Here is a 513,275-nt window from a genome sequence, read left to right on the forward strand (position 1 = left end):
CCAAAGACTAAGCCAATTTTCAGTGGTCACATCAGTGAAATGAGATAGATGGAGGGCTAGAAAGTAACCAATGGCAGCATTCAAAGTCGAGGAAAGGAAAATTGTATGTTGGGGGCACAGTGTCCAGTAGACAGGGATCTCCTTTTCTAAACATGCCCTCTATTACCCAGAAGCTGACAACCCTCACCTAGATCGCAGTATGTATGATCTTGACCTTCACTGGGCCTGTAGGCACAGGCCTGCAATACCAGCTTCTCAGGAGGCAGAGGCAAGTTCAAGGTGTGTTTGGATTACAGAGTATGCACAAGGCCATTCTGGACAACTTCGTGAGACCCTGCCTTTGAACAAAAAGTGATAGAAGAGATAAGGGTACAGCTTGGTGGTAAAGTGTTGTTGCAGTATGCAAGAGGGCCTGGATTCAATCCTCAATGGAGGAGGAAAAGAATCCCCCTAAAGATTTGTGTCATCTGATCTATATAATTAATTAAGATGCAATTTTATTCTGAGGAAGAGATCTATGGTTTGGATACCTCTAAATCTCCCAGAGCTGTTCATTTATAGAAATAAAATAACATACGCGGTTCTTTCAGGAATCTTCCAGAATGGAATACTCTGTGAAAATCTGAGTCAACACCCGTTTCCCTAAGAGCTCCTGGGAGGTTATGCTTGCTGCTGGCCCTCACCTTCTGCTACACTTTGGATGTGTTGGGTCAGCTCAGTGACTTTCTCAAAGATGACTTTAGCTCTGTTTTTTGTATCACCCCACACAGTCACCCTGGGGTCCTCTCCTTTATCATACATGCTCAGAGATAAGGCAGTATGGTGTCCAGTGTCTCTTACTTTCTCTCTCTTTCTCATTCTCCTCTTCCCCATCCTCCCCTTCTCTGCTGTGTATGCCATCCTCTTCCAGTACAGTGAGGCCTGCCATCAGGCTACAGAAAGGATTCCACCATGTAGAGGAGAGGTGTGGCTATTGGAGTGCTTTTGACTGAGGGCTAGATACAGGTCTTCTGAGATGGAGTCAGTTATACGTTCCTAGATTTGTATAGATTAACAAGATCCAAGACTGGTTGCAAGGCTTTAAATGGAGGAGGAAGAGAAAAAGGGGGGAAACCGAGGAAGTAGTTCCCTGTAGTATTTCCAATTAGACCCTGAACATACAGGAGAGCAATGTACAAGGAATGTCAACAATGTTCTTTGTGGCGTCCCTTGCATTCCCTGAAAGCCTGTCCTGGTTGTGTTAACTTGACACAAGCCAGAGTCCTTTGGGAAGTGGGACACATGCTTGACATAATGCCTCCATAAGATCTGCTTGCACGAAAAGCTGCAGCACGTTTTCTTAATTAGTGATTGATGTGAAGGCCCAGCCCATCGCAGGTGGTGCTGCCACCGGGCAGGGGCTCCTAGGCTGTAGAGGAAAGCAGACCAAGCAAGCCAGTGAACGGTGCTCCTCGGTGCTCCCTGTATCAGCTCCCACCCCTGGTTCCTGCCCTGACTTCCTGGAGGAGGGACCGCAGCAGCAGGATTGAAATAACCTCTTTCCTCTTCAAGTTGCTTTTGGCCATGGTATCTTATCACAGCCATAGAAACCCTACTAACCAAGATGAAGCCTGTGGTCAGGCTTCCTTCTTTATAATGAGATCCAGCTGCTCCATCAAAGCACCACAGTCCAAGTGAAGAGGTCTCTAAAGCAGCAGCCTTCCCTCCTTATTTTGTAAGTGCAGGGACATACGATGCCAAGACAGGCACAGGTAGGATGACAAACAGGCACCACTGCAGGCTGGTCCCAGATCCCTCACTCTTTCTCCAGATGCTCTCGCTTCCCTCCTCGCTGGCAGCAATGCTAAAGTTTGATATATGGGCCTTGGGAATTGGGAGCAGAGAACAGAGGCACTGTGTCAGATGCAGCGACTAAAATAGGAATCACACTTACTGCTGTGCACTTTATCCCCAGGTGTGTGAATGATCTCAAAGGATTCTGGCTTCTATCTCATACCCCAAATGTTCTTCAGTTCCTATAAACTTTCTTTCCTTTATTTTTATTTTTTTATATTAATTACAGTTTATTCCCTTTGTATTCCAGCTGTAGCCCCCTCCCTCATTCCCTCCCAATGCTACTCTCCCTCCCTCATCTTCTCCATGCACCTCTCCAAGTCACTGATAGGGGAGGTCCTCCTCCTCTTCCATCTGACCCTAGCCTGTCAGGTCTCATCAGGACTGGCTGCATTGTCTTCCTCTGTGGCCTGGCAAGGGGAGGTGATCAAAGAGCCAGCCGCTAAGTTCATGTCAGAGACCGCCCCTTTTTTCCTTACTAGATAACCCACTTGGACACTGAGCTGCCATGGGTTACATCTATTCAGGGTTTCAATAAATATTTTTATAATGCTCTGCCAGCTAGGAGTTATAGCTCTGAGCTTCTGGTGTCAAGACACAGTTACTGATGGGTCATTGGCTCTTATACATATATCTCTTTGTAGGTGGGTTTGCAAAATGTGCGTATAGGAACCTCGATAGTTTCTGATGATGATTCTCAGGCTGGGTGGTGATGAGAAGCTCTCTGGTGTGTGTAATGTTGAGAACTAAGGTCTATATTACACCTTCTCTAGTAGGCCGACAAGGCTGTCTTTCCCTATCCTGCATCATTTTCCTCCTCTATAACCCTAATATCATGAAAATGAAAACAAGCATGCAGATTAATCACAGAAATCCAAAGACTAATGACACAAAACACACTGAATAATTATCTCTGCCAAGCAAATCTTTAGCTTTGTTATGGTTTCTATTTTATTTTTCTTACTGTGGTTCTCCTTCTGCCTTGGGGGGGGGGCTGTTTCCTACCAGCCCATGAAGTCAGGAGGGGCAGAAGATGAGGCACAGAGCTTGACAGGCCAGCAAGCATGACAGAGATCAGACACTCTAGGAACTACTGCAGGGAGGTAGTTCAACTTTAATTCCAGAGAACAAAGGCTGTATACCCCTTGGGGAGTGGGTGGCAGCTCCAAGGATAGGTGAACATAATTGGTTAAAACTAGATCAAGGATGCTTGATCTGCATTAAACAGTTCCTATCATATGAACGAGGACACAGTACCTAATTATCCTACAAGTGCAGGGAGGGGAGAGCTAGCAGGGAGCTATATCAAAGGTAATATATCTAATGTGGTTAGCAGCATCTTTGTCTAAAGATACTCTCCAGATGAAGTCAAGCACGGAGCAGGAGGCCCTGCTGGGGAGGGGAAGTCTGCACCTTAATGCAGAACTCAGAATGGCTCTCCGGACTGGGAGGACTGCAACCTCAAACATCAGGGTCCTTCTGACACTTACATTAGTTTGGGTAATTCGGACACAGGATGTCAAGTAACCCAGGCTGGCCTCAAACTCCTTATGCAGCGGAGGATGGTTTTGAATTCCTGATCCTCCTGCATCTAGTTATTGGAGGCATATATCATTATGTCCCCAAATGGTCTCCATAAATTAAATGCCAGACCTGAGGGCTCACAAACAACTCACTCCACCACTGTTCTTCAGTTACCTTTCCTATTCCTTTCTTTTTCTTTTCAATCTGAGATGGAGGGCATAACTAAAAACTGTATATGTTTGCAGACACTCCGGTTGCCTTTGAAGACCTGTTATCCCAAAATGAGAAAAGAGGAGATCGAGGGAACCAGTAAGATGACTCATTGGGTAAAGGTGCTTGCCACAGGACATGAGAACTCAAATTTAATGCTTAAGGGTCCACATGATGGAAAGAGTCAGCTTCTTCAAGTCATCTTCTAATACCCATACAATGTATTCATGTGTGCATATGTGCACATGCATGCAAACATGCACACACACAAAAAAAAAAACCACGAAGTCATATGTAAAATAAATAAATAAATGTAAAATAAAATGTCTTTAGGACTTGCAAGCTGCCTCTTGCTTCTGTCTCCTAATTAGCTAGGATCATAGGCCTGTGCCTCTAGACAGCTCTTGTTTTTGCATCCAGGAAGGAAAAAATTAGCAAATGTAGGATCAAATATAAGATCAGAAAAAATAGTTGCCTAAAGGAAATGACACTGGGAAATATTAAAAATCCTGCCTTGGGGGAGGAGAATATCTTGATTTCTTTTTCTCTTTCTTTCTATTTTTGTTTTGCTAGAATACACTGTTCCTAGGGCTTTACTCAAAGAGCTGCAGCCAGCAACACGGTTTGCTATGGTGAATGAGAACGTCCCCCTCCCCCGCCCCTGCTCTTAGAACTGTTTAGGAAGGAGGAAGAGGTGTGTCATGGGGCGGGGGGGGGGGGGGGAGGCTTGGCCAGAGTCCTCCCCTTCACCTTACTCCACCCCCACCCCATCTGCTGCCATGTGGATCAGACATAAGCTCTCAGCTACTACTCCAGGGCCATGCCTGCCTGCCTGCCTGCCTGCAGTCATGTTCCCCCCACAGCACGTCATGGACTCACCCTCGGAAACTGTAAACAAGTCCCCAGTTAAGTGCTTGACTTCATTTTATGAGTCCCTTCGGTCATGGAGTCTCCTCACAGCAATAGAAAAGCAACTAAGACACCCCTGAACCATCTCTCCAGACCCCACAGTTTCCTTTTTAATAATTAGAATTTTTAAAAACATTTTTTTTGAGGCATGGTCTCCCTATGTGGTCCTGTCCTTGAACTCTCAATCCTACTGCTTCATCCTCCTGAGTGCAGGGGTTACAGGCATGCACCTTGCCCAGTGGTCCTGCATTTCCTATTCTTATTTATTTATTTTTTAAAATAGCTTTAAAAATATTTATTTATTTTATGCATATGAGTGCTCTGTATGCCAGAAGAGGGCACCAGATCCCAGCACAGATGGTTGTGAGCCGCCATTCGGTTGCTGGGACTCGAATCCAGGACCTCTGGAAAAGCAGCCAGTGCCCTCTCTCCTGCCCTCTGTTTTTATTTATATAATGATGTCAAATCGATAAAATAAGACTCACCAGAGAATAAGCTTTTGTTACTGACTTCCTCCCCAGTCTTTATTTTCGTTCTATTTCCTTTATAGGAATTCTTTTAAGATATTAAATATTTGTTAAAGTTATAAAATTTCCACTCTGGCTTTAATGTGATTTTTTCTATGTATACATGGAATGATGCTGTAGCTATTATTTGTGTAAGTATCCTATGGTTTATTATTTTTCTGCACCTTAAGTAACATGATGGTACCACGTGTCTGCAGCTATCTGTGTTTCTTTTCCCCTATTATAAGAACGAGGACATAAGATTAGATCTTTGTAGCATTGTTTTTCACTTTGCACATACTGTGGATAACCCTTTTGCATTCTGACACTGCAAAACACTCCGAAGTTGCACCCCAATTAACGAGGCCATTTGGGTGGTTTCCAGTGTTTTGCTGTGGCACACAGCCCTGCTAGGTCAAGGGTAAGCACACCTGTAATCTTGCCAGATGTTGGTGCATATCCTCCACTGCAGTTGTAGCTCTCTGCATTCCTGCTGGAATAAAAAGGGGTGTCTTTTTCCTCACAGCCTTGTTAAGAGTGTGTGAAGCCAAAGGGGTGTGTGTGTGTGTGTGTGTGTGTGTGCGCCAATATAACAGGTAAGAAAAGGTGTTTTTTTTTTTCCATGCACTTTTTTCTTTTGTATGTTCTCTGAGGGGTGCATATTTCTGGAAGTACTGAAATATCAGAACAATGCGTGGAGTGAGTGAATCAAACTCTTATTTTATCTCCCAGCTAGAAAAACCCATCAAATACACTGTTCTGATAGAGGAACATGAAATATCAAACTGATACAAATGGATACTATACTTAATCATAGCCAGAAGGCTGATAAACAATTCAGCCTATGTATGTTTGTATGTTTGTATGTATGTATATATGTATGTATGATTATTATGATTATGATTATATTATTACTTTAAACAACATCTCACTGTGTAGCCCAATCAGGCTTTGAACTCGGCATCTTCTTACCTCTGTCTCCTGTGTACTGGAATTATAAGTTATGTCATCCTGCTTGTTTCAATGTATTTTTAATTCACATTGTTACTATAAAGAAAAAGGTTGATAGCTTCTTTAAAATACACACTATACTTTCCAGAGACACTTAAAAAAAGTATCAAGCAGGGGGCTGGAGAGAGGGCTCAGCAGTTAAGAGCATTGGCTGTTCTTTCAGAGGACCAGGTTCAATTCTCAGCACTCACATGGGCAGTTCACAACTGTCTGTAACTCCAGTTCCAAGGGATCTGGCATCCTCACACATATGTGTATACAGGCAAAATACCAATAGATGTAATATATATATAAATAAAATATAAATATATATATAAATATATATAATAAATATATATAAATAAAATATATATATATATATCAAAATAAATGCAGTTTGCACAAATGTACCCACACTAAGTATAAACAAGTTTTTGTTGTTGTGAGTGTAGTATCTGTTGTGGTAATAAAGCACTAAGACCGAGAGCAAAACATGGGAGAGAGAGTTTATTTGGGGTAATGGTTCTAGAGGTTCTAGAGCCCACTGTGGGGAAGCATGGCAGCAAGTGGCAGGTGTGGCGCAGAAGCTAGAAATTGTGAGGTCACATCTTTACCCTTGCACGAGCAGGAAACAGAAAGAGTGAGCAGGAAGTGGGGCTAAGCCCCCACTTCAAAGCCCATGCCTGTGATGATGAACTTCTTCCAGAAAGACCACACCATCTCTCCACACAGTGCTACAAACTGGACCAGTGTTCAAATACATGAGCCTGCAGGGGCAGGCACTCTATTCAGAGTACCACGGCACCTCAAGTATTCTCCAAGGAAGAGATAAGAAAGTAATAGAGGGAAGGTGTGTAACATTAGATGTTTGTCTTAGGAGATCCAGAATATATAATGGAGTCTGAAAATTAGCAAGAAAAAGAAGGCAAAAATGTCAGGAAATGACTTGAACAAATATTTTTATATAAGAAAAAAAATCAAACCACCCAAGTAAAAATGTTCAATATCTTTAGGAATTGGGAAAACATAACTTTGATATTTGATACATAATGATATGTAAGTATACAACCAGTAGCCTAGCAAAAGTTTAAAAGTCTGTCAATCCTAAAGTGTAATAGGAATTAAATGAGTAAGTTGCCATTCTCAACAAATCTGCAAGGCTGTATGTAATCAGGAAAATGATTTGATGTTATCAAGTAAAAGTAGCTATGTATATATGACCTAAGGATATTCACTCTGGACAGAGAGACAGATAAACACACACCCCCTTAGGAATAGGAGCCCATTCTACCAGCACACATGGAAGAGAATGAAAGAGTGTTCATAGACACGAACTGGAAGTAAACCAAACTCCTATGTACCTTACAATAGACAATATGTTATCATACAGTTACTGGCAAGCTGACAGACGTTTAACACCAGGGAGAGAAGCTCTAATTGACAGCACCTGCCAATTTCCATGGTGTAAATACTCCCATTGGGGCCAATTTCAAGCTCCCAGTATTCCATCAATTGGCTTTCAGAAGCCGTGAACATTTAACAACCAGTTCTCAATCCGGGCAAGCTGGCTCTAGCACATTACTGGGAACCCTCCCAGGTTGTAGTACTATCCAGGAATAAAGTGAATGAATGACAGATACAGGCAACGACGTGGACAAAGCCGTTACGTTGAGTAAAATAAGCAAATGGCAGAGGAAGTCACAGGGCACGATTTCCTCGGTACAGAGTTCGAAATGGGCCAAGTTAACCCAAAACATTTCAGGGGCATACTTGTGTGGTACAACGGTAAGCAGTAGAAAGAGTGAGTTTATTCTAACTATGAGGACGGTGGCTAACTCTGATGAGAAGCAGAGGGATCCAGAATGGCAAAGGGTGAGTGGCAGGCTCACTGCAGGTAATGTTCTGTTTCCTCACCTGGGTGGTGCTATGTGGCGTTCTTGTATGTATTCCTGTATTTGTTCTTCTTGCATGTATTAAATCAGTGGTGTGAAGCATTCTGTCAAAATGGGCTCATACCCAATCACAAGCGCCACCTGTGCTCACCTAGTCCCAGCTCTGCATTGGTGATATTCTGTTGAATGCTTGACATCAGCCAGATGTGGAACATTTACAGCACAGACACAAACACACGACAGAGGATTTTTTTTTTCCTCCTAGCAAATGAGTTTATCAACCCACCACTGACAACACATTTGAAATATCCATATGATTCACAGCATTGGCATATTGAAGAAGGTTTGTTTTTTTTTTTTTTCAAAGACAAATGCCCTCAAAGGTTTCCAGGTGAAACCAAATAAACAAAACAAGCAAAATGCCAACAATTAAACACACAAGATCCCTTTAAAAATAAAGAAAAATGGTATGTCAGCTGTGAAAGACAGCTTGTAAGAAATGTGAAGTGTTTGACATTCGCCATTGATATATAGTGAAAATCATCGAATTGATGCTAAAATGAAGAGCCTTGTCTAGTCATTCATATTTATAGTTCTTGATGAACACTTTGCAAGTGGCAAAGATGTAGCGGATCAGAAGCCTTTCTCATCAATTTCTACCCAAAGAGGTCCTAAACAGTATGTCATGCCCCCTCCTTGGACGTATGCTAAGCAGCTAGCCTGTAGTAATTACTTGCCTGTACACATAACCTGTGTCCCTATGAAAAGAACACTGATATTGCAATCTGCATATTTACATGGATTTATGTTTTCAAAACGTGTGGCTGTAAGATATGGTGTCACTTTTGTTCGTTTCTGCTTTCCTGGTGGTAAGCAATTTTAAATATCATGATATATTAATCACAAACTTATTATAAAAATTTAACAAATTTCAGTTTCCACAGGGAAATTTGGACCCGTGATTGACCTCTTCAGATAACTCCTATCAGGCACACAGAAGCTGTTTTGCTAAAAAAGCACTGGCCCCTCACTTGGGCGCACAAAGGTAATTAAAGGCAGGATGGAAGCCTGGCACCTCTGCTTTCATGCCCGTGTCTTCTTTGCTATGGCTTGGACTGTAGATTGAGTGCCTGTAGGCATGTTAATCACCCATATCGATATAGAAATTAGTACCTTCAAGGCTGAACGTAGAAAGTAGCTGAGGCTTTTTATGCCAGTTTTAGCAGACCCCAAGAAAGCTTCCTGAGTATCTCCCGTCATTGTCTTAACCCCCCCTTGGAATCCAGGAACAGCAGAACCTCAAACTGTTGTGACTGCCCTTCAGCTAGAAGCTATCACCTCATGGGAACCTTCCTGCACACACATACCCCCAAACAATAAGGCCTTCTCCAGGGCCACTTTTCGTAAACATAATTGAGATAACGATAAATCGGACCACATTTTGAAGAAGACTGCTTAACGATGCACGCTTCTCACCCTGCACCAACCACAATTTCCTCTATGGAAACCTAAAACTTATGTCAGGACCCTGAAGATGGACTAAAATACCTCCCCAAATGGCCATTTTGATTAGAGCCTGTGGTGTTTTGAGTAAGAATGACCCCTCCCCCAGGCTCATATATTTGAATGCTTAGTCACCAGGGAGTGGAACTGTTTGATAGGATTAGAAGGGTTAAGAGATGTGGCCTTTTTGGAAGAAGTGTATTACTAGAGGTGGACTTTGAGGTTTCAAAAGCCCATGCCAGGGCCAAGGGTTCTCTCTCTCTCTCTCAACTATCTCTCCAGCACCATGGCTGACATGCCTGCCACCATGCTTCCCACCATGACGACAATAGACTAAGCCTCTGAAACTGTAAGCAAGCCTCCAATTAAATGCTTTCTCTTATAAGAGTGCCATGGTTATGGTGTCTCTTCATAGCAATAGAATACCAGCCTCTAACCTCTAGGACTCCAGTAACAATATGTCTAGACTTTTAAGCCCCTGAGATGGGCACACTTCCTTATTCTTTGGGGCTCTTTTAAGTCAGAAATCACCACACAGAGACCACCACTCACATATGCAATTGGCTAGAGTGTTTTGTTTCGAGAAAACCCGCATGCAGGAGTCAAACCATTTTACAAGATGGTGCGAGCCAGGGAGGTTACCACAGTTGATTCCTGATTGGCTTGGGTCCAGGGGTCAGTGGGCTGCATTTCTGTGCCATTAATGTTTAACTACAGGATGAGATGAGGCTGCCCAGCACAGATGCCCCATCCTGAACTAAGATATTTTCCCATTCTTGTGGTTATCTCCAGGCTGGTTTTTGGGGTAAGGGATTGTATGGTCTTGTTCCTGGAATTGGTGACCTATGGCCTAGTTCCGGGGACTGATGACTTTTCTTTTAAAGTCAGGCCTGGTTCTAAAATGAAGACAAAATGGAGTTTAGGTCCTCCTCTCACTTTGACAAAAAGGGAACTTGATCATTAAAAAAAATTACTTGTGAATTAGTATCACTTAAAATATAAATCTGAAAAAAAAACTGGGTTTAGTATGAGGTTAATATCATTACATAGACATGCCACATGGAAACTAGACTGGGAAAAAATATTGATTTCATATGGGAGTGGGCAAGCAGCAGGCTCAGAGGAGGTCTCTTCTTGAATGGTTTGACTTATTTGTTTTAAGAACTTAAAACTGGGGCATCCAAGCATCTAAATAAGGCAAACATGGGGCTCTGTTCTTTGTCCCCTGGTTGTTTAGAGTTCTGGCTTATTTAGAGTTGCAGTGAGACAGGAAGAATGAAGTATGGAAAAGCTGTTTTATGGTAGATGATTATCAGAACACTGAAACAGATTCTGAGTTGATGAGTGAGAAAATTCCCATTCCAGGGGTGACAGCCATGTGCTGTGGAATCTGTCCTCCTAAGTTATGATGCTTATTCTGTTTCTTGAGTCCAGCAGTCACATGTCATTTTACCCCTCTGGGTTTTCTTGGCCTTGAGCTTCTGACTCCCGGTTCTTTTTTACATTGTTGAGTGCAACTTGATTCCCATTGGCTTATTATGAGGTAAACAGCCATGTCTATGCCTCCAAAGGCAGCTCCACCCAGGACATCATGGAGACAATCATCACCAAGTTCCCAGATACCAGAAGATATAGAGAAGTTCATCCCCAAATGTTGGGACCAAATCGAAGTCATCTTAATGATGGGCACTGTATCTTTTACTTTTAGCAACTCTTTTCCTGGAAGTTTCTCTTTTGTTCTTGCCTGAGTGTTTTGTGGCTGTTTGGTGTTTCTATTACATTATTTCTAACAAAATTTTGCTGAACTATGGTGTAAGGATGTGCTAAAACCAAACCACAGGTATTGGTGCAGAATTAGATTTGATATCTCAAACAATAGGAGGTCATTTCCGAACCACTGTCAGTTGGAGGGAGGTCAGTGGAAAGTAGAGAACAATTTTACCAGAATTACAGAGCTCCTTAAAATCTCATATATATACCCTAATCCAGGATTTCACTTCAAGTCTCCCTCATCATCCTTCCATTAACAAAGCTTCCAACAAAGTTCTGTGGTGGGCTCCATGGAGTAAAAGACAGAATCCCCACTTACCCCTTTATAGAAATAAAGTCAAACGGTCGAGAATGCAAGGGAGAAACATTGGAACAGAAACTTTTCAGTGTATGGGGCATATCCTATAGAGAGATCTCTGTGGTCCTTGGGACAGAACTGGCCACTCTTTCACAGGGCAGAATTCTCAGGTGTCACCTCCTTGAGGTGAGCATGACATGGCTGGATTGAGACTATGGTAGGCTAGCCACTCGGGTGTGAGAAAAGGGTATGTGCTACCCATTGCTGACAGGGACTTCTCTCACCATCACAGAGGGCTAGAAGAAGGATGTCTCCTTTAAGGACAGGCCCCATATCCACACTAAAAGATCTTCATCTCTTCTACATGCAGGAAGGTAGAACCTATGCCAGGAGTCCATGATTCCCTGCTGGATCTACTGACCATCTCTGCATTTGCAGATCCTCTAAAAGATCCTACACACACACACACACACCCCACAGTAACTGGAAGACAATATTCAATTTATATTTTTCCTTCCTTAGGCAGTACATGGGCATGTGTTTGAGATGTGCAGGAAGCATATCTCCCTCCTGTAGGATGTAGTAGGCTTATGTTTGCTCAAAATCCTCTCCCTTAACCACCTAACACTCCACCTCAGATCAATGAAAGAGGACCTAATCAGATTTCAATGTGCAACTATTCCCTCAAAACACTTTAGTTAAGCCAAAGAAGTTAGAGGAAGAGGAGGACGAGGAAGAAGGAGGAGGAGGTTGTTCTCCAACTCCCAGGAGCAAGCAAATCAACCACAAGGAGGATTAGCCAAGAAACAGCTGACTGCTGGCCACCATGCTGGCTCCCTATGGACTTCAATTTCAGGTATGCTTCCACATGGCCATGCGATGAGCAGGTATCTGGGCCACAGGGAAGCAGCCACAGAGGCCACGCAGGCTCTTAGTGATAGGGGCCAGAATAAGCACAGCACAACAACTGGGAGTGAGACCGTGCTCCCAGAGCAGCGCTGAATGCCCATGAAGACACTTAGCAGGAGGCAGGGAACAAGCATGCATCAGGTGGAGTTCCAGAGTAACAGTGAGTATCCTGTCTTTTCTGCTCACACCCTACAGAGACAGCCGGTTCCTCACCTCTGTAGATTCTGCCAGAACACAGCCTTGTGGGACCCATGTCCTAATTCTCTGATTCCCACTCTGTCTTTCATTCCCCTTCGTGTAGATTCTCCCCAGAACCACAAAACCCCCTCTAGGGTTCTGGCGCCTTGGGAAAGTAGTGGTTTCTCTTCTACCCCACGCCAGCCAGCCTTCCAGGCCCCACAACCTCTTCTAGTGCTCATCCTCCCCTTTGAAGGGAGCCCACCTCTTCTTGAATAAGTCTGTAACACTTCTTTCCCTAGGAGTCCAGGGTGTAGGAGATGCAAACAACTGACTGGATGAAAGGAAACACCTGGAACTGCTCCTCTCTCTGTCTCTGTCTCTCTGTCTCTCTCTCACACACACACCCTGTACACCAGCATACATATGTGCTTGAAAAACAGAACGTTTGCATTTCTTTCAGCTTCTTCACAGTTTTGGCGGGTGGCAAGGATCACCAAGCAATCACAGAAGAATGACTCTCTGAGCCGAGTTGACTAGGACAAGCTCCAGTCAACCAGCGAGAAAGCAATGGCTGCCCCACCCCTTCCCTCGGGCGCTTGGGCCTTACCTTCTCCTAGCTGGGGGACGTTGGAACAAATCCTTCCCAGCACTCTTGCTCTGCTTGTTAGCTGTGAAAGGTCAGGCCACAAGAGGAATTTTCCTTCTAGGAAGAGATGCAGGACAGCCCACAGAAGAAGACCCCACATTCAGCTCTCACTTGGACCAGACTGCCAGGGGTCTTTGTTTTGAGAGCCTGGTCGCCGCTGGAGTTTCCTCCTGCCTACAGGGGGCGCTGTGATAGCCACAGAGTCACTGCTTCTCTAACTGCCTCTCTGTAGTGGAGGGAATTGATAAATGCTGTTATTTGGCTGGGTCACTGAAATGTGGGCTCAATAGCTGAGCGCTTAATAATTAGTTACAACTCATAGTTCCTGTGCTTTGTAGCTCACTGTTGCCTGCCTCTCCCTAGATGCTACATCTGTTGGCTGTGTCCGCAAACTGCCACGGGCTCAAGAAGAGTCCGGTTCCTGTGGGAGATGCATACATGCTACCCTGGAACTACGGTCTTAGACTCCTGGGTGCTTTCTATAAAGGCAGAGTCTTAGGCCTAACCTCAGACTGACCGAATGAACCGACATTGGAACCTTTTGACTCAGGGGAAGCAAGTTAGGAAGGGCAGTCCTTGTGCCTGTTCCCTGAGATGCAGATGGTTCTCTAGCCAGTAAGTGTTTTATGCACATCTCTGTGCATTTACTCCCTTACCCTAGAAGGTCACAAGCATCAGTCAAGACACAAACTGGAATTATTAAAAAGACTTTCATTTTAGTCGTTGTTCTATTGCCAGGAAGCGACACCGTGGCCACAGCAACTCTTCCAAAAGAAAGCACTTAGCTGGGGGCTTGCTTACAGTCTCAGGGGCATACTTACATTATCATCATTGCAGAAAGCATGGCGGTAGGCAGGCTTCTTGCTGGAGCAGCAGCTGAGAGCCACATCTTCATTCCCAGAATGAGAGAGAACACTGGGCCTGGCGTGGACTTTTGAAACCTCAAAGCCCATCCCCAGTGACACACTTCCTCCCACAAGGCTACAGCTCCTAGTTTAGAACCCTTTCAAATAGTGCTACTCCGTGACTCCCAAGCACTCAATAGATAATCCTGTGGGGGACATTGTTACTCAAACAACCACAACTTCCAATTACACAGTGTCCACTTCACCGTAAAGCCCTTTGGTCAACATGACGTTTGCCGCCAACCACACCATCACACTGTACAGATTCTACAGTGTACAGATTCTACTGTACAGATTCAACTTCTAAATATGAAGTTATTCGAAAAGACTTTTTCTTGGTCAATTCTATTCATTAGAAGGCTGGCTGAGATTACAGGTGTGCACCACCATGACGGGCTCCATTGAGAATATTTTAAAATCTTAGTTTTTATTTGGAGTTGAGAATGGAAACATTCGGCTTAGCATTCACCTACTTAGAAAATAGGGCTTGTTTTTTCTTGGAGGGACTGTTTGGATTTTGAGTGCATTGTTTATGTTTATTGTCTTAGTTAGGGTTTCTATTTCGGTGACAAAACACCATGACCAAAAGCCAATTGGGGAGCAAAGGATTTATTCAGCTTGACACTTCCACAGCACTGAAGGACATCAAGACAAGAAATCAAACAGGGCAGGATCTTGGAGTCAAGAGCTGATGCTGAGGCCATAGAGGGGTGCTGATTACTGGCTTGAAACCCTGGCTTGATCTGCCTGCTTTCTTAGAGAACCCAGGACCACCAGCTCGAAGATGGCCCCACCCATAATGGGGTGGGCCTTCCCCCATCAATAATTAAGAAAAATACCCAACAGCCAGATCTTGAAGATATTTTCTCAATTAAGGTTCCCTCCTTTCAGATAACTCTAGTTGATGTGTCAAGTTGACACAAGATGAGCCAGGACATTTATATAACATAACTTAGAGACATCCTTGGTAGGACAGACAGAAAAGGATAATGACAGTTATCTTAGTTGCTTTTCCATTGCTGTGATAAAACACCAAGACCAAGGCATCTCATAAAAGAAAGCATTTAAGTGGGCTTACAAGTCCTGAGGGTTAGAGGTCATGATGGAGGAAGGAAGGCGTGGTAGCAGAAACAGTGGAGACATCGCATCTCAAGCCATAGTAGGAGGCGAAGAGCACACTGGGAATGGCACAGATATTTTAAATTCTCAAAGCCTACCCTGATGATACACCTCTTGCAGCTAAAACACACCTTTGAATTCTTCCCAAACAGCTCTACTGACTAAGGACCAAGTATTCAAACATATGAGCCTATGTTTGAATATACGGGGGCCAGTCTCATTCAAACCTCCACAGGTTTGAAGGAAGCACATGTGATATTTCTACTTTCAGTCTTTTAAATATTCAGATTGCATTGGGTTGCATTCCTACTCTCAACAATACACTCCTTCCATTTAGATCTGTATATTTTCATGCCTTTTCAGATAAAACATAGACTTTAGATAAATTAAGCTTGGAATCATACTTTCAAGTTCTTATAACAAACTTTTCAAACAAGATTAAAAGAATAAAAAATAGGATCCTCAAGTTTGTACAAAGATAAAAACTTAATCAATTTATATCTCTGGGTAACTTTTTCCTTGATCGTGTCATTTTAATTTTCTTTGCATAGAGCAGTAGAGTAGTATGCCTCTATAATATTCAAATATATGAATATCCATATATTTGGAGCATGCTCAAAATATTTTTATCATCCAGATGCATTATCAAAACTGTTTAGACACGTGCTGCTCTTTCAGAGGACCTGGGTCTCATTCCCAGCACCCACGTGGTGGCTTACAGCCATTAGTAACTCCAGTTCTAGGGAATCCAGTGCCCTCTTCTAACCTTTGTGGGTACTTAGGCAAAACACACATACATGTTTTAAAGAATACTATTTAGAGACTAGTGAACTAGATTAATGATCTCAAGCTGTCTTTTGTCAACAAATGGACAAGAAAAGTCCTGTTTTTGCTTTTATTTTAAACCAATCTCATGCTACCAACATTCCCTGAGCCTGAGTCATCTTTGTTAATGTTCACATCTGAGCTTGTTAATTTAACACAGACTTGGAAAGAAACAGCAGGAAATGTGCACTTCACAACGACTCAAACAATTTTACCTCCTGTACTTCCCTGCTCTGGGCTGAAATCCAAACTCAGATGGGGGGAAAAACAAAACCCCTGAAATTTGCAGGTTTGACTGTGAAATATTTCCATTTTACTTGGATTTGAACAGCTTACAACTGACTTGGCAACACCCCTCTCCCCTTTTTTTGTCCAGGCAAAAGCAACATCCACGAGGGGTACTGGGACTCAGTGGCATTTTGCTGAAGTACTTGAGCTATGTGTAAGAGCTGGAGAGTTTTAGTGAACTAAAAGACGCCCCAGTGGTCTCCTTGTCGAGCATATCGCTGTTTAAATGGGAAACAGAAAGACAAAGATTGGAATGAATCATCCAAGATCTATGTGGCTTGCTAGTGGCACATCAGAGACCTGGACTATGGAATCCCTTGGGCTCCCAGACTCTCTCTTAGTGGCTGACGTCAAGGGAGGCATCATGAGAACTATGGAGGTTTTGGCTACTGATAAGACAGGACTAGAGAATGTCTGGTCACTCAGTGATCCCAGACAGCATTTAAACAGAACTCTCCAGTGCACAGAGATTTATGCTTCTGTGATGCAATGTGAAAGATTTATGGACTCACCGATGCTGAAAAAGTTGCTTTGGATAGCCATGTCTCTGGAGACTGAGAAGCTCAGTTTGAAGTGGAAGTTTCTGGTTTCTTTGAAGACTCTGTTTTGTCATGTGATGTTTTGTGGCAGGCTGGGTACATGATGCTTTGCTGGGGGTTGGCTTGTGAGAGGGCACGTGGTGTTTTGCCGTGAGCTCTCTCATGCAAGGGGCATGACTTTGACCAGCTACGAATATCCGTGGGTGGACTCTGAGGAGAGGAAATATGTATACAGAGGCCCATGCACAGCGAGACATCGCTTTTTGGATGGACATTGCTGTGCTGATCTTCATGCTTCAGCACTTGACTTCCCAGGGAAGCGTTCCAGAGAACTTCTTGAGGTAATCCAACTGAGTCTTGTGGCTTTCACTGACTTCATGTTGCTTCTTGGTGTTGGCCTTTGGACTGGACTGTTGGTATCCTTACGACTGAGTTTAGTAATCCCCTAAAGACCCATCGACCCTAATCAGCAGGAAGTGGACAAAAGAGGTCTACAACCCCTTTCCTTACTAATCTCCTATCTAAGGTCAGGGGGGTTGGAATGGAAGTAAAGATCTTTAAGGACCCTAAGTAAAGTAGGCTTGGTGAAAAATCTAAGCCTGCATCAGTTGATGCTTCCTCAATATGAACTCAATGTATTGGGTGGTGGGCTTGAAAATCTAGCTCTTCTAATGGCTCCAAGCCTTCTGAGAAACAATGAAGGGCTGAAACACCCGAAATGAAAGGGGGTAGAGCATCCTGGAAACACATTTGTGACAGGTGAGTGCACTTATGTGAGACAGCATGAGTGTGTGTTTGTGAGCATGTATGCATATGAGCATGAGTGTGTCTTTTTCTCTGTGTGTGTTTGTCCCTATGTGTGTATGTGTGTGTCTGTGTGTGCATGCACTTGCTCTTTGCCGCATCTTCAGTACTTGGAGCAGCACCAGCTGTATAGGACATGCTCAGGAAACACTGTGAATGAGAGCAGCCTCACCTGAGAAGATGGGAGAGATGCATCAAGGACAGCAAGCTTCCAAACTGCTAACACTGGGCTTGTGGGTGACCAGGAAGTGAGAGAGAAAACCATCCACAGTAGGAGATAAGGAAATAGTGGAGAAACATCCCAGTCTCCTCTTGGTGCTTTAAGCTGCTCATGGGCTATATTGCATCTACTCAGGAGGCCTCAGGGAAACTTGCTTTTCTCTTAGCTTTTCCTTCTTGGCGTCTAGGGTTTCTATTGCCACCTCTGACTCTGTTAGGTAGGGTTGGGGACACTGCACTGGCCTCTGTGTTAACTAGCTTGATAGGGCTAACTCTCGAGTCCTTTCATGTCACTTCCTCCAAGACCCAGCCTCCTCAAGCCTGAAGCAGAATTAGTGGTTTGTCTTGCATCTCAAGGTGGAGTGATGACTAGTTAGCCATAGTCCCACCCTGGCTGCTTTGAAAATTACCAGAGACCCTGATTCTCATGGTTTGAGTCTAAGAATTTTCCACAGCTCCCTAGTGATTGGCTCCATGGTCAGGCATGAGAACCATCAGGAAGAGACTCCCTGGAAACTGCTGCTACTCAGCCTGGTCCAGGGAGCAGTAGTGACATCATCATCTGAGAGTGTGTTAACTATCCCAGGCTCACTCAGCTGGTAACCTACCATCTCTTTAGCTGGACCCCAAAAGATGGAAAGTGAGATGATCATAGCTGCTCTTAGAAGATCAGCCAAGGGAGCAGGCTCTCCTGTGGGAAGTCCTTGACAAAGTCTGGCTCCTTCGTGCTCTTGTTTCCCTGGAGAGAACAGGCGATAAGCACCTGGTTGATCCAGGTAACCACAAACATCAACTCTTTTCTCACAACTGTGTAAGAAACAGCTGTTTCTCATTAGAGGGACAGCTGCTAGGCTCTTCTGCACAATTAGAGCCACTTTGGGAGGCTCAGAATCTTAACTGTTCGTGACTCAATTCTCTATGTGCTGATACAACTGCCCAGTAAGGGACAGAGGTTTAGATTCTCTATGCACAAGAAAACAAATACAGTGCTGTAATTGGGGGTGGGTGCTTGTTACCCCAACTACTTGGGAGGACGAGGCAGGAGGATGGCATTTTCAAGTTCAGCCAGGGCTACAGATTATTTCAAAGACAGCCTGTGTAATTTAATGAGATCCCAATTTAAAATAAAATGAGCCTAGGGCCCAGGATATAGCTTTTTGTAGACTGCTTGCTTAGCATGTGTAAGACCCTAGAACCAATCCCCAGTATTTCAAAGAGAGAAAAGAAGAAGAAGGAGGAGGAGAAGGAAAATGAGGACAAGAGGAGGAGGAGGAGAAAGAGGAAGAGGAGGAGACGACAACGAAAACTATAAAGATGATAAAGGTGAAAAATTCTGAAGCAAAAGAAAGATTATGGGGAGGCTAGTGAGATGGCTCAGAGGTTCTCTTGCTGAGAAGTGAATTTGTTTCTCAACACCCACATCCAGTGGCTCTCACTGTATGTAACTCCAGCTCAAAAGAACTCTCTCTTCTCTCTCTCTCTCCTTCTGTGTGTGTCTGTCCGTCTGTCTTAAGTAAAAGAAGGAAGAAAGAGGGGCTGGAGAGATACTTCATTGGTTACGTGCAATTGCTGCTTCAGAGGGCCTGAATCATGGCAGCTCCCAACCACCTATCGCTGCACTTCTTGGGGGTTTGCTACCATCTGTTGGCCTCCACAGGTGCTTCGTGCTCATGGTGCAAATGAACATACAGCATACAAATAAAAAGTGAATAAAAAAGGAAGTAAAGAAAGAAGGAAAAAAGAGAGAGGGAAAGAGGAAAAAAGGAAAGAAGGAAGGAAGGAAGAAGGAAGGCAGCCTTCGAGGCAGGAGGAAGAACAAAAAGGTAGGAGAGAAACAGGCAGCCACATTGAGATGAGCTCATACTCAGTGCAGCTCCTCTCAGCAGACCCTCCCTGAGACCCACAAGCCACACACAGTTAGGGCAGAAGTGCATACAGTTGGCCATGAGGACTAGCTGGGTAATCAGGTGAGGGCCCAAGGACTATCCCCATGCCCTTGTTACATTAGGGAAGGCTGATAGACAACCTGCCCAGATGAGCTGGCCTGTCAGCACACACAGCTGATTTTTATAAAGACGGGGATTCTTCTGAATTGAATGGAGGATAGTGTGGACAACAGAACCAGACCCTTGAATACAGTAGGTGCTCAAAAATTTTGAATGCATACATGTAAAAATGAATGCAAAATGGGATAGGATTTACCCACAAAGCATTGAGGGGATCCTGGAGAGGAAATAGGTCATGAAGGATTGTGGGTTCGGGGGGGCTCCTACGTTTAATTTCACAGCTGCCAAGAGACCCAAGGGAAAGGCTAGTTTCCTCAGGTTTTTTGTCAATAAAGTGAGACAAGGCCTGGCTACTTTTGAACAGTGCAACACTGAACGAGAGCCGTAAAGTGTTTTTCTGTGTGCCAACTCCTTGGTGATAGTCTTGTGAGGGCTAGCTCCCTCTTCAACTCTCACATCTTGAACAAAGGGGACTAGGTTCTCCCATCCCTTCCCTGCCCTGGAACTGGACTGGATTCTGAGCTTTCTCCAATCCTACAAATATGATAAGTGTTCTTATTGGCCTACAGTTCACCCACAGCCTTGTGCGTCAAGGTCTGCTGGGCCCACTCCACCAAGTACCTTGTCTGCAGTCAAGGTGTGTTCACTGCAGAGACTGGAAATCAATCCCCACTTCTTTTGGTTGGAAGCCACTGCATGTCTCTCTCCTCTCTCTCCCTTTTCGCTCCTCTCTCTGTTTCTCTCTCTCTCTCTGTGTTTGTCTCATGCTAGGCACTGAATATTCTTGGTTCTCCCACAAGTTTTACAAGTTTGTGTGAGAACTGAACTTCTCAGGAGCAAAAACAAAAACCAAATACAAACTTATGTTAGACTCTACAAGGCTCATTGACTGATAATCTGTAATTGTGAGGAGTCGGGATGTTTCAGAGGCCAAATCATCCTGGGAAATCTTTAACCCTTTTATGGTCATTTACTGCCAATTCTGTGTTTGGCCTGCCATCTATTGTTACGTCTGCTGGAATGCACAAACAAGCCCTTAGCCTCCACCAACCTGAAAACCAAGAATGGCAGTAGAGTAACATATGAGGTGGATTGCCGGCTTCTTGCTTTGCTGTAACTCACCGACTTGATGTTTACATCAATGCATTTTTTAAGTGCCTGGATTTATAACTTTGTTCTGTTAGGAGCTTCATGAAACTGTTACCACATTGGAACATGGCATTTGGAGTAATGTAAATCTGTGTTCCCAGCTCTGGTCACTGATTTTGGCTTCTATCTATCTGTCTATCTATCTATCTATCTATCTATCTATCTATCTATCTATCTATCTATCTATCTATCTATATTTGGCTCTCAGGCAAACTATTTCTTATTCACCTTGAGGTGTGAGCTTTATTTTTATGTGAAAATATTTAAGAAAATGGGGCTTGGCAAATTCTTGCTAGATCCCATTGGAGATCTCTGGGCAGACCTAATAGAGTCTCTCTCTTTCTCTCCGAGTATGTGTGTGAAACTCAGGAATAGGTCAGATTAGGCCAGATTAAGAGCCATAAAGGCAGGTTTATCAGGTACTGCTTCCAAGTAGGTTCATCTGTCCCCAAGAACGAGACTGAGGAAGTAGTATGCGTGGGCTAGGACAGGAAAGCTTTATGAACTGTAGGCAAAGGGTAACGATGTGTCAGCTAGGGTCTGTGTTTATGCCGAAGTACGGTCCAGACCTGAGCACTTAGGTGGGGATTTGGGTGGCTGGCAGCAGCAGGGGAGGAGGTTGCCATAGCTCCCAAGAGTGTTGAACTGGGCTCTCAGCGCCTTTCCTTCATTTGGAGGCTTCCCAGTGCAAGCCAGGCTGTAGGAAGGAGGACTGATGGGGTTTCCCAGCTTGTGCAGAGGTGAACAGGGGTTCTGGCCAAACAAGACCAAGTATATTCATACATGAAGACCATCACAGTCCAGTAAAAATGGCTAAAAATTGCTCTCGCTTTAGGCTGGTTAGGTAGTTCGGTGGGGAAAGTGCTTACCAGCAAGCTTGATGACCTGAGCTTGACCCTTATTCCTCACGTGGTGAAGGAGTGACGGGACTACTGCCAGGATGTCCTGTGACCTCCACACATGGCACAGAATTGCGCATGTGAGTTAAGGCATTGATTTAGCAATCATTGCCCATGAAGCAGAGTGTTCGCTACAGCCAGGCTCCCCATGGGGAGCAGAGAAAGCCAGAAGGCTTTGGGAACACAGCATCTGTACCCACTTCGTGCCATTATAGCACGGTTCCTCCTGTGTGGACAATCCTGTAACTCTAGTTACAGGATGTTTTGGTTAATTTCTTGTTTTTTTTTTTTTTTTAAATCAGCCCTTAAGTATGTTGTTATTCATATAAAAATGCGCAGGCCTGACAATCACCTGAAAACAAACTAACAAGGAAATTTGGTGTGTTTGGGTATGAGCTGAACCTCTCTGGAGTCACAGGGAGTTGGCTCTGAACAACAGAGGCATTGGCTTGCTGATCAACAATACTATCCTTAAAAGGCACAGTGGCCTCTTGCCTGTAATCCCAGCTCTCAGGGAGGCAGAGGCAGGAGGATCTCTGTGAGTTCAAGGCTAGCCTGGTCTACAAAGTGAGTATAGGACAGCCAGGGCACTGTGTCTCAACAAAACAAAACAAAACAAAACAAAACAAAACAAAACAAAACAAAGCAAAGCAAAGGTCTTGGGCTGGTGAGATGGTTCAGTGAGTAAAAGTGCTTACCACCACACTTAAAGATTTGAGTTTAATCCCCATGCCCTTATGTGGTAGAAGGAGTGAAGGGGCTGATGCAAAGATGTCCTGTGACCTCCATACATGAGAATTGCAGTGTGTGTGTGTGTGTGTGTGTGTGTGCTCCACAAACAAATGAAAAACAAATAAGTGTAACATTTTCAAAGTCTTTCAAAAAAGGACTTTAAATCCCAACAGTCAGGAGGCAGAGGCAGCTGTATATCTGAGTTTGAGGCCAGCCTAGTCTACAGAGCGAATTCCAGGCCTACCAAGGCTACATAATGAGACCCTGTTCCAAACAACAACAAGCAAACAAAAACAACAGCAGCAACAAAATGAATGAAAAAATAGCACACCAAATTTCATTTCTCCCACAAGGTTTTACTTAACCATACGGCCACTATTCACTCACTAAGGTCCCTTTGCATTTATAAACTTTTCATCGGGGCTAAAGAAAACAAGAACAAGCACAAAGGGCCGGACACTTGTGTGCTGTCTGTCTTGTTGGCTCAGAGCCTTATTCTCATTAAGGCTCATGGCGTCTTCGTGTGGCACTGGCTGTATAGGGCCATTTCATTCTGCATTTCTTTTTATTAATGATTTATTTCATGTATATGGTGTCTTGCCAATATGTATGTTTGTGTACTATGTGCATGCCTAGTGCTTTAAGAGGCCAGACAAGGGCCTCTTATTCCCTGGAACTAGAATAAGAGATGGCCTTGTACTACTGTGTGGGTGCTGAGAAGAAAATGGGGTCCTCTGTGAGAGTAGCCAGAGCTCTTAACCTCTGAGCCATCTCTCCAGCCCCACAATTCTATATTGTTGTAACATACACTCAATTCATTTTGTTTTCCTTTTCTCCAAAACTGCTTACTATTTGGGTTACAGCAGTGGTTTTCAACCTTCCTAATGCTGTGACTCGTTAATATAGTTCCCCATGCTCTATGACCCCAACCATAGAATCATTTTCATTGCTACTTCATAACTATAATTTAGCTACTGTTATGAAATGCAATATATCTGAAATTCAGAACATTTGATATGTGACTCCTATGAAAGGGTTATTTGACCCCCCAAAGGGGTTGTAACCCACAGGTTGAGAACTGCTGACTTTGATTTGAATTGCCTAATGTCAGATCTGATTGCCACATTATATACAATGGACATGAAATGATTTTACTCCCCAAACCTTTCCTTTCATAAAAAACAAAGACACTCCCACCCCGACTCAAACAACAACTGGCTGGCCTTTTGTTGGGACAAGAATCTTCCTTTGAGCATTGGTAACTTCAAGCTGGGCTGAGGATGTAGAAGAATGTGGGCAGATTGCTCAAGCCCGGGGCTGCCACGCCACTCTCTCAGAAAGACTTTCTGGAAATCAATGTTGACTTTTCTGCCAGACATTTTATGATTACCTAATTGATTTGACCTGAGTTCTTGGGCACTTCTCCAGCCAGCTTCTACAGTGGCAAGAAAAAGAGGGAAGCTTTCGTGTCTAGCTAACGTTGGACCTGCCAATCTGCCCCTCCTCATCATGACCACTTCAGACCAACTGCTTGTTGGGCAGGTGATGAGAACCATCTGGGCGATCTCACAAGCGTTCAGGCTTTCAACCCAGACTCCTTTCCCTTAAATCTAAACGCCAAGGGCTTAGAGGCACACGGTTTGCTTAATGTGTGCAAGAACCTAAATTCCAACCACACCACTGCCAATCAATCAACGGATAAATAAAAAAATAAGCTTGAGAGAAAGAGATAGAGGGAGAGGGAGGGGGAGGGGAGAGGAAGAGGAAGACAGAGAGGTAGAGAGATGTTGAAATGCAATACCTTATTCACGATAGAGGCAACAGCACCAACGTCTAAAGGTGATTAATTCTCTTTATTGGAGGAAAACAAGAAGTCATCAATCTCATCATCATTATGATAGAAATCGATATGTATACATGATTGTCAAGGCAGAGAATCATTTGCTACATAGACCCATGAACAATTTTGCAGTGCCGCAAACCTATGGGGGGGGTTGGTTAAACTTCTTGCAGAGTTTATTACATGCATGGGATAAATGCAAAGTTTCCCTTCTTTTACTTTTTTTTTTTTTGGCAAGCATGTTTTAATGAAAGAAAAAAAAATTAAACCAATTGCAAGCCTGGTAATCGAGAGTGGGGCCAATCCTGGGTTCAAGGATAGAAACCATTGTGAAAACATGCCCACTGCCGGGAGAGAGCTGAATGGAGGCCAATTACATCATGTATAGATAGCTACAGAAGCCAATTTAGACATTGTTCTAAAGGATGTTCTGGGCAGAATGTACCTTTGTTATCTTCTCACCTGAATATGGGATTAACATAAATGTTCTCTGAAGCATGCAGCCCCGATTTTCAAACGGAAGATGCTGCTATGACACTAGAAAGTCTTATGTTGCCCTGAAATGGCCAAGTGCCTTGCAAGGAGAACAGCAGCTTCTGTAGTGTGGGATAAACATCTGAGATGATGTTCTGGTCCCTTCTTCTTCTCTTGTGTAGCCTGACTACCAGCTCTGCCCCAGGGCTTTGACCTCCAAAGTGGAGGGCTATCCAGGAGGACCTCAGAATCCTTGTCTGTCCAAACTAAGATTTTTCCTATTGAGAAGCAAGTTAACTAGAGTTTGAGACCTTTGAGCAGTGTCTTTGACTAAAGCCTCAAACATACATCTCATTTTCTATTTTTCCCATCCATAAGGAAAATAAAATCACCTGTAAGCAACATAGTTTGGTAAATCATCAGAGGACATAATAATTATATGATAAATTCCCCAGAGACAAAACAAATAAAAAGGTTAAAAATGGATATGGAGAATGCAGAAACAGCGTTAGTACAAGGGGGTCGATGCAATAATTTGTCCCTTTGGCTTAGAAAAATACAGACACAGAGAAGCCATTCCACAGTTTGCTTTGTTCACAAAACCAGACTCAGCAGCCACATGCTGAACGGAATATTTGGCTTCCAAATGCACAGCCTTTGGGTCTGCGAAAGTGAAACCCCTAAAGCCACAAGCTGAGCTGTTCCCACTGGAGATGACAGAGAAGTCTGCGCAGGGCTAAGTCCTCCCGGCGGTTATGAAGACTTCGGTAGCTGGCAGGAGGCAGGCCAGGCTGTGGTCGGCATGCAGAGACAACTTTACAGTGGGGCTGGGCTCCTGCGTACACACGAGCTGTAGACAGACCTTCATGCACTGAGACCGCCAAGGGGGGACCTGGTAGATGGGGTGTGGCCTTTTATCTTCCTTTTATGTTTCTTCTTTACACCTGCCTGCCTCCTAGAGTTGAAGTTTTCAAACTACTCACCTCCATACACAGTTCTATGCAGGCACCAGGAAGTTTGCCTTTCAAAGTTTTGCTTCCCCAACTTAACAAAAACAAACAAACAAAACCCTCAACCAACCAACCAACCCAAAAAATCCACCTCAAAACTTTCAATTCGGAAAATCGAAGGATTGAAATATCTTTTCTGCTTGCCAACCCACCCTAGGACCAGGAAACCCCTAAAGAGCAGTGGAATACATACAGATATATACATTGGTGTTTAATTTTGGAAACCAACTGAACAGTGTTTGGTCTGGAATGTGTTTCAGGAAAAGGCAAATTGTCGGAGTATGAGAAGGGATGGGGACCTAGCACTGATTTGGTAGGACATGCAAGGGGAGCCCATATCTCACTTTGCTGGAAGTGATCGTACTTGATTTCTGATTATGAAAAATGGAAGGAGCTGTCCTTCACCAGCCCTCACCTTCATTCCTCATGGCCCAGGAAAACCCAGCACAGCACTCGGGGCAAATCTTGCAAGGGAGAGGTGCTGGCCCCCCGGCCTCCTGCCTGCCTGGCATGGTGGCACTGGGACGGCTTGCCCAGTATAAAAAGTCAGCTCTGGCTACAATTCTGTATAGGCCAAAGGGTAGTGATACCCAGAGCCCTACAATCCCCAGTCATTTCACTGTTTGGGCTTTCCCTGCTGTTTAATGCTCATAAAACATTAAACCCAAATGCTCTGACCCTATCAAGTTTTGCCTCCTATAGGAGGGGTCAAACTTCTCAAGAGGGGACCAGCTGGTTCTTTCTCCTGTGTTCACATGTGATTGGCCTATGCTGTAAAGGCCAGTTCTCTTTGTCATCTACCAGCTATCCAGTGCATTATGGGCATTGAGGTGTAGAAACGAAAATCATAAGTAGGTAAACAGAGTCTGGAATTCACTGAGCCAATTATTGTGTTCCCAAATACCACAGTCAGATTTTCTGAAGAGTGGAAGTGTCTCAAAACTATGAGTTGGTGTGTAATGGAGGCAGCTATATTCTTAAGGAAGCATCTTAGACTTCGGGCACAGTCAAAGTGGTATGGCTGGAAACTTCAGTGTTATTTTTAGAAGCGGCCCAGAATCAAGATAAAGGGCAGGAATCCATATCTTTGGGGTTGTTTGAATGCCTTCTCCACAGCATTTTTTTTTTCCACACAGAGAACTGAATGCCAGCTGATCTTTTTGGAGTGAGAGTCCCTTTGGGGTTAGAGAGATAAGGGAGGGCTAAAACCAGCCAGGCTTTGTTACAAAGGGTACCTGCAACACTGTCTCAGTAATTGTGGCCCCCATGTGTGTCTTCAGCCTATCTCTCCAGCCTCCAAACTCTAGAGACCCCTTGGTTAAGAATGACAAGCAATTGGTCTTATTGGTGCTAAGCAAGAACTCTCACTCACTATTGGTTTTAGAAGAGTATTAGCTGCCCTTTTCGCCTCAAGTATAGGTAAAGGCCAGGGAAAGGGAGGGACAGGCAGGAAGCAGAGGGTAAACTATTCTGAAATAGTTCAAATTTTCCTAACTCAATGAAGAGAAATATCCACTTGCTTAGCAAATGTGAAGAGGTTATGTAATGGAGGAGGTGTTGCGAGCTTGCTATCAGAGAAGCAGTCTGAGAGGGGACCTCTGTGGCCACAGGATGCTGCCATGCATCCTGGTACATGCATGAAGTCCTCAGCCTATGTCAGTGGAATCTGACGAGCGTGAGGGAGCCAAGGCTTTGCCACCCCGTTTTCCAGGTCTGAAGACGAAGTCCATTCTACATTCTCACATATTACTGTATCATAGTATCAACTGGAAGTAAAACTTCATCTTTCTTCCATGCTGACTTTCTCAAAATGGAAGACTCTTTCCTGTGGTACTTATTTTCACCTTTCTTAAAAGAGTAGGAAATAACCTAAGTTAGTGACATCATGTGTGGGCTTCCTGGTGGCATGTTCAACCTTGTCTACTACTGGGCTGGCACTAGCCATCAGCTCCTTACACTAGTTCATGGAGACCTGATGTGTCACATTTGAACCAAGCATGTTTGGTTGCAAGATAGACACCTGTACCAGGGCTTATTTTCACCTGTTCTGTATTTATCCGTCGTTCATATACATATATGTGTGTATACATATATGCAGTCCACGCACCCATATATCATCTCTATGAAATACTCTCATCATTAATAAGAATGTTGCTTTGTAAATGCAGATACTTAGGTGCACCGTACAGCATACAGGCCTAACACACGAAAGGTGTCAAATTCAGGTAACAGCGGCAACCAGTCAGCCTCCATCCTTCTTCCGCCTCCTGTCTTGAGAAAAGGACTTGCTAATGAGATCAGGACGCATAGAAATTGAGATCCCTCTGCCTCAGCCTCTCCAGTGTTGCAATTACAGCCCACTCAGCACACCTGTAGTTTTTTCTTAGATTATACGAACTTGAACATTTCCATGATACTTGTTGGTAGGAAACATCCTATAAACATTTTAGAGACACTTCTGGGTCTTCTTAAATACTCTTTGTAATATTTATATCATTGCCTTTCTGAAGGGTGGGGCAGGTGCGTGAGTCTCCATATTCAGTGGCATTTGCTTTCTAATTGGGTCTGCTGACATTTTAGAAACCTTTCCTGGAAGGATATAGATTTTTGAAATGACAGCCTCAACTGCTACCCTTTGGCCTGGTGTGGCAGGATTCTCAGTAAGCATTTGGAGGCCCATGACACAAGTAGGAACAGGTAGACCAGATGTCTGACTGTGAAACTGCTCTTCTATATCTTGCACTGTGTCCTTTGAGGAACTGGAGCTGCCTGCCTAGTGACATCGTGTGTGTGTGTGTGTGTGTGTGTGTGTGTGTGTGTGTGCATTGTAGAGAGCTGGGGGCAAAGGTGTAGGGCTGACACAGATGACTCACTTGTCCGGTAGGACTTTCTATGGTGGTGACTACATAGGAGGGGCATGAGGACAGTTCCTGAGCCATAGGGAGACCTAATGCAGCCCATCTTGGCAGACTGCAGCTAACTGCAGATGAGGCTAAGGTGTTAAATAGACATGAGAGCTAAAGGGAACGTTGGCAGGCAAAACTGGCGTTTGAGCCACTTGCCTTGGTCTCTGAGAGCCTCCTTGGGGAATGTCTGTCCTGAACCATGCTCTGTGCCTGCTCTTCCTGTGTGTGTGCAGCTCAGCGACATGGACTGGTTTTCACAGAACAGTCCTGATTTCAGCCTTCAAGTTCCACATACTGGGAAATCCTTCAGTCCCTGTTAAGCGAGGGCACACAATGGCCTGACCATCACATGTACTTTCTATTTTAGATTCTTCTGATGTAAGGGAAGGCTTGTGCACCAGCTGGACCTTGCTGAGTCAGCCATCTCTGAGGTGGGCAGTATTCTACTCATGTAGTGTGTTTCCTTTTCACCTAAAATAAGAGTCTTCTTCAAGGCCATTTCTGTCCCCTCTCTTGGGTGGGTAATGTTCATGAGAGAACAGGGTAAAACCGTGGAGGGTGAAAAGTGTGTGTTATAGGCCATTTGAAGGGTAGGGTTAGAAATGAATTTTAAAAATTAAAACAGATAAAGAAAGATTCGTTTTAAAAGTGCATAGCTGAGAACAGAGTTTCATCCATTACCCCCCATGAGAAATGAGGGTTGTGTGTGGTTCATTTTAAAAACAAGATGGTGGCTTGTTCCTTCTGCAAGGGAGACTCCTAAATCTTGGCACTGTGGGGACTGTGTTCCCAGAGCACAGTTCATCTGGAATTCGGAGCATGGAGTCTAGGGAGGAGGCAAGAAGCTTATTTCTTCTGTGATTGGTGAGCAGTTCTCAGGGGGAAGCTGCTGGTAAGGTTTTTTGCAGGTTCCCTGCCAAAGCCACCTTCAAAGAAGCCTGCCTAGCCCAGCTACTAGGGTGACCTCTGGAGGAAAGGACAGAGGACCAAGGAACACAGGTAAAGTGCACTCTTAACCATGGAGACAGATTCTTGATCCTCTTAGAATTTAAAAAAAAAAAAAACCTTTTAACTCCTCTTGGAGGGAAAAAATATCTCTTAAAGATTTAAACCACTATTAAAGAGTGAATGATAGAAGTCATGTAACTAACTGATAGAGATCAAAAAGACGAGACATCTCGGAAAGAAAAAAAAAACCTAATGCACAACATTTACCAATGTTTAAATAATCCAGTTGAAACCTTTTTTTGTTTTTTTTTTCATGAAAAAATACACCCTAGATGGCTGCCTACACTGAGAGAGCGTTAGTGGTGGAGTTGGGAAAGGGGAGCGAGAAGGTCCATTCAGTTAGAGCTTTGCAAGATTCGTATATACAGCACCAGATCCTGTGACGTCAGCTCCCCTTGAGTCCGTACAGTTTATGAGAAATGAACACATCAGAATTGCAGTATAAAATATGGCCATAAAAAACTTCTGTCTTCCAGTCCTATGCAGGCGCACCATGCAGGGTGGGTGGGGTCTCCGCTGATGGAGCTCCTCCGGCCAAGGGCTTCTCCTTCCGGCCCTGCCCCCTGGGTCCCACCTCCAGAGCCGGGTCACTTGCTTCCGGTGTGCCCTGTTGTCACAGTGGTGGGCCTGGGTCTCCTCTCAGCTCCGACTCCTGCGACCCCCGACGAAGAAGAAAGGAAACTACAGTGCGTGGAAGGTGCCAGACCTGCCAGGGAGAGTAGACAAGGGGAGGGAGTCAGGATTAAAGTTACCCCTCCATTCTCAGAGAGAGGGTCAAACGTGCTGCGCTATCGGGATGAAACCTGTATCTAATTGCTAGGAAGATACACTCTATGAGATATACTGCCAGACCCTGAACTTTTATCACCTTGGACACCTCTGTCTTTGAAAATGACGTAGTATGTCCATCATGACACAGGATATATGAGGCCCCATTTATTGAGCACTTTCTATATACTCTTCATTACACGCTAGGGTAGTAGGCTACTCAGTATATATTAGGCACTGGCATGGGTGTGGATTATATAGCATCATTACTAGAATAGTCTTTATTCTTTTCATTATTTTAATTTGTGTATATATGTGTCGTGTTTGCATGTGTACAGGAAACACGTGGACATGTATGTGAAGGCCAGAGGTTAACATCAGATAGGTATGTTTAGCTGTGCTACACCTTGTTTTTACTGTTTGCGTTTTAATTCTTCATAATTTATTCACTTTACATGCTGATTGTAGCCTCCTCCCTTCTCTCTTCTTGGCCCCATCCTCATTCCCGCTTCCTCCTATCCCTCTCCCCTAGTCCACAGAAAGGGGGAGCCCTCCTTCCCTATCATCTGACCCCATACCAGGGAGAAGTGATCAAAAAGCAGGCAACAGAGTCCATGTCAGAGACAGGCCCTGCTCCCCTTACTAGGGAACCCACATGGAGGCTAAGCTGACTATGGGCTACATCTGAGTAGAGGGCCTAGGCCCTTGCCATGCATTGTCCTTGGTTGGTGCATCAGTCTCTGAAGGCTACCCTGGTCCCAGATTTGTTATCTTTGTTGCTCTCCTTGTGGCGCTCCTATCCTCTCCACATCCTTCTCCCCTCCCCGCTTCTATAAGTCTCCCAGGGATCTGCTCAAAGTGTGAGTGTTCTGCTCACAGCCAAGTTTGGCTGATCCCCTGTTGGGTGGAGTCTTTCAGAGGGCATCTATGGTAGGCTCCCATCTTGTTCCCTCTCCTCAACTGTTTCTCGTGTCTGATCTGTTTACCTTTCTGAATGGGAATTATCCTCCCTAGGGTCCTCCTTGTTATTTAGCTTCTTTAGATCTATGGATTGTACTATGGTTTTCCTGTATTATATGGATAATACCTGCTCATAAGAGAGTGTATATTATGCTTCTCAATAGAGAAATATCAAATGGTAGAGAAATACTTGAAATGCTCAACATCCTTAGTCATCAGGGAAATGCAAATCAAATGATCGTGAGATTTCACCTCATACCCATCAGAATTGCTAAGATCAAAAACTCAAGAGACAACACATGCTGGAGAGGATGTGGAGAAAGAGGAACCCTGCTCCATTGCTGGTGGGAGTGCAAACTTGTACAACTGTTTTGGAAATAAATCTGATACTTTCTTATAAAATTGGGAATAGCCCTACCTCAAGACCCAGCTGTACCACTCTTGGGCATATACCCAAAAGATGTTCCACCATACAAGGACATTTGCTCAACTATGTTCATAGCAGCTTTATGCCTAATAGCCAAAATCTGGAAACAACCTAGATTTCCCTCAACTGAAGAATGGATAAAGAAATTGTGATACATTTACCCAATGGAATACTGTTTGTGTGTTTTATAAGACAGTTTTCTGAGTTGGTTAGGCTGGCTGGCCAGCAAGCCCTAGGGATCTGCCTGTCTCTACCTGCTTGTGCTGGGATTAGGAGCACACAGGCCACACCTGTCTGTTTTACATGGTTCTGAGGGTCAGTGAATGACAAAGCTCTTTACCAGCTCAGATGAACAGATCATTTCTTATAACAGCTCCATGAAGTAGGCATTTTTAGAAAATAATAATAATAATAACAACAATAAAGTCTGTAACTTTTTCAGGTCCAAATTTATATTCCAGGAAGCATTTTGTATCATGAGTCCCTAAATGAGGATGTTCATGATGCCCAAAAATCTCCCCAAAGGCTCATGTGAGACATTTTGGCCCTGTGGGAGTGCTATGTGGTGAGTAGATCATGAACTCTCTCCATTCATCAGAGGATGAATCCACTGATAAAGTCAAAGTTGAATTGACTATTAGGATGTGGGGCCTAGCTGGTGGAAAAAGGTCACTGCAGGACATACCATTGTCCTTACCCTCTGCCCTCCTCTTTCCTGGCTGCCACAGATAACCATGGAGAGTAAGAATGAAACTGGGAGCCAAAATGACACCTTTCTCCTGTAGATGTTTTTCCTCGGGCATTTTGTCACAATAACAGAAAACTGACTCACAAAGGCACTGTAGTGTACATCAGCTATTATACAACTTTAGAGTGTACATTCCTAGCCACTTTGTATACTTGGACGTAGGAAGAACCATAAATTATTGAAATAAAAGCCACTGTGGATGCCATTGTGTGAATCTTCAAAGAAATGGTATTTCTTTCAGTCAAGGGTGGTTAGAAGGGGCTTTGCTTATAAATGTAAGTGATCTAGAGGTGTACAACTGTGTCAGAGAAGCTCACGGAGTTGTCTTGAGAAAATCTGAGAACTGTATATGAGTTAAGAATGGATAACACGATTATGATGACTCCTTTTGGGGAGAAGAAGGCCGTAGCCTTAACTTTGTTTCATACGAGGCAAATGCTCTACTACCAAGCTACCCTAAGCTTGCATTTCCCGATGGTTTTACTGGATAGCCCTGGCTGTTCTTGAACTTGGATTCCTTCACCATCTAAGTGCTGGGATTACAGGTGTGTCCTACTTATACTCAACCATGGGGTAGCTCTCTTGCCAAGAAAGAAATCCTTTCACTAAGCCAAATAGGAAGAAGCATGTTGCCCAATGGTTGGGTTGGGGGTGGGGCTGGTGGGAACCTTCAAGGTGATGGTTTGGAAGTAGAGAAGAATCATCAGCATGGTTTAGTAGGAGATTAATATTCATATAAAGATGGGGAGTGGGAGAGAATGACAAGAGTAAGCATGACTTTAAGAATTTCACCTTGTAAGGATGAAGGCCAATGAAATACCATCACTGTCGCTTTTATTGCAAAGCCAGTTTGGTGCATATAAGTAAGTTCAAGTACTTGTCACCCTCAAAAAAACAACAAAACCCAGACTTCAGAAATCAGTGCAACCAGGGCATGAGAACTCTCCCATACCTTCTGGTCCATACCATACAGTCCAGAGGCAAGTGAGAGGAAGGAGACAGACCAAGCAGTGCCCTGGCCTTATCTTTGGTTGTGTGACACTTGTGCCATGGATTTCTTATCTATAAATGGAAATGATTATACCTAGCATGGGTGTTAAATGTTGAATGATGTTCTAAGGTAGTCATGGGTTAGATTTGTTAGAACATGGCAAGGCAAACCGTTGGTGCTCAGCTCTCTCCTGCCCAACCCGGACTCATCTCAAATGCCCGCTGAAGAATTGTGGTTTTGCTACATACGCACAATCTTTTTGGCTGGCCAAACTGAGGTTGCTTGAGACACTTGCATTTGAACTGTCCAGGCTGCTGCCAAGCTGTAGCCTCCGCATATGCCTCACGACGGCCGTGGCATTAAACGCTTGCTGAAACAGAGGGAGAAGGACAAAGAGGTGGAGAGGAGCAAGAGAGCCAGTTAGTTCAGCTAGTTGGAAAGCACTGCAAGATTTTTCTCCTTCCGCTTATCCAGAAACTGTGAGCACTGCAAGTTTTCTCAGATACTCCCAGGACACTTTAGAAAGAAAATTTCTGTCATTCTTTTCAAAAGCGCACAGATTTATTTAAATCTCTTCCCCATCAAAATATATTTTGGAGGTTAAAAATTCACTTGCGTTCGTACATATGCTAAGCAAATACTCTACCAACTCTCTCTTTACTTTTTAATTATGGGAGGCTTTCATTAAGCTGCCCAGGCTAGGCTTGAATTTGTAATTCTCCTGCCTCAGTCCAGCCTCTTGTGTACCTGGAATTACAGGCCTACACCACCAGGGCTGGCTCTCTCTATAATATATATATATATATATGCTATTGCCCTAAGTAATGGCCTTACCTTTGAAAATAAAGTAGGTTAATGGAATTTTAATTTTTTTTTCTTTTTGAACCAGAGTCTCACTGTGCCTTCATAGCCAACCTAGAACTTACTATGTAGGCCAGGCTGGTCAAACTCACAGAGATGAGCTTTTCCCTCCTGAGTGAGTGCTGGTTTTAAAGGCATGTACTGCTGTGCTTGGCTTAACACAACTAATTTTGTTTCTGTTGGCCCTCACAGCAAGACAGCAAGCTTTTAATTACTGATGCTGATTAGAATATAGAGTTTAGGCAATAATAAATGATCATGAAATTGCAATGGTTTAACTGAAGAGCTCAATTCAGGTCTGGGATATTTCTTTCTTCCCTTTCATCACTTTAATAAAAGGTGATTATTCAAGGTGAAATTCAATAATTTGCTGATTATTCTCAGCAAAGTAAGGGAGACAGGAAGGCTGTGCTGTTTAAGGAATAACAAACAAGTGAGATCCGGCACAGTTGCTCTCTTTGAAACACAGATGGGAAACGCTTTAGCCCTCTTATATGTGACATTCCATTTGTGTCTTAATCAAGAATCACTGAAATGGTGCTGGAGAACTGGCTCAGTGGTTAGAAACGCCGGCTGCTCTGCCAGAGGACCCGGGTTCTATTCCCAGGACCTGCATGGTAGCTCACAACTGTGTGTATATAGACACACATGCAGGCAACACCCCCACATGTAAAAAGTAATTTCAAAAAAATGTTTAGAAAAATAGATTAAAATTAGCAAGACCCCTGGTATTTCCATCCAAACCCCCATGGGTCACTTAGAATCACTTTCCTCAGAGTGGTTTAAATTCCCTGGGAATTTGGTACACATGAAATAGGCACACTCAGGACTTACTCTCCATTTGCTCTTTGCAAAATTCTTCCGGATCTGGGCACTGACGGACTCGTGAATGTTTTTGTTGAGGGCTGTGTCACCAGCAATCCTGAAACACAGGCCAAGAGACTTTTTCAAAAAAGCTTCTTGTGGCTTTCACACAGAGTCCCATGCTACTTTCTGGGGAAGCTTCACCCCCAGGGAAGTTGAGGCTGATGGGGGGTGGCTGGCTGCTGCCCTTCTAGATGTTTAATTCCCCACATGAATTGTCCTTAATCTAACACAAGCTAAGAGCCCCAAGTTCTACAGTACCTTCTGCCTTCTATTCCCTTCTCAAGACCTGCCAAGGCTCTACTGGTTCCCTCTCTGCCTGTCTCTCATGTTTTCCCTTTTTAAAGTCCAATCCCTGCAGAATCCATGGCAGCTTTAGATCAGCTTGGCCCATGTTCTAGAAAGTTCCTGACTTCCAGGAGCATGTCCACACTGTATTTGTGGCCCACAGGTGGTCTTTATTAGCACTCTTGCTTATTTCCAAGCCGTCTCTCCCACTCCTCCCACCCTTTCTTTTCCCATCTTGCATCTCACTCTGCTTACAGTCTCCTTTAGGACTGCTAGGAATTCCCTAGGGTCACACACAGCACAGACCATCCTTTGCCACATAACCCTCTCTCACACCAATACTGTCTTCTATATCCAGTGAACTGATTTTTCCTCCAGGTCAGGGAAAACTTCTTTGGCTCTAAGCCTTTCCTGGAATTTGATCCTTCCATTTTTCTTCCTAAGCCATTCAATCTAGGTTAGTCTTTGCTCTCTATGAAAGCAGTTATTGAATCCTGAAAAAGTTGCAAGGCAGGCTTCAGAGTCCTGGACCACCTTACTGGCCACACAATATCTGCTATAGGAGAATACTTTTCCTCTGGCCAGGACTGCCCTGGACTTAAAGCAGGCCCACTACTGCCGAGTGCCATCTTCAGTGCCATCTCCAAAGGAACAAGCTCTGTGCTTGCTGAGACCCAGGCTCATCCTGCCCAGGCTTGCTTTCCTTATAGAACTGCCCGTGGTCCAGGAACTAGACCAAGTCTGTGCCAGACTGAAATCCCAGCTCAAAGCAACCTCCTCCCGCAGCCCCAATTACATCCTCTCTCCACAGAAGGGCTCAAAGGATGCTCAGAGATGAACTGAAGTGAACCAAGTTTCCACTTTGAGCACTCCCAGTTGCCTCTCTTCCCCAGGCACACATCCGCGAAACAGAAACAGCATATGTGAATGCACAAACAGAAACAAGAGCGAGCAGGTTCTGGGAACTGGAGACATCTTAATGAAGCTTTCTTTCTTTTAGAGCTCATAGCAGTGCTACCTAGGATGCATGTGTGGACATACCTACCACATGTATGTGTGTGTGTTTACGTGTGCATTTGAACATGCATGTAGGGGCTAGAGGTTAACCTTGAGTGTCATTCCTTAGGAACCCCCCCTTTTTGATAAGACAAGGTCTTTTACTGGGATCTGGGGCTCATCAATTAGGCTCTCCTAGCCAGCCACCAAGCCCCAGAGATCTTCCTGTCTCTGTCTTTGCAGCAGTGACATTTCAGGCATATATGACCATGCCTGACTTGGGCAACAAGCCCTTTATGAGCTGAGCTATTTCCCTCAGCAACATCCTGTATCATTTTCAACAGCTCTGTCCTCAGAAAATGATGTTAATGCCAACGAACAGTGGCCATCTCTCTCTTGGAAATAACCAGGTCAAAATGATAGGAAGTGTGCCGAGTACTGCTGCAGGCCAGAGTGGGGTCCAAACCGGAACAGCGTGGGGTGGTAGGGGTTGGGGGTGACCCAGGGACTTACAAATGCTCGTCAATAGCCAGGGCTCCAACGCCCTGAGGCTCTGGGTCTGCTGCCTGAGGACCACTTCCCGTGCCTCCTGGGTGGGTTATCACAGGCCAAGACATAAGGACAATGCTAACTGTGAGTTATTTTAGGGATGGTTCCTGCTCACTTCCCACGCTCTTCAGCTGTGGGGCATGTGGGTCAGAGTCTAGCTGGCAGCAGGTGGCTCAGTGGTCCTGTCAGGCAGTCTTTGAAGTGCCTCAAGTCCAAGTGTGCTAGTCAATCTACTAACTAAACAGCTGTGACTATACAAGGGAACATTCTCTCAGCACTGCAGGATTCTTCAGGCTAGTCATTAGGAGTTTATTGGGGCTTCTCTTTTCTAGGTTGGGCAAGAGGAAAGTGCCTCTTCATAACTGCGAGTCCTAATACAAACCATAGGATTTAATGACTACGAATGTATTTCTCGTTTTATGTTAGAATGTGCCTTTGTTTCTTACCTGTTCCTGATAGTTCACTCTTGACTCTCCTCTACTTATAATCTAGTGCTTTTTCATGATTGCTTTTATTTTATAATCTCTCAAGGCCAGCATTTCTCAAATTCAGCATCAAATCAGGGCCTGACATTTATATGCAGTTAAACCCCGTTTATTCACAGCACTCATCGGTATTAGACAAGCTAAGTCCACAGAGAGAACAATCACTTCGCGCGCATTCACATGTGTGCATGTATGTGGAAGCCAAAAGCCAACAAGGCTGTCTTCTTTTGTCACTCTTCACCTTCTTCCTTGAGACAAAGTCTGTCATTAGGCCTGCATCTTACCAACTCAACTAGACTGGCTGTCAGTGAGCTCTGGGGCTGCTCCTGTCTTCACCTCAGCAGCACTGGGATCACAGGCAGATGAAGCCATGCCAGTGACTGAACTCCATGGCGGTGGCAGTGGGGGTGGGGGCGTCGGCGGTGGGGGCGGCAATGGCGGTGGCGGCGGTGGCAGTGGGGGGGGTGACGGTGGTGGCGGTGTGAGTATTTCAGATATGTTTATTCTCCCTGGTTCTGACACTTGGCCAAAATGAGTTTCGTGATATGTGGTGTACCTCCCGACCTCCCGACCACAGTCTCTCGGACTGCTTTCTGATTCCCATGGCCAAGCAAAGCTGGTGTGCCTGAGCTCTTGCAGAGGGGTGGAGCCTCAGTCAACATTCAGAGGTAAGATGGTTAATTTTATATGTCAGCTTGACTAGGACATGGCACCCGATATTTGAACATGTGTTAGTTTCTATGTTCTGGTCAAAGTCTTTCTTGAATAATATTAGACTTTGAGCTAAGCACAGCACACGGGCAGGCTTATTCTATCAGTTGAAGACTTTTGGGAAATGGAAGGGACTCTGTTAAGATTTTGGCTGCTACATTCATTGTTCCTTGGGTCTTTTCACACATTTTGGAGTTCCTAGACTCCACAATTATACAAGCAATTGTCTCAGTTCCTTAAAATAAATTTCTCTTGTGCCAATTGCCTTAATTTGCCTGTCATTTAAGCCAGAGATAAATATTCAGGGCAATCTGACCTGGAAATGAGCCCACGAGTGCTGCTGGAAAACAAGGATGGGCTCCTATCCTGCTGTTTGCCAATTCCTGAACTTTGGCCTCAGTGAACAGCTTGCATGTCCCTTATAAGGTACCATCAAGAAAAAGGCAAAACCCCAAATGAGGGTGGGCTTAGAAAAATCTGGTAAATGGTACCGACTAGTGCTTTGACAAGAGCCCTAGTCCATCTGGAGTGGAGTTGTGAGGTTCAGGAAAGCCTCTGTGCTTCCCGGGGGCTCTCCTCACCCTGGGTGGCTTGGATAAGAGGAAGCTCCAGGATAATGAGTGTGTTCAGAGCACAGCTTCCAGAACACAAAGCAGGTTAGGCTCCACTGCAGGCGTCCCTCTCCCTCCTGCTGGCTCCCAGCTGGACCCACATTTCCTTTGCCTGCCTGGACAATTTCACCTTGTGGAGACAAGCACCTCACAAAGGCAGGCAAATGTGGGACTTGAGATTGCCTGCGTCAACTTCCTGTGTTATTACTTCCTGGTGTCTGGCTCCCTGGAAATTTTCAGCAAATGGTAAAAATGGAAGAGCCTGTAACGAGCCTTCTGATTAGGAGAGCCTGGATGGCAGAGCTCCCAAGATTCCAAGGGTGACTTTAAATCTTTGTCCCCAGCTTGACTTCTCTTCTGGGTGCCACACTTCTTCAATGTGTACCTTCCCTTGCTCCCCAAATCCCAGCATGGCCAACTGACCTTGACCACAGCCTACTCACACCCCAAGCATCTCTCATGGGCCCCCTCCTCTCTGCGCTGCACCTTCCTGCCCTACATCTAAGACCGACTCTAAACTCCCTTCCCAGATCTTCTGTCTTATAACCAGATGAGGCTTTCTGAATATAAATCTACTCTACCAGGTAAAGCAGGCTTGGAGTAATGCAAGTTGGTTACAAGTTCAAGGTCAGCCTGGGAAACTCAGAAATACCATGTCTCAATTAAAAAAAAAATGAAAAAAGGGCTAGGGATATATTTTGAATGTAGATCACTCTCTTAACACATTTGAGACCCTAGGTTCAATTCTCAGTTTCAGAAAATAAAAATAGCAGCAGCAGCAGCAGCAGCAACAACTAATACATAAATAAAAATCACATTACCATGCTTTAAACCCTATCAAGACCCCATTGCCAAAAGGGTAAAGTTAAATTTCTTAGGACACCAATAGGATAATGAGTTCATATATGTCAGATTCGTCAGGTGGTCTTGCTTGTTACATGTATTATCTTAATTAATGCCTTGAAAATCCAGCCAAGATGTGCATTATCACGTGTGATCTGGATTCTATGGAGGATGCCCAAAGGGTCCAGGCACTGACCTGCCCAGGCAGTAAGAGATGATGCCAGGTCAGATCCCCACTGATCCTCACCCTCACCTTTAGCTTAATTTCCTGCTTGTCTCCTTTTACTTTTCCATACCAAGGAATACCAAGTGCTGTGGTTTGATCCTGGACATTCACTATGACTCATCTTGCTTGAAGTTCCTCCCCTTCCCATGGGCTGGGTTGCAACCTTCTTCTAGTCAAACATGTGGCCTGGCACCAGATCCAGTTGGGACTACTCTACTCTTCTGAAGTCCCCAGAAGGTGACTTTGGCTTGGTTTTCCTAAAAATGGGAGACTAACTGTCCCTGTCATGGAGAGGGAAGGAACTCAGGAGGTGTCACTGCTCCTTGAGGATCTGTAAGCAGTAAATGGTCACTGGAGAAGGAGAAGACATTTTCTTCAGTGGTGTACCCACTGGTAAGGTGCCCATGTAAATAAATCATCACCCACACTTATGTAAGCAAACCTAAGTAAATGTGTCATCTCTCTCTCTCTTACACACACACCCCACATACACATGGCACATGTACTCACACACCTGTGCATGTGACAAGAAAGTACAAGGGGAACTAGTGGGGAGGAAGGAGGTTAGTGGGAGTGGCAGAGGACAAATGAGAGCAGAAGTGAATGTGATCACAGTATATTACACACATTATGAAATGCCATAATTAAATCTAGTTTACATATAATTAACATATGTTACTGAAAGGCTTTTAAAGGGCTGGAGAGGTGCAGTAGCTAAGAGCACACGTGCTTTTGCAGAGGGGTCCGCTCTTCAGTTCCCAGCACCCAAATCAGTTGGTTCACAACTGCCCATAAACCCAGCTCCATAGGGATCCGACACCCTCTTCCGGTTGCCATGGGTACCTACACTCGTGTGTATACCCGTGTGCGGATCCATACACATACGTATAATTAAAAACAATAAACCCTTAACATTTTTAAAGACTTTTTTTTTAATGGAAAGAGCAGGCTTTAACCCAACTTCTCACTTTCTACAGAGTGGGGCTGGATTATTGGACAAGCATGAGGAAGCCAGGCACTTCCCTCCCTCTCTATAAGATGGTCTCAAAAGCCTGCCACTTCTGAAGGCCTATCGTGTGTGATGTAAAAAAATTACTGCGTGGCCATCATATACATGTACCTGCTATCCCAGCAATATCCCAATGGCGTACAGACTGTCCACCTTTCTAGATCTTCCCCGCCCTCTGCTGTTGTCTTCCTCATACAAGGAAGAACATTCGCTGTGGAGCCAGGCCTTTCTGACGAGAGCCCTGGCTTTGCCTTTGCTGGCTGTGGTGTCTTTACTCAGTTACTCTTTCTGTATTTCTGAACTGAACAGAAAACCCACCTCCCGGGGTTATTGTAGAGGAAAATAAAAATGAGTGAATGCTTTAAAGCAACGGGCAGAGTTCCTGGAACACAAAAAAGACTCAACAAAGGGCAGGGCAGGAGTGGTCAATTAAAATGCTATGAAACTGGGTTATGCCACGGCTTCTAAGTCCCCTGTGGAGGGCCAACAGCCTGGAGGAAGCACTGTAGAAGATGACAGGCCAAACACAAAACAGTGTTCTATGTGCTCCGTATGAGAATTTTCTCCTGAATTAAAGTCATTTCCCCCACTGTGTGTGTATGTGTGTGTGTGTGCACGCGCGCACTCATGTATGCTGTGGGAGTAATCCCAAAGCCTTTTATATACTAGGCAAGAGAGCTACCAGTGAGATACACCCCATTTCCTCTGTGTTCATTATCCTGGGTGCTGTAGTTTACATGCCAAATATGTTCAAAGGTCTCGGTGTTAAAAGTTTGGTCCTTAGCTTGGCGTTATTGGGAGGTGAAGAAAATCTTCATCAAGTAGGGCCTAATGGGAGATCTTTAGGTCAAGAAAGTAACCTTGAAGAGAACCATGGCCTACGGATCTCTTTCTCTTGTTTCCCAGCTACTATGAGGTGGCTTCTTGCTCCACCATGGGTCTCTACCGCTTGCCAGAGGCCCCACCACAACACCAGCTGAAACTGCCAAAACTGTGAGCCACAAAACAACCACTAAAACCTAAAAAACAACCAAAACCCCTGTTGTCCTTTTAAGTTCATCGCTTCAGGTATTTTGTTACAGTATCAGATATCTGACTCACCCACTGAAGAGCTTTCTTTACTCAAGTACTTGTTTCAAGGTGGCTGCTCATGGGTCTATAGTGAACCAGACACTTGCTCTGCCTGGGTGTATAAATCTCTGTATGTGCGTTAGCAACACTAGTTCTTATACCGAGTCAGCAAATCAGGGCTGTTACTCTCAAAAGTGAGAAAGCTGGGACTTAGCAAACCAAGCATAAACCCAAAGTCATACTAGCTGTCAGTGAATTTGGGTTCCAACCTCGTGACATAGACACAACACTGGTAATGTGCAGCATGCCATAAAGCATTGGTGAGTCCCCTCAGAGTTAAAGAGAACAAGAAATCACGTGAAAGAGAATATATTAAAACACACACACACATACAAATATACTGTCAAGGAATAGATTCCACTCTTAATGCCTCACTGGGTGTTTCCCCTTAGCAAAACGGATCTTCAGAACCATCTACAAGATGAAAAGCTACCTGCTATCTTCCATACATTTAACTTCCGAGCGTGTTCTGAAGACTGCACCCTGAGAGCAACAAAAGGTGCAAACACTGTTTGGGGAGATGAGGAAAAGCCCTGCCAGGGTGACATGAACGGAGCGCTTCAGTGTTTTCGTGAGTAAGAGGAGTCAATGAACAGTCCACTCTGGCAGGTGGGGAGGTGGCGCGACCCTCACAGAGGTGGCGTGACCCCCACAGAGGTAGCGCGACCCCCACAGAGGTGGCCTTCCTTACCATGGGTGCCGAGCTGCCTGTTCGCAGGTGTATCTTTTATTTGGGTCTTTCTCCATCAGATTCCGAATGAAGTCTTTTGCTGTTCAAAAAGAAAGCACAGGGAACAGATCACTCTGAGGTCTGAAATGTGATGATGAGGACATGTTTTAAGCATGTGTACCACTGAATATGAGACCAGCATTTTACCTTCCCCATTGTGCCTTGAGCACAAAAGACACTAGGACTCAGATAAAAGCAGAGGCATGGCTGGCACTCCAAGAGGGATCCCAGGAATGAAGAGGTAGCATGGCCAGGCTGGGGCCCTGACTTCTGGCTCTAAGTTCTTTTCTGCTAGCTGCTAATGTTGCCCTTTGGTTGAGAGAATAAAAGAAATAATCTTCATAATCACATGCCTCTTCAGGTCACCAATGCCTTAGAGAGATGCTTCGTGGTGTGCCCTGGATGTGTGACATCACTGGTTCCACGAAACCCACCAGGGATGTGCAAAGCCACTGGGTCATGGTGCCAGGAGTGGGGGACTCCCAGAGGAGCATCTGAAACACACTTCTGCTGTTACTACCCAGTGGGAAGCTACAAAGAGCAGTGAGATATACCTTGGGGTGGTAGAGAGGGCTTTATCCCCAAAAGCAGTTCAGAACAGGACACTGAGAATGTGAGGCATAGGGTCACAGAACCCAAAGCTAATGCTCTGTGCTGGTTTGGACCCTTTTGCCCTGAAGGACATGGCATCAGGTCTCAGTTTCTGGAGGAAACCTCTGGCTTCTAAGTTTGGGAATCCAGTATTCCCTGTGAGTTCTGTTTCAGCAACCTGTAGAATGGCCTCTTGGGTACAGGATATGGAAGGTTGAGGAAGAAGGCAAGGGGGTTCCGATTAAGAACAAATTACATACATAATAATGATCTCTGTGAACAGCTGAGCAGAGAGTTCACCTCCCTTCTTCCTTCTGTGGTTCTCCCAATTCATCTAAGCTTGGTTTTATTCTTGATCCTTTGGAAAGGTTGATGAGCTTCTCTGGAAATGTTTCAGTGTGGTGCACTGTGGCTCAAATATGGGCTCAGACAAGAAACCCCTGTCATGACTATTCTCTGCAAGAGTATTTTGCCAAAGGTACATGACTTCACAAATTTTTGTCTTGTCCTAAGAAGTGGGCTCCAGAAAAAACTGGGGTTTACAATACTAGCTCTGCTATTTACTGATTCCATAAACTAGGGCAGGTTGTTTTATTTACCCTTCAGGCCTTAGTTTCCATTGTCAGTCACAGATGGAGAATATAAATTCTCACCTAGTGGGTCATTCTGAGGACTGGGTGAGTTAGAGCATGTCCAGGCCTTCTAACTCTCGGCACCTAGTGGGTACTTATCAAGTGCCAGCGAACAGTATTTTACCCCTGAAGAACCCATATCAGGGAGAGGTATATGAATGAGCCCACATCCCTTGGCTTTTCCTCAAGCCTGTGCTCCAAGTCAAGCCAAGAGATGTAGCTCATAAAGCTTCCTCAGGAGCGGCTGTAGACTGACCGCTGGTGACACCACAGTTCCTTTGCTGACATCCTAACTTCCATCATGAGAGCATCTGAAGTGGACCGTTGGGAGGTGCTTAGGGACATGCAGGCTCTCAAGAAAGAGAGGAGTGTTCTTATTTAAGAGACCCAGAAGGCCTTGTCTTGCCCTTTATGTGCAAACACACCAAGACAGCTCCCTGAGAATTACAAAGCAGGCTCTTATCAGACATCCGATGGACTTGATCCTGGACTTCCAGCTTTCAGAACTGAGCACAGATCAATGTTTGGTGTTTCAGCCCCCCAGACTGTGGTATTTTGTTAGAGTAACCCCAGTAGTAGAAGACAGAAGCCTGAGGACCATCCTGAGCTCCAGGGCCCTCGGGTCTCTACATTGTGTTATCTGAATGTAAATGCCAGGGGACACCCACCAGAGTCAGAGATGTCATCCCAGTAAGGGGAATCGAACTCATATTCTGCCTTAAGGATCTGTTCAAACAGCTTCGAATCATTTTCATCATAGAAGGGAGGGTAGCCACAGAGCCTGCAAGACAAGAGGGAGTAAGACTGAGTGTGTGCACAGCCACTGTGCTGGGTCTATATTTTGTCTGGAAGAAAGACACATGGTCCATCAATCAAACTGAGAAAATCCACAGAGTGTGAAGTTAAATCTCAGCAAAGGCACCATACCCACTATCCATAAACAGAAGTGAAAATGTGACTCTCTAAGCAGCCAAAAGGTTAACTCCCATCATGCCCAGAGGCACACCCACCTATCCATACGGCCGTCATAACTCTTTTATCTATTAGCATACATATCTGATGTGTTTGTAAGGGCACACATGTGCCACAGTGAGTGTGTGTTAGAGGACAACATTTATGTTTTGCTTCTTACCTTCCACCTTTCTGGGGATGGGCCTAAGGTCCCAGGCTTACATGGCAAACACCTTTATCCACTGAACCACTACCACCCTCTGTAACATTTCACACAGCATTAACTAGAATCCCATAAACCCTAGAGAAATCACCAGGCAGCATTCCATGCGTGGATATTGCTAATCATGTCTGTGATACAGTCCTCAACTGACAGACAGGCTGGGGAAAGGAACAAGCGAAATACATACTTGACAGGCTTCATTCTCTTAGGAAATTGCTAAAGGAAGAAGAGGACATTTTACGACCTGGATATCAAGTCGCTAGGACTCATCCTGACCTGTGCATTGTCATTCTACCAAGCGGGAATCAGAAATGCTACAATTTTGTCTGTTACGAGCAACAATCATCCACAGGTGGCAGCTCAAGTTACCATATTGTAGAATCACAATGCCCTAGCCAAGGCGCCACTGGGCTATTTCCCAGACATCTTAAGGTTCCAACTAGAAATAAGTTAGAGCTCCGGAGAAACCAAGGGCCATCTAACAGCCACGGCAAGAGCTGACATAACCATTAAATTTAACCACCACAAGTCAGTCATTCAGGGACACTGTGGGCTCAGGGATGGGGCATGTAGCTCAGTGGTAGAGCACACCCTTAACAACTGAGGAAGTAAAAAAATATAATAAGCCTAAATTAAAATTTAGAAAGTCATGGCTTCTCTTTCCAGTTCTGCCTTCAGTTCCAATGCTACCTCTACTACCATACACAGATGTCCAGAGCAGAAAGTTCCATGTATATCTTGGCTTCGAGCTGCATGGATCTGTGACACCTGTCTTCTGGTTTGTTCAGTCAGTTAAAAGACTTCAGAAAGCATGTTTGGAACCCACATGGGGCTGGGGTGGAGGGACCACACAACCCGAAAGGGTGGGGTCAAGGCAGTAAGCAACCCCAGAGCAGAAGACAGTGGTGCTCGGCTCCAGAAGGCCAAGAGCAAAATTCTGTGTTGCAGATCTGGCTCCTGGGGCCAGAATGTGGCAGCCATGGTGGGAGGCCTGACCCCAAACTGAAGCCTGACCCCAAGCCAAGCCCCGTTCTTCCCACATAGTTCAATATTGTTCCAAACATAGCAACAGGCTAGAGACCAGCTTAATGAGAACAAATGAACAGCTGTCCATAGACTGTTGGGTTTAGGCTGTTGGTACCTAGCAAACAAAATAAAGGTGCAGCCATTTCTCATTTGTCCCGCCACAGGGGCACAGCTGTGGCTGGCTGCAGAAGGAAATGGGTGATGACAGTTGTCAAGGCCAGGAGACATTCCGCGGGCTGAGAGGATATTACACCATCTAACTCACAGCGTGTTTTAAAGGCTGAATGCCTGGAAAATTTCATTTGTAAAGATCTGCTGTGGTGTGCAAAATGAAACAGCCAGCGCCTCGGAAACCACTAAGTACATACTTCACTACCCGGGGAAACCCCGGGGCCACAGAGATGCATATGTAAATTTTTCCCATAATGAGAATTTGGGCAAAATAAAATGTGTGCATTAGGAAAAGCCGACAGAGCAAAATGTTAGCTTGTCTAGGAAAAAAGCTTACATGTCAGATATGTGAGCTTTTTGTTTGTTTGTGTTTTGCTTTATGGCTTGGCTATTTTTTTCTCAAGGAAAAAATGCTAAAAATTTTCAAGAAGGATTTCTTTTTGTGCCAATTTTCTAAATGTATATTCCAATTTCTTTTCATCTCAGCTTTATTTCTTTTCCCTTTTTGCACAGAGGACTGTTCGTGCAGGTGTTCTGAGGACTGAAGAGGAAGCAATGAATCTATCTTGGGGCCCTGAGTGAAAATTAAGGAAGAGATGGTTGAGGACATGGCCCGGTGAGTCAAGCACTTGTCAGGTAAGCATGACCACCTGAGCTTGAATGCCCAGAACGCATGTAAAAGCTGGACACAGCAGCCTGCCTGCCTGTAATCCTGGCACTGCTGCAGAGAAGGCCAGAGGCTGTGCTGCTCACTCCCACGCCTCCCACATCTTCCAGCAGCCCGTGGGGAGCCACTCTGCCTTGTCCCTGCAGGCTGACCTGTGTAGACATGCAAATGAAGATGGACAGTGTTGTCTACCTTAGTGGGTACCAGCAGATGAGGACCACAGTAGGATTGCTGAAGGAGGAAGGGAATCGGAGACAGGGGACTACTGCCTCTCTAGTTTAGCTATTGGGTTTATTATGCTCCTGGAAAAAAAAAAAAGCTGTTTTTCTTCTCCTGGGGGCAAATTCTATTGGTCTTGCCCCAGTCCTGGTAACTCATGCCTGCCTCCCCTCATCTCTCTATAACGAGGGGTGTATATAGCCCCATTTCAATGAAGTCCAAGGTCAGAGAGATCGAACCACCCCTGAATACAGTCCTTATACCATCTACATTTTAAAGCAAACCGATTAGCAGTACACAGGACAGGACTGAAGCCTAAGCCCTGGCTCCAGGGCCACGTTCTGTACTCTTGCGTTTAGCCAGCAAAAGGGAAGACTTGAGAGCTGAACCTCTCACTTCCGATTCTGAATGGTCTCTGTAGGTCAGCTGGCCGGGACCCACCCAACACCTTCACCTGGAAGAAGAACTCTAGATTATGGCTCAACCTTTCCACTCTCATCTCCTCCCTTCTGAGGTGCATTCTCCAAGATGACTTGGGCTAGTTTCCTGCATATGGCTCACTTATTGTACCCTGGCAAATGTAAAGTTGTGTCCTTTATCTGGGCTGCCCTTTGCTTGGTTCTGCCACACCCTTGAAAACTAGCTTGACAGTACAGTTAAGACCTGACTTCTCTCTGGCAAGGTACTCTATACCCTGTACCTGCTGTAGCGGTCAGGGCTCCGTAATGTCACCTCCTCTCTCTGAATATCCTCTGACTTGTCCACATGTACCTAGAACAGGACTTTAGCTTTGCCTTTGGGTTGTCAGGGTGCAGGCCAAGACCTCCTAGGAGGGTGTGCCAGGTAGATGCTTGGGCATGTGGACATGCTCTGGAAGAAGGGGTTACCTTGTTGGCTGCACAGCCTTCATGACGGGCTCAAAAGCAGAGGCAAAGGCTCAGGACACAGGAGAGCTCTATCCCAGAAAAGCCTGGGAGATCTCCAAACACCCACCCAACCTGAACACTTCCTGTACACCCCACGTGCAGGAGGTGGTCAAGCAGCAGTACTTCAAGCCCACCGCCGAGGGCAAATGGCCTGTCTTTGTAGAGAAGACGGTGTGGTTTGGGTTTTCCAAACGGCACCACAGATAAGCACTGTTAAGAAAGATTTCCACGGAGAAGGCTGTTAATATAAACGATGCGAAAATCAGCAATGAATGGCCAGCTGTGGCTGATCTGGTGGCGTGAAATTTTTCTTGGAAACTGAAATGCTGTAATAGCATAAAAGCTCCCGTCAAGATGCCAATAAGCTCAACGTGATCATTACCCGGCATTAAGCTAAGTTCTTTGGACTGTTTACTCTTGGTCATGGATTGACATACCTGGAAGAGAGAAGGTCTGCCAAAGGGATGTCCAAGTCATGGCCAATGGCTACTTCTTTGTCCCTTTGTTTCTGTAATCCACTTGTATTTTGGTCTACCTCTGTGCCCCTTAAATTATATACTTTAGCGTCTCTGTCTCTGTTGTTTCATATACCTTTAGATATCAGAGATGGCTAATGAGAAGACAGGAAGCAGTGGGGATCAGAAGTGGTTGTGGGGATAAGTACCAGACATGAGTGAGTTAAAAATTTTTAAGTGTACTTTATATTCTTATGCTAAGATCACTTTACATGAGAGCCTCCCTCTTAATATTTAAGGGAATAGTACAGTTTTATAGACTGCTGCTTTGTGGGTGTAACCGTGTCTCCGTATTGCGATTTGAGTGTGAAACATCCTCCAGAGGTTCGTGGGTTTGAACAGTTGGCCCTCAGCTGGTGGTGCCATTTTTGAAAGTTCTAGCACCTTTAGTTGGCGGAGCTTCACTGAGGGGCGTGGTCTACTGGGCTTGGGCCTTGAAGTTCTAGTCTGGCCCTATTTCCTCGATGATTTTTGCTTCCTGACATAAATATAATCTGACTAGTTACTCAGTTCCCTGCCACCAAAACCATCTTCAAATCACAAACCCAAATAGAGCCTTCCTCCTTTCATAGCTTCTCGTCAGCTATTTGGCCATAGCAACAAAGGAAGTGATTAATATATTTCCCCGAGGGCTCAATATGTTGAAGTCTTGTTCCTAAAATGATGTCTCAATTGACAGATGGGTGGATCACTGAGGTGTTAACGTCATTGTTGGGTTCATTGATTGAGGAGTTCATAGCTGAATGCGCAATGAGGAGGGAGTTGTAGAAAGCAGGTCACTGAGGAGCAGGGGGACATGGCATTTCTGTCCCAGACTTGTCATTTCCACTACTGATCCCCACTTCCTGTGAATGTCTCCAAAAAATTGCATGCCATCCACAGCATGCATATGTGTGGATGGGGTACTAGAATTCAAATTACCTGAATAATGAGTAGAAAGGCTAAGGGGTTAGGCAAGAAGAATTAATAAAATGGGTTTGTCTCTTTGAAAGTGCTAGCAAGTTCTCACACGAGCAAAAAAAAAAAGCCTTTTTAATCAACACACTCTCCATTTGCTGTATTAGCTGTCCTTTTCTTGCCTTCTGACAGAGTGAACACAGGCTGCGGCCACTGCCGTCTCCAGGCTCCCTTTCCTGTACCACACACACCTTCCTTCAGCACAGGCTCCTTGGAGTCAGAAGATGCAGGACCATTGTTCAGGCAGTCCTCTGGCCATCACCAAATGCTCACTGACTATCAACTATTCCCAGGCATGGAACACAGTGCCCACTGATGTGTTATGACATTACAGTTGGGGACAGGGGAACAGAGAGTCAACATTAAACTCATCATGAAGAGGAAGCATAAAAGCTAGACAGGAAAGGTTTAGAGCTGGTCCAGAGAAGCTGCATTTCTACCCTGATCTAGAATATTCTTTTCCCTACCCAATTCTCTGCACTGGGAATATTATTCTCCCTGGTCCTCCGGACTGACTTGCGAGATCACAAAGCTCTAGGAGTCAGACCTTTGTTTGGTGATGTCTTTCCTGTTCCTACCCCCCATACCGTGCAAGGCGCCACAGGGCTCTTTTGTGCTCTTCCAGCTTCCCAGGCCCCTCTGTTGTAGCACATGTTGGTTTCTGCCTACAGTTCATCAGCAATTGTATCACGTTCATTTTTACAGCAATCCTGTACAGCCTGGTACGAAGCTCAGCAAAAGCTCGTTGGATGAATGGGTTCTTGAATGCCTTCACCTTTCACAGACTACTATCCTTACCCCGGTCAATCCTCCCTAAACATTCTCCATTCCTTAAGAGCCAGCTCAAATCTCAACTCTTCTTTGGGTCTTCTCAAGAAATTTTGAAAGATTATGTTTTATGATTGCAGTTCTGATGTTTAAACTTTCATTTTGCTGATAAGTTCCTGGAAGGTAGGTACTATGTCATAAACAGTATTTCTTTAGGGTCTGGAGAAAGTACCTTGCTGTAGCCTTTAACTCATAATCCTCCTGCCTTAGGCTCCCTAGTGCTGGGGTTATAGTTGTGGGCCATTACGACTGCCTCTTTGCTGTCTGTGTTAGTACTCAACATGATTTAACATGCACATTGACTGTTCTCTGATGAACAGAAAATGCTCCATTTGAAACATTTATGCTTGTATGTACTGTGCAGGTATACATACACCTGTGCATATTGCCATAGCACACGCTTTAATAGACAGAAGCAATCAGTCGCACTAAGGGTAGGCCCATGGTAGAATACTGCATCTAGCACGAATGAGTCCTTAGGATTGATCCTAGCATCCCAATCCTAAATAGGGTTGAACATTTTAAATGAGTAAAATTGTCTAGAAAAGACTATTTCAACCCTGTTTTCCCAAGCACAGTACTTTTTCGTTTCATTTTTGCAGTGAAGCATCCATCCTAATGGCCAATAGAATTTGCTATAAATAATATTCTACAAGGCAACTGGAATGGGCGACAGATATAACCCAAACTCCCTTTTGCCTAGTGCCTGCCAATGTGTTCCATGCATTAGTTTCCCTCTCTGTAGGTCCATCAGATGCCAAATGTTCCAGTGATGACAGAACTCACAGGTAGATGGTAGGGAGGTGGTAAGTAGATGATAGGGGAGGTGGTGGGGAGATGATAGGCAGGTGGTAGGCTCCCAGCCTGAGACCCTAAGTCAAAGTTTAAAGTTTGCTATCATAGTCATAGAATTTTATCCTGGAGTCCAGAACTCATTACTCCTTTCTAAGACACTCGGAAACTGAGTCCTAAAGAGAAAATAGTCTCATATCCATAGCTAGTGGCAAAGCTGACCACGTGTGTGAGAATTTGGCCTGGAAGAACAAAGGCCATTTTGATCCAGAGAGATATGGAAAATGATATTGTGCGAAATGCTCATCATACTGCAACAAACAAGACAGGGCTGAGACATGCTTTTGAGAGTCCTCTAATCCAGTTTCACTTAAATGGGACAAGTGGAACATTTAGTTTTCTACAGTAAGGAAACCAATCATGCAGAGTATGTCTTGTAGAAGTTAGTAACAGTAGCCATCATCCACCGAGCCAGACACTGGCTCACACATTAGAAACTCTTTCATTGCTGGAGACAAAAGGCCTGATTAAAGGGACTTAAGGAAAGGAAGGACTCATTTTGGCTCCTGGTTCATCGTGATGGGGAAGATGTGGCAATATGAACGGAAGGTGCATGGAACCATTGTATCTACAGGCCCAGAGTAGAAATGAATGCTTGTACTCAGTCGCTTTGGAGCCCCAACCCACAGAAAGGTGCTGACCCCATTTAGGGTGAGTCTTTCCTTCTCAACTAGACCTTCCTAAAAGTGCCCTCACAGATACTCCAAGAGATGAGAGTCCAAGGCGCTCCTCATCTCCCCGAGTGCACAGTGAAGAATAACGCTCGTATCTTACACATGTTGCCTTATTGGATGGATACTTATAAGGAGAGGAGTCCTTCACTTCTCAATTCCCACCTGAGGGAGATAAATGCATGAACTTAAAGGGCAGAAAGGGGATTTTTAACTCTCTATGTAGGTCCTTCTGAGTCAAATTGTATTAGCCTTTAGGAATCTGGCTAAGGATGTCACTGTAACAATGAGGGCATAACAAACCTATCCATTTTCTTGATCTGCCTCTGAGGTCAGTATGCCATGACTTTTGTACATGGTATATTTGGAAACAGAGTCAGGGATGAAGCCATGTGACTGACCAAAGAAATAAAGAACTCATAGGGACCTGTCGTTATAAAGTCAACGGCTCATGTTCCTCTTCTGCCCCTCTTCAGGCCAGACTGAGGGAAATGGCTAGGTGCATTAGCAGCCTGTCTTTGGGAGAGCAGGATTGTAGAAAAATGAATCTCTGTCCATATGGATCCAAATTCCAGCATAATCAGATCAGATCATCCCGTGAAGAACTGAGTTGTTCCCATGAAGAGCTGCAAGGCAACCCGAAGAAGAAAACGTCCTCCCTGACAAGACCTTGTGGAATCTGATGGGATGAGGCATGCCTTCTGGGAAGAGCATTTGGGAACAGTGTGATACACACAGTGAATTTTCTAAGTATATCTGAATGTGTTTCTGAGGGGCTAAAACTTACTTTGAAATACCACACCAATGACTGAATGACAATGCAGACTTCCCTGCTTTGGTCTATCCAGAGTGGAAAGGCTCTGAGGAGAAGAGAATTCTTTTCCAAGCCAAGGTTCCTGCTTCTCTGTGAGGGCAGAGTCTAATTTTTCCTCAGAGCGATTGTACTTTATGATGCTGTAGTTCAGGTGCACATGACCATGGCTTGCTTCCAGAGAGGTGCTACTGGACAAGGGTGGGACCTTTCAGTGGTGGAACCTGGTGGCAGATCTCTAGATCCTGCCCTTGAGAGGGCTTGTAAAGGAATCCACTGCCATCTTCTTCCCTTTGCAGTCTGGCTATGAGATGGGTGGCTTCTTTTACCCTCTGACCAGAGGCCTAAATTAGTGGGTCCATTTCACACTGGGAGCCTGTAAGTCTAAGCCGACAGGGAACCTCACACAAGAGAGGACAGAGGGAATGCAGGAGCTAGAGGACCGGGAAGAACACCGAAACACTGACTTTGGCTATTATATGGCCGTTACACTTTTGAACTCATAACAGCCGAGGTTACCTGCACAAAACCAAGGTGGTCAAAATGCCAGCATGCAGGTGGGAGGGGCTTCCAAGGCCTCACTGCCAGCTGAAGAGCTGTTCAGCCAGAAGCTAATGGCTGCTGGGAGAGGGAGAGTCATCTCTTTTTGGTCGTGTGGCCACAGGCAGGTTGCCATGCTCCGCTGGATGGCCCCACACTAATGCACATATGGGTAGCAGTAATTGGGCTCTGTGGTTTGTTTTCTTTTAGAAACAGAAAAGGACATGAAGTTGGGAGGGAGATGGGCTGAGGAGGGCATCCAAATATTTTTTAAAGAATTAAAAAATATTATAGAAAGAAAAAATGACCGAACCCTCTCCCCTGCCATGTGTCTGCAAACTAGCTAAGCCACATACAGGCAGCTCAGGTTCTGTGTGTCTCTGCAAGGCAGCAGTTTCAGCCGAGGCTTAGCATCCTTTGCACTCTGAGGTCCTGCTGGTACACAGGGACCACTTCATCTCTTTCTGTCTTGATGGACCCTTGGCAGAAATTCAATAAGCTTTATTGAGTGAATGTGGGTGTGTGGGTGTAAGTTCTACTTGTCTTACTATGGATACAGTTGACTTCCAAAATAATGAAATAAAACAAAGCTTTTGAGAAAGCAAGTAAAGCATTTGTACATATTCCTAATGCTCACTAGTGAGCAGAACAGGGTTGAACATATTATCTGAACATATGAGACTGGAGGGTCAGTGAGGCTTGAACCACGACAATTTGCAGGTCGCTTTTGTAAGCCTCGGTTTGAGCGTATGCGCTCCCCACAGCTTCCTTCTCGTATACTGAGAAACGAACAGGTGGGAGAAAGTAGGGAAGGCTCACATAATAAAACCAGGCACAGGGACGCTGGCAATGTGTTCCTGAGGAGAACACATTGCTAAAGGTCCTCTCTGAATAATGATTTGAGAGTTGAGAAGAGTTAAGCAGATCAGGGAATGATCTGGGGTGGAAAGGAAAAGGGAAATAGAAGCACACTCTCTAAGGTTCTGCACAGCTGGAACTGAAGATCAGGACTTGCAGAGGAGAGGAAGAAGGGGAAGGACAAATACTTCAAGCATCTTAGTCCATCTGGGCTCAACTTTTTGAATCTTACATTAGTCTCATGGACATCATCTTGAGGAAGTCGAGAGAATTTTCAAAGAGCCTGGCGACTCCTCTAGACCAGCCAAACTCAACTCACATTAGCTACGGAATAGGCACAGCACAGACACAGGAGCAAGGAGAGCTTCCCACAGCCAGGAACACTGAGTTAGGGAAAGCGGTGCAACATCTGTCAAGGAAAATTAGTTCTCACAAGAAACATTTTTCAGATCCAAGCACCAAGGGGTGCAGACATTCAATATGGAGGTGATTAACTTTCAGCGCCAACCAAGGATGCTGCAGCCTGGGAGGAATTCCAAACTAGAGTTGTGCATCTAGACAGGCTGTGTTCTTTCTGTTACTCTGGCTTCCTTCCTCCTCTGCTCTCTCCTCCCCTCCTCTCCCTTTCCCTTCCCTTTCTTATTCTCCTCTCTTTCCCTCTCCTCCCCTCTCCTTTCTTCCCTGCTTGTCTCCTAGTCTCGCCTAGCCCCCTCCCTCCTTTCCTTCTCATTCTGATGACAGGCAGACAGGCATCTATGCAAATAAGCCATCCTATCTGGGCTGTGTGGGACCATGGCCCATGGGCTCTAAATGCACACCCCACTATGTCCTGCTATCCACCCCAGACTCTCACACTTTGTGGCTGACTAGAACACAGTCACATGGGGGGGGGATTTCAAGGTCTCATCTCTCCCCCAGCCCAAGGAGAGTATGTTCTGCCTACCATAATCAAGTTTTGGATTTCTATAGTTGGAAGCTAGATCAATTCAAACTGTTTCTAAAATTATGTTCCTAATTGAATGATACATCTTTTCTCAAGCACAGGAAGCCCTCTCCCTTTTAGTAAGATAGAGTTGGGTGAGGTTGAGAAAGGACCTCAGGATGTAGCTGAGGCTGGGCTCAAGCTTGCAATCCTTCTGCCTCAGCCTCCCAGGTACTATAGTAACTGGCATATACCATCACACAATTCCATCAGATCCTTAGGAGACCGGGCTTCCAGGGATAAACCACCAATTTAAATGGCGTTGTTAGAGGCCCTATTTAAAGACAGGGCCTAGAATGGCTCTTTTCTGGCATATCTCTACCTTGTTTCCAATACCTGGTGGCTGGCACCTATCCGGCGAAACAGCCTCAGGCCTTTCTTGGCTCAGCCCCAGAATACATTGCAGCACTGGCCTCCCACCTCACAGCAGCCAGAAAGACTAGATAGCAATTTATGTGTTTGATGTCTGCTGCTTCCAGCAGGCAGCAAGTGCCTCCAAGGCCAGGGCAGGAATAGAGCCATCTCTGTACCCCATCATATCACCTGACATATTTTAGGCTCAACAAATGTTAGTAAAGTGAATGCCTGTCAATGCTCTACCCCCCATTCTCCAGGCTAAATATCCCAAAGCATTTAGTTAAGACATACATGGCAGTTTCTCGATGATAAAAGAGAGTAAAGAAAGTCTAATGCTCTTCTATCTGGCCCAAAGCTGTGTTCGGGTTTAGAAGTGACAGATGCTGTCCTTTCCACCCTCTCCAACCATGGTGTGCTTCTCTAGTGCGGGGCCACAGGTAACGGTGGAGACTACTCTGCTTGAAGTCACTGACAAGACGTTGTGTTCGTTGCCATCCAAAATACACACCTTCTGAATCTCAGATGCATGGCCACGGCCTGCTCTTCTTGCTAATTTGCATATTCTGCACCCCCTTTCTAAAGTCAGAACGCTTTGATGAGATGGGGCTAAACCAAGCGGTACAGAAGACTAGTCTGGTCCCTGCCCTCAGCGAGGGCTTCCAATGCTCACAAAGCTCAAGTCTGACTGGGCAGGATTGCCCGCAGAGACTAAAGCTAATGGGACTCTCAAGCCACAGATGGCATTTAGCATCCATAGGTTCCCTTCTTACGAACGACATAGTGTAGCCAGGGAGCCTTTCTACAAGTCCTTGGAACACAGGCACACCAAGACACCACCAATAATCCAAGCCAGAGCAAACTAGGATTATCCTAAACAAGGGCTGCCTGATGAACCAAAAGGGCTGATGCCAAAATGACAGGAGGAGAGAGCAGGTGACTGGTTTTGGCCTTTAAATCAAGAGAAAGGAGGGCAGGAGTGAACTGGTTAGCTCAGGCTACTCTGACCTGATAACAGTGAGAGCTATATACTGGTCATGTTTCTCTTGACTGAGAAGGGTGATCTGGAGACTCGTGGGTTCTATAAACACATCTGAGGCCACCCATCATCACAGCCCTGAACTCATGTCAGCACAGTAAACTCTTGGCTTTAGATGGTTTCTCATGGATCATTTCCTAGGTGAGCAAACATGCATGTTTGTTGCTATGCGTGTCCTATGACCTTGGAGGGGGTCAGGGGTCTCATTGTGATTCAGAAAATGGACACTTACTTTTTAAAAGTCTATAACTGAGTCTATTAACTGTGATTCCATGCACATGGGTTGTGAATCTCTGGTGCTTTTCCTTGGAGATATGATTTCCTTTCTTCTCTTCCCTTTCCTTCCTATCTTTCCTTTCCCCCTCCTCCCTCATTCCCTTCCTTCCTTCTTTTGTATCCAGGACTGAACCTCGGTCCTCACATAAACTAGACAAGTGCCCTAACAGTGAGTTATCCTCAGCTGTTTGCACTCTACTTTTCATGGAGGTTCTAAGTTACTCAGCCTGACCTTGAACTTGCCATCCTCCTGCCGAAGTCTCCCCGGTAGTTGGGATTACAGGCATGTGCCACTAATTTACAGCCTAATTTGGTTTCTACATTTCCATAGGCACAGTCTAAATGGGGGTGAGGTGGGGTTGAAGGTGACCTGAAAGATGTGACAGGCCCAAGCGCGCAAAGTTCAGGGTATTGCAAGATCATCACTCCCTACTGGTGACAGCAGCAAGTATTCTATATTAACTTGCTTGGTACCAAAAGAGGGAGTCACCTTTTCAGTACTGCAGCCTGATCGAGGGCCCTGTGAATATGATGCCATTTGGGCTTTGGATGCTTGGTCTCTTGTTCCTTCCCTGCAACCTATGCATGCCACAAAGAGCCAGCTGTCAACTGCTGAGACTACCTTGGCAAGAATCAGCCTTTGTGTGAGGACATGGACCCACCTGTATACAGATGAAGCATTTTTTTGCTCCTTTCTTAGAAGATAATTAAGTTGCGCACATACATTGGCACATCAATATTTATGATGTTTGAAGAAGTGGAAAGTGTGGGAGGCCAGGGAAAAAGCAAGTGGACCGCTGTACTTTTGCCTATAGTTTCTTCAAAGCAGACAGACAGGTCAGAGATCAGAGTAAGACTAGCTGAGTCTGTCCAATTTGCTTTCATTGTCTCTGATCTCTATTGGTTTCTTCAGTTTGGGAGTGCGAACATCCCTTGGCTAAATCTCAGTTTTCATCTTAGCAGAAAGCCAGCAGGTTCCTCAGCAGCCTGCTGCATCTCTGACAATCATTAATCTCCTTGAAGTGAGAGTTTGGCCCAGGAGATGTTCACTCACATCTTGAGAAGGGAAATTTACTTCCTTGGCATTGGTACTATCTTGACCAGTGAAGCCCACCACACTGGACACCAGCACACACTATCTTATCTTTCTCAGCAGCTTAAGCTCTATGGGCAAAGGTGCTTCCTGTAAATCCTCAGCATCAGAGCACAGCCCCTGGCAGGATCAGGACCTATCAAGTGTGCTTAGAAGCAACAAACAGCTTTGACAGATAAACGATTTCTCCTTCCACATGATGGATAACAGAGAAATGAACAAGGAGTCCTAGAGAGAGGCAATTTAACAAGCATCTGCACTGGCAAAATGAGCGATGTTTACATGGCATGCAGAGAGAAGAAAATGTGGTGATGTGGTCTGTCTCAGCCATTTTTTTTCCTGCAGTCTAATATCTCAGTGTAACAGATTGATTGAAAATAATAAGGCAGTGTTCCAAACATCGGAAGAGGCTAGCTTCTTCCCCACTCTCATGGAAAAGAAGAAAGGGGTCTTGGTGTGACCCCGAGAAAGCTGGTTTCCCTGTGGTGTGCTCTGTGGGCCTCATCCTGCTCTGTAGCTGTATACACTCTTCAGACCATGGAGGGCTACACACGGCAGATCAACAAAAAAGCTGAAGTTGCCAGGGTCTCAGGTTGCGACCCATAAGTTTTATTTGAGTGTTTTTGTGTGTTGTATACATGTATTTATGTTGGTATGTGCACACCATGTAGAGAACAGAGGTGGGCCTTGGGTATCTTCCTCAATTGCTTTCCACCTTCCTTTTGAGCCAGGTCTGTTGCTGAACCCAGAGACCACCGATTGGTCAGTCTGGCTAGGCAGGGAGCTTCAGGAGTCCACCTATCTCCATTTCCCCAGGTCTGGGATAATGGGACATGCCCCATCATGCCAAGTTTTTATGTGGGTGCTGACTCCCCAATGCTCCTGCCTTGGCTCCCCAGATGCTAAAGTTACAGGAGTATGCTACTGACATCCAGCTGCCTTCTGAACACCTTACAAGATATAAATCAATTTCCCAGAGTCCATTCAGTCTCTTCCTGGGCTTGTCAGAACACTGGACATCATCGAGAAAAGGGGAGTCCTTGCTTACCCTCTTAGAATCTGGCACAGTCACGAAATCAACCTGAGGGTATTTTTTGGAGAAAGAGAAGAAGAGAAAAACCTCCAAGCATGAGCTCATCCAGTTCTTATTAGGGTAAAAGTCAAGAAGTATGGCACGTCTTCCTTTAGGACAACTTGAAATACTTCATTGTATGCCATTTCTGCCAGTGCCTAGATATGCCACTGTTCAGACATACACAGATGCACGGCACATCCACACTCGGAACTTTCCAAAGCTCCCGATGGCATTGCTAACCATATAAAGATATTATAATACGCTCCCACCCGTGGAACAGGGCACATGCAGCTAGGTGCCCATTGCCAGTCTGTTCCTTACGGCCTTCTTCTCTGGCAGCACTGTGATTTTACTCTGGAATTTTCCCTCTTCCAAAACACCACCTGGTTGACTTGCCAAGCAAGATGATCCCATTTATTTTGCTAGTGGCTGGCTTAGAAAGGGTACCAGAGAGCTTGCTTCCTTGTGCTGTTTTTGTTGTATGAGGACACAGCAAGACAGGGAGCCATCTACAAGCAAGAAGCATGGGCTCACCTGCAAATTTATTGGCCTTTGCAGTCTACAGAGTTTGTTATAGCAGCTGGATCACTAAGGCATTCCTACCTAGTTACAGTTGCTTACTCAGTAACCCCAAAGATTTATTGTATTTTTATGTTGTGTGTGTTGGGGTGCCACAGAGGCCAGAGAGGGCATCAGTTCCTCTAGAGCTGGAGATAGAAGCTGTAAGCTGCCTACCACAAGTGCTAAATGCCAAACTCTAGTCCTCTGCAAGAGCAGAAAGTGTGTGTGATGGCTGAGCCATCTCTCTAGCTCCTTACCTAACAATTCTAAGAAACACTAATCAATACTTATCCTCAGCACCCTCTCTATGTCAAGATGTCAAGGAAAAAGATAATACCTGCAAACCCAAGGTGAGTATAGTCCCAGGGAAGACCCTTCCGGACCACGAAGCTCAGCTTCAACCATTGGCAGGAAAGGGCTGGTCTTTCATTTACTTTTTTGAGCTTTCCAGTCAATCTGGGAGATTCAGGACCTATGAGGAGGACTATTGCTGGGGGGGGGGGGCAGTGTTATTTCTGAATAACACTGGGTCCTTGTAACTGCTTACCCAGGACCAGGTTGAATTGTATGCATGTGGTTTTAATAGGGGAATGGTTTCACAACTGTTATTAGAGTCTCAAAAGGGTCAATAACCCATTCCTCCTCTAAAGCAGGAAAGCAGTGCAGAAGATGCACTACTAGTTACCTTTACATATGTGTGACCAATATGCCTGATGAGAGAATGTGTGATTTCATCACCATGGTTCATCACAGCTGGGTATGGAGAGAGGGAGCTGGAAATGGTGCTAGGGGAAGAGAGTTACCAAGGACATAACTCCAGGAAACTACACCCCTCAGCCGAGCCCCACCTCCTAGAGCTTCTAGAATTTCCTAAAAGAGAACCACCAATTGGGACCCTAGGAGTCTGCAGGGAACATTTTCCAGTTAAACCATAGCAATGTTTGACACACTTAGAAAATGAAGACATATATAAGCGGAATATCTTAGTCCCAGCGCTGAGGTATTTCCGTAGATGAGAGCCATATGGGGTGTATTACAGTGGGACACGCTCCCCTGTGGCATTGACGTGGACCCACAGGGCCTGTCACCCGCATCCACACTAGACTGCACAAGCAGCCCGGATGAGTGTCACTGTTGAAGGATTGTTGGCTTCCTAGGTAACGAGGCAAAGTGAACATGAGAGGAGAGGGGTTTGCAGGATTCTAGGAAAAAGGATGCTCTGTACTGCCAGACGCTTCTCCAATCAGGGTCTCTTCTAGTCTTCGGCAGGGGATGTCTGTTTGGTAGACAACACTCCCTTCTTTGTGGATAATCAGGAGAGGAACTTCATCTCCTAGCAATTACAGAAGCCAGTTGGGTTAACCCTGCTATTAAAGCCTACCATATAACAAATATTTGCAAATATAGCTGCAATTAAAAACGGCTTTAGAGCAGACTCAGGCAAAACACAACCTAATGATAAAGGAAGAATGGATGATCCTGAAATAGCTTCATGGGCTAGAAGACATTTCCTGGATCAAGAGATAAGGCCTCTGCCAGGAAATGAGGAATTCAGACCATGTGTTTTGATTTCCTTTTTTTTTTTTTCCCCTAATTGTGATTTCTTTTGGAGATGAGTTAGTATTTTCAGAGTGGTTTTCAACTCACCCCCTCCGAAGCCATGATGGCGCATGAGAAGAGTGTTTGTTATTAGCTAATAGGAAAATGAAAATCAAAATAGGATCCCACCCATTAGGACTGCTATTTTGCCCCCACCTTTTTTTGAGAGGGTTTCTCTGTGTAGTCCTGGCTGTTCTGGACTCACTTTATAGACCAGGCTGGCCTCGAATTCACAGAGATCCACCTGCCTCTGCCTTCCAAGTGCTGGGATTACAAGTGTGTGCCACTGGGCCTGGCTGATATTTTATTTTTTAATTAATTTTTGTTGATGTTGTTTTTGTTTTTGAGACAGGGTATGTCTATATAGGCCTGGCATTATGGAGACCACACTGACATCAGACTCACAGAGGTCTGCTTGCCTCTTCCACCACCATGACTGGCTATATTTTCTCTTTTAAGGTGTGAATATTGAGTACTGCTGCTAGGAATATATCCCTAAAGTATCCTACACTGCTAATGGCTTCCTAAGTTAGACAAAGGACTGTCATATGATATCAATATCGAATCCATTTTTAGACTCACACAGTCTCCAAAATCGAAAGCAAGGTTTCGAACAATATACATATTTTTACGTTCATGGCCACAGCATCATTATGCACAAAAGTCTACAGGAGGCAGCAACTCAGCTTTCCACTAATGGGTATGAAGATGAACTCAGGGTGGTAATGGAAAGTTGGGTCTCATCCATGAAAGGAAGAAAATTCAAACACATGGGTAAACTTGGATGAAATGAAATAAGCTTATCTCCAAAGAAACACTGCTGGATGGTCCTCCTCCTCTGAGGCCCCCAGAGCTGTCAGGTTCACAGAGACAGAGAGCAGAGCGGAGGTTACCATGGGCTGAGGAGCAACACTGGGAACTGCTGTGTGCCATTTGCAAAGAGAGTCAGAGTTGGTGTTGAAGAAAACGTCCTGGGAATAGGCAGTGCTGGTACTGCTGAAGGTAAACCTAATACTCCTGGAATAATAAAAATCTGTATTATACATATCTTGACACAGTCAGGTAAGAGGTCGTGGGGAGGCATGGAGATAAGCAATACTTACAGGATATAGGCGATCACTCCAATGGACCAGCAGTCCACAGCTTTGCTGTATGGTTTCTGGGCAAGAACTTCGGGAGCTGGGGACAGATAGAGAGAATTCATAATCCCAGTAATTCAAATGCCCAAGACCAAAGACATTGACTTGGACTTTTTTATTTTCTGAATTTTGTTTTTCCTTGTTTTGGCTATTCAGATTTTGAGCCACCCCTGAGTCTAAAAACTGAGCAGCGGACTGAGGAACCTGAGTTATCAGGGTTAAAACGCATGCTCAGTCTGCACAGCCCCAGGTTCAAGTTCAACCTCAACTTCAAAAGATATTTAAATAGATAATAACAAATGACCCATTTGTTAGCTTCTCTAAGTAAAAAAAAAAATGTGATGAAGTATGTGTCTGGAAATAATCTTCTATCAATTGGTCAACAGATGTTCTGTGCTAAGTATCATGGCTTAGTTAACACTGCTGTGAGAATGTAATTTTTATAATTAATTAGTTTATTCACTTTGTATCCCAGCTGTATCCCCCTTCCTCACCCCCTCCCAATCCTACCTACCCTCCCTCTTCTTCTCCTATGGCCCCTTCCCCAGTCCAAGATAGGGGAGGTCCTCCTCCCCTTCTATCTAACCCTAATCTATCAGGTCTCATCATGACTGGCTTCTTTGTCTTCCTCTGTAGACTGGTAGGGCTGCTCCCCGCTCAGGTGGAGGTGATCAAAGAGCAGCCCATAAGTTCATGTCAGAGACAGTCCTTGTTCCTATCATTGGGGAACCCTCTTGGACACTGAGCTGCCATGGGCTACGTCTGTGCAGGGGTTCTAAGCTATCTCTATGCTTGGTCCTTGCTTGGAGTATCAGTCTCAGAAAAGAGCCCTGGACCCAGATTTTTTTAGTTCTGTTGCTCTCCTTGTAGAGCTCCTGTCCTCTCCAGGTCTTTCTATCTCACCCTTCTTTCATAATATTCCCTGCACTCTGCAAAAACTTTGGCTATGAATCTCAGCATATGTTTTGATATCCTGCTGGGTAGAGTCTTTAGAGGCCCTCTGTGGTAGGCTCCTGTCCTGTTCCCTGTTTTCTCCCTCTTCTGATGTCCATCCCGTTTGCCTTTCTGAATGAACATTGAGCATCTTACTCAGGATCCTCCTTCTTGATTAGCTTCCTTAGGTGTACAGATTTTAGTATGATTATCCTGTATTATATGTCTAATATCCACTTATAAGTGAGTATATACCATGTCTTTCTGCTTCTGAGATACTTCACTCAGGATGATCATTTCTAGATCCCACCATTTGCCTGCAAATTTCATGATTTCCTTGTTTTTAATTGCTGAGTAGTATTCCACTGTATAAATGTACCACAATTTCTGTATGCATTCCTCAAGTGAGGGACATCTGGGTTGTTTCCAGGTTTTGGCTATTACGAATAAAGCTGCTACAAACATGGTTGAGCAAATGTTCTTGTTGTGTACTTGAGCATCTTTTGGATATATGCTTAGGAGTGGTATAGTGGGTCTTGAGGTAGCACTATTCCTAATTGTCTAAGAAAGCACCAGATTGATTTCCAAAGTGGTTGTACAAGTTTACATTCCCACCAGCAATGGAGGAGGGTTCCTCTTTCTCCACATCCTCTCCAGCATGTGTTGTCACTTGAGATTTTGATCTTAGCCATTCTGATGGGTATACGGTAAAATCTCTGGGTTGTTTTGATTTGCATTTCCCTGATGACTAAGGATGATGAGCGTTTCTTTTAGTGTTTCTCTGCCATTCGATGTTCCTCTTTTGAGAATTCTGTTTAGCTCTGTGTCCCATTTTTAATTGGGTTACTTGATTTGTTGCTGTTTAACTTCTTAAGTTCTTTATATATTCTGGATAGATAGTAGCCCTCGAGAAGATAATTCTTAATTGGGATGTGGAGTATGAGCTGTATCCCCAATGTGACTCAGGACAGCACCACTGGCTCCTGTGGGGGTTTGTGAGGTGTCATGGGGACAAGGGTGATGAGCACTCCCTGTGCCTTCATGGAGCCCATAGCACAGCAGAGAGAACAGGGGTCAGTTGGAGCTGCTCTAGTCTTCCCTGACATTTATGGGTGATTTGTCTGTTGGCATTCTTGCCTGTTCCTCTATAGAGCAGGGGGACCACTACTTAATCTCACTTCATCTCAGAACCATTGTTCTATCAAGAGCCATCACTCCCAGGGGTTTGGGCTCATTTTTGTACCAGCCCTGACACCCATGTTCCTAGCTCTGTGGCCTCAGCTCAGGGCATCTGTGGCATCTATGACCCACAGCATCTGTTGCAGTTGGCACCCAATGTGGGCAAATACATACAAAGCATGACTCTCACTGACAAGTGACATCTTTCCACATTAAACATATCCTCGAGACATCTTTACTCATGAGTTCCAGAACAATTACGAAAGTAGAAAATGCAAAAACAGAATCATTGATAAAGTCCTCGCCAGGCCTAGAACTAATTGTGTGTTCTATGGGACTTGGATGGCTCAGTTACTCCAACATCCTTGGGGAGAAACTATTATCATGACACTCATTATACCCAAACTGTAGGGGAGGACACAAAGGCACGGAGAGGGTGAACCAATTGGTCAAAGTAATCCAGTCCGAAAGTAGACTCTTCGTTCTCTTCTGCTCTGAGGGGACCCAATCTCACTAAATGCTGCTATCGGCTGGGACTCGTGCCAGCTGTTTCTAAGTGTTCCTGGCTCTAATCTTCCCAGATGTCACTGTGTGTGAGCTGCACCTGAGCTCAGAGAGCAAGGGGAGGAACCTGAGCTTCACAGAAGTGATTTGTGCCAAGCCACAGTCAGACACAGAGACATGGGTCAATCTGACCCTTGTTCCGGATCTTTCTGCCAGGCCATACTGTTTATCAGAGTGAGAACTTCTTCAGTCTGTAAGAAACGTCCAGAAACCCCACTATGGAAAACTTCCCTTTCATTCTCTTGGAGATAAATATCTCCCTGAGCAAGAACAGAAAAGTGAAGGCTGGAAAGACAGCTCTGTTGGTAAAGCGCTTGCCTTGTAAGTGGGAGGGCCTGAGTATGACCTCTAGAACCCACACAAACAGTCATAGGTATGGAAGCACACTTGCAATCACAGTGCTGGCGGGGTGAGGGGCAGCCTAGCTTACCTGCTGAGTTCTAGGCCAGTGAGAGGCACTGTCTCAAATAACCCAGGGTGGAGAGTGGTTGAGTAATGACAGACAAGGCTGTTTTCTGGCCTCCAGACAAAGGTACACGAATGTGCACACACATACACACATATATGCATACATTAAAAAGAAAAGGAATGTGTGCAAACTCCTGTTGAATGTTTGCTCATGAGAGAGAGTACAGCCCATAGATCACCCCAAGTCTCATTTTACATTTCAGTCCTAGATCCTATCAAATCTTTTTTATCAGAATTTTTCTTAAATAAAACAGAAGAAATGCCTTTGAATGTCTGCCTTTGCTTCAGTTGCCGTCCATGCAGGATCAAAAGGGTTTACAGCCCTGTGAGGTGGGCGGTCACTACCTGGAGAAACAGCCCTTAGAGAGCTAGGCGCATCGATGGGTCCTTCCCCACTCACGCTGAGAGGATGGTTCCTCAGGCTCCCCTGCTGTAGGAAGTGACAGCGGGGAGCCACCTACCACAGCAACTGACCCTCTGGTCACAGAGGGTGCTCGGTGACTGTGTCTGCAGGGACATTCCAGGGCCTGACGAAAAGTGTATCACAGGCAGAGGAGGCACCTGATGACCATTCTCTTTCTACAGAGCGATCCAGGTGTCAGGAGCAGAGTCAAGCTGGTAAGGAGAGGCCATGCGCCACAGCAAGGATCCCCAGGGCTCATTAGCAAGATGGCTACCCAAATAGCCTGGTCCCACCACTCTGCTGAGGCAGGGGCTATATGGCACAGGGAATTAGGGCTAGGCTGACACAAAAACTCACTGTCACTGAAGCAGGTGCCCAATGGTGACAGACCCAGATGGAGGAGTCGCAGAGAAGGAAGCTGTCAGAATCTATCATGGCCACTTACATAGTATACAAGCAAAGACTGGGCCCGTGTCCAACCTCCCCCCACCCAGTCAATGTGTAAAGAGTAGAGAAAAGGGACTATAGCCCTGCAAAGCTGTAGCTCTCCAAGGATGAACTGTCTCCATCCCTTTTCCTCCCTCTCACTGACTGTGGGAGGGAGGAATCTAAAAGAACAAAACCCATTTCCAAGTCCTGAGCTCGTGGAAACAAGAACGTGCTGGTACTAGCCACACATTTCAGCTTGGGTGGAAATGCCAGCAAGTTTCTGGGAGGCTGGGCCAGGCGCTGCAGAGAATACAAAACAAGCGTTTGATTCATATTACCTGAAACTTTCAGATTTGTGTGTATGCATGTGCACACATGTGGAGGACAGAGCTTCCAGAAAGCCTTGGCTGTCCTCCCTCAGGAGATCTCTCTCTATTATCTATCTATCTATCTATCTATCTATCTATCTATCTATCTATCTATCTATCTATCTATCTAGAGGTCTCTCCCTGGCTTAGAACTCACCAAGCAGTCTAGGCTAGATGGTCAGTGAGCTCTAGAGCTCTAGCTGACTCAGGTAGCTCCTCTAGTGCTGGTATTACTAGCACATTCAGCCTTAAAAACAAAACCATAGGTTCTGAGGACTGAACTCAGGTCTGCGTGGTCACAATGCAAGTACTCTGCACTCTGAGCCATCCCTCCAGGCCTGAGGTATTTAGGTTCATGATGCTATGTACTTGCTACAATCATTTTTATATTTGAGATTCTATCTACACAATAAAGTTTGTAATATCATTTCCAGTTTGGACTTGGAGCGGGGAAATTAGGGGAAAGTTCTAAATTATCACTAATCAAATATAATGCTAACAAGTTTGTGGCTAGAAGTGTATGCATTCATGCTGAATTTCCATTGCTCTCTTTTGATGTTCTTGTTTAAGCTCTATTAATAACAGAATGCAGGCACGTTTTAATAAACGTGTAGGGCATAAACCTATTGCCTTCTGGTGATATTCTTAACTGCATTTAGAAGCAAAGACGGGATGTGAAATATGACATAAAATGCCAGGCAAGGTGGCTCCTGGATGAGGAAAGATGAGGACTATTGTGAGTCTGAGGCCAGCCTGAGCTACACAGAGAGTTCCTGGCCAGATTGGGCTACAGAGTGAAACTTGGTTTCCAAAGCACAAACCCTAAAACTAAAAACAAAACAAAATAAAAATAAAAGTAATAAAATTTTAAAACATGAGGCAAAGGGCTTTGCAGACAGCATTCCAAGTAATTCCAAGTACTTAAGTTCTGATTTCACTTGTAAAGTGACTGCTGTAACCACATACTTTGGAACACTGGAAAAGCTCACCCCAATGGCTAACAAAGCTTTCCTTTGATAGCCAACAGACATTCTTAGGAAACAACATCTCAGGGACAGCGATGTAGCTTGTAGGTAGAGCGCTGTCTTAGAATGTGTGAGGCCCTTCTTTAATCCCTAGTAAAACACACCCTTTCTTTCCTTCCCTTTTTATCCTCTTCCCTCTCTCTTCTCAGGTTGATATGGAGATCAAACCCTAGAAATTCCCAAAGCCAGCAGAGAGATTTTCCCACGCTCCATTCTTTCATTCTACTGAATCCACCTGCTGCTTTGGGGCCTGCTTCTTGCCATTTTCTATATTTCTTTCTAGTGTGTGGGAGCAGGTAGCACTGGGGGAGCTAAATGGTTATTATGGTCTTTTCTGAGGCCGGCTTTCACGGCAATAACCAGTCAAACGCCTTAGTATTGTGCTATCAGTCTCATGCTCCTTTGGCAAACAAAACTCTGCTGTAATTCTTTTTAAAAAGAAAATAAATTCACCACATCCAGTTGACAGCCTTGGGGATGACAAATGAGTCTCTAGGCCAATGAGGTGCAGTGTAGAGTCTGGGGACTTGGAAACAGCATCCTGTGAGCCATGCTGCCAGGGTCCCGAACATTTTTCCTATTCTCTTCTAATAACATGAAGCAAAATTCATCTGTGGTGGGAAATTCAGGCGATGATAATCCCAACATTTTTAAAAGAGGAAAGCTTTTAATCCAATTCAAATAAGTGGAGTAGATGACAGGGAGAACAGAGATAAAGGGCTCCTGGCTCATGCGGCAGGCCACCAGGCACCAGGCAGAGCAGAATAGGGTCTATTCTCCTGGCACAGCCTTGACAGAGGTATCTCCAGTGGAGAAGGCTGTAGAGAGACCCATTCACTTGAGGGTATGGAGGAAAACTTATACATGGTAGGTCCAATCCTCTGACTGTCCACCCATTAGGCTCAGTCAAAGTCAGACTTTTATACAGAAAGCGAGCAGTCCGGGGCTGTGGGAGGGAGAACTCTATCTGAGTGATGAACAGTGCGGTCCTTCAAGCCTCTCATCAAAATCCTCCAACACACCATCTTCACTGTGCCTTCTATTTTCCCTCCCTGCTTTGACAATCACACTGTCACGCTGTCATGTCCAGACGCTCCCAGAAACATAGATGCAGAGAAGCCAGCCCTTGTATGTTCCAGGCTGAGCACAGCCCAGTTCCACTGAAACCCAACCTAGTCACCATGCACATTACCATTCTTCTGAGATGACACTTTCAAATTCTGCGAGTGGGTTATATGGAGATTTACCACTTCAAGAATGTCTAAAGAGTATACAAATGTGGGTGGAGGGAGAGGAAAAGGGAAGGAGAAAGAAATTGAAGGAGAAGGATGAAGAGAGAGAGACAAGAAAGGGAAGAAGGAAAAATTTTAAAAAATGGACTTTAGAATGCCAGTTACTGTTCATTAGGAAATACGTATATTGACTAGAAGCACAATCCATCATTCTAAGATCAAAGGATTTCTGCCAGGAATTTGTGAAATAAAAAAGAATTGGTTTGAATTCTCTACATATGAGTATGTCTGTCACCTAGGCCATTCTTATATTAAGAATTCTTCCTCAAGGACATCTTAGAACTACTAGGTTTAAATCTAACAGGAGAAAGACATTATTTTATTAGATAACTGTTGTGGTTTTGTTTTGATCCTAGGTGTAGGATGTGGGGCTGATTCTGATTGTCCACAGCAGAAAACTACTTGCCTGTTACAGGCTCTGAGAGGGCCTTTTGCGAGCTGCAGAGAGTTTAAATCTGAGGACTGTGGAGAGGAAATAAATGCCAGGGCCCAGAGGGAGAAAAGAGGAGCTCTGAGAAAGAAGGCAGCTTCTGGTGCTCCCCACTGCTGCTCCTGATTGCAGTTGGATGAGAAGTTGGAGATATCCTGAAACTAGGATTGGACTTGCTCTAAGGAACTCAACTATCCTAGCCAGCAGGAAGGAGCTAAAGAAAACTCCGCTCATCTTTCTCTCCTACCTGGTGTTGGGAGTACTGGAAGGGATTGGGGTGGAGAAGGAAGAAAGTGGCATTAAGAAACCAAAATTCAAATAGTATAAAAAGTACTGCTAACAGATAACTGTTCAGAACTTCCTCCCTCGTTGGATTTAGGTGCTGTTAGTTGAGCCTTCCTCACTCCTCCTTGTGGAGACTTACTTGTTGTGTAACAGTAAGTTAGAACTAATATTTATGCAAACCATGTAGCCTCCAGAAAAGCATCCCGGCACCCCAGCTGTGAGCTGTCAGCTATCCACAGACAGAGTCCTCTGGATGTCCACATTCCTTTCAGGTTTTGTCGAAAACAGTAGGTCTAGAATTTAACACGAAGGGATTTATTGCTGTAAGGCACAATCAACCCACATATGGAAAATTCCACTCCGTGGGCAACAATGTCCATAAACCATGCTATTTTATACTGACTTAGGGAAGGTGTTCCTGGTAAGGGTGGAGGCTCAGAGATTCGGGGAAGGAAAAAAAAAAGATCATGAGCCTTCTACTTTGTTTGTTTGTTTTCTTAATAACTGCTGATTTTTCTTCATGAAAGGGATGCGGAAAAAGACTTATCTAAGTGGAAAAGTGAGAGAGCCACTGTCCTGTGCAGGAGGGGACATAAGTCCCACTCTTATGAAGACCAGGACTTTCCCCCTTTCTGAGCATGCTGGGATATAGCCAGAAGCAGTACTTGCTAGGAGAATAATCAAAGAAGCCATCACTCTGACACCAAGTTCAAGTTCACATTGGAGGTGATTTGTTCCCTCCCCTCCTTAGATGTTTGTCCTGCCCTTCCTGTCAGCATGTCATAGATGATCAGCTCAGTGGGTGAAGGACAGTGACACAATTAGGCAGGTGCAGCCCTGGATGGCAGAATAAAAGTCAATGGTCTAGAACCAATAGGAACAGCATTGCCTGCTTTGTGCAATCATTTCATCACTGGTGACTAGAGTGCCTCCCTTTACTGGGTCCTGGCTTTATGGGGCAAGGATATGACTCTGGCTACTGCTCCATCGGAACACAGTGCTCCTCTCCTCCTGGGCACTGAGCTCAGACAGAGGCCCTGGAACTAACTGGACACCAGCTGTGGGAGCTGCCTTCTCAAGCAAGAGTGTGAGAAGACAGAAGTGCTTTTGGTTAGCTCATATGTAGTCTGACTGAAAGTCTAGAATTAGTGCATTTGTCCTAAATAAAGTCCATGGTGTCTTTGCCTATAATCATAAAACTTGGTAAGTAGAACTACACGAAACCCTGACTCAAACAAACAAAAGGCAACTCTATGTTGTCAGTATCTGAATTAAAGGAAAGGGTAGATTTATAGGTAGGCTTCTCCGCCATTATATGTTAGAGATAATATTATCTGCCCATGCTTTGGTGTCCTGTTTTTCAGGGTACATACCACTCTGGCCTGGAGTGATGCTTGAGTGAAAAGAACATGTGGTCTGTGTAAGAGCTGAATGTGGCCTCTCTGGATAAGGGATGCCAGGAAGCACGTGAGCCCAAAGTTAAACTGTTGGATCACAAGTGTAATCTGGTCCTTCAGAAAGACGCCAGGAAGACACCTCTCTAGCACATGAGTGAGACCAGTCAGAACTGCAGCAGAGTTTCAAGGAGTGAGGGACACTGCACATGACAGAGGTGTCAAGAAAATGTCTTTGATTATTTAAATTCGTATGAGACAGGGTTGTATATAGCCCAGCCTCGCCTCAGACTCACTATATAGACAAGGATGGCCTTGAACTTCTGATCCTCCGTCCTTTTCCTCCCAAGTGCTAGAATGACTGGTACGTAACACCATCAGTATGGTTTATGCTGTGCTGGGAATCAAACCCAGGGCTTTGTCCATGCTGGGCAAGTACTCTACCAACTGAACTACTTCCCCAGTGAAGGCTTCTTTTAAACAGTGGGGAAGATGAAGGTTCAGAGATGAAAAAATAAAAGTTCTAGAGATCAAGGGCAATAAAACTCAGTTTTTAATGATATTAGAACTTCAGATGTACACTTTAGGAGAGTATTTGGCCTTGGGGGAGAATTTCATTACAACAAGGAGATGCTGTGTTCTTAAGTCTGTTTCAGGAGAATTCTTAGCATCAATATTTAAACAAACAAACCAACAAACAAACCAACCAATACATGATGAGGAATGTCCCGTGAAGACCTGATGGTGGACTGCTTCCTCTCTTCAGAGTATTAGAATCGGGATAGAGCTGAGCCTGGGGCGATAGGACATGCCTGTATTACCAGCACTTAAGAGACTGAGATGGGAGGATGATGAAATTTGAAGGCAACTTTGTCTCCACAACAAGATCTTGTCTCTAAAGAAACACACACACACACACACACACACACACACACACACACACACGCCATCTAAATCCAAATGTCGAACCAGACCAAACAACTACCTGAAACACAGTCTCATCCTTCGCCATAGTTGGTCTTCCATCATCTTCTATCACAGAGAGTGCGAGTTTCTTGGGACAGCTCTGAATGCCTTCTGTTACTATAGATGCTTTTGTTGATTCTCGCCCATGACTTAAAGCTGTAATTTCCTAAGAAGTCTATTGCTAAAGAGCATCAGCTCATTCTGATGTTCCAATGACCCCTTGAATTTGATTACAGGAGTGGAAAGTGCCTATGAATGCATCACCCTGGCTAATGACTACCTTTTGGACCTAGACTGGGATTACTATTCCAACTCTACTAAGCCAGTGTGTGGATGACAAGTGGAGGAATAAGGACAGGAAGGGAGTGGAAAATCAGGAAGCAGCTGTGGTGTTGGAAGCAACTTGGAATTCAGCGGACTGGAAGAGTTCGGATGTCTGAGGAAGGAACTGTAGTGCAAGGTGGTAATAGATGACTGGTGCATGACCCTCATAGGTTGGTGCAAGGATTTAGCCTTCCATTTTGTCTAGTTTGTGACTGACCAAAGCACTTCATTGCTGAGATAATCTGTCCTTCTGAAGTCTGACAAGAAGCTACATTTTTTGCTTTTTTGTTTGGGCTCTGGGGACTGAAATCATGTCCTCATGTTTTAAAAAATTGTGGTAAGAGGAAAACGCAGGACATAGAGCGTCACCGTAGAGTGCTGGCCCAGGATGGGCAAGACCCTGGCTTCGATCCCCAACTACATTCTACCAGCAAAGAGCGATTTAGTGTGGGCGCACATGCAAGGCTGGATTCATTTTGTCCACATTCCAATAATGAGCTTCTGCTCTGAATCTATGTTTACTCCTAGAAAGACTGATGAAAAACACAACACATTACCTGGAAGTCTCCCCATTAGGGGCCCCATCTTTTCTAACAAGTAGGGTCTAGTTATAGCACATGGCAGGAAATGCTTGCTGAAGGTTATCATTGCCAGGCTGGTGTGAATGAAGGAACCAGAAAAGTCTCACCTGGATCACCTGCCTACCATCAGCTCTGCATGACAAGTTATCAGATACAGAAAATCTCATTTTAGCCCTGACCTGGGAGAGGATGAGAACAATGACATAATGCATCCAGTCAGCTGCCAAAGTATGACACTAAGTGACAAAACAAAAAGCAAAGCTCTGCTAAGGAGAATCTAGCACAGTAAAGAGAGGAGCTCCAAGGAAAGATCAATGGAGATCACCTGGGCTGCTGAGGAAAACAAAAATGAGAGATGCCCATCAAATTAATACAATTTTCTCCTGCCTCTGTGAGGACAGAGGTAATGGCAGGACTTCACTGGCATAGGCTTATTGTATATTTACAGAAGTGCACATATCTTGGAAAAACCAAGTCTTGGAGACAGCTCAGCGATAGAACACTTGCCCAGCACGGAGAGAGCATAGGTTTATCCCTATAACTGTCCCCCACCCCACAGAAGTTAAAGAGGATATATGGATATCTATCTATATGATAAAACAAGTGTGAAGGAAAGGAGTGGCCTCCCCATCTCCCCAGCCAGTGAGAGGGGTCTGTAAGCACATGCTTTCAGGAGTTGAGGGGATGGATCGATTGGTAACATGTTTATTGTACAAGCCCAAGGACTTGAGTTCGTACCCCTAGCACCCAAGTGAAAACCAGGAGCTACTCTACAATCCCAGTGGCAGGAAGGAAGAGACAGATGACTCCCTATAGCTTGCTGGATCCAGAGATTCCAGATCCTGTGAGAGATCATGTCTCTAATGATAAGGGAGGGGGCAAGTGAAGAAGACACCTGACATTGGCCTTGATTTTCACACAGACACCTATGTATATCTACACACACCTAGATGAACATGAACAAATGCTCTCCCCCATTATGTCCCAGTGAGACACTGAACCCCAAACGCAGACATTTACATTCAGACCTGCTATGACTGGTATCTGTTACAGGCTAGGTTATCAGGGGGTGCTGCTTCCAGTACTAACATTATGTGGATCCACATTTCTGGTTGTCAAGCCCTTCCCAATCTTAAATATCAACTCAAGGTCTAAAAATTCAGTGATCCCTGAATCAAGGGCATTCCTCTAACTAGACAGAAAAAAGGAAGCTTTCGAAGAATGCTGACCAAATGTTCACTAGCTTCATTTAAGGAAGAGCAAGAACAAATGTGTTTAAACTACTTTAGGCAAGTTAAGGCAGAAATAGTGTAATGATGCCTGCCATTGCTGGGCTAGCAATGTTGAAGGTAAGTTCTGGAAGGATACTGGAAGTCTAGGGACTCACCAATCAGCCATGAATTAAGATTTTTGCTCATGTGGTTTTGATTATAAAGTAATGCTCCCAAGTGTCAATGATCTCCCCCAGTTTCTTGTCAAGAGCAACCAGGAAATAGTAGTAATGCAATGCTCTGGGAGCAAAAATTTGCAGAGTGATAACTCACTGCTCAATGTGAGCCAACAATGAACTTTCACTTCAGCACCATGGTGGCTCAGGCAGCGTCCCCGCCAGCAGCTTCCTTCCTGTCTCTACAGCAGCACCATGGTGGCTCAGGCAGCGTCCCTGCCAGCAGCCGCCTTCCTGTCTCTACAGCAGCACCATGGTGGCTCAGGCAGCGTCCCTGCCAGCAGCTTCCTTCCTGTCTCTACAGCAGCACCATGGTGGCTCAGGCAGCGTCCCTGCCAGCAGCTGCCTTCCTGTCTCTACAGCAGTACCCTGGCAGGAGAGCAACAGGGTGGCCTATTCTTGAGTGACACATAGCCACTTGATCTGTATATCTGAAGTTCTCTTAAGTTTTAATTTTGTTTCTGAAACCAGAAGACCTGATTATGGTCCTTGAATCTCAACAACCAAGTTAGTGTACAGAAAAAGTGAAATGAGCAAACAAACCAAAACCCCAAAATAAACAAGCAAGCAAGCACACACACACATACACACACACACACACACACACACACAACCCCAGGCTCTGCTGTACTGAATAAAAGTATATTTGTCACTTCTGCTCTTTATCAATTACATGACTGAGACAAATGCCTTCTGTCACATACTCAATGACCTCAGGGGACCCATTTGGGCATTTTAATTAATTCCACAGATCAGACACTCTAACTGACTAAATTTCTTAGTTGCGACTTTGCCTCTTGATGGTGGCATCAGGGAGAATGGAACACTTGACTTAATTAAATGGATTCCACATCCAGGTCTATACCACACTGACAGATAACACGTTCCCCTGAGCAGCCCGCTGCCACCAGATGGGCCAATCATTTCTCCTCTTTATCACTAACAGAAAGCACTCACTTGCAGCAGCCTGTTCTCCAAGCTAAAGGAGCTTGGTCCTTCCTCATACATCCTACAGTTAGCAGCAGAGAGGAGTCCAGGACTTGTGTGTCACCGGTAACTCTTCTTGCCTTTCCCTGAGCTCTGCCTTCCTTTGGTGTTTCCAGAAGTTTTCTCTTGGTTGTTCTAGCTACTGATGATCCCTCCTTACCAGAACTTTACAGTTTGCTTGTGAACTACACTTGTTATGCTATATTTGGAATACATAACCATCTATATGTCTTGCATTGTATACCTTGCCACACCACACTGGAGCTGGATGGAACAAGCCACTGAAGCTACATGCAGCAGGAACTCAATGGCAGAGATGGAGACACGCTCAGTAAGTGCCAGTTTCCAGGGGCCACACTTGCCTTTTATAAAAAATATATGTAGGCACAGGGAAAACAGCTCATCTGATAAAATGCTCGCTATGCGAGCATGAGGCTAAGAACCCTGCCCCTAGAGTGTTCACAGAAAGCTGCGTGGATGAGGAAAAGCTTGTAATCCCAACATTGGGTAGGCAGTAGGAAGATCCTGGGCTCACTGCCCACTCAAGCCAGCCTAGTCGGCATGCCGTATGTCCCAGTGACAAATGCTGTCTCAAGAAAACAGGGTGGATGGTGCCTGAGGAACCACACCCAAGATTGCCTCTGAGTGTCCACCTGTATGCACACTCCTCCATTACACACCCTCATGTGTGTTACCGAGACAACGCAGGGAAGAATTTTCCTATAACCTGTCTCTGTCCCACTGAAATGTAAAGACAATAGGGTAGGGATTTCTGCCTGTCCCACCTCCCCCCTTTCTTCATACACACACACACACACACACACACACACACACACATATATATGTAAGATAGTAAGACAGAGACCTTGCTGGAGCCCAAACCACAGGGCAGCGAAGAGACGAAGTAGACGTGGACTCGTGCTCAATATGATCAGAAGGGATGCACTGGAAGAGGGGAGGAAAGGGAATGTTGAAGGAGAGCTTGAGGCAGCATGGCAACCAGAAGAGGGTAGCGTCTCAGCGGGGTTTGGATGGGTGCATAGAAGACTGGCATGGAGACTTGGGGGTGAAAAAAGACACACTTTGGCTGACGACACCCAAAGACCAAAGACCCTTTTCACTTGGGGTGCTCAGTAAATATGAACAGATCCGGTAGCTCTATTGCTATTGCTCTAAAAGAACTTGATATTTTCACACAAATACTTGCTTACCTGCCCTTTAAGAAGGAGCCACTGTCCCTGAAACCATCTATCATCTCTGGTCACAGCAACAAACCAAAGCAAAAGCTGCAGGTGGTGGCCACCTAGAAACAGAGAAACTGCATCCACACAGGGGAGCCAAGCATCTATCTAGAGAGTTAGAGCTTTCAGGTAGCAGAATTAAAGGGAGATCAGCAAGGTGCATAGGTAAGAATATGATTGTCGGAGCAGGTAGGCCTCAGCTCAAAAGCCAGAAGGCAAAAACAGGGCCAGAACCACGGCACCCAAGCAGCCTGGAGAAGATGGCGTGAGGTCTGGGGGCTTAGAGCCTTCTTGACCATGAGACTGAATCTCACAACACAAGCCTTCTCAGTTCTGATGGCCATGATTTACAGATGATGGGTCAGAGAAAATCCTTCTCTGCAGACTCCCTCATCTCTCAGAGATGCCAAGGGTTCGCTTTTTCATTCATTCCCTTTCTGTGTGCCCGAAGGCGTAGACAGCAAGCTCGAGGGAGACACTTTCCACACTCCCTCGCATCTTTGCTCCAGCTGCGTATGTGCTGGTATCTCACAGAACTCACTTTCCACAATCTCCATACTCCACAGTCCTGCCTACCTATCCCTCACCATATTATCCTAAATCCAGTGATGGCTGGCAGGCCCGTCTGTCCCTCTCTGGCATCTCTATGGCTGTAGGGTCACTCAGTGCACATCCACAGTCCAGGACCACGAGTCCCACCGTGACAGCCCCCACAGCTTCCGCCTGCCACGTCCCCTTGGATCCAATCCTGAATCTCTCACTCCTTTCCCTTCCTTCATTTTACTCACCATTCCCCTCTGCTTCCCTCCTCTGATTAACTTGGAAAATGAAACAGTGGTGACATATCAATTTTGATATGACAATGTAATTATGCAAGGACTTGAAACACAATGGGGTATCTCCAAAGTCACGGGGAACTCCCCACAGTGCTCTGCCGCCTCCAGACCCATTTGGTTTCAGATTGGATCTCCTCAGCCTGTTGGGAAGGTTGCCTAGTTGAACCTGAAGACTCACGGAAATAATACAAGCTGTGTAATACTGATTCTCCCTTCTTTAGGGGAGCTTACGCCGTGTTTGCCCTTTCCCCTCTGTCATTCCCTTTCTTCTTCTCTCCCTTCTTGTTCTCTCCCTTCTCTTCTATTACCTCTCCCCCCACCCCCTTTTTTGGACAACATTTACTATACAGCCCAGGCTGGCTTCAAACTTGCTTTCTTCCTGCCTCTCCCCTGACCTGCCAGTGCTGGGAACACAGGAATGTGCTGCCAGGCCCAGTGCGCATACTGCCTTCACGAAGAAAGTCCTTCAAAGTTTGCACGAGGATTCAGCCTCGTTTCTCAACCCTCCACCACCTTCAGACCCACCGGTTTGCCCTCTCTCTGCCTTTGGCTTTTTACCAAGCTTGTTCCTCTGCTTAGAATGAGCCTCTTCTCTACCTTCCAGTGACCGGCTCCTTGAATGCTCAAACAACAGTCCCCACCCCAAGTCCTCTCAACATAGTTCTGAGTCCTCCTTAATCTGTGTTAGTATTTGCTGCATGCTGCTGGCTCTGTTTCCCTCAGCAAGCACAATCTGAAATGGACTTGTCCATTTGTTTCTTCTTTGTGGTCCCTTGTTTCAATGACCAGGCAAGCTCCATGAAGTGCTAGTGACACAGTAGGCACCGGACACACATGTGATAAGTGAATGAATTCCACTGATGGGAACAGTTGTCCAGGTAAGTGTTCCCTAAAGGCCCATGTGATAGAGCCCTGGTTCTCAGCAAATGATACTTTTGGGAGTTGGCAGAACACTGAAGTAGGGCCTATTCTAAGGTTTCCTGGTCATCAGGGCTACACCTTTGAAAGGGTTATTATTCCACTCTTTCCTCGCCTTTCTCCTTCACATCCCAGCCACAAGGTAAATGGTTTTGCCAAGTGCTGTTGTCATAATGTGCTGCTTTGCTGCGAGCCCAAAAGCTACAGGGCCCATCAGTCACAGTCTGAAATCTCTAAAACCACAAGGCAAAAATTAACCTTTTCTCTTTATAAGCTGATATATCTCCGGTGTTTGTTATAGTAATAGAACGCTATCACAGTTCCCATGGGCTTTCTCCAAAACACAAAAGATAAATCTAGAGACCAACTGTTCAAAGCTATCAGCAGCCTTCTCTGCATTTTATGAGTAACATGCATTTATGATTTTAGGAAAAACTGTCAGGACACCTGGCTTTGCTGCATAGGTCAGGGTGAGTTGACCTGAGAGAATGACTAATTCATGGCTTCTTCCATATTCCTCATATCAGCATTTCCTCTCTGGCTGCATTGATCTCAACATTTTGCATGTTTTATTGAGCCTGCCCATACCTTATCGTAAGCTTGGTGCTTCACTGTAAATCATCCAAAAATAGACACACACGCTAATTTGCTCTTAGACTCCAGTCGGGCCCACAACCAAATCAAACAGGATTTCCACCCAACTGCTAAAAGGTTTCGGGAAAATCACTTCACTACTAATTTGCTGGGCTGTCTCTCAAGATATCTATCCCTCCTTCAAGAGAAAGGCAGGCAGTTGTGGTATGTGCTGGGCTCCAGTGCTTCAGAAGGAAGATGAGGTTGACATGAAGACACTCCAGCTTCACGGGCACAAACAAGCATCCACAGGCACATTCACTGTCCTTACCAACATAGCCTGGGGTCCCGCAGGCCGTGGACATCACATCTCCTTTGCCCTCCATTTTTGACAAGCCAAAGTCACTGATCATTATCTTGGACTCCTCGTCTTGACTGTAGTACAAGAGATTTTCAGGCTAGAAAAAACAAAACAAAATGAAAACAACTTATAGGTTGTCAATCAAGCCTGGGTGTAGGCCTATCACTCCGCTACTCGGGAGAACATGTCTCTCCAAATAAAATATAAAATGAGGCCTGGGCACATAGCCCAGTGGTAGAGGGCTTGTTTAACATGCAAGAAGTCCTGGACTCAACCCCCAAGACTGAAAGCAAGCAAACAACCCAACAAGTGAACAGCAGGTACACTTAAAGCTGCCTTACTTATGGGAGAGTCAACAAACTCGAAATTAAGAACAACCTTGACTTTTAGACATAGAAAATGTCTGCACAAATAGATTAAAATAGCAGTGCAATTAAAATAGCAGTGCTTTCTGAAGAGGTTGCGGAGGGCCACGAGAGCACTTGGTGCAAGCAAGTCTTCAACGCTACTCTTTCCCATTACAACTATTTCGTCTCCTTTAAAAGAACAACCATGTTTTGAGGGAACATAAGAAGCCGGTAGCTCTCACACTGTCATTAGTTCTTGGATAGGGGAACAGGATTCCCAGGAGATGAAAGCACATTTGCAGGTTCTCACGAGTTCTTTTTTTCTTTTTTCTTCTTTTTTTAAAATAAATCAGAGACCCTTGCGGGTTGCTTTGCTGTGATGCAAGGCTCTGTCCTGGCTCTCGGCAGCATCCTCCCATGCCCTGCAGCCCTGGCAGATGGGCTGCACGTTGCACATTGCTGAGATCATCACCTGCTCACACCCCTTCCAGGGAAGAAAGGAGAGCTCTGAGAATGAAAGAAGTAGCCCTTTCCAGTCATGCGCCCTGAAAGGCTCTGTCTTCTGGCTGCCTTTGCGCCAAGCACGGACTCTGGCATCTTCTGGTTACCCCTCTGAACAGACAGCGGAGAGCTCGGACAGTAGTACCACACTGTCTGACAGATCGGCTGTCCTTGACTTGTTTGCTTCCTTGTGGCATTTTGTTTTAATCCAGGATCTTCCAGTCTAAGCTGGCCTGGAACTTTTTATGGTTTCAAACTCATGATCCTCCTGCCTCCGCCTCCTGGAATCACAGGGGTGTGCCTCTGTGTCCAGCTAGTCTTCACTTCGGTTTTGTGATGTCAGTGGGAGGGACTTCCTTGGGGCAGGCAATATGACATTATTTGCATAGAGTTTTAGGCAAAACTAGGGATTGTCATTGGTCCAGGCAAGGTCCCAGACAGGGCTTGTGGATACCATGATTCACCTGTCTCAGGCTAGTTCTGCAGGACTGAGAAACTCAACACGGAAGAGGAACCTGCATTTTTCAGTTATCCTTTTCTTTTTGTGTGGTTTCTGTTGATGCTATCCCTCAGGGTGATGGTGTCAGGTCTGTCTGGTCACAGTCAACCGCCAGGACAGTTCTGGAGATTTATTGAGTAAAAAAGTACTTGCTGCTCTTGCCTATAATAAACCTTTAGGAAATGAGAGCAGAATGAAGGATCTGGAATGGAAGCTCATTTTCCCACACCATTTCCAGACTTGTTACCCTCCCAGCCCGAGGATAAAGCCATATCCTCTCTTGAAAGGCTTCTGGGGTGAATCTTTGGTCGCTAAGCATGCAGTTTAGGAATTATTGTAGGTCGTGTGATAGGACACGGTTAGGAAGTGTCTCTTGGCCTTGTTGTATATCATTGCTACCTGTTTACCTGTGAGGGTATTAAATGGAGGAGATGCATCCTTGGATAGATCTGAGATGGGGTGGGCTTGGATCTCTGGGTGGTGGTGGTGTGTGAGATTCTAGCATGCAGTCTCTGCTATGAAGAAATTGTAAGAACAGGCCAAGACTCCGTCCTCAACCAAAACTTGGCCAGGCTCCTTTGAGCCCTCTTGAGAACAAAGCCTTGACCTTGGCCTCTCAAGTCCCTCTTGCTCTAGCCAGGCCGCCAAGCACAGTCTTAGCATGGATCAAGAGAACTCTCTTTAGGGTAGCGGTTCTCAACCTGTGGGTCTCAACCTCTTTGGGGGTCAGTGCCCCTTTTACAGGAGTTGCATATTAGCTATTCTTCATATCAGATATTTATCTTATAATTCATAACAGTAGCAAAATTACAGTTATGATATAGCAACAAAAATAATTTTATGATGGGGGGTCACACAACTGATTAGAAAGATTGAGAAGCACAGCTTTAAAGGGAATTCCCACCTGGTGCATCTGACGCTATTACAGAAACAATTATTCAGATATTTTTACGGGACAGTGAGTGCTCTTTACTACCACCATACCACCATGGGGCTTTACAGGAAGGGGGATCTGCTTCAACTCCAGTGCTACAAAAGTTAAGTGGAAATTTACAGCAAAGGGCAGGCTGGAGGAGAGTGGCTGAAATGTTGCTGTGAGGTAGTAAGTAAGGAGCTGGCAAAGCCAACTTGACGGGACATTCGTCTAAGGCACAAGATAGGGCGATGTGATATTGAGGTGGGAGATAAGATGTTTGGTCAGGCTGGGAGTGTTGGTGCATGTCTGTAATCCTAGCAACTTGGGGAGGCAGAGACAGAGGAAGGTGGATCTCTGTGAGTTTGAGGCCAGCCTGGTCTACAAAGTGAGTCCAGAACAGCCAAGGCTACATACACAGACAAACCCTGTATCAAACAAAACAAAACAAACAAAACCAAGAAAAGAAATTGGGTCAGATATTAAAATACATCTGAATTCAGAATGTTTCTTTCTAAAACTAGACTAAATAAGTACAATCTATAGACAGAGGACAGACTCAAAGGCCCACACCTGGTCAGAAAAGAGAGGACTCAGAAAAGTTGCAATCAGGGCTGAAGAGATGGCTCAGAGGTTAAGAGCACTGGCTGCTCTTCCAAAGGTCCTGAGTTTGATTCCCAGCAACCACATGATGGCTCATAACCATCTATAATGAGATCTGGTGCCCTCTTCTGGTGTGCAGGCAGAACACTATACATAATAAATAAATCTTAAAAAGAAAGGAAGGAAAGAAAGAAAGAAAAGAAAAGTTGCAATTAATCTATTTGAGTCAAAGTGGATCTTTGTCCATATGAGAGCCTCTGGCCTGCCTTTACAGAGAGATTTGTTAGGTCATTTTATTTATTTAAAAAATATTATTTTGCATTTGTTTTTGTTTCTTTGTGTATTTTGTGGCACTGTGGCTCAAACCCAGGGTCTTGAATGTGCTAAGTAAGGGCTCCATTGCTGAGCTACAGCCAGTACTGCCCTAATCCTCAGCCACTCTTTGGCTGATTAAGCAAGACTCCTGATAGCTCTTAATGATTTTCTTCTAAAAAAAATCATTTTGTTTTGTGCATATGTCTGTGTGTGTGTGTGTGTGTGTTGAGAGGTGTTGAAACATGTGGAGGCCAGAGGTCAACACTGAGTATCTTCCTCAAATACTTTCCACCTTTTTTTGTTATTGTTGTTTGTTTCTGTTTTCCATATGAGGCAGGGTCTTTCCACTGAATATAGGGTCTGCCTGTTGGGCTCGGGAGTCCACAGACTCTCTTATGTCTGCCTCCCCGGTGCTGGGACTGCAGGTGTAGACTGTCATGCCTGGACTTTTCGTGTGAGTGCTGGTGAGCACCTCAGCTCTTCACTCACATAGCAGGCATTTGTGGGCTGAGTCATCTACCCAGTCCTCAGTAACCCGGCAGGGGCTGTGCTCTCCACATCCCACCCCTGTTCCTCTAAGAGCCCACTTGTTCCTGTGTTCAGAGTGAGAGTTAGGCCCAGTCTCTCTCCTCTATGCAGTGGTCTGAAACAAAGGCTTCTCTCTTGCTGTAATAAATGTCAAAACATTTTTTTTCCTTTAACAGAACCCAAAGGAAAAAATATTTTCAATCACTTGAAATAGGTATACAAAGAGTAGCTGTTGTCAGTAGTCATCATGACAGTTTTGTGGATGAAGAATGAGATTTGAAGAAAATCAAGTGATGCTGAAGGATGTTTTGAAATGAAAATGAAGTGGGCCAGTCTGTCATTGAAACAGGAATAATGCTTGGAAAATGGGAGAAGGGGTTCCTCTTATTATAAAATCATGGGGTTTAGGATTTATTCATTGATGAACAGTGAGATGCATTCACAGGTGTAGAGACAGCTCTAGTTTGTCACCACTGGCTCTTAATCCTCTGCAGCTAGAGAAATGAGCACGTGACTCATCTCACTAACTGAAGCTCAGCTCAGGCAAAGGACTGCCAAGCACCATCCCCAACACACATACACATACAAGCACACACACACACACACACACACACACACCCCTTCCTCCATACTTTTCTGAACAGTTATCTCAGGAGAGGGTTAAAGCAACTAAACATTCACCACGTCTATCAATACTCTGAGTTGATTCAAGATTTGGCAATGGCAGCAAGGCTTTTCCTGGCAGGTGGGAGTAGAGAGGCAGAGCTGGGGCAGCAAGGGGTCACCTAAGGGATGCCTCAGAAGCTGTACGAAGGCTGGGGGAGTGAAAGCCACAAAGAGCATCTCACCACACTGCATCACTGTCCCTACTGTCAGGAGGGAGCCCTGAGAAGGGCCTGGTCTCGCCTGAGAAACTCTTTTGCTGCATATTATGGCATTTCTGTAGGACAGGCAACACCCAGGATAGACTATCCAGCTCCCTCCTTGATGATAATTTATACAGTAATTGTTTAAAAAAGATATCATTAACACATTCCTGGGAACGTTACTACTGCCATGTAACAACACAGAATTCCATTTTCTCAACAGGGGGCAGTTTTGCACCTCAGTGAACAAAATTCAGCAAAACCTAAAGACATTTTTGGTTGTCATGACTCCAGGAAGGATGCTGGAAATCTAGAGGGTAGAAGTCAGGGATTCGGCTAAACATCCTGCAGAGCACAGGACTGTTGCCCACGCAGAGTCCACAGGGCAGAGCTAAGGAACCCACTCAAGTCAGAGGCAGGCGTGGGAGTCACTTCCTTTCTCACTCCCTGCATGTTAACGAAACAGAACACTCACTCATCTCCAGCAGTTTCCCAGGGCCCACCGGACAGAAGAACACCTATCGGAAGGAAGAGCAGGCATGTTTGCTCATGGGTTGGGGTGGCAGTGCAGACCATGCGCCTGTCTTTCATTGACACTCTCAGGCTGTCTGCTGCTGTAGCTTAGACTGGGTGGCTTCCATACTCTTAGGAGTTGATGAAAATTTAATACCACATGGATGAAACTCCTCGGAGCCTCTGAAAAGGGATCATACAAAATCCTAACACAGCCATTGTTTTCTGCCACAGGGATAAACCCAGTTGTCAGAACCGTCTTCCCCATTCCTTTGACTGCCACCAGAAGTCACATGTTCTTGTGACTCCCTAGGCTGAGAACTGTAAGAACTTGTCAAAAGCTTTGAGTAGAAATGGAAAATGGTCTCCTGTCTTGCTGACCCACCTTTTAAGGGAAACATGAACACTGCTCTTCCTGAATAGGTTTTAATTGATTGTAACTTATTTTTTTTTTAAAGAAGCACTGTCTTGCACACCACATCTCTGAAGTTGTGACACTAATTTGCTTAGCAACCACTATATAGCAGCCACTATGGGTTCAAAGCACAGACTTGGCATGGGAGCGGGGGGGGGGTGCTGCCTGGCATGGAGGTACTTGGCTGTCTTAAGCTAGAGCATCTCTAACTCTATAGAGCCTCAGGGGCCCAAAGATTAGCTCATCACACTCACAGCCATTTGCTAGCAAGAAGACAGCAAAGGCTAGAAGGGTTTATTGACATTTCTAAGTCTCTTTCCAATAGTTCTTCAAGAGGGGTCCCCAGACTGGCATCACTAATACCTGGGGTTCACTAGAAAGGTAAATTCTTGGGTCCGTTATAGACCTGATTGATCAGAGCCCCTGATTAGTCAGATTGGCAGAGCTAGAACTTAGAGACTTTACTGACCTCCCCACACCTCCCCAACACTGATTGAGGTTGATTAAGTTTTGTATCTATGAAGGGAGATCTCTAGACAGTCCTAAGATAGACTATGGAAAGGAGGAAAAATGGAACCAGAAAAATGATTAGAGAAAATGATACATGGAGGCTAGAGAGATAGGACAGCCATGAAAGACTAGGCTTACAACCAAAAATATAAGAGCAAATGATACATGGAAAGTGGTGGTTTTAATAAAAAAGGCCCCCATTGGTCCATAAAGACTGGCACTATTAGGAGGAGTGGCCTTGTTGGAGTAGGTGTGGCTCTGTTAGAGGAAGTATGTCATTAGGAGGTGGGATTTGGGGTCTCAGAAGTTCAACAAGCCTAGTGGCGTATAGTGTCTCTTCCTGTTGCCTGCTGATCAGGATGTAGAACTCTCTGCTCCCTCTTCAGACCTACGCCTGCCTGTACACTGCCATGCTTCCCCCATGATAACAATGGACTGAACCTCTGAAACTGCAAGCCAGTTGCAATTAAATGTTTTCCTGTGTAATGGTTGGAATGCTCATGGTTTCTTCACAATAATAAACCTCTAAATAAGACAGAAAGGAAAAGAGAAAACTCCAGAGTATATATTTTCTTTTTAAATTAATTTTTTATAAAAATGTGTGGTGCCAGGCATGGAGCCTAGGGTTTACACATGCTAGGCAAGTGCTCAGCCACTGAGCCACACCCCAGCCCAATGGGGAGTCTTCATGAAGGGAAATCTACACCAGCGTACTCCTTAATAGCCACGAGCAGATGATTGGCAGATGTTCAAATTCTGACAAACACTCATAATCGACCCTTTAGCTGACTTCCTGGTGCTGAGGATGGCTTGGTCACCAGGCAGTCGTTTTGATGGTGCATTTATGCTAGTGGGTGAGTGCCTACCTCATTCATGCAGTAGGCTATGGAGCTGGATCTGTAACATACCATGAAGTCACACCACAGCCTGGGTCTTGTTCTTACTTCATTTCCAGTCCTTGTATGCGATAGCTACTGAGACCTGCTTTAGAGGAAGCGAACAGGCCACTAAGGTAGCCACCATAAGGTCCAATTCTCCAGTGCTAATAGATGCAGGATCACTATGCCCATATCTCATAAAGAAAAGTCAGTTTTTTATAGTCTCATCACCCAGGATGCTGAAGCCAGGGAATCTGAAGGTTGTTTGGAAGTCTGTTTAGGCTATAGAATGAAATTCTGCCCAAAAAAGCAAACCAGCAGGACAAAACCAATAGGAAGGAAGGGAAGAAAATAGAGAGACAGTCGGTAAAGCGGAAGAGAGGAGGAGAGCAAGGAAGATAAGAGGAGGGGAGAAAAAAGGAGAGAGGGGTGGGGAAGGGAGGGAAGAAAAGGAGAAAAGAACCTTCAAGACACCAGGAGACAGCTGTACCTGTAAGCTCATTAGCCTGCTGCACTGCTAGCCTACTTTCTCTGCTCCGTGTCGTCCCTGCTGCCCCCTTTCTTTCACATGGCTGTTGTGTTTAAAAGGGGCTGGAGGCAGAGCATGATGCTGAAGAACTCCACTGGCAGTGTCCGAGATAGAAAAGGGGTTATTTCATCTTACAATTTCCAGGTCACAATCAGTCAGGCAAGGAACTCAAAGCAGGAACCTGGAGGCAGGAGTTGATTCAGAAGCCAGGGAGGAATGTCGCTTACTGGCTTGATCCCCAACGCTCACTCAGCTGGCTTTTCTCATACAACCAGCACCACCTGCCCCGTGGTGGCACTGCCCACTGTGGACTGGGCCCTCACACACCAGCATTGATCACAAAGGCTCTCATAGTCTTGCCTTCAGGCCAATCACACAGAGGCATTCCCTCAGTTGAGGTTTCGTCTTTCCTGATGACTTTAATTTGTATCAAATTGACAAAAACAAAACAAAAAAATTAAAAAAAAAAAAAAAAAAAAACAAGAACAAAAAAACCTAACCAGCTCAGGGGTGAAGGATCTCTATGATTTTTCTCTGCTATACAGAATGGTCTTTTGGAAGGTCTTGAATTAATACACACCCACCTCTCTGTGGTCCTGGGGGCTGCTTCATGGTTACAGAATCTTGCAAACAGTGGCCAGCTGCATTAGTTCTGGGCCTCAATGAACTGACACCCCTAAAACTACACAACTGACCATTACACCTCTCTCTTCACAAAGCTGTGGCCCTTCACCATAGCCAATCTTTTCCAGCAGGTGTACTGTGGGTTGCAGAGGGGCTGGATGGTGTTGCTGAGCAATGGCCTCACCTTGAGGTCCCTGTGGACGATGCCCATTCTGTGGAGATAGTACACAGCATCCAGCACCTGACGAATGAGGGTGCTGGCATCTTTCTCTGTATAAAATCCCTTCTCCACTATCCGATCAAAGAGTTCTCCACCAGACACGCTGTGAAACAAAGAAATAAGATGTTAGAAACATGGAGGGCTGCTGAATGATGCAGACACAATCATCTCGTCCCTAAGAGTTCTCAGCAGGACAAAAGAGCCAACTTTATTTTTAAAAGTAACTTTAAAACATGAACCCAATTCTAAGTTTAGAATTTGCCAAACTCTTCTTCAGAAGCAATCCCTAGAAATTGTCCCCATGTCACAGCAGTAAAAAAATTTCTAAAATAAAAGAAAAAGCACAAAAGCAAAAAACAAAATCCCCAAGATTTGGCATAGCTATCCCTAAGAAGTATTTCCTGAGCTTGGTTTCTATTCTCTATTCTCCTGTGACAATGTAGTCAAAATGGCCTCCATGATGAAGCATCATCCAAAATAAGCAGATGACACTGGACTGATGTGTGAGGGTCTTACAGGACAAGACAGCATTGAGAGCAATGTACTAGTCTCTCAGTGGCAGGTTGGGTTCTTGGCCTTTCCACCTACTGAAATGACTGGATGAATCTAGTCAACCCTTTTTAATAATGAATAGATACACACCCTGGAAGGTTATCAGACTCGCAAAGACACTAAAAATTTACAGAAAAGAAAGAGGGTAGGGAAAGGACATTATGGTGTGTGGTGATACCTCCAAACCCAAGAGTTGAGATGCAGAAGCAGAAAGACTGCAAGTTTGGGGCTAGCCTGGGCTACATGGTGAGACCCTGACACAAAACAGAATAATGAAAAGGAGGGCATTACATCACACAGCTCTCTTGTGGTGCTAGTGACAACAGTTCATTCTAATTTACTTTTGAGTTTTATGTTTCATTTGGTGGGCTTGGGGTTTTTAATGTGCATTAAAATGTGACTGTGTGTTGGCCATAGTTCAGGGCAGGGAAAGATGCTGGCTTTGACCCTGCTGTTTCATCCCACCATTCTATGCTGATGCAACCCTGATGAAAAAACAAAACAGAGCAACCTAGAACAGAAACAACTCAACCTATTACCTTCAAAGTTTGGGAACATATGTATCACTAAAAGAACAACTCATTAAGGCATTGTGGAGATAAACTCAGGGGATGCACTATTAAAAATCCCCCAAAATTTCAAAAACACATAAAACATATGTATTAGAAATATTAAAATCATAAACCAGATTTTAAAACAACTCTTTTTCTTTTACAGTTTTTAATACAATAAAAGATAGATGTTAGTGTACACACAAAGATATGATTCACTTTCTGCAAGTCATGGCAATTAATGTGCAATAATGGATCCACTGAAACTGTCTCTGTAAAAAGCTAATAATGAAAACAGAAACGACTGCAGCTATAAAAGACCTGTGTTTTTGAGTTTCATTCCGATACCTGTAGTTGTTCCGAACAATAATGTTGTTGGATAACTTTTCCCTTGCAAAACAAACTGACAGTCTAGATGGGGAAAGCACTCGGGAGAAATAAAAAGCAACCCAGAGTGAAAAGAAACGGGGAACAACAAAGATGACAGTATTTTCAAATGACCATGTTGTCTAAACAATCCATCCTTCAGTGAGCCAAGCTCCCAAGACGTCCTATCTTGGCAAGCGTTGCTGAAATCTCTACATTCTTTGTTTTTCTAGAACTACAAAGGGCTTCCCAAACCCCAGTGTGTGTCAATGTTTGACACGCTGCAGAACCGGGGAGGGTACTACCACAGGAGGACCATACTGTGCGGCAAGGGGAGCTGTGGATGCCCTGCAGGTATCCACCTCATTATTTACTCAGCGCTCACTCAGCTTCTCCCAGCTGCCCACTACTCAGCGGTGGCTGAGTAGCCTCGGATGCAGAGAAGTAGGAGACCTCCCTCGCCCCTTAGCATTGCCACACCTTCAATGCCAGCCTCCCGTCACAGGCCAGCCTGTCACCACCGGGTCTCCTCTGCAGCTGCTGGAGGAGAGGCGACAGTCCCCCCATGCCACCTCTCAACTGAGCATTCCCCAACCCAGCCTTGCCTGCTCCCTTGACCCTCATGCACCCTGCTTCCTCCTCTTGGAAGGTCTGTTTCTACAGTGCGATATGTAAAGTCTTGATGGATTCTGTAAAACGAAAATATGTGCACTGCCAGGGGGCAGCAGTGCGGCGAAAGATGAAGCAGCAGCATCAAGGAATGGCATGTGCTGTCACGGGCCTCGCTATCTGCTCATTTAACATTCTACTTCTTAAACTTCAGATTGCATCCAAGTTTTACTTCCGAACATTGCTCAGGAAGAATTTGGTTTCCTTAGAAACCAGGGCCCTGGGGAAATGTTTATAAACTTGACAGGAGAAAGTAACAATATTAATTTAAAAAGAAATCTTCAATTTGTAAATCACTTCATACTCTCAAAAAGAATCTCATGAGGCACCCATTTTCCAAGCCCACTCTTAAGAAATGAACGCATCTCCCAATTCCTGCTTTGAAGCTGTAAGTCTCAAAGTGACAGTATTTGGGGGTACACCTTCGGGACATCCTTAGGTTGAGATAATGTCATGAAAGGTGGCACCTCCATGATGAATTAGATCCTTATAAGGGGGTCTCTGTCCCATCTGCCAGAGAGGACACCACAGCCAAAATGAGAGTTCTTTACAGAATTAACCTATGCTTCTAGTTCTCCCCACCCCCCGCCACCGCCACTTGGGCTGCGAGAAAATACATTTCCTACATTAAGACACCTGCAATCTCTAGCCACGCCTATCCCATTCTGCCCTGCTCAGGTATAGGCAGTACAATCAACCAATAAGGTATGTCTTAGGCAGGTTTACAAAACAAGGACAGGTGTAACCAGATCTTGAGGGCCAGAAACATGCATTGGACCGACTTCCGACAGCCATAGGCGGTGGACGCTTTGTGATGGGCACTGTGTAATGCACAGGTGTAAGTTCTTTTCTTACTCACTTTACATCCTTGCTGTAGCCCCATTTCTCTTCCCTCCTAGTCCCATCCTCTCTCCTTCCCTAATCCCCTTTTCCTCAGAAAAGGGAGAGGACAGAAGATTCATGGGAGACAGACGGACAGGAAGACAGAAGGAAGGAGGAGACCGCAATGGGTTAGTGTGGAGAAAAATCACACGGGCTGAGAGGAAGGATTCCAATAATGGCGTGAAAAGGCCCGGATGAAAAATACTAGCAAGTATCTTGAGATTATCAATGGAAGGTAGACCAGATGAGGAGGATTATGGTGGATGGCATTGGATGGGGCCTGGGAGGTGAGGGTGAGGATATTGAGACAGTGTGGGTGAAATACCTGTCCAGCCCAAGGTAAATAAGACAATCATAGAATCTAAAGAAGAAGAAAAGAGACACCTGCTTCTTCTGGAAACCACGTGTGAAGCAGATATGAGAAGCTGTACTGCTCCAGAACCAACAGAGGAAGGTGCTTACTCATGGCAAGACACAGGTCTCGTTCTGAGGCGGGCTGACCTGTGTGGGCTGTGTGGAGAGGCTGCCTCATTAGGAAACCTCTGCTGTAAGGTTTCAAGCTCTGTTTTAAAAATGGAACTCTCCAATTAAAGCGGACAACAAATCAGAAGGAAATTAGGATGGGGGTGAGGTATGGGAGATTTGGGAAAGGGAGGAGAAGCCTAAGAATGGATTATACAACACAACGAATTAATGGAGCTTGTCTTTGTCTCCTATCGCTATTAACATAATGTAGATTAGGTGAGTTATAAAGATGAATTTTATCTTGGCTGTGCTTCTGATCCAAGGTCAAAAGGCAAAGGGCTTCTTGCTGGTAGAGTCAGAAAGCATGTAGGGTATTGCATGGAGAGTAAAATGGGTACACAAGAGACCCAGCCAAAGCAGCCTTTACAGCAAATTCACTTGAAAGACTCCATTAGCTATTAATCCATTCGTTATACAAACAGATGCATTCATATACGAGATGAGAGCCCTAATCACCTCTGTGTGTATATATGCATGTATGTGTGTGTGCATGATGGCATGTGTGTGCACATGTGTGCCTAGGCATGTGGAGGCCAGAGGTCCATGTCAATAAACCCCAGGGACTCTTTGTGGACCTTTCCGGCTTTATCATCAAAGATACATACTGTTTCACTAGAGAGCTTTTCCTGTGTGAGTGTTCGGGATAGAACCCAGGTCTTCAAGCTTCTATGGCAAGTACTTTTCTATGGAGCATTAGCCCCAGTCTCCCCCTAATCACCTCCTAAGGATGCCCCATGATCAGAATCTTAATATCATCATGAGTATTAATTTTCAGTGAGCTTCAGAAGGCTGACTTACAGAGTGGCCCTGGATGGAGAGGTTCAGCTTAGGGAATGCAGACATAGGAAGGCAAACTGGCTGTCAAACACCAAGGAACCAAGACAGAAAAGATGGCTCAGCTCTCTTTACTCTCCTGGATGCCAGCTCTGATGTCTTCTAGAGCAGCAAGCCTTTACACTAAAGTTTTGCTTGCACAGTCTCTCATCCTCTTTGCCTCTTACAGTGATGCTGTCGTAACGTGTGCCAACTTATTATGCAAATGTGAAATACTTTGATGTCACAATCTTAATAAAATTTCAGCGTATTTGTAAAACCTTTAAACCATATAAATCCCTATGAATGGAAAAATAATTGTCAAGAAACATATCATTTCAAAGTTACCAGACTGAGAAAACTTTAAGCTTGGACTGCGCTACTGTAGACTACTATTGAGTGTAACTCTGTCAGGATACACACACACACACACACACACACACACACACACACACACACTTGTATTGGTATGTGGCAGCCCATGTGTGTATGTGTGGAGGTCAGAGGTCAATGTTGAGTATCTTCCTCAATCACTTTCCCCCTTCTTTTTGAGGTAGGGTCTTTCACTGAACCTGGTACTCACTAACTGATTTGCTTAGAATGGCTGGCCAGTGAGACCCTGGGATTCACCTATCTCATTTACCCAATTCTGGGTGCTGAGGGTCCAACACAGATCCCGAAGCTTTTGTAACAAGTACATTGCCTGTTGGACTGTCCCAAATAGCCCCCACCACCTAATTTTAAAAGACAGTGTTCTGTTACATTTAAATTTAATGCTCATTACTATGTAAAGTAATTGTACTATGTACAATTGTTACAGTGTGAATGTGAAATGTTAGCCATAGGCTAGCACATTTGAACATTGGTGCCCCTCCCCGCAGCTGGTGGTGCCACTTTGGAGCCTCACTGGAGAAAGCCTCACTGGGGGTGAGGGATGCGGGCTTTGGTATTACACTTCCTGTGCTATCTTTCTTCCCTGACACTGGACTCCATGTAGACAACCACTTCATGTTCCTGCTGCTGTGTCGTCCCTGCTATGATGGGCTGTATCCCCTTAAACCAGTGGTTTTCAACCTGTGGGTTGTGACCTCCTTGGGGTTGCTTATCAGATATCCAGCATATCATGTATTTATGATTTGTAACAGCAGCAAAATCACAGTGATGAGGTAGCAAGAAAATGACTTTATGGTTGGGGGTCACCACAACGTGTGGTGAGGGTCACATCATTAGGAAGGTTGAGAACCACTGCCTTAAACTATAAGTGAAATTATCTCTTTCCTTAAGTTGTTTGTTGTCAGGCATTTGATAACAGTCATGAGAAAAGCAACTAATACACTGTCTAGCAACACCACACACACATTCACCAAAAGAAGTGTCCATCATGATGGCTGGAAAATGGGTTCCACTAGTCTACCCGAGAACATTACTTAGATGTGATCGACTAACAGGAAGAAGACCAAAGAGGGCCACCCATGCTCCATGGACAATAAATTGTCATAAGAAGTTGCATATAACTGTAACGAAGTATCCTAAAACATGGCAGGAGGAAGGCATACTGAGGAAGAGCAATGTGGTCTTCATGCACCCCTCCATCCTAGTCAAGCTGGCTAGAAACATGTGTTTTCTGAGAACAGAGTGTTCTCTTTATAACTAGTGCTGGGGGAAGGTCTTCTTGAATGATACAAGTCGTGACTAGGAGGCTCTACCAACAAAGCATATTTCAGTGGAGAAAGCCTGAGACCCGGAGGGCAGATGGGGCAAGGCCAGTTTCCCTTTTCCACCTTTTCATCAATCAAGTGTCAACTTGATAGAGCCTGGGATTTCCCTCCGCCAGTCAGGGCAGCCCCTCACTCTCCCATTCCTGAACTGAAGTCTGCGCCCCCACTCTGCTCCTGGGGGACTTCCTCACTCAGTACAGTGAGGTCAAGGCTTTATTGTACCCCACCTTTGCCACAATGCTCTCCCCCTTCATCAAATCCTACTTTAATAATTTTCAAAAACAATTTATTCTTAGAATTCCATTTCACAATATCTGCCAGGCTTCAATCTGTTCAGAGAATTCTAAAACACAAACAAAATGATTTTCCAGCTAATGGACCAGAAAAGTTTAACCCCCTGTGTATCATTATATTTTGATTCTGGCTATATTGTCTCCTTTATATCTGGTGCCATGGGGCTGAACTGTGTCTCCCACCCTAAAATCCATACATTGAAATCTTAACTCCCCAGTATACCCCAGTATCTCCAACCAGAGGCAGAGCCTTTGAAAAAGTTAATTAAGGAAAAATAGTTCATCCTAGTATTTATAAAAAGCTACCTTATAAAAAGAGGAAGATGGTATCAGCAGTGGAAGGGGGGCTTATCTTATGTAAGGCCTTAGATTTGCTCTCCAGTACCCAAGAGAAGAACAAGAGACATTGTGCACACAGGAAAAAACAATTAATAAATGGGACCTCATGAAACTGAAAAAAACTTCTTTAAGGTGAAGGACACTATTATTTGGACAAAACATCAGGCTACAGAACAGTAAAATATTTTCACTAACTACATATCCAATAGAGAGCTAACATCTAAAACATATCAAGAACTCAAACAATTGAACATCAAGAAAACAAATAATCCAATTAAAAAGCGGGTACAGATCTAAACAGTATTCTCAAAAGAGTAAACACTTTTGATTAGTTCTTTGGGAATTTCATATAATGTATTTCGATCTCATACACACCCACATTCACTCTGGTTACTGCTGGAGATGGGTTGTACGAGCGAGGGCGGAAACAGGCAGATGAGGGGAGAGTAAGTGGAGGGGCTGGTATCTGACTGAGTCACTGGATAGGGGTGGTACCTGTTTTGGAGACACAGTGGGTTCACAGATGAAGTCACGTCGATAGGCAAGGAGGAGAAGATTGCAGAATGTCTTTGATTTTTGACTTGAGGAATAGGTAGATGGTGACACCACTCTTTCAAATGCGAATTGCAATGGGTGGTTTTTCTCAGTAACTTTTTGGCTGAGTTACTAGGTGCCCAGGTTTCTGGGTGACCATGATCTCAAAGAATGTTTTTGAGGGCATTTCTGAAAGAGATTGCTTTTTAAATTGACAAACTCAGTGAATTAGTCAGCCTTCTCCAACATGGGTGGGTACCATAAAATCTGTTATGCCTCTTGACTGATGGGTGGAGCTGAAATACTAGTCTTTCCCCATCTTTAGACATGCATTTGTATCCTACTGCCCCCTGGCTTGCATACCTATGCATGTAGACTGAATTATGCCACTGACTTTCCTGTGCCTCTCACCTGCAGATGACAGATTGTGGGATATCTCAGTCTCCTTATTCACATGAACCTATGCTAGTCAATCAACCAACCAATCACTACCTAGTGCTTTTGTTCCCATAGAAACCCCTAGCTAATACAAGGATCCTGATGAAAGTATAGTTTTGGAAGAGTAAAATTATGTAAGGTGTTGGAAAACAGAATTTTCTAATATGGAAATACTCATTTTCTCTATTGTCCAATATGGTAGTCGCTAGGAATGCGTGGCTAGTTAACTGAAGAAATAGCTTTTAATTTTATCTAACTTTAGTTAGTGTTAGGAGTCACATGTTGGATGGCACAGATTTAGAGCCCTGGGTAGGATACGTAGACCTGAAATGCCTACTAGGTAGAGAAATCAAGAGCATAGCTCTTATTATAATCTAAATTTCATAGACTCAAGCCAAAGAAAGCATTGCCAACTAGTAAGACATCAGCATATGAAAGATCTTTACAGTCAAGGGACAGGAGTAATTTTCTACCAAGACAGAGTAGCTAAGTTAGAGAAAAAGGGGGTATAATGTAAGCACTGGGTAGGACAAGGGGGAACTAAGGACTAGTCAGAAAGGTAGGAAACAAAGGAAGAAGGTAATTTCATGGAAATCAAGATGGCACCTGGTCCAGCCTGACCAACACTACTGAAAGACAAGTATGAAGAAGGCAGAGAACAAGACAAAGGCAGGGCTCAGGGAACCATGCCCAGTCCCTGGCATATACAACGCTTCCTACACCTTGGCATTGAACAAGTCCTGAGAATGCAAAGAAGGGCACATGGGACCGAATTATCCAAGACTCGTTTTCTCTTCTATAAAAGGAGTGATTCTACATGTTTTAAAAATAAGTTAAACAATGAGGAAAGGTTTTTCCCTTGTCTTGGTGAAATTCTGGCAAGGCATCCTCGTGGAGGGAGTTTAAATGAACAAAGAGTTGCTGCCACCAGTCCAGGATGACACTGGGGTTGCCTGTTCTTTACAGTGGAGGAGGCCCAGCTTTTTTTACTCCCACAGATGGGCTGGGTTTTTTTAGCATGTGCAAGCATTAGGTTAGAAATTTGGGCAAGTCTGCCTTTCTAAGCGATCTTACAATTGAGTTTTTTGATTCCACAATGACAGGTCTTTTTCTACGTGTCTCAGGACTTGCAGATGTGGGCGGGAAGGCTACCAATCCAGTGTGGCACATTGCCTCGGATGCTGTAGGTTAATGAAGTTCTTATTAGCCTCAGATGACAAGTAACCTGGATGAACTCATTCAGCCTGAGCTTTGTGACAACAGATGGTCTTGAATGTATTAAATACGAGTCTGGAAATTTTCCATAATTAGCACTTTGACAATTACATATCAGCCTTTGTGCAATTAGTTCCAATTAGGAAGATTTTATTTGGCAGAAGTATTAACTACTTTCCTCATCGGGGTGACCAAATGCCTGACACAAAGTTATTTAAGGGAGGGAGGCTTTATCTTGTCTTTCAGTCTACCCTGCAAGGAAGGTATGGTAGCGGGTGGCTCCATGGTGGCAGAGTAGGTGTGTGGTGGCGTGAATCTCATCAGCTTTTTCCTTCTCTTTTTATTTCGTGTAGCCTCCACCCCTAGCCTAATGGGTCCACCTGTATCCAGAGAGACTTTCCCCCTCAGTTAATGCCTGAACACCCAGAGGTGTGCCTTATCATCTCTCCAGTGACTCTCAGTTAGATCAGGTTGACAACAAAGACTGGCCATTACAGAAGCACGATTTTTGTTCTATCCTACTTTCTGTAGTGCAATAGAAAATTTGCATTCCTTCAGCAGCTAACAACTGAACAAGAATAGGCTGTGGAATGAGTCTCAGGACAGGACCTGGTTATAGACTCTGAACAAGCGACAGCTCCCATGTGGAGGACTGCCAGCTGCCTGGGAGCACATCATGGCCTATCTTGAGTAAATGTGTTCCAAACTGATGGAGAACAATTATGCAATCCACATATGCTTAAAGATTCAGAATCTGAAGAAAACTGATACACTCGGTTTTATGTTGCACCTAAGGGATGCACTTCAGTCCTGTCACTCATCATCTTTATCAGGCTGAACTGTAGGTGTTGATGTTTGTTCTGATGTTTCTTAGCTAATGTGACTCTCCATGGAACGTCTTTAATGCATACAAGGGAGGACATATACATTTACATAAGCAAAGAAAGCCTTAACGTGGCTTTGAAAAGAACAAAGACGACCTAAAGGTTGCCTTTCTCAGGCAACTGCTGGGGCAGAGATTCTCTGTATCTACTGAATCTCTGCATATTAAAAGAATCATCTATCTATCTATTTATCTATCTATCTATCTATCTATCTATCTATCTATCTATCTATCTATCTATCTATCTATCTATCATGTGTGCACATGCACATTTATGCCACATCACATATGCAGAAGTCAGAGGACAGCTCGTGGGAGCTGGTCCTCTTCTGCCATGTGAGTCCTAGGGACCAAACTCAGGTCACCAGTCTTGGTTGGTGGCAAGTTCTTTCCCTGCTGAACAATATCAATCCTTGGCATATCTTTAGCTTCTTGCCTTTATTTATCACTTAAGATGCCAGCTTAGATGTCCTACTTTCCTGTTGCCCAGACATTAGGTCCTCTGCTTCATTTTCTCTTAGCAGTCTGTAGTTTTGCATAGCACTTGTTGGTTGTAGTCAATTACCCGCATGTGCATCTGTGTAAAGTTTCTCCTCCTATCCTGGACCTACCCTATCCCTTAGGGGGAAATTCCACAAAGGTGAGGCCACATTTGCCTCACTTGCTACTGTTTCATCCCTGGGCCCTGCTTGGTCAATGGCGCAAGGAGAGAGCAAACTTGATATTTGCTACCCAGGGGCCAATAAATTCAGTGGTTGGGAATTCAGTCAGCAAATTCCAGGTTTAGTGAGAGCTGTTTCACAAATGAGATAAGGGTTAGTAAAGGAAGATTCTTGATGTTGACATCATACATCTGATCTCTTTCTATCCCCAACCAACAAACACACACACACACTACAAGCTATACAAAATTTTGTAGTTGAGTAAGAGTTGGGCCTAGCTGGGCATGACATTCTCACATAGCCATGTAAACCTCAATGCACATGCCCGGGCGCTCATAACAGAAACATCCTGTAGCCTTCATCCTCTAGCACACTGATTGCTGAATCATTCCTCTTGGAATTTCTACTCCAGTCACTTATTCATCCATCTGTCCATTCATTCATTCATTCATTCATTCACTTTCAATTCTCTCAGCCACCTGAGTTTGAGTATCATACCTTCCTATCCTTCCTCTCTTTTTTTAAGAGCAAGTAGTCCACATCCTGAAAGAATGCTCACGTCCTAAGTCTACCTCCAGGAAATGGCTATTGTATCTGGCTTTGCAAAGGGAGCCTGGGCACAGCTTAGTGTTTTACTGTACAATAGGAGGTCACAGCTGAAATCATCTGAATGACAAAAGCCTTTAGCATCCTTTCACAGCCATTACTTTAAAACAGTATGCCAAAAATACATTTAGATGATGTGCTAGTGGGCAGATTAGTGATCTTGAGCAGTGTGTGGGGAGAAGGTGGCCACCCCCACACTCAGGGGGTAGATGACTGACTGGCAATGTCATGATTCAATCCATCCACATAGACAGGGTGGGGCAAACCAGACAGACAAAAATTATAGAATGAAAGCAGTTAAGGGATGTCACTTTACTGTTGAGGTTTTTTTGTTGTTGTTGGTTTTTTTTTTGACAGATTTCCTTGAGCCATTCCTTATAACTGTGCAGTTATGCCTTATGCACAAAAGCGTCTCTGCAAGCACACGTGCTCTTTTAGAATTAAGACAATGCAATGCAGCAGGTGCAGACGAGCAGCCATGGCACCAGGTTTTTTCTCCCTCCACCCAAATAGTTTCAATCTCACAGGAGAGCATGGCTCACGGCTGTGGGGCAGGCAGCTCGTGAAACACATTGCCCATGTGTTCTGCAACCTGCTGCTGTGGACAAGAAGCGTTTTCCCAGATGTATTTTTGCATCCTTTGCTTCCTAGCACCCACAGGTTCACCCTTCCCACTCACTGCAGAAGGAAAAAGCCGTAGCGTGACATTGAACGAGACCGCTACCCATTACATTACCAGTGATAGCAAAGCAAGTTTGAGTCACTCGTCGGCCTCAATGTTGCAAAATCAACAAATATCTTCTCTTGCGTTTTTCAAGTGATGGTGGTCACCTAAGCTATGACCCTAAATGAACTAGCTGATTCGCTCAGGGACTTTATCACCATGACAAACATCTGGCTGGGACAGGAAGCTGTGCTGCAAAGCAGCTCGCAGTTCCTCACAAAGCTAAAACACAGTTTGACCATGGCCCGGCAGCTTCATTCCCAAGTATACACACGGGAGAACTGAGAAGGCCTTCATGTAAAAGCTCTTGTATCCACATTCACAGCAGTCTTGCTTTTCATACCCCCAAAAGGAGAAATGGATCCAAAGGTCTATCAGTGGATTGTGGATAAACAACACACAGCACACACACAGTAAATACAGACTGTTCACTCACGAAAGGAAATAGTGCTCTGATGTGTGTGACTACATCACAAGCACACTGAGAACGCAACACGGAGAGAACAAGCTGGACACAGCAAGCCCCCACACTGCAGGATTCCGTTTACGTGAAATGACCAGAACAGGTGAGGCTCCAGCTGAGAGAGCAGATTAGCGTTTGGCCTGGGCAACAAAGAGAGACTGAAAGCGAATAGAGAGCCTACTTTAGAGGGAGGAGGATACAGATGCTCTGGAATTATGGATAGTGGCTGCAGAGCCTTGAGAACATCTTGAAAACACCAAATTGTATGTCCTAAAAGAGTAAGTTTGGGGGCTGGAGAGATGGCTCAGTGGTTAAGATCACTGACTGCTCTTCCAGAGACCTGGGTTCAACTCCCAGTTGGAGTTGAACTCCCACATGGAGTTCACAATTATCTGTAACTCCAGTTCCAGGGGATCTGGCACCCTTACATATACATACACACAGTCAAAACACTAATGCATATAAAATAAAATGAAACGAAATAAAAACACATTTGAAATAAAGAAATAAAAAGTAGGTTTTATGCTATGAATTTTATGAATATACCATAAAACTCTCTGAAAAGGTGCCCTGTTCTGTTTTTCTAAACCTACTTTCTCATTTATGGAATGATAAATATATCATTTAAGAGATATTCCTATTTCACCTTAGAAATAAATAGCCTAGTTTGAGGTCTTGATATTTTACACACGAAGAGGCTTCTTGTGTCTGTTTCTCAATCCATCTTCCCTATGCAGCTTCTTTCTCGCCTTTCTGTTGACACAGACATGGGCTGTGTCTTGCTGGACTCGTTCTCTCCTGCTGCCTGCCACCGATACTCACTGAGCACAGCCGCCCTCTCTCTAACAGAATTGCTTTCATTGGGAAATAAAGTAGATTTTTTAGCACAGAGCCCTTTGTCAGACACGGTACTCCTGGACAGCCTCTGGGAATGGGCCACCTAGCAAAGGAAGTTAAAGCTACTTTTCTTAAGCTTTCAGTTAGTTACATCTTCCAGGGTCTTCTGAGACCTCAAATAACTGTCAAAGGGAACTGTGCTCACTCAAATTATGTCTATCAATAGATCCTTTCAGTTAAGAACTTAAGTCCCCTGCACTGAAATCTCATTAAAATGGTTCGCTTCAAATTCTATTTCTTTTAAAGTGCACGCTACTTATGGGATGGAAATGTTCTAAAACTAGATTACTGTGATGGTTTTGGCAACGGTCAATTTACCAAAGATCACCAAATGCCACGCTCAAAATGAATGAACTTTACAATGTATAAATTTTATACCTTGATTATGATGGGCTGGGGCAATGGGTCAGTGGGTAAACACTTGCCTCCCAAGTATAAAGGCCTGAGTTGTTATCCCAGAACCCCCTAAAAAGACTGGCGTGGCGTATGCTCGTGATGCTAGCAACGGTGAGATGGGGATGAATACAGGAAGGTCCCCTCTTTACAGCTTACTGGTCAGCTGGGTTAGCAAGATTCCAGGCCGAAGAGAAACTCTGTCTCAAAAGGAAGAAGGGATGTAAACAATACCAAGATTTTCCTCTCAGATCCATGCATTCATGCACACATACGTACAAAAGCACACACACACACACACAAAGGAAAAAGTGAAGCAGGAGGTTGGAAGAGGGAAGAAATGGGTGGTGGATGCAAGTTGTGTTGTGAGTTAAGGATGGAGGAAGGTGGTCAGGGCAGGGATGCTGGTGAGTGTTGATTGTTCACCCCAAGGTGACACTCTAGGTATTGGGAGTGTTGGTGGACGACTCCTCTTAGCTGTGTCTTTCTGAAGGCAGTTCTTACAGCATAAAAGCTCCCTTGCCCAAGGTCACACTTCCCTCCCTGGAAACGACCCACACCTGCAGAATGAGAGGCTGTGCTCATTAGTACACTTCCTTGCTCCATGCAGGAGAAACCTGTTAAGGGTCACCACAGCTCTGGAGATTCCAGAGACGATGGATGCTTTGCTGGGACAGCTTTATAACCTATTCCTGCTCCCCGCCTCCTTCCTGCTCTGCTTCCTTCCCTACTTGCTGAGTCTCAAGGTTCTGGAAACTCACCTGTACCCAAGGCTCTGATTTGGAGGCTGTTTCTGTGGAAACTGACCTAAGGCAGAAAGTCATTATACACTCATCCTCAGCTTGTAAATGCTAAACATCCTTAATTATCAAGAACTAAGAAAACCAGAAAGTTCCCTGGGTAGAAATGTCACAAACTCTGGAGAAAAGAAAAATGGATCTGGTGTTTTATGGATTACATTTAGACTGAAATGTGTTGTTCAAAAGTAGAAAGAGAAGGAGGTGGGCTGAGAGGAAGGCCTTCCCTACCCCTGAACTCAGAAGTCAGCCTCCTGTCTCAGCATTTGAAGCAATTGCCAAGTTCTATTATAGGAAGAGCAAGTTTGGTGCCTACAGTGAGGTGATGGCTTCCTTGGTAAAGAACTTGCCATCTAAGCATGAGGACCTGACTTTAATCACTAGCCTCCATGCCAAAAGCCAGGTGCTGCCATGCATACATGTGATCCTGCAACTGGGAGAGGGGGAGCAAGGGGCATCCCTAGGGCTTGCTGGTCAGCTGGTGTTTCCTAATCAGTGAGCCCTGGGTCCCAGGAAAGACACTGTCTCAAAACATAATGTGAATGGTTCCTGACGAGCAAAACTCAAGCTTAACTTCTAGTCTCCACAGGTACACATGTGAACACACACACACACAGTTATTTACATGTATGTTTGAATGGTATTTTTTAAAACTGAAATATACACTCAACCTGCTGTCTGTCATATTTCTAAGAACACATGTTTTCTGCTAAGCATGGAAAAGGAAAACAAGGATGTGTGAGAGGGAGCTCTGGGAATCCAAAAGGCCAAGAGATGCCAGCAGTCTGTACCCGCACTTGAATTTAGAGTGCATTCATTTCCTACACTTAATACAATTGCACCCTCTACCAGACAGCCTGCAGGCTGAAGGATAATAAGATTTCAGCGAGCACAGTACTTAAAGTCATTGATACAAGAGCATTTGAAAACACAGGCGGCCTGTCCACTCTGTCACTTCCCAAGGAGGATCTGGAAGATCTGCTACCTCTAACAAGTCCAGGGGCTACTGATTGTCTCAAACTGCCTTGCTCTGAAAAAAAAAAAAATCAAATTTTATTAGAAACCCTGGTATCTCATCATTGCTAACTCCCAGCGGCCCAGTAAATGAATGCTGGCATCTCAACAAGAGAGCTGTAAATTATTGATTTTTGCTTCACTAGGTCCAACTCAGTACCCAGTGCTACAGAGTACACTGTCTTATGTAGAAATAAATCCGGGTCTTGGAAGAGGCCCTACCTTGGAATCAGCCCTACCTGGATTCCTGGCATTTGTTCAGGAACCATGTTGGCTTGCCTTCTTGTTCCTTGCTGAGTCTCTCAGCCTCTCCTTTTCTGAACTAACCTGGCTTCAACACGTCAGCCTATTTGCCCTTGTCCTAGCTTTTGATCTCGTCTTCCACGCTTCACGCAAGATCTTCACAAAGCAAATATTAGTATTAGTCAGCCATCTGTGAAGGGTTTCCTATCCTTGGGTTCTACCAAACTTCAATCAAAACTATTGAGAGAATACACAGGTCACACTGCTCAAGGGGCAGAGACTTGCCTCCTTGTTCGTCTAGGAATAGCGAGCATCATGCAACAACGATTTATTTACTACTCACTGCGCTGAGTTTTAGAACTCATCCAGAAGCTTTACAATCCACAGGGGATGTGTCTGCAAATAACCACTTATTTTTATTTATTTTGTATTCTTTGTGTGCTTATGTGTATATGTATGTATATGTGTGAGCAAGCTTGAGGAGGCCAGAGACAACGTTGGCTGTCATTCCAAAGTTCAAGGTGTCATCCATCTTCTGTTTTGAGACAGGATCCCTCACTGGCTTGGAAAGCATCAATTAGGCTAAGCTGGCAGGCCAGCAAACACTATGGATCCTTCTGTCTCTCCCTCTCTCCAGTGCTGGGATTACAATTGTGAAGGACCATGCATGTTTTTTTGTTTTAACATGGGTTCTGGGGATTAACTCAGGTCCTTGTGTTTGCAAGACAAGAACTTTACCACGTACGTCATCTTCTCAGCCCACAAGTTACCGCTGTAGATAGCTGACTTGAGCAGCCAGAGGTTTACGGAGTGGTCGTCTTGGAACCCATTTTCCACTGAAGGTCAGGGACAACCGTTCTTACAAGGCTCCTCCCCATGATGTAGCATTGTAGCTCAGCCTCTTTGCTTGTCTTATAACCACTCAGAACCCGGAGTTATAGGGAAGGCTTCCCACAGAGGGTGACAGAGAGGCCTTGGGAGGGGCTGGTTACAGGCGGACAGAAGGGAAGAACAGAAATTATGCCCCAAATGGCACAGTAAACTAGCTCTTACCACCTTGGTTATTAGACTGTTCATATAAGTTAGGAAACTTATTAGTCATAAATAGTGCCACCTTTCAATGGATACTTTCACAAATAATTCATTTTTAAAAAATACTTATATAACCATGAATTTTACTTGGTTCTCGTGGGTGACTATTATTGGCCTGTGACAGGGATAAACTAAGTAAGATCACTGGAAAGATAAATAGGTTGGTTAGTAAGAAGATGCGATTAAATGAATAGTGTGTGACAGAGGCCTTTAAGAGGTCGGGTTAGAGGCCTTTAAAATTGCCTGCTCACAAAAGACAAATGCTCGCTACATACAGCTTATACATCAACACAAAACAGCTTCTAGCTATGACCAGAAACCCTGCCCCAGGGGGTCCCCAGTTAGCACTGTGCCTTTCTCCTCTCCATCTTATTTATGCATTTACTACATGTGTCTTGTGGGTAGTATGCATGTGTGTGTGTATGTGTAAGGTGCATATGTGTGAGCCAGTGGACCCCCAGCATGGGGGGTATGTGCACATGGATTCCTGTGCACCCGAGGATGACATGAGGAGTTTAATAAACTTCAGGCGGTAACATTTCCTGTTTGTATTTTATGTATTACAGACATTGTGGGAGTCGTCTTCGTTTCTTTGTGCTTACACTGTAGTTTGTGTCCCTCTGAGTATAAAAGCTGAAGAATCTAGGACCCGGTAACAAGTCACTTTTGATAGTTGTCTCCCACTAGATAAGCACTGAGAAATATCAACTGTTACAACAGAAGTATGGAGAGTTGGGGCAATTGTGGGGGAGTTATGTGATGGGCAGAGGAGGCAATGCTAGGAAAGGCATCAGGAGTGATGCTAGAAATGGAAGCCAGGCCTTAGCAGCTGAGATTAGCAGGCTCCAGGTTCAGGGGGAGGAGGGGAATGATTGGGGTGAGGAGTACCAGTCTGGAGGTTTAGGGAAGCAGTGACACCCTTGTAGTCAGGGAGGGCGCTATGTCTGAGGACCTCACCAACCACAATGGCTTCTGCTTCTGTTTTGATGATTATTCTGATGCAAACAAACAAACAAAGAAAAGCATATCTTAGGGAAGATAACGGAATCGTGGAAGACACCGGGAGCTTGCCATCCCAGGCCAACAGAAAGATGAGTCAAGACTAGCAGAAAGCAGGAACAACTGGGGGAGAGAGAGGGCTGTAGGAAGTCAAGTTCTCAGAACCCTGTAGAGGGCGGAATGCAAGGTGTGTTTGGGGGGACAATGGCATGAGAACACTTGACAGCTGGAAATGTGTGCATGCCCAGGCCCCGACCCCGATGGCACAGGCTCTGCAAACAGAAACCTGCAGATGCACCTGTTAGAATTGGTCACAAAAGCTGTTGCCTTCTTTGATCATAAACTAAAATGAGCTGAAGTCAGAGCAACATGAGACTTTAAAGGAGCTTTTTCTCTGGGGCAGAAAATGAACCAATGTACATAGAGACCACACAGCAGCAGGCAGAGAACATAGCAGGGAGAAAGGAGAGATGGGCTAAGGATATAGTTCTGTGATCAAGGAATAAACAGAAACGCCAGACTGTTCCTGCCTGGTCAACAGAAGAATAAATGTATTGTTTCCCAGGAGAAGCAGGGCAGGGAAGGAGATGTTTGGGGAGGAGGCCTGGTAACTAATAACGTAGAAAAAGTGAATTCAATTGGCACTGGTACACAAGCAGATGAAGTTGGTTTTCTTATTAATCCTCATGTGTTCTTTGCTAGGTTTTATTCTCAAATATTTTTAAATTTTTAAATCCTTCCTTAGGAAGTACCAGAAAAACTTAAAATGACAGGAGTGGGCTTGTGCTTCCAAATGCACATTGCTTAAAAATCAACAAACTGTCAGAGTCACTTTGCCTAGAAGCTGGCAGTTACACAAATAGATAAGATTACCTAGCTTAACACGATTACAACATTTCTTTAGAAACTTGGAGTCTCCTGGGTCAAGGCTGCTTGTAGCACGGACTCTTCTGGTTCTCCTCTCTGGGGACACGGAAGGGGTGGGGGAGCAGTGATGGCAGCAGAGCAGTAAAGAACAAGACTGGGCTATAGCAGAGGGTGAGGGGAGGAAAGGGGCATGAAAAAGACATGTAGTTGTCCCCATAGGAACAAACTCCTGGGCTATTTGGCATGGCAGAAGCTCCATGGAAGGCCTGGCATCTGGCAGGGATGGCATTGCCGGAAGGACTGGCTGCAGAGTTGGTTATCCTCCACACAAGCTCCTCGCCAAGGCACCACATCTCCGTGAGGGCCTCCAATCCTGACTGCACCGCACAGAGTCACTGGGCTATGAAATCCCTCCAGGTGCCCACGGCGGAATTTCAATCAAAATCGGCTTATCCTACTCTTCCCATCGCAGTCTGAGCATGCTGCCAGCTGTCTCTCAACTCCAGCAGCAGGCTGCTTGGGAGTGAGGGGGGACATCGAAGGGTGCAGCTTTTTAATTTAGTTCTTAAAGGAAGAGATGACAATTGTGCCGATACGCAATAACGGGGATTAGAACCAGCCAGGCGAAAAGGCTCACATCCTAGCCTGTTACCTACCTGTGTCACAGAAAAACAGAGTTTAGTAGCCACGACTAGGCAGTTCAGAAGGAGATGGTGCCACCGGATGGTACCCACAGCCAGTGCCTGCTAAGGAGACAGGTCCCTGCCAGCACTGTCACTGAGCTGGTAGGCTGCCAGGAGGGGGAAATATGTTCCTTGGCCTCTTGTTGCTGAGATCTGGGTAAAATGCTTTTCTCTTTAAGGACTCAGGTGTGAGGAGTGAGTACCTACACATTCGTCACAGGATCTTCAGGGGACCAAGTAATAAGACACGAAAAACAACCACAGAGAAAGCACTGCTCCTTACTTACCGTTGTTAATATAATATGTTGTCATTGCATGTCTGTGTGTTTGGTGGTGTGTGAGTGTGTATATGTGTGTGTACTCACATATGTTCAGGTGGCTGTGTGGACATAGGTCACCAGTGGGGCTCTAAAATGTTTCCGGTGGCCAGGGAAAAACAATTGCTCAAGGGAAGCCTGGAGATGGGCTTAGCTAGTTGTTAAGATTGCTTTAGACCTCTGTCTTTTCCAAATTCTTTAAATAATTTAACAAATGAGCATGCATAAATGATTGTACAGTAGATATGTGCAGTTTGAGAGTGATGAGAAGTGAGCATCTGTTTTTCAAGTCTTTCGCCAAGGAAGCAAGTTTGATTCAATCTTCAAACCAGGTGAGCCAGATCTAGCATAAAAATGCCAGTGCACACGATCATTAGAGACAAATAGTTTGGCTGAGGATAAATAGCGTAAGACAAATGAAAACTTCAGAGCAAAGAGTCATGGGCTAGAATTTTAATATTGATGTTTCTGGAACATTCCCGAGTGTTTATAATTCCTGTAGGGCTGTAGACATGGTGGTTAACTGGGACGTCGCAGAGGATCGATGATGAATGCCTATGCTCTGATCATTGCCAGGTCTGGTAGAAATCTAGCCAGGGAAGCCTTTCTTTGCCACAGCAGCTTCTTCCTGCACTGTTTAGCTCTTCTGCTTGGTCATGAAAATGTGAAACTGAGGCATTATCGGTGAATCCACCCACCATTGACTTGAGTTTTGAATTCTGCCTACTTTTGTAGGCAGATGTCTTTCCTCTTCTTCTATCTTCATCTTCACTGCTACTTAAAAAAAAAAAAAAGATGGCTTCATCTTGCAATGGCTCTCAAATTGTGCTCCTTGGCTCCTTGCAAACTCCACTTGCTCAGATCCACCTTCCACACTGCCATGGAGCAAAAGCACAAGTGAACCTTCCTTAGGAAGCAAGTGCACCACAAGGAGAGAAAGATAAGCTGCCACTTGGCTCTAAACTGGAGAGGCATGGGGTCCTACACGAAGATCCAGAGTGTACCATCATAACGACACTTTAATTACTGTACACCAGGAGCTACTCTTGGCATTTTTATGTACATTATCTCCCGGACCCTCATTCCTCCCCAGCATTGAAGTGTTTACTATCATCACCACCATCCAACAGGGGAGAAAGCAGAGGGCACAGGAGGCAGTGACTTGTCAGAAGTGGCATGGCAAAGGTCTGACATGAGGTCCACAGAAATAAGCTCTACTACCTGTCAATCATACGATCAAAAGGACTTGCTTGTTGCTGGCACTACTACTGTCACCCCACCCCACCCCACCAGTCCCCCTTTGCTGGTTCACAATTATAATTTCAAACTCCCTCCAGGACATTCTGTATACATGGCAACGATCCTGCCCATGCTTAGGCTCAGGTCCTTGACTGGATGTCCTTCAGTGGTTTGAGCCCCACCTTCTCTCATCACTAAGACTTCACATCATGCCTCAGATCTTATCATCACCAGTGACTGTGACCCATCCAGGCATGCTCCTGTCACCTTTCCCTTCAGTATTTCTAGCTGCTTTTAGTCCTTAGACATCAACAACCCTCCATCCCCACTGAGATCTGCAATCTATCTTTCTTATCTCCCATTTTTACACTGTCTCTTTTACACCCAATCCTTGCTCTAATCCCTTGCAAGCAAACCTAGCTTGAACCCCCCCCCCAGCCAACCATTACAGTTGATCTTTGCCATATACCCCAAGTTCCCAGTCTTACTTACATGAAAAAACTTGGTTTTTTTCATGTAAGTAAAAAAAGTCTTGGTTAATTCTGACTTTACTGGCTCTATTTCTATACTGTGTAGTTTAACACAGGGAAGAAAGACACCTGAATTTGCTGAGTGTCTTTGGCTTGTATATCTGAGGTGGGATCTCACTGTGTTACTCGGTCTCATCTCATCTTTGTGGGCATCAGTGATCCTCTTGCCTTAGCCTCATTAGTAGCCAGATGGCAGGTACATGGTGCCATGCCTGGCTTGAAATTTCTGAACATGATGACCCCTGATGCTGCCTGTATCACATTCTCTCTCTGTAGTCCATTTACTTTCCAACTCCTGCTGACAACCATTTCACAACTCCTCTCCTGCAGACAGTAGTTTTCAAGATTCTCAACAGAAATCCAGAAATTCACCTTCATGCGAACAATTGAAACCATCAAAGGAGAACTTCCCCCCGGGTCCCTCCAGCTGAAGCATCTGCAGTCTGTCACTCTTTCTTTCTTTCCATAACGACACTCAATCTGTCCAAGCTAATCTTCATGTGCACTAGACCTGACTTCCCTCCCACCATTCAAGGACTCTACCAAGCAAGTCACCTGGTTCTCTCCACCGTAGCGCTCTGCAGGATCACACCCACTGAAGCACCCACAGGAAAGAAACAAAACAGAACCAAGTCCTTATCTCAATCTCGTTTCCCTTGCCAGCTTGTGGGCTACTTTTCTGTTTCTTCTTTTTTAAGAAAAGTAATAATATTTGCATTCATTCTTTATTCAATCCCTCCCCCAGTTTCTCCCAGATCCACTGCCCTCCCTACCTACCTACCCAATTTCATTTTCCGCCAATCACACTGGCTTCCATACTGGTCCACAGCCACACCCTCTGTCACGTGTCCTCTAAATTCTCAGTTACTGTCATCTTTGCCTACAGAATGTCCCTCTCACCACACCAAACGCCAAACACTCACTTAACCTTACTGTTTGCCCTTTGTCTCCTTGCTGTCCCTTGCTCACTGAGGCTTGCCTGGCCACCACGCCCACTGCACACACGACGCCCCTCTCCACAGCTGTTGGGTTGTTTTGGTACTTTATTTTTATGCTAATTACTGGCCCTCAAGATCTGGTTACACCTATCCTTGTTTTGTAAACCTGCCTAAGACATTATACCTGATTGGTTGATTAAAAGCCTATACCTGGGCAGGGCAGAATAGGGTAGGCATGGCTACGGTTCCCAGGCTTTAGAGGATGAGAGATGGAGGGGAAGAAGGGAGGAAGGAGGATGCCATGATGGGTTAGCATGGAGAAGAAGCCATGTGGGTCAAGAGGAAGAACTCCTATAATGGCATGATAAGGCCCAGATGAAGAATACAAGCAAGTATCTTAGGATTATGGATGGAAGGTAGCCCAGATAGTAGTGATTAAGGCATATAGCATTGGATGGGGGCTGGGAGATGGATGGTAAGGTTGTTGAGATGGTGTAGGTGGAAGTATTTGTCCAGCCCAAGGTAATAAGGCAATTATAAAATCTAACAGGTGTCTGTGTCTTATTTGATTGTGACAGCAGGTTAAATAATACTGCTGTAATAATCATAGTGCAAATAATAAATAATATATATCCCAACACTCATTTTTATTTTCTACAACACCACTTCATTTTTTATGCTATGCATCATTTTCTTAATATAGCATGGTTTATTTACTATATTTGATTATTGAGGCTGTCTGCCTCCCCTTGCATCTCTCCCAGAAAAATAGATTTTGTGCTATGTCATTTATAATAGGCCCTGACACCTGGCTTACATTCGATTATATTTGCTGAACATGGGGTGGAAACATGGCTTAGTGGGTAGGACTGCTTGTGGAATAAGCACAAGGACTGAATTGAAGTCCCCAGTAACCATGTACAAAGCCAGAAGTGAGCACATGTCACATGCAATGTGGGGCAGAGACAGGAGCATCAGCAGGGTTTGCTCCAAGTTCAGTAAGAAGTCACCCGGGCTCAAGGGAATGAGGTGGGAAGTGATAGAACTGGAGACCCGATACCCTCTTGTGGCCTCCAGTTACCCACACATACACATATGCATGCATACACACACACACACACACACACACACACGCACACACATACTGGGACTCCCTCATTCCCAACGACAATGACAGGAGGCACAAGGAATGGCGTCAGTCGAAATATAAACATCTTTACAAGGCAAACAGGACACTGTCAATTACTTTTCGGTGCTTCCCCTTCTTAAAAAATCTACGGAGGCTTTAATCGTCGATGTAAGTACTGTAAACAGTCATCTCTGGTGTGGGGACCTTTCAGATCTTTCTGTGGACAACCAGCTGAGAAAGAGCAAAGCCACACATACAAGCCAAATGCAAGCAGCAACTACACACACATACACACACACACACACACACATGCACGCACAAAATATAAGAAGCGATTTTCAGGTTTCATGCAGTTTTGCTTTGTGAAAATAGCTGGGCAGAGTGAGAGTGATCCTAAAGCCAGACGGAGAATGCGATCATCCTCATCTGATGCACCAGATCATCAAAAAGGAACCCTGTCCTTATCACAGTTTCAGTAGTGAGATCTCTGGCTCGTTCTCCTTACTACATGGATAATTCGATCTTGAACCACTTCCAACAAGCTGCAGTTTCCAACCTCTGCTTCCTACCGTGGATGATACCAGGCTACTTGGAACACTCCTCCGAGGCCAGCACGAAATTACAGTCCTTCAGTGGCTTATTACCCTCGGACAAGGGTTGTGCTAATAGACGGAAACTGTAATCAACACAAACACTTGTACATTCGTCAGTCATTCTGGCTATGATATCTCTGTACGTGTGCCTACCTAGGCCTCCCAAAGCAGCTGGGGCTGTCTCTGCAAGAGACTAATACCAAGCAGGTAGCTAGAAGAGCCTGTGGAATTGCCTGAAATCTACATGAAAGAGAATGAATGCTACCATGTTTTGGAGGCAAAGCAATCAGGTGACTTCTCAGCAAGTGGCAAGCCAAGAGTCACAGCACTGTGGTAAGGAGGCCGCATCTCTCTCCCACCCAAGGAGCCACTTGACACACTTTCTAGGTTGAGTAGCTGTGAGCCACCTGACACAGCATCTGAAAAAGCCTCTGGTTCACAGCTGAGTCCTTACACTGACGCCCCACAGTCTGATCTTGTCACACAGTCAGATTCAAAGACAGCTAAGGCTCACTTCACTGCCTTGGTGTGCTGTGGTGGACATGCTTACAGCTAAGACAAAACTCAGCCGACTGAGCTGAAGACACTCATTATGGCCTCTAAGACATAAGGAGGCAGCAGCTGGGGTTGTGGCTCAGCTGGTAGAATGCTTGCCCTGCATGATGACACTATGGAACCCATAGCGCCCTGGCCCTGACGCCGCTCAGACACAAAGCGCCTAGGTAGCTGTATGTTGTCAGTAAAAATGGTAACTGAAGCACGAGGTTAAGTAAGATGCTGTTGGGAAAGGAGGCCACTGGAGAGACGGTTCAGCGGTTAAGAGCACTGGTTGCTTTGGTAGAACAGCTCAATTCAATTGGCAGCACTCACATGTTGGCTTACAGCCATTAGTAATTTCCGTACCAGGAGATCTGGTGCTCTCTTCTGAACTTTTCAGACCCCAGACATACATGTGGTACATATAAATACATGCATGCAAAACATTTATACCCATAAAAATAAACAAATCTAAAATTTTTTTTTTTTTTAAATTTAAAAAGGTACTATTGGGCCAGCAAGACGGCTTAACAGGTGAAGCACTTTCAGTGCAAGTCTGGCAGCCTAAACCTCCCAACCCCACAGAGGAAGGAGACAGACAACTCAAACCTGTCCCCTAATTTCCAAACACATGTACACACACACACACACACACAAATATACGTTTTGTTTGATTTGGTTTTTGAGACAGGGTCTCTCTGTGTGTAGCCAGGCTGTCCTGGAATCACTCTGTAGACTGGGCTGGCCTTGAACTCACAGAGATCCACCTGTCTCTGCCTCCTGAGTGCTGGGATTAAAGGTGTGTGCTAAAACATAGTTTCAAAGGTTATTGTTATATAAGCACAGACTGGGCTTGTCTCCTTTGTCCTCACAGATCTAAATAACTTGCTAACATTCCCAGACTGAAAGGAATTATTTAAGTCTTCCAAAAGCTTTAAGCTGTTGGCTAACTACATTAAAACTAGTCTTAGTTTTCATTACTTGTTCAAATAATGTGTGTCAGTCACCTCTGGTTGACAAAAAGCCTGAGATAGTCAATTTTAAAGGTGGAAAGGTTGGTTTGGGCTCATGGTTTCAGAGGTTTCAATCCATGGTTACTTGGCCCCCTTATTTTGGGCCTGTGGCAGTTCAGTGAGTCATGGTGACAACATTATAAAGGAAATCTGTTCATCTTATGAAGGTCAGAAGGCAAAAAGGGGGCCAGGGGCTAAACTAACATATACACAGCCTTGCCAGTATTTGTTGTTGTTTGATTTCTTAATGGTAGCCCTTCTGTCTGAGTTGAGAATCTTAAAGTAGCTCTAATTTGGGTTTTCCTCATTGCTAAGGATACTAGACATTTTTCAAAATATGTAGATGGGAACTGGAAAGATGGCTCAGGGGTTAAGAGCACTGGCAGCTCTTGCAGGGGATATGGGCTCAGTTCCCAGCACCTACATGGTAGCTCACAACCAACTGTAATTGCAGTTTGAGATGTGATGCCCTCTTCATTCCTCTGTAGCCACACCCATGTGCTACACAAACATATGTTCAGGCAAACATACACATAAACATCAATAGAGCTTTAAAAACATAAAATAAAATAGAAATATTTATTGGTCCTTTTGCATTCCAAATTGGCAGGTTTCCTTTGCTGGGGGTAGTGTTTGACTCTTACAGTTTTTATATACCCTAGATATTAACTATCTGTCTGAAGTACAGCTGCCAAATATTTCCTCTTATTTCACAGGCTGTCTGTCTGTATGGCCAATGCTTTTGCTACACAGAAACTTTTTAAGTTGCATAATCTCACTTTTTGATTCTCAGGGCAATTTCCTATGCTATTAGCATGTCTTTACCTATACTTACATCTTGAAGTGTTTTCTTCCAGCAGTTAAGTTGCTCCTCCACCATCCCCCAGGAACCTAGCAGTGCTGTGGTCTGCACTGTACCCTCTGTGAGCCAGTTTCCTGTTCCAGCTCTACCTGTAATCCCAGAGGCAGCAGCCATTAGGCACTATCAGAAGCAGGCAACCATCAGTATTCTCCAAGCCTGCCAACACCAGACACAACCAGATGGCTAAAGGCCAGCCTAAGAACACATGTAACAAAAACTAGAACAATATGACAACATCAGAACACAGCTATCTTACTACACCAAGCCCTGGATATCTTAACATACCTGATCTGCAAGAAAACAACCTTAAATCCAATCTTATGAAGATGATAGAGGTCTTTAAGGAGGAAATGAATATATCCCTCAAAGAAATTCAGGAAAATACAATCAAACTGCTGAAGAAAATGAATAGATCCCTTAAAGAAATACCGAAAAATACAAGCAAACAGAAGAAGAAAATGAATAAAACTGTTCAAGACCTGAAAATGGAAATAGAAGGAATAAGAAAACACAAACCAAGGGAATCCTGGAGATAAAAAACCCAGGAAGGAGAATAGGACCTACAGATGCAAGCATCACCAGCAGAATACAAAAGATGGAAGAGAGTCTTAGGCATAGAAAATAAAATAGAAGAAATTGATACATTAATCAAAGAAAATGATAAATCTAAAAGTTTCTAACATAAAACATCTAGGAAATTTGGGACACTATGAAAAGATCAAGCCTAAGAATAAGAGGAATAGAAGAAGACTCCCAGTTCAAAGGCCCAGAAAATATCTTCAACAAAATCATAGAAGAAAATTTCCTAGACCTGATGAAAAAGATGCCCATAAATGTACAAGAAGCCTACAGAAAACTAAATAGATTGGACCAAAAAAAATTTCCCACCACATAATAATCAAAAGAATAATCATATAGAACAAGAAAAGAATATTAAAAGCCACAAGGGATAAGGGCCAAATAACAAATAAAGGCAGACCTATTAGAATTATACTAGACTTCTCAACAGAGACTTTAAAAGTCAGAAGGGCCTGGAAAGATATCTTGCAGACCCCAAGAAACCACATATGCCAGCACACACTAGTATGCTCAGAAAAATGTTCAGTCACCATAGATGGAGAAAAGAATATATTCCATGACAAAATCAAATTTAAACAATATCTTTTTACAAACCCAGCCCTACAGAGGATACTAGAAGGAAAACTCCAACACAATGAGGGAAAGCACCCCTCCCCCCCAAAAAAAACATAGGAAATAAGTAATTTCACACAAGCAAAACCAAAAGAAGGGAATCACACACATTGACACTAACACCACCAACATCAACATTGCAGGAATTAATAGTCATTGGTCATGAATATCTCTCAACATCAATGGATTCAATTCCCCAGTAAAAAGATATAGGCTAACAGAGTGGATGTGAAAACAGGATCCATCTTTCTGCTTCATACAAGAAACACACCTCAGCAACAAAGATAGACCTTACCTCAGAGTAAAAGGCTGAAAAAGGTTTTCTAAGCAAACTGGCCCAAGAAGCAAGCTGGAGTAGCCATTGTAATATTGAATAAAATAGACTTTCAACCAAAATTAATGGAAAAAAAATTTAGGAAGAACATTCCATTCTCATCAAAGGAGAAATCCACCAAGATGATGTCTCAATTCTGAATATCTATGCCCAAATAAAAGGGTACCCCACATTCATGAAAGAAACATTACTAAAGCTTAAATCAAGGGAGACTTAGCACCCCACTCTCACCAGTAGAAAGGTGAATGAGATAGAAATTAAACAGAAGAATAATAAAACTAACAGATGTTATAAATCAAATGGACTGAGCTGGGTATAGGGACACATACTGTTAATACCATCACTCAGGAGACAGAGGCAGGCAAAACTGTGAGTTTGAGGCCTCTGGTTTATAGAGTGATTCCAGGATAGCCAGGGCTACACACAAAGGAAACAAAACAAGACAAAACAACAACAACAAAAAGAATCAAATGGACCTAACATATCTATAGAACATTTCACCCAAATACAAAAGAATATACCTTCTTCTCACCACCATGTGGAGCCTTCTCCAAAATTGACCATATAGTCAGGCACAAAGCAAGCTTCAACAGATATAAGAAGATTGAAATAATCCCTTGTATCTTATCAGACCACCAGTGGTTAAAGCTGGAAATCAGAAACAACAGAAAGCCTACAAACTCGTGGAAACTGCACAACTCCATAGTCAATGACCACTAGGTCAGGGAAGAAAGAAAGAAATTAAAAACTTCCTAGAATTTAGTGAAAATGAAGGCACAACAAACTTAGGAGAGACAAAGCAGTTCTAAGAGGAAAGCACTAAGCACTAAGCACGTTCATAAAGAAATTGGAGAGATCTCATGCTAGCAACTTAACAGAACATCTGAAAACTCTAGAACAACAACAAAAAAAGCAAACATAACAAAGAGGAATAGATGTCTGAAAATAAGCAAACACAGGGATGAAATCAATAACTTAGAAACAGAGAGAACAATACAAAGAATAACACTAAAAGCTGGTTCCTTGAGAAAAACAAGATTGACAAACCCTTAGCCAAACTAACTGAAAGACAGAAAGATAATACCCAAAACAATAAAATCAGAAATGAAAAGGAGGACATAACAGCAGACATTGAGGAAATCCAAAGAATCATTAGGTCTTACTTCAAAAGCCTATACTCTACAAAACTGAAAAATCTAGACGAAGTAGACAGTTTTCTTGATAGATTCCCCTTACCAAAGTTAAATCAACACCAGGTTAACAATCTAAACAGTCCTATAACCCATAAGGAAATAGAAGCAAGTCACCCGACCAAAATAAATAAATAAATAAATAAATAATAAAAATAGACAAGCACAGGACCAGATGGTTTCAGCACAGAATTATACCAGACTTTCAAAGAGCTAATAGCAATACTCCTCAAACTATTCCACAATGTAAAAACTGAAGAAGCATTGCCAAACTAATTCTATGAAACTACAGTCACATCATCCACCGTGATCAAGTAGGTTTCATCCCAGGGATGCAGGGATAGTTCAATATATGAAAATCCATCAATTTAATCCACCATTTTAAAAAACTGAAAAAACAATCCACACAATCTTCTCATTAGATGATTAAAAGTCTTTGACAAAATCCAACACCCCTTTTGATAAAAGTCTTGGAGAGATCAGGGATACAAGGGACAAACCTAAATATAATAAAGGCAATATACAGCAAGCTGATAGTCAACATCAAATTAAATGGAGAGAAATTTAAAGCAATTCCACGAAAATCAGGGACAAGACAAGGCTGTTTACTCTCTCCATATCCATTCAACATAGTGCTTGAAGTTCTAACCACGTAATAAGACAACAAAAGGAGATCAAGGGGATACAAATTCAAGAAGAAGACTCAAAGTATCTCTATTTGCAGATGGTATATATTATACATAAGTAACCCCAAAAATCTAACAGAATTCCTACATCTGATAAACACCTTCATCAAAGCGGCTGGATACAAAATTAATTCCAAAAAATCAATAGCCCTCTTTATACAAACAATAAATGGGCTGAGGAAGAAATCCGGGAAACAACACCCTTCACAATAGCCACAAATAATATAAAATACATTAGTGTAACTCTAACCAAGCAAGTGAAAGACCTGTACGGCAAGAACCTGAAGTCTCTGAAGGAAGAAGTTGAAGGAGATACCAGAGGATGGAAAGATGTTCATGGTTCGGTAGGATCAATGTAGTAAAAATGCCCATCCTACCAAAAGCAGTCTACAGATTCAATGCAATTCCCATCAAAATACCAAAAGACCTTGAAAGAGCAATTTTCAACTTCATGTGGAAAAATTAAAAACCCCAGAACAGTTAAAATAGTCCTCTACAATAAAAGAACTTCTGGAGGTATCACCACCCCTAATTTCATGCTGTAATACAAAGTAATAGTAATTAAAACTGCATGGTATTGCCATGAAAACAGACAGTGGAATTGAATTAAAGACCCAGAAATAAACCCACATACCTAAGGACACTTGATTTTTGACAAGGAAGCCAAAACCACACAATGGGAAAAAAAAAAGTATCTTTAATAAATGGTGCTGGTCTAACTATATATCTGCATGTAGAATGCAAATGTATCCATATTAATCACTCTGTATAAAACTCAAGTCTAAGTGGATCAAAGACCTCAACATTAAACCAGATGCACTAAATCTAATAGAAGAAAAAGTGGGGAATAATCTTGAACACATTAACACAGGAGACAATTTCCTGAAAAGAACACCAACAGCTCAGAGTCTAAGATCAACAATCAATAAATGGGACCTCATGAAACTGAAAAGCTTCTGTAAGGCAAAGGACACTGTCAATAGAACAAAATGACAGCCTACAGACTGGGAAAAGATCTTCACCAACCATACATCTGACAGAGGGCTAATGTCCAAAATACATAAAGAATTCAAGAAATTAAACACCAACAAACCAAATAATCCAATTAAAAATGGCGGTTGACTACCCAGAGGCTATTTAAGCTGTGGGCTGGCTTTCCCCAGGGTCAGATGATTGTTCAAGGTTCCTGAATAAACTGCATTGAAAAAAAAAATGGGGTTCTGAGCTAAAGTGAGAATTCTCAACAGAGGAATCTCTAATGGCCAAGAAGCTCTTAAAGAAATGCTTAACATCTTTAGTCATCAGGGAAATGCAAATCAAAATGACTCTGAGAATCCATCTTATACCCATCAGAATGGCTAAGATCAAAAACTCAAGTGATGCTGGAGAGGATGTGGAGCAAAAGAAGTACTCCTCCATTGCTGGGGGGAGTGCAAACTTGGACAACCACTTTGGAAATCAATTTGGCGCTTTCTCAGATAATTGGAAATAGCTCTATCTCAAGACCCAGCTATACTACTCTGGGCATGTCCCCAAAAGATGCTCCATCATACAAGAAGGCCGTTTACTCAACTATGTAACCCAGACCCAGAAAGACACACATGATATGTACTCACTTAAAAGTGGATTATTAGCTGTATACATAGTACAGGATGACCATGCTACAATCCACAGAAGTTATGTAACAAGGAGGGCCCACGAGAGAATGCTGAATCCAACTCAGAAGACGAAATAAAATAGACATGGGAAATGGATGAAGAGAGGGACCTGGGTGGGAGAGGGTGTGGGAAAGGAAATGAGAGTGAGGGGCAGATGTGGGGAGAAGGGTGGTGAGAGGCAAGAGGGCTGGGAGACAAAGGGGAAACTGTGAGGGGCATCTCTGGGATAAGCCAGAGACCTGCAACAGGGTAGGCTCCTAGGAGGATATGGGGGTGACTCTAACTGAGAGCCTTAGTAGCGGGAGACATAGAGATTGAGGAGGCCACCTCCTAGCTAAGCAGGACTTCCAGTGAAGGGAGGGAGACACCAGCCCACTCATAAAAACCTTCTAACCAAAATTTACCCTGCCTATATGATGTGCAGGGATAAAGATGAAGCAGAGACTGAGAAAATAGCCCAACAATGACCGTCCCAACCTGAGACCCACCCCATTGGAGAGAGCCGACCCCTGACAGTATTAATGATGATCTGCTGTACCTGTAGACAGGAGCCTAGCAACTGTCCTCCAAGAGGTTCCACTCAGCAGCAGACTGAAACAGATGCGGAGACTCACAGCCAAACATTAGGCAGAGCTCTGGGAGTCTTGTGGAAGAGTTGGGGGAAGGATAGAAGGACTCAGAGTGGACACAAACTGCACAAGAAGACCAACAGTGTCAAATAAACTAGGCCTACGGGGGCTCACAGAGACTGAAGCACCAGCCAATGAGCATGCATGGCCTGGTCCCAGGTCCCCTAAAACATTGTAACTGATGGGCAGCTTGGTCTTCATGGGGGTCCCGTAGCAAATGGAGTGGGGCCTGTCTCTGATTTGGACTCTATCGCCTGCTTTTGAATCACTTCTTCCTAACCTTGTCTGGCCTCAGTGGAAGAGGATGTACTTAGTCCTGATGCAACTTGATGTGCAGGGGTGGGTTGGTATGGGGGGGGCCTTTTCTGTGGAGAAAAGGAGGGAGGAAGAGGGAAAAGGGTGGGAGGGCAGGACTGGGGAAGAGAGGAGGGAGGGGGCTGAGATCCATATGCAAAATGAAAAAATAAAAACATCAAAAATATGGGTGTGTGAGGAGGTTTGGAGAAAGGGAAATTATGTAATAATATCATAATCTCAAAAAATTTAATTAAAAAAATTGTGGATCTATGTCCTTGTTAAGGGAATTTTTCTGGTAGTCCAATTACCTTCCACTAGGCCCAGCCTCCTAAAGCTAGCATCATCTTCCAAATATCACTTTGTCTTAAAAAGTGAGACAGAAAGGGATATTGAGGAAGATACCATAGTTGACCACTGACATCGGCATAACTTTTACACACACACACACACACACACACACACATGTTCACACACAGTCACAGTTGGGTAAGGGCTATGACCTACCAACCAAGGTGAATGAAAATCTAAGCACTCTCTCTCCTTCCTCTCCCTCTTTCTCTTTCTCTCTCCCTCCTTCTTTCTTCCCCCCCTCAGAAATAATTTTTGTCTTTATATTTCTGTTTGCAACAATATACAAATGATGAAAAAAGATACAACATGCTCTGCTCTGGCTATGGTTTCTGTAGGGTGTGGAAAGGGGGCTAGGTCTCTCTTAATTTTGTAACAGAAATGGACTTAATTAAACTTGATACTGTGGGGTTGGAAAGATGGCTCACTGGCTGTTCTTCCAAAGAATCTGGGTTCCATTCCCAGCAGCCACATGGTGGATCACAGCTGTCTGTAACTCTAACCCCAAAGGATCATATACCCTCTTCAGACCTCTGAGGATACCAGGAATGCTCATGGTGCACAGACATACATGCAGACAACACAGCAACACACATAAAATAAAAGGAGTTAATTTTTAAAAACATTAAAAAAGAAAACACTTGACACTGTGTCATGAGTTCTCTATTTGACTCTTCTCTTCCCTTCATATCATTAAAATGCCATTGGTTCTAGTTTGTGCACCAATTTAAAAATCTCCACGAACCATTTATTAGCTAGGAAAAAAGCAGATGATGTGTGCCTACACATGAAATATTGAAAAGCTCTGTCCTAAGAATCACTTTTCAATGTGTTTATGATGTGTGGGCAGAGGAGAAAAATTAGTATTTATTTTTACTTTGAAAATTTCAAGCACTTCCTGTATCCATTAGACAAATGGTGAGATTTAATGAAAACACAGATGAAAAGCACTCATTATGGAAGTGCCTCAATTTTAAATATCTGAGCACCTGGCCCCGAATTTTCTTCTGTTATGGCCAGTGTCTCTGGGAAAGAGTTGGAAAGCCTGAGCAGCAGACACCATTCTGAGTACATTTCTGATACTGAACGTATCTAAGACATATTTTTAAAAATGACCTTGAACTTGTGTGACTTAGGAGGAGATTTGAAAAGAGAAATAGTCAAGTTTCCGTAGAGCTGGGGCCCCAAACCCAGGCCTTCATGCACACCAGGCAAGTGCTCCTTTGACTCAGGTGAATCCCCAGCCCTTGTTCACAGATCTTTTCTTGCCCTGAGGGAGCAAGCCCATTGGCTTGTGTCCAGTCCTCAACATCTCACATCAGCTTCAAAGGCCTCCATAGAATGAACTAATCAGCACCAGCAGCCAGGTGGCCTGCTGCCTGCTTTTCAGAAGGCCCCACTTGGCTCTTTGCATGTCTTCGGCTCCTGATTAATTCTCAGACTGGAAGGCCTGAAGGGTGATAGTGAGCACCATGCAGGTCTCAGCAGACCTGCCAAGAGCAAACTCTTGTATGGGGAATTAAACGGCCGTGGGTACGAATCCTTGTTCGTGCTTTTAGGGCCATTCACATAAAAAAAGAACATCTCACTGCAGCAGTTTCCTTCTCAAAAAACAAAAACAACAACAAAACTAGAAAACCCAAATGGCTGGAGAGGTTCCTATTTCCATGTTAAGTCTCTACAAACACAAACGGGGCTTTGTGCCAGTCAATGGCTTGTGCCAGCAAAACCCTATTTGTTGGAGTTGAGATAAGAGATTGTGTCAAGAGTCACCGTATCTGGGATATCACCTCTAGGTGTTGTGACCCTGGAGCATTGGTTGGGTTGATAGGTGGGTAGGGATGCCTTGAAGGGACTTGTGAGCAAAGACTAGTCACAGATGTGACAGTTTTCTCATCATTCAGCTTGTCTCTTTGTACCAAACATCTGTTCTTCTGGCTGTTAATGGTCCATGTCTTAATACACATGCTATTCACCTCTAGATGTACATGGAGAAATAAAACCTGGACAAGTGTGTTCTGCATGATGTCCTAACACCTGCTTCTTCTCTTGATGCTGCGAATTCCACAGCTGGGTCAAATTGCATTCCCTTTTGCAATAAAAAAAAAAAAAACCTGTCAGTTTTATATACATATACAATTCATTTTGATACCACTTATCCCCCCACTAGCCTGTTACACTCCTACTCTTGCTAACTTCTTTCTTCCTAAAATGTCTCTGCACTCCTAATCCTGTCACCCCCACCTCCCACCCCGTGTGTTTTCAGAGCCTGTCCATTGTGACATCTTCGTGATTGCAGCGGCCCCGCATATACAGAAGTTGGCATTTGCAGCACTCCTTCCAGCTCTTACAATCTTTCTAGCCCTCTTCCATGATGCTCTCTGGGTCTCGAAGGAGATATTACAGATGTTCCACATAGGACTGAGGACTTACCAGCCACTTATTCTCAGCACTCTAACCAGATGTGAGTCTCTGCATTAGCCATCACCCTCTGCAAAAAGATACTTCTCTGATCAAGGATGAAGGTAGCACTCAAAGCTATAAGTTCTGACCACGTTTACAGTCTGAGTCCTGCTCCACCGGCTTCCTGTATCCACAGGACTCAGACCCAATCAGAAAGCACTGGGGTGGCACAAGCAAGCCTGCCACATCAATGGGTGCATCCTGCATTGCCAGTCAGTCCACTACAGCTGGTCAGGGCTGTTGCTGAATTTTATTCCTAGCAACATGCACAGTACCTTCTTGCAAATGAATGCATTAGCCAACAGAGAGGAAGCTTCCAGCTTGCTTCTAGCCAGATTTCTCTGTGTCCTGGACAGGCTCTTACCATAGGGTTGGGTTACTTTATTAAAATAGTTTCAGGGTTAGAGATGGAGTTCAGTCAGTAGAGTGCTTGCCTAACATTCATAAAGCCCCGAGTTTGAATTCCAGTACTAGACAAGACACAGATGGTGGTGCATGCTTAATCCCAGAGGCCAGAGGGTCTGAAGTTCAAGGTTATACTCAGCTATATAGAGTGTTCACGCTCAGAGTGGGATACAAGGGAGTGTCTAAATAAATCACATTTGGGTCAGAGAGTAATTGGTTGATGGGAGGACCACTCTGATAGTCATTTACAAAGGAATACCTCCTGAGAGCTGACAAAAGCTGAACATTACAAGCATTTTCTCCAAGGCCTCACTGCTCAGGAGGTGAGCCTTGGACCTGCAGAATCAGGATCGACTAAGAGCTAGTTAGAACTGCAACTTAACAGCTCTTCTCCTGTCATACCTAGTGATCAAAATCTCTTAACATCGGAAGCCATGACCAAGGTGACTCTGCATGATAAACTTCATATTCGCTCTGCCTTACAGGATATATGCCTCGTGCCAACCTCTCAGATGTACTTCCTACAGTCCTGGAACCCAAGAGCTGGATTAAGCAATTAATGTCCTCTTAGAACTGGCAGAGGCGTTCCCATAGGCTTTTTCCTGGGGTTAACTGCAGAAGAGACTAGCTAAATAAAAACAGTTCACCGGTTACAGACATGTCTGTCTGTAATCCCCACTACTCAAGAGCTGGAGGCAGACAATCCTAAATTCAAGACCAGCCTGAAAAACTTAGCAAGACACCATCCTAAAATAAGATAAGGGTCAGGGATTTAGCTCAGAGGTTCCGGTTTGTTCCCTAACAAGAAAAAAGAAAGCCTGTTCCCTGAAGAGGGAGAGAGAGAAGACGATCCAGTGCTTGGTGCTTGGGAAGGGCCAGTGCAGAGTGGACATAACCCTAAAACAAACAAACAAACAAAACAAAACAAAACAAAACAAAAAAACCCAAAACACCAAAAAACTGAGGACTACCATTGAAGGCCAACTCCATCCAGCCTGCTTCCTTCCTATTGGCCCGTTGCTGGTCAGAGCACAATCAGGTGAATGTCTCCATTTTTCAAGAGTATGATGGGATGCATAATGAGACCTTGTAGGATGCATTCATGAAACAAAGGGTGCTGGACACAGTCTGGTCAGAGAGTCTAGGTCAAAACCCCATAGCGGTCTCAGTACATCTCTATTTGGTTTTGATGAAACCAAGTCTATCTGATGTACTTTGCAAATGTGAGCATGCCCAAGAGAATTATGGGGAAAGGAAGAGGCAATTTTAAGAGATAATGTGAAGTCAGTCAGGACTTCCTCCTTCTGTTCTCAGCGTTCTTGGGGAGGGTGAGCGCCAACAATGACTCTCCTAAGGTCCTGTGTATTCAGAACAGAAGCAGAAGAAACAGAAGCAGAGTCACTCCAGCTTTAAAATAATAAATAAGAAAGCCAGTGAAATCAAGTCATGACTCATGTGTTGAAACCATCCTGAGGATCTTATACCATTAATCAAAGAAGCGACACTCCAAGTAGCAACGCTACACTTACCAGCTCAGCCTGAACCCATGAAGACCCATTCAGTCGTGACCTCAGTACATCCGCCAAATGCACTCAAGCTGGCTTTTTAGGGAAGGCAATTTATCTCTCCTAAGTGCAGATTTAAAGACCAGAGGGAGCCATCTGGTGGCTTGAGTGTCTGCTATTTAAAATCCTTCTCTTAGGTGCAAGATTTGCGCACTGTGAGCACCGTTGCTTCAGCAAAAGGCATTCAAACAAAGTAGTGGCGGGAGGGCCTGAGTCTGAGCCCCAGCACCCAGGCAAAGACAAAGCAAAGCAAAACAAAACAACAACAGCAAAAACCCAGACATGGTGTGTAACTGTAACCCTGGTCAGTGCTGGGAGGTCCCAAGGGCTTGTTGGCCAGCCAGTCTAGCCAAAATGGTAAGCTTCAGTGAGAGACTTATCTCAAGAAGGAAAAAAAAAGAAAGGTGGAGAATCAACCTAATTGAGAAAATCATCCCAATGCCAGTCTCCGGCCTCTATACCAGCATACATGTGAATATCCACACACACACACACACACACACACACACACACACACAGCACTCCTGTGTTGTATACAAATCCAAACACCATTCACTGGAAATTAAAAAAAAAAAAAGCTTCCCTGTGTTGTGGAAATGTCAAATCTCGATGTTTAGGCAGAATCTAATCAGGATTATGAGTGAGTACCCTTAGAACAAATGTTTTCTCTACCTCTGAAAAGGAAACCAAATGATGAGTCTGTGAGTGATAAAAGGTTATGCTTTGAAGGAGCTTAAGATCAAGTATCGCATGCAGGAGGAGAAAATTTAATAAATATAAAATTGGAAATTAAGTAAAATCTGTGAACCAATGGCCCCCTGAGAGGTTACAGATGTTTCATCAGCTTGGCCATGCTTCTGTTTTAATAGTAGAGTCTTCTACTAAAAACCATTACAATAATTTGGTTTAATGCCCTCTCCACTCACCGCTACAGCACTGTCTGGGGATTGCTACCGATTGCGTTGTAAGTCTAGCTTTGCAAATGGTGACTTTTCTTTCTCACCAGTAGAACTTAGAGGCACACGCCTTTCATCCCAGCATTTGGGAGGCAGTGGCAGGTGGATCTCTGTGAGTTCAAGCCAGTCTGGTTCAGGCATGCTAAAGCTATGTAGTGAGATCCCCAGTAAAAAAAAAAAAAAAACAAAAAAACAAAAAAAACAAAACAAAACAAAACAAAACAAAAAAACAAAAAACCTGCCTTGAGTCTGAGGGACTTCTTTGTGATGACCTTCGTCAACTTTTCTCCTAACTCTCCATTCCTTCAACTTGCTCAGCCCTCAGCTGTGCCACTGAGCATAATTTCTTTTTTAATGAGGAAAAACCCAGTTCCTTCCTGAAAGCCTAATTACAGCGTTTTCACCGGGAACTGTGAAGATGAGCAGTTAAAGGCTCCCCATTATTTCCTTTGTAGTTAGCAGTTAAAGTGGAGCTCGGCTGTAAAAAATGCACCAGAAAAGTTGGCGTAAATGTTAAGAGATCAAACTGTAATTTTTCAAATTACTTAGGAACTCAACACAAAGAGTACTCTTAGGAAAAGGACATTTTTGTCTCCCCTGGTTTAAACCACAGTATTACAAGGTGATGAAATGCACGCTATCACCGCAGTGTTTCTAAACTAATTGCCTTCTGGGTTTAATACTGATAAGTATGTTTATAATGAGAAAACATCACAATGTGTTCCCAGTGAACACATGCCATGACTGTCACAGGCAGCTTCAGCTCTCAGCATGACACAAAACTAGAGTCACCTGGCAACAGGGAGCCACCAATGAAGAACTGCCTCCTTCAGACTGGTCTCAAGCCGCGCCTTCAGGATGTTCCCCTCAGTGCCAGATGATGCAGGAGAGCTCAGCCCTGTGGACAGTGCCGTCCTTAAGCATGTGAAGCTGGGCTATATATGTTTAAAAAATGTTATCGAGCATGGTGCCACACATCTTTAGTCACAGAACTTGGGAGGCAGAGGCAGGCAGATCTACATGAATTCAAGGCTAGTCTGGTCTACAAAGTGAGTTCCAGGACAGCCAGGGCTACACAGAGAAACCCTGTCTCCAAACACCAAAAAACAAACAAGCAAACAAAAAAAGAGGCTAAATACTCATAGATCCTTGCCTTATATTGCCATCATTATAAAGACCCACAGCCAGACATTATGCAGAGAGAGAGAGAGAGAGAGAGAGAGAGAGAGAGAGAATTTGAAACACACAGCTCAAAATGGGATGTCTCCATCAACTTTCACCTCACAGAGCTCAGGGAAACCCTCAGAAGAGGAGGTGGAATGAATGTGAGAGCCAGAGGCAAGGGGGACACAAGTAGAATAGGACTGAATCAACTGAACAAAGCTCATATGAACTCGCAGAGGCTGAGGTAGCACGCACAGGGCCTGCACGGGTCTGCACCTCTGTCCTCTGTGTATAGATTATGCTTTAGTTCAATACTTTTACGGGGTTCCTGAATATGTGAACTCTGATTCTTGTGCCTTCTCTTAGGGATCTTTTCCTTCTACTGGTTTACCTTGTCCAACTTCGATGTGATGGTTTTTTTTTATCTTAATATATTTTATTTTGTTGTGTTTTGTTGTTATCCCTTAGAATCCTACTCTTCTCTCATGAGAGACAGAGAGGGAGTGGCTCTGAATAGGGAGGGGAGTGAAAAGGAACTGGGAGAAGTAGAGCGAAGGGAAATTGTAATCAGGATAGATTGGATGAGACAAGAATCTTTTGTTTGAGACAGGGTTTGTCTGTGTAGCCTTGGCTCTCCTAGACTCACTTTGTAGATTAGCTGTCTCACAGAGATCGGCCTGCCCCTGCCTCCCCAAGTGCTAGGATTACAGGCGTGTGCCACACTGCCAAGCTAAGAATCTATTGTTAATAAATAGGGGGAATTGAAAACAAAATAATATTTCTAAAACAAAACAGAAAAGCTAGCTAAGCACGAGCTAGGGAACGAACAGTAGGCAGCATTCCTCCACAGTTCCTCCCTCAGCTCCTGCTGTGGCTGCTTTGGATGATTTACTGAAACCTATAAGCCAAATAAACCCTTTCCTCCCCAAGCTAATTTTGGTTAGAATGTCTTATCACAGCTCCATAAGGTAGCGTAGAACCAGGGCTGGCATGTCCAGACACAGGGGTCGTGGCATCCAGAAGGAAATGAGTCTTGTCAAGCCACCCTTTTCATTGCTCTCCCTTTTGCTGGGGTGACATCCCCAAGAGCAGGGTTGTGGTTGGTGGTGGAAGCCCAGTCTCAAACATAGTACACACTATCCTAAGTGTACAATGGGTTGAGATACCAGTTCAACTGCAGGTAGCCATTCAGGCAATTCCCAGGAATATTGTCTGCCCGCCTCTGCCACCCCCGCTTGAGTTTAGTTAAACTGTTGACAATTGTGATGGTTTGGATGTGAGATGTCCTTCTCCTGTTCATCTGTGTGAATGCTTGGTTCCAATCCTTGGGAAGCTATGAAACCTTTTGGACATAGGACTTAGCAGGCAGACAGGACTGTGGGGAGAGGACTAGATGTTTACATCTGGTTCAGGGTTCCTATTATTTGTGATGCCCCAGCCATTTTCTTCTTGTTGCCTTAAGTTCCCCAACATCTCCCCCATCATGTTAGACTGTACCTCTCAAACCGTGTGGTAAAATAAGTCATCCCTCCCTTCCTACTTCTTTCAGGTATTTTGCCACAGCAAGGAGGACAGTGACTAACATAATATCACCCAGCTATAAACTTCATAACAAGAGGTGATCCACAGGCAAAGGCAGTAGGATATTGATAGGCAAAACACCGAATTACAACAAGCAATGATCCCTGTGAGCATTTTCCACAGGTTCACAGATACTGAGTTATAAGCCTTGGAATCTGGAGTCCTTGCAGTCAAAGACACGTATTTCCTATACCTGTCTTGTTCCTTGCACAAATGACATACTTGATGCCATGAACAAACTGCATATTCCTCCCACAGCCCTTTATCTGCAAGTACAGTTCCAAGGCTTTGGTAACAGACTGGCTCAATGAATGTAAAATCTTCAGAAGTAAGTAGGTAGGCCCACTGCCAAATTTTCTAGCAAAGTCAAGAAACTTGGCAGCTGTAATGCACAACAGTTCTCAACTGCAGGTTTGCTCCCTTATCTAAGCACGTATGGCATTGCCCGGGGACAGGTCTTTACTTGGAGCCTCAAGGATGTTACTGGCATCTGCAGGTAGAAAAAGCCAAGGATATTTTTCAGTATCCTACAATGCACAGGACATCCCTGTACAGAAAGAAAAAAACGCCCAACCAAAATTGGACTCGTGCCAGGTTTAGAACCCCTCCTCTAAAGGGATGATACAGTGACCGCACGAGCATGATCCGTGTGCCCAAGAACAAGACGCCCACTCTAAATGTGCTGGAACCTGGGAAGAGATGCCCACTTAACAGAGCCTGACACATCCCAGACATTCGATAACTACTGCCTTATTTAAATAAGCAAGATGCCACTCTCCAGGCCCAACAATAATCCAATCCAAGGAATAGACATTACTAGCTTTTATAAAAAACAAAGCCTCCTATGGTTGATTATGTAATAGAATTGCCCTTTGTAAGAAAAAAAAATTTTTTTTTCACACAAACTATTAGAGCTTTGTATTGTGGCCAGCAGCACCAAATCAGCAAGGTGGAACTTGTTTAACTATTTGAATATTTGGGGAAGATGCATTTTGTTGTTGTTGTTATTATTATTATTATTGAAATAAGTGGAAAGTGATTAATGCCACAGAAGTAATTCAGTAAAAACTACTAGCATTGTACCTGAGGTGAGAAAAGAAGGGAACTCATTACACAGAGCCAAAAGTAGCCCAGTGGCTGCTAATGAGTCTACCTACTGTTCGAGGTTAACTGCCAAAGAATCAAAAGCAGAAGCGTGTGGTGGTGTGGGTAAGTAATCGCAGCAGCAGCAGGAGGATGCAGAAGCAATGCAGCAGGAAATCAAGGTCATCTGCTACATGGAGCCAGCCTCGGCTGCATGAGAATGTGCGTCATAAGTAAATAGATGACAGACAGACGGATGGATGGATGGATGGATGGATGGATCACTGCTACACAGTGAATTTGGAGCCAGCTTGGGCTGCATGAGACTATGTCTCATAAGTAAATAGATGACGGATTGATAGTCAAACAGATAGATAGATAGATAGATAGATAGATAGATAGATAGATAGATAGATAGATAGATAGATGGATGGATGGATGGATGGATGGATGGACGGATGGGAGGATGAATGAATGAGTGAACAAACAAAATATATGTAATATGAGAAGTATTTCATCAGAAACTTATGACTTTAAGGCCTGGAATAATTACAAATTTTACATCTATTTTTCTATCTGTTAATGAAAATATAAATAGTTTTGAAGCCATCTGAAACAGACATTGCTAAGTGTGGTCCCTTCTTGAGCCATATAGGAACAGGGAGTGGTGAGAGTGGGGTTAGACAGCAAGGGGTTAGTAGTTCTCCTACCAATGTCAGGGGAACCAGAGTCCCTGCCCATGACCTTGAACACTGGCAGGAACAGACCCGAAGGAGAGGTGGGAATTTCTGATCCTATCAGAGCATAATAATCCAGAAATAATATACGCTCACTTCTGCTCTTGCTTTGTACTCATCCATCCAAGACTTCTGATTACTGTTTGCCTTTTCAAATCATTTTGCCTAAAGGGAAACACTATGTTACTTAGCAGGCACGAACCCACTTGGCAATTTTATTTTGTTATGAATTAATAAAATTAAATTGGCATTCTGCCTGTTGGTAAATGGGGTTCTTTTCCTTTAAAATGATTCAGGCTTAGTGTACTGGGAAGATGGCAAAGGTTTAGCTTGTTGGGTGCTGTTGGAGAACCCATCTAGGTAAATGCCGCTCCATGGGGGTAGGGCTTTCTATGTGACCATGTGCTCTTCCCACATCTTAATCCTTATGAATGTCTGCAGCCCGGGTGAGTGTGGGAATGGGGGGGGGGGCGTTATGACCGCCCTTTCTTTCCTCCTTTCTCACTGTATAGATTTCAGCAAACACTGACCTGAGTCAGCATTTACTCTGAGTGGCTTTTCATTGGAACCACAAGCAGCAAGTTTACAGGCATCTGTTGTGGTCAGATCACAGCACCTAGCCCTGCATTCATTGTCCTTGTTGTGAAAGCCAGTGAATAACAGACACCTTCAGAATTTGTGGAAACAAAGGTGATTCAGCATCACAACTTCCACCGACCTCTGGGCACAAGGCAATTCATAGAAACCCCAATGCCAAATAAGACCTAAGTGGAATATAAGTGTCCTCTAAGAGCCTTCTGCCATTTGACTTCTCTTGGTGGGTGGGGAGGTTGTTGACAAAGGTTTCTCTGTGTAGCCCTGGCTGTCCTGGAGCTCACTCTGTAGACCAGGCTGGCCTTGAACTCTGAGATCTACTTGCTTCTGCCTCCACAGTGCTTGGATTACAGGTGCATGCAACCACTGCCTGGCGACATTTGGCTTCCTGACACAGACGCTTGAAGATCGTAGAATGAAATGACACAAAGTGAGCAGCCACCAATGACCTAAGGGTTGCTTCTGTGTGTCTTGTATATGTCTGTGCAGCCTTTCCCCCGTTATTCTTATTGGGAAACTCCACCCTCTGAAGTGATGATATTAGGAGATAATCTCTTGATGGTGAGGGGCATGATGGGGTTAGCATCCATTATAAGGAGAGACACTGGGTCTCTCTCTGTGCCCAGCATGTGAGAACACAGAAAAAAGATATCTGATATGTAGCCCCCAAAGGGTCACAGGTTTGAGAATGGCTGTTCTAGAGGCTGGTTGTGTATGATATTGCTGTGTGAATCTGTGCTGCTGGTGCTGGCCCTCTGCCTGGCTTCAGGACTATCAGTTCTGCAGCTGACTGCCTGTGAACCTGTCACAATAACCCCTGCAGAGCAATGCCTCCAGAAAACTCTGGATCCTGTTGGCTCTAGGGACTTCAGGAAGACCTTGATGCTGCCCTTGGGCTGGGCTGGGCTTCTTCATAATATCCTAAAAAGCATCTTCTGCTGTTTACTGCCCCTCCTTGCACCTCAGGGTCATAAAGTACAGAGTCAACTAACAGACTTGGGGCAACAAACCAAGCTAAGAGAAATGTTTTTTCTATACAGAAATTGTGAATGGAACTCGATCTAGTTGCAAGGGAGACAAAATACATGAAATTGCATCTTCCTAGGAAAGCAAGTTACTGTTATGGGAAGTGTACAAATAGACTTTTATAGAGCGTTATTTTGGGCCAAGTTATTTTTTTCATCACACATCAAATAAACCTTGTGCTAGCCCTCAGTGCCAACGGTCCCTTCGTTCCGCACTAGCACTGATGTCACGGGAATGGATGAGCAAGGGGGAACAGATCTACTAGGAAGGACATGGATCTGAGTCAGTGCAGGGACAATGGCTCAATGGGGCATCCTACCTGCTTTCTGTGAACAGGCAGGACCGTGACCTACACCAGCAGAGCATGCTTTTCATGCCATTGCTTGCAGAGATAACCTTATTTGGAAGTTGGCAGAAAGCAGCCAGTACCTGGGGGACAACTAAGGGTCTCCAAACAAAGGAAAAAATGTAAAAAGGGTCTCCAAACGAAAAAATGTAAATGAAATTACAACATAAATTATTATTAAAAAAAAAAACCAACAGGAAGGGAGCTGTCTGAGATTTTGCAGCGATGCCGTTTTCTGTTGTCTGCAGAGGATCCTTTGCTTTCTATCACATTGGGATCTGGGTTTTCTTTTCGCTTTGAATTTCTGTCCTGCAAAGCTGGCTCTGAGATCAGTCTTCCGGGTTTTTCAGCCTCCTCCCTGTAGGTGGCGCCTCTATTCCAGTCACCAAGAGTACACTTTATAACACTGGGTCTCAGAAACCGCATCTCCCTTCTCTGAGAAAGCTTCTTCCCGGGTGCTTGGAGTCAGAAACTGCTCCTGGAATTGCAAGGCCACAGACTTTATGAATCTGAGATTTATGGGGGGAAAGTGGGGCTTTGGCAGAGAGGATGAACTTTTATGATAGAAACTTTATCTGAAAGATTAGGTGGAAAACATTTTGATTTTTGTCACAAAATACACATGCAATATCCACAAAAAAAAAAAAAAAAATCTGTACTTTACAGTATGAATGGCTGATGGAAACTTCCATTATGACCGGTCACATGTCAAACACCACAGAAATCTACACAACAGACAAGCCTTCTTATGGATACCTCAGCAGACACTTGAGGGTGGCGGTGGTATGTGTTTCTGACAGGCTTTTGTTTAGCTCTGAACACTTGGAATCAGTGTGAGGTAGGTTTGGGGTGGAATACAGTACTATTTCCAAGCTCTCCCTCTGATTCTCTTCATGGTAAGCTTTAAGCTACGTAACAGTCACGGGACTCTGGGGGGAGTTGGGGGATCAGAATATTTTTGTAAATCTATTTTACTTAGTCTTGTCAGGAAAAGGGTTGGTTGTAAATCTATTTTACTTAGTCTTGTCAGGAAAAGGTTGGTGTTGATCCATCATCAAACACCAAAGGAAGTTTTGAGCACTCAACCTTTTTTTTTTTTTTTCATCTCAGCCCTTCTGGATGGTCTTGGATTGATCAATCTATTTGTCAGTCAATTAGAAAACGAGCCTCACTGTGTAGCCCTGGTTCATCTGGATCTAGCTATGTAGATTAGGCTGGCCTTGAACTCACAGATAATCCACTTTCTTCTGCCTCCCAAGTGATGGCATTAAAGGCACATTCTTCTGTACCCTTGGCATTTTTAAGCACTTTGTGGTATCTGTGTATGTGTGTGTGTGTCTCAGAGATAACTTCAGTTTTCCTTCCTCAAGAGCCCATCCAGTTTGTATGTGGAGACAGCCTCTCACATTTGCCCAGAACTTACTGATTAGGTTAGGCTAGCTGGACAGACAGCCCAGGAACCTAAGTGCCTGTCTCTGCCTGCCTCATGCTGAGATTACAACTACATCACACCGATCCTGGCTTTTTCACATGTGTCCTGGAAATCAAGCCCAGATCCTCGGGTTCTCTTGCTTCCATAACAAGCACTTTACTGACAGTCAGCTTACCAGCCCCCATGTCCCTTTTAAAAGTTCTGCTCTCTAATTATGACAACTTCTGTTAGCTATGTAGTGCTACTTTGAGGGGGGAAAAAACACCTCAAAAAAATACTAAAGCCTCAAGTTCAATAAAGATGTATTTTCCATTTACACCAAGCTAGGAGTTTGCCGTTGGTGCCCTCCTTCTAGAAGTGATTCAAGGTGCTCCGCATTGTGCCAGGAAGGTGTGTGTGTGTGTGTGTGTGCGCGCGCGCGCGCATGTCTGTGTATCACATAAAGCATTGTTATGCATCTCAACCAGGCTATGATGCCCTTCTGCACAAATATACCTTAGAAGGGGAAGGCTTTCAACCACCTGTAACTCCAGTTCCAGGGGTCCAATGCACTCTTCTGACATTAGTGAGTAGCAGGCTCTCACATGGCATGCATACTGACAGACAGATAAAACACTTGTACACATTAATAAAGGCCATCTCCCTTTGCCAGGCAAGATTTCTAGTGGAGGGATAAGGTCTCCAACCCACCTACGAAACCTTTGACCCAAAACTGGTCCTGCTGACAAGATACGCAGGGACAAAGATGGAGCAAAGGTTGTGGGAATGACCCACCAAAGATTGGCCCTACTGACACTATTGGTGTTATTCTGCTATGCTTATAGACAGGAGCCTAGTGTAACTCCTCTGAGAGGCTTCAACTAGCAGCTGATGGAAACAGATGCAGAGATCCACAGCCAAACATTAGACAAAATTAGAGAAGTCCTATGGAAGAGTTGAGGGATCAATTGAGTGAGCCAGAATGGTCAAAGACTCCACAAGAAGAGCTACAGAGTCAACTACCCTGGGTCCATGAGGCTCATGGAGACTGAATCATGAAGCAGGAAGCACGCATGGGCTGGTCCTGAGCACCCTGCACATATGTAGCAGGCATGGAGCTTGGTCTTCATGTGGATCCCCCAACAACTGGACCTCACCCTCTCTGACTGTGATGTCTCCCTTTGCATCCCATTCCCCTAACTATGCTATCTCATCTGGCCTCAGTGGGAGAGGATGAGCCTAGTTCTTCAGTTAATGTGCCAGGGTGGGCTGGTACCATGGGGAGACCTCCCCCTTCTCTGAGAAGAAGGAGAGGGAAAAATGAGGGGAAAATGTACAAAGGGGTGGGAACTGGGAGGAGAGAAAGGGGCCCACAATCAGGATGTAAAATGAATAAATAACTTGTAAAAAATTAACCCGCCCCCCACAGGACTACTCATCTCTTGGGTCATAATCATGTAAACTAAAGCATATCCTGAGTGATCCAGAAAAAGAGCACAGGAGATTTTGATGAGCTGGGCCTGGAACACACTGCTCCCATTCATGCTACTGTCCTAAAGGCTGTCACAGGGTAGAATCTAGCTACAGAACTAAGCAGGAAGCATAACTGAGCTCTGTGCTCAGGATGAGGAGGAGACGGGTTTTTTGCACCTTCTCTATAATGCTAATCTCAGGATTATGAGAAGTCAGTAAAAAAAATGTCTACTTCATTCAGCCCACAGAGTTCCTTTCTGTTGTTGTGGGAGAGAACTGTGGTGCTGTGACTTACAGGTAGATCAATGTTGATTTTCAGGGGCCTTTTCCAGACAGGAGCCACATACATCCAGGAAGGGTCCATGCAAAATAAAAAACAAGTGACCAATACTGCTCTGTTTTTTTCCATGCAAGGAGTCTATGAGTGGTCTCTTTCCACCTTTCTCGTTCTCATCATTGATGTGCTGGCAGGGGAGGCCCCATCCTGCAGCTGGGACTCCTATTTCCCTGTTGTCCTTAGAGTGACCATCACCATCCCTTCCTATTCCCTGATGGGACAAGACCCCTGAGGTACTAACAGCCCAGAGCTAAAGGCTTCATAAAACACAAAACAATAAAACAGCCCTCACAAGAGGGATGAAGCCAACCAGTGTGGGGTCAATTTCCAAGTCCCAGGCTCAACATACCCGAACATTGCAACAGGTGTGGGGAGGGGGGTTTGAAAGAATAGTTTTATGTTAGAGTATAAATTTAGCAGGATGAAATCCTACATTCATCCCCAGCAGCTAGCTAGCTAGATCAAAATGAGAACAGAATGATGAATGACTGTTGCTGTTACCAGTGGGTATTTTTCCAGGATTACCTCTATAGATGCCCCTCCCTCACAAAAACAAGAGCAAACTACAATATCTGAGGATATTGGATGTATGAAAAACGATATCCTCAGCTGTCCATTCACTTGTCAGCAAACTCCCCTTGCTAGGCGTCACCAGGCACATGCCCAGAAAACCTCACAAGCTTTTGACCAGCTACAGTATGCCACTGTCCACTGAAAGCAGCATACGTCATGGCACCTCCTCTACCAGAAATCCTGAGATGAGGATAATGGCTTTACCATGGGTGTCCACTCAATTTGAACGGAATCAACCAAATGACAGAGCAGAATTGCAAATGAGTCAGGGTCTTAAATGGAAAAAAGAGCAATTGGCAACCCAAACCAGCCAAGGAGCTGACTGGCCATCCCAATAATTTGTGAGTCTTTATATTTAGCACATAGCCTAAAAAATTTGTCCTTAGAAGACACATGCACATGAAATTTTTTTTTTTAAGGCATACGCCACCACACCTGGCTCTTGTTTTTCTTTTTTTAATATAATTTATTGATTTTTATTTTATGTTCATTGGGGCTTAGCCTGCATGCATGTCTGTGTGAGGCTGTCAGATCTTGGAGGTACAGACAGCTATGAGCTGCTACGTGGGTGTTGGGATTTGAACCGGTCTTCTGGAAGAGCCACCAGTGCTCACAGGAATTCTTATTCTGAATTTATCACACTGCTTGGTTTCAGCTTGCCCCCTTTCAGATTCTAAGAAGGGCAACAGTGCTATCAGATTCTCCCCATGACCTAATTGTCAACAGTTTCCATGATGGTTGGCAGAGAAAGTGCTGAATGAAGGAACAAAGAGACCAGAATAAAAAGAAGGCTGGAGGGAGAAAGGAGAACACTTTGTGAGATTGTCTGAAATGTTTTCAGTGCCGAGTTGGATTTTCAACAGAAGAGATTGAAGTCATATGAGGAGCTGCCTTGCCTAAGGCCATGGAGAGAAGAAGGGGAACCTATGCCCTACAGACAGGAAGTTGCCTAGCTCTTGCCTATGGACCTGAGACATCAGTTACAACTCCAGAGATCTGGGGACTGGAAACTCGCCTTCTTTGCTAAAGAACTACTGACCTTAAATGTTTGTTACTTCCTACTGTAAAATGTGATGTGTGCTTCGCTTCACAGTTTATCTTCCAAGGGAGTGGGTCTAGGACCAGGGAGGGGAGAAGCCTCTAACTGCTATTTGTGTGTAACTGAAGTGTAAGCAGCTTGGAGCCATGAAAAGACTCTGCAAACACAAAATGCTCAGGCAAACATGAGATATTGAAGACACTGCCTGTCACACATTCATTTTGAAGACCAGTCTCTGTGTGTCCCAAGCTCTATTAAACAAACTAGTACCAGTGTCTGTTCCTGAGTCTGGGGGACCTCAGGGATAACGCATAGATAATGGAGCAATAGCTCAGTCATAAAGTGCTTACCACACAAACGTGGGGGCCTGGATTGGCTCCCAGGGATCACATTTTTATAAGGCCAGCTGTGGCTTGTCATCTCCCTACTGGCAAGATGGAGACAGGTGGATCCTGTTGGCTAGTCAGCCTACAACTTCTGGCCCAGTGAGAGAGTGTGTATCAAAAAGCAAGGCAGACAGGTCCTGAGAAATACCACCCCAGGCTAACCTCTGGCCCCTATATACAAGTGCACACACACGCACATCAGTAGCATTGCGTTGTGGAAGGGGTTTACAGAGCAGGAGCAAAGCAAGAGGTCACCTCCACGCTTGGGCTATTTCTCCCTGTCAGCTATTGGCACTCTAACTTCATTTTCTGTTATGAGGAACCCCTGTACACGTGTATTTAACCTTCTCATCTTTTTGACCAAACACTTGACAGAGACAACTTAGGGGAGGAAGGGATTGGGGGAGAGCGGGCTCCAGGTTCCAGAGAATTCCGCCGCTGGCTGCTCAGCTCTCCGCACTTGGGCAGAGGACCATGGTGGTAGTAATTCATGGGTAGACACAAAAAGGCATGTGAGTGGTTGCCCCGTCATGTACCCCCAGTGGCCTTTCTCCTCACCGCTGCCCGGGACCAAGTGTTCAATATGTGATGAGCCTGTGGGCGACATTTCATGATAAGATCACAACAGGAGTAAGCAAACTCGCAAACAGTGGCAGAACACCAAATAAAATAAAAACAGAGCCAGGAGAACACATCGCCACATGGATTGGGAAGTATGGTAACCAGAACCTCAAAGAAGGAACAAAGACATGAGCTTTTGAACAAAGACAGTGAACTTTTGTCAGCATTCTTCCTTCCTATAAGTTCTTCCCTGTGTAATCCTTCTTGCTCAATACGCCCACCACTGCCTACTAAAAAACAAAAAATTAAATGGCGTGACGAAGCCTGACAGAAATACCTTGAAATTGGTTAAATTATATGCTCTACTGTCTTTCCAAGCTAACTAGAGATTTTCATGGCTGGTGCCATAGGGAGGAGACAGAATAGTGTTGGCTTTCCTGAGGAAGGCACAACATCGCCTTCCTTGGCCTCTCTGTCCCTAAAGCATGGGGTTTCCTTTCCTGTAATACACACACACACACACACACACACACACACACACACACACACACACACAGCCATTTTTAAGTTGGCAGAAGCTTTAGACTAAGAGTCTCAATTCTGAACACTTTTTATTCCCCCCAAACCCCCAAGATTTAGGAAGCCATTCAATACATTCAAACTCCTGTTTTCATTTCCTTCTCTGGACTCCACTTCACTGCAATCTTTTCTATTTGCGTTTTTTTCAAAGCAAGGGGTGTGTGTGTGTGGTGGTGGAGGTGGTGGGATGTTGCTGGTCCCTTCTGGCTCCCTCTACCATGGAAAAGACAACATCTTCCAACATCCCCTCCACACTCCCCACATCTTCTCAGCCACGAATCTTCTCAGCTACAATGCCTTCCATCTTTACAAACCCTCTGCAGGTTCTTTTTTTTTCTTCTTCTTCTTCTTTCTTTTCAACTTTCCATTTATATAATTGCGGAGGCTCCAGGCTCAGTGTAGGCTTTCCCAGAGCCTCCCCAATCAGGTTCTCACCCGCCTCCAGAGGTGACTCATGCCAGCAGTGGGGGGAGATCTCAGAGTAAAAGAGATGCCTGTGGCCTGGACCAAGGCTGCCACCTTCTCCCAACAGATGCACGCCCTCCCTTTTCCTCCCCTGCCACAGCTCAAGCCTGGAGCAGCTGAGCTCCAGCCTGCACCAAGATGCTGCTAAAAGCTCCCACCTCCTCCCCACACTTCTCCAGGCTCCACCTCCCAGGTCAGCAAGCCTCCAGCAGCATCCAGCAGCACGGCATTCTCTCTAACCCCTCTGTGCTTGGCCCTCTGCTGTTCCCTCCGGCTGTCATCGCTTCTGATCAAGATTTAAATCCCACTTCAGTGAAAATTTCCAGAAAGGCTATAGGCCTCTTCCCTACACAGCACACCGGTTCAGGTACTCGTAGCAAAGTAACAACAAAATTCAAATCAGTCACAAGAGCGCTTCTGGTGAGTGTGTGTGTGTATGTGTGTGTGTGTGTGTGTGTACACACTCATGTGGAGGCCAGGAGAACAACCTCAACTGTCATTCCTTGGTTGTGTTGTCAGTTCAGATTCTCTCTCATTATGCTAGCCCCAAGGATCCCCCTATCCCTGCACAGGTGAGCTATATTCCTACAGCATGTTTCCTGAGCTAGCATTGCATCTGTGCACCATCACAGCTTCTGTTTTTAATTTGATTTTCTGGGGAAACGAGGAGGGTGGGTTCTTGGGTTATCTTATCCCTCTCCTATTCCTCTCTCTCTCTTTGCTTGCTGTCTGTCACAAAGTGAGTGTGAATTTTATAGCCCAAGCCTCATGTTGTTTGCTGTTGCCTTGTTCACAGTAGACCATCAGTGTTTGCTCTCAGGATGCACTTCCGTTTCTACTTTGGATTTATGAGACAGAGGAATAAGGCAAGGCTGGTCCTGATCGATCCATAGAGGACCACATCAACACCTCAGCTCAAAAGATAAACGTACTGTAGGTGGTAAAATTCTTCATACTGCCTAGGCTTTCAGACAATTGTGACAAAATTAATCACAGGCACTGGGCTTTTAATCAACATACTGTGTTCATAAATGGTTCTAAGGAAAATGCCCCAGGCTTGTTTTGAAAATTACTCACTGGTCATGCACGTCTGTTTGTGACTCTGCAGGAGTGGATAGGGCAGCCAGTAAGAAAGGCCCTGTCTAGAGGAGGCCTTGCGTCAGAAAAACAATACTCTGAATAGATAATGTGATCCATGGTGTTCACTGTCATCTTGCAGTGGACACTCAGTTTGCTCCAAGACTTGAGGCTGAGGAAGAAATTACTAGAAAGAGTTCATATGACCAGTAGTCATTGATCAACACCTCCACACTGAATATATCTCTCCTTCAGTTGACATTAGACACTGAATATCCCATCTGGACATTAAGCTCAAATCAATTTTACATGGAGCATGGAAAAAAAGATTGTCTTTGTATATAAAATATAGATATAACATAGCATAAAACAGCATAGGATAGCATAACATAACATAACATACCGTGTTTCCTTTAAACAAACATTTGGGGAGCAGTATGGTTTGAATAAATAGCATCCCCCAAAAGCTTGTGTATTTAAGCCTTAGTCCCCAGGTGGCAGTACTATTTTGAGAAGTATTAGAAACTGTAGGAAGTGGGACCTAGCTGGAATGATGGGTGGGTTTTAAGGGTGGGTTCTTGGGCTATCTCGCAACAGATAGAGATATCTGTCTGTCACAAAGTGAGGAGAGTTGTTTCTGCCAACATGAGGTTCTGCCTCATTCAGAATCAATGACAACAAGGACTACAGACTGAAAACCCTGAATATGTGAGCCAAAATAAGTTGTTTTTCATTTTAGGATGTTTTGTCAAGTATTTTGTCACACCAACAAGAACAAGAAGACATTACTTCTGCTTAAGAAACTTCCAGAGAATGAGAAAATACAGGAGAAAATAAATGTTGAGGAGCAGAGATTCTAACTTGGCTTCTTAGTATGAGACCTAACAACTTCAATGTAGCATACAATCATGGACATAAAAAAGCAAAAATGCCAATCCATCAATGTGATCCACCATATAAACAAACTGAAAGGAAAAAAAAAAACACATGATAATCTCCTTAGATGCTGAAAAAGCATTTGACAAAATCCAACATCCATTTATGTTTAAAGTATTGGAGAGATCAGGGATACAAGGCACATACTTAAACATAGTAAAGGCAATATACAGCAAGCCTATAGCCAACATCAAACTAAACAGAGAGAAACTTAAAGCAATCCCACTGAAATCAGGGACAAGGCAAGGCTAGGCTGCCCACTCTCTCCATATCTCTTCAACATAGTTCTTGAAGTCCTTGTTAGAGCAATAAGACAATTAAAGGGGATCAAGGGGATACAAATTGGAAAGGAAGAAGTCAAAGTATCACTATTTGCAGCTGATATGATAGTATAACTGAGTGACCCCAAAAATTCTACTAGAGAGCTCCTACAGCTGATAAACACCTTTAGCAAAGTGGCTGGACCTCCTTTATACAAAATAAAGAAAGGCTGAGAAAGAAATTAGGAAAACAACACAACACCCTTCACAATAGCCACAAAGGACATAAAGTAGCTTGGTGTGACCAAGCAAGTCAAAGACTTATACGAAAAAAATTTCCAGTCTCTGAAGAAAGAATTAGAAGAAGATATCAGAAGATGGAAAGATCTCCCATGCTCATGGCTTGGCAGGATTAACATAGTAAAAATGGCCATCTTACCAAAAGCAATCTACAGATTCAATGCAATTCCCATCAAATTACCAACACAATTCTTTATAGACCTTGAAAGAAAAATTCTCAACTTCATATGGAATAACAAGAAGCCCAGAATTGCTAAAACAATCCTCTGCAATAAAAGGTCTTCTGGAGGTATCTCCATCCCTGATCTCAAGCTGTACTATAGAGCAACAATACTAAAATCTGTATGGTACTGGCATAGAAACCAACTGTTGGATCAATGGAATCAAATAGGAGACCCTGAAATAAATCCACACACTTATGGACACTTGATTTTTGGCAAAGATGCCAAAACCATTCAATGGAAAAAAAGATAGCATCTTCAATAAATGGTGCTGGTCTAACTGGATGTCTACATGTAGAAAATTGCAAGTAGATACATACTTACCACCCTGCACCAAACTAAAGTCCAAGTGGATCAAAGACTTCAATATAAAACCAGACACACTAAACCTGTTAGAAGAAAAAGTGGGGAAGAGCCTTGAATTCATTGGTATAGGAGACAACTTCCTGAACAGAACACCAACAGCACAAGCTCTACGGTCAATAATCAATAATTGGGACCTCATGAAACTGAAAATCTTCTGTAAAGCAAAGGACACTGTCATCAGAACAAAAAGACTGCCTACAGATTGGGAAAGGATCTTCTCCATCCCTATATCTGACAGAGGACTAATATCCAATATACATAAATAACTCAATAAGTTAAACAGCAACAAATCAAATAATCCAATTAAAAAATGGGGTACAGGGCTAAACAGAATTCTCAATAGAAGAATATCGAATGACCAAAAAACATTTAAAGAAATCCTCAACTTCCTTATTCATCAGGGAAATGCAAATCAAAACCCTGAAATTTTACCTTACACCCATCAAAATGGCTAAGATCAAAAACTCAAGTGACAACACATGCTGGAGAGGATGTGGAGAAAGGGGAACCCTACTCTACTGCTGGTTGAATTCCAACCCTTTGGAAATCAATCTGGCTCTTTCTCAGACAATTAAGAATAGTGCTACCTCAAGATCCAGCTATACCACTCCTAGGCATATATCCAAAAGATGCTCAAGTACACAATAAGGACATTTGCTCAACCATGTTTGTAGCAGCTTTATTTGTAATAGCCAGAAGCTGGAAACAGCTCAGATGCCCCTCAACTGAGGAATGGATGCAGAAATTGTGGTACATCTACACCATGGAATATTACTCAGCAATAAAAAATAAGGAAATCATGAAATTTACAGGTAAATAGTAGGAACTGGAAAAGATCATCCTGAGTGAGGTATTCCAGAAGCAGAAAGACACACACGATATATACTCACTCATAAGTGGATATTAGACTTATAGTATAGGATAAACCTACTAAAATCTGTATACCTAAAGAAACTAATCAAGAAGGAGGACTGGCTAAAATGCTCATTCAGAAAGACAAAGAAGATAGACATCAGAAGAAGGAGAAAGAGGGAACAGGACAGGAGCCTGCCACAAAGGGCCTCTGAAAGGCTCTACCCTGCAGGGTATTAAAGCAGATGCTGAGACTTATGGCCAACATTTGGGCAGAGTGCAGGGAATCTTATGAAAGGGGGAAATAGTAAGACCTGGAGAGGACAGGAGCTCCACAAGGGGAGCAACAGAACCAAAAAATCTGGGCACAGTGGTCTTTTCTGAGACTGATACTTCAACCAAGGACCATTCATGGAGATAACCTAGAACCCCTGTACAGATATAGCCCACGGCAGTTCAATGTCCAAGTGGGTTCCATAGTAATGGGAACAGGGACTGTCTCTGACATGAACTGATTGGCCTGCTCTTTGATCACTTCCCCCTGAGCAGGGAGCACCCTTACCAGGCCACAGAGGAAGACAATACAGCCAGTCCTGATGAGACCTGATAGACTAGGGTCAGAGGGAAGGAAAGGAAGACCTCCCCTATCAGTGGACTTGGGAAAAGGCATTCATGGAGGAGAAGGAGGGAGGGTGGGGTTGGGAGGGGATAAGGAAGGGAGTTACAGGGGGGATACAAAGTGAATAAAGTGTAAATAATAAAAATTAAAATTAAAAAATATTTCAAAAAAGCAAAAGTGCCAATGTATCAAGCAAGGCATCCATATTTAATACCCAATCATATCCTAGGTAAGAGAGATCCTATTCCCTGTAAGGCTGCTATCTAAGCAATCATTTCTAATTGGAAAGAACTAAACAGCCCATATACTCACAAAGCTAGGGGAGTTTATGCCATCTTGGGAAAAAAATCTCTAAAACAATTCTATTAATGAGGAGCAGGATAGGCCAATTATTTTAAAGTATAGGCAAAGATAGATCAACTCCTTTGTTGAAGTCATCAAAAGATTAAAGAAATTAGTAGCAAAATGTATAATTACAGAGTTGAACAACAACCCAAAGCAAGCTGTATTCATGAGAACACTCAACTAGGATGAGAAGCTGGGTAAAGGAAGAAAGTATTCACATGAATGTATCTGTTTTCTTCCCTAGAGTTTCCTGATGATCAGAGTGCATTAAGTTGTTTTTTTTTTTTTAAACCTTTCTGCCCAACACCATCATCCAAAGGCTTTATCTCACAAGCAGGGCAAATAAACACATTCAGATTTTGTCAGGACTCTCAGACCCTCCAAGCACAGAAGAATGCACTCTTGGCATGGGCCACTGTAACACAGGTGGGCAGTATCCAAGCTGAATAGATGTGACACTGCTCATGGGCCATAAAAGCTGACAAAATGATGCTGCCCATGAAACTATAATTTACTGTGTTACAGAAATGTGCATTCTGATTTTTGTAAGGAGTAATGTGGGATTATACATAGAGCTGAGGTAAGGGGAAAGAAACTCCGTTTACTGAGTCTGTGATAAGCATATGTAAATCCTTAGTCCTCCACCCCAAAACAAAGGAGGGGAGACAGATCAGCCTATAAAGGGTTTATTGCACAAGCGTGAGGCCTTGGTTTTAATCCCAGCATTCCAATGGGGAAAAGAAGCCAAGCAGAGTAGTATACATTTGGAATGCCGGAGTTAGAGAGACAGAGACAGCAGATCTCTGGGGCTTGCTGGCCAGCCAGCTAAGTTCAATCAGCAAGCCCAAAGGCCAATGAGAAGCCCTGTCTCAAAGGAGAAAGTATGGATGGTACCTGAGGAACCTCACTGTGGTTGTCTTCTGGCTTCCACACACATGGATGGGTACCTGTGCCAGCATGCATGCATGCATCAGTGCATACACATACACAAATACACACACACACACACACACACACACACACACACACACACACACATGCAGATTGATTAGAAGGGAATCTGTCCTGGGATAACTTTACAGCTATGGAGGAAGGAAGGCTTAGAGACTCTTGTCTGAGATCAGGGCAGGCCTGAACCTAGGGCATGTCTGAAGGCCCTCTGCCAACCTCATTCAAGACATCCATCTGTCACCTACAACCAAATGTGTCAAACCATGAGAGGTTAGAGACAGGAAACTATTGCTGAATTATTGTCAGTGACCTCTGACCTTCACATTCTAGAATTTCTGCTAAAGCATCTCTTCCTTTGAATTCTACATCTGTAACACAAAAACCTCCAGTGGGTGTTTGCATCCCTTCCTCCACAGGTTTTGGCCATTTTGACCCAATACCACCTTTATTTTACCCTCCATTTTTCTTATTCTTCTTACTTTACACCTTAAATTCATGTTGAAAAGATACTATAAGATGCCAACTTGGATTTGTAAGCTGCAACTCAAAATAAAAATCACACAGCCCAAGTGTGCCACCCCAGCCATGACAAATAAAAACACAAAAGCCTCTTTTAATAGTAAAACAAAACACATTATTATAATGCTGCTTTCTGATATACTAAAGTTACAGCAAAACCTTAATAGCCCAGCTTCCACTAATTGGTACGTTGGATAGTGGCGATTATATTTTTTTTTTCTGAATTCTATTTTTAAGAGAAAGAAACAATTGACACTTGAAGTACATGAACCACTGACTGAACAAAGCAAATACCAGCCTAGATACTGAAGTCGGGGTATGTCCCACCCACCATAACTCCTCTCCTCCAGCTGGAAAACTCACTTGCCTGTCAAGTTTGATTTCAAGTGTCTTTGGAATGAGTAATGTCTTCATGTGTTACATAGTTACTTCACTTTCCATTAAAATCCCGGGTAATGTATACAGCTCTCTGTGTTGCAGCCTTTCTTACTTGTCTAGTGTTGAATGGTGCCTATTTCCCAAAGGCAGGCCTAGGTCTTTAATGGTGGTGCCATTGTAAGACGCTGGTCCCTTTAGGGGTATTATTGGGGTATGTCTCTGATGGGGATTGTGTGACCCTATCTTTTCTTCTCTTGCTTCCTGGTTAAGGGATAAGCAGTTTGCTCTGCCATAAACTGACCAGGTACAGACTGGAGTCTCTAGGACTGTCAGCCAGAATACAACTCTTTTCTTTATGATTATCTCGGGTGCTTTGTTATATGGTGGAAACCTAACTAACACACACCCTAAGCAGCTATCATGAGCCTTCGGGACCGAGGTCAAGACATCAGTCATCTTGAATTCTGACACACCAATGCAGTGAAGATTACTCTTGCATTAAACAATAAATAAGTGAATTGATGGAAACATGGTCTTTTCTGTATTCTATAAATTTATCTACAACATTGTAGCACAATTTGTAATTTTGGGACAATACTATGATGCCCTAAATTGATAAGGAAGAAACTACTTTCATTATGACTAAGGGCTAAGTCAGTAAGAATGCTACAAGACTATGGTGCATCTTAAAAGGATGTTTGGCTGCTGCTGAAATCACGAAGCCAGGAGTTCCCAGCTAGCATGAGTTTTGGTTAATAGATATGTGATTGCTGAAGCACCCCTGCTCCCTAGGCATTCTAGCTCAGTAACACATCGCCTGTTGCTCGAGTTAGAAATCATATGTTCCAGTTTGGGAAGACTGAGCATGTCTGGGACTGGGGATCTGGCCCAGTGACAGAGTGCGTGCTTAAGTGGAAGGCACATGTGAGTTCAATCCCAGCACTGAAAAGAAATCCATCCCCTTTGTAAGAATGCTGAAGAACTAACTGTAGCTTAAGTCCTTGTTGAACATACTTTGTTTCATTAACCTTAGATAGAAGTAACTGTCTTTGTGGTTAAGGTTAGTCATACTAACAACCAAAAGCCAGGCCAGTTTTCTTGGTTTTATATCAACTTGACATGAGCTAGAGTCATTTGAGAAGAGTAAACCACAATTGAGAATATGTTCCTACAAGATGGAACTACAAGTCTGTGGTGCACATTCTTGATTGACCATTGATGTGGGAGGGCCCAGCTCACTGTGGGAGGGGCCACGTGGCCCCTGGGCTGGTAGTCTTGGGTTCTATAAGATGGCAGGCTAAGCAAGCCACAAGGAGCAAGCCAGTAAGCAGCACCCCTCCATGACCTCTGCATCAGCTCCTGCCTCCAGGTTCCTGCCTTGACCTCTCTCGGTGATGGAGTGTGATCTGAGTTTTAGGCAGAAATAAACCCTCTCCTCCCCAAGCTGCTTTTGATCATGTTTCATCACAGCAGTGGAAACCCTAAGACACCCAACTTTGCTACTTATTTTCCTCAACCCTCTTAAGTCTTAGCCCAGCTCTTCCCTAGCGCTAACACTGTGAGCAAAGTGTGTGTATCTTGTGTGTTCCTCTGTGAGCCTGGTGTCACCATAAAATACGCTTCCTTGAAAGGGGTTTTAAGGATAAAGTGAGATGCTATATAAAGTTTATCCAGGATCCACCTCCACTACACGTGTGAGCTGTCATCACAGGCGGAATGCTGGCATGTCTGCAGTGCATGTTAAAGCTGTACTCAATGAGCGTCTTTACTGTCTAAGTCATGGATAGAACCCATCTTCAAGCACCTCCTGGAAATGGTTGAAACAGATAACTCATGGACATCCAATGGTAGGGAACTTGCTAAGCATACAAGAAGTCCAGAACCACTGACAGTAATATATGCCCAGGAGTGGTATAGCTGGGTCTTGAGGTAACACTATTCCCAAGTTTTTGAGAATGCACCAGATCGATTTCCAAAGTGGTTGTACAAGTTCACAATCCCACCAGCAATGGAGGAAGGTTCCCCTTTCTCCACATCCTCTCCAGCATGTGTTAACACTTTTAGAGTTTTTGATCTTAGCCATTCTGATGAGTATAAGGTGGAATCTCAGAGTTGTTTTGATTTGCATTTCCCTGATGACTAAGATGTTAAGCATTTCTTTAAGTGTTTTTCCAGCATTTGATATTCCTCTGCTGAGAATTCTCTGCTTAGCTCTGTACCCCATTTTTAAATTGGATTATTTGGTTGTTGGTGTCTGATTTCTTGAGTTCTTTATATGTTCTGGATATTAGCCCTCTATTGGGGGCAGGGTTGGTGAAGATCTTTTCCCAATCTGTAGGCTGTCGTTTTGTTCTGATGACAGTGATTTAAAAGGATAGAAAGGAAGAGACATTCGTGCTCTGCTGTTCTGTGTACAAGCAACTTTCAAGTTTTCAAGCAGAAACTCATTTCACACGGGTTCAGCTTCAACATGAGGATGATCGAACAGAAACATCTCCTGTCCTCAATGCTGCCTGCAGCTGTTAGTCAATCTTTCCCGGCATCCTCTGCGATGTCCCAGGGACCGTGTGCCAGCATAGACTGCCATTGCTGAAGAACATGTCACCCTCACGTGGAGTAGAATGTTGCTTCTGGAAAATGGCTGCCCGGTCAGGGAACTCGTTTCCAGGCTCTCCTCGCCTCGGTGTGCCTTGGAAGGGGAACTGCACCACTGACTTCCCACCACCGGTTATAAGAGGAATGAAGTGCCCTCATGCAAGGGCCTCCACACATGCTTCCCCTGACCCCTTGCTTGCTTCCTTCTGCCTTCCGCTGGGCAGACAGCTGTACCCATGTGCAGAGCATGGAAGTCTGCCTGCAGGAGTCTAGGCATGGAGCCAGGCCCCAGATGGACAGCCATGGCAGGAAATACATTTCATGTTCATCCCCTTATATTTGAGTTTAATCCACCCTAGGGGAAAAGAATTAGATTTCCTTTCCAGTGGGGTATGTTTGAAGAAAGATAAAGCTACCTCAGTTTATAGCACACTCATCAAGCAAGTTTCAGGAACTAGTAGAAAGGTCAGAGCCAGAGGAATCTGGAGGAAAGATTTGGAAATGGACAGCACTGGGTTGTTACCACAGAGAGCTACTCAAGAAACCATGCTTCCTTAAACAGGACTGAACTGAAATGAAGCAGCGATTCGGCCGGCCAGGGGAAGCTGGTATAGGACGGACGGACCTCTGCACTTCCTGGCCTCCTCATCTGAGCCTGTGTAAGGGTTCTGAAAGCAATCTGTAACAGTTAATCACACTAAACTTACTAGAGTAAAATTGTTGGAAGGTTTTGTTCTGGTCGGCTGTATATCCGTCACTTTATCATCTTAGTGACTAGGCCAGCCAAAGTAGAAATACTTGGCCACAAAATAACCTATGGCCAATTTAAAAAAAGAGAAGCACCTACATTTAATAGCATTAAAAGTTCAAACTAATTCAATGGGTAAGAAGCTTTTTACGATAATTTGTGGAGAAAAATATTGGGGAAGAAAATGAAACACAAGTATCAGCACCCTCACACTTGTGGATTTCCTGTAAATAAGCTCACCTTCTGGCTGAAATGCCTGTGCAACTCCTAGATCAGGACACAGGGCACTTTTGTGGCCATTCTTCCACATGGGTGGGACAGAGAAAATCTGAGACATGATAGACACCTTCCCAGCTGATGGAATGCTGTGACTTACAGGTCTAGCCCTGGGTACCATAAGCAAACATCCTTTTGGAAGTTGATTTAGTATGAAGCTTTTCACACACCTGGGAGTTTTGCCTCCCAAGTGCCCAAGCCCAGCCCTGAGAATCTGCCTTCTGTTTCTAAGCTCAGGAAGGCTAGGGTGTGCTTTCTACAGAAAACTATGCGTGCTCCACAGCCTGTTCAGGTCTGGGTTAAACTGATGAATTCAATATTGATGAATCAGCAACATATACTGAGAGAGGTGTCGTTAAACTGAGTTATACATAAAAATATTATGTAGCAACAGGCAAGCTTATAAAACTATGTGACCATAGGCTTGTAGGATGTAACCCTGAATTTACCCTGGGAGCAATGGTTTGGCATTCACTAATTCACTGAACGTGGTGGCTTTATACACCTAAGAATTTCAGCGGGTAAATCACCTCCAAATTAAAACTAAACTGCCTAAGTGACTATCATGTATCAAGTATAGCATTAAAACTGTACAAACATTGCATTTCTGGGATTTAAGCAAAGATCCTATCAAGTTTGGTAATAGAGTGACACTCATAAAATCCCTATTGTTTAGACAACTCAGCCCAAGAAGTATTTTTACTTCAAAAAACAGTAGCCATTACAAGGCCTTACAAGATTTCCAGTCAAAGAAGTGTACTTTGCCCTGTAAACTAAATGGACTTCGTGGGAATTCACAGCTTACTTACTGCAAGCTACTATAGGAGCCATTCTGTGCACCAGGCTGCTTTCCTATCCAGACAGCCCACTGACCTTTCCTACCCGCACTGTGACATGGATACAGCCCATGTCACAGTGCCTGCTCCATAGTCTGAGCTGTGCTGACCAAATTCCAGACCAGAGGAACATGCAGCATCTGTTCCCGGGGTATTGTTCCCATCCTTAATTCTGTAGACCTTTGCATTCACAAAACAATGAGAGTCAAACCAGTTTCCCATTTTTATTCTTGGTTGTTTTTCATTTAGCAATGGTATAGTAAGCCAGGAGGAAAAAAAAAAAAGACCTAGAGAAATATCTTTTGCTATATAGGGAATCCCTAGACAGATTCTAGACTGGTTCCGCATCTGGTGCTTGAACATATGAAAGGCAGAATTGTTTTAATGTTCCCAAAGTTGAAGTTGATGGAGGACTAGCATCTGTCACAGTAGAAAAATCTACACCTGACCCAGCACTGCAAGTTGCCATAAAAGCAGAAATGTATGAAACTGACTGTATGCTCTATGAGTTTGGTGTGGTGACACACAACCGAAATCTCATCACTCTGGAGAAGGGGCAGAGGATCAAAGTTCAAGATCATCCTTGACTGTAAAGTGAACGTGAGGTCAGTCGGGGTTATGTGAGACTCTGGCTCAAAACACCTCACCAACGAACTAAAATTACCTTCAGGCTAAAACGTATAAGTAATTGGAACATAAATGAATTCTGTCTCAGATTTTAGACCCCCATCCCTAAGGTATTTTATATGCATATGCAAGTGTTTCAAAATCAAGAATTCTAAATCTGAAACACTCCCAGGCTCAAGTATTATGAATAAGGTGTACTCAGCTTCTTTTTAACTCAAATTTGATTGTAAAATTTCTTCTAAATTCTAGGTGGTTTTTTACCTTGTTTGTTTTGTATAATGGATATGCCTTTCTTTGACGTACATATTACATTATCTCTAGTCAAGATTTTAAAAATCTTGATTAAAAAAAAGTGTATTTATGTGGGAGTGAGTGTGGATAAAGGCCAGGAAGCTAGCAAAGGGCCCATGGGGGGGGGGGACGAAAAGGATTTAAAAGATAAAGTAATAGGACTCATGTGACATGAAGGTGGAAGGGGAATACTAGGGGTGGAAAGGTACGAGCAGGGCCAGGAGCCAGGAGATGGCAGAGAGGAGCGATTGTGAGGGGTCAATCAAACTAAGTATACATGAAAATGCTATAAGGAAGCTTGCATGCTAATCAATGAGCCATAGGATAAGTGAATGAATGTTATACCGAATTTAGAACCATGTTTTCCCTTCTAAGCTCAGTAAAAATTAAATATAATAGCAAATGAGCTGCTTAGTTATAAACACTCTGAAAAGCTCCAGGCAGATTAAGACTGAGTTGGCCAAGTTTGTAGCCTGGAACAGTGAACAATTTATATAAAATGGACATGTATTCATAAGCTGTGTTCTTCAAAAGCACGTTCTAGGAAAGCAAAAAATGTATTAGAACCATCCAGGTGAGGTGGGGGTGGGGATACACAGCCCTGAACTCTTAGTGCTCTGGAAGCAGAGGCAGGAGAATTGGAAGATTGAGGCTAGCTAGTTCAGGCTACCCTGGGAGATCTTGTCTCTTGAAAAAAGATAAAAAAGAAATACTCTAACTACTTCTGGTTTCAAATATAATGAAGAAGCATATCAAAAATTACAAGCAGCACTCAGTCAGTAATCGAGAGCTCCCAGGAAACGCCATTTTCTTCCATTAAGACAATTACTGCTGAACACGGATAGGAATGCATAACCCAAGAACATGAATATTTCTCCAGGCATTCCAGAATACTGACACAATTTTCAGGCAGCAGTTTCCAGGCTTTATCACTCCAGGATGGATATCAAATAATCTCAGAAACACGAGCACCGCATGATTCTTTAATAAGGCATTTCCCCACAGACAGAGTAGTCCTTCATTCTTTAATCGACTACATGGCCTCAGCATTCTATCACAGAACGGGTGAATTCTGGAGCCAGGCATGACTCCAATTAGCAGTAATCTAAATGTGGTCATAAGTGACAGAGGGAAAATAGTCTTAAAGCCCCTCTGTGGTTGGCAAGTATCTTTAGACATTAGAAAGCTTTAACTAACCACTGTGTTCCCTAATCTTATGTAAGATATTAATTATATTAGTTAAATTTTATCACTGTGACCAAATAAGCTGGTAGAACAACTTACTTAGAGGAGGAATCTTAGCTCGCTTTCTACTGTCGTAACAAACACCATGACCAAAAGCAACTTAGGGAAGAATGGGATTTATTTCATCTTACAACTCCCATGTCACAGTTCACCACTGAGGGAAGGCAGGGCAGGAATTCAAGCAGGGCAGGAACCTGGAGGCAAGAGCAGAGGCCATAGAGGTGCTGATTGGCTTGCTCTTTGTGGCTAGCTCATGCTCTCTCATTTAGATTATTTTATTATATGTGTATAAGTGTTTTGTCTGAGTGTATGTATGTGTACCACATACACTGCTAGTGCCTGGGGAGGTTAGAAAGAGACATCAAATACCCTGGAATTCAAGTGACAGACGTGTGAACCTCATGCAGGTACTGGGAATTGAACCTGGGCCCTCTGCAAGGGCAAGTGCCCCTAATCACGGTGCCATCTCTCCAGACCCTAGCCTACTTTCTTGCACCACCACCTGCCCATGGTTGGCACCACCCCCCAGTGATCTGTGCCATCTCACATCAACTTTAATCAAGGAAATTCCTCCATCAGATTGCCTGCTGGGTAGACTATGCGGCGGGTGGGGGGAGCATGTTCTCAATTGATATTTCCCCCTTCCCAGATCACTCTAGTTTATATCAAATTGACAAAAAACAAACAAACCTGATGAGCACAAAAGGAAAGACATATGTTGGCTCATGGTTTCAATAGGCTTAGTTTATGGTTGTGTAGCCCCATATATTGAGCAGAACAGTGCGGCAGCGGAAGAGCAAGACAGCGAGAGCCAGCCATCCATGACCCATCAGGAAGTAGAGAGTTAAGTGGTAAGTGGCCAGGGGTGACAGCCAGGCCCCACCTCCTAACATTTTCAGGAACTCCTAAAATAGCACCACCAGCGGGGGAGCAAGTGTTCAAAACAGAAGCATTCACATCCAATTCATAACATTACCGAAATAATTAAAACATTGTTGGATGCTATTTCCTGGTTCTTAGGGCCAGTAAGAACAAGGGGAGAGGCCAAGACTGGGAGGGTTGAGGCTAAAGGAGGCATCCTGAGCTGGGGACTATCTAAAGACAGAAGCTGAGGGAGACAAACAGTGGCTCCCATAGATGTGCAAAGGACAATCCCCCACAGCTGTGAGGACATATGAATATGTGTGCGTGCACATGCACTCCTTTTGCAAGTGTGATTTAAATTAAGGCTTTTGACTCGAGGCAATCCACTGGGTTATCCAGTGGCCTACTCTAACCACTGAAGATCCAGTATGGTCATTTAGGGAGCCTGTCCAATTGGAAGCAGAACCTTGGTTAGGGACTGGTGCAAGTACCGTGCCTGAGCCTTTAGGAAGAAGGGATTGGCAAAGCTAGGCAAATTGAAGTCAGGAACGGCACCATGATACCAATGTTTGTGACAGTAGCTGCTATGTCCTAACAGCTGCACAGAGCTGACCCAAAGATGGACAAAGAGACCTCAGGCATACAAGTGCCCAAGAGCTCATTCAGAGCACTTGCCTAAGGCAAGAGGGTCCTTGCCTGTGAGTTCTGGAAGGAGATGCTGTATCTTCACGGTGAAGGGGTGAGCCCAGGGTACCAGAAGAACTTTTCAAAAAGATTAACATCTCAAAGAGAGAGAACCAAGTGGTAGAAACGGGTTCGGAGCTAGAGTCTGGTGACATCAGACTCAACCCCATTTGGCTCTTAGATAAGGAGCATTATTTTCTACACACAAGCCAGCTTAGAGTTGGTTGCTATGGAGTCTTGAATAATAAAGCAATTATAAAACTTTCTCTTTTTCAAATAAAACCCCAGCTCTCTGGCATCTTATAGAAGGCAAAATTGAAGGGGATGAACGCAAGACAAAGAGGGTGAAACACAGAACACACCAGCAGCATCATTAATTCACCATCCTAACTCTTGAGAAACTCTAATTTAAAAAACAAACAAACAAACAAACAAACAAACAACCACCAGATGGTTAAGACATAGTAATTGTATAGAGATAAACACAGAGAAAAGAAAGTAAAGGTCGTGACTACTGAGCTTGACCAAGACACTTGCCCCTGTCGACCCTTGCACAAACCCCCCAATTGGAGGACATCTATTTTACAATAAACTTCATTTAAAATAATCTTTGTTGTCACAGAAAAATGACAAATACAGCGTGCAGATTCCCATCCATTCTTCACCCACTCCCATTCCCACCCTACCCCAGCGTGCTTTCCATTTAGCATGGCACACTACATTCCATCATCACATCTCCCTGGGCTCCTCCTGACTGGGGCACTTCCTCAGATTGGCCTTGTTTGGACTGACCTCAGTAGTTTTGAGAAGTACTGATCAGGAATCAGTTGGGCTTGCGTTGTACTTTTTGCCCTCTTGGTTAGGCTGAGGTCTTAAGTTTGTTGAGAGAAAAGCAACAAAAGCCAAGCGCCATTTTTATCACATAACACCTAAGTGCATCCTACGCACATGGTGATGTTGAAATGGTCAACTGGCTGAGGCAGGAGTGTCAGGGTCCTTCCATCCCACCCACTGCAGAGCTACAGTTTCTTCCCATCCTGGAGGCAAAGGCAGTCATAGTGTACAGCCTGGATGAGAGGAGGGAAATATAAGATTTCTTCAGAAGCCTCTCCTGTCCAACAGACCCAAGGAAACGCCATCATTCCCTGTCTGCCATGTGACCTCACAGGTTTCCTCAACATAGTTTAACACTTCATTTCTGCAGTGCTATAGCTAGAACCCAAGGCTCACATGATGGCTAGTTCACTGATAGAATACGCTAAGTGCTACAGTAAATCTTTATTGTCAACTTGATTGGAGTTAACATTACTCAGGAGACCAGGGCACACCTGTGTGTCCAGTTTCTTGAAAGGACTCACTGAAAGAGAAGACCTGGTGTGCCTGTTTATTCCTACACTTAGGCAACTGGATGGGGTATTTCCAACTCCCTCCTAGGCTATTTATGTAGCTTTAATATCACACATTACATAAATCACTAATAGTGACAGGCCTGGCCCTAAGAAACAAACAGGTGACATTCTGTAATCAGATTGCCAACCCGCTGTTTTTGCAGGTGAACTGAACAGCTACATCAAGATTCAGACCGAGCTGTGGAGGTAAAATATAACAACTGATGTGTGCAATCAGAAAGGACTTGTTTAAAAAGTCTTGGGTGACAGGGAAAACACCTTAGCTATTTGGTTTAAATGCCTTCCCCTTAAAAAAAAATCATGAATAAAATAGAATCCTGTCAGGACTGTATCACCCCTCTTTGGACTAGAAGGTGACACTACTACAGCATGTCAGTTGTGAGGTCAAAAATAACCTCGACAGGAAGGCCAGAGGTGCTTCCCACAGCTGCAAGGCAATCGGTGTCACTTGCTGTCACTGTTCTTGGCACATTTCTATCGGAAGACATAAGCCCTGAAGAGCCCTTTTCCCGTTCCTCTTCATTTTGCTCACAGAATGGACATACTACGCCTATTGTCTATTAAGATAGAAAGAAGCCAAGTCCTAGACATACATCGTCACATTAGTTTGTTCCATAGGTGGGCCCACACTCACCACAGTGACCTTGCGGAGGTCAGAGGACGATTTTGTGGTGATTGGTTCTCTTTTCTGTGGCCCTGAATGTTGAATTCAGGTTGCTCGGTTAGTGCCAAGCCTCTTTACCTGCTGTGCTTTCTGGATAACCCTTGACCTGTTTTATCAACCCCATATACAACGGTCTGGGTGGTGGGTCCTCACAGACCACCTTCCTCCCTGCTTCTCAGACACTCTGTGTCCTGTGTCAGGCCAGTTTCTGGAAGACCACTTCCTTTGGATCTTTCACACATTCCTTTAAAGTCAGATTTTAATACCCAGTAGAAGAAAAGGGAAGATGTCCAAATGGCCTCTTTGTCATCTCTGGGATAGGAACTGGGTCTTAAGGGGGCTACAGTTTTAGGATACAATGGTGCTTACTAGTTGCCAGTACAGTAGCTTACTTGAGTCTATGTTAGTTACAGATGTAGATCGCAAATGAGTTGATACATGAAGAACACATGCAATAGTAGGTACTGAATACATGAGAGCTCTGTTTCCTCCTTGCCAATTGTCATGCCAGCAGGGTCCTAGCAGGGCACAGCAGCAAACACTTCTACTCCTAGCACTTAGAAAGTCAATGAAGGAGGATCACAAGTTCAAAGTCAGTCTGGCTTACACGGAATTTAGCCCAGCCTGCAAGAGAGAGACCCTATTTCTAAGAAAAAGGGAGAGAAGAAGGGAGGGAAAGAAGGAGGGGAGGGGAGGGGAGGGAGAAAAGAATGGAAAGAGAGTGTGTGTGTCTGTGCTCATATTCATGTAAGATGTGCATGAGGTCAAATTTTTTGAGAAGCTAACAGGTCTCTATGCAGATCACAGAGAACTGAACATCCTCAGAGCACAGAACTCTGATTATGATGGTGAAACAGTCATAACCAAATCATGAAACAATATAAATATCGTGTATTACAGAGGCCTCCACAGGCCAATATCTGGCTCACTTTGTATAAACTTTCCTCATCAGATGGTGAACTGAGCCAGAAAAGACCATGGAATTTAACTTGAGAGACCAAAAGATTAAAAATTAGCAGCTATTATTTAAGGCCTGAACTAGCTGGGTGGAGAAGTCCAGTAATACCCTGAGGGGAAGAACCGCCTCACTGCATTCTTTCCCCACCCACTAGAGATACAGTTGCTAGGAAACTTGCCCATCCCCCTAGGGAGGGACACCAGGTCATTAATGGTTTGGGGACCTTCCTATAGCCAATCAATTCAAAATGTAGCATTTTGACCAATAGATGCTTGCCAGGCAGGAATTGTCCCTGCCTCGGGCATACTGGGAGGGACCAGAATCTTTAAATCACCCAACTAACCTGGGCACGGGCGTTCGGCTCTCACCGCTTCGGTGGTGCGGAGTGTGGGCCCAAGCTGCAGCTTGTAATTTACAATAAAAAGAACCTCATGTATTTACAGGGGAGTCTGTTTATTCCTGGGGTTCCCGAACTGGACAGAACAAACTCATCATCTAAAAACCTCTTAATAATAAGCTGAGCACACAAGCATTTTCGGTTGTAAATTATATCTGTATTCAAAGTTGTTCTAATATCTAATCTAAACTTATGAAGCAGGTTGGACAGCCGAAAGGAAAAATAAGTTACTCAGGAGCAGACCTTGTTTAGTGAATGAATTCACTTGACGTATTAATAGAGAATAAGTAGTACTTGAGAGGGGAGGGATGGAACAGAGGAGAGAAGGAAAGCTAGTTGCTAGGGAAACAAACTAATGGCCCAATGTCACTGAGCAGGTGACAGTAATGGCCGTAAACTCTCAGCCTCATCCAAACCACGGGAAGCAGGAACGCAGGGAATATATAGCCTCTTTCTAAGCTGCTGAGAGAGAATTTAAGTGGTTCCGTTCCCTTCCCTTTTTGAAGAAGAAAGACTGTAAACTATAGGACTCATTCCGGAGACACTGGTAGAGAAAAGCTGTACAGGATTAGGAAAATAAAGGGATTCAAAGTTCTGGCCAGATCTGCCCCACCCCTGCCCTTTGTGAAGCTAATTGCTCCAAGGCAGTCAGCCTCCCACGGCCATACAGCAGGAACAATCTGATCAAATTAAGAAGGTTCCCAAATGCTACTGAGCTGTTATTCTTTAAGTCCTTCTCCTTCTATGCATCCTCTTTCAGTAGCTAGCCAGGGACTAATAATTAGTAATTAGTCTGCACTGACTCTCTTTTCAACGTTTAATTTTTTGGATGAAGGTAGGTTGGCTTTTCAGGTAATCTTTACAGTCAGATCTTCACACCTAATGAGAGTTTGGTCCTTGGATTCACAGGTAATACCACAAGCCAAGGAATTCATCAAGTGACCTGGAGAGGTTTCAGCTGGAAAAGGGGCTAAAGAGTGAATTTGTGAAATGCCCTGGTACATGCTGCCGATGGCATTACCCAATCTTGTGAAACAAAACGAGAATCCTAACTTGTCGTACAAACAGAACTCTCATTAGGCTGGTATCTCAGTCTCCGCCATTTGCTACTCTTCCATGCATTTCTCATGAACAGTGACTGTTTATTCTCAACTAATTTAAAATTAGAGATGCGCATTGACAGGTCTTTCACACACTGTATGTATGGCCCTTCTCATAGAGAAGACCTGCTAATCACAGAGATGTTCTTGGGCTCGTAAACTGCAATCCTGAGAGACTGTGAGAGAAGAAATGGGCCCCTTAGCAAAAAAGTATGACTTGTTGGGATCATAGGATTCATGCATGACAAGAAATCTCCTGACGTTGCAAATTTAAGGGCTGTTAAGTTCAAATTCCTTGGCACATACTTGTCTCCAGAACTGAGAAAAATATCCTTACATTTTGGCCACTAAATCTAAGGCTTGCGTCTAACACATGGTGCTTCTTATCATGGAATAAGTTCTACATCTGCCTACCTCAATGCTGCTGAGCTAGGCACACATACCATGCCACTAGTTTTATTCAGTGATCGTGTTTTCATGAGATGCTATAACACGATTGGATTTAGGAGACTCACACCATCTATCAACTATTCCTTGGTGACAAGAAATTAAGTGCTCCTAAGGACACAGATTCTGCGGTCACATGTTAAAGCAAAGATGTGAAAGAATCAGGCTAACTTTGTAACCTATGTTTCTTTTAATTGCCTTATAACTTATATTTGCAAGTTTTAGGCCCATGTTAATTAAAGCCTCTTAGTGCTTCTCCAGAGAACCGAGGAATGTAAAAGTTCCTGACATTAGCCATCTGTGAGGGCAGAGATAAAGAAGAGAACAAGCAGAGATCTCTACTAAATGGAGAAAAAAATCACCGGCTCGTGCCGGTGAGATGGGCCTTGTTTGGAAACTGGGCCAAATGGCCCCAATCCTTCTCCTGACCTTTGATCCAAAGCCTGTAACCCCCACTCCTTAGAACAGACATGGGATGAGTTAATCACCCTCCCACATTTAACTGTGGATGGCAGGAAATTCCAAACTGACTTGACAATCAGATATTTACAACAGGGCTGACTGGACCTAAGGGTGACCAGAACTGACCAATTATTTTAAAAGTTAAACACTTCCTCCAACCCTAAATCACCAAGAAGGCAACCCCAGGAGATTCCCCCCTTGTGTCTTTTAAAAACCCAAGGTCTTTGTCTCTCGGGGCCACTCCTAGCTGACCAGCAGGGGTGACCCCATTGTACAATGGTCAAGAAGAGTCTCTTGCGTTTTTGCATCGATGGATGTTTAGTTTCCTGAGTTATCTTCATACCTTCTTATATTTAGGCTCTTGCTGGGCCTAACAGATGCAATCAACAGCATCTTTATCCTACCACAGGTACAAAGACCAGTAGAGAGAAGGCAGAGACACATATTTCTGACACACTGTTTTTGGGGCATGGCACAATAAGCATGTGTTAAAAGGTACCTCGTCAAAACACACAGCGAAATGTTTTTCTGAGCACAGAATCAATAAATCCAAGAGAATGGCTCATATTCAATCAACATAAATTGTTCAGTGAGATAATTAAAGACCCAAGTCATTAAGGGCTCAGCATGAAGGCCGATATTAAAAATGAATCCATTCTGAAAATGGATTCCTATTTACAGTAGGGTATGGCACATCAAGGGAACCACCTCTCTCTCTCCATCACACCTTTGTGGAGGAAAATTTAGGTTTTGATTGTGCCAGCAAGATGAATTATTTTGGGTCAGAGTGATAATTGATTCTGGCTGCTGCAAGAATTACTGATGGTAGCAAACAGCTACTACAGGGGGTTAGCAGTGACAGATGCCATCTTCCAGAGAGGACTGAGGGCTCTTCCAGACCCAGGAAAGGATTTGTACATTGAAACCGTGACTCTCTGGGGGAAAAAAAAGCCCAAAGGGAGCTTTCTTAGATTTCTGATTTTTCTGTCTTCTTTGTAAGTGTGTGTATGGTGTATGCACATGTGTGTATAGGTGTGAGCGTCCATGTGCACACATGTAGAGGCCCAAAGAGGATGTCAGGTGTCTCTTTCTATCATTCTTCACTCCATTTTGTATCACGCTGAGCCTGAAGCTCCCCATTTTGGCCAGATTCAGTGGCCAGAGAGACCTGCAGGATCCTCCTGCCTCCACTCCCCCCTGGAGCTATAGGCACACACGGCCACACTCAACTTTTACAAGGGTACGTAGCAAGCACTTCCATCCGCTAGGCTGTCTCTTCAGTCCCATTTCTCATTTAATAAGGTTTGGAGGAAAGATCAAGGGCTAGGGAGATAAGTCCACCTGTAAAACCCACTGGGCAACTGTAAGGACCCAACTTTAATCCCTAGAGCTTGTGTACAAAGCTGGGCAAGGGGGGTGGGGTAAAGTGGGGATGTAGTTTGTGATCTCCATGATGCAAGACGGGATGTGGAAACAGGAAGAGCACTGGAAGCTTATAAGACAGCTGGTTTAGATTACTTAGCGAAGTTCCAGACCAATGAGAGAGCCCGCCTCATTAAGGGGTAGAAGGCGGCTGAGGTCATCTTCTGAAGTCTACATGTATGTGCAAGCCTGAGCGCTCACTTTGTTGTGCACATTTGTGCGTGCACTCAGACATGCATAAGCACCTGTGCGTGTGCACATACAGCTATATATACACACGTGTACAGAAGCTACCATGTAAAGATAAAGTAAATTCATGCCCCATTCTAAATACACAATTATTATTCTGAGAATCAGTCCCTCCCAGTTTTCTATAAATTCCTCCAGTTTTTCCTGACCATAGAGGCCTATGTATGTAACAAAACTTTCCTTTAAAGCACTAATTTAGAGCACACCACAAGCAAGGCAAGCTGGACACTTACTCATTAGAACCGTATCTTTGCAATCATCCCAGATCAACACACAGAAAGATACGGATCTTGGCATAACATTATCAACTGTACATTTGACATAAAAGTCATAACATCCAATGTGTAAAAGACACTCCCTTCCAGATAGACTAACAAAGAAGCTTAAAAAGAAACTGAATTTGTCTGCCTGTTGTACTTTTCAGTGCTGTGCTTGGGCTCGGGCTAGTGGGACTTAGAAAAATGCAGTTCTTCATTGGCGTGGTGAATGGAATGGCTCTCCAGTCACTCATAGAGGAACAGCTGCGATGGGAGAGGACGGGACAAAATCAGATATACTTGAAGGACATATGCAAGCCAGGCAGGGTCCCGCCTAATCCTCTCATCTCCTCAGAACTTCCTGCAGAGTCTCAACTCCCATTACTGATCATTCATCCTTTCTGAAAGCCAGGGTCAATCTGTCTCGGAGCACCCACCTGCCCTTCATCTTTTATAACGTGGTTCCCACTCCACAGTGCCAGCCGCTTTCTGCCAAGCTCAGTGACTGAGAGCAGGGAGGACAGTGAATCACCAGTACGGCAGCCTGGAGTGACTTTTCTGAATAAAAATATGCATAATTCAGTGACTGAAGAGCTATTCCTGGGAACCGGTTTTGAAGAACTCGGGCTCTCTATAAGGAGCCTGGTTCTTTACTATTAGTTAAGCAAGCTGATCATCTCAGGAAAGCAGATGTTAGCCCAAACTTAACAGGGGTGGCATATACAAGCCCCAAAGCAATCCCAAAGGTGACAGACGGTCACTTAGCACCAGTACCTACACAAGGCACTTGGCCTCAGTCATGCCTTGTGTTCTCAAGCTCTTGCAAAAATGCAAAAGCCATAGTGCCCTATGGTAGAAGCTATTGTTTTAGTCTCTTGGAGAGAAAACATTATACAGACAGTGTCTCAGAAGCTATTTGGCTCTCATTTCCATCTGGAAATACAATCTACAGGGCTCGTTCTTTCTCTAGCACATAAACACACGCATGTACACATACCAGATAAATACTTAAAAGTTAAACAAAAGAACAACAATAAAAACCGAACAAGGAAAAGAGAAGTATCAGAAGGTTGTGTATGTAGCTTGGCATTTCCTAGCATGTGATTTCATTTTCCTAGGCCCATTTTCAATCCCCAGCACCTCAAAACTTAAAAAAATCATTAGCTATTTCAAATAAGTTAAATAATTTATAACAAAGTATATTAAAGCAAAAACATTCTAACTTCTTTCTACAAATTACCTATCAGGAAATCACAAAAGCAGAATAACGCATCTTGTCACGATTCACATGTTTTGGATACTTTAAATTAGTATCTGCTTCTATGTCCCTGTGTGAGGAATCTACTTTATCCAATATAAATTTATTATTTTTATGTGTTTGTAACATTTTCCATGACATTCATCAAAATCACATTTTATGACTTCTGAGTTTCAAACTGTCCATACTTTCAATTCATTCTTTCCCACTGACCACAGTATGTTTAATTTGGAAAATAATTTTTCTATACTTGCTACAATACCTGGTAAGTTCATAGCAAATTCTGATAAATAGATAAATTCTAAATTGTAACCTTTACTTTTGATACAATATAGGACAAGTTGGCATTTCAAACTGTCATTTCTCTTGCCTTGAGTTTGGGAGTGTTGGGATTATGGGCATATGCCAGCATGCCCAAATTCTAATTTATAAAATTTCAATCAAAATGTATAAATAATCTGGCCTGAATGTCTTTGTAGGTACTGCTGAGGTGTGTGTGTGTGTGTGTGTGTGTATACCCAGGTGGGCAACTGTGAATGTGAGTGGAGGTCAGAAGACAGCCCCTGGTGTCATTCCTCAGGCACCTTACACACACACACACACACACACACACACACACACACACACACACACACGCTCTCTTACTGGCCTGGAGCTCACTGAGTAGGTAAGGCTGGCTGTCCAGCAAGTCTCCAAGATCTACCTTTCCAGCGCCATGTGGCCATGTCTGCCTTCCTGGGCAAATAACAGTCAAGGCAAAGGCTTTACCAATGTAGCCATCTCCTCGGTATGATGTTTTAGCTGATACTCTTCTTTGCCCCTTCAAAAGAGATACCTTAAAAAATAAACTGTTCCTATTAGTGATGTTCTTACGCTTTCTCAAAGTTGGATGTTGTAATAAAATCATACTTCTCAATCTTTTCTCATTGCTACATGGATATAAAAGTATCCAATAAAAAAAAAATAGAACTCTACCAAGATATTTTCCACCGAGCAAGCTATTCCAGAGTACAATTATAGATTTTTTTTTTGAAAACTCTTACATGGTTTTTGTGCTCTTATCATTTAACGTGCTCTGTTTCGTTTATAGGAATATGCTTCAAGATTTAGTTTCAATCAGTGACTGCAGACGGTTGCTAACTTCAAATACTGCTATTTAGGTCACTTAATAGAACATAGTAAGAATTTCCAACTCTGCGGCTGGAGAGACAGCCCCACAAAGAAGAGTGTTGGCTGTTCTCTCAGAGGACACAGATGTGATTCCCAGCACTCACATGGGTGCTTACAATCATCTGTAACTCCACTCCCAGAGGATCTGATGCCCTCTTCTGGCGCACATGCACATACACAAGCACACACAATGCACAGGCATACATGTAGGCAAAATACTTATACACACACGTGTTTCACAGACATACATGTAAGCAAAGCATTTATACACATAAAAAATTCTAAAAAAAAATTCCAATTACTTTATTAAGCAATGCAACCAAAACGAGGGAGGGGGTTATAAGGAGGTTTGACACCAGTTTATCATGAAATGTCAGCTTTTCTATCTGAGAGTAGGAAGCAATAAATGTTTAGGAAAAAACGGAACATAGAGTCTAACCAGGAGCACAGGAAATGAGGTCAGAACCATGGGGAGGTCAAGTCTAATTCTCATTGTGCAAATCTCTCCACAGGATCCTAGCAGCCCAGCTGCAGAGAATACAGACAGGGCACTGATGTGGGATTCTGCATTTGCAAGGTAGATGTATCAGGCTAAAAGAGTAACCACAGGGGTACATGCTCTAAAAAGTGTTATGTCCCGAATAAGAAGACTATGGGTGAGTGGAGAGCACAGTTCTCAATAGCCTCAAAGAATAAGCATCAGAAAAGGCAGCTGGGAAGCCATGGCTACACTGAGGACAGATAAGGAGCGGTGGGGAATCACAGAGTGAGGGCTGCCCTGGGGCGCCATTTTAGAAAGGGGTCATGAGGCTGTGTTACTTCATGCAGAGTCTTAAAGCAAGAGCTGATCAGAGGGTCACAGTGTGGCTGTCTCTACAGACACTGAAGGCAGCAACATGGCCGAGCATGAAGGACAATTTAAGCAAAATGAATCAGGCACAGAAAGATAAAAACTGTATGTTCTCATTTACATGTTGAAGCTTAAGAAGTTAAAATCATGCAAGTAGGGTGTACAGTAGTGCTTACCAGAGGGAGGGAAGGGTAGCATGGGAAGGAGAGAATGATTGAAGGACATGGCGGTACAATTGCAAAGAAGAAAAGACTTCTAGCTAAGGCTGACAAGAAGTAACTATACATTTCAAAATAGCTAGCAGGCTGGATTTTAAATGTTCTCAAAAGAAGAAAGTAATCCATGTTTGAGGTTATGGATCTTCGAGCAACCTTAATGTGACCATTACATTTTATGTATGCACTGAAAAAACTCCATAAACCACACCCCATAAATACGCACAACTGCTGTCGGCTAGGGTTTTTGATGACTAAATCCAGCTATTGAAAGAAGGGAAATAGACTCCTTGTTCATGAGCAAGTGGGAAAGACGCCCTTGCTTTCTGCGTGGTTTCCTTGTTAGTTTGGTGGCATGTCCCTCCACGTCTGCAATTCTCTGTGCAACTGGGGTGCCAGTCTACATGTGCTTGTGTGAGGGAGACTTGTCCCCCGTGGGCTCACATATTTGCATACTTGGTCCCTGGTAGATGGCACTGAGAAGGAAAGGAACCTTTAGGAGGAGGAGACTTACTGGAGGCTGGCTTTGGGGTTCAGAGCCTGGCCCTACGTCCTCCCCCCCTCCACTTTTTGTGTGTGGATGAGTGCGATTTCTTTGCTTCCTGACTGCCAGGTGAGCCTCCCATTCCCCATGCCACCAGCAGGACTGGATCTCCTCTGTGAGCTAAAACAGGCCCTTTTCTCTCCTAAGTTGCCCTTGGTCATGTATCTAATCACAGTAACAGAAAAGTAACTGAAACAGAGGCCGGCTGACCCAAGCCCTCCCTGCACTTGGACCTGGCCTCTCGTGACATGAGCCCCATTGTCAACTCTGACTTCACTCAGGAAACACAAATGCAAAGGTTAAGATGACTAGGAGTTTTCAGATGACAAATGAGAAGTGGTAAAAGCCAGGTTGGGGTTGGGTCCCAGTGGCTCCACTTTACCCCTTACTCGGATGTCTCATGCCATTTTGCACCAGCTACCCACCCCCCTTCCAGCATGCTTTGCCCTCCCTCCTAATTTTTCTCAATGGACTTTAGTAGGTCCTTGTGTATACTCAGTGACTTATTAAGCTGTTTGAATGCTGCCACGTTCTCCTCCTGTTATATAAACTTTATATGCATGGAACATTGATGCGTCATTATACCCCACCCTCTGGCTAATAATACTAGACATGTGCTGGGGCTCCATAAACACCTGAGTGAGTGAGTGAGTGAATGAATGAATGAATGAGATGATGCATAACAACAAGCACAGATGAATGTTACAGAATTTCAGGAAAGAGATGATCTCTCTGAGAACAGCTCTCTGGGATCACACAGCCTGCAGGGGAGATTACATCACGCCGTCATTACTTTCCCTGACAATGATACAGTATAATTGTAGGGAATGCCTGTCAGGGTAGACAACTTCCATGAAGGGTGACGAGGTAGCCTGATGAAGGTGCTGGGATATAAGGGGGGGGGGGTGATAGGAGAAGATCATTAAGAAGCCTGCGTGGTGCTGTGGCAGAGCCAGGGTGCTGTGAGGCTCAGCAGGAAGAAGAGGGTCTACAAGCCACAGACAAGCAGAAGCGTCTTAGACATTGGACCGCTATGAGGAAACGCCCTCAGGAGAAATCCATACATTGAATCTGCAGGGCATGCGGAAACTGGTCAGGTCGGAGCAGGGCTCTGCTTCCTTTGATTAAGCTGTCACACAGCATGGAAGCCCTGGCACAACTCAAACTAGAATGTCGAATCTGATGCTCTCTGAAATTTATCATCATGCAGGTGCTCGTTACGTGAGCTCCAAGTTTTCAAGCTGCTAGGGAATTGGAAACAACAAAGTCAGCTGCGATCCTCCTATACTTTTGTATTTTACAAGTCTGAGCCTGCCGGCTTTCAGTTTTCATATGAATATTTAAATGAAGTAAATTACCTGTGCGATTTGTACGTGAATAAACGTAGTGAAGTTGATGCTTTACATTCTAAGCCCATTTCTTCTCCTTATGCACTTCTATGGCTTCTCAAAATCAAGAGCCGGTGGCTAGATGTTACTTTTAGAAATGTATAGTGGTTTTTATAATGGTGCGATTTTTATCTGCAGGGGGTGAGGCTTGCAGCTTGGTGGTACAGCATTTGCCTAACACAAGACTGTGCATGTGATCCTCAGAACACCATCCCCCGGAATAGTTATGCCATTTTAAACCTGTGCATAATTTAAGGTCTCAATAATTTATAGTCGAAATTATTTGTCATATAGATTGGATTAAATGGAGGAATATGGTATCTAAAACAGTATTATAAAACATATTAAAAGTAAAAAATATGTTTAAGGCATGATTACAAAAAGCTAAAATGTGCTACAAGAGATAAATTATCTCCCAAAGTCATTAATTCAGCACAAAAATAAAAATAAACACACTATGAGTGAGCATAGGAATCGTAAAATACGTGAGGCAAACTTCAGTGGAGCCAAACAAGAGGAACAACAGTAGGAGTCTTTGACAACATTCTTTATATAGGAGATAGTACAATACAACAGAATATCACAAAAGAAATGCAGGACTTTCTGACTGTAGAGCAACACGACCTGACAGATAAATGCATTCCATTCCAGCCAGCAACGATAGAAGCACTTCTCTCTCAAGATGAAATGGGATATTCTCCAGAATAAGCCATAGATTGGGCCACAAAACAAATGTTAGTAAATTTTAAAAGGACTGAACTCCTGCAAAGTGTCTGTTTGCCTCACAGGGGACAGGAACCGGAAATCAAGAGCAGAAGGAAAACTAGAAAATTCAAAAACACAGAAACAAAAGAGAACATTCCCAAATAACCAGTGGGCCACAAAAGAAATAACAGGGAATACTGAGAGACAAATTTAAATGAAAACACAGCTAGCAAAATGAATAGCCTGGAGTGAAAACCATGTAAGATGTTGGGGCTGGAGAGATGGTTCAATGGCTAAAAGTACTTGCTGCTATTTCAAGGGACCTAGGTTTGGTTCCCAGCACCCACTTGTGGTGGCTCAAGCCGCCTATTATTCCAGGTCCAAGGAGCCAATGTTCTCTTCTGGCCTCCATAGGGCACTACATGCACACAGTACACAGAGACAAACAGGCATGCACACATACACATAAGAATCAGTATAACAAAACCTTTTAAAGTAGATGTTCAGAGGCCGAGGGATATAGCTCGCTGGTAGAGTTCCTATCAAGCAAGAGTGAGGTCTTAGGTTCAACCCCAAGCCCTGGAAATAAAGACACCATAGCTATAGATTCTTAAATATAAAAAGATAAAAGAAAGCATGACTATGTACTGGCAATTTCATATGGTTGAATCTAATAAAACTTGTCCAAGATTACATTAGACCATTTTGTCTTTGCAACTCTCTAAGCCTTTATATCCCAGTAATATTTTTCTCTTTGTTTGTAGTTAAAAGTATTTTTAGTATAAATTTCGGTATCTAAGAAGTAATGTTACATGACTAGGATAAATCTGAGGATGACTAGGTGTGCCTTGCAGGATGGCACTAGGACTCTCAGGTCCCAGCCCTCCTTGTGGGATGGGGTCAGCCAGGTGATAGAGGAGTCTGCAAAGTCCCACTAGCTCTGGTGAGCACATGTGGCCTCTTGCCCTGACACTGGGCTGAGTTCAGGCCAAGAGTCTCTTAGACTCTGAAAACCAAACCAGAACCTCAGCAGCAGTCTTGGTCTTAAATTCAAGTTTTTATTCCACTTTTCACTTAAGTGATAAAGTTTTATCGTTTATTTCAATTATTTACATTGAATAAGGGTTATGATCCAATTGGTTCTCTAAGCCAAAGGATGATGGTACTGCTTCCTACATGGCAGGAGACCCACAGAGAAGCTGATGTCCAATAACTGAGGATAGGGATTGGGAAACACTAACCCAGGGTTCTAAATGATGTGCATGTCATCAGACATGTCACTGCTAAATCATAGGCACGTGGCTGGCTGGCTGGTTATACTTGTAGGAGGTCAAACAGAACTTGACAGGTCGTGTAGACCACTTTCCTGCCTGAAGACCGATGACTGCAGCCTGTTACCTGCAATGGTGATCTGATTAGGAAGCCCTAAAGTCTCCTCCACAGCTTCCATGTATCTATCCCTTTTCTTGGGACAAGGTTTCACCATGAAGTCCTGGCTGGTCTCAGCATGTATACCAGGCTACCTTTGAACTCATGATAATCTCCTTGCTGTCACTGCCTAAATGCTGAGATTCCAGGCAGCTGCCACCACACCTGTCCGGGTATTTATCAATTAAAAAGGTCCCTAAAGGCAGCATCTTTGAAAGATAGAACCATGGGGAGCTTCAGGGCCTTGTTGGGTGTGAAAGAGGTACAGGATCAGACATGCTGCCTGGCAGTACCTGAGCAGCGGTCTGATGTGGGAAAGTACTCCATACTACAGAATAGGGAACCAGAGGGGAGGAAAACAGCTGTGGAGTTCACCTGTTTTGAGAAACTGCAACAGGATGAAGCGCTGGCAGCAACAGCTTCCTACCCCAGATTCTTCTAATTGAGCCCTATCCCTTAAAGCAGTGGCCCTCAACAGGGAGATGACTTTGTCCACAGGGGACACTGGGCAATGTGGGAGACATACTTGGCTGCCCTCACTGGGAGTGGGGTGATCCAGTGGGTAGAAGCCAGGGATGTTGCCGATGGTTACATAATACACAGGGCAACCTCTTACGGAGAAGTACTGGAAGGTCAGTGGTGCCCAAGTTGACAAACCTGTTGTAGGTGGGAACTTCACTCTTGCCCTCCTGAATCTAGCATGAGACAATGCCCTTAGAATGACAGCCAGGCCAGTGTGAACACTCTCTCAAGCCACTGCCACACTGAGCAGAAAGCCCAGTTCCTCCAGTGTTCTGTAAATGGCCAGTCAGCTGCTGGCAGTCTGAGTTTCAGTGAAGACAAATAAAGCCACAGGTCCTTTTGTCTCCTCTCTTGCCTGAAAAGCTGTTACTTCCTTCTTAGAACCAGTGCAACTCCACGCCACTGCCAGGATGGCCAGCCATCGCAGCAGCCCCTCCAAGGAGCAGGACAGTCTTGCCCTGTGTGGCCAGGGCACCGCTTGCCGTCCCCCCCCCCCCCCAGTGGAAGCGGTGGATCTTTTTCCTGCTGCCCTCATTCAGCTGGGCGGCCCCCTCTGCCTGCGCCACAGCAACAAGTGTCACTGCTGCTGCCTCCAGCTCTTCCTCACCAAACTCCACAAACACAGAGGAAGAGAGGCTGGCTTTCTCAACTCTTCATTTCTGTGGCTTCCTTGTAGGCGATCTGTGGGAGTGGGAGCAGCAGCCTCTGGGGATGCCTCCTCTGGCACCTCCTCCTTCTCCACATGCACAATGTCCGAGTTAGAAACGTTCTTACTCTTACTCTCCAGCTCCACTGTTGTCTAAGCTTTTCACTTCTTCAAGATCCATTGCAATCTCCTGCATGATTGGGATACTGGGAGGCTTTCTCTGTGCCAACCCTGCTAGCAGACAGTGAGACAGGTAGGCTCTCAGACTGCCAAGAAGTGGTTGGAGACTCGGGGATACTAACTTGTCCGGAGTTGTCACTGGGCAGTATATAAATGTCATTGCTGTCTTCCGCAATGATTCCAGGGTATTCTCCCTCCTCATTCTCAAGACAGTGCTCCAGCCACCTTACTGAATGCTGAACTCCGCTTTGAGGTCCTCCAGATACGTCACCCCAAACTGTAGCAGCACACTCAAAGGCTCTTGACCATATTTTGTCAATTCCAGAAGCATTTGTTGTAGCAAAACTAAAGGCACCAAAATCTTATTCCATCCGCTGGCATGAACTGTAGTCTCTGATGTACATTCACCATATGGCTGATATGCTTGCTACTGGCTGACTGAGGGTCATTTGCAATGCTTTATGCAAAGGCTCTTTCAGATCCTGTGACACTCTTTCTTCAAGATGGGCCAAGCAGTCTTCTGTTGAGCTTTCCGGGTTAGCAGAGCTACACACTAGTGAGGTGCGACAGTCAAAGCCTGTGCTGGTGAGGGCTTTGGAGACTTCTTTGTCCAAGGATTTCAGTTCTTCTTCAATCTCAGATTTAACTTTTGATAAAACTTCTGGATCCACAGGTTGTGGAGAGACAGCTAGTTGGACTCCTTGGGGTAAGGGACCTTGTTATTTCTCCTGAGAGAGAAGTCCCAAGCAGCTGAGAACAACAGCTACTAGGATTTCATAGTGAAATCCTTGAGGCATAGTAGGAGGACACCACTGAACGGGCTGAATGAGCTCCAAAGAGGCCTATTTAAGGATGTTGAAAATGTGGCTCCGGCCCTGTTCCAGAAGGGATGAAGGATGTGGCAGCCATAGCAGGTGCTTCCCACAGTGTCCATGAGTGGCGGTGGCTGCTCCTACCTGCGGACCTATCTCCGAGTAATATTTCTCCAACAGTTACCTGGGGATGAGCAGCAGTAGCCAGAAATACCAAGTTGGCATGTGCCAGTGTCCAGATCTTATTGCCTACCAAGATGGCACACAATTCCCCCAACCCAGCCAAGTTGAAATCCCAATGGACAAAATTCCTCACAGATCAACCCCTGTAGCCTGAGTCCCTCATAGGCTCAGCCCCACACAGACTCAGCCCTTCGCAGGTTCAGCACTGTACAGGCTTAGCCACTCAGACTGGACTCTGCCCCCCACTTTGATAAGCTTCTTATCAATGCTTCTGTTTGAACTAGACCTTCTGCCAAGCAGAGCCACCTCACTCAGCCCAGTATATCCATCTAGCTAACTCTTAATCATCCTCCACTGAGGGAGGCCTCCTCTCAGAGCACACGGTACAATTCTGAAAGAAAGCAGTTATGGTAGGTTATCAGCCCTCTACAAAGAGAGCTGCTAAAGAGAATCATCTTTGTCTCATGCCATAAAACATCCTAACTACTCATCTAATGCTGAGCAGAAACTACAGTCCTACCGAGTTCTTAATTAACTGTCTGTGGTGAATGAAGATAAGATTTCAGTAATTTATATGTAAATATATTAAGGTATTATATTCAGAAACACATTTTTCCTTCATTACTATGCTTGGCTACTTACTGAAGGCTTTCTATTGAAAGTGATAATTTGTGTTCTAATTAAAATTGTTTCTGGGAACACAGTGTATAAATTATGAATACAATATCCCCATGAAAGCTAACATTGGTGACCTCACCCCCAAAACAGGGAATGGTTCAAACAGCTTCATACGCATGCTAGCACAGGAGATTAAACACATCTCTTGGAAACTGAATATATTCTTATGTCCTGGGCTACTTGGGAACCAAATGAATATTCCTTCATTTGGTTCTTAGGTTTTCAACCTCAGCAGGTATCTGGTTATATCATACATATTTGAGTGTTATCAGGGGATGACTAAATATTAAAATATTTGCATCTCACCTAGAAAAACCATAACAAATCAAATTAACATATTGACAAAAATCATTCATAGTAATTATTTTTTTTAAATCACATAAGGAAAAAATTGGAATAATTGTGAATTGAATGAGATTATTCAGCTAAATTCCAAGCTAGTATTAAATAATCTTTCTTCTACAGTTTTAAAATATTTACTGAATCATAATTAATAAGGTTTTCTAGGTAAACTGAATTATTCACGTTAGTAGTATTACAAGTTTTTTTTTTTTCCTTAGAAAACATTATCAGAACATTATACTACACTGGCCAAAGGTATTTATTGGGTTACTTGCTGCCTTAATTAAATGATTAAATCTCTCTGGTCATCTTCTCCATGTAAAATTATATTATACAAGCTCTCAAGTCTACTGTAGGGTTTAAGTAAGAAAAACAAATATTTCCTTTAATCACCATTCCTTTTCTAAGTGATATAAATTGAACAGAGATTTCTTTTTAATGACTTAGTTCTTGTTAATTATGTGTCTGTATGTATGGAGGGGTATATGCATGTGGATGTAGGTGCTTGTGGAGGCCAGAAGATGCCATTAGACCCCCTAAAGCTGGACTCACAGGCATTTGAGAGCTTCCCAACATGGGTGCTGAGAACAAAACTCAGATCCTCTGGAAGAGCAAAAAAAAAAAAAAAAAATACTCTTAGCCAGTGGGACATCTGTCCAGCCTCTGATCAAATATTTAAAAAGTGAAAGACTTGTATGAACAAGAACCAGTCTCATAGGCAATAAGGTGAGATGAACTTTTCTGGGGGTGAAAAGTACTATAGAGAGAACTAATGTTGGGGGAATGGACAGGGACTAAGCATGGCTACAGGAGGAGTTGAGGGAGGGAATTGAGATTTTATACAAATGAGCTGAGGTAAAAAAAAAAAAAAAACCTTAAAAATGGCCTTCCAAGGGAAGGCCAGTGAGATGGCTCAGATTACCATCAAGCTTGACGACCCAGTTGAAACCACTGGTCCCACGTGGTGGAAAAAGGCAGCTGACTCCTGAAAGCTGTCCTTTGACCTCCACATGTAATGTGTGTGCACACAAAATAAGTAAATAAGATAGATAGATAGATAGATAGATAGATAGATAGATAGATAGATAGATAGATAGATAATCTCCACTAGTGGCAAAGTCTTGGCAAAGTCCTTGTCGGGGCACAAGCTCAGACATTAGAAGAATACCAAAGAATGTGGTCTGGGTGCAGGTGAATGAGAGAGAGAGGTGGGATATGAGATCAGAGACTTTACACAGGAGGTTAGAGCTGGGCAGTCCTAGAGGATGCTGTGAAGTCTTTGGAAAGACAAAGCCAATGGGCATTGAGGTGGGTAGTCAGTGGAAGTCTTCAACAAGAGTCTGGCTAGTATCCTAAGACAGCAGACCAGCGGTAAGCTTGAGCCCGGATAATAGCTGTGAGACTATATAGTTGGTTACATTGGGTAGCTGAGTTTATTGGGTGAGAAAGAAGATTGTAGGAAGACTGTAGGTGTTGAGTTCAAGATATTGGGAAAAGGGCTCTGCCAATTTGCTAAAATGAGACAGATACCAGTAAGAGATTTTGAGGGAATTTTGAATGGATCTTACTACACAACCCAGTGACACTGCCGAGTGGTTCCAGGCTGGAGACAGATTCAAGAGGTACCCATTTGTGTGAATCCTAAAGCCTCATTGGAAAGGTGGGGAAAACACAGTAGCAATATAATCCATTTCTTTTCTACAAAAGTACGTCTGATATAATCTTTTGTTTGTTTAGGTGTACACATAGGAATGTATGTATGTACATGTGCGCATGAGTGTGGGTGTGTGCGTGCTATGATACATGTGTTAAGATCCTTCCACTTTGGTGTATGCCAGGCTAGTTGGGCCACAAGCTTCCTGGAACTCTACCTCCATCTCTCATCTCACAGTAGGAATAATGGGATTACAGATGTGTGCTGTTGTATCGAGCCTTATGTGGGTTCAGGGAATATGAACATAGGTCCTCATGCTTGCATGCCAAGTACTTTACCCACAGCCCTTTAAATATCTACTTTCTTGTATCAGCCTTCATTTTATTCAGCCCACTATAGATGTGATAAGGGGGGTAGTAGCCCTTTATCATTTCCAAATAGAGGACTAATGGTCCACAAGCAAAGAAATTACTTTATTTCTCATCTATAGGTTATAGCAGTTATATAAATGAGCTGATCTCAGTCTCTTACTATTTATAGAAGAGTGTCCCCCAAGTAGCATTCTGAAAAAAAAATATGTATTTGTCTAAAACCCAAATAAAATGTAAATAAATACTCCTTAAACAATTAATCTTCCCTCTGGCGGCATAGGACAAATACACCCCACCCTCAGAATGGAGTCAGCGATTAGAAGTGCGCTAGAGTTAGGGTGCTGAAGTACCTCAGTGCTGAAGACAGTGTTCCCTAGGACTCTGCAACCCTCCCACGCACAAACACTGGGAAATCCAGTACTCCCTAATATTGAATTCTAAATCCTACGTATTTAGAAATCAAGGACTTTCAAGTGACTCAGAAGTGAAAGCAAACAGAAACAAGCAAACAAAAACCAAAAGAACCAAACTACTTTCTACTAACCCAGACCCAAAAACCATACAACCAACCTCAGAAGCAAAGGCTATCAAAGCCTTGGCAAATAAAATCCAATACAATGACGGAAATAACCACACAGTGCAAAAAATCCCCAAAGCAAGGCTACATCTTTCCAATAATACTGTATTCCGATACATGGAGGGGATTTCACCATTGCTTTTTCTTCTTTCTTTTTGTCATTACATTTAAAACATCTGATTTAGATGCTGGAAGAGAGGAAAGATCTGGGTTGTTTATTTGAATTCCCAAAATAGACAAAAGCTATTTCAAAGACATACAATATTACCTTAAAATATACTTGATATTTGAAACTAAACTTTCAAAGTTTTACTGTATAGAATTCTTTTGAGAGTTAACAAGAATTAGTGCAGAAAATGCTAAAAACTTTACATAAAACAACTACTTAAACTACCATGGGAATCCTTATGAAAGTTCATTGTATTTTTACCCACTAGCAAGCAACTGGAAAAATGAAATAACATCCAGTTACAACAGGATCAACAAGAAGAAACATTTCAGATTAAACTGAGAAAAGATATGAGAGGCCCAAATGCTAAAAATTATAAAATGCAGACCTAGATTAATAAGTGACCTAACAGAGAAATAGGTCATGTTTCTGAATTAATGCTCAAATTTAAGTTGTCAATTGCTCTCAAAATTTTACTTAGATTCTATGCAATCCCAAACAAGATTTCCACAAATATCAAAATGACATTTCCACAAATGTCAAAATTTGATTTAAAAATTGTATGAAAAAATCTATTTTAATAAAGTCAAAGTTGTTTTATAAAATAATAAATGATAAAGGGCATTATACTAGCTAAGTCTTAAGATGTGTTTTAGAGCTGTGATATTGCATAATATTGACACAAAGACACATACATAGAATAGAATGAGTACAGAAATAGGATCAAGTAATATTTTAACTAAAACATTAATCATGCGTGTGTGTTTGTGTGTGTGTGTGTGTGCGCGCGCGCGCGCGCGTGCGCATGTGCCATTAGCACATTTGTGGAATTCAGAAGACAACTCATCAGGCTGGTTCTCTCTCCACCACGTGGGACCCAAGGATTGACTCAAGGTGTCAGGCTCTGCAGCACGAACATTGCAGGCCCATTTTGCTGGTCCAGGCAATTGCTTTTAGACAAAGCTACCAAAGCAATTGAGAATACTAAAGTTTTCTTCAACAAAGCCCCTGAATATAGAATATTCTGGTGAGTGAATTAAACCACACACAAATGAGCACACACTATATGGCTCCATTTCTATATTTCAGAATGCAAAAACAAAAATCTCTAGTGAAAGTTAAATCATCGATTGCTTCGTTGGTTAGTGAAGGAGGCATTGAAGGTACACAAGAAAAGAAATCTTTCTTTGGGGGTGGGGGCTGGGAAGATCAGACATGGTGGTGTTATGTTTACCACTGAGATGTCCAGTTCAATGAAATGCAATATTCTGTGATTTACAGTTCAATAAAATAGATTCTGAAAGAGTAATGAAAACCAAAGAAACGTGATTGTTCTCCTGCTGTACCAGCACTTCTAAGCTTAACAATGCAGATACATAGCTCTGCTCTTCAGGTAATTCAAACACCCATCACCTTTAGGTCAGGATTTTGTGGTTGATTTAGCTAACAAATCTACCCAGAGCTCCCACCAGAGTGTAGTTGGTTTCTCCCTAAAACCCTCTCTGAGACACTAGGAAATCTCTGTGAGTATGGTCCTTGTTACTGAAGCTTTCTAAAGCAGCAAGAAAAGATGTTCTCATCTGAGAAGCACAGTGTCTGTGCCAAACCCAGACTCGCCAAGCTCTGGTTTAAGATCAGGTCTGTTCTAGACTCTTGGCTGTCCTCATGCTCACTCCTCCCTACACATGCTTATGTTGGTGAGCACAGAGCCAGGCTGTTCAGAGAATCAAGGCTGAGGTCTATACGAACTCCATCTTGTTAAAGCTGAAGAGCCTCTGCAGAGATATCTTGATTAAGTGACACAGATGTCCACAAGGAAGCTGCATGCACTTAGGACCCATTCATTTCCCACATATTCCCCACCACACCTCTAAAGCAAACATTGCCATCTTTCCCTCTGTCCATTACAGAAACTGTTCCTCAGTAAACTCTGCTCATTTTGCCCAAATTCGTCCAGCTAGCCAGTGGCACCACCGCGATTTCCATCTCTGGGGTACTTCAAGTGATATGTGATGTATTTCTAGACACGAAAGCCTGAAGTAAGTAAGTGCACAGACCTTTGGGTTCTGGCTCTAGTACTAGTCATTTTGTCTTATCAATTAAAAAAAAAAGTCACGCAGTTCAATACACAGCTGGCATTTTATAGGGCTTTTGCTCATCACCAAAATGTTATATTCTTCCTGCTGGGAAGTCAATATTTGAAAATAACTCATTTCTATCTTTAGAGAGTAAAGACTGTCTCTAAATCTGGGGAGAGTTATTACTTGATAAGAAAGAAAAACAGAAATGTGATGTACATATATGACAGAAAAATAAAAGTTTATATATATATATATATATATATATATATATATATATATATATATATGACAGAGAAAGATTCCTGGGAAACTGGACAGTCCACCCCAAATCATGCAATAACCTGACTTATTGTCAATGTTAGAGTCAGACTAACGTTTTCAAATGGGACACTTCTACATTATTTACCCAAAATACCATGATATTCTTACCTATGAGGATATCTTAAAAGCAATCAAATGATTAAAAAAAAAAAAAGTGAACTGATGGAAACTTCTTTGTAGCAACATGGTCTCCAGGAGATAAAGTCCTTTGAGCATCCGCAAGGAGGAAAACATCTGAAACGCATTCGTCAGCCTCCCCCTGGCCACCACTTCCTGGAAGCACAGCTTTGGCAATTCAGACTCTGACTCTCTTAATAAACAATCAAATTCACAGTCCTCAAAACCACAGGACTCAACAATGTGATAGCCCTGTAGTCACCTATGCAGGAGGTGGCCTAACATTCTGAGCGATTTCTAATACTTAAGTCTAGTAAATACAGAACGAAGTGCTCCTGACAATCACACGCTTAAAGTGAAGCAGTGATGTAGTGAGAATGACAATTTCACCTTAAATTAAAAAAAAAAAAACAAAAACAAAACCAATTCTTACAAGTCATCTCTATCTGATAGTCTGACTTCCTCCCTGTCTTGGAAATCCTAGGTGTTTGCAGAGAAGATCTAATGGAGGCGGTAAGGTCACCATCTGACTCCGGTAATACTTTCCTTTACCGTGTCTGCCACAGATCCCCAGCTCACTCACAAGTGACTGTATCTATCCACCACAGGGAGAGAAGGGAAGGGTCGGAGCACACGGCTGCCATCTGCTTTCCTCCCCGGCACCCCTGGAAATGAAGACAGGGGTGGGAGTGCCTCCTAGAGATGAGAGCAAAGTGTTCCCCACTGAAGTGTCTTTAGGCAGCACTTGGCCCTGGCACACGACGCAGCCATAGAGACAAAAAGCAACACTAGCATGGAGCCCAGCTATGAGGACCCCACAGTCACAGAATGGGCCCACTCAGGTCTGAGGATGCCAGTGTGCCCCATCTGGGGGCCACCTTTGCTCTCTGGTGACCTCACACAGCCCAGGGCACTTGTTTGTTGAGGCGCTGGGGCTCACAGGCCTCCGCCCTCATCAAAGAGGTACTTACAGTTGCATAACCAGGTACAGGTGATTCGGGCTTTCATAAATATCTTCCAGGGCAACGATGTTCTCATGCTTAATTCTAAAAGTGGAAAAGAAAGCAACACACACTGTAAGGCCAATTGTACTTGAAAGCAAGGTCCTGACAGGGAAAAAAAAAAGTTACGTGGTAGAATCCCAAATCCTTGATACCACAATGGAGACTACCACTCACCACCTTGTTTAAACATATTTCTCAAGATATTAACCTCTCAACCTTTTCCTTTGTCATTTCTAAGACCTTAGAAACTCACTGTAACACTGGATTGAACACTGCTGCTGTACACGGATGCCATGGACCAAATTTCTCAACACTGTATTTTCCTCACATAGCCCCATGTCAAACAGCTGACATCCTGGGTAGAGCACAACTTCTTTCTTCCGTCTCAATGCGGGGACATCAGACTAGTCCAATCAGCTACTTGTGCTGCTATACAGAAAATATACGGCAGGGAACAGTTTCATGGTGATGTTCAGTGTAGGCAGGGGAAAACCAGCCTGAATGCCCTCGTTGCAGTTTACATTTGTCCTGCCAGCAAATTCAGTTCCCAAGTGAACTAACTAGTGGCTAGGAAATCTAACTTTTAAATTTCTCAAAATTGAAAAAGAATATATACATGTTTAAGTCATCTCTGTCCGGATAGTTGGATTTCTTATTTCCTCTTTCTCCTGATAATCCCTGGGATTCGTGGATTACAAGGACAATCTGAATCCTGGGAGTTGGGCACAAATGCAAATGCTCAGGCTCTGACCAGGCAATACAAAACCAGGGCGAAGCCCAACACTATGTATTTTAAAACCATCAGACAATGTGAGACCCGAGAGACAAGGAGATAAGATCAGCAATTTTCAAATCTCAGCACACTCAGCGCTCAAATGAGCCCCCTGAGGATCTGGTGACAAGGCAGGTTTTGATCTAGTAGGCCCAGGCTAGGGACCTAATATCTATATTTCCCACCAGCATGCAGATCCTAAGGACCACACTGAGCATCCAGCTGGGAGGACAAAGGCAGCCCAGAAGAAGGGAACAGCTCCATTCTAGCTGCTAAGCTGAGCTACCCATGAAGAGCAGTCTCTGTTCTGAACAGCAGGCTCGATATTATTGAATGCATATGAGGGGAGAGTCATTTCATTCCTCCATGAGCTAATTACATGCCTGTTGCTTACACCCCCGATGAACCATTTAAAGACAAGATGGAGCACGCAGATTCTTGTGAGCCCCTTGATAGCAGCTTCACACAACTCATCTGTTTCCCCCTCGTACCTACAACAGACCTGTTTAGTAAATATTTGCTGAATGAATAGATGGGTGATATTTAAAGATGATTACCACTAAGCAGCAAGAAGCAACCTTCCATAGGTAGCTTGTGAAAATGGAGAGATCCCCCCCTGCCCAGTATCAGATGGCTCCCTCTGCAAAAGCAAAACTAAAAGGTGGAATAAACAGAGGGTTCTCTTGATTTGAGTTGGAAGAAGAGAAGACAATTAGCAAAGAGCGGCAATGCTTTGCTTTGAGGTCTACAGCTCTTAGTTAGTTAACATGGTTGTTTATGGGAACTAAAATGACGACATTAAATTCACATTTCGCCTGCCTACCTATCTGTCAGTAATAGCCTCTGCATAAGTGAAGCAGAATGGTATCAGCAATGAGTTATCCCAATATATCAAATAACCTTGCCACCAAAGAAGCAACTTCGGTGCCTAAATGGAGACTGTTACGGTCTTATGTATTTGTGGGATTGTCATTATTGCCTCTGCTTGAGAGAATACGATCAAAGAAAGTATATATTAAGTGCATTTTTTCCTTTATAAGAGCATAAATATTTTTACTTAGTCTCATTACTCTGGGCTGTCAGGGCCTAGATTTATAGGTAATTGAGCTGAATGGGACCACATAGAGAGCTGCTAAACAGAATACTGGAGTGACAGTTGCCTCCAAACTCTAGAAAATAACACACACTTTTAAAAGTATAAATGTGTCCCCAATATTGCATTGTTAGTCATATGGCTTGTAAGCGCCACTGGAAATCTCATGTTTTCATGGGCTTAAAGACCAGCATCTATGGTTCTGACACTCTTTGGAAGTTGAACCAACAAGGCTTTTTGAGCCCAAGAGTTCAGTCACTCAACAGTTAATAACCATTTCTCTGCATACAAAGACTCAGCTGTATACAAAGCATTCGGCTAGTCAAAATGGCAGGCTGTAAAAAGGGCCACAGTGCCTGACTTGGGTGTGTGGACTAGAGAGCCCATGTGTCTTCACTGAGTGCTGACAGAAGATTAATTGTTTGTATATACTGGACCATCCTAGAGAGGAACCACAGACGGCAGGGGCAAACCAAAATGAAAGCAGTGAGAATATACTATCATACTAGCTCCCTCCCTCTCAACTCATGTTTCAATGAGCCCAGTAATGGAGCAATTTGTCCCTGACTGGGTTTTTGTTGAGTATCTGGAAGAATATAAGAAAAAAAGGGGAAAATCTTGTGTCAGTGGAGCAAACCATGAACAATTAGGCATTAAATGGCAAACTCTGGGATTGCCTTTAAGATTACAAGAAGCTGGTCCCATGTGGGTGAGAATTACAGCAAAGATCTTAAAAAAATGATGGGGCTGAGTTGTGATGGTTAATGCTTGAATAAGCGTAGTTGAGTGATTTCAAATAAATCCTAAAATGGCCTCTTCAATGTCTCTTAAGAAAAGTGGCTTAATTAACTTGGAGCTGTTAGAACATAGTAAAAGAAAACACTCTGGCCTCCTACATCTCCTTTTAATCACTTATTTCTACTCCAGACTCCTTATGATAGAGACAGATTAAATTTAACATTTTAAAATTTATAGATTATCATTACAAAATACCAGACAAATATCCATCCATTTCTGAGGCTAGGGCAGTGTGTGTGCTATAAATGCTTAACCACAAACAGAGCTTCTTCTTTCCCTGATTTATCCAACAAATATCTGCTGGGAGGCCACCATATAGCAGCCAAAGTCACTGGAATTAGGAAGTCAGTGGTGGACAAAACAAGAGGAAGATTCAGCTCCCGTGAGCACACAGACTACAACCAAGAAACCTTCCCAGGGAGTCCAATACTCACTAGAAATTAGTGTCATGTCATTAATTATTACTTCTGGGAGCAACAGAGATTAAACCTACAATGTCTTCCATGCAGAACACTGAGCTTCATAATGCCTCCTTCTAGGCATTTTTTTCTTTCTTTTTTTTTTTTTTTTTTTTTTTGTCACTGATCCATCTTCTATCAGCCATCTTATAAAGTAGCTGCTATGCCTCTTATCTAGTGGCTTTCATTTGGCCAGACTGTGTTACTCAAGCAAAAGTAATGACCCAGGTATGAAAACACAGTTATCACAAGCAGAGCATTGAATAACAGTTCAATAACAGCTATTGCTCAACACGAACTATATATCATGCATATGCAAATGACTGGTTATGTGAGGTTCTTGCCTTCATCAGCTTAATAAGTTTTCATGCATAAGAAGGTAAGTTCTATGTAGGTAGGAAATCTCAATGATTTCAGTCACTACTGTCTCCCCAATACTAAAGAAGGGTATGACAGAGATTGTCTTTAAAAGATATTTGTTGAATGAGTGAGTGAGTGAATGAATGAGTGAATGAGTGAGTGAGGCCACCCCTCCTAATAGTGCCACTGCCTGTAGGCCTACGGAGGCCAATTACATTCAAACCACCATACTTGTTTTGTTGATGTTGCCATATTTTGACACCTCTGGGGATTGAACTCAGGATCGTGATCATACGAGGCAATCACTCTACCACTGAGCTATACCTAGCCCCGAGCTTTGTTGAATTCAGTCTTTTGGGAATCCATGTAGCACTTTAGACAACCAAGGTATTCTAAATCTCGATTCACTCATCTGTTGTACTTACTACTCTTCCCAACTTTGGGCTGTTTGCTTATTTAGAATGCAACCACTCGGTGCCCTTTTGGAAATTCCTACTTAAACTTTGAATGGGACAGTTGTATTCCACAAGAGACCCCCACCAAGATAGCTGACTTTGATTGCCACTTAACTGCAAACTCCAGAGCACTATCCTCGAGCCCCTATTTTACTGTTTATCCAGGAGACAATACAGAGACTTTGCTGAAATGACATTTCTCCATGATATAAGCCACACAAGACTATTTAAAAGAGAAGTGAGGTGCTCGGAAAGATTTCACTCTTGGTAAACCCCCATTAGTTCCTAGCAACCACTACAGTCTTTACTAAATGGTCACAAACCATCTGCTTAATTTTTCCTTTCAGAATGTTTCTGTGCACTGAAGTCCAGCTCATCAGTCTGCAGATCTCAGAGCCTACCATTTTATGTTACAAACTCTGACAATGTCCCTGATATTGTTTTCTGAAACAGCTCAATTGTGATTCTTTTGTAACAAGAGCAATTTCCAGAGTACCCTGGGGCCTAACAAACCTAAACTTAGCAATGAACCAATTTCATCCCTTTCTTTCGAGCCTACTTACAGCATTGTTTTAGTACAACATTTGTTGAGCTTTAAGTATGTGTCAAGATGGTACTAAGTTGTGTTGGTTTTTGTTGGAGCTGAGAATTGAACCCGAGGCCTTCAGCATGCTAAATTGGCACCTACCATTCACTTACACCACCAGGCCCTAGAATTTTTAAATATTTCATTAAATATTGACAACAACTGTACAGAGTAGACATTATTTTCCTCGGTTTTAAAGGGGGAGGGCAAACATCTTGGAGGTCAAGTATTGAAGGTGATAATAGTCATAGTTAGCATTGTTAGGTCTTGATCTAAGTTTACTTTTACAACAAAGCCCATGTGAAAGCGACATATATAATTTCTACTAACTACATGTGCTGGTTAGTTTTCAGTCAACTTGATACAAGCTGGTATCTTTTGGGAAGATGAAATCTCAAGCAGAAAAAAAAATGTCTCCATTAGATTTGGCCTTTAGGCAAGTGTGTGGAACATTTTCTTAATTAATGATTGAAATGGAAAGGACCAGCCTACCTCAGATATTACCACCCCTTGGAAGCCGGACCTGAGTGATATATATATATATATATATATATATATATATATATATATATATAAACCAAGCTGAGCTAGCCATGGGAAGCAAGTAAGCCACATTCCTCCATAGTCTGTTTCCATGCCTGCCTCCAGAATCCTGCTTTGAGTCCTTCCCTGACTTCTTTTCATGGCGGACTAAGATCAGGCACCTAAGCCAAATAAACCCATTCCTAACAAAGTTGCTTTGCTCATAGTTTTATCACAGCAACATAAAGCAAAGTAAGACACTAAGTTATAACAAATACATCTAAGACAGCAGTTCTCAACCTGTGGATCATGACCCCTTTGGGGTCACATATCAGATATCATGCATATCAGATACTTACATTAGAATTCATTACAGTAGCAAAATTGCAGTTATGGAGTACCAATGAAATAATTTTATGGTTGGAGGTCAGCATAACATGAGGAAGAATATTAAAGGTCACAGCATTAGGAAGGTGAGAACTACTGATAAGAGAATATAATTCCAGAGTTATCTGCATAAGACTCTGACACCTAAACTGGGGGTGTCAATCTCATCATGAACAAGACAGTGTTTACTCTGAGGGTGCAGAGCTTTGGTGAACCACCTCAGCTTCATGAATACTCTCAAGGTACTTGGTTGTAAACCTTCTGACTGATGAAATCTCAGTGGGTCAAAGGAAAACAGAGGAGATGTGTTCACAAACAGAAAGACTCGTACAGGTCCAGAAGTTAAAAATCACAAACTCCTCATGAGCTCATCTCTGCTCTCTCCATCAAAACTGGGAGAAAGCACACAGAGAAAGGAGACGGAGTTACAGAGACCGCCCATGTGGAGGCTGTGCTTTGTCCAAATCATGTAGCTGACCTCCTATTAAGTCACCATTCAGCTTTTCCAAAGCATGACCAAGGGGAGCCATACGCCATGAGATATGTCCTTTGGAGAGCAGCAAACTGCTCAGAAGTGTGTGTAATTTAAAGTCGATAACAAAGCTGAAGCAAGCCTAGGTGTTAAAAAGAATTTCTTTTAATTTTCATCACTAATCTATCAGGCCCACAGTAAGCACTAGATGACCAGTGTATGTGCTGAGGGTCAATACTTTATGAGATCTACAGTAAAGTCTCCATAATCTCGAACAACAGGCAGATGGAAAGAGGGCAGAGAGAGGAAAGTTGAATGGGAAAACAGCACACGGGTATTGAAACAGATGCCTGTCTGCACTGTAACTAAAAGCCAAGCCAATCTGAACACACACACACACACACACACACACACACACACACACACACACACAGAACACTCACACACAAACCATGCCAGAAGAAGCCAAGAGAACATTTTAAAATTAATTCAGAAAGAAACCCACAGTGCCAAATGTGCACACAGGCCCTGTTCCAAAGCCCCCAAGCTGCAGGGAACATCAGGACCAAAGGACAGGCATGCTTTGCACACATTCCCCCGATATCAACATCTTCCCCTCTGGCCTAAGTTCTCAGTTAAAGAATCCACAAATGTTCAATTATTTGTTAAGTGAGGGATGAAACACATACACACACACAAGGGGAAAGAAAAGAATGTTCAGTACTTTTTTTTTTTTTCCATTCCATCGTGATCTATTGACCTGAAGGAAGAAGAAAATTGTGAAGGCAAATTCTAAAGAATTTAGAGAAAGGAAAGCATAACGAAATCCCTTTCCTTTGCATCACCCTTACTTTCCACGTGGGTCAGAGTGTACTCAGAAAGGACCAACTGGAACAAAGCATATTATTAGAAAAGGCAGGGCAGGGGTGACAGAAGATCTTAGTCATGTTCCATGGCTGCAGAGAGACACCGTGACCAAGGCTGCTCTTATTAAAACAAAACAAAAACCCAAAAAACTGTAATTGGGGCTTGCTTATAGTTTCAGAGGTTTTGTTCATTATCATCATGGTGGGGAGTATGGAGCCACGCAGAGCTACATTCTGACCTGGAGGCAGAGAGAGAGAGACTAGGCCTGGCATGAGCTTTTGAAAGCTCCAAGCCAACCCCCAGTGACACACTTCCTCCAATAAGGCCTAATCCTTCTAATCCTTTCAAGTAATGTCACTCCCTGGTGACTAAGAAATCAAATTTATGAGCCTGCGGAGGCCATTGTTATTCAAACCACCACAAGAAGCATCTCTCCTCAACAAGGACTGCAGCCTCACAAGGAACTGCAACCAGCTTCCCGCATCTTCTCGGGCTGGCAGTCCTGTGTGGGAAAGGCCTTTCTCCTGAAAAGCAAGCCAGTCTAATGGGAAGACCATGGTACTTCAGCACCCAGCACTCTTGGTTTTTCTAAACAGGCTACAAAGTATAATTTTTTTCTCCACACATAAAAAGCATTGCTCCCTGGCATGGAATTGAAGAATATTCTGACAATACTTAGTTTTAGGTATTCCTGTTTCTGTAGTAAACACTTAATTTTCCTTAAATTTAAAGGAAAAAAAAAATCTGTATTTCCTGCTTTCTTAGGTCAAAAGTTTTTTTTCCCCCTCCTAAATTACATACACAGTACAGGTTATAACTGAGAAAATGAAATAATGTCCATCAGAGGAGAAAGTGATGGTTTCAAAATATTTACCAGATATTAGCAAAATTAATGCCTTTAACTTTCATGACGTGGGCAGATTCACTGATAGTATCTCTTCCTTTACACAACCTTCTACGGTAGACATCCTCATTCCCAGGCCATAGCCACCTCCTCTCCTCCCTTCCTAAGCACCCTGTGTTCTCTCTCACTCTCAACTGGAGAGCTGATCAGACTCTCTGCCTTGAACTCTGGCCCTGGCTCCTAGTGGTCCAGCATGAAGTCCAAGTCACCACCCTGACTGAAAGACACCCACAGCTTCTTCACATCTTTCCCAGTCTTCTTCCACTACTGTTCTGCACCAAAACTTCACGAGTCCGGGCAGGCAGTTCTCCCACACTGCACCATGCCCGACTGTGCACGCCTTTTCTCTGGCCACAAACGAGCACTAATCTTCCCTGTTTCTTCTTACTGAGGTGCCCTTTAAAACATCTTCATGGAGAACTTTTACTAATTCCTAAGGGTTCACAGGACTTCATCCCTCTCTCTTCTTCCCCATTCTAGTTCTTTTTTAACCTTGTAGTTCATGCCCCGCTCTGTCCCAAGAACCTTAGAGTATTTGGGTACATGCTTTTCATATGTAGAGAAAACAAGTCTAGAAGGGTAAAAATGCATTCAACTAGTAACAGCTCAGAAAACACTAAAGCGGAGAGGAGGTCTCACTTTATACTTTTGCCTTGACTGGGTTGTATGTCTGAAGTTCAAAACTCAGAAATTTGACTCACGTAACTATTTCCTCACAGCTTCCAGGGGCTGCACCAGCTTCTGTTCTCAGGAGAAGCGTGACTCAGTGTGCACAGTGAAGCTCCCGGTCTCAGGAGAAGCGTGAGACATTAGCTCTGTGTTCTCTTCCTGAACTCAAGGGGCAACAGGTTGCTAGATTGTTATATCTCTTGACTTTATTAAGAGTAGTTTTTTTTTTTTTAAGAGTCCTTCATCAAAATCATCCATCTCTAGCGCACCAAAATATAGATCCATGCTGCTGCCCACAGAGTCACACGCTAGGGCTGGAGAGAAGGTTCAAAGGTTAGGCTGCTCTTCTGGGGGACCTGGGTTCAGTTCCCAGCACCCACACAGTGGCTCCCAGTCACATGCCACTCTGGTTTCGGGTTACCTGACGCCCTCTTCTGACCTCTGAGGCACAGAGCAAACAAGTGGTGCACAGACACAACATGCAGGCCAAACACCCTGACATATAATATAAACTGACATAAATTAAAAAAAAAAGAAGAATCCCGTACTGACCAGCCAAACTGCACAATCAAGTGGACAACTCGGTCAGAGTTCTTCCCAGATACATCTAACTAAGAGTTCAGATGTGTGGCTTAAACTTTCTAACCTGGTTTGCTTGTTTGTAAACAAACACTAAAGTATATGCTTTTCCTATCTTACTACCTTCCAACACATATACGGATGTTATGTTTGCATCAAATAAATATAAGCATTCATATATCTCATAGGCTGTGCTGAGGTTTTGTCTGTTTTATATATATGTGTGTGTGTGTGTGTGTGTGTGTGTGTGTGTGTGTGTGTGTGATAGGGTACGTCTGGAATTCGAAATTCAAATCTTAAAAAATAAAAAAAATTAAAAAAACAAAAAAACAAACTTCCCCTTGCTACCAGCAGATGGAGCCATAATCAATAGGAGACCACAGAGGGCAGTCTATAGCACCTAACACCCTAACATAGTCAACAGACATCTTGAGTTTATGAGCCAATTCTGCCATATGTGCTGTTACTGTTTAAAGATTAAGTAAAATGTGCTGATCTCCAACAATTGTGAAATGAGTTTTGTTGTTGTTGTTTTTTTTTTTTTTTTTGAATTATTAAAAGTAGATAAAGGGGGCTGGAGAGACAGCTCAGTGGTTAGGAGCACTGGCTGTTCTTAGAGGACCTGGGTTCAATTCCCAGCACCCACGTGATGGTTCACAAGTGTCTGTAACTCCAGCTCCAGCGGATCCAACACCCTCACACAGACATACATGCAGGAAGAACGCAACTCACATAAAATAGAAATGATTTTTAAAGCAAATGAAGACGAGCTGAAGAAGTGGCTCTGTTGGTAGAGCACTTACCTAGCAGAGGTGAGGGTCCAGGTACTATGGCAGGTGCCTGTAACCCCAAGCATACAGTGAGAGGAAGCAGGCAAATAAGTTCAAGGTTATCCTTGTTTACATAGTGTGTCCAAGGCCAGCCTGGGTCATGTGAGACCCTGCCTCAAAGAAAAGGAAGGAAAGAATGAAAACTCATGTTCACAATCTGTCATAGTTCCTTAAGAGCACACTAGGTACCCAAGTGTACTCTTAAGGCACACTAGCCGAGGACAGCGGCCAGCTCTCCAGTGCAGTGAGGCAGACTGGAGGTACTCTGGGAGGCGCGGAAGGGCTCAGTCTCTCTCTATTTGGCCACTCTCTAGCTACATCAGTGCTCAAGGTCTCCGTTTTCTTATCTTGGAATTACCTAGCCCCATGGGATACTCTTCAAAGTTCTTTCCAATGCTTCCAATCGAGGAATCTGAAATGATAACGAGGCCAAGTGCACTAAGAAATACACGAGGCTTACAAAGCTTGACTCCAGGAGTCCACGGTCCCCAGAACAGTCTCTGCTACCCAGGAGCCTTGTTACAAACTCACTTCAACAGTCAATTCTGTGTGGCTAAGCTCATCAATTAGATAAGTGGGACTTACTGAACTATGAAGTCATTCATACACGAATGACCAGCTTCTCTTTGCATAATCAACCTCACACTGCTCTGAACTCATAGAAAAAAAAATACTCAATAATTTGTTTATGTGTAGAATACTTTCCAGAAGATCTGGCTGGGGCCTTTAATTCACAGTGTGTGTGTGTGTGTGTGTGTGTGTGTGTGTGTGTGTGTGTGTGTGCACGCCCAGTACTTAGCCCAGGGCTCAATGAAAGAATAAACAATTTACTCTAACATTCGTAAAGCCTTACAGATACTCAAAAGGCTGAAGGGCTTACAAAAAGTTGGAATATTTGATTGTCAGTTTCTTTCTGCTTTCTGTTACTACCCATGATAAAAGGCAGTGGGTCACAAGATCAATCCTGTGCTAGAATGATCTGAGAAGTTTTAAAACATACCAGTACCTGGCAAGGGATACAGCTTATGCTTGTTAAGAGCCCTGGGTTTGATCTCCAAAACAACAACAATCTCCCCCTGATACCCAGTTCTGTTCCTGGGGATTTTAATTTAGTTGGCCTGCGATGTGGCCTGTGCACACGTTGTGGGATGTAATTTGTTTATTAAAACTTCTCACCAGGCAGTGGTGGCACACACTTTTAATCCCAGCACTTGGGAGGCAGAGGCAGGCAGATCTCTGTGAGTTCAAGGCCAGCCTGGTCCACAGAGTGAGTTCTAAGACAGCCAGGACTGCTATACAGAGAAACCATGTCTCAAAAACAAACAAACAAACAAAACCCTTCTCAAATGATTTCAGTGTACAAAAACGGGTCATTTGCTAAACTACAGAGAAAGAACCCAGCTGTTTAGATGACTGGTAATTCCACATGTTTAGTGGCCACTATAAAGTTACCCTAGGGGATATATTTTTCTTGACAGTGTCCTGAGGACAGAGGTCCATGGCCCCGTGGCGAGCCCATTACTTCTCCCAGAAGAGTGAGATACACCGAGAAGTCCCACCTGGCCACCTGCAGCATTTGTTTGTAATATTTCTTAGGAAGGCTTGGCAAGGCCTTTATGGGAATATTATTCCTTTCTTGGTGCCTTTGCTGAAGAGTAATATACATGACCTGGGTGCTTGGAACATGAACACAGACACCTGGAGACTGGGAGGGCATGAGGGTGTTTGGTGTTCCTAAAGGGGATTTATCGTCATTGCTGATGTGAGCATGAGGCATCCAAAGGCACCTTCTAAGTTGGTTTCAGGTTCATTATGGATATTTAAATGAGAATAGAGCAGTCACTCCTGTATAGAATGTTTTTGATGTCACAGAGCAGGCATGAATGCCTAGACTGCAGTTGTGTTAGCTCTGAGCCTTGACTTCGCCAAGCACCTCTCTCCCACCTCTCAGAACACTCGCAGGGTTGAAGACTTCAAAATAACGCCCTGGGCAAAATCTTAGTTTCCTTTTTATGTCCTCCCCCTAATGCCCTGTACTTTCTCTGTGTTGGCTACACCACATAAAAGATGCTTGGCTTTAGAGTCCCCAGAAGGATGTCAGACTACTATCTATACAACTGCATGGCCTGGCAATGGCAGGACCTTCTGCGATGCTACAGAGACCCAGGTGGCCTGAGAAGGAGAGAGGAGGCCCTGGGGCTGCTGCCTCCGTTCACTCTAGATGCAAGGCAGCTGGGACCGAGTGGTACGATCCTAGGTGCTTTGGCAAAGCACATGGAATACGGTGACATTTATTTAGAGAGCAGTTAGCAGATTGTCAAATAAAAAGATGAACAAGAAGAAAAACAGAGCAATTGAACAATTGCCTAGTGTCTGCGGCTTTGCAGACTAACGTTCCACTGTGACAGGCCTTGGTGCTCTAGGAACGTGCCCACACTTCTAGCTGCAGGATCCACTGTTCTTTAGCTTTTGCATTGTGGTAATTAACGCTGTCACAGAGCCTGTCTGGGCCACACCAGGCTGCAGAAAAAACCTGGCACATTTCTAGTGAATGAGAACCTTCTTTCAAGCAATTACATGTCAGATATCCACGAGGGTGTTTGTGATTAGCTGTATGTTTGTTTTTAATCTCAGATCTGGTTTTCTGTTTATTTCCATTGAGTGTTCAAGAAGCACAAGGCTGTGTTCTTTCTTGAGAAAGTAATAGCAAGTTTCTTCATAACCGAGATTAGAACTGTGATTAGAAACATGTTTTGCTTTGTCCCTGAGTTTTCAAACAGAACACGCTACAGACCTCACCTCTTGGCTTCATGGCTCCATGATGGCTGAGCATGCTGAGGCAGCTCTGAGCTAACAGTTTAATGATGCCCTGCTAAGAAAAGACCAAGACCCAAAGGATGTCAGCTCTTAGGAAGTATCTTAGGGTAAGCTTGAGCACTGCTTACAACATACTCAGGACAGTACAAATAAATAGGCTGTGGAAATCAACTAGCTGCTCTTCACCTAGTCTTCTAGAAATTTCAGAGGTATGGAGCCAAGAAGACAGTTCAGTTGGTAGGGTGCTTGCTTTGCAAGCTAAAGCTCTGAGTTCAGTTCCCAGGGTATAGATTAAAACAACAACAAAACAGGTATGGCAGCCTAAGTTTGTATTCCCACCACAGGGAAACAGACAGGCCACTCTAGGCAGCCTAGCCAACTTGGAATATCAAGGCAAGTAGAAGCCCTGTGTCAAAAAGTATGGTGAATGGGTGAACGAGAAACACACACACACACACACACCCCAGAGAGGGGGGAGAAGGAGAAGGTGGGTGGGGAAAGAGGGATTGAGGGGAGGGAGGGAGGAGGGAGGGGGAGAGAGAGAGAGAGAGAGAGAGAGAGAGAGAGAGAGAGAGAGAGAGATTTCAGAGTTTCAAGAGAAATTCAGAATTCAATAGTCCCATGAGGAAAGAGGGGACATAATGCCACCATATGGAACCCTGACAATGACACTCAGGAAAGCAGGCATAAGGAGTGTGACAGTCATTGCTCTCCTGTTTAGCAGAGCAGCTGACACACCCAGGTGGTCACAGTCTGCAAGCCAAGAGCCAGGGCGGTCTGGGCCAGGCTGAGGTCACACACAGGCCACTGGGTACAGAGACACTGTCTTATCACAGCAGCCAGGCAGAGAGATCTTTTTTTCCTGAGTACCAGACTTCATTATTATGATCACTTTGACTGGCTCTTCTGAGTCCTCTGGTTTCTCAACTATTTTTGAAAATTCACTGCATAAACCTACAGGGGTCCACTTGCAGCAGATATCACCGTAAAACTCCCAACGCAATAACTGTCCTCCCTGGCAGAATTCATCACATTAGAAATCAGAAGTCAAAAATTCACACCCATCACCAGTGTACTTCCCTGTCTAGGTAGTGGATTCTACTCAGCAGAACATGTTCTGCTTTCAGGGATCCATAGTAGAGTGTTTGCCCAGATTCTGGGTTTGAATTCCAGCTCCACAAACAATAAAACAATCCACTACTAAAAACTGAAAAGAAGAAAAACAAAATAAAAAGTAGAGGGGAGGGCACAGGTTTGATTTAAACAATTCAGAAATTCAATAAAAAACACTGTCTGCTCCACTCTACCTTGTGAAGACAGTTATTACTGATATGCTTCAACACAAAGGCAGGTCCCACCCTCACGTCCAAAAAGTTATCTTTGGGACTAGGGAGATGGCTTTCACTGGCATCACTGCAAAAAAGTGCTCACCATGTAAGCACAAGGGCCTGAGTTCAGGTCCCCAGGACCCATGTCAAACCTGGGCAGTATGGCACTCGTAAGTCGGGGAAGTGGAGACAGATGGATTCCCAGAGCTCATGGCCAGCCAGGCTAGCTGAACCAGTGAGCTCCAAGTTCAGTGAGAGATTCTGCCTCAAAAAATAACCTGGAGAGCAATAGAGTGATGACATGTAATGTTAACCTCTGACCTCCAATCACATGTGTGCGCACGTGTACACACACACAGAGAGAAAAAGAGAGAGAGAGAGAAAGAGAGAGAGTGAGACTTGTCTCTAACTATAGACTATACACATAAATTTTCCAGCTTATTTAGGATTTCTTTAAAACCCAACCATAATTTTTAATAACAGCAGGAAGCCAACAACACAACTATGGGGACAGGGAAGAGGCGAGGAGATGCCAACGCCCATAAACATACACATAAACACATATGGAAATTTTCCATCAGGCAAATTCACACAGAGGCTGGGATGGGTGAATGGCCGCCAGTGCTTACTCTACTGCAGGAAAGAACTCAAAGAATATTTGAGGGGTACCTATTCCAAGAGCCTTAGAAAAACCAGGTCACCTCTGATGATCACTGTTTCACTGATTGCTCCTCAGGAACCAGTGGAGGACTCAAAGTGGAGAGATGGTTCATTCAAAACACTTAAGGGGGAAGAAAATCAGGCTCTCAAGACTGGCAGTTTGGGGATCTGTTCTGAGGATGTGGAGGTAAAGAGGCCATCCGGTGCCTTCTGGTTTTGTTTTCTCCTGTTTATCTTTTTTTTTTCTTTCTACTTATTCTTGGGGAAAGAGATGGCACTGCTTGTGGTGTTCACATCTGGAGACGAATATTTACTGAGTGACTATGCCCAGAGGAGCCGTGCTTCCCGAGATAGCGCTCCATGTCACACGTCACAGGGGAAGAGGGATGAGGGTGCAGGGAGTTCCTGTTTGTGCTTCTGACTGGAACAGGTGGGCAGGGAGACAGACCTGTGACTGTCACCATCTCCCTCTCAAAGTTCACTGCCTGGAGCAGCATCCCAGCATGCAATGTGTGGAAAGCTCATGAGACCCACAGACCCAAGCTTCCTAAAGCACCAAGACAGTGATAGAGGAGTGCCAGCCACGGGGCTGAGCAGTGAAGATGGAAAGATGAGGAACACAATGGAAAGGGCTCCCGGGCCAGTTCAGAAACACAGAGATATATGTAAATATCATAGGACAGCGTGGGATCACGGAAGCACAGCCAGGGACAGTATGGCTCAGTGTCTTCCTCTGTACCCCAGGAGTCCCATGTTCTGGGCCAGTGAGCCAGGCACAGAGAGAAGGGAAGAGGCTTGGGAGGGGAAGGGAAGGGGCAGGCAATGGAGGTGTGCACATGGCATGGCGGAAGCAGGAAAAGCTCCAGAAAGATGGCAGCCTACTCCGAGGGTAGATGTCACGTTGTAAGAGGTCGACTGCTAGTTTTACCCCCAGCTTGTAAGTTAAAGAACTGAAAAGCATTATGCAGGAGTCAAACTTCTGGCTCTCACACAGAGGCAAGCATAGGGTTTCTGACACGGCAAGATCTAATTGGGCCACGTGAGAGAGATCCCTGAATGCCGCACTTGGGAGTCCCGACCTGCTCTCTCCCACCCGTGGTGTGCCTCGGACCGTGAAATTTTACTCCACTCCACTTTTAATTTCCCAGCAGACCGTTCATTTACACGGTCCTCTTTCATCGTGAGCAAGTGGGGAAAGTCAAATGGACTGTAGTGTAAATATCTAGATTTCCTTGGAGAACAAGGCTGACTCACACGCCCTGAGCAGGCAATGATGGCGAGATCAGAAGCCCTGTGAAGCATCGTCAGCTCACAGCTCTTCGCCAGCATTTCCCTCCCTCTAAAGGAAAAGCGGAAGGGGAGAAAGAATGGCTGCCTCTCATTATCCGGGCTTTCTTTCTTCAGAGTACTCATGTCTCTAATGTCACTGCCTGGGTGCTTGTGACTATCTTCAGGAAACACACCCTATATGTCATGAAGACCTCCTTACCTTCACCAACATCAAACACATGTGTGAGTGCATGTATGTATGCCTTTGTGTGTGTGTATATGTCTGTGTCCACACACATGAGCTTGCATGTGTTTGTGTGGGTGCAAGCAGGTGCATGGAGGGGATGGCCAGGTCCACATGTATGTGGAGGCCAGAGATCAACTTTAAGTATCTTTCTCAGTTGCTCTCCACCTTCTGTTTTGAAGCAAGGTCTCTCGCTGGCATTAAACTCACCAAATAGGCTAGGCTGACTGGCTACTGAGCCCCAGGGATCTCAACGTCCCCAGTGCTGGGATTACAAGCATACACCACCATGCCTGGCTTTTTTGCATGGGTGGGTTCTGCAGCATGGACTCAGGTCCTCATGTTTACACAGCAAGATCGGCACAACCATGCTCTCAGTCCAGCCCCAACATCCAACACTTTGAACAGAAATGTGCCACCCACTTGAGAGGAGTACTGACAGTGCAAGGATGCTCTCAGCAACCAGAAGCCGCCAAGGGCTCCTCTGGGACATCGCCTCTGTTCATTCATTATCCAGCCCTCTCCTCTTTCCAGAAACAGGAGAACTGGTTCTCTCTTTGCTTGACATTCACTGGCTTGGAGCCTAGGAGTTGCTCTGCGTTAAGACCAAAGCAATGGATGTAGAGGCATGTGATCGAAACTCAGCAAAAAGCAAGCTTTAAGAAACAACCAATATTAAAAAAAAAAATGTCTTCTGGTCAGAACTAACTCCTCACTTATGTTTAGAAAGAAAAAGGATCTTTGGAGCTTAAGCAGAGTAACATGGAACACTGCTGGCAGAGGGGACAGCAAGGCCGCAGGAGCAGGGAGATGTAGGGTGTTTCTGCAGAGTTCTGCACACTTCCAGCTCTTAGACAGCCTTCTGAAACACCCAGACAGGTAGAATGTGGGATTCATGTAGCTTGAGGCCCTGGGAACTCAAATGGTTAGGTACCTCTGGGAACCAATATCTAATCAAGGCAGCCTCCATTCAGATGGGAAAACCAGCAGCACTCAGCTGGTCATGGTGACAGAGGGCTTAGACTATAAGTTCTTTATTTGCCATGAAGAAACATGGCCCCCTCCCCCCCCCCCTTTTTTTTTGTCAATGCTGGGTATTGAGCCCTGAGCCTTGCACCTGCTGGTCATGTCTTCTACCTCTGATATATTACAAAGCCCAACACCCAGCAAACAGCTTTCTAGTAAATAAAATCAAAACAACAAACCATCAACTAAGATATGCCTGTAGAATCCTCACCAGATTGTGGTTTGGGCAGTGGGCTCATCCAGTTCAGCAGGGATTCAGGGGTCTGGCTGTAGCCTGCAGCTCCTAGCCCTCTGAGCTCAGCCTCCCTAGTAGGGTGCTCATGGGTGCGAACTGCCACAGGCAGCTCAGCTAATGTCCCATCTTTTTCCTGGGTGTCCAGAACGTTGGCCTGTTCTTCACGCTATCCACACACTGCATACACACATGCCTCAGGCTTCAGGTGTCTACGGTACTGCCAACTCTCTGGAGGAAGGACCCAGACAGAATCCCATAGGGCCCATTAGATGTTCACTGGAAGTCACAAAAGAACAATTTCTGTAGCCAAAGGAGGGGACAAGGACTGAGTAGGGAGGTCCTCTTCATCTGCGTCTCCAAACCACAGAGTACCTACTCCACAGAAAGAACACAGCAGTACAAGGCCAGGACAGAATGCCTTAAAGCAGGTGTCCTTTGGCCCAGGTCTAAGAATGGAACATTCTGGAACACAAAGTAATTCATGCCTAAGTAAAAGCCAACCTCCCTCCCTTTACACATAAAGTTACATATATGGATGTATATATAGTTTATCTACGTATCTATCCATCTATCTATATATTTCTATCACCTATATCTATCATCTATATCTCTCTATCATTTATATCTATCTTCTATATCTATCTTATAATCTATATCTATCATATCTATCTATCTATCTATCTATCTATCTATCTATCTATCTATCTATCTATCTGAAACAGGTCTCACTAGTTCTCACTGACCTTGAACTCACTATGTAGACTATGCTGGCCTCAGATCCACAGACATCAGCCTGTCTCTGCATACTGACTGTTGTGATTAAAGGTGTGTGCCATCATACCTAGCCACATTTTTACCTGTTATGCACACTTTCTAAGAAACAGGCACGTAGTACATTGCTGTATGTTTCTAAAAACCACAGAATCTGACAATCCAACTAAATGGCACTTTTGAAGTAACAGGATAGCACCTTTCAATGCAGTCAGGTTTTGCACCTTTACTTGTTCAGTTCTGCTTTTGTTGTTTTGTTTTGTTTTGTTTTTGTTTCTTTGCACTGATGTTATTAATATTAGCTTTGTGAGACACAAAGCTAATCATCTTTCCTTTCAATATTTAATTTTAAAATCTGAAAATTAGGGTCCAGGAACCTATTACTTTTTTTTTTTTAAGGAAACCGAGGTTCAATGGGGCAGACAACCTGCCCATGGTCTCATGATTAGCTATATGGCATAACTATATTCAGACCCACAATTTGCTCTTTCTCTGGGTGCACCATTTTCTACAGTGTTAATGGCTCTGAGATGCTGCAAAGAAATTATGGACACGTTTCTCTGTTTCTGTAAGAGAGGTACATTTTTTCCAGACAAAGGAGCTTTGCTATTTCTGAACTCTTATGGCAATATAAGTTATATAAAAGAATTTCTCAAATTCCTGTTTTACTTTTAACTGTGATCAGCTTAGGGACATGCATCAGGCAGAGAATGTATAGACCATTAAACAAAGTCACTTTCAAGCTGCTCACTGGCATTTCAGGAAATTATCTTTCTAATTTTAAGGAGAAAATTAGAGGGAATAATCCTTTAAAATCAATTATAAGAATACTTGATTTCTGTAATCACCTCCCATCCAAAGCCTTGAGATTTTGTTCAGTTTCTACATAAGAAGATGGACAGAATTTTTTAAAGTAATCCTTTCTGAGGCTGGAGATATGGCTCAGAGGTTAAAAGCACTTCTTCCTCTTGCAGAAGACCTTAGATTTGGTTCCCAGCACCTATCTGACATCTCAAAATTGCCTGTAAATCTAGTTTCACGGGGATCTGATAACCTCTTTTGACCTCTGTGGTCACCGGGCACGTATGTGCTGCACAGACATGCATGCAGGCAAAACACTCATATAAAAAATTTAAAAATTACAAAACAATTAAACTAAATCTTCCCATGGGAGTTCCTTCTCTGTTAGTGGAAGATACTGAATAAAAGCTTCTACTTAATGATGTTTTTTATATAAAAATAGATTATGTATGGGAATTCTTGTATCTAAAAAGAATTTAAGTAAAACAGCTTCATGAAGAAACTAGAGAGATTAACATTTCCTTGCTTAACTTCTGTTTCTTAGCATTTTAAGATGGTGGATACAAGGTGATTCTACTAACCAGCCGACCCCCTTTCTTTCCATTTTTCCATCGAGAGATCACAACACTGACCTACATTTAGTGCTACGAAGGAGAGCTGTTCCCCATCCTGGCTGGGATTTGGGTATTAGGTTCAGGCCTCAAATAAGCAAGTGAGTGCTATAGAAGTCACTGGCAGCCATCTTGTGACCACACAAAGGAACCAACTATGGAAAGAAGCTATGGCGAGCAGAGACCAAACGACACAAGCCATGGTCTCAACAGCAACATTGTTTCATTCAGTCAAACCACACATCTGAGCAATGATACACAACGAACACCAAACCTCACTTACTGTTCAAGCTACCTGGAGTCTTATAGCCTACAGTCAAATACATCCTACCAGACACGGGTAGTGTAACAAGGGAAGTTTAAAATTCTTCACTGTTCTGTATGAACAACAAAGTGTTCTTTCATATCTGAGTTTAAAAACAAAATTACAAGTGGCAGCTCAGTAATGAATGTCATTGCTTGACTAAAAGTAGTGACAGATAAATGGCTGGTTAGTTGAACAAAGAGTTTGGGGGATGTTAACTGTACCTTATATACTTCATGAAAATGTTCAGCTGCATAAAAGTGTAAAAAGAGCAAGGCAAGCAGGGGCAGGTATGAACAAGATTGGAGGCAAATGGTATAGATTAGATGCTATGAAAATGACAGCAGCTAAACAACAAGGAGGACCCTAGGGATGAGGCTTAAATCTCATTCAGAATGGCAAACGGGATAGACACCAGAAGCGGTGGAAGAGAGGAAACAGGGTGGGAGCCTACTATAGAGGGTCCTCTGAGGATTCACCCAATAGGAGATCAAAGCAGATGCTGAGACTCACAGCCAAACTTTGGGCAGAGTGCAGGGAGTCTTCTGGAAGAAGGTGGGGATAGAAGGACATGGAGGGAACAGGGGCACCACAAGAAGCCCAACAAAGCTTAAAAAACCTGAGCCCAGGGGGACTGATGCACCAACCAAGAACCATGCATGGAAAGGACCTAGACCCCCTGCTTAGATGTAGCTGATTGGCAGCTCAGTCTCCATGGGGGTTCTCGAGTAGAGGAAGCAGGGGCTGCCTCTGTCATGAACTCCGTTGCCTGCTCTTTGATGGCTTGCTCCTGATGATGCAGCCCTACCAGGCTACAGAGGAAGAGGATCCAGGTAGTCCTGATGAGACTTGATAAGCTATGGGCAGATGGCACAGGAGAACTCCCCCTTTCAGTGGACTAGGGGAACAGGATGGAAGGAAGAGGAAGGGAGGGTAAGACTGGGAGGAGTTGAGGGAGGGGACTTCAGTTGGGATAGATAGTGAATAAATTGTGAAAAAAGAGAAAAGAAAGTGACAGCTGTTCAGGGTGGGGGTGGGGAAGTCATGGGCTCTGGAAGGTTATCAAGCCTTCCATTTTTACTGAGGTTCCCAAGTGTTAGAAATCCATTGCTGGGCCAGGATCAAATCCAGGCTCAACAGTTAAAGTTATGCAGGTCTGATGACCTGAGTGAGATTCCCAGAATCCATACAGTGATGGAAGGAAAAACAGAAAATGAACCACACAGAAACTGTCCTCTTAACCTCATACATACGCCATATGGAGTCACATGTGACCCCTCAACACACAAAATAACAATACAGTTTTTAAAAAACTCTATTCCTAACATAAGAAATGTCTATGTGAGTTACTGACACCAATTTCCGCTTCCTACAGGAAGTAGCCTTTCTCATGTAGCCCTGCAGGAATATTAATGTGAAATTAATATTAACTGCAATGACTTATGAAAAAATAATGTCAAAAGACGTTTTCTCTGCGAAGCCACAAAAGACTGGAGCTGGAGCTCACACTGCGATGAGGAAAATGTATAATTCAGAAGGAAAGGCCAGAAGCCCCCTCAGAAACTCAGGAATGCCGCATCCATTTGAGGCCACTACAGCCTGTCAGTTCCACAGCCAAGGCTGACAAAAACCCAGGAACTTCAGCTCAGTAGGAAGTCTGGAGGGAAACTGGAAAGGGCTAGGCAAGCAGGCAGACACAGCCAAGACAAGCCAACCTGGGAGGAGAAAAGTGATGGACGTTTCCAGTTTCCAGACCCCAGTCTTAGTAAGGAAATAAAGAAATAGTCATGTTAGTGACACATTAAAACACCGAATAATCTGATTTTTCACAAAAAGAAAAAGAAGTAGATTTTGATGGCAAAGGCTTGCTCATTTGGCAGAATCTTTAGGTTTTGCCTCCTAGCCATACTTTCACTCTCACTCAAACTTACTTTCTTAAAAAAAAAAAAAAGTTGAAACTCAAGGTTAACTCTACTCTGTTCTATTTGTTCAGGTAGAAAACAGCTTTGAAGCCTACATGGCCTCCGACAACCAAGAGAATACAAATAGCCACAAATGCAAAAAAAAAAAAAAAAGGTCAGAAAATAAAGCAGCTAATGTCTAACAGTTATTAATAAAAAGTTATAATATTCATTCCACCAAAATTACTGTGTGTGTGTGTGTGTGTGTGTGTGTGTGTGTGTACTGACATGTATTCACACACCTGCACTTGTACTTACGAATGTGTCCATAAATATACACATGGAGGCCAGAAGAGGGAATTCAAACTCAAGTTCTCATGCTTGCCAGCACACTTTCCTCCTCCTTCTCCTCCTCCTTTTCTTTCATTCTTCTCTTATATATCACATTCCAACCAGTTTCCTCCTCCCTTGTCACCTCCCAGTTCTTCCCCTGAATGCTGGATGAGGCAACCCAGTAGGAGGAAAAGGGTTCCAAAAGCAGGCAAAAGAGTCAGAGACGGCCACCACTCCCACCGTTAGTGGTCTCACAAGAACACCAAGCCACACAACCAAAACATATATGCAGAGGGCCTAGGCCAGACCCATCCAGGCCCCTGATTGTTGGTTCAGTCTCTCCGAGCCTCTATGAACACTGCTTAGTTGATTTTGGATCTAGCTTCTGGCCATATGTAAATTCAATAAGCAGGCCTTTCATGTCTTTATCCAGCCTATTTTCTTTCCATATTGGAAAAAGTATGTTCTGAGCCAGCCTGCAGAAAAGCCTTAGGATTTCCTTTCAACTTTGTGCTGGTTCATTGTACCAGAGCCGTTGGCTATGGCGGTTTAGCTAAACAGGTAGCCATTTCACTATGGTATTATTTAGTTTCTATTTTTCTATGGCATCTACAATGATTAACATTAACTCATTCCAGAACTATTTATTAAAGACATCTCCTGTGCTGGGTCCTGTGAATGGAAGAAATGACACACTTCTCTGGCTTTGATAAAATACAGTCTAATGCCCAGGACAGAAAAGACAGATATAGGTTCTTGGGTCCCACCTCTGTCAAAATGATGTAGCAAGTGGCATATCTTGATAGCATGCTAAGGTAAGCAAAACATGACCTTTTATCCCAACCCCCTGTGACCCCAAGTGCCCCATTTCCTTTTCTTAAGCCCCTACCCTCATCTCTTCCATATGTTTAACCGGAACCGATTTACTCCTTAGCATCACAGATTTGAATGCCTCGACTTATGAGCAATCTCTGTTTATGAAGCACATTTAAGCTATTTATAAATACTGTAAGTGGCTATGGCTAGATCTTAATAGGAGTGCACTTAGTTGACTTTCACCTGTGAGTCCTAGCACTAAAATTTAGATAAATAAATAAATAAATAAATAAATAAATAAATAAAGCTGAATTGGAAGGAATACACGTAAGGTAGTGAACACTAGCAACCTCAGCACTCAAAGGCTAACCCAGAAGGACTGATGGAGAGTTTGAGGCCAGACTGGGCTACACAGCAAGCCAGTGTAACTGGCAGTTACCGCTCACAAAATAATTCTTCCATCACCCAAAGGTTATCTGTGGTTATCGCCACAGCATTACTCATAACCAATGGGAAAGGAAGAATTTCCCACCTTCCATGAGCAGCTGAGTGAAGAGACTTGCAATCTTGTGGTACGCGTAGAAAGGCCGAGGTCTGACACTTGGAACGCACTTGGTTACAGCGTGGCACACGGCGCAGCCACTGATGACTGGATATCGGAACAGTCTTTGAGAATGTGTAGAATGTATAAAATGCTCTTCTCACCAAGTACAGGAAGATGCAAATGTTTGCCTGGTCACAGTCCGTGACCGAAAAGTTCTTATGTGCCGAGAGTTTTTTTCCCTCAAGGGTTCTTTCCACTGAGAAAATAAAGTACCACTTGCTTCTGAAATTGCATAGCTGTTATTCATCCAACAGGCTTAAAATATCCCCCAATGAGACTCAGCTCTACTGGGAGACACTTGAGTAGACATAAACTGAGAGCATTGAGCTAGCTCACGGAGGGCCTACCTGTGAGGTGGGCATCACCATCCCTCATGGCAGGGGGCCAACAACACGAAGCTGCTGGGTACCATGGCTGGCGGTTTTGTGGTCCACTTATCATTCGCCTCTCTGCTGGCAAACTTTGTAACTCAAAGCCCATCTAACCGGAAGGGGCAGAGGCAACCCCTTAGCCTGTCCACTGGGAAGGTGTTGAAAAGAGTTCTCTAGGAGTCATACTAGGAACACAGACCCGTGCCAGCAAGGGAAGGAGGTCTTTCACAGAATAGAAACACAGACACCTGTCACGCACAGGAAACCCTGCAAACACCACATCACAGGTTTATTCACTCTCACTAAAGTCAGAGTTTGAGGTTCTAATGCTTTCCAAAGCACTAGTTGTACAAGTAGAGCCCAAGAGATGTCTGAAAAAGTTAGATGTCCAGATGTCCTGAACTCAACTGCAGGAGCTAGAGGCAGAAACTCCAAATAAGAAAGAGACATTCACTTGTCATCTCCTGGTTAAACAGAAACCCTTCTCCAAGCACATTATCGTGAGAAATACTTAAGGGCTTAAATTATATGGTAATTAACACAATGGTATGCAAATCAAAGCAACTAAACAAATAATAAACAGATGGACACCCCACACACAAAAAGCCAAACAAAATGCTAATTATAAAGTAAATAAACATTAGCTCTCCCTTAAGACAAGTTTTCACATGATTGTGTCCTAAAGGGAATGCAGATGAAAATGCTACTGATAAATCCTCAGAGCAGGGCCAGAGTGTCCTTAAAGCCTTTTATGCCTCTGGGGGTCAAACATACACACACAGACACAGACACATACACCCCACATATAGATACACATGCACACACATACACATGTCATACATACCATGCACATACATACACATTCACACACACACGCACACACCACACACATATAGATGTACACATGCACACACAAATACACAAGCACATACATATGCACACACACATATACACATACATAAATACCACACACATGCACACACTCATAAACATGTACATACGTACCATATACACATATCTACATATACACACTACACACACATAGATGCGCACACGAGTACACATGCACACAGAATCCACACACAAGCATGTACACATGTACACTCACATACATACTATACATGCACATACATACACCACACACACATACACACACACAACCTGGAGAAGCTCGTTCTCCTTATTTGCAAAGGGAAATAAGCAAAACAAGGCTTTGTCTGTCACGTGGTAAATGTCCTCTTTGCCGGAGCCCCTGAAGAGACTCATTTAGACCTTCCACAGACAGGAGCCTATCCACGCCTGGGAGGGAGTGAAGTGTTAGTCCTCTAAGCACCTGCCCCGTATGAAGGTAGTGTTGCGGGGTGGGAAAAGGCAGCAGCGAGGGAGGAACATTCTAGACTGTCATAGGGACGAGGAGGGAGAGAAAGGTGGGTGGACGCCTTTCTCCTCCACAGGGGAACGGTGCAGCCAGCCTCGCTTCCCTGCCTCCCACCGTTTTCTACATTTATAGATCAGATGGTGTGGAACGTGGGGTAGGCAGGGAAGACACACAGCCGATGTGAGCTGGGTCGCCCACTCCTTCAGTAAACACGCAGTGAGCTCCAGCTCGTGAAATAATGAGAACCGGACTGTCCACAGAGATGTCGGCCTGCTGGCTGCTTCTTGCGTGATCGCAAGATTAAGACAAATTAGTGGGCTTGGGAAAGACTTTCTGATAAAAATAAAGGATAAATAGGATTTATCCAAGAAAAGGGAGGCAGGGATAGGAAACAAAGACACACTGAATACCCCCCCCCACACATACTTCAAACAAAAAAAGATTAGTCATAGCAAAAGGCCTGAGGTAGGAATTTCGGGATTTGGAGTTGCTGGATTGTAAGAAGATGAGAAACCGAGGAGGACAATGGGTCAATATGGATGTGGCTATGACTATGGATGGGTAAAACCAAAATCAAGAGCTAGACTGTGAAGAACAGCTAGACAGGAATATTCACCTTGAGAAGAAGGCAGTGATGGAGCATTCAAATAACTGGGAAGAGCCAAGAAGGAAAAATCTCTTTGCATGCACACAGGAGAAACAATTGGAAACGTCTTCCAGGAGCATGGCCTTTCCTCACATCTAGTCCTTTTCAGTGTATTTCTAGTCAATGAATGATATGTTCCAAAAACAGGTGGGAAGGGACAGGGGTGAGGAGAAGGCCTCCTCCTAACCTAGCACACACCCTTCCATTTTCAGAAGCCCCTCTCTCACTGAACGTCTCTGGAGCACCCTCCCTTTGCGGCCACCATCTTGTCGTCTCTGGGGGCTGGAGGTGCACATCAAGGGATTAGATGATGCCACTGGGCTGGAGAGGCCTTCTCCCTCTCTAATATTAAAAGCCAGCATGTGTGTCTTTGCAGTAGCCTTCCTCCTATTTGCATGTCAGACGAGAGAGTGTGTTTCTTTCCCTCTGCTGCCATATGGCTGGTGTTCCCATGCCGAGCCTGATATAGTAGCTCAAGGACTAAGGGAGTTCAGAGGCTTAGCTGATAGCTCTTTACTGCGTTAACTGGGTGTCTCTTCCCAAAAGATTACTGATGCATTTATGCTTCTATGCACCTCGACATAAGCACGTTCTAGAGCAACAGGACTTCTCTTTGGGCATTTTCTGGTGCTGGCATTTCCACATATACCTAGCCAAAACTGAGATCAAGAAGGGAAAGGATCATATGTTCAGGTGTTTGGCATCAAAGGCCTGGATGCCTTTTTCTGTGATCACAGATCCGCTTCTTCATTGCGATGCTTAGTGGTAACTGTCAACCCGACATGTCCTAGAATCAATGGGAAAATGGGTCTCTGAGAATGCCTCGGGGGGGGGGGGTCATCGCGATTACATTAACTGAGGTAGAAAGACCCTCCCATTGGGGGTGGTACCATTCCCTAGGCAGGGGATCCTGGACTGTGTTCATTGCTCTCTGTTTCTGATTGTGAGTGTGATGTAATCAGTTCCCCCAAGTTCTTGCCCCAGTGACTTCCTCATTGTTCTAGACTGTCATTCTCTCCCCCATCACGATAATGAACTACGCCTCTGAAATGTAAGCCCTCGATGACATGCCTTGGTCATGGCATCTCTCCACAGCAATAGAACCCTAACTAAGACAGTCTTACTAGACTCAACGATTATCAACGGCAACATTTATGGGATAATCACATGATAAGCAAATCCTCATTCAAATCAAAGGAGGAAGAACCTCACAGGCAGAGGGACGGCCTACCATGTACAAGGCCATGGGTTCTATCCTGGCACCATAAAAAATTTAAAACAGAAAGAATACTTCTAATTTTCTGTGGCTTTTACAGGTGCCTAGTTCACTGGTGCTCAGTGGCTCCTCAAATTTATGGAGAAAAAAAAAAATATATATATATATATATATGTTCAAAGGAAACATGGCCGGCATTCTGAGAAAAACATTAACACTAGGCTAATCTGTGCTGAAAACAGCTACCTGCCATGAGGCACAATGCCAGAACCAGACTCCCTCATCATTCTAACTGGAAAATCAGCACTGTGAAACAGAAAAGGCATTTGGTTCAGAGAGACATGGGTTCGAATTCCCATTCCACCGTCTGTTTGCTATAACACTTGAAAGCTGTTATTTAGTCCCACTTGGTCTATGTTCTTGCCAGTAGATACACATTTTTATGATAAACGTGTGTTTGTGCACACACACATGTGAGCACACAGTCACATCCCCTTAGAGAGTTCTGATGGGAATTAAACCAGCTGCCATTCGAAAAATGAAACCAAGAACAGTCCTGTCTAGTGACACGAGACGTATCTATTAGCACAAGAAGCTACAAAAAACTCTGAGAGCTAAGAAAGAGAAAAGCCATTTCTGTGGATGGATGATGGGCTGAGGGTCATTCAACAATGGCTTAATGTCACAAACATGCTCAAACATAGTTAACAGGAAACATTACATTATACACCCATTACCACAATCAAGAGGTTAGATTCCCAAGGCTGGTTTGGAAAACAGTTAAACTGTCCACAGGAGAGGCTTGTATAGCAAAGCAGGTTTAGAATTCTTGGTTCTCTTAGACATCTAGGGAGTTGCTGTGCATTACTGAAATATGCACTTTAAGTAGTGAGTGAGCTGTCACTAATGAAATATTCTAGGGAGTATCATTTAAATGTACAAAAAATAACTTCTGGGTTTTATCAGTTAGTGTATGTTTTAGATGGGAAAATAGAAGAGAATTAATCATTATGAGATAAGATGCCTCGTTTAATTCTACAGTTCATTGCTCCCATTCTCAACATAGGTTTAGCACCAAAAATAAAGTCATTTTTTACCAAGAAAAATATGCAGGGCTCGTTTTCATTCTCTATTGACACTTTCAAAAGCAGAATGAAAGACGCAAGTAGCAGAGACCCCTTGGTCTTGCCTGGAAAAGGGTCCATCCTTCCACCTGTCCTAAGGTGCATACCGTGAGGTCAGGATCTCCCACACTCTGTTACAGGCTCCAAGGATACCCAACAAACAACGACTAAATAAATATAACTTTATGCCTGTGGCAGTTTGAATAAGAATGGCCCCCAAAGGCCACACGTGAATGTTTGGTTCCCAGCTGATGGACTATTTTGGTCAGAAAAAAATGTTAGAAAGTGTGCCCTTATTGGAGGAGATGTGTCACCAGGGGTGGGCTTTTTCTCATTCATTCATTCATTCATTCATTCATTCAGTCTGTCTGTCAGTCAGTCAGTCAGTCAGTCAGTCAATCTCTCCCCCCTCTCTCTCTGTCTCCGTGCCTCTCTGCCTGCATCTTGTGGATCATGTGAGATCTCTGCTACTTCCCAGCACCACTCCTGCCTGCTCCCTCACTCCCTTCCATGGTGACCATGGACTTACTGTCTGAAACTATGAGCAAGCTCCCAATTAAACACTCTCTTCTCTTAGTCTTGGTCTCTTCACAGCAATAGAACAGTAACCAGGACAATGCTTGATCTACTACCACTAATAAAGTCTGAGAAGTTTTGCACTGACTCTGGTTACTAAACTACTTACTAAAACTGATAGCTTAGTAGGGTGCTGAGTCTCTTGAGAAAGAGGAAAGTGGCCAACCACCTGCTCTAGCCATGCTTAAGTCCCAGGACATGGCAGCTATCAGTGGTACTGTCCTCTGCAAGCCAGTCTCAGGCCATTCCTGAGCAGTCATAAAACTGGTGCATTCTGGGCTCTTGGCATATAAGCCATGGCCACCCAAACCTTCCTCCTCCATCCTAGCCACTCAACTCACACCACCCTATTTCCTATCTTTCATGGCTCCTTATTTGTTCCTGAAATGTTTTCATTTACTATCCATGTCCACTGCCTCTTTACCCTCCAATGGAAATCCTATCAACATGGAGACCAGTCTGCCCGTCTCACAGTGGGATCCTATGTCACAGTGCAGGGCAGTGCAATACAGGGCACCTGACACATGAATGAATGAGGGTAAAGAGCAAACAAGTGATGAGCAAAGACGTGAAATGAATCTCCTTCTGATCATGTTGTCAGTGTGGCCAGGTCCTAGTCACCACAATAACTTGAAATGCTCAGGTATGGTAGTTTCATCATGTTGCCAGGATCTAAAAACACCAAGGGGGGCAAGATCTAGACATACCTGTAATGGTTTATCTAGGCTACATTAGCCTCTAAGCTTGCGCGTGGAGGACGACTGATATTTGATTAATGAATGTGGAAAGACCGAGCTTCCCTGAGAACGGACCCATTCTCAGGGCAAGAAATCCTGATTGGATCAAATGGATAAAGCAAACTAAAAATGCATACACCTGTTAGTCTCTTGTTTCAACTAGGGGGTTAATATGACCAGTGGCTTCTAGCCCCTGCCACCTTGATGCTCTCGTCATGATGGATTTTACCCTTGAGCCCTGTGCTGGAATAAGTCATTTCTTCCTTTAGTTGAGTCTTTCAAAGAATTTTATCACAGGAACAATAAAAAATAAATTAAAAAACCCTGGGCTGGAGAGATGGCTCAGTGATTAAGAGCACCGTCTGCTCTTCCAAAGGACCTGGGTTCAATTTCCAGCACCCACATGGCAGCTCACAACTGTCTGTAACTCCAGTTCCAAAGGATCTGACACCTTCACACTAATGCACATAAAATAAAATTAAATAAATTATTTTTTAAAAACCCTAAGACACCAGCCCATATGATAATGAGGTACTTGACTTGGTGGTCCCTGATACTTGCTTCTCAGCCACAGAGAAATGTGAATGCTAGGGGACCAATAGAAAGAAAACTGCATCACACCCTAGCAACATCAGTGTGAGCACTCGCATCTGGGGAAAGTCAAGAACTGTGGTGACATTCTGTGGGAAGGAAAGGTGGTCTGAGCATCCTGGAGTGCTACACAGACCATCCACAGAGCAGACAGAGTCAGACAGAGGAGAAGGGACAAGCATTCAGCCTGGATGGGGACACCAGCTCTTCGGTGCCTGTGACACAGAGCAAGACAATGAGCTGAGCAACCTTGTACCTTGTGCTTTGTTGTCCCCATTGAACTACGACCTAAAGGATGACTGGTGGAACCATGGGATAGTCAGTTGGGGACTGTCATATGGCTGAAAACATCTGCCAAAAGAGCATGGGAACATCTGTCTATCTGGAGGTGTCTCCTGACAAAGCAGATGGTGTTCTCAGGGGTCGGTTTGTCTTTCTTCTCTCGGCTGAGTCATCACACATTCCATTCTGCACAGCTTGAGAAAGTCAGGTGCAAGTGAGGAAAGGGGATCCAAGACACATGGTTCTTTGCAATGTGGGAAAACCTGCTTTCAATCAAGCTGCATTGGAAGTCTTTATTAACAGACGATAGAAAACTCTCGTGGGTGAAAATATGGTTGTGCTAGTCATCTTTAACTGTTAACTTGACACAGCCTAGAATCACCCGAGAAGACCACCTCAGTTAAAGGATTGCTTAGCAGACTGGCCTGGGGACATGTTGTCGGAGGGTGTTGTCTTGATGGCGGATTGCTGTAAAAGGGCCCAGACAGGGACCCGGGCCCGGACAGGGACCCACGCCCAGGGAAACTGCATGGTGCCCTTCCCTGGGCAGGTGGTGCTGGGACGTACATAAGAAAGCTCATTAAGCATAACTCTGCAAGCAGCATCTCTTCATGGTTTCTACTGCCAGTTCCTGCTCGAGTTCCTGACCTTACACCTCTCAGTGATGAGCTTTAACTTGTAAAATGAAACAATCATTTTCTCTTGTAAGTTATTTTTGGTCAGAATGCTTCATCACAGCAATAGAAAGGAAACTAGAACACCAGTGTACCCTCAAATGTCAGCCATGTGCACCACCTTTTGACCTCATCACCAAAGGTACTCCAAGAGGCCTAAGGCAACCATCTGGAGTTCCCTGCCTAAGGACAGGCTGTGTCATAGCTAAAGAATATTCTGTCATAGCCTTTGGGGAGTTGAGTGACTACAAAAGGTTAGAACGACCACTGGAAAAAAAAACAATGTTGAATTTTTTTTTAAGAATAACTAATTTTCTTTTTTTAACGAAAATAGATTTTAGATTTGCATTATTTCTCCTTGGGCATGGCAGACATTACCTCCCAAGCTCCCTTCCATTATCTCCCAGCCTCCATCCCATCCCATCTGCCTTCACCATTTCTATCTGGGCTACCTTTCATCCTTAACCTTATAAATACTTGCTCATGTTTGTTTGTTTGTTTGTGTTTTCAATCTTGACATTTCCTTCCACATCATTCTTGGAATCCTTTCTCCTGGTCCACATGGTTCCTTCCATTCTAACCCATCATAGCATTCTCCTTCCTTCCTCTTCTTCCTGTCTATCTTCTTCCTGTGATTCTCCTGTCCCAAAGCCAGCAAACTTTGGCCACACCTACCCCACTGTGCTCTGCTCAGGTTTAGGCCTTTTAATCAACCAATTAGGAATAATTTCTTAGTGTTTATGAGCAAACTGTCATGTACCCCAAGTATTGCTGTTTAACCTTGCCTAAGAATAACTAATGTTTACATGGCCTTAGGGGCCAAGTTTCTAGAGCCACCCTGAGTGGCCTTCTCAGAAATGCAGTGCTGCTGGCTGTTAACAAGCTCATTATACCCAGTCACTCTCCACTGTATCACTACAATTGAACCTGGCCTTCCCCAGCTCTGTCTACCAAGGAGATAGGGAGGAACCAGGCAGAAAGCTCAGTTATTTGAGGATCACCATTATCTCACCTCTCACAGCCACTTCCATCAACCTTCTCTTAGACAGTCACTAATGCATTCTTTCATGGCTGTCTTGATTGGCCCTGAACCTCTCTGATGTCTCCTCAGTTTCCCTAAGGATAGTGGCCAAAACCGAATATAACACTCCAGTGACAACTAATGCCAAAATAGGAGAAAGAAAATCGTTCTTGGCTTCTTCATACCTACAGAGAAGGAACGAGTGATTCAGTACAGACTGACTCCCTGGGATCTCCCAAGGGAAAAGCCACAGACAGGGAGGCATTCAACCTTAGAGATCAAGCTGGAGGTAGAACAGAGAGAACACCCAGGGAGCTGTCAGGAAGTTTGGAATTCAGCTTCTCAAACCTTCAGAGTCTCGTTTTCTTCACCCCTAAAATGGAAATAACAATCTGACTTTTCGACAGTAGGATTCCATGAGGTTCAAATGCAAGGGCTTCCTTCACAAAACAAGAATGTCCCCCAGTCTCCTCACGGTGGTCTGTGAGGCTTGACCTGGCCCTGCAGCTGTTCTGACCATGAATTCACATCCTCTGTTGCAGCCACAGGCGCCTTCTTGCTCTTCTCCGTCAATCTAAAGTTGCTCTCTTTTGGAGGTTGGTCTTATGCCCAGATACAGCTTATTCCATGAATTTCCAGGTTCTGATAAAACATTTTCTTAATCCCCACCTAAAATAAGCCAATGCCATGCCAGAGAGGGCTCTGGGAGCAGGATAGGAGCCAAACTTAACTATACAGTTAACGGACCAATGGCAAACCTACAACAGAATCCAAAGCCACAGTGATGAGGGTGATACTGCCCATCAGTCAGAAAAGCAGGACTGGGACCAGCTAGGCTAGACTGGTGATAGCCAACTACTGAATGGTGCTTTAAGGTTTATGCCATGCACTCATTCATTCCACAAAATGTTGGTGAGTGACTCCAGTGTGCAAGGGTTTGCAGCAGGGACTGAAAATCCCAGCTCTTGTAGTTTTTGATGCCACTGAATAAATTTTACATGGCGACAAATATCTTTCCTTCATCCATCTGATCCCATTGCTCTGTTTTATTCATTTCATTTCCATGGTTTCAGTTGTTCCTATCTGAATGGTGGCTGTGGTAAAATGAGGAACAATGGCTTAACTTTTTTTGGCCATGCTCAATAATTTGAAAATTTAAGATTTCCTCGTTTGTCTGAGTATAGCACATACCTATAACCCCAGGACCTGGGAAACAGAGATGGGAGGGTAGATGCAAATTTGAGACCAGCCTGGTCTACAAAGTGAATTCCAGGCTAGCCAGGGAAGACCAGGTTGTGAGATCTTGACTCTGGCCTTGATTGTATTTGTTTATGCTTGGTTTAGCTTTGTTTATATTTGTTTGTTTGATATCAAATCATCACATTGAGAAGGAATCCTAAGGATTGTGTTCTTCATTAAAGAAGTTATTTCTCTGCTACAGAATAGGGGCTGCCACCAATCTCCCTGCTGTTATACTTCTTAGTCATACCTCTTCATCTACTATTCCTTAGGGGTCCTCTCCAAAGACTACTCATCCCAAGGACAACATCTATATAAAATCCCATCTTGTGCAGTGCAATAAGGGGTCCAAGAGGAAATTCAAGAAGGGAGATTATGGCTGATCTTTGTAAATTTGTGGGTTCTTTTTTCCCTACCTTTTATCCCTCTTGTTTCACCCCCAACACTAGATAGGAGAGAAAAGAAAGGATAGAGGAGAGAAAGGAATTTTGAAAATCCCTGAAGCTAATTTCTTTTCTTTTGTTTCTTCTTTGACCATGGCTACTAACAAACCACAACCAATATCCCTCAATGACCAATGACCACAGATCCTGCCTGTCAGGGCTCCAGCATTTACACATTCACGGAAAAGTTCCTAGAATTCCAAATGCACACAATCGCAGAAATTATCTGCTGTTGGCAAAACTATTCTTCTGCTAGAGCAAGAGGCAAGTCATAATCAGCTGCTGCAGACATTCCAAAGCAGCTCTGTAGTCCCACACCTGGGATTAAAACAAAAACACTTTCTTATAATATTTCTGTGTTTTTAAAGAAACCAAAATTCCAGAATTCTTACTACAGGAGATACAGAGAGAGAGAGAGAGAGAGATAAGGAACTACCAGAGCCTTCCAGGAGAGACAAAGTACATCACACTGGGTGGAACTTGGGTAAGACAAGAAACCATGAGGCATGTATAGAACAAAAGGGAAGAGAGATCAGTGGAAAACACGAGAGACAAGGTTCAGAGGCAGAAACATGTCCCCTGATCAAGAGAGTAAGTATCAAAGTAAGGGAACCAGGTTTCAAATGGCCCCACATACCAAGGTAATAGATTTAGGCTAAGACATGAAATTGCCTTCTAAATATTTATGTTCATTCATTTCTATAGTTCAGTGCAGTTCTTAGCTTTGGCCAGAGAGGGTACTTCTTCTTGCTTTTGGCAAAGACTCGTTTATTTTTATTCTGTGCGTACATGTGCTTTGCCTACCTGCATTATCTCTGCTTATCATAAGCATGCGGTGCCTGCACATGCCAAACAATGGCTTGGAACAGGAATTCAGACAGTTGTGAGGTTGCCACCAATGTTCTGCGAACTGAACCTGAGTCTTCTACAAGAGCAACAGTGCTCCTAACCACTGAACTGTCTCTCCATCATCCTGGCAAAGTTCTTGCAGTAATCAAAGGTAATGCAGAGACTCAGCACTAGTGATGAGAGTAAATGACTGATTAGTATTCAGCCACAAATGGGATTCCAAAGCTCAGGGAATAGTACAGAGGAGGACGCAAAGAATATACAAGCAAAAGGAAAGGGAGGGGCGTTGTGAAATAGTCTTCCACATATTGGAAGATGTGGCCATTGTACTCTTGAACTCACAGGAACTGTGATTACTTGTAAGCCCTGCACAAGATTGGGCCCATCAACTCTCTGTCACGGAGGGATATGGTCTCTCGAGGCAAGAAGCCTCAGATGTCCTCCCTTTTCCCTGAGGATTTGTAGGCAGTTAATGATTGATGAGGGAGGGAGAGATAGCTCTTATAAGAGAGCCCTCACTCATGTTCATGTGAGCAAAGCACACATGCACACATGCAGATGCTCATGTACACATACAAGCACACAAATAAAATAGAAGCATAAGTAGTTGGGAAGAGGAAGGGAATCAATAGGAGGAAGAGAGGAATAAGAGAGGGTAATGAGGAATGAATATAATCGGAATGTGTAATAGGCATGTTGAAAATGTCATAATGAAACCATTCTGTATAATTAATACACACCCATGAAGATATTTTTTAACGTGTTTGTTTGGGCCTTGATGGATGTTCCCTGGCTTTGGATGATCTTACCAAGGAACACTGGCTTGAGTGGAGAGAGGTGAAAATGCGGAAATCTAGTTTTATAGAATTGTACCTCAGAAAACGTGAGAGCTACTCTGTGGCACTTTCAGCATGATGGTGTGGAGGCTGAAACAAAAGCAGAGGTAAGAGCCTGTAATGGCTGTCATCACGACCTCCCGCACAGTAAGCGCTTCTGTTCACAGCAGCAAGCTTCTCACTTCGCTCCTGCGGCACTCTCATGCTCGGTCTCCAGAGTGGACATGGGGAGCGTGTGCAGGAGTGCCAGCCTCGAGAGTGGCTGTACAAACCCCTCAGTCTATCCCCTCATCCACCTGACTTCATGTTTACATGGAAATGTACTTATTCCGATACCTTAGAACAGGGTGTTCTCACAGCATCAAGCACAGAGTTTGTTATATAAAACTGCAGTGTCAGAAATCGCAATCAAGCAAATTAAACACAAGGGCAATATTTGGTTTATGGCTGTTCTGTGTTGTTTTAGACTAGAAAAACTCAGTGTCTAATAGAAACATCCCATTTCTTTTAAATGCAGATAATGATTTGTGTTTGCTCCAATGGTCTATAGCTCTTTACAGAACAGAGTTAAGAGCTTATGGTCCCAGGGAAGTTTGCAGTATCCCTAATAATGCTTATAATTTTACCTATTCCAAGGAAACCACAGAAAGCTGTTCTGTTTTCCCTTCCCTCATTTCCTTCCTAGAAAGAAGCCAGCACAGAGAGTTAGGCATTATTCTCTGTCCCCAGTGAGAACACAAAGGCAACACCTGCTCACTCCAGACTCAAGACAAATGTGGGGCCAGAACTGGGATCAGAGGGACCTTTCCACAGCCCACACAGTGGGTGACACTGCAGCTCAACTGTCACTCTATTTCCTTCAGCCTCAGTGGAGCCTGTTGGCAATGGGTGCTGATCATTCTCATTCCATCCTGAATAAGCCACACATGCAAAAGGTTCACTGACACTGAGCTGCAGGTATAGAAGACACAGTCATCTAGTAGAGAGAAAGGGGGCTGTGAGTGAGAGCAGCTCACTTAATTCCCAGAAACGAACCTGGACAGAGTAAGTAGATCTCAGTTCTGGAGGACTCAGGGTCGGTGGGAAGGCCGGAAACATCCTTCAGTAAGGATGTGTGCAGCTCAGGAAGGTTCGCAGCTGGGCAGGTGCTGCCAGTCAGCAACAGAAGCAGAGCCCAGTGGCTAAGAGCATGGCCTTCAGCCAACTTCCCAGAGCTGAACCCAGGCCTACCAGCCATACTGGAGGAGGGGGTGTGGGGTAAGCAACATACCCTCTGCAGACCTCAGTCCTCTCAGTTTTTAAATCAAGAAGAAGAATATACCTACTTCTGCAGTTGTTCTAGAATCAAATGAACCTGTATATCTGAGAAACTTGGAACATATCAATAGTGAGCAGGTATTTCTGACATATTGACAGGTAATTCTGCATAGTAAATCTGAGGGAGGAAAAGATGAGATGTGAAAGAAACTTCTGGGAATACACAAGAGAGGCAGTGGATTAAATTGCATCCAGATTGCACATGAGTGACAGGGTCACTCATCTGCTCTACTAGGGAAAAGCTTCTCTCGGATGGCAATGACCTTGTGGCAGGGGGCACCCAGGAAGAGGACAGGAGGAGACAACTGACCATGAGAACAGCAAGCACCAGGACAGAAATGTAGTGAGCATGAGCTCCTCCTGAGCCACAAATGTGGGTTCCAATTCCAGCTAAGAGTCACAGGACACATGATTGAGCCAAAGCCTGGCTTTCTTCAGTGGTGACAATGAGCTGACCCTTGGGAGGATATGCCTTTCACAGCTGCTGGCAAGGATGACATAGATCAATATGAAATGATGAAATCCTAGAACGTGTTATTGCTATGGTTTAAGTAAGTGTCCTCCCCCAAAGTTCCCTCTGTTAAAGGCTTGCTGGTCAGCCATGACACTGTTGGAAGTTGACAGAAGCTTTAAGCAATGGGACCTAAAAATCTTCCACACATATGAGGGCGTGCCCCTGGGGTAAGTACTGGAAACCCCGTTCCCCTTCTTTCCCTCTTTGCTTCAAATCAACCATGAGGTGAACATATAGCTCTACCGTGTACTCTCCATCATGATACACTGCCTACCACTGGCCCAGAGGAGATAGAATCACTGAACATGGGCTGAACCCCTATAGTTCTCAGCCAAAATGAACCTTTCCTCCTCATAAGCTAATTGTCACCAGCATTTTGACAGAGTACTGGAAAGCATAATAAAATCTGAGGTGGTCAGCAGGGTTCCTGGCACAGAGGGAGAGGGGCCGTTAGCACCGAGTTTGCTACCGCTACCAGAAAAATTACAGGCTGCCATACATCTTAAATCTCTGATGGTAAAAAATAAAAATTTAAAATTTAAAAAGTTAAAAAAATATTTTTAAAAAAGCCAGTTCTCTGGGCTTGGATTTTCTCATTCATTTACTCACAAGTACTGTGGTAGATACTGATGACACTGGGGTAATGGAGAATACATGGCCTTTGCTCTCTCTGAATCATGCCTGTGACATGTATGTTGAACTGGGAAGAAATTCAGAAAGACAGCTGAAGGGAGAATGTCCAAGGGGACCCTGACTTAGCCAATGGCCTTCATCCAGAACACCTGGCGTCAGGACAGACAAGAGCATGTCCACTTCTCCAGCTGGCCATCCTAAGAGCTCCTGAGCTGTCCTTGGCATGTTAGGAAGATCCCAGCCAAGCCTTGAACCCAGGACTTCAGACTGCCGCACCCGCTCTTCCCTCCTCACCCAGGCAGGCTAAAGACGACACCCTGGTCTACTCCATTTTCCCTTCCATGCATGCATCTCTGTGGCCATATCCTCTATTCAGGCCCCGCCATCAAGTCATATGACAAGAGCTTCCCACAGACACATGCATGCTTCCATTCTCTAAACAATACGGATTTCTTTCTTAAATCAAAACCATGAGAGCTAGTTGGTAAAGTGTCAATCAGGCAAGAAAAAGACCTGAATTTGATCCCTAGAACCCACATAAAAGAGCTGGGCATGGTGGTGTGCTATGCGATCCCACTGCCAGGGAGGTGAAGGCAGGCACACCCCTGGGGCTCGCTGCCCAGCCAGCCTAGCTGAGTCAGCAAGTTCCAGGCCACTGAGAGACACTCTCTCAAAAACCAAAACAACACAAATACCACCACCACCACCAAAACAGTGAGTGACGTCCTGAGAAACAACATCCAAGGTTATGCTCTGATCTCCAAACGTGCACACACGCACCCCTACACAGTGACAGGTGAACACACAATCAGAACTGTCTGTGTAAAAGCATCAAGTACAGACGGGTCAAAGTGATTCTAAAACCCACCCGGGCTCTGTTCTTTGTGATCTAGAAAAGCACATCGAACATGAAAAGGCCCTCGTGAAGGGAACATTTGTCCCTGAAAGAACGAAAAGCTCTGATGAGCCAGGCGCACTCCCCACTCTCTGCAGGAGGCCCTGCAGCGAGCTCACGGATGTTGAGGGGCCTCTGCAGGGCAACAACCACCTCTTTCTTGGGGAGAAGGCGTTTCTGAGGTCTCCAATCAAAGGCGTTGTTGCCACAAAGCGGAGGGAAGTGTTCCACTGCAGGCCTGCGGGGCCCGTGGCTTCCCTTCTGTTCCCACCTGGCTTTAAGAACATCCCAGACCCAGCTCTCAACAGGCACTTTTGAAAAGGTACCACGCAAGAGCAAGCACACCGCTTAAAAGAAATCAACATGCCTGGCCTCCAGGGAGCCCGGTCGTCTCAGCCGGAAAACACAAGGTATTCTGGTCTTGGTTGGAGTGTCAAGTACAATAAGCTTTTTGATAAATTAATCTGATGATCCCTTCCATATGCAGAGCATACACATCACATATGGGAATCTTTGTACATACAAAAGAAGCCAGCATGAAAGAATGCACGGAGAAGGATGTGTGCCTGAATATTAGATTTAGAAGCAATGGCAAATAAATACACCTGAAATTCCATCAGCAGGGAACACGTGATTAATTATAACAAGTCATATCACAGTACAGCATGAAAATGTCATTTGGGAGAATGAGTCGGAGGCAGACCAGACAGAGAGAATGAAATAACTGGCATGGAGATAGATGAAGGAGTTGGAGATGTAGCTCAGCAGTAGAGGGCTTTCCGGGCAAGTGCTGTGGGGTAGTGGGGGTGGGAAGACAGAGGAACAACACTGAAAACAGAAAAGTGATGGACAGGATGTAACCAGTTTTAGGGACCAGAAAAATCTAAAATTCAAGAGCAAGGGTAGGATGGTGGGAAGCAAATAAAAATGAGGTTGGTTTGCTCAACCTCAAAAAAGAGGCCAGGGGGCCCAGAAACTAAAGAAATGGGTACCTGTAAAGGCTGGGCAAGGTCAGAGGACTAGGTCAGGACATACAAAGATTAGTCGGATTTTCAAGTCTTCTACTGAAGTAAGCCCAGGGAGGGGCCAAGGGTTGCTCTCTAGAGAGATGAAATTGCCAGGCTCAGGTATAAGTGAGAGATAAAAACCACTTCAGAGAAAACAAGAGACTGAACAGAAGTCCCTCTGCAGCTCAGCCTCTGTCCCTAGCCAGCACACACACACTGATGTTTACAAAAGCTCGATTTATAACTGCCCAAACCTTGATGCAACCAGGATGCTCTCCAAAAAAGCCAAGCAGGCAAACACACGATGACGGCACAGTCACTGGGACAGACTGAACACTGAGGAGAAGTGAGCTTTCCACACAAAGACATGGGGGAAGTTAAGGGTGTGAAAGACGTCTGTCTAGAAAGACCACGGCATGATGCCAACCATGACGCTTAGTCACAGAGACAGTAAAGGGAAGACCAGAGGACGGAGGAGGGAAGGGTGGAAGGGGAAAACAGGTAGAGAACAGGGGACTTTTAGAACAGTGAAACCGCTCTGTGAGGGAGTAGTGCTGGGACCGTATCACTGTGCATTGGTTCAAAGCCACGGAATGTAGGACACCAAGAGTGTGCCACGATGGAAACTATGGTCCTTACTCAATAACGGTATCAACAACACTGGCTTGCCAGTTCTCACACAAGGGGCACCTGTGTGCAAGGTGTAATAGAAGAAGCTAGGCGTGCAAGGACGTGCAAACTCACTGCACTCTTTTGTAACCGAAATCTGTTTTAAAAACTATAGTAAGCTAAGCATGCACGTGTGTGCGCGCAAGCACACACACAGGTGCGTGTGTATGCACACAAAAGGAGCCAAGAATCCTCATATACTCCAATGGGTAAAATTTGAAGAGGGTTAGTACCAAACATTCCTGGAAGACTAAAATTCTCTACCATTATCACTAGAGGGAATAAGAATGGCATGTGGACTCCGGAAAACAGACACACAGCTGTCAAATCTCCTGGCAATTCTACCCCTAGATAGGGACTAAGAGAGGAGAAGGTGTGTGCCTTCACACGGACTCAAACACAAACACTCGTGAAAAGCCTTAGCAGCTTAAAACTGGAGATGCTCCAACTATCCATTCACAGGAGTGTACACAAGTGGTTTGCGGTGTGTTTCTGCTATGGAATGAGTACTCACGTGCACTGAGTAGCAGGAGGATGCCCAAAATCATGCTGAGAACGCAGCACCAAAAAGGAGCACACCCTGCCTTTCCAGACAGATGCTGCTCACCCCCGTCTTCCTCGGCCTCTACTCACGAAAACCCCTTTCCCTCCTTTAGCTCTTCAGACTTCTCATCCCTGGCCAACTGAACTCCGACTTGGTCTACAAATCCCTCCTTGGGCCTGCAGCCTCACCCTCCCTGTCCCTTGGGGGTTTCCAGAGCACAAAGGACCAGGGGGGTTCAGTCCAGATGACCGTGTCTGCTTCCCACCGGTAGGTATATTTCTCTCTATTTCTCCTGCTAAGTACAACTAAAATCCCGAATTTCATATATAAAACAAACATGAGAACATGCTAGAAGCGTTGAAGGAATGGATGAGGGACCTGAGGAGCCAAGGAACAACATGGTTTGAGATTTTGGTTTTGTCTCATATATACCACATGGGAAACCCAGAAAGCCCCAAATCAGATCATGGCATGCAGTTCAGTGGGTATGGTACTTGCCTTGTCTTCATAAAGTCCCGGGTTCAACTCCTAGCACTGCATAAACTGAGCATAGCAGGTGTACGCCTGTTACACTGGCACTTGGGAGGTAAAGGCAAGAAGATCAGTAGTAGTTCAAGGCCATTTCAGCTATACAGTGAGTCGGAGGCTGCCTGGGCTACATGAGAACCTGTCTCAAAAACTAAATAATTTCTTTTAAAAGCAATAAAACCTGCTTTCTTTCTTTCTTGACAAAGTACCAAGAAAGGGAAGCCTAGCAATAGAAATTCTCAAGTAATGGGTTAAGCTCTACAAAGCAAAATTGGCACCACTGTTACTCCATCCAATGATACTCAGAAAGAGCCATGACTGCTCCAAGGTGGCCCAACACGGGATCATAGCAGGTCCAAGGTGAGAAGACAAAAACAGGACCTGTTCCTGACTGCATTATCCTCGTGTCAACAGAGACCACCCGTGACACCACATCTCCACTCCCACTCAGGAGTGAAGAACAGCACCCCGCAGATATCCACAGAAGCCTCACATTGAGCCTGGCCTAGGCGGTGCCTACCCTTTCTTCCCTTGAGCGGAGTCACCAAAAATCCAAGATTTTAATATGATTCAGCCTTATAACATAATACAAAAGTGTCTAGAAATCTACACATGTATTTTTATAACAAATAAGTTCAGCGAAGTCATAGAATAGAAAATGGTATCGCTTTGTACTAGCAACAATGTGGACAGCAACTCATGTTACCATTTACAATGAAATATACATGTTAACAAAGCATATCTATGACACCCCATGATGAGAAAAAGCACAGAACAATACACAATAACAAAAAGAGAATAAATAAATGGACAAGCATAATGTATTCATGGATTCATGCTAATAGTTATAATTATTTATATACAGGCTCAACACAGGTTTCTTCTTCACAACAGAATAGGATGAGCCACTGATATATACAGCTCGGATCCATACCCAGGCAATGCTGGAAGAAAAACATGACCCCAAAGGTGGTATGTGTCTTTTTATATAACGTTCTTGAAGTGACGGCTACAGACATGGGAAGAAAATCAGTGAGAATGGGAGCAGGAAGGAATGAATTCACTGCAAACAGCAGCATGAAGAACTCTGGGAAGACTCCATGCCTTGATTTGGGGTCCACCATCAATATCCTGGTGTGGTGCATATTACAGTACAGTTTCTATTTGCCTTGTGACATGTGTTGTTCATGTTTGTGTGTATGTGTATGCAATCACATGTGCGTGTGTGGGCAGGTGCATGTATGTACATGTGTACTCATGAGTGTGTGAAGGCGAGCTACATTATTCTTCAACCAGTCTCCACCTCCCCTTTCCTCCTCCGTGAGACATAGTCTCTCGCTCATTTCACTAGGCTGCCTGGCCCCACCTCCTGGCACAGGGACAACAGGTGTATGCCCCTGTGCCCAGTTTTTACACAAGTGCCTGGGACCTGGGCTCAGGTTTTTAAGCTTGTTTGGTAGACGCTGGAACCACTGAGTCATTTCCCCAGCCCCTAGAGAATGGTTTTCCAAAACATTTCCAGGAGGGGAAGCTCAATAAACGAGGGCATGGAGTTTCTCCAGATGATTTCTTAAAGTCACATCTGAATCTAACAATCTCAAAATACAGCATTTAATTTAAAAATCTGTATTAGTGTAAAAATTATCAAAATATTTGCTCTCTTCTCTATGCATCAGTGTGTGGTTTTGTTTTGTTTTGAGTTTTTTAGTGTGAAAGAGATAAGAGTAATAACATCAGTTTTATAAGATTACCATGAGCCATAACTGTCTATTAGACAGAAAGTCTCTAAGCAGAGTGTATATAAATCTTACTCAAAGATTCACAGCCACGCTTCTTTCAGTCAGTAACTCAAACACGTGTCCGCTTCACTAAATGCTTAACATATGACAAGACTCAATGGCTCCTTTTAAAATCAAACACCTTGGGAAGGAGCTTACCTCTATACTGACAGAAAAGATGACCTGGATTTGAAGCTCAGTGGTGCCACCATCCTTACTGTGCATCCTTCACAATTGACTTAGCCACTCTCCACTGCCTTTTCCCCAACAGTAATTGGATTTGTATTTCACACTCCTGGCATTACACTATGCTGTGGGTAAGTGTCCTGTAAGGAGCCATAGTCCCCAGGGTGGCATTAATGGAAGGAGGTGGAATGTTTAGAATATGGGGCCAATATGGGGGCAGGCTTTAGGTTGTGGGTTCATGTTCTCTATAGTTCCCTAGAACTTTCTCTCTCTCTCCCTTCCCCCATGAACCAGTAATTAATAAGCAAATTGTTATTGCTTTGATTCTTATTGTTAATTGCACATTCACCACTCTCTGCTTCCTGCCTGGGGATGTCCTGTCACCAGCTGTCTCAAGCCCCTGCCGCCTGGACTTGTCCACCCACCTTGATGGACTGCACCCTCCAACCAAGAGGGCCTGGGGAGGGGCTCAGTAGTGGAGACCTCGCCTAGCACGTGTGAAGCTCTGGATTACATCCCCAATACTATGGAATATTAAAAATATAAATAAAATATAAAAGCTAGAACAAAAGGTTCGAGTGACAAACACTGCAAGAGACAAACATGTTTACCTGAATTAAACATTACACACCAGGTCATACTCAGTGGCAGAACACCAGCCAGGTAGCACAAAGTCTCATTTCCACCCTCAAAACCACAACAAGAAAATCCCCACGTGTATGGAAACACCGCAGGGCATGCCATAACATGTACATGTCATAACATGTACATGTACATGTGATCTTGGGTTTAAACTAAGATAAGTTTTATTTTGATCTTTTTCAACCCAGGCAAGAGTTAGAATCCTAGATCTGCCTTCAGAATGTCTATACGAAGTTCAACTGTCCAGAGCAACACGACAGTGTTCAATGGTGTTTGCTCCACCTTCGGGGGCCAAAAGCAGCCAGAGTGCAGAGGTTAACATGTGTGTGCCATTGGACAAACACCACAGGGTGTGCTGACGTAGGGACATGAATCTACAAACAATGTATCACTAATTACACCTCCATGATCTCACATGTTTCCTTTCTTCTTAGAAACATGACACATTGACTGGGTTTCATGCAGCCTGGAAGGCACTTTACTAACAGAACAATATCCTCAGCCCCATAGAATTTTCTATAGAACAATAACATATAAAGAAATTACAACAACTTAGAAAAAAAAATCGCCAAACTGGCGTTTTGGCCAGGAAGATGGTCATGAGTTCAAGGCCAGTTTGCAAAACAGGCTGAATCCTAGCGAATCCTAAACCAGCTTGCACTACCTAGTGAGGACCTGTCTCAAAATAAAACAGAAGTTCCCATGAGTGTGAACACGTTTCTACACGCATACAAACACACTCTCACACCCCAACATGTAAAATCATGAGAGGATGACTATGTATTCAGCACCATACGTCTGACTGATCATGACAGGTATCTATATAAGGAGAGGAAGGTTGAAGATGATGAGGAAGAAAAATAAAGCGGAGGAGAGTCCCAAATGTACAGCTATCTAAATCATAAATGAGTGGCTATAATTAAGTCATCTTTCCATACTTGACTCTAAACCAGTAAGGACCGATATAGGAAAAGAAGGTAATTATTTGTTAGTGACAATAGTCTACCTCTTAGGCCTTGTTGAAGAGATAGAAGCTGTAAAGTGGCCATTTTGAGTTGGCATTTCAAATGTATAGGCAATGGGGCTCTGATGCAATTATTCATCTTATATAATAAAATTAACAGTCTGGAAACATACAAGTTCATGCTCTATATTGGAAGAGCACTGCTCCAGAATGCCATCCATGCAAAACAGTGAGTGATAAAACGCTACTTTGTAGCTGCCCATCTTTGTCATCTGGTAAATAGATACACAGGCCACTGGAGGGTACATATCTCAGCAACCTAAAGTCAGGGTGTGCTCCCCACTGTGGACCCTGGTGTGTGGTCCTTCAGTCAGAAAGCAGGTGTTGGTGGAAGGGAGAATGATAAAATCTCTCTAAGAGGATAACTATCTCTGGAAGCAGAAACTGCTGAGTTATTTAGATCACTTAATTTCTGGTCTTATCATTCACATCTAGCACAAAGAGAGGCTTATTTTCCAGGACCAACGAAAGCTAATGTTAACTAATGATTCTGGGAAGGAGAGGGAGAAAAAAAAGTACTGTAGTATCTGTAAGGCCCTAGTCAATCTGCTGTACAACACAGCCGGCCTCCAAATGGAGCTGAGGTGATGGCTCAGCAGGCAAGAGTGTTTGTTGCAAAGGTGTGATGACCTGAGTTCAAACCCTCAGCTCCATGTAAAAGCCAGGCATGGCTATACACTTGTAACCCCAGGATAGTGTGGAATGAAGACACAAAAAACATGTGATGCTGACACATCAGTGGGTATTTTAGAATGGTGGGATCATGAGTGTTTCCCTCATCTTGTTTATGTAAATTTTCTTTGTGTTGTATGAACAAGCATTGCTTCCGTCATTGTGAAAGAAATTTTTAGATAAAATAAAAGCAACCACTAATCTACTAGAAAAATTATTAACCATGTTCTGTGGGCACACTAATAATGCTAGTGCAAAGTTCACGCGTGTTTTTAACTACTGACTGGGTATGTCCTGGGGAGGACATGTGCCACGCATGCACCTTGCTTATGTCGTGAAGGAGAAGGTTTAGTTGGGTTTTACACAGCTCTTGAAAGCTGGGGACCAAAAAGGAAAGAATACGGAAAAAAAACATTCCCACTGGCATCTTGCCCTGTCTCCCCTACACATACAGTTGCTTAACAAATGCCCCTGAAGTAGGAGCCATACTTCTGGTCCCTCTGAGAATTCAGGAGGCAGGTTCTTTCGATCCCCCTTCTCTCTGCTCAATCTTCATTCTTGGGATTTATTTTGGTGAAAACTGGGTAAAAATAGCAGTTTCTTGAGTGGCTGGACAGGATCATTAAGTAAGCTAATTCATGAAAAGGGGTTAAAATCATGGCAACACTACAGTAATGACAAATATTAGCTACTATGGTTATTACCCTAAATAATTCCAGTTTTGTTTTTCAGTAAATACTGAAACAGGGACTGGAGAGATGGCTCAGGGGTTAAGAGAGCTTGATGCTCTTGCAGAGGAACTGGGTTTGGTTCTCAGCGCCCACATGGTGGCTCACAGCCATCATTATCTACAGTTCCAGAGGTCCCAACACCCTCTTCTGACCTCTGAAGGTACAGGTACGAGTGTGGTATACATCCATCCAGGCAGGCAAGCTATTCATACATATGACACAAAATATTTTTTCAAATATTGAAACATTAAATCATAAATGTACATTTGCCCATACTAACTGCCCTAAAAGGAAAACCAGCTTCATTTGGGAAGTGGAAGTTCCTGGGGGTGGGGGGAGGGACCTGATTGACTGGAACTTTATGATTGCAGAAAATTGGGAAGTTGTAGATCCACAGCCAAACTATATGGGGCTGTCTTCAGCTCCTGTAGTGGCCTTGTCTGGCTGACCTAGCATTGTTGTGACTGTTAAGTGAAATCTTTTAGGAATGTTTGATTAGTGAGCCACCAGCTCCCACCGTCCCAGCGGCTAAGGATATCATCATCAGACAGCGTCCGAGAGCAGAGATCTCTCCATGTTGCTGTAACCCTGATATCACCAATGTTCCCATCAGTGTGTTCAAAGGTGCCTTAGCTGATGATTTTCCTTTGTTGTATAACCATAAACGCTCCCCAGTGTTATCACGTTGAAACACGGCCTGTGGGACAACCTGAATTCACATTCCTAGGTCATGATCACTCATATTTGGCTCCAGAACAAACCATTTTCTTGCTCTGTTTGACTTGAGACCAGTGTTTTCACAGCAACAACCGATTCATGTTTCCTTGTCAGTCTTTACCTTTATCTTACACTTGCACATGCCCTCATGCAGACACACAAAGACACCTAAATATGTAAACACACACACTTCTGCACACTCATGCACACTCGGACTCTTTCACTAAACTCTAGATCTAAAGAGGGGCACAGAAATTAAATTTCTTTACAATTAGGAAGTATATTTGATGGAAGTAATCACTCCAATGAATTTCTAGATTTTGACTAAAATTTAGTCAAAACCTCCATCAAGAAGCAAAAGTAGTTCTTTTCTTTAAAGTGGTTAATGCTTCCCAACCACTCCAGAGGTGAGGGAGTCTTCATTCCTGAAGATGGCTCAGGAGACCTCAACCACAAGGCCCTGCCATGTGCCTCCTCTCCCACCTTGTTACACAAACTCACCCTTTGGCCTCCTGTATGTCACTCCTTCTCCTTTCCTAAGCAGCCCCTGATCCTGCCACATGGCCAGTACCTCACGCCATTAAAGTTTGTCTTACACAAGGCCTTCACTGAGAAGTCAAAAATCTGGGCACCCAATAGACTTTTAAGACAGTGATGACTCATCTTTTTCCTACTTCTGGAAAGAGATCCACCAGGTGGTCCAGGACCCTTTCCTCTGATTTTAAAAATGAGTCCATTGGAAGCAGGATCACACATGCCAGTCCAAAATAGAAATAGCCTAAAGATAGTGTTAGTAAAATGTATGGCTCCAGTCCTGTAAAGAGCAAGCAGAGTGCCCTTCAATCTTTACACACTTTTAATGGTCTTTCATTTTATTCCCTTTTCATTCCTGTTTTTTTTTTTTTTTAATAGTCAAAATAGGACCAATTGATTCAGGAGAGCAATTGCTAACAAAGCTAACTGGCAGATACCAACAAGAGAAAACGTTCTCCAGGCCTCGACAACTGTAAAAAGAAAGCACAGAAGTGAGTCCCACGTTTCAAAACAAGAAAGCCATGTGGTTTTCAAACCCAGCTCACATACTACTACCCTGAGAATGCAATCAGGGTTTCCAATAACACTGCCTTATTTAAATGGCTTTTCGTAGCTTGAGGTAACAGGGATGGTTGTGACTGCAGGCTACCGATGGCTACTGCAGGATTGCTGCCCCAGGCACCAGCATTTTCAGGAGCTATGCATTATCCTTGGGTGCCAGATTAGAAGGTGGGAGTTATGGGTATGGACTCCAGAATTTTTTTTTTTTTTTTTTTTTGCTTACTTTTATAAGTTTCTTGGGACCTTAAAGGCTACTAGAGGATAAACCTTCTCCTCAAGAATCCAGCAGGATGCATTATCACTAAACTGTAGGGGGACATGGATGGTCAGCCTTCAGCTTCACCTCCTTTTTAGAGCTGCTGCTGAGGAAAGGACAAGGGCAGCTACCCTACGTCAGGTAGTTTGGTCTAGAGGCAGAGTGGCCGATCCTCATGTTCATATCCCCAAGTTGATGATCAAAACTGGGTCTCTGATAAGACCCGTGTGCCAAGAATAGTCTGATTTGAGGAGTGGTTATTTATGGTAAAAAAACACAATATTTAGAATGAGCCACTTTAAGTGGACTCGGCTTAATCAACCCCAGTGTTTTTCCAGGAATACACAAAGCAACCGCAATCAGAAGCCAGCTGAGCCTTTCTCTGTCCATCAGGCTCGGCGCAGGGTGTTGACCCTGCACTGTCTGGTGTGCTGCAAGCTGGCCTCCGGATCACAGTAAGCATTTGTCTATGAATTCAGGCAGGAGGGGGACTTTGATGTCATCACAGCCTAACAGGACTCTCTAGGGGACTCTAATATGTCGGTGTCTCAGCTGCCCCAGACGTGCAATGTCTTGGGCCACCAGAAGGCAGGTGACTGCAGGTGTCTTTTTCCATAACTCTGAACGCCTTACAGCACTGCCTTTTGGCCTGCAGTCTTTGCTGTGTCTCTGGCTTGAGGAAGGGCAGGCACTTCTTCCCTCATGCTCTTGGTGGCGGAGGGGGAAATAAATCTAGTTGTTCGGTTTTTATACAACAATACCAACAGCAAAACTTTCTAGAGACTTTCATGCTGCCACAAAACTGCAGATTTTATGTCTCTAGGGCTTCATAATGCAGGCAACAATAATTGTACCCAAAGCAGAGGACTGCCCTGCTACTTCCAAGGCAGAATGCCCTTTCTCTCGGGAAACATCTCTCTTCTCCACCAGGAGGAGCAGGCAGAAGCCCAGCAGCCTTTAGCCTTTCCCTCCAGGCTACCATCGAATCTACAGTGTTAAAAGGTAACCCAAGACAATAAACACACCCATGCCAGGGATGGCAACCCTTTCCCTGCCTTGGAAGCTATTTCTGTCCTTCACTAAGACCTCTCCATTGCCCTTGAAGGTATCTTGTTGCTTTTTTTTTCCAGTCTAGATTTTTGAAGTCCAAATTCCTGACAACAGCTCACAGAGGCGTCCCCTGTGGTCCAAGGCAAAGGGCACTGGGAAGAGCAGAGGAGGCTGGCCATAAGCTGGAGAGCTTCTGATTGTACTGCTTCCACCAAGCTCCCATTTCCTTCCTGTCTTAATGACCTCACTAGAGAAGTGAAGCAGAATGGTACGACCTTATTCTCAAGGTAACTGGGACCTTAAAAAACTCAAGTGATCATCAGTCCCCAGGGAACTAGGGACACACAGAGGAGGGGAGTCAACTGTAGTCAGGCAAGTGAGCAGCTGATGTAACTATCTGTTTTAAATCAATGCGTATGTGTGAAGGTGAGTGCTTATTGGGAGGGTGCATATTATGGGGCGCATGTGGAGATCAGAGGACGAATTCGGGTGTCGATCCTCGTCTCCCACCTTGTTTGCCACAGGGCCTCTTTTTCACCACAGGGTACCCCAGACTAGCTGCCCCACAAGCTCCCAGATAGTCTCCTGTCTCTACCTCCCATTTCACAGTAGGGACACCAGGGCTACAGACACATGCTACTGTGCCCAGCTTTGCATGGGTTCTGGGGATTCAAACTCGGGAACTCACTCCAGTGCGGCAAGCATGTTGCCTACTGAGCCATCTCAGCCCTTGACACAACTTCTCCCAGCCAAAGATACATACTTGGGCCACCTCAAACAGAAGCAAGTGCGTGGTTCCAGAATAAACACAGATTTGTCTCCAGAAACCAAAGAAGTCATGGGAGGGCAGAGGCACTGGGGAATGGGAATGTCAGTTCAACACAGGAAAAAGTTGCTTAACAGCTCAATGACTACCTGTGTCACATCATCTCGGCATGGGCAAAGGGCGCGTGCACCAGTTACCTTTGCACTGCGATGATCAAAATACCCAACAACAACAACTTAAAACGGAAAGGCTTATTTTGGCTTATGGTTTCAGAGAGATTTTAACCAATTGTGGCAGGGAATTCATGGCAGTGGGACTGTGTGACAGAGTTCACAAAATAGTAGACCAGGAACCAGGAGCCGGTCTATAACCAATGCCTACTTCTGATACCTAGGCATGTCTCTGGGAATATATGCCTGTTTTGTTTTGTTTCTCTGCCTCCTGGCTGCTGTGATGTGCCATATCCTCTGCTATATTCTGCTACATCCTCTCTGCCATGAAAAACTGATCCCCTTGAAACCATGACACAAAATAATTTGAGTTGTGCCTGCCTTATATTCGGTTACATATATTCAAATAAGTTGGACCTGATAGAATGAGTTCACTCCAGTGAGTTCAATATCAGTCTGGTCTATATAGCAAGTTACAGGGCAGCTACGGCTACATCATCAGATCCTGTCTTTACAAAAGAGAGAAAAAAATATTCTAATACATATTCTCACTCCTTAGAGGCTCTGCCCATACCTGGAGAGAGAGATACTGCACAAAGAAGCCAAGAAGAATACTGAAGCAGATGAGCCTTGCTGGGTTCTCCTATCCAGTCCATTAGCACGAGATGGCATCATTTTTATCCACTCCTATTTGAACAGGGCTACCCATGCCTCAGTCATGATTACACAATGAGACCTCCACAAAAAAAAAAAAAAAAAAAAAAAAAGAAGCAAGAGGTAGGCTTGGGATGTGATCCAGTCAATAAAGCTCTTACCTTGCAAGCATGGAGACTCGAGTTTGATTCCCAGAACTTACATTTAAAAAAAGGCAAAGTATAATTGCATATGCTTGTAATCCCAGTGTTGGGTAGGCAAAGCCAGGCAGATCCATGGGGCTCTCTGGCTAGCCAATCTAGCCAATTTGGTGAGCTCCAGGCCAATGAGAGACCCTGCCTCAAAAAAATGTGCATTACAGCTGAGGAACAGGATACATGCATCTGTTGTCATACATGCATCTGTACACAGTCCCTGCAAAGCAAAAAAATAAATAAGATAATAGGCACACTGCCAAAGCACAAGTTTCCAAGAGCTTCTAGGTGGCGGAACACTTGGAAGTTGCTGGAGGAGACTTAGACAGGAGTCTGGAGGTTCCTCACCCCTCCTTCCTCACTTGGCCTATGTTAGACTTTCATCAGTGTCCTCCATAACAGCCTTTATAACCAAGTCCTAGGCATGGTTCTCTGAGCTCTGGGAGCCACTCCAGAAATTAATGGAGTTCTGTGATGTGACTGGGTTGGTCTGGAAAGCACAGGTCAAATACATGGGACTTGTAACTGGCATCTGAAGGTGGAGTAAGGAGTGCTGGGGGCGGAGCCCTTCATCTTTGCAGTGTGCCATTGTCTCTAGGCAGACAATGTCATGACTGGATTGTGTGAAGTTACTCAGCTTGCCCTGCTTGTTCACTTATGGGCGGGGTCATGGACATCTCCTGTGTTGAGTGTCACAGTGTGAGAGCAGAAGAAACACAGGATATTTTGCTTTTTCCGACATAGAGATAGTATATTTTTATTCACGTAGATCTCCCAGAGAAACCAAATTAAAACCCAAGGTTGTTTTCTGGACACTGAGTCTTATTATCCACCCAAGTGGCCAAGAGATACAAGGCTGAGTCACCTTTCACTGCTGTGGCTGTTCCTGTCATGGGGACCTGAAACTAACGTCAGCTGTCAGAACAACCTCTTCCATGAAACAGGGTAGAAACAGATGCATCAGCTCTTTCTGCTCAAGCCCTTCTTTTTTTATATTTCATGCTATATTATTATTGTTGTTGCTGTTATGCTAATCTACAGCAGCAGATATAGCAGACATGTCTAAGGCACAGGTGGCAGAAGTGGCATTTGCTGACAAGATGTAGGCGAGAACCCCATGGAATCGAGGATTTATCCAGAGCAGGAGGTGGGGACAAATGTTAAGAGTCAGCTGAGGGCAATTGTCTTGAGAAGAATGCAGCTCCCTGGGGCATGAACTTGAAACTTCACATTATCTACCCATCTTGGCTTATTTCCCCTGGCTACTCTACAGTCATATTCTGGAGCCAATTAAAACAGCCTTTCCCAGGGGAAAGTGTGAGCGTCTCAACCCTATGTGGGTTGGTGGCCACCTTTATTCTTTTTATGCTACTATAATAAATTTCTCAGACAATCAGCTTCTTAAGAGAAAAGATTTATTTTAGGCTCACAGTTTTGGAGGTTTTCAGTCTATGAGTCAGAATATCATGGTGGGAAATAAGTAGGATAGAAAAAAGTGAGGAAGAGGCAAAGTCCCACTGCACCTTTCAGGAGCATTGCATCTAGTAACCTAAAGCCTTTCTCTAGACCCCACTTCTCAATGGCCCCAAGCTGGGAACCAAGCCTTCAACACATGGGCCTTTGGGGGGAAATTCCAGATCTAAACTGTTGCCACAATGGTGGCTTTAAATCATTCATGTCAGACACATTTCCAAATGGAAAAGGGTCTTTGTGGTTTGAGCATGAAATGTCTTTCTTAGGTACACATATTGGAACCCTTGGTCACCATCTACATGTGGAGGTTTTGGAAACTTTAGGGGAAAGCTTCACTGGAAGACGACGCAGGTCACTAAGGGCTCATGCACTGCCTGTGGGCTCTCGGCTTCGAAGTCCAGATGCCATACGAGCACTGCACTGATGTTCCTGCCGTGATGCCTTCTCTGCCCCATGTCATGTCTTCCCCTCCCACGATGGACTGTATCCCTCTGAACTGTGAGCCAAATAAACACTCTCTCCCTTAAGTTGCTTTTGTCTCTGTATTTTATCACAGCAACAGAATAGTACCTAAGGTGTGGGTAAATGGTACAAATCAGGGCTTCTTCCTCATCCCAGCTTCCCTGAGAGCCAGCTCTTGAAGTTTCACCAGTACACCACTTAAGCTATCAGTGTCATTTGCTCCAAAATACCCTTTTAATAGAAGCAAAACTGTCTTCCTTGTCAAACAAGTCTAGTGGGAACTCTCTAGTCATTATTTTTCTCCAACTTATCATAATGTTTGAGAGTTAATCACAGTGCCTCCTCTTGAGTTTGCTCTTGGGCCTGGGATGGAAAACTGCCTTACAACTTTTTTTCTGTTTTTAGCACATTTTCTATGAGCCACCCTCCCACCATCCTGTCCGAAACATCAGTGGCACCAACAGTCCTCTCCTGGATAAATGTGCATCTACATGTTAGGTGACCGTCACAGAAGAAGACACTGAACAAACACGGAGCCAGAGGTGGGAGGGTGCTCTGCAGAGCGTTGTCTTCCAGATAGCAGAGGCTGACTGTGCTCATCAGCTCACAGCAGCCGCAGTTGTCTACATGAGATCTGCACAGAACAGGACTCATCAACCTCCTGTTGCCAATGAGGCAAGGGATCCCAAAGCTCCGCCCCTCCCTGGAGAGCTATTGACAGTTCATGGCTGCTGGGGTGTGGGGCGACATTTTCTTCAGTGGTATAGCTACTGAGAAGTTGTACAGGCTCCAGTAAATGATCTTCCATTTATGCAGGCAACCTTAAATAAACTCAGTGTGTCACGCACACAAAAAAAGATAAGACAGTTGAAAGAGACTAGTTGTGAAGAGGAGGGCAACGGATAAGAGAAGAAAATAGGGGATGGAAATGATCAAAACACTGTCAAAGAATCCATTAGCTAGAAGAAAAAGAAGTATTTTTAATTATTAAAATAAATACACAGCCAGGATTGGCAACAAAGCTCAGCTGAACGCGTGTGTGCCAAGCATGTGCAAGGCCCTGAGTTCAGTTCCCAGCACCTTATAAACCGGGCATGGTGGTGCAGCCCTGTAAGCCCGTCAGTCAGAAAGCAGAAGCAGGAGGTTCAGAAATTCAAGGCGCTCTTCAGCTACAGGGACAGTTGGGGGCCAGCCTGGACGCATGAAACCCTAACTCAGGAAACAAGAAAACAGAGCCTGCTCATCAAAGCCTGTTACTTCCTTCCTCAGGTTCCTGATCTGGCATATGCCGGTGGCTGCCACACACCTGTCCTTGTCTGCACCACAGATGATGATCTCCTTGCCGGCTGATGAGGGCCCTGTGAGCCAGGACTTTGAATTACAGCAACAATAAGGAGAATAATAATGGCAAACAGCTGCTGTTGGCATTGCTGGCCGCCAGGCACAGACCCAAGTGCTCCATGGAGCGTGTTCCATTTTCTCCTCACACCCGGGAATTCATCCTCCAGACACCTGACACTCAGAGTTGAAATCATTTGCCCAAGTCTGCACACACTGACATGACCCCATAGGGCCAATGCACTTAACCACTGGCCCACAAGGCCGTGCGCCCAGGGAATGCAGCCAACACACATTTCAGGAAGCAAGAATGGAGAAGAGGTGAAGATTTTGTATATGTGCATTCTGCAGTTCATAAATCTGTATATACATATAGATAGGTATAGATATTATATAGATATAATAATACATATAGATAGATATTACATTATATATATATATTTTCCATTTGCATACATACATGTGCCTATGCATGAATGGAGGTCAGAGAACATTTTTCATTCCTATAGTTTCTATATGTTATTATATTTATTATATCTGTTGAACAATCTAAATAGTTTCTAATTCCAATTTAACTTCATTTTTTTTCTTAGTAGGTTGGCTAGGTCAATGATGAAGCAGATAGGTAGCAGTGATGAGATCCTGGCCTCCAACCCCCAGCACCAGAGAAAAAGGAAAGGAATCAAATTCTGATTTGTAGTGTGATTTCTTTTCAGTGGCCATTTTTTCAGTCTCACAAGGCTGGATTTTATGTGGAACAAATACCTGTGGTTCCTTCCCACCACTGCCTCAATGACAAACATCAATCCATCATGAAGAGAAAACTGCCAAAAACTGAGAGAATTAAATCTCTCTGAAAAAAAAATACTTTAAACCACAAAGTTCTGTCCTTGGTTTCATTTATTTTTCTATATTTCCTTTGGTGAACCTGCTTCGCTTTGCTAGTCAGGCTCAGTTTCCTAAAACTATGTTTAAAAAAACAAAACGAGTTTTGCCATGAGTTTTCTTTTGTTTTAAAGGGGAGATGCTCTTTGTGTCTAGGTAGTCAAAGTCTCACAACACCTTTGAACAGTCTTCAAAGCTGTTTCTTGATGTAGTTCCCCAGGGTAACTCAAGAGTGTCAGGCACCTGCTGGATGGCTTTAGTTTCTGTCTGCAGTAGACCCGGGATCTTTGCAAGAATGCAGGGATGCAGAAATGCAGGGATGCAGGGATACAAGAATGTAGGGTGCTGAGCAAATGTGACTAGTGTTGGTGGAGGTTCCTGGGTATTCCCCCAGGAACTCCATTCAGCGGCCCACAGGGCTTCTGCTTTCCTCTCTTTACAATGTCCACAACACCTCTCCAGAGCATTCTCTAGTCACAGGAAGGCTTGGGTGGCTTGTTAGAAAGCCCTCATATGGTCAGCAGAGATTATCCTCACTAATGAAGGAGAGGTGTGTGGGTAAAAAAATTGGCTTAGTTTAAAGCCCACTGGCATTGGGCATGTGGCATATAATTATAACCCCTCTATTTGGAAGGGTGGAAAAAACAGGACCAAAAGCATGAGGCCACCCTGCAACATAGTATGTTCCAAATGGAAGGAAGGCATGAAAGAGAAACAAAGAACCAACTAGCTAAAACCATCAGTCCATCTGGCCTGCACTTTTCAGTCCATAGACTTTCCCCAAGCCCCAAGTACAAGATTCCTAAGACAACCCTCAAAGTATCTCTCCACTTTCACATGTGCACATTCGTGTGTGTGTGTGTGTGTGTGTGTGTGTGTGTGTGTGTGTGCGCGCGCGCGTGCTCCCCAAGGATCTCCTGTCTTGTCTTGCACACACTTGGATTACAGGCAGGCTGTCATGCTCTTCTAGCATTTATGTGAGTTCTGGAGATCTAAGCACCAGTCCTCATGCTCACACAGCTGGAGCTTTACCCACTGAACCAATGCCTAAGGCCCTAGAGAAGTATTCAAGCAAAGAAACAAAAATTTAAAAAAATATATAAATAAATAAAACACACTGAATACACCTTCGCCTCCTCTTACCTTCCTTACCCTGCTTTAAAGGAAGAAGGGGAGTGTTAGGGCAGTTGTGAACAGAGAGCAGGACATTATACTGAGATGCTGTATAACCTTTGAACTCCAAGGAACTTCCCCCTTTCTCAAGATCTGCTGGATAACCAGGAACACGCTAAGAGTGAATGGATCCGCTCTGCTGGGGCTGGGGTGGTGAACAAAATGACCAAAGAGACGAGCTTGGCTTAAAATAGTCATTCCCTTGGAGGACTATAAGCAAAATACCTCTAGGTTGTTTCTACAAAATGGGAGTGATGTTTAAGTCCCTGCATCCTTTGAGTGGGAGACAGAGTTCATGAAGACTAAGTGCGCATCAGAGCATTTATTCTTCACTGAACTCATTCCAGTGAGTATTTGAAATGTCTCCAGGGCCCCACGTGTTGAAGGCTTGGTCCCAAACATAGTCACAGTGACTGATGGTATTGAGAAATGCTTGGATCCCACAGGCTTTGAGCTCATTAATGGATCAGTCCACTGATCGGTTTATAGCTTGGTGGGCTATGGAGAGACAATGGAAACTTGGATCCAACCAGAAGAACCAGGTCTATCTCGGCAGCCTTTTGAGGGCTAGACTTTGCTCTTGTTACAACCCCCTTCTCTCCTTTCTGGCTGCTGTGAGGTAAGCATTTTTGGTCTGCCATATACTCCTATCCCATTGTTCTTCCTCACCACAGACCCGTGGCATTGGGGCCAAGGCACCATAGACCAAGACCTCTGAAACAGTGAACCCAAATAAATCTTTGCTCTATTGGGTCTTTTAGTTCTTTGTCACGGTGATGGAGAGATCCTGGTTTGACATGCTATGTCTGGGGAGAAAGGGAGCATGGTTATATAAATGGAAGAAGTCAAACAGAGGTGTGTGTACATCCTCTGACACAGCTCACACTCTAGGAGGAGAAACGATTTAGCAATGCATTCTGCAGTCAGGACCATGGAGCAGCCAGAGTGCATTTTCTACCTTCAACTAAGAGACCCATTCTAGGAGGAGAGGCCATGGCTCTCACAGCTTTGCAGCTTATGTCACAGCCAAAGCCTTCCTTCTCATTCAGGTGGTCACGCTCAGCCAAACATGTAAAAGAGAAGCGGATAGGCTAGAACCATGCAGCAGAAGACCTTCCCCAGCTCTGCCAGGCAAACCCGGCACCCTAGTCTCTCTGACACATAGCCACGTGGTTGTGAGGACAGAGTGGGTCTGAAGATCTAGCGAGTCACAATCTCTCTGCTCCACAGTCAAATGGGCATAAAGCCACCTGCTTTGTCTCACATAAAGGGGGATTCCGCTGCTTTCCACTCCAAGCTGTATGGCTATGAAACAAACACTACTGGGATGGAGGATCACTTTTGTCGTTTTTCAACCCCACCCTGACCATGTGCCTCTGGAAGTCGGGACTCAGGTAACTTTGGCAAAGTCTCTCTCATTGCCAAGTGCTGACCTGTGGCACCCATACCATCCTATCCATCCCATTCCGCAGTAAGCCCAGTAGACTCATCAGAGCAGCTTCTGGCAAAAACCACTTCAGTCCTGGCCGAAGCAGCTGTAGGCTCCAACCAGAGGCTGGGCTATTTATTTTTTGTTTCCCAACACCTCCCGTTTATGAGAGCTCCTTGCCAGAGAAGAGGGAGGGAAGGAGGCAACCTGCAGCAGCCCAGAGCTGAGGAAGAACTACAGGCCACACCGGAAGTGGCTCTGACAGCTGGCAGCAGCATTGTCTGCTTTGATAGCTTCCTCTCCATTGGCCCCCTTCAGTGACACCAGTGAGACGGTCTCCCCTATTGAATAACCCTTTTGAAGCCAGCAGACAGGAGTTACACTATAGCAGCTTTGCTTGTGTCACAGAAAAGAGTCTATAGAAGAACTTCTTGGGTCAGACTAGACCCGAGCATCCTGGAATCACCATCAGGTACTGGAAATGAGTGGACATCCAGGGGTAGAATCAGTACAAACATACACAAACACTACCCAGCTGTCCCAGCGCCAACTCTGGCCAAGGGACATTCACACACACATACACACAGACACACACACACACACACAGAGAATGAGTGAATGAATGAAATGAGTGAATGAATGAATGAGGGCACCCCTTACCCAGACGCTAGAGCACCTGGGTTCTAATGTCACTTCTACCCCTCTCCAGCCTCACGACCTCAGTGGGCCCAGACTTCAAATGTTCTCAGTGAAATAAGAACACTTCACTGGGCGAGTATTTCCCAAATGATGGTTCGGTTGTATAGTGAGCTCGAGAAAAACGCATTCTGTGGTCTACCGAGTATGGATCCGCCCCATGCTACCACCAGTGACAATCCCTTCTTCCACTGCTGGAATCTGGCTTTTGTGGTTTCTGTGCCTCTAGACACATACAAGAGAGTCCACATGCATTCTAAAGTTCAATGGAGTTCCAACTATTTGAATCCCTAGAAATGCTCGAAATTTGTTCCTAAATTATAAGTGGTAAATCACAGCGTCAGGAAGGCAGATGAGAGACAGTCAAGAGCGACACTCAGGCGAAGGAGATGGCTCAGTGGGTGAAGTGTTTGCTTGCTTAAGCGTGAGGGGACCTGACTCTTGATCCCCAGGATGAGTGTAAGGCAGGGCCCTGTACCCCACACCCACAATCCCGGCCCCCTCTGGTTAGAAAGGAGGAGGAGCCTGGAGGATCCCTGGAGGAGGGCAGCCAGGTGGCCTGGCATATGCAGAAGTAAACAACAAGAAACTCCGCCTTAGACAAGGTAGAAGGCGAGGATGGACATCCAAGGTTATCTTGTTTCCTACTTATGGCACCGATGTCACACACACACACATACTTTTAAAAATCCAAGTTCCTTGAACCGGCATGAAATATGCACCTCCTGAAAGTTCCCTGGAGAAGGTGGGCTCCCCATGTATGACCTCAGTAAGAGAGCCCAGCCTCTGAAACAGCAAAGCCACCCAATGCTTCTGCTGACAAGTCAAAGATGCACTGCGCTTTCATGTTTTATCTGAGGACTTACTCATTAACGTCTATCATTCTCCAATGTGTGAGTGCCTGCACTGATTCCTACACATCACAACTATCATCCCCTGTATTTTTTTTTTTTTTTTTTTTTTTGGTCAGTGCTAACACAACATATATCTCAGGGTATTGTAATATTCTTTAACCACAGAAATGGTTCTGAGTGGCCAGTTCCTTCTGCGGGTTCTAAGAATTCCAAGATGCACAGAAAAGGCTCCTAGGCTTTTAGGAGGATCTCCTTCCACCTGAGATGACAGGCAAGTAATAAACATTCATAATGGTGAGTGGTAAGAACTAGATAACCCACAGGCCCAGCCTACCTTGGTGCAGCCAGGCAGGCACCACTACAAGGAGCAAGTATGGGGTAGAGAGACAGGAGAGAAAACGCAGTGGAACGGTTTGCGCACTATGAAGAGAGGTGGAACTGGGGGTGAGGAACAGCTAGGTATGAGAGGGCTGTGCTGCCACCCGACGCCAGGTGATGTCGTGGAGGGGAGATCCTGCAACTTTGGTTCTGCAGGATCTCCATGACTCAGGGCGATAGCAGGATATCCGAGAGGAGTCCGGTGCTGATGCTGTGGCAGAAGCCAGGGGCCTCGAACCAGACCGATGACTCATTGTAATGAACATTTGCAAATAAAACCATTTGGGCAAAAGGGCATACGCTGTGACACACCACAGCTTCCATGGCAAGATTTTTATTTTTAATTTTTTAATTTTTATTTTATTTGGTGGTGAGGTTATGCAGGTAGAAGGAGGATACGGAAGTACTGGGAAATGAGTGTGACTGAGGTATGTGATGTGAAATTCACAAAGAATCAATAAAAAAAACATGGGGGAGGAGAACTAGATAACCTGAAAGTTCCAAGAAGGAATGGGAGATTTGGGGGCATTCATACCAAATTAGCACCTTTCTGTCCTTACAAAGCAGGAAAGGATTTTTCAAGGAGGAATGGGAGGAGAAGAGGTAAGAGGGAGGGGCCTGGGAGGAGATTAGGGAGAAGAAGCTGCAATCTGGATATAAATTAATTAATTAGTGGAGAAAATAAAAAGAAGAGGTCTGGTTTTTCTGGAGGGAAACCGGACCAGACAGAGATGTGCGCAAGTCTGTTTGCAGAAAGAATCAAGTAGGAAGGGAGTAGAGATGAGTTCACACAAGCCTTCACCTGCCTCTGGCTGACCAGCCCTATGCTCCTTTCTGTCTATCCCTGCCTTGGAGCTGTGCTCTGACCCAGAAAGCTCCACCCAGGTAAGAAAGTGAAGACTGGACAGAAGAAGATGGGAAAGAGTCAATTCAGGACCCTACTCCAACAGTCCAAATGAAAGATGAGGGTTGCAATGGCCTTTGGAGTGAAACTGCAGCTTCAGAGGAAGAAGCAATGGGAATTCACGGTCAAATAAAGGGGTGCAAGGTTTAGGGCCCAGGGTGACTCCCCGTTCTCTGGCTCTAGGCACTGCACAATTGGCATCTTCACCATCTGAAGCAGGGCACAGCTGGAAAAGCCAGTCTGGGGAGAGGATAAGGAAGGTGTAACACGGACAGGCTGAGCTTGCAGCAAAAATAGGAACTGTTCTGGGAAATATTAGGGAGAGAGAAGATGTGTGTAACGTTTACAGTTGAGGCTGGGACTCCAGACACATCACTAATCTGAGCCCAGCTGTCCTTAGCCCCACCCCCACTTCCCAAAGAGGCACAGTGCCGGGTGTGGAAGGCAAGATTCGAGCCTGCAGGCCCAGTCCATCACAGAGCCCAGGACAATGAAGGTTTTCTAAAAGTTCAAAAGCCACCCACAACATTTTATCTCCAACTTAAATAGAGGTGTTTTCCAGTTTGCTGGGAATCCAACAGGAAAAAAAAAAGTAAATAAAAGAGCCAACTGGCACAAGAGCAAAGCTATTTAACTCAAAATGCCTGCTGGGCCCTGCCCTGCACTCCAGGCTCTGCCTGGAATGTCACACTCTTTTTTTAATACAGTTTCTGTCACTGAGGTATCTTTATGTCATTGTTGGGGAGGGAGTTGTTTACACTTTTCATTGTTGAAAACAGGAAGTGAAATTGGTCTAAGCGATTTCTTGATTATCTGTAGACAGGCTGCATACTGACCTTTCCTGTGAGCGGTTTCAGGGTCACCCTTGCCACAGAACTTCTTCCCTGAGCAGAAGACCCGCGTACAGGCTTCTGTGCACTTTCCCCTGAGAGCTCACTGCCCTATCCCAGTAGCCCAATGCACACCAGGTGAGTGGACGTGAGGAACCACGACAAACACGGTTCTACAGGTGAGAGCACAGCGCTGCTGAGCGCTTGAAGCTGTGCTTAGAACCTGTGTCTCTGAACACTGAGACTCGCAGGCTTGAAGCTATGCTGTGCCTCACGCCATCATAAGAGCTAGAGAGTAGAGAGATCAGGGGCTTTCCTGTCATGCCCGTATGTACTCAGGAAAATTTGAGGGCTTGGGGGAGATGGCCCAAGTCTACCGGTACTTTCCCTACAGGCATAAGAACCTGGATTTAAGCCCCAGAGCCTACATTAAAAAGCCAGATGTGTTGGCACATGCTTGTAATCCCAATGCTGAGAAGACGCAGGCAGGTGGGTCCCTCGGGCTCACTGGCCAGCCAGCCTGGGCTATTTAGGTCCATGACGATGACAGACCTGTCTCAAAAACCAACGTGGATGACTCTTGAAGAGCAAAACGTAAGGGTGATGGAGTGAGTGGCCGGCGTCTGACCAAACATATTCCCACCTGCCATACACACACTCTGCAAATTTGCTCTCTTTATTTATGGGATATGTCATCATGCTTTGGATTACAATTTTACTCCTTGTGATTTATAAGGGACCTAAAGATCTAGAAGCAATAACTTCTCGGGGTGAATAAATTAAGAAAAGTCTCTCATTTTTAATTGCTTCATGCAACCAGGTCAATGTTTGTGTCCATGAACTACAAACACATGTTCACTGACCCTCTCCATACTTTGTTTAAGCAAACAAAAACATAAGTAGGAAATCTGACTGGGGACTCTTTCTTGGTTTCCCCTTGCAAAATAAAGTGTGGACTTGGAGTTCACACTGGAGTCTTTTGCTTTGGTCCCATTGTTTTTGGTCACTCCTGCGTTGAAGGGGTCTTAAGATAAATGGAAGAGGAAAGCCTACCTGCAGAAACAGGGCACTGAATCTAGGGAGCAATTCTTTCCATTTCCTTTAGGTTAGGTACTTTTGGAAACTGCTATTCATATCTATTTGATTACATAGTAGGGCCAGTCAGGGCTGAGAAGATGTCTCAGCCATTAAAGTGCTTGCTGCACAAGCTTGGTGATCTGATTTTGGATCCACATCACCCAAGGAAAAACAATAGGTGTGGTGATACGCCTGTAATCCCAGGATGGAGAGGAAAAGACAGGAACGTCTCTGTATTTTGCTCACCAGCCAACCCAATTGATCAGGGAGCTATGGGTTTAGAGAGAGAGAGAGAAACTGTCTTAATAAAGACAGGACAGAGGAATGGAGAGACAGGTCAGTAAGTAGAGAGCCTGGTATGTCATTGTGAAGACTGGAGTTCAGATTTCCAAAATTTATGTAAAAGCATGGCAGGGACACACCTGTGATCCAAGAATCTGGGAGACCGAGAGAGAGGACTGTTAAGGCAAGTTAGCTCCTGAGAGCAGCCAATCACTGTGCTCTGGGTTCAGCTAAGAGACCCTGGCTCAATAAATAAAATGGAGAGCAATCAAAGAAGACACCAATTTCAGGCCTCCACATACAAGCATGCCCACACACATGCTCACCCACATGCAAGCATAAATGCATACACACAACAAACAAAAATACACACAAACACACACACCACACCAAACACACCACAGATGGAGAGCACCTGAGAAGATACTAATGTCAACCTCCAGCATCCATGTGCACAGACTCACATGTGTGACAGCCTCCACGTGTACACACAAACAAAAGGCCACTTGCTAGCAACAGCCCTTTTGCCTCATGTATGTACTCAAGAATCCTCTGTTGAAAACAAAGGATTCCTATGCTCTTGCCATAGTTCTTATCTCCAGAAACAGAACTGGAGAAGCCCCAAGGCCTCTTTTGAGCCCATCTGGAGTACTTACAGGTAGGGGCCATGGGTCCCCAATTCCAAGAGCTTACACATCATCTTATCTATGTACAGGAGAGCTCCTCCCATCATCTGTGATCTTGTCACTTACCAGTACATTAGTCATCAAAATTACAAGAGGGAGGACACACTGAAGGGTGGAGGGAAAAAGAGGAGGAGGAGAAAAAAGCCTGGCTCCTTTCTTTATGTATGCCTGTCACCACGGTTTCTCCTCTGAGGTGTTGCATAACTTAGTCTGTGATGTCCAGTGAATATAAAATCTCCCACGACCAAGACAGCCATACGTCTCTGCCACCCTCACACCTCCCGTCACCTCCTAGATGAACACTTCTAGGGAGCAGCGTCTCACATCACAGACTGGCCTAAAGCTTCCCGTTGACTCTCGGGGGCAAGCTGGGTAAAGAACTCTATCTGCTCCCAACAGTCCTGGGTCCAGTTTCAGAGCTCAAGAGAAAGCGCCTGGTCCAAGTAACCCAAGAGACTGTGCCATCATCACTGCACACTAAATAATAATAATGAGCAGCCACCTGACCACTGAGACACCACGACCCCAGGATTATCTCTAGTCTTTGTGACTTCACAGGGAGATGGTAGAGCTTTTCTCCATCCTATGAATACTGGACTATTCTTTTGAATTATCCAACAGCTGTTGTGGATTTTTTTTTCAAACTCCCCAGTATGCTTTCTCTGTTCAACTCCCACCCCAAATACAGAGATTACATCACATCACACATATTAAGCTATTTTTGTCTCTGTAGATCTAATAAAAATAGATTTGCTATACTCAGGGAGCCTGAACAGAGTGGATAGTGTGTCTTTTACAAGCCACTCATTAAAAGATGAAGTGATGGTTGCTCCATTTTGCTACCACTTGGGCCAGGGTGGTCTCCAGGCTGCAGAAACCCAGTTAACAATCTTGAAGTAAAGAAAGTTGCACTATGACCAATACACCCACATACAATCCTTCCTCCTCCTTTCAGGCTTGCCTTCCCAAGCCAGACAATATTAAAAAGATCATTTGTGCCAGGCATATCGGCATACAGCTTTAATCTAAGCATGTGGGAGGTAGAGATCTCTGTGAAGTTGAAGTCAGCCTGGTCTACAGAGCAGGTACCAGGACAGCCAGGGATACACAGATAGGCTCCGTCTCCAACAACAACAAACATTTCCTTTCTCTGTAGATCTAAGCCACACATTTTGTCTGGTCCAACTCCAAAAGATCACCTAGGAATTTAACCTCTCAATGGGGCATTCTAAACCATATTTCATTTGTGTGTGTGCGTGTATGTCTGTGTTGTTTCTGTATGTGTAAGTGCATGACACACCATAGCATATACGTGGGGTCAGAGGGCAACTTATGGTGTTGGTCTTCACCTTCTACTTTTCTGGGTCACTACTACATAAGCCAGGCTAGCTGGCCTGGGGCTTCTGGCAATATTCCTGTCTCCACCTCCCATCTTCTGGTTGGGTATGTTGAATGTCTGAAGTAGTGTTTGGCTTTTACATGAATTCTGAAAAACCAAACCCAGGTCATCAGACTTGAGCGGCAGGCACTTTGCCCACTGAGCATCTCTCAAGCCCCCCTGCTTGGTTTTGAAATTAGATTGCTTCCTGGGATACTTAAAAAGGTGCCTAACTCTGGTTATGACACAAGCTGATGTGCCTCAGGAGTCTTTTACAAGCAGAATATCCGCATCATTCAGATTTTATCAAGCTAGAGAACAGCTGTAGGGAATGAAACAAACCCAGAATGCAGCAGGGCCCCACCCATAATCACAAGCTTTGAGCAGATGCACAGCCATGATGTTCTGCCACCGATGGCCATGAATAATGGAAAAGCCACAGAATATCCTCAAGTATTTTCATTTTCACTGCAGGGTCCCAGGTTCAGCAACTGCTTTCATGCGGCGATTCAGAAAATCAAGGCAATGAATGAGGCCTTTCGGAAGCTAATCCACAACTATCCTTCACCAAGGAGATGTAGCTAGAGATTGCTCGCATCGAAAAATGTCAATAACTTGCAAACACAGGATTCACAGAGTTATCCATCTTAATGCAGATTCTTAAAGTAGAGAAGTGTGTGGGCTGGGAGATGGTCCTGTGGACAAAGGACTTGCTGATCAAGCATGGGGACCTCAGTTCATCTCCAAAGCACAAACATAAAAGCAGTTCCACATCAGTTAGCACTAGCAGGTAGAGACAGGTGGATCCCAGGTGCTCAACAGCTGAACTCGACAATTGCTGGACCCCAGACTCAGTAAGAGACCTTGTCTAAAACATACCAGTCGATCAATCAATAAGATGAAAAGTGATAGAGGAGGATAACTGATGCATGTGTCTGACCTAGACACAGACACAAAGAATTTTAAAAACTAAATGAAAACTGTGGGTACTTCTCTCCCATAACATCTAGCATAGTAAAGCAGACAGTGCCGACAAACATGATGCCGACATCAACACATTACGTCCAGGTAATGTTCAGCATTCTGAAAGCAGGATATACTCCCCCCCCCACCCGAGAACTGAAGTGAGCACAAACTATCCGGCACTTCAGCCAATACTGAACTTCCTCTGTCTTTAGGCATGTGAATAACTGCAGGTAGATGAGAACAATCCTACCAGTCATTTTGCAGACCTGGCAAGTTGGCATGGAAGACATAGCCAAGAGATCATCTTATGGCTTGAAGCTGAAATTGCCCCTACAGGTTCCTGCTTTGGACATTTGTTCTTTAGCTCCCCAGGAATGGTGTTTCTTGCCATTAGGAAATACCTGAGCCACAGAGGTGCCTGGACAAGAAGAAAAGATCCTGATTCTTCATGGGGTTAGAACAGCCATATTGCTCCATGGACATGCCTCCCAGCCACCCCTCATTTGCTAAAGTTCCTCCCAGGGAAAGAAATCCTCTCTCTCCCCCTCGCAAACGCATGTCTGAGAGCAGCCAGTCAACGGGAAAGGCCGATGACCTAGAGTTCCCCGAGTGGTGAACTAGAGACAGTGTCCTGGTCTTCATTCCTGGAAGTTCAAAGTGAACTCTCAGCGAGAACGTCGCAGCTGGACTCAGTTTTCAAGAGGGTGACAGACGTTTCCTCTACAGAAAAAGACATCGTGAGTTCAGCTCAGCGCTGCGAATTCAGAGAGGTAAAGGGCTATCACTCTCAGACATTCTTCTCCAACTCCGTGACTCTGTGAAGAAAGCTCTGAGCAAGTGCACTAGCTGTGTGTGCATAATGGGCTGAGGGGCACTTTCTAGGCTCTTCATAAAAGCTGAAGTGGACACCAAACCCCACAAATAGCAGCTTCATCCTAGCACTCCCATGCTGCAGCCTCTGTTGTACTTCTTGTGGGGAGTGCACACTCTGATCCGACCTTCACTGACAGACCCATTGGACAGCAGCAAGACAAACAAAGAAACAAAAAATAGTCATCAAGTCTGAAAAACTTGTGGGTGTGACGGGGAGCCTGGAGGCAGGGGGATGGGATACCAATGATGGACCAGAAGCCACCACGAGGACTCCAGAGGACCCTCACCTCCAGACTGGACCCAGCTATAAGGTTTCGGTACTGAGGTGGGGACTGCTGCTTAAACCTGAGCCTCAAAAGACTTCCTTGGGGAGCTAGCAGGCTGAGGGTCCTTCAGTGAGTTGGCTGCAAGAGAAACCCAACGGAAATTGTAAAATGAATACGGGTTCAACCAGTCAGAGGTCACCGTCTATAACCAACCAAATAGTTTCCTTCCTTTTTTTTTTTTTAATGATATCTATTTGTTAGTGAGTTTGCACACCTGTGCACATGTATGTAGCTCAGAGGAGTCAGCAAACCAGTTGCAGGGTGTGCTTTGGCTTGCTAAGCAGTCTTTTCTGCCTCAAGCAGAGACTTCTTCAGAGAGCAGCAAAGATAGCCCTGGCAGGGGCTGCTACCTACGGTCTTGGTCACGGAGCTGACGGTGACTGGTCCAAGACTGCCAAGTAACTTGCATAGCACCAAACAAAATAAAAACGAATCGTGCTTATATCAAAGGTATGAAAAAAATCTCCCCCACAATCTCATTTGCAATGTCTGTTGTGATTTGAATATCTCCCATTGGCTCACACGTTTGAACCCTTGGTCCCCAGCTGGTGACACTGTTTGGGAAGGTTCTAGAACCTTTAGGAGGAGACCTGAATTAGAGGAAGTAAGTCACTGAGGGGGAGGAGAGGAGTATGTGCAGACCCTGATGTTTTACAGCCAGCCCTACTTCCTGTTCTGAGAAGGTAAGGTTTCTTATCTGCACACGTGAGCTGCTTGCTGCCTGTTACTCCATTTCCTCTGGGATGGACTGTGTCTCTTGGAACGGTAAGCCAAAAGAACCCTTCCTCCTGTCAGTCATTTGGTTACAGCAACAAGAAAAGTAACTTTTGCTCTAATGTTTAAGGCCACATTCTTTTGTGTGGCAATGCTACTGGGCAGGGTAAAGGAGTAGGTGACCAAGAAGACACCCTAGAAGTCAACCAAGGAGCAGAGGGAAGGCCGTCCTCTGGTTGGAAGTATCATGCACCCTGAACATGCTCAGAGTAATGCCAAGGCAAAATCAGGAATTTCAAGACAGCCCCGGAGTGGTCCATGAAGTTACAAAGGTCTTAAGACATGGGCTTGGGCTCCTCGGTGAGAATCAGAGGTACAGCTCATTCCCTAAGCTGTGGTATCTCAGAGACTCCTCAGGTCCTGATAATCCTTTTTTTTTTTACCCTCCCCCACCTCCCCACCTAAGCATAAGGGAGTCTTCCCGGAGTCTACTGGAGGCTCAGCACACAGCCTGCCCCAGTCTTCCATTGTCTCCATTAGCACCTGACACTGGGTCTCCTTAGGCTTAACAGCCCAGAAATGGCTGTTTTCTGCAGCTGACCATGCCCACTGTCCAGAGGTTTCCCAGCCCCCTGGACTTGGTCGCTGTCCCACAGCAGCATGGCTGCCCAGTCTTCATCAGCCACGCTCAGGGACCCAGACTCTTCCGGCAGGGTTAGACAGAAAAGAAGCCCCTGGAAATACAACTTTTAGGTCTTTGGCTGTTCTTACTGTTCTTACCAGGAAAGAACATATCTGAAAATGACTTATTTTGCCAAGTAGTCAAGCAGCTTGTAGCCTAGACTAGCCTTTAGCTTCTGGATCAGGCAAAGACTTCTGGCAGAAACGCCCAAGTTCATTGACTCCATGAAAGTTTACAGCCGGAATGAAGAAGGGAAAAGGATGCGGAGTCCACGTCATTGGTTCTCTGGGTGAGCGTTCCCACCTTCTGTGGGGCCAGCTCAGCTGAGGCTAATGAGTGCTGCAGTCTCCACTGCAAGGCACTTAGAAGGCAAGAAAAATACAACTGGAACCAGCAGGTCCCGAACCGTCGCTAGAAATTAGTTGCCTATGAAAATAAGGATCACACCTATAGACTGAAGTGTGATGGAGCAAAACAAACTTGTCTGGTATAAAAGAGATTACTACATTCAAAACGCTTGGGGTGGGTTGCTAGGCGGAGGCTGGCTTTAGTTTTTTTCCTCTCCTGCCAAATCTCATGAGTGCCAGTTTGACATGTCCCAGGGCTCCTCCCTGTAATATGGATACCATCGCTCTGAAGATGACATCAGCCCTTTTAATGACACACAGCTTCACCCCCCATGTCCTAATTAGAGAAGAAAGCAATGCAAGTTCTCGTCTGGTTCGAAAATCCTGTGACCAATGACTGGTGTTGACAACCAGGAGGCCCAAGCTTTGGAGGGCAGAAAAGTTCCAAAGACTGTAGAGGAGGTAGGAATTTATTTTCAGGAAATGGTCCTATCCAAAAGACAAAAGAGCTTGGCAAACAGATTAAAGACAGTGGTGTATTGTTAAGTAAGGTTAAGAAACACACGACAGACTTCGGTGCCTTATGCATTTCCATCTCATGAATTCAGTATTTTTTTTACACAGCAGTGGTGTCAAACACTATGCTTGTCCTGTAGATGCAGAAAAGGACACCACAGAGTTAGTCCAGAGGAAAGGGATATTAAGCCAACCACTGAGTAAACGTGCTATGTGAGGAAAACATATTCCTTAGCTGTTCTCCTCACTGAGCCAGAACACCCGACAGGAGCAGCTTAAGAGAGGAAATATTTCTTCTCAGGGTGTGTGGGGTGGGGAGCACAGTCTCTCACAGCAGAGAACGAAGCGTGGCTGGGGCAGCTCACACCTGTGACTGCAGGTGCATGAAGCTACATCCTGGTGGCAGACAGTAAGCAGAAAGCCAGATCCAAAAGTAGAGCCGGCCTAGAAACTTCAAGCCCCACCTCTAGCCAAATACCTGCCAATTATGGCCCTATGTCCAAAAGGTTCCTCAGCTTCCCAAAACAGCACCACAAACTGGGACCAATTGTTCAAACACATGGGCCTGTGGGTGCCATTTCACATCAAAACCATAACAGTAGACTACAACCAACAGCCCGGTTGTTTTATAAATAAAGTTTTATTGTTACTTGGTCCAAGCACTCATCTATATATCACCTAGCTATCTTTTGCTATGACATTAGAGTTGAGCAGGTAGCTGTATGGGTTGTGAATTCTAAACTACTTATAATTGGATTTCTTATAAAAAGCATTTGCTGACCTCTGGTCTAAAACATAGTGGGAGGCCCAATTTAGATTGGAGTTTAGGAGGGTGTCCCTGGGAATGTGATATTTAAAAGAATTCTGGAAGACAAAAAATGAGCCAGGCATAAAGAAGACAGACTAGGGAGGTAGAGGCAGGAGGATCAACAGTTCAAGGTTACATTATGAGCTTGAGGCCAGCCTGAACTACAGGATACCGTGCCTCAAAACTGAGGAAACTGGGTGGGAGTGGCCAGAAGCAGAAAATAATCTGTTATTGTTATTGTTGTTGTTGGAATATAAGGGGAAAGGTAGACATTAATAAGACACAGGAACAGCCCCAAGACTTCCAGTGACAGTAGCTACAGTAGCTACATTAGTGACAACAGCACAGGAGTGACAGTAGTGGGAACAGGCACCCAAGTTCTCCACCCCATAAGAATTAGAAAACAGACACTGGCAAAGGAAAAAGGAATTTATTTACAGTCTGACCAAGCCTAGGAAAGAAAGAATCTAATTCCCTCCTTTCATGTCTTACCATGTATAAAAAGCCATGAGACAAAGACCAGAAGATACAGAGATTTGGTTGTGAGAAAGTTTAACCTATCCATTGCCTTCAGCGTCATTCTCCATTACAGCTTGTCATTGAAGTAGAGCACTTGTAGGCTTGGGCTATGGCTCAGTTGGTAGAGTATTCACCTAGCATGTTCCCGATATGCCTATATCCTAGTAACAGGAAGGTAGAGGAAGGAGGATCAAAAGTTTAAAATTACGTTATGAGTTCGAGGCCAGCCTAGGCTACATGAGAACCCTACCTCAACATAAAGACAACAACGACAAGATCAACTGGGAACCCAAGGAAAATAAAGGAGACATTGTCTTAAAGATCCCCATTTTCCACAGCTAGACAATATTAAAACCTGCCTTAACACCCCTCCCTTGAAAGTCCACATTTTGTAATAAGAAAATGTCTGTGGAGTTTTAATGTGGCGTAAGCTCCTCATCTCACCTGGTTATCATCCTTTCATTCAGTGGATCCACAGTGGTGCTGGCTACCCATGAGCCACCTCGCAGACATTTTCATTGTTACCAGCTATCATGACGACTGTCAGAGGCCGCAATGTTTATATGTAAGGGGAAATTTCTCAGGGCTCAAAGCAGACACTGAGATGGATTGTTGGGGAGTAAGTTTATTAAAAGAGGTGTTTGGTTTTGTTTTTAAACACCATGAACAGACAGACAACAGCATGGCAGGGGAACCGAGGAGAGTTCAGACCCCAGCACCAAGACAGACCACACGGAAAAGGGTGTGAAGAGAGGAAACTGGGGCCACATGACAGCAGTGGGAGTCTTGTCTTAGACCTTCTTGAGGATGGGGGTAGTTTCACAACATTAGCTTGTAGCAGGCTCTCTAGTTCCCAGACAGGAATGGGGGAGGGGGAGACGGAGACAGCTGGGAGGGTGTGCGTTCACCAAACACCTGCTTTGACATAAACGCTCTCACTTCCCCAGGTGAAAACTCCTGGAACCCGGAAGCCTATTAGCCAGGGTCCTAGGTAATGTCCGAGTAGGGAGCCTGTGAGAAGGGGCTGGCCTGTTGCGGATACCTTAGCCTGAGCAGCAACTGGATTCAAACGTTCTGACAACAGAGTTCAGTAGCTCAGTCAGCAAAGGGCTTGGCGCACAAGCCTAAAGCCTGCGTTCAGTTCAAATGTTTTCAACATTTGAAAACAAACAAATTTAAAAAACAAAAACAAAAACAAAAAACTGGCATGGTGGCATGCACTTATAATTCCGGGGCTGGGATGACAAAGGAAGGCTTATTCTGGGGGTTTGCTGGCCAGTCTGACTAGCCTAAATACTAAGCCTCACAGTCCTTAAAAAAAAAAGTCACCCGAGGAACAACACCTCAAAGCTGTCCTCTGGCCTCCACATGACAATGCATACCTGGCATAAACACACACACACCACATGTGTACACACACATGCACACGAAAAAGTGGAGGACGTGGGGATTAATGAGCCTTAAAGCCCTACTATTACGCAGAGGTAGCTGCATGATCATAACCAGACAAAGCAGCTAAGCAGGTAGAGCTGGGCGCCTTCCTGGGGCTCCCCTGTGTGAAAATGCAGCCCACCCGAGGGAGGAAAGGAAGGTCGTTTATTCAGAGACTGCTCTACAGGGAGTCAGCCACTGTGCCGGGGTTTGACAGAGATGCAGCAGAAAGCAGAGAAGGGGAGCATGAGGCTTTGGGGCAGATAAAAGGGAAGGAAGGCTCAGCTATGGCCCCAGTGAAGACTGCTTGGCCTGGTGACACTGGCTTGGGATCTCTGCAGGAGTGCCTGAACAGTGTGGCTCCCATGTGGCTGGCTCGGGCACCTTTGCCTGTCCCCCATTGCCTCTGTGTTGGAAATGAGGACAAGAATGAGAGCAGCTGGCAGTTATCAATCAAGTCCTGGTCATCCGGACCAATCAGGACAAGGGTTATCGTTAGGTTTCCCTGGCTGGGCGATACAGACTCGAGGCTGGAGCCCACGGCTGGTCTGGCTGGTAGCCACTGGGCGGATTCTCTCTTTCCCAGCCCCCCTCTGAGTCAAGATGTGGCAGAAAACTGCTCAGGGCAGTTTCCTGAAAATGACATGAAGACGGTTCAGAAAGTGGATAGGAAAGAAAGTAGCCCTCCAATTCTAACAGGATGGCAGGAAAAATCTATTTCCCAGGCTGGGAAGATGGCTCACACAATAGTGTTAGCTGAGGACTTGACTTTGATCCCCAGCACCCGTATAAAAACCTGAGCAAGTATCTACAAACCCTGAGTTGGTGGTGGTGGGGAGGCAGACAAAGGGCATCCTTGAAACTCACTGGACAATCAGTCTACACAAGGCAATGAGAGACCTTGGCTCAAAAAACATGGTGAGAACTGGCTGGGGAAGGCTCCCTGTGCTGACCCTGAAGCCCACAGTCAGGTGACCCTGCATTTGTGCACATGCGCACACCCACACATGTATCCAGTTTCTCAAGGGAAATCAGTGGCGGAAAGATGGATGAAATTCATTTATTTGGCCTTAGAGAGAGCCCCAGCTGACCTGTAATTTATTATGTAGCCTAGGCTAGCCTGAAACACCAGACACACCAAGTTTTATTTTGGTTTGGGTTTCTGTTTGGCCTCAGCCTCTGAAATGCTATTATAAAGCAGACATAAAGCTACGAGGGCATGAAAAGGAAAGTAAGCCTCTCACCCCTGAGTCTAGCTGAACCCTCTCACCAGCAAAGGAGCAAGAATTCTAGAACAACCAACATTCGCTCTGAAGGCTGCCAACAGAGATAATACTCCTTTCATGTGCAGACATTCATTTTAAAATAGCAATGAAAGCAGATGTATGAGACCTTGGACGAAGCCCCAGTCTCCTCCTAGACATCTCCTGGGAATCTCACAAACAAGACTATTAACTTTGTTTACAGTAAGGATTCCTTCCTAGATCCCTCTAATCTAGAGTCTCAAGTTATCAAGTGGAGTCCTGTCAGGGCCCCTTCAGGAGCCACCCTGTGACCTCATTAGTTTCTTGAAGAACCCTTTGAAGATAATAGCTTCAAATCCCTCCAAAATGGCAGATTATACTATTGTAAAGGCTATAAAGTGTGGTCCTCTTAAAGAAGACCACGCTTAGAATCTCAGGTGTGTCTTACTTTCGTCTAAGTGCCTCTCTCTTAAACCCTGAACTCCAGCTCTGTTAAGCATCTCCCTGAAAGCTAGGGAGATGACTCAGCCAGTAAAATGCTTGTTATGTGAGCAGAAGGACCTGAGTTCAAGTCATCAGGGCCCATACAGAAAGCAGGCACAGTGGCATGCATCTGTGTAACCCCAGAGCTCCTACAGTACCCATGGAAGGTGGAGACAGGAGGAGAATCCTGAGAAAAACTCAGACCAGCTAGCCTGCTATACTCAGGGACAAACAACAGAAGAGAGACCCTGTCTCAAGTAATGTGGAAGGTAGGGGTCGTACCTAAGACTGTCCTCAATCATCATGGCAAGTGCGCACACACAAAAAGACACACACACACACACACAGACACACACACACACAAAGGTTAAATAAAGTATCTTTTAATAAACCTCCATGCTGCTCCTTGCTGGCTTAGCTGGAAATTCTTTTCCATACTGAAGCTAGAAACCCTGGGTTTGTCTAAGTGAGGGTCTTTGAAAAGAACTGCAGCTCAGGCTGCTGGAGTGTGTCCCTGTTCCTGCCACCATGAACACGGTGGCACCACCACACCCAGCTGACATATGAAACTTAAATGCACCACAGCAGGTGCATTACATGGGTTGGCAGAAGCCTCAGTTTGTTAAGTGGGTAGCCAGTGTGTCTGTAACAGAGCCTGCTAGCTCATCTGCCGCCACCGTCAGACGCCGGCCACTCACTCAGTCTCCGTGAGCCATCACTGTTCGTCTGCAAACTAAACAGGCTAAATTAAAACCTCTCAGGTTCCTTATGGCTCTTAAAATGTTATGGCCCTACGGTTCTAATCTCTTGGTCAGCTCTTTTATCCTATCTGGGGCCACTGCGTCTACCCAGCTAGATCATATAATTCATTAGAAGCTGAACTGGGGGGGGGGGGGGCGATGAATCACACCCATGCTCTCTCGAAGTGCCTTCGTTCAACAATACTTATGGGGCGTGCAACAGAGAACAACTATGCCACAGCTAAAGATGTACATAGGAAGCAGTAGTCACAGTACTCAAGAAAATGATGCAGGAAGTACCACAGAAAATGGCGGAGTCAGTGTATGCTGGTCGGGGCCCCTGAAGGTTCCACAGAGAATGACCAGGTCAACATCCATTGTTATAGCACACGGTAATTTGTAAAGAGTTATGCTCTGCATTCATTTTAATTTGCTCCTATTTCTTTTGTTGTTTTGTTTTTGGTCCTCCACTTCAGGGTCTGGCCAATTGGCATCATACAAACAGGTCTGTACTCCAAAGGTATTGAAAAGCAGCCTTTATGCCAAAACGCCGGCAGTTCTACCTTTTACAGGATGTTCTGGCCAGAGAAACTCATGTTTTGGGAATTACACAATAATTGCAATGAAGGGGGATGAACATTCCCACGAGGCCACTTTTCCTTGAAATTGTTGCTCCTGGTAAGTGGTAAATGAAAGTTGTAATTTCTTCCACACCTCCACCTGAAGCTGCTGGAGGGGCTGGTTTGTAAAAGCTGCAGGTTCTGAACCCAGCATGCCTTTCACTTCCAACAACAGAGAAGGAACAGCCCCTTCCTGATCTGGAAACATGCTCTCTCAGCCCCCTTGCTGTTCTTTAAAACAGCTTCAATATCCTCCAGTTGTGGGGGTCAAGGGTTGAGATGGGGTCTCTCATAGCCCCAGCTGGTCTTGAACTTCTGACATCCTGCTCCCACCCCATCAACTGCTGGGATTACCCAGGTCCTGTGTCGGTCAGCCTAGCTGAAGTTTTCTTTAATTTTAGAGAAACACTCTTCAAGTCAGGAGTCAGGTTAGGTCAGGGTGGCAAGGCTACTGCCCACAGGCTTTGTAAACTGCCCCTAATCAGCCTTGCTACACACGGAGCAATTCAGGAGTGCATCTAACATGCACACACTGCTACTTAATTTCAAAATTAAAAAAAAAGTTGGGGAAAATTACTTTATATGGCACAGCTAAGTTACTTCCTGAACAGTATTTGAGAATGGCTTTTATCATCATCATCATCATCATTGTCATCATCATCATCATGATTTTAATTCTGATTTAAGGAAATCCGGCTTTCTTTCTTTATTATTTCCCCTCCATGATGCAAGAGCCACTCATAAACAGGTGCACAGTGGAGGGACAATGGCTTGCATGCAGGAGACAGATCTCAGAGAGCACCCCTGCTTGAGTGGTTAGCTGGCAAAGAAGAAAGAAAGAAAGAAAGAAAGAAAGAAAGAAAGAAAGAAAGAAAGAAAGAAAGAAAGAAAGAAAGAAAGAAGAAAGAAGGGAGGGAGGGAGGGAGGGAGGAAGAAAGGAAGGAAGGAAGGAAGGAAGGAAGGAAGGAAGGAAAGAAGGAAGGAAAAAAAAATCACTAAATATTGACTCAGTATTTACTAACTCTGCCTTAAAGGACCCACCTGATACTTACTTAGCCTATTTGTGGAAAAATCCCTAAACAATGAGCAGGCACTTTTTGAGGGGAAGATTTCTCTTTATTTTCTCCAGACTTCCATGGGTGTGCCCTCCATTTAAATCCTGTGACTAAACTCCCTCCAGGGGAAGCAACATCTCAGACTCAGCACAGGACACAGTGCAGTCAGCAGAATGGCTCATGATAATTCTTTTTAAGTTCTGCTTCTTCTGGTGGCCAAACCTGCTGTGGGCTTCTCCCCACCCGGTGACCAACACACACCTGGCAGAGCCCTGTCCCTTATAAGCTGCCTGCCGCCAAAGAATAGGATACAGGGATAAAAGAACACCTCAGGTCTTCAAATACCTTGTTAATTTTCTTAAGTTCTAACAAGCCCTGTTTGGGTTATTTTCTTCTCTGTCTGTACAACACACTCATTTACTTACTATCCATGGGATGTCAAAGAAGCCTCCTTTGCTCAAAAGCATGGCCTTCTCTCATGAGCCTAGGGTATAAGTAAAAGTAGGATGAAAACCCAATTTCTCCATCTTGATTTTGTGCCTGTCTGTCTCCCTTATTTTTGCTGAAAGCAGCTAGCAAAGTCAGGGTAGGGCAGACTGCCTCCTGAATGAGGGCAGCTGTCCATGACAGAGAAGCTGCCCCTGTAAACGATCATCTTGCTGGAACCAGATCAATAACATCAAATAATGACATAAGGGCTTCTTCAGACCACCTTGCAGAACCAGAGGGAGGCTGATAAGGAGAGCGCACCTTAGAAAGGACTGCTTCATTATGCATACCTCTTGCAATGCTGCACAAGTTATTTCTCTGTTCAAACCTAAAGATCACATCTGTGGCCAAAGTCAGACTTGGGGCTACTGTGTTAGGAGGCTGGTAGGACATTAGCAGGCTTAGAGGTTTCTGAGGCTGACTCTCACCACCATAGTCAGTTTTGGATCCCCTCCTGTTTCCCTGGTAACACCTTAAGTCTTAAGAAAAGGAAAGGATCTCAATTGCCTTCCTTAAAATTTGAAATACCATGTGAAAGGTAATAGAAAACATCACATTTCCTAGTCATTAAGATTTAAAACATAATATGTAGAAGGAATCTCTTGTGTCTGTTTGGATGCATTGCCTGTCAATTAATAAAACCTATGGCCTAAAGCTGAGGCAATAAATAGAAGGTGGAACATCTGACAGGCAGAAAGGATTCTGGGATAGAGCCAGGTGCAGGAGATTCACTCAAGGAAGATGTGAGGGGGGGCAGATCCATGGTACCTGAGCAGAGGTGACCAGCCACATGGCAGAAAGTAGATTAGTATAAATGGGTTATTTTAAGTTATGAGCTAGTCAGAAAAGAGTTTAGCTATATGGCCTAGGCATTTGGAAATATATTTTGAGTTTCATGAGTCATTATTCCAGGAGCTTGGGACCAAGAAGGAAAAGACACTGCAACAATAATATGAATGGGAAAAAGATAGAGGTGGCCACTTATAAGTGGATAATAGCCAGAAAATACAGGATAATCATGCTATAATCAACAGACCTAAAGGAGCTAAAGAACAAGGAGGGCCCAAGGAAAGACATTTGAATCTCACTGAGGAGGACAAATAGATTGGACATCAGCGGTAGTTGGAGGGAGGAAATCAGGTGGGGTAGGAAGTGGGAAGGGAAATGGGAGGGATCAAGTAGAGGGAAGACAAAGGAGAGAGTACAGAGAGAGAGAGAACTGGAATGGGGGGAATGGCTTCTCTGGGACAATTTCTAGTTTAGAAACCCCAGACAATGGAAATTCCCAGGAATCTATGAGGGTGACCATAACTAAGACTCCTAGCAATGCGGGATAAGGAGCCCAAGCTGGCCATCTCCTGTAACCAAAAGACTTCCAATGGAGGTAATGGGAACCCAACCCAGCCACAAAACCTTACACCCACAATTTGTCCTGCCAACAAGATAAGCAGGGATAAAGATGGAGCAGAAATTGAGGGAATAACCAACCAATGGCTAGCCCATCTTGAGACCCATGCAATGAGAGAGAGCCCACTCCTGACACTATTAATGATACTCTACTGTACTTCCAGATAGGCAACTGGCATAACTATCATCCAAGAGGCATCCCCCAGCAACTGATGGAAACAGATACAGAGACCCACAGCCAAACATTAGGTGGAGCTTGGGAAATTCCATGGAAGAGGAGCATGAAGTATTAAAGGAGCCAGAGAGGTCAAGGACATGACAACAAAAGATACAAAACCAACTAACCTGGGCACATAGGGGGCGACAGAGACTGAACCACCAAACAGAGAATATACGTGGGACTTAGGCCCTTGGCATGTGTGTAACAGTTGTACAGCTTGGTCTTCATGGGGGACTCCTAACAGCAGGAGCAGGAGTTGTTGCCTGCCTTAGGATTTCTTTCCCGTGACTGGGCTGCCTCACCTAGCCAAAATGGAAGAGGATGCTCCTAGACCTGCTGCAATTTACTGTGTCAATATAGGTTGATATCCATGGGAGGCCTCCCTTTTCCTGAGCCTCTTCTGAGGAAAACAGAGAATGGGAGGATGACAAGAAGGTGAGGTGAGACAGAGGGACTAGGAGAAGAGAAGGGAGAAAGGCTGGAATTGAGATGTAAAAGAAATAAATTAATTAATAAAAACAAACAAAGATGGAAGTGGCTTTGCTGAAGCCCATTTAGGGGAGGTCTTTCCTCCTGGCAAAGCATGGCTGTTTTATAGATTTATTTATTTTTATTTACCTCTTTTAGATAAATAGATGGGATCTGAGTCAAAGTTACCCCTGGTCCTGAATGGCAACATTCTATAAAACTGCAAAAATGTTATAAGATTACAAAGACATACTACTATTTCCTTCAAGAATTAGTCCAAATAAGATTGGTATGCACCTGGATAGAAAAATACCCCTCAAAAAGTTGTAACTTGGGACTAGGGAGGTAACTCATTGGATGAGGTGCTTGGTATGGGAGCCTGGGAATCCAAGCTCAGATTCCTAGCACGTATCTAGAAAGCCAGCATGGTAGCACCTGCAAAACCAGAGACAGGTATATTCTATGGGTTCACCAGCAAGTCAGTCCAGCCTAAAAGGAAGCTTCAGGCTCAGTGAAAGAGCTTATCTCAGATAGGTAGGTAGGTAGGTAGATAGACAGATAGGTAGGTAGACAGACAGATAGATAGACAGACAGACAGGCAGACAGACAGACAGATAGATGAGGTAGAAAGTGACAGAGGAGGGTCAGGAAGGTGGCTCAGTGGGTAAAGGCACTTAGCTAGCAAATTCCTGGAACCCGCATGGTAGGAGCAGAGAACAGACTCCTGAAAGGTATCCTCTGACCTCCACATGTGTATGCACACTCAAACATCGCATGCCCTTACACAGACAACAGTCAATAAAGCTGGAAGGAAGGAAGGAAGGAAGGAAGGAAGGAAGGAAGGAAGGAAGGAAGGAAGGAAGGAAGGAAGGAAGGAAGGAAAAGAAGGAAAAGAAAGACGAGTTCCATCAACCTCTGACCCCCGTGCATGCACAAAGGAGTGACTGCATGGGTATCTGTGTGCGCACACACAGTTGTAAGTTCAAGACACCTGGCACTCCTGAAGACATGTGTAGAAGGTGGGAAGATTAGCTCTTAAAGGTGGTGTGTATTTACAAACCCGAGAAGCCCCTCCCTGGATCTCCTTAAAGATCTTCATTGCCAAGCCTTCCTGTTCTCCGTCTTTGTGTTTTAACTCAGAGAGCATAAGCTTTTCTTTTCCGTCTTCCTATCTTTCTTTGAGATGCTAGCCAAAAATCCAAAGCCCTGTATGCACGGAAACTCTAGGTACTCTCTGCCTCTCTGCCTCCCCGCCCCCCAGCTTCCCCACACAGCTGCTTTCAGATTTTCTCTGATGAGCCAGCCTCCTTCTTGACCTCTAATTCAAAGCATGACTTTCTCCCATTCACCCCTCCTCCAGCAGACACCAACAGCCATGTGAGATGCCACACTTGCCTGCCTCGTTGTTTTTCTCTCAGAGTATGAAACAATGGTCTTTGAGATTCCTTGAACTCTGTCTTAAAGTTCTTTTTCAACCTATAAAAAGGACCATGTAACAAACAGACCCTTTATCTGCTCTTCTTCTCAAAGTGGCCCCAATAAACGTGTTTCTTCTCTCCAATTTTAGCAATAGTTGCCTTTCTAATTGGTATATTGAAGATGGGTGGCCAAGCATAGCAAACTCAAATGAAGCCCTAACTCTTGCTCTAAAAACTCCAGTTACCACCATTCATTCCTGCAGAGCTGCATGCAAATATTAGATTTTGTTTTGTTTAGTTTTGTTTTAAATCAAAACACAAAGAAAGCTATCATTCAAAAGGTTATGAAGGCAGAGCTATGGCTCAATTGTTGAGCATCCGACTACATGTGTGAAGCTCTGAGTTAGATTCTCAGCACCACCAAAAAGAAAAATCTTAAAGGCAAAATCATTAATAAAGCAGTAAATCTAGAGTGAGGCTATAGCGCATGCTGCTTGCCTAGCAAGAGCCACGCATTGGGTTCAATTCCCAGCACCACAAACATCAATGAATCCTTTCTACAACATATTCAAAACCCACATTTTTATCTTTGGTTTTATGGACAACAGGGCCAAACATCTAAGAAAGAATGAGAAAGAAAGAAAGAAAGAAAGAAAGAAAGAAAGAAAGAAAGAAAGAAAGAAAGAAAGAAAGAAAGAAAGAAAGAAAGATCTATAGTAAGGTTAGGACAGATTCAAATTTTATCTGTTGTAGTGGTTTGAATGAGAATGGCCACCCTTAGTATTGTATGTTTGAATACTTAGTCGCCCGTTGGTAAAACTGTTTGGAAAGAATTAGGGGTTGTGGCCTTGATGGAAGAGGTGTGTCACTGAGGGTGGACTTACAAGTTTCAAAAGACTCATGGCATTTGAGTTCCCTCTCTCTCTCTCTGCCTCCTAGTTGTAGATCAAGATGTGAGCTCTCAGTTTTTTTCCTGCTGTTAGGCATTTGCTCCACCATCATGGACTCTATCTCTCTCAAATGGTAAGCCCCAAATTAAGTGCTTTCTTTTATTGGCCTTGGTCGTGGTATTTCATCACACAGTAGAAAAGTAACTTAGACATCTACAGAGCACCAAAGAGGATATGAATGAATATAATCTTCTAAAATGATGTGTGAATACATCTAGGTATCTCTGTCTGTCTCTCTCTGTGCCTCTGTCTCTCTTTCTGTCTCTCTGAAAAAAAATGTCATTTTATGACAAAGAAAAACTGAACTCCACCACAGCCTACACAAGCCATTCCAACTGCACATTCCCACAGATCCCTTACCCTTCTCTGTGTCTGATTGTCTGGTCCAAAGGCACAGCTCTGGCTCTACATTACAAACATGTTATAAGATTCTTCACTATGTACAGACTCTAGCCCCAGAGACTCAAATTCAAATGATATGGAATGGGCCCAGGGGACTTTAAAATGCAGCCAGCATCCAGAACCACGGGCTGCCACCGAAGCCCAGGATAAGACACTGTGATCCATCAGCTACCCCCAAATAGGTGTAAACAACTAAAAAGTCAGTATGTTCCTAGCTCCAAGTCTTCCCAAAATTTGATACAGGATATTATTAAAGGGGTTTCAAACCACCATTTGTGCCTGCCTGTCTTCAGAGCCAGGGTGTATTTTAGGAAAGTGACTGTGGGCTGGCTTAGTCCTCAGGCGTTGCTTATTAATTTTAAGTTATTTACCAATCCTCTCACAATGTTCAGAGAAGTTTGTTTGCCCAGAAAAGGGAAAGAAACTGTCTGAATCAGGAGCGGTGCACAGCGTGGTGGCACATGCCCGGAAGTCCAGCACTCAAGGGGTAAGTGGAGCAGGGATGCTGCGTTGCATGGCAACTGGAGAGACTGTGAAGCCTGCTCTCAGAAACAGGAAGAAGAGCTTGGAGGTTGGCTCAGCTAGGTGCAATTGCTGTCCATACAGAGGACCTGAGTTCAGTTCCCAGGACCCACGTGGTAGCTCACAACCATCTGTAACTCCAGTTCTAGAGGATTTGAGGATCTAGAGGATTTGATGCCATCTTCAGGGCTCAGGCATGCAGACAGGGAGCACGTAGGCAGTGTACAAACATGCATGCATACATATATACATACAGGCAAAACACTCATACACATAAATAAAAGAAAAAAAAAAGGAATCACAGAATAGACCTCAGAGATCACATCCCAGTACATAAGCAACAGATGAAATCCTGAAGCCCGAGGAGAGCAAAGTCAAGCCTGCCAGTGGAAGGTCAGCCTGAGAGATGTAAGCAAAACCAAATCCTCCTCTAATGGACAGGATGAGAACCAGTCTCTGCTCCTGGGCAGAGAGAGAACTAGCAAGTTTCCTGTGACTTCTGTTCCCTGGGGGCAACATAAGGAAACCACCTGACAACCTCAGTTCTCCAAAGCTGCCAGTCAACCTTACGGAGGTCATGATGAAAGCAGGAAAATGAGTATAGTCAAGTGAGGGGTCAGGGACTGTTTTCTTACTTTTCAGCTTGGGGTTTGTCCTTTCCAGATTTTTTATGGTGTTAATGTATATATGTATAGATAGGTGTGTGTGTGTGTGTATGTGTGTGTGTGTGTGTGTGTGTGTGTGTGTGTGTTTGCCACTGGCAGTGGGAGACATCTGTATTGCCAAAGGAGTTCTCTCCAGAGATCTCTAGTCAGTTGCAGCTGAGATCTTGATATTGTGTAGAAAAAGGTTTCAGGATGAGTGGGCAGAAGCAAGTTGGGATGTATTAAGGAAATACATGTGCATCAAAGAGACAGAGACAGGCTCACAGGCATCAAGGAAGAAAAACCCAGCCAGATCTTCAATGTCAGCATTCAGGGAGGCTGAGGCAAAAAAAAAAAAAAAAAAAAAAAAAAAAAAAAAAAAAAAAAAAATCTGTGCGCTTGAGGCCAGACTGGGCTATATAATAAATCTGAGGCTGAGTCTACATAGAGGCTAGATAGACAGATAGATAGACAGATAGATAGATAGATGGAGGAGAAAGAATTAAAAAAAAGATAGAGGGATCATGAAATGGCTCAGTGGGAAAAAAGGTGCTTGCCATCAACCTGACAACCTGAGTTTGATCCCCAGGACCCATATGGCAGAAGGAGAAAATTAATTCATGTAACTGTTTTCTACCTCTCTCTCTCTCTCTCTCTCTCTCTCTCTCTCTCTCTCTCTCTCTCATATTACACCCTCCTTAAAGAAGACTATCTATTCCTCCAGGAGAATGTTGCCTCTCTAGGCATGTCTCAATCATCTCTTTCCCTCCTCAACTAGCAAAGATAAACGGCATCATTCCCAAGAACATCTTTAGCCTGAATGTAGTGAAATTGATTCTCTTTACCCAAGGCAGAAGTACTATAGCTTTGTAAGGCTGAGATTATAGAAAAACAACAGGAACTAATTAAAGAATATTTAAAACACTTTTCAAAAAATTTAAAGACTTCCATATAGGTTTGGTGGAAGGAAGCCAGTGTGTTATTAATTCACAGGAGACCTTCTATAAATATTTTAACCTAATGAGATTCAAGAACACTTATGGTCTCAAGGGCTACATCCATATGACCCCTTTTACAGGAAAGAGCTAATTGCCAGCACACTGGAAAGAAGGCAATGCCCTTCTCTAAGGTAGAGAGTGATAGACAACCACCATCAACCTCTGAACTACACAGGCAGATAGACAGACAGAGATAGGACACAGTCAGAGGCAGAGGCAGAGGATATCCAGAAGTCTTTACTAGGCTCCAGAGTAACCATGAGGGCAGTCCACAGATGGGTTTTGGAGTGTCTGGTAGACTTTCAAGGCTCTTCCAGGCCCTGTCCAGGACCCTGGTATTTGCACATCAACCAGAGAGTCAGAATGTAGTCTCTATAGTACAGCAGCTTCGACCACTATTTTCCAAAGCAGTGTCCATGCCCATGAGACCAGCATCCCTGGGTCCTGCAACCACAGCCAGGGCTTATCTTCAACAGACCTCCATACAGCAGAAGGAACTCATCTGGCGACTATCAGTCCCCAGGTCTAAAGAGGGTACAGTTGGGATGAAAATTAATGGTAGTTGTCTTTTCAAGCTTTGTTTGATTTCCCTTATCCAGTTGGTTCTTTTAAATCTAGGAATGGCAAAATATGTTTATATTGGGATGCAATATGGTATACAAGTTAGGCTCCGATTCTAAAGAAACTTTGATTTCCATCCCAGATGGAATGGAAACTGAACCCTGGAGTTTCAGATTTCTCAGCTGTCAGGTCTAGATGTCTTGCCTGCCTTTTTATTACTGAATCTGAGCAGTAATGAGTATACTTAGGGAACAGCAGGATACGCTATTACCACTGGCACTGTCATCACTGCTAGTATCTGTTCCCCTCCAAGCCATTGCCCATGACAGCAAGTTTTGTGGATAACGACTCCATGACTCTACTGAAGGAAATACAATATTTTCTTCTAGGAAGATCCTGCTGTACTTAATCTTAAATACAACTAAAATATACTGTCATGCTTCCAACTAGACCTAGACCTTTCAATGGACCTAGAATAAACCTTGTACTCTTCTTAGCATCTTCAACTCTTAAATAAGTCTAATTCAGACATTGCTTTCTGCTGGAGATATGTCTCAGGCGATAAAGTTCCTACCACACAGACATGATCACCTGAGTTCAGAAGCCCCGTGCCAATGTATAAAGCCTGGAGTGCTGGTATGTGTCTACACTCCCAGTACTGGAGAAGGACAGAGACAGGTGGATCCCTAGAGCTCACTAGTCAAGTAAGAGCTCTGTGTTCAAGAGAGACACTATCTTAAAGTAAGGTAGCGCAGGATCAAGGAAGACACCCAAAGATGATCTCTGACTTACACACACACACACACACACACACACACACACGTACAAAACCACTATCATGCACACGTGCATATACCCACATGAACATGTACATATAACACACACAACCTGCTCTCTTCACATGTTAGCGAGGGCCTGATAGTCCAGGCTGGCTTCCTGCTTTTCAAGTGTGCAAAGACAAAAGTGCTGTCAGGGAGAAGAAACAGTTGGAACACACATAAAATTGTCCCTGAACACCAATGATCGCTCTGTCTCACACTGCTCTGAGGATGCTAAGTCAGGTTACCTTAATTACCCTTGTGGAGCCCTCAAAATATTGTTTTAAAATCCTCAAAATGCTAACTGAATGAAACAGGCCGAGCAAGGAACATGGAAATGCTCCAACTGAGACACCAGCAGATGATGTCAGACACGATCTAAAACATACCCTACAAAGAGCAGCATCTTCTTTACTGCAGCCCTTAAACATGTGTTTGGGTGACAGGACATTCTAAAAATTCCTCATGAGGTATATGAGTCACCTTTCTTGTCACTGGGATAGAACGCCTGACAGAGGCAACTTAAGGGAGGAGGAATTTGACTTGGCTCACAGTTTCTGAGCTTATCAGTGCATCGTGGTGGGGAAAGCATGGAAGGAATGGAAATGAGCTAAGCTATTTTTAACAATGGCAAGCATCAACTATGTATTTACTAGAACAATTCCTCCTTGGTGGCATGACAAAAACAACTCAGCTCACATCACTGGAACTGTCACAACAGAGGAGTCACTGAGAAATCAGTTTATCCAATCCCCTTTTTAGATGAAACTGAACCATCTCTGTTACAAATTTGCTTCTACCCAACTCAAATTTCATCATCTATGCTCTTTATCAAGTCCATGATTAGATCCTAGCTCAGGTGATGGCTAGTGGAAAACTGAGATTGTTCATTCTCTTTCTTTCTTTTGAAACAGGACTTCATACATGCCAAACTGGCATGCAACTAGCAAGTACCAGCTTGTAGCTAAAGATGACCTTTAATGCCTGACCCTCCTGCCTCCATTTCCCAGATTCTGGAATTACAGGCTTGTACAACAATGCCTGCTTGTACGTGGTGCTGGGGTCAAACCCAGGGCTTTGTGCATGCCAGGTAAGTAGTCTACCAATGAAGCCACGCCTCCAGCCCAGGGTTGCTCATTTTCTAAGGGCTTGTTATCGTCACTGTAAAGGACTGTGATATTCAGGTATTGTGATTCTAATCTTCAAACCTTAAAAAATGACAGTGCCACCAACCCTGAATGTCAAACACTCAGATAAACAAACCAGAAATACATGGTAACTAATGGCAGTTGTCAAATTGCTCAAGTAAGCAATGCCAGTCCCTTCTGGCTTCTCTTTCAGCCATTGATAGTTCTTGTGAATCCCTACAGACTTACCCTCCCTCTACCACCCCCACCCTCCATCTGGTCCCCAATGAACAGAATGTGAGATTCCATGATTTTGGTTTTCATCCCTCTTTCTAGTGGGCCTTTAATAACACAACCCTCCAGGATTTACACTCCAGTTTTCAAGTTCAAAGGAAGACTTGCTGTGTTAACAAGGCCAGTTTGAACAGTAAGACTTCTGCATACAAAATACCCTTTTCACCAATGTAAGAAGCAATTTCTCGGAGGAGGCTTTCTGTAGCTCATTCAACACTCACAGAGACACAGGCTTCGCACACCAGATACTGTGACCCAGGAGACAAGCTGAACATACTACTGTACTGTGGAAGCTATCACTTAAAAGGAAAGAAAATTGCCTACTTCCATCCAAATGATTTGGGACAGACAGTATAGATGTCCAAGTGAGGAACACTTGTTAGTTTAAATTACTTACTGATGATGTTGACGAGCAAATTGTAGCCTACAGAATCATCTACAGCCACAGAGGTCTTGATTGAATGTCTAGATTTCTATGACAGAACATTCTGGAAAACCTTCAATGGAATGTGTTAATGACTCTTCTTGTGACCAAAAGGCAACATATGAAAGGTTCATTTTGGCTCACACTGTCATGGTGAGGAAAACACAGTGACTGGGGTGGCTCTGTCTATTGTGATGTGAACGTGCAATGTGGCTTGTTACATACAGGATAGTCAGGAAACAAACGGGACCGGAAGTGGTGCTAGGCTAAAGCCTTCAATGGTGACACACTCGGTGACAGAGCTCTGCCAGCTGGGTCCCACAATGTGCCAAAATAGAGTCACTAGCTTGAACCAGGTGTCCAAAGACATGAGCGTGTGGCAGACATTCAGACCCAGACTGTAACACAGAGAACAGAGGCTCTGCCCAAAGCCCTGTCAGCTTTTATACTCTGAACTTTCCCTCCACCAGGAAGATGGAATCACTGGGTTTTTTTACTGGTGAAAAAATTTACCTAAGGAAGAAAATCACAAAAGAAAAGCTTAAAGAAGGCACCATTTGAAGTGACTTCACTTGAAAAAAGACAAGGAAGTCTGTAGGCTTCTTTAAGGGACTCTGGTCACTCTTTGAACCTGACTTATTTGGTGAGGAATATGGGAGAGGATACAAAAAGAGACTCTGGTCTCTCCATTCAAGAGGAATGGATAACGATAAAGGTGATAGAGCAAATGGCTCCCACGATGGAAACAGGATCTAGTACAATGGCAGGAAGATTTTGACTGGCCACTTAGGAAAGCTTCCTGTTTAAGCAACATTGGAAATGGTTTTGAAAGATGGCTATGATCCTTAAAACAGAAAATCTTGAGAGCAGAAAAGGTGGTTTCGGTTGTTGTTACTCGACCAAGGAGAAAGATAGAAATATGTCATAAAAAGTCAGGAAACAGGTTGACAGGCGGATATGCAGGATCAAGAATGATGAATTAAGGCCAGGTGAATGCCTATCACACAAGCCTAATGGCCTGAGCCTGACCTATATAAAGAACCCACATCAAGGTGGCAGGATGGAGAAACAAATTCTACAATCCCATCCTTATTTCTTAGCCCACCAGTTTTAAATTGTCTCTTCTAGCTGTCACTGCTTCTAATTGCTTCAGGTATTCTGTACATTACAGTTCTAAAGACTGGCTCTCAAACCCATTGCAGTGCCCCAACTACTGTAGAGTTTTCCTCTGACCTTCATGCCCCAACTACTGTAGAGTTTTCCTCTGACCTTCATGCACACATTTAGGCATGTGGACACACCCACACATCATCATCATCATCGTCATCATCATCATCATCAAGTGAAATTTACTTTTCAAAGAATCCAAATTAAATAAATTGATTATATTCAGTTGGTAATGGAGAGCTTCTCTTTAATTAAGAAAGAAGAGCCATCAAAACTATTGCAAGATTAGTTGACTTTAGTAATATACAGTCTACCAGAAGACATACGATTGTGACTTTTCCTTTAAATATTCCCCCAAGGCCAAGCGCTAAAGTCCGTGGGACTACTGAGAAGTGGTGGAAACCTCAGGCAAGGGGGCCTCGTGGGAAAAGGAAAGATGCCTGAGGCATGCGCACAGACAGACCGCTGGAGTCCTACAGAGAGTCAGAGTGGCTTGTGCTGCCCCTCCGTCCCACTCCACAGTCATGACCTTTAGTCACAGCAAGGCAACTAATACAGAAGATCTACCCCCAAATAGCTGTGCTTTGTATTTAGTTAAGTCTCCTAGCCTGTGTGAATCTAAGCCGAAAGACTGAATGGGAAGAGAGATTCACATACAGAGATAGCAAACTTCAATATCCAGCCCAAGGCCAAGAAGCAAAGAGACCTTTAGAGTCTAGAGCTAAGCTAAGGTGTATATCAAATCAAAGGTGTGGCTTGAGATCTCATCGGATGCAAAAGGGCTTGGACAGCCTGCAAGGGGCCCTGGACACATGGGTACGGTGACACCCCAGGCTTTCCCTGGCTTGATCAAAGTGCACATGAAGATGGGCAGTAACATCACGTCATGGTACTGAGTCAAAGTGGCTGTCACCTCACTCAACTGTCTTGTTCTTAAGGAGTTTAATAAATGCCTTCTGTGGTGTTTGGAGAAGCCAACAAGCATATAGATGGATCTTGAATTGGCCCTGGGACTACTGTCTGTCTCTTTCCCTTAGACTAGATTTGGGAACTCTCATTTTACAAGCAGGGATGTGGCTTTGTTCCTGCTGTTGATTCTGAACCTATATTTTGGGGTAGATGACATGTTGACTGGCTGTACTATACAAGTTCAAGTAAAACACCAGCGTATGCACAACTACAAAGCTCTATAAATACAGACAGGTCCACATCATGAGAACAGTCTACAGCAGGGGTTCTCAACCTTCCTAATGCTGTGAACCTTTAATACAGTTCTTCATGTTGTGGTGACCCCCAACCACAAAATTATTTTCATTGCTACGTCATCACTGAAATGTTGCTCCTTTTATGAACTTTAAAGTAAATTATATGTTTTTTTTTTATATAGTCTTAGGGTATGCTTGTGACAGCGTTGTTAGACCCCTAAAGGGGTCATGACCCACAAGTTGAGAACCACTGGTCTACAGCCTACATCAAGACCAAACTCTGTTAGTGAAATACCACCTAAGTAAAAAGTCTAACATTGCTACATGTATTATAAATCATAACAGAAATACTACTACCCTAGGATAATACGTAAAATTAAAATTATATAATATTAAGGCTTTATCGAGTTAGAGCAAAGAAGCATTGACTTCATATTATCTAAGAATAATACAAATAGCATTTTTTTAATTTCACCAGGAAACCTTATGAGTGACAGTATTTGAAATGACCAAAGGAATGCTTAAACATGCCATCAGTTTTATCCATGGAGAATGGGTGTTGATGAACTGTGGGCCCCAGAAATGGCATCCCTCTCATTCTCTTGCATGCTTGTAGTATATTTTGGGCATTATCTTCAAGCCATAGCTTCTTTCAGAAATCTTTAAAATTCGGTCCATTTTGTAAAGGTTACTCTGGGTAAAATTAGGTACTATACTCCACAAATCTGCTTCCTTGGCCACGTGTAAACTGCCTCTGTCCTTTCAGGCATAGGCAGATGAGCAAGGACATATCTGTGGGGCTCTTTTTGTACAGTGACTCCCAGGCCCATGATTGCCTACCTAACAGATCAGCCATCCATCTCAGATGCAGAGATCTCTGAGTCTCAGTTTATTTCTTACTCTTAAGAACACTTTTATGAGCACAAGTTCTGACATGACGCTTCTGCCTCCCCCTGGACCATCTTGTCTACCCACTCTAAAAACTACTGCCCCAGTGAGGTATCAGAGCTGGAGATACAGCCTGAGAAGTGCTCCAGATTAAAGAAATGAAATGAGGAAATCTCCACAGATGGCCATGTGGAAAGCAAAGCCAACTGGTATTGAATTTTGAAAAATGTCCCCAGCTGGGAAACAGAAGGAAAGAGAAGTTGGCAGATGGAAAGATGAACAGGAACACAAAATGTACTTCGTGTCATAAGAAGGGATCTGGGAGTTTTCAGAAGGTAGTCAAGTGTTGGTGACCAGCACTGCTGTTTCAGAAAAGCTAGGGAGACCTTATACTATGTAAAGACCAAAATGTTTGGCGACTCCAAATTAATTCAGTTTTGTAACCGTTTTTGAGAATACAGCTTCAGTACAGTGGTTGAGCAGAAGCCATGATGCAGAGGGTGAGGTTAGAATGAGGAAGTTGAGCTGTTACATGTAGAAATGATTCCCGAAACCTTGATAGCAAAAGAGAGAAAACAGAAAAAGACAACAGATAGAGGGAGAAAACTAGGAGAGTTTCTAAAATAATCCACAATCTGTATGGTAAAAAAACTCAAACTTATTCTAGACATTAGGATTTCAGAAGATGAACCTCCAACAGAGTATACTGCCAGTCAGAGCAGATGTTTGCTTCATTTGATCAACCTTCAGAATCTAGAAAATACAGGCTGGGAAGATAGCTCAGTCAATAAAGAAATATTCTTTCTTTGAAAGAATAGGACCTAACATTTTATTCTCACAATTTAAATGTATGTTGGCACATGCTTCTAGTCCCAGCATGGAGGAGGCAGAGACAGAAGATTCCCAAAGTTCACAGGCCAGCCACCCTTGCCTACTTGACGCCTTCCATACCAGTGAGACCCTGTCTTGAAAAAATAAAATAAAATAAATAAAATACGATCAGCTCTTCTGAGGAATGACCCATGGTTGTCCTCTAGTCTTCATGTGTATGTGCATATACATGTATGAAGAGCCACACGTGGCTGTGTACCCCAACACACATGAAAACACACATATGCTCCAGACTATAATTATCAAATGGGCCTGAATTTCTGTCTGTTCCTCGTCATCTGTGCACTGCTGGCTAGAACATGCCTTCATTGTGTTCATTCTCACATCTATGTCAATGTCTGATGACAAGAATGATCTCCAGGGAGCCCTCCTCTCGCCTACTCTGTGGATGTGCCCACTCATCGGACACTCTGATACTGAATTCAGTATCAGAGCAGCAGGCCTCATTTCTACTGCAGGGCTGGAGGCCTTGGGGTTTAGCTGCTTTCATACCTAACCTCGTCATTCCCAGGCCTACGGACTCATTTTAATTAATTCTGTCTTCAGACATCCCCCTGGAAGGAAAGAAGTGTCATGCAATGCACTTTTCTTCATTTCTCTATTTCCATTAGTGGGCCCAGCACTGTTGCAATTACTCAGATTTGAAAATGCCTCCCATTCCTGACCTCCTAAAATTAGTGCCACCACCTGAGGAAACATGTAACCTTGTGGGGGACATTTCACAGTCAAGCCATAACAGCTCCCTAACTGACCTCTCTCCTATACATTATCTTAAATTTCCCAGCATTCCTTCCTACCATCCTCCACACGAAAACCTTCAGTGGCAACCCCAGTGGCTATCAAATAAAGGATAAGCCCCTCCCTCCTGGGGCACCTCTGGCCTATGACTCTAGCAGTAGCCTCCTTTGTGCTTGCATGTTCTTAAATATCCCAACCAGCCTCAGACAGAGCCCATACTTTGAATCGCTTTCTCCACCTGCCCTGGCTGCTCTAACCACTGAGCAACTCCTAATGAGCAAAGTCTTCCCCATGCCACCTTTCCCTGGTTGACTAAATACCTCTTTGCCCAGCCTCTGTCCTTTCCTAATTGACTTTCAGTTTCTTTGCTGCAGAGCTCTAAAATGTGCTAAAACCCTCCAGTCTTGACTCTCAATGCCTTGGGACAGGGATACAACCTGAATAATATTTGAAAATATGTGTAAGTCATTAATAAGGTATAAGACATAAAATCTGTTAATTCACTTCAAAATGGGTTTCTTTACAGAAGGCCGTTTACTCATTGAAACTTTGGAGCCATTAATAGCATCTTTTCATATTAAAATTCTAGAGGGAAAAACAAAAACAGATGGGAGGAGATGTCTCAAAGGACAAAGTGCTTACTGAGTAAGAAGAACTGAGCTCAGATTCCTAGCACCCACCTAACGAAAGCTAGGTGTCCTGGAACATGCCTGTAACTGTATGTAGCACTAGGGGAGGCAATCAGAGACAGGAGGATTGCTGGGGACATGCTGACCAGCCAGCATGGGTGAAACCAAGAGCTCCAGGTTCACAGAGAGACCCTGTCTTCAGAAAATAAGGTGGAGGGTTGAAGAGGAGTGGTTCCTGCTCACTCAGGGGACCAAGGTTCAGCTCCTAGCACCCACACAGTGGCTCACAATGGCCTATATCTCCAATCCTAGGGGACCTAATACCCTCTTTTGGCCTCCTCAGGTCTTGCACATACACATACAGATAAGATGGGCAAACATATACACACATAAAGTAAGTGTTTTTAAGGAAAAAAATTAAGGTAGAGAATAGAGGAAGGTACCCAAGCCTCCACACATGAGTGTATACACATACACACTCACTCTCTCACTCTCCCACACACACTCACACATAATACACACGGAGATACATGCATACACGCACATACATAGACAAATGCACACACACAGATGGATGCACACACAGACACACACACGCACACACAGAGATACATGCACACACACACATAAGAGGAGGGGGAGGAAATCTCAAACAGAATGTTTCAACCATGATGGATGTCTTTAATTGCCATTTACACATCTTCCTTTATGATCTAAAATTTAAAGGTGAATTTTAAAGTGTTTGTTCCATGTCCCACCTAGAACCAACAGGAAATTCTGGGACAATTCTGCTAGGACTTTTTTTAACATGTCACTAGTGACAGAATTCAATTGCACGTGTGTACTTCACTGCTAAGCTACACTTCCAGCCTGCTGTCAAGTTTATACTGGATTGAAGCTGGTCTTCCCTGCATTTTTTTTTTCAGTGCTATTTTCATCTTAGAAATGAGTACAAATTTACTACTCTCAAAATACTTTTGTTAGGACACATGTGTATAGTTTCAAAACACTTATCAGTTTTATCCGTGTAGAGCAATGAAGTTTGGGAGTTCGGGTTTGTTTGTTTGTTTGTTTGTTTTGTGCTAGTGGTGGTATCTGGTGTTGGCTTTATACTAAGGCTGCCTCAAACTCTTGATCTATCTGCTGTCTCCTCCCTGGTTCTAGGATTTCAGGCATAGAACATGATAACAGGCCTAAAGTAAGCTATTTTGATTTCAACAGAGTAGAGGAAAAATGTTTACTTCCTCACTTTTCCCCCTTGGGAACTGGTAAAATTCACCAAAAAGTCTACTGAGCATCTACAGTGTGACAAAAACTTTGCCAGGTACAATAAAACACTTATTACCCAGGTTTATTGTCCCTCTCCTCAGAGAGCTTCAGATCTGACAGGGAAGAGAGACGAGAAATTGGCAACATCACTGCAAGCAAGAGTAACATCAGACAAAAATGCCAGAAGCTGCTAGAGCACAGAGAATGGGTAGCTCAGCTACTCTGAGGGGTGCAGGGTTGCCTCCTGAGCAGGGTTCCCTTGGGGAAAATATGCAAATAATCTCCTTAAACATCTTACAGGGGTGTCCAACCTGATCTACAATAGTCAAGGAGAACTATGGGTGCAACCCAATACAAAATGATAAATTCACAGAAAACATTGCTTGTTTTGTGGTTTTGCTGTTGTCCTTAGTTCAACTATGAGTTTCTTGATACTGAACTTAGAATGTGAATCCTATCACAAGCCAAAAGTGTACTTAAGCCTGGTAGAGGCTCTTTTTACAACTAAGCTCTCATCCCTGGGCTCTGAGGTGAGGCATGAGCATTTTCATCCCTCACAGGCTCCCAGACGATGCTGGTGTGACTGAGGAAAAGACCATATGGCCCAGATGCCAACCCAGACACCAGATCTGGACAGATTAGCAGCATCTCAGGCAGAAGAAATGATGTGAACCGTGCTGGGAGGAAATCCACAGCGCCATCCACCCCCACGCTTGTGAAGCTTAGAGAGGTGAGGGAAGACAGGAGACAAGAAGGACTGCAGGGATTGGGAAAGACATCCATCACATCAGAAGGGTGATGTGGCTTCCAGCACGGTGTGTTCAAAAAGCTCTGATAAAGCACCATATGCCAGGTTCATTATGAGAAACAAAAATGCACTTCCTACCTTCTAGAAATTAGTAAGCCCAAGATGGAGCTGCCAGAAGACCAAGAGGGTAGGACAGGCCTGTTTTCTGGTTTCCATTTGGTCAATTCGGCTGTGTTCTCACATGGCGGAAACATCTACTTAGCTCTCTGGAGTCTCTTTTCGTAAGTTCCCTAGTCCATTCCTCAAGATCTGGAGCCTGACATCATCACCTTAGGGATTAGAACATTAGTCTATGAAGGCACACTTTGAAACTCCTGTTCTGTGTAATTAAAAGGCAAATAAAATTTATTTAGATTTTGAGCTATCAGACACATTTCTACAATCTATATATTTAAGATGTATTTATTTATCTGGGGCTGGAAGAGAAGATTCAGTGGCTAAGAGCACTTGTCCTTACAGAGGACCCGGGTCTTTTTAGAGAAAGTTTTTTGAGGAAATTATTTTTAGAGGAAGTTACCTCAGGTACCTGTAGCCTCTTGTACCCACCACAGCTACTCAGGTGAAAAGTACTGACACTCCCTGGCTTCAAGAACTTTAGTATTTGCTTTCCTAGGTAGGCTTAATAAGCAAAAGTAATTATGAAAGTATTAAACTTTTGCTGGACAATTGTTAAGATTGGTAAAAAAAAAAAAAAAAACATGGCCCACTGGATTTGAATCCTAAATGAACAGCTCAGAATAATGGATGAGATTACAGTCTAAGTATTAGGAGGCCAACCCTGCTGAGCTTCCAATATGAGGCACTCCGCAGTGGTCCAGCTTTAAGCTAGCCTTTGCTCTCCCAGCTTTATACCTACCCATGAAGTCATCTTAAAAGATACCGTGAGAGCTAGGCGTGGTGCTGCATGCCTGTTACCCCAGCATTCAGAGACTGTGGCAGGAGGATCCCGAGATCAAACATACCCTGAAATACATACTGAGACCTGAGCCCCCTCCCCAACTCAAAAACAAAAACAAAAACAGACAAACAAACAAACAAACAAAAACAAGAAAAAGGAAGGGAGGAGGGAGGGCGTAGGATCAGGCTGTAAAGTGATTAAATAAATAAATGGGGAAAAAAAGAGAAAGTGGGGGAGGGGGCAACTCATTATAGAATTCATTATACTGTATGTTAGCTTAAGATCTGAGGGCAGGGACTCTAAGTAACAGGTTGATATTATCTCAAATGAAATAAACAGTTTTGATGGAAAGGACACAGTAACCGAGCTGCCCAGCACAGAGGACTCAGGAGTCTGCAAGAACTCTGGGAACTGACATTACCACTCCAACCACCTGTCTTCACAATGGTCTCCACTCAGAAGTTTCTATTCCTTACAAGGGAAAACCACTCCTTCAACTACTTTCTAGAGAGGCATTAATCTTCTTGAAAGATATACTCGTTGTGTGCTATCAGTAATAGATGTAATAATTTAATGATTGTTCCCCAAACAAACTGACTCCATGAGCTACTTCATAATGAAAGCTTATCACATCAATGGTCGTTTTAGAAAGCAAAAATTGCTGACTGTACTCTTCTAAGAAATTAGTTCAGTGACCAACTGAATATTGTCGGTACATTAAATGTGGTTTACCAACCACTGTCTGTAATCTTCACTTTAAGAAATGAAGCACTCAAAAATAAATTTTTTAAGGTGGGCAAAGAAAGGTGAGAGTTCCACACCGGGGCCCAGAACATGTCCACGAAAGTTTCAGCCATTTTGTGGACATCTTTAAAGAAATACTCAATAAAAGCAGTCCCACGTACAAAATCCCAGTTCTTAAAGAACTTAAAGAATTCTTAAGTACTACAAAGCCAAACCACGGGGGATAGCCCAGTGGTACAGCAGAAGTTTGGCACCCACAAGACCTGGGGCTCCATCACTACCAAGCCAACAGTTTTTAAACACAATCTGCAGCACAGTTAAAGAGAAGCATGAGACTGCAAACAGATCTGCCTCCCAAGTGTTTTGTTTTGTTTGATACAGGTCTCCCTGCATAGCCCCAGATGGCTTAGAATTCACTGTGTAGACCAGAATGGGCTCAAACTTTAAAGATCCTCCTGCCTCAGCCACCAGAGTATATGTATGAACCACCACTATGGCTTGCCTTCCAAGCCTTTAATATATAATACAAGACAGATGAAGTACTCCAGGGAAGGACAGCTTCACTCAGGGAACTGACTTAAACCCGATGGTGTGGTGTGGTGTGTGTGTGCAGGTGGCGGGGGATGTAAATGGGCGTGTGTGCCCGTGTCTATACATGTATGTGCTCACCTGCACGTAAACACGCAGCAGTAGTCAGCTTCTGGTGTCTTCTATCGCTTCACAGGCTGAGAAAGTTTACAGTAAACCCAGAGCTGTGTGCTTCTGCTAGCCTGGCAGGCCAGTGATCCCCAGGGATCCACCCATAACTCCCGGGCTAAGGTTACAGGTGCATGCCACCAAGCCTGGCTCTTCTCGGAGATGTTGAGGATCTATTCATGTCCTCACACTTTCGCAGTAAGCACTTTACCCACTGAGCTATTGCTCAAGCCCCACTTGGAAGGAGGAGGAGAAGAAGAAGACGACAACGACTATATCCTTGAGTTGAATTTAAGTTTATTCCACAGACCTAGACTAGATTTCCCTGGCTGGGAAGCCTGATGGTGGGGGATGTTACCTTCTTAATTCAGGTAGAACTTCCCCCAGAACAAAGTCTCATGATACAGTGGCAGCTGGGAAGGTGGGGTAAAAAGTTGATATAATGCAGAAATCTTGGCAGACAGCCTGATGGAAGCTTCTCTGGGATTAAGATCTAATGCAAGAGTAACATTTCACATATTTTCAAGATCATAGAACAATCTGGCTTATTTGTAATCACTTTCATTTAATTGACAATGCAGTACGGGGCCATCACGCTCTTGAAATGAGGAGGAAGACTATCCCATGATGAATCATTAACTTGGGCTCTGGGCTGACCTTGGCTCTCCTTTTCAGGAATAGCAGAGGACCAGAGCCAGCAGACTCCAGAGTGACTCTAGCTGCCCTGGTAAAACTGCATCATCACTAAGGGGAAAAAACAGACTAGCACATCTAATTGAAATTGCCAGGAGAATTTCAGAAGCCAGATTCAATGTCCCATGTTGGAACTCAGCCGAGCTACTGGGATAGATTTTTGAGGCCTTGCTAACATGCCAAAGGGCTTTTTTAAAATGAGGGAAAGTTTGTTTATTTATTTCATTGTATTTTTTGAGACCATGTTCTGAAACTCACTATGTAGATGAGGCTGGCTTCCAAATCACAGAGATCCACTTGCCTCTGCCTCCCAAGCGCTAGGATTACAGGCGTGTGCCATAAAGCTTATCTGTTTTGTCTTTGTTTTTTCTTTTTGAAGTTATTTTCTTGCATTCTTCTAAAAAACACTCTACAAGAGAAGTGGTGTGGTTCCATGGAAACCATTCTAAATTAGAAGTCTAGCAATCACTTGGGTTCCACATCTGCCCAAGTTTGTTCTGTGCCCAGGAGCAAGCTGCTCCATCTTCCTGGGCCTGTTTATTTGTCCTGAAATCAGAAGAACCACACTTCAAGCTCATTTTCTAGTTCTGATACTCAGTAACTCATATTAAAAACAGACTTTAACACAAGGGATTTTCATAAGAGGTGTTTTTTGTTTTGTTTTGTTTTTCTCAAGAAAGCTAGTAAGACCATGGCCTTCATGACAAGTCTACAGCTCTGCTGTTTTGCATACTTCTCTACTAGATAGCACCACCTCACCCCTGCTGGTGCTATTCTTTTGTGACATCAAGACATACCTATGTTCCAAAGGGAGCTTAAGAGGCAGAACCTAAGTGACACAACTTCCAGGAAGGTACCTTCTCCCTAGTCCCACAGCCTAGCCAGAAATTCTCCTCCATAAAAGCAGAACTCACAAAGCAAACACTGCCAGTGTGCCAGGCAGTGTTCCCAGTGCCTTGCATCCTCCAGTCTTTAATCACTAAGCAGGAGCTGGAGCTAGAACACAGGCCTTGCCTATCAAGTGCAAGGCCAGGGATCTGAGCCTCTGCATTATGATAACAAAATAAACAACTAGTACCAAAAACAACAGTAAAATTCTGCAGCATCCATGAGAAGGAATACTAATACTTTTCCCTTATGGTGAACTCTTCATCAGTATTACACATTGCCCCTCCGACAGATGACTGGTTATTGGAAGACATTTATTATTCTACAGTTCCTCAAGAGACAGCATGATGACAGATACTAGATAGAATCCAGTTAGAGGCAGAAGGCTTGGAGTAAACTTTATGCTTCCTACTACTAGTCATATTAAGATAGTTCCTCATTGGTAAAATGAGCCCACCAATACCTTCTTCAATGGTCTATGGTGAAGATTATGGGGAAGTGTTTATAGATATCTTAGCTAGCTCTAAATCTTGATGAAGGGAGAACTTTTGTACTGAAAACCACAAGTGGCATGTCTATGTTGTTCTGGATTTCAGTACACTGGCTTAGGATAAAAGATCATCAGTCATAATTTAACTTCAGGGCACTTACGTCTTACCGTTTATTGGAAGTCACAAGACTGAGGCTTCCTGTAAGTTCCTATGAGACTGTCCAAGTCACACAGGTGACGCCCTAGAAAGGAAGGCTCAGGACTCTGAAAGACGGAGAGCAGCTCTGCAGGGGAAAGCTCCACTCTCTTCCCAGCTGCTCTGCTCACAGAATCACACATCCGGTGCCTCAGTTTCTCTTACTAGAAGAGGGACAGACAAAGCAGTTTCCATTCATAGAAGCAGCAGAAGCTCTTCTAGGAGTACAGGACAGGAGAGCCTATATCTGAGTGATGCTTACTAACATCTGAAAACGCTATATGAAATGCTTTTCATATACCTTATCATCTGTGGGTACCCCAGAGAGCAGACTTTTTAATAGAATTAAGGCTCTGTTTATGAGACATAAAGAATGTTTTAGTATTCAACAGGAAAGAATAAGACATATTTAAATATATAATAAATATATAAATAAGACATACTTAAAATACATTAATATATACTATGCACCCAGTATATTTGCATATGTATGCATAGAAACGTGCAGATATGTAGAAATTTAGCTCATTAGTTAGTTCAACAAGAACAATAGCCCAGTATGGCACCCTGCTGGTATCACACAATGCATTTGTTTAGTATCTTTGTGTGTGCTTAGAGTCCCAAATGATACCTCTCACCTGTCTGTACCACACACATAAAACTGTTTTTCAAATACCTATGAAATAAAAAATGCAAGTGCCTTAAAATAAATATGAAATAAGACTTACCAAATTCCAGTTTAGAAAAAGTTCTTTAACTGTGCCTCTCCCCCCAAACCTGGCTTTAACCTTTGGCCTTAGTTTTCAACCCTGAGTAAAAGGGTTTATATATCACTAAGGTTGTCAACAAGAGTTCCTGGAGAGATGGGTGAGCAGTGAAGAGCACTGGTCTTCTAGAGGAGCTAGGTTCAATCCCTAGAGCCCCAGGTGGCTCACAACCATCTGTACTCCAGGGAATCAGATGCCCTCTTCTGACATTCATAGGTGCCAGGTATGTACTTGGTACATAGATAGGCATGCAGGCAAAAAGCACCCACACATTTAATTAAATCAGTTTAAATAAATTAATATTACTATGAAATGGTAAACAACTATCTAGACTACCCAATGACGATGCTGAATTTAGAGTTTCCTACAAAAATTCATCTTCCCAGATAAATAATGCCAAAAGCAGGATGGAACAGACACAACCTAAAGCCGAATAGAAAAGTGGGAGGGAAACATTGGTGTGCATTTATTTTGCTACCATCTCTAAGAACTTTTTGTACTTAATTTTTCATGGAATTGTTTCTCAGTGAAAGCTATTCTGGTTTTTAAGGAACACTATGTTATGAGACACACACACACACACACTTTCTTGGAATCATTTAAATGACATTTGAATAAATCATTAGCTAAGCACATTTATAGAAAAAGAGAGAAAATATTTGCTAAGATGTTTTACCAGAAGAATTTAACCACAGCCCAGTCCACATAAGAGCTAAGTCCCCAAGTAATTACAAACATCGGGGAACTGGGAGCTAACACAGGAACGAGCATGCAAACAGCAGCAGCTCTGGAGAGAGTGCAAAAGCACACTGTTTCTCCACTGCTCTTAACACCTACAGAGTCATATATATAGCATAAAAGGTGGCAGGAGCAGCCAAGCTCTGCTCAGAGACTTACCTTCACCCGGTTGCTGTGGAGAATCAGCTCAGCTCCCCTTCCAACCTGACTCTTCTAGAGATCCGTGTATTGGTTGACAGACATGCTAGCCACATGCTCAGCGTCGTATGTCTTATATGTCAGATTGACTAGGCTAAGAGATGCCTGGAGAGCTGGTAAAGCAGTGTTCAGAAGTGTGTGAGTGTGTGTGTGTGTTCCTAGAAGATTATACTTGCCAAAGTGGAAGGTACCACTCTATCCCTTGATAGCTACATCAGAACAAAGAGGCAGTCCTGGGACATTGGCATTCCTAGTCAAACATTGCTAACAGTTAAACCATGGTTCCTCTGGTTCCCAGACCTTTGGGTGTGAACTGAATTAGCCCGAGTCTCCAGGTTACAGACAGCAGGTGAACGTCTCCATAACTGGTCTCCATAACTGCATGAGCCAATCCCTCCTAATAAATCTCTCTGTATATCTATACATAACTCATTGGCTGTTTTTCTAGAGATCCCTAATACAGTCTGCAAAGCCAGACAGAAGTGGAGGTCAGTGGAAATGCCTCTTGCCCTCAACTCTCCACAATCCCCATCTTCTCTATTTCTAGCCTTCTAAACTCACTGGTAATATCCTTACTCCTTGACCCCATTGGCACCACCATGACTCCAACTTCAGAGCTAGGTCTGGAAAACTCCTAGTCTCAGAGAGCAGACCCCTGAAGTCAGAGCTGGGCAGACTTTGAGCCACAGAAGAGCCACAGGGCTCACCCAGACAGGACAATCCAGGGGAACTAACTGAAGGACATATATGTCACACTGAAGCAAGGTAGGGAGACAGACATTACCTGTACCTTTCAGAGAGTATTCATGAATCACGGGGAATGGGAGCTGAAAACCAGAAATCCCAAAATAAGGGATTGTTTATGAGGAGTTTAGATTCTTGAACTAAAGACAGAGAGGCTCAGTGTCATATAGACAGGCATGTCATCACTTATTTCATTTGGGCTACAGGAGAAAGAGAACACTATAACTAGTCCACGTGAGCCATACAAAGTTCAATGTTTAGGGAATAAAAATCACAGGCAGGAGGAGGTACGAAAAAAAAGCCAACAAAAACAAAAAACAAAAAACCACCTCAGACTCTTGTGATTAACCCTGCCTCATAGCCAATTCTGTTTTCCTTCCATTCAAAGGCTTTTGCAGGCCAAGTCCCAGAATTAACAGAATAGAAAGACTAGGGGCACAACACACTCTATAGTGGAGCACTTGCTGAGCATGGAGTTGGGTTCCATCTACAGTGTGTGTGTGTGGGGGGGAACAAAACAACAAAAGAAAAAAACAAAACAAAACAAAACAAAAAAACCCCACAAAAACCCAAAAGATGGGTATCGATTTCAGATATAGTTTTCGTTTTTTAGTGGCCTTTGATTATTTGCTATAGATAAAGACTCATAGAGAACCCACCTGGATGCACTGGACTCTATGCTCTGGGCTATCCAGAACAACTATAGGCATCAGATCGATTGTATTTCTAATTTTATTTCTTCACACTGACACGGCCAGGTAGCATACTCAATCAATGGCCACCACGTGGTGGCCAAAACAAAGCCAGGCTTATCGTGTGCCTGGAAGCAGGATGCTCAGCAGAGGTCCCTGCATCAGAACGGTCTGGTAGAGAGTTGAGGAAGGGAAGCATACCAAACAAGGCATGATTCCGAGTCTGGGGCTCTGGCACAGCCACAAGCACCGCAGCCTTCTCTTTCTTGTGGTGTGGTGCTTACACGGAGCCTGGGGCAGTCTGTTTTGCTTGCTGTTTTGTTGTTGCTGGGTTTGGATTTGGTTTCAGCTTTTTGAGAACGAGTCTTTATATATCCCTGGCTGTCTTGAAACTGACTATGTAGACCAGGTTGGCCTTGAACTCATAGAGATCCATCCACCTGTGCCTCCCAAGTGCTGGTATTAAAGCCATGAGCCTGGCTTTGCATCCTTTTAATTGTTTACTACCTATTTGTGTGTATGCGTGTACGGTGTGCCTGTACGGGTATTTGCTTATGTGAGCACATGGTTTGGGGAGGGGCGCAACACATGCACCCTATGCATGTGCTTGTGGGGGCCTAGGGTATATCTCCCTCGATTATTTTCTGCCTTACATTTTGAGGCATGATCTCTCACTTGAACTCAGAGCTCAATGGTTCAGCTAGTCTAGCTGGCCAGTTTGCTCCAAGTATGCTGTGCCCGCCTCCCACACGCTGGAACTAGGGGCAGCCCACTCAATGTTTACGTGGCTGCAGGGCATCCGAACTTGGTCCTTCTGCTTGGTTTTACAATGAGCACTTTTGCCCTCTGAGCCATATCTCCAATCCCTATTTACCTGTTTGGTATCGCTGGGGTTCGGACCCAAGGTTTCACATGTGCTAGGCAAACACTCTACCACTGAGCTTCAGCTACAGTCCCGGCCTACCACAGCCTGGCTTTGACAGGACCAAAATGAACAGAAAAGAGTCCAGGAGGCCCGAGGGGATGCAGATGGGTTCATATATGCATGCCTGAACCTTGGCAAAAGCCTGACTTTAACCACATGAATGACAGAAACAGCCGCCACTGAGGCGCTCACAGCTTCCAAAAAGCTGTTTTACATGAACTGCATGATTTTCTTTTCATCAAGGGAATTTCAAATACAGGTTTTTCCAGGAGTCTAGGGTGAACAACATGCCTGCTTTCCAGGGGTTGTCACTGCTGTTACCGCTAACATTTGCAGTCTAATGCTTCCTCTCCAGAGACTCAGAAGACCCCTTCCAAGTGACTTGGCCATTTCCTGTCACTGGTGGTTTCGTTCACCTCCAATCAAAGAGTTTAGGGGAGCTGGAGAGATAGCTCAGTGGTTAAGAGCTCATGCACACTGCTCTTCTGAAGGTCCGGAGTTCAATCCCCAGCACCCACATGGCAGCTCACAACTGTCTGATGCTATCTTCTGGTGTGCAGATGGACGTGCAGACAAAGCACTCACTCATATACATAAAATAAGTAGTTAAATAAATAAATCTTTAAAGAGTTTCTACTGACGTGTGTGCTTCTCCAACACAAACAATAACCTGGCCCCGGGTGGTGGGTGACAAGTCAAGCCTCCCACTGGAACACAGCTCTGGGGAAGGAACAGCCAACTTTTGGGAAGGAATAGACGCTGGTTAATCACAGAGCATTTGTCTTTTGGGGGTGCTGGCTGCCTTCCTTCTTGTTAATCGACATTGTCTGACCTAAGGGAACCAGGGACTAAGCGCCAGGCCTCTTAGCCTACCCGTGGCTAAGAGCTGACTCCTTCCCACTACACTAGACCAGTCTTACAGGTCCTGCCAGCTGCCCTGTCTTACGGCCAGAAGGGCTTCAGGGCCTTCAGCCTGGCTGCCTGGGTTTTGGTGTCTACTGCTGCTAACGGCATGAGCCCCCTTGGTTCCGTGTCATGTTGTAATGACATGGCCAACCTCCACACTGGCCTCTCCAGGCTGGGGAGCTGTGGACCTGCCACTTAGGCCAACCTCAGGGAGCCAGGTGTCATTCCTGAGCTCGGCAACTACTATCTGCTCCACACTGGTGGGCTCCCAGACTCACACTACCTCACTGCTCTTCAGCAGAAACCTGGGCTTTCCAAAGGGAGAAGTCTGGATTTCCGTCCCGGAGGACACATGGGATGGTGTGAATCTCTGTAGGTATGCACATCTGCCTGGACAGTTGGAAGAAATGAAGGACAGCCTCAAGCCCTGGAGACTAAGACTAAGGGCAGTGCCTAGGATGAGACGTTGTCACACTAAGTTTGTTCTGCCTTAGAAACCTTGGGTGGGAGTTGCAATGACTCTTTCTTGTTTTCTCTCTGCCTCTGTCTCTCTTCTTGTGTGGTCTTTCTCTGTACCGGTGTATGCCTGTCCATCTGTCTCTTTCTTTCAGTCTCTTTCCCTCCCTCTTTCCTTTTAGCTCTCTTTCTCCCTCCCTTCCCTTTGCTTGTGTACTGAGTGAGGCAGGTTGATGTCAGGTATCTTCTTCAATTGCTGGTCAGCAAGACCCAAGGATCCTCCTATCTCTGCCTCCCCACTGCTGAGATTTCACCCTGGACAATGTAGCATCTATCATTATTCACACACACACACACACACACACACACACACACACACACACGGGGATAGATGCTAAGGCTCAAACTCAGGGCCTCATACTTCTCTGACAAGTATTTGCTGTCGGGTCCATCTCCCGTGCCCCCTTTTGATTTTGTAACACCCATCATAACATCCAGTTCTAACTCAATTACATCAGGTTAGACAGCAGTGTTCTTAAAAAAAAAAAAAAAAAAAGAGCTATTACTTTAATTATGTGTGAGTGTGTGCACAAGTGTGCGTTTGCAGGTGTGAGTGAATGCAGGTGCCCGCGGAGGTCGAGCGGGATCAGTTCTAGAGCTGGACTTATGGGCATTTGTGAGTTGACAACATGAATGGTGGGAACTGAGCCGGGATCCTCCGCAAAAGTGACGAGTCCTCTTAATGCTGAATCCTCCCTCTAGCCCCTATCAGTGTGTTCTTAAACCCTACCCAGTTAACCTCAACGGGCAGCCAGCGGTGAGGGCCAGAGCACCAGCGTGAACACAGGAACTGTCACTGGCTCTGTGCTTCCCTGGTGTACTGACAAGGTGAGGATAACCCAGTTTCAAAGCAGTTCCTCCTCAGGCCCCTTCCTGCAGCCTGCAAGGTAATCATCCGAACAGCGTGCTCAGTTCCAGGGCATCGCGAATTCCGTCTGAAATGTTGACCGTCTGAAACACATCTACAACTTCGTTTCTCCAGTGACTGACCTCTGCCCTAGGCACAGACTTCATGTGGGAAAACAGGCCATTTCAATGTTTCATTAACGTATGCTCGTGTTTAAGCAGCCCGAGCCTCAGTTTCCCCAAGTCTCAGTCTTAGTCAGAGGGTTGCTCTATACACACCCCTTCTGCTTTTCCTGCCACTTGCTTTCCTGTGTGCATCTCCTCTCCTCATCTCTAATCTTACGGCAGACTGTTAATGTATTTGCCTTTCCACCCCTGCAGAATGCCTGGGGTGATGCTATGAAATCAGATTGGAGCCTTGGCTGCCCTCTAAGTAAATAATGCCACAGAAATCATAAAGTATAATCCAACTAAGGTGAGCGGTGCTGACGATGTCATATTCCATACTGCATAAACTACTCTGTTTGTGGGGCCACAGCCAACCATGCTGTTTGCGACAGCTCATGATGAATCATATAAATCCAGCCCAGTAAACTCTAAAGTCAGGCGGGCAGCTTTTCGTGCTGCATAGCAACAGCCTACCACGATGCTTATCAGCCTTCTGCTTTCCTCCCTCCTCTAAAGTTGGTTTAATATCTACTTATCAAGTTGAAAATTCATTTTGGAACTATTTTCAGAGCAAGTGCAAAGACATCCACTAGGATGTATTAGCTGCATTACTTTTATCCAATGAAATAAATAAATCTCTCACCCTAGAATAAACCTAGCATGTAGGAGGACAAGCAGCCTCTTAAATGGGCACATTTGGATGAAACACAGCATGGAAACACATAGACAGCCAGGGAATATGAATTGCCTTTCTTGGACTCTACCTATAATGACTAGTTAAATTGTGCCAGCATTTATTTTATTTGTTTTTTATGAAAGAAATTTGCCTTTATTTCTTCTTAAAATTTCCATTATTTGGGGGATTATAGTGTAATTACATCATTTCTCTTCCTTTTCCTCCCTCCAAGCCCTCCGTTATGCCCCTTCTTCCTATTTTTCAAATTAATGGCCTCTTTTTTTTTTCATTAATTGATGTTTCTCTCTCCCCCCTCCTAAGTACAACCTGCTCAGTCTATATAATATTACTTGTGTGTGTGTTTTCAGGGAAGCAGCCAACAATTCTACTCAAGTGTGACACATATGATGACACCTATGATGCCTATGAACTACAATGATGCCAGCATAACACAATAAACCTAAGGGTGTAATGGCAGCAACCAACATCTCTCTAAATGGACCTAAGGACCACGCAAACAAAAAGGAAAATGTTGTCTGGTACCAGAAGCCGAGCCAACAACCCAGAGCTAGTGAACTCCTGGATCTGAAAGAAGAACCTACAGCCACCACTTTACTAAAGCAGCATAATTCCAAATGAGGCTAAATATTATTTTCTTATACTTAACGATAAGTGCAGTCCTCACCTCTCATCAGGGAAACTTCTCTTTGCAACAGAGACCATTTGAGAAAACCATTACAATCAAAGTGCAGAATTGTGGAACCCAGTCCCAATGAGCACGACCACAATAAAACTCTGGCACCTCAGGCTTAGGGAACATTGCAGAAGAGGGGCTGGAAAGGCTGTAAGAACCAGAGGAACAGGGGGTGGGTTTGCTGTAAGAGTGCGTCTCCTAGAAGTGCCAGAAGCCTCATCCATAAAGTCTCACCAATATAACTGCCTAAGCGTGAGCTGAAGCAAGGACAACAGCAGTAGAGCTGCGAATGAGGACAGAGGAAAGCCCTACACGAAGAACTACTACAACCTAGGAATGCTGAGAGCTGAGGGAAATAGTCTTCTTCGGGGAAGAACACATTAATTGGTTATCCAATATTTAAATGTTGTTATTGCTTTATGTTATGTTCTGTCCACATGCATGCATATGTGCCATTTGCCTGCCTACTGCCGCCAGAGACCAGAAGAGGGTGCTGGATCTCCCTGGAACTGGAGTTACAGAGGCTTGTGAGCCACCATACAAGTGCTGGGAATGAAGTATGGCCTCTCAAAACAAAACAAAACAAACAACAACAACAAAACAGCCAGTGCTTGTAACCACCGAGCCATCTCTCCATGCCCCTCCCCTGGGCTTATTTTAGTATGTGTCTCAGAAATGTTTACTGTCTACCAAAGCCTAGATCATGATGAGTTCTAGCCCTGGAAAGTCAACCAGTTGTCTCTATGCAGACATCCCCAAGACGTCCGATCCACCATGCCCAAGAGCTCAACCTTTACCTTCCTACTTATGGACTGTTAAAGAGATGACAATCCATAGTCAGTCACCCTCTTGCCCTATCAGAAACCGTAGTGTTAGCATCCTCTCCAATCTGTCCCTCAACTCCTCTCTGCCTCTTCCAATTCTTGACACTTAGAGTCAGCTCTGTATTAATGCCCTCCTATCTCTCTTTCATACAGCCCATAGCCCCTGCCTTAACATGTTCCTTCTTCATTTCTCTATATAGTTCACCTCATGACCTGTTATGTGTACGCATTCTACGCTCCTGCTCTCTCCAACCAGTCCTGCCACAGTACACATCATGATAAATCATCATCATATTGCTTCTCTCAGGATAACCCTATCACTCCTCATATCTGCTGCATGGAGCCCCATTCAGAGCAGTTTAGAACAAGAACCACCATCCTACCTTTCTCCAAGCTCAGGTCTCCTTTGCCTCACCTCAAACCTTCTGCCCCCATCAAAGGAACTTGTTCTCCATAATAACAGCCTGGTTCCTATCTGCTAACTTCTTCCCATACCCTTCCTTCTCTCTCACCTCTCAACTCTTCTTTATCCTCCTTTTTATTTTATTTTATTTTTAAATAGTGCCGGGAATCGAACCATGGCTTTGTGCAGCAATCTACCACTGTTTGGGTTGCTCCCTCTAACTGGAATGTCTACTTGTCTTTCTGTCCTAAAAGACTTAGGTGGCTGCCCCTCCTATATGCAACCTGTCCTCAACCCCATCCCTGGGTCCCATGCTGTTATCAAATCATCTACAACTTTATCCTCTTGATTAGTAGCAAAATCTCTATCTCAGATGTCAAGAATTACTCCATGTCTAATGTCTCGAGGTGCTGATTCCTAGTGTGTGCTATCTAGTCTTACGTCAACTTGACACAAGATAGAGTTATTTGAAAGGAGGGAGCTTCAATTGAGAAAATCCTCTATAAAATCTGGCTGTACATGTACGTGGACCTATCTGCATTGCCCACGTGGCACGCCTGGGTTGGCTACCCAGAGGCTATTTAAGCTGTGGGCTGGCTTTCCCCAGGGTCCGAGGATTGTTCAAGGTTCCTGAATAAACTGCATTGAAAAAAAAAATCTGGCTGTAGGGCATTTTCTTAATTAGTGATTGATGAAGGTGGGCCCAGACCATTGTGGGTGGTGTCAAACCTAGGCCAGTGGTCTTGGGTTCTATAAGAAAGTGAACTGAGCAAGCCATAAGGAATAAGCCAGTAAGAAGCACTCTTCCCTGGCCTCTGGATCAGCTCCTGCCTCTAACTTTCTGCCTTTTGAGTTTCTGTCCTGGCTTCCTTCCAGGAAGGACTACAATGTGGACAGGTAAGCCAAATAAACTCTTTCCTCCTCAGCTTGCTTTGGGTCATGGTGTTTCATGATAGCAATAGAAACTCTGTGATGTGGTGTATGCTGGGAACTTGATAAATATTTCTTCAGTTTATGAACATCACCACGGCAGCCCTCTAAGCATGGCTGCAAACCATTTTCTTTACAGCACATTTACTTTTCTTTCAGCTGTTCATGATGTGGAGAACCTTTAGGCCTACTTGTAAATCATTTCCAAAAGATTAACAAAATAAACCAGCATAGGAGATAAACCATCTCTTATCTCCTGAGAAATCATTTCTTTGTTCTTTACTCCCTAGAGAAGAGTCCATGCCTCTTGGCATGCCAACAACTGATAGCAAGAAGCTATCAAAACAAGGTATTCCAAATTCATGCTCCACCCTGGTTTTAAATACCCTGTCTGAGGATGTGATTAGCAGTGAGGCACTGGGTGGGGATACTGATTAAACCAGAATATTCATGTCATGAACCAAGGTAAGCTTATAAAGCCTGCACCTGTGCCCACTGTCCACGTAGATGGAAAATAACTCCAATGCTACATATGGATCTCCTGGGTTCTTTCATTTCTAAGCCCAGACAACAGAGGTGCCCAACGTGGAAGCTTTAAAAGGAGAATTACATCTCAAATGTCAACCATCTGTAACAGGTCTACAACTTAATCACCAGTGATGACTTCTTCCTCAAACACTGATTCCATATTGGAAAGTGGGCCATTTCAATAAAGGCTTCATTAACAATAGTGTTTTCCTGCCTGGTGCAAATATTCCTAATTTGTGTGCCCAGACTCTCTTCAACAAGCCCATTCCCTGAAATCTTCCTCAGGACAGTCTAAAGCTCACCAGATTCCAATAAACAACCCAGACAGCACAAAAAACAACCCAACAAATGAGTGAAAGAAAATTCCCACCCTAAAAAGCCATGGAGGCCCATTTGTTCTGGAACACTGATACCAAGTCTGTGTTCTTCTCCAAATTGCCCAAAGGTCAGGACAGGACAGACCGTTTCGACCACCTTCGAGGCGCTGGGCTGGATGGGTGGTGGCAAAGCATTGCTCAGTGGGGCACTGAAGGTCCCAGAAGGAATGGGATGAAAGACAGATTATTACACAGGAAAGATGTACAGCAGGTGGTGGTTACTTTCTGGGCTCTAAAAGGCTTGTTCTCATTCTGCTTTGTTTATCTGTGCTGGGTTTCTTGCTATGTACTGATTCCAAACCCCCAAAAATTTCAAGGATATTTGTAACATCTTTTATTAATAGCAACTCAAAAATTTTCCTGATAGGTGCCAAACGTGCAAAAGCAGGTACCATATAAGGTTTGCTCCCTCACACATCCTGAGATATAGTGGAAAGATTTAATTCTAACACTACATTTGAGCACATTACAGAGAACAACCTTAGAAGACTCTCTGTGTGTGTTCGGGAGTGGGGGAGGTTCAGATCACATCAGAATGGCTGTGTGTGGCACTGTACTGAAGGGGGTGAGATTTTGATTCAGTTCTATTACACGTGGGAAGGGAGGAATATTCAATGAAGGTAGTGAATGAAACTCTTTGGAAACTCCTGGGTGTCCAGTGCCATGCGGGTGGCAGAGAAAGGGGAGTGGGTGGGGTCACAAGTGTAGACACAGCACTAGAGGAATTGCTATTTCAAGCTTTGCACATATGAACTATACAGATGGAGGTTTCCAGCTTCATATCCTTATAGAAATAAAGCAATAACAATGGCAATAATAATGATACGCTAGACTCTACGGCAGTGATGACACTTTAAAGTGATCACAGACACTCAGAAAACACCATCTCACTAACTCAGCACACTGCTGCAGAAATGGTCTGAGTGCTACTTCATAAGGGAGACTGGGGCCTCAGGAACCAGCCAGTGTCACTCAGCTGTGGTGAATGATGGGGGTCTCAGTTTGAAATTAAGTCACCCCGCAACTGTGCTTTTTGGAAAGAATTCCATCTGCTACAATGTTCTAGGATGCCAGAGCTACAGGAAAGCACTTTCACAGCCCCGCATGAGTGCCAGTCTTCATCTGCAGGGCCCACCCCTTTCTGCGGCTGGTAGCTGATGGCGTCCCTGACCCCTGGGAAGCCAGCCTTTGGGCAGCCTTCTAGAAGCACTTACTTTCTAAGAACAGCGATCTCGTTCTCAATGCTGCTCTCTTTGCCCTTCAGTGCCTTCTTCGGGATGCACTTCACTGCAAAGAGTTTCCCAGTTGCTTTCTCTTCAGCTAAAACCACTTCAGAAAAGGCCCCACTGTGAAGAGAGAGGGAGAAAAAGACAGGTTAGGGTGAGAGGTTCTCATTTCAGAAAGGCCCCTCTAATCCCAGCACAGTAACAAGGAGCATGAGCACAGGCATTACTGTCACTTTGTGTCCAGCAGGACTCCTTCCCAAATGACCTTAGAAGAGGAAACCATATGGACAAGTGTGCCCCAATGCAAAGTCAATGGATGTCAACACAGGCCCATAGGGACAATGGAGGCTGCCATGGGTTAGCCATTGAGGTGCCTCTTCTCACCCTGCTATACAACATGGTCAGGTTAGGGTCACTTGGTAGGCACCAAGAGCATTCCTCAAAGAGGTTCCCTCACAGAGGAAGAAATGGTATCCAATAGCATGGCCATGCAGACCAGAAAGTCACAGACACTACAATTAATTCCCTAAAGGTCCTCTCACCCAAAGAATTTCCCAGAGTGCCTCATAAACACTGAATTAATTCTTGCAGACAGGAAAGAAGGTAATTAAAGTGTGAGCCAGGGCTACATGAGGTAGTGGCACTGGGGTTAACTGATTGGTAGGGTAGACAATCTTTCATTCTGTAGCTTATTTCCTTAAAAACCCGTCAACCAAACAAGGACCATACAGTGGGGATTATTAGCCTGCCTGAAAATATAATTTCAAATTTTGACAACAGAGAAGTACATTGTGACTGGCATGTATGGAGCCAAAAGGCCTATCTCTCCCAGGTGATGGTATGCTCCGCTGGAAAAGCTCTCTCCTAGCCTTGAAACAGACTCCTACCCTTTAGTCACTGACAAAGATTTTCCCAAGCTTAGACAGGAATTCATGTCTGCTTGATAGAGTGGATGGTGAGTCTTTGGGATGATATTCCAACTAGGGCACAGACTTTTAGACAAGAAGTCTGTCCATTTTTCTGGACTGAATCTAATTATACAGACCCTGAGGGCAGGAGAGAATCATTCAATGAAACATTCAAATGGAAAGTCCCAGCAAGAACCTTCTGCCCAAATCTATAAAGAATGCATAAGTAGGATTCTTTACTCAGAAGACTATATTCTGGAAAAAAAAAAAAAAGAAGAAGAAGCAGCTTCTTGAACCACCTAGAACAATCATCATTAAATATAAATTCATAAAGCCTCACAACAGAGTTTTTACAGAATAATCAGACAGTTTCTGTGATATCTGCTCACTACCAAGGAGTTTGACCCAAGAAAACCAGTTCAGAATAAGCTCAGCGCTTTGGGCCTCCCATCACTTCTCATGCAAGGATAGATTCACCCAACACAGGGTGAAGAGACCTGAACACTCAGACACCAGCTCCTTTTGGCTACCTTCCTCCATCATGTAAGGACTGTGCATGGGAATGAGAAATCTCACCGGGGATTGGGAAAATACCAGGCCTCATACACCAGGGGTCATTTTACACCAGAGTCCACTCATTTATTTTCAGCATCTACTCAGTTCCATGTAGTATACATTATACTAGGAACTGTCATATGCTGCTCATACTTGCTCAGTCTGGGAGTGAGGAAGACTTGGTTATTTTCACGCATGCTCTAGACCCCTTTTCCAAGGGCAGGCTGTCCCCCAGATCTGAGGGAGCAAAGACAATTGCAAGACAGTTCAAGGGTAAAAGAACTGTGTCTTTGAGAACAGTAAGAAGGTGAACTATTTCCAAGAAGGTTTTTATTATTTATCCCATGGTGAGAACATGGAACTCATCCATGGAAAGCTGTTCTCTGCCCAGAGCTCTCAGTCTGGGACCTTAGTCATGACTGCTACAGCAGGGCTTCCCCAGTCACTTCTGCTGAATAACTGTAAGGCCCCAACTTGATAATATCCCTTTTCCTGCTGCTATTCGTTCTTTTTTAGTTAGAAGCTTCACCCATGGGAAGGCACTATCAGAAACTCCAACTGATTCTCTTAACAAGGCTTCACCGGTTCGATTTCTGCTAGGTGTTCATAAGCCCCTGAATTGAGGTTGCCTTTTCTTTACTCTCTCAGTTGGGCTGCTCCAGTCATCTCTGCTGGATATTTTGAGTGCCCAGTCTGAAGATGTTTTACTATCTTCTGATTCCATCTACTCCACCTATCTGGTACTTACTATTTATTCCTTTACTTTTATCTGCTGTACAGTCAATAAACTCATTTAAAAAATCAGAATTGTAGGCATCATAGATCATTCCCCCATGCAGCTAACTAGGAGGTCTAGCCAATCAATGAGAGACCCTGCCTCAAACAATAAGATGGAGAGCATACCACGAGGACTCCTGACATCAGCCTCTACACTCCACGGGCAAGTGTACACAGCCAGACATGCACATATATACAAATACACTATACCTGCCCACATATTCAATAGGTGCACTACACACACACACACACAAACACACATGCACACTATTTGAACAGAGAGGTTTTTTTTTGTTTTGTTTTTTTGCCATAATCCTACCAGCATTATACACAACAACTATAAGATTTAAAAAAGAAACCAAGCGATAGCTAAATAGGCAAGCAAAGTGTATCCCATACACACAATGGAACATTATTCATCCCTTAAGAGCCTCTGGCACATGGTCCAATACAGATGAACCTTGAAGACGTGTGCTAGATGAAAGACACTAGTCACAAATAAATAAATAAGTAAGTAAATAAATAAATAAATAAATAAAGTAACACTATGTGGTTTCACTCCTGTGAGGTCCTGGAGCAGTCAGGTTTATAGACATGGAAAGCAGACCAGGGTGGAGGAAGGAAGAACAGAAAGTGACTGTTTAATTGGGACATGGTCTGGAAAATAAAAAGGACCCAGAAGCAGATGGTGGTGGTTACACAACAATGTATAATAGTTAGGGCCATAGAATCCCACACCCAAAGTGGTTAAAATGATAACGTTTATGGTATGCCTATTTTAGCACAGTAAAAAATAAACAGAATACCTATGTGTATGATAGCATAGCCTCACATGGAGGTGGTGGGAAAACATGATAAACCTTTTACTCATTACCTCCCAAAAGAAGAGAGGAATTAGGAAAGTTGCAGGGTACCATGTGATGTGGGCTGCTTGATATCTACAGAACGTTCTGGCCTCTATCAACTCATCTAGTCCTTGGGGAACTCTGAAAAATACAGCACACACAAGAAGTTACTGTCAACATCTTTAAGAGTCCAGGACATGGAGCGCAGGGCTCAATGCAGATACAGGATAGAGTAGGAAAACCAACATGCTCCTCAATCCTCTGAGCTTTCCCATTTATCTTTTATTTGTGCGTGTGTACCTAGGTGTGTGTGTGTGTGTGTTTCTGCGTGCAGGTGTACATGAGCTTGCAGGTACACATTCAGAAAGGACAACTTCCATTATCATTCTTCAGATGCCATTTACCTTGTTTTTACAGACAGGATCTCCTCATTAGCCTGGAGATGGCAATGTGGCCTATACAGATCGGCCAGTGAGCCCAGGGACTACCCATCTCTGCCTCCCCAACACTGGAGATACAAACAGATGCACCACACCTATTTTTTTCACATGTATTCAGTCCCTAAGCATTCTGCTAACTGAGCCATCTTCTCAGCCCGCTCTAAGGTCTTCCTTAGTATACTGTGCTGAGGCGGTTCTTACTGCTGCCGGGGAGCCCACCCTGTCACCGAAGGTGACATCAGCAGAAGGAACAGACAGTGTTGCTAGGGGAACTGCCCTCATTCCCAAGCTCCAGCACACAAAACCACTCTTTTTCTCATTTACCCAAACAACGTGTGCAAATTTATCTTCCTTAAGCTTTCCAAAGGTGATGCTTTCCGGTCTTACAAGCTGTACGATTAGCATAAGCTGTTATTGTTCACACACACACACACACACACACACACACACACACACACACACACACAAAGAGAAATCACTTGAAGACACTTTCCATGCTCAAGAAAGATAATTAAAGCATCAAAAGCAAAACTGGTAAGTGAACCTTTTCAGTCACTTTCAGCGTAATTACTCAGAGCAGTTGGGGGAGGGCAAGCTGGCGGTGGCAAGGGAAAAGATGCAAGAGCCCCATGGGCCTTCAGACAGCCCAAGAGAATAAACGCCCAGGAAGGAAAGTGGGGCAAGGAGTGCTGTCCAGTTGTACTCGACTGTGAACATAAGCAGCATGTATTCAGAACTGGGTGGCCCAGCACCGTCCTAGACATTTATGCCTGGCAGACAGCAGCCTGCGATGCCAGTGGGCCAGAGGACAAGTCAGGCCCTCCTCCCCCATGACCTGACTGATTTCTTCCCTTCCACTCCAGGGATACCGTGGCGGACACATGTGTTCACATCTGCCTAAGAAAGTTACCATAACACACTTTGTTTTGACTGGTGAAAATATTAGATTTGTGAGTTTATGGCATGCTCCCCCCTCAGGGTGACATAAGTAAAAAGTAATACGAAAGGGGAAGGTAGGTTATTGTATAGACGCGAAGGAGTTAGAAATGCACAGTTGTGGGAGAAAGTAAAATTCCAACGTTCTGAGAGATTACATGCTTCCAAGTCGTGACGAAAATGTTTATTTGAATTATAAAGGAAGTAATTATTCTAAAAACAAACAAAAATCTAAGTCCTTACTGAAATTAAATGTCTGGTAAATTAAAGTCACCAGAAAGGTCATACAAGATATTCTTGAGAAAGCAAGGAACTTCTCTGGCTGGAGAGAAACTGCACAAACCGCAGAAGCTGACCCCTCCTTCCCTGCTGTTCTTCCAAAGAAAATCAAGTTGTCACCTGGAGGCAGCCTTCTTGAATTCGACGGGTTCCCAGTTGGAAATCATCTCTGGAGAGCAGAGTTTCAAGATTCAAGGCAAATGTCATGTGACTGAAGAATTTTAAACAACTGCTTAAGCTCTTAAATTTATAAGCGATGTCTAAAACATCATTGCTGTCTGCCAGCCCTTTTGTTTTGCTTTGATAAGGGCTCTAGAACAAAATCTTGGTGTAGACAACTGTGAGCAGTCCGCATCTGGCCCACTCAGAGTGCAACAACCCAGCATCCGGGTGGCCAATAGGAGGGCAAGTGTGCTGGGCTCTGGGAAATGCCTCATCTTCCTATATCCCCTGGAAAGGCAGCATATGCCAAATGCCTCAGGGATGCCTAGGCTAATGCCTGGCATTAAAGGTTTGTGAACCATGGCTGCCATGTACTATCCAGATGTGAAAATACAGGGAGCCATTCAGAGCATCCTAATTCCACATCTGTGTCTACTATTAAGACCAGAATTCAGAGTGGTGGCAAGTAAATCCTGATTGTGCTCATTGAACCACCCACTCACTACCAGTTTTTACCATCAGAGCAGAAGGTAGGCATGATGGCACACACCTGTGATTCCAGCTATTCCAGAAACTGAAGCAAAAGGACAGCTTGAACCTAAGAGCCTGAGGACAGCCTGGGGGATATAGCAAGACTGTTTATTAAAAAGAAAGGGAGGAGCCAGCAACAGGGCTCATCCTAGGGTCCTTATCATCAAGAGCTGACAAGCTGAGTTCAGTCCCTGAGACCCATGTGGTAGAAGGACAGAATCAATTCCCTCAGGTTGTTCTTAATCTTCACATATGTAACACACACACACACACACACACATCTTTATTTTTAAAAGTAAATAGAAAATAGAATAAAAAACTAGAACCATAGCTTCTGGCTTCCCTTCTCATCTTCTAATAATCTTTAACCTGAAACAAAGAAAACTATCAAATAGTCTCTAGGAGAACAGAGCACAGCTGGCTGCTCAGGGCGTACATCACTTAAACACAAATTCTTTTCTCAGGGAAGAACAATTTGATCACAAAACAGAGGAGGCGTCAGCCTCCAGTCTCCTGTAGCTCTCGGTACTGGGGAGGTCTGCGATGCTGGTGAGCGCACTATCTCCTGAGGCTGAGCAAAGCACTTGCCACCCAGGCACGAGGACGTGAGGTGAGATCCCAGCACCCACACAGCCACCAGATGTAGTGGTTTGCACCTGCAGTCCCACACTGAAAAGGTAGAGACAGGTGGGTCCCTGGGGCCTGCTGACCAGACAAGCCGGGCTACTCGGGAGCTCCAAGCCACTGAGAGACTTTTACAAAAACCAAGGCACATTGCTTCTAAGAATGGCACCAGAAGTCGTCATGTGGCCTTTACTTGCATCCATTCACACATGCTCTCACACAGAGATGAACACACACACACACACACACACACTATACACACACAGGGTAGGGGGTGGTGAGGGAAATTCCTTAGATGAAACGACTTTCAGAAAAGAGCAGGAGCTGTCTTTTTGATTCATGATAGTACGCTCAGACGACCATTTGGTAAAATTACATACATCCCAAATTAGACAAAGAAATAACCAGATGCGGGAGGGGTGGCCCTGTTAGTGGAGAGCCGGCTATTATTGGCTCATTCCCTTTCTGTGCTTTTCAGCTGTTCCACATATGAAGCGGATTGATTGTGTTATTAACTTTATTTATTAACGGCATCGTCTCGAGCCTGCTACCATCATCACGCCCCGAGACTGGGCCTCCTGACATTGCCCCAGGCCTCTTGCCATCAATCAAAATGTTCTTTTCCACTAAGCACACAGTTCCCCTGGTGTAGGGCCAGGACGCCATGTAGTTTTAAGATACGGGAAAAGGACTTAAACAGAAAAAGTGAATGAAGTTAGTGATATTCCGCTTGAGACAATCTAGGAACTAGACAGGCACTATTTAGAGCCATTTCTTCAGAACAAAGTCAGTTCTTAAGGTGGAAAAGCCCTGCATGCTGACGCCAACCAAGAAAGCGAGTGGATCACAACACCGCCTGGACTAAGATGCGCCTGGACTAAGATGGTCTCGGTCTCAGCAACTCCCCTGGTGGAGAGCAAGCAATCTGAGACATGCTAGCTCTTCCCGCAGGCCCCACACTTTCTTGTACTGCGTGTGCGCCTTCCTCTAGTGCTGACTCAGCACCCTAACCAAAAGACCCCAAACGTGCCCGGTGTGAAGAAATCAAATCCTGCCACACAAGCCTATCAAAATGGCCTCGATTTCCTGTCCTCCCAGAACAAAGGTGTGAGCGCTGCATGACGATGGGTATATGATTTAGGTGAAGCCCGCATCCACTGAGGTGCACCTTACAGGAACCTCCACTTGGCAATTACCTAGTCAGCTGTATGTCAGTATACACAATGTTTAACCTAAAAGAACTAAAATTCTTTCCCCTGAAAGACAATCTGCAATGTCCATTCTTTACTAACTGCTGCCAGGGTCTCAGCAACCACTTCAAAACAGAGACAAATCCTTAACTTTAGGGGAGGTGCTACGAAACACGAAGGCTCTTGATGAAAGTGTGTGTGTGTGTGTGTGTGTGTGTGTGTATGTGCGTGCATACGGGTATGCTTATATGTGTGTGCATATGTGTGTAGAGGCCAGAGGTCAATCTCAGGTCCCTTCCTCAGGTCCCTCTACTCCCTACTTTTTAAGACAAGCTTTCCTGCTGAACCCGAGTCTCAACAATTTTGCACGAGCTGCTCCAGCAAGCTTCAGCCAGAGATCCACCTGCCTTCCTTCTTCTTCCCCAGTGGCGGGATTATAGACAGGTACTGCTCAGTCCCACTTCCTACAGGACTGCTAGGGACCCAAACCCACGTCCTCACGCCTGAACAAAAGCCCTTCGCCAGCTGAGCCATGACCTACTTCTTATTCCTTCTAACCGGAGAGAAAAAAATCCAATCCTCCTCGGTAACTGGAAAATTCCACAATGACAGGCAAATTTCCACGAGATCTTCAAGAACCAGGAAGAGGTATTCTTAAACATTCACCCGATTAGCCTGATTGTTCCCCAGGTCCATTCTTATTCTCAGTGCATTTCTGCGTCTCGAGCCACTGAAGCAGTGCTCAATTGTGACAAACCTTGTGACTAGGAAGGCATCAAATGGCTGGCACCCTCATTGCCTTTGACATCTTCAGTTTCTGAAGGCTTTTCTGTGGCACTAAATCTTTACTGCTAATAGAGCCACTGATCCAAATACAGCAGACAAATAAATTCCAAATGAATGCATACTGCCATCCTCCGAACACGCTTCATTTAACAGCACAACTTTTCCCCCTCAGTTCTCTAACAGGCTCTCATATTTTATCTCTGTGGTCCCTGTGTCACCTGTCAAAGGGTGACAGAGACCCAAACAGAGTTGGAAGGTTTTGGTGTTGTTTTTTTTTTTCTTTTCCCTTATCATACCACCATGGAAGATTTTGGGAGCCTAATTTTTGGAGATGGTGGAAAGTAAAATGGTTTGGCTCTTCTGGGACCACGAAATCTCCCAAGGCCACAGCTTGCAGGGCTGGTGTCATAAAGCATCTAGATGGGCTACTTGCTATATGGTAGTATTTAACATAGTCAGAACTGGAGGGATGAATTAGATGAAGCAGGAACTCCTGGAATATTTCCACCTCTCATTAGGAAGGCGTCTTTCCTCAGAGGTGGCTCTTCAAAGTGCCTTCACTTCTCCCTTAGCTATGACAAGGACCCAGACATGGTGGAGACTTACGCCCTTCTCTTTGACTACTGCAAAGATCCAATGCCGGGTCAGCACTAGTGGGAAGTTCTTTTAGTGGGGCCAATAGGCATCTCTTGTGAGCTTCAGGCTGGGCTAGAACAGGATATCCATTAGAAACCTGCCAGTTTGGTCCTTCCCGTGGCCAGCACAGGACCTCTTTTTATTTTTTAACAGTACTAGGGATCAAATCCAAGGCTTACATATGCCAGGGGAGCACTCTACAATGAGCTGAGCCACATACATCCTTGCTTTATTTTTAACTTTTGAGACAGGATCTCATTAAGTTGCCCAAGCTGGCCTTGAAGTCCCTCTGTAGCCAAGGCAGCCCCTGGACTTGTGATCCTCCTGCCTCAGTCTCTCAAGCAGCTGGGAATGTGAGTCTGTACCATGGGATCCTGGTAAGATCCTCTTGCTGACTTCTCCAGTAAGGCTGGCTTTCATTGCTGCTTAGAGCTATATCTGAACAAGAACTGGACAAACAGTTGTCAGGCTTCCTGATAACCAGTTACCAGTGTCCTCTTTGATTCTCTATGCACCCTCGGAAAAACCAGAGTCCTAGAAGCTCAGTGATGATTAATGGGACAACTGGCTACACCTATGGAAAGAAAATAGTACCAATATTCTGCTCTAAAAAAAAGCAAATTAAATTTAGAAATAGCAAAGAATTAGGAGGATACCGAGCAATCTGAAAACTATAATGGAGATGCATGGTGGCACATACCTACCACCTCAGCACTCAGGAAGCTGAGGCAGGAGAGGGATCATGAGTCTGTGAGCTATACAGTGAGCTCTAAGTCAACACGAGCTATGTAGTGAGATCCAGGTCAGACTGGACTACATATTGAAATCTAAGTCAGCCTGGGCTACATAATGAGATCCAAGTCTCCCTGGTTACATGGTGAGCTCCACGTCAGCCTGAGCTACATGGTGAAACTGTCTCTAAAACAAACAAGCAAAAATACACATATGCACAATAGAATGCTATACACCTATTTAAAATAGCTAAATGGATTTAGACTATTGAATTATACCCCAAGATATAAGTGTAAGAATATTATATGTTATGTTCACATTTCTTTCTTTCTCTGTCTCTTTCCCCCTCTTACACACACACACGCGCGCGCACACACACACACACACACACACTGAGAGTGAGAGAGAGAGAGAGACAGAGAATGAGAGGATGTGGGAAGGATGGATAAGAAGCACAGACCAAATCCTCTGGGGAGAGGTGTGAGGGCAAAGCTCACTGCGGGACTTTCTCTGATCCATTTTATTATGCACCCATACTTTCTCTATTAAAAGTTAATGAAATGGAGAAATGTTTAGGAAAGGAGAGAGAATAATCAATAATAATTTATACAAAATGACTAGCTAATTAAAGCCCTGTACTGGATCTCTTAACTACATCAGCCCACTAGCTATTTCACAGTGACAAAATGCCAATGACAATCCTATCCCACAGCCAAGTTTATCCTTTGTGCTGTAGAGACAACCTGTCTAGACAGGACTCCTATGAACTAGTTATTCAGCCCTGGTTCACAGACTGGCCATGTAGTATCCTTTGGGACAAATACTTGTCTTCACAGAGATTACTCTTAAATAAGGTGACACTGGGGAACACATGGAGAAAAAAGAATGTAAAATGGGCCTTGAAGGATGAATATGTTTTAATGTACATGAACAGAGAGGTGGAGCCAGGAAGTTAGAAAGAAGACAAGAAAGTCAGGATGATGCAGTAGGATGTGTTCCAAGGCTGGGGGAAAGGGCTATCCAAGGAGAGCAGGTGTCAAACCCTTGAGGGAAGAGGAGGGATGACATGCATCAGCAGGCAGCAGAGGTTTGTAGTGAGATTCACTGTGTTCAGCACACACCCTGTGTGTCTGTGTGTCCCATGTTATCTGTATTCACAACCCTGTATAATCTTATGACAGACAGAATCATGACCCACCAGATATCCAGGTCCTGGCTTGTGACTATACCGCCCGACCCAGCCAAGGAGAGTTTGCAGGTATGACTAGGCTGTATATTTTCCGGGGTGGAGCTAATACAATCACAAAGGTCCTTATAAGAGGAAGACAAGAAAGTCAAATTCTGAGGTGATGTGACAAAGGAAGTCATCCATTTCAAGAGTGACATCCATTCTTGAAGAGACACAAGTCATGAAATACATTCCGTCCTTACTTAGGGGGCTAGAGGAACAGCAGGCATGGACTCATCCCTAGAATGTCAAGGAGCACGAGCCCTTCTAAAGTCTGGAGCTTTGCCTTGCGAGATTCAATCTGGGACTAAGATAAAACTAAGATAATTTGTGGTGCTCAAAGGTAGGTAAGTTTTGCTAAGTTGTGACAGCAACAGTAGGGACTAAACACAAAACTAGTAGTAGAAGAAGCATCATGTGTCGTCATGCAGAAACTAGGTTCGTTGCTGCTTAAGGAGATGTAAGTCTCAAAACCCACTGGCCAGGGAGCGACAATTCCCAAACTCAGGTGTGTCATGTGGGCAGGACGATGCCCTGGTGGCAAGCAAGAGCCCACACGGTGTGTGCTCTGAACGTCTGATGGAAAAGTGTGCACCTGATGCAGGCTGTGATGAGAACGGATGGCTTAAGCAAGTGGAAAAATAAACAGCCGGTGAATATGCAACATCCTCATTCCAACCAAATGCGTTTGGGATTATGTTCCGTGTCCTTTAAACATCCCTTGGAATGAGAACAAATGATTTTGGCACGCAGGAAGTTTATGTATGGCCAACAATTGCCTTATTTATGCTACTTAAGAGCATTAAAAAAAAAAAAACACTTCCTGTATTTTTTACCTTTAAAAATTCCGCTCCCCTTTTCTGTCTTTGCTTCACAAAGGAAATACCCTACACCCATGAGCTGCATCTTGAGTAATTTCATCAATAAAGCTGTGAACAGAAGGTGGCCACGATATGTGCTAGTCTGTACATCCTTAGGAGTATAGAAGTTAAATCTGTATGTGCGTGTGTGTGCATGTGTGTGACTGGGGACTGAACCAGAGCATCCTGCATGCTAGGAAAGTGTTTGACCACCGAGATGCAGCAGCATCCCTTCTGAGTGCAGACTAAAGTACAGAGAATATTCCTTTCCCCTACAATACTGTGAGGGAAGGAAGGAAGGAAGGAAGGAAGGAAGGAAGGAAGGAAGGAAGGAAGGAAGGAAGGAAGGAAGGAAGGAAGGAAGGAAGGAATCTGAAGCTCTTCTAACCTAAATAATTGCCATCGCCATTATTTTCCTCCTTACCATCATCATAGCACCACCATAGCACCAATACTGTCCATTGAAGCTTACCTTTAAAATATTATTACTAACCACATTTTTATTCTATCAATAACACATGGTAGCATTATTATGCCCATTCTACAGCTGAGAAAACCCAGGCTCCAGAAGATTACATTTTAGCTATTAAGCTAATAAAGCTGACAGTCTAACCGTGGCCTGACGCTGAAGTCACCCCCGTCATTTTGAGACCGTATCATTTCAACATCAGTCTAGCTGAGGTCAAACCTCAAACTGAGAAAGAGTGGTGACAATGAGGTACCAAGGGTTTCCTCTGTGCTCCCCACCCTCCGAGTGTCCACCGTCCCCTTACCCATACCTTATAAAAAGTATCAGAAAGGTAAATTCATTAACATTGCCAGAGGACTTCCCAATAGAACATGCTGACCCTGCCCTACTGCCATTTCCCAGGGCTCTAGAATTAGGTCCCTCCTCTGGGTCTTGGCACCTTAAAATGCTGCATAATTTTCACTCTTTTTTTAAAAGAACAAATACTCAGTGAGAGCCAAACTGACCTCCTGTCCACCCACTGATCCTGTCTCTTTCTAAATGGCCCACGAATCTCATTATTCATTTCCTGATTAATAGAACCAACCTAACCTTCCAGCATAATTGGCAGGCCCTTTGGTCTCTTACAACATAATCAAATTAACTTTATCCCAGCCCATAGAAAAGTTCATACCTCTGCAGGCTTGGCCATGGGGAAACATTTTGTTTGCTGTTCAGCAACTTACACACAGAGGCTGCTAATCAGTTTATTACAAAGAGCTGATTGATACACACACTTCTGGCCCAAACTAATAGTGTGTCTGCCCTGTGACTCCCACGGAACAAAAGATGATAGCGTGGTGCTATTCCTTGCCCTCAAACTAAAGGCCAGGGCATGGCAATATGGTTCACCGGGATTTTTTTTTTCCAATTCCTTGGCCTTGGTGGGTTATGAGCCATCAGAAAGAACATAGGCACAAACATGCTCTCGACAGCACTCCCAAGCCCCCAGACCAACAGAGAGGCCCAAGTCCCAGGCACATGCCACTCAACCTGGCCCAGGAGAGCAGAGAAAGGCTCCACACTGCAGCTCCTTCATGGCCACTTCCCTGACACTCAGGATTGGGCTGTCCTGGAATTCAGGACAGGTGAAAACAAGACATCCCCCCTCCCCCCAAAGCAAAGATTCCACCAGCCAGGTGCTTTGAGGGCCTCCAATGCACTTGGCTGTCTAAAAGTCTTTCCCTAAATTGGCCCATGATTAAGGCGCTTGAGATTTCATCAGCAAGCCACTTCCCGTTAGGAGACACAACTATTGACATCCCCACAGAAATCTGTGTGCTTCCTGGGAACAGGCCAGTATGCCACACGAAGACATTAGCAGCGCTCAGCGGGAAGTCCTTAATGAAACTGGAAACTAGCCATGGTTTAAACATGAGTTAGCTCTGGCCCTGTGAACAGCGGCTGCTCTTTCAAGGAAATGAGAATGACAAGCTGCCACAGATCGCATCAGACAGGGCACTTTGTACTGTCCCTCCAGGTGCTGGGGGACAGTGGCAAAGAGCCTCGGACACAGTGGTCAGGTCACACATTTATGAGCTGCAAGGATCGGAAGGAAGAGGCGATTAAGTCAGTGACCACATGCTGAGAAAAATTAAAGGAAAGGTGTTGAAGAGAGGTGAACGGGTGGCTCTGCCCTCAGAAGCTCCCATGCCAGGGAGAGGGAGGCAGAGAAGAAACAAATCCATATGTAGCTGGGGAGTTGGATCCTTTGGCAAAGCACTTACCAGGCAAGCATGGTGCCCTGAGTATGACCTGCAGAAGCCATGTAAAAAGAACTATGTATGGTGACACACGCTTGAAATCCCAGCTGTGGGAAGGTGGTAGACAGATCCGTGGGGGTTGGAGGCCAGCCAAACCAGCCTAATAGTGATCTCCAGACCCATGAGAAACTGCCACCAAACAGGGGGCATGGCACCTAAGCAACAACAGCCAAGAATGTTCTCTGGCCTCCATACATATGTATGCACATGCACGCACACACACACACACACACACATCACATGTCTACATGTACGTGCAAAAAGTCAACCATACATATAATATGCAGTTACAAATGCAAGGTCAGAGCGGACCTCTGCTGACTCTTGCAGGGAACAGGGAAGAATCATGAGCATATGCAGAAGAGCTTTCCAGAGAACAGAACCACAAACATAAGGCTCAGGGCTGGTGAGGACATAGTCAGTAGAATAACAGGAGGCCTGGGTGTTGGAACTACATCAAAAGAAAAAAAAAATGGGACCGAGAAATCCAAACATGATTTAGGACCCATTGCCATGGCAAAGACGTGGCAGATTTTTCATGAAAGGTATGCAAAACTACAGCTTCCAGGACAGTTTTCCTATATGTGTGAGGTGGAAAAAAAACACACACACATCCCAGGAGCTCGAGAAATGGCTTGTCCTCAGCATATACTGCTCTTGCACTCCATCCAGAGGCTCACAAGCTCCTGAAAATCCGGCTCCAGGGGATCCAACCCTCTTTTGAATCCCTCAGACACTTGCACTCATACATGTGGGCACACACACATGTATACATGATTAAAAATAAATCTTAAAAAAATACTCCAGCCCAACATTGGCTTCCCAAATGTTATAAGTCTGGCTAAATGAATCATCTTAGTTGAGCACTTGAACCTTCCTAGACCCATCTCTACCTCCCTGTAAAATCCAGTTTGGCTAAGAGTCCCCGCATCCTTCAAACTTGGTTCCCACCATAGCTGACCAGGACAGCCTGCACTGGGCCAGAATTTCAGGGTTAATCAGCATCCCCCTTAGCCCCAGATGCTTTCTCCCATCATTTTGCATCTACTGACCCTACCGGCTCACACACTTCCCCTGTCCCATGCTGTACACTGACCTGAACCAAAACTCTCTACCCCACTACAAACAGGGACTCTGGGAGCAACCCCATTAAAGCTTCCATTTTCATGCTTCCACCGACACCACTGAATAACTTTTTCTTCATCACCCCAGAAATCAGAATCTTTTCACATTTCCTCAGGCTCTTCCCTGAACCCGCCATTCCTGAATTCACTCAGGAAGCTACCAGGACTTGACTCTTTTTGTCCTACTTAAGAGACCAAAATGCTGCTCTGCCACTTTCTCCTTCAGCTGAGAGCTCCCAAGACAAACGGCACACTTGCCCTCAGACTTAAAGCGCTCAAACCATCCCTTCTGATGTCTAGCAACTGGCCTGCACCTCTTCCAGCTCTCCCTAGCAATGACCCCTCACTCTCATAATGCCAAAAGCCATTCTAGGAGCTATCAACAAGAGAAGGTTCTAGAAATGTACATACAGCACACAGACTCAAATAAATGGAATATTACTATGACTCAACACTTTTCTCCTTTGTCTCATTCTTCAGTGCTTCTGAAAATTACGTTTGAAATACAAACTGGCTGCACGAATTGTCTTCCTCTGTACACTTCAGAAGCAGCAGGGAAATATAGAAATGAGTCACTATGCCTCGTCCTTCCAGAACTCCAAGACTGAGGGATCACCTACTCTCTCTGAGATGTGCAATTCCAGCAGCTCTCCCACGGGCAAGGATCAGCAGCGACAATAATGGCCTTGTTTCTTGACTTGATTTCGAAACCAAAATGCAAGCTTGCATAGCAGGATCATCCCTTCCATGGGTGCAGCCATCAGCTGGCAGTGACTTCCTGTCCACAAGCCTCATGGTGATGAACAAAGATCAACGCATACAATTTAAAAGAGAGACCATGAAAGACATGCTGCATGCTGCTGCTGCTCTGTGCAGCGCTGGCCGCCATACCCAGGTGAGCGGTATTTAGGAAGTGACTGTGGATGCCTTGCTGGCTATAGTTATGAGGAAAATGTAGCTTCTTTCAAGAGCTCCAGTTAGTAACACTTCTAAATTTAAAAATTACAGTGAAATGCAGGAGACGTTTCAGGGGGGAAAGAATGAGAATGTATGCATATGTTAATCTCCTTAAAATGCAAACTCCACAGTCTTATTGGGGAAAAAAAAATGAGAGAGGGGAGACATTCAAGTCTCACAAATGAAACCTTAATGGAGTGCTAACATTCACACCGCACCAAGGACCTTCCAAAGAGAGCCACCTGCACAACTCCTGCACACCTAGTCACAGGAACCATGCCCCGAAGATGCCTTCACAACCAAATGCATGTGGACAAGGCACAACAATGCAGCCCACAGAATGGCCAGTTGACGCATCCACCAACGCTCTAGACACATTAGAAATGGGACCAGTATGGGACTACACACAGATCAATGGGTAAGAGTATTCGCAGTTCCTGCAGAGGGGCCAGACACAGTTCCCAACACCCACAAAGCACACATCACAACTGCCTGTAGCTATAGCTCCAAGGGATCCAAGGTGGTCCTCCGGCTTCTGAGAGCACTATGTGTGCATATAATGCACCTACATACACATGGGCAAAACATCCATACACATAAAAGAAAATTATTGTCCAAAAAAAGGACTCAAAACAATGTCAACTAAACCCTCAACAAGTCATCTTTATTCGGGTTTGGAAAAGACAAGACTTACGTGGGAAAGCTATGGATTGCAGAATACTTTTATAAAGTATTTCTGGCAATGCTTGTTGAATAACATTTTAAGAATTCACTCCTAAATGCAAGCGGTTACAGTCATGTATGTGTATATTAGATATATATATAGAGAGAGAGATTATTATTGAAGCAGTATAGGAAATAAAATATAATTTTTCAAAACTGGCCATAATGGTACACACTTGGAATCTTGGAACTTGAGAGGCAAAAGTGTAGGGAATGAGTGAAGTCCTGATTGAATGGGTGTCGTTGACAAGAGCAAGGCCATGTCTAGAACTCCAATGCCTTAGCCTCATGAAAGTAGCAAAGCCCTCTTTGCATGAGAAGTCTCAGAGGGGATGGCAAAGTCCCAAGTTCAAGACACTGTGCAGAGAACGGACATCATAGCATCCCCCCCAAGATGTTTACAGCCTCAAGACTGATCTTCTAGAGACTCCTCCTACTGAGAGTAGCTAAGCCTGTGTGCTTGTTCAGTGTATATAATAACCTTGACTCCTTGCTAGCTGTGTGCAATAACTCCACCTCCATGTTCAACTATCTATAGCAAGCACCCTTAGCTTCTGAGGTGCCGTGTCTTCTCCATCAGAGAGCTACCCAACCTCAGCTTTTCTGTATATGTGTGCCTATGTGCCTTCATTTCCTCATCACCCTTAGTCTGAGTTCCAGGACCCAAGCTATAAAAAAAAAAAAAAAAAAAAAAAAAAAAGTGTCACCTCTGTGTATAAGAGAAATGTTGCAAGTACAAGGCCAATCTGGTTAACAAAGTAGGTGCCAGGCCAGCCTGGACTGTATAGTACAATCCTGTCTCAATAAAATAAAAACAAAACCATTAAATTTTAGTAGAATGAAATCCACTCAAACTACAAAGCACTATGTACCCATAATCCACAGTTTGTATTACATGCTGTATAGCTATATAACATGTATGTCAGTTAATTTCTCAGTGCCATGACAAAAAGGAAGCTAAGAAACATGGGGTTCACTTGGGCTCACAGTTTGAGGGTACATCCCGTCATGGTGGAGAAGTTATCGAGGCAGGAGCTGAGGGCAGCCTGTCACATTGCGACCATACTCAGGAAGCAGGGAGGGGCGGGTGCCACTGCACAGGCCACTTCCCTCCTCCTGATCAGTTAGGAAGTCCCCTGCACATGCAATGGTGTCACCAGCATTTGGGGTGGTTTTCTCCATCTCCTGTAACCTGCGATGCAATGGTGTCACCCACATTTTGGGTGGTTCTCCGCACCTCAGGTAAGCAAATCTAGAAATTCCCTCTCAAACATGATCAGATATTTGTCTCATAGGGGATCTAGATAGACCCTGTCTACTGGACAACAAATATTAACCACCACAATATGCTATGGCTGAGTGCAATAGTCAAGAGACATACAAATATCCCAATAAATGCAGAGAGTACAAACAGCTCAGGGGAGAAAACTAAGCTATGGTTCACTCACAATAGTCCATTCATGGGATATTAATAGCAATTAATTAAATGATGATATTCACTTGTATTAGCACAAATAAATTAAAAAAACATGAAAATGAGAATTTCAATTATATGACTGATTCTGGTTTTGTCCATATGAAAAACAGAAGCATCCACATATAAAACCCTACATCATTTGTGCATAATACACCCACATACGTAGTGAAAGTACAAAGACACACCAGCTTCAAGAAAGGGGTGCTCAAGGGGAGCAAAGAGGGCGGGACTAGAATGGTTGAAAGAGACACAGAGGCATGTGACAATATGCATAGCTTTCGTTTTTAATAAGTCTGAAGCAAATGTGACAAAATGTTAGTGAGCATTTGTTTATTCTGGGTGGTGATACATGGTATTCTGTTCTCTTATTTTTCTGTACTTTCGTACATTTGAAATATTTTTTCCAGGAAAAAAAAAGAAAAAATGTTTTATTTAGCCATAGAACCATGAGAATTTGGTTAAGAATCTCTTTCAATAAATGATGGTGAAACAACTGGGTGTCCACATGCATAAAAGTGAAATTTTACTTATTCCCTATATCATGCAGAAAAATTCAAATAAAATTTTAATCTAAATGGAAGAACTAAAACAATAGAATTCATTAAATGCCAAATGAGTAAATCTATATGACGCTGAGCTCCACAAGGAGAGCAACAGAACCAAAAAATCTGGGCACAGGGGTCTTTTCTAAGACTGATACTCCAATCAATTCAGGAGATAACCTAGAACCCCTGTACAGATGTAGCCCATGGCAGGTCAGTGTCCAAGTAATGGGAACAGGGACTGCCTCTGACATGAACTGATTGGCCTGCTCTTGGATCACCTCCCCATGAGGGGGTGGGGGGAAGGAGCAGCCTTAGGAGGCCACAAAGGAAGACAATGCAGCCACTCCTGATGAGATCTGATAGGCTAAGATCAGAAGGAATGAGAGGAGGACCTCCCCTATCAGTGGACTTGGGGAGGGGCATTTGTGAAGAAGGGGGTGAGAGGGTGGGATCGGGAGGGGAGGAGAAAGGGAGCTACAGGGGTGATACAAAATGAATAAACTGTAATTAATAGAAAAAATTAAAAAAAAACTATTGCCAACCAACATCATATACATTTAAAATATTTTATGATTAAAAAAAAGTGAACCAGAACATAACAATGAATGATGCCTTCAGGAACCTGAAGAGTTGGGATACACATAAGAAAGAAAAGCCTAGCTGAGGTGGGGGTTTCCTCAGTGGTATAGACACTGGTCAATTGCTCTTGCAGGCTGCCGTGTGTGTGTGTGTGTGTGTGTGTGTGTGTGTGTGTGTGTGTATGTATGTGTGTGGTTTGTGTCACATGTATTTGGCACATATGTGAAGGTCTGAGGATACACTCATGAATGCCCGGTGAATCAGCTTGTTGAAAGGCAGAAGAAGCTCAGTGGGAGTGGCTGGGAGATGATAGATGGTCATGGGGAGAAAAATGATAAAGATTTATTAACTGTGCGTATGGCATTGCCAAAGAATGAATGTAATGTTTATAAAACACCCAAGGCCTCAGCACCCTTGGGACAGTCAGTGTTTACATGGGATAGCACTATCAAGAAGCCCGAGTCAGTGCCCAGGAAAAGGTACTTAACCTCTTTGAAGCTGCACTCCAGTCTTTAAAATGGAGATAACTAGCACCACTTACATTATGGTGGTTATTTAAAAGCTCAAATGAGAAGAGGGAAATCACACACCTACTCTTCAATAGGCTCAATAAACACTATAGACTTAATAAGGCTTGAGATTGCTAACAAAAATATTCAAAAATTCCACAAAGGACACCCAGGGAAGAATACAAATTTTGTAGATCGGAAAGTGACCCATCAAATGGTCATCTTTTAGGGTTGGGATCTTCTAGAGGACACGTTGACTCACAGAAATGAGGGCCTTGTTCCTACGGGCACAGCAACTAAACAAGAATATGAGGACATCACTAGAGGTCCCTAGACATTGACCAGACAGGTTTCCTAACCCCCAGCTTCATTATTTCCTTAACCTGCTTCATGGAGGGCATATTGGCCGTTGTCAAGCAAGAAATGTCACTTAATAGCTGGTGTTTGCCATTAACAATGACAAAAGAAGAGAAGAGAGGTCTGGTCTGGAGGAAAATGCTAAGTTCTGAGCCAGTGGCGACCCTATATCAAACAAAAGGTAGAAGACAGAGACTTAAGTAAATCCTCAGACCTTCACGTATGTGCTAAGTACATGCAACACACTCCACACACACACATAGATGTACACACAAAGCAATGATTGACTGGCTTAGTAATCCCCTCATGGAGAAAAGCCTCAGCTAGAAGTGATGGGCTAAGCTAGCCAAGCTTCTCCACCATGTCATATTTGTGATAATCCTAACTGAGAAGAGTTGGTCATGGGAACTGTTTAAAAATTAACTGAAGAGAATTCTCTGATCACAAATGTTTGTGACTGGGGACAGAAAGCCTCCTTTCTCTGCATTGTCAATCCCCAGCCTCACTCTACATGTAACAGCTATCTGCAACATCAACCAGCCCACAAGGAAAGCTAACAGAAGCAAATCTGAGACCCATCTGAAGAGAACACTGGGAAAATACTATTGTTCTAAAAAAGAAGGCAAAGAAGGCAAAGCCAAGTAGGGGGCCTGCAACCCTAGGTCTCCTGCCTCAGTTATAAAGAGTCTCTGTTTGTGCACCTGCATTTGATTGTGGAAGACATGTTCTGTTCCTGGAAGGAGTCCATGTTGCTCTTCCGTATGAAACAGGAGGGTTTTGCTCCCGCTCTGTGTTGATGACTCCCTGGAGTCTCCCTTGCTCTGTGGTGGTTCTTGACGGCAAACACTGTAATCTTCGTGTTGCTTATTAGGGACTTAGTTCTAGATAATTGGACTTTGTCCCCAGACAGTGTGCTTAAGCAAATCAGAGGAGGAAGGCCTAGGCACTGGGAATCCTCTGGTGTTGGTCATTTCCATAAGTCCCCGGCAGGAATTATCTCATTTTAATACAAAGTAGACAGGGGATGACTGTGCTCAGAGCAAGCTGTTGGCTGTTGGCTGTCACCCGACTGGGTCCCTAATACACAGGCAGCCTTCTGCATCTGCAGCTCTGTCTGTATCCATGGATTCGGCTAGCTTCAGGCTGCAAAGGTTGTTTTCACTGTTGCTGGGCAAGTCGAGAGGCCTTTTCCTGTTCTGGTTTGCTTTAGTTGAGACACGGCCTTGTGTAGCCTAGGCTGGCTTCACACTCTACATACCAGCAGTTGTCCTGGAACTCTTGACTTTCCCTGCCTTTACCGAGTGGCGTGCTGAGATTTTAGGCATGTACCACCATGCCCAGCACAATTTTTTCCTATCAGTCCCAAACATGTATGAAATTTTCCCTTTTCCCGTTTCTCTAAATAATACAGTAGAGTGACTGCTTACACAGAATTAACATTGAATTAGATAATTCATGAGAGATGATCTGAAGTTTAGGAGAAGACGAGGGGAGGTTGCCTGCATCTCGTGTGCAGAACATTTGTGTCTGCAAGAGTCCCTGCACCCAGCAACCGATAAGAGATGACCATCTGCGTGGTCTGTAGTTATGAAGAGAAACAATGCCATCACCCCAGTTCTGCCAACAGGAGGAGCAGGTGGCTCTGAGGAGATGCCTTCCTACACGACCGTGTGGGAATCTAAACCCGGAAGTGGACGTGGACCCTGAGGGCTTCTTCCAGCTTCTCATTCTCAGGATTTTACTAACTCCAGAATTCACTGGCTTCTGATGTGCCACAACTCCCAAGAGAACAGCAAGGGACACTGGGACGTCATTTGAGTGTTCTCTAGAAGTCTACTTACAACTCTTTGGCAGCTGATGTGCTTTGTCTCAGGTCTCCTGAATATGGAATGACTCTCATCCTTAAAATCATTGGGCTACCAAACACATCATGCTGAAGGTGACATGCACACTTCCCACGAAGCTAGTGATAGTGAAGGATTCAGCATTACTGTCATCATCACCAGCACCATCATCTAACTGTAGTTATATGTATGAACTCCACTCACTAGAATGTACTCTGGACAAATAATTCCGCAATGCAAGTATCATCATGTATGAAGTGGGAAAAGTAGTACATATCTAATTGGGTTGGTACAAAGCTAAGTGCAGGCTTAGGACAACATCCGGCAGCTGGGATGACCATTACTTGCTTTATTGATACTATTATGTAAGCAGAGTGAGAAGTATGTATACATGTGTAAATATGTATAATGACAGAGGGAGGATGACGTAATGCACACACATATGTATGGCTGAGTCTAGACTGGTTGATGAGACAGGAGGAAGAGAAGGGCAGGGGAGGAGAGGGAGGAGAGGAGAAGGAAAGAGAAAAGTAGAAACAATACCAATTCGAAAGCATTCTTTAAGGGAACTCACTTTATAAATAGAGATTCCCTTGACTCGGGCAAAGGAATAACCAACTACATATTGTTGGTAGAAAAAAAATATAGTACTATCAACCCATACAAACAGAAATATGAAAATCCTCAGCAGATTAGTCAATCCAATCTAGAAATCTATATAGCAATAATACATCATGATTTTGTATCATTTGTCCCAGGAATGCAGACCTAATTCAAAACTCAGGAAAAAAATCAATTTTAATGTGCTAAGGAGAAAAAGTACATAATAATCATCATCTTGATAGATGTGTGAAAGTCATTTAATAAAATACAATAGCTACTCCTGATTAAAAGCCTCAACCAACTAGAAACAAAAGTAAATTCCTTAACCTAACAAGGAGCTATGTAAAAAAACATATAACTAACATTAAACTTAGGGGTGAATGCATGAATATTTCCCCTTAAGGTCAAAAACAAGGCCATGTCTGCTCTATCAGCACTCCTTGCTCCTATTTAATATTCCACCAAAAATCCCAGTGAGTACAATACAGACAAAAGTCAATTATAAAATATAAAGGACCTAGAGAGGGAAAATACCAATTGTCTCTATAAATGTGACATAATTATTTAAATTTTAAAAACTGGAAAATTGACACATTTTCTAAAGCATCCAAAACTAGCAAGGGCATAGAATACGAGATCAAGAGCAATTACTAAAAAGCCGATTACACTGTGGTGCGTGAGCAACGAAGGACGGAAGGCTGGGAGCTTTAAGCACTACCACTTACAAGAGCAGCCAAGGAGGCCCTCGAAGGTAAGGGCAGCTAAGCGTGTGCAGCATTACACGGAAAGACACCTAAAAGGCCACACAAAACAAGAATCGGAGCCTGTGCGTGCAGTGGAAGAGCACATCACCAAGAGACTCATCTTGTCCAAACTGACCTAGAGTCTGGGCACAACCTCAACCAAAACTCTAGCAGGTTTACAGTAGAAACTTTCATTTTTAAATGATTTTATCTATCTATCCATCTATCTATCTATCTATCTATCTATCTATCTATCTATCTATCTATCTACCGATCTATCTACCAATCTAGCTATCTATCTAGACAAGATCTCACTGTGTAGTGACTTGGCTGACCTGAAACTCACAGAGATATGCTTGCTTCTGCCACCTAAGGGCAGCGATTTTAAGATGTGTGCCACCATGCTTAGCCTTTTATTTTTGTTTTTTACTTAAAATATAGTTCTATCATTCCCTCCCTGCTTCCCTTTCCTTTCTCCAAATCCTCCCATATCCCTACACCTCACTCCCTCTCAAAACCACAGCCTTTTATCTTTAATTTAACTATATGTGTAGAAGCACGTGTCTGTGAGTGGAGGTGCCCGGGAGGCCAGGGGGAGGTGTCAGATCCCCTGGAGCCAGACTCGGAGGTAGTTGTGAGCTGCCCGACATGAGCGCTGGGAACACAGCCTGGGTCCTCTGCAAGAACAGTATGTGCTCTTTACCACCCTGCAGCCTCTCCAGCCCCCAAAACTGAAAACTCTAAGACATATGTTCAAAGGCACAATAAAGAATGCTCAAAAATTCACTGGACAAAAAAGAAAAGTTTTTAACCTAGAAAGGGTTGTTAAGCAAATATTTCATCAAATTTCTATAGTAGACAAATAAGCCCATTAAAATATGTTTGACATGTGTTAGGAAAGTTGAAAGCTAAAACCTGTCAGCTACTTCTGCAGGGCTATTGGTATGACTCAAGCAGGATCAAGAGCCAGCAAAAAACAAGAAAGAAAAAGAAAGAAAGAAAAGGAAGGAAGGAAGGAAGGAAGGAAGGAAGGAAGGAAGGAAGGAAGGAAGGAAGGAAGGAAGGAAGGGAAAGAAGAGAGAGAGAGAGAGAAAGAAAGAAAGAAAGAAAGAAAGAAAGAAAGAAAGAAAGAAAGAAAGAAAGAAAAGAAAACAGAAAAGCAAGCCAGGTGCAGTGCCACATGCCTATAATTCTAGCACCTGGGAGGCAGAGGCAGGCAGATCTCTGTGAGTTTGAGGCCAGCTTGGACTAGAAAATGATTCTAGAACAGCCAAGGCTACACAGAGAAACCCTGTCCTGAAAAACTGAAGGGTGGGGGGAGGGAGTAGACTCACTAGAGCCAACCAACACTGTGGGAGGGAGTGTCAGTAACAGACCATGCTCTGGGGTAAAGCTCAGCAGCTTTGAGCTAAGATCCAGCAGTTTCTAATGCAGTTAAATATACGTACAGATGGCCCAGCAAATCCCGCTCAAAGATACTTATGCAAGACAAATGAAAATTCAGGTATATGCAAATGCTATAGCAGCTATATTCATAACAGCCCCAAGTGGAAAAAACATAAGAGCCCTTCAACCAACAAATGGTCAAAGAAGTTTTTGGCTATGGTATTACAGCTTTCTACTTAGCAATAAAAAAGATCCACTATTGGTATAGCCACCGACATAAATGAATATTAAGTGATATGTTAAGAGAAAGAAGCCAGGCTCAAAGGACGAAGATATGTGGCTCCATTATAACACACCGAGATGAGAAAACCTGAAGGAGAACTTTACCAAGGGATGGAGAGAACACTTAACTACAGTGTGGCTACAAAGGGGGTAGTATGTTCTATATCTTGATTGGGGTTCCCATGCATTTGACAAAACTCACAGAAATGTGTGTCAAAGCCGATTTTCATTACATACATGTTTAAACACATTTAAAGAGAGAAACTTGATGCACTCACAGATAAATACATCGCAATGACTACACCCAAGGCCCTTTGGGTTGAGTGAGAATAACACAGACTCAGAGGTAAGACAGACATAGGAGCTGAAGTCCTGTCTGACTCATAGACGTTTTAAAAAGAGGTTGCTTGTGTGCGCACACCTGCGCAGAGCACAACTGCCAAAGGACAGCCTTAGCTGTTGTTCTTAAAGGCCATTTTCCAGGTTTTGTTTGCTTGTTTGTTTGTTTGTGACAGGATCTAGTCCTGATCTGGAACTCTCCAGGTAGGCTGGGTAGGCTGGCAAGGAAGCCCGAGGAACACTCGGATGACGGACACACACCATCAACTCGGCTCTTTCTCAGGTGGAGTCTGGGGGCTGAACGCAGGTCCCCGTGTGCAAAGCAGGCACTTTACCAGCAGAGCCATCTCCCCAGCGCCACAGATTTCGTATGTAACTGGAAGCAGGTATCTTTAGTTACTGTAAAAAGGGCCTAACTCTTCTACCAATGAGCTGTGAAGATTGAATGTGAGCTCATAACTAGACCTGAATTGACACAGACATCCTGTTTATAATTATAGCCATAAAGTGCTTTGCACAACCTAATAATTTTTTTTGTTTGCTTGATACAGCACTCCAGAGTGGGGTCCAAAGGAGCCCTAAATTGCTACTAACTATGCCTACTACAAGTTAGTGAAAGAAATATGTTCTCTATCTGTGTACAGGGTTTCCTCGCTGGCCTCCCTGTGGAGGCAGACATAACTAATTAGTGGGAGTAATACAGCCCTCACACTGCCAAGTTGCTGACCAGCTGGGAAGCACTTTGGAGTCCATGCCGTTGCTCTAATATAAACAGGATGACAAGCGTCTGTCTGCAGAGAGTGTCCTTTCCAATCTCATCATGCCAGCACAGCCCAACACTGCATTTAACGTTTAGTGTGACTCCAGAAAGCAAGTGTGAGGCCAACCACACCCACTGTGGCAGCGGCTCCCATTCTCAGTCCCTAGATAATTCTATATTAGGATACTTCAAGCCGTATTGTTGGTGGTGGCGGTAAGGGTATCACTTGGATGGAAACCAGGTGTTCCCCATTGCCAGGCAAGCGTCTCCCACTGAGCTCTAACTACACCCTCTTTTCATTTAAGACAGGGTCTCCATATGTACCCAAGCTCTCCCTGAACTCCCTAAGCAGCACAGGCATACTTTGAATCTGTGATTCTCCTGCTTCAGCTTCTCCAGGTCAATTAGGAACATTTTCCTAATGGAATCCAGAAAACTCGCCTTTCACAATAACATCACTGTGGGAGCCTGCCAACACCACTTGATTAACTAGAGGATGAACACAGTCTGTTCTGGAAACACCCACATGACTTATACACTCTTAATTCAAAAGACTAAGACAAGGGCTTCTCTGGTGCTGCCTGCGCTCAGGGTGGCAGTGGCCTCACCAAGGTCTCATTATTCTACCAAATGTTCTAACATCTTTTCTGTGGGATGCTGGAGGTTGAGGCAGAGTCTAACTGAGTAGTCCTGGCTGAGCTAGAACTTACTGTGTAGACAAGGATGACCTCAAATTTTCGATGATATTCTGGTCCTTGCCTCATAGATTCCTAGTTTATGGGTGTGTCCCATTACACTTGGCCATCCTAATACCTTATAGAGAATGTTTAGGGAGTCCTCTAGTTGGTCACAGAGTGGAAAAATAAAAGGCCAAGTGAGGACTACAGCTCATTGGTAAAACACTCTAGCATGCACAAGGTCTGGGGTTCCACGCCTGGCACATTCACTCAGACATAAATACATGCTTAATACATACATACATACATATCACATACATATCTATATACATGAATATCCAACTAAATCCAAATTTAATCCCCTCCCAAATTAAAAAAAAAAAAGCTATACAGCTGCATAAACTAGGAATATTTTCTTCAGGGAATGGGACAAGAACAAGGCCCATTACATGTTCTCTTCTGTGGCTGACCTGGCAATGAACCAAATTTTAAACACTTATGATAGGAAAAGCACCCAGGCCAACACCAGGGTCCACTCAGCTGTGCGTGGTCAGTTCTTCCCAAGAGGGGAAGGAAATTGAGTCAGACTTAAACCCCACGTGTATCTCGGATGCCTCCATCACAGGAACTGTCAATATTAGCCCTGCGTGCAGCTTGCTTGTCCCCCTGTGTCCCTGGAAGCTGCTGCAGTCACCTGCCACAGGGAGCTTTTTTCCCTGGGAAATAAGCAAATGTCCACCTGAGCTTCGCTGAGCTGTTGTGCACACAACCTTGTCCCTCGGTTGAACAACACACACAGGTGGCCTATTCCCAGGGTCACACCCAGCACTAGGCCACAGGGGGACGCCGAGAGCAGAACCCCGGAGGAGCAGTACCGTCACATCCAAGGAGTCTGAGTTTTACAAGATTACCTTGTCAATGAGATAATGACATTGTGGTTAGCAGTCATCCGGGCAGTGAGCTTTGAGTCTCCTCATGGATGAAAACAACCAAAAGCAACAGGTGTTTCCAAGGTAGAGACTCCACAGAGGCTGAAAGCAGAGGCAGCTTGAGGCAGTATCTCCTCGTGCCCTGATTTCCCCTAACTGGCTGAAGAAGACAGCCCATTCCACCACCTGTGTTTCTTTCACAACTATCCTGATGAATGGACAGAGGTCAATGTTTGTCCCCTTGTACCCTAAGGGCTTGTCTTCGGACCTAGGGAGATAGTATCTGGCTTTTCATTACAGGTAATTATACCGGGGCATATCAGAGATTCCTTTCCCACAGCGCCTTTTCGGTTTCCTTTCGCAAATGTGTGTGATTTTAAGTTCCTTTCCATTTCGGGAGTCTGAGCAAGGGTCATGAAACCCTCCCAGAGATGGAGGAGGTGAGGAACGAAACCCAGGGGTGAATGCATGGAGTGCGTGACAACGCCAAGTCCGGAGCCTAGACACTCACACCCTGGCCATTGTCTCCTCCACAGCCCCGGGTGCGCCTGGCTCGAGGGGGCTCAGGCTTCCAGAGATTACTGTGCTGTAAGTGTCTCTCTCCACCCGGGAACATAGATCCTTCCGGATGGCCTTTAAGTCCTCCATTTTGTGATACATTGAAATCTTCCAAAGAGTTCATTTAAATAGCCTACCGAATCGCCACCACTCAGAGGTTCTGGTGCAACTGGATCAAGAAGAGCCCAGGTGTGTGGACTTTTTAACAGTTTCCCCCAAGTGATTCTGATCTGCGGGCAGTACCGGCCCCCCTTAGCCTCCAGCCCTACTAAGGAAACGACAAACAGAGCTGACTCAGTGTTGGAGGGAGAAGCCCATTGGTGATGCTCTTTCGGCAGCAAGATTCCAAGCCATCTATGTCACACGAAACATGCCGGTCAAGGAAAACGCCCAGCATGTTAACAGGCATGCAGATCAACCACAGGTTCAAGTCGTACACACCGCACAGGGGACGAGAGGACCGAAAGGCAAGACTCCAATCCCAAGTGTGTAAAATCCTTCCCATTTCTTACTCCAGCGCAGGGACCACCTTTAAGAAAAGAGAAATTATGCACAGTGCTGAAATAAGGCTTCTGATTGATGCCTGTTGGGATCAGCAGGCTGCATCCACTTGCATTCATCTGTTCCTCCTTCCCTGCAGAAGGAGTGCCTAGGATGCTAGAAAAGGCTTAGCTCCTCTACATGTATGTCCCCGCTGTGTCTTGAAAGCTTCACTCCTCTGACTCGTTTAGGAGTGACCTGGATTAAGTCTCACATCAGAGATGACTCTTAAGGAAGACTGAATTACAGGGGAGTCTTATGCTGTCAGCAGGATCATGAGACCCCTTAGAAAATGCTCTCTGATCCTGCTTCCTCTGTGCACACATACCCGCTGTAGGTTGAATCTTGGCCACTCAAGACCCACAGGTTGAAGTCTGGTTCCCAGGAAGGAACTGGTTTTAGAGGAAATGGCCTACGGAGAATCCCTTCACTCATAGGGGGCACGCCCTCAAAGGAAAGGATCAGACCCTGACTCCTCTCTTCCCTTCTCTTTTGCTTCCTGGTCATGAGCGGCACGGCTCTACTCTGCCATGTACTCCTTCCAGGATGTGCTGCCTTACCTCAGACCCACAGCACCAAGATGACTGAACCCTCCAAACTGTGAGCCAAAATAAGCCTTTTCTCTTCATGAGTTAATTACCTTGGGGATTTCATGCCAATGAAGGTGCGCTGACTGTTTTAGTGTGATTGCGAACATATTTTTTGCTTCTTGCATCAGACATGGCAGTCAATGAAGGAAATGATTAACCATTAACCATAGCACCATAACCATTTTGGAAATGGCTTCCCAAAGCCCACAAACTTCCCAAACTATCTTAAACTAAGCAGTGGGTGCCCTGAACTGAGGAATACAAGGCCAGAATGATGAATGTTACAGTTTGGGGATATTCAGTTAAAACTCACAGCCATTTCCTCCTTAAAACAACAAAATACAACCATCACTACACAACCCCATTTCCCAAACAGGAAATCTGCTCCTAGCCAGGGAGCCTAGTTGAAGCCTGGGCTTGCATGGAACTTAACAGGTGCACATGGCAACTTGGAAACTACACTTAATAAAAAAGTCCTGAGTTCACTGAGCTTGTAACTAAAATGTATGAAATGTGCATATTAGCAGGACATTGCTACAGATTGTTTTAGGACACTGGCCATCCAGAAGTCACACTCTCAAAGCTCTAGAAGAGAAAGCCACTTCTCCATCTATTGACAAGGGAACTCACATCTAAAAGGAAGCTGATGACTCAGAACAACTTGGGTACCAACTAAACCACACTGGTTTAGTCACGTGCTGATGTCTGATGGCTTTTCACCTGAGGGCTGGATTCTAAGTTGCTGCAGTGTGAGCCTGAAATATCGTTGAGGACTCATGTGCCGAAGGCTTGGTTGCCAGCTGGGGCTTTCAGGAAGTGATTAGATTCTGAGAACTCCAGCCATATCTGGGAGTTAATCCAGTGGCAGATTCCCAGTGTGTTGGCATTAACAAGACGTGGTGGCATCCAGGAAGTGGAGTCTAGTTGATCATGACTGTAGTGGCTCCACAAGTAACTCAGAATGAAGAATTTAGTTAGGAGTTTGTGAAAAGCATTTGGATTTTTGGTTGCGACTATACAATATATATTTGCGCAAACCTATGTGTGTATAAGCATCTATAAATGTAAAATCTACCATTTTAATCATTTGCAAGCCTACAGTATAGTTCATTGCTGTGCAACCATCATCACCACCCATCTCCAGAACGTCGTCATCTTCCCAAATGGAAACCCAGAGCCAATTAAACAGTAACTTTCCATTTCGTCCCCCTCTAATTTTTGTCCATTCTGAGCACTTCAGAATGCAAGTAGAATCATGCAGTATTTGCCTTTTGGTGTCTGACCTATTTTACTTAGCATACAGTCTTCAAGCTTGGCTTGTCTTGTAACAGGTGCCAGAATGGCCTTCCTTCTTAAAGCAGAGTAAGAATCCCCATGGATGTATACGGGTATTTCATTTATCATTTTGTCCATTTATGATAACTTTGGTTCTTTCCACCTGTGGCTGATGTAAATAATGATGTTTACTTGTGGGAGGATTGTCTGGGAGGATTGTCTGAGGTACCAAAGAAATATAGCCCAAAGTTGAAAGAAAATGAGTCCAAGAACAGGCAACTATCAGAAGATTTATATTAGGCAACCGTCTTCCCATCGCCCCTGGGATGCTTGGTAAATGATTTCTCCATGCAGTCCTGGAGACAGACCAGCATAGCGCAGGACCAGGGGATGCCTCTCTCAAACTCCCCAGGAGAAAGCCATGTGGAAAACCAGTGGCCTAAATGGTATGCTGAGCGGATGAGATAACCAAGGCTGACTGCAGAGACAGTCGTGGTTGTAGGATACAATTATGAGGCCCATCTGCCTGCACAGGAAGGAGAGATCAAAATGAGCTGCCACCACCAGAAACAGCCAGAGCCAGGTGGGCTTAAACAGGAAAGGCAGCAGGGAAGCCCTTAGAGATGAAGAGTCAGGATTCAAAATAACAGCCCAGTGGAGGCCTGAGCAGGAGGGGCCTGGTGGGCAACGATCTACAAATAGACACCAGCAAAAGAGCTGCAGGCCTGTCATGGGACCTCCACATAAATCTGAACAGATTTCTTTTCTCCAGGGTATCAGCTGACTGAAGTTTTTAAAAGATGGATGCAGCTGCCGGGCCTGAATCAACTGGCTACATCATCCACTTTTTTTCTGTCATTCCTAGAAAAGGGACAATAGGGTTTCCGGGATTTAGTGTGAACCAGGTGCTGAGATCCACTTTAGACATGATATAACACATCTCAGTCTTCCGCTCTCCTCCGATTCACCAATGGAAGCAAAAAAAAAAAAGAAGCAAAGAGCCGAGCCCGGTGACACAAACTTGGAGTATTTGTGAGCCAGGAGTATTATAAATTCAAGGCATGTCTGAACTACAGCATGAGTTCAAGAGCAATCTAGACAAACGGTGAGAACCTGTCTCTAAAAGTAAAGAGAAAGCTAAGAATACTGTTCAGTAACAGAGCCCTTTCCTAGCATGCATGAGGCCCTAGGTTCAGTTCTCTGAACTGCTAAAAATACAAGGGGTGGGCCAGCAAGGTGGCTAAAGGTGCCTAATGACCGGAGTTCAATCCCCAGGTCCAACACAGGGAAGAGAGAACTGAACTGATTCACACAGCTTGTCTCTAACCTACACACATGTACTGTGACATGCAAATGCACACATGTGCGTGCATATACACACACACAAAAAAAAAAAAAAACAAATAAATGTTTTCCAAACCAAGGGTTGTAGACAAAGAACACTTGTCCATTGCTTGGCCACCTGACTATCACTTGGGCCAGCCCTTTCCTAAATACAGATTCTCAGAGCAGTGACCTACAGCAGACACATACCATCTGACCTTACACAAGGAACCTATGTGCACCTGGCTCGGGCCCTCAAATGCTGTCTTGGCCTCTCTGTTTCTCTACTGAATTTATTAGCTTGAGGAGCACATATTGTACACAATGAATCCGAACAGAAACATAAAGAAATGTGGCTATAAGAAAAGTCCAAACTGCAGACCACAGTTGCTCTGATGGTGGCTGCCAAGGTTTCACAACTGTTTAGAAATCCACTCTGGCCTACCTGGAGTTTATAACTGGGTACCCAGTATTCCAACAGACAGCCCAGGAAATTGTTTCCTCGGCAGACTGGATCAGTTAACTTGAAAATGCTCCCGGTTCTGTGTATTGGGAGCAGAGTGAGCACTGTACGAGGAGCTACGGATGCAGGCTAAACCCAGGCAGACTGGATCTCCACCCCGGGTCCTCTAGGAGTATTGGATAGCAATAAAACGGAGAGCCTGGCTCCTCCCACCTCCCGAGTGATGTCTGCAGAGAATCTTAAAATTCCCAGGCACTCGCTCATAAATTATCCTTTCTCATCCCCACAGCAACTCTAGGAAGCACCCAGGATGGTCACAACACCTCTGATCTAGAGGTGAAAACGAATGAAGGTTTAGGGACTTTCGGGAGTTGCCGTCTTCACTCACCTGGCATAAGGCAGAGCCTGTAACACACATGGATTCCCCTCTCTCCCCATCTACGACTCTTAGCCAAAACAATACACTCTGAAGCGCCCTTTCTTTGGAAGGGAATAATAAGTTTTCAAATACATGTGATACACAGAAGACAGGTGGAAAGAACTGAAGTCACTTGCTGTTTGGGATTGGCCCCTCTTTGCCCTGCTTTGTGTTCCTTTGCTTCCATGCATAATTAGAGCATGTCATCTTGGCCTTAATAAGGAGCAAACAGTGATAAAACCACACAGCAGAGATCTACCTTTGTCACCAGAGGCATAATTAAATTCTCATAAACCAGACCCTACCACTAGTCTCTCTGCTTCACCATTATTCATTCTCTGCTGGTTGACACTGCTGAGAGAGCAGGAAGGGACAGGTGTTGTCTGTGATGAACACAACTTAAGCTTGCTCTGTGGACTGAGATGGACCACTCAGCCAGGAAGAGCCTCTTCTAGGAAGTGGAGTGTCAGAGGCAGACATCACAGGGATGGTGTGACAGGAAACGTTGAGAAGCCTCTAAGCCACCTTCAAAATGTGTTATACACAATAGATACACGGTCTTAGAAATTACAGAGCAAGATTAATAATGGCAGGCAGGCAGGAAGGCAGACAGACAGACATACAGACTGACAGACAGATGGAATATTTTGAAGCTTTTTGTTCCATCGTTTGAATGCACACACACACCTAGAGAAGGCCACTCATTACAAGCAACTAACACTTCTGTTTCCATGTTAGAGACACACAGACACATGCCTCAGGAAGTACAGGAAAGCACGAGCTTTTTGCAGTTGCACAAGCTGTAAGGTCCCTGCTTCCTAACACACCCACCCTTTTCCCACCAGCCCTCTCTGCTGACACCCAGCTGAATGCCCTCAGCAGGGACATTAAGTCTCCTTGAGTAAAACCCATTATCCTAGACCCAGTTATACCATAATCTCTGCCCTAAGAGTTCATAGTGTACTTTAACACTACCACACAGCAGGACACCAAGAGCAAATGTTCTTTAACACTCCCCTCTCACTCTCATGAGTGTGTGTGTGTGTGTGTGTGTGTGTGTGTATGAGAAAGAGAGAGAGTGTGTGCGTGTGCGTGTGTGTGTGTGTGTGAGTATCTGTGTCTGTGTGTCAGATGCCAAAGTTAGGAGTCTTCTGCAATCACTCACCATGTTATTTCTTTTTTGAGTATTTCTCACTGAACCTGGAGCCCCAGTTTTCAGCTACGCTGGCTGGCCCACAGGCCCTGGGACCCACCAGGCTGTACCTGGCTCTCAGTGCTAGGGTTAGCACTGACATAGGCTATCACACTCATTTTTAGGTACTTCCTGGGGATCCAAATTCAGGTCCCCATGCTTTCTAGCAACCGCTTTGCCTACTGAGAAGATTCTCCAGCCCCTAAGGAAAAAATATTCAAACATGCTCTTCGGTCTTCTGCTCCATATACTGAAGCCGGCGTCCTAACCCTGAGAGGCTGGCCCAGCGGTGGCGGAAGGGGGGAAGTAAAAAGCATCACACTCCGTTAATTCTGCATGAGATGTATTTATTCATAGGGAAGAGTCGTCTGAGCTAAGTGCATTTTCCGTCTTGTGCTCAGGTCCCTGCTTGCTACTATTCCTGCCCATTTTCCACCAGCACACCCTGCTGTGAAACTCTTTCTCACTCGCGTGCTCCCCTTCCCTCCTCTCCATATTTCCTTTTTCCTCCCTTGGTAAAAGTAGCCAGCCTGCCAGACAGCTATGACACCTGCCAACAGGGGACCTGCCACTCAGCTGTAAACCCAGCTTCTAGGAGGGTTGGAGTTTTTGTTTTGGTTCTTTGGGTTTTTGTTGTTGTTGTTGTTGTTCATGAATCTCATTGAATGTATTTAAATACATTACATACTGGCCCTGGCTGCATGAGGCAGAAAGAAAGGCAACTGCTCTTTCTGAAACCCAAGCAGCAGAGAAGGCATGACTGTATACATGAGTGCGTAAGTGTGTATATGCAGTATATAAAGACATGTACACACATACACCAAATGTATCTCTGCAAATGTACATATGAGCACATATACAAGTGCATATACACATATGGATTCGCACACTTACGTGTGCGTACACATGCATGCGTATACACACACAATTCACTAAGAGGACAACAGTACAAAACAGATGAAACCTGTACAGGGGTCGGGGGGGGGTGCTGCATCAATGCTGCTCTTAGGGAAACCCTGAGCAGACAGGCAGGTCCTCTCTGCACTGAAGATGGCTCCAAAAAGGAAACACTGAAAATGTCAGCACAGGAATAAATGTTCAGGCCTCTCTGATGCCACAGAACCCCAGGTGTAGGCCTGGAGCCATGTCATAAGCGCGCCTCCTTTCAGATGTGGCGAGATTCGTCCTTTCTCTCCATACCTATGGTCAGCACTAGGGTTGCATGGCCTCACACCTACCATGTGAACTGAGAGCTTGGGAGCTTGCATCCTAGTGCCAAACTCCTCAGAGTAATGTCCGCCTCTGCTGCTTCCATCTCCTCTTTTGTAACTCAGAGGTTGAGAGTATCTCTTGCCTGCGGGGCCTGGGAAGACAGGATGCATTCTCAATACTGCTACATAAGGGCTGCCGCCTGTTCCCTGGGCCCTGTCATCACCTCAGCTAAGTTTAAAAGCCAAAATATTCCATCTCCTTGCACCCAGTTTATATACAGGTAAACTGAGGAACAGGCTAGTAACTGGCAGCGTTTCTGTCTTTCTTGCATAAGCGGACACCATGACATGTTCCTTTCACCTGTCTGGAGTCTCAGACTATAGACTAGCCTTTCTCTAACCAATCCTGTTACTTATAATGATGGGCGAATCTCCCTGAAGCACTGTCCATCCTGGTCCTCCTCTGCCCCAGAGCATACAATGCACCCTTTTTATTTACAGTCCAGGATCCCCTCTTTTCCAAACACCACCTTCTACTCCACCGCACGGCATGCTTCCCACCCTGTTTCCTCCGTACTGCCTCCCAGCCTCAGCCTGGCCATGCTGTGCCTCTCCTCCCAGCTGTCTAAGTTTCACAGTGCCTCACGGTTGCTCCGGCATCCCCTCAAGTCTTCACACATCCGCGATGGTGTCCACTCATCCACCATCACCCCCCTCAACCCTCCCAAAGCCCTCAGAGCATCCACTCACAAGCACCCTCCGTGGTATCACTCAGCAACTGACACCCGCTGTGCTGGTAGACCACATAGCTTTGGACCACATGCTTGGGATGAACCAGGGCTTCTCAGCCTCAACACAGCCAACATATGGGTTGGATAATATGGGATGTTGACCGGTCCTGTGCACCATAATCTCTACCCACTGACACAAGCAGCAACACACACAACCACCAAAGGCCCCCAAATGCTGCCACATGCCCTGGGGAGAAAATAAATTCCTCCCAGTACACAATCCTAGGATACACTTAATCTCACATGAACTCTAGGTCAACAGAGTCTTTCTAATTTCTCTAAGCATCACCAGGATAAGGCTGCACACACAGGAGATACGGTGTGAATACAGGGCATAAATAAATGCATGAAAGGGCATGTATGAAACAAAGATACAGAGCATGACAAAGACTCACTCATGGAAGCCCTGAGCACTGGACCCTGACTCGAGCACATGCAAAATCCTCCCATGTCCCTTATTAACATTACAAACAATATGCAGAATTTCTGAATCATTTCACTACCTGGGAATCTGAGCCAGTACTCAGTGCTTTGGATATAATGGGCTCAATAAAATTTCAGAGAATGAATAATTTCTACCCCAGAGCACTATTTGCTGGGGGTAAAATCATAACTAATATAAACAGGGAATTGCTACTGTGACAAGCTGTGATGAGCTGTGATGGGCACATTTCCATCTTTTCCATGCTTTCCCTCTTTGCTTAGTGAACAGAATAGATGTGAGTCACAAAAAGGTGGGGGGCTTGGAGTCAGGTAGATGTGAAGTTTGATACCAGGGGTGTGCATGATTCACCCAGAGCACAAGATGCCCTGCTCTGGTTGTAGAATGCACCATCTATTAAAAAAACATCTAGTTTCATGGATACTAGACAACAATCATAATCATCGAGCAGCAGCATTTCACACTTCTTCAAAGTTTCCTAAAATGCTCTTTGAATAGAGCACGTACTCAACACAACAGAGTATTTCTAGGTACATGGATGCCTTTGGGAACTTCCATCTCCTGAACAATAAAGTGGAATATAATGCCAGCCAAGGAGGGTTGCTGTGGGGCCTCTCTGAAGCAGTCTATGGCAAAGCGATTACAATGGTGGCATTTAATAATGGTATTATTTCTTCTTCCTTGTGGTAATTGGAACACTTGATAGTGCCATTCCTCATCAGCAAAGCAAGAGGCACAGAGCTTCATGCTGTACTTAGTTGGTAAACTACACACACACACACACACACACACACACACACACACACACGCCTACACCTTGGTGTTTCCTAAAAGAAGCCTTGATTAGATGACAAACCAGCAGTGTCCATGCCTCCTTGGATGGATAATCTTATATAAAAAATGGTTCAGAAAGGTTATGTGCTTTGCCCAGAGTCAGAAAGCAAAGAGCGACCCTGTCTCTTCTACTGTATATCTAAGTAGGCTCCTTTCTCCATAAAATCCTCAATCACAAGAAAAGGTTAAGACATCAGCAAGGAAACATTTACAGCACTTCCAAACACACAGTTCTAGGTACCTGATGCTGGCTGCCCGACCCTGCCAAAGCAGATTCAACCAAGGTAACGCCGAAAGCCACTGGCTTCTGGCCTTGGTGTGGTCTGGGAAAGGGTGAGCTCATCCAGAAGTCCACAAAGTGAATGATAGTGATCCAAATGAGAGAGAAGCCAGACAGCTTTCAGCATGGGGGGATGGGCCAGTTGGCACAGTGCTTGTACAAGCATGAAGTCCTGAATTCAGTCCCATGACCCATCTAAAAAGTTGGGGTGTTGGTACACACTTATAGAAATAGGCAGACCCCTTAGGGCCAGCCAAACTAGCCTAAGTAGGAATCCTAAGTCCCAGTGAGAGAAAAACAAGGTAGGTTGCTAAGATGGCTCAGTGGGTAAAGTGCTTGAGAGACCAAAGGATAAGCAGCGATTGTTAACACTAGGTAGAGTAGGCGCGGTATAGCAGTAAGTTCCCTGAGGGGAGAGCTACCTCACTAACTGCATTCTTTCCCCACCCACTAGAGATACAGTTGCTAGGAAACCGGACCCTCCCCCTAGGGAGGGACACCTGGTCATTAATAGTCTGGGAACCTTCCTATAGCCAATCGATTCAAAATGTAGCACCTTGACCAATAGATGCTTGCCAGGCAGGAATTGCCCCTGCCTTGGGCATGCTGGGATGGACCAGAATCTATAAATCAGCCCACTAACCTGGGTGCGGGGCGCTCAGCTCCCGCCGCTTCGGAGGTGGGTGCTGTGTAGGCCCGAGCTGCAGCTTGTAATTTTCAATAAAAAGACCCTCATGTGTTTTGCAACGGAGTCGATTCCTGGAGATCTTTTGGGGGCTCGCGAACTGGGTATAACATGCTCACTGTGCAAGCCTGTTGACCGGAATTCAAATCCCCAGAACACACATAAAAGAGAGACAGAACAGCACAAATAGCTGTAATCCCAGCACACGCCAACATGGAGATAGGAAGGAAGGCAGGACAATTGCCAAAAGCACAGGCCAGCTAGCCTGACATGGACAACAACAGCAAGACTCTGTCTCAAAAAAGGTTGAAGACAAGGAAAGATACCTGAGGGTGTCCTCTGACATGCTATGGCATGTGTATACACACACACACAAACACCACACCACCACCAACAACAACAACCCCACACACACACAAACACTTGCACATGTCAGATTTCTTCAGTCCTCCAACCTTTCCACACAGCCAAAACTTCACCTCTCTGGGGATCCTAGCACAGTCACTTACTAAATGACCCATAGGGAGGTCATCCAGTAATTCTTTGTCTTCCAGCAGCTCACAGACAGAACCACTGCATCCAGACCTATGACCAGGTTCTAGAATTAAACACCAAGATCTTGGCAAAGGCACACTGTTAGGTAATGGTGTCATTTTCTCCCACTAACCCCTCTACACACACACATAAAATTTCCTCAAATTTTACCAGCTAATAAGCAGACATCCTGCTAGTGATTGTTTTTCTGTCTGAGGTGAGAACCATCTCTTTAAGTCAGTTTGAAGAACAGTCCTCCTCTGTGTCCCTTCAATCACAAAGCCCAAATAGGGCTCCTCCTGGACATCATTTCCCCACAAGGGAGCTACATTTGGGAAACAATCAATCCCCATACCTCGGGGCCAGCAACATTGAAATGCTCCAGTTCTGGCCAGCCTCTCTTTTGTCATTTTTTCCCCTCTTTTTTATTATACATTTTCTGAAGGCACCAGAAGGTAAGAAAATCATGCACAGTTCATATGGATGGGAACTGTGGGCAGCACAGGTAAAGCAGGGGTTATTAACAGAATGAAGAAAGAAAGGGAAAGAGGCTACAAGCAGTGAAGGGACAAGTCCCCACATATCACACATATCTGCCAAATCTTAGCCACAGGATATGGTCACCCTACATGACCTCACTTCTGTGTTCTGAGATTGGTATTTTTTAAGAAGACAAAATACAAAAGAACCTAGTCAGGAAGCCTCAATTTGACTGATCTTATTCCACACCCCTGGCATAAAGCCCATTAGTCATCAAATGGCATAAATTATTTTAAACCACCAACTTTGATACAAATGTCAAAAGAAAACTGCAATCTAGAAGCTCAATTAAAAAAAAAAAAGGAAATTTTGGTGTGACACAAGCAGTCACTCCCAGTCTGTCTTAATGTAGCTGCCTAAGCCATGTGACTACATCTACCATGTAAACTGTACTGCACCACTGACATAGATCCTCAATTAGATGACATTACATGAAGGGAAAAGGTTCTGCTAACAAAGGGGCATGATAGCATCATTGTTTCTTTTTACAATCTCTTTAAATCTTCAAAGGCCTACGCCCACCTCCCCAGGAAGCTGCAATGTAAGAACAGCAGATCTGCCACAGTAACTTTGATGCTATCTGAAGACCCCAGGGGTGAGCTGCTTCCCATCTTCAAGGTCCTCTTTCCTCCACTCCCACCACCCATCTCCTTCTGGAAGCCAGTCTCCTTTCTGTTTCATCACCAGCTGTGGGATTACCCAAACTGTGGCCCAAGGCAGTGGTGGGTATGGCCCAACACAAAATGGGAAACTTAATTGAATCCTGATTGTTGTTTTTTGCAGTTATTTTTATAACTAGATTGTCATGTGACTCCTGAGCACAAACTCTGTAGGTGACAGCTTCATGTCAGAACTTCAAAAACTGAGACACCCCAACAGTCCTTCTCTGAAGACATTCAAAGATGGGGAAGAAGCCAGTACTTGCTCAAACATTAGCTTTCTTAGGGACCCAGGATTTCACCTATGCTGAAAGTAGACACAGCAGTGACTATGGCAACCATCTGTGTCCCTGGGTACCTCTCCGTGTTTCTGAACATCACCTGTGTATGTCACAGCCTTTTCTTCCTGGACACCCAGAAGGCTTCTTCCCTCCATTCTGTGGGTGGCAGGTTCCTCCTCCAAGACCCCGGCTGCATGCTGATGAGCTCCTTCTGTCTGGCTCAGGTACAGTCTTTGACCCAGGTCTAGTGTGTCTAGTGGTAACAAGTCCCCACAGCTCTGGCTTCTAACCACCCTCACGCTCACATGCCCCCTTTCTTCCCACCTCACCAAATGTATCCATTCCTACAACATGCCTTGTTGGTGGGTCCCAGCCCAGGTCCTTCCCCACGTAAGCACCTCATCTGTACTTTCTTGCCATATCCTAGGACTACTGAGCATGGCCATTTGATAAATCAGCCTTTTGCAATATTGTATACTTCTGAACCTAGTCAGTTGGTGTTTAGAGAGACAAATTATAATCTGTGACTGTTTGGATAACTGTATTTCATAATTTTAAAACAAGTGATGTTTACTTCAGTTTCTAATATATGAGGCTTATCAAGTATTAAGAGAACTTAAAGCTATAATAAACAGAGAAAGAAATACAACTTTTTTAATGTTACCATTGCTTATTAATGGATCATTCCACTCTAGTTACATAGTTACAACTAAAGACTGTTATTGCCAAAAAGACTTCTGGCTGTTTTGTAGAAGCTCTTGATTTCAGATAAGATTCAGATGACTCAGAACAGGGACCAAATTTCTCATCATTTCTTGCAGTTAGGCTTAGCTATCAGAGCTCCAGCTTGTTCACATTTTGTCCCTAGTCCTTCCTCTTTCCACTACTACAATGGAGGTCCCTGTGTAGGACCATCCTATCAAGGTACACAGGATACAGTAATACCCAGAAGGAGTCGGTGGTTGGGGAAATGGCTCAGTGGATGACAGCACTTGTTACACAGGCATGACAACCTGAGTTCAAATCCCAAGCAGCTGTGTAAAAAGCCAGACATGGTTATACATACCTGTAAAGCCCAACACTTGGGACTGAGACCCTACAGCTGCTGATACCCTACTGAAATAGTGAAAGATCCGGGTTCAGTAAAAGGTCCTGTGTCTCCAGGGAATAAAGTAGTCATAGAGAAGGACACCTAATGTTCTCTGGACTCTGCTCATGGACATTGATGCATCTCATACACACACACACACACACACACACAACACACACACACACAATCACCACCACTACCACCACCTCCTCCTCCTCTACCATAAAAGAAAGACAGAAATAGTAGTCCGGGTTCCTGATGCCAGGAAGAACCACATTGGCCCTAGACTACTTATTGTATACATACAAGAGAAACACCAATCTCATTTTAATCAATTACTTATAGTTTTTTTATTACTTTCAGGCACCCCTTACATAAATGCAAGGACCAGTGCTCAGATCCTCCCATCCACTCCGTCCCCATGTAAACCCCAGGGAGGTAAGACAGCCATCTGTAATTCCAGCCCTTGGGAAACAGACAGGATCCCCAGGACAAGCTGAAGAGGTGAACTCGATGTCACAAAAGCTCTGAATTCAACTGAGAAAAACACCTGAAATTAATTTCGAGATTCCACTCTCACACACACATAAATGCATGAATGTACACACAAACACACACATTTAACCCACCTGAACACACATAAACGAAAAGTAGGGAAAAAAAGAAAGTTCAACATAAACTTCATTACATGCTTAATAACCAAGTTACTGATAATATACTTATCAATAACCCTTCAATAATAGAGAAATGCTTAAGACACCACACACATAAAGAAATGTTTAAGAGGGGAAAAGATGCTTTACCTACAATAGGTGAACATGGGTATTTAATTTTCAATCCTTTATTAAATTCTTGACTGACAGTGATAGAGACTCCCACTCTCTCGTCCTCCCTGTATTCTACCAGCACGAGATTCCAGCAGTTTCATCTTTTCAGAACTGCCCGAATCAAAAACACTCAAGTAATCACTCTGGAATTCTTTTCTTCCTACAGAGATAATACTTTTGTTGCACTTACTAGAAAACAGACTTTGATTTTAAATGGCAAACATTTTAAAACTCAAAAGAATAGATTCACTGAAGGACAACTGTCTTAGTTCATCTTTTGAACTAATTGGAAATATTCCCTGATATTTTCATCATTCTAGAAAGTTCTGAGATAAGGTCATCTGAACACACAGCAATGAAAAGAAAAAAATATGTGCTAGCCTCTGAGATCTTTAATAAACAAACAAGTAGAGAGTGAGAAGGGAGGAAAATGGGAATGGAAGGAAAGAAAGAAAGAAAGAAAGAAAGAAAGAAAGAAAGAAAGAAAGAAAGAAAGAAAGAAAGAGGGAAAGTGATTGGCAGAAGTGAAAATATAATGCTTGCCTTAGAATTCACTTAGGAGAGGTGGCTCAGCAAGAGGGAGTACCTGAAGAGGTCCCGGGTCCAGTCCCAGCTCTCACAGGGTGGTTCACAACCTTCTGTAGTTCCATTTCTAGGGGACCCAATACCATCTTCCAGCTCCAATGGGCACCAAGCATGCATGTGATACGCAACCATACACGCAGGCCAAACATCTATACAGATAAATAAGCCTTAAAAAAAAAAACTGAAAGTGACTAGAATTTAAACTTATCTATGGCCCACAAACTCCCAGTTTCATTTTTCGATTGAAATTGTTTGGGATATAAAAAAGAAGGTTTGTGATGTGACAGACTCCCTGTCAAAGCCCTTCTGCCCGACTCCTCCCTACCTTGTATTTAGCATTTATTTTATTACTAGGTCTCAATTCATATCAATGAGATGGTCAGTTCTCAATCATCCAAGGCAAAAAAGGTAAAAGCCACAAGAAAATCCAAGGGAAGAATAACAGGAAATGAACACAAGGGACAGCTGGCTTTATAAAACATAGGACAGAAGAGTGAGGGAGAGGGCGGTAGACAGCTCTCCCTGTATACCTGTGATTTTTCTAACATAGTATGTGTGTGTGTGTGCACATGCAATATTTCTGTTACAAATTAGAGTGTATTGAAGCCCTACCACTACACACACACACACACACAAAAAAAAAAAAAAAAAAAAAAAAAAAAACTAGCATGGATTTCTTAAGTCTAGCTGATAAGGAAAATGACTCAAAAACAATCTGCATTCCAAAAATAAACTCAGAGAAGCCGGCTTGGGACTCAACATTTTCCATTAGTAATCCCCCACAGGTAATCTGGCTCTATAATGAAATTTAAGCTTCTTCCAGTATTTATCTTCATCAGATGTACCATACTATAAATGGCTGAGATTCCGTCTTGTCAGGAACGACATGACACCTCAGGCCTGAGACACATGACCTTGCCAGGGCCTGCATCACTTCCCCTAGCTACCACAGAAGGATGTGGCTCTCCCCCACCAGTAGGCCTGAAATGAACCAGAGGGCTCAAGTCCCAAAATCAGCACCACAGGCCATTCTTCCAAATACCACACTGCCTTATTTCCTCTTGCTGTCCCAAACTGCAATCCCCACATTTCCCACTTATCTCCCTAGAGCTTAGACGCTGAAGAGACTCACAAGGAGGCTAGACTGCCACCCCACTGGGCAGGAGACCAGGTACAACTCAGCTGCTCCTACCCCATCTCCAACAGGGAACTTAAAACCCATTTAATCAGTAGTACAGGGTAAAGGAAGTGAATTTAAAACACACACACACTACATTCCAGACTTTATCAGTATATTGCTGAGGATTTAACAAGAGTACATGAATGAGACCCTGAGTTTCATTTCTAATACAAAAAAAAAGTATAAATTAAAAAAAAAAAAACACACAAGAAAGTTGGTGACACGGGTACTATTCTAGACCAAAAGATATAATTAATTTTCTCTCTTAATTTCACTCAAGAATCCACCATCAGTTTATCTTTTACTGTTGTTGTTTTGCTTCACTTCTGTTTTTGAGAGAGACTCACTCAATAGGCAAAGCTGGCATGGAATTTACTGTGTGGCCTATACTTGAGGCTGACCTCAAACTCCAGGAACTCCTCCTACCTCAGCCTCCCAAATGCTAGGATTACAGGCATGAGGCTGTACCAGGTCCTCTCTTTATGGTGGTGCTGCCATACTTGGCTCTGGTACTCTCTGGCAGTATGGTTTCCCCCATGGCCAAGGAAACAGAGCAAACTGTAGTGGCAATTCTGGAATTTTGGTTTCTTTGAAAAACACAGAAATACTGTAAGACTATGTTCTCGTTTTAATCCCAAGTGTGGGGATGCGGGGCTGCCTTGCAGCAGCTGATGTGATTTGTTTCATCCTCTAGCAGAGGCGTGGTTCTGCGGGCTGCAAACTGGTTTCTGCAATTGTGTGACATTTCCATTTCTGGAGACTTTTCAGAGGGTACATAAATGCTACAGCCCTGGGACATGGGTTGCTGGTTGGTCATTGGCTGCGGTTTGTTAAACAGTCACGTGCAAAGAAGAGATGAGAAGAAGAAGAAATTAGATATCCTGATGAAATCAAACTTGCCCCAAGGAACTCACATGCTTAAGAAAGTCACAACCGGGGTCAACTGCAGCCACAGCTGGCCGCCTGTATCCAGCTCAGGAAGCTGGATCCCTAAAAGGCCACGCCTACATGTCAGGAGGCAGGAAGGGTGCCCCCAGGTAGATGACTGCAGGAGGCAGGCAGCTCACCATTGTGAAGACCCACCCTTTGGCCGTATGGCCATAGGATGGACAGTGACCTTGCCTGCTCCGTGCATCTTTTTGTTGCTTCCATTTCCTGGTGAACAGACACCTACAATACAATTACTGTGTCCATCCAGGCCTGGTGCAATCTCACTGGGATGATGGTGTCCTAGGCTCTCTGCCACAAACCTCCCACAGCGGAGGGCAGTCCCAGAAGACATGGGCCTGAGCCTTCAGCCAAAAAAATCCATCAAATTCTATGCTTACAGAAACATCCAAGGGGCCACACTGAAGGCTCGGGGGCGGGGAGGGCGGGGATAGGGATTCCAGTCAGATGTGTAATAAGCAGAAGCGGGCTGACAGCTCTACTGTGGGACCATAATGTTTAACGAGCACTAGCCATTCAAGGACAGCCCCTCTGTGTCAGGCTGCGTGAAGCAGGATTTATATTAACTCTGTGACTCGCAGCTGCAGTGAGAGGCACAGGCATAGCATCCTCTTTACAGGTGACTTCTAACACAGCTTACTATGGGGACTGCATGAATCGCTTTTCTCGTTGCTGTGACCCAGGTGGGGGAGTTGTTCTGGCTCGCTCACTGAGAGTGCAGTCTGTCCTGGAGGGAAGTCATGGGGGCAGGAGCTTGAAAGCTGGTCACACCAGACACTGGTCAGGAAGCAGAGAGAGGTTAATTCTGTGCTCAGTTGGCTTGCTCTTTCAATGTAGTCTAGGAGTCTAGCAGGTGGAATGGTGTGGTCCGCACTTCCAGCCTAGAAACTTCTTCACAGTCATGGCCGGAGGGTTGTCTTCTTGGTGATTCTTAAGCAGTGGTTCTCAACTTTCCCTATGCTGTGACCCTTTCATACAGTTCTGCCTGTTATGGTGACCCCCAACCATGAAATTATTTTCATTGCTACTTCATGGCTGTAATTTTGCTAATCATGAATTGTAGTATAAATATCTGTGTTTTCTAAGGGTCTTAGGTGACCCCTATGGAAGGGTCATTCATCCCCCACAGAGGGATCATGACCCCAGGTTGAGAACCACTGTTCTAGAGCCTCTCATGCTGACAGTACTAACCACCACAGACTCAGTCTCCAGCCTAACGCTGGCGGTTTACTCCTGCAGGCTTCCAGGGGCGTTTTGTTTTGTTTTGTTGTTTGTTTTTATGTTTGGTCTAGAAGATCTGCCAACTTTGACCACTGCCCAATAGGGAAAACAAATCCTTGTATCACCTCAGAAGTACTGTTAAAAATATTTTTACTGATAAAATTATAGTAATTTTCTAATTCAAAAGTACAAGTTGATAAAGTTTTTCTAGTGAACCCACCGTCACCTGGTTTCAACTGTGTCCTCAGCTTGGTGACAGCCTTGTCTAATCTGATAGGCTCTATTATCAGCATCAGTTCTGTGTCAAAACAATACAGCCAACTTCTCTGGGCATTTTCTAGTTTTGAGACAGGGTCTTGCTGTGGCCCTGTGGCTAATCTAGAATTCGCTGTATTCCCCCAGGCCACCCTACCCTTGAAATAATCTTCCTGCCTTTACCTCTTGAGTTCTGGGATTACATTGTGCGAGCCACCATTCTTGGTTATTTCCTATGACATTATGATGTCTCTCTTCAGACACTAGCACATACATGCCAGTGCATGCCTGTCCCCCACAGTGACCCACAGTAACATGGGAGTGAGGGCAAAGGCTACCAGAGACAGACATAGGCTGCTAAAGCCTAATCAGTGTGCACAGGACATGATTATCCTTTGATGTACGGAGGAAATGGAGTGTTCAAGTACAACCTGACCCTATCGTGGTAGGAAACAAACAGGGTGAGGGGTGGGGCTGGAGCGCTCAGAGATGCTCCTTCAAAGCCCACCCGGGATGTCTTCCTCTGTGCTAATACGGCTTGTGAAACTCCCACATTTCTGTCTTCACACTGAGCTGGGGAAACATCTCTGATTCCCATACCGAACAGACCAGCGGGTAGTAGAGAAGAGCGTGACAGAGGCAATGCTGGGTAGGCAGTCCACCCCTAGAGCAGCATTTCTGTTTGACTACCCTTATCGCCCTCATGAACTACAAAACTGCCTTTCAGAGCTCTGCTCTTAGCCCCCCAAGGGCTAGCAGAGGAAGAGCCTCCAGTAGGTCCTGGGCCCAGTCAAGGCTTAATTAGTAGAAGTGAAGACTGGAACATGAAAGGACAGCTACTCCTCCCCAGGACCATCAAGAGTTCATCCAGAAAACCTGTCCCAACTCTAGTCACTAGAGACACACCGATTAATGCTGGCCTACAAGGTGTCATCAACCCCTGGCCCTGTCAGTGTGGCTGTCCCCGTTCACAGCTACCCAGGGAGAATGGTCTCTTGGCAGGTATGTCTTCCCTTCAGGCTAGGTGGGTGCTGGAATGCAGCTCTAGAGGTGTCTACGGAGTTTCTACGGCAGCAGGGGACACGGTGGCTCACAAAACCAGGCCGATGCCGCTGTGATAAAATACCTGATGTGTGTGAATCTTTTGTTTTGTTTTGTTTTGCTTTGTTGACTTAGAGTTTCAAGAGGTTTCAAGCCAAGAAGGTAGGGAAGCATGGTGGAACCCATGGCCACCATCATACAGCAGAGACCCCAGCCATCATATCCAACCAGAAAAGAGAGAGGGCAGACCAGAACCAGGCCCAGGCTCTACTGACTTATTTCTGCCAAACAGACCCCATGTCCTAAACCATCCACAGTCTCCAACCCAGCACCATCAGCCAAGAGACCCTGCAGATGTGAACCCCGACAGCTGGTTTTCCCATCAGGCAATCACTGCCGCAGAGGGTCAAGTTCACAGAGTCACATGGTGTTACAATACAGACACTTGGAAAGGTCAATAGTGGGAATGAGAGAAGTGTAGAAAAGTGCTGCCTAGTCTGTCTGCACGCAGCAGTTCACATCTATGCTGGAAAAGGTGGGGAGCTGGTGGGTTCGCCTCTGGCATAAAGACAGTGGTATGGACGCTAGTCTCCTTTGGAAAGCGTATCAGCCGGTGGCTGTGGGATGGTAAGTAAGGTCAGCCATTCATCTGGGGCTCTGTTTAAAACCCTCCAGAAGAGTGGTTCACCAGCCTCCTAATGCTGCGACCCTTCAATACAGTTCCTCAGGTTGCGGTCCCCTGACCATCACATTGTTTGTGCTTCTACTTCATAGCTGTAATTTTGCTACTGTAATGAACTATAAGGTTAGTATCTGATGTGGGGGATACGTGGTATGCAACCTCCGTGAAAGGGTCATTCCACCCCTAAAGGGAGTCGTGACCTGCAGCTTGAGAACTATTGCTCTGACAGCACAGCTGTATGCTCATGCCACGCTTCCCTGGAACATACGGGAGAATCCCTGGGGACTATTAACCACCACTGCGCCCGTAGCTTGGACACCACTGCTGTGGCTTCAGGGATTCTGGAAAGCGCTCATCCTCAGCAGAAGTTCTGCTCCCACTAAATAGTCCTGGAAAACTTTACCTCAGACTTGCAACTCTGTGAAGCATCATGCTAAGTTGTAAGCAGCTACTTCCTAATCACAGCCGAGGCCAGTGTGAGAGTTCCAGCGGCTGTGACGGGGCGGTGCTTGGGAAAGAGGGAGATCTTCAGGAGTGTCCACCAGTGGATTCAGCCCTGTGGAGGCCCTGAGCTGTCAATGTTCTTTGCGTTTGTGCACACACGTGGGAAGAACTGTGGAAGTTTAATCTCCGTGTGTCTTCTCCAGTTGTGTCTCTAGCAATTTCTGACACAGGGTCTCTCATGGAACCTAAGGCTCATTATTGCAGCTGGACTGGAAGTCTGGTGAACTCCTGGGATCCACCTGTCTCCACCCCTAGCCCTGGCGCTACAGGCATGCACCGCCACACTCAGCTTTCACACGGGCACTGAGGCATAGCTTCACGCTTACTCAGTAAGCACTAAACCATCTCTCCAGCCCCAGCCATGTTCTTTAAACAAGAATGGAGGGTCTCTGAATCCCTAACTCACTTACGATTTCATAAGTGATTGGAGTAAAGCTATCTACTCTGAGTCTGACATGACCGTTGGCCACCATAAGTCAGAAATGGCTGTGTTGAGCCATAGAACAGATAGCCCACTCCCATATGCATGGCAACAGAATAAGCAAAAACAATGGTGGCTAGATCTGCAGTAATGCTAAGGGGACTATTAACGTGGGCTCCTCAAAGGAGTAGGAGAGGTCACTGGCCCTGTACCTGAGATTCCAACCACCTGCACCACAGTCTTAAGGGGTGCTAGAGTATACGGAGGTAGACTGTCAGCAAGTGGTGGAGACTTGGGAGATCCAGCTTTTGCGAAGTCTTCACCTCCACTGGGATGGGTCTCTTCAGTGATACAGCGTCTTTTGAGTCACCTCTCTCTGCTCACTGTCTCCCCAAGCTGGATTTGGATAGAAATAGAATCATTTCCTTTGTCTACCTTTGCCATGACATGAATTGACATTTCTGTATCTCCCCAGAAAAAGATGTACAGCATAATCACACATTGAATAGATGTATCCCTTTTATGTATATGTACGTGAATGTGTGTGTGTGTGTGTGTGTGTGTGTGTGTGTGTGTATCTCTGTTATGCCACATCTGGACATGTGCCTTTGGAGGCCCAAGAAGGAATTGGATTGGCTGGAGCTGGAACTGCCAGAAGATGTGATCCGACTGCTGCGGATGCTGGGAACCGAACTCAGATCCTCTGGAAGTGTAGCGAGCCCTCTTAACCACTAACCCATCTCTCCCGCCACCAACAGATACCTTTATGGTATTAGTAATTCACCTCACCAAATTGCTACTCTCCAAAAAACCTTAGATAATATTGGTGTATTATCCAATGTGGAGGTCCTGCATTGTCAATGTTCTTTGTGCCTGTGCACACACGTGGGAAGAACTGTGGAAGCCAGAGTTTAATGTCCGTGTGTCTTCCGCAGTGGCTTGTCTATCAGCTTGTGACCTAGGGTCTCTCACCAAACCGAGGGCTCCTCATTGCAGCTAGACTGGCTGTCCAGTGAGCTCCATTTTACTGAATCCTCAGAACTCTTCTAGGCCCAGTAACATCTTGCTGGTGACAGGAGGCCTTGTAAAATCCACCAGCCTGGTCTAGTTACCTGGCACCTTTCCTCAAGGCTGCGTGTCACGGCAGAAATTGAGCTGTATCTCCCTTCAGGCTCGGAAATGACTGGGAAGGACTTAGAGAGAGCTTCAAAGTCAATCCAGTAAAAATCAAACTCAAATACACACATATAGAACAAATCAACTCAGACTGTCTATGCCACAGGGCAACTCCCAGATCCCGCTGACTGGAAGGGAAGTGTTCACGGAACAAGTCAGCAAATTATACAACTGTAAAGAGATCGATAAGGCTGTTCAATTTTTTCATTAGAGGCTATGAGTAGTGAGATAGTGCATTTGATTTAAGCCACATGGCTGGAAGGGTTTGCATAAAGCAAATTTTTTCAAATAAAAGTGAGCAACTGATCAGTAAAGAGATATCAAATTCCACTTTTTCCTCAGGCTTACATTTTCACATTTGGGCTTTTGTAAACTGGGACCTCAGTGACTAGGAGTTTCTGACCCCATCTCTGAAACGCAAAGGCTAAACCATCAGCAATGCCAAATGTTACCTCTCTATTTACTTATTTATTGCCTCTTTAGAGGTGTAATAAAGGAGGCGGCGTCTTGGCGGGGCCCCAGAGCGTGAGTTTAGCAGATGGTGTTAGTCAGAGAAGCAGAAGAGGGGTGGGTGTGTTAGAAGGAGCGAGTTGAGAGGAGTAGTAGGGGCTAGCAAGCTCAAAGGTCTACAGGCAAGCTGGGGGCACAGGGGAGCCATGGACAGAAGTTCTACTGTGAAGGCAGACAGGCCAGACATCCAGGAAAACCTGGTGTCTTTGTTTTAGTTACTGTCCCATATTGAAGGCCATCAAGGAAGCACCCCGACCTACTCGTGAGAAGCCAGCCTTTTTCTCCACTTAGGCCTTAACTGATTGGGGAGAGTGATCTGACTTATTTAGTCTATAAATTCAGATACTGACCCCATTCTAAACTACACAGCAGAGTGTGGTGGTTCAGCGGCTCCAATCCTAACACTTAGAAGTTGAGACAGGAGACCCCTGAATATGGGATTGACCTGGACCACAAGCAAGAGGCTGTCTCAAAATAAAAGGAGAAGAGGAGGTAGAGGAGGAAGAGGAAGGAGAGGAGGAAGAAGAAAAGGAGGAAGAAGAAAAAAAAGAAAAAAAAAAACACCACCTTACAGACAGACTCCAGATTCCCAATAATATTTGACCAACTATTAGGCATTTATTGATCCAGTATAAAATTAGCCATCACATCAATGATTCTGGGTTTTCACAAGGAATAACACAGGAGCAGAGGAGGAGGCAGGAGAATCCTGAGTCCAATGTCAGTTTGGGATACATAGAAAGACCCGCCCAGAGCTAAGAATCACAAGACCAGCCAGCTTGGATACCAGCCTGGAGCCCGGAGCCCGGAGCCCAGCCAGGGCATTCTGAGGTGGGAGACCCAGCTTTGCACAGTCTGGCAAGCCAGTGCCCCAAAAAACACCAAAGAGGGCCTGAGTTTGTCTCTTTGAAGAGTGCCATTACATGAGAGAGACTCACACGCAGTGTATCAGGTACTAAGCCCCAGCTAATCTACAAGAATGAAAATAGTACATCTTGGTATTTTTAGAATTTTTTTTTCCTACTGAGAGTTCAAATATCCTCTTATCTGTGACCTTGTCTGGATTCAGAGGCCCCTAACAAAGTTAACTCTGTTGCCAGATAAAGAAGCTTTATAGTTTTCAGCACTGTGACCCGAGAGTCACAATTTGAATCCTACCCAGGATCAAAATGCTGACAGCCTCAACAGCTAGGCTCCCGGTGTTCTGGAATATTAAGGCCAGGTCTCCCCATTCCGTTAGCTAGGGACAGGCAGAGGGTAGCAGCCATGTCTGCTCCTGGAAAGATGAAGTTTGTGTACGCAGGCCTGGCCACAGCTGTGTAACTTGCCTCTACATCCTTCCCCACACCAGGGATATGAGGAACCCTGGAACTAATACAATAGCCCTCATTTCCCAGGTACCCCATGACTTCCAAGAGCAACCAGAGAGGCAGCTACTTGCCTCAGCCCCCAGCTCCTGGCCCCCAGCTCCACACCCACCCCTCGCTTTTACTTCATTGAAATAATCTGCTTTAGCCATATTTGCTAAAAATACTCTCTGCTTCTCTGTTACACTTACTAATGCATTCTATTTCAGGCCTGTTTGCATTCTTGCTTAGAAATACACGAATGAGGAGCAGAGAAAGAGCACAAAAGGGTTCTAACCACATTCTGCACAGAAAGGTTCCTCTCTAGCCCTCTGTGCTAAGCATACAACTCCCCAAAGCAAACCTTTCCACCCTGGGTGATAATTGGCAATATGAAATGGGGGTGGGGGAGAGGCAAGCCAGGAGGAGGAGTGAGGAGAGGCAGAGGCCAATGAGGACAGAGATCTTAGCCAGAAAGTCCCTTGAGGCTTCCTCTTGCTCACACCTGCCCTGCACAGGTTCAGGCCAAGCCCAGGAGGGAACTGCTGCAGCCATGTGTGGAGACCACTGAAAGAGATCCAAGCAGCTCCTGAAGATGATTTTTATACCAGGAGCCAAGGGGAAGGCAGGGTCTCAGCACCCTCCTTCAAAAGATTACAGAAACACTCAACCTCCATTAAGCTAATTTCCCTGCCTGGCTTTCAGGGGCCATCTTGGAAGAGTGAGTTGGCTCGGCAGCCAAATGCTGGGTTTTCCAAGAACATTGGCTCTTTGCTATAATTACAGGGAGGATAATGACAGCGCTCCATCTCTGCTCTCCACTTTCCTGAAAGGGAAGGAGGTGGAAGAATTATTATGTGCCCAATTTTTAAAGCTCTTAATTCGTGCTTCCTTCTTCCTGTTTTGTCTCAGGTTCTCCCATCATCGACTTCACTGTCTCCCAAGACACAGGCCAGGCATTTGCCTTTCTCTGAGGTGAGACCACAAAGGGATGAGGTATCTGGATCTTTCTTGGTAGGGCACAAAGGAAGGGACCCAAAACTAGGAAGTCTGTATCTGGGACCAGAACCAGGGAGGCAGATCATACCTTGGGGCAAAGCTAGAACTTGGAGCCCAGCAGTGCTGTGTGTATACCTCTGGTCCCTTTTGCAAAGCTCATGAGTGACAGATGAGGATGAATAGAGAGCAAAGCACTGAGGCTGCCACTTGGACCTGCCTCCCAGAGGTCTGGGGGTATCAGCTGGAGACCACCCTGTGACCTACATGTCACCAACTATGAAAATGGCTCATCAGAAAAATCAAAATCAGGGGTCAGCAAGGTGGCTCGGTGAGTCTTCAATGAGCCTCCCGCCAAGCCTGAAGACATGAATTTGATCCCCAGGACCCACACTTCAGGAGAAAACTCATTCTTGTAAGTTGTCATGTAACCTAAACACATACACCATGACACACCCCCACATGCACAGTACAGACACACACACACAGTAAAATTAAATAAATAAGTAAATTTAAAACAAATAAAAATCAGAGTTGGGCGTGGTTACATGCACCTTTAATTGCAGCATTCAGAAGGTGGGAGCAAGAGGATGGAGTTTAAAGCCAACCATACACATGAGACTCAGTCTCAATAAATAAAAACACGAGCAAATGTTAACAGTAGAGGGCTAGGGGTGCAGCTCAGTGCAACATGTATGACAGGTATGCGTGAGCTCCTATGTGCAATGCCAGAACTGCTAAAAGGAGGAGAGGAAAGAGGCAAGGAGACTGGGGAAGAGGAAAATGAAGAAGGAAAGGCAACTTAAAATAATAAATAAAATATTATCAGGAGGAAGTGCCAGCAGTCCTGTGTTGGTCTGAGCTGCATAGTCTCTTGTCTCACAAAGAAAAGAAGAAACAGACATGAAAGCACATGAGGGCTGTGTGTAAAAAGAGATTGAAACCCTCCCCTCCCCCCAAGTTATCTGGGGGCTCTTCCCAAGTCCCCCACCCCTGAGTGTGATTGAGTAGGGAGTGGGTCGTAGCAGGAAAAGGAAGCTGCTGCAGCTGGTCCCTGTCACCAGGAGTAGAAGCTAAAGCAAGCAAATGCCTGTGTAACTGGGGCCTCTCTTTTGCACCTCTGTTTGCAAGGCAGCCTGGGCAAGGAAATGATTGGCCACCCTGAAACAGGAGGGCCCTGTGTCTACAGGCATCCTGAGCCACAGCAACCGCAGAAGTTGTTCACAGACACTTCCTGATAACAGAAACCCTGCAGCTGCGGTGGGGCCGCCCACCGAAGAGCTCAGATGGCCAAGAGCAGCACTCTCTCCCTTAGCGAACCTGCAGGTGCTGCCCAGTGAGCCAGGGTTACGAGCCTAACCACAGACGGTGCCAACCGCAGACTGCGCATCTCTCGTGAGCAGCAGGCCTCACTGTGTGTGCATGGGAAAAGTCCAAGAACAACAGGGGAGAGCCCCTCCTCAACCCTCCCTTTCCATCTCCCCCTGCTATTCCTCTGCCCAGGGATGCTGTCTCAGAAGACAACAAATGCTGTCGTTCCAGCATGCTTTCATGGACTCTTCAGAAGAGCACAGACTGCTGCATTCTCTCCATGGGAAGGGGGCTCCCCAACCAGCCACTAGGTCTTCTAAGCCAAGTAGGAACACAGCAAGCTGACCTGAGGTCCCCCAAGCACACCACACTTCTACCCAGCTCAGAGGTGATTGGAAAAATTATCTGATTCCTCCCCTCACCCGTGCCCCCTCCTTTTCTCTGTGCCCCAGTGTATACTGAGAATCTTGGGGGCGGGGCGGGGTGAAGAAAGGACAGGAGCTGAGAGCTGGCTCTCTGGGTTCATGGCCTTCTTTTCAAAGCTGCTAAGAGGATTAAAGAGGTAATTGTGCTCTAAGATGCTCTATAAATACAGGGATGCTCCCCCTTGAGAAAAGACACATTTCTTTACAGTGTAGGGAAATCCAGGAGCAGGCAAGAAGGGCAGGCTGCATGGCAGACAGGTGTTCTGCCACTCTAGGTGGACCAGAATTGAGAAATCGCTGAATAGCATGAGTGACCCCCTCAGCATCTGGGTCCTGGAGCCGCTTGTGTCTCCGATGCCCATCTATTATGAGGTGTGCCTTTAACGTGCACTCACCAAGCCTCACCTCTGGCTGACCTGACGGGCAGTGGGTTGAGAACCCTGGACTGGGCTTCCTGATAGGAGCCCCTGCTGTGTCCACTGGCCAGCTGTGTGACCCCAGAAAGGGGCTATCAGAAATGCTCTGCGCATCCCACTTTTCTCAGATGGTGACAATAGAAGCCACCTCATGAGTCACTGTGTTCACCTGCCCCCCCAGGGGATTCCCACACATGTTCAAGTCCATGAGTCACTGGCTTCAGAGAAGTTACTTCAGTTTTGCTGATTCACAGCCCCTTCCTTCAGAAAAAGGAGTTATTATCATCCACCTCATGAGGCCAGTGTATAAATGAAATGAGGCAATCTACATCAAACACTTGGCACAGCGCCCTGACCCTGCTAGGCTCTCCGTGCACTCTGGCTATCGCTGTCACCACCAATGTCAGTGTGACAGATTTACACAACAGCAGTAGCTCCAAAACAGCTCCAGGAAGACTGAAGTCCACAGTGGCTCCATCAGGGAAGTAGTTTCAAAGACAGCCCAGAAGAGACATTAAGGATAACTGGCTAACATTACCATTAACTGCTTGAGGTGAGCTTGGGGCCCAGGGTCCAGGTTCTGGGGTGATCAATCCATGTTGTCTATGATCCAGTTATCAAAACACGGGGGAGGCCCACAAACTCTGATGCCTCAAACATCTCGGAACCCCATAAAATGGTTCTGTCTCTCTCTGAGGTAAGAAGAATTTTGAGGCAAAACCCCTAAAAAGAGGACTAGAGATGTCAGTGCAAATACTGGTACACAAACAGATGCTCAGAATGTCTGGTGGCTGCCTTTGGATTGTGCCGTCAGTTAGTGAGAAGGTTTTCCATACGGAAAGGTGGTGTGAAGATACCTAACATCCAGAGTGACAACATCTAGAACTCAAGAGGCAAAGAGTAAGCATACGGAAAGAATCCCCTCTTGGATTCCACACCACCAGTACCCTAAACAGTTCAGGCAAAGGTCATGATGGTGCCCAGCACCAAAAGGCAGGGTCATCTGTCGATTCCTCTAACTTCTATTGGTGCCATGTCCACTTTACTCACTTCCCCTCTGACTTCCAAAACACCAAATGCTACAGCTTGAAACGTCAATGCCCTCAAAGGTCTACATGGCAAAGGCTTGGTCCTCAGGTGGCACTATTGAAACACGGCTGAAACTTCACGATTTAACACACAGTGAAGTCTTTGCCTCTCTACTGATGGCTTTCCTGCCTCTGGTCAGACATACTCCTCTCGGGCTTCCATCACCTCTGTCTACCGTAGATGTTGGGTTACTAGGCAAATCTGATTCCCTAGGCAAGGAGATCACTGCCACAAGGAAGGGGAGTGTGGCTTATTCTTGTATACCAAGCCTTGAGCAAAGAATCTGGCACCTGAAAGATAGTCGCTAAAACATGGATGCATGGAATGGATAAATGAAAGAAAAATTCAATGAATGAGTAAAGAAGAAAAAAGTAAATGAATAAATGAACAAATGAGTGAATGAATGAATATTGGACATGAAAAGAGTCACACTGGGAGTAAAGGTGAAACGAAATTGAATAATAAAAAACAGCAGGACCAGGAAGTTGACTGGATGAGTAAAGGCCCCTGCTGCCAAGACTGACAACCTGAGCTCAGTCCTCAGAACACATTAGTAGATGGAGGGAACTGACCCCGTAAGTTCTCTTGTCCTCTGACCTCCACATGTGGGCCATAGCACACATGCACACCTCTAAGCAAATAAAAATGTAACAAACTCGGAAACGCTATGCAAAAAAAGGATAGAGGCAGGGATGAGGCTGCTGCTGAGTGGCAGAGCACTTGTGTATCTTGAGCAAGGCCCTTGGTTCCATTCCCAGCATCACAAAAAGTGAAATAAAAGGTGAGATAGCTCATCAAATAGACGTGCTTTGTCACCAATCCTGATGAACTGAGTCCCATACCCACTACCCACATGATGGGAGGAGAGAAATGACTCCTATGAGCTTCTGGTGACCCCTCATACATGTATGTACCTCCCACATACTCAGAAAATATAAAGAAATAATTTAAAAAAAAAACTGAAAGAGAAGACACAGCCAGACACCCAAAGGCAGCCTGGGAAAAGTTCTGTGAAGCCTCCCTCTATGAAGAAGGATGAACCCAAGTGGAAGAAAGTGGAGCAAGGGATTCCATTCACAGGAAGCAATCCTCAGCACAGGAAAAGGAACAGGCAGGGAGATGATGCTGGACCCACTAGGACTCACAGCCATATGCCTAGTCCATCAGTATGTGTGATCATTTCAGACATGATGGAGAGTGGAATGGACAGCACTCTCATCACACGGAGCTTCACAGTCAAGCTCAGAAAAAAAGACACGCCTCTCTTCCATACTGCTCTAGTGGGAGAGAAAAAAAGCTGGGATTCCTCACTGGGGAGCTCAATGGGGGGAGATGGGGTCTTTTGGGTTTGGTCTTGCTTCTGTTTCATTTCCACAACAGGATCTCACGTAGCCTAAGCCACCTTCCAGCTCACTGTATAACTGAAGATGACCTTGAACTTCTGATCCTGCTGCCTGCATCATCTCAATGTTAGGATGATAGGCATGCACCATCACGCCCAATTTATGGAGTGCTGAGGCAGATGACCTCAAACTAGCACCTCATCCATGTTAGATGGCCAACTGAGCTATGTCCCCAGCCCATGGGTTCTCGATTCTCAGAAACTCGAGAGGTGAAGTATACTGTTCAGGCACCCAAAGCTAAACTTCTGGCTTCACTGCTGGGCTTGAGTAAAAAGAACAGGACGTTGTCCCATAGCCACCTGATAGGGAAAGCCATCCCCACCTGGTCACTAAGAAACAGATTCACCATTTTAAACAAGTAACTGTTAGCAACTCAGATGTCCACAAAGACCATCTAGGTCTCAGGCACAAAAGAAAACCTGAAAGAGACTGGTAAAGGAGGCTAGTCCCTTGAGGACATGAACACATTGATCCGGACAGCTACTGACTCCCTCTAGCACTAGCTGTGCCCTGTAGGCTAGACAGAATATATAGCCAGGGAGGGAATCAATACCCAGTGAATGCCTTCAGCCCCAAGCTACTCATGAGAGTGGCAAGTGAGAGCTGAAACAGACAGGAGAAAAATAATGTAGAAAAACCATGCATGGGCAAAAGGACTATAGGAAGACAGTATGCCAACAAAAAAACAGCAAGTGAGGTTTGAAAGATGGCATACCATACCCACCTAAAAAGTCAGGCATGAAGGTAAGGTATTTGCAAGCTCAACACTTGGAGGACACAGGAAGATCCTGGGGCTTGCTGGAGCCAGACCAGCTAGCTAGCCTAGTCAGTCAGTTCCAGTTCATTGAAAACCTTTTCTCAGAAGAAAAGGTAGAGCACAATAGAAGCACAATATACACACACATACATGCACACACACACGCACGCGTGCACACACACACACACTACCAAGAGAAGAAGTAGGAGGGAAGGAGGAAAGGAGGAAGAAAAGAATGATAGGTGAGAGAAAATGAGCTTAAGCATCAGGCTGGGTGGTGCATGTCTCTAATCTCAATACCGGGGAGACAGAGATGGAAGAGCTAGAGATCAAGACCATCCTGGACTATATAGAAAGACACTGTCTAATAACAATAAAATAAAATAAAATAAAATAAAATAAAATAAAATAAAATAAAATAAAATAAAATAAAATAAAATAAAATAAACAAATTCAGCAACCAAGACAGCCTGGAGAGAGCAGAGGTTTAATGCAAGGTATGCGATGCCCCAGAACCTGGACAGGTAAGTTCCTCCTGCTCCTGCTTCTTGGGATTCAAAAGGCATAGATGCTGTTTTTCTAGAGAGATTTACAATGTAAAGAAATATCCGAGACAGGCTATTGTGTAATTAGTACAAGAAACCGTATGCAGCCAGGTGTGGTGTCAACATCTTTAATCCCATCACTCAGGAGGCAGAGGCAGGCAGATCTGTGAGTTCCAGGTCAGCCTAATGTACAGAGTGAGTTCTAGGACATCCGAGGCTACATAGAAAAACCCTGTCTCAAGAGGAAAAAAAAATGTGAAAAAAAAACACACACACACCCCTACATATATCAGAAGAAAGTTTTCAATATTTTCAATGTTTACAAAGTAATCCTAGTAAACCGAAACAGTACAAAGAGGACAAAAAATCTGCCAGAAATAATAAGATTCTGGGGGAAAAAAACATATACAATGACTTCAAAAAATTATTTAATGTTTGCGTTTTCCAAAGCCCTTGAAAGGGTTCTTTCAACTCAATTTTTCTACAATATAATATTGTTTTCTCCAAAGGGTGTGCATTTTCAAACTGTGCTCTTCAAGCCTTACGAGATAATATGTTCGGGGGCTCTTTAGTCGATCAGTCTCCCCCAGAAACAAGTTCTCAGGGCTCCCATAGCGGAAGCAGCTGCTGGACAGTTACACGTTTATGAATTGGCAATTCCCCGGAAAGGTGTGTCTTTGTTTTCCATGTCTTGCGGCAGAGGGTAATAACCCAGGTAAAGGGACAGGATGCAAATGCTGCCGCTCCTAGCTGTGCCCACGTGGAAGAGCTAACACAAGGCTGCCTACTCATCCAATGGGTGGGACCTGGTTCGTAGGAAGTGGCTAACTCAGTAAGTCACTCCTGGGGGCTGAGATCCAGCTCTCTCTTAAGTCTATGCGAAAATGGGAGCATGGGAGAAGTGCTCCTTCTAACCTAGAATGCTGGAATTAATTCCAGAGCGTTAAAGCACTGGGTGGCCTTTTTCTCCCTAAATAGAAACAAGGCCGCATCCCCATTCAGAAGAGCCCCTTTAGGCTCAGCAGGCGATGAACTTCAAGAGCCCCAGCTTGGAAAACTCCCTGTCCTGGACAGTAACGCACCTTCCTCTCTTTCCTCTCTTTTTGGTGTGTGGACCCGTCTGCGTGCAGGTGTACATGCGCGTGTGTGGAGGCTGGAGGACAACCATGAGTGCTCTTCCTCGGGTACTGTCTACCTTGTTTTGGGAATCAAAGTTCCTCACTAACTTAGGTTCGCTGGCCTGTGAGCTCCAGGCATCCGCCTGACTCTACCACTCCATCTCCAGGATTGTAAGCTTGTACCATCATACCCAGCCCCGTGCCCACCGCCCACCAGGGAATGAACACAGGTCCTTGTGCTTGCAAAACAAGCATCACCAGCTGAGCCACTGTCCCAGATCTCTTTATCAGGAGAGCTACAAGTTTTGTTTCCCTCATAACTTGTCCTGATGGGAAATTTGCTTCATTTCTATCACTCTAAATAACCCAGCTTTCCCAGGTTAGATGCTATCATGGGCTGGGGCTAGATGAGATTTGGAACTAGGAAGAGGTGCTAAATAATGAATAAGATGAACCACCAGACCTCCCGCGCTTGCTCATCTGCTCACCTGTATCCAATAAGAAAAAGAACCACATGAAGGAGAAGTCCAAGACAAAAACAAAGACTAATTCTTCTAAGTATTCTGGAGGTTTTAGGTTAGAAAGAGAGGGCACATGGGATTTGGGTACAGACCCCCAAGTCCCTGTAAATCCAAACTACTCAATATATCCCCAGCGTGGACTACATGGAGTTGGCATGGGTGAAATATTTATGGAGGAGAGGGTATGGGCAAGAAGGACACCCAAACGGGTGTTGCTATCCCTTAAAAATATACACAGGGCTCTCTTCCACTCGAAGACACCTAGGGGAAATCTCCTCTTCCTCCCAGGGACTCCCTCAATCTTCCAAACTTCCTCCTTTTTCTGCTACTGGGGCCAAACCTCATCCCAACAGAAACCCAGAGAGTCTAGTTCCACTTTTACCTCAGACAACCACGTCCTTCCGTTTATCTAGGCTAGTGACACTCCATCATTTTATAACCACTTTAGAATTATATCTGAATAAAATCAATGTGTCACAGAACAACACAAGTGGGCTGTATCAGCATCAGGATCTTGGTTGTGGTGTTGCCACGGTAAAAATGACACACAATTTCTCTCCACCCTCCCTTACAGGGATGCCAGGTCATTCTAAAGGCACCTCAATAAAAATGTCCACAAAAGCAGGGTAGCATAGACTGCAGTGCTAGTACTCCAGAGGTGGAGGCAAGAAGGTGAGATTCATGAGATTGAAGCCATCCTGGGATGTCTAGCAGGGCCCTGTATTTTTAAAAATCTACTCCTTCTTCCACCCCCCCCAAAAAAAAGCCCCAAAGAACATATTGTACAAGCTTGTTGTGAACAGAGAGGCCACACCACAGGTGAGCGGCTACCCACAATGCCTGGTTTCTGCAGCTGCTTCGGTCGTTCATTTTGTTCAACAGATCTCACGCCAGCCCTACAGTGTGCTACGTCAGACACCGCGAAGTCTACCTTTCCTGATGTCCTCAGAAAGTGTAAATAGGTAAACTTAAAGTACGGGACAATTCCATGTATGTACTCTACACGGCAGGATGTGGAGCAAATGATGCATCTCTGCCTGAACCTCAGCTGTCCAGGAATCATACGGGTGAGCCAAGTGACTAATTCTTTACCTGGACTCCTCATTGTTCAGTCTGTAGCCATCTTCTTGTCCCTGTCAGTTTCTGTGTGGAGATGACCAACTTTCTCAATGGAAAAAGAGAACCAACCTCTTACTCTGTCATGGGGACCAAGCTCATCATACGAGGTTCTCAAATAGCTTCCCCAAACTCCCTGCGCGCGTTAAGGTTTTAGTGGTTGCTTTGTTTTGTTTTTGAAAAGGGGTATCACTGTGTAGCCCTGGCTGGCTTGGAACGCATTGTGCAGACCAAGCTGTTCTTGAGCTCACAGAGATCCATCTGCCTCTGCTTCCTCGGTGCTGGAATTAAAGAGATACAACCTACTGTGGGCTCCACTGGGCCTTTCAATCAGGAAGCTGTAGAGGTCTTAAACAAGCAGACGTGCTCTGAGCCATGGCCATCCTTATGATAACTTGGCTCCTTTGGCAGCTATCATTTGTCTGGGCCAGACAGAGTTTTCTAATTATATAAAGAGGCTGTTGTAGCTACTGCAGTGCCCTTCCTAAAACACAGCAAGGATGATGGAACATGCCCTGGAGCCAGAACCTTTCCAAGGAACACGGCGTGAAGCAAAGGCGATTCTCCACGGCATGCATATGGCTTCTTGTACTTGCTAGCAGACTTCACACCGTCTCTCTGTTCAGCTCCTAGTTGCCATATTTTCCCAAGAAAACCTTACTCACCTCAGTTTCTTTCAATTCTGAAACTGAGGTGAACTTTCTGAAATATTTGTCCATGCCTGGTTGTTCAAGACTGATTGTTCAAGAGCATCTCAACCTTTTGCTGGCTTCCTCTGACCAGCCTCCACCAGGGAACAGGAAGCCTATTTAACAACAACAGGAACAAGAAAAAACAATTTAACGTAAAACATTAGAGGTCTTGAATCAGAAAGGTGAAGTGTCAACCCAGCTCCATGATGTAATGAATGACCAGGGTTCAGCTGTCCTGAACCCATCTCATCTCGGCGACACTGAAATAACACGACATTAAGGTTCAAAAAAGTCACAGCACTAATAAAAATGTGGCCACCATCTAAGAACGTTATGTCTTAGGCTAGGCAGAAGACTTAATCTGCCAGCTTTCTGACCTGTAAGCATGAGGACATGAATTTGGTCCCCAGAAACCATGTGAAGAAGCTGGGGGTGATGGTACATGCTTTTAGCTGCAGTTCTAGGGAGGTGAGACAGGAGCTCACAGGGCAGCTGGCCTAACCTACTTGCTGAGTTCCAGGACAGTGAGAGACCCTGACTGAAAACACAGAGTAGATGCTACCCAAGCTTGTCTTCTGGCCTTCACACATGTGCATGCATGCAGTCGCTGGGAGGCTTGCTACAATTATCTCTAAAATAAGATTGGCTCAGAACTAACCAAGTGAAATGTTAAGGTTATTAGAAAATTCTAATTCTGTGCAGAAGCCCTCAGTTCCTGAGTCAATGAAGATTGTCTACAACCATTGGCTTCCAAGAAAGAGCAGGGCTTTTCCTTTTCATTTATCTGACCGGGACAAGAAAAGCTGCCATGTTACCTATTTTTCAAGTAGCTGCCCGCCATTAAACCTCTGCAGGTAACTGAGATCCATGGAAGTGATGAGCACTTTATGGCTCATAGAAACACCCAAGTTCTTAGCCACCATTTTCATCAGTGGTTCCCATGCTGACTGAACATGCAAGTAGACTATTTAGGGTTGATAATTCCCAGCCTAAAAACCAAAACAGTGGGGAAAACATGTGTTGTACTGGGAGCCATAAGTGGTCAAGTTCAAGAATATAAAATATAACAGAATGTACTTGGAGGTGAACTTTTCTCTCTTTCCTGCTTTTTCTAACTATGGCCACTGACAATAAGCTTCTGAAATTATAGGAAGTCAAAGGACAAGGTCAAATGACACAATTTCTAGGGGCCTTATAGCTTCCTCAGCCAAGTGTTCCACGCATGGTGATGCCTGAGTTTGCTACTCTCTGAACTTGAGAATGCTATCTACGGGGCTGAAAAAAGTAGCTGAACTATGTATAGTAATTACCCATGGCTGTAATCCAGACCATTCTCAAGTTGTAGACCAGCAACTCGAGAAGCTAAGAGAAAGAGAATCACAGTTCTAGAACAGCCTCAGATACATGATGAGACTCTATTCAAAACACACACACACAGATCAGGGGCAGGAAGAAAAGGAGGAAAGAGGGAAAGAAGAGGGAAGGCGGTGGAAAGAAGAAGAGACAAAGGGAAGGAGGAGAAGGAAGGAAGAAGGGAAGGAGGGAGCCTTACAGAGACAGAGACAGAAAGAACACACACCTGTCAAGACCAAGACAGGTCTTGTACATAGAGTGTCTTATTATTTCCTTTCTCATTTAATAGCCAATGATCATGGGAACAAGATGAGGGAAAACAGCCAGTGACTTTGTGGTTGTTGGGAGAGATGTTTTAGGCAGGTTTTCAGACCCCAGCTAAGCATTCATATCACAACATTCAAGTGACTTGGACTCAAGTGAGGTTAAAAAAAAAAAAAAAATCACCAGGTCTGGCAAGCACTGTTCAAAACAAACTCAGTACCTTTCTGAAAATGCTTATTTCTCTGCTAAAGTTGGTGGATGTGAATGGTGACTTCGCAAAGACCAGTGGTAAAGAACAGCAGCAGCCAGGGAGTATTACTTACTTTCCAGGGTACCTGGCAGGACAGCTTAAGGGAGGAAAGATTTGTTTCCACTCACGGTTTCAGAGGAGTAGCAGCCCATCACAGGGGACTGACATCATAGTGCCTGTGAAGGCTGGGCAGAGTTCACAGCAGCAGGAGTATGTGGGAAGGCTCCTCCCATCACGGCACACATCATCACTAAGAAGACTGATGAGAACTGGGGCCATCCTACAACCTTCAAAGGCCATCTCAAGTGATCTACTTCTTCCAGTGAGACCTTCACCTATGCTTTCACCAGCTAAAGAATAAGTGTGTAAACCAGGAGCCTGTGGGGGACATTCCCATTCAAACCTCAACACAGGCCTGCAGGGCCCATAATAAAGCCAGGGCAGAAGCACTTGTGGCAGCATTTTCCACTACCACCTCACAGATCTGACAAAGTTCTGAAACACCCACCCCTCAAAGACGCTCCAAGTCCCTCGAGCAAGCAAGGATAAGGAAACAGGATGACAGGCATCTGTCATCGCCGTTTCATTTCTCCTGGGAAGACGGCAGATTTGGAGGCTGCTTGGAGCAATACCTGACTATAATGTAAAAACCAGTTTACTGTGGTTATAACCAAATGGTCTATATTAATCTGTACTTTTTTCAACCATTAAAATAAATATGATTTCTGATCCTTTTTAAACCAAGCTGCCAATCAGGAATGCCTGGGAACATGCTGGCTCCATGTCACACAGGTCAACAAGTTTGCCATCAGGTTTATGTTGTTTGTGCTTCCTTTACCCCCTGGGCAGGGTTTAACTGTTGTGGACCTGAAGAATCAAAAAGCACTTTAACTATGGCTTTTCCCTATAGCTTGGACGTTCCTCCTAATTCCTCAAGTTTTACCAAAATTTAATTGAAGTCAAAGAGACAGAGAAAATTCTCTTTTAAAAAAAAATTTATCACAGAAACTTTTCAGATATATAACTGGTTTTTGGTTTTGTTTTTGTTTTTGTTTTCACTCAGAAACTATGAGAGAGAAATCTGCCAGAATGAGAAACAAAACAATCATGAAAGAATTGTGTTCAAACATACATACTTTAAGTATGTTTCCGGGCGAATGAATGGTGTTTCCAGGTAGTGAATGTCCTAATAACAGAAGGAATGGCATGGCTGTGTGGTTCATCTATACATGGTTTGAAGTTTCCTACAATTTTCTACAGCTAGCATATTAAAAAAAAATTGTTTCCCTAAATGAAAAAGTATTTATTTATAATAGTAATGTCCTATCTAGCTAATATCATTATTAGTCTATTGTCACTAACTACATAGATGAGATTGTCACCAACACACCCCACTGTGTGAAATCTAAATATGATGGCCAAGTCAGAAGTTTTTGAGACATAGAGAGAGGATTTCATGTAGCCCAGAGCTGGTCTCAAACTTGGTATGTAGTCGAGGCTAACCTTGAACTTCTGACCCTCTGCCTCCACCTTCCAAGTTTTTTAAGTGGTGCTGGACAAAGTGTCTACAGTCTCATGCAAACTCTCTACCAACTGAGCTCAATCCTCAGCTCTCAAATCAACTTCTTATCGATTCGATGCAATTCCAGTCCCTAAGCCACACAGCAACATTAGATTGGGATAGCATGCCATGCTGTACTCTGGGTTTATATTTGAAACCTCTCCGAAGAAATCATGGTATTATAATGAAATGAAATCCTGGCTACTACAGCAAGAAATTAAATGTGGCCATTTATCTCACTGCATTATGAAATGTGCAGCAGCGCGTTGCCCATAGGCACACCAGCAACTAACCTCGGCTGACCCCAGTGACTCAGGATAGACCTCTGCCCTCTCTCCTGCCACCTGTGTCTTCTCACCCTCATTCATCGCTGGTTGTTTACTGTCTTCCCCTTGTAGAATGCCAGCTCCTCGGGAGCTTGGACATAAGCATCCCCACACCAGGACAGCGCCTAAAACAGCCCCCAGCATGGTGGCGGTGCTCAATAAGCATTTGCTGATTGACTACTGATTTAGTCTCTGGGAAGAGAAATGGAGAGGATGACCTCACCTCTTCACCTCTCTTTCCACCACCTGCTCTTATCTAGCTCAGTGTCAAGGCCTGCAATGACAGATTAGCTTTTTGTTGATTGGTTGTTAGTTTTCTTTGCATGATTCAAATGTCAGCAAAATATAAAAAGAGACACTCAGACAAGTCATTTCTGTGTCTCCTATCAATCATTCCCGTCTCCGTGCTTCCTAGATTACATATGTATGAGTTTCTTACTTAGCCCTCCAGTGTTTCTTGGTAAAAATACAAGTAAACCCACACCAATACTCTCATACAACCATATTCCTCACCCAAACAGACTCCCTTGCCTTGAATTTTCACTTGCCCATGTCCACGGAGACTCTTCCACATTAGAACACAGATCATTACTCTTTTCTTCTCAGAAAATTCTTTTCAGATTGATTTTATTTTATGTGTATTAGTATCACGTATGTATGTGCATCACATGTGTGCCTGGTATCCACAGGCATCAAAGAAGCACCAGATCTCCCGGAACTGGAATTATGGATGGTATTGAACCAGGTAGGTACTGTAAAATTAAACCCAGGCCCTCTGCAAGATCCAAAGTACTCCTAACTGCTAAGCCATCATTTTTATCTGTCTTTCTTTACAACTACCCAGCATCACTGTGCAGTCATGTGACAAGCATCCTATTAACCAGTTCCTGACTGTGGGACTTTGAGGACTTGCAACATTCTAGTCTTAACACACGAAGCTTCGGTGGCAACTTTATGCAAATGCCAGCTGAGCCGCAGGATTGTGGTTCTGCAGGAATAATGCGTAGAACAAAGACTTCTGGGTCAGAGAGTAAATGTATCTGCAACATGGGTTCACACAGGATGGTTCAAAATTATCATTAACCAATACAAAATGTGGTACCATAAATATGCATGTGTGGTGTGGCTCTCTGTGCTGTTCTCCATTTTGACCAACAAGATTCGTCTATTACATCACATCACTGTGACCAAATATCCTCACAGACATAGCTTAAGGAAAAGGAAGGTATATTTTGGTCCACAATTTCAGAGAGATTTTAATCTTTTGAGGAAACTGGGAGGGGACACAGTGAGGATAGCACCGTGGTCAGCAGTGAGAGTTTGTGCAAAGACTCCTCCTATGGTAGTAGATTAGGAAAGACAAGGTTTTAGAAAGGGTACAACCTTCAAGGCCCACGTCTAATGAGCTACCACAGCCAGGCTTTACCTTCTACATAGTCCACAGCTTTTGTAACAGAGCCACAAGCCAGGGATTGCATATTCAAAACAGAAGCCTGTGAGGGACATTTCACATTCAAATCACAACAATAGCTAACCTATTTCTCTATTCCCATAAACACACTCTTAAAATAAAAATCAACACATCTCCCAATGGTGGGCTAAGTTCACCTTGCTGTTTTCCTGGGACCCATCTATTCTCTAACGCTGACACATTCTCTGTCAGGTAATCTGTAATAAGAAACTACCCTCCAGAAAAGTCCTCTGGTTAATGCGGGTGAAATTACATTTTTCTAAGAGCATTCAAAGATTCCAAGTCAGCAACAAATACTGTTTTTATTACAATGCACAAAGTGACAGGAGAACAAATGCATAAGTGATTATTTTAAAAACCTTGTTCATTCCAACTCAGGGAATTCCCAAAACTAGTTTATATTCTGAGTTTTTAGTAATTCATGACTTTTTTTTTTTCACAGTAAGGTGCTATAATTAGAAAATGATGCTTCTTTGCAGAATTAGCAAAAAGGTTCTTTCCCACCCCTTCCAGAGAAAGCATTAAGAAATAACATCCTTTCACACAAGATTGGGGCTTTCAGGAAACCAAACCTTCGGTTGAGGATGACTATTCCAGGCAGGAGCCATTGAAGCAACGATCTGCTTTCCTATCAACACAGACTTGATAAATACAAACCTCCCTGCATTCAGTCTGTTCCTATTGTAGTTACTTTTTTTTCTTGCTACAGTAAAGACCCTGACAGAAAGCAACTAAAAGAAGAAAGGGTTTATTTGGTTAAAATTGCAGGCTATAGTCCATTATTGCTGCAAGGTCAAGGTATCTCAGTCAACAGCAGGGAGGAATAAATGCATAGATTCTTGACTTCTTGGTTCACCATTCTTTCTCTGTTTAAGGTCCCCTGCCTGGGGACCAGTGTCACAAACAATGGCCTGGGACCTCCTCAACAATTAACAATTAAGACAATGCTCCATAGACAAGTCTGCAGACGTTTAACTCCTCAAGAAGACTCTAAGCTGGGTCAAGTTACAGCAAGCAACACTCTGCCTGAGATGGTTGATTACATGAACTTTAACTCATTTCAAAATCAGCATAAAAATTATAATAGTCTATGAACAACGCCTTCTGGAGGCAGCTACCTTCGTTAACCAATCAGACACAGCTCACCAAACCCAGGCACAGGATACAGCCCCTAACTCAAAACAGTCGAATGCCCATCAACTGTGCAATGGCCCTGTGGTTTGTCCGTAAGGCGCTCCCTCAAATGGGTTGAGGACTTGATGGTGATAGTTGAGGTGGTTCCTAAAGCTTTAGGAGGTGAGACTGGAGAGACTAAATCACTGAGGATGGGTTATAGCGGCATCTTTTCCCTGGCCTCTTTCTGCTGATCTCTCCATTCGCCCTATACCATGAAATGAAGACTCTCGGCCATTGTACATTGCCATGATGTTTCCTCTATGTGGGGCCAGCCACCTTGGGCTTAACCCTCTAGACCTGTGAGCTAAAATAAAGCATTCCTCCTTGAACTTGTTCTCCCAGGTATTTAGGTCATCAAGTAACTAACATACAGGGTCTAGACTCTATAGAGTGGACTGCTCCACAGAAGCGGTGGGAACTGACACCCTTTGGGTGTATCAACATAAATGAATCTCACAAATCCCAAGTGTGGCTCCACATATAGAGGATTCAAGCAGTTACAACAAGCACAGGGTGATAAAAATGAGATGAATGTTTACCTTTGGGTGTACCTAAGGGTTTCAGGGCTCTGTCTCAGACGCTAGCACTGTTTTATACCTTCATCTAAGGTCAAAAAGAGAGAGATTTCTGACCTTACGTGTGAATGATAGCCTATCACCTTACATTGATCGGTTAGCACCCAAACCAAGAAGTCCCTACTGCAGAAGTATCAACCAGAAGTTCTGTCGTACGTCTTCAAGCGACACCCAGGCCCTTAACTGACTAACAGAACAAATGTCAGAATTTTTTTTTCCTTAAAGAAATTGGGGCTTATCACTGCTGGGTGGTTCTTATACCCTGTCTATGGAAGGATGAGAGTTTCTAAAACATTTTACTCCATCCTCATCTCTTCTAAGATTTTTGGTGAAGGCCAAAGTGAAACACTGTACCCTGATTCTAGCATTGGCCATGGTAATTTAAATTCTTTGGAAAGACCATATGCTGCAACCTGAGTGAACCTTGACTGAAATAAACCAGCAATGCAGAGACAAACACTGTAGGGCTTCAGTAATGGGACAGTGGAACTAGGAACTTAGTTCTTAGCAGGTAAAGAGTTTCAATTTGATAAGATTAAAAAGTTCCGGACATGGGTGGAAGTGGTAGTTACCTACACGGTGAATGCATTTAATGTCACTGAACTGTAATTTTAAAATTGTTAGAATGGTCCATTGTATGCTACCTGTATTTTACCATAATCATTTAAATGGACAAATATATGAAATCCATCTTTTGCTCCATTAAGCTGAAGAAAGGTCACTAGGTAGCTCTATACTTTGCTCTCAGAACATAACTGAAAGAAAGTTTGGCTCAGCAAATACCACTCATGGCTCTATGCACTCTGGGCACCTCCCTTTTCCTCTCTCACACCAACTTCTCACCTGTCCTGGAGTGGCTTTCCCCGGCCTTCCCCTCAGTGAAGGGACACCCGGCCATTTTGTTCAGAGGTGTCCCAGACAACTGCTGCCTCAGGACCCCACCAGGTACAGTATCCTGGTCCTGGGATACAGGGGATGGCTGGAGACAGTCCAGAACATGTACCTTCCAAAGACCCAGAATTCCTCTAAATAAAGCTTTCAGTGCTGTAACTCTTGCTTCCTGAGTAAGTGAGCTTTTTTCATTGCTGTGAAAATGTCTGACATAAACAGCTTCAAGAAGATTGATCTCAGCTCATGGTTTCCATGGTTTTAATCCATCAATGATAGAGCAGAAATGACAGAGCAAAACAGCTCACATAAGGGCTACTAAAAGGTATGGAATAAAAGAAGAGGAAGGGAGGGAGAGAGAGAGAGACAAAGAGGAAGGGAAGGGTGGAAGGAGGGACAGACAGACAGAGGGATGGAGGGATAGAAGGAGCAAATGAGAATGAATGCCAACGCTAATTCCTGCTTTTTTTTTTTTTTTTCATTTATTCCATCTGGAACCCCAATCTAAGGAACTGTGACACAGAAAGTGTCTCTTCTCTGCACAGGGAGAGGACCAGGGGTTCTGGTATAGCCGAGAGCAACAGACGTCATTGTCCGATCCTGAGATTCCAGGCCAGGAAGCCCTTCATTGCCACGTAGCACAGCCCAAGAATAAAGTTGCTGCTCTGTTCTCCATCTGCCTGGCCCCTCGGCCCTACTTCTCAACTGGTTCAGAGCTCAAGTGAGAGAGAGAATGGCTCTATCCAGGCTCCTCATGCCTGGCAGTGCAGCCTCTTGCATCACAGTGGCCTAAACCTGCCTGGGAAGGGCAAGAATCTCATGCTCCATAAAGATTCTATGAGATGCTCAGAATCCAATCAGCCAACGACCTCTGAGCTGGCAATATCTGGTATCTTCCAGACTTTCCAGGCATGACTCGTTCCACTTTTATTCTGGAACAATGAGAATTTTTCAGGACAGGTAGCTTGATAGACCCATCATTCTCTCTCCTTAAACACTCAAGTCTCAAGTAAGCAAACAAAACTATCTCCAAAGGGCTGTCACAGACCTCTTGTTACAGCTCTAAACCACAATACAAGCACCTCTGGAGATCATGGAATCAATCCCCAAGCCTCTTGGGCCTCAGAAAATGCATAGCCTCGTTCTCTCTGGCCAGTGTACAATTCATGTGGTGTAAAGTGCCCAATCTGTAGGTCAGGAGTCATCTGAGATGCCACCAGCTTATTCCTGTCATTTGCATAAACCAATTAATTTCTATTTCCTCTTGGCAATGAATCACTGTGTCTCTAAAGCTAGAATCCTCCTTCTTCAAGAACAAGAAACAGGAAGTAGGTGTGCAGCTCAGAGTACTTGCCTAGCATGTGTGAGGTCATTGGTTATAACCCAGACCTGTAAAATAAAAATTATTATAATTGTCAAAGTCAGAACAGCATTTCTATGGCTTCTAAATGTAAAACTTTCATCTTTTGTTGTTATTGTTGTTCATTTGTTTACTCGTTTTGTTTTAACCTAATGTAGCCCAGGATGGTCTTGAACTCAGTACTTACTAGGTAGCTAAAGGTATCTTTGAACTACTGACCCTCCCACCTCGGCTGCCCAAGAGCTGAGATTACAAGCATGTACGAGCATGGTGCAACAGAACTTTCATCTATGAACTGTTGAGATCATCTGGTTAGTTTGGCCTCTTCATCTCTGGCTGAAACACGACTGTGGCACTAGGAACAAAGCCGGGAGCCAACCTTCACTTCGGAGATCTCAGTGTGAACTAAGCAGAAAGCTGTTACAGAAGAGCCCCGGTAGGTACGGTGAGGCTATTTTGATTATGTGAGGAAACTTCCTTCTTCCCTTTCTCTCTTCTTTGTCTCCTTCCTCCTTTCTCTGATGAGGGAGCAGAGACCCAAAGCATTATTATTACAAGTAGAAGGTCAAGATGCCTTTAAATTTCTTTTTTTCTGTATACATGGATTTGGGGTTTTGTGTAGCTCAATGAAGTATGACTAATAAAAACTGTATATATTTAGGGTGTGTAATGTGATACTCTGAAATACATATATAAGCTCTGAAATGATTACCACAATCAAACAAATTTACATATTTATTGTCTGACATTGTGATGTGCTTGTAGTGAGAACACTTGAGTCTATTCTTTTAGCAAGTTGCCTTAGTATTTTTTAAAAGTGGAGGAGACTGAATAAAGAAACAGCTGACCTGGCCCACAGCAGATACAGCTAGGTAGGAACGCTGAGAGTCAGCAGCAGGCATTTTCCCTTCCCATAGTTTCCAGATTTCTGTATTCTCAACATAGGCACAGCCACATAACGTAACTACAAAACCTCAGGTGGCTGTTTGGGCTGTACCCACTCTTCTTTGGAGGGGCTCCAAACGTGTGTGGTGTGGCAAACTGAGCTTTGAGGAAAGAGAATAAGCCAACACATCAGCTTCCCTCTGTTCTGAGTTGCAAAGAGTTTATATCAAAGCACCAAGAAACTAGACTCTCCTAACACTCAAAAGGCATGGTAGAATTTATGAATATTCTTAGGCTGATCGCTATAAATGTTCTGTGTCCTGGACACTCTCTAAGAGTGAGCTCAGTTTATCAGCACAGCATCCAAAAGGAACACTGTCTCCATTACACAGATAAAGTAACTCACCCAGCCCCCACAGTGCTAAGGAACACTCAGCACTGTGTGTGAGCCCTCTGAGTCCTCCCCTTCACAGCCACACTCCATTTTCAGGCAGTCACATCCAATAATCTTTACAGGGAGCCAGGAAAAGAATTCTTTCTCATCTCCCTCCTTCAAAATAGTACAAAGGACTAAAAATAAAAAGTAAATGAGAGAAATAAAATCTACCCCAAATGCTAAAGTAAAATGTTGGACATTTAAAAAAATTTATAGCCTTCATTTTATTTTTCTCATGAGAAGTTCAGACTATTTCAGTCTTGCCTGACTGTCTTCTCCAAACAAACCTGGGCAGGAAGTGGAGACAGCTCTTCAGTTTTCCTCTCAAGAGCCATGGGAGCTGCTCAGTGAGCAGCAGCAGTCAGGTCTCACTCAGGAGGAAGCGACAGAAAGGTGCCAGTCATTCCTGCTAGGGATTCTGGGTATGCTTCTCAAGAAAAATTCAGATGAAAGTCCCGGCAAGTGGAGGGGGGCGGAGAAGAGCCTTCTAACACTGGTGCTACCTAACTTTCACAGCACTGACAGTGAGTGAGTCCATACAACTTACGTACTTATTTGAAGTAATGTCTTTGATGCTAAAGTGAGGCCTAGCCAAAAAATAAAAAAGAAACCTCAGACCCACCAAGTCTAGAAAGGATGAGACACTCTGAGAAAGTCCAGGAAGAGGTGCTTGTCAAAACTGTCCCTGTCCTTTCCCAATGGCCCTTCTTCACTCATCTTTACTCCTCCTGTCACACCAAAGTATGACTCCAGAGGCCCTGGGAGTTATTGGCAGAGGCTACAAGAAGAAAAATGGCCTCTATCATGGCTGCCATCTGAACTTCTACAACAGTCACAGCTGAACCATGAAAGGAACAGTTGAGGAAAAACTCATGCTTCGTGTCACATCTGCAATAAGCATAAAAAGCATCGGCAAATAACAAGAGCTTCTAGAGTACCTTCCTCTTACCAGTTTAGAACTTCCTGTTCCTCTCAAAACTTTATTAATGTTAAAATTAGTAGCTGACATTCACAAAACGCCAACAACATGTCTCTATCTGCTGCTACGGCTACACCATTTGTTCACCTCTGAACCAACTTTTCAAAACGTTGTTAATTTGATCCTAGCAAACAATAGCCAGGCCCCAGGATAAGTAAGGCAATTAAAAGTTATGCTGACAATAAAAATAAATTAGTGATATAATTCTCTGTGGTTGTCAAGGCATGGTTTATGACTTTTACATTGGAAAGACTGAGAACACTTTTTTTCTCTCTTTTTATTACTGCGGACATTGCAAAAGCAATAATTTTAATGGCAAGTCAGGGAAAGAAAAGGCCTTGGGAATGTTTTCGGTCTACAAAAACAGACCTGCCGCACTAGATGGTGATGTTTAGAATAGCAAAGGGAAGCCTGTCATCTGCAGAACTGTAGCGTCTGCCTTCTTCATGTCTATAGTGCTGTGCTGTCTACCTTACAGTCCATAACGGTAGTGCCAAAATGGAGGCCACCCAAGGACCAAGGCTAGCATGACTAAGGCCCATCTCCATGACAAAGAAAGCAAGCAAAGCTAGCAGACCACAGCTAAGTCAAACTAAGCTCTTGTCAAGTGACTTTACTGCAGAACTTTCGTATGAATTCCAAACCGCATGTTCTCTTCTTTAACGTCTCAGACAACAGGGGAATGGAGTTGAGCATTCCCATGCTTGACTACAGTAGGAGAACACAGGGCCCATGCCTTCAGGAAGAGAGCCACAATACTATGGTATAACTTTAATCACTGTGTTCCTCTTCTCCCCTCTCCTGCCATTGCACAAACATCCGAAACTGGAACACAAGCTATCCATTGATACATCTGACCACAGTGCCCAGAGTTCAGTGACTACTCTATCTGTTTCCTAACTTCTACTTTCTGTTCGCAAATTTCAATTGTTTTTCTACAAGTCAAGATTTTACCACCATAGGTAAAATCTGTCTTCTAAAGACCTTATTAAAATAGACATCTTTTAGATGGGGGTCATGTTTGTTTTCTGCTATGAACTGGTATATATAGTGTCTATAAATGAAAATGTCTCAAAATTGAAAAAGAAACATGAGACAGACAGATGGAAAGAGAAGGAAGGAAGGAAGGAAGGAAGGAAGGAAGGAAGGAAGGGGGACAGAGAGAAAGAAGTGAAATATAAGAGGAAAATTGAGGAGGCAAATTTATATTCATGATAAACATTTGCTTATCAGGTATGTATATTATTCTTTGGCCTGAAATATGACATCACATCCCATCTTCTTATTGCTGATTGTAGGGCATTTCTAAATTTTTATAAGCCCCCTTTTTTGTCTTTTTAAAAATCTTTTTGTTGTTGCTGACATTTTATTGGATTTTTTTTTTCCTGAGACATGGCCTTACTTTATAACCCAACCTGATCTCAAATTTGTAGTCTTGGTACCTTTGCCTCCTAAGTACTGGCATGGTGCGCTACACCCAGCCAATCCAACATACTTAACATGCTTCTTCCCACAGAAGAAACGAAGGTCCTAGGTCCTTCGGACTAGGACTTTGCTCCAAGGTCCAACAATGGTTAAAAAAAATCAATTATTGTTTGTTTTTCCTTGTTAGAAAATAAATAACAAAGACAGAGAACATTCCATTGACAATCTTTCAGAAGCTAAGGAATAAAATCATTAGAAAAAATTTAGAGGATGAAAAATATGGAGTGAGTTGAGATTTCAGGTAAAGGGTAGAAATAGTGACAATGAATAGAAGCGTATCCTAAGACATTCTGAAATTGAGCATTAGCAGAAAAAATACATTTTGTATAATTTTAAGAGAAAAACAAGAAAAGCAAATTACTAGACTAAGGAAATGGTTCCATGCATAAAGTCTCTATCTGCAAGTACAAAGAACTGAGTTCAGATCCCCAAAAGCCATAGAAAAAGCAATGATGATAAGCATCTATAATCTATCTCCACTGGGAGGTGGAGACAGGAGGATTCTAGGGGCTCCCAGGCCAGCCAGCCTAGATAATCCATGGCCTCCAAATTCAATAAGAAACCCTCTCTCAAAACATAAGGTGGAAATATAGGAAGCCACCCTACATTGACCTCTGACCTCTACATGCATACCCAGATGCATGCACCTCTGCATATACATATGTGTAACATATACATATACTTTCACTCATAAAAAGCAAACTACTAATTAAGACTAATCATTCTTGGAGCCCATGGTTCATATTTTATCATGTTTGTTCCATTCTAATGCTTTAATAAGACTTGAAGATTTACGACTACCTGATTTTATTCCATCAAAAATTCTCTTCAAAAACTTCAAAAACAAGATGGTCGGATGTGGTGGGACACAGAGGCCACATCTTAATCTCCTCAAGCTTAAGGCCAGCATGATCTACATAGTGAGTTCCAGGACTGCCAGGGCTACACAGAGAGTTACTGTTCCCCCATCACACACATACACAAACACACACAAAATCTGCAAAGTTCCAATTGTTGTAACTCTAAAAATATGTTGTAGACTTTCTCCTTTTGAATAAATTCATCTTATACAATGTCCAATCTATTGCATGCTGTGCAGACCAGTGAGATGGACTTGTCTGGTGCTTCCAGCTCTTTGAATATGGAACAGAATATACACAGAAATGTCACATTTAGGCTAAAGAAAAAAGGGTTTATCTTTGGTCATCCAAGTTAAACAAAGCCCCAAAAGTGAATCTAAAAAGACTAACATAAAGTAGAAACAGCAGGAGATGGACCTCCTGTTTCATAATTACAGCATAATTAAAATGTAACTTTCATGAGAAGTTATGAAGGATAAATTCTGGCCAAACAGCCCCTTTTTCTTTCAATTTAAAGAGAATGTCCTGGGGGCTGGGAGAAAAATTCAGTGGTAGGGCCCCACCCCAACATGCATGTGGCTTTGGTTCCAGTGCTAAGTACTGCCAAAAATAAATAAATAAGCAAATAGAATTTGCTGTGAGGAAGGAAGCTAAATTTCAGACATTACATTCTTTCCCATTCTGTTAAAAACAAAAACAAACAAAACAAAACAAACAAACAAAAAACCACTCCAGACTTCTTTGTATCAAAGATGTAATAAAGAAAGAAATCAATCTTCTTTGCTTCCCAGAGCTCCAAAAAAGTTCAAGTTCAGGGGGCAGTGGGGCAATCTCAGCAGGTTTCCTACTAGCAATGCTAACCAACAGGGAAGGAGGAACCATAAAAGCAAAACTGCCAGGTATTTAAAACTGCCAGGCCCCAAAGCAGAGAAATACAAAGTAACTAGCAAAGAAAAGACACATTTTAGCCAGATCAACTTAAGCTCTTCAGTTCAATGAATGGTGATAAAGTCTCCTGCGAACAGAAAGGGACACACAGGGGAAGAGTGGCTTTGGAGACGGGCAGCTCTCACTGTCTGGCCTCCAGTCAATAAAGGCACCTGGAGTCTAGAGCTTTCAATAAATATTAAACCACAACAAACAACTGTCCGGGTCTCTCTGGAGCACACGGCCTTTTTAACTGCGGAAAACAACTGACAAGAATGACTTCAAAGATGAGTTGTTGGGGAAAAAATTATTTCAAGCCTGTGCTGTGGAGAGCAAAGTCCACAGATAGCCTGGGTTTGTTGGGTGGAAGCCGAACTCCCCGGGGTCAGAGGTGACATTGCTGAGTCTATTCTATCCCTGGGGGTCTTTTCCAAGCAAGGCATGTAACGCTGGTTAAATGCTACAAGGAGAAAATGGGAACAGAGTCTAGAAGGATTCTGTATTGGAGATCCCACAGAAAGCCAAATCGAACATCAATATTCCATTTCTCTAAAGGATTACAGTAATAAAGCACAATCCAAGCTTGCAGTTTGCACAGCAGCCAATGGGGAGCTGCTTGCTTTTTATTGTTGTTGTTTCACTAAAATCAAACTTGTTTTTTAAAGATATTTATTTTTCTATCCTACGGGTATGACTGTTCTGTTTGTATATATGTATATACACAACATGTTTGTCTGGTGGCCACAGAGACCAGAAGAGGGTGTCATATCTCCTGAAACTGGAGTTACAGATAGTTGCAAGCTGCCAGGTGGGCCCTGGGAATTGAATCCAGGACCTCTGCAAGAGTAGCAGACCACTGAGTCATCATCTTTCTAGACCCCCAATTATTAACTGTGAGGTAAACTAGGGCGAGGCAGGAAAGAAGGATAAAAAGACTCCTCTATGGAGGTCATTAGCCCATCTCCCCTGCAAAGCCTCCAACTTCAGCATCTCTGGTGAGACATCCAAGTCCCACAGTGGTTCAGATGCAACAACAAAAACATACCCATGACTCCTGGGTATAGAGTCAGGAACAACTAGCAAACATATCTGAACACATTCTAAAATATCATACTGATAGGTTTAAGCTCTAGACAGTGAAAGCCACAGTAAGGACCAGGAATATGACCTCACGAGAAAGGTATATCCAGGAACCTTAAGGGATGAAATGCTTCAAAGCAAAGGGTTCTAGAAGCTTCTTGAGAAAGTAATTGAATGAAAGGCCTGGGGAAGTGTGTCTCACTTTTTCTTCAGAGGGGGAATAACTATATGAATAATTGCATCAGGACAAAGAACACATGAGGTAATCTAGCGATTGTGACACAAGAGATCAGAGGTGGATAAGGTACACAAAGAAAGGCTTATAACGTGTGGTTCTTCTCCACAGCAGAACAGTGAATCATTCAATGGTCAAACCCTACCAGCATGGGGACCAAGGCTCAGAAAGAAGAGGTGATGACCTCAGCCACCTGAGCTGCTCTTGGAGTATGCCGTGGGATCACCATAGCAGGCTTCGTGCTGCCCTTTGTAAGGTTTGCTTGCCCTGTAATCCCAGCTGCTGATGTGGGAAGATTACTTGATCAAGGGCAGCTTAGGCGACACAGCCAGTGCTTCTCCTGCCCTGCCTCGCATCTGAGAGCGCGCTGTTTGGAAGGTTCCCACTAACCTAACTGAAAAGAGTGACTCACTCTGCCTGAGCCATTCAGGCAAACTCTATGGTTTCTGCCCAGCACCTGCTTCCCTTCTGGGAGCCTGGAATTTTAGTACTTGCCAACCAAGTGTGTCTGTGTGGCTGAATAAAGAACCTGATGTGAAAGCATCTTTGCCAAGCATCCCTGTGACATCATTTGACACGCGCCGCCAGGGCTCCTTATCGGGATATATACTGTGTGACACAGTCGGCTTCCTGGCCCCTCCTTCCCCACTCTCCCCTTTCTCACAGGATCACCCTTCACACGGCTGGGTCATGCCCAGGCCAGTCTCTTCTAAATTCAACAGCAGCATCCTTCAAGCCTCAGAACTCAGCACTGGCCAGAAGCAAGTACAGTGTCCACTGAGCAAGTTCACTGAGCATTTGGGGAGCACTATGTGGTAGAACATGAGTACATAGACATCACAGTGTTACTTAATAAGCTTAAGAACGGCTCAAAGACTGCCTTACCCTTTCAGCCACGGGTGCAGGGTTGCTGGCATTGTCCCTTAAGTCTCTTAGGATCTTCAGGAAGCCACCTGCTGCATGCTAATTCTAGGTCAGTCACTGGCATTCACTGCTAACAGAAAAATTGGCCTAGGACCCCTGCTTATATCACAGAACCAATTTGGCGTAGCCCTGGCTCCTGATCATCCAATCAGTGGCTATCCATGGGGCTTCCACATGGCAGGCTGGGTGCCAGAGCCTTCATAAATGTTACAGCAAACCCTGTGTGCAAAGAAGATTTCGGAAGGCTGAGCAAACAGCCTCGTGCCATAAGCCAAAACTGTGCCCGACCCCAAGTCCCACACACTCTTTAGCATGTCACAGTCTCAAACCCATCACGGCTTCTTCCTTCTTTCCTCCCTTCCTTCCTTTTATTCATTTTTATAGTTATTTACACGAGAAAAAAAGGTTAAGGCTCGTTTTTCAAGATACAAAAGCAACAAGAAACTAATTGAGCTTTATCTGTTGGCATGTATGAGAATACTCAATATTACTTCAGGCCTTTGGAAATATTAGGGGTACCCTAAAAAATGTTCCCAGCCCAACGATTGGTCCTTTTCTCTGTGTGTTGGGATTTGTTACAGTTTGAAAGTGAAATGACCCCACTGGCTCTACTGAGCTCCTGTTCCGTAGCTAGTGATGATATTTTGAGAGACTCTGAGACCTTTTGGAAATGGGACCCAGCTAGTAGCAAGAGATCACGACAGGCAGGCCTCTGAAGGCTACAGTCCAGTCCCTGAAGGTTACAGTCCAACCTCCAATTGGAGTCTATACGAACAGCTGTCCTCCCCCACACTCCTACTACCATAGTGCTCTGATCAAGGCAGAGATGCTCAGGACCAAACACCTGTCAGCTGAAACTTCTAAACCGTGATCTGAAGTGAGTCCTTCCTCCCTCCGGGTTTTTGTTTTGTTTTGTTTGTGTTTGTTTGTTTGTTTGTTTGTTTCAAAGTCCTTACGTAACAGCAATGCAAATGTAACCAAAATAAGATCCAAACCACAAGCAATCTAAGGTGAAAGTTCACCGAATCAGGCTTTCCTAGAAGACACGGAGCGAGAGAGTCCCCGAAACAAGGCGCAAGCATGTGGCGGTTGGAGAGGCCATCACCGTGAGATGGCGAAGGGGCCCTTAATCTGTGTTCTTGCTTCCCCCTCTTCTCTGTTGTCTTCATTTAGCAAGCCCATAGCACACGTCAGCTTTCTAGATAATCACATAAAACACTAACAATGTGCTCCTGGTCCAGGCAAGTTCTAAACAACTCTGAAATTTCACACGCTGCCAAGCTTCTGCCTCGTCGACCTCATCTGACCCCTCTTGTTGACAAAATTACCCAATTAAAGGAAGGAGGTGTACCAAAGCCTCAGCCTTTTGTTTGAAAAGGCAAGTACTTAAAAATATCAAACCCTTTAATCGGAAGGTAAATTTACCACGTCCCTGGAGCAAGAAGTGGGGGGAGGGGCAGTTTGGGTGATGACGTAGTATACTACCCTATGACTCAGCACCGCCATGTGCTTCGCTGGTTCTTCCATGCCTTCTGCCCCGTGCCCAGGGTGCATCCAAGCAAACCAGTGATCTCTGCGCATGTCCTCCATTCTATGCACCGTGTATAGGACTCCCCCGACGGGTCTCCCTGGCTGTGTAATGGCTCCCGTCCCTCATCCAGCAGCACTGTGGGAGCAGCCAGGCAAAGTCTGGCTTCAAGGGAAAGGCAAGCACGAGGCAGGCTAAGAAAGATGGAACACAAACACTAGGAGACCAGGAAACCAGATAATGGAACGTCTTCCGGGGATGAGTGAGGCGGGTGCTGGAACCCTAGCAGCTTTTATTCACTCGTTCATTTGTTCAGTCATTCATTCCTACTTCCCACTTAGAAAGCAACAAGGCTTAATTTCAAGGTGATTCACTCCCCTTCCCCAGGATGTATCTGCCAGTGACATACAACAGACAAATGATCCTCAGACTCAAGTACTGCGCCGAGTGGGAGGGTTTTAGTCTTGACCCTCAGAAGCCCACCACCAAGGCCAAGTTCTAACCCATCTCTGCACGACACGGCTCTAGCTCCCCATCATCATCATTAAAGACAAGGACGGTCTCCCAGAGAAACAGTTGCCATCGTCTCTACTGACTGAGCCCACAGAATCCGGAATCAACATTCCAGGTTCATCTGGATCCTTCTTCCGGAGATAGAACCACCAGAACCAAAGACGGCACCAACACATTTGGCCTGAGACGTGGGGAGGCCTCCTTGATTGTCCTTCCCCAGGTCTGACCTGACTCCAGACCCCAGGGCACAACTGAAAAGGAAGTCACAGTATGATGTCACAGGAACACAGGCAAGAGCCAGCACAGATTGCCAAGATGCCTTCATATCTCTGTGGAAGTGAGGAGGTTGTAAATCTTAAGATAGAATATGAAGGGGTTGGCCTACAGCCATTGCTTCTAGCTTTCCCAGGGAGTCCCTTGAGGAAAAGAGCAAAGAGGGAAGAGAGTCAGACTTGGTCACTGGGACAAAAGGGGAGACTTCATTAAAGCAGATGACGGATGGCCTCAGTCCCGTGGAGCAGGAAGTAGCAGGCTCCTCTGGCCTTCCAAATCCCAAGCCAGCTCCTCAGTGGTCAGGCGGGCACACGGAAGGGCCACATTTGTTTTTACCCAGCATTAGTGAACGATGGAAGATGTGAGGGGGCCATTCATTTGCTCCTGGGTAGTGTACTCACCTGACTCCCAAGATGGAGTGCTGGGAGGCAATGGGTCTCTCTCCCCATCACACCAGTTCCGTTTTTCTCCATTGCTTCTCATCTCGGATTCTGCCTCCACCTCCCCCCAGGCCCACTTGCTCACCCTGGCTCCCTTCTGGCACCAGAGCAGCCTCACACACAGTAAGGCAGGCAAGAGAGGTCTGTCTCCACCTCTGCCTCCCATCAGCAGAAGTCGGCACACAGCTATGAACAGCTCCAGGCTCCCGAGACCATATGGAGAGCTGCGATGTGTGCCGGCGAACTCTCCCACAAAACTCCCTCTAACATTTTGCCTTATTGTTTTAATCTTTCTTCCTTTCCCAAGTTCAATCATAAAGCAGTACGAATAAGGTGGAGGGAACATACGTTTTTGTTTTTTTTTTTTTTAAAAATAAGAAAATTTGGCTAATCTAATGTATTGCTTCAAAGATCTAAAAAAAAATGTATTTAAAACTGTTTATCATTTGCTTATATCAAAGCTCCCAAAGAGTTCCTACAGATCTGTCTGATCCTTGAGAAGTGGGGCCAAGGCCTGGGAGGAAGTAAGTATAGCATCAGTTACAGTCTAAGAAACTCTTGTGCTCCGCTTTCCTCATCATGGCCCCATGTTCAGACCGCAGCCTGTGGCCCATGACTTATTCTTCTTTAGTGAAATATAAATATGAAAGACACTGGATTCCTTCCCAGCTCAGGAAAGTACCCTGGCATGACCTGTCCTCCTGCAGAGAAGATGATATCCTTCAGGTACACTCTGAGCTTGCTGCTTGACTGACCGACTCCTCTTTCCACACAGAGGGCCGAGACCAACACGGCAGCATAAGTTACTTTTCTTGTTGTGGTCAGACACCTGACAAAAGCAATCTAGGGAAGGTCCATTTTGGAGGATGGCTTTGAAGGTACCGTCCAGCATAGTGGCAGCTGCAGGCAACGGGAGCATGAGGCCACTGGTCACACCATGTCTGCCATCAGAAGGCAGAGAGAGAGGAGAGCCCCTGTTCAGCTCACTTCTTTGTTTTAATTTAATCCCAGACTCTCTCTAGCTCACTGGATGGTCGGCACTGCCCACATTTGAGTCCTCCTTCCTCATCTAAATCTCTCTAGATAAACCCTCACAGACACACCCAGCATATGTGGTGATTCTAAACCCAGCCAAGTTGACAATGAAGATCAAGTCACAAATCCCTGAAGGGTGTGTCCTTCCTGAAGCCACCTGATTTTCTATGGTTACACCAACTAGCGACTTCTGTCCAAGAGATAACTGCAAGACAGAGAACGTTCAGGTGTGTGTGTTCATCACTACATCAGGCAATGAACGTGAAGTAAAGGAATTTAGAAGGCTGCAAAAAAAAAAAAAAGAAGAAAAGAAAAAAAAAAGGAAAGCAAATGGGATAGAATGAAGGACACAAAAGGAGAGATGGCCCACACCACTACAATGCTGAAACGTTCCTCTTTGTTTTTGCAAAATTCCTTTTTAAATGACACACAAACTGCACGTGTCATATTAATTATGCATATTAACTGTCCATTTTAATTAATTATACACACTAACGGGATACTACACGGGTTCATCTTCACCTTCTTACATCTGTCTTCCACCGTCCAGCCTGTCTTGGGAGATCAAGCCAGATGGATGGCATTATGCTGCCTCCACAGTTCTCTGACTTTGAGACAGCCAATGGGAGAGCTCCTGAAGAGCAGTGGACAAGAGGAGAAAGATGGAATGTCCTTTTCTGTGTTATCCTTGTCTTGGTGCAGGAGTCCAGCAACTTGTCTCTATATTAGTCTGCTCTGGAAATCCATTCTGTCCCAGCTAGAGGGCTTACCAGGTGCCTCCCTGACCCCTCGGGCCTAGAGGTGGTTTTAGTCTCTAGGCAGTTGAGTAACTCTGGTGAGTGCCTTTACCTCTATTGTATTCACTTTGTATTGCTATAACAAAAAGTCCAACACACCAAGTCATAGCAGATTAGTTTAGGCTGTTTCAAAGATTGTCACCCATCACAGTCTGGAAGGCATGGTAGAGCGGTTCAGTCCATGGCAGCCTAACCATGTAGGCTGTAAAGCTCAAAGCCAAACCCTAGTGACTTACTTCTGAGAACCAGGCCCCACCTCCTAAAGGTTCTATAACCTCCCAAAACAGTGTCACTAGGTAGGAAGTAAATAGACAAAAATATGAGCAGAGGGGAGAGATTTAGGTTCAACCACACTTACCCCTGCCTCTATAATCAGCTCCGCCACCATTCTCTTCCCATGACCTAGCAGCAATGAGTTCACTTTCCTCCTTAGCCTACTGCAACACAGAGACTCCGAGTTGTCCCCAGAAAACCTCCACAGCAAGATCACAGCAGCCTCAACGAGGAAGTCCTGGGCAAGGGGAGGTACTTTCAGGGTGCCAGGCTTGACTGCACATCAGGCCTAACTAGTCCATGCCTTGAAGATGCTTTATTAAGGAGAATTCATTGCAGTGCTCAGATAATAGCTGATCGTGAGCAGTGTGCCAGAGGAAATAGTCAAATAATACCAGGATCAGTTAAAGCTGGCTAACGTTAAAATGGTGGTGGATCCCTGGCAGCTGGCTGCTTACTGGAATAATCACAATGAACTTGAATTATTTAATAGCAGAAAGGGAACAATCCCACTGTGTATACATGCCACAATGTCTTTATCCATTCCTCTGCTTGTCTGATAAATCTTTACAAAACATCTAAGATTCCAAAAGCATTAAATTACCCTCAGAACCCAGTGACCAAGATATTGCATCTGTCTTGGCATTGGAATCTAGTCGGGTAGTGAAACAAAGAAGGTGTTAACAATGAGTAAAAGGCACACAGAGCTGAGTACGGGACTGGGAGATGGCGGGGGAAGGGAGCCTTAGCCAGTGCTGGGGAAGAAAGCAGGTTTCCTGGATGGAAGGACCCCAAAGATGAGGGGCTGGGGAAACGGCACACTCAGTAAAGTGATTGTCATGTAAGCGTGAGGACCTGAGCTTGGACCCAAAGCACTCACAGAAAAAGGCAGTTATGCTAGCATGCTGGAGAGGGCAGAGACAGACAAATCCCTGCAGCTCACTGTCAAGTACATCTAGGCATGCCGAGGAGTTTCCAGTTCAGTAAGAGACCCCGCCTCAAGAAATACATAGATGAGTCACAACAAAGACTGGCCACATCAGCCTCTGCCCTCCACAAGCGTGTGTATGTTCACACATGCATAAGTACCTGCACGCATGTGTACATAATTCGTTTACCACACACATGTGTGCGAGGGTACACTCCAGCCAAGAGGAAGAGAAGAAGGATCAAACTGGAAATGGTGGACCAATGCGTGCAAGAGCTAAGGGTGACAAGTAAAAAAACACAAAGCTGTTCTGTGTGTTCAAGGTGTTCAATGTGGCTAAGAACTATATCACGGAGGTTTGAGTGTAGTGAGACATGGTCATACGCTCGTTAGTCAGGAGACATACAGGTCAGGAGACTCTCTAACCAAAGGTGTTTAGGACTAGAAGTGTCTCAAATTGCAGATTTTTTTTTTTCAGATATTGGAACCTTTACATATACCTTGGGGAGTGAGACTCAAGTCTAGCCATGAAATTCAGGCGTACGTCACATACCTCCTGGCCAGAAGGTAATGTTATAGAATGTTTTTAATGTGTCTGTGTTTTGATTTCTATCATATGAAGTCAGGTGAAATTGTGTGGCATCATATCAGCACTCCAAAAGTTTGAGAATTTGGAGCATTTCAGATTTCAAGTCTTTAGTACTCAAGCTCTAGGTGGGACATGTTCAAGAGTGATGTGTCCTGTAGTCATGGTACATTAGGTACTGAGGAAGGAGGATTGTGAAATCAAAGCTGGCCTGAGCCACCTGTGGAGTCTAACCTTAGAAAAAAGCCTTTCTCAAAAAGTCGGGGGATAGAGATGAAACTCGGGGCTGGCTTAACTTGCAGAGGATCATGATTTCAAGACCATCAAGGAGAACAGGAATATCAGAGCAAAGATGTAGCTCAGTAATGGAGCACTTAGCTCACACAAACTACATTCAAGACTGTCCCTGACAAACACAACATATGCCACTCTACCAATGACATAAGAAGCGATTGGAATGTCATAGGAAATAGAGATCCCCGCTGCCTTCTAGCAAGCCAAAATGAACAGTCAGATGTATGATTTACAAATCACTTTGGACTGGTCCTGGAAAGCAAACCAGAGCAGGCCCAAATCAGAAGGAGGCAAAACCGGCAGAGACACTGCCGGAAATATAAGGAAGGGATGGCAAGGGCTCTTGGTGTATGAGAGGGGGGACTGGAGAACATAGGGGCCGTTGGTAGATACAGCACAGGGTCTTAAAGAGACATTCAAGAAATTGCATCAGTTATACTGGAGAGCGTGGTTAGAAATGAAAAGAGGGGCTGAAGAGATGGCTAGGTGGTAAAGAGCACACACTGCTTTTCCAGAGGCCTGGAGAACCCGTAGGCGCTCACAGCAACCTGTAACTGCAGCTTCTGGGTAATCCAACACCTCTGGCTTCTGCAGGCACCTGAACTCCTGTGCATATACCCATACAAAGACATACATACATACATACATACATACATACATACATGTAATTAAAACTAGAATAATTACTTCCTTTTAAATAAATGAAAAGAAAGATAACAGGGAGGAGCCAGAATATTTACTAGATTTCAGACTTGGGCAACTGGAGGAGGCTGTCAGGGCCATTCAGAGATGGAAGATTTTGGAGAAAATCACCCTGGGGCGGAGGAGGCCAAGGATGAAGGGATCCCTTTGAGATAACATTGGCATGCTGACCTGAACATGTCCAAAGAGCCTGGGCAGAAGGGCTATAGCTCAAGAAGACAATTTGGGAGATGGAAATGTGGAATGTCCCATATGAACCATTATTTAAGTGCCTTTGGATCGAGTAATGGTCACTACACTGAAGGGAAAGTTTCCCACATGAGTTTGAGGGATAGCTGCAGGAAAAGGCTAGAGAATGAAGAAGTAAAGAAGATATCTTTGTCCCTAGGAGATACAACCCAGCCACCTGGGTGACACTAAACAAGACAGAACAGGTCACTCTAAAGGAAGACACCAGACATCCTGAACAAAAACCAACAGCTCTCTGGACATAGCAAACCATTCAATACCCACCATTCAAGGTATTTTCTTTGATTTTTGCCACCACAGAAACCAAACCGAATAATAGCCAAATTAGCCAGGCAGAAGCATTCACAATGGTCTAAATAATCCTGGACAGAAATGCTACTGTTACCTGAACCCAAAACATATAGTCATCCTGTTCAGCAGCTCCCATCTGGATAAGGGGACAGGATTTTCACCACCAACACTTTGGAAGTGCTGTGTGCCTCGACAGTCTGGCTACTTGGCCACAGATCACAAAACACCCAAGGGCATCAGAATTTATTTGTCGTAAAGTACAATTTAAAGAACCTTTCCCTATGATACAGTTGGGCAGTCACTCATTGTATCAGATTAGCGCCACGGACAGTACAGAAGCAATTCAAGTCCTAGCAGCCCAGAAACGGCAGCAGGCATGGTCCTAGTGTCTCCATTTTCCTGCCCTTAAAACAGCTGTGCACTTGCTTCAGCAGCACAAATACTAAAATTGGAACCACTGTCAGATTAGCATGGCTCCTGAAAATTTGGGAAGCATTCCAGATTTGTAACCAAAAAGACTATGAAAAGGAAGAGATATAAATAAAGGTAAGACAAACAAGCAAGAGGAAAGGGGGCAAGAGAAAGACAAATCATCTTCTGTTCTTCTGTGCTGAATCTAGATTTAGATAGATAGATAGATAGATAGATAGATAGATAGATAGATAGGATAGATAGATGGATAGATAGATAGAAAGATAGACAGACAGACAGACAAATGGATGATACATACATACATACATACATACAGAATGATATACAAGCAAAAAAGCAGCTATTTGATGAAATAAAAATAAGATAGGAGAGCCAGAAAGATTAATTGGATGGGGAGGTGAATATGGCCAAGATACAATAATATATATGTATGAAAATGCCACAATAAAACCTGTTACTTTTTATGTCAACTTAAAATTTTTTTAATGCATGGAAAAATACAGAAAAATATATATGTGCTGTTTGTGATAAAGGCAAAAGGATACCTTAACTCTCTGTAAGAAAACTAAAATCAGGAGGGTGGGACCTGAAGGCGACAAGGGAGGGGTCTATAATTGGGATATAAAGCAAATAAATTATAAAAAGAAAACTGAAATGGATGGCAAGATAGTGTATAGGCCAGAGAAGCTCCCAGTGATGGCAAATTCTTATTGTCAGCTTGACTAGATCTGGAACCGCCCAGGAGAACCCTCTAGTTTTGTTGTTGTTGTTTTAAGACTTATTTTTATTTCACATGTATGGGTGTTTTATATGTTTGCCTGCGGAGGTCAGAAGATGGACTGGACTCCCTGGAACTGGAGTTATAAACAACCCTGAGCTGCCATATGGGTGCTGGGAATCTGCCCTTAACTGCTAACCCATCTCTCTAGCTCCAAGGACACTCCCCTCAAGGCATCTGTGAGGGGTTTCCTGAAGGGGGAGGACCACCCGGAATGTGGGAAGCCCCATCACAGAGGCTGGGACCCCAGGCTGAATGAAAAGAGAAGAAAGGAGACAACGGGGGCCCAGCATTTGTCTCTCTCTGCTTCCCGCCTGTGAACACAATGTGTGGCAAGCTGCCTCAACCTCCTTTCACCATGACAGTGTGTAGCTCCTCCATGAGCCCAAGTAAACCCTTCCTTCCATCCTTAAGTTGCTTTTGTCAGGTATTTTAGCACAAGGAAAACAGTGACTAACATACACCTTTAAACTTAATAATTTTACAATGAGAAATGGAAGCACAGCACGAGCTTCCCAGATATAAACAAAAGTTCCTTGTACACGAATGACCTCTCCCGCAGCAAGATCTTTTCTAAAGAGAGACCACACTGGAATAGAGTTACCCAGGCCAGACAACTATGGTCCATTTATAACAGTGGTTCTCAACCTGTGGGTCATGACACCTTAGGGGGCTCAAGAAACCCTTTCATGGGATCACATATCAGATAGCCACAGTACAATTCATAACAGTAACTAAATTACAGCTATGAAGTAGCAATGAAATAACGTTACGGTCGGGGGTCACCACAGCATGAGGAACTATATTAAAGGGCCGCAGCTTTAGGAAGGTTGAGAGCTATAAGGTGTCTGGTGGAGGAAGCCCGCTTCTCTCCTGGGTCCTCCGGTGGTTGAAGCAGCATGCCGTGGCTTGAAATCCAGCAGTTATTCACACCCAGGGAACGGCATCCCTCGTCATACCTGTTATTATGTGGTAACACTCAAGGACGCAGGGCCACTTCAATCACAGCTACTGAGTTATTTCTTCAGTCCTTGTGTAATTATCCCATTACCAGTGCGTGCTGAGAAGCTAGACTAACCGGAGAAAGGCAAGGTTCCCACTGCACACAACTAAAATCCTCACAAAGACTGCTTCCAACAGATCTCCATGTGTGCTCCCAGCCCCATTGGCAGCCAAACTAAAATGAGAATTTTCATAGGGCATATAACAATGGAAAATTGTGCCCTAAAACCTGCCCCCCGGGGGGGATATTAGGAAATCACAAGGATGTGGCAGGAAATTCTTTAAAGAGACCTTGGGGGCTGAGGACTGTAGCTCAGTGCTAGAGTGTACTTGGTGTACACGAGGTCCTGGGCTCAAGCAAACAGGCCTGGCTGGAGATGTAGGTCAGTTGATAGAGTTGCTACCTAGCACCCATGAGGCCCTAATTCAATCCCCAGCACCACGCCCAGGTGTGGTGGCCCACACCTCTTCTGCCACTTAGGACTAGAGGCAGGATGAGGAATCTGAGTTCAACCTCAATTACATAGCAAGTTCAAGACTATCTTACACAAAAAGCCTGTCTCAAAACCAACAGACAGAGCAGATAAAATGATAAAATGGCCTGGCCTTCTACAAAGGACAGTGTCAGAAGGCAGACCCCCACAGCAGGTGGCTATGGCACCAGTTAGTCTTGGTTCTACTCTTAGCAGAGGAATGCCTGGGCTGTGTGCTCCTTGTGCTCAGCAGAGCTCAGCCCACAAATGCATGAGAGTTACCAACAGGAATGTCATGTTTCCCATGAAGCTTTCAGAGCAAAGCACAGGCTGGGTCAAGCTTGAGGGCAACATCTTCAGCCTGGAAGTGGAAGCCAGACAGCCCCCAGGCCAGCTACCTGACCCAGCACACACACCTTATAGATGCTATAAGTGGGCTTCACTGAATTCCTCCTGCTTCCTAAGGTCCAGAAAGCTGGGGATTGCACCATAGTTTTCAGGGGCCCGCAACAGTAGGGGGACGTCACTGGGTGGCAGGAAGCAGGAATGGAGGATGGAGCAAGCTCACGAAACACACCACAGTGTGTCATGCATCAGCCCCTCTCCTTTTCACCTCCTCTTCATCTGAAGGCCAGAGTGCTGGGCCCTTCAGTTGTCCCAGATACTGGTGCAGACCCAGAGGACAGAGGGCAGTTCTCAGAAAAGGCAAAGATAAAGGTACCCAATAGTTCACAGGAGAGAACAAGTCACTCTCAAGCAGAACTGTATCTTTTCCAGAGACCTTCTGTCTTCCCAGAGAGACAGAGGCTATTAGGAATACTAGGAGATGTCAAGACTTCTAGGGTGTTACATACTTCTAGAAAATTCCAAATATTTGTGTGTGTGTACAACATCTACCAAAAAGCTCCAAGAAAAACAAGGTTAATTAAGTTTGTAAACCTTTGTCATCTCAAAATTGTACTAACTCAGAAAACCCACTGCCCACGATGTCCTTCTAGACTCAGGAGAAAAAGAACATAATTCATAAAATGACAGTAAATAATGTTGAAAGTGGGCCATCCATTGAGGCATGGTCTGAAAAGGACTCTTACGTCACACCTCCCTGACCTCTATAGCGTAAATACCATCTTTTCAAAAGTTCCAACGTGATTTTCGACTAGGCCTGAAAAAAAAATCATCTGTTCAATTCTTCACTGCTTAGTAAGAAGTTTTATAGAGTTCAGTTTGGTGACTGAAGTCACTATGAAAGCAAGACATACCTCAAGTTGTGTTCTGGCAAAGCCACTCTGGTGGTCATTGCTCATACCAGCAAGATGCTCAGGATAACACGCCAAATATGTACATTAAAATTCCTGAGAAACTGAAAAGACAGCTTTTCCAGTCTTGAGATTTTTCTGCAACTAAAGAATAATAGAGACTATTTTTGCTTTGTGGTGTGTCTGTGTTTTCTCTTTTGATTAAGACTGAATCACTTTCTGGCTTCATTGAGAATCCACTGAGGTCCAATGGGAGTCAGCTGTTTGTTCAGCCCTCTGTGCACTAGGAAAATCATGGGTCTGACTCACTCCTAATGTGCGCCCTGCCTGCTGTCAATAAAGCCTGTGGAAAAGTCAGGAAACAGAGCTTGGCTCTGGGTATCTAGTGAATTTTCCAATTTTTCATAGTAACTTGGAAAATGTTGCTACCCACCACGGGAAAATGTTACAGCCTGACACCAACAGGTATAGGGACAACCCATTCCTATTCTTGAACCTTCCAAGTAGCCCCAGGGGTTTTCTCCAGTCTGTCTTTTATTTATTAAAAAAAATAATAATTAATAAGGAAGAGGTGGCACCAGGAATTCGTGAGATTATGCCTGTCAAAATAAAACAAAACAACAACAACAACAACAAAAACGAGATTAAAGGGCTAGAGCCTTCGCGCAGTCAGAAAAGTGTTGCCGTGCAAACATGATGACCTGGGGTCAAACCACAAGAACTCACATAAAAAGCTGTGTGTGGTGACTCTCCCTGGTGATGTCAGCACTGACAGGCAGAAGCAGATGAGTCCCAGGGGCTGGCTGTCCAGCCAGCATAGCCTAATTGACAAGCTCTGGGCCCATGAGAGATCCTGTCTCAACAAACAAGGTATGACACTAAGGAACAAGGCCAGAAGTTAATATTGGGATTCCACCTGCACATCCATGTACACACAGACACTTTCTCTCTCTCTCTCTCTCACACACACACACCACGTGTGTGTACAGCAGGTGGGGGCAGGGTTAAAACCTTTAAAGCTCACTTAAAATCTCTTCTTCTTGGAGTCTTACAATATAATGATGTTGCAGACTGATGACCTCTTGCTATCTTTCTAAATTTACGTCAAAAGGAGACTGTGAGGTTCTATTAATAAAGAAAAAAACAGCACAAGGCAGCAGGCAGCTGTTTCATATGAGCAATCTTCCGTCACACCACACCCTGAGTTGTAGCCTTCAACTGCAATAACCCTGGAAATATTCCCCAGCCAGTGTAGACGGACCACCATTCCCTATCTCTTACCATAGATGGGTCTGGGGTTCCTAGACAGATACAATTCCCCAGGCCTTTCTAAACTGAATAATCAAGTATCTTCTAGTCCTGTCTTGATAATTTTGATAATTTCAAAATATTTCAATTTATATAACCATGGTGGAAAAATAAAAGTAAGGGTAACCATTGGACATTGTAACAAGACGAACATGTTCGCACACGGTTAGGAGTGGAAAGTACTATTCCGAAAACCAATGGCCCCGCTTGACAGATGAGGAAAGCCGATCCAAGAACTTAAGTAATTTGTTCCAAAGCTAAATAAGAACCCAGAACTAAGCAGTGTAACTCCAGGGCCCCAAATATATCACACAGGGTCACTTGACCTCAGCAACCAAAGGCTTCTCCAACACCGGACTGCTTAGGGAGTCAGCCGCCTATACACCAGTGGCCACACCCCGAAGGAGGCTCATTTCCGACGAAACACCCAGGGCAAGCCAGGAGCCATGGGGGTGCTCCGAAGCCGGGGCTGTTGAACCAGTGAGGAAAACAGAGGAGTGAAGAAACGAGCCTATAAAGGCGGCAGCAGCCACAGGCTAAACAGAGCCTCGCCCTCGCTGAAAAAATGTGCTGCACCAAGTGTAGCGAATTCTAGATCTCTCCTCTGCCAAGTGCCGGTCAGAACCATTCCTCAGGAGCCCACTAAGACCGCAGCTCATGGCAATTCTCCTCTTAGCACAAAGCCTTCCCCCTGCCCTGGCTCCCACAATGCACCACCGTGGGATTAGTGTATTGGTGTGCTAGATGCACACTATTTAACGCGCTCCATTCAGACCACTCAAATGACGGCCTCCACAACAGGTTGAGCCACCCTACCCCCACTTCTCTGAGTGCCACTCTCTCATTTTCCAAATTTTCTGTGCAACCAGCAATCAAGACAGGAAAAACAAGCGAAGTCTTACACACTGACAAAGTGCTGATTTGTCTATTCTATTAATAATACAAAATCTCAGCGAACGCAAATGGCAGTGCATGAATAATTGCACAGAAAGTTCAATCCAAGCCAAACGTTTCCATCTGAATTGACATTTCCAGAAACCTCTCCAATAACATAGTTAATACTGATTTATATGTTTTGAAAATGGATGAGCCATTGACAGGGGCTTCCCCTGCGTTTCCTAAGGGAAAGTGATGTGGATGCGAAAATAATTAATGCAGACAATATCCAATTGTAATGACCCCTTTTATTCTGTTGTATCTGACTATACATTGTACGCATGTATTAGCATAAGAATAGTCACATACTAATAAGTATCCCTGCCCCACAGTCACATGACTATCTTTTAGAGAAGACAAAAATAATCATGACTGTAACCTGCTTCAAACAAGGAGTAGTTTCCAGGCTGTAACTTTAGAATAATGATACAAAATTTGTTTAAAAGCCCTTGAAAATATGATGGACATGTAGCACATAGAGGAAAAAATTTTCAGAAACTGTTTATACATGCAAATATTTTTCACTATCATTATCATTCAAAATTCTAAAGGAAATGGCCAGTTGATATACAAACTAGCTGTTTCTGGAAAGAAAAATCACATGCGTTAGAAGCAATATTAATATAGAAGAAATGCTTTGAAGAGTATGGTACCAATTTTCCTGAAAGGAAATTAACATACTAAGGAAGGGACATATTAAAATGGGAGAGAAGTCTAAAACCATGGACAGACAGCAACTCAAGCTCAGGGGGAAAATAAAAAAACAGATCATCAAGGGTGGAAAAATATTAAACAGGATCAAGTATAGAAATTCCAAGTGACTATTTTGTAAAATCTTTTGAACAAAGAAATCGATTCTCCATAATTTATTTCCTTATGTTGGAATGTATTTGGCAATCCAGAGAACAACTTCAAATAAAACTATGTCTACACAGGCAAAGCCAACCAGTGAATTAAAGCAATCAATCATTCAACTGGGAAAGGCAGAAGGCTGGGCCACTATGCCTGAGAGAGCTTCTCGTGAAAACGTATCCAAGTTCAAATCAACGAGGAACAGTTGCTGCGTTTTCTTCAGTACTTTCTCTAGAAAATACTAAGACAATGAGGAATGTCCATCCGGACCCTTCCAGAGAGATGCCTACAATTGGGCACTTGTGCTACACCTATTAGGCTTGAGAAATTGCAAAATGGTCAAAAACCGAGAAATATTTATGCAGAATACATCTCAGTCTGAGTAGGAAGTAAGAGGACTCAGCAGCTGAGATGTCAGGTCCTAAACTCAAGCCAGTCCGTGGAAGGCAGCTCAACCAGTAACTTCCTCTCCTCACAAGAAGGAGGACCTAGGCTTGATCCCACGAGCACACTGTTTTTCAAGGGGAAACCAGTCCTAGCAGTGCACGCTTATGATCCTAGGGTCCCTGGGGCTCACCAGCCTGTCAGTCTAGCCTAGTTGGCAAGCTCCAGGCCAGTAAGAGACCGTTTCATGAAACAAATCAGACAGCTGTCAGGGAAAGACATCTGAATTTATCCTCTGGGCTACACACACATATACACACATGTACCCGCATACCTACACACATGCAAATACACACTTGCACATATTCACAAACACACAGAAGTCAAGCCAGGAGCCTAGCATCAAATTATTCCCCCTCCAAGGATTCTGAAATTGCAGGGAGGCATGCTGATTTCAAAGATAGAATATCACAGCCAACATAGCTACTATCTATGGGTCACTGTATTCTCCACACTGTAAGGCACGAGGCTTTGAAACTCAAAGTTTGCAACAGTCATCAAAAAACAAAATAAACCAGTAAAGCCTTGGCCAAGCATTCACTACCTTCCCTCTCCCTATCTCTACTTTAAAGAGAAAAGGTCGTTTTTTTAATTAAAGAACCAAACTACACATTTACCAGATTATGAATTTCAAAAGGCTGAAACACTTTCCCCCAAAGAATCTGGACACTGGAGCGGTTGCCAGCAGTAACCTATTTTCATTTATTACATTTTATTTACATATGTGCATACATATGCATTTGTGGGTGCATGTGTACATGTGTGTGAACACACATGCACACGTGTGTTCATATGAATGTCACAGCACACACCTAGAGTTTGGCGGATAACTTTATGAAGCCAGTTCTCTGCTTCCATCATGTGGGTCCCAGGAATCAAACCCAGGTTATCAAGCTTGAGAGCAGGTACTGCTGAGCCACCAGCCCTCAATTCTAACTTTGTAAGGTAAAAGTCAGTACATGCAAACTAACATATAATCATCTTCATTTCATCAAAGAAAGGATACCTTTCCACTAGAGAGTTGGAACGGTAATGGCAAACGGAAAGGGGATAATCTTTTCCGCTTAATAATTTAAACTTCTGAAAACTGTCCATCAATTTTCTCATTCTACAGCAGACCAGTGAAAACCTGATGGTGATTGCGATGATACAGTAAGTAATCCTCAGAGCCTGGGCCTCAAACTGGAAGGTCCCATGTCTTCTAGAAACTTATTAGAAATGTGGGTTCTCAAGTCTCTGAAGCCAGGGCTTGCAACTTGTGTTTTAGCAAGTCTTGCATGTGTTCCCAGCACAGGATCAGCCTGAAAACCACTTCAATATGATGCCATAACTCAGAACGAAGTTCAGAGAACCTGATTTCAAGACTGGCAGGCCCAGGCGTCACAACCTCTGAAAATACGTTTATTTTTTTTTCCAAACAAACGGTGGCAACATGTATATCTGAAATATATGTATGATACCTGTATGGTAACAATGAAATAGAATATTTAAATTCAGTACTATTCTGAATCCAATAATCTAAAATATATAAACAGCAGCAAATGACCAGCAGCTTCTCAGTATGCCCTTTTCATCATTATCGTAGCTACAAATCAGCAGCAGCAGCGTTATCACCATCACACATCATCAACAGCTCCATGCCATCATCACCTCACCTTCATCACCATTGTCTCATCACCATTATCATCATGGTCATCATCATATTTACACATCACCACCCTCATGCATCAGCAGCAACATGCCATTACCACCGTCATATACCATGTCATCATCATTGCCATCACATTGCACATTATCATCACCTTCATCACCATCACTATTACATAACATCAGTAGCAGCAGTCCACCATTACCTCATCATCATCACCACCCCGTCTTACACCACCATCACCCCACACCGTCACCACCACCACCATTGCCATGCTCTATTTACACCACTTACAAGAAGAGAAAGGGACTGAATTTCTATAGAATGTTCCATTTTGCCCAGACCCATACTGAGGCTCTCAGAATCCCAGAACCTATTCTTGAGAACCCAACCCAAGGTTGGAAAGGACAAAATCTCAGGCTCATCAGGACTTAAATATAGAAAGAGGCAGCTGGAGGATGCTGGATGATGTTCACAAACTCTTTCCAGGGAGGGAGAGAACCCAGGAGGCCCAAACACAGATGAGCAAGTGATTCATCAGAAAGGAAGAAGGTGGGGGGAGGGGCTTGAAAATTTAGTGCCAAATGCTCCACATTACCACGCCTTGGCTTTGTTAGTCTCACCCCAGGCATCTGCTACAGCAATGTATGACTCTTCCTTTCTTTCTTTTTCTTTTCTTTTTGTTTTTCAAGACAGAGTTTCTCTGTGTAGCCTTGGCTGTCCTAGACTCGCTTTGTAGACCAGGCTGGCCTCAAACTCACAGCAATCCACCTGTCCCTGCCTTCCTGGGTGCTGGGATCACAGGTGTGGGCCATCACGCCTGGCTCTGGTTTCATTTTTACTAAGACATTCATTCCACTTTGCTTTCTCTACTGCCCATCAGAAGGCCTTGGCTGGGAGGAGGGGTAGGCAATTCCTGCCTTCCCTTCTGCTTCCCTTATATGATCCCTATCTCGAGCTACTCAGCCTCTCTGCTCATGCTGCAGGTGGGAACCCAGGAAACAGAAGATGGGCACTGTGCTAAGAGAATAGTCCTTTCCTCTAACAGATGGGAAGGAACAGGTCTGTGTGGTTGAAAGCTCTGGTTCTCTTTGTGTCTCTGTCCACTTGTCACCTGGGACACCAACCCACTCTGACAGGCTCAGCCTCCAAACAAGAGTACGCATACAAAAGACAGTAAAAGATGCTCTACCCTCTGTTTGAGAATCCTATTTGGATTCCTAACTTTGTAATAATACAATTGTAAGAGGCCAGGTAAAACAGCACTAGAAATTGAAATGTGTTTACAACATAGTTCTATTGACAGATCCAAAGTCAGGAGGTAGAGGCAAGATGATTATGAGTTTGAGGCCAGGCTGGGCTACATAGTAAATTCAAGACCAGCTTGAGCTTCTTATCAAAACACTGTCTTCAAGAACCTAGTTCTGGGGATGTTGCTCAGTCATATAGCATGTGCTTAGCATGAATGAGGCCCTCAGTCCCATCCCTACCCACTCCTTAGCGCTCACACGCATGTGCACACATACACACACACAGAATGGGTGGCATCTCAGTTGTCTCATTACAGGTCTTGCCAAACACTAACACCATCACCTACCTCTGCTCTGTAAACTACATACAAACAAGAGCCTTGTGCCTGTGGTTGAAGAAACCAGTACTCAGGTGTCTGCTTCTGCAGGATTGCACAAAATATGAATTGCAACATGAATGCACTTTGTGTACATAGAAGCCAAAGCACTAAGGCATGATCTTAATTTTTGTTTTGCTCAGATATGCTGATGGAGTAAGCAAACAGGACACGGAAGGCTGGGGCTTAGCATGTAAGCCCTAACTGTGTGTCCTTTGCTTAGGAGGCCCTGGCACTATTAAAAAGAGAAAGAGAGTGAAGATAAGATCTGGGGACGTAGCTCAACTAGTAAAGTGCTTGCCTACCATGCACGAAGCCCAGGGTTCAAGCCCCAACACCACATACACTGGGTGTGGTGGCACAGACCTGTACTCAGGACACTCAGGAGGTAAATGAGGATGAGGCGTTCAGGAGTTCAAGGGGGTCTTCAGCTATAGAGGGAGTGTGAGGCCAGTCTGGGCTACATAAGACACTGACTGAAAAGCGAACAAATAATAGTAACAAAGCAGGCTCCTGCAGCCATCTTACTCTGGGCCACTTGTCACCAGACCAGCTCGAGCACTTCCTGAGCCCACATTTAGTGAGATGATGTAAGGGAAGCCTGGGAAATAGGCTCACAGCTTTAAAAATGAATGAAGCTGAATGGATTTCTGAGTACTTGGTACAACGTGTAACTGTATCTGCAAAGACAGGCACAGTCTAGAAATGTCACAGATATGCAAGGGCCACCACAACAAATCATTAGACTGCTGCCTTGGGTAATTAGTACAGATTCAAGAACACCAAGAGCCCTGGGGAAAAAAAAAAAAACTGCAGAAACTGGCCAGATATAATCGATAAAAGAAGGCAAAGTGAAGCATAAAACTGAGCCTTGGGCTAGGGGTGTAGCTCAAGGTGGAAGAACCAAGCATATGAAAGACTCCAGTTAAATCCCCGGTAATGGGGGCTGGGGACCTGCGTTTCCACCAAGCTCAGGCCTTACCAGAATTGCTTTGGCTCTAGCAATGATGACGTTGAATGCATGTTATTATGTATGTGTGATGTGTGTGTGTATGCATGTGTGTGTATATATGGTATGTATGTATGCATGTATGTGTCTGCCTAGCCACTTAATCATATTGGATGTGAGCTCCTTGAGAAGCAAACAATAAAAACAATTATCAGGTCACTTTCCCCAGAGAGTAGCCCTCCATAGAGGTATCTTGTTTCCCGGGTGTTGATTCAGTCCTGAGACACAGTTACTCCGAGAGGACAGGCCTAACTCTGAGTAGCTCAGGGGCATAAGAAGCCTCTGTGAGACTGGTCCCTGCAGCTCTGCCTTCATCCCATATCAACTTGACTAGACACATCCACCAAGATGCCCCCAACTTAAACTACACAGGGACATACACCCTCAAGAAGGCGTGCATAAGCATACACCCCAGGAGGGGACATTTCCCATCCTCACCTTCAAAACTGCAAAGTCAATCGGTTGAGAAGTATATACTGGCAACAAGACACCCTAGTTAACTTGTTGAAAATTATGGACACACAGTAAGAAAATCAACAATGTACATCAAGATTTTCCAGTGTTATCCAACCACAGAAAGAAAGCTCCAGTATATTCAATCACTCGAAGACCTTGTACTAGCAGTGAAAGAATGCAGAGACAAAGGGACAAATTCTAAATAGTTCCTTTTAGAAGGTACCTAAAATAAGCAAATAGAAACAGGAACCAGATTGGGGGAGGGGCAGGGAGATGGTTCCGCAGGTAAAGCATTTGCACCACAGGTCTGATAGTTGCGTTTGGATCCCACCCCCTCCGGATGTAGTGGGAATGTCATCTATAAGCCCAGAACTCCAAGCAAGGTGGCACTCGGAGACGAGAGTCAGATAGAGGCTCAAGAGCCAGCTAGTGTGGAGTATAGTTCAGGGTCAGCAACAGCAAGGAAAGTCTTGCCTCACTGATTATCTGCCTCAATTAGGTGAAAGGAGAAAACCAACCCTCCAAAGCGGTCCTCAGACTTCCACAGGAACACACACGAACACACACACACACACACACACAAACAAACACACATAAAATAATACATAAATCTGTTTAAAAGAAAATATTTCAAATAGCAAAAGGCTATTTTTGCTGTATTTTATTCCTGACCATTCCACCAGTCCTATTAAAAACCTACCCTACTTTCTTTCCCTATGCTGTCTATCACAGCATTTACCTCACAGTGCTACTGAGCAATTTGTGCACATTCTCATAGTCGAAAGAGAAGGGGTCACGCCCATGGTCACAGTGACTGTGGGAGTGGCTCTATTCACTAGGTTCTGCCTAGCAGCTGCTTACAGAAAGGCTGAAGGCATCACTGAGATGAGTAAATAAATCACGGAAAGGGTAAGCAAGGGATAGAAAATACAACGATGTTCCCCGCAGCACTTGAAAGAGGGAAGCCCAGGAAAATCTTGAAACATGGACAGCAGGGGACTGTGAGCAGGATGTGAGGATGGTGTTAAGAAATGGGGCTGCTCAAAACGGTGAGCTTTAGCGCCCAAAGTACCTCAGCATCCAAAGCACCTAAGAGTCACTGCATGATACGGCACGTCCTGAGTCTTAGTTAGGATTTCTATTGCTGCAGTGAAACCCCATGACACCAGCAAGCTGGGGAGAAAAGGGTTTTCGGCTTACACTTCCCAATCATAGCCTATCCTTGAAGGAATTCAGGACAGGAACTCTAACAGAGCCGGAACCTGGAGGCAGGAGCTGATGCAGAGGCCAGGGAGGAGTGCTGCTTACTGGCTTGCTCCATGGCTTGCTCAGCCTGCTTTCTTATAGACCCAGCATTCTGGGTCTATAACCCACAATGGGCTGGGCCTTCCCCCATCAATCACTAATAAAAGGCCCTACAGCCCATCTAATGGAGACATTTTCTCAGTTTCGATTGTCTCCTTTCAAATGACTCTGACTTGTGTCAAGCTGACATAAACTAGCCAGGACCCTCCCTGATCCTGAATCTCTCTGAACTGGATAAGAACAAGTAAGTTATCAAAAAGAACTGGGCTGTCTCTGTCTCTCTCTCATTCTATCTGATTCCAATGTTTTCACAAGCAAATAGTATTGTCACATGCATACCTAAAATCATGGTTGATTCTCAAACACAAAATTTGAAAAAGACTCCATAAAGCATGCCACTGGGAAAAAATTCCATTTTTATTTTCCTCTTGATTTGAGCTTTGGGGGTGTGCAGCAGGAAGCACGTAGAACACAAAGCACTGAAAAATGCACATCTTTAATCCTAGCATCCAGTAGACAGAGGCAGGCAGATTTCTATGAGTTAGAGCTAGCTTGGTCTACATAGTAAATTACAGGCTGGCCAGGGTTGGATACTGAGAACATTTCTCAATAAATAAATGACTGAGTGAGTGGATGGATGGATGGATGGATGGATGGATGGATGGATAGATAGATAGATGGGTGGATGGGTAGATGGATGAATAACTCAATCAAATCACTGGCTGATGAGATGGACTTCAATTGCAGGTAAAAACGGCAAGGCCAGTCTCCTCCTGGATTTAACATTCATCACACAGCTCTCCCTTCACCATTGGTTCAATGCCTGCCTGTGAGACATGACATAGCAAAGCCAAGGCAGCCCCCGTCTCTGCCTTGGAACACCTTCTAAAGGAAGGACTGCTGTGAAAAATCCAGAGCCTGAGGAGATGGCCCAGTCCATAAAGTACCTGTAAGCTGAAAGCCCAGAGTTCAATTCCCAGGTCCATGTAGAGAGCTAGGCTTTCTACATGGTCACTCTTGGAATCCCAGATCAGAGTGGATCCCTGGGGGCTTGCTGGTCAGACAGCCTAGTGCAGTGAGAACGCTCCCCAACCCAAAGAGAGCCTCTTGTCTCAAAAGACAGGCTTATAGTTCCTGAAGAACACCTGAGGTTGCCTTCTGGCCAACACAGGGCAGGGCTGAAATGGTGAGGGGATACATGGGGGGCTGGGGGAGGAGCATACAGAGATAGAGAAAGGGGAGGAGAGGGGACAAAGACATAAAACAGCAAAGCATGGCTAGGGAAGAGGGCAAGGGGGTGATGATAATGAGGGTCACCACAAAAGGTTCAAGGGGCTGGTCTCTGAAGTCTGAGTGAAGGGGTGACAAGGACAGGAAATGTGAAACCAGGACCTGGCCTGCTGGGCTATTCTCTCCCCCGGTTTGGTGAGCTTCTGGCAGATTTGAAGCTAGGACATGTTGTGCTCTTGTGTCTTGTTTTGTTTTTAGTGTGCTCAAAACTGCTATCTTCAGATCAAGGCTGACCTTGGACTCCGGTTCCTTCTGCCTCTGCCTCCCAAATGCTGGGATTACTGCCATGAACCACCATGCCTAGCTCTTTTTTTATTTTTTAATATCACAGTGAAGATTGGTCCATCCCTGGTTGCTCATCCTTCATCCCTGATCTCTCTTTCATCACTACTGCTTCATCCATGGTCCCACATCCCACAGGCCTTGGCGGACTCTTCTCTCCCTTGATGCTGCCTTCATTCTTTTCCTCATTGTGGGGCAGGAACATGGCTTTCAAACTTGGGGAAAGCTGAAAGGACCATAGGCAGTTAGGAAAGCAATAAGGAGACAGTTGAGAAATGCCGGGAGTGAAGTGGAACATTGAGGACCTCTGCAAAAGGAAATACCCTGGGGAAGAAAGGGAAGCTCTGTGGTTTGGAGAGTTGGAGTTCTGGTGAGTCACTCTGCCTGACCTCAATATCCCATGTCAAGAAGAAGATGGGGAAAGAGGCTAGCCCAGTCTAGGAGACTGTGTGAGGGGCAAGAGACACTGGGATACCCAGAGAGGGATGCATGATTTAGCACAGCCAACAGCTTAATTTAAAATTAAACAAATCATTGGCCAAAGCATTAACCTCTATTTTCTTCTGCTTTCTTTATTATTTTCTTGCTTTACTCTGTTGTCTTCAAAACAATCAGAGAGAAAAATAATGCCCTTTTTTTTCTTTTTTCTTTTTTTTTTTTCTTTTTCCTCTTGAGACATGCTTTCACTACGGAGTCCTGGCTGGCTTACAACTCACTGTCAATCAGGCTGGCTTTGAACTTGAAGAGCTCCTCCCTGACCAGCCTTTCCAGAACTGAAGTTAAAAGTGTACCACCCCACGCCTGGCCTCATTAACAGCATTCAAGAGCTGGCAGATGATTGCTAAGGCAGGAAGCTTGTTCCAGGTAAGAATGGCCTGTAATAAACACTTAACCACACTTGCAGATAGCTAAGTTAAGTGTTTGCTCTCAGAGGAGGGTGCGCAATGCAATGCCACCACCATGGCTTTGCTTAGCAAACTCTACCTCCCTGTGTCACTGGCATTTCAAATTCACAGGAGACTCTCTTTACGAGGTTTTTCAGGGGCTTTTGACACCCAGGCATTTATAGCGCAAGACAATCACAGGTGGGTTGGCTGCTCATTGTTTCGATCTGACAGACTGTAAATAATCTCTTTAAGGTAGCCACATGGGGCTGTGGGTGTGTAAGTCACTGCACAGTCTAGAGTAAATAGTGGAGCTCTGACAAGTTCATCAGCTGCCTCTGGACTGAACATAAAAAGAGTGTGGACACTAGGAAGGCAGGGCAGTCAGAAGCCTGCCCAGCAAGGACGAGGACCTCAGTTTGAACTCAAGAACCCATGGGGAAAGCTGATCACAATGGTGGTAATCCCTGTGCTGTGGGGGCAAAAACAAGCAGGTCCCTTGGGCTCAAACTCGGTGAGTTCTAGGCCAGTGAGAGATCCTGTCTCAGAGAGAAAGAACATAAGTAAAATAACATCTGAAGAAGGACAGCTGAGATCATTTGCACACACGTGAATATGCAACTGCAAACACAGTGTGCCTACACATGCACAAACATGCACAGACACACATGCAATGGTGTGTGTGCATTTACCGCTACATGATGGAGTTTTCTATAAGGAACATGTTAGCAAGGCTCACTGACACATATAATGCTTTTCATGGTAAACTTCCACACTAAAGACAACATATCACCTTCCAGAGTCCCTTTGTCTCTATAGCTATCTATCCATAATGGCTGTCCCTAAAAGAATTATTAGGAACACCTAGTTTTGAAAATATTTTTGAAATATTTTTCAACATTTCAAAAGGCCCAAAGAATACCATAGTTATTGATGATATGATGGCACAGACCAAACCAAACTTGCTTTGGTTGTCCACTCAACCTGTGGTGGTTGTGGTAAGGCCGCCACATCCAAAATCCCTCACTGCCAGGTATGTCTGTCATACTTCAAAGAAAACATGTGATAAATGAACCGGTGTTCGGAAGGTTACTTGATTACTGTAGGTGAAAAGTTGGTCTGTAATGTCCTTTTGTGATTCTACCTCTCACAGGTCAATCCACGCCACAGGCAACACAAGAGTTAGAAATTTAGCTCAGTGGCAGAACATCTGTGTAGCATGCATAAGGTCCTGGATTTATCCCGAGCATTCTACAAAGGAAAAAAATAGGATAACTCAATCTTCATGCAGCCTTGTGCAATAATTAATAACAATCTGCTTTCCCTAACAGCTTTCCTGTGCTCATTTAAATCTTTGAATATAATAATGGATGTCTGTATTTATGAGGTACACCAAAGCTTCAAAAATCATTAGACACACTTGAAGAAACTAAGAAATGCATTTGCTCAACTAGTAGTTTCTTTCTCAACTTGTTCTGTTTTCTAAGATTTATCCATGCATTTTATGTATATAGGTGGTTTTTCTGAATGTATGTCTGCACACCAGAAGGCACTGGATCGCATGGGACTATGGTTATAGATGGTTGTGAGCCACCATGTGGTTGCTAGAAGTTGAACTCAGGACCTCTAGAAGAGCAGCAGTGCTCTTATCTACTGAGCCATCTCTCCAGTTCAACTTCTTATTCAAGTTTTCTGTTTGTTGTTGTTGTTTTTTAATGTCTTGATATCTTTTTTTTCCCAAAAGCAAAGGGAACATTTCCAATTGGCCCCAGCACCACGATAGAACCCCAAGAACAGGAAAGCCAGAAATTTCATCTATGACACAGATGAGTCTCACATGCCCTGCTGCAAACATCAGGGCTGTATCAGCCCCCATGAGGTCTGTGATGGGCAGGAATTAAAATGGGGGAGGGGGAAGCTTTAAAAGTTGAAAGCATAATATAGCATCTTTTACTATGCTATAAATTATCATTGGCCATGGATGACCACTTTCAAGCATGCTAACCTTTTGCAAGTCAAACATTTTTAAATGCACTAACTGGGAAGCTTCTAGCCCATTCTTTGCAGGGACTGTGTGCTGTCCTCTTTCACAAATGAAAATAAATCTCTTAGAAAACCACCTCTGAATTATGTGTTGATGTGTTTTTGTATAAGACAGGCTGTGTAAGTCATTTGACACTTTTTTTTTTTTTTTTTGAGTGCTGTATTCCAGGAACACCATCTCATTAAATCCCCACTAAGTAGGACCTATCACCACTATTTACACAAGGAGGATGCACAAAGACAGAATAGGGACTCATTCAAGATCCCAGGCTGGTGAAGGGCCACACAGGGTCTACCTGAGACCCGAACCGCGGTTCTCAGCCCCAGAGTAATCCCACAGTGTGGAGCCCATGGGAACACAGGATGACAAGCAAGTGACGCGGGACACTTTCAAATACCAGCCTGCAGCCCAACACTGCAACTGCCTTCGCTTAGCCACCTTGGTCCTCAAACCATGTCACTGAGCGTGTTCCTTCAATGCAGAGCTTTTCCTTTCCTTTCCCCACACGGCTCCATGCACCTCATCTGCTAGCAAATAAATTGACATAAATTGCTTCAACAGAAGACAGCCCCTTCCTCCTCCCATAAGGCCCCTCTCTGTGCCCTTCTGACAGGAGAAGACTCCATCTTTCGTTCAGTTCTCCAAGCATGAAACTGCTTAGCCTTTCTTTCTAGAATTAACATTCCCAAGTCCAAAATGACAAACGAGGAGAGCTGATCGGCCCTTCAGGGTTCTGCACTACACCACTCGGTCATTCATCTCTCCTGACTGTCCCTTCCAGAATTCCCTGGCAACTAACTGTTTCACAGTGGGGCCTTATACTTATCAAAAATAGCTTTTACACACAGACATAGACATAGGCATACGCACAGGCTGAGCAAGTTTCTCTTATGCTTTCCTGCTGCCATGGATCAAATCTAAACTGTAAGCGTGGCATAAAAATAAGGGCTGGAGAGATGGCTCAGTGGTTAAGAGCACTTGTTGCTCTTGTGGAGGACCTGTGTTTGAGTCCCAGCACCTACATGGCAGCTCACAACCATCTGTAAATCCAGTCTTAGGGGATCTGGCATCTTCTTCTGATTTTAGCTGGCATTAGGCATGCATGTGGTACACACATATACATGCAAGCAAAACATTCATCATATAAAATACATCTAAAAAAGAAGAAAGGAAGAAAGAGAGAGAAAGAGAGAGGGAGTGGCATAAAACATCCAATGTCTTTTCTCATCACTCTCTTCTTTCTAACTTAACCTTGACAACAGACCCTTCATTTTCTGGCTTCTGTCCAAAGTTAGACCACATGCTTGAGGTCCTCTATCCTTTATTTGGCTGATAAACCCCTTCTCATCACTCAGCCCCACACACCTCCTCAGTGAGTTCTTCCCAGATTCTCCTGAAACTCCCCACCCCCAGACACCTCTGAAACTCCTGGATGGAACCTCCCCTACTCTCAGCTTCTGTACACTGTTGAAGTCTCAAATCCTTGGGGAGGACATGCTGGGCCTACTGACCTAGGGTCCAGCACATGCCTGGTGCAACGAAGGAGTCAGAGTGATTAAGTGGCTGTAACTGCAGATGACATGTATGGAAAGGAAGGAAAACCACTGTCTTAGTGAGCGGAAGAGAATCTGACGTGGAATGTGATCCGAACTTGTAGAACACCCTACAGCTGGACAATGTGATACATGCCTACAATCCCAGCACTCAGGAGGTAGAGGCAGAAGTACTTGGCCAACCTGGGCTATATGTCAAGCTCCAGGACATAGTAAAAACCACCTCTCAGCAAAACAAAAATGGGTAAAAAGATTCATATGAGGAGTAGAAAGAAAGACTGGGAAGGTGTTCCCAGCCCAGGCCTGCATCTCAGGAGGCAGAGAGGGACAAGCAGACAGGACTTGTCCTAGATGCCTATGTCATGCCCTAGAGGAAGGAGGTGAGTCTCCACTCATCAGAGTACAAAGTCACGAAGACATCACAGAGGAGAAGTCACAACCCCAAACCCATTCTGTTCCTCTGGATATAAATGTCTCCAAAACACGGCAAGTGGTTCTTTGTGCTATTTAGAGGGATTCACAGTTGTGAGTCTAGCACGTATTCGGAGAAGTTGAAGGCCAGGAAGATGGCCAAGAAGAGCATAAAGGGAAAGGCTGCCAAACATCATGACCCAAGTTCAATCCCCAGGACTCAATGGTAGCAGGCAAGAACCGACTCAAGAAAGTTATCCTCTGTCCTCCACTCACACACAATTCACACATACACACATACACGCAAAATAAATGTCAAAAAATATATGAAAATAAAAGGGAAAAAAAAAAGCCATGAGTCTTCAGACAATAAAAGGACAGGCCCCAAGGCAAAGCAGGAGACCAGAACAGCTTCCAAATCCAGCTTTTTTTCTTCTTCTTTTTTTTTTTTTCTGAGCCCTTTTATCTTTCTGCTACACAAACTTCAGTGAGACAAGAGGAGAGTCGCTCGGATGCCGTCCTCTTTACTCAGCTCTCCACTGTACTGCCTGCATTTGAAGTACGCTATGAGAATTAGTTCACAGGGACATCTGAGTGGGGAAGGTGGAGGCAGGGTAGGACGATTCAGTGGTGAGAGCACACGGTTATCGCTCCTGCAGGGGCCTGGCTTCAATCCCTACCACCAAAGAAACCCAAAAACTAAGCTCCTGCAAGGGCCTGACTTCAATCCCTAACACCAAAAACTAAAGGCAAAGGCGTTTCCCAGTGTTAGAGCATGATTCTTCAGGACGCACTTCAAAGACACTGATAGACACCAGTCCTGGGAGATAGCTACCTGGCAAAAGTGAAAGTCTTTGCTTCCCTCAAATTCTGTGTGGTTCCTCCAACCTAGATAGTACTCTGAAATTATTTTTTTTAATTACTAAAGCCATAACATCCACATACAAATTATATAAACTTGAGTCTCATTATTGGCTATAGTTGTCATGGCCAACGCCCTCAGGCCTCTAGAGGAATACGGCGCCAGGCTCCCATACACCTCCTATACATCAACTGGTCAATATACAGCCTTGTTTTCTGTGTGCCTGTCTTTAAAGATGCCTTCTTTTCTACAAAGTCTTCACCACTAACAATGAACCCAGAGCCAGTGGTGTCATCATTTGTGCCCAAATAAAGCTTTTATTATAACATGTGACTCTTCTCCATAAGGCACATCCTACCGTCTGTGCACGGAAGAACCCTGAGAGTGACAGTAACACCCCAACACTACAGATATGCCACAGGGCCTAGGATGAAGCCATGTCCCGATGAACCCATTCTCACTTGAAAGCTGTCTAAATTGAAGGCGTATTTAATATGCTCACCTGACCTCCAAAGCTCAGCGGCACAGAACCCCATGCAGCCTCAGTGTTCTCTCCCGTGATGGCAGGATGAGTGGGGGCCGGGGTCCACTGACACCATCCCCCATTCCGACAGAGGATATTGCCAAGCATCTCTAGTCAGGAAAAAAGGCTCGAATTCAAGTCTCCAAAGTACAGTTTCTACTGAATGTTCAATGCTTCCACACGATCACAAAGTTGAAGAGCACTAAGTTATGATAGCAGGTCAAGGGCAGTGCACCCTCCGTGCTGCTTAAACTGCAAAAATGCCACCAGAGGGAGTGGTGGCTCAGTGGGTCAGGGCGCCTGCTGTCATGTGCAGCGGCCTGATATCTGGAACACACATGATGGAAGGAGAGAACTGACTCCCATGAGTCCTTTGACCTCCACATGCCCTCTTTGCCATGCTCGCAGGCAAGCACAAGCACTAAATGAATGAGCAAATGAAGGGATACAAAACAACTAAATAAATTTTTAAAATACTACCAGAAACCACAAAACAGTGGCAGTAAATAAACTGTGGCAGGGACACTTGTTTACAGAATAAAAGCTGAAAGCAGAAGTCAATCTTGCCTTGGTGGCTGTCAGCTGGAAATTCTGGCTTTTCAAATGACCAGGAAGAACACAATCCATGCTATCTCCATGGGACAATAAGTTTGAGTGAGGAGTCCACAACCTTTAAAAGCCCACAATGGCTGCTGGTATAAATTACATTTAAAAAAAAATTACTAGATATATATGGTGGTGCACCCAGCTCTCAGGAGGCTGAGGCAGGAGGATGATGAGTTATCTATTAGGCTAGAATACATAATAAGTTCAAGACTAGACTGGACTATAAAGCAAGATCTTGAATTTAAAAAAAAAAAATTACTGAGCATTGAAGTCTTTGTACCACTGTGCTCAGACCCAGAGGCAATCTGTAACACAACTAAGCCATGATATGATCTTGTCCTTGAGGAACTGGCAGTCCACAGTGTCCCTCCTCCTGTAACCTCCTGTGTGCTCTGGGACTACCTCCCACTGCCTTGTGCCTCTAAAAGACACAGCAGGGTTGGACACCCACTGCACCCAGACAGGGGCCCCATCATACCTCTCAGCTCCTAGACCCAAGACACACTGCTGGAAAGGAGGGGCCAGCACAGCAGCTGGAAAGGAGGGGCCAGCACAACAGCTGGAAAGGAGGGGCCAGCACAACAGCTGGAAAGGAGGGGCCAGCACAACAGCTGGAAAGGAGACTAATACAACAGCTAGAAAGGAGGAGCCAACACAACAGCTGGAAAGGAGGGGCCAGCACAACAGCTGGAAAGGAGACTAATACAACAGCTAGAAAGGAGGAGCCAACACAACAGCTGGAAAGGAGGGGCCTAATACAACAGCTGGAAAGGAGGGGCCAGCACAACAGCTGGAAAGGAGGGGCCAGCACAACAGCTGGAAAGGAGGGGCCAGCACAACAGCTGGAAAGGAGGGGCCAGCACAACAGCTGGAAAGGAGACTAATACAACAGCTAGAAAGGAGGAACCAACACAACAGCTGGAAAGGAGGGGCCTAATACAACAGCTGGAAAGGAGGAGGCCAGCACAACAGCTGGAAAGGAGGGGCCAGCACAACAGCTGGAAAAGAGACTAATACAACAGCTAGAAAGGAGGAGCCAACACAACAGCTGGAAAGGAGGGGCCTCATACAATAGCTGGAAAGGAGGAGGCTAGCACAACAGCTGGAAAGGAGGGACCAACACAGCAGCTGGGCTGAAAGCATAATAGATAGCCTGATGCTCAATTCAGATGCTCAATTCAGAAAGACCTCAAGGAGCTGGGATAGTACCTCCTCACTATAATCTGAGGACGGGGAATCCTGTAGCAGAAAGATTGCAAGTTTGAGGTCAGGCTGGGCTGCAGAGTTTGTAGCAGCCTGGGCTCCGTAGTGATACCCTATCAAGGAAAGATCTGCCATTGATCACTCCAGCTCCACTTATTTACCCAGACACAGTTTCATTGGCCCTCAGTGGTGATGAATATTCATTATCATGGGCAGGATTGGTGGGGAGGATGAGGAGGAAAAGGCTCCACCAACTTCACTGGGAACTGTACTTCTGCATTGTTTTTACAGTACTAAGAGAATGAATACTTGTACTCAAATGTGAAATAATCATTAGCTTAATACTGGGGTAACAATATACATGGATTTTAGAAAATATATTTAGACCCTTCCTGACACAGAAATTTTAAACATACATTCACATTTTTGCACAGATAAATATGTTATTCCAGGATAAAAAACTATAGGAATAGAATATTAAATTAAAGGCAGAAAAAAACAGGAAATTCCAATAGTTAAAAAACAGTGTATTCTAGTACTTTCTAAACAGATAATGACAAGTATCAAATGTCTATGGAATTTAGCTTCCATTTAACTGGTTATAAATAAAATAATATCACTGTTTCATTTGAAGATACTCATATTTACAATAAGCATTATTTGCAATAAGAAAATGACATCCTTTACCACGCGCAAGCTATGATAAAAATATCCAGCTGTCCACTGGAAAGCTATGAGGATTGATGGCTTCATGGAATTATTTAGGGATGGCTGAGAAAAAGAAGATGCAGTGCTCATGAGGAGGAAGCCCACCACCTTGGTTCCAACACATTCCAGGTTTTAAAAGGTTCTTAGAGCAGGGAAACATCTAAATTTCCTCATTAGAATCAACCTTTTCATACGTTGGTTTGAAATAAATTTTAGGCAGAACTCAAGCCAAACAAAACACACCTCTAGGCCAACATTTCTCTTTGACTTTGCCTCTAAGCAACACTCAATCTCCAGTACCAGTTTTTAAAGGGGAATCTGCTCACTCAGAAAGGCCTCACTGAGCACTTCCTGCATTCCAGGCTCTCTCCTAGGCCCTGGAAGACTGGCACTCTCCCTGTCCTTAAGTGGGGCATAGCATGGGGTCAGATTGATTGACAGACAAATGTTTACAATTCCTTGGGTTAATTTCTGTGGTAGTTAGCCTGGGCACAGTGGCCGAAGGGCCTTTGCTTATATTAAATCAGAAATCAATGGTTTTCATTGCAAAGAGAAGTCAGAGCTGGAAGAAGTAATGCTGGTGACTCATCACAGGTGTCTTGGGAAGACACAATGAAGCAGAATCAAGGCCAGGGCTACCCTAGGATGCATGAAAGGCCTAAATGTCCTCAGTAAGATAAAAACCTACCCCTCCCCATTTTCAGTTCTTATGTTAAAAACAGGCACATGATGGAAATAAACCATTAAGACGAGATCCAAAAATAAGTTTAACTGAGTACCAAAACTCATATAAAAAGTTCTTATTTTAATCAGTTCTGTAAGGCAGCTGAAAGGTACCGACACCAAAACTCAGCTCGTGAGGCAATCAACTTAATCTGCTTCTTTGAAAGATTGATTTAAACGGAGATTACCGATGGCTGCAGATGAGCTGGGTCCGATGGTGGGGCACAGTAGAGTTGAAGAAAAAAATTGCAAAATCATACAAACACAGCTGCAGGCGAAGCATGGAGATGGTATAGAAAAATCTCTTTCCTGGATCCAAAACACAATTCTAAAGGACAGTGCTGATGTTAAAAACCCAAATGACAGGAACAGCATGCCAAGGATCAGCTGCACCACACTGGGACCCGCCAGTGGCCAGGCCAGCAGGAATCATGTGACCTGACCTAGGGAGCTGCAGCTGTCTGGACAGAAAGATCAACCAGGTGGCTCAGAAAGGAACAATCAGCCACTGTGGGTCTTACCTCAAACCAGATTCTAAGTGCTTGTGTAAGCCACTTCAAGGGCCTGTTTGGCTAAGCCCCAGTGAGAAAGCAAGAATAAGAGGAAACTGTAAAAAGATCAAATATGGTTTCCACAGGGACCCAGAAAAAAAAAAAAAATCTTTCTATGTAGGGTGGTTCCACCCCCAACATACAAAAAGAGAGTTTGGAGACTCTTCTAAGAAAGCCAAATTTGAGCACGTTTTCATTGCTAACGGAGGGTTAAACCCTCACCAGAGGAGTTGCAACTGTGTGCAGCAGTTCATAAAGTTTTTAACCCTCCAGGAGGGAGGCAGAAGACAGCAGAGCAAGGAGGAAGATTTTAGGGTCACCCCACCCTCGTCATACAGTCACAACCATGCTGCTATGGTTTGGGTGCAAAATGTCTGCTTGGAGGGTCAGGAGGCAGGACAGAGCATGGAGGATCTGTCTGTGCCCCAGGTTTTGCCTCGTCCCGCCCATCTTTCCTATTTGATTATTCTGAATGTGTGTTTTCTAGTAAACCAGTAAAAAGCAAAGTATTTCCCTGAGTTTTGTGAACCTTCACCACAAACACTCCAAACAGGAGAAACCAAAAGAAACCCTGGATTTATAGCCAATGGGTCACAGGTCTCACCTGGCACTTGTGACTGGGAAAAATCTTGAGAGCCCTTTGCCTGTAGGGTCTGTACTAACTTAACATAACGCCATAATTACATTGGCATGGCATGGCAATGATGTCTGGGGGGTTGAAAATAACTTATCATAACGGGAAACCATACGCATTTCATCTAAGAAGTAAAGTACAGAGTGTGAAATGTTCAGTTCTGCCTTCTACCTCCCACTATTTCTATCCATCCTACCATTCCGATAGAAGTGTCCTGGCCTGGAGCACTTGTGCTAACCATTATACTCCTCTCATAGCTAAGCTCCACATGCTTCAAGAATGGCCTCCTAGCCTTACTTCTCTACCAAGACTTCTCTACCAAGTCTCCCTCATCATTTGAGATAGAATTATCTTGGTCTACAGCTTGGTCCACAGAGCAAGCTCCAGGATAGACAGGGACATATAGAAAAAGAAACCCTGTCTCAAAATTAGAATTACTTGCACAGCACTGACCTCTACTTAGAGAAGGCAAAAAAGAGTCTTCTCAACAGGGCAGTGAAGCACTTAGGAGGCAGAGGCAGGCGGAGTTCTGTGAGTTCAAGGCCAGCCTGGTATGTACAGAGCAAATTCCAGGACAACCAAGGCTATATAAAGAGACCCTGTCTCAAAAAAAAAAAAAAAAGAAAAGAAAAGAAAAAGAAAAGAAAAGAAAAAAGAAAGAAAGAAAGAAAGAAAGAAAGAAAGAAAGAAAGAAAGAAAGAAAGAAAGAAAGAAAGAAAGCCTACTCAAAAGCTGGGCCACTGGCTCCCAACTGGACCACCTACCCAAAACTAAAACTATTAGCCAGTCTCACTAAAGTCACAAGGATACAATAAAAACATCTATAAAATGATTGCCATTTTAATTTCATTTCACCTCTCTCCTATACTCATCTTCCAAGTCTTATTATACTTTTTTAGGTTTCTGCTAACACTGGAAGTGCCTTGAGTAAACTAATTTTCACCTTTTTCAAAAAGCCTGGCACAATATATTATACAGAGAAAGAGCTAACCAAAAATGTATTCCTCAAAAAAAGGAAGGAAATTCTCTCCAAAACTGATCTCACGTGAGTATAGAGAAGAATGGTGGATACCAGGGATGGGAAAAGAGTTAGAGGGATTGTGGATCAAGGATACAAAATCCCCATTAGAAGGAATACAGCCAAGAAATTGAAAAACAATGAGACAGAATGTGTGAGTGGCACAGGTACACACGCGCACGCACACACACACACACATGCACCCAAAAATAAAAATTCTACCACAAGCTCTTAGACTTCCAAGTGACCCTGGCCTGGTGGTACACTCCTTTAATCTTGGGAGACAGAGGCAGGCAATCCCTGAGTTCGAGGCCACCTTGGTCTACAGAGCAAGCTCCAGGATAGTCAGGACTATGTAGAGAAAGAAATCCTGTCTCAGAAAAACAAAATGGAAAAAAGAAGAGGAGGAAGAGGAGGAAAGAAGAGGAAAAAGGAGGAGTAACAGTAGTGTCCACTTAGGGCTGAAGGGAGGGGAAAATGGGAACTTCCACTCCAGACACAGTCTCCAGGAAGTGCAGGAGAGCGCTGGTGGTAATGGACACACAAAGCGAACGTACTAAAGGCTGCTGAATCAGAAACATGAGACGGTTAAATAAGTTTTTTATGATCTACACATTATACTGCAATAGAAAAAAAAGAGCATTTACTCGACGAGTGCGTGTGCTGGCTATTTCCAAACATCTCCCCCTTCTAACCTACACCGTGGGCAGCTGCCAGCCTATCCATCTACATAGATACCACAGACTGCTCTGGTGCTGAGGAACGGGGTGAAGAGAGTCCATTTCAGTCGTATAAATCTATCCGCTTCGTGGTTACTATACACTGTGTGCAGGGAGGGTCCCTCCGCCACCAGGGACTCCAGGGACCTTTCAGCAGGCCCCCTGGGTTCAACCAACTAGTCTGCTTTGCTTTTCTATAAGGAACACTCGAAAACCATCATCCTGAAGAGACATATTTTATTCATGCCAGTTTAAGTAGGGACAGGGAAGTATTCAGTACTCAAAATGCAATTAAAGAAAAAAAAAAAAAAAAAAAAAAAAAAAGGTCAGGATGTATTTCCAACGGCATCCGGAAAATTGGCAGAAGGATTAAGAACGTGGAGGCACCCCTGTGATCCGGCTGGGAAGAAATCAGCTTGCTGTGGGGGCCCTGAGCACGAGGTGAGTGTCTAAAATTGGTTGCTTGGGGCATTTTCTCTGTATTCGATACCAGCAATGTTAAAAGCCCCACAGGGATTCCCAAAGACAGTCCTCTGGACCACTCCGCTCGTTCAAAAAGCCAGGCCAGCCTAATCAGGAAAAAGTATACCTCTAGCTGTTCCCTAGGGCCCCATCCAGCTTCAAGTTAAAACAGTTAACTTTACATCGAGAATAACAGGAATCTAGGCAAAAATCTGACTTCCAGGAGAAGTCAAAGTTTCCCCTACAGCCCTGACGGCCAAAGACTTACTGTTTAACCATACACCCTCCCTGAGAAAAGCTCATCCTTATCTTGATAGGAAACAGGTGGCATCTCAGTGTGAGGGTCCAGTACTGGCCAGGAAGGAACACATGAACACACACACACACGTGCACACTTCCTGTATTCATACTCCGTCAATGTTGGGCTCTGCGAATATAACTCAACCCTTCATTGATTCCCATTCATTTGCTTCTTTCTTGTCTGCTTTATATTTTGAGAAAAAGACTTATTTTAGATCAGGCTGGACCCACTCTGTAGGCCAGGCTGGCCTCAAACTCAAACTCCCAGTAATTCTCCTGAGATTATATAAGCATGTGCCTCCACTCTGAGCTCCCATTCGTTTGATTCTCAAACTCCAGACTCTGTTCAGCTATCTGCATCCACTTACAGGGAACCTAGGACATTGCGACTACTTCATTGGGTTGGCTGGACCAGGATGGGCCACTGAATGTGTGGTGAGGGCCCTAAGCACCCCTGGGTTTCACTATTCTCATGAGTCTGCATGCACTGTTCCTTTCACTGACCTTGACCATGAAAGCCACTGAAAGCTGGTGGCATATGCACCCATGATCCTCTTATGTAAGGTTTGCCCTGGCATCCTGAGCTAGTGCTACAATCCCAAGAAACAAACTTAAACTGTTCTGTGCCTGTTTTTCTGTATGATGAGAGGACAAAGAAATGTAAGTAGCCAGTCCTAGTAGTGCAGGCTTATTGCCAGAGAACAGGGAGGCTTCATCTGGAAGATGTAAAGTCCAAGGCTAGCCTGGGCTACAGGATAAAGTCAAGTCTACCCTAGTCAATTTACTGAGACCTCATCTCAAAAATGGAAGGCTCAGCAACTGGGAGCGAGCACTGCTCTCACGAGGACTCAAGTTCCATTCCTAGCGCCTGCACCGGCAAACTCAGAACAATCTGTAACTTCAGCTCTGGAGGCCCCAACACCCTCTTGTGGCCCCTGCAGCCGCCCATATTCACATGTGCGCATACCCACACAGATACAAACACACTTATGCTTTATCTTTTAACTGAAGAAAGTTAAAATGGGACTAAGAATGCCTCAGTTAGAGTCTCTACTGCTATGAAAAGACACTATGACTATGGCAAATCTTCTAAAGGAAAACTTAATTAGGGGCTGGCTTGCAGTTCAGAGGTTTAGTCCACTGTTGTCATGGCAGGAAGCGGCTCACTGGTAGACATGGTGCTGGAGAAGTAGCTGAGAGTTCTACATCTAGATCCACGGGCAGCAGGAAGGGGCAGCGATGCTGGACCTGGCTTGAGCACCTGAAACCTCAAAACCCACCCCCAGTGACACACTTCCTCCATACCTCCTAAGAGTGCTACTCCTTACAAGTCTATAGGGGCCATTTTCATTCAAACCACCACCAGGAATATAGCTCAGTGGCAGAATGCTTATCTAACATGTGTGAGGACCTGAGTTCAAGTCCCAGCACATCAAAAAAAGAGAGAGAAAGATATAGTGGACACATATATATCTTGTTCGCACATATCCACACATACACACACACACGCACTAGCACACACACACAAGAGTCTCTTCCAGATCTAGAATAACACATGTAACAGAAACCTCACCTACTCTGAGTGAGAAAGAGACCAAACTACCTCAGAGGCCATCAGCTACTTCCAGCAAAGCTCTATCAGGTGGACTGTTAAAATTCTTCCTTGGCCTTGACCACAAACATACCGCGAGGTGCCAGTGCTCCCTAAAAGGTCACAACGGTATTCACATCACTGACTGATTACACACTGGTCACACACATGCCCCTGAAGGAAATCACACCTAGGACCACCCCCCACCTCACCTCGCAGGGAAGGGCTGGCACCATGATAAACAGAACAATGACCCATGAGAACAGTGACCTTCTAGCTGACGATCAAGGAGAGTGAATACTACAAGTGTGGATGCTGAGTTTGCTTCCTCCCTTGACCTAAATCCAGACAGAAGACATCAAAAGGAAAGAAAGAGAAACTCCAAAGACCACAGATGACATCAAGGCCGCAGGTTTTGTTGCCACTCTGTGCTGTCCTCTTCCCCAAAAAGGGAGCGCCTTCAGAAGATGCTACCTGACAAGGACATGAAGTCAAAAGAGAGTGTCTCTTTATAAATAAAACTTTCAAGCCCATGGCCATTAACACTCACCCAAAAGAAATGGACCATAGCCAAGCAGGAAAGGGCAAGTTACTAAAACTGGCCCTCCTGCCTCCAAGAGGCTCGGCAGAATTCTTGCTGTGAGCAGGAGAAGGGAAGCAGAGTCCAGTCATTCTGCCAGCATGCCAGAGACAGACTAACTAGGTCACGTTCTCACTCGAGCCCCGCGTGAAGCCTCTTGGCTGCTCCAAGCCAGTGTCTCCATATCCTGTGTGAGGGAGGAACATCATTCTCACACTCAGCGTCTCCCCTTGAAACCCTCTGGCTACACAGCCTCCCCCTGATTTGGTGTCAGGATGTCCTTGGACTCCCTTATCCCAAGAAGCCTCTCCCCAGGGCAGTGGGAAGAACAGGATGTTTGCTTAGGGCTCAGCACAGCCTAGGGCTGGTATAGCATGGAACACACGGGCCACCAACAACAACCTGCCCCTGCATCAAGCCCCATCTGTGATTGAAGCAGGAACAGGACACAAACTCTGACACCCTCATATGCAAAACGAGCCAATCTGGAGCTGGCATGGATCCCTAGAAACTGGCATAATTAGCCCTTTCTCTAGCAGATGCTAATAAGGTCGCACAGACAGCCCGCTTTGAGTACTCTTCCGCATCACCCAACCAACAGGAAGGACACTCCCTGGAGTGCAGTCCTTAGGTAGTGTGATTTGTGGACAATCTGTGCACCTGCAATGCACTTCAAAACTGAAGCCATAAGCCTCCCCTTCATCCAAGGCTCGTGGAGCGGGCTCTTCCAGGATGGCTTCTCAGGACCGTGTGAATGCTTCCTCACCAGGACGTGGTAACAAAACCACATCCATGCCTGCATCTTGCGACTTCCTAAACAGTGCGATGTTTTTTCTCAGCATCACAGACAAACCTCGACTCCGCCACACAGTTCATCTGAAAATTGTCAGCACCTCTATCCTGAGGCAACCACAGAGCTGTCTGTGAGGACCTCCAAGACCTTCCAACTAAGATTTTTATTTTTTTTTTTTTAGCAATTTATTAATTTAAAAGGCAGGCTAGATGGGAGTGTTTTTGCTTTGGCTTTAAACCTTTGTAATTAGCAAAGAGGTAATTCTCCTTTTGCCTTTTAACAGCCCCTAAGAGATAATAAACAGTCACACTGCCAAAAAAAAAAAAAAATAGTGACAGAGCCCAGGGGTTATTTTCTCTCTGCTCCTAGCCAGCTTTACCTGACACTGTTGTCTGCAGCCACAGGAGTCTGGGGGATGGGGCAGGGGGACTGAAAACGAGAAAACACTCCAGAGCTGGGCAGAGTGGTACTTGCCTGTAATCCAGCATTCTGGGAGGCAGAGACAAAAGGATCTTTGTGAGTTCGAGTCCAGCCTGGTCTACAAAGTGAGTCCAGTAGAGCCAAAGCTACGGAGGGAAGCCCCATCTCGAAAAGAAAGAAAATCAAAGATGACTCCAGTAAAATCCTACGCCAACAACGACCCCGTGTTCTATTCCCAAAGTCCTTCTAAGGCCTGGAGAGGACCCAGTGTGCTCCCCAAAAGGATTGTGTGCTGTGATCCTGGTCCTCAGCACGGTAGGGTGAGAGGTGGTGGGACACTTCCGAGGTGAGTGAGATAGATTTACCGGGAGGCCCCAAGATTGGAGTCTCCCTGGTTCTGGCTGCCTCACCTATGCCACCATAGTGCCATCTGCCACAAGGTGTAGCTAAGGTGACCCTTGCCAGATCTGTGCTGCCTATAATTTCAGCTTCTACAGCTATGAACTAAATAAGCCTGTGTGTGTTTGTGTATGTGTCTCCATATGTGTGTGTGTGTGTGCATCTGTGTGTGTATGCATGTATCTGTGTCTGTGTATGTCTCTGTGTATAGGTATGTATTTGTGTCTGTGTGCGTATGTATGTATCTGTGATGTGTGTGTATATCTGTATGTATATATATTTATCTGTGTCTGTGTATATGCATGTGTCTGTGTGTGTGTCTAGATGTATGTATGTCTGTATGGATATGTATGCATCTGTGTCTGTGTATGTGTGTGCGTGTGCCTATCTGTGTGTTATACAAGCATATGCATATTTGGGTGTGCGTGCTCCCCTGTGCGCGGCTGTGTGGCGGCCAAAGGCTGGTTTGGCCGACCACTTCTTGATCTGTTTAGTTTTGAGACAGGGTCTCTCACAGAATCTGGATCTCACTGTTTTGGCTAGAGCAGCCGGTCAGCAAACCTGGGATACATAAACCATTGCCTCCTCCCAACCTCTAGGGTTACCCACTTGTAAGTACAGCTTACTTTTTACATAGGTCGGTGGGAATCAAACTCAGGGCCTCGTGCTTGTGCAGCAAGCACCTTATCCACAGAGCCGACAACCCCCGTTAATTTTATGAATGACTAAACCATTTCAGGATTTTCAGAGCAGAAAGCAGAGTACAGTAGAACATGCCTGCTTACCTCAAAACTCTGTAGGCAAAGGTTCAAGGCCAGCTTGGGCTACAAAGGAAGACTCCCGTCCCAAGGTGGGGGACAGCTGTTATGTATTAAGATGCAGGTGTACAATGTGTGCCTCTATGTGCTGAGATTCCCGTCCCAAGGTGAAGCAGTAGACATGGAATGTGCGTGCTTAGACGCGTGTGTTAAAGCGTGAGTGACGGCACTATCCTGAGACTAGTAATCATTATAAAATAAAATGTGAAAATGAAGCTATCATCTTAGTTAATACCTGATTATTCCAGAAAATTAAGAATGCACAGTATGGCAAGACGGAGAAAATTGAAGTCACCTGCCATGTCAACCCCTTGGGATGAAAAGTGCTAATATCGTTACTGTGTGTGCCTCCAGTCTTCTCCCTACACAGATGACAAATGTTCTGTCAGACAATGAGGACCCTCTTATCTCAAATGTCCTTTTCTACATTAAGCAGTATCACCAATTATCCATGTCCTTATTCTACGTCACAATTTAAAACTGACGGGTGTCCTATTATATACTGTGGCCCCATGGTTTATAGGTTTCAAGCTCAGTTGTTCCCAACATTCAATTATCCAAGCCAGGATGAAGAGATTTCTTTCTGTTTGCTATGGATGCTCCTGTGTTCAAGTCTTGTATGTCCACGTGAGCGGTGCACGGTGAACGTGCGAACCCCAAGGATCCTGCCTTTGCCTCCCTGCTACTGAGATTATAAACACGCATCACCAGGCCTAACGTCCTCATCGCACGTTCTTCTGTTCTATCACTTTCCATCTCACTCCCTTTAGATGGGGTCTCTCACTGGACCTGGAGCTAGGCTGGGTGCCAGAAGCACCCGTGATCCTCTTTCCTTCCAGAAGGCTGGGGGCACACACCCTAAATGAAGATCCACTACACCCACCCCTACCTACTCACACCCTGGTCCCTTTCTCTCCTCCCTATTAAAGCCCTCTCCCCTTCTTCCTTCTATGTAGGCCAGTGGCGCCAATCTTCTGGGGGCTAACGCTTCAATGAACCTGACTTCCTTCACACTGGTTCTGGGCTCCCATTGCCAGCCTCTGAGCAGTGAGCAGACAGACACGGGTCTAGAAACAGCAAGCCTGTTTTCATTAACTATCATTGTGTTGTAACTTCTGAAATCATGAGGTATGAATCTTCCAGCTTTGTTTTGTTTTGTTCTCAAGATTGTTTTGGTATTTCGGGGTTACTTGTATTTCCATAAGAATTTCAGAACTATTCTTTTTTCTTTTTTTTTTCAGGAAAGACAGCTGAGATTTTGATAAGCATGTTGACTCTGTAAATCAATTTGGAGAGTTTGCTGTCTTGTTTGTCTGTTTGTTTGGGGTTTCTGTTTTGTTTTGAGACAGGGTTTCTCTGTGTAACCCTGCCTGTCCTGTAACTTGCTCTGGAGACCAGGCTAGCCTCAGACTCAGAGATCTACCTGCCTCTGCCTCCGGAGTGCTGGGATTAAAGGTGGTACACCGATACCATCCAGCTCAGAATTTATTCTCTAAAAAAGTTTTCCAATCCATGGACACTTTGAGTCCTTCCATTTACTTATGTCCTTCCATTTACTTCTATAGCTACATGTATATTAAGTACATGTATAAATATCTTCATAATATATTTATTATTAATATTAAATAATAATACTAAATAATAATTTTTTTAAATATTCTTAAATATTTTATTTCATCAATGCTATTTGTCCTGGCTAGTATTATGTCAACTTGACGCCAGCTACAGTCATCTGAAAGGACAGAGTCTCAGTTGAGAAATGCCTCCACAAGACAGGGATGTAAGGCGTTTTCTTAACTGGCGATGGATGGGGAAGGGCTAGGCTCATTGTGGGTGGTGCCATCCCTGGACGTGGTCCTGGGTAAGAAAGCAGACTGAGCAAGGTATGAGGAGCAAGTAAAGAAGCAGCACCCCTCTGTGGCTTCTATCAGCTCTGGCCTCCAGGCCCCTGACCTGCTTCTGCCCAAGTTTCTTTGGCCATGGTATTTCATCATGGCAGTGTTATTATAAATAAAATTTTTGTAAACCTAATTTTATATTAGTCATAGCTAGTGTGTATATGTGTGTAATATGTGTGTACACGTATAATTTATTTTTATATTTTAAACGTATCTCTCATTGCTTTAATCAAACGTTTTTCTAGCGGGTTCCTTAAGATTTTCGCTCTATAAGATCATGTCAGCTGCAAATTGAAAGCATTTTCCTTCTTCTCTTATAGCCTGGGTGTACTTTACTTCATCTCCCTAACTCCATGATTAGAATCTCCAGTACAGAAGTGGCGAGAGCAGACATCCTTGTCTTATCCCTGATCTTAGAGGAAAGTATTCTTTCTTTTGCCATGATGAATGAGATTAGCTCTACAAGTAATTTTTTTTCAGTGTGTGTGTGTGTGTGTGTGTGTGTGTGTGTGTGTGTGTGTGTGCTGTACGCACTGGGTTTTTTGCATGTGACTCGATCCACATGTGCATGGGTGCACATGTGTGAGGTGCGTGTACACCAGTGTGTGTGCATGTGGAGACCTGAAGTTGTCTGAAATCATCATTTCTTGCTCTTCCCTCCTTATTTATTCAGGCAAAGGCACCCGGTCAAACATGGAGCCTAGCCTTGCACTCAATCAGACACAGAGCTCAGCAGCACAGCCTTGCTTGCCGGTTTGCCCGGTCAGAAGCGTTATCATATCACCACACATTCACTTGTATTTCTGGGATCCAAACTCCAGTCCTCAGACATCATGCTTACCTGCAAGTATTTAACCCCTGAGCCATCTCCCCAGCTCCAGATTTTGTTTGTTTGCTGAGAAAGGATCTTACCATGTATTCCTGTCTGGCCTAAACCAGGCTGGCCTCCAACTCAGAAGTTCCCCTGCCTCTGCCTTCCAGTACTAGGGTTAAAGATGTACACCATCAAACCCAACCCCAAAATCCTTGAATTACCTTATTTTAAGGGCTTTTAAAGGCTATTTCAGTACACATGTATTAGTAAGCTACCCAAGGCATGCTTGCTTCCCAATGCACAACCTACCCAATGCTTATGTCTCTAACAGAATGCTATCATTTGTTATGCTTGTCAAAAAAATAGAATAAAATAACATAAAATGAGATGCTGAAAAAATTTCAAGCGGTTGCCAAAGTTCTGGTAGAATTGCAATGGACATATTTAATGAAATCCCATGCCTGTGCCTAGTGAAATCAACATCGGCTCGTAAGCCCAAGCAGTGAGCACCATGTTAAAGTTAACCTAGCATTTCCCTTCACCACCAGCCATTCGCGTCACTGCTGAAAGGAAGACTTTATTCTGAGCACATCCTGACATTCTGTATCCATTTTCCTTGCTTGGATGTTCTGTGAATTCTCGTTCTGTTACTCACCAAAATTAGTTTTACCACAAAAGGCTCTTCAGGGTTTAAAAAAATAAATAAATAAATTGGAGAAAGCTAGTCTAATAGTAGCCAGCTCTGTAAAGCCTAAAACAAAGAGGGATTTGGTGGTTACCTAATGCGATTATTCAGGCAAATGAAACACTTCAGATAGAACACGGCAGCCTGGAACCAGGACTTTGGAGCTTGAGTCCCTGAGTGCATTATACAAAACAGCACCTTGTTCACTGGGACACATTTAGAAAGGTAAAGAGAAAAAAAGCTGGACTATAAAAGAAGAGGCATAGGGCCCCAAATCTCTTCCTCACTAGCTATGTACCTTCAGGGGTGGTTTGGAGATTAAAGGATAGATTATTCATGATAAGCCCGGAACACAGAAAGGTGTCCATGAATTTCTATATTAGTAGGAGCATGTTTTAACTAAATTCTAAAAGGAATGGTCCAGTCTATTTAGGTTTCTGCTTTTCAAACTCTTATATTTAACAATCGTTTGTTTGTTTGTTTGTTTTTCAAGACAGGGTTTCTCTGTGTAGCCTTGGCTGATCTGGACTCCCTTTGTAAACCAGGCTAGCCTCGAACTCAGAGATCCACCTGCCTCTGCCTCCCTGAGTGCTGGGATTACAAGCGTGTACCACTGCACCCGACTGAGTATTTAGCAGTCTTCCTAGGCCTCGGTTTACAGCTCAGTGACAGAAAGCCTTACTTTCATACACAAAGCACTGGGCTCTAGCCCCAGCACTGTATTTTTAAATATTCAGTAACCTTTCTTAATAATATTAGCAAGGTTGTTTAATATGGCAGAGTACCATAGTAAACAGACAACTATACTTGTTTTCTAAGTGTTTCCTGTGCACAATCTCATTTAAAATACCTGAAGAGGTGCCAGGTTCATACAGATGTGGCTTGGAATCCAGTGTGAATAACCCATAAGGAGTTTGCATTAGACGAGTTCAAGGGAAATTTCTCCTCTACCTTCTGCAGATTCACTGCAATAAGCTGGCACAAAGATGAAAGGAGAAAAAAAAAAGAGCTTACAGACTTACTAGCATGCAACCACAACACAGAAGAAAAATTCAGAGGCGATTACCTGCCAGCTGACATAGGCACCACCTTATGTCCTCCCTTTTCTCTAGTGAGGGGAGAGGGGTTGACACAGACAATCCTGGGAGCTTGTCAGTGCTCTGGGAACAAATGAGGCCAGCAGGTCTCTGGAGTTTGAATGGGCCGGCCTCCCTTTTAAAATAGATTAGGAGAGTTGAAACAAAGAGGTCTGCAAATGTGCTCCTGTTTGCATTCTAGTCCCAAGGCAGGGAAGAGGATTTCCAGAGTTTTCCCTTTACATCACTTGTTCAGCCTGCCAAGATGCCATATTTGGAGGGAGTTATTCTCTGAGTCCCCACAGCACACATCATTGTTATTACAAGATTAAAAATGCAAGCTGGGAAGAACATATAGCCAAGGACTTGGCATACATTCTAAAACACAGTTTCCGTTAACACATTCCAACCATTACCTTAGGCAATATTTTTCTCATCTTCCTTAATGGGGTAACACAGGGAAAAAGCCAACTGAGAGTGGGGTATAATGATGAGCACATATTTGGTGTCCCTAATTCTTGTCATAATGCATAACTTTTGACTGACAGAGGTTCATTCTTGGATACCTCCTGGACAGTGCTGGTGCAAGGCAAAAGAGGTAATGAGAGGGTTGGACAACTCTTGGTGGCCCCACCCACCAAGCTCAAGGGAGGGAGAGGGGCTGGATAAAAACCAGAAACAATGAGGTTTGGGTCGTTCCTGGGTTGGTGTACACGTTTATGTCACTGCCAGATGCTGGACCCTAAGTTCACAGGGGCAGAGGCTGCTGCATCCAGGACATTTCTGCCATCACCTTAAGCAGGGCTTATCGGATTGCTCATCTGCACACAAGTTCACCTGTATCCCTTCGAGCCTCCTTCACCATAACTGAATATATATATATTTATATTTATATATAGCATTTATATATAAGTATTTCCGGGATTCCAATAATCGCCATAGTAAATCATCAAACTGGAGAAGGGCTGCGGAAATCCTCCACGACAGCCATGCCCTCAGGCACAGAGAATGGCCTGGAACTGGTCCAGAAGTTGGGGCAGTCTTGTGGGACTGAGCCTGTGACTGGAGTCCTTCAAAACCATGCTGAGCTGCTACTAGAATCAACTTGTGTGCCACTCAGCGATGAGTGTGGAACGGGAGGATCCACTGCTGGGGGAAAACACCAGGGGTCAAAACAAGATGACTAAATTCAAAACTCAAGCTTTCTTTTTCTTGTTTAAGAAAAAAAAATGTGTTTGGTTTTGTTTTTCAAGATGGGACCTCCAATTGTCTATGTAGCCCATGATGGCCTAAAAGTACTGATCCTTCTGCCTCTGTCTCCTGAATTAAAGGCATTTCCCACCCAAACATATGGTAACTGCAATCAATATCAGGGCCTGGTGAATTTTATGCAACCACTCCACCAACTGAGCCATATTCCCAAGTTTCACTTTAGATTTCCAAACCACCTAAAAGGCCACACCCACAACCTAAAAACCGGTCCATCCAATGGCACTGCCAGGTGTATCAATCTGCCAATGACACCAGCCCCTGGCACCAACTAATTAGCAGCTTTGAAATTATTTAATTACCTGGACAGGAAACTGATCAGGCTGCCAAGGAAACTGGAGCCACTCACTTCCCAATCCCACACCTTTGCCCATGCCACCCTTTGGAAAACTCTGCCTGTGCCATCAATTCCGAGAAGCACAACTTGTTTTCTTAGAGAGGCTTGCAAGGAAGTTTGGGGCAGCGCATCTCCTAGCTGTGAACACTGGACAGATCTCACAGAAGCTCCTATCTAAGAATTCGCATCATCCTGGCAAGCAGGGGTGAAACCAGGGGCCCAGACTTGGTCTACTTCATAGAAGTTCTCACAAGAAGCACTAGACCAGATACTCACTCTGTGATCACAGCCCAGCCACCTCCCGAAAGTCTCCGGTGCTGGGTTCCATTGAGCTGAGAACCCGTTAACAGACAACATAAAGTAAGTCAGTATGAAATCTCTACTGTAAGCAAAGAAAGATGCACACACACACACACACACACACACACACACACACACACGGCTCTCACGCGTCCATCACCAAAGACCAATAATCAACAACTGAAAATTACCGAGCAGTAATAAAAAAAAAAAAAAAATCAACCCCATGATAACTTAGCAGATAAAAGCCTCCTCCTGTTCTTGGTCTCCAGGAAGAAAAACAGCCCTCCAGAGCCCAAAGCCAGGAACAATGACAACACAATCATTAAGCACATCAAACAGTGCCTACGCCGTGTCATGCTGCTGCCAGGAAGGGTTGGCATGGGTGAAGCACCAAAGCTGCAGCAGGTGGCTAAGACCTTCATGTTTGTGAGTTTATTTCCTTCTCCCAACAGCTTGAGACACTTCATGCTTCATCCCCAGTTGGGCTATAAATTCTGCAGTAGACGGGGAAGAGGAGAAAGACGGAAGTCATTTTACTCTGACAAAGGTGCTACTCAATGAGGTTCCTATCTCCTAAAGAAGTTTGGCATCTTGGGAGATAGCTCAGCCAGTAAAGGGCTTGCTGTGCCTGAGTCCAACCACCAGCACCTACGTAAAAAGGGGGCATGATGGTGAATGCTTGTAACCTAGAACTAGGGTGGTAGAGAAACGTAAAACCCTGAAGCTTGCTGGCTGGTCAGCCAAGCCTAAAAAATGCGTGGGCTACTCCTGAGAAACAGCCTCTGAGGCTGACCTCTGACCTACAAGCCCTCATACATGCACAACCAGGTGCACAGGCACATGCACACACACACAAACTCAGACACCTGCACAGATATACATACATGCACACATACAAAAGAAGATTAGCATCTGAAATCCCAATGAAATTATGCAAAGTCCCCTGGGAACTCTGAACTCAGTGGACCCACTGGTGTGGCCCTAGCCTGCCCAGGCCTCTATCAAGTGGATCAAAAAACAAGATGTTCACAAGGCCCTCTCCAGATTGAACATCCAAAATGCCCTCGCACCCTCTCAAAATGGAGCAAGGACCGTAGGAGGCCCTGCTAAGCCTGGTTACCAGAGGGAGGTCACACATTACAGGTTCTACAATGAAGAGGGATGTTTTTCCAACTTCCATTTTCTTAAGAAGTAGTACCCAAGGTATCTCTTTGAGGGATCCCCATTCTCAACCCACCTGTCCCGCTGTGACCACACTAGGAAGGAGGCCCCTTAATTCCCAGTCTTTATAAGGAGCGGGGCTATTGTCAGGGCTCAGTGTATACAAAAGTGACCTTCTTTTGCTATTATTGTCAAGGCACAGCTTGGTCTTTTCACTTCCACCTTCTTTTTTTTATTTCCAAGTCTAAAGGGGAAAGGAAGGCTTTCAACTAAATCGAAACGGAAGAGGTTTATGAAATGCCTTGGTTACAGGCAAACACTTCTGTTTCCATCTGAACTTCAAGCTATTCATGTTAACCCCAAAGAGATGGAGAAGTGACCAGCTGGCTAATTTTATCAGTACCTAGCACGTGAGCCTCAAATTAGTTCAGAAATGTTCTTAAGCATATACAGACAGGGAGGCATCTGCCAGTCTCCCCAGAATCTCACTCTATTCCATAAGGGCAACAATCACATGAAAAGCAGAAGTGACATTATGTCGTCTGCTTCATAAAAGGACTTTCTTTGGCCTCCTTTCTGTTGTCAAACTAAATAATTGTTCTATAAACTAAGCTGCGTGTGACAGGTTCCTTGAAGCACTGGAAGCCTCCGTTCTGCCATTTAAAAATCATTGATTCCCTTAACTAGAGGCTGAAATAGGACGCCACTCATTTCTCTGCTAGATTCAGACCTGAAGAAACAAGAGAGTCCTACCTGGATGCTTGCCAAATGCCATGAGTGTGTGTGTTTGAGAGAGAAAGAGACAGAGACCGAGAGAGAGACAGAGGCAAAGAGGGAGGGAGGAAGAGGAAGAAAGGGAGGGAGGGAGGGAGGGAGGAGAGAGGGTAGATGTACATTTTCTTAAGGGGAGGTATACATTTGTACACAGATGTGACCATGTGTCAGGTCGTGTGTGTATAGAGGCTAGAAGTCAACCTCTATGGTCAGCCTCAGAAGCCATCCCCCTTAGTTATTCTTTTGAGACAGAGATTCTCATTGGCCTATAGCTTGCCAATACAGCTAGGCTAACTGGCCACCTGTCTCCATCTTCCTTGTGTTGGGATTCAGAGCCCAGGCCACAACAACCAGCTTGAGTTTAAGCCCCAGACTCAATAGGTGTAGGTGTTTGGTGTTCTCACACAACATATACGTGAGTTCTGAGACTTGAACTCAAGTCCTCATACAAGCCATGTCCCCAGTCCTCTGATACATCTTTACTGTGTCCCTAACTCACCCTCACCGACAACTGCCTCAGCCAGGTGGGAACGCATCTGTCACTTGACCCCTAGCCCCAAACTCTATGCAATCAGGCCCGACACTCCATTGTTTGGGAGGTACAAGGCAAAACACAGATCGGGGCACTCATATTCAAGAATATGCTAAGAATTTGAAGTTGGAGGCTGGAGAGATGACTCAGTTGGTAAAACATTTGCTGCAAAAGAAAGCCTGAGTTCAAATCCCTAGAATGGAAATAAAAAGCTGAGTGCGGTGCTTCCTGTTCGTAATCCCAGTACCGGGGAGGCAGAGGACTACCTGGGACTTTGGCCCAGTAGTCGTGCTGATCCCTGAACTCCGAGTTTAACAAAAGATTTCATTTCAAAAACTATGGTGGAAAACAAGGAAGACATTGTGTGTTGACCTTTGACTTCTACATGTCTGCATGCGCACACAGACGCTCCTGTATCACACACTCACACACACACACACACACACACACACACACACACACACAAAGAATTTCAAGTCAAAGGGAGCATTCAAGACACTAGATGAACCCTAAAGCCCTCTGCTTGTGGGCCTGGGCCCTCGAGTAGGTGAACCATCTCTGAAACCTGGCCCCCAGAAGGATGTGTGCCCAGAACCTCAGAGGTCGCACTGGACTCCCCACGACTCGGGTCCAGGCAAAACTGAAATCAAACCGGAACGTTAAGCAGCGTGGTTCCCGATACCTCTGGATGTTAACTCAACATCAGATACAGTTCTAAACTGCTTCCTACCTCGAAGCAGTTCCTGTGACAACAGGAAAAGGTCACCTTCCACCCAGATCATTAGAGAAGCAGATTTCAAACATATCCTAAACAGAAACAGTAACTGCCTATCAAGCTGGTAGCACGGATGTGCCACATTTTTAAGTTTCCTATTGCTTTTCTCCCGGTGTTTTCCAATTACTGAGAATATAAAAAACTGCTTGAGGTACATAATGTATGATAAGTCATTTATACACAATAATAACAATTCTTCAACGTTAAGGAGCCCTGAGAAAAAGCCACTGGGTTTGATAACGTTTTGAGTAACATTTACAATACACTGTAACATGAAAAGGAAAAAAAAACTGCTTTGGAGTAAAAAAATTTTAAATAGAGTGGAATGCCCTTGACATCAAACATACCTGTCCTAGCCCCCTACACATTCATGCTTATTCCCATGAACTAGCATAGTGCCCTCAACCTGATCAAATGGTGGGTAAGGCCAAGATTCATGCTGGGCAAAGTGCTGAGAGCCCGTGACTGTCAAATGCTTAGCCTTCGTCTGGATGCCTGCGTCAGTCCAAGGTTCTGTGGACACTGAGGAAGACAAGGCAAAGAAAATGTACACACCAGGCGATGTGGATGGGGCCTCAGCAGACGAGATGGTGGCGGCGTTCACGAACTCAGAATAGTGGCAGCTGCCCAGAAGAGCCTGCCTACACAAGACAGAAGCACTAAGTGTTTCACCAGAGATGGGGAAGGGACTCATGGGGATGAGCCCCACTCAAGGGAGCTCAAGGCCATCCAGGGCTGCTGGAGAACAGGAAGTGCTGCAGCCGCTGATGACTGACTCATGCTCTGATGGATAGCTCCATACCATGCCCATGTGGGCAGCCCTCCTCAAGTCTAGTGGGTCACAAATGCACACAAACATAAAAATGAGGTGGAGACCTGGTAGGAAGGTGAGTTGGAAAGTGTACGGGGATAAAAGGGCAAGAGGATAACAGGACAAGTATAAGCAGAATGTATTAAATACATGTAGAAAACTGTCAAAGAATGCATTTTTTGTTTTTAGGAGTTTTTCAAGACAGGGCTTCTCTGTATATAGCCCTGTACGTCATGGAACTCACTCTGTAGACCAGGCTGGCCTGATCTATACAGAGATCTGCCTGCTTCTGCCTCCTGAGTGATGGGATTAAAGGTGTGTGCCACCACCTGCCGGCTAAGTTAATACTTAAAAATTATGTTGCAATCAGATAATTTTTAAGTAAGTAAAAATTGGTAAGTAGCCAGTTAAACACCAGCTCATACACAGGGGACAGGGACTGACATGGTAGTCCTCCTCAATTTAGCCATGACTCCCCTGCACTTCAGGTTATATGACTGAATTTCCCGAAATCCTTTGTTGGTGGACACATAAGCTGTAGATGACATCTTTGTGCCCAGTTCTGACGACCATTACATTCTGCTTGCCAGAATCTTAAGAAAAGGTTAGAGCTGGGTTTTATTTAGGGTTTTGCTGCTGCTGCTGCTGCTGCTGCTGTTGCTGCCATTGTTGATGTGCAAATTGGTTGGAAATCTCAGTTCTCTGGATGTGTTACAAATTACTTTATTTGCCTGGAAGATAACTCCATCAGTACAGTGCTTGCCTTGTACAAAGGAAGACCTGACTTCAATTCCCAGAACCCACACAAAGCCGCCAGCCCTGGAGGCGCACACTGCTGAGGAGATGGCACCGTGCAGCCAGTCTATCCTATGACAGGAGTTTCCAAGCCAATGAACTCAAAATACAAACACACACAAAAATTTCGAGAGTCTTGTCTCAAAGTATATAGGTGGAAAACAGCAAGAAACAGCAGCCAAGGCTGCTCGTGAGCTTGCAAACATTTACCTTCATGCATGCATGTATGCATACTCACACACACACACACACACACACACACATATATATACACACACAAGCACATACACACAAGCACACATGCACACACACAGGCACATGCACATAAACACAGACAGATACACAAGGAAATTATTTAATTTCATAGCAAAATACTGACAAAATGTATTCCTGACCCATGAAATGGTTAAGTCCATTTCTTTCCTCAACACAGGGTTTTTGACAAGCACACACCAGGTCAGCTCCCAGACCCAGCACACCTACAGATTGAGGCGAACAGATCTTCCAGGGCAAGCCCAAGGGAAAAGTAAAGTTCTGAGCATGCAACTATGACATGAGCTTGCAACTGTAACAACACCAAAGAATCTACACAGAGCCCCTGGAAGCTTCCAAACAAGAAGAAAATCATTTCCTTATGCACCTGTCTGTGTATGTGTGTGTGCCTGTGGGGGGGGGGGTGGGGTGTACAGGACACATCCTGGAGAAGGTGCACAGCCCCATCTCAGTTTGCTGTGAGCTGCACGCAGCCTTCTAGAAATTTCTTTAGACAGCTCTAAGTTCAAATCTCGCTCGAGGACTTATCCATCAAGTGACTTGAGGCCAGTCAGTTCTCCTCAACTGTCAATCAGGATTTAATCCACAGGGTGTGCACTGATTAAATGACCTTTCACAAAGTCAAGCATCCGGAGAAGCACTGTTCCCGTTTCCGGCAGATACTCAAACGCTGGAAGCCACGTTTCTCCCTGTCACATGAGCCTCACACCTCCCCACTACACCAGTCCTTGCAACCTCTTCAGATCACCTAGTACCATAGAAACAGATGCAGGCCAAGGCAAACTGTGGGGTTTCTTTTTACTCATAAAGCTTAGCCAAGGTACTGAGGACAAGAACTTCTACCTCAGAGTCACTGAATCTGGGACACTGAGACAAAGAGCCCATCAAATTTTGCGGGACAAGAAAAAAAAAATCAGGAAGTACTAATTGAGAATGTCTAAAAGTTCTTCTTTCTAGCTTCAGTTCTATAGATAAGATATCTTCTGAAGAGAAATAATGCAGGTCAAAGCATTATCTTCTGGCTTTAGATAAACAAACATGCAAAAATTACAATCATAAAATTGCTAAAGTGCTCAGTTTATGGGGAAAGAAAAAGGAAGGAAGGAAGGAAGGAAGGAAGGAAGGAAGGAAGGAAGGAAGGAAAAATGAGCAAGCTAGGGCTATGGAGAAAGCTGTCAGTAAAGTTGTTTGCCATACAAGGGTGAAGACACCGAGTTTGAATCCCAGAATCCACATTTAAAAGGTATTGGTACATACTTGTAACCCAAGCACTGGAGAGGCAGAGAGAGGTGAATTCTGGGGTTCACTGGCCAACCAGCCTAGCCTGATCTCAGAGTCCCAGGTCTCAGTGAGAGGCACTGTCTGAATAAACAAGGTCAATGGTTCCTGAGGCACTACACCCAAGGCTGACCTTTGGCCTCCAGACTACACACACACACACACACACATATACACCTGCATATATACATGCAAAAAAAAAAAAAAAAGATAAAGCCAAGTACACACCCTTCTGGGGAGAATTTCAAGACATCAAGAAACCTCACTGGGAAGGATGGGGGTGTGAGGCAGGAGAACAACAGAAAATCAGTGGGATGGCCTCAGACACAGCCAGCCTTGATGGGAGGCTGGAATCATTCGTAGTCATTCGTCTTTCATTTTTACCTTCCACACTATGGAGCTGAGAGCTGTTCCGAATTCCTGATGTGCATCCTGAGGTTATTTCTCCTACAAACCATCTTCCTCTGCACAGTTGAAAGGCCTGAAAGCAGGCTAGCGAGGAAGTGAGGCGAAGCCCATGGATTAAAAGTTCCTGCTGGCTAATCTGAACGGTGAGTAATCCACACGTGGAAAACAGTGATGATTTAAAGAAGAAAGCCAGGGGAAGAAAATATGAGAGAACATACTTACTCAAGGGCTTATCAGTAACAAAAACATTTAGGAAAGCGGGCTCCCTCCAGGACCACAAAGACACTTGCGCTGCTTAGGATTTTTTTAAGGTAAACCAAACTCTGCATTACTCAGTGTTTGAGCTATTTGGGGAAAATACAGAGGCAAGGAGTGTAAGAACAAGTCTCGGAGTGCAAAAGGCTTTGGGTGGAATCAGAGAAACACTGGGCAGAAGAACAACAGCTGCTGGGGACACAGAGCTCAGAGTCAGAGCATCTAACCAGAATGCATAAGGCCCTGGGTTCAGTTACAGGAAGGAAGGAAGGAGGCCAGGAAGGAAGGAAGAGAGGAAGAGAGAAAGGAAGGAAGGAAGGAAGGAAGAAAGGAAGGAAGGAAGGAAGGAAGGAAGGAAGGAAGGAAGGAAGGAAGGAAAGAAGGAGGAAAGGAAGGAAGGAACAAAGTCAGATTGGTTGAGCTGAAGTGATAGCTCAATGATTGCCTTGCATGCAAGAGGATCTGAGTTCAATACACACACACACACACACACACACACACACACACAGGAAAGAAGAAAGAGTGAAGCATGGTGGTACACACTAACCTCCCTGCTGTAGGTGGAGAGGGGAGCATTTCTGAAGCTCACTAGCTAGCCAAGCCCAGACTATCTGGCAAGCTCTAGGCCAATAAGAAACCCTGTCTCAAAACAAGCAATCAGCAACAACAACAAATATCTAGGTAGACAGCTTCTAGAACAACAGCTAGAGTTAATCTTTAGCTTCTTCATGCATGCAAACATGTGTACAGCACACATGAACAAACACACACACATACATGACAACTGACCCTCACTAGGATGAATCTAAGTTTGAAGAAACATAGGTGGCAAAGATCCCAGGATGTTGTACATAGCCACAGGTCTCAAGGAAGGGAACCCGAGGGCCACTGTGGCTTTCTTTCCCCGGAACTGTCTGAGCCATAAGACTGGAATTTCACAACTGAGACCCAACCTATTCTTCTTCATGTGTCTTCTTCACTGTGATGACAGAGTACAGCCATCACAGGCCACGGAGATGACATGCAGGATTCTCCCAGCATTGCTCACCCCAGAGGCTCGGAAACTGAGTCAATGAGAGATGGACTGCTTCTTCCACCATGACCATCCAGCCTCCTCCCTACACAACCCACATGACCATCCCTTTAAGTCCGGTCCAACCCTTCATGGTATTTCAATATCTCCTTCTCAATCTTTCTCCAAGGTCACTCCAGCAAAACAAACTCTTTTACAACTATCTCTATGAGGCTACTGTGCTGATTAACATTCATTGTCAACTTGATAGGATACAGAGCCAAGTAAAGACCTACCTCTGGGCATGTCTGTGAGAGATCTTTTCCAGACTGGGTTAAGTGGGCCAGGAAGATACACCCCAACTGTGGGTGGCACCATTCCAAGAGCAGGGGTCCTGGACTGCATGGAAAGGAAAACGAAAGCACCAACCAGCACTCACCTCCCTCTGCCTCCTGACTGCTGGCCAGCTGCCTTAAGCAGCTGCTGCCATGACTTCCCCATCATGACAAACTGTAGGCTGAAACAAGCCCTTTCTCCATTAAGTTGCTTCTCACAGGAATGAGAAAAAGAACCAACAGATCTTTAATGGTTACTTCCTTATTCTTGAAAACACGCTGTCGGTCCTAGGAATGAGTTCCTACCGGCATTTTGGAAGGCACTAGTCAAATAATGGGATATAATATCCACCTGCTTAAAATTCAAGTTTGTGCCCTTCGTTTTGTACCCATAATATGGAGCGTGCCTACATCCCAAAGTTTTGTCTGTGTGTGTGATAAGACCCTCCCCATAAACAGGAAGGATAGAATACTGTTATCTTCACCTCATCACAAAGAAACAAAAGCTCCAGGAAGGTCGTGGGATACATCACAATTGAGAGTGCTTGTCTATCATGCTCAGCCTCTGGTTTGATACCCAGTGCTGCATAAGCTGGGCATGGTGGTGCACCCTCTAATCCAGTCTTAGGGAGATAGAGGAGGATCAAGAGTTCAAGGTCACCCTCAGCTGCAAATTGAGTGTAAGGTCATCCTGAGTTACTTAAGATTTTGTCTCCAAAGGCAGGGGAGTAAAATAGCTCAGTGGGTACAGATGCCTGCTGCCAAGCACGATGGCCTGCTTCATTCCTGTGACACACATCAAGGAAATAACCAGCTCCTAGACATTATCTTCTGACCTCCACACAGTGGCACGTAAATGCACACATGCACACACACACACACACAAAATTAAGATAAAAACTTCAAAATTTAACTTAAAAGTCAACTTGGGTGCTATAGCTGGAATTTGAATGACATATGTTGCTTTTCTTCTATTCATCACTCATACCCAACGAGCATTTAAGCATTTACCAAGCACACTGGTATTCCATCTGAGCTAGGCCCTGTCTGTGGGTAAGACCTGCTCCCTAGGGACATGGGAATATGTGTTCCAACCTCAGCACAGGAGCATAAGGACCCACTATGCCCTGCCCTCGGCTCTGACTGCCTCGCTGATCTGGGGACATATGGCCTGTGATCCACAGCACAAGGAAAGCAGGCAGAGGGAGCAAAAGTCCTAACAGCTCCGCTCTGCTTTCCTCGGCTGCCCGTCACATCCTCAGGAAAAGTCACACCTGCAAAGGGAACCCCAAGGCCACAGGCGTGTGTGAAAACAATGACCAAGGTACGCCAAGCCCACAAGCAGCCTGCCCTTGAAGAACCATGGCTGCACGGGAGCTGGGGCCTGTGCTTTCCAGCACTCGCTGTCCACCCACACAAGGCACAGGAAGAAAAGTCTAAGGCAAAGAGCTGCTGGCCTGGATTGCCAGGCTTCTACATGCAACCTCGGACAGGTCACCTAATCTCAAATCTCCTGATTTTACAGCCTGCATACAAAGACTACTGAGCCACCTGCTCTCCACGCAGTAAGAATGACACCATCATCTGTAAAAGGAACTCTCATGCACCTGTTTCTCGGAGGTTTACTCCTTGCCTCTGCCAACCTAGGCCCAGTCCTGGAAGCTTCTAGACTCCTTGCAATCTAACCTAGGCTCAGAACATTTTCACCCTCTGAGACTTACTGCTGAATAAGCTCATCCTTTCTTGTTCTTTCAGAGCTCAAGGCTGGTTGGTTCAACTCAACTGTTCTGGTTCAAAACCCTCTCCCAGCTAACTTCTTCAGTCTGGCTTCTCTCTTGGCCTCTGAATTGCTCTGATTGGCCTCAAACGAACTCCAGCATCTTTTCTAATGTTCTGGCTCCTTCACATCCTCTGGCTCATTTGGTCTTCATCTGAGTTCTCTCTGCAATCTGCCTCTCTATTATTGTCCCTGTAAAACTTCTTCCCCCCTCTCTCTGCATTGCCCCTTAAGTAGCTTCCCTTTCTTCCCTTTTTTCATGAGACTTGGGCATATCCTATTGTCAAATCTTCTCTGATTTGTCACCTTTTCTGGCACTCAATAAGCCATCACTTTCAGACATGGATGTTTCCTTTCACAAACTAACTTGACTTCCATTGCTTGGGATTAAGTGCATACCACCACGCCTGGACCTAAACTTTTCTTTACCTGAAATGTTCTCTACACCAGACTGGCCTTGAACTCAGATCTGCTTGCCTCTGTCTCCTAAGATTAAAGGTGTGTCTATATTCCAGCTGGATCACACAGCCCTAGAAGGTCTTTGGATGTGATCTCTTGCCAGAGCAGCTATCCTCTGAATTCCTCTACAATCATCTAATTGCAAGATGGACTGGTACTGAAAGTCTTCTCAAGGGAGTGTATCAGTTAGCTTTCTGTCACTGTAAGACAAAAGACCAAGAGGAGGAGTCTCGTTGGGCTCAGTTTCGGCAGTGCAGGGTTGCTAGCCCCATTGCTTCTGGACCTGTGAGGAAACAGCATATCACAGTGGAGCAGATGCTCACCCGGTAGCCAAACCCCAGAGGGAAAGAGATGCAGAACCTGGAGTCCCATCATCACTCCCAAAGGCCTCTCAGTAGCACCCAGCTTTTGAAAGTTTCACCACCTTCCACCAGTTTTCAAGATCAAAACAAGCGTTTAACCACAGGAGTGCTTGGTAAACATCTAAGATCTGTACTATAGAGGATGGGGACATAGCACCTGTCTAGCATGCACAAGATCCCGCCTCCAGTCTTCAGTAGCACATAAACTAATTGTAGTCCACGCGTACAATCCCCACACTTGGAAGGCAGATACAGGAAGATCAGAAGTTGAGGGTCATCTATGGCTACATAGCAAATTTGGGGCTACCCTGGGCTACATGAAACATGGCTAAGAAGTTGGCCTAAAAGTATGGGGTATTTGCACTTTGTCAGAAGAAAGGGCTGTGTGTGAAATGGTATTTAGTTTGTATCACCTGTCATAGAGCAACTGAGAAGCCACATTCCCACCTCTTGTCCAGTCAGGGAGTGTCAGCCAACCTTGGATGTGACTATTGTTTATCTCCTTCTTTCTCATGTGTATTATTAGCTCTCTACAAGCCTGTTAAGCAGGATCTCATCTTGGCACCAGGTTCTGTCACACTGCTGAGTCTGGGGACATCTTTAGATGTGATGGTGATGAGGGCAGAAGAGGGCATTCCATGACGGTAAGTCAAGGAATGTTATCACCACAACCAGCAAGCTAGCAAAAAACACTGATATGCTTCACACAATCAGTCACCTTGGCCTTCAACCAACACTGCCACTATCACATTCAGAGCCAACATCAAACCTGTGCATAACAGCTTAGCCACAGTCATTAGGATTTAATGAGGTCATGAGAATAAGTCCTCCATAACTTCAATAGTGGCTTTCTAAAACATGTGTGTATGTATGTGTGTCTAGGTAAAATAAGCTTATATACAAAAGGCCATGAGTTCACTCATAGGGCATCTTAAAGAAGTCAAAACCAGAGAGACAGAATGCGGAATAGTGGTTGTCAGAGGCTTGGGGAAGAGAAATAGAAAATTAATAAATCCAGAGGTTCAGTTTGGGAAGAATAAAAAAATTCTATAGATGGATGGTGGTGGCGTTGAACCAAAAACAATGTTCTAAATGTGGACTATACAGTTAGAAATGGCTACAACGGTTGAGTTTTATGTTATATGTTTACCCACACTTGTTGAAACAAAAATAGCAGAAAACAAATGTGAAGTCTTGTTATTACATCCTACTTGTAAAAGGAGCCAAAAGGGCCACAGAAAGCCAACATTTTTTCATCTTCACTAACCATCGAGTCCCTTATGTTCATCTCATGGACGTCTAGGCCTGAGCAGGACTCTGATCACCATGTAAAATTTTACTTCCTAGAGCAAATATGCCTCAGAAAACAACCATGAAAGTTCAGAAGGAAATCTTAAAACAGATCTTGTCTAACTTGAGGACAGCCTCACTTTGGCAATCACATGCAAGAATCACTGTCCTTGGTGCATTTTACCTATTGATGCAGCCTTATTAACCAATAAGGTCCTCTTTCAGGAGCTGCCCAAAGTTTTAGCAATATGATGCTTTCAGGATTCCATCCATAACACCAAGCCCAGATATTGCCAGACTTGTTGTGATCTGAGTTGTGCTCATGAAAGACACAGAACCACCCCCTCAACAGGCATAGCACGTAGAGTCGAGTTCCCTGCAGAGCATGGTGCCAGACATGCACCACAAGCAAGGGCCTACAAACCCATGCTGAGCTGCTATTAGAATGGACTTTTGTTCATGTGAGACACTCAGCTGATGTGTGTGGAATGGGATGATCCGCTGGTGTGGAAAACACCAGGGACAGAGGGACAATGGCCAACTTGGAAACCCCACTCCAAAGCATATACTTAGAGCCTGTGACCTGAGAAATTAGAGCTTTTTCTATCTTCTCCCACTTTCCATCTGAAACCCCCCCCCCAAAAAAAAGATACTAGCTTATAACAGATTTTTCCCTGTGCTTATGTGGTCTATATACGCGCACTGTGACATTCCCAAACACACTAAAATGAAAGCAGTACATAGATGCTTGAAACTCTCCAATGGCCTGGGGACTCGCTCAGGAACAGAACACTTGCCTGTCACCTGCAAGGCCCTGGGTCCCCTTCCTAGCCGTGCCAGGGGTTCTGTTTGTGTCTGTTTGTGACGTTAGCGTTAACCGCCTTGCCTCCGGGGGGTTGTCTTGATGCACTAAGAGGATGGGAAGACCCCTACTGTAGTGGCCTGGTGCCCTAGACCTCATAAATGGAGGAAAGGAATGGAGCAGCAGCATGCATTTCTCCTTCTCTGCTTCCGGCCTGTGGATGTGGTGACCAGCTGCCTCAAGCGCCCGATGTTTTGACTTCCCTGTTGTCACCATTGAACCCTTTCTCTGCTGAGTTGCTTTTGTCGAGATTATTTTTCACAATAGCAGGAAAGGATACATTGCACGCCTACACATGAATGTCTGTGTGTGCTTGCGGGTGCACATGTGCTTGTGGTGGATCTAAACATGTATGAACGTGTGTGTGGAGGCCAAAAGACAACCCAGGTGTCATTCCACCTTGTTTTTGAGACAGGGTCTCTCCCTGGACTAGGCTGGCAGGCTAGAATGACCCAAGAATACACCTGTCTCTGCCTCCCCAGTACTCGGTTTACAAACATGTGCTCATGGCCTGTCATTTTTGGTGGGTCTAGCCAAGGTACTGCCAACTGAGCAATCTCTCCAACCCCAAAGACTATAAACTACACAAGTCTGTGATAGAGTGACGTGTTAAGTAAATGACTTCAGTCATCAAATTAAAATACTATTCTCAGGGTCAGGGCTAAAGCTCATGTACCAGACCTTGGGTTCCATTTGAGTATTGATGTAAATGTGCAAACATGCATATGTGTTACTTGCGGTAAGAAACAAGGCAGAAGCAAACAACATACTGATGCCCAAGAAGAACCACAGAGGCATAGAGACCGTTGGGCAGCTCTGAGAAGGCGCTTGCACTGGCTGATGCAGACTGAGTTGTCAAACTCAGCTCAGCAAGGAGGACGAGAGGCAGAGAGGCAAATCTGGTTAGCCAGCCAGAGGAAAGGATGTGACAAAGTAGGTCACTCTCGCTCTCGAGCTGGCCTGGAGAAGGCTTTCAGGCTGAGTCTTTTGGTTAATGCTAGCCCTAGATGGCTTAATCACCTCCTGCTGGCAAACTTGTGAATGGTCCAGTACAGTCTCCAAATCTACCAACAGCCTCTGAGGAGCGGAGACTAAGGAGAGACAGTTGGCATTCACCCAGCCTGAAATCACATATTGCTCTTGGCGATCCCTGTCCACCCTCCATTCCATCTTCATTGCTACTGTCATATCGGGTCCTCTGATTTCCTGGTTTTATGGAGGAGGCCAGAGGGCTCAGAGTGATCAAGCAAGACCAAACACAGCAGAGCAAGGAAGTAGCGGAGCCTGACAGAACTTGCACTCGCTCCCTTGTAATCTAAACCAGGCTCATAGCTGATCAACGTACCCTGAAGGACAATCAGCAGGTGCTCTCCCTTGGCTGAATGAGAGCTTGTCTGTGGTTGCTTAAATTAATTTTCCGAAAGGTTAAATACACATTCTACAGAGCTGCAACAAGAGCGTCCAGAAATCAATTTCCAACAGACACCAGCATCCATCTGGGCTGTGGTCCTGGCCCGGATAAACTGTAGGTAGTCAGCCACAGCTGCTGAAAGCAGTTCCGGTTTGATAGCAGCTCCTGTTTATTCAGTCCCAGTTCTGTGCCAGGCACCACTCAGATGTCATTAAGCCCCTACAACAGTCCAGGAGGTGGTGACTTCTAGCCCCACCTTGATCCAGAAAAACTAAGGAAATACTTAGTATCTCAGAGCTACCAGCGGCGGTGCTGATATGAACTCTCTATTCCATTTTTATTGCCTCCCTTCCCAGGTACAGCAAATAAACTATCTTAAATACTTGTCCCCCAAATCCAATGTTAATCAAGAACAGAATCTATAAAACTGTAGTGATAGCTCAGATGGCAAAGAGTTGGACCCAAGTTCAAGTCCCAGAACCCATATTAAAAAGCCAGGTATGGTTGCAGGCACTTGTAATCCCAGCGCAGGGCAAGCTAAAACTAGGTGGGCCCTAAGCCTAACCTAGGTGGACAGACAGAACTGAGGAACTACATCCTAGCTTGACCTCTGGCCTATACACACCACACACACATACACACATGTACACACATACACACACACACACACACCCCATATGAATGGGATGAGATGGAGGCAAAAATCCCTTCATTTCTTTCAGTCCTGCTGAAAAACACAGCATCCTAGCACAGAGCTGTTGGCTGTGGATGGAATCAACGTGGTCTGCCCCGGAATGAACCTGACCTACTATGGTACGCATTTGGAGGTTATTCTTGGTGTGGTTAGAGCTTGAGTGATGCAGCTTGGATACATTGTATGGATGGTGTATAATAAACCTTCTTGTAAAAATTGAATAGGATCTAATCAGAAGCTAGCCAAAAGAAATGATCTCCAGCCCCACAGAAAGTCAAAAGGGCATAACTGACCCGGACTGAGGAAAAGAAAATTAATGCTGGCATCTCTCCCAGAACCCACGAGTCCTCCTGTTTTAAGTATATAAGCATTGAAATTAGCCATATTGAGTCAGGAAAAACAAAAAAACAAAAACAAAAACAAAAAACTGGTCAGATGATTTCATGGCCTGGCTTGTGTTAGCCACCTATTAGAAATTCCTTTGCTAATTAAAGGAATGTGAACCCAAGGGCCTTTGGATTCCCTGCTGGTCCCAGTGAAATTGGAGAAGCTGTGAGATCCCAGGCGTGAGGCCCAGAGCCTGCCACCCTCGGGCAAGCTGACCAATAATATGGCAATTCCCTTCTGATCTGCCACCTAAGCCCTTAGAGAGGGGAGAGGAAGAAGAGAGAGAGGAGAGAGATTGGAGGGGATTTAAGGAGATTTATCTGGGGAAAGGAAAGATTAGAGGGATTTATGAGACCCAGCCAAAGGGAAGCTCACCAAGTTAACCCCTAAATTCCTCTCACGAGAGTGCACAGCAGTCCACCCGACTCCAGCCAACCAACACTGTGTATGACGAGCTTAAGCCACAACGTGAGACCCGAGATCCAGTCCTCAGGAGACCCTCTAGGGAGAAGCTCTAGCCCAGAATTCCGCTTCGCAGAACCCACTGAGCGTTTGCATTAGTACACCACGGAGAGTGACCCCCGGGTATTTGCCTGTTCTGAATCTCTGTTCCCACTCACTGGGGCACAGCAGGAGCTTGCTAACTGGTCTTCCCACATTTGCTCTCTAGCCTGACAGTCGGTGTTCATCACAGCAAAGCCAAGAACTCTCTCCCCTGCTCAAGCACCTCCAGTGTGCCCTGGAGCAGGCCCACAAGTCTCTTCTTTAGTTCGGCCCTTCCACCTCCCCTCTGACCTCTCTCCAGCCTTAGCTGGATGGAACTGTCACAGTTTTACTTCTTGGTCTCTTTTCAATTCACCTAGAACATACCAGGTATTCCAGAAATAATCTTAGATGTACAAACTAAATTTATATCAGACCTCCAAACAAGACTGAGAAATCCAAACTAACAGTGAATACTACCGCTGGGGTAGCCTCCCAGAGAGACCCCAGGCTTCACAGGCCTCCTTCTCTTTCTAGTCTTTCAAATGCTCTTCACAGATGCTAAAAATTGGTTAAGCAGTAATGCAAATATTCAAACCACCCCAAGTGGCTTTGCATTCTTTATACATGGGGACACACCCACCACCAAAAGAAAAGATAAATCTGTTTCCCATCTAGGGTTTTGGATGAATCAATCACTTTTGTCCTCAGCAGGTGTATTTGTTGAGCAATTTTGGCAGTGTAAGGTTAAGACAGGTGGGAAAGATGGCTTCTGCCCCACAAGAAACACTCATTTATTCTCCTCCTAAAGCAGCACCCAGGGGCACTGAGTTAATGAAAAAGGCCCATTGCTTGTCGGCTATTCAGGATAAACAGTTGGTCTGTGCTGTTTCATCTGCTGCTTGAATGGTCGTGAAAATGTCCCCCCATAGCTGAGCAAGGCAGTTCATGCCTTTAATCCCAGCACTCAGGAGACAAAGGTAGGCAGATCTCTGAGTTTAAGGCCAGCCCAGTCTACAAAGAGAGTCCAGTACAGCTAGGGCTATGCAGAGAAACCCTGCCTTAAAAAAGAAAAAGAGAGAGAAAGCTGCACATGCATACGAACCTGAGAGTTTGGTCCCAGCACCCATGTAAAAGCTGGCATTATGGTGCTGCTAACCCCAGCCCTGGGGAAGTAGAGACAGGCAAATATCAAAGCTCCCTGGCTAGCTAGCCTAGCTAATAGGTGAAAACCCCTGTCTCAAAATCCAGGGTCCAAGGTTGACCTCTAGCCTCCACCAGGGTGCAATCACATATGCGCACTTTTACTCACCTGCATGTAAACACACACACACACACACACACACACACACACACACTCTTTCACCTCCAAATAGAAATAAGGTGCACCTAGTCACACAAGGCAAACCCTGAGGAACAACAATTAGAAACGCCTTCCTGACTAGAGAGAACCACAAAATATCAGGTTGTCTGCAAACCTCAGTGCCCTTCTCTGAATGGTAGACATGACATTTCTGCGTTTTCAGAAGGTGCTAAAGGGTACCTCTGTGGCTGGGGAGATGGCTCAGTCAGTAAGGTGTTTGCCTTGCAAACGTGCGAGCAGGGCGAGTTCAATTCCCAGAACCCACCTTTTACAAAATTTTTAAAATAATAAAAACAAAACTCTAGGCATGGTAGCATGCACTTCTGTAAGCCAGCTGGAGAAGCAGAGGCAGGCCACAGGCTTGCTGCCTGCTTAGTGAGTTCCAAGCCAATGGGAGACTGGGACTCAAAAAAAAAAAAAAAAAAGCAGGGGGTTGAGGGCTGAGGAAAAACAGCCAAGACTGTTCTCTGGCCTACACACCTACGTGCAATGTGCACATACCCATGTTCCTGTGTGTGTTTGCACGCACACACGCACACACGCACACACACATGCACACCCCTCCAGCAGAGCCTCTAACAGCCTAGCGAATGCACCAACAGAAATATTTACCATTCTAATTTGCTGTTACACAACATTTATTTGCTCTCACTGTGTGCCAAGGATCTGAAAACATGTTGTTGATTAATAAACAGTAATTAAGTCTCACCACCTCATCCAGAGATCTGGTTAGGTTCTGGGATCCCCCTATGCAGAATACTAAAGTGACGCACAGAGGTTGAAAGTATTTCCTGGGGCCTGACTTAAAGACGAATTAGACAGACCCCTGCCAGGAGCCTGCCCCTCCCCTCTCCCTCAGTTTCCCCTTCAGTTCTCCGGATCAAGTTTCTGGCAGGGCTTTTCTGCCTTAGGATCTTGAAGATGTTTGGTGAAGGTATAGAGAACAGTGTGATGGAAGCTACACAGATCTTTGGGCACAGAGTCCAATTATTATCGTCAACGCCTCTGGTTCCCACTAGACTCCATCATAAATAAAAGTCCAGACTTAAAACCCACACTGAAGGGACAGAAAGTAACTTCTACAGTTAAGACTCGGGCCAAGGTCACTAGACTTGGCCCAGGGTAAGCCAGACATTCTCAACTTGGGACCACCTCCAGCAAGTTCAGGGAGATAGTACCATGGTGATAATCCAAGAACTTTGAAATCCTTTGCATATTTAGACAGCAGGTTATTCATAATAGCGTCTTGTGTGTATCCTTATTAAGATTGGTTTTCCCATAGACTAAAGCCCCTTTTTAGATTATGTGTAGTCCTGGGATGTTACCCAGACCTCACACGGGAGGTAAACATCTACCACTCAGCTGTATTCCCTACCCTCGTGTTAAATTGTCATTTTTAGACTATGAAGTAGCTGAACACCATTGAGGATCATGGAGAGGTGTTCTGGAGCTGGAAAGTCAGTAAAGACTCTGTCACACAAGCACGGGGACCTGAATTTGCATTCGCATAGGCTACATAAAAGCTGGGCAAGGCAGCCCTCACCCCTGGCTGAAGGGATAAACCCCAGGTTCAGTGTGAGACCCTGCCTCAAAGAGTAAGGCAGAGAACAGAGGAGCGAAACATCCACTGTGTGCCTCTGGGCTCCACACGCATGGAACACACGTGTGCCCACACAGGCCTCTTCTGTCTAGCTCTGAATGTTATCTCCATCACTTACTAGCTAACTCATTACCTCACGGGCTCTCTGTTGCCTCAGTCTCATTATCCGAAAACTATGGGTAGCCTTAAATAACTAAATTTAAACACATCCATTCATTGTGTGAGTTAAATTAACTACACATGAGAAACTTAAACGCCTAATGCTTTGTATACCTTTAAGACCGTCACTATAATTGTCAATACTATTATGTCATTCAGTTTTTTAGAAATCTTGATCACTGTATTTCTAGTACCATTTGGGGTACCCTCTCAGCATCACACCAGGGCGTTTCTTCCCAAGGACTCATTTCCAGACAGATGGTGCCCTAGGAGAGAACCAGATCGCTGGCACAGGTCAAGTCCATGAAGCCATTCTGCCTCAGCTCAGGTCAGCGTTGAAGGCAAAGCTCCGTTCTTCGCAGACTTGGAGGCCACTCCTGTCAACCCCAACAGCATATTACACAGCACAATCTGCTCAGAGCCGCCTCCCTGAGCTCAGCAGCCTGACCACTGCAGAGGTGCAAGCATGGTGCTGGGCCTTTGCCAGTGAGGAGAAGGGAGATTGTATCCACCTGCCTGAAGGCTGCAGGCCAGGGGTTCCTCCAGGCGGGTAAAAGACATGAGACTCTAACTCCTCAACCTCCAATCCCCTCTCTGCAGCCACATGTCAGGTCCCCGACTGACAAGCAAAAGGTCCATTTCTGGTGTCCTCTTAACTTGTGCGTCTCAGAGTAGCAGCCTCAAACAACTTTAAAAGTTTGGACCAGAAATGACCTCTTAACAGGGAGCCCCTTCTGCTGAAAAGCTAAGGGCCCTCTTGTTTTATTTCCACAAAGATAGCAAGTAGGTGCCCAGAGGTACGGTTCGTGGTGCCAGCAGCCGCAGCAGGGTGACCTGTTCCGACGCTCAGCCTACTGCACAGGTCTGCCCTGGGAATCAGGGAGCACAACTCAGAACGCCACCCTGCAGCTTCTCTCTGGGAGACACCCTGCCTACGGAGGTGGGGAAGGGGTGAGAGGACACAATTAGCAATAGTTAGCTGCAGGACTCTGAGCTTACAGCACGTTTGCAAATGGGGTCCTGGAAAAGCAGAGCAAGCGCAGAAAATAAGAAGGGTGAAAGGACAGGAGGAAAGAAAGGCACCCCAGCAACACAAATGTGCCCGGGAAACACCTCCTCTTTCTCCCCCGTGTCGTCGGCACCCCCTAAACCTCAACGCAACGCTCATTCCAGGCAGCACCTGTGTGACTGCATCCACCCGAACGTGACGCTGATCAAAACGAAAACTGATCAAGTAGGGGAGGAAAATAACGTAAACTTCAGACTCATTCAGCAGCGCCGAATTCTTTCACAGCCCGGGTAGCTCTCTGCGAGGCGCTTCAAAACAAAACAAAACCAACTCCTGCGCAGGAAAGGAACTGCAGCTGCACCGGGCGGCACATGTTCGGGGCACTGATGACACACACTTTTGACGATTTCTGCTTTTTTGAGACGTAACCATCAAGCGTGAGCCTCGGAGAGGACCGCCCCCAAGGGCTCAGTAACCCTCCTCCCACCCGGACACGCACCCCAGCGCGTGCCTCCGACCCTGCGTGAGGCTCTGCCCACATTTCACTTTGAGTCCTGTGTAATTCTTCCCTCCCGTCATTCTGCGGGCCACCCGAAGTCTTTTCTGCACCCCGTGCGTACATCTGTCAATTCCACAGAAAGATAATGATGTAAGGACAGGACCATAAAGCTTAATTGGTCGACCCAGGGCGCCCATACACACGATGAGTAAGTGCACACAGCTAGAGAGAGGCGAGAACCACCATGCTCAGCCCACAGTCACGCGTGAGGAGGAAAAAAAATCGGTGGAGGGCGGTGGTGGCGAGGGAAATGGAAAGTCGCCCGCCCGCGTGGGCCGTTCTCTGCGCGCCCAGCGCGCTCCCCTCCCCCGCCCAGCAGAGGTGTCACCCGTGGGCGCAGACCCACGCGGCAGCCTCGCAGAGGGTCTCCGCAGGAGCGGACCGTGGGACAATGAGGACGCAGCGACCAGCCAATTCCTGCCGCCGCGGCGGTGACGGCGGCAGCAGCAGGAGCCGCCGATGCAGCGGCCGCCGATGCCGCTACCGCCCTCTGGTCCCCAGCACCCACTTACGTTCCGAGGGTCTCCTTGAACTCGAAGATCTTCTTGATGTCTTCCGCTTGCTTTTTCCAGGACGAGCTGCTCTCGCCGTTCTCCCGGGCCATGGCCAACCTAGCGCTGTGGGGCGGCCGGGGGTGCGCTGGGGAGGGGGCGCCGGGGGCGCGAGGCGGGCGCAGGGGGATGCCGGGCGCGGGGATGCAGAGCAGCGGGAGGATGCGGCTCTCGGGGAGGCTCCGGCTGCCGCAGAGCTTCCTCTTCGGCAGTTTCCTCTTTCGCCGAGACTGCTGCCGCCGCGGTCCCTCCCTGGCTCTAATTTCTACTGCTCTCCGGCACAGACTTCCTGCCTCTGCCGCCGCCTGCCAACCTCACTTTCTGCTACTTTCTTGCCTGGCTCCTGCTCCCCTCCCCGCCGCCCGCCCTACTCCCCCAGCCCGCCTCCTCGGGCTCCCCGCCCTCCTGGTGCACCCGGCAGCCTCCCCGCCTCCCGCGAGGCGGCCTTCGGGGATGCCCGCTCCCCTCCCCTCCCCTCCCCGGGAGCGCCGAGCCCCGGGAGCCGGGGCGCCGCGCTTGACCGCGGGGCTACGGACGCTCCTGGGCTGTCCCCGCAGCCTGGGTCCTCCTGTGAGGACCGGTAGGGGAACCCGGCAGGTGCAAGGCGCTGGAACGCGCGGGGGAGCCCTCGCCTTTTGGGGAGCTTTATTATGAAGTCAAGGCTGGGGGCGCCCGGGCTTTCCCTCTTTGGGCAGGAGGGGGCGCCTCTGCTTGGCGCTCGGAAGATCCCGGCGAGGTGGGGACGCACGGCTCTCGGATTCGGGGCGCCCGGGGCGGGCCGCCTTCCCACACCCGAGAGCTGGTAGCCCAAGCCTGAGTTGCGGGAGGGTGGGTGAGGGCTGGTTGCCAAGGCAATGGGCGGCGGCCTGAATGGAGCCACCGGCGCGCCGGCGTAGACTCCTGGCCCCAGCTTGGCCCCGGCGGGCGCTCGGGGAGCTCGGCAGCCTCCTCCCGACTCGGCTGCTGGAGCTAATTCGCATTGCACCAAAATCGGCCTCACGTCAATTTCGGAACCGCTAACCGGAGCCTCGGAGTGTACGGGACGGGCATGCCCAGGGCGGGCCAATTACTGCCTGGTGGGCCTTTGAGGGCAAAACTCCTGGGGTTATTGCGTGGCCAAGCGGTAGGTGGGTGCAGGACACCGTGGCTGGCCTGGCCCGGGACTGGAGTGATTGGACAGAGTGTTTGAACCCTTCGGATTCGCTCCTAATGCCCTGAGGCTGTGGCCAAACCTAGCGATTCCAAGGAAAGGTGAAGTCAGGTGCCTTCTCTTCCCGCCTTCCCCCCACCAGCCTGTCCCGCGGATGGCTTACTTAATAGGTGGTAGAGGCAGAGAAACAGAATTCCCTCAGGCCTCGGGTCTCCAGAGTGAACTCTGACCTATCGCCCAGCTCCAGGTGTTCACCTGTTAGAGGACTGTCGGGGGGGGGGGGGTGTCTTACGTCTCCAACTGGCAGGGACTACCTCTTGATCGGAAATTTTCAAGCAAGACTTCCTCTCCCTTAGGGCTGCTCTGCGGAGTTGAGTAAACAGCCCTGTCTCTTGATTGGGGACACCTGTCCCATTTTCCCAGGACTGTTCCAATCTGAGAGACGGGAGGTAGGAACCTGCTTTCAGAAAAAGAACCTTCCCCCAACGCCTCCCTTTTGGTTCTGCCTGGCCAGAGGCTCGGCCTTCAAGACACTTGGGGACCCCCAAGGAAGGGTAGATTCCACCTACCCCTGGAATCTCAGTGGTGTTTTCCATCTTTCAGTGACCTTTAGTCCTAGGCTCTGGAAGAGCAGAGAGGGGGGCCAGGCCGTAACCATTGGTTGTTAGGAGTGACACCTGAGTAGTTGTAGGATCTTGTTAATTCTACTTACACAGGCCTCGATGGGGTAGCCTACACCCAGCTTGTGGAATGCGCGCGCGTGCGCACACACACTCGCGGAGGGGGGGGTTGGGGGAGAAACAGCCTGTTCCTCCTAGGACCATAATGAACAAAACATGAAATTAAATCAAGACAAAATGATGCAATCAAGAGGCTCAGTAAACATGAGATACCAGAGGGAGCTGGCAGCATAATACAGCAAACGGACTTACCGTCAACTTTTTCTATGAGTAAAAAATTCAACGCTGTAAACAGATAAACCAGGAAGAGTCATCTATTGTCAAGTATTATCTACCCAAATAATGAGATCTGTAGTACTTCTGGGCAGAGCACAGCGCTGCAGGTGTGTCTACACCACCATTACCACAGACACATGAGTAATGGGGCACACTGATCTTATGACAGGCTAGGAGGTCACGGCATCTCCATTATAATCTCCTGGGATCCACCTCAGAATGTCATTAGGCCTACGTGAGGATGTATGCTGATACAAACCTAGGGGGGGAAGCTACAAACTCCATATCTGTGTGTGTGTGTGTGTGTGTGTGTGTGTGTGTGTAAGAGATATAACTAAAGAACCACTCTCAAAGATGCTCAAAGATGGAGACGTCCCAAAAGTCCAAAGCATCCAGCATTCCCAATATGGATTACATATAGGGGTATCTTTTATTGCATACAAGCTGTGCAATATGGACAGACGTGAGTCAACTGAGAACCCAGCTCACACTGTCCCCGGCCCCTTCTTGGTTGCTTCCTTTCTCCCTTCCCCCCTTCTTCTTCCTCTCTGCCCCTGTTTGATCAAAAACAGGCAATTTCACAGGAACAGTAAAAGTGTAAGAAAAAGTAGCGGTAAGGACGTGGGAGATGGCTCAGCAGGTGAAGTACTTGCCTTGCACACGAGAGGACCTGAGTTTGGTCCCTCAATCCAGGTGGGTATTTTGGTGTTTTGCTATGTGTGCCTTTTGTTTTTGTTTTAGCAATAATAATAATAATAATTAATAACACAGTAGGTGTGGTGGCAAGCACTTGTGATTCTGAGGTGGTAAAGGTGAAGATACGTGGATCCTGGGCACAGCAGCCCACCAACCAGCCAGGCTAGCTGACTTGGTGAGTTCTAGGCCAGTAAGAGGTGACTAAAAGAAAATGATAATAGCAAATGAAATGTAAAGTCAATGAGGAGTAACACCTGAGGTTGTCCTTTGTCCTCCATATCCATGTGCATGCACACAAGCACACACACACACACTCAGGCTACACAAAGCTCCTTGAGAGCAAGGCTCTTGGCCTTCTCACCACTGTTTGCATTCCCAGCATTGGCTCACAGAAGTTTAGACACTGTGACTGTTCCCTAAAGGAATGTTTGAATGGATAACGAAATAGACCTGAGCCGGCTATTTGATGCTTGTTGTGCTGGTATCAATGCTATGAAGGGGCTTGTTTTCTTGTCCAAACTCTGTAATGATGTTAGTTCTTTGGTTAAGAAGCTATTTCCATCTGGACTAGATGCCTGAGGAAAAAAATAGCTTTTTAATAGAGAGCTGGCAAGTCACACCCAGAAGACCAGATCCAGTGACCCATAGAAAATGGAAATGCCAAAGACACATTCACTGGGGCTGTATTATTTTCATTTCTCCCTCACCAGATGCCATGTAAAATAAACAAAAGCTCTTGATCCTGGAAAGAACAACTAAAACTCAGCCCTTCCATCCCTTGAGAATGCTGCAGGGGCTAGAGAGATGGCTCGGCAGTTAAGAGCACTGGCTGCTCTTCCAGAGGACTAGGGTTCAATTCCCAGCACCCACATGGCGTTTACAACAATCTGTAACTTCAGTCTTGGGGGGGGTCTGACGCCCTCTTCTGACCGCTGTGGGTACTGCATGAATGTGGCCCACAGACATACCTGAAAGAGAAGGGGATCAGGAGGCTGGACTACCACACACAGCTATGTGCACAAAACAGGCCTTCTGTCTGTAGAAAGTTGTCATTTCGTGTGTTCCCAGGCTTTTCTTTTTTATTGTTTGCATGGGTTGTTTTTTGGTCGGTTGGTTGGTTGGTTTCAGTTTGGTTTTCGGCTTGGGCTTTGGAGATTGAAACCAGTGCCTCACAAATGCCAAGCACCTGCCTTCCCACTGAGCTACACCCTTGGCCAGCCTGGCATTCGTGATAGTGGTGGGACCATGATTCACAGAGGTTCAAAGCCCTTATATTTCCTTAAAGCCCGCAACATTTGCTTAGTTAGAGAGCTCAAGGCACAGGCATTTTAATGACCCATCATTAAGGGTTACTAATTTTACACTCATAAACTCTTTCCAGCTAACCCCCAATTTATATGACCCAGGTTGAGTACTGAGCAAATGGTGCTGGAGAAATACAGGTTGTGTTATCTAAAGCAAATGTGCAGATTAAATTTGAAAATTGCTAAATTACCTCTCTTCAGACTATTGTACCTGATGTGATAAGCCAGTTAGGCAAGCTGAGATGGAAAGGCCTGGAAATCCAGAAACAAGGTCCAAGCCCCAGGTATCCTACTGGTTTGTGCATAAGCTTCGGTGAAATTCAAAACAGTTTGTAGTGAGGCCAATAGCACATCAACCAGGTAGATGATATTTCAGGCCACCTCAACCAGTGCATTTTTTTTATATGATGAAAAGCTTATCCAGTATTACTATTACTTTATCACTGGAAATGCAATAAGTTTTGTTTAGGTTTTTTTCCTAAAACCATTATTAATCAGACACTGAGGAGATGGCTCAGCAGTTAAGAGCACTCACTGTTCTTGCAGAGTGCCCAGACTCATTCCCAGCACCTACCTGATGGCTCACAGCCATCCCTAAGTCCAATCCCAGGGGATCCTGACCACTGACCATTGCAGGTACCAGGCACACATGTGGTCAAGGACATTTGTGTAGACAGCACACTCATACATAAAAATAAATACAAAATTTTGAAGGGGTGAAGGGTAGAGCACTTGGCTGGCATATCTTGATCCTGAGATTCTAGCCTGGGGTGGGGGAGGGGGAGAAAGAAAAGAGGGGGAGAACAAATACAACAAAAGTATATGAATTACCTATACCAAGATGTCCTAATAAAATTAACTATCACCAGAGATATACTTGAGTTTTCTTTTTTAAAAAGCCAGTTCACATGTATTAGGAAGATACAACTATTAATTCTATACCCGTGTCTATATGCCACCCTGTTTTCCTTTTCAGGCATTATTACTGAGCTGTAAACTCATCTTTCTTTTACTACTTAAAAACATTTTTTTTAATTTATTTTATTTGTGTGAGTGCTTGTCTGTGTGTTCATGTACCACATTTGTGCATGGTGCCTTTGAAGGTCAGCAGAACATGTCAGGTCCCCTGGAACTAGAGTTACAGATGGGCACAAGCCACTGTTTCTGTGCAGAGGCTCAAAGCCGGGTCCTCTGGAAGAATAGCCAGTGCTCTTGAACAGCTTACTTTTTTTTTTTCCTCAGGGGGTGGTGTTGATTTTGGAGGGGCTTTTTGTTATTGTTATTCTCGTTGTTGTTGGTTTGGTTTGAGTTTTTAATATTTTTTTCTAGACAATGTTTTTCTGTGTAGTCCTGGAACTCTATAGACCAGGCTGGCCTCGAACTCAGAGATTCTTCTCTGTCTGTCTCCTGAGTGCTGAGGTCAAAGGTATGCACCACCACCTCCCTGCTCTTACTTACTATTTTTAAGATAGGCTCTCACTAAGTTGTCCAGGCTGGCCTTGAACTTGCAAACCACCTGCCTCAGCTTCCCCAGTAGTTGAGATTACAGTCCTACACCCCAGACCCAGCCCTATCGCAGACTCTCCAACACCCATGCCTGATGACAGACGGTGACTAGCGTTAGAGATGGAATTCAGTCGTGCCTTACTTGCCCAGCATGCATAAAGCTCTGGATTTGATCCCCTAACACCACAACCATAAAATAAATGAGATATTTTCAAGAATACACCTGTAATCATAAAAAAAATTGGGCTGAGGAGACGGCTTAGCTGGTAAGCTGTCTGAGCACTCATGAGCGCACACACACGCACCCCACAACATTATTTGAATAAAATAAAGTCCCAAGGAAGGGACTTGGAATATAGGAATCTCACAGCAATAGCTAACAATTGTTGAGTTCACATTATGCAACAGGCCCTCGTCTGAATGCTGTGCCTGTCTTCAGTTCTTAATCCCCACGCCACATTTTGAAGTAATTGCATTCCTCTGCTACAGAGAACGGGACTAAGACTTGGTAAAGGTAAGTCTTATGTCCTAGGTCCTACACAGCATGAGAGAAGGAAACCCAAGGAGCCTGTCCAGAGCCATACTCCCAACCAGTACACCACCGAACCTCTGTCGGCATATAAAGATAATCTTTTTTAAAAAGGCAGCAAAGAGAGGATCATTAGGTTAAAACCAAAATAGGATTACTATAGCTCCAGGAGTAAGTTTTTATTATCCAAACTGCTTTCCCAGTTTCATTTTATTTTTCCTTCCTTCTTTCCTTCCTTCCTTCCCTCATTTCTTTCTTTCTTGCCTGCTTGCTTGCTTTTTCTTTCTTTCTTTTTTTCACTACAAGAGACTTTTCAGTGAGCACAGCCCCTTGGGTATTTATGCAGAGGACTTATCCTGGGACCATGTGCCTTAGGTCTGAGAAAAGTGCACACATTCCCCAACTCTCTGCCAGATGTGCATTTTGCTTCTTCTGCTCTCTGACACTGAGACACTGTCTTGTCAGTTTATATTAGAATTGAGAGTGTATTCTTAACAACTCAATGGAATGCATTTGTTGGTACGCAGAGATGTGCCTTGAGAATTAAGGACAGTAAATATGCTGCTGCCTCACATGTAGGGAACTAGCCCTAAGAAATGGAGTCTCCCCTGGTTATCTGGGCTGAAGAAAAGCTTGCTTCACCTGCTTCAGACACTCAGAATGGTATCCATTTACATTTGGTGTGTGTGTGTGTTTTGTATGTGTATGTTCATAGGTGAGCACACATACTTCTGTATATGTGCTTGTGGAAGCCAGGAGGTCCATGTCTGGCGTATTCCTAAAATATATTTTGTCTAACTTTGTGTGTCTGATTATTTTATTTAATTTGTCTGGGTCTGTGTGACTCAACACCATGTGTACTGGTCCCTGAGGCAGCCAAAGAGAGTGTGGATCCACAGAAGCTGGAGCGGCAGGCAGTTCTGGGATGCCCAGTGTGGGTGCTGGGAACCGATCAGGTCTTCCCTAAAAGAACAGCAAGTGCTCTTAACCACTGCGCCATCCCTTCAGACTCCACTTCACTTTTTGAGACGGGATCCCAGAAGCTGAAGCTCAAGTTTCCTCTAGACTGGCTGGCTGGCGAGCTACAGAGATGCTCTTCCCCCTGTCCCTGCACTGGGGTTACAGTATGCCACCATGCAGGGTCAGGTATCTGACCTTAGGTTCACAGCAAGCATGTTGTAAACTAAGCCACTCCTATAATATGAAAACTCACTTTAAAATCAAAAGAAAAGAAAATCTATGTAGTCATCTGCAATAAAGAAAAGTTTTATTATCCAAGACGTATTTTCAGTTTCATTTTCTTTTCTTTTTTTTTTTTTCCATTTATTTTGTTAGCAGAACTAGGATTAAACAAACACTTTATTTTTGTTTGCTTGCTTGCTTGCTTGCTTGGTTAGTTGGTTGGCTGGCTGGTTTTGGGGAACAAGGTTTCTTCGTATACCTCTGGCTTTTCTGGTTGTAGACCAAAACTCTGGTTGTAGGCCTCAAACTCAGAGATTGTCCTGCCTCTCCGCCTTCCTAGTGATGGCATTAAGGGCATGTGCAACCATGTCTGGCTTAGTAGAAACTTAAAAAAAAATTTTAGAAGTTTTTTCTCAAAAGCTGTCTCTCCTATCTTTTAAAAACCATTTCATATCTAAAAGCTAAATCGTAAGTATTAGAAGAAAATATGATTTATGATTTTTTCTTTCAAGTATTTGAACTATATAGATAATAATTTTTAATCAAAGATATTTTAGTTTTAATAGATATCTTCCAAAATTTGGTATATATTAAATTTATCAAATTATCAAATCATCATCTATATTATACCTGGGAACGTAAGGACTCTAAACTCTTTCCCCCAACTCCTTCTCCTCTCCCTTTCCACCTTTTCTGCAGGGCTGAGGATTGAATCAAGATTTGCACATGCCAGGCAAACATTCTACCACTGAGCTAGGATTATTAAGTCCAACGCTGATGTGCAAGCCTCTCCTCTGTCCTTCAACATTTCTGAGAGCCTTGACTGCCCTGTAAGACATTCCCTGGCTTGTAGCTCAAACTGGAAACTATGCATAGAAAAATGGGTGGAGTGCAACTCTTACCCCAGAGATGCTCAAAGTCTAAAAGAAAAAGGAAGGTGCATAAACAACAATAATAAAATGAGATTTAGCTCCGTGGCGGTCAGTCTTCATTGTCAACTTCATGTTTAAAGTCACCATGGAGCCCCATGTCTGGGATGATTGTGAGGGTGACTTGAGAAAAGTTTGACTGAGGAGGGAAGTGCCCCTTAAGTGTGGGTATCACTCTTCCATGACCTGGGGTCCCAGACCGAACATAAAGGAGGAAACCAGCTGAGCACAAGCAGTTATGTCTCTCTGCTCCCCAACTGCAGATACAGTGTGACCACCTGCCTGCAGCTTCTGCTGCCCGGGCCTCCCACGCCATGATGAACTTACTTTGTACGACAAAGTAAACTTTTCCTTTCTTATATCGCTACTGTTCAGTATTTTGTCTCAGGAACAAGGAAAGTGCCCAGTACTGGCTGCGACAGAGATGCTGACAGAAACCAGGGCCAAGCGCAGCTGAAGAGTGCCAGAATCCAGGAGGCCTCAGAAGTGGCTATGCAGAAAAAATGCCTGGTAAGGACGTTCTGGAAGGATCAGGGTGAGGCTGCCAAGCAGACAGAGTAGGGTGTGGATTTGAAGATGGGAAAGCATGCAAAAAATACCAAACCGAGAGTGGTGAAACCATGAGACTAGAATGGTTTTTATTCCAATCCCCAAATTATATTGGGTGATGATGACAAAGATTTCTCACATCCTTCATAAATTGATTAGGGACCTGAGTGCAACACAGTCTCAGATCCTCCTAGCTGCTATGGCAAAGGGAATCCAATTCAAGTCTTGAACTGGCAATTAATTATTGTATCCCCAAAGTCACAGATATTACTTTTGCTTACAAGTCATTAGCTGACATGAGTGGCACAGCCCCACCCAATGCATAAGAGCCAGAAAGTGGCATCCTGGCACCCTGTCATTGTACCCAGAAGGTGGAGAGGTAGAAACACAGCCATCCTTTTATCAATGTCTAGGGATACTGGAGTTCCTTATGGCATCGTGTTTGCATAAAGCCCACATACTCCTCCCATACACTGTAAATCACCTCTAGTTGACTTACCATACCTAACAAGATGTAAATGCTATGTAAATAGTTGTTACACTGTGCTGCTTGAGGGGATAATGACAAAGAAGAAAGGTCTGTACATGTCCAGGAAAGATGAAATTAAAAAAAAAAAAAAAAACCACCAAACATTTTCCATCCACAGTTGATTGAATCTGCAGGTGCATGGACACAGAGGGTTGAGTATATTTGGCAAACAGTGCTAATGATGACCAAAAATACCATATTCGCCTCTGATTTCAGCAAGAGTGTGTGTTATGTGTTGGGTTAGAGAGCCTAGCAGGGGGTTGGCAGCAGATGAGCCCAGACAAACTTAAAAGGTCTGTTTGGGAAAAGGCCTCAAACTAACATGGAACTGTTAAGTGCTTTGATGAATGTAACAAATCAATACTCTGCACTGGCTCTGTCACTGATAATGAGTAGAGGACCCTATGACTGCTTTTCTGCCTTTGGTGTGACACAAGCTTTAATCTCAATAAATTCGGAATGTCTTTGAAGGAGTTCAGAACAGGAGCTTCAGAAAAAAGTCATGATGCTGCTTCTTGAATCCCTATACTGGATGTCAGGTATGGATCTGAATTGCTAGCATTAAGGGATCTTCAGGTCTGGGTTGAAGTCCTGAGGATGTGTCAAAGACAGCCAGAGTTCTAAATGTGGTCCACTCTCACATCCCTACAGGTGATGTGGTCTCCTAGCGCGAGTTCATTCATGAGGACTCCAGCTCCACAGCGCTGTGCCTGAACATCCTGTGGCTGGTGAGTGGGCGGGAGTGGGCGGGAGCGCTGCTAGTGAGTGACTTTGCACATAGATGGATGCAGGAAGCTAGTCAGCAAGTAATTGGCTCCATCAGTCTGCCTGGTGAGAACTGTTTGCTTGTTCAGGCTTTTTGCCGTAGGCCTACAGTGAGAAACAACATTCAGGGTACAACAGAGATGGGTTTTGATTGTTTGTTGTTGTTTTCTTAACGTGATAAAGTCCAAAGACTGGGTACATCACTCCTCACCCCAGTGTTGGGTGCCTTAAATACAGAGCAGAGCAAGGTGTTGTGAAGAATGGAAGAACCCACATCTCCTCTGACCTGTCACACCCGCCTTGACTTCAGACATTTCCCAGTTCTTTCTTTAACCAGGAATACCATATGGGGATAGTGAGGTATTTCTGCAAGGTACTTCAGACTGCTCCAGAGAGAGGCAGCCGACAACTCGCGGTATTAATAGTATGCATCCCCCCCCACCCGGTGTCACATCTGGCTCCTTTTGGAGGGAGGGTGGGGATTGGGGTTTTGTTTTCCATTTGGATTACGAAAAAAAATGAACTCAAAAGAAAACCCATTCCCTGAATCACCCACCTCCAAGACCTACACTAGCTGGGTGCATTTTATATTAGATGTAACCAATCCTGGCGTGTCACAAGACTCTTTCATCCAGCAGGGTTCTCTAGCTGGAGAAAAGCAAAACAAAACAAAAAAACCCTATCAATTAACAAGACTCTGCCAATTCACCAGTCCCCAGGAGAGCCTTGCCTCTGCAGGCAGCAAGCCTTTTAGATAAAGCCTGTGTAATCTATCACTGTTCTACACATATGCTTTAGTGGCAGAGTAAAAAGTATAGACTTCTAGTGGCAGTGCCTACCATGCACAGACATGGGTTCCAGCCCAGCACATAAGGAATCTACAGCAGAAACGTCTGGTAATTTTTCTGCTTAATCCATTGACCTACCCAGAAGATCAGTGGTTTTCTTTGGGGAGTGCTTGAAAAGGACGAGGGAACCCAGGAGCTCACAAATATTGAGCACGCGCTCCCCTATTGAGCTATACCCACAGTTGTTTAGTAAACATTAATCATTTATGGCTTCTTAAATATGAAGGAAGGTGAGGGAGGAGAACACTGGGTGTGGTAGCCCACACTGAAGAATCTCAGCACTAGATAAGGTAGAGAAGGAGGATCATAGCAAGTTTTGAGGCCAGCATGGTCTGCTAGAGAATTCCAGACCACCCTGGGCTACATATCAAGACCCAGTTACAAAAAACAAAACAAACAAACAAAACAGGATGGTGGCAACATTTCTGTTGGGTGAGTGCTTGCCTAGCGTGCACACAGCCTGGGTGCAGCCCACCACATAGAATTAGGTGGTGACACACTGTAATCCCGGGGGGGTGGGGGGAGTAAGAATATAAAAAGTTTAAGGTCATCTTCAGCTAAGAGGTGAGTTTTCAGATAGCAGGGGCAATAGGAGACTGTCCCAAAAAGAAAGGGACTGGCTGGGCTGTTGTGCTGTTTGTTTGTTTGTTTGTTTGTTTGTTTGTTTGTTTTTCAGGTTTTCTACCTATCTCTAAATGCAAATGAAAGGTAAGGAAAAATTGTCATCCAAAATGTTACAGAGCTACAGTTCAGCTAAGAGCTGCCCAGGATTCCTAGTCTGGAGGCTTCTTCCAGAATTCACTAACTGAGCATCTGTGGAATGTATACCTGAGAGGCCTGGAAATAAGGATAACTCCATGAAAGGACCAAGTCTGACCCCTACCCCCAAAAGTCTCAGTCCCAGGAACTAGGCCATTAGTCACCAATTCCAAGAATAAGAAAACCATAAAATTCACTACCCAAGGAGTAACCTGGAGGTAACCACAAGAATGGGAAGGTATCTTATTTCAGGGTGGAGCATCTGTGCTGGGCAGCCCACCGACCTAGCATTCCTAAGGTCTATAGATAGCTCACTCAATGTTAGCTATGTTAATTAGCCAAACACTTTGTAACAAGCTTGCCCTTGCTGAATATCACCCAATTTTGTACTTGGAATGCCGAGTTCTTCCTCAAGACCCAAATAAAAAACCTGCCTTGCAGCTGCTGGGGCTCTCCACTCTGATCCACTGTGTTGGTGACAGTGGAGAGACAGAGCTTAAGCCCGAATAAAGCTCTTTGCTCTTGCATACATGGTCTGGCTCCTGGTGGTCTTTGGAGACCTTAAGATCTAGGCATAACACCCACTCCTGTGCAGGCACACTCTCGCCAATGCATTGGGCACTGAAGCCAACAGTTGAGAGAGATTTTAATTTATCAGCCTGGCCAGGAGCCTTTTTCTTGATTACATTTTCACAGGAACTAAGCAAAGGGAACAGTGCAGAACTTGGGCCCAAAGATTCCACAGCCCCTTAGCCTTCTTCCTCAGTCTTCCTCTCTAGAGAGCCCCAGGCATCCAAATCTCAAACATCTCCTGGTCCCCTGAAGGTTAACGAAGCTATTTCCCTGCTGAACCAGCCAGAAACAACATTAGAAGTGAGTTTATTTTTACCCCGTGCTTTGTCATCTATCATTACTGAAAAACTAGGAGACAGGTTTTGGCTGAATATCCTGTGGAATATTCAAGATCTCCGTACAGGTTTGGTCCTCTGCCTGCCGCATTTATCTCATTTGGAGTGGTCTCCTCCCTCTCCTGCCAATGTTCACCATTAGCAAGATGATTTGGACTCAAAACAAGACACTGTCTGTCTTGGTCAAGCACCAAAGGGAGCCTGTGATGACATCAGAATGCAGCACCTGTGACATCATAGCTTCCTTCATGGAAATATTTTTTTCCTTTTTAGAATGTTTTCCTGGAGCAGGGGTGGGCAGTGAATATGATGGTGTTGGGGAGGTCAGAACACAGCTTTCCCAGGAGTCTGTTCTCTCTTCTACCATGGATTCTGAGGGTTGAACTCAACTGAGCAGACATTTTACCCACTGAGCCATCACTCCGGCCTGAAACAAACCCTGAGTGCCTTAAATAATTTATATAACCAAAGCAACTGTAGATTGAGAAATAAATGTCAACTTTTTTTTTTTTGCAAATTTCTTCACTGCAGAGGCTAAGGGGAAAATGGTTTTAATGAAGAGTATTTTCTCTGGATTTAAGGATATTTTTGCTCTCGGGGAGTATCTTTTTCCTGACTTCTAAGATGGATATCATATTGCCTTCTGTTTAGATGCTTTATTGAACCGTGAAATGCCTGCTGGAGCACATCTAGGGCTCCATGGTACCTTCTATGTCACAGTTAGTTCCCAAAGTCCTCCGTTCATTCAGGGGGACATGTATCTCCCCACTGTTTCATCTTCTTTTCTAGCCAAGGAAACTTGATTGGAGCCTCTCAAAGCAAATCCAGATGCAAATGGTCTTTATCATTTCGTGTCCCAGCTCAAGGCCCTCGTGGCCTTTTCACCTATTTGTATATTTAATTTCAAGCTTCCTCCTGTTCCATCTTCAACTTCATCAGAAGCAACAAACTAGTACCTGCTTTTTTCAAAGATATGCTTCATTGAGAACAGTTTTTTGCTAGATAAGAAAACTGAGGCATCAGAATTGTCCCAGGGTCACAGGGCTAGGTGGAAAACAAACTACAGAATAGTCTCAGGGAGAAATGAAAATGAGAGTGGTAATAGTTCTCAGTATGTCAACTCCATTGGGTCCCAGAGAACCCAAGTTAAGGATTACAGTAGGCCCATCTGTGAGGGTGTCTTAGGTGAGATAGCATTTGAGTTGGTAGATTCAGGCATGTGAGTATCACATAATCCATACTGGGTTCTGATACAACAAAAGGCAGAGGATTCCCTTTTCCTTCCTGCCCAGTTGTTTGATCTGGGACAATGATCTGCCCTTGGACTGGGGTTTTCATCATTCACTTAGTTCTCAGGCCTTCTGCTGTGGACTGATTATAGCATGGGTTCCCGGCCTCCAGTTCAGACAGTAGCTTAGAGGATTCCTCAGCCTTCACCATCACATAAGCCGATTCCTTCTAATATCTCCACACACACTGACAGACCATTGGTTCTGCTCCTCTACAAAACCCTGACTAAGGCTGCAGGGATGGATGGCTCAGTCAGTACAGCACTTGCCGTGAAAGTGTGAGGACCTTAGTTCAGAACCCCAGCGTGTACATGAAAAGCCAGGCTGCATGTCTGTAACCCCGGTGCCCGCTGGGAGGGGGCCAGTCAGGGCAGAGACAGGAGCATATCTGAAGCTCACACACCAGCCACGCTATCCGTTCAAACTGGCGAGCTTCCGGTTCTGGTCAAGAACGTATCTCAGAAAAATAAGAAGGAAAAGGACTGAGGAAGACACCAAACATTGACCTCTGACTGCCACACATACATCACACACACACACACACACACACACACACACACACTGACTTATACTAGGGCTTTCAGTGAAAAACCCATCTTTAGAATTTGTACATTCCAAATCTCATCCAAAACTCCCCACAGAAAAACCTAGGTTTTTCACACAAATTCATTTGTTATGCGACTAAGCACTAAAGCCCTTCTAGTACAGGCGTATTTGGACAGAAGCTCCAGGCCTGGGTTTTGTCACTATTCGGGGCAGGGAATGAATGGCACAGGGGTATGCTCCTGTGGCAGAGGAGACTTGCCCATTGTGTTACCTGGGCTTGACCGAGACAAAGAGCCTCCTTCTCTTGAAAGGATCACAACTAGGCTCTCAGCTCTGTCCTGAATGCTGGCCGCTCACTCACTCATGGGGCGAGTGCTGCTCAGGGACAATTAAAACCCAAGACGCTGGCTGGGTATGTGTGGTTGGGAGTTTGAAACCGGGCAATCTTGGTGTGTGTGTGTGTGTGTGTGTGTGTGTGTGTAAAGCTACTTCTTGATTGTTTATGAAATGAAAAACCATCACAAATTCTCTTAGATGAACACATACAGACGTGTAAAGCTGACATTCTAGGAGGCACTTGCACAGTGTTTCTAAGCATCGTTGTTAACATTTGGGAACTTTAAAAATCAGATGAAAACTCTGTACTACCAAATGGTGAGTTTTTTAAATTCATTTTAAATATAATATGAATAATTATAATAATTCATTTTTATTTATTACAGTTTATTCACTTCGTATCCCAACTGTAGCACCACCCTGGACCCTCCCAGTCCCACCCACTCTCCCTTCCTCCCTCTCTCTTCTCCTCCTATGCCCCTCCCCCAGTCCACTGATAGGGGAGGTCCTCCTCCCCTTCCATCTGACCCTAGTCTATCAGGTCTTATCAGGACTGGCTGCATTGTCTTCCTCTGTGGCCTGGTAAGGCTGCTCCCCCATTGGGGAAGGTGATCAAAGAGCAGGCCAATCAGTTCATGTCAGAGACAGTCCCTGTTCCCATTACTATGGAACCCACTTGGACACTGAACCGCCATGGGCTACATCTGTGCAGGGGTTCTAGGATATCTCCATGAATGGTCCTTGGTTGGAGTACCAGTCTCAGAAAAGACCCCTGTGCCCAGATTTTTTGGTTCTGTTGGTCTCCTTGTGGAGCTCCTGTTCTTTCCAGGTCTTTCTATCTCCCCTTTCTTTCATAAGATTCCCTGCACTGTGACCAAAGTTTGGCTATGAGCCTCAGCATCAGCTTTGATACTCTGCTGGGTAGAGTCTTTCAGGGGTCCTCTGTGGTAGGCTCCTGTCTTGTTCCTTATTTTCACCTTCTTCCGATGTCTATCGAATCCGGGCAATCTTACTCAACACCCAACAATGACACGGAAATCCACCACTGCTCTGCAGTCCCTTGCTTCAAGATGTCACCTGCACTTCCCACGCACGAAGCCCCAGCTTACTTCTTTTACCTGCCCAGCATATTTAACACTAAGTAAACAATTGCAGCGTTCTGATTCTCTCCCAAACCCTCCCAAAGCTCCCAGCATAAGGTCAGTGTGGGTTTTCCCCCTGGTGTTTGGCTGACTCAGATTTCTCCTCTCTCCACGGTTGCCTTGAGGAGGCCGCAGTTCCAGGTTTTCTGGTTTCAAAATAAATTGGCAGAAATCTGAACCGGTGCCAATACCGCCCTCCTGCCCGCAGGCAGCTGGGTCCCAGTGGGAGGTCTCTTAGCAACCCGGCTCAAATCAAATATTTGGGCGTCTGGACACATTCTGATTGGAATGAGATCATGAACAAAAACTTCTCTCTTTCCTTCAACCCAGCTACTGAGCATTACGAAAGGATGCTGAGTCCCTCAGCTGGCTCGCTGCAACGGCTAAGTGTGACTCATGCGGCCCTTCAATTAGAGCTGGTCCGCACCATCGCGGTCCCAGACTGGCAGGCCACAGCTCCAACTTCTATTTCTGGCTTCGTATATGTCCTTAGACAGGAGGCTCTAACTTTGCGTTGTTGCCGCTGCTGCTACTGTGGCTGCATAAAGCTCAGAGTTTTAATTTGATCCCGTCAGGCCCTCTGCGCGCAGCCCTTGCCGAGAGTCAGCTGTTCATAGGATCACAAGGGCAGCAGAGGCGAGTCCAATTCTGAAAGTGCCAGGAGGAAGAAGAGCTTCGGGTACTGTCTTGTTCCATCTGCCATGTCATCCTTCCCTCCACTTCCCCTGCAAGGGACAAATGGCAAATGAGTAGGAGAAGGGGGCAGACAGGTGTCAGCCAAGACAGTTTCACATCTTTTATTTTTCACCCTATTCTTGTTCATTCAGGGAAAATGATCTGCAGGGAATCTGGCTTTGGTTGCTAATTGGAATAGATATTTTTATGTACAGGGGAGGCTTTATTTTTGTCTATAAAATTGGTCTTTAAAAAAAAAAAAAAAACAAAAAAACCTAGTTTTTGGCCTGACTGTGGTTGCACACATCTTTATCCCCAGCTCTTGGAAGGCAGAAGCAGGCAGATTTCTAGGAGTTTGAGGCCAGCCTGATCTACATAGCAAGTTCCAGGACAGCCAGAGCTACACAGAAAGAAATCCTGTCTCAAACAAACAAATAAAAAATCTAGTCTTTTAAAATTAATTATTTGGCCATTTCATATACTTACGTAATATATTCTGGTTACACTTGCCCGTTCTGAAATCCTGGTGCTGTGAGCTCATGAGAGACAGATGAGGGCCTCCGCCCAGCGTGCTCCGCCTGTGTATGCATCACTGGTAACGAACAGACCACTCCATTCCGGTGTGTCCAGACGTCCAACCGCTCCATTCAGCCCCAATGGCTGCTATCATGATACATGCATGGCCTCTGCCACTTTGTGTATGCTTGCACGGGAGTGCCCACTCATGTGCTTGTGCAAGCAAGCGCACACAGAGGCCCAGGGTCAATGTCAGACACTTTCCCACTCACTTTTGTCTTCTGTTTTGAGACAAGACCTCGCTTTAAGCCAGGAGTGCTCCAGTTCCGCTAGATGGATAATCAGGAAGCCTCAGAGCCCTTCCTGTCTCTGTCCCCTGACTCGAGAGCTACAGGTACTACCACAGCACACTTTCTACATGGCTTCTAAAGATCCAAAGCCAGGTCATCATGCTTCCTCCACAAGTACATTACCGACTGAACCATCTCCCCGGCCTCCCGTGTCATCATTTAAAGACACATTACCACAGTCCTGGAGGCAAACATCGTAAAGTGTTGAATAAACACTCCATAAATTTAATTGACACTCAGCCCACGCAGAAGTGTCATTTCTTCTTTTGACAGTAATGGAACATCAGAAGGTATCCAGAAAGCAGGAAGGTAGTAAATGGGCACCATTGGTCTACCTCCTCTCCATGGCTTTGCGACCTTGGGCAGGTAAATAATCCCTCCCAGCCTGTTTTCTTATCCAGAAAATGGGAGTGATAGCATTCTCTCCTCCGGCGGAGTGGTTTAAGACCATCAGGCAAGAAGCTACTGCAAAACATCTAACACAGAAGAAGCCAGTCTGCAGTCCATATCGTAATGGTTACGGCTTTTTCACCTGAAATACTGAGTATTTGGGTCATCGGAGCATTACATAAAAGCATGCTTGGCTTGTTCAAATGTTCTGATTATAACTCCTTATCTAAAAAGCTGCAGGGCGGATCATAGGAGTCGGCACCCCGGCTTTGGTGGCTGAGGGTAACCCAGGTTTACTAAATCAACCCTGGGTTTAAATCACACACACACACACACACACACACACACACACACTTATGCTAATGACAGAACATTTGCTAAAATAATTGTGACCAGAAGAAATATTTAAGGTAATGATTCTATTAAAATGCCACATTAAATGAAAAACTAAAACAGAACCATGTTGACACTGAGCAACTTTATAAAATAATAAAAGGGAACAGGGTCCTCTGTGTAGCAGGTGCTTTCAGTGACCTAATTTTGAAGCCCATATTTTGCAATATGGGCTTCAAATACAAATACTCTGTATTTTTGATTGAGTACTTGATTATCTTAACAAAGTTACCTTCTCCCATAGTTCATGTTTACTATGCAACTTCTCTGGGGAAGAAACAGTGTGGGGGGAGGGAACCCAAACAAGTTTTCCACAATCATGGAGCTTACAGTCTAGCTTGGAACACAATGAACACAAATGATACTGTTACTACTTCACCTAAACAAAAAACAACAAAGGCTTTCACTTTCAAACTGCACAACCACCGAGATCAGTAGGTAGGGTTTAATGTGTGTGTCTAAGCCAGAAAGAGGCAACTCGGCTAACCCCAGCCAGCTGGAAATAATAGCTGGGATTTGAACCTTAGTTACTTCATCAGTCTGCTTTGCCAACAGCAGGTTGGGTGATTAAGATCATCTCTCCTACCAAAGGCATCTTGCAAAGCTGGATGAAATATTTGTTTAATTTTCTTAAAAGCATCAAAGCCATAATGAGATAGTGAAGGAACACCTGCCAGTTGGGCCATAAGTCTCAGGGTCTGCTTTGATAGTCTGCAGGGCAGAGCCTTTCAGAGGCCCTCTGTGGCAGGTTTCTAGGTTGTTTCCTGTTTTCTTCTTCTGATGTCCATCCTCTTTGCCTTTTAGGGGTCTCTGTAGAGGAATATTGAATGGCAGAAAAACACTTAAAGAAATGCTCAACCTCATTAGCCATTAGGGAAATGCAAATCAAAACGACCCTGAGATTTCACCTTACACCCATCAGAATGGCCAAGATGAAAAACTCAAGTGACAACACATGCTGGAGAGGTTGTGGAGAAAGGGGAACCCTCCTCCACTGCTGGTGGGAATGTAAACTTGTACAACCACTCTGGAAGTCAATCTGGCGCTTTCTCAGACAACTTGGAATAGCACTTCCTCAAGATCCAGCCATACCACTGCTGGGCATATATCCAAAAGAGGCTCAAGTACACAAAAAGGACATTTACTCAACCATGTTTGTAGCAGCTTTATTTGTAATAGCCAGAAGGTGGAAACAGCCCAGATGCCCCTCAACTGAAGAATGGATGTAGAAATTGTGGTACATCTACACAATGGAGTATTACTTTGCAATGAAAAAAATAAGGAAATCATGAAATTTGCAGGTAAATGGTGGGACCTGGAAAGAATCATCCTGAGTGAGCTGTCCCAGAAGCAGAAAGACACACACGGTATATACTCACTCATATAGACATATAACATAGGATAAACCTACTAAAATGTGTACATCTAAAGAAACTAATCAAGAGAGAAGACCCTGACTAAAATAATATAGATTTTATGCCAAACTCTGGAACCCTGTCTTGGAAAAATGAGACCCTTGAATAGTAATTCTGTTTAACTGTCACCACATAGAGCTGAATAGTCCCACTGACATAGGCAGGGACAGGCCAGGGAGCCCATTATACCAGACATACAGCAAATCTTCCTGGACCTTAACGCTTATGAATGTTGGATCAAGAACTAATTTAAAAAAATAAATTAACATTCAAAATATAAAGTTAAGTGCATCTAGAAAATGGTTCTGCTGGTAAAATTTTCTTGAACAAGCATGAGGACCAGAGTTCAATCCCACGTATGCTCACCTGGAGCCCATGTGAAAACTGAGCCTGCCTGAAATCCTAGTGCTGAAAGGATGGAAACAGAAGGAGATGGAGGGTAACTGAGGAAGACACCTGACACTGACCTCTCACCTATACACCCCACCATACCCTGCACACACATGCTACAGAATTGTCAGGGCCTCTCCGCAGACCTAAGCAAATAAATCCAGGTCACTCAATATATCTTGCATTTCCATGATAAATGTACCGCAGTCCAGCCCATAGCCATCCCCAGGAAGACGCAGCCTGTATACAAGTATCTGAGGCTGTGACTTTTTGCCTGTGCCTTGCGGCCAGCAGCTCTTGATACCCTCCTTGCTCTCGTTTCCAGTATCAAAGGCATCCAGACCCTTTAAACTCCAGCAACCCAAGTGAATTTCATTTCATGTAAGGGGCAGCAAAGAAGACACCATTCCTTAAAATTTTTTTCTTTGCTAAGATAGATAAAAGAGGCTAGGGTATGTCTTGATGGTGGAGCACTGTCTCAGCATGCGTGAGACCCTGCGCTCCACCCCTCTTTCCCAAGAAACAGTCCAAATATCTGCCTAGCGCTCACACATCAGAGAGAAGTATAAAAAGCAACCGAAAGCAAAGGAAGGGAGAAAGGTCTGTTTAGTCTACAATCTAATTTCTATTCATTCTGGAATGCTCCCGGAGCTTACTGAGACTAGTCTGGACTATCAGTCTCTGGATGGATTTGTTTTGAAAGGTAAAGGAGGGACATGCAAAAAAAATTTTTTTTTCCAAATGTACAATGAGCCACAAATAGAACAGGAAAGAGACAATCTGTAGTACTTACTGAGCACCTGCTGTATGTCCACGTGTGCTACGTCTAGCTGCAGGAAAAGGTGTCCACAGATGGGGTCAGATCCTCTGGAACTGGAGTTACAGAGTTGGGAGCTGCCATGTGGGTGCTGGGAACTGAATCCAGGTCCTTTGGAAGAACATCCAATGCTCTTAACCCCTGAGCCACCTCTCCAGCCTCAAGGTGTCCACAGAGAAAGCCAGAAAACAGACCCACAGCAAGGTCTTGCAAAACTTCAGAGCCGGACTGGACGGCTGTCCCCAGGGTAGAGAAGACCTCTCTTGAACCCTGGGAGCTGAATGTCTGGCATGGGAAGCTTTGGCTGGAGGGGAAACATGGCCTGCGGAGATGTCTGGGGAAGGAGGGGGCTGGCTGGCTGGGCTAGGGATCCACTGGAAATGGGAAGAGAGGGAGGGAGCCACTATGAGGAGAGCTGAACTCTAGATAAGTTTGGATTGTTGGCTGCAGTGATACAGAACAATGAAACTGCGCATGAGACCTGTCAGCTTACGGATAAAAGTGGCCATTCATAGGGTTCTTACAGAGAAGACAGAGAAACCTAAAATTCACCTGCAATCCTACCCAGGATTAGTTATTTTTCTGCTTATTTTTCTTCTGTTTTTATTTCTAAATGTATTTTTCAAACAAAGAAACAATATATCTCTTTCTCACATAGCTCCATAACCTGAGACTTTCTCGTGTATCTATATTCCTCTAAGAGTAACACACTTACCAGTTACATAATAGTTCATTTTCTTTATCATTATATTACTAATGATTAGTCTCTTTTGGACATTTATGTTACTTAACTAATTGGGTAACTAATTAATAATGCTACAGCGAACACCCCAGTATATAAATACCGGTCTACATCACTCTAACTAAGTCATGAAATGAAATTGGGTATACAAATATTTTTAGAAACCGTAGATGCTGATAGAGGCCCGGCATGCCCGGCAGAGGCCCCCCACCCATGCCTATGAGAGCAGCATGTGGACTCACTGAGTTATAAATAAATAGATCTTATAAATGGTGGACATGCGATTGAGGGGAGATGCAATGAGAGTCCTGGGAGACTTGGAGTAGGGGAGGAAAGTGTGGGAACGATCAAGATGCCGTGTATACACGTGTGACATTTTCAAATAATAAAGATATTCCTCACAGCTGGCTAGTTTACACATTCAATGGCACCGAACGGAGGGACTGTTTTCACATAGACACATCTTAGAACACAGCATCTTAAATGTCAGTGTCGCGGTCTCCTGTAAGGTCGTACAGATCGGATGTTAGGGGTTATGAAAAACTTGGCTGCAGTAAAAGATTTTGGAACACGGCACCATCACCATCGAGAAGGAATTCAAACTCAAATGTACAATGAAACGGACTCCCACCTGAACATGCCCACCCTCACACCACATCACAGCCAACTGCCTGAGACACCCCAGCTCAGAGTCAAGACAAACGTGTGCCATGAGCTGCCGTGTTTTACCAGGACACACAGTGCCGCCCTTCTAATGACATAGTTTAATTAGGGAGAGCCATCATTCCTCAGCAGAGAAGGATTAGATTTTGGAGCATATTTTGTATTTGGAGTATATTTGATTTCTAAAGCTACTATTTGGATTGATGACTTAAGGTTTATTTTTTAAATTGTTAAATGAATTTTGGCTTGGGATTAGGACAGAATTTGCAACAATTTCCAAAACTGCCCTAAGCACATTTCTGCCATTTTATACCATGTATTTATGCAAAGTGATGCTCTGAGCATTGACAATAACAAAATCAAAATATTGATCAGCTCTGGAAAACATTGAAAATGCTCTCTGTCCTACAGAATCAAATATTCAGCCAACACTTAATGCTTTTTGTCAAAACAAGCTCATCCATTTAATTAGTATGCAAATTTGCTTTCATAGTTAATAAATAGTAAAATTATAGTTATACCAAAGAATTGTTCCAAGATAAATTTTCCTTATGGTTTGTTATCAGTAAATGTTGGAGCTGTAGACTCACTTTACATACTCATATCCTGGGGTCACATAAAAAACACCTTAGGCAAAAAAAAAAAAAAAAAAATCCTTAGGCAAGAAGGGGTCATGAGTGGAAAAAGCTTGGGAGGCCCTGCTCCAGAGTCAAGTATTTTTTTTTTAAATCTTTGCTAATTGAAAAGTGAAAAATGGATTCGTTAAATCACATCTAAGTAACTACTTTTATTATTTGAGTCTGAATTTTTTAAACATAATTCATTAATGAATATTTCTTTGAAATATCTCAGTTTCCACTCATTTTTATTTTTGTTGCTGGGAATTGAACTCAAGACCTTTGAAGGAACAGCCAGTGTTCTTAACCTCTGAGCAATCTCTCCAACTCATTTTTATTTTTGTCCAAAGCAGTTACTATTCTCTGATTTTCTTCAGTTACCAAAACTAAATAAGTAAATAAATAAATAAATAGGCAAAACAAGAGGTGCAAGAGGCTGGGTGGCATATCTGCTTCCAGCCACTTGTGGGGCAGAGGCAATAGATTGCTTGAGCTTTGGAGTTCACAGCCAGCTTGAGCAACATAGAAAGATGCTATTGAAAGGAAGGAAGGGAGGAGGAAAGGAGGGGGAAAGAGAAAGAGAGAGAGAAAGGAATGAAGGAAGAAAGAAGGGAAGAGGGAGGGAAGAAGAGAAAGAAAGAAACGGTCTGGATAGATCTGCAGCTCAGAGTACTTGCAGAGGACCAGGTTTGGCTCTCAGCACCTGCATGGTGGCTCATCCATCTGGAACTCCAGTTCCAGAGCATCCAATGCCCTCTTTTGGTGTCTATTGGCTCTGCATGTACATGGTGTCTATAAGCACTCCAGGGGGAAAAAAAGCCCATAAACATAAAATGAATTATTTTTTAAAAATTAAAAACAGAAAGAAGGAAAGAGGAAGGAAAAATATTCAATTGACATTCCTTATAATGTATATTTTAATATGTTTATCTTGTGACCAAAACTGATTTTATATAATATATATTAATGTATTCATTTTTTAATTGTTTATTTAGCACAGTGATTACTATGGTATCTTCAATTCTAAGGTCATTACTGTTTTTATAGTTTCATTTCTATTACTTACTTGTAACCTATCTTGAACGTAATTTGATGTGACTTTACCATTGACAGTGGAGGTAAATGCACCTGAGGCTTCTCCCTCCTCCCAACATGGTTCATTAAATAATTCATCCTTCTAGTAATAGTTTGTGATGTTCTCTTAAGATAAACTTCTATTATACTTCCTGGCATCTGTTTGCATGACTGCTGCTACAGTTTGACCTTAGGTGCCCTTGGAAATCCTTGTGTTAAATGCTTGGTCCTCAACTTGTCACTATCAGGAAGCAGTAAAACCTTTAAGAGATGGAACCTAGATGGCCATGATGGGCACACCTGTAATCCCAGCACAAAGGGAGGCAGAGGCAGGCAGATCTCTGTGAGTTCAAGGTCAGCCAGGTCTACAAAGTTGAGTCCAGAACAGCCAAAGCTACACAGAGAAACTCTATCTCAAAAAAAAAACAAGGGAAGTGGGACCTAGGAGAAGGTTTTTTTATGCTGGGGATATACCTTAAAAAAGGTTTGTGGGACCCCTAATTTTTCCTCTCCATCTCAAGCTTTCCACTATCCCACCACCATGAAACACTGCCTTGCCACAGACCCAGAAGCAATGGGGGCAATCATCCCTCAACAGAAACCTCCAAACCCATGAACTAAAACATCCCCCTTCATAAACTGATGACCTCAAGTATTTGTGACAGTGTAAAAACTAGCCCAGCGTTCTTTCCTGTTCTATTCATGTTTTACCATTCATTCCAACAAATATTTTGATTACTGTATTCTTAACAATACCAACACAGTATTTTTCTGTTCAGTTTTGTTTCCATGGTCTTAGGTACCTGTGGTGAACCATAATCCAAAATATTACATGGAAAATTCTAGAAACAAACAAACCTTAAATTTTAAGTGTATTTTTACTACAATGTGTTGTTATAATAGCATTACCTTATTAGTTGTCGTGGTTAATCCTTACCATGTGCCTCAGTTACTGTTCCATTGCTGTGAGGAGAAACCATGACTAGGGCAAGTCTCCTAAAAGAAAGCATTTCATTGGGAGCTTACCTAGAGTTCCAGAGGATTAGTCCATTATCATCATGGCTGGCAGGCAGGCAGGCAGAGGGAGAAAATCCTCAAAATCACCCACGCCTACTCCAACAAAGCCACACCTTCTAATCCTTCCCAGGTTCCACCAACCAGGGACAAAGCACACAAATAAATGAGGCTATGGGGGCTATTCTCATTCAAACTGCTACATAATGCCTAATTCATAAAATGAGCTTTATCGTAATTATGTATGAGTAGGAAAACTATGTTACACCACTGCATATTCTTTGCAGTTTCAGGCATCCATCCAGGGTCTTGGGCATGTCTTCTGCAAATGACAGGGGTCTTCTGAAGAGGAAGCGTGTCCCTATTTCAGAGATGTGCCTGTACTTTTATAAATAACCCCTGTGGCAGTAAAGAGCATCTATTTCTCTCATTTCTTTTCGCCTAGTTATTACTCATGTAAAAGACAAATGTTCTTCAGAGAAACAGATGTCTGGACTGAGCCTAAGAAAGGATCTCACAATTCTATGCCTCTTTTTTGGTGGAAAAATAAAATAAAAATAAAAAGCATGTCCTGATTTTGCAAACGGAACACTTACTGAGTTGGAAAAAACAAAACAAAACACTAGTAACATCTGATCATAAGCTTGCTTCATTTTTAAAATTGGGAATGAATGTGTTAGCCTTAAGGGCACCAGCATCTATAAAGGAAATCGAGGTTCTGATCATATGGACTTACTTTCCTAAATAGAACCTGTTTAGAATGAGCACAGAGCCCACAGAGATGGAGCTCCCCCATTCCTCAGGAGCCACACACGAATCCTTAACGCCCCCCTGAACTTCATCTCCTGAGCTCTCATTACCATAAAGCAGTGGTGGGCACCAACACCTGGGCAGCACCCTCTGTGGGCAGTAAACCATTTGGGAAACACTGCTTCATCCATCCAAGTGCCAAGCTTTGTAGGACAGCTTGAATTGTAGCCTTTGCCGCCATTACCAAGTAGATCACAGCTGAGTCTACCCAGCCTTCTGTTAGAACGTGCTGCCAAGGAGACTTGGGCTATAGCTGCTCCTAGGATGGGGGAGTCTTCCTGGCAGGACCATTCGACAAACCTTGGGAGAAGAGTATGTGCTGGTGGCCAGAAAACTCTAGGGAAGCTGTGAGTCTTTGCAAGCCATCACTGTCATTGGAAACCAGGTACCCATCCATCCTCTTAGGTAGAATCAGGTCAAACTTGCCTTACCAGCTAAGCAGCAGTGGGGCTCATAAAGGCAAATCTGCGCTTTATTCATTGCTCCAACATCAACAGAGCTCCGGAGAGGGAGGGAGGGAGGGAGGGAGGGAGGGAGGGAGGGAGGGAGGGAGGGAGGGAGGGAGGGAACTTAGAGCAGTGCCCTAGGCTAGGCTAGATAATAGTTTGTTGTTGTTTAGCATGGGTTTTGTTGTTGGTTTGATTTTTGTTCTGTTTTCTTTTTTTTTTTTTTTTGTTTTTTGTTTTTTTTTTTTGAGACAAGTCATCAATGCAAACCTAGTTTGTAGCAATCTTCTTGGCCCAGCCTCCCCTGGGGACCGTGCCGTCTTTGTCAGTTAAATTTATGATCCTAGCAATAAGGACACCTTTACATGCCTTAAATATGCATCTGAATTTATCTGTCTATCTTGAACTGCCAAGATAAAAATCTTACAACAATAAAAACAAAGTAAAACAACAAAATAAAATAAGATGAAAAAAACAACAACAACAACCAAAAGCATGGAATGAACAACCTGCTTCCTATCCTGGACTCCTTGAGACCAGAAAGGCTGCCTGATGAGGTTTGCTGTTGTTCTGTTTTGTTTTTTTGGTGAGTTACTGAGATTGAGATGAAGGGGGAGGGGCAAGCGACTCTGCCTGAGAGCCGGTGGGCTAACGTTCTGATGTGAAGACTCTCTGAGTGAGGCGGACAGACCACTGAGGCATTCATAATGTGAGGTTTTGTTTTTTGTTTTTTTTTACATTTCCTTTGGGTTGGGTTCTTGTGGAAATTCGTGTTCCTGAAATTCATGTTCTGAAAAGGAGTGAGCTGCAGGCAATCCTCCTCCTAGCTCCACAATCACATCGCTCTAGGGGCAGTTGGTCTTTTCTGATACTGGCCTTAAGACTTCGGAATGGGGAATCAAACCACCTCTAGCAATCCGTTGAGTTTCCCTTCATTGGCAGTCATTCCTTCCGTTCTCTATGACACCGGAAACCTGTGTTCTACACCAGCGCGCACCGGCTCTCAGCCATTACCAAGCTCTTGTGGGCGCAGTAATGAAACACTCCAGAGACAGTCAAACCTCCTTACATCAGAAGGAAAGTCTGATCAAAATCAGAGAAAATCTGGCCCTGGCGTTTCAAAGAGAAAGGTCATAACCCCAGCTAGCAGAGTCCATACCCAACTGCCGCCTCTGCAAGGAGCATTTTAATAAACTGGGGAAAGAGATGAACTTAATGAACCGTGTATCCAGAGCACAGAACGCTTCAGCAAAAGCATTTTCTCTCCCGCACTCCCTTTTTCTTATTCACCTGTACGGGTCTTTAATGAAATGGACTTCAAAAAAATAAATAAATAAACAAAAGAAATAGACTTTTTCAACTGGTTGATGTTGGGTTGTTAATTCCAAATAAGGAGTGTCTGCGCTCGATGAGCAGACACTGCAGGCTGAAACCCATCACTTCCCGGTTCCCTATAAGCCAGGCACACGAGGCCAACCCTTGGTTACCCGCCTGTACAGCTTGTAAATGTGCAGGCGATTCAGCTGGCCTGCCTTCAGCGTCATCACCTGCCACTGCCAGGTGCGCCAGGTGTGTGCGGGAATAACCGCCCCCCACCTCTCCCTCTCTCCCTCTCTCCCTCTCTCCCTCTCTCCCTCTCTCCCTCTCTCCCTCTCTCCCTCTCTCCCTCTCTCGTTCTCCCTCTCTACCTCTGCTCCAGCTTCTCCCCTCGCTGTTTCCCTCTCCTTTCCTCTCCTCCTCTGCCCCGTCTCTCCGCCCTCATGGCTGTCCCTTCCCCAAAGCCCACACTCCTCCCTTCCCACAGTGAACAAGATCTGTTGGAGTCGCGTGTTAGTCCTCAAGGGTTACACCTCGGCACGGGTGTCCACGGTGCCTCGCACCGACTCATTATACAAAACAGCCTCCATCTTCTGATATTTTGGGTTGGGTTTTTTGTTCTTGTGTTTTGAGACAGCATCTTGCTTTGCAGCTCAGGCTTGCCTCAGGCCTGCCTTGCCCCCGACCCCAAATGCTGGGATTACCAGTGTGTTGCTACCATCTCTGGCTTTAGGATTCTTATTTTTAAATTCAATCTCATTTCTTCCTTGCTTCCCAATCCCTGAGCTCTTCATTCAACCCACTTCCCTCCCAGCTGTCAAACCCTGAGCTGCGAAAAACACAAAATGCAAATTTTTGTCCATAATCATCCAAATAAACCCAGTCAGTCCCAGCGATGGATTCCAGAAGCAAGTGGGAAGTTTTAAAGTTGCCTAGTATGTGGATTCATGCGTGAACATCCCTTTCATTCTCAGCGAGGACCACAGCAGCTGTAGTGGGGGGAAAAAAAGTCTTTAGAGTCAGACATGCCCAAATTTCAGCCTCAGCCCTACCTGTGGTGTGAATCCATCCCCTAAGCCTCTGTTTCCTTACCTGTAAAACTGGTAGGATGCATGCAAAGAGGTGGACAGACTGCGCACGAGCAAACTAAGAGCTATCCGAAGCAGCGACTATAGAATTCCTTTCAAGGAGGTACTGTGTTCTTGTAATGAGGGGCAGAGAAGAGAAGATTCTCTTCCATGTCCCTGCTGCTGACATGGGAAGGGAGTGTAGAAAGCGCTCCCATTCAAGTGCCAAGTAATAGTTAAAATATTTGATAATCCCTTGAGCCACCCAGTAAATCAGACCTCCCACGTGGGAGCTGGCTCTTGAAACAGCACAGCTGTCTCCAGAGGGTTATGTGTGAGAAGCCATTGGAAACTAGGCCAGGTCAGGTGGATTGTCCAACACATAAAGCAATTGCTGGAAGCCTGACAGAGCGGCTGATATGGAAGGATGAGCCCCAGGATGTACAGGGAGTAAGCAGAGAGTTGGGGGAAGCACCTTTTAACCCAGCCCAACTCCACAGAGGCCCGAGACCTTTCCCTCCACGCCAATCAGAATCAGCACTAACTTTCCAAAGGATTCACTCTCCAAAATTGTGAAAAGAAGTTGGCTTTGAGGACTGGAAATGCGTGTTCTTCCAGAAGGTGATGCAAGGAGTCATTTGGATTTTCACTCAGTTCCCGAGTCTCTACCATCAAAGGTTATAGCTGAAGTAGAAACCATAAGCTTGAGCAGAGATGGCCAGTGACCTACTTGTTTGAGTCACAACAGCAAGGCAGCAAAAGAAAGCTTCTGTGTGCCTCAGTTTCTCCATCTGCAAGTCGTACAACTACTTCATGGTGTTGCAAGTTGGCTCACATAGAGCATTTAGATCATGTGATATACACTCGCTAAATAAGTTGTGATTATCATCAAGCCTATGAGGTCAGAGGTTCGGAGCTCCAGGTGGCTGCAGGGAGGAACTGAAGCAACCAACAAGAGTTGTGATTTACACAACGGCCCTTTATCGAAGGAGAAGGCCGTCAAGGGATCGGCCTCTTTCATGTATGGCACTGAGAATTTACAGGCTGCCAGGGCTTCCCAGAAGATAGTTTAGGAATGGCTGTCAGCTCCAGTATATCCAAGAAGAAACTTGGACCCAGGAAAGCAAGGGGATTTATTTATCGAGATTAATGTCACTCCAGTTTTTCTACCATTATATCTCTTCTTGTTGCCCCTCTCTGGTACTATGCCCAGAAAATGAGTTCCCTTCATAAGCAGGATGTTTGTCAATAATTTTCATCTTAAAGTGCAAAAATACACAGCAAAAAAGAAAAAGGCTAAAAACCTACACTTCCAAGGAGCATCTTTCCCTCACTCTGACCCCCAAGAAATCCCAATGTCCTACAGCAATAGTTCTCAAGATCAAGACCCTGCGTTCTACCCATGTGACACAAAAAGAACAGGGCAGAAAAGGAGGTGTAGGAAAGGAGGAGTGGAGAAAGAGGAAGAGGAAAGAAGAAAGGGAGGAAAGGAAGAGTAACTTGACAAATGCTGAGCCCCTGGGTAAACAGAAGCAAAAGGGTACGCAAGTATTCACATGACTTTCAAGCTGCTGGGCCTGGAGATTTCAGCCAAGAGAAGATGAATGAAGTGGAGAAGATGAATGAGGTGGAGAAATGGCAAGTCCATCTGAATATGAGGCCAAAGCCCTTGCCATCTACAGGAGGTTTAGTATGGGCAAGAAAGCATTTTTCTAGCTCCCTTTGGAGAAGGGGGAGGAAGACAGAGAAGCAGCAGGTCTAACTACATTTACAGCTAAGTAACTAGAGACTGAAGAAAAAAAAAAGGAATAAAAGAGAATTCCTAGTCCTTTTGTCCCAAGTGGGACATCTGGTTTACTTAAGTGGGCAAAAGTCCATAGCCCATGTTGGCCTAGAGCTCTATATTTGCAGAGAAAGACTTTGACTTTCTGCCATTTTCCCACCACACTCCTCGCTGGGATTATAGGTGTGTTTTACCCTACCTGGCTTTACACAGTGTTAGAGTTCAGACCCAGGATGTCAGGGTACGCTAGGCAAGCACTCTACCAAGTAAGCTACATCCCTAGGCACTAATCATTCGTGGGTATTGACCAAGGGCCCAGCACAGGAAATGTTAGAAAGAACTTGATGGCTGCCATTCACTGAAGCATCTTCACCGTGGGACAGAGGTAGAATCTATTTCACTGGGCAGAATGACTCATCTGAGAGACTTAAAGACAAGTTCTGATCAAAAGCAGAAAACATTTCTCTCATCTGTTTCCTCAAAGCACAAAGCACAAAGCTGTTTTGGGGGTTAAAAGTCATAAGACTACAGATTCTGAGGGGATTCATATTTTGACAGTGGGATGTATCATTTTGTTCTTAATGGGTGTATTATTGCTTTTCTCATGGTTCCACTCGCCTTTTCACAGTTTCCAGTTTTCCCTTATTGCCATGGTTGTGAAGAAAACATCTTTAAATCCTTGAAAATCAAATTAAAGTCAGGAACCTTTTTTTTTCTACTTAATATTTTCAGAACCTTTTCCAGGGAAGTGCCCTGGCACTCAGTCAAAACTCCTCCTCACAAACTGGAGAACTTTCTAGAGGCAGACTCTCATATGTTCGACAATGAAATCTCTGCTTTGTGTATGATTTTTTTTCCCTTTTGTTTTCTTCTCAGATAAGCAAGTCTCCTTCTTAGGCGCACTTGACTAAAACCACAATTTGTTTTGCAGGTGGGAATGGAGCAAAAGTTCTTTGAATGATACTAGTGAAACTGTAGGGGTTCTGCTCTCTTTTTTATTGTTGTTTGATTTGGCTTGTTTTCAGTTTAAAAAAAAATAGTAAAACAAATACATACTAAGTTCATTTGGATTTCGTTTGCTCCGTTGTTTGTTTGCTTGAGACAGAGTCTTGCGATGAAGCTGAGAATGGCCTCAATCTTTCAATTCTCCTTCAGTCTCCCAAGTGCTACAGGCATGCACGACACTGGTCAGGCCACTTCTAATGGCAAATTCCTGCAATAAGTACTTTGAAGTAATATAGCTAGTGGAAACAATATTTTTTTTTAACAGTTTGCATTTAAAAATTAACCATCTTGAATTTGCCACATTGCCTCCTGGAATCAGACACCAGTGTTTGACTAAGGAGGATGGAAAATAAATGTTAATCCTTGCTCTCAGGGACCTAAGTTCTACAACTGGGTCCTGAACTATTCTAATGAATACAATAAAAAAGCACCAGCCTTGATTAAACCGTCCTTGGGTTAGCCTCAGAAATAAAACAAACAGGAAGATTATTTGCCTTAAAATTGCATTTGATTTGATCCTTAAAGCAATTTACACAAATGGATCCACTGGGTATTTTGTTTGGTTGCTAACATTCAATCCACTTACTGACTCAATGTTGTTTGAATGCCATGCCAAGCGTGAAGATTTATCAGTGGAGAAGTGACCCTGTGGCTTGTTTCAGCTGGTGGATCCTGCCAGCCTTGTGTGTGGTAGGGTGGAGTAACCATGAGGGGTCCCTAGGGCAAATGTGGGGATCAGTTCATCAAGCGCAAGAAGTGATTTAAAAGGAGGAAAGATTACATTTCAGTCCAAGGGCACTCGGCTCATTGTGCTCTGGACTATGGTAAGTCAGGACATCATGTGGAAGAATTTGGAGGGACAGAGTTGTTTACCTCTCAGAATCCAGGAAATGGGGAAAACGGGAAAGAACTTGGGATAAGACATGGCCTCTGAGGGCATGCACCCAGTCATCTACTTCCTTCAAGTAGGTCCCACCTCCAAAAGTTCCCATCATCTCCCAATGATGCCATTCAGTGAAGACCCTTTCAATGGATTAACGCATTAATAAGGCAGAACTCAAGATGTAATCACCTCCTAGTGACTGGATCCACCACGTCATAACCATGAACTGGTGCTTCCATGTTGGCTTCAATCATGCCTTGAGCTCCTGAGCCTTATGGGAAATACTTCTTTTTTGTTTGTTTGTTTTTATTTTCTAAGACAGGGTTTCTCTGTGTATTCCTGGCTGTCCTGGACTCCCTTTGTAGACCAGGCTGGCCTAGAACTCACAGAGATCTTCCTGCCTCTGCCTCCCTGAGTGCTGGGATCACAAGTGTGAGCCACCACTGCCCAACAGGAATACTTCTTATCCAAACACAATAGTAATGTTGGGATAGATTTTCTTCTCCCTGTTAAGAATTGTAAAAGATGTGGAAGTTACACGTGGGTCCACAAATCACACCACGAGATCGGTTCCATGCGGGAGGTTTATTAGGGAAGGGGGTTACAGAGAGGGAGATAGATAGAGAGAGAGAGAGAGAGAGAGAGACAGACAGACAGAGAAACAGAGTCAGAGAGAGGAAGAGGAAGGAAGAGAGAGAGGCAAAGGGGAGGGCCCCTGTTCTCTTAAAGGGTGATCCAGGGACATGTGCAGGTATCTTTAGGTGTCTTCACAACTGCCTGATAACTGGCCTATCAGGTCCCTTGAAGCTGGCCATAGAAGTGCCTGCTTACTGATCCCAACACTCCACATCTGAGAGGGAATCAAGATTCCAAAAGATGTCTACATGTCTTAGATGACACTTTCTTCTCAACTTTACCCAGTTTTCTTAGACAGAATATCTTAAAATTGTAAGGAGCTGGTTCTATTTCTGCCTCTAAAAGGCTTCAAGTGGCCACCTGCTGTTTCTACTCAGCGACTCCCTCTCTGGAGACCAAATGCCACTTGACTGAAGTCTGACATAGCCCAAGTAAAGATCCTGGAGAGCAGGCCCTTCAAAGAGGAGATTTATACTGTCTCTCTTCAGGTGGGGAATGTCTTGCAGGAGGCATTGGCAGACAGAGGTTGTGCTGGTGTGGTGGTCTTTGGCAGTTTTGGCTTCCTGGTGCACACAGTAATGGTCTTCTCCATCATTGAATCTGTTAGCATGGGAATAGTCTATTTATGATAGTAAAAGGACATATCTTCTCTCTAAATGTTGATTACTTACCCTTCTCTACACATAAGACAATTGTCTTGCTTGGAAGCTTTGGAAATGAATTTCAGTATATCCTTTAAGAGGCCTCTCTTAAGCTTTCCCCAGTCGGAGCTTTAATTCCAAGCTCGAAGATATGTATTACCAACTCTTTTCAACTAATATTATTGAGCATCTACTGTAAGGGACATATGTCAGGATGTTGATAGAAACAGAGCCTTTGACTGGGAGTGGGGACAATGATGGGACTATAACCGAGTGAAGTTTGGGGAGTCTCTCAGTGTCTGCCACTTCTATGGAAATATAAACACACAAGCGGTTCACTCCTCTAAGGATCTCAAGCCATCAGTGAGCGTTCCCCAGCTGAAGTTGAGGGTGGTATCCTTCTAGAGAGTGGCAGCATCACGAGCTAATGGCCATTTGAGGAAGCAGAGGATTGTGTGTGGGGAAACCTCAATGTAACCACCCATAATATACACCCAAGAACTTGGACGAGGTGAGAGTAAAAGATAAGACAGTAACAGCACGAATGGCCCTTGGGTGTCTGTCATGCCTCGAATGCATTACACAGCTGTTACAGATGGGCACACAGGGGCTGACGGGTTGGCTCGGTGGCTAAAGACCAAGCTTACCATCCTGAGTTAGAGCCTTAGGACCTACATGGTGGAAGGAACAAAACAGACTTTAAACAAGTCGTTCTCTGACTTCCACACGCATGGTTGCAGGGACTGTGTGCATGTACCCATGCGCGCTCGCACACACAAAACGTAATGAAGATACTTTTATAGGTAAACAGGTATGTAAGCGTTCCTTACGTCACGTAATCATGGCTGACCCTCACAGAGGGTAGTAATGGAGACAGAAATCTACCTTTGTCCTTCCTATGGGGGCAGAATCAAGGCAAGAGAGAACAGCTCAGAGGTAAAGGCTGAAGGTCCTTGAAGACCAGCCATGTCTACCCCTCATCACAGAAACCTTATTCCCACACCACAGAAGAAAGTAGCGCTATTTCTTGGAGGACCTTGTTTACAGATCCCAACCCTACTTCAGAATTCCTTCCACCAGGAGGCCCTCTGCTGTGCTTTGGATCTGAAGTGTTCCCCAAAGCATTACGTACTAGAGGCTCAGTCTCCCAGCTGGTGATTTTTGGGGAAGGTAATGGAATCTTCAAGCAGCGGCACCTCATGGAAAGAACTTTGGTCATTGGACACCATGCTCGGATCTCTTCCTCTCCCTCTCTCTTTGGCATCCACGGTCACTTGCCTCTGTCATGCATTCCCACCGAGCTGAGCAGCCTCACCACAAGGCCAATCAACCTTGACACACATGAACTGACACCTCTAAAACTGTGACTGAAAAATAAAACTCTCCTCTTTTAACCTGACCAGGTCAGGCGTCTGGCTACAGAAACAGTAGATTACTAACACACCCTCTCAACGCCACGCTGCCACTGGATGAGGTTTGGCCAAAGGGGGCCCGCCCTATTTGTGCTGGGCCTTCTCTTTAAAAACATGACTGCATGCCCATCAGAACTGCAAATCGCCATTACACTCATACGCGGACTGTGTTTAACGGCCTGTGTGGCCTTGTGAAGTCGCTGAGGATGGTACAGCATATGAACTGGAGGCGTCATCAAACCGGGCCCCACGTGGCCCTGAGGATGCAGCTCAGTGATACAGCATTTGCCCACAATACACAGACCCTGAGTTCCATCCTCATCCTCAGTGCCACAAGAAAGTAAGGAGGGGGCCAGGAAGATGAGGAGGAAAAAGCAATCAGAACCCCCTAGATTCCCCACGTTGGCCTCTTCCACAGTACCACATTTCTTGGCATCGTTAATGCAGGAGCATCCCTGACCATCTTTTCAACTTTGGTCCTGAGTAGTTGAGAGCCGTGAGTGCAAACCTGTGTTCCATTGCCGCTTCTGTTTGCAGACAAGCACCGGCTGAATCGTTGGGCAAGTGTTTTTCCTGTCTAGATTTTACAGGGGGTTGTTAGGACAAACGTCAAGTTGTTATGGTCAAGACCATATGAAAAGACTCAGACTAGCTTGTAAATTTAACATGACAGCAAGTGTCAGCTTTTACAATACTCAGTACCTGTGGCCAAATCTCATCAGCCACACCAGGTGTACAGTTCTGAATAAAAGCCCACGCTCATAGTCACCAACAAAGTCAACGCACAGAATGCTTTCGGGTTTCCAGTTAATGACATAAATCTCATATCAAATATATCATCCTAATTTTTTTTTTCATTTTTGGCAAAACTTGTGGGTCCAAAACACAGTTCAGCATAAGCAAAGGCCTGGCTTTGCCCCAGCATATTAATCAGTGAATTAATTCTCATTAACCTTGGGCCTGACTCAGTGACTTGGCTGTGGCATCATGAGGAGCCCAAAGCCATTGGAGGACACAGAAGAGGGCCTTCGGGCTCCTGGAAAGGGAATGTCGGCTGATCTGTGCTTTCCCGTCTTCTAGAACCTTCTATGGAACAAAACGGTGAGAGAAAAAGAGTGTTACTGACCTTGAGGGTCACAACCTGTGACCCAAGTCAAGTCCAGCCGCCTGTCTTCAATAAGCCAGATGAAAAGCCACATTGAAGCGGAGAGTGGAAAAAAGAGATTAATTAAATTTGGCCACACCTGGAAGAGGAACAAAGAAACCCCAGGAATGCCCGTGGAACCCCTCACTTCATTTTCCTGAAGTGAGATTAGGGTTAAAACAGGAGACCAGGGATTTGCACATCTTAGCAAGCCTGGTCAAGTGGTGGTCCCTTCCCTCACTGACCCATTTTGTTTGGGGCTCAGTCTCATAAGGTGACCTGATGAATTGTTAGACCTGTATGAAATCTCTTTCCTAGGGATGAGTTCTTGACTGGTACCTTTTTCTTCTCTCAGCATGGGATACCGTGAGAAATTCTCATTTATTTTTATTCCATACTAGAACTAGGTGCTTCTATTACATGACTTACTATGTGTGTGTGTGTGCGTGTGCGTGTGCGTGTGCGTGTGTGTGGTGTGGTGTGTATGTGTGTTTGCACATGTGTGAGTGTGTATTGTGTGTGTGTGCATGCGTCAGGGTGTCACTATGGAGCCCTGGCTGGCCTGGAACTCACAGAGATCCAACATGCCTCTCCCTCCCAAATGCTGGGATTAAAAGTTCCAGCCCCAATTTATTTTGAAACACTTTTTAGAAATATATCTTTCTTCTCTAATCTTTCGAAAACACTTATAGTGATTTTTCTTAGCAGACTTAGTTCACTTTTTCTTTTATTTAAATTTTTTTTTTCCTATGGTAGACACAGCTGGAGCCTGGGCCCTCTAACAGAGACTCTGGTGTGGGTTTTCACAAGATGATTGGTGAATTCCTGATAAGGAGACTTGGTGAACAGTCTCTTTTTAGAGGTCGGGAGTCAGGTAGCTGAAGGTCATGTAGATGGCATCAAAGATGGCCTTGGCAAAGTTGCCCAGGGTGGCAGTGCAGGCCCTGGCTGATGTGTAGCAGTCACCAATACTGGCCATCATCAGTAGCTTCTTGGGCACAGGAACAGAGAGAATGCCAGTACCTCTGAGGGCAGCAATGAGACGCCCCAAAACAGAGCCACAGCGGCCTGTCACCTTGCATGGAAAAATGTGGGACTTGCCATTCTCATTCCCCCAGTAGCCCCTCTGCACAGGGACAATGGAAAACTTGGCCAAGATGGTAGTCCCTTGCCTACTTCTTGGAGCACTTAACACCAGGACCAACATGACCAGCGTAGTCCCCAATAGCGACAAACGCCTAGAACCTGGTCCGCTGGCCAGCCCGTGTCTGCTTCTGCACTGGCATGATCTTTAGAACCTTATCCTTTAGCGATGTACCCAGGAAAAAGTCAGTAATCTCAGATTCCTCAATGGGCCTGGAGAATAGATAGACCTCCTCCAGGGACTTAATCTTCATGTTCTTGGCCAAGTGTCCCAGCTTAGTGACAGGAATCTACTCACTGTCTTCCATTTTACCTCCATGAGTCCTGTGGCTTCCACCACAGCCACAGGCCTCCACCATAACTACAATCCCTGAGACACTGACTGCCTCGGCTTCCTGATCCTGGGCCCCCAGGTCCTCCGGGCCCTCCCACTGCTCAAGCATCATCTGCCATTGGGTGTTTTCCCACGTTACTGTGATTTTTAAACTTCTGTGTGTATGTATGTGTGTGTGAATGTCTTCCTCAACTGCCTGCCACCTTATTTTTGAGGCAGGGTCTCTTACTGAACCTGCAGCTCACTAATTCAGCTCACTAACTAGCCAGCAAGCCCAAGGATCCTCCTGCCTCCATCTTTCCATCACTGGGATTACAAATATACACCAACCACTCTGACTGTTTTTGTTTTGTTGTTGTTGTTGTTTGTTTGTTTGTTTGTTTGTTTGTTTTTACCATCGGTGCTTACTCTTGCCCATAAGCTCTTTGCCCACTCTCCGGCATCTAGCTATGATTTTGAATTGTGATAGCATAAAATTTATCATCTTAACCATTTTAGATGCACAGTTCAATAGCATTAAATGTATTTACATTGTTGTATAACCAGTCTCCAGAATGTTTTCATGGTTAAGATAGAAACTCTGTACTTCTTAAGCAATTCCTTATTGTCTCCTCCTCCTTTCCAAGGACTTTTAGTTTATTATAGAGTCTCTCTTATGTAGCCCAGACTAGCCTTGAACTTACTAGTATCCTGGGCTAGACTCAGACTCCACTTCTAATCTTCCCCATCTCAGTTCCCAAGTGCTGGGACTACAAGCACCCCAAGCCTGGTTCTGTCTATGGCCTTTTAAATCTCTATTGTTCTCCTCCAATTATTTTGTTCTGCAGCATTGTGCCCACCTCAGTCAATCACTCATACTTTGGGGGAGGCAGGGAGGTCCAGGTACCACCATTGTTATTGTTACAACTGCCCGTTGGTTCAGGGTGCGCCTCTTCTCAACTCCTAGACAAACAAGCATTCCTTTCTATGGTGATGCTTTCCCTCGGGGCACACTTCAGAGCAGCTGAAACTGGCACTGCTGTGTAAATATGGAGCCACTTCAGAGAGGAGAGGACTTTTCCTGTTTAGTGAGGATGAGCAACCAGACCTGTGCCAGCATCGTGGCAAATCCAAGATGGGTGACCACAGCCTGCCTTCTCTTATGGAGCTGACCATCTACTTGGAAAGGTAATTAGTAAGCATGGTGAGACCGTGTGTACTTAATTATTTATTTATACATTTATTTTCACAGCTCTGGGAATTGAACCCAAGGCCTTGGCGTGCTAGGTCAGCTGCAGCCCCCAGCCAGTACACTGATGGAGGAGCCTTCATCTGGGGGAGCTAAGGAGCTAACGTGACTCAACAGCATGAGGGAGGCTCATGAAACATTAGAAGCTTCATGCTAAGAAGGCAATTTAGGTATGCAAAGGCCGGGTAGTGACTCACAGAGTGGCGTATGCTGGGACAGGGAGGAGTGGAATGTTCAAGAAGCCAGGCTGTATTGCTAAGAAATCTAATGATGAAGACTGGGGGTCTGCCCAGTGGTGGAAAGCCCAGCAAGTGAGGCCTGGGTTCTGTCCCAGCGCCATAAAGAAAAAGAAAACAAAACAACAACAACAACAAAAACAGAGAGGAGGTTAGAAAAGTGGGACTATTCCAAATTAAGGAAGGTGGGGAAAGGCTACAAGCCCCTGCCTGAAGGGGAGGGAGATGCAGCTTTCACAGGGCAGGAGTGTCGGTCTGGAGCAGCCACCGCATAATAAAAGCAATGTTCCACCAAGCAACCAGGTTCCTCAGCGAGATTTTGAGGGTGGCTAATTGCTAGGAAACCAATAAACACAGAGAATCGTGTTCTCCATCTCCCAGACAAGCCCACACGTCCTGTTTTACCAATCCTTTGTGGTTTTAAACCAGCTAAAACAAAGTCTCTCTTTTACCCCAACCATCAACTCGTTTGCCTGCCTCATTTAAGCCACATGTGTTTTCCATTGCTTCACAGAAATCCCCCAAAGAGGAAAAACTGCCCCACCCTCCCTCCAGCTAGCAAAGTAATCTAGTTCTACCTGGAACAAGACCTTGGTGTGGCCCCAGCCTGTCACAGCCTGGGTGTTTCAGGACGGCAGCTAGACTAGCTAGATTGCTCTTGAGACTGCCCACCAACACCTCTGAGAGAAAGCACCTAGGGAACCCCTGTGGTAGTGAGGCCTGCAACAATTTCTCAGCCAAGAGACAAAAGGAGTAACCACAAGAGAAAAGACCGCTAAGTCCAACATAGTCAAATTTAAAATAAGTTTGTTCAGAGCATATCACTAGGAAATTGAAAAGCACAAGCCACTGTCTGGGAGGAGAAGCGCACTGGCAGTGGCCTTTTATGCCCAATATAAAAAGGACTTCTCCAATGAGAAATGAAATGACAGCCCAGTTTTCAAAAGAGCAGAAGCTGCCCTGTGCAAGCCAGTAGATGGAAGGGTGTACAGAAGCATTAGTCCCCCGGCAAAAGCAAATGAAACCGGAGTTGCATGCTACTTCCCATCCACTAATGGCTGAACCTAAAAAGACTAACACTATTAAATGTTGGCGAGAAGCCATAACAACTGGAAGTTTCTAACAGTGTTAAAGAGACTGTAGCGGCCCCGATGCTTGCCCACAGAGCAACCTGATGGAGGCAACACTGGCCAGCATTGTTTATTCAGAATAGTCCAGAAAGTAAAAAAATACAAATGTATATAAACAGATGACTTAAAACATCTTTGTGCGTTAATATAGTGGAGTGCTATTTAACAATAAAAAGCACCGATTTTTAGTTTGAGCAAATTACTAATACATGGGACGACACTTAGGAATTTCAAAAGTATTATGGTTGAAAAAAAGATGCCAGACACAGAAAGTAAATACTAAGATAAATTAGTCTAGCAACATACAATTTAAAATGGAAAAAAAGAACACTAAAGGGAAAAAATTAGAATACTGGTTGCCCCTCTTATGAAAAACTAGCTGGAACTGAGTATAAAGGACCTTCCTGGGTTGACGGAAGGTGCTTATCTTGAGGAGGATGGAGATTACAGGAGTGAGTGCATTTGTCAAAACTTGTCAGATGGTACACCTAGTACCTCCATGTTTTACTGTGTGAAACGACATCTCCATCTGTTTGTTATGCCTTGAATAAAGAGGCTTGTCATGTCTTTTTTTTTTTTTTTCCATCCCAGGCTTAAGGTTGGCAAACAGACTAGCTGATCCCCAATTCTGTGTGTTCTCAGCCCCTCACTGGGCCATGACTGTCCTCTCCAGGGTCTACTGGACAGTGGGAACTCATCTTATTTGCATAAGGCATGCCATTTGCATAAGGTGAGTTCTAAAGGAACCCTTATACATTATTGGTGGGAATGTAAATGAACCCCACCACTAGGGAAATCAGAATGACAGTTCCTCAAAGGGTGCCAGGTGACCCAGCTATGACACTCCTGGGTAGATCCCCAAAGGAGGCAGAGGCAGAGAGCAACAGCGATGCCTGCACGCCTGGGTTTACTATCTAACTATTTATAATAACCAAGCTATGGAATCAGCCTAGGTGCCCATCAATAGATGGATCGATAAAGAATGTGTGGCACCAAGGGAAAGCGCCAACCCCTGACATTTAAAACACTCCGCTTTGCTTGCAGATGGGAGCCTAGCGTAGCTGTCCTCTGGGAGACTCCATCCAGCCATGGTACAGAACAGATGCTGAGACTTACAGCCAAACATTGCACAGAGCACGGAAAATCTTGTAGAAGAGTTGGGGAAAGGATAGAAGGACTCAGAGGGGACAGAAACTCTATAAGAAGACCAACAGCGCCAACCTGGGCCCAGGAGGGGCTTGCAGATACTGAAGCACCAACCAAGGACCATACATGAACTGGGCCTAGGCCCCCTACACATATGTACCCAGTGAACAGCTTGGTCCTCATGTGGGTTTCCTAGTAAGGGGAGTGGGGGCTGTCTCTGACATGGACTCTGTTGCCTCCTTTCAATTACTCTCCTCTGGCAGGGATGCCTTGCCAGGCCACCAAGGAAGAGGATTCTCTCAGTCCTGATGTGACTTGATGTGCTGGTGTGGGTTGGTGGTGAGGGGGTAACTCCCATTTTCTGAGGGGTAGGGGAGGGTGGGAAAGGGGAAGAAGGAAGTAGGGTGGGACTGGGAGGAGAGGAGAGAGTGGGCTACGATTGGGATGTAAAGTGAATTAATAAATAAATTAATTAAAAGAATATATATTTTTTTAAAAAAAGCATTATTCATCCGTAACAAATAAACTTCAGCTGGAAGGTAGCTCAGTGGTGCACTGCACAAGCCTGAGGATCTGAATTGAGACCCCAACACCCATGTCAAAGCAGGGTATGGTAGCAGAACCTGTAGCCCAGTGAAGTGGGGTGGGCAGGACAGAGAAGCTTATTACAAAACAGTCAGCATGTGATATCAAACACCAATATAAATTTCAGATCACTTGCTTTTGGTCCTGGGATTGATCCCAGGGTCCCTGGCATCCTAAACGCAAGCTCTGTTGTGCCACCTGAGGAAATACAATTTAGCCATGATAAATTAAAATATGAAACAAATGTGGGAGAATGCTTTATATCTATGATACATTCATCAAGAAAAATCCAATTATAAAAATTACATTCACAAAAATTGTAGTAATCTGTCTCCCTCATCCCTCTAATAAATTATGTGACCACAGATAGCCTTAAAGAAATCAAGATAATAAAATTGAAATGGTGTGAAATGATTATGAGGTTTTTTTTTGTTTTGTTTTGTAGATTCCTATAAATGTGACTATTCATATAGCAGAAAAGTTCTTTCTATCAAACCATCAAGTCTAATTCTTGATACAGAAGAGAACTGGCCTCTTGACAGTGCATGCCTGTAATCCCGTTACTCAGGAGGCTGAGGCAGGAAGACTGCTACAATTTTGAGGTCAATTTGGACTGCATAGTGAATTACAGGGCAAAATGAACTTGATAACAAGTCCCTGTCATGCTCAAGACAGGGGAAGGCGGAGAAAGAGAGAGAAAAAAAAAAAAGAGACTCAAATAAGCCAGATCCCTCCCTTCTGTGTTGACCTTTACTGTAGCTGTGAAACATGGCACTTCCTGATACTGTGTTTTGCCCATCGTAGTGAGCCTCTGACTCCTCACTGAAAGGCACAATCTTGTACAGTTTTTCACCTTACTAATAAGCACCATCAACTGTCTCTATTGCTCTTGCTCTTACAGAGTCTGTTCCTACCTTTCTGCAGGTAAATGAAGGTAGAAGAGATGGACCACATTCTGCTGTTCCTTCTTCAATCCCCAGTGGGGTAAAAAGCCATATTGCCCATACCCGCTGCTACCAGGAACTTGTTTCTGTTAGCTCAAAGCCCTCTACCTGTGCCTACTGTGGTGGTTGGAACAGAATGGGCCCTATAGACTCATGTGTTTGAATGCTTGGCCACAGGGAGTAGCACTATTAGGAGGTGTGGCCTTGTTGGAATAAATGTGTCACTGTGGAGGTGGGCTTTGAGGTCCTGTATGCTCAAGCTCTGCCTAGCGTGGCACACAGTCTCCTGCTGCCTGTGGATCAAGATGTAGAACTCTCAGCTCCTCCAGCACCATGTTCGCCTGCATGCTGCCATGGTTCCCACCGTGATGATAATGGACTGAACTTCTGAAACTGCATGCCAGCCCCAACGAAACGTTTTTATTTTCCAATATTAATGGTGTGACAGAAGCCAGAGACCTCAAACCAAAGTAAGGATTCATTGCAATGAACATTCACAAGTGAAGATGTATGGAGAGAGGGGTATACCGTGGGACACACTGTGACACGCTACAGCTTCCACAATGAGATGTTTTCTATGTTTTGTTTATTTGTGTTTGTCTGTGATTTTTTTTTTAAATTTTCTTTTGAGGGGGGAGGTTGCAAGGGCAGAAAGGGAACATGGGGACGTGGGACTGGGGTGCTTAATGTGCAACTCACGAAGAATCATTAAAATGATTTTTTTAATGTTTATAAGAGTTGCCATGGTCATGATTTCTCTTCCCAGCAATAAAACCCTAAGACACCTACTTCCAATTAAACAGGGCTTTGCATTTAATTGTGCCATGCCCTGTGTGTGTTGGTTTCATCTGCAGGACACCAAGGTGGCTTTGTTTTATCTTCAACATGCTGGATGGAAGCCAGGGCTTTGCCCACATCAGGAGAGTTCTCCCTGCTGAGCTCCATCACAACTCCAACACCAGTGTTTAGTTTTATTTCTAGTTTTTAAAACAAGTTCTGGTTATTAGAGCCCCGGCTGGCCTCACACTCATGGTGATCCCCCTGCCTCTGCCTCTCAAGCGCTTGATGTAAGCATGTCCATCTCCCAGTGCCAAGTGCTTGATGGTAAGGATAAGAGCTTTAAGCAGTAAACCTGGGAAGCACCGTGGAGTCACCGCTTCAAACTCAACTAGTATTCGTATGAGAGAATAGTCCATTAATTTTTCAATATAAGTAGCTAAAGATAGCTGTGAATTATTATGTGAGCCATTATGATTATTAGAGCAAGCAAAATCAATGGCATCATCCATCTCAGAAGCTAAGGCATAATTAAGTCCACGATGATTTTATTCAGCATATATTGAGCACCTACTGTGTTTTGGTCATTTCCCTAAGTATCACAAGCAATTCTCGCATGGTCATGTACTCAGGCATCCTGTATGCTCTGGGATTTGGCATGTATCTCCACCGATTAGTAACTTACCATAAAAAACTCAGAGCTTCCCATGATAGTCCATCCTGCTCTTAGCTGGCCCCATTTGCTAGCAAGTTCTCCCTTGGGCTAATTCACAATTCTCACTCATGACTTCCACATCAGTTGTGATCAGCTCTCTCCCTACACAAAGAAGATCAACTTGCCCCTTCCTCTTACTGGCATCCAAATGTTCTAGCTACCGTCTACCATGTGAGTAAACAGAAGTTGAAGGCTACTTTTCTTATACCTGGAAGTTGACAATTTGCCAAAGAGCAGTTCTGTTGTCTGGTACTCTGTCAGAAAGGTGTGCTTGCTAGGTCTCTTCAAACAATGTTAAGGTGCAAGAGTTTGGGTTTCCAGCCTCTGTTTGGTCCATCCGAAAGAGGAGCAAATTTTGGGCTCTTGGTGGTGAGCCAGGAAATTCATAAAAGGTCCAATTACTGATCCCTAACATGGAAGATGGACAGCTTTTAAGCCTGACTATGATCCCTTTCATCCTCTGGAGGCAGGCCTCTCAGAAGGACCTCTGATGAAAGTGTTTACTCACCCTGCTTTGAGGAAATGCTTTGCTTAAGTAAAAGAGGGTGGTGAGATGGCCGAAAGAAACAGCCTGAAAGAAAAACACAGTTTTAAAACTTAATTATGCTTCAAGACAATAAAATAATTTGTTCAAAATGTTTATGGGAAATGAGTCTGACTTTGGATTCTCTTCCTACTCAAATGATCAGTAGCATGTGAAGGAGAAAAAAAGAAAAAGAGAGAAAAAAAACCTTTAGATTTTTTTTTTTTTACCTGTCTACCCAGCGTGAAAAAGTTAATCAAGAACCTACTTTGGCAAAAACAAAAAACTGAGGAAAGGAAATGAAATAGTGTCAAAGGAATGGTGGCAGACAGATGTGAACCAGAAGAGGAAGCCATTAGGCTGGGCAAACAGAAAGTTATAAAAGAAAATTGAACTTTATTTCAGTGGGCTCATTATACTTTTAGAAAGGCCCTTCTGGAATAATTCACAGTTCTCTGAAAACATTTAGCTCCATTTTGCAAGGCCTTTGATCCATCTCATCTTCTTCTATAGTTCCGAGTCATTTATATGTAGCAGTGGTACCCACTGTGGTCAACACAAACAACTGCCAGACTCCAGCCTGGTGCTTTGTCAAATGATCCATCTCTAGCCATCTCCTAAAGGATCTCCTATTACAAGAAAAAGAAAATGGCTGAATTCAGAGGTCTTAAACTTGTGCTATTTTTCAGAGGCCAAAATTAGGACATAAGACCAGAGTGATAAGTAAGATTATATTTATTCCAGAACCAAACACAGAATATTTAAAATCAAGCCATTCTTGCCAATTCAAGACAAATGGAACTAACATTTTCCTGGGGTACCTTTGGTAGAAAGACAACAAGACGAAAATCTGAGGGCTTCACTCAGAGGCTCCCTGGTGATATCCTTGCTTATTGTCTCTGCTTGTTAGCTTCTCCATGCTCCCAGAGATTTACCCTCCTCAGGGTGAATACCCATGCTGTTCCTACTGGGTCACATTGGGGTGCCCCACAAATACATATTTGTTTGATGATTCCATATGACAGCCTGGGTCAGAGACAGGTAGCCATGTAAAAAGTGTCAAACCCAGCCTCTTCTCTATTACCTCTGGTAGTTTAGCTCCAACCCCATACTGTCGGCCCTACTTAACCAGCAAGTTCTACAGCTGGCAGGCACCTGGGACGCTTAGGAGTTAGTTGTAATGCTATTATGATCTTTAGGAGCAGGGGTTGGGGTAGGGCATCTTACTAACATTTGCAGTCACTTATCAAAGTGGTGCTACCTACCTCTTAAAACCAACAGTCTGCTTAGGTGATCTTGGCTAGGTGCAGTGGCACACACTTGTGAACCCAGAACTTAGGTAGTGGTGGCGGGAGGGGAGTTCAAAGTTGCCCTCAATTACATAGTGAGTTCATGGCCGATTCAAGGCTAGGGATTCAAATAAACAGGTAAGTAACGTCTGCAAAGTACAACATTCCACCCTGTTGCAACCCCTTTGTTATTCTGGTGTTTCTTACAGGGTGGGACCCTAAGCAACCGTAGAGCTAACTAGTCTACCTCCCAATGACTTCTGAACATAAGCTTTCAGAAGAACAGAAATTCTAGGGATTTACACCCATAATCTACACTCCTGGCCCCATCTCTTGTTTCCAGGGCTCCTACAGGTGACTCATTGGCCTTGGCCACCGGAATACCCTGGTGACTGCTGAGGGACGAAGATAAGAGCTGTAGGCCTCCCTTCCCTTAGGACATTGTATCATATTCAGGGAGTTCTAACCACAGAAGCCAATAAGTGCTGGGCAGACTGTCTTCCCCACAGAGATTGTTTCATACCCAAGGATGCTGGTCCTGAATCCAGAGAGGAAGTAGAGCCTTACAAATATTCGTCTTGCCACATGACAACAGGGAGAGGTCAGTTTTACTTGAAGAACAAATGTCCCTTATTTCACCCTAACAACAAATATTTAAAATGTGGTTGATAGGGCTTGGTGGCTCACGCCTTTAAACCCAGCACTCAGGAAGCAGAGGCAGGCGGATCTTTGTGAGTTTGAGACCACCCTGGCCTACAAAGTGTATTCCAGGACAGCCAGGGTTACATAGAGTAACCCTGTCTCAAAAACACCCTTCCCCCCAAAAAGAAAAATGTGGTTACTGTCACAGAATTGAAAACCATGTGACTACTGAACTCTTTTAATTTCTAAGTCATCTGCTAACCCAGGATTTGAACATCCGGTGGAGGTGAGATTAGACTTGCTTGCATGTGTAGAGCTAACAGCACTTACCTTGGAGTTCAGAGTCATCCTTCCTTGCACAAATGAGATATCACAGGCTGCACAGATATTTCTAGGTTTTTTTTTCTACCAATCTTCCGATGGATGAATTAAAGAAATGAAGTGTTTGGGGCCAAAACCAACAACTACAAAACACAACAGAGAGGACGTAGCACATGACTGTCCTACATACTCCACTAGAAACTGGGGAGAAAATCCAATGTCTTCAGAGATCAACTTAATCAGAAATTTCTCAGAATATGGAAGCACAAGCCAGGTGTCATGTTAGCAGCTGTTAACAGAAAAGACTTAGTGGAAAGGCAGCGCCTAGTTTAAGGATGTGAGAGGAGAATCTCCATCATTAAAAACGAATCCAGTGATTCAGACTTTTGTCTCCATGGAAACATTGTTGGCTCTGCCACGTATCTCCACTCTAAAGTACAAGTACTTAAAGTAGGGACGGCCTTTCTTTAACTACCACACGCCGGGCGCCATCTTGTGGTAAGCCACAGATGAAATGTCTTTCCAAAATTGTCAGTAGTGGACAAATTTTGACTCGTTTAAGAAAACACCTTGAGCCTTCCCTTCCAATTAGAAGCTAAAAAGGAGCCAGGGACGCATTCTCCCTGGGATCTAAGAGTTAATACAGTTGTGGTTTTCTTACTCCCAAGTCAGCAATCATTTAAAAAAAAAAAAAAAAAAAAGGAAGAAAATTTGAGGAAGTAATTTGACACTTTTACAGAAAAACATTCTCACATGACAATTACCCCCCTTTCACTGGAGAAAAGCTTCACCCAGAGTTTCAAGGCCTGGTCACTGCCACACCGTCTCCTGTCTGGATGATTTAAAGGGAAGACTGCGCTCCAGATACAGTTGTGCAAGGTTTCACACAGCTTGGGAGAGGACCTGAGGTCAGAACACATGGATCCTTGGCTCCTACTTGCTTTGGTTCTCAGAAAGAAGCAACCAAGGCCATCCCTGTGACTCTTATGAGTATGCAGGTGGCCCACTTACTCAAGAAAACATCCCCTAGTTGCCTGGCCCAGCCAGACCAGGATTGAAGCTAAGGGACAGGGGATATCAGTTAGACAGTACTCCACAGTGCTTAGAGATGGTGTTAAGCTCTGTATTTTCTGTGATTACCATGATACCAACATGTTTGTAAACAGGATGCCATAAGAGCTCGACTACTCTAAGCATCTTGACCCAACCCAGCATTCCAACATACAGACTCCAAAATCACCCTGTGAGTTTCAGGGATTCAGTTACTATAACAAACATCTGAGACCACCACCTTACAAAGAAAAGGTTTAGATCACAGATGTGATGTTCTGGTCCACGAGCAACTGTGTCCACAGCTCTGGACTTGCAGCAAGGCCCCTTGGTAGGAGACTATGGTGGAGCTAAATAACTCACCGCAGGACTAGCACATAAAAGAGAGGGGAAGAGGCCAGGATTTCCCAGCACCCTTCAAGGGCAGTTATCCAGTGTTCTGAGCATCGCACTAGGTCTTGTCTCTTAGTTTCCGCCATCTCCCAGTCGTGCCCACTGGACACCAGGCCTCTGTAAGCATGTCTAACCTGTGACCCACGGGCTCCACGCAGCCCTGTTCTGTTAAGAACGGCTCTGAAAGTAGCCTAGCACAAATCCAGAAACTTGGTTACATTAAGAGTGTGTGTGTGTGTGTGTGTAGGCCAGAGCACTTCAATCGTCATTCCCCAGATGTCTTTCTCCCCTTTTTGTTGAGACAGGTTCTCTCATTGGCCTGATACACTTGATGTGTAGGCTACTCCTATTGGGCACTGAGGCACAGGGACCCACCTTTCTCTGCCTCCCCAGTGCTGGTGTTCCAAGTCTACACCACTATGCCCAGTTTTTAAAAGGTGAATTTTGAAAGATTCAACTCAGACCCTAATGCTTGCTGTGTAAAGTGCTTCTGTGACTGTTCACCTCAGTCTCGAGAAAATTTTGTGATTTATTTTTGTAACTTAATTATACATTTTTTTTTTCAAGCATGAACTTCGTAGATGAAACTGTCACTTCATGACTGCAACATATGAACCTTTGACAGTTTTGCAGAAGAACATTGATTGGTACAAGACCCACAGGCTTTTCCTTTGGGAGAGCATAAAAGACATTCATCGGGCAAAAGATAGCATTCATAAGTTTGCAAAATAACACAGCTTCCCCATCAAAGCTTTGTAAGTCTTTCTCTTACTTCATATCCACATCACAGAGTCAAGTTCATAGAAGGTGCTCAGAGGAGGATCGGGGCTGTTGGGCAGCTGGGCAGTTGGCGTGTCTCATACTGATGAACAGAAGAAGCTAAGGCCTGGACCACCTGGCATTGAATAAACAGTTGGTTGAATTGCATTACAAAACTTTAATCAGAATTCTCATCTCAGCTCTATGGGCCCTCTTTTTCGGATAAAGAGGCAACAAGTATTTATCAACTACCCACTGGTGTCTACTTAAGATTCTTACTTGAGAATAGATTTGTAGAGCCAGCAGGGCTGAAGGGGAGACAGCAGCAAAGCTTTTATGTGATCCCAAATCAACTCCCAGGAGAGATCCAGGAAGTGCCCAACTGCAGGTGGCCTCCAGGTGTGGGTGTGGGTGGCAGTTTTCCCAAAGCCAGATGCTGGGCCTCACTAAGAAAGCAGGTCATGGAAGGCCACAGACAATGACAGCGGGCTGGTAAGAGATGAAAGTAGGATGTAGCTAGAGAAAAAAAGTGAGATCAAAGCAACAGGGCTGGGAGTCAGCCAGCTGATCCTGAGGAGGGGACATCCCCTAAGGAAAGCTATTACTGTCAGGAAGCAAAAATTCTAGTGAGGAATCTCAGGTAGAAAAAAAGTAGGAAACTGTCTTGACAGATCAACTAATCTAGGGGTCTTATAGCTCTCTCTGAACTCCATCCTCTGATTTCACGGCTCCCTAATATTTCCTGGATGAGAAAAGATATTAAAAATCTAAAGCCAGGAGATTATTTTTAGTGCGAAGGATGGAATCAGGGCCTTGTGCGTGCTAGGTAGGTATTCTGCCACTGAATTACCCTGCCAGCCTAAAACACTCATTTTTATTGGTCTTGGCAGCCAGCTTAAAATGTTAGGATGATGCTCACACATCATTAATCCTGCGCTCTGGGAGGCAGAGGCAGGCAGATCTCTGTGAGTGCAATGGCAGCCTAGCATCTTACATAGTGAGCTTCAGGACAGTCCCCGAAGTGACTGTCACGCCAAGTCTGTAGCCCAGCCGCACTTCCTGCTCATGCCCTGCTTCCAGAGTGCAGGTATCATGTGAACCCCTGGCCACCCACTCCTGCTGCCTTCCCCTTCGTGAGGGACTGTACACCATCAAACTGTGAGCCAAATAAACACTTTCCCTTTTTGAGTCCATTTTTGTCTGGTATTTGGTCACGATGATGGGAAAAGTAACTGATATAAGTAAACTACAGACACACCAAGCCATTCTCTGATGCTCAGCTGAGATGGGCCGTAGGTGTGTTAAACGCATTTCCAAGTTACAATATTTTCTATGTAATTTCAGAGTGATACAGAGTCAGCCACTTAACCTCTTTGTGCCTCAGTGTTCTTGTCTATAAAATGGGATGGCAATGTTTTCACTGAGGAGGAGGAGTAGTAGTGAGTAGAGTTATTGCAATAGATGTTGGCACATGGTTTATGTGTGCTAGTCATTATTCCAAGTGCTCAAAAGTTACTCAACAACTTTCCATAATATTAGTTATGTCATCAGCTTTAAATTTTTGCCCTACAATTAGCTGAGATTTAAGCTAAGCTCAGAATAAATTCTGTGTTGTTTCTGGTCCTGGAGGATATATATCAGAACTTTTTAAGCTGGGTGTGGTGGCACACGCCTTAATCCCAGCACTCAGGGAGGCAGAGGCAGACAGATCTCTGTGAGTTTAAGACCATCCTGGTCCACAAAGTGAGTCCAGGACAACTAAGGCTACAAAGAGAAACTCTGTCTTGAAAAACCAAACCAACCAACCAAACAATTAAATATCTCTACCCAAAATAGTGCAAAGACAGGATATAAGTTGAAGTACAGGATTTTTAAAATATTTTTATTTTTAATTATGTGTTTATTTGTTAGCCTGAGTAAAGGTTTGTGCACATGAATGCAGTGTCTAAAGAGACCAGGAGGGGGTGTCAGGTTCCCTGGAGCTGAAGTTATAAACAAAAATCCAATCGTTTGATTTTGCCAGTCTTTATAGATTCAGGAGCCAGATGCTGGGGTGAAAGCCTACCAGCTCAGGGAGGCACAGAAAGCACCCAGCTGACCTTCCTACTCAGCCGAAATCCCAGAAAGAAAAAAAAAAGTCCTTCTTCTCTGTATTAAAAACAAAACAAAACAAAACAAAAAAACCTTCAAACTGAATGTCCCTTCTTCCTACTTCCTGTGTGTCTCTCTATCTGTCCTCCACGCTTCTCTCTACATTTTTTTCCTATGTTCATTTCCTGACAACTGGTTGCTTGCTCTGTTGCTTGACCCAGGGTTAACTTTATTTAATCTTGTTTACAAAAAAAAAAAAAAAAAAAAAAAACTCTTGGATAAAAAGTGTATGCTAGGGCTGAGCCACACCATAACCACCTGGTTATAATAAATACAAAGTTCTTAGATTAAAGGTATGTGTTAGGGCTGTGCCAGCCATAACAAGAAACAGGTTTTTCCAGTACACAATCTCAGGGTTCACTGTGTGATCAAATCTTATGCAACAGGTATTCGATGCCTGATGTGGTTGCAGAAACCAAGTCATCAGCTGTAAAAGCAGCCCATGGTCTTGCTGAGCCATCTCTCAAGCTCCAGGACACAGGGTTTTCCAGTATCAATGTGGTCACCTTCGAGTCTGATAGATGAATGTTAATCATCTCCTCCTTCATTCAGTTAAATGGAATAGTGTGTGTGTGTGTGTGTGTGTTTGCTGGGCATCAAACCTAGAACTTCATGCATGCTAGGCATGAAGCTTTTTTTTTAAATCTCCAGTATATACTATTTTTATATACTCTCTCTCTATATATATACATATATATACTATCTATACATATATACACATACATACACATATATAGAGAAAATATATGTACATACATACATATATATATCTGTAGATATGTATACTAGAACTATGTTTTTATTATTATTTTTTTACACTTTATTCACTTTGTATCCTCCCTCCTCCCTTCCCAGTCCCACCCTCCCTTCCCCTTCTTCATGCATGCCCCTCCCCAAGTCCACTGATAGGGGAGGTCCTCCTCTCCTTCCTTCTGATCTTAGTCTATCAGATTACATCAGGAGTGGCTGCATTGTCATCTTCTGTGGCCTGGTAAGGCTGCTCCCCCCTCAAAGAGCAGGCCTATCAGATTGTGTCCGAGGCAGTCCCTCTTCCCACTACTATGGAACCCACTTAGACACTAAACTGCCATGGATTACATCTGCACAGGAATTCTAGGTTATCTCCATGCCTGGTACTTGGTTGGAGTATGGGTCTCTGGGAAGACCCCTGTGTTCAAATCTTCTAGTTCTGTTGCTCTCCTTGTGGGGTTCCTGTCCTCTCCATAACCTACTATTTCCCACTTCTTACATAAGATTCCATGCACTCTGCCCAACAGTTGGCCATAAGTCTCAGGGTCTGCTTTGATAGTCTGCAGGGCAGAGCCTTTCAGAGGCCCTCTGTGGCAGGTACCTAGGTTGTTTCCTGCTTTCTTCTTCTTCTGATGTCTATCCTCTTTGCCTTTCGGGATGGGGATTGAGCATTTTAGTCAGAGTCCTCTCTCTTGATTAGTTTCTTTAGATGTACAGATTTTAGGTTTATCCTATAAGTCTATATGAATGAGTATCTTCATATAGACTTTCTGCTTCTGGGACAGCTCACTCAGGATGATCCTTTCCAGGTCCCACCATTTACCTGCAAATTTCATGATTTCCTTATTTTCATTGCAGAGTAATACTTCATTGTGTAGATGTACCACAATTTCTGCATCCATTCATCAGTTGAGGGGCATCTGGGTTGTTTCCAGCTTCTGGCAATTACAAATAAAGCTGCTACAAACATGGTTGAGCAAATGTCCTTATTGTGTACTTGAGCCTCTTTTGGATATATGCCTAGGAATGGTATGGCTGGATCTTGAGGAAGCACTATTCTTAGTTGTCTGAGAAAGTGCCAAATTAATTTCCAGAGTGGTTGTACATGTTTACATTCCCACCAGCAGTGGAGGAGGGTTCCCCTTTCTCCACAACCTCTCCAACATGTATTGTCACTTGAGTTTTTCATCTTGGCCATTCTGATGGGTGTAAGGTGAAATCTCAGGGTCATTTTGATTTACATTTCCCTAATGGCTAATGAGGTTGAGCATTGAGTGTTTCTCTGCCATTCTATATTCCTCTACAGAGAATTCTCTGTTTAGCTCTGTTGTCCATTTTTTAATTGGATTACTTGGTTTGCTGCTTTTCAGCTTCTTTAGTTCTTTATACATACTGGATATTAGCCCTCTGTCAGATAAAGGGTTGGTGAAGATTCTTTCCCAATCTGTAGACAGTTGTTTTGTTTTGATGATGGTGTCCTTTGCTTTACAGAAGCTTTTCAGTTTCATGAGGTCCCATTTATTGATTGTTGATCTCAAAGCCTGTGCTGTTGGTGTTCTGTTCAGGAAGTTGTCCCCTGTGCCAATGAGTTCTAGGGTATTCCTCACTTTTTTTTTCCTAGCCGATTTAATGTGTCTGGTTTTATGTTGAGGTCTTTGATCCACTTGGACTTCAGTTTTGTGTAGGGTGATAAGTATGGATCTATTTTCATTTTTCTACATGTAAACATCCAGTTGGACCAGCACCATTTGTTGAAGATGCTATCTTTTTTCCACTGTATGGTTTTGGCATCTTTGTCAAAAATCAGGTGTCCATAAGTGTGTGGGTTTATTTCTGGGTCTTCTGTTCGGTTCCATTGATCCACCATTCTGTTTCTATGCCAGTACCATGCAGTTTTTATAGTACAGCTTAAGATCAGGGATGGAGATACCTCCAGAAGATCTTTTATTGTAGAGGATTGTTTTAGCAATTCTGGGTTGCTAGAACTATTTTTATCTCCAGCATATACTGGAGGGCTCAATTTGAACTTCTGGTCAATAGTCCTTAACAGGTCTAGGTTGTAATTTGAGAGATTTGTAAAGACAGATATGTCCACATACAATACAGTTCTAGGTAATTTAAACTCTGTTCTTTGATTAATACACCATCAAAAAGATTTCTTTGTACTGCCCCACAAAGCTCTGCGAAAACCAGTTCTATAGGGAGATATCAAAAATGACCAGAGAGGGACGGTTGGGAAGAGAGGAAGAAGGAGGATGCCATGATGGGTTAGCGAGGAGAAGGAATCATGGGAGGAGGAAGGACTCCAACAGTGGCGTGGAAAGGCCAAGATGAAGAATACAGGGACAGGACTGAAGGAAAGGCTGCCATACCTGCTGCTGCTGAAGCAGGGGGAGCTGGTCACTCAGAATAAAGACTTGGCACTTGGCTCTGTCCAGGATGATGAGCTTGAACAGCCTCTGCTGAGGACGAGAGCCTCCTGACGATGGACCTGCTGCAGCAGGAGTGCTACATGACAGTGCCCTTTGAGAGAACTGGGAGGCTAGGGGAAGAGGCAGACACTTTGAAGGCATGACATTCCACACACCAGGATGAAAGCCTCCTCAGAAAAAGACACCTTTGCGTAGCTGTAAACTTGCCAGTGAGGCAAATACCAACCTACCTGCTGGCGAGCCAGCCTCGGTCTGATCCACTTGTCTGTTGGGTCACTATCCCTGGAGAAAAGAATGCATCAGAAAAGAGCTTGAGATACAGAGGACCCAGCATGAGTTGCTCAGAACCCTGACATCTCCCAGCAAGTGGTCCCAGTGAGGGGCCCAACAACATGAATGAGGATTCACTGATGAACAAGAATTACTCTGTCAGCGATGTCAAAGCAAGCTGACTGAATCCTAAGCCTTCCATATGTGCTGGGAAATCTAATAAGGAAGGCTGTGTTAATATCATACTGCTGTCCCAACAGACTGTACCCAACGGCTTAAGATTCTCTGTCCAGTGCTCTGCTATGATGACTCCATGCCCAGCACAAGCGCTGCTGAAGACAATGCAACACAGAATATTGCTTAACTTAATTTTTCCTGGTTTTCATCTTGGGTTTTTGTTTGTTTGTTTGTTTGTTTGTTTTTCTTTGGATTTTTGGCTTTCTATGTATTGGTTTGATGATTTGTTACTTTTTTCTTATTTCTTTTATGCTTGTCATTATTTTAATAGTTCTCTAAGGCTATTCACTGTATATGCTGACTGACATTTTTAGGCACCTTCTGATTAAATGAGTGTATTCTTATGAATGAAAGAAAAATGACCAGAGAATATTGTTACATTTTCTTCAGGACGGCTAAGCGAGAAAGACATCCTTTCAATAAATGTCCTGATATAAAATTCAAGGGAGGATGCTAAGTTAGCATATGTACTATGTGTCATTAATACAAATTCTAGTCCACTGGTTCCCCACAATCGTATTTTCTCACTGCTGTGAGCAAATACCCAACAAGAAGCAACTTAAAAGAGGAGATTTATTTCCGCTCACCAGCTGAAGATACTAACCATCGTGTTAGGGAAGACCTGGGGTCAGAAGAGGGTCACAGCTGTGGCAGGGAGCAGGAGGCTGCCTGTTCCGCCCCACCTCAGCAGGAAAGAACTGAGGCCAGACAGGACACAAGACTGAGCTATAAACCTCGAGGCCAGCACCGACTGCCAGGGGCTCACTTTCTCCAGGCAGGCTCCCCAGCCTAGAAGCTCCTTAACCTCCTGAAACAGCAGCGGCAGCTGGGGACCAAGAGCTCAAGCGCTCAGCAGATGAGCCTCTAGGGGACAGCGGCCTATTGAAATAGTCTGGGGAGGGGCTGGAGAGATGACTCAGTGGGTAAGAGCCCTTGATCTTGCAGGTTCCATTCATGGAACTCACAGGGTGGCTCACAGTTCCTAACTCCACTTCCAGGACATCAGATAGATAGCTTCTTCTGACCTCCACAGGCAACAGGCACACACATGTGGTACACACACATATATGTGTAAAACACTCAGAGCCATGTGATACATAAACCTAAACAATGTTTTTTTTTTGTTGTTGTTGTTGTTTTTTATTATTACTGGGAGCTTTTAATGGCTACTTATATAATCAAGCCTTTCCTGTCATGACCAAGCCCTGGCAAATGAGACTCAGGTACTTACGGTTTAAACCATGTTCTCTGGAGGAATGGTCATTTCTCCTATGTTTGAGACTCTCCTTGTGTCATTAACTCTTTCTTTGTGTCTGGGACTTCTGGGAAATTCAAGCTCAGGGCCTTAGAATAACTACACACACGCACACGCACGCACGCACGCACGCACGCACGCACTGCAGCGTCTTAGTTGGGGTTTATAGTACTGTGATGAAACACCATGAGCAAAAGCAACTTGGAGAGGGAAGGGGTTAGTGCACCTTCCATCGCCGAAGGAAGTCAAGGAAGGAACCAGGAGGTGGGAGCTCAAACAGAAGCCCTGGAGGAACCCTGCTTCCTCTCTTGCTCTTCGTGGCTCGCTCAGCCTGCTTTCTCATACAGCCCAGGGCTACCAGCCTTCTCATCGGGGGGAACACCACCACAGGGGCCTGGGCCCTCTCACACCCATCACTAATCAAGAAATGGCCTTACATGTGTGTTCTCAGTTGAGGCTCATCTTCCCAGATAGCTCTAGCTGTATCAAATTGACCAAATAAATAAATAATAGCGAGGGCATAGAGTATATTCACCATCCTTGACGGTTTTGTCTTTTCATGTTTATAGTAAGGAGTTTATTCAGTATACCCCAGGGAGAGGAGGAGGCGAGGCAGTGACAGAAGACGCCTTAGTCTAGGCTCACTACGTTGTATGTGTCCTTTTCATTGTTAGCCAGCGCACCTGACCAGTAACTTCAAGTCACTTGTGTAAAACTCACTTTTCAATGTGGTGCTGAAAATGGAACCCAAGACCTCACATATACTAGGCAAGTGGTCTGTCACCAGGCCACAACTCCAGTCCTCTCAAATCACTTGTGGAAACAAGGGGAATAATCACTAATTTAAAATAAATAAATAAAGACCTAAATCTATGAATTTATAGAAATTTTGCAAAATATATCAGTATTTTTATTTTTAACTTTTTGTTGGGATAAGAGAGTGTATAAATTTATTTTCTCTTGTGTTAAATAATGCTAGCTTTTCAGTGCTTAAAAATTAATTTCTGGGACTGGAGAGATAGCTCAGCTGTGAGGAACACTGGCTGCTCTTCCGGAGGACCCATGTTCCATTCCCAGCACCCGCATGGTGGTTTACAACCATCTCAAAATACAGTTCTAAGGGATCTGGCACTCTCTTCTTGAAGCTGAGAGCACCAGGTATCCATAATGTGTGTGTGTGTGTGTGTGTGTGTGTGTGTGTGTGTGTGTGTGTGTGGTGTGTCTGTATCCATTCCTCTGTTGAGGGACATCTGGGTGTTGTTTCCAGGTTCTGGTTATTACAAAGAATAAAGCTTCTACGAACATGGTTGAACTAATGTCCTTGTTGTGCACTTGAGCATATTTGAGGTATATGCCTAGGAGTGGTATAGCTGGATTTTGAGGAAGCACTAGTCCTAATTGTCTGAAAAAGGGCCAGACTGATTTCCAAAGTGGTTGTACAAGTTTACATTCCCCGCAGCAATGGAGGAGGGTTCCCCTTTCTCCACATCCTCTCCAGCATGTGTTGTCACTTGAGTTTTTCATCTTAGCCATTCTGATGGGTGTAAGGTGAAATCTCAGGGTCGTTTTGATTTGCATCTCCCTAATGGCTAAGGACATTGAGCATTTCTTTAAGTGTTTCTCTGTGTACACACACACATAAAATAATTTTTTAAAAATATTCTTTCTGAGTTTTAACTAACAGGCCTTAGTTTTATATTTTAGTTAACTTTTTGTTTTGTGTTTGCATGTTTGTGTGTGTGTACATGTGTGTGCAGATGTGTTCTGTGTGTGCAGATAATGGAGGACAGTTGAGAAAGGGTGGCTAAAGCTGGGGCTCAACAGTCCAGCTGGGCTGACCAGCAAGCTCCAGGATCCACTTGTCTCCAGCTCTTCAGTGCTGGGACCACAGGCACTCACTGCCATGCTTAGCTTTTTACATACATGCTGGGGTCTGAACTCGGGTCGTCATGCTTGCATGCCAAGCACCTTACTGACCAAGCCATCTCTCCCCAGAGAGTTATGCTGTCCGAGGACTGTCTAAGATCCTCATTGCTTTCCTATTTCCATGTAGAAACGGCCAGCACACAGTCTGTTGATTTGTTACTCTGAAAATCCTTAGTATAATTTTAAATGTAAAGTTGCCTTAACTTTCTATATGTCAAAGACACAGATGCACACACTCACCACTCACACACACACACAGAGTCTCTCTCTCTCTGACACACACATATACACACACACACACACCAGCTGCAGGTGAGGGGTGGAGCCAGCTCAGCATAGTGCTCAGATGTCAACAAGTTCTCAGGCAGCAGCCCAAACCACTGACATCCAGGTAGCCGTCGGTGCCAACCCAGGCCACAGATATCAGCATAGACACTGGCTGTGGTAGTGCCACATACTTAAACACAGCCCTTGGCAGCAAGCAGCCCAGCCCAGACATCACCATGGCCTCGGGTGGTTGCTCAGGCTCCTCCTATCTGCCTGTCCTCATGGCTGCTGTCAAGTCTGTAGATCCATCTCTCTTCATCCTCCTCTTGGGTGTCTTTCTTTAGGTCACCTCAGAATGGCAAAGCACAGGGTGAATGTAGTTTAATATTTAAGTAGCAGTTCTGAACCTTAGTGGTACATTAGAATCACTTGGGGACATTTGGAGCTAGTGGGCACCAGAGATTTCAGTTTAATTGGACTGGGGATCTTTCACATTAAAACACTCCAGGAGACTTGAATGCACAACTAGTATTGGAGTGCTGCTGGGTTAAATGGATGTATGAGGTAAACAAATGCACTCTGGGGAAGCAGAAGACAGAGGAGAGATCTCCAAGTAAGTACATTATGGCACATTTGAAGGACGAGTAATCTGTCAGCTTGGAGCTGAGTGTGTTTTAGAGTGGTGGAAAGTCAATTTACATAGGCCAGAGTGAAGTTACAGTTGTGCTGATGGACTCTGGAGACAAGGAGAAAAACAGGAAGATGGAAGAAGCCAGGTTAGCAGCCCCTGTCAATCACGTACTAGACTGGTAAGCGATGAGGACATGAGGGCATGAGGTTGGCGTGCTGGGATATAAATGTGAAAATGGGCAGGGAAAACACTGTGAATGAAGATAGGCAGGGCTTGCCAAGTGGGTACAGGCCTTAAGGAAAAGCTTGGCTTGTAAACAGTTCCAAGGTTTCAAGGCCGATGGTCAAGACTTATGCGGTGGATGGAGAAGAGTTGTTGGTGTGCAGTTAAGAACATGGACTTGTTCAGCTCACATGCTCACGCTTCCCTCCATGGGATTTGAACCTTCCCAGCAGAGCTAACATTGTACCTGCTCACAGTTGATGGCTGTGTGGAACTGCTCAGCACGCATTGGCTGACAGGACACCAGTGAGGGGCAGTGGGAACATCCAGGTCAGCCATCCAGCTAAAGAACTGCACGAAACAGGGATTAGGAATGAACACCAAAGCGACAAGACGAGGATGGGCCCTGAGCACTGCTGAGCCCTCTCCACGGTAGGTGCAGGGTGCCCAATAGAGATTGCTAAACGACTCTGTCATCCTAGCCAGAGACACCTGCCCCTACATGTTCAGTGCCTCTCTGTTCACAGTGACCAGAAACTGGAAACAACCCAACTGAATAGACAAAGAAAATGTGCTATGTTTACACAACAGACTTGCTAAATCGTTAAAAAAATAAAATTATGAAATTCCCAGGCAAACGTATGGAACTAAAAAAAAAAAAAAAAAAAAAAAATCACCCTGAGGTAACCCAGACCCAGAAAGACAAATACAGTATGTATTCACTTACATGTGATATTAGCTGCTAAGTCAGTAATAACCGAGCTACAATCTGTAGCTACAAGCTGCAGAGGTTAGGAGTAGAGTTGGGGATTAGGGTGGGACTAGGGGCAGACAGATCTCCCTAAGAAAGGGAAATAGAGTAGATAGTTCTGGATGAATGGGAAGAACTGAGACAGGAGGATCAAGTTGGGGAAGGGAGGGAAGAGGGGGACGAGGGAGGGAAGAGACAGCTAGAATTAAGGACCTTTTGAAGGGTAGTATGGAAATCTAATACAATAGAAGCTTCATTATGTGAGATAGAAAGAGAAAAAGAGAGAGAGAGAGGTAAGCATCGCCGAACACTCTCACAAAGGATACTCAATTCCCCCGGGTCGCATATATGGGTGATCAGTTGCTAATTTTGGCACATAATGATCACTCCATTTTCTGCTACTGATTCCTCGGCTTTCCTTTAAGGAAAAGGAATACACATACTGACTTTTTGACACTACTCATCAAAGTGCTGTGTCCTGTTCTAATTTCAAAGCCAACCCGTGGCCGTCAAATCTCGGGAATGACAAGGAACTCCATTTCTGCCCCTGGATCTTCCCGAAGCCTGTCTTCATCTGCCTTTCCCTGGGTCTCTGGAGAACCAGACTCCACAATGTTCAAGCCCATAGCTAGTCGGTTTCTCCCATGAACAAGAATGTTGTTCTTGGGAGAAATCTTGATGTTCCTAATCTTGAAGCCACAGCGTCAGCACAGAAGCCTGCGCCTCTCTAGTGACTGAATCCGTTCGTGACTCCCCAAAAGATTCTTCTGGTCCCGGCTGTGCAGATTTCCTTAGATTTCTCCAAGGCACATCACAGCCTTCCAAGGCATTCCCTCTGCTGTGATATATCAGAGGGTTTTTTTTTTTTCCTGTTGTTTGCAGCTAAAGCTTATGAACCGTCCATGTCTCCTCTTATGATACATCAGACTCTGGGATCTTTGTCTCGCCTCCTCTTGGGTGTATAAATCCAGAGGCTCTCACTTTGCTTTCAAGGAAGGTAACTCAGCGCCCTCTGCCCTCTTCCTGAGCTCCACCCATCTCCCCATTTCGAAGCCGCTGCAGCATCAGCTTCTTCTCAAGTGTGCCTCTCGCTTCCTATGACCAGCTTGAAAGATGACCACGGAAATCCAGGCACGGTGGCGCACGCCTGTAATCCCAGCACTCTGGGACGCAGAGGCAGGTGGTTCTCTGTGAGTTCGAGGCCGGCCTGGTCTACAAAGCGAGTCAAGGACAGACAAGGCTGCTACACAGAGAAACCCTGTCTCTGAAACAAAACAAAAAAACAAAACAACAACAACAAAAAAAAAAAAAAAAAAACAAGGAAGGGACAGAGAACCATGGCAGTAGTTAAGACTACCGGCTGCTCTTGCAGAGGATCTGGGCTTTGGTTCCTAGCCCCTGCTTGGTGGCTCATGCCACTTGTAACTCCAGTTCTAAGGAATCCAACAAGTCCCTTCTCTGGCACCAGGCATGCACACAGAGATACATGCAGAAAATCTCTGGCACCAGGCATGTACAGACATACATGCAGAAAATCACTGATGCAATGACATATAAAATAAAGACTAAATAAACCTATAAAAGATTAATTAAAGGAGCTAGAGGTGTGTCATAGTGACAGAGCATATGTTTAGCACACCTGACTACTGGGTTCCACGCACACACACATACACAGACACACACTGCAAAACAAATACATTGCAAAAACATCACCCAAACCTAAGTCCATGCTATTATCATTTCCAGTACCTGCACCGAGGCCCCACTTTTCTTGCATGTGAAACAGAGATAAATTCTGACTAAAAAGTTTGAGTTTTCACTGGACAGAGATATATACTTTTTACCAGGGAGAAAACAAACACCCTGAAAGCGATAATGTCTACTTGACACATAGGCACCATTTTTCATCTTCAAAGTAATTTGTAGACATTAAAGAATTGACTGCCAGCTCTTCTAAGATAAGAATAAATCCGAAGTGCCGGGCACAACCCTATTCTTGTCTTCAGACCTAAGCGATGGACTCTGCTGATATACTGTGGCGGGACAAGATCACTTATGGTAAGGGCAAGTGGGGTGGGAGGGGCAGAGGAATGGAAAAAAAAAAAAAGCAAGGAAAGAAAACAGAAAGAAGCCCTGCAATCCATCTACTAACTACTGTGAGTCTGGGAGGACAGTTGGGGAGAATCCCTGCAGGGTTCCGGCCTGGATCTGCTGCCATTTATCTCCTTCTCTGACTGCACAGAAGTCTGCAGAGAGATCATGTCAATCCTGAGCATCCCTAAAGCTGCAGCCTGTCATCTTTGATGCTCTTCCCCAGTATGCCTGGAACATGCTTTCTTATTCCAGATTCAGGCATTCCATGGCACAGCCAAGAAAACCACTATTAAAATAGCAACTGTGTGTGTGTGTGTGTGTGTGTGTGTGTGTGTGTGTGTGTGTGTGTATCTGTGTACATGTGTGACACTGGTACTTTTTCTTGCTCTCTGCTCCCCCTCACCTTTCTTATTTGGCGCTGTGGGCAGAGAGCTGGGGAGGTGAATACTGCACCATGCCTCTTACGAGGCTCTATGTTTTGCTTGATATATCGGGAGGGAACACAGTGAAACTAAGCTAAATCATTCCATCAAACTGAAGATGAGCCTGCCCCTGGCCAGAGAGATGCTGGCAGATATTGGGAACAGATGGACACTCATGAAGGGTGAAGCTAAGGCTAGAGCAGGGGTTCTCAACATTCCTAATGCTGTGGCCTTTAATACAGCTCCTCATGTTGTGGTGACCCCCAGCCATAAAATTATTTCCTTGTTGCTTCACAACTGTAATTTTGCTACTGTTTGGTAAATATCTGATATTCAGGATATCTTATGTGGAACCCCAAGGATGTTGAGAACTAATGGACTAGAGCCTCTTTTCTCCAGTCCCCACTATGCCTGATCCCTTTCTGTTGGTAGCCATGCCAAAGAAACCCAGTCCTTCCTGGAGAGAAGTGAGAGGTTCATAAGATACAGGGAGCAAATAAAACTTAGGAGGCACAGGATATCACTTCATTGTCAAGTTGATTGAATCTGCAATCATCTAGGAAATATGCCTCTGGGCATGTCTGAAGGTGTTTATGAAGAGATTCGTTAAGGAGGGAAGACCTACTATGAACATAGGGTACCATACTATGGACTAGGATACCAGACAGAATAAAGAAAAGGACAGAGTCAGCTGACTAGCAGCACTCATCTCGCTCAGCTTCCTGCTGCACACACTCATGCCCCTGCCGACATGCGTTCCCCACCATGATGGACCACACCCTCAGAGTGTGTGCTTTCCTTAAGAGGCTTTAGTCAGTGTTTTTGTCTCAGAAAAGTAACTGCTTGGTCTCAGAGAAACCCAGAGACGGGTCTCACTCAGTGCCTGTGGCTCCTCCCAGCACTTCTCACCCTAGCCCCTACCCTAAACCTCTCCCTTCTAGGGTCTGGGCTTTAATTCCCTTCCCCCAGCATCTCTGATTCCTATGTAACCTCAGCCATCTTGGGCATGCAGTTTCTTGCTTTACAGGGAGCGGAGTCGAGTTTTGTCTTGAGTTCCAAAAGATGCTTTACACCTTAGGCTTTAGAGTACTGTTGAACTGTTTGCATTTGGGCAGCTCTTGCAGATGAACTGAATGCACTTTGCATAATGGGATGGCCAGGAGCCTCTGGAGAACAAGGAAGAAATGCATGGTTCAAAGCGATGTGTTTAGATGTTGACCTGACAAAAGGTAGGTCTGTGATGCTTGATTTTGATTGTCACCTTGACTGAATTTGAAATCAGCTGCGAGACACCATTCTGGGCATATATGAAAGAAGTAACTGAGAAGGGAGAAACACTCTGAAAATAGGTGGCATCATTTCATAGATTTGGTTGCCAAACTAAATAAAAAGGAGGAAAGGAGGAAGCCAGCTCGTACTAGCATTCATCTCTCTGCTTTTTGGAGTCTAATTCATGAAAGTAGGATCAATCTATAGTAATGTTTCTCAAAAACCTAGAACCGCTGTATGACCCAGCTATTCCACTGCTGGATATACGCCCAAAGGGCTCTACATTCCCCCACAGAGACACTTACTCATCAGTGTTCAGTGTTGCTCTAGTCATAATAGCAGGAAATGAAATCAAAGTAGATGCTCATCGAGAGAGAACAGATAATGACAACATGGCACGTATGTGTTGTTTTTAACAAAATCTCAATCATTCAGTTTTATCGATAAAGACTCGGGAGCCAGATGCTAGGGTGAAAGCTGGCTCAGAGAATTAAAGAAAGCATCCAGTTGACCAACCTCCTCAGCTGACATCCCAGAAAAAAAAAAAGGAAACATCCTTCCCCATACCATCTTCTACTTCCTGTGTATATCCCTCCTCCTGACTTCCTCATACTCTCTATATTTTTTTTTCTCTTGTGTTCACTTCCTATCAATTGGTTGCTTGCTCCACCTCTTGACCTATGGTTAATTTTATTTAATTCAGGCAGAAAGCTCTTGGATTAAAGGTGTGTGCTAGGACTGAGCCACACCACTAAACAACACAATATCAGGGCTCACAGTGTGATCAAATATCCTACAACACATATGCACAATGAAATTTTATTCAGCCATAAATAAAAAGGAAATTTGCAGAAAAATGGACAAAACTGGAAAATAGTATAACCAGGCTCAGGAAGATAAATAATTCACGTCCTTTCTCATAGACAAGTCCAGAATTCTAATTTTTATGTGTGTACATGAAACTAGAAAGGGAATCATGAAAGGGAAGAAGAGGTTTTTTAGGAAATATGATGCATGGGAGAGAACACATGTGACACAAAAGAGGACAGAAGAATTCTGGGGGGAGAAGGATACAGTGGGTGTGGGGTGGCCAGGCAGAAAGATAGAAGGAGAATCAGGAGAGAAGGACCAACAAAAATAAAGAATGGGAGATGGCCTCGCGAGTAAAGGGCTCAGCGAGCAAAGGGCTCAGTGAGTAAAGGGCTTGCTGGGCAAACACGAGGACCTGAGTTTGAATCCTCAGACTCTACATAAGGCTGAAGGCAGGTGCATGCACCTGTGGTCTCAGTGCTCCTCTGGGGAAATGGGATGCAGAATCAGGAGAATCCTCAGAAGGTGCAGGCCAGCTAGTCTTGCAAACACAGCAGAAAATAACAAGAGGCCCTGCCTCAAGCAAAGCCGTAGGCAAGGCCCAACACTATGATCGTCCTCTGACCTCTACACACGTACTGTGGCATGCATGCCCACATGGACAAAAACCAACGTGTCATATACACACAAAGACTTAAAAGCTGAATTATTTTTATTGTCCAGTAATTTATTTTGTACATGTATTTAACACGTTTTGTTAAAACCCACTCCCAGTCTCTCCCCTCCAATTCCTTCCTTATTCCTCAACCATCTTGCCCCCCCTACCAACTAACTTTATGTGCTGTGTTTTTAAACCCATTGAGTCTACTTGTATGTGCATGTGTGTGCAAAGATAAAAAGTCTTCTAAACTGAAGTATGTATGAAAACACCACCAAAGAAACATGTTATTTTCTGTGGTGGTTTGAATGAGAATGGCTTCCAGAAGGCTCACATATTTTAATGTTTGGTTCTCGGTTGATGTTTAGGAAAGATTAGTTGTGAACTTGTTGAAGGAGGTATGTCATTAGAGTTGGGCTTTGAGGTTTCAAAAGCCCATAACAGACCCAGTGTCTCTCTCTTTGCCTACTGCCTGAGGATCAGGATGTAAAAATCTCAGCTACTGCTCCAGCACCATGCCTGTCTGCTTCCTGCCATGATGATCTTGGACTAAACTTCTGAACCTGTAAGCAAGCCCCCATCTAAACAATTACTTTTAGTTTGGGGTAGTGGTGCATGTCCTTAATCCCAGTGCTCAGGATGCAGGGGCAGGTGGCTCTCCATGAGTTTGAGATCATCCGGTCTAGAGAGGCAGTTCCAAGACAGCCACACCTACTTCAAAAGGCCACACCTCCAAACCCTTCTAATCCTTCTTACCAACTGGAGACTAAGTATTCAAATTTATGTTTGTGGGGCCCGCTCTCATTCAAACCATCACAGCAGCTATCCAAGCAAACATGTCCAGGTTTTGGCTAAGAAGGGACCTTTACACATGTACTTAAAGCCAGTACTTAAAGTTAGGAGAGTTATCCTGATGAGCCTGACCCAAATCCCCTAGAGCATCGTTCTCAACCCTGTGGGGTCACATGTCAGATATTTACATTAAAATTCATAACAGTAGCAAAATTACAGTTATGAAGTATCAATGAAATAATTTTATTGTTGGGGTCACCATAACATGAACTGTATTAAAGACTCACAGCTTTAAGAAAGCTGAGAACCACTGTACTCAAGGGTTATGAAAGCAGATATGTGGTTTTTCTGTGTGAGAGGCAAGCTCACCTGGACAACAGGGGAAGCCAATGGCTGTGAGCTTCCAGACCGCTTTCCCCTGGCTCCCGCGCCACAGAAGTCCACTGTTCAGCCAGCCCTCTCGAAGGCAGAGGTCAACTTCTTATTACCAGTGCTCACACAGAACAGGACATTTCATAGACAGGTGCATATGTTATAGAAGTTTATCTCATCCTAGTCAGCCTCTCTGGTTGAATTCCAAAACACAGCTTTGAATTACCTTGTTTACAAAAGCTGCCAAATTATGCTGAGGATCATGTATTAGAAAGGAGTTAATTACACCAGCATCGTGGTTAGAAAATGCAACTGGGAAGTTTCCTTTCTTGCACTACATTATAGATTGTGAAAGAGTCCATCCACCCTGCCTTACCTGAAGGCTGAGCTTCTAACCTTATTTGACATGATTTAAACAATGGGCTTTTAATTAATGATCCTTGAAATAGCCCAAAATCATTCTGAGGAAAGGCGAGGTTCTTACCAGATTCTCAAAGATCCATTTCTTTTTGAAATAGAATAACAGTGCCTTACGCTGAAGTTATGTCATTTTTATACCCACCTTTCCCAGTGAATCTACATACCTTATGAATGGGAAGTCAGTCTTCCCATTGCTTTCCTTATTCCAAAATTGCAATTGCCATTTTCGTGATTTTTTTTTTTTTTTTCAGAAAAGGGTATGAAACAAGCCACTTTCAATCAGGAGAAATCCAGTTTGTCTTGATTAGAATTCTATAAATACAGGATGAGATAATAGCACCTAAGAACTCTACATATTAAATATTATCTCAAATAGGTATGGCAATCACTGATGCAGAAAATACAATTTAAGTCATCTTCAGTTTGTATTGGGCCTGAACAAAATTAAATGATGGTAAGTTAGAGATTCTCACTGTGGCTCTATAAAGGCAGCAAGGCGGTTCTCACCAGCAGTCTTAGTGCTCAGGAGGCTGAGGCAGGAGGACCAGCAATTTAAGGCCAGCCTGGCACATAAGGAGATTCTGTCTCAAGAAAATCAGAAAACAGGGGCTAAAGAGGTGGCTCAGTAAGTAAGAGAACTTGCTGTGAAAGAAAGAGGATTCAAAGTTAAAATCTCCAGCACTTGGGGAGGAGGGAGGAGCTTATGGGGGGGGATACAAAGTAAATAAAGTATAACTAATAAAAATTAAAATTAAAAAGAAAAACTCCAGCACTCACATAAAAGCCAGGTTTGGCCATAAGTACCTGTAATCCCAGCACTGAGGGGCAAGACAGGTTGACCTTGGGAGCTTGTTGGCCAGCCAACCTGCCCAGAAAGATGAGTTTCAGTAAGATCTCATCATTAAAAAAATTAAAAAATAAAATAAAGTGAAGAATGATAGAAGAAGACATTTGACACCCGTGGTTGTTTGAATGAAAATGGCCCCTATAGGCCCATAGGGAGTGGCACTACTTGAGAGGGATTAGGAGGTGTGGCCTTGTTGGAGAAAGTGTGTCACTGGGGGTGGGTTTTGAGGTTTCATAAGCTCAATCCAGGCCCAGTGTCACTCTCTTCCTGATGCCTGCAGAGCCAGACGTTGAACTCCAGGCTTCTCCAGCACATGTCTGCTTGCATGCTGCCATGCTTCTCACCATGACAATGCACTAAATCTCTGAACTGTAATCCAGCCCAACTAAGTGTTTTCCTTTATAAGAGTTGCTTTGGTCATGGTATCTCTTCACAGCAAGAGAAACCCTAAGACAACACCTTCCTTTAGCCTCCATGTGCACAAGCATGGGTAAATATCCACTGCCCTCTACACACATACGCACGCGCCATACATAAACACAAAACCAGACAGAAAGAAAACATCTGAAGATTTATACTTGATATATTTGAAAACAACTTGAGCAGTCTAAATTCACAGTAAACAGTCCCCTTAAGACATTACATTATTTCATAAAAGGTTATAGTGAAGTTGTCAGAATCAAAACAGTTACCTGTGACCGTTTTAACCACGACAATGAAGAATAAAGCTGGGTAGTTTGAAGAAAGTGTTCTCACGGGTGTCTGATTAGTTAACCAATCATGAAGACTCATAGCCTTGCACAGAAAGTAGATCTGTATGCTGTCTATCCAACCTTGGACTGTTACAAAATTTGATTCAATCTACCTTTTAAGCTCAATTTACTATTTTTGTAAAATCTTCATGCAGATAAGCACTAGAATCATTGTGCCTGCCCCCCCCAAATAATCTTTATTTCCTTTTCTAACTGATTCCATTTTCATTCTTTCCCTTTGTTGTTGTTGTTGGTGGTGGTTTGTTTGAGACAGCATTTCTCTGTGTCAGCCCTAGCTGTCCTGGAACTCACTGTGTAGACCAGGCTGCCCTCAGACTCAGAGATCCGCCTGTCTCTGCCTTGTGAGTGCTGGGGTTAAAGGTGTGTGCCACCACACAGCTTCATTCTTTCCCAGTCTTAAAGGTATCAAATCATATTTATATTAACTTTCCATTACTCTAACAAAATGCCTGAGGCAAGAAAAGGGAGAGAGTCTTATTTTGGCTCAGAATTAAGAAGTTTCAGTACATGGTTGCTGGGTCCTGTGCTTTTAGGTCTATGGCCCATCTATGCAGAAGTGCATGAAGGAGGATCTCCATTTATCTTTTGTGGCCTAGTAACAACCTCTGAACTGAAGCATTTCCATCCTGTAGGGCAGATTGTTAAGACTAGAAAGTAAAGCAACTGACAAGTCTCAGGAAGTCCCTGAAACTTAAGGTTCATAAAGCTCTTTCTTCTGTTAGGCTATACTTACAGAGGATTGCTGAGGAGAGACTGGACTCTTTGAGTTGCCTGCAGGTTATGCAGAGAACTTTTTTGAGTCAACACCCAGGTTAGGGTAGGCTTCCAGTGGGGCAGCTGCCTTGAGTTGTGCGTGCTTCTGGATGTAACCCTAATGAAGGCCAGGCGTGGTAGCATACCTCTTTAATCACAGCAGTCAGAAGGCAGAGTCAGGTGGCTCTCTGTGAGTTTGAGAGCAGCTTCGTCTACACAGTGAGGTCCAGGACAGCAGAACTACATAATAGAGAGAGCTTGTATCAAAAACAACACACAACAAAACAAAAAATTAATCCTATTTGCTCACCAAGTTGGACTTTACAGTCTGCTGCTTGTTCCCTCTCTGTCCGGGCTGAGTTGAGCAGTCATCTGCTCATGTCTCCCCTGGAAGTCAAACACCTTATGAGCAGCAATGAGAGAAAGGAATAGCTAGTCAGCGTGCCTGCCTATAGCAGCCTCATTACTCAGAACAGGAGGCCCAGAACCTAACTTCAGACTAGCATACATGTAAGGGAAGAGAGAGAGAGGCAGAGAATGGAGAGGTTGGAGAGATGGCTGGCTCCCTGGTTAGAAGCACTGGCTGCTCTTCCAGAGGACCAGAGTTCAGTTTCCAGCACCCACATGGCAGCTCACAACTGTCTAATTCATTCAGAGGATCTCACACCTTCTTCTGGCATCCACAGGCACTGCACACACAAACATGTAGGCACAACACCCATACACAGAAAACAAACAAAAACATTTTAAGAAAACGACAGAAGAGAGGAGACAGAAGAGAGAATGTCCCAACATTCCCTTTATACCCCAAATGATCTAACCTCTATCCCAATACGTCTTATTTCCGAAAGGTTCTACCATCTCCCACAGGCTATCACGCACTCTTTTAGCATGTGGAATTTGGAGACAGTTTAAGATCCAGGCAGCTTTCTGCCCACTCATCTAAACCAAAGAGCTCTGTAGGGGTCTCGCTCCTCCTTTTCCACTGAGCTCATTAGTCCAGTTCCATTGCTGTAACTGAATCCCTAGTGGATTTGTTTAGATGCATCATGCTGAAGACTGGGAAACTCAGAAACACAAAGCTCCATCATAACCTGTCAACAACGGTGGGACAAGGAGGAGCATGAGGGATTGGAGTGAGGAGAGAGCTGGCGTACTCTAATCCAACTTACTCTCCAGAGTCTGTTCTTGTGAGAAACACAACTCTCCAGAAATACATGAATGCTTCCTTTCACCACTGCTACAATAGAAGCCAAATGCCAGTGTGAGTTTTGGTGGGGACAAACTACATCCAAACCTTTATACTCTGTGGTCTTTCGTCCTACCTATCAACTGTATTACCCATCTTCTCCTCTTAGCTCAACTGTCACTACAGAGAAAGCCATGATCCCTGGGAGGCAGCCTCCTCCTAACCCACCACCATGCTTCCCAGATAAGAATCAGAAAAACAATTCAGAAATACGAATCAGATTATCCCTCTCCTTTGCTTAAGGTCCTAAGTGAAACATTTCACTTCAGAAGGAAATCCCAGCATCTAACCCTGGGCTGACCTGGTTCTGTTCATTTCTCTCCTCAGCCACTGTGCTCTTCCAACTTATGGCTATTTGTTTCCTTTCGGGGCTGTCATCGTCTGTGCACGTCTTGTGTGGAGTTGTGTGTGTGTGCCATGCATGCGTGTGTATGTGTGTGGTACATGTATGTAGTGTATTTGTGTGTAGTGTATGCATGTGTGTGTGTGCGGGCTCGTGTGCACTATGAAAACCAGAAGACATCCTTATTCCATCACTCGCTCTCCACCTTATCGCTCAAGACAGGGTCTCTCACTGTCCTGAGTCAGCTAGCAACAGCAACCTCAGGGATCCTCCTGTCTCCATGCCTACCCCGCTGGGGTTACAGGTGCTTGGCACCATGCTGGTTTTCGAAGGAGGTGCAAACTCAGCTCCTCACGCTTGCACTTTTACCTACTCCGCCAGCCACCTCCCCGCTCCTTGTGTGAAGTTCTTGCTGTTTTCTGCTGTCTGCCTCAGCCAGAGTCCCTCTACCTCAGCTGTCCCTCCTCTCATCATAGCAGATTTTTGCCTGCCTTGACTCTTCATTAGTGGTCCCTGCTTATCACAGTGTCAACTACGTGTTTGTTTTAGCTAGGCTCATACAGGCAGGGACACCCTTTCAGGCACCTCTCACCTGAAAGTCCTAGGCCCACAACTACTTTCTGAATGAGTGAGTACACACAACTTAATGCCCGGTCTCTGCTCACTTTCCAGTTTGTCTGTAGTCAGAAGTGTTGCTTTGTTTTAGATTTCTCTGACCAAAGAAAGTCACATGTGAAAGAATTCTTCCTTTACATAAGACTCATTTTCCAGCTCCAGAACACAGAACTTTGGCTACTTCAACTACCATTTCCCTGCGCTCTTTCTCAAACCCCTTAATGTGTATTCACAATGTGTCTGATTGCGTATTAAGTGGTTAATTATTACGTGTTCTACCTTTTTAACATGCCAATCAAAGCCTTTCCTGTTTACATGGTAACCTTATCTTTACAATGTCTAAACACACCTATGCCACTGCCCAAGATCAACTTAGTTAAGTGGAAACAACACCACATCGTCCTATCCCACTTATTTCTACTATCCCTACTTATTTCTTCACTTACTTTTTCTTTTTGATTCTTTCATTCAGATATGCATGCAATGAATCTGTCCTTCCTGAAACACGTCTGCAGGAAAATGTTAGGACTAAAAATCTTTACAGTTGTGGTTTTAGACATGCCCACCCTCCTGGGTAAGCAAGGTGAAGAAATGGCTGAATGATCTCTGAAGTTCCTTGTGCACTCCAAATTCTTGATTTGTTTAAAAGGAAATTGCTCTTAATATAGTCCAGAGTAGTTACAGGACCTTGCTAGCTCATTAACATTGATGGGTATCTTTTTATTCTCTTCCCACTTTACAGCTAAGAAAAAGAAGAGGCCAAGAACACAATCATGTAAAGCCACAGTGCTCTTGGCCACCAAAATGACAAATGGCGAAGGAGAAAGTTTGATGAGTTCAGAAAGTGCTAATCAAAATGAGACTTAACATGGAACCTTTGGCAAGGTGTGTTGTATTAGGAGACCCCTGTGGCATGCCTGGGCCAGCGGCAGAGGAGGCTGGTCTGCCCACCGCCTTCCAAAGCATCAGCCCTTCTTTCTCTTCAGGAAGCGACATCCCAGGAACTAATATGTGTTCACTTTCCAAGTTTAAGTACATACCAGATACCTCAAAGAGAGAACAGGTTAGAGTAACAAAAGATAATTCAAAACTAACCTGTAGCCAGGCTTGGTGGCACACACCTGTAATCTCAGCATTTAGGAAGTAGTGTCTGGAGGACTAGGAGATTCAAATCAGTCTTGGCTATCCAGGGAGTTCAAGGTCGGCCTGTGCTACAGGAGCCTCACAAGTAAGCAACCAACCAATCAAACTGAAACTAACCTTTAGGCAGGCAAAGATGATCGGAACCTAGGAGATGGTTTCTTGCATATTATCATGTATCTAACATTTATATTAGGGTTATTTGCCATACCAACTTTACTAAGGAAAAAAAAGAGGTAAACTCGTTTCCTTGTCAGAAAAATTGATGTAAAAGCTGCATGTGTTTCATACGAAGAATCGCACTGTTCATCATGCCTTGCCATATTTTGCTGGTCGGGTCTGTTTCCCACATCTCCACTCTTTTCTTGTGTGTGTGTTGTACAGATGTAAGTGTGTGTGTGTGTGTGTGTGTGTGTTGGCATCTTCCTTCACTCGGCTTGTTGCGGTGAGAGAGCACCTTGGAGCCAGAAGCTTGCTGGGTCAGTCAGGCTGACAGGCCAATGAACTCCCAGGACCTGTCAGGCTCTGCCCCCAATAAAGTGAGTAACAGACACAGCCACGCCCAGAGTTTTACCTGGGCGCTAGGATTCTAATCAGGCCCTCATGCCTGCGCATGTGTTCTCCCCCAGGGAACCACCGCCCTTACATCTTTTTGAACCAGATAAGGACCATTTGACAAAGCCAGTTTCCAGAGCTAAGCTTAAATCAACCTGTAACACTAATTTCCCTCTATCATGGGTCAAGGTACACATAAGCAATTAAAAATTAAAAAAAAAAAGGCAACATTTCAAAGCATTTACAATTATTTCTTAAAGGTAGTTCATGAGCTTAGCTCAGAGACCAAGTGCTGAACATACAATGCTGTAAATATAACAAAACAACAAAAACCCTTTAAATCATTACGTATGTCTTACATGGTCTGTGACGGGAATCTGTTTCCCTTTTGCATTCTTGTATATGCAAAAACATGCCTGCAATGACTGCAACAGTCTTTGGCAGCATGCTAGATGGACAGCCTGGGAAACTGTCATGTCTTTTCCTTACAGTCAGTCACCTGGGCAGACCGTGAGTCCAAAGCAAATGAGGGCTCCCTTAGGGCAGAGGAGAATAACTACTCAAATGTTGGACTGTCAATAAAAGTGACTCTATCACCTTCAAAAGTCCATGTATTTTTGAAAAAGCCAAATTACAATTAAGTCTATGATAATTTCACTAATATGTGGTGACTATCATCTATGAAAGATGTCATGGTAGCCTGGTAGAAAGAAAATTCTTATTTGTCCTTGTAACTATTCTCAAGTCAAGAAAAATGTTTCTGGGCTGGAGAGATGGCTCAGGGGTTAAGAGCACTGGCTATTCTTCCAAAGGTCTTGAATTCAATTCCCAGCAACCACATGGTGGCTCATAACCATCTTTAATGAGATCTGGTGCCCTCTTCTGGCATGCAGGTGTACATAGAAGCAGAACATTGTATACAAAATAAATAAATCGTAAAAAAAAAAGAAAAAATTTCCTATTTCAATATGAGGTTCTAATTTTTACATGGAAAAGTAAGACTCACTTTATTTAAATTTTGCTTATCTGTTGTATCTGTGTGTTCATGGTGTGCATGTGAGTTCATGAGGTCAGAACACTCTCAAGGAGTCAGGTCTCTGCTTCCACCTCGGCTTCCAGGGTCACAGTCAGGTCACCTGGCTCATGTGCCCATATTTCTTTAATCAGCACAGAAAGCACTGTTTCCTCATGGCATCACCATCCATATGAGCCCTTACACTTAGTTCTCAGTCATTCCCCTCCCAAG

At 44.5% G+C, this 513,275-nt stretch overlaps 1 protein-coding gene, 1 non-coding gene and 2 pseudogenes across 4 annotated transcripts; all 4 read right to left on the reverse strand.

Annotated features, from left to right (window-relative positions):
- Positions 1-5,632: 5,632 nt before the first annotated feature.
- Positions 5,633-5,819, reverse strand: LOC132649420 (U2 spliceosomal RNA). The gene has a single exon (XR_009587853.1). It is a non-coding gene; the product is annotated as a U2 spliceosomal RNA (small nuclear RNA).
- An 18,886-nt stretch (positions 5,820-24,705) lies between these two features.
- Camk1d (calcium/calmodulin dependent protein kinase ID) lies at positions 24,706-439,051 on the reverse strand. 3 transcript variants are annotated; one of them, XM_021643605.2, is made up of 11 exons: positions 438,649-439,051; positions 290,690-290,821; positions 178,903-178,977; positions 87,877-88,015; positions 79,622-79,748; positions 62,612-62,687; positions 44,983-45,095; positions 43,053-43,131; positions 35,483-35,570; positions 34,083-34,157; positions 24,706-30,599 (listed from the first exon to the last, which is right to left on the reverse strand). In XM_021643605.2, exons 1-11 carry the CDS (start codon positions 438,738-438,740, stop codon positions 30,507-30,509), a joined length of 1,089 nt encoding a protein of 362 aa, XP_021499280.1. In that variant the 5' UTR covers positions 438,741-439,051; the 3' UTR covers positions 24,706-30,506. The 3 variants fall into 3 exon arrangements, with proteins under 3 accessions (XP_021499280.1, XP_060228943.1, XP_021499279.1); XM_060372960.1 differs by having other exon boundaries at positions 34,036-34,157; positions 438,649-439,050; XM_021643604.2 differs by having other exon boundaries at positions 34,040-34,157; positions 438,649-439,048.
- LOC110552363 (bcl-2-like protein 13) lies at positions 170,023-171,746 on the reverse strand (annotated as a pseudogene).
- A 36,506-nt stretch (positions 439,052-475,557) lies between the features above and the next one.
- Positions 475,558-476,399, reverse strand: LOC110552359 (small ribosomal subunit protein uS5-like; annotated as a pseudogene).
- Between the last annotated feature and the right edge of the window lie 36,876 nt (positions 476,400-513,275).

Source organism: Meriones unguiculatus, chromosome 19 (assembly GCF_030254825.1).
Source record: "Meriones unguiculatus strain TT.TT164.6M chromosome 19, Bangor_MerUng_6.1, whole genome shotgun sequence".
Lineage (NCBI taxonomy): Eukaryota > Metazoa > Chordata > Mammalia > Rodentia > Muridae > Meriones > Meriones unguiculatus.

What these genes read in the sequence shown, in the direction of transcription:
- Camk1d (XM_021643604.2), bottom strand. Translation starts at nt 438,740, where the DNA reads ATGGCCCGGGAGAACGGCGAGAGCAGCTCGTCCTGGAAAAAGCAAGCG. An exon ending in CTGTACCTGGTTATGCAACT is followed by an intron (nt 88,016 to 178,902) that starts GTAAGTACCTCT and finishes TTTGTTTCACAG; the next exon opens with CGTGTCTGGTGGAGAACTCT. An exon ending in GGAGTGATCGCCTATATCCT is followed by an intron (nt 45,096 to 62,611) that starts GTAAGTATTGCT and finishes CTTGTCTTGCAG; the next exon opens with GCTCTGTGGCTACCCTCCCT.